This window comes from Coloeus monedula, assembly GCF_965178545.1.
Source record: "Coloeus monedula genome assembly, chromosome: Z".
Lineage (NCBI taxonomy): Eukaryota > Metazoa > Chordata > Aves > Passeriformes > Corvidae > Coloeus > Coloeus monedula.
The window spans coordinates 77096164-77507009 of NC_138822.1; the positions used below are offsets into that span (position 1 = coordinate 77096164).

Below are 410846 nucleotides of genomic sequence, written 5' to 3' on the forward strand. Positions count from 1 at the left end.
TAATTGTCCCCCTGCAATAGTAATAAAACAGAATATCAACAGCTGCATCAAGAAAATCAACAATACCTGTGCACTGTTTGGTCTGAATTTCAATTTAGTTCAAAGGACCCTCTATCTTACTGAAAAAAATGGGAACAGGGAGATATTGCAGCTCCTCAGCTGTAGGATCTTTTGTAGCTTCTGCGCATCTATGCAGTAAGCATCAAGGATGCAGACTGGTTAAATCCATCTACTCTATGCAGAGGAGGCAGAAGCATGAAAAACACCGATTAATTTTCAGATAGTGTGTGGGGTAAAATCAGATTTCATGCCCTTTCTACTTACGTGGAGAATATGGGCTCAAGGGACAGAGGATGAGCAAACAGCAGTAAAGGATATGAGACCACAGCAAAGGTCAAGGACCATGGGACGTCATCACTGGTGGCACCAGGGGATGAAGAGTCTGAACATCACCTTCACCAGCCCTGCCTGCTCAGCACCAAGCAGGGACCAACTTCCACACAGGCTTTAACATGTCAGGCCTTGCGAAGAAGTGATGCCCAAACGGTAAGGACCACTGCATTTTGGGCAACCAGAGGTGCTGTACACAATGGAAAAAATGCACAGCAGGAAAAAGCCTAAATGGAAGAAATGGCGGTGGAGGGCGGGGTGTGTGTGTGGTGGGGTGGTTGTGTTGGTTTTTTGGTTTTTTTTCTTTTTTTCTCCTGACTCACACAACCCAAAACTCCACATCTCAGGGAGTCAAGTTTTACTGACTATCCTTTCTTGCCATCTGTTCTGTCACAGTTCAGTTTAGGCTGCCAGAAGCCGCACTAAGTTCTCTAACACACATCTGCTCTGTCAGCCCTTCACTGTTCTCCATTAGTACCCACCATACTCTTCTTGACTCTCCTCCTGTAGTGCAGCTATCCTTTGTCCTAGATTTCTCCATGTCAACAGGGTGCCTCCCCGTGTCCACCCTAGTAAGAGAAGGAGACGTTTACATTAATGTAAGTACAAACTGGTTCCAAAATGCCCCGTTCCTAACCCACGGGGGTCCCTCATGGGGCCCCGTAATGGGATCTCTCAGGGGGATTTCTCAGGGGGTGCCTCACATGGTGTCCTTCACAGGGTTCCTCACGCGGTCCCTGAGGGGGTTCCTCAGAGGAACCCTGGCATGAACTCTCATGGGGTCTCTTGGGGGCTTCCTCAGGAGGTCATTCGTGGGTTTGATGCCTTGAGAGGCCTCCTAGAAACAGAGACTAGACAGGAGTAAAGGAATAAAATAGGTATTTATTTGAAAGACCTTCAAAGGTACCCCCTGGGGAGCCTGAAGCCACTCTCAAAAATGGACCCCAAGATGGACCTCAGGTCACGAGTTCTTCACTCTTTTACAGGTTTGGTTCATTTGCATAGCAGGGTTAATTCTCCAATTAAAGCTTCAGTTGTCCCCCCCCCACCCCCCCACCCTTAGCGGCTCTTTGGTTTATACTTTTGGCCTAGGACAGTCTTGGTGTCCTTGGAAAGCAGGGCCGGAGAGGCTTTGTTATGTCTACCTAGCATGAGAGGGCAGAAATTAACAGGCTGCAAAAAACTTCAGAGACACACACCAAGCAGTAGAGAACTTGAAAAACATAAAGGCATCAGGTTAACTCCCGCGGCCCCGCATGGGGTCCCTCCCGGGGGGACCTCTGGGTGTCCTTTACAGGGTCCCTCATGGGGGTCCCTCACGGGGTCCCTCAGGGGGTCCCTCCCGGCGTCCCTGAGGCGCCCGCGGGCAGGGCTCCGCTGCCCCGCCCATTCCCCGCCCCGCGCGCCGGAGGGGCGGGGCCTCCGCCACACGAAGGAGAAGGGAAGGGGCGGGCTTTCCCTCCGCGCGCGCTGCTCACGTGGTCACCGGGAGGGGGCGGGAGGCAGAGGCGGAAGAAGGCGCCGGTGGATGGGCGCGCGCTGGCGCTGCGTGAGGGGCGCGGGGCGGGGCTGCGCGCGAGCGCGTCGCGTCGCGTCGCGTCACGTGGGAGGGGGAACGACCCCGAGCGCGCGTGGAGGAGGAGGAGGAGGAGGAGGAAGGGGGAGGTCACGTGACGGTCGCGGGCGCCGCCGCCGCCGCTTTGTGAGCGCACCGGGCAGGTACCGCGCGCGCGGGGGGCGCGCGGGGCCCCCCTCACCCGTCCCCGGCCAACGGTCCTCGCGCGCGGCCGCTCCCCGCCTCAGCCGGCCCCGCGGGCCTGGCCCCGCTTTGTCCGGCCGGCGGCCCTTCGGTCCGCGGGTCGGTCGGTGTCCACCCGGGCCGCCCAGCCCCGGCCCGCCCGCCGACGGGTTGGGGGGGGCGCGGCTTTGCCCTACTTTTCGTGGCGGCCGCCCCGGCGAAGCTTCGCCCTGGCCTAGATCGCCGTCCCCCCGCCCCCGCTCCGTCCCCCTCCTCTCCCTCTCAGCAGGGCCGCGGGTGCGGGCAGCGCCCACCTGGCTGGGGAGGGGGAGCCCCGCTTGGAGGGGGAGAGGTGGGTTCTCTCTGCACCCCCTGACATCCGCGGGAAGGGGTCCTGCACCCCGTCCGCATTCCAGGAGGGGTTCTCATCTCATCTCATCTCGGAGGTGCTCGTCTCGTACACCGAGGGTTTCCCTCTGGCGGGTTGGTGCCTCTGGCTTGGGGGGGTGTGAGGGAAGCGGGAGCAGCCGGAGGAGGAGTGGGGGTAGCGGCAGGAGTCAGGCGAGAGGGGAGGTGGCAGCTCGAGAAGTGAACAAGTGGATGATGAAGTATTGATCTGTGACTTACGCAGGGCTTTACTTCCATGTTGTCGTTGCTCATTCCCTTCGCGGGTGTTCCCTCGCTGGTGGTAGTGGTGGGGGGGGGGGGGGTCACGGCTACTAACAAACAATGACATCTCGGCAGCTACAGTGGGTTACTTGAGGACATGACAATGAATGAACCGTTCCCTCTGTTAACCTTCTCCACCTTAGTCCTTCCTTGTCATCGGTTGTGCGTGGTTGCTTGGAATTGGGTGTCAGGGCAGGGCTTCGTTATTGGTCTGACTTACGTTGCCTTTAAAAACAACAAAAAAAGCTCTTCTGTGTTTTCTCCTGTTGCTGAAGAAAATTGCAGCAGGGAAGTGAACTGATAGGCATTCCTGTGCAAGAAGCTGCATTATAGAAAGGACCTGGTGCATGTTTGAGTCTGATAGCAAGGATCTGAACTCTGTGATGTTGAATAGGTTTAAAAGCTTGTGCTGGAATGTCTGCAGTGCTGTTGGGTGCCACCTGGGAGCAGGGTGGACTGGTTTGAAGCTTCTCTCTTGAAGGTATGTTAGCACCAGGAGCATGGATGTACAGAGCCCTCTTGGTTGTGTTCAGAAGAACAGGATGTCTTGTGGAGCAAGAAACTTTGGGTTTGCTACAGAGCTGTGTGAGGGGAAGCTGTGGAAGGGGAATGGAGGGGCTGAACTAGCTTGAGAGCAGCTGTTTTTTTCCAAGTAGAGAAATTGGAGCTGGATGTGAGCTAAGGGAAGGGAGGAGGAGCAGTGCTTGCTATTGAAACAGAGCCCTTCACAAAAAATGGCAGCAACTCAGCCTCCTGGCTTTTGCTTCTTTAATATTTACCAGGCCCTTTTAGCAATTCCCTTGGTTGTATCACATTCTCTAATGGAATCTGGGTTTGGATTCCTACCTGGCTGACTCAGTATTTATACCTGGGCCCAATCTCTCTGTGGTGGTTTGACCTAGCTTGTTTAAAGAATTTATTTTTGACCTTACGCTAGGTAACTTGAAAGCAAGCAAGGCTAAATCACTTTGCAGGATTAATGATGTTTTGTGACTCCTGAAAATGAGCTGGCTTCTGTGTTTATAACCTCAATAATCTTGGTAATCTTGGAGATTGGGAGGAGTGGGAATTGGACAAGCTCTGTTATAGTTTGTTCTAGTTGCAGTTTTATCAGTGTGTTGATTTTGAACACTGTCTATAGTAAAAAACCGCGAAATTTCTGAAATTTAGACTGTTTTCAGTTGTTTTGGCCTATCCTCCATAAAGCTCCTGGTGCTATGATTTACAAAAGGGCTTGGTCATTTGAGGGGACATGGAAGCTAGAGACTCATCACTAAAATCTAGGGAAGCTAGGGGGAAAACCGACAAAATATTCTTGTCTGTTACCAGAAGCTGTTATTTTAAATTTTTTTTTTGTTTGTCTCTTCCATTTTTTTGAAGCTGCTGCTCTAGAACCTAGAGGTAGATTGTGGATGCTCTATATTTCTTCTATGAACTTTTATTTTAGGTGATGATTTCATTGTAAAATGCCATTATTTTGTGTGCTTTATGTTTGTTGCTGGTGTTCCTCTATAGATACTGGTCATAGCAAAGTAATGTGCTGATGAACAGTGCTTGAAAGGCATATGTGTCATATACTGTTAATGCTTTATTAATAATCAGCATTGATAGTCTTACTATTAGTAGTAATGTTTCCTTGCAGTTTCAGTCACATTTAGTACCAGTTCTTGGAATAGGTACTTCATGAAAGACTAGGAGTAAAACTTTGGATCTTTTATGAATCTTTTTATTTATATTTGTTTTTTATCTGGTTGAAGCACATGAGCAAGACTGAAGACCCGTGTTCAGTGCTTTGCAACAGCCTTGTGTAACGTTGCTAAAAGAGAAGACAAGTGACTTGTCCCCTTTGTAAAATACAGATTAGAGAAACTGTGTTGTATTTGTAGACTTCAGAATTATTGAGTGGAAGGTGCTAGAGGAAACCAAAGTGATGTCCTCTGCAGTGTTGTTACTCTGCTAAAGCTTTTGGTGAATTTTAGGTTTATTTCTGATACAATCTGTTTACTCTTAGCCCATTGGGTCCTCTGTGCTTTTCAGAGAAGACCTAGTTTGGACTTGCACTGCTTTTCATATAACTTCCCTAAACAGGTTACATTCATTAAAGTGAGAGCTGGGATGAAAGGTTGTGAAATGCTTCCTTTGCAATTACTTCAGGTTCATATTTTAAAAAAAAAAACATACAAAGGGTTTTGTCTATTTTGCTCTAACATGAAAGTCTACACTCTTTTGATTCTGGCCACCTGCACTGGGAGTCTGTCGGAACTCCCCATCCGCCTGGGGCTCCTGCAAGGCCGTTCCTTCCACAGGTGTGGTACCCTCAGCCCTTCTCTGCCCATTACTTCTCAAAGCTTCAAGGAGTAAACAGGGACTAAAGACAGGCACTTTAGAGGTGGTACAGTCTGATGCCTAAGATCTCATGTCTTGCTCAGACTGCTTTTACTACATCATAAATACTTTGCCGAGCATATTATTTTACGTATGTTCTCTTTACATTGTAAAACCTGTAAAATAGGTTACATGAACAACTTTGTGCAGTTCCCTTGGATGGAGTTGTTTCTATTCTCAATTCTATTGAAATTCTCTTTCTTTTTGTCCGGCTGTCTTTGTGAAACCTGCATGATATTGTGGCTTCTTTTGAAGGTAAAATTGTCAAGCTTTTTTCCCCTCTCTCCCCAGGCTTCTTAAATCAGTCTTCAAACAGATGAGCTTGGAGGAGTCCTTAACCTGGCTGAGTGTAGCATTTTGCATTAAAAACAATGAAATGTTTCCCATGTTGGGAGGGCTTTGATCTTTCTTGAAACTTAAGGTTTGCCTGAAGTAATACTCCTATAGTGAACTTTATGGTTTTGTTTTTCTGCTATATCATACAGGAAATACAGTTTATTCCTGTAGGAGATGCAGGTTCAGTGGAACTGGTATTGCAGAATCATTCAGTATGTGAATCTAAAGTTAAACGAAGAAAACACAAATACTTTGTTAATGTCCAGATTTGCATCATCAGGTTGTACTTTTTTTGACATGTTTTAGTGGGGGGGGGGGGGAGTGCTTATCTCAGTCTATTAGGTGGTCCTGTGGTTAAAGGTGTAGGATTTGAATTCACTAGTTATTACCATGTTCCTAAATATTTTTAATGGTTAGCTGTAGAGAGAGGAAGTCTTTATGCAGTTTTGTTGCATGTGGCATTGGTTTAATCTAGAACTTTTCATTTGTATTTCTTATGATTAAAGTAATGTTCCTGGAAGTAGGACAATACTTCAGGGACCATATTGAGATTGCTTTTGAGTAAGGAAAACACAGTATGTGTTTCTACTCCATTTGTTTTGTTTAATGTTTTGAGGATGGTGGATGTGTAGTAATATTGAATGAAGAGTATGGCTTTAGAAACCTTTTTGCTTCCTCTTCCAGTTTGTTTCTCAATGGTAACTGAATTGTGGCTATTTTGTCCCCAACACTTGGCTTCATATTATCACATTATCCACATTGTTCCGTATTTGAAAGCTATTACTGATTTAATTTTTTCTCTCTGCTCTTACTTTCTTTTTTGATTTTCAAAATCTCATGTTGTCTTACACACAGTTTCAGCAACAGGAATGTGAAAGGAATGTTGGTGCCAAACGTTGCTCTGCTGTTGGTTTGTACATAGTATATTGTATTCAAGAAACTCTGGTCCATGCTTTTGATAGGTTGTGCCCCAAGGGATGGATGTCTCCTTTTATTTCAGCTTTCAGTCACACATTCTTGAGATCACTGACTTGTGATCCATTTTTGAGACTGACATAAGAGAGACCTAAGTTAGTGGTGTTAACTTTGGGTGACTAAGTGTGAAGAGGGGGAACAGTACCGCACTTCGTGGTCTTGTGCTTCACTTTCTTTTATTAGCCAGTGAATGAATTTCTGAATGTTTTGAACGTGGGGAAGTGCCAAGGGGTAGCTGTCTGAAATTTGTTTTAGAGAAGGAGTTGAATAGAGTTATGAGGTTGGTGAAGGTAAGTTAATGAGTATGTAAAAGTGTTGTTGTTGTTTTTTTCCTCAGTGTTTGAGAAAACACTATCTGATACATGTCTTCAGCCTGTTGGGTTTCTTTGCTGTTTCTTGATGTCCAGATTAGCAGCAATGCCCAGGAACTCTTCTTTGCATCTTAGGAAAAGATGCTTATTATCTTTTTTGAATAGTTCTCTGTTAATGACTGCAAGTATAAAACTCATTTCAACTTCATACCTGTACTCCAGTTTTTGTTGTTTACCATTTTATCTATTGTACTAGTGTACGTTTCTGGATTTTGTCCCAGTGACTTTTACCCTACTTGATTTAATTGAAGATTCCCTTGATTTTCTCTATATTACTGTTGGAGCAGAAATGCTAGAGGTTAAGAGTTGTCTCTAATGAAGCTTGTGGGGTCTTTTTAATAGCAGCTTTTGTTATAGGACTTTCTTGCCTTTTTACTTCACTTAATCATGGGCTGGGCTAGGTTGACAGGGACTCCTGGAGTGTTCTAGTCTCCCCTTGCTCAAGCAGGGCCAGCTACAGCAGGTTGCCCAGGACTGCGTCTGAATGTCTTTTGAATATCTCCAGTGGACACACTGCCACCTCACTGGGCAACCTGTGCTGCGCCAGTGCTTGCTTGACCTCAGGGCCCTGATGCTCACGGGAAGCCTCCCGTGTGTCAGCCCATTGGCTCTGGTCCTGTCACTGGGCACTGCTGAAAATAGCCTGGCTCTGTCTGTGTACCTTTCCTTCAGGTACTTACCTACGTTGGTGCGGCACCACATCGCCCCCAAGCTTTTTTCTCTGGGTTCAGCTACTTGACATAGTCATATCTGTAGTCCTTCAGGCAAATTCAACACTTATGTCTTTACTGGCCTTTGAGAAAGAGGTGGATTAAGCATTGAATTTAGTATGGATGGTGTGATAGTCTCAGTAATTCATGATTCTTGATTGGTGGAGAAATGGGTAGGTTTAGAGAAAGGACTGTGAAAATGCAGTTAGATGCATATTACAAATCTGAATAATTTCTGTGCTTGCAAATGAGGAGTAATTAACTGTCCTGGTTCTAGCTGAATTGAAGACAATAATTCAGTCTGTGAGGGAGGAAACAGGTCGAACACTTGATTGTCTAATAGTGATAAAATTGCCCAAGTCCTTTGTATGTTCTGTCTAGGAATTGCGTAGATTGTAAGTGATGACTTAATGTACAATACAGCATTTAGGAGAGGTTAGACTGAGTTCTTAATGTACTTCTGCATGTTGAACTGTCCATTTTATGAAGCTGTGAACATCGAAATTATTTTTAAAAGTACTTTTAAATGAGACTAAAGCCCAAACTTAGCGGAACTACATGAGTCCTAGTGAATTAGAAGGCAACTGGACCAGCCTAGTTTTTGTACTCTTGCAAGTCCAGACACCTTCCCCAAAAACCCCAAGACCCCCACAACTGTAGAGAAAGGTTGAAATAAAGTTAGATGGTTAAAATTACTTTCATAGCTAGGGTTATTGAGTCTGGGAAGTGCTGGAATGACTCTTGTAGAACAGTCATCCAAAATGAAACATCACTGAGGTGTAGTTTCTGATAGGAAACCTGCCTCAAATATTTGGATGACTTTGCTCCCTTGCTGATTCTGTGGGTTGTTAGGGAGTGCTTTTCAGAACTTTGGCCATGAGGGGGAGTGAAGCAAGAATGTATGACTTTTATATTTGTTCTCCATAAACAAATCCATTAAAATGACTGATCAAGAGAAGATGTTCAAGTGTTTCATTAGTTATGAAATGACTCACCCACTATAAAAGATGATAAAACATAGTGCAAGAAATTGCAGAACCATCCCTTTTCAGTTAATTTTAGTCCTTAAGTAAAAATTGAACACAAAAACATATTGAGTGAGGCATCTTGCCTTTCAGGCAAAAACAAGCTGATTTTGAACATTTGAGTCAGGCTGTGGTAACTAAAGGCCTTTCCACCCAGCAAAAAAGCAAGTAGCTGTTTGGAGCTGGAACTAAATGTAGGGGAAAACAAGTGAAAGAGTTGAGCAACTGGAGTCAGCATCATTTTCCTTCTTGAGACTTTGTTTAGGAGTGGTGAGAGGCCAGGAACTGGTTTTATGGTTGTAGGTCCCCTTTTTTGACAGACCCTGATTGAAAAGCTGACATACAGTTCTTCCTCCTTTTCCAGTTGCTGCACAGTACTGGAGAAAAGTTAGGATCAGCAGTTAACATGGACTTTCAGTGATACTTTCTGTGACTCAACAGATGGGTTCTAATGCAGTGTGTAGAGGGAGAAGGACAGAATGAGTTGCTTGTGGAGGAGCAGGAGGAGGATGTGGCTTGGGGGTAGTTATAAGACAGGTTTGGAGTGAGGGGAAAAAAGGGGAAGAGTTTGGTGTTCTTGATCTTGATATGATGGTTTGCTACTTTGATTTGTTTGTTCAGATTATTCAGAGTCAGGTTCATATTCAGAATCAGTAATGCTGGGGAACCTTAGGTGTGTCTTAACAAACAACCAAAATTCCTGCTTTGATGAACTGCGCTGAAAGTGAGTAATGAAATAATGCTGGGAATGACCAGCCCTGGTGGAATACTTGGGGAAGAGAAAGGGGTCTCTTGTTCTCAACATCCCTTTTGGCTGTTAAATCTGCCTGGTGGATTATTTGACACTATGTTTCAGGCCTTTGAAATGGTGTTGCTCTGTTAGTGTGTAGTGGCTGGGTCTCTGGTAATATCAAATGCAAAGTTGTGAGATTGTTTTTTGCATCTTACTTTTGGTATTCCTACAAATGTGTTTTTGTTTTGCATTTATGGCTATGTGTAGTGCAGCATCGACAACTTGCTGTATTCCCCAGAAGTTTATATCTGAACAGATACACTGATAAGACTGTGAAAGGTTTTTTTAAGGTAATTTTTTTTTCTTTTTTAAAAGAGAAATGTTGAAGGGGATAAACTATCTCTTCTGGCATTAAGTAATTCTGAGGAAAGTTAATTCTCTTGGTAGATTCACTTAGTCGTTCTGTTGAATAAAATAAGAACATTACCACCTCTTACATTTCCTGAAAAGTCTGAACTTCGCACTTCTCAAGTTCTCTGCCAGGTGAAGTGACCTCATGTAAGCATAGGTCAAACACTGTGCTAAACTTTGCTAAAATATATATGTGAACTTCATTGATTGTGTCACAGTTAAAACCTAAAAGCGTCATTCTGGAAACATGGCAAAGCCTGAAAATAGAGCTTCACACTAGGCTAGTTTATCTAAATGCATGTTTGGGTATTATAACTATTGTATTTTATACTGGTATGGTATTTATGGCTAGAGAGGTGTTGGGCTCTGCTTTCCTGAAATCTTAAAGACCAGCTGGGAGGAAGTGGTATGTTTAGTTCTTCCAGGACTCGGTGTGCATTGACCTCCCAAGCATTAAGCTTCAGGGATGTATCAAAGCTTGTTGAAATACTGACCTATAATATGTATTCGTCATCTGTCTTTTTCAGAAGTTATGTATATATATTTAAAATTACCCAAATTTCTATTAAAAAAAAAAAGTGGAAATAACCCCTCAATTTAACTTACAAAAAAAAAAAAAAAAAAAAGGATCTCTATTAACCTTTTGGATTTAAAAGAAAAAAAGCTCTCCAAAAGCTCATCTTGAAGAAGATGATGGGAATGTTTTCCAGTGTATTAAATTCAAAACATCACAGCTCCAAGAGTCTTGAGGTTTACCAAAACATAACATATGTTTCTGGAACTTACACTTTCAAGTCTTTTTCAGCAATTGGATATCTCACTAAAGGTCTAGAAGAGTGCAGCTAAAGTAATACTTATTTGTAGTGTGAGAATATTAGTTTGACATCAGTGTACTTCTAACTGTTCAACAATTTGCATTTCAGTTATTGTAAAATGTTTGCTGACAAGCAAGTTCCAGATCAACGTTTATTTAATTTTAGTTGCCTCTGAAGTAAAATTACAGCCTTTAGTGTGTTCACATTAGTTTGTAAGGTGGATTTTTTTATTTTTTTGATTCACCAGGTTTGTTTCATCCTAGTTTTTCTTCTCACTTAGTGTTGTTGCATTCCTCGGGCTCTGTTTTATTCCTCATTTGAATTTGGTAGGAACTGATAAATCAGTCAAACAAAGGTTTGTGTTCTCAAATGTACTTGCAGATTAGAATATACATTAAACTCGCAGGTTAGAATATACATTAAACTTGCAGGTTAGAATATACATTAAAGTAGAACATTTAATGTATATTCTCAGATATGGAAGGCCTTACACTTGGTGCTGTGTGTACTAGGAATTTTCTGGGTTTTGTTTGTTCTGTGTATGACATTTGAAATTTTAGAATGGTTTTAAGGAAAGTTATGTCTCTGGCTCTTAGAATGAGATAATTCATTTAAACATGCTTTTTCCTTCCCTTTCTTCTTTTTCTGGCAAAATAAAATCTAAAGATGTTTTTCTTGGAGGTATTTGCAACTCTTCAAATGGACTTTCATGAATAAGTGGAAGTAAAAATTCTGCTCTTTTAAGTTGCTGTTTTCAGCAGTTGTATGTGTACTCTCCAGTGTTTAAATGCAGTGTATTGAGGGTTGTTTTTTCCCATTCTATCAGTCCCTTGCATTTGATTCTGCAAAGAAATCCCTATGATGTAGCTGCGAGCTCACAGTATCTTCCAACAAATCTTAAAAACTCAGACTTCATGGCAGTGTTCTTTTGAATATCAAAATTAAGGTCATGCTAACACCTGCTTCCTTAGAGTTTTAGAGCATAGCAGTAGGGTTGGTAAGTACGGTTTTTCTAATATTAGACATCAAAAACTGGAGGAACCAAAAGGACAGTACCTACTTAGATGAGGCTTATATACTTTCAAAGAAACTACCCTAAACCCCTGCAGAACAGCAAGTTTCAGTGTTTTGAAGGTGAAATAATGAGCAGCTTTTTAGCCATTTACTTTCTGCTGATTGCAGTTTGGGGTGAATGCTCTCTTGTACTTTTTCCTCTGATCAGAGGAGGTATGTTGCATTCTTCCTTTTAAATTTTTATTTTCACTTTATTCTACTGATTCAATTTCTTACTAGTTTTCAAAAAGCCATGTTTTGGACAGTGTACTTATTGAACTTGAAAAACAGTCTTGTGTTAAATTGAAAACACATTTAAGGCATCATACTGTTCTGCATTTTAAACTTGACTACCATTGGTTTCTGAATTTATTTACAGTGTCATCTTGGCTTTTTCAGCAAGTGTGCCTAACAGCCCCCTGCTGTGCTAGAATTTTTAAACAATACTCTCTAAATGACTGAAAATGATTACTGTGTTTAAAAAGCTGTTACTTAAGTTTGTAATGCAATTTTTAGAACTTGTAATATTTTATCTTGGTTATTTCTTCTTCATCCTTTGGTTGATATCTGTGTACATACAGCTTTCTGATTTGGTTGGAGAGAACTGATGTGTACAACATGTCTTCTGCTGAAATGGTTTTCAAGATTGTTGTTGTCAAACCATTTGTTTAATGAAGTTTTTATAGACGCAGTATGCTCTCTGTAGCTGGTACCTGAAATATTTTAATGCTGTTGCTAGAGTTGAACACTGCAGGTAGCAAAACGTGTATTCCAGGTGCAGTCTCAGAATTCATATATGTATTGAGGGTGAGGTGTACAGTTAGTATAAATAAGCTGTTTCAGGAGCTAAGATGTGTAGAGTACAAGTCTTATTCAAGTTTTGATTACAAGTCTAGATTACAAGTTTTATTTCAAAAGTGAGTAACTTCATCTTGCAGGAAAGTGCTTGGTCTTTCAGATTTCCGCTGGTAAAATGGACAGGTGACTGCTATCTTCTTGGAATGCTTTAGAAAACAGATTTTCTACTTAGGCATTTTAATATTGCCTTGCACAGCATATAAACCTGGCTTGCTTGTGTGGAATCGGGGGTTGTGATTCGTTACTATGCTGTACTCAACTAACTCAGAATACAAAAATATTATAAAAGGGCATGTTAACTTTATGAAGATAAGGGAATACATTAATGTGAAAGGAATTTTTTAATGGCCAAATAAATAGGAAGGAATTTTTGAAGAAAAGCTCTATATACTTTTTCAGATTTTGCAAACTTAAAAAGAAAATATTATTCTTGCCCTTTTGTGAATTTTGTTGTGAGCTGGTTTGGCTTGGAAAGAAGTGGTGGAGGAGAGAGACAGAAAACACAAACAACATTTAAGTCAGATTTGCAGAGAAGGGTGCAGATGGAGCTAGAACAGTGGCTGTGGGTCCTAGAAGCAGCATATGGTTTGTTCTTCGCCCCATTTATGTTAGAGAGAAAGTAAATACTGAATTAAATGCAGTAAAACTTCAGGCAATTGAATGCTTTATGTGAGCACCTTGTCTCTTTGGTATTTTCTTCAGAAAGTTTAAGAAACTAAGAAGTGAGAGATTAATTTAATTTTTATTTAACTTACAGGATGAGAACATCCTGAATGACTGTATTCCTGCTGTTAGATTGGAATTCTGCATACAGGGCTCTTTATTTGCTTGTTACTTTCTAGCATGTTTTAAGTTTGAGGTTGTAAAGATAGTTAATCCTTCATCTCTTTCGATAGTTTGGTATCATTTTGGAACAGATGAGATAGACCTGGCCTCACCTGAATTCTAGAATGACAGAATGAGTGGATTTATGCATGACACCAAGTAGAGAAACTGTGATTGTGAGGAAAATAATGCTCAAAATCAAGTGGGAAAGCTTGGAGTAAAACAAGTTTTCTGACTGAAGCAAATTAACATGAGGATTTACAGAGGAAAGTTGTCAAACCTGCTTGTTTAAAGCTAGACAAAATGGTAACAGTGGTTGTGACTGTAGAAAGAGCAATCCAGAGGTGGCAGAAAAATGGAAGTGATCTTTGATGGCTTTCAGTTCTTTGTGCTGTTTCAGTTGTTTCTTGTCTCTGAGCACCTGACAGTAAGTTAGTAAAAGGATTTCACTCACTTCTCACAGCGTTTTTGAAAAGCTAAACTGAGCGAAATGGCTGATAGTTTTCATTAAAATGTTATGCACAGGGACTGTGAAGACAAGAAATAGTTAACACTGCCTTACAAACTGTTATTTCTTTTCCTCCTTCTGAAACTTTATATTCAGGGTCACTGCAAAAAAAAAGCCTTTTTTATTTTGGTGAATACTCCTGCCTAAGATGAATCTTGAGAAGTACCATCATCTGGGGCAAATATATAGAAAGATGTTCTGGAATATTTTGCTTTATTTAAAAGAGTGTTTTTCAGTGAGACTCCTGCTTTTCTTTGGTCTTCTGAATTTATGAACAAGGCCTGATTTGTGCTGATGGTCTTCCCTTGGTGTCTAGTTCAAGGATTGGGCTCTGTACAGGTGTGGGAATGATACTGAGCTCTTTGGTGTTGCCACTAAAACTGAAACTAAAATCACAAATCTGCTATCACATATTATAGATAAAACCTGACTGATTACGAAGTGTATTTCCTTTTGTATCACACATGGCTTGTAATTTCAGCATTGCTTTTTGTTGTGAGTGTTGTAATGTGATCTGATGAGTGGCGTAAGTGTGAATTAATCCTGCCCTCCAAAACTTTTCTGTGGTGGCACTTTCTACTTCGTCCCTCACTGTCGATTCTAGTGTGAATTAAGTAGGTGCCCTTTTTTTCTGATGCAGCGGAGTGTGTTTCCGCAAGTGTGAGAACGTCTCTGCTCTTGCTCAGCTATTTTTAGTCCTCTTGCTTGTATCTGTTTCTATTAAAAGAATTCCTTTGGAAGCTGTTCCAGGAGAGAGTGGTTTGGTGACACTGGAGGGGGCAGGGAGAGCGCAAGCACGGAGTGTGTTCGTGATCTGGCAGTGAGACGTCCGATGTGCAGCGCTGCTTCCTGTGTGCCACCTTGTTTTCGAGCTTCCCGTTCCAAGAGAATTCCCCCTGCTGTGTATTGTCCTGGCAGGTGTTACCTGATTCTTGGTGTAATTTGGAGCACCTGGGTTTCTACTTGAATCTTCTTACTGGGTTTGTTTTTCTGTGGAAACAGCAATTCATTTTAGGGGCTGTTCAGGTATTGGTTATTGTATCAGAGTAGGTAACTGAAGTATGCATTTTTACAGTTTAATAGCCAAAGCCAACAGTTCCCAGTATTTGTTTTTCCCTGCTCTTTTTTTTTTTCTTCTGATAACGGCTTATTCTGGGTTACCTTTCCTAGTAAATTGGCTTAAAAGCTTTCAATTGTTATTTAACAGCTTTTTTTTTTTTTTTTTTTTTTTTTTTTTTTTTTTTTGTGGTTGCATGCATTACACATCTTTTGAGTACAGGTAGCTGTTGATTATAATGGTAGTGATAAGTGAGGGTGATCCAGTGAAAATTTTGTTTCGTTTTAACTGTTGTATCTTAGAGTTGGCAGTACTGACACGTTGGAAGCCTAAGTGTTGCATGTGCTGACAGCCCAAGCTTTAACTGTTCTGAAAGTGTCCTGCTGACATTGTCAGAATAGGGCCAGGGAACAGTGGTTTTGAGACAAGTCAGTCATGGTTAATACAGGAAGGTCATCAACCCTGTTGTACTTAGTGGTGTACTTCAGTCTTATCTGAGATGCTTTGGCCACTTAAGTATTTTTTTGTGTTGTAGTATGGATGGCTTAAGCAGAATGTGGCCTGAGATCATATGTCCTTTCATGTATTCTTTGAAGAGAACATCTATAACTTGTGTACTTGGTACTCTGCAGCTGTTTCCTCACCTACATCTCACCTGGCCTTTTTGCTGACCCCAGAGTTCATCTCAGGCTGGAAAGCTGTGCAAATTATTGCAGTCTGAAGAGGCTTTGCCTTGTGATTCTTTTAGTGGAGGGAGCCATTCAAAGAACTTCCAAGTTACCCAGCCCTGTTTTCCTCAATTTGTCTGGGTTTCCTCCTTTCCCTGTCAGAGGGGACACTGTGAGTTTTAATGAGCTGGCAGAGTGAACAAACCTTGTCAAGGTGGGGCTTTTGATAGGGAATGGGTGGATGTTTAATTGTGTTATTCCTTTAAAAGTGAAATCTGTAGATGACTGGCAAAAGCATTGAATATTTAGTTGTGTATACAAAACCATTAAAGATTGTTATGGGTGAATAAGTTGCTTTGGACTAGTTTGAATCTCTGTTTTATTGCCTGTGGGTGAATGTAAACATACACTTCTGCAGCTGGGGGAAAACTGTATTTTAGGTTGACATAAGCTGTATTAGTGTGGCTGTCCTAATGTTCATTGTACCCTCCTCTTCTTTGGATAGAAGCACCTCCAAATTTTAAATATGCTTTTCACTGCAAGTTACAAGATGTTAACAGGGATCGAAGAGGTTGAACATGAAGTGTTCCTCAGTAAACATTATAGAAGCCTCTTTTCCTGCAAAATAATTATATATTCAAATATATAGTTTTCTTCAGAACTTGGCTGGGAGGTTTTTTTGTTTTTAAAATGTCTACAGGGAATTATTTCTAATTTTTTTGATTGTGCGCAGTGGGCTTGACCAGGATCAAGTCATGCTCTACTGGATCCTGGAAAAACAAAATGCATTTCTACCTATGCTGTAATGGTGCATGTCTGCTAAAAAGCAAGTTCCCCATTCCTTGTGAAGTTGATCCCTGTCCCTCCTGTCAGATTCAGCAGTTGTATAGCCACATAGTTTTCCTCTGGATAAGCTTGTTGAACTGACTGATTGTTTTGTTTTAGAGGGTTTAGTTTGCTCCTGGGTGAGCTGACTGAACCGACTCCCTCTGCAGCTGCAGGTTCATTAGCCTGGTTGAAGAAAAGGAGCAATATTTTGTGGTTAAGGAGTGGGGGAGCAGGCCTGCCATTTCTGATGATTACTCACAGTTGTGTGGTGTTAGATGTGAGGTGATACTTGATTTTAGTGGAACGAACTGTTTGTGTTGTGCCCAAGCTATGGATTGAACTTTGAGTGAATGTACAGCCAGATCCCAAAGGGGAACTAAAACTCTAGTCATGTGTTTTTTTTTGTCCTAAACTGTGCTCAGCCATCCTTTACTTGTGCGAGAGACTTCAAGAGGGCTGTGTTGGTTCTGGCTGCAGAGGATAATGATTTTGAACCCTGAAAAGCTTGCTAGTTTGGTTTCTTTTTCCCTGGCTGCAAGAAACCTTTCCTTTACTAAAGACTAGTTAATGTTTTTTCCAAGCCTCCTAGTTAATGCAGTGAATAATTCAGGAGAGGACCAGGCTGTAATTTTGCCAGCTGCTTTGTTGTTGGAAGCTGTAGACACAATAGTGCCCTTCCAGTGGATGCTACTAAGGAAACTTTAGGAGAGAAAACACCAAGGGCTGTGCTTTTTCTGTTTTTCTTTGTGATTGTTCCGAAACCAGAGATATGAAGAGATTTGCAATACTGGTGGTTCTTCACCACTTAATGTCGCAGTCATGGAATAAACAGCGAGTGTACTGTGTATTGATTTGGCTAGTATTTTCTTTTATCTCCTGAGGTTCCTTTCCTCCTGTCAAAAGAGGAAGTATTATGTTTGTGGGTGTACAAGCACCACCTCTTAGGCACTGTGTTCTCTGTATACTCCCTGACTTGAGATACTGATGGAGCTGACAGTTCAGGACAGCATGCTGTGTGGCCGCTGATGAGACTCTTACCTGGTGGCTGTTAGAGAGGTTTCATGTAAGAAAGTCTTTTCTCTGAGAGGGCAAGTAATAAGGGTCTTCTGTCAAAGATGGCAGGAACATGTATTTTTCCCTCCAGGTCTTAGAATATTTGGACAGGCGAAAACTTTTATTGAAATACTTCTCAGCAGACAAATATACTTGAAAAGTGAACTTGCTGTTACCTCTTCCTCACAGGATCCCCATGATGGCCGGTTGTCAAAGAGAATTCCTGTTTTCTATGTATTTCATTTTTATTTGGACCTGTGCAACCTTTTTTTTTGCTTCTGTTTTGGTTTTTTTCTTTGTTTCATGGCAACAACTGTGGTCTAATCTCTGTTATCTAGTTCTGATAGTCCGGAGCATGGTGCTTAGGAAACAATGTGCAGTTTGTCTGTGTCTCTCTGTTCCTTGAAGTTTCAGTACAGTTAATCATAACTGTTGGTAGCTAGTGCATCTTGCACACCCTTGCAAATGTGGTTCTTACCATTAGTACAGGGAGCAGAACTTGATTCCTTGTAGATATTGACGTCTGAAACATAAGGTCAAGTCCTCTGAATGTTTTAGGACATTCACTGCCTTTGACTGTCCAGAGTCACTCAGGTGTGTTCGGACAGCAGTGGAGCTGGGTGAGTTTTGCTAACCAGTTTTTCACGAGTCTGAAGACTAACTTGGTTGTGTGGAAGATAAAGCCCTAGGTGGAAGTCAGTCAGGCTTCTCTGATTTTGGTGTGATTGATTGTCTCTCTTTTTTTTTTTTTTTTTTTTTTTTTAAGTACCAGTTAAAGTTGAATTTCTTCCTTCAGAAATTTCTATATGAGTAAGGGTACTTGTTGCCTTAGAAGCTTCAATATTTTTAAAGAAATGATGAGGACAAGTCTGCAGGATGTTTATTGAGTGTAGCTGGCAGATTTTGGTTAAAACTAGAGAATCACCAATATGTACTGAAATGTGAAGCACATCTCTTAGGCAGAGACACTGGGATAATAGGAAAAAAATAGATATTGTGAGAGGATTTTAAAAAATAAAGTTAATTATAATACTTAACTATCATGGTTGAAACATGCTCTACTAGTGGAAAACATGCACTGTTCAGTCCCTTGTCCCACATCATGCCTTTGGGCTCTGAATATGTGACCAGCCTTTGCCTAACTAGTCTTTTGAGGATGAGCACTTTCTCTTCCAAAACTTCTTCCAAGTGCTGTCTTGTCTTTTATTTGTAAGACCTATTTGTATATTTCTTTGTCTTCCTTTGCATAGCATGTGTTCAGGAGTATTAATCCTTAAAATAAACTTTTTTTTTCTGGTTTTAAAGAAAAATTGTTGATTTTTGCGGATGGGGGTGTGTTCTTAGCTAGTTATAAATTGGCCTGGCAGGATAATCATTTCAAGTAACAACTCAGAGGGCTTTCAAAAGGTGGATAAGAATAATCACTTGGTCATTGGCTGCAGTTTGTTAATATGACTCGAAGTTTATATATTAGTTTCTGTGTTTGTGCACGTACTCATGCTGCTCCCAGCAATACTCTTTCCTTGGTAAAACATGAGAGCATGCAGGTAGTAAAATTTCTCTCTTTTGGTGTTCTGCCAGTGAAGCAGGTCAATATTTTTCCTACTTACCATAGAAGACTGTAAGATGAGACATGAATTCTCCCAGGATCCATAAGCTCCTATAGTTACTTGGGGTGATACAGACACTGAGTCATCAGCACGGCTCCTGAGGAACATGACTCTTTCAAACTCTTCCTGTTTCAAGCAGCAGTGAAGATGGTGAGATGCTTTGGACAACAGCACTCGAGGGAAATGCATTACATTGATGCTTTGCAGATGTAATTTTTTTCCTCTGTTCTTTTTCCTCATGCTCACGTAACTCTACAGCTGTAGCAGTAAAATCTGACCTCACTGTACATGAGTAGTTATGCCCTCCTGAGGCAGTGTCCTGCAGCTTTTTCCCAACCCTGTCACTGTGAGAAATCCTTGACTGGTAGCTTTGTATTTTGAATATAAAAAAGCAGTCACACTTTAAAGGTGTTCACAGAGATCTTTGCATGGTTTCTTTATCACAGCTCCTTATCTGGGAATCAAGAAAGAACTTTCTTGAGACTGCTTCAGGAAAGGAATTGAAACTGCAAATTTTTTTGCAACTGATGGAAGTGAATATTTAACTTCTAGAGGAATATTGAAAGTCAGTTGCTATTGCCATGCCTGGTCAGTTCCTGGAAGTTCAGGAATAGATTTCCTGTGTTTTGGGGACTTGCAACCATGTCAAGTCGATTTTTATTCTCTGTATCTCTAGCTTTTCTGACTTCATTGAGTCTAAAAGACTTAGAGTTCTTGATGAAGGAAGGTTTAACAACAGATCACAGAAAACATTATGATAGCTTTAAAAACCTGCTTTTTATGTTGATATGTGTTCAATTAATCTTTGATTCTTTGCCTTCATCTTTTCCTTCTAAAATTCAACGCAAAAATACAACTAAATGTGTTGGATAAGACAAGGGGTGGAGACTTTGAAGGGGGAAATTTGGTAGTTTTAGGAAGGGTTAAATTATAATACTTCGTTAATGCTTTTGTAAGCTGGAATAATCCTTGCCATTCCATGTTACACATTACTGGAGCTGCAATTGTAGTGTAGGTCCTTGGACTAAAACTCGCTGTACAGACAGAAAACTAAAACAAACAAAAGGTTGATATTTGGAATGGTTTTCATCTTGGATTCTTCTGTTGCTTTCCATTTTAAATGGCATTTTTAAAATGAAGTCTTAACTACTGATAAAGTCATTTTTGTATTTTAGTTTTGTTTGGGTTTTGCCTTTTGTTTGTTTTTAGATTGGTAAAGACAGCCTTGGTCTGTGGGTACTAGATTCACTACAGTGAAAAAAGAAAAAAACGTTTACAGGGATCTTGTTCATCTTTGTTAATTGTCATGAGGGGGTACAGCCACTTTCTCTACACAAGAGTTTTGGGAAGCCCTGTCTCCTTCTTTTATACTTTCTCCTTTTTTTTTACTAGTGCTCTGTACTAGTGTATAGAAAGTGATGAAACTATTACTAGTTTCATTTAATGTTTTATATGTTTCTTCAAGTACAGCTGTTTTGGTTGCTTATTAGAATTGCAGTGTCTGCAAGGTCAGATGTTAACTGCTGATGAGGGACTTTTGCACTGCACTAGACCCTGACATGGAAACTGAAGCATCTGCTTCTCTGAGTATTTTTATCTTTATTAAACAGATTTTAATTAAGAGTTTTCTTCCTCAGAGTCTCAAATCTTATTTTCTCATTTGATCTCCAGTTAAAATTAAGTTCATCAGTTTGTGATACCCTGCTCATTACTATGACAGTAGCCTGCCAAACAGATTTGAATACGAGGAGTTGGAGAGAATAAGAAGCTGCTTTGTGAGCAAGGAAATGTTCTTGTTCAGTCCCTAATTAATCTAATTAATTAATAATATCCCACTTATGCTCAAAACTGTTGTCACTGTGATAATTTGGAGGCAGTCACTCTGCCTCCCTGCTGCCTGTTGCTTCCTTACTCTGTGGAAGGGCTTGAAGCCTCAGCCATGTGTCTCTGCTCAGTGCAGTGTCTTAAGGTGGAGCATGGCCCTCCAGCTGCTGTGTCTGGACACCGCCAGTAGACAGTGGGAGCCAACTTAAGGAGAAGTGCAATGACAGTATTTTGAAAGTTCTCTTTTTATCAGGCTGCCAGTTGTGCTTTTAAGAAGACTGGATTGTGTCTGATGGATTATAACATGTCCTTGTTGGCTTGTTGGGGAGTGTCAAACTGAGCATGGGGTTCCACACTTGCCTGAAGCAAGTACAAGTCCATACTGCTGCCTGTATGTTGCTGGGTTATTTTTTGATTCCAACCTGCCAAATTGTGCTGCTCATGTACCGCACAGTCAGGAGGATACAGATCTCCTTTAAAAACCCTGTTATGCTGTTCAGGTTGTTTGAGCTCTGTTCCCACAGCAGCCTGATCTTTCTGTGCCACTTCATCTCCCAGGAGTGTTTCAGCCTTTCGTGTGCCTGCCTTTTTTCTTAAAGTATCCTTTCATCCTGAAGAACAAATGTGGCTTAAGCCGTGGTGGCACAGACACACACTGAAAAATGCATGCTGGTAAAAGGAGACACAATCTGCTTGAGGAACCGTAGGTTGCCTGGCTGTTAAAGTGTGGAGTAGTTCAGCATGTGCTTTGCAAACACATAGGAGACTCTTTAATGTAAGTGTCTTACTGTCCTGTCTAAAATATAAATCACCATATTTTGAGTAGCTTTGGTGAAATTGGTGAAAATCGCACTGGCAGAAATATATCAAAATTCCTAGGTATCATAATAAATATGATATTAATTCAGAAATTATGAACAAATTACCCAATGGAGTTACATTTTCTCAACAAATCTTAGGTCACAATGGGCTGATTCTAGACAATCGTATTTGAAACTATGAGCTTGTCTTTCAGTGAAGTTAGTGCTTGCTTGTGTGCTGTCTTCAGGGTTTGTTGCGTTCCTCGTTGTTCTAGGTTCAAATTGTGATAAGCAGTCTGATCCTTGGAAATACAAACAAACAAAAAGCTAACCCAAAGATCATTATTATTCTTTATAAATGGAAGTTTTTGGATGTTGTCAGTCCAGCCAGCAAAGCTTATAAAGCAGATTTTAACACAAAGAGCTGAAGTAATGCTACTGCAGAGTCAACTGAAAATGTCCACACATCTTTAACACATCAATGAATGGCCACGAGCAGATAGTCAGTGATAAATGTTGAACTTGCTGCCCAGTCCATCTCCACATCTGCTTTATATTTTGCTTTCCATAGAACATGGTGTTAGGAGCTCATATAACTTTTTGTTTTGTCTGTATCTGGCCTTTATATCAGACACAATGCTCTGAAGGTCTGTGTGTTCTGGGCCTTAGAAGGCAATGCAGTTTGACTATATTAAGGGACTGTGAGACAGCTTGGCTTTGGTCAGTGTATTCAAAAAGTTGTAGAAACACAGTATTCCAATTCAGCTCATACTGCAGTCAGTTCCTGATAAACGTAGGCCTTTTCTTATGGAAATAATACTTTTGTCTCAGACATTAGAGCATTATTGACTACTTTAGCTAGTACATAAATAAATTCAATGTCAGGGTTCAGTTTTGACCAACAAGAATGTATTTCTAAAGTCAAGAAGAGATTTAGATGATAATGTAGATAATTTTCCTTTTGATTGTAGATGAGGCTCCTGAGCATCATGAATTGGTATTTAAACTGAAGCATCTCCTTGCAGCTTTAATTATGAAATACACATTACTTGTGACTGCCAGTGATCAGTTGGGTGTTGAACCGTCCTACTCCATGTGATTGCAGTGTGTACTTATCTTCCTGGAGAAAAAGGAGACTGAGGGGAGACTTCATTGCAGTCTGCAACTTCCTTATGAGGGGAAGAAGAGGGAGGAGTGTCAGACACTGATCTCTTCTCTGTGCTGTCCAGTGACAGGGCCTGAGGGAACAGCCTGAAATTGTGTCATGGGCAGTTTTCTTTGGGTATTAGAAAAAAGTTCTTCACCCAGGGGGTGGTTGGGCACTGGAACAGGCTCTCCGGGGAAGTGGTCACAGCACCAAGCCAGACGTAGCTCAAGAAGTGTTTGGACAATAATCTCAGACACGTGGTGGTGTGACTTTTGGGAATCATCCTGTGCTGGGCCAGGAATTGGAGTTGATGATCCCAGTGGGTCCCTTCCAACTCAGCTTACTGTGTGATTCTGTGATTATTGTGCACTGAGCTTGGTGTTAGCCAGCTTGCACAAAGCTGTTGCCCTGGCAAGTTGTGTGCTGAGGCCTGTTCATATAATGGGGCTGCAGTAAACACACTTTCCTGCTTTTTGCACATCTTCTGCCCAGGTACACCTCTTGCAAATTATCCTTCCTTCCAAAAAATTGCAGTTTTACTTTCTAGCCTTATGGGGACAGAAACCAGGCAGTTGAACATGACCGTTCTGACCATTTGAAAGATCTGTTTCCAGTTACTGTAGCTGCTATAAACCATGCTCATTGATTAATCCTGTGCTAAATGCTGTACAAACAGGGGGAATAATAATGTCTTGTTTCAAAGTAATTTTAGTACTAGAGAACAAGTAAGAATGATAGCTGAGAGCCACAAATGGGATAGCAATGATGTGTGTGTGGGATTTGGGGTTTCTTTGGGGTTTTTCTGTTGCCATGCAGCCATGGTATGTTTAAAGCAGGGTGATAGGTAGTTTTATAAATTGTTTCTGTAAATATGAGGGGGAATAAAACAAAAGTACTGACTGTAGAGGCTGGATTTAAAGGTGAGCATCATAATTTCTCTTAAAAATGAGAGATGAGAAGTAGAATTGGGATTGGCCATGACTTCCATGTATGTGCAGGAAAAACAGTTTTGATGGTAGGGAAAAGAGGAACTGCCTACTTCATGAGTATGACTTTTGTGTAGTTTTGTTCTGAGTGGGTGTGAGAGCAGTTAAATTCCAGGTATCAAAACTAGACAGCAGGTATTAGAGAAGTTTGAGTGATGGAGCTGGAGCTAAAATTTCAGCAGAGTAGCCAATAGAAAAGTCTGTATGTTAAATAACTGGAAAAAGCTGTGAGATTTAGATGTTATTTAGAAGTACAGATTGAGGCAAATCCCAATCAGCTGACAAAAATGCTTTCTATCCACTGCATTTCCCCCTTTAGTGTAAAAACTGCAGTAAATCCAATAATAGTGTATTAAAGCTGCTTTCTTATGAGTCTCTGTATAGAATCAATGGTAAATGCAGGAGGAATTCAAACTACTGCATTTATGTTATTTGGTTATTGAATCAGTACCCACCTTAACTCATGCTCTTTTTTTTTTTTTTTTTTTTTTTTTCCAGATTTTGTATTTTGTACATACATTGTTTTGTATATACTGTATATGATGACTTCGGTGGGCAGTGAACGTACCCGGGGCACTCGGGACAAAATGCAAATTTCAGCCACACAGCCAACACAACCACAGAAACAAGTAGTACAGGTATGTGATGTGCTACTGTATCAACTTCTTTGACTTGAAAGTGACAATGTAATGATACAAATTTCTTCCCTGAGTCAGTGAAAACTGAAAAAAGATGGAATGAAAACTCGTGATTTATTTTGGAAGATTATGCTTGATTACTTGCTTTAATTACTCAGTAACACAAGACAGTGTTAAGTTATTCCTGTGTTGTCTCTAAATGAGTTTTGTGTTCTTCAGCAATGTCTCCTATCATTGAGGAATTCTGTGCTTGTGTCAGGATTTCAGTCCTGTGACCTCACAGTCCTCAGGTCTCAGCTCTTCCATCTGCTGGCCTCCTGATGGTAGAATATTTCTGGTCAAGAGAGAAATTTGGATGGATGGGAGAAGCTTCATTAGATGTATATTGTGTTCTACAGCATGACTCAATGTATCTACAGGTCACAAAATCCTGAACTTCTTGCTCAGTGGCCTTACCAAGTGGAATGGTCATCCACTAGCAGACTAAAGTTTTCAGTATCTGTTACATGGAAATTAAGTTTCACCTCACTGCCATTGCTTCTTGGTCACAGTAGTTGTGTGCTTGTGTGGGTTACAAAGAATTTTTCTGCTTCTGGCAACTCAGTATTCTCTTGATGGATACATATCAAAAGTCAAAAACTGCTGGCAGACTGTGGATCAGTCTAGAGGTGCTCTGCAGGGAAATACTGTCTTTTATTGTTTTCTGAACTGGTCTTCAATATGGACACCCTCTTGGTCTGTTTTGCACAGAATTAATCATGTGACCTCAAACCTTTATCACCTCCTTGAGTTGCAGCCCTTGGCATAGTGGTGGTTCATGCTAATGTATCGATTTAGAAAGTGACTTTCAGCAGATGAGTTGAATTTGGTTTATTTTAAAACAAGGCTGCAGGAGTATGGCGAGCAACCTCGCAGAAGTGGTGGCTTCCCCTTTTCTGACATTTCACAAGACAGCAGTGGAGTGCTTGCCTGGTTGGGTTCCCTGGCACAAGGCAGACATAGGCAAATGGGAGAAAGTCCAGTGAAAAGCTGCAAAGATGGTTGTTACACTGAAACACAGAATGAATGAGGAGTGGCTCAGAGATCTGGGTTTGTTCAGCCCTGAGAAGATAAGGCAAGGTTGTGTCTTCTATTCAGGTACCTCATGGAAGGGTATAGGAAAGGCAGAAACCAACTCTCCTCAGAGAGACGGTGGCACAAGATACAGCACTGGTAATTCCAACTGTTAAAAGGAGAAAAAAAAATTACTGTGGGCATGGTCATGGTGTATCACTAGAGGACCTTCCCAAATTACGGGATATATTGATTTTAGGCATTGAGACCTTTTCTGCATTTTGTCCATTTATTCTACCTTTTGCATAATAGATACTGGTTCTGTCACTTCAGTGGAAAGGTGATTATTTCGTATGCAGCAGTTGCGTTCTAATGCACTGTATATTTTATTGTTGGTGTATCAGATGGACCTTTCTGCTTAGTCAGTCTTTGGAGATCAACAGAAGTCTGTGGATTTAACTGTTTAATCACCACTGATTCATTTTTCTGAAAATAGAATAGTGTTCTTTTCCCAAATGGAAATTCCACTGTCATAACATCACATTGATCATAATTTAAATTATTTAAGAAATTACATCATGTTTCTTTTGCATTGCTTCTGGATAATAAGTGGCCATTTTACCATTTGTAAGATCTATGTCTATTACTGTCACGTAATCTTGTGTTTTGTACACTTCTGTTTTCTGGTAGTTTGAAGTTTTTAGTTTACAATTTTTTCCATTCTTATAATGAAAAGGTAATATGTCTTGTAAGGTTGAGTTCAGGCTGTCTTATAGTGTTACTACTTTCTTAGTCACAATTAAAACTTAATTATACTCTTGATTAGGATACTACAGCATCAGTTATAACAATGGTGCCTTAAAAGTAAAGAATCACTACTTGCTGGGTAAAAGGCCAGAATGTTTTGTGGCACTGGTCTGATGTTTTTGTGTAGTCATCTTGTGGGTTTTTGTTGTTTTTTTTTCCTTCTGAGTCTTCAGTTCCATCTGGGTGTTATCCACTGGCATGAATATGGGTGATATTGCATCTACAAGTTTCTAAGCTCTCTGAGGAAAACTGAAGATTCTGTCACACATTTGTAATTGTTTTAAAATTGGTATGTTTTTGTCTTCTAACATGGGCTTGAAAAAAACGTTTGTTTACAGAAAAAATGAATCTTAGTGGATTCCTGATTTTTGGTAAAATATGCCATCATGTCTCTACAGAAGTTACATTGTCTGAATGTTTTTGCTCTGGATATCATCAAAGAAAATTTCTTCACTAGCTTGAAAATCACAGTGTGCCTGTGGAGGCTGTAATAAGAGTGAGAAGATGGATCAACGACTTAAATTACTGAAACCAGGAGATATTTTGGTTCTGTAGTCTGCTGAGCTCTCAGTAGTCACCAAGAGCAAGCTCCTTTGTTCAAAGCACCTCACTGATAGGGAGGCTTCTGTGGAGGGTGGAACTGAGGAGTTCCAGTGCAGGCTGTCCCCTTATTACCCAGTGGAGTGACTTACGAGGCTGTCAGCATGACACTTAGAAAAGGTGAAGTAACTCAGAATATGTAACCGTGTTACAAATGTCTCCTGGAATGTTGTCTCTGAGCACAGATGTCACTTCCCTCAAGGAACTGGGACAGCTGCGGTAACTTTTCAGCAAATAAGCAGGTGGTGGTGTACGTTGAAGTAATTTTTAGACTCTTCTCAGCATTTATGCTTCATGATCTCCTCTAGAGCTTGCATTTGTGGTAAACTCCAAAAGCTAGACAGTCTGAGCCTGATTAGGTCTGACCTTGTGAGGCACAGAATTTCATATGTATATCCTGTGAGGTGGCATGCCAAATGGTGAGAGCTGCCCAGGGTGAATCCTTTCTGTCAAAAATTCCAGTAGGTGAGCTGGTCCCACTCAATGAAGAAGAACCTCTGTAGGCTCAGCAGCCTCATCATGGGTCCTGGCTCTCTTCAGTATCAGCTTTCTCTGCATGCGACTCTACAAAGACAAGTAGCCTCTTGTCTTTGAGCAGAAGTCAAATGAGGTCCAGGATCTTGTAGCGCATCTTGTCTTTGGTATTTTCTCGGGAGTGCAGTTCATAGGCTGCAGATGCCACACTATGAAGAGTGACCTGTGTGATGTGACACCTCTGTTAGAGTTGTTTTCTCTCAGAGGCAGCTGTTTGGATTTATGGTACTTGACTGCATCTCTTTCAGTCTCTTAGCTTTTGTGCAAGTTGCCAGTGTGCATTTTTGTCCAGAAACATCGCAGAAGCACCAGGGACTTCATCAATAGCAAGTTCCTTTACCAGTTTTCTGAGACCAGTCTTTGCTTGTAAAAAAAGCCTAGTCCAGCTGTTCATGGGCAAAGTCTTGAGACATGACTCAAGTCTTTTTAAGCTCATAAAACTCCAGAGTCAGGTTGTTGTTAGGAGAGCTGTGGAAGGTGATGTGAGCAGGGATCATCAGAGGTGTGGTTAATTTAGAGATACCACTGCCAGTTTGTTACAAGAAAACTCTTAACTCTGGAGTAGTAGATCCTAAATGAAATTAAAAGCGTTAATGCTAAAACATACCCTGGTGCTTCTATGTTATTATATGGTGGTATTATATGGTGGTCTTGTCAGTGTGGTGACCTTTAACTGTGTTTCAAACAGATTAGAATGTGTTGAAATTGCTTCTCTCCCAAATAACATACAAAACTATAAATGGGAATAGACAAGATATTGATCCCTTCCCCACAGCGTCTCTGTGCTTGTTTTGTATGTTCTTTTTGAGAATCTGTAGGAAAAAACAGTGACACTAGGATATACTTCTAAAAAGTATAGTTGCCTTTTGTGTACTTTATTGGATGTTATCTTTTTTCAGGCAACAGCAGAACAGATTCGCCTCGCTCAGATGATCTACGATAAGAATGACGCAGATTTTGAAGATAAAGTGAAACAAGTATGTTTCTTACATCCAAGTTTTTTTTTGCCTCACAATAAAATGCTCTAGAGCTGGCTTACATTTTGGAGCTAGAGCGTCTGTTTCTGGTTTAGATGAAACTTTTTCAGAAGGACATAAGTTTTAACTATGAAAAGATGCTCTTATTGCACTGTAGAGTCTGTTTACAAGAAATTTTGTGGTGATATAGCTCTGACTGTATAGTTATATCAGTGTATTTTGCTTTGTAGACAAACCCTTAAGCCAAAACTCATTTGTGCTGATGTCTCGTACACAGTGTATCTCTTTAGTATGGTCCTGATGATTAATGGTTTTCAGAATAAAGAATGCATTCGGCTTGTCCACATGTGCCTAAATGTGAGAAAAATGTCATGTGTGTAAACTGAGTTTGGCTGTATCTTGGAAGTTTTTCAGGAAAAGTAAAAGTTTAATGATAGCTTAAAGGTGAATCAAGGTGTTACTTAAAAAAATAAATAATCTGACCTCAAAGATCTGCGTATGCATTAAAATGATAGAATTGCAGTGTATAAATGAAATCTCATACCATTTCCTTTCCTTGGTGAGTGTTGGGTGTTAGATAATCAAGTTTCCTTTACCCAGTTATAGCTGAGACTATTAATTCAAGCAGTCCTGACAGTCTGGGTCTCTGTTCTGTTGTGGCTACTGGTGATTTTGTCATAGTGAGCACATCACAACTCATGAAGAACCTATGAGTACACCCAGGAGAGAAGAATGAGCTTGAATGCATAAATGCAGCAAAGCAGCAGATTTCATGATTTCTTGTCATCTGTAAAACTTCCTCTGAAGCATTATTAAATTCTTTTTTTTGTTCTTGTTACAAACTAGTTCTGTTGCTGTGCCAGAAATTAAGTCTTGTACTTCATGGAGTAAAAAGACCCTAATCAATAGTGCTTGTAGCTGTGCTGGTGGGAAGGAGATGAATTAAGTTCTGCACAGAAAATCTCCAATATTTTACCTTCTGCATATATATTTCTAGCTCATGTAGGTTTTGTTCTTTGGATTAAGTTGCTGAATGCCCCATGACATACTATTTCTGTCCCACACTTGTCAGGATGTACACCACGAGTTCAAGGAGCATAATTCAGAGCTAGGTCTCCTTAATCAGCTGTTGCTTGTGACTCTGGTGTGGCTTTATGCTAAAATGGATCAAGGGAACTAGTCTGTCTGAAAAAAAATGTATTTCTTAGTCTGGATGCTTTTCCAGGTGGATCTGTTCTCTGCCATGTCTTGCTGTATGTCTTTTCTCGCACTGGGATAAAGAGGGGCTAATTTGGTGGAGAAGGAGATAGGATGATACTGAAACTACTGTGGTTCTTTACATCTTTACACTCATATACTGTTTTATCTGCATTGACAACATTTGCTGCAAGCCTACAGAACAAAAAAAGGTGTGAAAGAGTGCTTCCTTGATTACCAATTAATTTGTGCTTCTTGCTATCTCTTGTCTGAATCCCAAGCAGATCTGTAAAATGCAGATTTCTTTTTTCAGGATATTAATTTACTCTGACATGGTAGCTATGCACTTTGTTGTAATCTGTGGTCATACTAACTCTTATTTTCTTATGATGATAATTTAGATATTTTAACATGTCTGACTTTTACTGCCAGCTTATGGAAGTGACGGGGAAAAACCAGGATGAGTGCATAGTAGCACTACATGATTGTAATGGGGATGTGAACAGAGCAATCAACATACTGCTGGAAGGAAGTTCAGACACGGTAAGGTTTTACTTCCTTGTTAAACTGCTCCTTCTGTTTGCTGTGTTTTTCAGCTTCTAAGAGGAGATTGGAAAAGTTATGTTTCAGAAGTTTTCAATTCCCATGTCTCCATTCAATTTCTTTTGAAGGAAATGGAAACTGGGGCAGCTTCTCGACTGCATTCATACCTTGGAGAAGGCTGAATCTGGAAAATGTTGTGGGTGTTCAGCTGGTCTCTTGCAGAGTTCCTCTGCTTTCATTTGCATGCAGCAGTTTTAACTCTGTAGCAGAGCTCAGTGCTCCCTCAGACACAGGCCTGTTTCTTGCTGCAGCTTTTGTAGTTCCTGTGTAGACCCTCCACAACTCTGAGGTGTGAGACCATCACAGTGGTCAATCTTTGTAAACCTAAGGGCAGGGAGATATTTTAAGTTGTGTAACTTCTGTAGGTGTGCATTGCTAGTATTGAAGTTGGAGGAGGTTTCCACATCTGCAAGTTGCATTGATAAGGCTACTTATGACAGGAAAGGATGCAGCAAGTAGTTGCTCCTTTAACTGTGTTGCTCATTTGCATGTCTTAATTGAGAAACAGGAGGAGGAGACCAAACTATGTATATACAACAACAAATAATGTCGCTTAGAAAGTTGCACAAATTTTTTATCCTAAGAGATACTAAGAAAATATATTTTACTGCAGTTGAAGTTTTTGCTGGAGGGATTTCTTACCATTTGTCCTTAAATTAGATTTCATCTCATCCAAGTCGGGAAAGTAACCTGGACTTCCTTTCTTGATGCTGAACATTCAGTATTTCCTGTGATTTGTCAGGATGTGTACTCTGGCTTATTGTTAATGAGGAAACTCACCTCTCACACACCCTAAGTCTAGGACACGCACTGTTCTGACTAAGGGACTTTCATTCCTATCCCTTTTCATTTTTTATCAGAGTTGAGATATTCTAAAACACAGAAGTATATGATATTGACAAGTTGGGAGTGGAAGAGAGCATTTCACCCTAATTAAATCTGTTTGTTCTCTCATACTTCTCATATTTGCCATTTTTTAGTTGAGAGTAGTTTGCTGGTTCATAGAGAATATGAATCCTTTCTTAGTTTACCAATTTGTTGTAACTGATCATGACATGGAAAAAAACTTTCTGAACTCATTTATCAACTAGAAGTGATGTCAGTATGTTCTGCTCTCTTGGCAAGGCCCTCTTAACCCACTACTCTCTGTAGACAACATGCAACTTAGAAACAAGTACAGAGAACTTGAAGGAGTCAAGGAGGAAGGAGTATTAATTGATGGGTGTGAAGAAATTTATTCTTTATGAAAGTTTGTGGGCCTCCAGTTGGAAGGGTTTGTTTTAATACCATTATACTTTAGAACAGTTTAACCATGGATTTGATAGAAGGTTGTAAGCTGAGGTACTACAGATTCTGAATGCAGATTCCCAAATCTCTTTTTCTAGTCTCACTCTGCTTTGATGCACTTGACATTTTTTTAAACTTGGTTTGGAAGATGTGTCCATTCAGCTGAAGGAATTAGAAGAGCAAGGAGTGATAGCTAAAATGTGTATTTATAATTTATTTGGTACTCAGCTAGTTTTGTCTTAGTCTTTTTTTGCTTGTTTTGGGGTTTAAAGCTGTGATCTACAAGCTGTAAGCTGTGTGACTTAGTCTCTGTAAAGACTTTCCATTTGCAGCAGCTGTGGCAGTTTGGTTTGGGGTAGTTAGAGCCTTGTGGATGAGTAGAGAAGGACTTGTTTCTTTGCTTAAGACTTGTATTCATTTAACTTCTACATCCATTTTATGCTTAACCATATTTTACTTACTAAGCCTTTGAAGACAGAACAAAAGAGACCTTTCAGACTTTTTTTCTTTCCATGTAAGAACAGGCTGAGAAGAATTCTTCTGTTACATATTTTCAAAGGTCAGGCCTACAACTGTCATTTGGGTTGCCTCAGGCATTGTCAGCTGAAATTGTAATCAGTTACCTCCCTTACAAAGAGAGACAGCTTCTACAGCCTATGATGGATCCCCATGCTCAGAGGTAGCACCATCCTCTATCTTAAAAGACATACCTGACTTCTCAAGGCTTTCCACAAAATTACACTGTTGGAAAGCATGGATCTGATACTTTCATAGTCATCTTTTTACTGATCCTTCCTAAGTTATTTTAAATCTCACTCAGGAGAGAGGCTGCTTCCTCTTCAGCTTTGCAGCCTTATCCAGTTCTGGGTATTTCCTGAAATGGCCAAAGATGTTTTGGCACCAAGCCCATCAGTGAAATAGTGCATTCTGAGCTGTACAGACTTGGCTCTTCAGTTGTCAGTGCAGGTATTTTTCCTCTTGTGAGGTGTTTGAAGCACTAGGATTGTTTTAGTGTAGTTACACCAGCTATGGTAGGTGAAGCCATGTGATACTTACTGAGGGAAGCAGCTTTCTGCCTCAGAGATAAGGTGATGTTGTTCAAATGTGTTTAGTTTTGTACTTCTGATCAGTGCTGGTTGGGCTTCACCGAAGTTGATTTAGACCTCTGTACTGGAGATGGAACTGAAAAGTGATTTCAGCCCTCATTCTCACCAATGCCGTGCCAAAAAATGAGAGAATAACCATTCTCTTTGTTCTTATTCTCTCAAAGGAGACTCTGCAACACTGAGTTTGTAAAGTGCTTTGTTACCTGCTTTTTTCATGGCATTGGCTTCCTAGGCAGATTGGCCTAGCTGGTCATGGCCTGGCTCCATAGAGCTGCTGAGTTGCTGTTGGTGGAACTGAGAGATAGGAATTAAAATTATTGATAGAAAACCTTTTTTGGTTGATACAGGTGCCTGTCAGATGTCATACTTCAGTGCTTCACAACAATTTGTATGTGCAAATATTCTGATATTAAATATCTTAACTGAACCGTAAGCTCCTAGAAATTGGGCCATACATGTAAACCTCTCTGCTATCTTAATGGCTTGCAAATAATATCTTTTCTTTGTCCTTGCTTTGCAGCTATGGCTCAATAGACTAACCATGCAATTGCATAATATGAGCTGCTGAGCTATTCCTGGCAAGTGTTTAGTCATTTTATTTTCAACTCCTACAGATACTCCTATGGAGTTGATACCATCCTTGAATTTATTTTCAAGATTCAGTTTAATATTAAAACAGAAGCCTGATTTTGGACCTTGATCCCTTGTCTTGTTTAGACATAGCTTTTCCTGTGTTTTGCTATGTTTGATGGTCTGTAGCTGTTAAGAGTGGATGGTCTGGCTTATCATCAGTTTTCCCAAGCTGTTGTTTTGCTGTTCTGTCTTCTGGGGCTTAAATTCTGGTATGTCTGGATGAAAATTTTTCTTTTCTGTTTGGGCTTCCCCCCCCCCCAGGCCAGATACTTATTCTCATCAGTTTTTGTTCAGTGATACTTACAAGATTTTTTTTTCCTTTTCCCTGTGAGAAAAAGATAGCTCTGTTCATGCTCCCTTGCTAGATTTATGGATATATTTGAGTGGAAAACTGTTGCTTGCTTTGCAGATGTTCTATATTACGGTTGTATCCAGTCTTCCTTGAACTAGTAAGAGTTCATTATAGCCAGAAATATTTGGGATTCTCACATTCCCTAAGAAAATTGAACTTAAATTTTTTTTCTTTTTAATCTCTTTGCAAAAATACCGTCTGCGTTTCCTTTTATATCAGTGTAGTTTGCATACGTGACATTATGCAAATACCTGGGTTTTCTTCTGTGAACAGGGGCGAGAAGTATGCATTGAGAGGTGTCTCCTCCTTTTTGACTTTTGTGTCTGATTCTATTCTACCCAAATAGACTTCCTGGGAGACTGTAGGGGGAAAGAAGAAAAGCCTTGGAAAGGAAGGTTCAGAAAACAAAGAGAACAGAGAGAAACGAGGGGACAGAGAAGTGAGTCGCGGACGGGGAAGTTCCAACAGACGGGGAAGAGGAGGCAGCCGTGGACGAGAGTGTACGTATAGGGGTTAATTTTTAAAGACTGAGATGCTTTTTTTGCAGCTGGAACTGACTGAGCTAAGAGCGAGTGCTTAATGGAACAAAGTCCGTCGGACTATAGCTCAGCGTTGAAGGGATCATAACTTGTTTGTGCTACAGGTATGCTTGATCTGTCTATGTGACTTGGTTTTGGGAAGGTCTGTACTTGTTCAGAGACACTCTGTTTAATATAAGTCTCTGTTCTTGTTCGATGAGTTGATCTTGTTATTTATGTAAGTTTTAGAATTGACTCTTTGTAAGACTACTTGAGAGTGAGTATGTCGCTGCACAGCTGATACACTTTTTTGTTTCTTTTAATGAAAAAATTATCCAGCTTTGACTCCATCTCCTTTTATGAGTGGGAGAACCTGAAGATGTTCTCATCTTCTCATAAGGGGAATGAAAACACTGGGATGATTATTAATCTCTAAATATATTTCTCACATAAATCAACCAAAGGTGAGTTTCTGCAACAAAGAAAATTCATTGTTAGTTGAAACATTTCAAGCTTTGCTATAGTTGCAGTAATACATTGTACAAAAGCAAACTGATGTTTCCAAGTTAGATAGAGTCACATTAGATCACCATTGGATACATGTTGCTTTTTTTAGCTAAGTTTTGTCAGCATTCTCAAAGTTGTGTGCATTGCCTGTAATGGCTGTTTGCCACACTAATAGATGAGAAAAGACATCAGTATGAATACAATACGTTTAGCTTTCCACTTACGAGCAGGAAAAATATTTACAACATTAGGCAACTCATCTTATTCATAATTGGAAGATATTCAACTGTTGTGCCAATATAGACATTGTGAATCTTTGTAGGATAGAGTAATGTCAAAATGAAAAAATATTAATAAAACATGCAGCTAGACTTAGAAAAGTGTAAATTAGATCCACCAAAATGAAAGCAAAGGGCAAAATTTTTTACTATAGAGTTTGTCTCTTTTTGTAAACTGGAATTAAAGACATTTCAGATGGTTACCAAATCTTGGTATTTTCTTCCCAACTTTATGTCCAAGCATTGTTGGTTTTCTTGTTACCATTAGGAGAAGTTGTGCAGTACAATGTCTCAGCAATGAGTGTTTCAAGAGGCCAGTTTTTTTTTCCCCCTTAATGTAGCCAGCCGTATTTCAGAGTACCTTGTCAGGAGTTTCCCACAAAACAGATTGCAGAGCTTTTCTAGTGCCTTCCCTTCACCCAGTCATCATCCCTCTGCTTTAAATACACTGGAGAAATCTCTTTCCATGCTTTGTACAGGGATGCAGTATGAGCAGACAGGAGAAGAGTCGGTGTTACTGGTTGTCCTTTATTTTTTCACTGTTGTCAACCAGTGTGTTATTGAGGAAACACAGAATGAGGCAGCTGCATTTTTTGCCTCATTAAGCAGAGTAGGCTGCAAAACATGGTGCTTGTAGAGGTTTGTCTCCTGAGGGACTTTTCCTTCTTATATTTTGCTTCCTAACTGTCCAGTACAAAGGAAGCATAACTTGCTTCTAGTGTGGCCTCAAAGAAAAGGGGTAACTGAGCTCTGTTGACCAGCCCACTTGAAAGTTTTGCCTTTTCTTTTGAGGGGTTCAGGTTAAGCAGATGGCTGTATTGTCTCACGTATGAGTCTCTAAAGCTTCTCTTAAGCTGTCCTCTCTCCACAGTTAGAGCTGAAGAGAATGGAGTGGACAACAGTCAAGGAGACAGGCCTTCAGACCGTGGGAAACGTGGCCGTGGGAGAGGTGAGATGGTGGCACTGGTGTGGGACTTGCAATGCTTTCATGTCCTGAAATGGAACTCTCTCATTTATTTCTTTAAATGCTTCCTCTTAAGCATTTTTTGGCTATCCTTTGATTCCATAAGCACTTCAGCCACCTTGAACGTGCGTACATCCTAATCCCTTACTGTTTATCATTTCTTTGTCTTGGAACAACTTAAAAAAAATTGACACAGATCACTTCTGTGGTAATTTCCTGTGTGGCAGGCTGCTGTGCTCTGGCTATGGAGAGCTGTTTTCCCAGATTGACTCATGCCAGCCTCCTGTGAGTGGGAGTGCACTGGGTTCCTCAGGATGTACCTTGGCAACAGGAGAGCACAAGATTCCATCTGTATGGCTCTTGGGGAAGGATTTGATGTGTACTTGTACCATTTCTTTTGGGTGGCTCTGGTGTCAAGCTTGCCTTCTGTTTTTGGTAGCCAATCAGAGAAAGAGCAAGCCACCTTAGAGAGATTTTGCTATGAGAAGGAATTTGGCATGGAAGAGTTGATGAGGAGAACTGTGGAGAAGGAATACCATGGAGTCTTAGGTATAGCTCTGATCCTATCCTGTAGAAGTGGTGGGATAATGGATTGGATGTGGAATCAAGTGATGTGTATTTGGTTTGGATTTTCACTGGTTGGGGTGGAGAAGAGGCTTGTTTTTCCTTAAAGTAGGAGGAATGAAAATGAGTAACCCATGTATGGTGCAGATTATGGGTAGACGAGGGTATTAAATAAGTTAAATTGACAAAATGTATAGCAGAACTAATGTACATAGTAAGTAATGTCTGACGCATGAGAAATTCTGCCTTCAAAGGACTCTTTTCTCTTGGGAATGTTGGGTAACAAGGCATTCAGAGGCAGGCACATCCAACTTCATTGTCTCCAGATCTGCATCTTGAAGGTGTGCAAAGATGCAAAGAAATAGCTTCCAGAGGTTTGCGTGCAAGTGCGTCTCAGCTGTGCCTGTGAATCAGCAAAAAACAAATGGTGTGTGCAGAGAAGTAGCTTTGCAGGGCAATGTGTGGTATAGTTCACAGCTACAATTTTTGGTATGTTAACACTTTTAGTAGATGGAATGTAAGTCTTGCTGTTATTTATGTTGTAAAAAAATCCGTTATGTTCAAATTATAAATATAAAGGTAGGACTTAAAAAAAATTCTTCTGTGAAATGTAGAGATAAATTTAAAATACAGTGGTTTTTGCTTTAACCTTTGCAAATCATACACTGCTTTTGTTATCAAAACTGCAGCTTTCTAGATGAATATCATATCTCAAACTTCATCATCAGATTAAACTGACCTGTCTAACTGAAGAAATAGAAACTTCCAAGAGTTTCTGTTCACTGGCTTCGTGTACATAGTATTACTGTATCTCTCTACCAAATATATTAGACTGTACTGTGAGCAAAGTATCTTAAAGAAGTGTCTGTGATAAACCTGTTGGCCAGCTACCAGGATCATTATATTACAGATGTGTGTATTCCATACAGGAAATACCTGATTAATTTTACAGTGAAAACCCTTGAAATCTGCAGGGAGTTTTAGGAATGTGTGTAATTCAGTTCTTATCGTTTCAGAGATATGTCACCTTCTTTCTTTGGATATTAATAGGAATAATAATAATAAAAAGCTTCCTGCCATTTCATTCTGTTGTCTTTCTTTTCTGTTAAACAGAATAGTCAAATGAGAGATAACATACTTCAGCTGAAAGTAAACAGATTGCTGGTAATCGCCACAGAACCCGTTTCTAGAAATATTTCATGCAGTGTGTGTGTGTGTAGAAATCTAGGTGCTGGATATGAAATAAGGGGTCAGCTAATTATCTGAGCAGCACGCTCTCTCTATTTTAAGCTACCTTCTCAGGCAGGAGTTATCTTACTGGCTGCCTTCTAGGAGATTTGCTGGGCCATCATATGTATTACTGCTTCACTGTACAAAAACCTAATTTTAAGAAATGATAAGCAACTGAAAATAGCAAAAATGGGATTGACACAGGGGTGATGTGGTATTTACTGAGGGGGAAAAACCCTGATACTGAGAATTTGACATTCGGTTTGTAGGCACTAGCTTCATCTGGCAGTAGATCTTCCATTAATAACTGTGTCACGTTCCTTGTAACTTTATAGTAGGTAACTTTATAGTAGGTAAACAGAGTGCAAACACCACTGGGTGCTGATATGTAGGGCATCAGGGATTTAAAGCAGATACAAATTATTGACTGATGAACAGAAAGCAAAAATGTCTTACACCATGCGTAACAGGATACATTTCAGCTGTAATTGCTCTTGCCTAAATCTTTTCCTATTAAACTAAGGGTGGAAGCTTTGTATTGGAGTCAGGGAGTATCTTGTTTTAAGATGCCCTTCTCATCTGTGCTTGTTTTCAGAACCCAATTTCTTGCATGAGATTAATTTAGATGTAAGAAATACTGTAATGGTGATGAGCAGTGATTGCATCAAAGTAATTATGTTTGTCAGTATTGCAAGGATTTGCAACTCTCTAGAATGGAATCTCCTGAAGAAATTGTGGAGGCAGATGGTTATGTATTTAGGATTGTCAGCTATAGAATTAATCAGCTGCAGTGTTGTATACAAATTGACAAACTTAACAAGCACAGGTTGTTTTTATGCTGCTGTTTTAGTGTTCCTGCATCTTCAATTTTAAGTGCAGGTCTGATTCTCCCAGTTACTCTACCTCATATTGAAAAGGATGCAGTAGAGCTAGAAAAGGCTTTTGAAGGTACTGGGAAGTCTGCAGTTATGAGTGTGAGGAACAAATAGACTAAGATTTTTTCTGCCTGTGAGAGAGGACTGAGTGGGTGTGTGGTAGAGATCTGTTAAATTTCTGTAGGGGCATCAACTGATCATGCCAAGCAAGTATGCGAAAGAGAGAATATTATGTGAGATCAGCAGGTTACAGCTTCAAGATGAACTTAGAGAGTTAGTTCTTCATACATGTAGTGAACCTGAGGAACTCCTTTCTGAGTAAGATGATGTGTTGTGGAAAATGTACACATAAAGAGATTTGACAGTTTCATCCTATAAAAGAACCGTAGGCAAGAAGAAGAAAAAACATGAAAGATTTTCTTGTATGTAAATTATCTTTGACTAAGGAAGTCAAAGCCACAAACAGTTGTAGACCAGGAAAGCATCCAGAGAAGCTGCACTGTGGTTTCAGTTCATGTTCCCTTCCCTAGATATCTAATTGACCATGGCTTATAAAGGAATAACAGGTAGGTGAGCTTTTGGATTTGATTCAGCATAGAAATTGTTACAGACTCATGTATAGTAATTCTCCTGCTTTGCAAAGACAAGACAGAATTGTTGCTTGCATTTCTGTTTCTCTCTTTACTTCATTATTCCAGAACAACATGCTGTAAATGTGGATTCTGCCAGGGATTTTTTTTTCCTACAAAACAGATATAAAAATGAAAGGAAAAAATGCTGTGTTTTATTTCCAGCTCTTGTTTTGTTTGCTGGCTGTATGGGAAAACAAAAAAGCTTATCCTTTTCATAGATATCTCATTATAGTCCAGTTTGTATTCTTGATCTCTTTTTTTTTTTTTTTTTTTTTACCATTTTCCGATAAAAAGTATATTATCCTTGAACCAACTGAGTTTCTGTAACCAGAACTGCATGTATTAACATTCCCTTGGTTCAAAAGCTTAGCCCAGTTGGCACAGGACATATCTTGGATTTCATTTGCCACAACTAGGGAGGATATTGTTTTTTCTAAAACATGAATGTGGAGTAGACCTTCTGGAAGTCAAAATTTGAAGTCTTTAGTTTTGCTGTGGTTCGCTCTGCATTAGTTAAGAAACTCTGTCATGTACATTTTAAAATTATATTTAAAAGAAAATAGGTGACTTGTTACAACTAAGCAAAAATTTTTTTAGAGTTGAAAGTTTTCAGCATGACTTGTAAAAATACTCTAGAGTACATGCAGTATATAAAACTGATGAATTGCTTCTAGCTTTATGGTAACTAATAAGGACAAAAGTAATTTGTGTTATTAAATCCAACTTCGGTGTTTGTTTTGGTAGTATGGAGTACCTAGAATACAAAGTTTCTGTACTTAGTGTCTTTACCTCTTAAGGCATAAGCCTCCATCAGCTTGGTGTCTGCTGGGAGGATGGCTGGCTCTGCACTGCCAGATCAGAGACCAGGGCAGTTCAGTTACTGTGTAGTTAGAGGTAAGCACAAATTTAGAGTGTTGCCTGCCCTTCCAGTCTGCATTTCCCTTTTCTTGCAGCTGTTCTTCAGGCCCATTTTTAACCTTGAAGTAACTTCCCCTAATTTAAACCCTGAGTGAAAATCTGAGTTTTGAAATAAAGCACCTGTGTTGCAGTGGAAGGATTTAGCTCTACAAGCTCAGCAGACTTGATTTTTTGCAGAATGGGCTGTTAATTGAATGGACTAGGCCCATCTGAGCTGTGCTTCTACACACCTTTCTCATGCTGCTGTTAAGTGTGCATTTGCTTTTGGGGGAGAAATGTTGTGAAGAGAGAGAGCAATTCTTGCTGTGCATGGATGGTACCATAGTGGAGATGTGATTGTGTGATGAGTGTTTTGAACTCCCAGTGGGTTTTAGTGAAAACGGAAAAAAATGTGCCTCCTGCCTGGGTTGGGTATAAGTATTGACTTTTCTAGAATTCATTCAGGAGAAGAAAAGTACAAAGAGTAAGGCAGCCCCATCTGCTCCCTGTGGAATAGCAGCAAAACTAAGAAAAGGCAGCAGGTGACAGTAGTAGGAGACTCTTCTGAGAGGCACAGAGGCACCCCTTTGGGGACATGTTGTGCTTTCTAGAGGTGTGCTGCTTACCAGGGGCTCTTATCAGGGATGTCACTGAGGCTTTGTGCAGTCCCCTGACTATTGCTTGGTGCTGTTGTTTCATGTGGGTGCCAATGGTACAGCCAGGAGCAGCCTGACCAATATCAAGCGGGATTGCAGAACCCCCGTAAGGGACTCTGGCATAGGTAGTTTTTCATCCATCCTCCCAGTCAAAAAACAAAGGGAGTTGAAAGGGCCAATTGTATTTGAAGAATCAGCAGATGGTTACAGGCCTTGTGCCACAGCCAGGGATTTGACTTCTTAGACCAGGGCACTAGCTTTGAGAAACCTGGTCTTCTGGGACTTCCGTCTGTCTTTGGTCATCATGGCTTCACAAAGGGCAAGTTGTACCTGACCAATCCAGTGGCCTTCTGTGATGGAGTGACTGCAGCAGTCAACAAGGAAAGGTTGACATCATCTACCTAGACTTCTGTAAGGCCTTTTGACATGGTTCACGCATGTCATATCTCTGTATTGGAGAGAGAGGGATTTGAAAGGTGAACTATTTGGTGGATAAAGAATTGGCTGGATGGATGCAGCCAGCAAGCTGCGGTCAGTGGCTCTATGTCCAGATGGAGGCTGGTGACAGGTGGTGTCCCTCAGGGCTCTGTCTTGGGACTGGTGCTCTTCAGTATCTTTATCAGTGACATAGTGAGATTGAGTGCACCCTCAGCAAATTTGCAGATGATATTAAACTGAGCAGTGCAGTTCACACACCTGAAGGATGGGATGCAATCCAAAGGGGCCCAGACAAGCTTGAGGAGTGAGCCCATGGAAATCTCATGAGGTTTATTTAACAAGACCAAGTTCAAGATGCTGCACTGGGGTTGGGGCAATCTCAGGCATAAATGCAGACTGGGAGAAGAACTCCTTGAGAGCAGCCCTGCAGAGAAGGACTTGGGGCTTCTTATGGATGAAAAGCTGTCATGAGCTGGCAATGTGCGCTTGCAGCCTAGGAAGCCAACTGGCTTGTGGGGCTGGTGAGGAATGTGAAGGTCAAGGGCTGACTGGGCTGCAGTGACTGTGATATGGTGGAGGTTGAGATCTTTGGGGCAGTGATGAGGACACACTGCCGTGGCCTTCAGGAGAGCAGAATTTTGCCTCTTCAAGGAGCTGCTTGGTAGAGTGCCATGTGATAGAGCCCCGGAAGGAAGAGAAGCCCAGGAAAGCTGGTTAATATTTAAGGATTCCTCCTTTCAAGCTTGGGAGCAATGCATCCGAAAAAAAGGAAGTCAGGCAAAACTATCCCAACTGCATAGATGAAAAGGAGCTCCTGGACAAACTCAAACACAGAAAGGAAGCCTACAGAGGGTGGAAGCAAATACATGTAGTCTGGGAGGAAGAGAGAGATGAGATTGTCTGAGCAGCCAGGGTTCTGGTTAGGAATGCTGAAGTTATATTGTTGGTGATAAATGAATACAAGGGAAAATGTGGGCCCTCTCTGTAAGAAAACAGGAGACCTTGCTAACTGGGATGTGGAGAAGCTGGAGTTACTTAATGATTTTTTTTGCCTTGGTCTTTTCCCACAAGATCTCCAGCCACATGAGTTATTGAAGGGAAAGGCAGGGGCTGGGAGAATGAATAACCATCCACTGTTAGGAGAAGATCTGGTTTGAGACTGTTTGAGATATCTGAAGGTGTACATGTCCATGGGACCTGACAAGATACATCTGGGGGTCCCAAGGGAACTGGAAGAGGAAGTGGCTAAGCCACCATCCATCATGTTTGAGTTCCCACTGATGGAAAAAAGGGAAGCATAACCTCCATTTTAAAGAGGGAAGGAAGGCAGACTGGGGGAACTAGAGGCCAGGCAGTCTCACATCTGTGCCTGGCAAGATCCTGGAGTAGATCCTCCTGAAAGCTAAGTGAAGGCACATGGAAAGTGCGAGGTGATAGGTGACGGGCAAACTAACTATCACAAAAAAAATAGAGGCAGGCAACATGGTCACTGTGGACAGCAGGGCTTTTTAGTGGCTTGTAAAGGTTTTCTGGCATTTAACAAGGTGGGAACTGGTTTGGAGAGCTGATACAAAAGTGAACAAATACTGTTTCCTGGTAGTTGTTTGGTGCTCACTAACTGGAAAGTGCAAAACTGTCAATGCACAAAGAGCAGAGCTTGTGATCACTGGTGAGGAAGACCACAGCTGTAGTAGTTCTGATTTAAATGGGTTTAAGTTACTGTGGGATTGTGTGCTCAGAATTTGGGTTCCTGCTGTGAATTCTGGTACAAAGCTTCATTTGTTCACTGACTTTTTAGTCACTCTTAAGAAGCATTAAAAGTTTGTAGATACCTTATGGGCATTCACAGTTGTATCATGACTAACTTCTCTGTCTTTAAAAGACTGTACCTTCTGTGTTAAGGCCTTTTAAAAATTTTAACAGCTGAGAGGAGTAGCTTTCTTTGTATGAGAATTTAAGGACATGACAGTGGTCTGGTTGTGTCGGAGAGAATATTAGCCCTTTCCACTGGCATCTTGCGCTAGTGACCATGGTGTATGAGATCCCATGTCTGAGTTAAGTGGTATTGCAGTGGTTAGCACTCACTGTCCCATATTTTGAGTTAATTTTTTGTGTGTTTTCTAGCTTTGAATTTAGTGTTTTGGTTTGGTACTTCCTTTTGCCTTCCTTAGAAAAGTTTTTTTGCATTTGTTGGTAAAACTTAATTTAATTTGAGTTTTGACAGAAAGCACAGATAGATACATCATTAAGAAGTTCAGGGAATCCACTTGAAATTCACGTTCCAGATTATCTTGCAAAGTGATGTGGTATAAAAAATGCCTTGCTGTCTAGTAGCCTAAGACTGTGCATAGAACTTCAGGAACAGCATTATTTCTTTTTTGCAATTTCTAAAATTGTTCGAAGTGTTTGTTGATGTTTTTAGCTAGTAGTTTATTGTGCCCATTATGGGAAGGTATCTTATATATCCCTGGCTTGCTAAAACAACATCTCTTTAGTGTGTGTCCTGGTTTGGGACAAATTGGAGGGAAATATCCTCTGAGAGAAGGTTGGTTTCAGCTGCCCCCTTCCCCCCCCCAGGTTAAGGAAGAAATTCCTCAGAGGAAAGTGAAAAAGAAAAAAGCTATTTATTTAATAAGTAAGGTGCATGCAAGCGGAAGAAAATAATAATGCTAAATAATAAAACCTCTCGCTGTGGAGAGACCCTGGTAAATTTTCAGATTTTCAGATTCAAATTTTCTTTCTGTGAGTGTGGTTTCTCTCTTTGAAGCTGGCTGTTCGGCATGGGCCCCTCCGGGCCAACCGGTGTAGGGTCTCCCGTTGTTTTCTGGTATTGTTGAACAGTCCAGAAGAGAAGAAGAAGAAACCAAAGTCCCAGGGAAGCAAAGGAGTTTAACTCCTTGTCTCTCTCTTCCGAGAAAAGGGGCCAAGAGCTGGGAAAAGCAGGAAGGTGCTTGCCTCCACTCTGCAGCAGCAGCAATCTCTGTGTCCTTCGACACAAAACTGCTTTGAAAAGCTTACCTGCCTTTTTTTTTTTTTTTTTTCTTCTTTCCCTTGGACTCAGTTTTAAAGGCACAGAAAGGTATGGGCATAGAGCAGGTGATAGGGGATTCACATAAAGTCACTCCAAGACAGTATGCTAAGGTTGTTCCTTCAGGCTTTTGCACTTGAGATACTGGGGTGACTTACCTCCTCTTCTAAAATCCATTTCTTCTTTCATGACAGCTATTTCAGTTATCTCTGTACCTGATGTCTGTCTCACTCAATACTATTTCTGGTTGACTGTTTATGTGTTTCACAGCTCCCAATTGGACTTGTACCTCAGGCTGTCAGAAAATTGTTGATCTTGTTTCTGCACAATTTCTGTAAATGGTCTTTAATGCTGTATTGATAGTGGTAGAAAGTAATTTTATTACATGATGGCCCCTACCATATCCCCAGGTAAACTTGTGTAGCTGGTTCTATGCTTAAAAAAACTTGTTGGACAAAAAGATAATCCAGAGTGCTCTGACTTCTATAGAGGATAGCAGTAGAGTAGGTAGGTTGAGCAGCAAGGTTCAGTGGCCAAGTTGGAGGCAGTTGGGTACAGCAGGGTTTGGGGCACTGTTTTTTATAGCAAAGAGCACGTGGGCTCGGTGAAGAAGGATGTTGAATGCCAGGTTGCAGCAGTTGTTGCTTCTTTCCTAACCTCTGTCTGCCTTTTCTCCAGCCAGTTGTGAAAAGAGAGCAAAATAATGTAGTGGTAACAGAGCTGGTCAGTATCAGACTTAAGCTACTCTATGTTTTTGTCCCAACAAAATGCTGTGTTGCTGAACAGAAAATCTTCCTCTAGTTTGATGCTTCTAAAAAGTCTTGAAAAAGTTGGTCCAGAAATGTCTTTTAATACTTGGACAGTGAATTGGGGTAAGGGAAAGAACGAGTGGTGAGAGCAGGAAACAGAAAGTCATTAAAGTAGAACCTTGATAAACTGGTGTTACCATGTCCTGGGAGCTACTGCTCTTGTTCAGTTTAGGTAGTAAGGAAAGTAAGGAGTAATTCTGATGCGATTTTGAACAGCCTGTTGTAGGTAATTCTGATCTATGGACACCAGTGTATTGGTGATTTAGGATTGTAATTTTTGTGTGCTCAGGTAAATTTGCAGTTGCTTGGTGACTTATAGTTACCACATAATTTTGTCATTAAAATAAACATTGTTTTGTTCTCTGAGTGAGGCTCTTGACCTCCTTTTCTTGTAATACAAAATAATATTCTTAGCCTTCCTCAAAAAATCCTGAACAAACTGGAAAAGCCTTACATAAAACCCCTAAAAAGGGCAGGAAGGAAATCTATGCAGAAATATATCACATATAAGAAATAGTTGGTAACACTTTTTGTAGACATTTGCTTTGTTTATTCTTGAATAATGCAAAAATTTTCATGCCTTGTTGACAATATGCAATGTGCAAAAATTACACCATTCATTGTATTAAGAAGCTCATAAACTGGGACTTGTATTTAAAATTGGAGAAAACAAATACTTGTTTTTGTTGAAAGAGAAATGAATATTCTGGTGGATGATAACAAGGAAGTTAAGTAATTTGAATTGGGTAATTTTCCTGTGTGATTAAGGGGGGGGGCGCAGAAGGAAGGTGTGGTCAGAGGTTGACAAAAGCACAGGAGGGTGGACAGGTGGTCTGACGCAGAGAAGGAAGCAAATGGAGTATTTCAACTTTTTTCTCACAGATAAGGAGTGACAGAATTGCTTAAGAGATCAGGATGCTTGGGGAGGCTGGGCTTCTAGAGCATCTTAGGCAAGAATGAGACAGTAGGGACAAAATCCTCAACTGTGTCTAGTAATTTGGCAATAGCAGTCTTTGGGATGAGTGTTTAGGTGAGTTCTCTTAATAGCATTTGGAGCTACTTCATCAGACACAGAAAAGCTGGCGAATAATTGCAGGTCCTACTGAAATGCTCAGTCTTAGGTTAACCATGGCTTATTTGCGTGTGTTAGGGAAGCAAATTCTGTGTGGGAATTTGGGAAGTAAATGATATTTAACTTCAACTATGGTCGTTTTGTTGTTCAACTGTGGCATTCTTTAATGTGACAGACTAGTGACTGGTGGCTCCTCTGCTGTTGCTGTTAAATGGTGTTTTCTCTCCTAGGGTTTGGACGTGGCAGAGGGAGAGGAGCGGGGAGGTTTTCAGCCCAAGGCATGGGGTAAGAAACATGAAGAGCAGAGATTTTGGCAAGGATCAAATTCAGTGGCAATATTAATTGACAATGTTGCCACTGTATATATGGATATTACTGTATGTTTGATAAACCAGTATGGATGCAAAAATTGAAAGATCTCTTAGATGATGATTGGAGCATTTTTGTCTTAAACCAGTGTATCTATATAGGCATACCTATGGAAACCTAATGTATGTCTACTCAGTGTTAATATCTCAAGCTTGGAGAACCATACCTGCGATCAGTAGCAGCCACATAGTGCCTTGGAGGCTGAAAGTTGTGTGGTGCATATAGTCTTAGGTCAATTTAAAACCAGATTTATTTCAGTGTAATGTAGAGCATGCAATTTCTATATGAAACTTGAAAGTGACGATTTTAAACTTTGTTCTGTTATTGAGGTTTCATGCTTTAGCTGTTTGGACTCACATGGACCTTAAAACAGATTCAGAAGAAGTTACTCAGCAGCTTAAAAGTTTGCTCTCAATTTTGTTTGAATAACTTGCTTTATAGGAATGTAGCCTCCACTACTTTCACTCAGTGTCTGCCTTTAATGACACTTCATGCAACATTAACGATGTCATGATGAACTGGAGGCTTGTTCTACTTCTCTAGTAATTCTTCTTGTTCATACTTGCAGATGATGAACTGGAAAGAGGTTTTCCTTCAATAATGCTTTTTTACCTTTTAGCTGCATCTCTGTATTTTGGCATTGCAAAGCCAATAAAAACAAAAAAAACTCCTATAAAACCAGTCAGCAGAGCACTTTGAAATAACCTTACTGGTGTTCTGACTCTTGTGCAGGTGTGGTGCTCTGAAAGGATATGATACTGGTTACTTATCAGTCAGCCACCTGCTGAAAATCTTAACAGTTGAGAGGGTCTTATCATTGTGTGTATAAACTAATGCTCTATAACACTGGGAGGAACAGGGATGATGTTAACTGGTTTTTCAGGAATTGATTTGGTTCAGTTTCTCTACAGGAATTTTATTTACCAGTCTCTTCACTTCTATCTCTTCTTCTCTTTTCTCCCTTTTTTTATCTCTGTCTGCTTGCAGAAGAAATTTTTTTTGAAACTAAAAGCTATCAAGATAAATTATGTGGAAATCAAGATGTTAAATCTAATACAACTTCAGCTAAAAATTATGACACTTGTGCTCGTGAATGACCCATGTGTTCTCTTCCATTTCTTAACTTTCAAAACTCTAGGACATTTAATCCTGCAGACTATACGGAGTCTTCTGCCACTGATGGCTTTGGGACAAAGTCAGAGATTTGGGAGACTGGTCAGAATGATGCAGATGATGGAACTGGTAAGATGCTTCAAGAAGTGGAAGGATTGGAATGAAGACCTGTAGCGAATTGCAGTTAAAATAACTGTTCTGATGGTGTTCAGTTAACTTCTGAAAATTTGTATACGTCTCTTGTGACACAGGTATTAGTTGATGTTTAACTGCTGCTGATGTGCAGAGCCTGAGTGTCTCTCTAGTGAGAATGACGGAAGGCATTTTGCAATTCTTTTATTACAGTACTAACAAACCATTGAGAGACAAAGGAATTTGAAGAGTCACTGGAAGAACCTTGTATGTACAGAACAGTTTAGATAACTTAATACTGCTTAAGATCTCACTTAATGTAGTTAAGGAGCGTAAGTCCTCGTAGAATGGATTGGTCCACAAACTTTAGGCAATGGGGTGTGAATATCTAAGAAGAAAAGGAAAAGAAAAGGTTTGCAAGTATGAATTCATTCAGTGACACTGGGATGGCTTTGGAAGCCCCACCTGCACAATGCAGAAGTGGAAGGATGTGAGTCTCTGGGATGGAGGAGAGTTCCAAGATCTGACATTTTTGAAGAGAAAAATTATTAACTAAAGCACAAGTAGGCACTGGAATGGAAGCCAGAAAGCCATTGACTTGTCTGAAGATCAAGGCAGCTGTGTGTTTCTGTATGAAGTCTCAAGTGGGAAATACACACTTCCAGCTAAAGGCAAGAGACTGATGTAGTTTAGAAAGGAACCATTTGGCACCAGTGGTCTCAAGGTGATTCAGAAATGAGGAGAGCAGCCTGCTTATCTGTGATGGGAAAAATAGGATACCTTGCTGCTTCCTGTGTTCTGTGATGGGAGATGAATGCAAAGGAAGCCTTGTGTTAGAATGGAGAAAGTCATGTATATTTTTGTCCTAACTTGGGAACCACTGAGTGAATTTCTTTTAACTGCAGCAATGGGTAACTCTTCTGATCTCTTCATTGGTGAAACCTACTCAGGTGATTTTTTCATCAGCTCCTGTATCAAGTGTGGAAGCTGATCCTGAAGGGCAGAGTGTGCTCTGTTGAGCTCTGCTGTGAACCACTTGAGGTGCAGCTTTCTGAACAAGCCGTTTTCCGCTTAACAAGAGAAGACAACAACAGGCTCAGAGTTTAGGGAGGCTTATTAAGCAGCTGGCCTGTCACTCCGAATGCCTTCTGATCCAGTGTGGAAGAGTGGCTTTGAGTGTATTGGTGGTTGTTAATGGGAGCATTCTTGCCAAATATGGTACCTTTCTAAGGAATTACTTTTTAAATTACTTGGTGCTGTAGCACAAACAGAAATGCACCTTTTGTTTTCACTCACATTAGTTTTTCAAATAAGGAAGATACCTAATGTCTTGAAAATTCCTCTGGGGATTCTTACGTTGTTTGGGCAGTGTATGTTATCACAAGTATTGTGGAAGCTATAAGGTTAACTACATTAAGAAAGATCTGCAAGAAAGCTACAAGGAAACTGGGTCAGAGGTAGAGAATCACTGGTTTGTTACTAGTGACTGAAGCTGTAGGGTTGTGGCTTACATACGACTTGTGCTCCACTTCTGAAATGAACCCAAGTGTTCTGAGACCCTCCCTACTAACTCAGAGTAACCTCCATGTGTCTCTGTTATAGCAGCCTCTGTCCTTGTAGGCATCTTCTCAGTGTTCAGTAATGGAAGAATTCTGCATAGGAGTAAGGGTAGCTTGGTGTGGGTAAACAGATCCCTCTAATAGTATGAATGTGTCACCATAAGGGGTGTGCTGCTGACAGAGTGGTGGAAATTCAGTTTCGGTGTGTGGAATTTCTGTTTGGATGCCAAGCTCATTTTTGCTGCGCGCATGTCACGGACAACCACGCTGGATTTCAGTAACACAGCCTAAGGCATGCATGGAAATTTGGGAAGCATTGTATGGAGAAGGTGTGAGAAGGCATGAGTGTCATTATGGGGAGTTCCTGCAAAATACTTGGTTGGCGGAAATTTAAAGTAAACTAGGTAAGTGTGAATGGGGTTTTTTTGGTGTTAAGTACCTTTTTGTTGCTAATCTTAATTTACTTTCAAATGAAAAAGGCACCATAAGTGACAAAACAAAAATGTCTCTCTAAAGAATGATTTTTTTTATGGTGTTGCTTCTTTAGACAAGCTCTAGGAATGTCTGAAAGAAGTCCCTGGTCCAAAAGGAATCACTTCAGACAGAACAGGCTTTAAAATTGAATTGTTAGTTTTGTCCAAGTGGGTAGCACTTTCAGCCTTGTGATGGAAAGCGTCTTGAGGGTTTTTAGAGGAAGCTGCAGCTGGTGTAGTAATTTTAAAGCAGAAGAAACTGCTGGGAAGAAACACAGAAGCAGTGGTAGGGGGAAAAAGTGACACACAAGGTATGGGGCTGGAAGTAGGTGGCACAAAGTTGAGCATGATTTGACTTGTTAATCCCAAACACTAATTTGCAGGTTTTTCCACCTCAATTTACAGTGCTATTTTGTTAGTTACAAACCAACAGACCCAGTTAAGTTCCCAATGTGGAGTTAACTAAAATTTTTAATGTGGGAGCTCTATGTGTATGGAAAGCTATAAAGCTTGCAGTGGGCTTTATAGATGTCTGGTAAGAGTTTATGCAGGAAGGACAGGAAGGAAATCCCTCTCTTTATTCCTCATTACCCAGTTCCACTTCTTATTTCATCTAAAAAGAAAGTAAACAATATTAGCTCATGCTAGCTACTTGGAAAACTAGTGTCTTCATCTGCAGTTACATTAAAGAGGAAATAACTGGGTAACTGCCTAGAGAAATAAGAGATATTTGCTTATCAAAATATTGTCTGAAGACATCATATAAATATAAACTCTTTGTGATGTTCCAAGTTACTTACTAAATATTTCTTCCTTTAGCCAGTGCTGGGGAAATGAATATTTTCATTGAAAATAAATACAGTAGTTTCTGTTGTGTGTACTCTGAAAGTGCCCTAGAACCTCATGCCCTGAATTCTTGCAGATGCAAGAGGACTCATGGTAACTTGAAGAGTATTTCTAGGTTCAGTGTTGTGTAATGCAGTAGAAAAGCTAGCTGGTTCTTTGGACGTTAAATTTAGTGTTGTTGGTTGAACTGAAGGCCAAGTCTTTAATAGTTCATAATGTTTAAGTCTACTTGTATTCCAAATAATACAGCATCAGTTTTCCTGCATCCTAATTTATATAGAAAAAATGTACAGCTGAAAGGCAAAGAGAAGGGACAGATAAGTAGAAACCAAATGACCAATCCTCCTCCAAAAGGGAATAAACTTGAGCAGCATGATTCCTCTCTGACATTTTTTGTAATGTACAGGGCAGTGGGAGAAAATGAGCGCAAATTACAGCAGTTGTTATACACGAATTTTATTGGAGGTTCTCACTTCTCAAAGTTGGTTTTAGAAATGGCCTTGTGTTCTGGTAATTTACTCACATCTCTACTTTGATAGAGTTTCATAAGTTTCACTGAAAAACTTCCTTTGTTATCTTAGTTATGAACAGCCTTAAATTACTCTGAAACTGAAGAATGACAAGAAATAAAAAATAAATTATAGGATAACTTTCAAGAGGGACAGTTGTGTTCTTTGGAAGGTACAAGGAAGTTGGTGTTTGGGTTTTTGTTTTTGTGGGGTTTTTGTGTTTTGGTTTTTTTTTTCTAATATCTGCTGTAAAAGTCAGAAGCAACATTTTAAGGAAACCTTCAAATCTTTCTAGAATGCAAATGTAATCCAGAAGGAAAGAATTAGTACATAAGTTTGACATAGACCAAGTTAAATTTATTTTGGGGCTAATATCAATGGTTATTCAAAGAAAGGGTAAAAAATTAAGTAGTGTGACAGGAAGAGATGGGAATTCGAGGAAAAGAGCTGAAGACTAATCAAGAAGTGTATTTTTATTGTCTTGATAACTTTCTAAAACTGAACTTGTTACAAAGAGAAACAGGAAAGAGTCACAAATAACCATCTAGGTTGAAGCAGATATGACAAGGATCCTTGAAAACACAAAGCTTTATTTTGATGGAAAACAGAGAACTCTTGAATTGTGATGCTTTGCAAAGCTTGGGGGAAAGACTGGGAAGAGGATGCATGAGTTGCAGTAATGCCAAGGTGGATTTTGGACTAAAAAGAAATTGATGCGCCTGTTGCAAGATCTGACTTAGAAATTCCATCAATAGGAGGAAGACATTCAAAATGGATTTGAGAAGTGCAGAGAAGAGTACTGAAATAACTTAGACTGGAAGGATTGAGCTGGGAAGGAAGAGTGTTAGTAAATGACACTAGTTAACTTGGCAGCTTGGGTAAGCTAATAAAAGGGTGAAGGATTGTACACAGTATTTAAAAGAATAAACTCTCAGAATCAGTTTTATGAGAAGGAACAAGAGATAATTGTTTAAATTGTATTCAGGAAAACATCACAAATATTATTCCAAACAGGTTTGGTCCCAATGGTGGTGGAAAATACTTGAGTGTTTGGCTTGATGTATCTGAGCTCTTTGAGAGTTTATTTTATCAGACTCAAAGCTCTGTTTTAGTGTTCTAAAGGCTTGTCTTCTAGAGACAGACCCTGGCACTGGCTTATGGGAGATAAATACAAGCAGGGCAAATACTTGTATTTGTACTTCAAAGAAGAAATACTGGGGGGAGGGGTTCTGTGCTGGTCAGGGGAAGGAAAAGAAAATCAACTCTTCCTCTAAAAGGACTTTTCCTCCTTTTCAAAATTTCTGTAGAAATGTGTGGATTACTCTAGAAATTTGAGGCATTGTAGTAGTTTTGCTACAGGGTATGGTTATTTGTAAAAACATCAGCCCTGGCTAGGGGCTGTTTGCTAAAATGTGAGCAATGAGATGTTTCAGGCAACTCTGTATTGCTCCACAGAGCCAACGCAGGGTGGATGTTACCTTGCTCAGGACCTGCCAAATAATTTTGGATTCCAAGGTATAAGCCTCCACTCTTTCCTGCACTGTGTGTAACCTTCATGGTTGGCCCGTTTGCCTGACTGAACTGGCGCCGCTCGACCCTCCTCTGCCAAAACCTGCTGCGGTGTCACGGGGTACGAGAGGAGCACCAATGCAGTGCTAGCATTACACCAGGTGGCTTTGATGCTGTCTTTGGGGGGCTTATTTCTGTATTAATGCATCTCAGACAGTTCCTGGTTAAGTGAAAAGAGGTGGTTGAAGCAGTGGTCCTTTTGTTTTTGTACTTGATCCACGGTGCTGGTGGCACTACCTTTGGTGCTGGTGTTCTCTTTGCTCGTGGTTGCATAGTTTACACAAAGGCTCTGGTTGTTGTTGGGATAACCTCCCCTGTACTTCTGCTGGTGGTCAAGGCCTTAAGTCCTTTTATTGCTCTTGCATGTCTCTACCTGCAGTTTCCAATAGAAGGGGTCAGGTTTTTGCATCCATAGGATTGTTTTCTGTAGTTTTCCTATTTCTGCATGCTCCAGTGTTTTCCAAATCAACTCTGCCACAAGTTACAGGAAGTGTTTCTTAGCTACAATGGAAATTTATAGACTGTCCTGCTACCATTGTAAGAATTATTTATAAGATAAATTGCTCTCTCAGGGGAAGGAGTTGGAGTAGTTCTATTCTGAGGCGTGAGATAACAGGTTGGAAAGTAGTCCCCACAGGCTTGGGTCTTGAAATTGAATGTGTTGAAAGTAGGATTGTGGATATCAGAGCGGGTGCTGTGGTTATGTTTTGTTCTGTATGCATTTGTGCATGAAACTAGGGGATCCTGTGGCAGGGTTGAGTAGCCTCTCACCGTTGTTGGGCCCACAGGAGGAAGTTCTTCCAATGTTTGGTATTAATTGCTGGGTGCAGATGTGCATTCATGCGAATTAAGTCTGGTACCACAGTGGCTAAGAAATTGCTGAAAACAGAAATTAATGGCAAGGGAATGGAGGAGTGGTAGTGTTTCCCTCCTAAAATTTTAATTTTGCAGACCTGTTTCCTAGAGCTTACACCCTTGTTTCCAAGTATATGTCCAACCTCCATCTCCTTGCTTTGTTTTCCACTGATAATGAAAACAGGATTGCTCTTAAAGCAGAAAGATTGAAACACAGTGTTGTGCCTTTAACTTGAACCTGTTTTCTTTCTTTCCCCCAATTATGATAGGAGCATGGAAAAACTCAATAGAAGAATGGACAGCAGAAGACTGGAATGAAGATGTAAGTGCAACTTGTTGGATATACCAGTTGATTATTTACTCTCTTCAGTCTGTGTTGTTTTCAAAAACTAAGTATTTGAAGTAACACCCATTATTTCAAGTTTATTTTCAGAAGAGTGAGAGATTGTCTCAGAAATCATCCCTCTTGCTTCCCCCTGCAGGGTGGCATGTCAGTGTTATTCCTGGAAATGTGTGAAAATGTCATGTAACTGATACGAAAACTCCATCCTTACCTGGTGGCGGGGGTGTATCTTTCGAGATAATTGAAAGAAACTCTTAAATTCCTAGGTTTTCTGTATCAGTTAATGTCATCAAAAGTGGACATTTTAAACCTGTCCTCAGTTTCTTCAGTATGTGCTAGAGGTGGACTAAGGGCTAGGGGTGGTGGAAATTTATGGGCTGTTCTCACCCATGTTTGATGCTGGTACTATACAACATTTGTAGTATGAGAGAGGTGCTGAGCAATGCTGACTAGGGATGGAATTTGTTCTAATTAGTTACTAGAGCTGAATAATTTGCAAATGAGTTTTGAAATCTCTAGCCATTGTTAATTTTTATTCATTTTGGATCCTGGAAAAATCCCTGTAACCTAGAGAAAGTTGTTTGTCTGCTAATATTCAGAAAGAGTGAATAAAATGCCAAGATGCAGATACATTAGCCCAAAACAGGCAACAAAAAAAAAAAGGAAAATATATTATATCATTTGTTCTAAAAATAATTGTATTCTATCACCAAACACATTAGTGCATTGAAATCTGCCTTGCAAATTTTGGCAAATAAATCTGTTACAGAAGGACCCTTACTGAATGTGGGCTTTTATAAGAGTGCGCCCCAGTCCTGGGCCAGATGCCATCTAGTGACTCTATCAATGATTTGGAAGTAAAACTAAAACAATTGCTTAATAAAATGTTTGTGAAATCCAAAAGGTGTTGGAATAGCATTTAAAAGTAAGCCAGTCATGCAGAGAGATTTGGACCTCTGCAACGTTTGAGCTGTCCCAGTGAAAAATGCTTTCATATAGCCAAATATCCATTTGTTTTATAGGAACACAGACACACCTTAAGAACAAGGGCCTGGTGTCTGGAAAGCAGCAACTGAAAAGTTCTCAGGATTGTAGTGGATGATGGAAAAAGAACAGCTCAGCATGAGCTGATGTTCTATCTAGAAGTTCCTATTGTAGTCTTTTTGCCTCTTGGCACTCTTCCCCATCTCTTAATCATTCTTGAGTTATTTCTGTATGTGGATGCTTCTGAACTTGATTCTTAAGGACCAAATCCAATTTCTCATTGCTTTTACAGATGAAAAATTGTGTATAATAGCTGAAAATGACTGATCAAAGAGGTCATTAAGACGGGAGATTTTAGTTTAGGGAATCTGAAAAGGATTACTTTAGGAGCATATCATGGATTCTGGTTTTAGTCTAGCAGAGGTGTAGTATGAACCTCTGGAAAATGGATCCATGCATTTAAGTGTATAACAAACAGTTCTAGGGGCATGACTGTTGATTAAAAGAATCAAGGAAGCTGATATATTTCCTGTCTGCAGGGAAAGACCAGGTGTTTCTCTGAAGAATATTTCTGTTTAAATGTGGTGTTCTCTAGTCAGATAAAAGTTAGGAGCAAATGAGTGAAGTTTAACGTTGTTTGACCTGAGAAGAATTAGGTCTTTGTGACCTAATAGTCCTGTCTGGTTCTTATCTTCTGTAGTGAGTATTGAGCAAGTATAATAGGTTGTCTACCTGCTATTAAATAGAATGGAAACTGCTTGTGGTGAAAATAGGAGGTTGTATTTTGTTTAAGGGATACTCAGGGCATGAACAATGAAGGACTAGGCAAATATTGAGGTACTGTAGGTGGCTTTGGATTTTGCTCTTAAAATTGTGGTCATGCTCTCCTGGCTAAAGAATGTAAAGTTTAACTACAGAAACTATCCAAAGGAGAGAAATAGAATAAATACTAATTGCCAGAAAGTGGGTAATGGCAAACATTTTCTGTAGTGTTAGTAGTACTAGTTTATTTGAAACAGCAGCAACACTTCTTAAAAAAAAAGGAAGGAAAAAAAAAAAAAAAAGAGAAAGTGTGTTTTGGTGGAAATGGTTTCTTTACGAGGAAGCAGCATAAGAACTTGTTCTAATTTTTTTACCTTTGCTACATCATACCAAAACAGTAATAAGCTTTTTTTAATTTCTGATTTGTTGATGTTGAATTTCTGCAAGGATGCTGGAGTATATTTTCCTCTTCTCCTCAACATTCCTGTATTCCTTTAGGAGCTGGTAGCTAGTTGTCAAGTGTGTTGTCTGTTTGGTGATTGGAGAATGATTTTATTATAGGAACAGGAGCTGGAAAGCACGGGCATTTCACTGCAGATGGAGGACATACTGCTGTGAGGCCAGCACCGGCAAATGCCTCACAACCATTCATTCAGTTCTGGGAAAATACCAGAGCCTCAGTGAAAGATTTGTGAATGTAGTGTACAGTGAGCTAAATGGCTTGGTTAGGAGCTGAAAATACTACTTCTAAGAAATACTAAATACATCTGTGTAATAAAACTTTGCAGCAGCTGCAGCACAAAACACGTGTTTTGACGAATGGTGTAATCTCTGCAGAGTCCTGAATTAAGTGCTTGATTGGACCTTGTGGCAGTGAGTTTGCCACAGGGTGTAGTGTAAACCTCAGTGTAGCTGAGCTGGTAGCTTGAGACTTTTGTTTGCATGCTGGTTCATCCGTAGAGAACATTTACTTTCTCACATATCAGGCATGTTTTTGCATTGTCACAAACATCCTCAGTCTCCTTAATTAGCTTAATTTTTGGGATTCATCAGTGTTTTAGCCATGGTTAGTCTTTTCCTGGGTTATGTGAATGTAAGAAGCTATTGACATTACGAAGAATTTAATATTTAACCAAGGGATTGCAGACCATAGAGTGCTGCTTGTGCCATTAGCTGACTTTGTGCCATGTAATGCGGGAATATTGTAACACCCCAGAAAGTACAGTAGAACATTGCTCTAAACTAAAACACACAATGGGGAAAGGGCTGAACAATAGAGGAACAGCCTTTTTAACTGAAATGTACTTAAGTGGAATGTTCTTTCTTTGTTTTGGTCAGTACATAGAGTTGTGGGCTGTCAGCATCAATCTCAGGACAGGTGATCCAGAAATGAGGGATTAAAGTGCATTGTGTTGGCAGCAAGGGAAGGGCAAGAAATGGAGGGAGGAACTGTGGTAGTACCAATTTCTTCAAGGCCTCATGTGCTGCTTGTAAGAGGGTGCTGGGAGAGTATATGAAATATCTTTACTTTGCCTCTGAGTGGTGACTTGCTCCCAGACATCTCTTCTGTGCCCTTCTTAAATCAACAGTGTTTCACAGGAGAATCCCTATCAGATGTCCATGTTCAGGGGTACACATGTTCTCAGTAGACCTGCCTGTGGGATGGCAGATGAAATCGGCTCGTGTCCGTGATGTCCTTTGAACTGGGCTGCTAGCAATGTATGCAATTAAAAATGCATCATTTCCTAGAAGAGCTGTATCAAATGGCATGTTCTGAAGGTATTCTTTGTGTGTGTGTTTGAATAGGTCAGTTATTCTTCAGTCAAAGACAAGGCTAAACCAAAGGAAATAAGGGTGATTTTGTGAAAATTAAGTTTAAAATATTAATGTTGTACTTGCATATCTCTGTCTTGCTAAACCTAACCTGTGCTGGCTTAAGACCTATTCTGGTTTGCAAGTGCTCATGTCAGTAGAAACAAATTAGCCCTAGGAAGTTGTAGCTGTTCAACTATTACTTTTTAAACAAGAAAAACTATTAAAAAAATCCAACAACAGAAAACCAACCCCTTCTTTTCCCCTGAAGACCCAACCAGCTCTGCTGGTTGCCTGTGCAAGTCCCAGGTGCCTGTGCAGTATCTCTCTGTTTTGTAACAGCATGGTGAAAAAAGTGCAGCTTTCCTCTGTGGGTGGTCTGACTTGTTACATGAGTGTCAGCATGGCTCTCATTTTATTACTGTCTTCGAACTCTGCTCTCAGAGCGCTCAGTTAAAGTCTTTATTTCCACTCCTAACAGAGCTGCCAAGAAAGAACCATGCGTGCTGGTTCACTGTACTTACCTGTACTTACCTGCCTCTGCTGGTGGTGGGAGCTGAAATGTTACATGCAAGGATACCTGAAATGGGTGGGAGCAGTCCAGTGTGTTACCCTTGTGCAACAAGATTTATCAGAGTTGCTCTATAGTGTCATAAATTGTCTGCACACTGATGATAGAATGGCTGTCACATTAATTGCTTTCTGCTGGTGTATTTCAGTTAAACTGTTTCCCAAACTGATGTAGTTACTTTGGTATACTGTTCTATACTGGTGCGTGTTTTCAGTAGGTCAAATTTCCTAACCCAACCCTCTAATTAAATAGGTACTTGATTCTGTGGAGATGATTTTACTGAAGTTTGACTGCATGTTTTTGTCTTTTTAAGCAGAGCTTCAGAGTAGCTGTTTGTAATGGTAGTTTGACTTTACTTTTATCTTGAAAGTGCATGGCCAAAATGGAATTTCTACAGTTGTTGCAAGAGGGAAGTGTGAGCATGTGTGGGATTAAAATTCTTCCCCCATCTCTTTTTCAGCTTTCTGAAACAAAAGTCTTCACTGCATCTTCTGTTCCAGCAGAGAATCATGTGACTCCTGGGCAAAGGTAAGCTCCTTCCATGTTTTCTCTATGCTTTAAAAACCTGCTTCTTGATTAAGCAATGTTAGCTTGCCATGCATAAAATATTGAATAAAAACTCTGTCAGAGATTGGTCAAACTCATCTCAAAATTGAAAAAGCCTTGCTTGCAAATTGTTGTTTCTGTGAATTCCTGACTTACATATTTTCTACTGTGAAAGTGGAGACAAACTTACCAAACAGGTGAGCGTAATACATCTTCTGCATCAGGACTGCTTACAGGAAGGAAGAAAAGTAGCTGGGAAGAAAAGATTTTTACTATTGAAAAAAGGAAGCTCTGGCTTTAGCATCCAGAAAATGGAAAGCCTGCCTTTGTAGATGCGGAAAGTGTTCAGAATGTAGTGCTTTGACAAATACGATAAATGAAAGCTTGCATTGGCAAAAAGGTGAATTTCCTGGTAAACATCACAGCTACAAGCCTTTACTGATGATAGAGGGTTAAGATCAAGAACCAAAAATGTCAGTTGCTGTCTTCCTTTGCTTGCCTTTGTCTTCCAATGCCTTGCTGGTGATGTTGTGGAGTCAGCTGCCTTCATTAGCCCATGTTCATGGAGAGAACACTGAAGTTTAGCAATGAATACTTCAGTAGTTGGATAGCATGAGATCTAAAAACTAAATAGGCTAATGGTCCCAAACATCCTGATTCTGCTGTACTGCAGCAAAATTTTCCACATAAAATGGATGTGATTTGCATGAGGCATGGTGTCAGGTGGTCTATAGGTTACACTCCTTTCTTTCTTAAAGGTAGTATATTCATATGTTTTTTATTCTGTTCTTCTAGTGGATGTCCCTCAAATTATGTTAGAAAATGTTTTAGTTCATCCACTCAAATTGGGGTGGGGTTTTTGTGTTTGTTTCTTGCTGGCAAAAAATTCTTTTCTATCTCTTTTGTATGATAGACAATAAACATTTGAAAAGACTGTTAATCAGTAGTAATTCTGTTGCTGGAATGGCAGCTTTAGTATTGTTAGTGCTTGCCTCAGTGTCAGTGAAGTTTAATCACTGTGTTCATTCCAGCCAAATTTCACTTTGTCTTACAGCATTGATTTGGTGACACTGCTTCAAAAGCCAGTGACATCTACCCAAGAGACAGAAGGCAACTCATTTGAGGCTCCCCAGCAGCAGACCTTTGGCCAAGCATTAGTATTCACAAATTCTCAGCACAGCGCCCAGATGGCATCAGGAACGGGCAGCTCCAGTGCTGTAAACTCTTATTCTCCTCAAAGTCTGGTAAAACTGTCTTAAGCTTTCTAAACATTATGTTTCCCAAGTGTTGTTCATGAGTAAATATTTTAGGGTAAACAACTTTTCCAGTGCCAGTCATTTCATGAGGTGTTTTGGTATTTGTTAAAAAAGTTGAAAATAAAAAATATCATTCCTTCCTTTCACACTCCCCCCCTCATCCCACCACCCCCCAAAAAAGATTACTTTTTTTCATTTTGCTGATAAGTTATTTCTGCGTTTACATGAAGTAGTTGTATTAATTTTTTATTAGAGCAGATGTGCTAATTGCTTGCTCATGTAGGATAAAATAATTTGTTTATAGTTAAGAGTTCTAGGCCAGAAAACCGAATGTGTTATTTCCAAGCACATTCTTGACTACTTCTTGTGGAAGCATGCCTGTTCCTGAGTCAGTTTTGAGGGTGTGAGATGAGGTGTTTATTCTCTAAAAATTGGTCCAACTATTAGTAAATCTATGATATTTTGAGATGCATGGGTTCAATTAAGTTAGTATTAATTAGTATTCCAGTGGTGGAAGTTTTTACTGGTCATTTGTTAGTAAGCTAGGTCTTGAATAGATTTTAGTTGCTGCCAGATAGCAGCTTGTAGACATTGACCCTATGATTATGTTCAATAATTACTTAAAAAACTCTGCTCCTTCCCCTCTTCTTCTTTTTTGGTAGTCGGCAGTTCTTTGTTCTGGCTTTGGAGAGCTCAGATCTTCTAAATTGGCAAACTCTACTGGTTCCCAAATCTTGGACCAATTGAAATCACCAGGATTGGGTCAGTTTACCTCTCAACAAACCAATAGCACCACTAGCACAGCTGCTGCGTCATCCTGGGATCTAAAACCACCTATTACTCAGTCCTCAGTCCTCAGTCAGTTTGGTAAGTGCTTTGACACAGCTTCTTTTCTCTTTCTCTCTCTATTAGCCAGTAAGATTTCTTAGTGCCAATGATAGTTGAAAATTACTTTAATGAAAGACTTTCTAAAAAATGTAATCCTAGTAATACAATTAGTTACAATCATTCTAAGTGTGACATTTATTTGCTGGTAATAGACATCACAAGTATATATTTATCATAAACTAAGTTTTGTTAAGCTTAAGCCTATCCATAAATGTTATTACATCTTTAAAGTTATTGAGCCTTCCATGTAATGACATCTTTGATTTAGTGTGCTTGAATATTTACATGGAACTTTGTTGGTGACTGTTTTTCAACAAATGTGGGGAAAGACTTATTTTCATTGTAGCTATGCTGCTTTTAGCTGAGTGTAAAGTTGTGTACTGTATTTTGGTTTTGGTTTTTTTCCCACAAATTTTTTCTTTACTCATTACATGAATTTTGAATGACTACTATGTAATTTCTTCATAATGCGTATAACGCCTCAGTGTTCTTCCTCTAGTGTGCTGCGAATGATTCAGGTTATTTGTTTTGTATATTTATAATTGTATGAATTTTTCATGTAATTGAGTAAAATTAGTAGCAACAGTGAAAATGACAGAAACTTGGTTTCTGCAGTGTTGATCCTAGCAGTATCCTCACTGTGAAGAGGATAGCTCTTGTATCTCTCGTGTATGTATATATGCTTATGTGTAGATAAGCAGCCATTGGTAGCAATTACTATCTTTGACATAAAGAAATTCTAAAAAAAAAAAAAAGTTTGTGTACATTTTAATGCTTTCTAATGGACTTCATGAACTGAATAAAAAACCCTTCACACTGAAAATGCTGTAGATCTCTATAGTGGCTGACCAGTGCTTTAGGTCACTTCATGGCTTTCAGCATCTGAAAACTATGAAAGAGAAGACTTGGGAAAAAACCTGTTCATGTCCAGCATCTCTTTGACTCTCAGCTATTATGAAATAGTAGAAGATTTTCTTTTCTTTTCTTTTCTTTTCTTTTCTTTTCTTTTCTTTTCTTTTCTTTTCTTTTCTTTTCTTTTCTTTTCTTTTCTTTTCTTTTCTTTTCTTTTCTTTTCTTTTCTTTTCTTTTCTTTTCTTTTCTTTTCTTTTCTTTTTTTTTTTTTTTGTTGTTGTTGTTGTTTGCTTGGTTGGTTGGTTGGTTGGTTTTTTTTACATCTTCTTCTTTGCAGGGCAGGGTAGGGAATCCTAAATCATAATACCTCTTTACCCCTTGGAAATAATCACATTTTATTGCACAGTTAACTGCAGTGAAACTCGAAGTGTTTGATTAAAATAATCCAAAACAGTTTCTGAGGACGTGTGTGTGATAATATTGTGACTGTGTAGATAGGTGTGTTCTCATATTTTTGGAAAAAAATAAATAATGCTTGGCCACAGCTGTTTATTTAAAGTAGAAAGTGTATCAACTGTTGTCCTTATTACTGTTAGAGCAGTAAATGATGAATGTGAAATTGCTCTGATGTCTGAAAAGACTTGCAACTGCTATAGAATTGTAACTGTTAAGCATCGCCCAGATTCTTCCATAAAGAGTAGAACTGTGAAGAGCAGAGTTCAGTGCTTTAATTTTAATATTTCTTTTTCCCAACACTGACCAGACTTTAAATCCCAGCCTGACCCATCTCCAGTTCTGAGCCAGCTGACCCAGCGACAGCAACAACAAATGCAGGTGGTTCCTGTTCCTCCTCCTGGGCTGGAGTCGTCCTCCTCCCAGGTAAAACTTCGAGAGCCATCACCAGTAGACACCTCTACAGCTGTTAGCAAAATATTACAGCTCCCCACTATCTCTATGGATAACCAGGCAGTGACTGTTCATCAAACCCAACAGAAACAGATAAAACCACCAAAACGGAGGATAACTCCAGCATCCAAGGTGGGTAATTGAATGGCGACTTGTCCTTAGTAAAAGTAAAAACCACAAAAACCTGCGTCAGCAGTGGTGTGGCCAGCAGACCAGGGCAGTGACTGTCCCCCTGTACTGGGCACTGGTGAGGCTGCACCTCAAATCCTGTGTCCAGTTCTGGGTGCCTCACATGAGAAGATGTTGAGGGGCTGGAGCATGTCCAGAGAAGGGGGCAGAGCTGGCCAAGGCTCTGGAGCGCAGGTCTGAGGAGCAGCTGAGGGAGCTGCAGGGGCTCAGCCTGGAGAAAAGGAGGCTCAGGGGAAACCTGATCACCCTCTAGAAATGAGGGTGTAGCCAGGTGGAGATCAGTCTTTTCTCCCAGGTAACAAGTGACAAGGCAAGAGGAAACAGCCTCAAGTTGCACTAGGGAGGGTTTAGACTGGATATTAGGAAAAATGTCATCACTGAGGGGGTTGTCAATCATTGGAGCAGGCTGCCCCGGTAAGTGGTGGAGTTACCATCCCTGGAACTGTTTAAAAGATGTGAAGACGTGGTGCTTAGGGACATGGTTTAGGACTTGGTAGTGCTGGCTTTAATAGCTGGACTTGATCTTAATGTTCTTGTCCAACCTAAATTATTTCTATGATTCTGTTCAGTATATATTTTATATAAATTGCTAGGGAGAAGGAGAGCAAAGAGCTTGGTATATTTCTTATTTATAAAGCAGGAAATACTAAGCTGGATAGTTACTAGGTCCAAAATACTGTGGTGATATCTTTTGCAAGCAGCTGCCTGGTTGCTCTGTATGGAAAATGGCTGTTGCTGAGTGGTTTTTAGATTGACTTAGTAGCCACAGTATGAATATTGGTGGAGGTGGGAGGGTTGTACACAGATGATACTTTGGTATTGTAGAATAATATGTCTTACTCCTTCAGCTCCAGATTAGGGCAGAATCAGTGGATTAATTTCAGGTTGAAGATGCATGCAAAGAAATTACGGTTTTTTTTCTTCCTTAAGATTCCTGCCTCTGCAGTGGAGATGCCTGGATCAGCAGATGTGACAGGGTTAAATGTTCAGTTTGGAGCTCTTGAGTTTGGATCAGAGCCTACACTCCCAGAGTTTGGATCAACTTCAAGCAGTGAGAATACCAGCCAGGCGACCAACAATAGCTTATATTCAAAATCTGTAAAGTATGTGTGAGTTGCCCTCCTGCATTCTCAGGTGTTCTTGAAGGGGGTCAAGTTTGTGCCAAAAACATCAAGACACGGTTACAATGTAATGGGAGGGAAAAATATGATGACTTGTTTTCTGTGCATTGTATCTTAAATGATGAATTTCTTCTCCAATGGTAGTCAAAATCTCCCTGGATGGGTAAATGTGAAGCTGGAGATGACATGAGTATAAATAACCTTATAATAAGCTATCCTTTATAGGATTTCCTTCTCATGTTGAATTGCCCTGCTTTTCAAGTTTTTTGGGGGTTTGTTCCTCACAACCCACATTTTTCTGCATCTAATCCAGCAGAGTTGACCTCTGTACCGTATATTAGTAGATTGGCACCAGATTACAGACCTGATGCTCCTACAGGATGAGAAAATGAGAAGCTAGGCTGTCTGTGTGCAGAAGCTCTTACTGAAATGCTAAAATAGCCAATGTGAAGTGCCAGTGTACCAGTAAACCATTTTTAATTCCTTTTTCATTGAAAAATCGGCATCAGTAAAAAGCTTCCTGAAGTTAATTCAGAAATACTAATGAAAATGCACTTTCACATTAGCTTTTAGTTTTATACATTGCATTTAAACTATCTGGAAAATAAAACATTACTGCATGCTTTAAAGTATTTTTTAGCTCTTTGCATAGTTCATTCTGTAACATTAGGATTCTGTTGTAAAAAGAATCCTATTGTGGTTACTCATCATATATCAGACTTTTATCAATTCTGCTTGTTTAAAAAAGAAACATTATGATCATTAATTATCCTTGGAAAAGGTAGAAATAACATGACTGAAAACTGCTTGTGTGTAAATTCTTGTTGAGGTTGGGCTGGAACGAGGAAGGTGAGTGGTGCTTAGTGCAGCTGATGTTTTGAAGAAGTGATTTGTGGGGACCAAAGCAATATTATGATTTTTTTTTTATGTTCTTATATTTTCTAATATAAATAGTGTAGATTTTTCTGCATGTTTAAGGTAGTTCAAGATAACTATACAGGAGCTGATATTTTCATGAAGGTATTTGAAATACTTACCAAGATGATAAATAATTCTTTTTTCCAGTGATCCTTTGAATACCTCTTTGCCAATATCCAATACAGTACAGGACTCCACCTACACAACCTCTGCCATCAGCTCTTCCAGTCTGACCTGCTCATCCCAGAGCACTAGCCCAGTAACAACTTCCTCCTATGACCAGACTTCTGTGCATAGCAGGATTGCGTACCAAAGCTCCATGGCTCCGTCTGAACCAACCCCTGTTGCAGTTGCGGTGAGTTCATTAGAGAAACAGGACCTTGAAAAGGGGGAATATTCTTACCTGTGTTAGGCTTGTATTCCTCTGATACGTTAATGCTTTGACCAAGCCCAGTGGTATTTTTGATTCCCTAGCCTGCCCTGTTACTTGTTTTCATTTTTCCTAGCATGTAGTAGTTTTTGGCAATACTGTATTTGGGATGTAAGAGTCTCTGATTTTTTTGGGTTTTGACATCTTAAATTGTCTTTTGACCTTTTTTCTTAGTAACACTTAAAATTCTTCTCAAATTTCCTTCCCTGAAGTTAAGCTTTTAAAAAAGGAACTGTCTCTGTATATAAATACTAATTATGGTATTTTGCCATAAATTAATAGTTTCTATAGAAAGGTATATTATTTATTAAATTTATATGGCACCTAGCAAATGGATTCCAAACTTTTTTTGGCCCCTCCAGCATTACTTTTCTGTTGTATTTTAACACCAGTGGGAATTAGTTTCATGTGTTATTTTAATAAGCATGGGAGAAGTCTAATATAGGACAGAGAATCTCTTGAGAGATTCAAACACACCTGCTCTCTTTGTATATGGAATGTAGGTTTGTTTTAAGAGAACTGAGTTTATTAAATGTTTTAGGAACTTGTGAGAGTTTGTAAGTTTATTTGCTTCTGGCCTTTGTTATGTGTTGGCTCAGTCACACTTGTCTTCTGCACTAGCTCGTATGTACTGGTGAGGATCAAGCATAGACTATCCACTTCTGTACTCCAGCGTTATCCAAAAAACAACTGGTGCTTCTCAAGTCTTATCTTTCAATGGAAAAAAATTGGCGTCTCTGTGTAACTTGGATAGTTAAAATTGTGAGTTACATTAGATCAAAAGCACAACCATTTCCTATATGTTAATGCAATTCTTTATTTCATATTGGTGTGAGCCTGAAGTTTATGTTATATACAGTACATGGGAAGGTCTGCTGCTGATGGGTGTATTATGGGCAGTGTATGGGATTCTCTATGTTCAGGACACCTTGCACTTGAGTCAACTTTATGATGTGGTTTTTATAAAGGCAGTAAAAATTTAATTTTCTGCCTTGTTGTTCAATTTACTATGAATACAGAATTTTGCATGAAGCATGTTCGATGTGTGATTCAGTTTGAACATTTAATATACTTCTGAGATGGTTTATTAATTAATTTCTTCTTTGTTTACAGAACGGGCACAGTGGTGTTAGAACCCAGGCAACACTTGACAGTAAGTTTTCAAAGCTTGGTTGAGCACAGGACTTTCTGATCGTTCCTTGCCACTTGCTGTGCACACAAGCGTTGCAGTGACATTGGGTTTAAGGTTTTATATTGTTCTCCATGACTAATTTATGGCTGACCCGTTTGACTTTATTTGTGCTTGCATTAAATACTGCTTGCTTCTTGAGTACACTTGAAATATGAAGGCAGCTCTCTACAAACCTAAAATCTACAAACCTAAATAGCCTTAGAATTAGACCTGCTGGTTTTCCTTTTGAATTTACCTGCAAGAAATTATTTAATATAAAATAAAAATACAAAATTAAAAACAACTGTGAAATTTCTTAGCAGTTCTTCCAGTTCTGAGTTGGGAAGCTGCAAATAGCATTTAACTGTAATGAAACAAAGTCACATTCTTTGAATGCACCTCTCACTAGGTCTACTTCTATCTCTGCCCTGTTAGAAGCCTGTGGGGAATAAAGGTGAGAAACATGTTCCCTCTGCTGAGTTTCCTCCCAATACCTTGCAGACAATACCTCAGTACTGACTCTGGTATAAGTGTTAGTTTCTTCATCTTGGCCTATTTCTAATGCAGCCTGTAACACCCCTGCAGCTCTCTACTTGGAGTTAAAGTAATTAAAGTATAATGTTCACTCTTCTGATCTTTGTGCTTCTCTGTGGACGTTTTCAAGGACAGCAGTGTGAATTAGTATCTTTTGGAATTCCAATGCCCCAATTTTAGGTCTAACCTTCTCTTAAACATGTCGTCAGGTGGGCCATTAGTGGGATGTGTTTTGTTAGTGCCAAGTTGAATTTAAAGGAGCAGGAGTTGTTTATGCTCCGAGAATTACCATTTAAAAGATTGACATATACAAAGACACAAAGTGTTTTCGTAGTGTCAAGTACAGAATTAATAAACAGTTTATGAAATTCACTGCAGAACCTGTCCTTTTGCTTTAGAAAACAAAGATCTGAGAATTCTAATACTTTTGTATTCTGTAATGGCTTTACTAGTCTCTTTTCCTATGCCAGCTCTCCTTTGAGAGCATTTCTGTTTTCCTTCTTCCATTGCGTCTATTACATGCATCCAAATGATTTTGAATTTGTCTTAACTTTTGAAAATACTTTTTCCCTTCTGCATGTGCTATAATGTTCTTAGTTGTTCATCTCTCATCTTTGCTGTTCTTCTCCTTTAATATCCAGATCTTGAGCTTCCTAAACCCATAATTCAAAGTACGACTGACATGTTTTACTTCTGACCATGCTACTGGTCTCCGTGTTTTCTTTTTCTTGCACATTGCATTCAAGCGTCTTGTAAGGGATCTTAAGATGATGATTCTGTCCCTTGTGTTGAGGACATCTACTTTTACTTCAAGATGGGAATCCTGCTCTTAATATATTAAGAGTTTTAAACTCCGATTTTTATATGAGTTTTACCAGGAGTTACTAGGTGATTTAGTTGCTGCCTTCATAATTACGTTTGTCACTTGGATTTCCTTTTTGTAAGAGGTCAGACGTTTTGTCAAGGCCAAGACCTCTTGATTCCTGTTTGCATTGCAACCCCACAACCTGACTTGGGTCATGTAGCTAGGAAATCAAATCAATAAAGTGAACAAACTCTAAAGTATAACTTCGAAGTGAATATTTGATTTTTGTTTGGTGACCAATCTAAAAATGTCTTCACATACATTACAAGTTAGTGATGATCCACTGGGTAGTGGTCCCTGGTGTGGTATGGTAAAATGGCCCTGCAGAAGGCAGGGTTCAACTCTTTCCTGAGTTTTATTGGTGAGTGAGTGTCTCTAATTCTTTGTTGTTTTTTGTAGTAGAAGAGATAAGTGAAACAGCTGGGAATCATGCTGGACAGTATAATTTTTAAGTGTCTTATTACAATATAGTGATCTTATAAACAAGTTTTAATCTGTGTAGCCTAAAAAGTATGAGATTAAACCTAACATTTTTTATTATCTAAGTAAAGTGAGTCAATATTTGACAACTCCTTAGCCATAAGAAATGCTTAATGCTGTGCTCAAGTGTGTCCTGCCATTGTAGCTTCTTTTATTCTACTGCAGTACACTTTTGACTGAATATGTCAAACTGATAAATTGTTATGTACCCTTGTACTCCAACAATCTCAGTTGAAAACTCCAACAGTGCTGTGTAGGTTGGAATGAAGAAACAGAGCTGTAGGTATAACTGGATTTTTACAGTGCCTTGAAAAGGCACAAATGACTTGTGTTTACTGAACCAAAAGCAAGGAATTTTAAAATGACTTGTAAATTAGAAACCCAGTGACACGTGAAGTGCAGAAGACTGTAGTTTACTACATGTGTAGCAGTGATAATTGTAAATCTGTCTTAAGTAGAGAGCTTAAAGGGAAAAAATGGTAGTTCAGTTATGTTTGAATTTTCCTTCATAGCCAAATTGCTTGATATGGTTACCAATTCTTAATGGTAAGATTTTTTTTAGACCAAGGGGAGAATGCTACTGTGTTCCTGCATCCGTGATGGGATGTCAAGTCTGCTGGAATTTTAATCTGAATGCCTCTTTTTAACTTGTTGCAGCTACTTCATCGGTTCCAGCACCTAAGACGGAGCCTTCTCCCTCACTACCTTCGGCTGGTTCTCTGCCCAGTGTGGTGTCCACCACGGCCTCGCTTCTGCCTTCAACACCGCAGCATGTGGCAGCATTGCCCAGCTTGCCTCAGTCCAGTGATCTGGCTAGCAGCTCACTCTCCCAGCTGAGCAGGTACAGTGGAGTTGGGATAAACAGAGGGAGTCAATTTTGTGGATAGGACAGGTGCAAGGGTGGTTCCACATGGAGCTGTCAGGCACCAGGGTCCACTTTTTATGATGTGAATCAGCATTAGGAGATTCAGAAGAGCTCAGAATGTTTCTGGTTGCAAAATATGAGCTCTGGGCTGCCTCCTAATGGCAGAGCAGCTGCTGCCTCAAGATTTCATGGTACGTATACAACTTTGTGTTTCAAGAGATTTGCTTCAATCGTGCTAGCTAAATTAGCTAAATTGATTCCCCCAGTTTATTTTTCCTACTTTGTGCCTGCTGTTTTTGTTCAGTGTCATGTTTGAAATAATTTCTTAACCGTTTACTTCATAGCCAATTTGAAATAGTGTACTCTCTTTTTTATATTTGTATTTCTTAAAATTAAAACCCAGAAATAATTTTGCAGGGAAACTGTGTGTTTTCTTTTTCTGTGATATATCCTTAAGATACTTTAAAATAACAGATTGATGTTCCTGGAAGTGCATCTAGCACAATTCAGCTCATTTGCACTGTCTCTCTGTTTTTCTGAATGCCTGTTACATGAGCTTCATCCTCAGTCAGGTGACATCCTGAAGCTGTATGGATTGAGTTCTATTTTTGATACTCGCCTTTGTATTGTACTGTTTCACAGCTAGGATGTAGTTTATTTTCTTTTAACACTCTAGTATTTTTTTGTTGAATAAAATAGTAAATATGTCAAACAAGAACTATTCTCTTTACACTGGAAACATTTTCTCACACCGATTTGTTGAAAAGCTGTATAAATTGATGGAAATTTCAGCTGGGGGTTGATGCTGTTAGACAGATACCAAATCTCAGCCATCATCATGATGCCTGAATTCCAAACATGTCTGACATGGTAGAGCTGGTGTCTGTGTCTCTACCATAGGTCAGATGGTGAATTAAGGCTTATTAAAAGAGCTGGGAAGAGTGGGTGAGGGAGTGGTATAAAACTCTTATGTTGCACTGAACTACATTTTCACTTGCTCCCTAAAGTGCTGTTGTTGTAATTTCTGCAGAGAGGGGACAGTTTTCAAAGTTAGTTTATGAAACTGCCAACGTTTATTCTGGGCCTTGAAGAGCTACCAGAGTGTTTGCCCTTTAATTAGGTCATGTAGTGTAGCCATCAGCTTTGGTGTGAAAACTGCTGTGTTTTCTTGTGGCTATTTCCAGAGAGAACACTAAAATAATTTTGCTCTTAGGATCTCTCCTGCTTCTTGTTTAATAAGGAGGGTCTTTTTTGAGGACCAAAATATACATGTGTTTTATATCTTCATTTTGATTACTTTTGTTCAATGTTGTCAGTTTATTGCATACTGTATAACAGTAGGTTACATTCTTCACCTCAAATATAAGGTATAACTTGTCAGTGTAAATGTTTAAGAGGCACTTTCAGTCACCTTTCAGGGAGGCATTTGAAGATCTCTGGATGAATTATGGGGCAAATACCTTGCAGTTCTAATTGGTCAAGTTAACGTTATGCAGCTCAAAATGTGAGAAATACCGTAGTGAGTCTAACCAAAGCACTGCCTCACTTAAAACCTGTCCCCCGTGGCAAGAAACAGCAGGGAAAGAATGAGAAACAGGGCTTGTGCTTGTGTGAACCTAGTTTTGATTTTGCACTTTGTGGCATGGAGTCATTGCTATATGATTCCTGAAGCAACTATAGTTTTTCTAAAGATATAGGAAATTGAAAAATACAAATGTGTGGGATATGCCCAGCCACTGCCCTGGAGGGATGTCTGCTGAGATAAGAGATTTTGCAATCGCCCAGCAGGACTCCCTGGAAAGGAAAGGACTTTTGAGTTATGGTGAGGAAAAGTAGACCCACAATCCTTTGGGAGACCCTATGCAGATCTTTCTGTAACCCATTGGTCTATCCCAGACCCTCTGTAACCCATTGGTCCCCTTGCTGATCCCCTGTATCCATAGGCATATCCCACACAAATGAATGGTGCTTTAGATATTTCTTGTTAGCAATAGTGACTCTGTACTTTAATTTTTTCATTAAAAGATAATAGAATACTAATTAAAGGAAAAAGTGCCTGTAGAGGTGTCTGTATTCGTACATGCCTGTGTGTGTAATATGTGTATGTATACACACACTCTTACATGTATTTGTCTTTAACCACTCTGTGTATGTGCACACACATATGGAATTTTTATTCTTTAACTCAGGTCCTACTGCATATCTGTATTTGTTAAAAATAGTTCTAGGGAAAATTAATTTTATGAATTCTTTACTATTTCCTTCCAGCTCCCTTTCCAATCATCAAAGCAGCCTCTCTCCTGCCTCAGTGTTGTCTTCAAGCACATCACATGTGGTAAGTCCTGTTAGTATTAAAACAGATGCTTGGCATATAGTCAGTTTATCTCATAATTAGGACCCTCTCTTAAAGTTTGATGTGTCCTGGTACCCCAAGAACCAAAACAAGAGCCTTACCTCAGGGAAGAAGGAATGTCAGCCCTCTAGTGGAGAAAAAGTGATTACCACTTGTGATTTGTACTAGATCAGGAATAGCTATGACGGAGGCTTGCCAGTTACACAGTTGCGAGGGAAATTGTCATGCCAGCTAGGGGGGATGAAATAAAAAAAACTTTTTGCTTGTAACTAGTTTATTAAAAAAAACAACAAACCAAAACCAAACTTCAGAGTAGTGATCTGAAATGTCTCCAAATGCGGACTGTTAGCAGTCTGCATTGGAAAGGTTAGCTGACAAAATGCAGGTGATGGGATGATATATGTTACATTGCACTTACTGCAGTGTAACTTTGTGATTGTGTGGCAATTTGAATTTAGCTCTCATGCAGTAGTTTTCCTTAAATCACAAAAACATCACAAGCATGCAACTTAGTTGCTTGCCTACTACGTAGATAATGCATATCTTTTGCATGTGCTTCTGTTACTTTAAAAGTTTCTGGGTTTTTTTTATTTTTCCCTTTTTCCAGCATTTTCTGCTGTGGTTTATTTGCTCTGTGATCCTCATTCTTTTTGTCTCCTTTTCTAGCACACTAGTATTGAGAACACAACTTCGCTCCAGCCCTCAACAACCTTTTCAACTGCTTCAACCTCAGCCACTAGCACCACCTCCTCGGTTGTCAGCATGGCAAGCAGTATGAACACTACAAACAGCCTTGGCCTGAGCGTTACCAGTGTGTCTATACCAGCTGCTACCACACGGGCAGCTCCCTTAGTATCTTCAGGTTGGCAATATTGACAGATCGCATGGATAGACAGAGCATTTCAGTCAGCAGGGCTATCAGTTGAGCATCTCGCCAGCCATAACAACGCTAAGAAGTCCACACTCTTCACTGGCATTTCCAGCATGCTGTATTTGCTGGCTTATGAAATAAAGTTGCCTGATTTTATGTATTTGAAATATTTGTTAGGGTGTTATGTGGCATTTATATAGCACATTCTGTTCCGAAAGAGCTTTATAAATACACACCACAGCAGTTCTGACTTGGGAGGTTTTGGGCCAGAAAATTCACCCAGTTTGTATTCCAAGTTGTGATCAGCTCCTGACTATGAGTTTGCATTAGCTGTAGTTTCAGTCTTTTCTGTGACGTGACTTCATGTGGCAGTATCAGAATATACTGCAGTGTCCTCATTATCATATGTCACATCCCTACTGCCACTTCCACAGAAAGGAAAAGAGATTGCACAGCAAATAGCACTTCAGAAGGAGGGTCCATTGAGAAAGAAGGCTGGGAGGCTTCTTGCACTGAAGTGGAAGTGATGCTAAATTCTCTTTCTTCTCTGACAAACCTGAACTGCTAAAAGGAAATCTTATAGAGAGAAGTGAGTGATGTAATATTAAGGATCAGGCTTGGTTACAAGAGGATTTCTCATTTCTATAGCTTGTAAATGAAGTGTCTTATGACTGGCCAAAGTACAATGTTCTTTTACTGTTCTGCCTCCTGGCACTGTATCATGAAGGCAGCTGAAACCATTTCAGTCTTCTCTTTGCTATTCCTAGCTGTAGTAAGTCACCCACAGAAAGTATGCTGGCAACATTTAGTACTTTCCAGTCTACTGCTGGTGGTAAAGGGAATGTGTTGACAGAGCAGAAAATGAAAGGAGAGAATTTGCTTTCTCAGATTGAGAATGATTTCTAAATTTGCCTTCAGGAAAGGACTAAGGAAAAGAGAAGTTTCTGAAATTCTTGTAATCTTCTTGGACAAAGCAAATGACAAAATCAGGCTATTCTCTGATAGGAATGTTTTCAGGCTTAAGTAGCCTGTGCTTTCCCTCCCTTGAGGCATGGTTAAACTCTTCAGGCTATTTTGAGTATATTCATCAAACAGCACAAAATCTGCTCTTTATAAGCTAAGACGGCACAGCTGCCAGAACTTGTGAGCTATCTTGTCTCAATGCTGAAGCCTTTTCTTTTCTAAAGGCTTGTTAAAGTGTCTGTATTTTGGTTCTACAGGCAAAGCTCCCCCAAACCTGCCCCAAGGTGTACCACCCTTGTTGCATAACCAGTATATTGTGGGACCTGGAGGACTTCTGCCTGCCTACCCAGTAAGCAGTTTCATTGTTTGTCTTTGATTTCTTAGCCCTTGGCTCAAGTGGGCCCTCCAGACCTGCTACTGTCTATGCCAAGGCATTTCTGGTGGCACATGTTGCACCTGGAATTCTTGTTCCAAATGCTAAAGAACATCTGAAATATGTTCAATAGAGGCTTATTGTTGATTGTAAACTGCAGAGCTTTTGGTACAGACCTGATCTGGCTGCTGTTGAAGCTACATGGGTGTGGCTATGGTTTTCAGTGTTACTAGGTTTTAGGCCCTTGGAATAAATTTAGACTCCCTTAGGTTTGTGTTACTGGAATGGATTTGCCATAGTAGTGACGGAAATGTACCATGTGTCCTGTCTGTCATGATTTGAAAGACTGCACATAGCTCTTTGATGTCTAACCAGCATCAACATATTTTTGGTTATCTGTTTGTTGAAACCAAAACTTTATACCAGTAACTTTTCTATATGAAACCAAATGTGAGGAGATACTCAGGAGGTTGCTTTGTGGTTAAGTCATCAACTCTTTAATCTTACTGCTCTTTGAAGCAATGATTACAGCAAAGAGAGCTGTTGTTCTTTCTCCCAAATCTGAATGCCTGGTAGATTTTTCATAAGTTCAGGAGTGATGTGTCTGTAAAAACTGTATTGAAGATGGGACAGTCAAACTCTCCTCAGTGGACATTGTCACCAGGAAACATCAGAGTGACAAGCCTTTTTAACTTCAGTTCTACTCTCCTTGAAATGCTACAGTGCCCCATGATAGCACAATGCAACATACGGCTGTAGACCTTTACCACAGAATGGGTTTAAGTCAAACTCAGTTCAAAGCCCCGAATTGACCAGCATCAGAAAAAAGTGTTATAATGATGTTGTATTTTTATCTGTCTTTAAGCAGATTTATGGTTATGATGATCTCCAGATGCTTCAATCCAGACTGCCAATGGTAAGTAAATTACTTGATTTATTTAATTTTAAGCAAGTTGTCTTCAGTGTTGATCATTTGTGCCGCATAAATTGGTTCACTTAATGGTGATTAAGAGCTTTTCCTTGTGTTCTATATTCTGGTTTTTTAAATACCTGGTTTTTAAATTTACAACAGGACTGTGTAAATTGATAAAGAGCAGCTGTTGCATCATGCATTTGTCTGTCTGCAAAATCTCTAAATAGACGCAAGTATGCTTTGTGCTTCTGAGTGGAGAAATTGCTAATTGTTGTAGCAACATTATGACATTTTGTCTAATCTAGTTGAAGTCTGAGCATAAGTGTTTCCTTTTACCAAGAGGTAAGGTTGAACACCAAGTACACAACTTGGTAGCCAGTAGGTGTATGTGACAGGTTTTGGAGGTGCTCATAGGTGTAGATCTTTGCATATGCATTGTGGCAACAAATGCAAGTGAGCTGCAGGAGGGTGAGTATGCCAAGTTTTTTTCCTTATCTGGATCCAGCATGCAGGTGATGTTTGGCAAAAAGGCATGTGAAACAGGCTGAGCTCCCAGATGGATTCAAAAAGGGTCTCAATCTAGATTGCAGAATTGTGAAGAATTTTCCTATCAGAAATGTAGGACAAGGAACTTGGGGAAAAGGTTTGGTAGTAGGTAACTGAGAACAGTTATATACTAGAGTGATGCAGTGTATCTGTAGAGGCAGACATGGAGCAGTGATCTGAGAAGAGTGGATGAACGCCATAATGTAAGGCCCAAAGAAGTACCAGGTATTCAATGTAAAGCTTGGAGCAGCCAGAGTCAGATGGTTTAAGGTGAGTACAGGGATGACTCAGACAAAGCCCTGTGAAACTGCAGACCCTGAATTAAAAGAAACCCCAAAGTCGAGCACATAATAAAGATTTGTACCAGAGGAAGTCATGACACTTGAAGAACTGTCAACTGAAATGCATGGAATTATTTTTGTGGCAACAAAATGGCAAAATATTTGAAGTTGCAGGGCCAGGAGACACCTGTTGTAATGTGTTAATACTGGCTAGATGCCTGGTGGCCACCAAGCTGCTCTATCACTCCCCTCCTCATCTGGTCAAGGGTCAAAATACATCCTGAAAGGCACGTGGGGTGAGACAAGGACAGGGAGAAATCACTCACTGGCTGTGGTCACGGGCAAAAGAGACTTGACATGGGGAAATTAGTTTTAACTCACTAGCAATCAAATCAGGGCAATGAGTAAGTAGCTCATTAAATAAAACCAAATCTACACAGCCCCTTCCCCTCACCTCTCATGTTTTCCTGGACTCAGTTTCACTCCTGATTGTCTCTGCCTTCATCTCCCAGGTGGCATAGGAGGATGGGGAGTGGGAGTGCCTTCTGTGCCATCACACTTCTGCTCCTTCGTTCTCACTCTTCCTTGCTCCCATTTTGGTTACACAGTGCTCCAAAACTTCAACATGACTCCTAAAATGTTTTCTGTTGGAAGAGGTAATCTGATTGCAAACACCTCTGCCATGGAAAGGGAAACCTTCTCCTGGACAATGTTGCACAAAGACCCATCCAGTCTGGCCTTGAACATTTTAAGAGATGTGCTAACCTGGCTACGTGTGGGGACTTGCTCCAGTGCCTCACAATCCACATAGTAAAGAATTTCTTCCTAATGTCTGATCTAAACCTCCTCTGTTTCAGTGTAATGATATTCTATGGAGTCCATTACCTGGAACTGCGGGCACTATTCCAAATTTAGTTTGCATCTTTCTTATAAGCTCCCTTGAAATGTTGAAAGGCTGCGGTAAAGTCTGCCAGAGCGTGTGACCTGGTCTGCCTGGACTTGTGCAAAGTGTTTGACGCCGTCCCGCACAATGTCCCTCTCTCTAAGTCAGAGAGCCATGGATTGGATGGATGGATTGGATGGATGGATGGAGCACTCTGTGGATAAAGCAGATGAGCTGCAGTGGTGCTTTCCAGCCTTACCCTGTCTTTATTTTTGTGGTTCTGTGGTGTTGGGCAAATGCTGGGAATGTTCTTCCAAAGAGGTTGCTGCACAAACCTGCTTGGGCAGGTGGCAGTGAGAAGAGTGGGTAGGGGCTGTGCGGAGCCCTTTCTGGAGCAGGGCTGGGAGTAGAGGAGTAGGTGTTGAGTAGAGGTGGCTTTCCGCCGGCCGAAAGGCTGGGTTTGCAGAGTTAGTGAGACGAGAGGCAGCGGCAAGTGTTTTGTCAGAGGTCTTTATTTTCAGTGGCATAAATAAGTGAATAAATAAATAAATAAATAAATGAATGAATAAGTAGAGAAAGTCCTTTGTCCAAATCGATGGGAGAGGCTGTATGAATGGAGGCGCAGCGGTAGCAGGCTGCGGGTGCCGTGCGGTTGTTGCAGCCGTGTCTGTTGTGCCAGGAGAGGGGAGGCGTGAGGCACGGGGTGGGTTTGGGGCGTCGGTGTGGGAGCGTGGCGGGAGGCACGTGGATGTGGGTCGGTGTGTGGGGGTGGGTGTTTGCGCTAGCGGCGCATGGTGCGGGTGAGGTTGTGGAGGTGCTGTAAAGAGGTGCGAGCTTCGAGGCGGACGTGGTCCCAGGCGCAGGCGCTGTGGTTGTGGGCGTGGAGGAAGAGGTGGATGTCCCTGAAGTACTTGTTGATGGTGAGCAGCGGGTTGCGTGGTCCTTTGAAGAGCGTGGCGTTGTCAGGGAGGCATTGCTCGAGGTGGTGGATGTAGTGCTGGAGTTTGTTGAGGAGGTCGTTGCGAGGCTGGCTGTGCCAGTGCTGGCGGGTGCTGTTGGTGCCGAGGGTGTGGAAGAGGTTCTGGAGGATGCGTAGGGCGGTGGCGGCGGCTTGGTGCGGGCGGAGGTTGCTGTGGAGCAGGGTGTCGGGGAAGAAGGGCGGCTCTTGGAGGTGGCAGGGCTGTGCGTAGCTGGGAGCCACGTCCTGGAGGAGGCGGAGTGCGTCGCCGGGGAAGGTGTCGTCGTGTGTCCAGAGCTGTTGGCAGGCGAGGGTGGTGGCGAGAGCCGTGAGGAGGAGCAGGAGTGCCGGGGCGGCGTGCGGCAGGCGCGGCTGTGGGGCGTTGGGCGCAGCCATGGTGGGTCTGTGGGTGCTGTGGGGTGGTGCTGGGCAGGAGGCTGGTGAGGCTCGGCGCTGGTGCTGGTGGTGGCTGTGCTTGGGGTGCTGCCGGCTGTGCGGCTTTGTATCGCGGCAGCTTTCCCTTCATCGCTTTCTGGTTGCTGGGAGTTTCCGCCCGTGGTTTCCAGTCTGGGCTGGTGGCTGTGGTGGTCTCGGGGCAGTGGTTTGTTGGGGTGTCCGTGGTTGGGGATTGTGGTGGCAGTGGGGTGGCAGTAGTGGGTGAGTGGGGTTATGAAAGCGCTGGGTCGGAGGCGTCGGGTCAGCTGTGTCAGGGAGGGTTGTTGGGTGTTCTTGGTCAGCTGCAGGGCCAGCTGCAAGGCCTGTGCTGTGCAGCTGAAGTTTCTCTTTGTGCCCCAGCATCTTTTCCACCTGCAGTGCCCTGGTGGTGGCTGTGGTCACTTTTCCTTTCACTTTGTGGCTTGCCTTTATTTTCCTCTTAGGCAGTGTTTTCCTTTTGTGCTTGCAAGGGATGAGCAGTGACGTCAGTGGGCCGGGCCTGGGGATGCCCCTCTTGCAGCAAGGGCCCGGGGGCAGTGGCAGTGTACAAGGGCGTGTGTGTGGGTGTGAGCGTTGGAGGCCTGGAGGTGTTCTTGCATGGGGGGGGCCTCGCTGCAGTCTTGGAAGCTGAGGAGGCAGGGCAACAAGACATTAAAAAATAGGCTTGAGTGAAGAAGGATTAGGAAGAAAGGAGGAGCTTTGCTGCTGCTGTGTTGCTTGCTCTGTGTCTGTTGTCCCATGCGTTTGGCCCCAGAGTGAGGGCATGGTTGTGTTTTCCCTGCTTCGGTGGAGGAGGCAGGCAGAGAGCAAAATGAGACCGTGCCCCGTGCGGCAAAATGTGTTGTGTTTTGGGATTGCCGGAGCCCTGCCCCGGAGCAGTGGTGTCCTGTTCCGGGCTCTGTAGTCCATGGGAGGTGTGGAGGTCTTGGAGGGGCTGGCCGGCCCTGTAGACGCAGAGGGGACCGGAGCGCGTCACTTGTGAGAAAGGCTGAGGGAGCTGGGCCCGGCCCGTTCAAGCGAAGTAGAGAAGACTTGGCAGTAGTTTCAGATGCCTTTGCACAAACACACGTAATATGGGGAAGAACGAAGAGGGGTTGAGGGCGTAGGCATGCCTGCGTGGGCGTGATCTCCCTGGCCTCGTGGAGACATTGTGGGATTGCTCCTATGAGTGGGGCATTGGATTGGAAGGTTTTAGACACTTGGGAAAAGAGGGTGTGGAGGCGAGGCGGGGTTTAGCTGTGTGCGTTTCGGTGAGCAAGTGGAAAGTATGGAAATGTTCCTGGGTTAGGACGAGGAGCCGTCGGAGAGCTTGTGGGTCCAGGTTAAGGGGCAACCAGAGACACGGGATGCTGGAGTGGCTGGGGTCCGGTACAGGCCCATCCAGCCGGGAGGATGGAGTGGACGAAGCCGCGTATAGCCGGATGGTAGTGGTTTTGCGTTTGCAAGCCCTGGGCCTCAGTGGGGTTTTGAACCACAGCGATATCTTTTGGAGAGGCAACGTGGCAGGACTCCGGCCACGTGGGAGGTTTCTGGAATGTGTCAGTGACAGCTCCCTTGCGCAAGTGACTGAGGAGCCAGCAAGGACAGAGGCCGTGTGCTCACCAGTAGGAGGAGCTGGTGGGGAATAGGATGCTCCAAGGCAGCCTTGGCTGCAGTGACCACGGGATGTTGGAGTAGGAGATCCTCGGGATAGTGAGCCGGTCACCCAGTGAACTCCCTGGCCCGGACTTGAGAGAGCAGACTTTGGGCTCTTCAAGGATGTGCTTGACAGGGTGCCAGATGATAGAGGCCTGGAGGACAGAGGGGCCCAAGAATGTGGCTGAGTTTCAAGGATCCCCTTCCTCCAAGCTGAGGAGTGATGCATTTGAAGCAGGGGGAACTGGTGCGAAAACGCCAGGAGGCATCCACGGATGGCTAGGGAGCTGCTGGGCAAACTGTGAGCAAAAAGAGAAAGTTTCAGGAAGCGGGAAGGAGGACAGATGGCCTGAAAGGAACACAGGGAAAGGGTACGGTAAGCTAGAGACAAGGTTAGGCTTGCCAAGGCCCCTTTAGAATTGAGTCTGGCCAGGGCTGTCAAGGGTGGGAGGGCAGGCTTCGCTAGATCTCTTGCAAGCAAAAGAATGTTAGCGATAATGTGCGTAAGGAAAGGGGAGACGTGGCTGTCCTGGGCAAAGAGAACGCTGAGGTTCTCAGCAACGTCTGTGCGTCCCTCTTCAGTGCGAGTGCTCCAGCCACACTGCCCGAGTTGCAGAAGGCAAATGCAGGGAGCCCTGCGTGAAGAATGAAGAGCCCAAGGCCACTGTAGGAGAGGATGAGGTTTGAGACCATCTTAGGAACCTGAACATGTGCAAGTCCGTGGGACATGAAGAGATTCATTAGCGGGTCCTTAGGGAACTGTCAGATGGAGTTGCTAGGCCACCCTGGATCATATTTGAAAAATGGTGTCCTGTCAGCTGAAGTCCCTGATACCTGTGGAGGAGGGGAAGTATAGCCCTTGCTTTTAAAACGGGGAGAGCAGAAGAGCACGGGAATACGAAGCGGTCGGTCTGACCTCCGTGCCAGGCAAGAGGATGGCACTGCTTCCGCTGGAACCTCAGCGGAGGCGTCTGGAAAGCAAAGAGGTGATAGGTAACAGGCAGCGTGGCTTTCCAAAGGGGAAAGTTGCCATTCCTGGCAATTTTGGTAACCATCTGTGGGTAGGGCTGCAGCGTTGGTGGATGGGGGCAGAGTGCGTGACCTGGTCTGCCTGGACTTGTGCAAAGTGTTTGACGCCGTCCCGCACAACGTCCTTCTCTCTAAGTCAGAGAGCCATGGATTGGATGGATGGATTGGATGGATGGATGGATGGAGCACTCTGTGGATAAAGCAGATGAGCTGCAGTGGTGCTTTCCAGCCTTACCCTGTCTTTATTTTTGTGGTTCTGTGGTGTTGGGCAAATGCTGGGAATGTTCTTCCAAAGAGGTTGCTGCACAAACCTGCTTGGGCAGGTGGCAGTGAGAAGAGTGGGTAGGGGCTGTGCGGAGCCCTTTCTGGAGCAGGGCTGGGAGTAGAGGAGTAGGTGTTGAGTAGAGGTGGCTTTCCGCCGGCCGAAAGGCTGGGTTTGCAGAGTTAGTGAGACGAGAGGCAGCGGCAAGTGTTTTGTCAGAGGTCTTTATTTTCAGTGGCATAAATAAGTGAATAAATAAGTGAATAATAAATAAATAAATAAATAAATAGATGAATGAATAAGTAGAGAAAGTCCTTTGTCCAAATCGATGGGAGAGGCTGTATGAATGGAGGCGCAGCGGTAGCAGGCTGCGGGTGCCGTGCGGTTGTTGCAGCCGTGTCTGTTGTGCCAGGAGAGGGGAGGCGTGAGGCACGGGGTGGGTTTGGGGCGTCGGTGTGGGAGCGTGGCGGGAGGCACGTGGATGTGGGTCGGTGTGTGGGGGTGGGTGTTTGCGCTAGCGGCGCATGGTGCGGGTGAGGTTGTGGAGGTGCTGTAAAGAGGTGCGAGCTTCGAGGCGGACGTGGTCCCAGGCGCAGGCGCTGTGGTTGTGGGCGTGGAGGAAGAGGTGGATGTCCCTGAAGTACTTGTTGATGGTGAGCAGCGGGTTGCGTGGTCCTTTGAAGAGCGTGGCGTTGTCAGGGAGGCATTGCTCGAGGTGGTGGATGTAGTGCTGGAGTTTGTTGAGGAGGTCGTTGCGAGGCTGGCTGTGCCAGTGCTGGCGGGTGCTGTTGGTGCCGAGGGTGTGGAAGAGGTTCTGGAGGATGCGTAGGGCGGTGGCGGCGGCTTGGTGCGGGCGGAGGTTGCTGTGGAGCAGGGTGTCGGGGAAGAAGGGCGGCTCTTGGAGGTGGCAGGGCTGTGCGTAGCTGGGAGCCACGTCCTGGAGGAGGCGGAGTGCGTCGCCGGGGAAGGTGTCGTCGTGTGTCCAGAGCTGTTGGCAGGCGAGGGTGGTGGCGAGAGCCGTGAGGAGGAGCAGGAGTGCCGGGGCGGCGTGCGGCAGGCGCGGCTGTGGGGCGTTGGGCGCAGCCATGGTGGGTCTGTGGGTGCTGTGGGGTGGTGCTGGGCAGGAGGCTGGTGAGGCTCGGCGCTGGTGCTGGTGGTGGCTGTGCTTGGGGTGCTGCCGGCTGTGCGGCTTTGTATCGCGGCAGCTTTCCCTTCATCGCTTTCTGGTTGCTGGGAGTTTCCGCCCGTGGTTTCCAGTCTGGGCTGGTGGCTGTGGTGGTCTCGGGGCAGTGGTTTGTTGGGGTGTCCGTGGTTGGGGATTGTGGTGGCAGTGGGGTGGCAGTAGTGGGTGAGTGGGGTTATGAAAGCGCTGGGTCGGAGGCGTCGGGTCAGCTGTGTCAGGGAGGGTTGTTGGGTGTTCTTGGTCAGCTGCAGGGCCAGCTGCAAGGCCTGTGCTGTGCAGCTGAAGTTTCTCTTTGTGCCCCAGCATCTTTTCCACCTGCAGTGCCCTGGTGGTGGCTGTGGTCACTTTTCCTTTCACTTTGTGGCTTGCCTTTATTTTCCTCTTAGGCAGTGTTTTCCTTTTGTGCTTGCAAGGGATGAGCAGTGACGTCAGTGGGCCGGGCCTGGGGATGCCCCTCTTGCAGCAAGGGCCCGGGGGCAGTGGCAGTGTACAAGGGCGTGTGTGTGGGTGTGAGCGTTGGAGGCCTGGAGGTGTTCTTGCATGGGGGGGGCCTCGCTGCAGTCTTGGAAGCTGAGGAGGCAGGGCAACAAGACATTAAAAAATAGGCTTGAGTGAAGAAGGATTAGGAAGAAAGGAGGAGCTTTGCTGCTGCTGTGTTGCTTGCTCTGTGTCTGTTGTCCCATGCGTTTGGCCCCAGAGTGAGGGCATGGTTGTGTTTTCCCTGCTTCGGTGGAGGAGGCAGGCAGAGAGCAAAATGAGACCGTGCCCCGTGCGGCAAAATGTGTTGTGTTTTGGGATTGCCGGAGCCCTGCCCCGGAGCAGTGGTGTCCTGTTCCGGGCTCTGTAGTCCATGGGAGGTGTGGAGGTCTTGGAGGGGCTGGCCGGCCCTGTAGACGCAGAGGGGACCGGAGCGCGTCACTTGTGAGAAAGGCTGAGGGAGCTGGGCCCGGCCCGTTCAAGCGAAGTAGAGAAGACTTGGCAGTAGTTTCAGATGCCTTTGCACAAACACACGTAATATGGGGAAGAACGAAGAGGAGTTGAGGGCGTAGGCATGCCTGCGTGGGCATGATCTCCCTGGCCTCGTGGAGACATTGTGGGATTGCTCCTATGAGTGGGGCATTGGATTGGAAGGTTTTAGACACTTGGGAAAAGAGGGTGTGGAGGCGAGGCGGGGTTTAGCTGTGTGTGTTTCGGTGAGCAAGTGGAAAGTATGGAAATGTTCCTGGGTTAGGACGAGGAGCCGTCGGAGAGCTTGTGGGTCCAGGTTAAGGGGCAACCAGAGACACGGGATGCTGGAGTGGCTGGGGTCCGGTACAGGCCCATCCAGCCGGGAGGATGGAGTGGACGAAGCCGCGTATAGCCGGATGGTAGTGGTTTTGCGTTTGCAAGCCCTGGGCCTCAGTGGGGTTTTGAACCACAGCGATATCTTTTGGAGAGGCAACGTGGCAGGACTCCGGCCACGTGGGAGGTTTCTGGAATGTGTCAGTGACAGCTCCCTTGCGCAAGTGACTGAGGAGCCAGCAAGGACAGAGGCCGTGTGCTCACCAGTAGGAGGAGCTGGTGGGGAATAGGATGCTCCAAGGCAGCCTTGGCTGCAGTGACCACGGGATGTTGGAGTAGGAGATCCTCGGGATAGTGAGCCGGTCACCCAGTGAACTCCCTGGCCCGGACTTGAGAGAGCAGACTTTGGGCTCTTCAAGGATGTGCTTGACAGGGTGCCAGATGATAGAGGCCTGGAGGACAGAGGGGCCCAAGAATGTGGCTGAGTTTCAAGGATCCCCTTCCTCCAAGCTGAGGAGTGATGCATTTGAAGCAGGGGGAACTGGTGCGAAAACGCCAGGAGGCATCCACGGATGGCTAGGGAGCTGCTGGGCAAACTGTGAGCAAAAAGAGAAAGTTTCAGGAAGCGGGAAGGAGGACAGATGGCCTGAAAGGAACACAGGGAAAGGGTACGGTAAGCTAGAGACAAGGTTAGGCTTGCCAAGGCCCCTTTAGAATTGAGTCTGGCCAGGGCTGTCAAGGGTGGGAGGGCAGGCTTCGCTAGATCTCTTGCAAGCAAAAGAATGTTAGCGATAATGTGCGTAAGGAAAGGGGAGACGTGGCTGTCCTGGGCAAAGAGAACGCTGAGGTTCTCAGCAACGTCTGTGCATCCCTCTTCAGTGCGAGTGCTCCAGCCACACTGCCCGAGTTGCAGAAGGCAAATGCAGGGAGCCCTGCGTGAAGAATGAAGAGCCCAAGGCCACTGTAGGAGAGGATGAGGTTTGAGACCATCTTAGGAACCTGAACATGTGCAAGTCCGTGGGACATGAAGAGATTCATTAGCGGGTCCTTAGGGAACTGTCAGATGGAGTTGCTAGGCCACCCTGGATCATATTTGAAAAATGGTGTCCTGTCAGCTGAAGTCCCTGATACCTGTGGAGGAGGGGAAGTATAGCCCTTGCTTTTAAAACGGGGAGAGCAGAAGAGCACGGGAATACGAAGCGGTCGGTCTGACCTCCGTGCCAGGCAAGAGGATGGCACTGCTTCCGCTGGAACCTCAGCGGAGGCGTCTGGAAAGCAAAGAGGTGATAGGTAACAGGCAGCGTGGCTTTCCAAAGGGGAAAGTTGCCATTCCTGGCAATTTTGGTAACCATCTGTGGGTAGGGCTGCAGCGTTGGTGGATGGGGGCAGAGTGCGTGACCTGGTCTGCCTGGACTTGTGCAAAGTGTTTGACGCCGTCCCGCACAACGTCCTTCTCTCTAAGTCAGAGAGCCATGGATTGGATGGATGGATTGGATGGATGGATGGATGGAGCACTCTGTGGATAAAGCAGATGAGCTGCAGTGGTGCTTTCCAGCCTTACCCTGTCTTTATTTTTGTGGTTCTGTGGTGTTGGGCAAATGCTGGGAATGTTCTTCCAAAGAGGTTGCTGCACAAACCTGCTTGGGCAGGTGGCAGTGAGAAGAGTGGGTAGGGGCTGTGCGGAGCCCTTTCTGGAGCAGGGCTGGGAGTAGAGGAGTAGGTGTTGAGTAGAGGTGGCTTTCCGCCGGCCGAAAGGCTGGGTTTGCAGAGTTAGTGAGACGAGAGGCAGCGGCAAGTGTTTTGTCAGAGGTCTTTATTTTCAGTGGCATAAATAAGTGAATAAATAAGTGAATAAATAAATAAATAAATAAATAAATAGATGAATAAGTAGAGAAAGTCCTTTGTCCAAATCGATGGGAGAGGCTGTATGAATGGAGGCGCAGCGGTAGCAGGCTGCGGGTGCCGTGCGGTTGTTGCAGCCGTGTCTGTTGTGCCAGGAGAGGGGAGGCGTGAGGCACGGGGTGGGTTTGGGGCGTCGGTGTGGGAGCGTGGCGGGAGGCACGTGGATGTGGGTCGGTGTGTGGGGGTGGGTGTTTGCGCTAGCGGCGCATGGTGCGGGTGAGGTTGTGGAGGTGCTGTAAAGAGGTGCGAGCTTCGAGGCGGACGTGGTCCCAGGCGCAGGCGCTGTGGTTGTGGGCGTGGAGGAAGAGGTGGATGTCCCTGAAGTACTTGTTGATGGTGAGCAGCGGGTTGCGTGGTCCTTTGAAGAGCGTGGCGTTGTCAGGGAGGCATTGCTCGAGGTGGTGGATGTAGTGCTGGAGTTTGTTGAGGAGGTCGTTGCGAGGCTGGCTGTGCCAGTGCTGGCGGGTGCTGTTGGTGCCGAGGGTGTGGAAGAGGTTCTGGAGGATGCGTAGGGCGGTGGCGGCGGCTTGGTGCGGGCGGAGGTTGCTGTGGAGCAGGGTGTCGGGGAAGAAGGGCGGCTCTTGGAGGTGGCAGGGCTGTGCGTAGCTGGGAGCCACGTCCTGGAGGAGGCGGAGTGCGTCGCCGGGGAAGGTGTCGTCGTGTGTCCAGAGCTGTTGGCAGGCGAGGGTGGTGGCGAGAGCCGTGAGGAGGAGCAGGAGTGCCGGGGCGGCGTGCGGCAGGCGCGGCTGTGGGGCGTTGGGCGCAGCCATGGTGGGTCTGTGGGTGCTGTGGGGTGGTGCTGGGCAGGAGGCTGGTGAGGCTCGGCGCTGGTGCTGGTGGTGGCTGTGCTTGGGGTGCTGCCGGCTGTGCGGCTTTGTATCGCGGCAGCTTTCCCTTCATCGCTTTCTGGTTGCTGGGAGTTTCCGCCCGTGGTTTCCAGTCTGGGCTGGTGGCTGTGGTGGTCTTGGGGCAGTGGTTTGTTGGGGTGTCCGTGGTTGGGGATTGTGGTGGCAGTGGGGTGGCAGTAGTGGGTGAGTGGGGTTATGAAAGCGCTGGGTCGGAGGCGTCGGGTCAGCTGTGTCAGGGAGGGTTGTTGGGTGTTCTTGGTCAGCTGCAGGGCCAGCTGCAAGGCCTGTGCTGTGCAGCTGAAGTTTCTCTTTGTGCCCCAGCATCTTTTCCACCTGCAGTGCCCTGGTGGTGGCTGTGGTCACTTTTCCTTTCACTTTGTGGCTTGCCTTTATTTTCCTCTTAGGCAGTGTTTTCCTTTTGTGCTTGCAAGGGATGAGCAGTGACGTCAGTGGGCCGGGCCTGGGGATGCCCCTCTTGCAGCAAGGGCCCGGGGGCAGTGGCAGTGTACAAGGGCGTGTGTGTGGGTGTGAGCGTTGGAGGCCTGGAGGTGTTCTTGCATGGGGGGGGCCTCGCTGCAGTCTTGGAAGCTGAGGAGGCAGGGCAACAAGACATTAAAAAATAGGCTTGAGTGAAGAAGGATTAGGAAGAAAGGAGGAGCTTTGCTGCTGCTGTGTTGCTTGCTCTGTGTCTGTTGTCCCATGCGTTTGGCCCCAGAGTGAGGGCATGGTTGTGTTTTCCCTGCTTCGGTGGAGGAGGCAGGCAGAGAGCAAAATGAGACCGTGCCCCGTGCGGCAAAATGTGTTGTGTTTTGGGATTGCCGGAGCCCTGCCCCGGAGCAGTGGTGTCCTGTTCCGGGCTCTGTAGTCCATGGGAGGTGTGGAGGTCTTGGAGGGGCTGGCCGGCCCTGTAGACGCAGAGGGGACCGGAGCGCGTCACTTGTGAGAAAGGCTGAGGGAGCTGGGCCCGGCCCGTTCAAGCGAAGTAGAGAAGACTTGGCAGTAGTTTCAGATGCCTTTGCACAAACACACGTAATATGGGGAAGAACGAAGAGGAGTTGAGGGCGTAGGCATGCCTGCGTGGGCATGATCTCCCTGGCCTCGTGGAGACATTGTGGGATTGCTCCTATGAGTGGGGCATTGGATTGGAAGGTTTTAGACACTTGGGAAAAGAGGGTGTGGAGGCGAGGCGGGGTTTAGCTGTGTGTGTTTCGGTGAGCAAGTGGAAAGTATGGAAATGTTCCTGGGTTAGGACGAGGAGCCGTCGGAGAGCTTGTGGGTCCAGGTTAAGGGGCAACCAGAGACACGGGATGCTGGAGTGGCTGGGGTCCGGTACAGGCCCATCCAGCCGGGAGGATGGAGTGGACGAAGCCGCGTATAGCCGGATGGTAGTGGTTTTGCGTTTGCAAGCCCTGGGCCTCAGTGGGGTTTTGAACCACAGCGATATCTTTTGGAGAGGCAACGTGGCAGGACTCCGGCCACGTGGGAGGTTTCTGGAATGTGTCAGTGACAGCTCCCTTGCGCAAGTGACTGAGGAGCCAGCAAGGACAGAGGCCGTGTGCTCACCAGTAGGAGGAGCTGGTGGGGAATAGGATGCTCCAAGGCAGCCTTGGCTGCAGTGACCACGGGATGTTGGAGTAGGAGATCCTCGGGATAGTGAGCCGGTCACCCAGTGAACTCCCTGGCCCGGACTTGAGAGAGCAGACTTTGGGCTCTTCAAGGATGTGCTTGACAGGGTGCCAGATGATAGAGGCCTGGAGGACAGAGGGGCCCAAGAATGTGGCTGAGTTTCAAGGATCCCCTTCCTCCAAGCTGAGGAGTGATGCATTTGAAGCAGGGGGAACTGGTGCGAAAACGCCAGGAGGCATCCACGGATGGCTAGGGAGCTGCTGGGCAAACTGTGAGCAAAAAGAGAAAGTTTCAGGAAGCGGGAAGGAGGACAGATGGCCTGAAAGGAACACAGGGAAAGGGTACGGTAAGCTAGAGACAAGGTTAGGCTTGCCAAGGCCCCTTTAGAATTGAGTCTGGCCAGGGCTGTCAAGGGTGGGAGGGCAGGCTTCGCTAGATCTCTTGCAAGCAAAAGAATGTTAGCGATAATGTGCGTAAGGAAAGGGGAGACGTGGCTGTCCTGGGCAAAGAGAACGCTGAGGTTCTCAGCAACGTCTGTGCGTCCCTCTTCAGTGCGAGTGCTCCAGCCACACTGCCCGAGTTGCAGAAGGCAAATGCAGGGAGCCCTGCGTGAAGAATGAAGAGCCCAAGGCCACTGTAGGAGAGGATGAGGTTTGAGACCATCTTAGGAACCTGAACATGTGCAAGTCCGTGGGACATGAAGAGATTCATTAGCGGGTCCTTAGGGAACTGTCAGATGGAGTTGCTAGGCCACCCTGGATCATATTTGAAAAATGGTGTCCTGTCAGCTGAAGTCCCTGATACCTGTGGAGGAGGGGAAGTATAGCCCTTGCTTTTAAAACGGGGAGAGCAGAAGAGCACGGGAATACGAAGCGGTCGGTCTGACCTCCGTGCCAGGCAAGAGGATGGCACTGCTTCCGCTGGAACCTCAGCGGAGGCGTCTGGAAAGCAAAGAGGTGATAGGTAACAGGCAGCGTGGCTTTCCAAAGGGGAAAGTTGCCATTCCTGGCAATTTTGGTAACCATCTGTGGGTAGGGCTGCAGCGTTGGTGGATGGGGGCAGAGTGCGTGACCTGGTCTGCCTGGACTTGTGCAAAGTGTTTGACGCCGTCCCGCACAACGTCCTTCTCTCTAAGTCAGAGAGCCATGGATTGGATGGATGGATTGGATGGATGGATGGATGGAGCACTCTGTGGATAAAGCAGATGAGCTGCAGTGGTGCTTTCCAGCCTTACCCTGTCTTTATTTTTGTGGTTCTGTGGTGTTGGGCAAATGCTGGGAATGTTCTTCCAAAGAGGTTGCTGCACAAACCTGCTTGGGCAGGTGGCAGTGAGAAGAGTGGGTAGGGGCTGTGCGGAGCCCTTTCTGGAGCAGGGCTGGGAGTAGAGGAGTAGGTGTTGAGTAGAGGTGGCTTTCCGCCGGCCGAAAGGCTGGGTTTGCAGAGTTAGTGAGACGAGAGGCAGCGGCAAGTGTTTTGTCAGAGGTCTTTATTTTCAGTGGCATAAATAAGTGAATAAATAAGTGAATAAATAAATAAATAAATAAATAAATAGATGAATAAGTAGAGAAAGTCCTTTGTCCAAATCGATGGGAGAGGCTGTATGAATGGAGGCGCAGCGGTAGCAGGCTGCGGGTGCCGTGCGGTTGTTGCAGCCGTGTCTGTTGTGCCAGGAGAGGGGAGGCGTGAGGCACGGGGTGGGTTTGGGGCGTCGGTGTGGGAGCGTGGCGGGAGGCACGTGGATGTGGGTCGGTGTGTGGGGGTGGGTGTTTGCGCTAGCGGCGCATGGTGCGGGTGAGGTTGTGGAGGTGCTGTAAAGAGGTGCGAGCTTCGAGGCGGACGTGGTCCCAGGCGCAGGCGCTGTGGTTGTGGGCGTGGAGGAAGAGGTGGATGTCCCTGAAGTACTTGTTGATGGTGAGCAGCGGGTTGCGTGGTCCTTTGAAGAGCGTGGCGTTGTCAGGGAGGCATTGCTCGAGGTGGTGGATGTAGTGCTGGAGTTTGTTGAGGAGGTCGTTGCGAGGCTGGCTGTGCCAGTGCTGGCGGGTGCTGTTGGTGCCGAGGGTGTGGAAGAGGTTCTGGAGGATGCGTAGGGCGGTGGCGGCGGCTTGGTGCGGGCGGAGGTTGCTGTGGAGCAGGGTGTCGGGGAAGAAGGGCGGCTCTTGGAGGTGGCAGGGCTGTGCGTAGCTGGGAGCCACGTCCTGGAGGAGGCGGAGTGCGTCGCCGGGGAAGGTGTCGTCGTGTGTCCAGAGCTGTTGGCAGGCGAGGGTGGTGGCGAGAGCCGTGAGGAGGAGCAGGAGTGCCGGGGCGGCGTGCGGCAGGCGCGGCTGTGGGGCGTTGGGCGCAGCCATGGTGGGTCTGTGGGTGCTGTGGGGTGGTGCTGGGCAGGAGGCTGGTGAGGCTCGGCGCTGGTGCTGGTGGTGGCTGTGCTTGGGGTGCTGCCGGCTGTGCGGCTTTGTATCGCGGCAGCTTTCCCTTCATCGCTTTCTGGTTGCTGGGAGTTTCCGCCCGTGGTTTCCAGTCTGGGCTGGTGGCTGTGGTGGTCTCGGGGCAGTGGTTTGTTGGGGTGTCCGTGGTTGGGGATTGTGGTGGCAGTGGGGTGGCAGTAGTGGGTGAGTGGGGTTATGAAAGCGCTGGGTCGGAGGCGTCGGGTCAGCTGTGTCAGGGAGGGTTGTTGGGTGTTCTTGGTCAGCTGCAGGGCCAGCTGCAAGACCTGTGCTGTGCAGCTGAAGTTTCTCTTTGTGCCCCAGCATCTTTTCCACCTGCAGTGCCCTGGTGGTGGCTGTGGTCACTTTTCCTTTCACTTTGTGGCTTGCCTTTATTTTCCTCTTAGGTAGTGTTTTCCTTTTGTGCTTGCAAGGGATGAGCAGTGACGTCAGTGGGCCGGGCCTGGGGATGCCCCTCTTGCAGCAAGGGCCCGGGGGCAGTGGCAGTGTACAAGGGCGTGTGTGTGGGTGTGAGCGTTGGAGGCCTGGAGGTGTTCTTGCATGGGGGGGGCCTCGCTGCAGTCTTGGAAGCTGAGGAGGCAGGGCAACAAGACATTAAAAAATAGGCTTGAGTGAAGAAGGATTAGGAAGAAAGGAGGAGCTTTGCTGCTGCTGTGTTGCTTGCTCTGTGTCTGTTGTCCCATGCGTTTGGCCCCAGAGTGAGGGCATGGTTGTGTTTTCCCTGCTTCGGTGGAGGAGGCAGGCAGAGAGCAAAATGAGACCGTGCCCCGTGCGGCAAAATGTGTTGTGTTTTGGGATTGCCGGAGCCCTGCCCCGGAGCAGTGGTGTCCTGTTCCGGGCTCTGTAGTCCATGGGAGGTGTGGAGGTCTTGGAGGGGCTGGCCGGCCCTGTAGACGCAGAGGGGACCGGAGCGCGTCACTTGTGAGAAAGGCTGAGGGAGCTGGGCCCGGCCCGTTCAAGCGAAGTAGAGAAGACTTGGCAGTAGTTTCAGATGCCTTTGCACAAACACACGTAATATGGGGAAGAACGAAGAGGGGTTGAGGGCGTAGGCATGCCTGCGTGGGCATGATCTCCCTGGCCTCGTGGAGACATTGTGGGATTGCTCCTATGAGTGGGGCATTGGATTGGAAGGTTTTAGACACTTGGGAAAAGAGGGTGTGGAGGCGAGGCGGGGTTTAGCTGTGTGCGTTTCGGTGAGCAAGTGGAAAGTATGGAAATGTTCCTGGGTTAGGACGAGGAGCCGTCGGAGAGCTTGTGGGTCCAGGTTAAGGGGCAACCAGAGACACGGGATGCTGGAGTGGCTGGGGTCCGGTACAGGCCCATCCAGCCGGGAGGATGGAGTGGACGAAGCCGCGTATAGCCGGATGGTAGTGGTTTTGCGTTTGCAAGCCCTGGGCCTCAGTGGGGTTTTGAACCACAGCGATATCTTTTGGAGAGGCAACGTGGCAGGACTCCGGCCACGTGGGAGGTTTCTGGAATGTGTCAGTGACAGCTCCCTTGCGCAAGTGACTGAGGAGCCAGCAAGGACAGAGGCCGTGTGCTCACCAGTAGGAGGAGCTGGTGGGGAATAGGATGCTCCAAGGCAGCCTTGGCTGCAGTGACCACGGGATGTTGGAGTAGGAGATCCTCGGGATAGTGAGCCGGTCACCCAGTGAACTCCCTGGCCCGGACTTGAGAGAGCAGACTTTGGGCTCTTCAAGGATGTGCTTGACAGGGTGCCAGATGATAGAGGCCTGGAGGACAGAGGGGCCCAAGAATGTGGCTGAGTTTCAAGGATCCCCTTCCTCCAAGCTGAGGAGTGATGCATTTGAAGCAGGGGGAACTGGTGCGAAAATGCCAGGAGGCATCCACGGATGGCTAGGGAGCTGCTGGGCAAACTGTGAGCAAAAAGAGAAAGTTTCAGGAAGCGGGAAGGAGGACAGGTGGCCTGAAAGGAACACAGGGAAAGGGTACGGTAAGCTAGAGACAAGGTTAGGCTTGCCAAGGCCCCTTTAGAATTGAGTCTGGCCAGGGCTGTCAAGGGTGGGAGGGCAGGCTTCGCTAGATCTCTTGCAAGCAAAAGAATGTTAGCGATAATGTGCGTAAGGAAAGGGGAGACGTGGCTGTCCTGGGCAAAGAGAACGCTGAGGTTCTCAGCAACGTCTGTGCGTCCCTCTTCAGTGCGAGTGCTCCAGCCACACTGCCCGAGTTGCAGAAGGCAAATGCAGGGAGCCCTGCGTGAAGAATGAAGAGCCCAAGGCCACTGTAGGAGAGGATGAGGTTTGAGACCATCTTAGGAACCTGAACATGTGCAAGTCCGTGGGACATGAAGAGATTCATTAGCGGGTCCTTAGGGAACTGTCAGATGGAGTTGCTAGGCCACCCTGGATCATATTTGAAAAATGGTGTCCTGTCAGCTGAAGTCCCTGATACCTGTGGAGGAGGGGAAGTATAGCCCTTGCTTTTAAAACGGGGAGAGCAGAAGAGCACGGGAATACGAAGCGGTCGGTCTGACCTCCGTGCCAGGCAAGAGGATGGCACTGCTTCCGCTGGAACCTCAGCGGAGGCGTCTGGAAAGCAAAGAGGTGATAGGTAACAGGCAGCGTGGCTTTCCAAAGGGGAAAGTTGCCATTCCTGGCAATTTTGGTAACCATCTGTGGGTAGGGCTGCAGCGTTGGTGGATGGGGGCAGAGTGCGTGACCTGGTCTGCCTGGACTTGTGCAAAGTGTTTGACGCCGTCCCGCACAACGTCCTTCTCTCTAAGTCAGAGAGCCATGGATTGGATGGATGGATTGGATGGATGGATGGATGGAGCACTCTGTGGATAAAGCAGATGAGCTGCAGTGGTGCTTTCCAGCCTTACCCTGTCTTTATTTTTGTGGTTCTGTGGTGTTGGGCAAATGCTGGGAATGTTCTTCCAAAGAGGTTGCTGCACAAACCTGCTTGGGCAGGTGGCAGTGAGAAGAGTGGGTAGGGGCTGTGCGGAGCCCTTTCTGGAGCAGGGCTGGGAGTAGAGGAGTAGGTGTTGAGTAGAGGTGGCTTTCCGCCGGCCGAAAGGCTGGGTTTGCAGAGTTAGTGAGACGAGAGGCAGCGGCAAGTGTTTTGTCAGAGGTCTTTATTTTCAGTGGCATAAATAAGTGAATAAATAAGTGAATAAATAAATAAATAAATAAATAAATAGATGAATAAGTAGAGAAAGTCCTTTGTCCAAATCGATGGGAGAGGCTGTATGAATGGAGGCGCAGCGGTAGCAGGCTGCGGGTGCCGTGCGGTTGTTGCAGCCGTGTCTGTTGTGCCAGGAGAGGGGAGGCGTGAGGCACGGGGTGGGTTTGGGGCGTCGGTGTGGGAGCGTGGCGGGAGGCACGTGGATGTGGGTCGGTGTGTGGGGGTGGGTGTTTGCGCTAGCGGCGCATGGTGCGGGTGAGGTTGTGGAGGTGCTGTAAAGAGGTGCGAGCTTCGAGGCGGACGTGGTCCCAGGCGCAGGCGCTGTGGTTGTGGGCGTGGAGGAAGAGGTGGATGTCCCTGAAGTACTTGTTGATGGTGAGCAGCGGGTTGCGTGGTCCTTTGAAGAGCGTGGCGTTGTCAGGGAGGCATTGCTCGAGGTGGTGGATGTAGTGCTGGAGTTTGTTGAGGAGGTCGTTGCGAGGCTGGCTGTGCCAGTGCTGGCGGGTGCTGTTGGTGCCGAGGGTGTGGAAGAGGTTCTGGAGGATGCGTAGGGCGGTGGCGGCGGCTTGGTGCGGGCGGAGGTTGCTGTGGAGCAGGGTGTCGGGGAAGAAGGGCGGCTCTTGGAGGTGGCAGGGCTGTGCGTAGCTGGGAGCCACGTCCTGGAGGAGGCGGAGTGCGTCGCCGGGGAAGGTGTCGTCGTGTGTCCAGAGCTGTTGGCAGGCGAGGGTGGTGGCGAGAGCCGTGAGGAGGAGCAGGAGTGCCGGGGCGGCGTGCGGCAGGCGCGGCTGTGGGGCGTTGGGCGCAGCCATGGTGGGTCTGTGGGTGCTGTGGGGTGGTGCTGGGCAGGAGGCTGGTGAGGCTCGGCGCTGGTGCTGGTGGTGGCTGTGCTTGGGGTGCTGCCGGCTGTGCGGCTTTGTATCGCGGCAGCTTTCCCTTCATCGCTTTCTGGTTGCTGGGAGTTTCCGCCCGTGGTTTCCAGTCTGGGCTGGTGGCTGTGGTGGTCTCGGGGCAGTGGTTTGTTGGGGTGTCCGTGGTTGGGGATTGTGGTGGCAGTGGGGTGGCAGTAGTGGGTGAGTGGGGTTATGAAAGCGCTGGGTCGGAGGCGTCGGGTCAGCTGTGTCAGGGAGGGTTGTTGGGTGTTCTTGGTCAGCTGCAGGGCCAGCTGCAAGACCTGTGCTGTGCAGCTGAAGTTTCTCTTTGTGCCCCAGCATCTTTTCCACCTGCAGTGCCCTGGTGGTGGCTGTGGTCACTTTTCCTTTCACTTTGTGGCTTGCCTTTATTTTCCTCTTAGGTAGTGTTTTCCTTTTGTGCTTGCAAGGGATGAGCAGTGACGTCAGTGGGCCGGGCCTGGGGATGCCCCTCTTGCAGCAAGGGCCCGGGGGCAGTGGCAGTGTACAAGGGCGTGTGTGTGGGTGTGAGCGTTGGAGGCCTGGAGGTGTTCTTGCATGGGGGGGGCCTCGCTGCAGTCTTGGAAGCTGAGGAGGCAGGGCAACAAGACATTAAAAAATAGGCTTGAGTGAAGAAGGATTAGGAAGAAAGGAGGAGCTTTGCTGCTGCTGTGTTGCTTGCTCTGTGTCTGTTGTCCCATGCGTTTGGCCCCAGAGTGAGGGCATGGTTGTGTTTTCCCTGCTTCGGTGGAGGAGGCAGGCAGAGAGCAAAATGAGACCGTGCCCCGTGCGGCAAAATGTGTTGTGTTTTGGGATTGCCGGAGCCCTGCCCCGGAGCAGTGGTGTCCTGTTCCGGGCTCTGTAGTCCATGGGAGGTGTGGAGGTCTTGGAGGGGCTGGCCGGCCCTGTAGACGCAGAGGGGACCGGAGCGCGTCACTTGTGAGAAAGGCTGAGGGAGCTGGGCCCGGCCCGTTCAAGCGAAGTAGAGAAGACTTGGCAGTAGTTTCAGATGCCTTTGCACAAACACACGTAATATGGGGAAGAACGAAGAGGGGTTGAGGGCGTAGGCATGCCTGCGTGGGCATGATCTCCCTGGCCTCGTGGAGACATTGTGGGATTGCTCCTATGAGTGGGGCATTGGATTGGAAGGTTTTAGACACTTGGGAAAAGAGGGTGTGGAGGCGAGGCGGGGTTTAGCTGTGTGCGTTTCGGTGAGCAAGTGGAAAGTATGGAAATGTTCCTGGGTTAGGACGAGGAGCCGTCGGAGAGCTTGTGGGTCCAGGTTAAGGGGCAACCAGAGACACGGGATGCTGGAGTGGCTGGGGTCCGGTACAGGCCCATCCAGCCGGGAGGATGGAGTGGACGAAGCCGCGTATAGCCGGATGGTAGTGGTTTTGCGTTTGCAAGCCCTGGGCCTCAGTGGGGTTTTGAACCACAGCGATATCTTTTGGAGAGGCAACGTGGCAGGACTCCGGCCACGTGGGAGGTTTCTGGAATGTGTCAGTGACAGCTCCCTTGCGCAAGTGACTGAGGAGCCAGCAAGGACAGAGGCCGTGTGCTCACCAGTAGGAGGAGCTGGTGGGGAATAGGATGCTCCAAGGCAGCCTTGGCTGCAGTGACCACGGGATGTTGGAGTAGGAGATCCTCGGGATAGTGAGCCGGTCACCCAGTGAACTCCCTGGCCCGGACTTGAGAGAGCAGACTTTGGGCTCTTCAAGGATGTGCTTGACAGGGTGCCAGATGATAGAGGCCTGGAGGACAGAGGGGCCCAAGAATGTGGCTGAGTTTCAAGGATCCCCTTCCTCCAAGCTGAGGAGTGATGCATTTGAAGCAGGGGGAACTGGTGCGAAAATGCCAGGAGGCATCCACGGATGGCTAGGGAGCTGCTGGGCAAACTGTGAGCAAAAAGAGAAAGTTTCAGGAAGCGGGAAGGAGGACAGGTGGCCTGAAAGGAACACAGGGAAAGGGTACGGTAAGCTAGAGACAAGGTTAGGCTTGCCAAGGCCCCTTTAGAATTGAGTCTGGCCAGGGCTGTCAAGGGTGGGAGGGCAGGCTTCGCTAGATCTCTTGCAAGCAAAAGAATGTTAGCGATAATGTGCGTAAGGAAAGGGGAGACGTGGCTGTCCTGGGCAAAGAGAACGCTGAGGTTCTCAGCAACGTCTGTGCGTCCCTCTTCAGTGCGAGTGCTCCAGCCACACTGCCCGAGTTGCAGAAGGCAAATGCAGGGAGCCCTGCGTGAAGAATGAAGAGCCCAAGGCCACTGTAGGAGAGGATGAGGTTTGAGACCATCTTAGGAACCTGAACATGTGCAAGTCCGTGGGACATGAAGAGATTCATTAGCGGGTCCTTAGGGAACTGTCAGATGGAGTTGCTAGGCCACCCTGGATCATATTTGAAAAATGGTGTCCTGTCAGCTGAAGTCCCTGATACCTGTGGAGGAGGGGAAGTATAGCCCTTGCTTTTAAAACGGGGAGAGCAGAAGAGCACGGGAATACGAAGCGGTCAGTCTGACCTCCGTGCCAGGCAAGAGGATGGCACTGCTTCCGCTGGAACCTCAGCGGAGGCGTCTGGAAAGCAAAGAGGTGATAGGTAACAGGCAGCGTGGCTTTCCAAAGGGGAAAGTTGCCATTCCTGGCAATTTTGGTAACCATCTGTGGGTAGGGCTGCAGCGTTGGTGGATGGGGGCAGAGTGCGTGACCTGGTCTGCCTGGACTTGTGCAAAGTGTTTGACGCCGTCCCGCACAACGTCCTTCTCTCTAAGTCAGAGAGCCATGGATTGGATGGATGGATTGGATGGATGGATGGAGCACTCTGTGGATAAAGCAGATGAGCTGCAGTGGTGCTATCCAGCCTTACCCTGTCTTTATTTTTGTGGTTCTGTGGTGTTGGGCAAATGCTGGGAATGTTCTTCCAAAGAGGTTGCTGCACAAACCTGCTTGGGCAGGTGGCAGTGAGAAGAGTGGGTAGGGGCTGTGCGGAGCCCTTTCTGGAGCAGGGCTGGGAGTAGAGGAGTAGGTGTTGAGTAGAGGTGGCTTTCCGCCGGCCGAAAGGCTGGGTTTGCAGAGTTAGTGAGACGAGAGGCAGCGGCAAGTGTTTTGTCAGAGGTCTTTATTTTCAGTGGCATAAATAAGTGAATAAATAAGTGAATAAATAAATAAATAAATAAATAGATGAATAAGTAGAGAAAGTCCTTTGTCCAAATCGATGGGAGAGGCTGTATGAATGGAGGCGCAGCGGTAGCAGGCTGCGGGTGCCGTGCGGTTGTTGCAGCCGTGTCTGTTGTGCCAGGAGAGGGGAGGCGTGAGGCACGGGGTGGGTTTGGGGCGTCGGTGTGGGAGCGTGGCGGGAGGCACGTGGATGTGGGTCGGTGTGTGGGGGTGGGTGTTTGCGCTAGCGGCGCATGGTGCGGGTGAGGTTGTGGAGGTGCTGTAAAGAGGTGCGAGCTTCGAGGCGGACGTGGTCCCAGGCGCAGGCGCTGTGGTTGTGGGCGTGGAGGAAGAGGTGGATGTCCCTGAAGTACTTGTTGATGGTGAGCAGCGGGTTGCGTGGTCCTTTGAAGAGCGTGGCGTTGTCAGGGAGGCATTGCTCGAGGTGGTGGATGTAGTGCTGGAGTTTGTTGAGGAGGTCGTTGCGAGGCTGGCTGTGCCAGTGCTGGCGGGTGCTGTTGGTGCCGAGGGTGTGGAAGAGGTTCTGGAGGATGCGTAGGGCGGTGGCGGCGGCTTGGTGCGGGCGGAGGTTGCTGTGGAGCAGGGTGTCGGGGAAGAAGGGCGGCTCTTGGAGGTGGCAGGGCTGTGCGTAGCTGGGAGCCACGTCCTGGAGGAGGCGGAGTGCGTCGCCGGGGAAGGTGTCGTCGTGTGTCCAGAGCTGTTGGCAGGCGAGGGTGGTGGCGAGAGCCGTGAGGAGGAGCAGGAGTGCCGGGGCGGCGTGCGGCAGGCGCGGCTGTGGGGCGTTGGGCGCAGCCATGGTGGGTCTGTGGGTGCTGTGGGGTGGTGCTGGGCAGGAGGCTGGTGAGGCTCGGCGCTGGTGCTGGTGGTGGCTGTGCTTGGGGTGCTGCCGGCTGTGCGGCTTTGTATCGCGGCAGCTTTCCCTTCATCGCTTTCTGGTTGCTGGGAGTTTCCGCCCGTGGTTTCCAGTCTGGGCTGGTGGCTGTGGTGGTCTCGGGGCAGTGGTTTGTTGGGGTGTCCGTGGTTGGGGATTGTGGTGGCAGTGGGGTGGCAGTAGTGGGTGAGTGGGGTTATGAAAGCGCTGGGTCGGAGGCGTCGGGTCAGCTGTGTCAGGGAGGGTTGTTGGGTGTTCTTGGTCAGCTGCAGGGCCAGCTGCAAGGCCTGTGCTGTGCAGCTGAAGTTTCTCTTTGTGCCCCAGCATCTTTTCCACCTGCAGTGCCCTGGTGGTGGCTGTGGTCACTTTTCCTTTCACTTTGTGGCTTGCCTTTATTTTCCTCTTAGGCAGTGTTTTCCTTTTGTGCTTGCAAGGGATGAGCAGTGACGTCAGTGGGCCGGGCCTGGGGATGCCCCTCTTGCAGCAAGGGCCCGGGGGCAGTGGCAGTGTACAAGGGCGTGTGTGTGGGTGTGAGCGTTGGAGGCCTGGAGGTGTTCTTGCATGGGGGGGGCCTCGCTGCAGTCTTGGAAGCTGAGGAGGCAGGGCAACAAGACATTAAAAAATAGGCTTGAGTGAAGAAGGATTAGGAAGAAAGGAGGAGCTTTGCTGCTGCTGTGTTGCTTGCTCTGTGTCTGTTGTCCCATGCGTTTGGCCCCAGAGTGAGGGCATGGTTGTGTTTTCCCTGCTTCGGTGGAGGAGGCAGGCAGAGAGCAAAATGAGACCGTGCCCCGTGCGGCAAAATGTGTTGTGTTTTGGGATTGCCGGAGCCCTGCCCCGGAGCAGTGGTGTCCTGTTCCGGGCTCTGTAGTCCATGGGAGGTGTGGAGGTCTTGGAGGGGCTGGCCGGCCCTGTAGACGCAGAGGGGACCGGAGCGCGTCACTTGTGAGAAAGGCTGAGGGAGCTGGGCCCGGCCCGTTCAAGCGAAGTAGAGAAGACTTGGCAGTAGTTTCAGATGCCTTTGCACAAACACACGTAATATGGGGAAGAACGAAGAGGAGTTGAGGGCGTAGGCATGCCTGCGTGGGCATGATCTCCCTGGCCTCGTGGAGACATTGTGGGATTGCTCCTATGAGTGGGGCATTGGATTGGAAGGTTTTAGACACTTGGGAAAAGAGGGTGTGGAGGCGAGGCGGGGTTTAGCTGTGTGTGTTTCGGTGAGCAAGTGGAAAGTATGGAAATGTTCCTGGGTTAGGACGAGGAGCCGTCGGAGAGCTTGTGGGTCCAGGTTAAGGGGCAACCAGAGACACGGGATGCTGGAGTGGCTGGGGTCCGGTACAGGCCCATCCAGCCGGGAGGATGGAGTGGACGAAGCCGCGTATAGCCGGATGGTAGTGGTTTTGCGTTTGCAAGCCCTGGGCCTCAGTGGGGTTTTGAACCACAGCGATATCTTTTGGAGAGGCAACGTGGCAGGACTCCGGCCACGTGGGAGGTTTCTGGAATGTGTCAGTGACAGCTCCCTTGCGCAAGTGACTGAGGAGCCAGCAAGGACAGAGGCCGTGTGCTCACCAGTAGGAGGAGCTGGTGGGGAATAGGATGCTCCAAGGCAGCCTTGGCTGCAGTGACCACGGGATGTTGGAGTAGGAGATCCTCGGGATAGTGAGCCGGTCACCCAGTGAACTCCCTGGCCCGGACTTGAGAGAGCAGACTTTGGGCTCTTCAAGGATGTGCTTGACAGGGTGCCAGATGATAGAGGCCTGGAGGACAGAGGGGCCCAAGAATGTGGCTGAGTTTCAAGGATCCCCTTCCTCCAAGCTGAGGAGTGATGCATTTGAAGCAGGGGGAACTGGTGCGAAAACGCCAGGAGGCATCCACGGATGGCTAGGGAGCTGCTGGGCAAACTGTGAGCAAAAAGAGAAAGTTTCAGGAAGCGGGAAGGAGGACAGATGGCCTGAAAGGAACACAGGGAAAGGGTACGGTAAGCTAGAGACAAGGTTAGGCTTGCCAAGGCCCCTTTAGAATTGAGTCTGGCCAGGGCTGTCAAGGGTGGGAGGGCAGGCTTCGCTAGATCTCTTGCAAGCAAAAGAATGTTAGCGATAATGTGCGTAAGGAAAGGGGAGACGTGGCTGTCCTGGGCAAAGAGAACGCTGAGGTTCTCAGCAACGTCTGTGCGTCCCTCTTCAGTGCGAGTGCTCCAGCCACACTGCCCGAGTTGCAGAAGGCAAATGCAGGGAGCCCTGCGTGAAGAATGAAGAGCCCAAGGCCACTGTAGGAGAGGATGAGGTTTGAGACCATCTTAGGAACCTGAACATGTGCAAGTCCGTGGGACATGAAGAGATTCATTAGCGGGTCCTTAGGGAACTGTCAGATGGAGTTGCTAGGCCACCCTGGATCATATTTGAAAAATGGTGTCCTGTCAGCTGAAGTCCCTGATACCTGTGGAGGAGGGGAAGTATAGCCCTTGCTTTTAAAACGGGGAGAGCAGAAGAGCACGGGAATACGAAGCGGTCGGTCTGACCTCCGTGCCAGGCAAGAGGATGGCACTGCTTCCGCTGGAACCTCAGCGGAGGCGTCTGGAAAGCAAAGAGGTGATAGGTAACAGGCAGCGTGGCTTTCCAAAGGGGAAAGTTGCCATTCCTGGCAATTTTGGTAACCATCTGTGGGTAGGGCTGCAGCGTTGGTGGATGGGGGCAGAGTGCGTGACCTGGTCTGCCTGGACTTGTGCAAAGTGTTTGACGCCGTCCCGCACAACGTCCTTCTCTCTAAGTCAGAGAGCCATGGATTGGATGGATGGATTGGATGGATGGATGGATGGAGCACTCTGTGGATAAAGCAGATGAGCTGCAGTGGTGCTTTCCAGCCTTACCCTGTCTTTATTTTTGTGGTTCTGTGGTGTTGGGCAAATGCTGGGAATGTTCTTCCAAAGAGGTTGCTGCACAAACCTGCTTGGGCAGGTGGCAGTGAGAAGAGTGGGTAGGGGCTGTGCGGAGCCCTTTCTGGAGCAGGGCTGGGAGTAGAGGAGTAGGTGTTGAGTAGAGGTGGCTTTCCGCCGGCCGAAAGGCTGGGTTTGCAGAGTTAGTGAGACGAGAGGCAGCGGCAAGTGTTTTGTCAGAGGTCTTTATTTTCAGTGGCATAAATAAGTGAATAAATAAGTGAATAAATAAATAAATAAATAAATAAATAGATGAATAAGTAGAGAAAGTCCTTTGTCCAAATCGATGGGAGAGGCTGTATGAATGGAGGCGCAGCGGTAGCAGGCTGCGGGTGCCGTGCGGTTGTTGCAGCCGTGTCTGTTGTGCCAGGAGAGGGGAGGCGTGAGGCACGGGGTGGGTTTGGGGCGTCGGTGTGGGAGCGTGGCGGGAGGCACGTGGATGTGGGTCGGTGTGTGGGGGTGGGTGTTTGCGCTAGCGGCGCATGGTGCGGGTGAGGTTGTGGAGGTGCTGTAAAGAGGTGCGAGCTTCGAGGCGGACGTGGTCCCAGGCGCAGGCGCTGTGGTTGTGGGCGTGGAGGAAGAGGTGGATGTCCCTGAAGTACTTGTTGATGGTGAGCAGCGGGTTGCGTGGTCCTTTGAAGAGCGTGGCGTTGTCAGGGAGGCATTGCTCGAGGTGGTGGATGTAGTGCTGGAGTTTGTTGAGGAGGTCGTTGCGAGGCTGGCTGTGCCAGTGCTGGCGGGTGCTGTTGGTGCCGAGGGTGTGGAAGAGGTTCTGGAGGATGCGTAGGGCGGTGGCGGCGGCTTGGTGCGGGCGGAGGTTGCTGTGGAGCAGGGTGTCGGGGAAGAAGGGCGGCTCTTGGAGGTGGCAGGGCTGTGCGTAGCTGGGAGCCACGTCCTGGAGGAGGCGGAGTGCGTCGCCGGGGAAGGTGTCGTCGTGTGTCCAGAGCTGTTGGCAGGCGAGGGTGGTGGCGAGAGCCGTGAGGAGGAGCAGGAGTGCCGGGGCGGCGTGCGGCAGGCGCGGCTGTGGGGCGTTGGGCGCAGCCATGGTGGGTCTGTGGGTGCTGTGGGGTGGTGCTGGGCAGGAGGCTGGTGAGGCTCGGCGCTGGTGCTGGTGGTGGCTGTGCTTGGGGTGCTGCCGGCTGTGCGGCTTTGTATCGCGGCAGCTTTCCCTTCATCGCTTTCTGGTTGCTGGGAGTTTCCGCCCGTGGTTTCCAGTCTGGGCTGGTGGCTGTGGTGGTCTTGGGGCAGTGGTTTGTTGGGGTGTCCGTGGTTGGGGATTGTGGTGGCAGTGGGGTGGCAGTAGTGGGTGAGTGGGGTTATGAAAGCGCTGGGTCGGAGGCGTCGGGTCAGCTGTGTCAGGGAGGGTTGTTGGGTGTTCTTGGTCAGCTGCAGGGCCAGCTGCAAGGCCTGTGCTGTGCAGCTGAAGTTTCTCTTTGTGCCCCAGCATCTTTTCCACCTGCAGTGCCCTGGTGGTGGCTGTGGTCACTTTTCCTTTCACTTTGTGGCTTGCCTTTATTTTCCTCTTAGGCAGTGTTTTCCTTTTGTGCTTGCAAGGGATGAGCAGTGACGTCAGTGGGCCGGGCCTGGGGATGCCCCTCTTGCAGCAAGGGCCCGGGGGCAGTGGCAGTGTACAAGGGCGTGTGTGTGGGTGTGAGCGTTGGAGGCCTGGAGGTGTTCTTGCATGGGGGGGGCCTCGCTGCAGTCTTGGAAGCTGAGGAGGCAGGGCAACAAGACATTAAAAAATAGGCTTGAGTGAAGAAGGATTAGGAAGAAAGGAGGAGCTTTGCTGCTGCTGTGTTGCTTGCTCTGTGTCTGTTGTCCCATGCGTTTGGCCCCAGAGTGAGGGCATGGTTGTGTTTTCCCTGCTTCGGTGGAGGAGGCAGGCAGAGAGCAAAATGAGACCGTGCCCCGTGCGGCAAAATGTGTTGTGTTTTGGGATTGCCGGAGCCCTGCCCCGGAGCAGTGGTGTCCTGTTCCGGGCTCTGTAGTCCATGGGAGGTGTGGAGGTCTTGGAGGGGCTGGCCGGCCCTGTAGACGCAGAGGGGACCGGAGCGCGTCACTTGTGAGAAAGGCTGAGGGAGCTGGGCCCGGCCCGTTCAAGCGAAGTAGAGAAGACTTGGCAGTAGTTTCAGATGCCTTTGCACAAACACACGTAATATGGGGAAGAACGAAGAGGAGTTGAGGGCGTAGGCATGCCTGCGTGGGCATGATCTCCCTGGCCTCGTGGAGACATTGTGGGATTGCTCCTATGAGTGGGGCATTGGATTGGAAGGTTTTAGACACTTGGGAAAAGAGGGTGTGGAGGCGAGGCGGGGTTTAGCTGTGTGTGTTTCGGTGAGCAAGTGGAAAGTATGGAAATGTTCCTGGGTTAGGACGAGGAGCCGTCGGAGAGCTTGTGGGTCCAGGTTAAGGGGCAACCAGAGACACGGGATGCTGGAGTGGCTGGGGTCCGGTACAGGCCCATCCAGCCGGGAGGATGGAGTGGACGAAGCCGCGTATAGCCGGATGGTAGTGGTTTTGCGTTTGCAAGCCCTGGGCCTCAGTGGGGTTTTGAACCACAGCGATATCTTTTGGAGAGGCAACGTGGCAGGACTCCGGCCACGTGGGAGGTTTCTGGAATGTGTCAGTGACAGCTCCCTTGCGCAAGTGACTGAGGAGCCAGCAAGGACAGAGGCCGTGTGCTCACCAGTAGGAGGAGCTGGTGGGGAATAGGATGCTCCAAGGCAGCCTTGGCTGCAGTGACCACGGGATGTTGGAGTAGGAGATCCTCGGGATAGTGAGCCGGTCACCCAGTGAACTCCCTGGCCCGGACTTGAGAGAGCAGACTTTGGGCTCTTCAAGGATGTGCTTGACAGGGTGCCAGATGATAGAGGCCTGGAGGACAGAGGGGCCCAAGAATGTGGCTGAGTTTCAAGGATCCCCTTCCTCCAAGCTGAGGAGTGATGCATTTGAAGCAGGGGGAACTGGTGCGAAAACGCCAGGAGGCATCCACGGATGGCTAGGGAGCTGCTGGGCAAACTGTGAGCAAAAAGAGAAAGTTTCAGGAAGCGGGAAGGAGGACAGATGGCCTGAAAGGAACACAGGGAAAGGGTACGGTAAGCTAGAGACAAGGTTAGGCTTGCCAAGGCCCCTTTAGAATTGAGTCTGGCCAGGGCTGTCAAGGGTGGGAGGGCAGGCTTCGCTAGATCTCTTGCAAGCAAAAGAATGTTAGCGATAATGTGCGTAAGGAAAGGGGAGACGTGGCTGTCCTGGGCAAAGAGAACGCTGAGGTTCTCAGCAACGTCTGTGCGTCCCTCTTCAGTGCGAGTGCTCCAGCCACACTGCCCGAGTTGCAGAAGGCAAATGCAGGGAGCCCTGCGTGAAGAATGAAGAGCCCAAGGCCACTGTAGGAGAGGATGAGGTTTGAGACCATCTTAGGAACCTGAACATGTGCAAGTCCGTGGGACATGAAGAGATTCATTAGCGGGTCCTTAGGGAACTGTCAGATGGAGTTGCTAGGCCACCCTGGATCATATTTGAAAAATGGTGTCCTGTCAGCTGAAGTCCCTGATACCTGTGGAGGAGGGGAAGTATAGCCCTTGCTTTTAAAACGGGGAGAGCAGAAGAGCACGGGAATACGAAGCGGTCGGTCTGACCTCCGTGCCAGGCAAGAGGATGGCACTGCTTCCGCTGGAACCTCAGCGGAGGCGTCTGGAAAGCAAAGAGGTGATAGGTAACAGGCAGCGTGGCTTTCCAAAGGGGAAAGTTGCCATTCCTGGCAATTTTGGTAACCATCTGTGGGTAGGGCTGCAGCGTTGGTGGATGGGGGCAGAGTGCGTGACCTGGTCTGCCTGGACTTGTGCAAAGTGTTTGACGCCGTCCCGCACAACGTCCTTCTCTCTAAGTCAGAGAGCCATGGATTGGATGGATGGATTGGATGGATGGATGGATGGAGCACTCTGTGGATAAAGCAGATGAGCTGCAGTGGTGCTTTCCAGCCTTACCCTGTCTTTATTTTTGTGGTTCTGTGGTGTTGGGCAAATGCTGGGAATGTTCTTCCAAAGAGGTTGCTGCACAAACCTGCTTGGGCAGGTGGCAGTGAGAAGAGTGGGTAGGGGCTGTGCGGAGCCCTTTCTGGAGCAGGGCTGGGAGTAGAGGAGTAGGTGTTGAGTAGAGGTGGCTTTCCGCCGGCCGAAAGGCTGGGTTTGCAGAGTTAGTGAGACGAGAGGCAGCGGCAAGTGTTTTGTCAGAGGTCTTTATTTTCAGTGGCATAAATAAGTGAATAAATAAGTGAATAAATAAATAAATAAATAAATAAATAGATGAATAAGTAGAGAAAGTCCTTTGTCCAAATCGATGGGAGAGGCTGTATGAATGGAGGCGCAGCGGTAGCAGGCTGCGGGTGCCGTGCGGTTGTTGCAGCCGTGTCTGTTGTGCCAGGAGAGGGGAGGCGTGAGGCACGGGGTGGGTTTGGGGCGTCGGTGTGGGAGCGTGGCGGGAGGCACGTGGATGTGGGTCGGTGTGTGGGGGTGGGTGTTTGCGCTAGCGGCGCATGGTGCGGGTGAGGTTGTGGAGGTGCTGTAAAGAGGTGCGAGCTTCGAGGCGGACGTGGTCCCAGGCGCAGGCGCTGTGGTTGTGGGCGTGGAGGAAGAGGTGGATGTCCCTGAAGTACTTGTTGATGGTGAGCAGCGGGTTGCGTGGTCCTTTGAAGAGCGTGGCGTTGTCAGGGAGGCATTGCTCGAGGTGGTGGATGTAGTGCTGGAGTTTGTTGAGGAGGTCGTTGCGAGGCTGGCTGTGCCAGTGCTGGCGGGTGCTGTTGGTGCCGAGGGTGTGGAAGAGGTTCTGGAGGATGCGTAGGGCGGTGGCGGCGGCTTGGTGCGGGCGGAGGTTGCTGTGGAGCAGGGTGTCGGGGAAGAAGGGCGGCTCTTGGAGGTGGCAGGGCTGTGCGTAGCTGGGAGCCACGTCCTGGAGGAGGCGGAGTGCGTCGCCGGGGAAGGTGTCGTCGTGTGTCCAGAGCTGTTGGCAGGCGAGGGTGGTGGCGAGAGCCGTGAGGAGGAGCAGGAGTGCCGGGGCGGCGTGCGGCAGGCGCGGCTGTGGGGCGTTGGGCGCAGCCATGGTGGGTCTGTGGGTGCTGTGGGGTGGTGCTGGGCAGGAGGCTGGTGAGGCTCGGCGCTGGTGCTGGTGGTGGCTGTGCTTGGGGTGCTGCCGGCTGTGCGGCTTTGTATCGCGGCAGCTTTCCCTTCATCGCTTTCTGGTTGCTGGGAGTTTCCGCCCGTGGTTTCCAGTCTGGGCTGGTGGCTGTGGTGGTCTCGGGGCAGTGGTTTGTTGGGGTGTCCGTGGTTGGGGATTGTGGTGGCAGTGGGGTGGCAGTAGTGGGTGAGTGGGGTTATGAAAGCGCTGGGTCGGAGGCGTCGGGTCAGCTGTGTCAGGGAGGGTTGTTGGGTGTTCTTGGTCAGCTGCAGGGCCAGCTGCAAGGCCTGTGCTGTGCAGCTGAAGTTTCTCTTTGTGCCCCAGCATCTTTTCCACCTGCAGTGCCCTGGTGGTGGCTGTGGTCACTTTTCCTTTCACTTTGTGGCTTGCCTTTATTTTCCTCTTAGGCAGTGTTTTCCTTTTGTGCTTGCAAGGGATGAGCAGTGACGTCAGTGGGCCGGGCCTGGGGATGCCCCTCTTGCAGCAAGGGCCCGGGGGCAGTGGCAGTGTACAAGGGCGTGTGTGTGGGTGTGAGCGTTGGAGGCCTGGAGGTGTTCTTGCATGGGGGGGGCCTCGCTGCAGTCTTGGAAGCTGAGGAGGCAGGGCAACAAGACATTAAAAAATAGGCTTGAGTGAAGAAGGATTAGGAAGAAAGGAGGAGCTTTGCTGCTGCTGTGTTGCTTGCTCTGTGTCTGTTGTCCCATGCGTTTGGCCCCAGAGTGAGGGCATGGTTGTGTTTTCCCTGCTTCGGTGGAGGAGGCAGGCAGAGAGCAAAATGAGACCGTGCCCCGTGCGGCAAAATGTGTTGTGTTTTGGGATTGCCGGAGCCCTGCCCCGGAGCAGTGGTGTCCTGTTCCGGGCTCTGTAGTCCATGGGAGGTGTGGAGGTCTTGGAGGGGCTGGCCGGCCCTGTAGACGCAGAGGGGACCGGAGCGCGTCACTTGTGAGAAAGGCTGAGGGAGCTGGGCCCGGCCCGTTCAAGCGAAGTAGAGAAGACTTGGCAGTAGTTTCAGATGCCTTTGCACAAACACACGTAATATGGGGAAGAACGAAGAGGAGTTGAGGGCGTAGGCATGCCTGCGTGGGCATGATCTCCCTGGCCTCGTGGAGACATTGTGGGATTGCTCCTATGAGTGGGGCATTGGATTGGAAGGTTTTAGACACTTGGGAAAAGAGGGTGTGGAGGCGAGGCGGGGTTTAGCTGTGTGTGTTTCGGTGAGCAAGTGGAAAGTATGGAAATGTTCCTGGGTTAGGACGAGGAGCCGTCGGAGAGCTTGTGGGTCCAGGTTAAGGGGCAACCAGAGACACGGGATGCTGGAGTGGCTGGGGTCCGGTACAGGCCCATCCAGCCGGGAGGATGGAGTGGACGAAGCCGCGTATAGCCGGATGGTAGTGGTTTTGCGTTTGCAAGCCCTGGGCCTCAGTGGGGTTTTGAACCACAGCGATATCTTTTGGAGAGGCAACGTGGCAGGACTCCGGCCACGTGGGAGGTTTCTGGAATGTGTCAGTGACAGCTCCCTTGCGCAAGTGACTGAGGAGCCAGCAAGGACAGAGGCTGTGTGCTCACCAGTAGGAGGAGCTGGTGGGGAATAGGATGCTCCAAGGCAGCCTTGGCTGCAGTGACCACGGGATGTTGGAGTAGGAGATCCTCGGGATAGTGAGCCGGTCACCCAGTGAACTCCCTGGCCCGGACTTGAGAGAGCAGACTTTGGGCTCTTCAAGGATGTGCTTGACAGGGTGCCAGATGATAGAGGCCTGGAGGACAGAGGGGCCCAAGAATGTGGCTGAGTTTCAAGGATCCCCTTCCTCCAAGCTGAGGAGTGATGCATTTGAAGCAGGGGGAACTGGTGCGAAAACGCCAGGAGGCATCCACGGATGGCTAGGGAGCTGCTGGGCAAACTGTGAGCAAAAAGAGAAAGTTTCAGGAAGCGGGAAGGAGGACAGGTGGCCTGAAAGGAACACAGGGAAAGGGTACGGTAAGCTAGAGACAAGGTTAGGCTTGCCAAGGCCCCTTTAGAATTGAGTCTGGCCAGGGCTGTCAAGGGTGGGAGGGCAGGCTTCGCTAGATCTCTTGCAAGCAAAAGAATGTTAGCGATAATGTGCGTAAGGAAAGGGGAGACGTGGCTGTCCTGGGCAAAGAGAACGCTGAGGTTCTCAGCAACGTCTGTGCGTCCCTCTTCAGTGCGAGTGCTCCAGCCACACTGCCCGAGTTGCAGAAGGCAAATGCAGGGAGCCCTGCGTGAAGAATGAAGAGCCCAAGGCCACTGTAGGAGAGGATGAGGTTTGAGACCATCTTAGGAACCTGAACATGTGCAAGTCCGTGGGACATGAAGAGATTCATTAGCGGGTCCTTAGGGAACTGTCAGATGGAGTTGCTAGGCCACCCTGGATCATATTTGAAAAATGGTGTCCTGTCAGCTGAAGTCCCTGATACCTGTGGAGGAGGGGAAGTATAGCCCTTGCTTTTAAAACGGGGAGAGCAGAAGAGCACGGGAATACGAAGCGGTCGGTCTGACCTCCGTGCCAGGCAAGAGGATGGCACTGCTTCTGCTGGAACCTCAGCGGAGGCGTCTGGAAAGCAAAGAGGTGATAGGTAACAGGCAGCGTGGCTTTCCAAAGGGGAAAGTTGCCATTCCTGGCAATTTTGGTAACCATCTGTGGGTAGGGCTGCAGCGTTGGTGGATGGGGGCAGAGTGCGTGACCTGGTCTGCCTGGACTTGTGCAAAGTGTTTGACGCCGTCCCGCACAACGTCCTTCTCTCTAAGTCAGAGAGCCATGGATTGGATGGATGGATTGGATGGATGGATGGAGCACTCTGTGGATAAAGCAGATGAGCTGCAGTGGTGCTTTCCAGCCTTACCCTGTCTTTATTTTTGTGATTCTGTGGTGTTGGGCAAATGCTGGGAATGTTCTTCCAAAGAGGTTGCTGCACAAACCTGCTTGGGCAGGTGGCAGTGAGAAGAGTGGGTAGGGGCTGTGCGGAGCCCTTTCTGGAGCAGGGCTGGGAGTAGAGGAGTAGGTGTTGAGTAGAGGTGGCTTTCCGCCGGCCGAAAGGCTGGGTTTGCAGAGTTAGTGAGACGAGAGGCAGCGGCAAGTGTTTTGTCAGAGGTCTTTATTTTCAGTGGCATAAATAAGTGAATAAATAAATAAATAAATAAATGAATGAATAAGTAGAGAAAGTCCTTTGTCCAAATCGATGGGAGAGGCTGTATGAATGGAGGCGCAGCGGTAGCAGGCTGCGGGTGCCGTGCGGTTGTTGCAGCCGTGTCTGTTGTGCCAGGAGAGGGGAGGCGTGAGGCACGGGGTGGGTTTGGGGCGTCGGTGTGGGAGCGTGGCGGGAGGCACGTGGATGTGGGTCGGTGTGTGGGGGTGGGTGTTTGCGCTAGCGGCGCATGGTGCGGGTGAGGTTGTGGAGGTGCTGTAAAGAGGTGCGAGCTTCGAGGCGGACGTGGTCCCAGGCGCAGGCGCTGTGGTTGTGGGCGTGGAGGAAGAGGTGGATGTCCCTGAAGTACTTGTTGATGGTGAGCAGCGGGTTGCGTGGTCCTTTGAAGAGCGTGGCGTTGTCAGGGAGGCATTGCTCGAGGTGGTGGATGTAGTGCTGGAGTTTGTTGAGGAGGTCGTTGCGAGGCTGGCTGTGCCAGTGCTGGCGGGTGCTGTTGGTGCCGAGGGTGTGGAAGAGGTTCTGGAGGATGCGTAGGGCGGTGGCGGCGGCTTGGTGCGGGCGGAGGTTGCTGTGGAGCAGGGTGTCGGGGAAGAAGGGCGGCTCTTGGAGGTGGCAGGGCTGTGCGTAGCTGGGAGCCACGTCCTGGAGGAGGCGGAGTGCGTCGCCGGGGAAGGTGTCGTCGTGTGTCCAGAGCTGTTGGCAGGCGAGGGTGGTGGCGAGAGCCGTGAGGAGGAGCAGGAGTGCCGGGGCGGCGTGCGGCAGGCGCGGCTGTGGGGCGTTGGGCGCAGCCATGGTGGGTCTGTGGGTGCTGTGGGGTGGTGCTGGGCAGGAGGCTGGTGAGGCTCGGCGCTGGTGCTGGTGGTGGCTGTGCTTGGGGTGCTGCCGGCTGTGCGGCTTTGTATCGCGGCAGCTTTCCCTTCATCGCTTTCTGGTTGCTGGGAGTTTCCGCCCGTGGTTTCCAGTCTGGGCTGGTGGCTGTGGTGGTCTTGGGGCAGTGGTTTGTTGGGGTGTCCGTGGTTGGGGATTGTGGTGGCAGTGGGGTGGCAGTAGTGGGTGAGTGGGGTTATGAAAGCGCTGGGTCGGAGGCGTCGGGTCAGCTGTGTCAGGGAGGGTTGTTGGGTGTTCTTGGTCAGCTGCAGGGCCAGCTGCAAGGCCTGTGCTGTGCAGCTGAAGTTTCTCTTTGTGCCCCAGCATCTTTTCCACCTGCAGTGCCCTGGTGGTGGCTGTGGTCACTTTTCCTTTCACTTTGTGGCTTGCCTTTATTTTCCTCTTAGGCAGTGTTTTCCTTTTGTGCTTGCAAGGGATGAGCAGTGACGTCAGTGGGCCGGGCCTGGGGATGCCCCTCTTGCAGCAAGGGCCCGGGGGCAGTGGCAGTGTACAAGGGCGTGTGTGTGGGTGTGAGCGTTGGAGGCCTGGAGGTGTTCTTGCATGGGGGGGGCCTCGCTGCAGTCTTGGAAGCTGAGGAGGCAGGGCAACAAGACATTAAAAAATAGGCTTGAGTGAAGAAGGATTAGGAAGAAAGGAGGAGCTTTGCTGCTGCTGTGTTGCTTGCTCTGTGTCTGTTGTCCCATGCGTTTGGCCCCAGAGTGAGGGCATGGTTGTGTTTTCCCTGCTTCGGTGGAGGAGGCAGGCAGAGAGCAAAATGAGACCGTGCCCCGTGCGGCAAAATGTGTTGTGTTTTGGGATTGCCGGAGCCCTGCCCCGGAGCAGTGGTGTCCTGTTCCGGGCTCTGTAGTCCATGGGAGGTGTGGAGGTCTTGGAGGGGCTGGCCGGCCCTGTAGACGCAGAGGGGACCGGAGCGCGTCACTTGTGAGAAAGGCTGAGGGAGCTGGGCCCGGCCCGTTCAAGCGAAGTAGAGAAGACTTGGCAGTAGTTTCAGATGCCTTTGCACAAACACACGTAATATGGGGAAGAACGAAGAGGAGTTGAGGGCGTAGGCATGCCTGCGTGGGCATGATCTCCCTGGCCTCGTGGAGACATTGTGGGATTGCTCCTATGAGTGGGGCATTGGATTGGAAGGTTTTAGACACTTGGGAAAAGAGGGTGTGGAGGCGAGGCGGGGTTTAGCTGTGTGTGTTTCGGTGAGCAAGTGGAAAGTATGGAAATGTTCCTGGGTTAGGACGAGGAGCCGTCGGAGAGCTTGTGGGTCCAGGTTAAGGGGCAACCAGAGACACGGGATGCTGGAGTGGCTGGGGTCCGGTACAGGCCCATCCAGCCGGGAGGATGGAGTGGACGAAGCCGCGTATAGCCGGATGGTAGTGGTTTTGCGTTTGCAAGCCCTGGGCCTCAGTGGGGTTTTGAACCACAGCGATATCTTTTGGAGAGGCAACGTGGCAGGACTCCGGCCACGTGGGAGGTTTCTGGAATGTGTCAGTGACAGCTCCCTTGCGCAAGTGACTGAGGAGCCAGCAAGGACAGAGGCCGTGTGCTCACCAGTAGGAGGAGCTGGTGGGGAATAGGATGCTCCAAGGCAGCCTTGGCTGCAGTGACCACGGGATGTTGGAGTAGGAGATCCTCGGGATAGTGAGCCGGTCACCCAGTGAACTCCCTGGCCCGGACTTGAGAGAGCAGACTTTGGGCTCTTCAAGGATGTGCTTGACAGGGTGCCAGATGATAGAGGCCTGGAGGACAGAGGGGCCCAAGAATGTGGCTGAGTTTCAAGGATCCCCTTCCTCCAAGCTGAGGAGTGATGCATTTGAAGCAGGGGGAACTGGTGCGAAAACGCCAGGAGGCATCCACGGATGGCTAGGGAGCTGCTGGGCAAACTGTGAGCAAAAAGAGAAAGTTTCAGGAAGCGGGAAGGAGGACAGATGGCCTGAAAGGAACACAGGGAAAGGGTACGGTAAGCTAGAGACAAGGTTAGGCTTGCCAAGGCCCCTTTAGAATTGAGTCTGGCCAGGGCTGTCAAGGGTGGGAGGGCAGGCTTCGCTAGATCTCTTGCAAGCAAAAGAATGTTAGCGATAATGTGCGTAAGGAAAGGGGAGACGTGGCTGTCCTGGGCAAAGAGAACGCTGAGGTTCTCAGCAACGTCTGTGCGTCCCTCTTCAGTGCGAGTGCTCCAGCCACACTGCCCGAGTTGCAGAAGGCAAATGCAGGGAGCCCTGCGTGAAGAATGAAGAGCCCAAGGCCACTGTAGGAGAGGATGAGGTTTGAGACCATCTTAGGAACCTGAACATGTGCAAGTCCGTGGGACATGAAGAGATTCATTAGCGGGTCCTTAGGGAACTGTCAGATGGAGTTGCTAGGCCACCCTGGATCATATTTGAAAAATGGTGTCCTGTCAGCTGAAGTCCCTGATACCTGTGGAGGAGGGGAAGTATAGCCCTTGCTTTTAAAACGGGGAGAGCAGAAGAGCACGGGAATACGAAGCGGTCGGTCTGACCTCCGTGCCAGGCAAGAGGATGGCACTGCTTCCGCTGGAACCTCAGCGGAGGCGTCTGGAAAGCAAAGAGGTGATAGGTAACAGGCAGCGTGGCTTTCCAAAGGGGAAAGTTGCCATTCCTGGCAATTTTGGTAACCATCTGTGGGTAGGGCTGCAGCGTTGGTGGATGGGGGCAGAGTGCGTGACCTGGTCTGCCTGGACTTGTGCAAAGTGTTTGACGCCGTCCCGCACAACGTCCTTCTCTCTAAGTCAGAGAGCCATGGATTGGATGGATGGATTGGATGGATGGATGGATGGAGCACTCTGTGGATAAAGCAGATGAGCTGCAGTGGTGCTTTCCAGCCTTACCCTGTCTTTATTTTTGTGGTTCTGTGGTGTTGGGCAAATGCTGGGAATGTTCTTCCAAAGAGGTTGCTGCACAAACCTGCTTGGGCAGGTGGCAGTGAGAAGAGTGGGTAGGGGCTGTGCGGAGCCCTTTCTGGAGCAGGGCTGGGAGTAGAGGAGTAGGTGTTGAGTAGAGGTGGCTTTCCGCCGGCCGAAAGGCTGGGTTTGCAGAGTTAGTGAGACGAGAGGCAGCGGCAAGTGTTTTGTCAGAGGTCTTTATTTTCAGTGGCATAAATAAGTGAATAAATAAGTGAATAAATAAATAAATAAATAAATAAATAGATGAATAAGTAGAGAAAGTCCTTTGTCCAAATCGATGGGAGAGGCTGTATGAATGGAGGCGCAGCGGTAGCAGGCTGCGGGTGCCGTGCGGTTGTTGCAGCCGTGTCTGTTGTGCCAGGAGAGGGGAGGCGTGAGGCACGGGGTGGGTTTGGGGCGTCGGTGTGGGAGCGTGGCGGGAGGCACGTGGATGTGGGTCGGTGTGTGGGGGTGGGTGTTTGCGCTAGCGGCGCATGGTGCGGGTGAGGTTGTGGAGGTGCTGTAAAGAGGTGCGAGCTTCGAGGCGGACGTGGTCCCAGGCGCAGGCGCTGTGGTTGTGGGCGTGGAGGAAGAGGTGGATGTCCCTGAAGTACTTGTTGATGGTGAGCAGCGGGTTGCGTGGTCCTTTGAAGAGCGTGGCGTTGTCAGGGAGGCATTGCTCGAGGTGGTGGATGTAGTGCTGGAGTTTGTTGAGGAGGTCGTTGCGAGGCTGGCTGTGCCAGTGCTGGCGGGTGCTGTTGGTGCCGAGGGTGTGGAAGAGGTTCTGGAGGATGCGTAGGGCGGTGGCGGCGGCTTGGTGCGGGCGGAGGTTGCTGTGGAGCAGGGTGTCGGGGAAGAAGGGCGGCTCTTGGAGGTGGCAGGGCTGTGCGTAGCTGGGAGCCACGTCCTGGAGGAGGCGGAGTGCGTCGCCGGGGAAGGTGTCGTCGTGTGTCCAGAGCTGTTGGCAGGCGAGGGTGGTGGCGAGAGCCGTGAGGAGGAGCAGGAGTGCCGGGGCGGCGTGCGGCAGGCGCGGCTGTGGGGCGTTGGGCGCAGCCATGGTGGGTCTGTGGGTGCTGTGGGGTGGTGCTGGGCAGGAGGCTGGTGAGGCTCGGCGCTGGTGCTGGTGGTGGCTGTGCTTGGGGTGCTGCCGGCTGTGCGGCTTTGTATCGCGGCAGCTTTCCCTTCATCGCTTTCTGGTTGCTGGGAGTTTCCGCCCGTGGTTTCCAGTCTGGGCTGGTGGCTGTGGTGGTCTTGGGGCAGTGGTTTGTTGGGGTGTCCGTGGTTGGGGATTGTGGTGGCAGTGGGGTGGCAGTAGTGGGTGAGTGGGGTTATGAAAGCGCTGGGTCGGAGGCGTCGGGTCAGCTGTGTCAGGGAGGGTTGTTGGGTGTTCTTGGTCAGCTGCAGGGCCAGCTGCAAGGCCTGTGCTGTGCAGCTGAAGTTTCTCTTTGTGCCCCAGCATCTTTTCCACCTGCAGTGCCCTGGTGGTGGCTGTGGTCACTTTTCCTTTCACTTTGTGGCTTGCCTTTATTTTCCTCTTAGGCAGTGTTTTCCTTTTGTGCTTGCAAGGGATGAGCAGTGACGTCAGTGGGCCGGGCCTGGGGATGCCCCTCTTGCAGCAAGGGCCCGGGGGCAGTGGCAGTGTACAAGGGCGTGTGTGTGGGTGTGAGCGTTGGAGGCCTGGAGGTGTTCTTGCATGGGGGGGGCCTCGCTGCAGTCTTGGAAGCTGAGGAGGCAGGGCAACAAGACATTAAAAAATAGGCTTGAGTGAAGAAGGATTAGGAAGAAAGGAGGAGCTTTGCTGCTGCTGTGTTGCTTGCTCTGTGTCTGTTGTCCCATGCGTTTGGCCCCAGAGTGAGGGCATGGTTGTGTTTTCCCTGCTTCGGTGGAGGAGGCAGGCAGAGAGCAAAATGAGACCGTGCCCCGTGCGGCAAAATGTGTTGTGTTTTGGGATTGCCGGAGCCCTGCCCCGGAGCAGTGGTGTCCTGTTCCGGGCTCTGTAGTCCATGGGAGGTGTGGAGGTCTTGGAGGGGCTGGCCGGCCCTGTAGACGCAGAGGGGACCGGAGCGCGTCACTTGTGAGAAAGGCTGAGGGAGCTGGGCCCGGCCCGTTCAAGCGAAGTAGAGAAGACTTGGCAGTAGTTTCAGATGCCTTTGCACAAACACACGTAATATGGGGAAGAACGAAGAGGAGTTGAGGGCGTAGGCATGCCTGCGTGGGCATGATCTCCCTGGCCTCGTGGAGACATTGTGGGATTGCTCCTATGAGTGGGGCATTGGATTGGAAGGTTTTAGACACTTGGGAAAAGAGGGTGTGGAGGCGAGGCGGGGTTTAGCTGTGTGTGTTTCGGTGAGCAAGTGGAAAGTATGGAAATGTTCCTGGGTTAGGACGAGGAGCCGTCGGAGAGCTTGTGGGTCCAGGTTAAGGGGCAACCAGAGACACGGGATGCTGGAGTGGCTGGGGTCCGGTACAGGCCCATCCAGCCGGGAGGATGGAGTGGACGAAGCCGCGTATAGCCGGATGGTAGTGGTTTTGCGTTTGCAAGCCCTGGGCCTCAGTGGGGTTTTGAACCACAGCGATATCTTTTGGAGAGGCAACGTGGCAGGACTCCGGCCACGTGGGAGGTTTCTGGAATGTGTCAGTGACAGCTCCCTTGCGCAAGTGACTGAGGAGCCAGCAAGGACAGAGGCCGTGTGCTCACCAGTAGGAGGAGCTGGTGGGGAATAGGATGCTCCAAGGCAGCCTTGGCTGCAGTGACCACGGGATGTTGGAGTAGGAGATCCTCGGGATAGTGAGCCGGTCACCCAGTGAACTCCCTGGCCCGGACTTGAGAGAGCAGACTTTGGGCTCTTCAAGGATGTGCTTGACAGGGTGCCAGATGATAGAGGCCTGGAGGACAGAGGGGCCCAAGAATGTGGCTGAGTTTCAAGGATCCCCTTCCTCCAAGCTGAGGAGTGATGCATTTGAAGCAGGGGGAACTGGTGCGAAAACGCCAGGAGGCATCCACGGATGGCTAGGGAGCTGCTGGGCAAACTGTGAGCAAAAAGAGAAAGTTTCAGGAAGCGGGAAGGAGGACAGATGGCCTGAAAGGAACACAGGGAAAGGGTACGGTAAGCTAGAGACAAGGTTAGGCTTGCCAAGGCCCCTTTAGAATTGAGTCTGGCCAGGGCTGTCAAGGGTGGGAGGGCAGGCTTCGCTAGATCTCTTGCAAGCAAAAGAATGTTAGCGATAATGTGCGTAAGGAAAGGGGAGACGTGGCTGTCCTGGGCAAAGAGAACGCTGAGGTTCTCAGCAACGTCTGTGCGTCCCTCTTCAGTGCGAGTGCTCCAGCCACACTGCCCGAGTTGCAGAAGGCAAATGCAGGGAGCCCTGCGTGAAGAATGAAGAGCCCAAGGCCACTGTAGGAGAGGATGAGGTTTGAGACCATCTTAGGAACCTGAACATGTGCAAGTCCGTGGGACATGAAGAGATTCATTAGCGGGTCCTTAGGGAACTGTCAGATGGAGTTGCTAGGCCACCCTGGATCATATTTGAAAAATGGTGTCCTGTCAGCTGAAGTCCCTGATACCTGTGGAGGAGGGGAAGTATAGCCCTTGCTTTTAAAACGGGGAGAGCAGAAGAGCACGGGAATACGAAGCGGTCGGTCTGACCTCCGTGCCAGGCAAGAGGATGGCACTGCTTCCGCTGGAACCTCAGCGGAGGCGTCTGGAAAGCAAAGAGGTGATAGGTAACAGGCAGCGTGGCTTTCCAAAGGGGAAAGTTGCCATTCCTGGCAATTTTGGTAACCATCTGTGGGTAGGGCTGCAGCGTTGGTGGATGGGGGCAGAGTGCGTGACCTGGTCTGCCTGGACTTGTGCAAAGTGTTTGACGCCGTCCCGCACAACGTCCTTCTCTCTAAGTCAGAGAGCCATGGATTGGATGGATGGATTGGATGGATGGATGGATGGAGCACTCTGTGGATAAAGCAGATGAGCTGCAGTGGTGCTTTCCAGCCTTACCCTGTCTTTATTTTTGTGGTTCTGTGGTGTTGGGCAAATGCTGGGAATGTTCTTCCAAAGAGGTTGCTGCACAAACCTGCTTGGGCAGGTGGCAGTGAGAAGAGTGGGTAGGGGCTGTGCGGAGCCCTTTCTGGAGCAGGGCTGGGAGTAGAGGAGTAGGTGTTGAGTAGAGGTGGCTTTCCGCCGGCCGAAAGGCTGGGTTTGCAGAGTTAGTGAGACGAGAGGCAGCGGCAAGTGTTTTGTCAGAGGTCTTTATTTTCAGTGGCATAAATAAGTGAATAAATAAGTGAATAAATAAATAAATAAATAAATAAATAGATGAATAAGTAGAGAAAGTCCTTTGTCCAAATCGATGGGAGAGGCTGTATGAATGGAGGCGCAGCGGTAGCAGGCTGCGGGTGCCGTGCGGTTGTTGCAGCCGTGTCTGTTGTGCCAGGAGAGGGGAGGCGTGAGGCACGGGGTGGGTTTGGGGCGTCGGTGTGGGAGCGTGGCGGGAGGCACGTGGATGTGGGTCGGTGTGTGGGGGTGGGTGTTTGCGCTAGCGGCGCATGGTGCGGGTGAGGTTGTGGAGGTGCTGTAAAGAGGTGCGAGCTTCGAGGCGGACGTGGTCCCAGGCGCAGGCGCTGTGGTTGTGGGCGTGGAGGAAGAGGTGGATGTCCCTGAAGTACTTGTTGATGGTGAGCAGCGGGTTGCGTGGTCCTTTGAAGAGCGTGGCGTTGTCAGGGAGGCATTGCTCGAGGTGGTGGATGTAGTGCTGGAGTTTGTTGAGGAGGTCGTTGCGAGGCTGGCTGTGCCAGTGCTGGCGGGTGCTGTTGGTGCCGAGGGTGTGGAAGAGGTTCTGGAGGATGCGTAGGGCGGTGGCGGCGGCTTGGTGCGGGCGGAGGTTGCTGTGGAGCAGGGTGTCGGGGAAGAAGGGCGGCTCTTGGAGGTGGCAGGGCTGTGCGTAGCTGGGAGCCACGTCCTGGAGGAGGCGGAGTGCGTCGCCGGGGAAGGTGTCGTCGTGTGTCCAGAGCTGTTGGCAGGCGAGGGTGGTGGCGAGAGCCGTGAGGAGGAGCAGGAGTGCCGGGGCGGCGTGCGGCAGGCGCGGCTGTGGGGCGTTGGGCGCAGCCATGGTGGGTCTGTGGGTGCTGTGGGGTGGTGCTGGGCAGGAGGCTGGTGAGGCTCGGCGCTGGTGCTGGTGGTGGCTGTGCTTGGGGTGCTGCCGGCTGTGCGGCTTTGTATCGCGGCAGCTTTCCCTTCATCGCTTTCTGGTTGCTGGGAGTTTCCGCCCGTGGTTTCCAGTCTGGGCTGGTGGCTGTGGTGGTCTCGGGGCAGTGGTTTGTTGGGGTGTCCGTGGTTGGGGATTGTGGTGGCAGTGGGGTGGCAGTAGTGGGTGAGTGGGGTTATGAAAGCGCTGGGTCGGAGGCGTCGGGTCAGCTGTGTCAGGGAGGGTTGTTGGGTGTTCTTGGTCAGCTGCAGGGCCAGCTGCAAGGCCTGTGCTGTGCAGCTGAAGTTTCTCTTTGTGCCCCAGCATCTTTTCCACCTGCAGTGCCCTGGTGGTGGCTGTGGTCACTTTTCCTTTCACTTTGTGGCTTGCCTTTATTTTCCTCTTAGGCAGTGTTTTCCTTTTGTGCTTGCAAGGGATGAGCAGTGACGTCAGTGGGCCGGGCCTGGGGATGCCCCTCTTGCAGCAAGGGCCCGGGGGCAGTGGCAGTGTACAAGGGCGTGTGTGTGGGTGTGAGCGTTGGAGGCCTGGAGGTGTTCTTGCATGGGGGGGGCCTCGCTGCAGTCTTGGAAGCTGAGGAGGCAGGGCAACAAGACATTAAAAAATAGGCTTGAGTGAAGAAGGATTAGGAAGAAAGGAGGAGCTTTGCTGCTGCTGTGTTGCTTGCTCTGTGTCTGTTGTCCCATGCGTTTGGCCCCAGAGTGAGGGCATGGTTGTGTTTTCCCTGCTTCGGTGGAGGAGGCAGGCAGAGAGCAAAATGAGACCGTGCCCCGTGCGGCAAAATGTGTTGTGTTTTGGGATTGCCGGAGCCCTGCCCCGGAGCAGTGGTGTCCTGTTCCGGGCTCTGTAGTCCATGGGAGGTGTGGAGGTCTTGGAGGGGCTGGCCGGCCCTGTAGACGCAGAGGGGACCGGAGCGCGTCACTTGTGAGAAAGGCTGAGGGAGCTGGGCCCGGCCCGTTCAAGCGAAGTAGAGAAGACTTGGCAGTAGTTTCAGATGCCTTTGCACAAACACACGTAATATGGGGAAGAACGAAGAGGAGTTGAGGGCGTAGGCATGCCTGCGTGGGCATGATCTCCCTGGCCTCGTGGAGACATTGTGGGATTGCTCCTATGAGTGGGGCATTGGATTGGAAGGTTTTAGACACTTGGGAAAAGAGGGTGTGGAGGCGAGGCGGGGTTTAGCTGTGTGTGTTTCGGTGAGCAAGTGGAAAGTATGGAAATGTTCCTGGGTTAGGACGAGGAGCCGTCGGAGAGCTTGTGGGTCCAGGTTAAGGGGCAACCAGAGACACGGGATGCTGGAGTGGCTGGGGTCCGGTACAGGCCCATCCAGCCGGGAGGATGGAGTGGACGAAGCCGCGTATAGCCGGATGGTAGTGGTTTTGCGTTTGCAAGCCCTGGGCCTCAGTGGGGTTTTGAACCACAGCGATATCTTTTGGAGAGGCAACGTGGCAGGACTCCGGCCACGTGGGAGGTTTCTGGAATGTGTCAGTGACAGCTCCCTTGCGCAAGTGACTGAGGAGCCAGCAAGGACAGAGGCTGTGTGCTCACCAGTAGGAGGAGCTGGTGGGGAATAGGATGCTCCAAGGCAGCCTTGGCTGCAGTGACCACGGGATGTTGGAGTAGGAGATCCTCGGGATAGTGAGCCGGTCACCCAGTGAACTCCCTGGCCCGGACTTGAGAGAGCAGACTTTGGGCTCTTCAAGGATGTGCTTGACAGGGTGCCAGATGATAGAGGCCTGGAGGACAGAGGGGCCCAAGAATGTGGCTGAGTTTCAAGGATCCCCTTCCTCCAAGCTGAGGAGTGATGCATTTGAAGCAGGGGGAACTGGTGCGAAAACGCCAGGAGGCATCCACGGATGGCTAGGGAGCTGCTGGGCAAACTGTGAGCAAAAAGAGAAAGTTTCAGGAAGCGGGAAGGAGGACAGGTGGCCTGAAAGGAACACAGGGAAAGGGTACGGTAAGCTAGAGACAAGGTTAGGCTTGCCAAGGCCCCTTTAGAATTGAGTCTGGCCAGGGCTGTCAAGGGTGGGAGGGCAGGCTTCGCTAGATCTCTTGCAAGCAAAAGAATGTTAGCGATAATGTGCGTAAGGAAAGGGGAGACGTGGCTGTCCTGGGCAAAGAGAACGCTGAGGTTCTCAGCAACGTCTGTGCGTCCCTCTTCAGTGCGAGTGCTCCAGCCACACTGCCCGAGTTGCAGAAGGCAAATGCAGGGAGCCCTGCGTGAAGAATGAAGAGCCCAAGGCCACTGTAGGAGAGGATGAGGTTTGAGACCATCTTAGGAACCTGAACATGTGCAAGTCCGTGGGACATGAAGAGATTCATTAGCGGGTCCTTAGGGAACTGTCAGATGGAGTTGCTAGGCCACCCTGGATCATATTTGAAAAATGGTGTCCTGTCAGCTGAAGTCCCTGATACCTGTGGAGGAGGGGAAGTATAGCCCTTGCTTTTAAAACGGGGAGAGCAGAAGAGCACGGGAATACGAAGCGGTCGGTCTGACCTCCGTGCCAGGCAAGAGGATGGCACTGCTTCTGCTGGAACCTCAGCGGAGGCGTCTGGAAAGCAAAGAGGTGATAGGTAACAGGCAGCGTGGCTTTCCAAAGGGGAAAGTTGCCATTCCTGGCAATTTTGGTAACCATCTGTGGGTAGGGCTGCAGCGTTGGTGGATGGGGGCAGAGTGCGTGACCTGGTCTGCCTGGACTTGTGCAAAGTGTTTGACGCCGTCCCGCACAACGTCCTTCTCTCTAAGTCAGAGAGCCATGGATTGGATGGATGGATTGGATGGATGGATGGAGCACTCTGTGGATAAAGCAGATGAGCTGCAGTGGTGCTTTCCAGCCTTACCCTGTCTTTATTTTTGTGATTCTGTGGTGTTGGGCAAATGCTGGGAATGTTCTTCCAAAGAGGTTGCTGCACAAACCTGCTTGGGCAGGTGGCAGTGAGAAGAGTGGGTAGGGGCTGTGCGGAGCCCTTTCTGGAGCAGGGCTGGGAGTAGAGGAGTAGGTGTTGAGTAGAGGTGGCTTTCCGCCGGCCGAAAGGCTGGGTTTGCAGAGTTAGTGAGACGAGAGGCAGCGGCAAGTGTTTTGTCAGAGGTCTTTATTTTCAGTGGCATAAATAAGTGAATAAATAAGTGAATAAATAAATAAATAAATAAATAAATAGATGAATGAATAAGTAGAGAAAGTCCTTTGTCCAAATCGATGGGAGAGGCTGTATGAATGGAGGCGCAGCGGTAGCAGGCTGCGGGTGCCGTGCGGTTGTTGCAGCCGTGTCTGTTGTGCCAGGAGAGGGGAGGCGTGAGGCACGGGGTGGGTTTGGGGCGTCGGTGTGGGAGCGTGGCGGGAGGCACGTGGATGTGGGTCGGTGTGTGGGGGTGGGTGTTTGCGCTAGCGGCGCATGGTGCGGGTGAGGTTGTGGAGGTGCTGTAAAGAGGTGCGAGCTTCGAGGCGGACGTGGTCCCAGGCGCAGGCGCTGTGGTTGTGGGCGTGGAGGAAGAGGTGGATGTCCCTGAAGTACTTGTTGATGGTGAGCAGCGGGTTGCGTGGTCCTTTGAAGAGCGTGGCGTTGTCAGGGAGGCATTGCTCGAGGTGGTGGATGTAGTGCTGGAGTTTGTTGAGGAGGTCGTTGCGAGGCTGGCTGTGCCAGTGCTGGCGGGTGCTGTTGGTGCCGAGGGTGTGGAAGAGGTTCTGGAGGATGCGTAGGGCGGTGGCGGCGGCTTGGTGCGGGCGGAGGTTGCTGTGGAGCAGGGTGTCGGGGAAGAAGGGCGGCTCTTGGAGGTGGCAGGGCTGTGCGTAGCTGGGAGCCACGTCCTGGAGGAGGCGGAGTGCGTCGCCGGGGAAGGTGTCGTCGTGTGTCCAGAGCTGTTGGCAGGCGAGGGTGGTGGCGAGAGCCGTGAGGAGGAGCAGGAGTGCCGGGGCGGCGTGCGGCAGGCGCGGCTGTGGGGCGTTGGGCGCAGCCATGGTGGGTCTGTGGGTGCTGTGGGGTGGTGCTGGGCAGGAGGCTGGTGAGGCTCGGCGCTGGTGCTGGTGGTGGCTGTGCTTGGGGTGCTGCCGGCTGTGCGGCTTTGTATCGCGGCAGCTTTCCCTTCATCGCTTTCTGGTTGCTGGGAGTTTCCGCCCGTGGTTTCCAGTCTGGGCTGGTGGCTGTGGTGGTCTCGGGGCAGTGGTTTGTTGGGGTGTCCGTGGTTGGGGATTGTGGTGGCAGTGGGGTGGCAGTAGTGGGTGAGTGGGGTTATGAAAGCGCTGGGTCGGAGGCGTCGGGTCAGCTGTGTCAGGGAGGGTTGTTGGGTGTTCTTGGTCAGCTGCAGGGCCAGCTGCAAGGCCTGTGCTGTGCAGCTGAAGTTTCTCTTTGTGCCCCAGCATCTTTTCCACCTGCAGTGCCCTGGTGGTGGCTGTGGTCACTTTTCCTTTCACTTTGTGGCTTGCCTTTATTTTCCTCTTAGGTAGTGTTTTCCTTTTGTGCTTGCAAGGGATGAGCAGTGACGTCAGTGGGCCGGGCCTGGGGATGCCCCTCTTGCAGCAAGGGCCCGGGGGCAGTGGCAGTGTACAAGGGCGTGTGTGTGGGTGTGAGCGTTGGAGGCCTGGAGGTGTTCTTGCATGGGGGGGGCCTCGCTGCAGTCTTGGAAGCTGAGGAGGCAGGGCAACAAGACATTAAAAAATAGGCTTGAGTGAAGAAGGATTAGGAAGAAAGGAGGAGCTTTGCTGCTGCTGTGTTGCTTGCTCTGTGTCTGTTGTCCCATGCGTTTGGCCCCAGAGTGAGGGCATGGTTGTGTTTTCCCTGCTTCGGTGGAGGAGGCAGGCAGAGAGCAAAATGAGACCGTGCCCCGTGCGGCAAAATGTGTTGTGTTTTGGGATTGCCGGAGCCCTGCCCCGGAGCAGTGGTGTCCTGTTCCGGGCTCTGTAGTCCATGGGAGGTGTGGAGGTCTTGGAGGGGCTGGCCGGCCCTGTAGACGCAGAGGGGACCGGAGCGCGTCACTTGTGAGAAAGGCTGAGGGAGCTGGGCCCGGCCCGTTCAAGCGAAGTAGAGAAGACTTGGCAGTAGTTTCAGATGCCTTTGCACAAACACACGTAATATGGGGAAGAACGAAGAGGGGTTGAGGGCGTAGGCATGCCTGCGTGGGCATGATCTCCCTGGCCTCGTGGAGACATTGTGGGATTGCTCCTATGAGTGGGGCATTGGATTGGAAGGTTTTAGACACTTGGGAAAAGAGGGTGTGGAGGCGAGGCGGGGTTTAGCTGTGTGCGTTTCGGTGAGCAAGTGGAAAGTATGGAAATGTTCCTGGGTTAGGACGAGGAGCCGTCGGAGAGCTTGTGGGTCCAGGTTAAGGGGCAACCAGAGACACGGGATGCTGGAGTGGCTGGGGTCCGGTACAGGCCCATCCAGCCGGGAGGATGGAGTGGACGAAGCCGCGTATAGCCGGATGGTAGTGGTTTTGCGTTTGCAAGCCCTGGGCCTCAGTGGGGTTTTGAACCACAGCGATATCTTTTGGAGAGGCAACGTGGCAGGACTCCGGCCACGTGGGAGGTTTCTGGAATGTGTCAGTGACAGCTCCCTTGCGCAAGTGACTGAGGAGCCAGCAAGGACAGAGGCCGTGTGCTCACCAGTAGGAGGAGCTGGTGGGGAATAGGATGCTCCAAGGCAGCCTTGGCTGCAGTGACCACGGGATGTTGGAGTAGGAGATCCTCGGGATAGTGAGCCGGTCACCCAGTGAACTCCCTGGCCCGGACTTGAGAGAGCAGACTTTGGGCTCTTCAAGGATGTGCTTGACAGGGTGCCAGATGATAGAGGCCTGGAGGACAGAGGGGCCCAAGAATGTGGCTGAGTTTCAAGGATCCCCTTCCTCCAAGCTGAGGAGTGATGCATTTGAAGCAGGGGGAACTGGTGCGAAAATGCCAGGAGGCATCCACGGATGGCTAGGGAGCTGCTGGGCAAACTGTGAGCAAAAAGAGAAAGTTTCAGGAAGCGGGAAGGAGGACAGGTGGCCTGAAAGGAACACAGGGAAAGGGTACGGTAAGCTAGAGACAAGGTTAGGCTTGCCAAGGCCCCTTTAGAATTGAGTCTGGCCAGGGCTGTCAAGGGTGGGAGGGCAGGCTTCGCTAGATCTCTTGCAAGCAAAAGAATGTTAGCGATAATGTGCGTAAGGAAAGGGGAGACGTGGCTGTCCTGGGCAAAGAGAACGCTGAGGTTCTCAGCAACGTCTGTGCGTCCCTCTTCAGTGCGAGTGCTCCAGCCACACTGCCCGAGTTGCAGAAGGCAAATGCAGGGAGCCCTGCGTGAAGAATGAAGAGCCCAAGGCCACTGTAGGAGAGGATGAGGTTTGAGACCATCTTAGGAACCTGAACATGTGCAAGTCCGTGGGACATGAAGAGATTCATTAGCGGGTCCTTAGGGAACTGTCAGATGGAGTTGCTAGGCCACCCTGGATCATATTTGAAAAATGGTGTCCTGTCAGCTGAAGTCCCTGATACCTGTGGAGGAGGGGAAGTATAGCCCTTGCTTTTAAAACGGGGAGAGCAGAAGAGCACGGGAATACGAAGCGGTCGGTCTGACCTCCGTGCCAGGCAAGAGGATGGCACTGCTTCCGCTGGAACCTCAGCGGAGGCGTCTGGAAAGCAAAGAGGTGATAGGTAACAGGCAGCGTGGCTTTCCAAAGGGGAAAGTTGCCATTCCTGGCAATTTTGGTAACCATCTGTGGGTAGGGCTGCAGCGTTGGTGGATGGGGGCAGAGTGCGTGACCTGGTCTGCCTGGACTTGTGCAAAGTGTTTGACGCCGTCCCGCACAACGTCCTTCTCTCTAAGTCAGAGAGCCATGGATTGGATGGATGGATTGGATGGATGGATGGAGCACTCTGTGGATAAAGCAGATGAGCTGCAGTGGTGCTATCCAGCCTTACCCTGTCTTTATTTTTGTGGTTCTGTGGTGTTGGGCAAATGCTGGGAATGTTCTTCCAAAGAGGTTGCTGCACAAACCTGCTTGGGCAGGTGGCAGTGAGAAGAGTGGGTAGGGGCTGTGCGGAGCCCTTTCTGGAGCAGGGCTGGGAGTAGAGGAGTAGGTGTTGAGTAGAGGTGGCTTTCCGCCGGCCGAAAGGCTGGGTTTGCAGAGTTAGTGAGACGAGAGGCAGCGGCAAGTGTTTTGTCAGAGGTCTTTATTTTCAGTGGCATAAATAAGTGAATAAATAAGTGAATAAATAAATAAATAAATAAATAAATAGATGAATAAGTAGAGAAAGTCCTTTGTCCAAATCGATGGGAGAGGCTGTATGAATGGAGGCGCAGCGGTAGCAGGCTGCGGGTGCCGTGCGGTTGTTGCAGCCGTGTCTGTTGTGCCAGGAGAGGGGAGGCGTGAGGCACGGGGTGGGTTTGGGGCGTCGGTGTGGGAGCGTGGCGGGAGGCACGTGGATGTGGGTCGGTGTGTGGGGGTGGGTGTTTGCGCTAGCGGCGCATGGTGCGGGTGAGGTTGTGGAGGTGCTGTAAAGAGGTGCGAGCTTCGAGGCGGACGTGGTCCCAGGCGCAGGCGCTGTGGTTGTGGGCGTGGAGGAAGAGGTGGATGTCCCTGAAGTACTTGTTGATGGTGAGCAGCGGGTTGCGTGGTCCTTTGAAGAGCGTGGCGTTGTCAGGGAGGCATTGCTCGAGGTGGTGGATGTAGTGCTGGAGTTTGTTGAGGAGGTCGTTGCGAGGCTGGCTGTGCCAGTGCTGGCGGGTGCTGTTGGTGCCGAGGGTGTGGAAGAGGTTCTGGAGGATGCGTAGGGCGGTGGCGGCGGCTTGGTGCGGGCGGAGGTTGCTGTGGAGCAGGGTGTCGGGGAAGAAGGGCGGCTCTTGGAGGTGGCAGGGCTGTGCGTAGCTGGGAGCCACGTCCTGGAGGAGGCGGAGTGCGTCGCCGGGGAAGGTGTCGTCGTGTGTCCAGAGCTGTTGGCAGGCGAGGGTGGTGGCGAGAGCCGTGAGGAGGAGCAGGAGTGCCGGGGCGGCGTGCGGCAGGCGCGGCTGTGGGGCGTTGGGCGCAGCCATGGTGGGTCTGTGGGTGCTGTGGGGTGGTGCTGGGCAGGAGGCTGGTGAGGCTCGGCGCTGGTGCTGGTGGTGGCTGTGCTTGGGGTGCTGCCGGCTGTGCGGCTTTGTATCGCGGCAGCTTTCCCTTCATCGCTTTCTGGTTGCTGGGAGTTTCCGCCCGTGGTTTCCAGTCTGGGCTGGTGGCTGTGGTGGTCTTGGGGCAGTGGTTTGTTGGGGTGTCCGTGGTTGGGGATTGTGGTGGCAGTGGGGTGGCAGTAGTGGGTGAGTGGGGTTATGAAAGCGCTGGGTCGGAGGCGTCGGGTCAGCTGTGTCAGGGAGGGTTGTTGGGTGTTCTTGGTCAGCTGCAGGGCCAGCTGCAAGGCCTGTGCTGTGCAGCTGAAGTTTCTCTTTGTGCCCCAGCATCTTTTCCACCTGCAGTGCCCTGGTGGTGGCTGTGGTCACTTTTCCTTTCACTTTGTGGCTTGCCTTTATTTTCCTCTTAGGCAGTGTTTTCCTTTTGTGCTTGCAAGGGATGAGCAGTGACGTCAGTGGGCCGGGCCTGGGGATGCCCCTCTTGCAGCAAGGGCCCGGGGGCAGTGGCAGTGTACAAGGGCGTGTGTGTGGGTGTGAGCGTTGGAGGCCTGGAGGTGTTCTTGCATGGGGGGGGCCTCGCTGCAGTCTTGGAAGCTGAGGAGGCAGGGCAACAAGACATTAAAAAATAGGCTTGAGTGAAGAAGGATTAGGAAGAAAGGAGGAGCTTTGCTGCTGCTGTGTTGCTTGCTCTGTGTCTGTTGTCCCATGCGTTTGGCCCCAGAGTGAGGGCATGGTTGTGTTTTCCCTGCTTCGGTGGAGGAGGCAGGCAGAGAGCAAAATGAGACCGTGCCCCGTGCGGCAAAATGTGTTGTGTTTTGGGATTGCCGGAGCCCTGCCCCGGAGCAGTGGTGTCCTGTTCCGGGCTCTGTAGTCCATGGGAGGTGTGGAGGTCTTGGAGGGGCTGGCCGGCCCTGTAGACGCAGAGGGGACCGGAGCGCGTCACTTGTGAGAAAGGCTGAGGGAGCTGGGCCCGGCCCGTTCAAGCGAAGTAGAGAAGACTTGGCAGTAGTTTCAGATGCCTTTGCACAAACACACGTAATATGGGGAAGAACGAAGAGGGGTTGAGGGCGTAGGCATGCCTGCGTGGGCATGATCTCCCTGGCCTCGTGGAGACATTGTGGGATTGCTCCTATGAGTGGGGCATTGGATTGGAAGGTTTTAGACACTTGGGAAAAGAGGGTGTGGAGGCGAGGCGGGGTTTAGCTGTGTGCGTTTCGGTGAGCAAGTGGAAAGTATGGAAATGTTCCTGGGTTAGGACGAGGAGCCGTCGGAGAGCTTGTGGGTCCAGGTTAAGGGGCAACCAGAGACACGGGATGCTGGAGTGGCTGGGGTCCGGTACAGGCCCATCCAGCCGGGAGGATGGAGTGGACGAAGCCGCGTATAGCCGGATGGTAGTGGTTTTGCGTTTGCAAGCCCTGGGCCTCAGTGGGGTTTTGAACCACAGCGATATCTTTTGGAGAGGCAACGTGGCAGGACTCCGGCCACGTGGGAGGTTTCTGGAATGTGTCAGTGACAGCTCCCTTGCGCAAGTGACTGAGGAGCCAGCAAGGACAGAGGCCGTGTGCTCACCAGTAGGAGGAGCTGGTGGGGAATAGGATGCTCCAAGGCAGCCTTGGCTGCAGTGACCACGGGATGTTGGAGTAGGAGATCCTCGGGATAGTGAGCCGGTCACCCAGTGAACTCCCTGGCCCGGACTTGAGAGAGCAGACTTTGGGCTCTTCAAGGATGTGCTTGACAGGGTGCCAGATGATAGAGGCCTGGAGGACAGAGGGGCCCAAGAATGTGGCTGAGTTTCAAGGATCCCCTTCCTCCAAGCTGAGGAGTGATGCATTTGAAGCAGGGGGAACTGGTGCGAAAACGCCAGGAGGCATCCACGGATGGCTAGGGAGCTGCTGGGCAAACTGTGAGCAAAAAGAGAAAGTTTCAGGAAGCGGGAAGGAGGACAGGTGGCCTGAAAGGAACACAGGGAAAGGGTACGGTAAGCTAGAGACAAGGTTAGGCTTGCCAAGGCCCCTTTAGAATTGAGTCTGGCCAGGGCTGTCAAGGGTGGGAGGGCAGGCTTCGCTAGATCTCTTGCAAGCAAAAGAATGTTAGCGATAATGTGCGTAAGGAAAGGGGAGACGTGGCTGTCCTGGGCAAAGAGAACGCTGAGGTTCTCAGCAACGTCTGTGCGTCCCTCTTCAGTGCGAGTGCTCCAGCCACACTGCCCGAGTTGCAGAAGGCAAATGCAGGGAGCCCTGCGTGAAGAATGAAGAGCCCAAGGCCACTGTAGGAGAGGATGAGGTTTGAGACCATCTTAGGAACCTGAACATGTGCAAGTCCGTGGGACATGAAGAGATTCATTAGCGGGTCCTTAGGGAACTGTCAGATGGAGTTGCTAGGCCACCCTGGATCATATTTGAAAAATGGTGTCCTGTCAGCTGAAGTCCCTGATACCTGTGGAGGAGGGGAAGTATAGCCCTTGCTTTTAAAACGGGGAGAGCAGAAGAGCACGGGAATACGAAGCGGTCGGTCTGACCTCCGTGCCAGGCAAGAGGATGGCACTGCTTCCGCTGGAACCTCAGCGGAGGCGTCTGGAAAGCAAAGAGGTGATAGGTAACAGGCAGCGTGGCTTTCCAAAGGGGAAAGTTGCCATTCCTGGCAATTTTGGTAACCATCTGTGGGTAGGGCTGCAGCGTTGGTGGATGGGGGCAGAGTGCGTGACCTGGTCTGCCTGGACTTGTGCAAAGTGTTTGACGCCGTCCCGCACAACGTCCTTCTCTCTAAGTCAGAGAGCCATGGATTGGATGGATGGATTGGATGGATGGATGGAGCACTCTGTGGATAAAGCAGATGAGCTGCAGTGGTGCTATCCAGCCTTACCCTGTCTTTATTTTTGTGGTTCTGTGGTGTTGGGCAAATGCTGGGAATGTTCTTCCAAAGAGGTTGCTGCACAAACCTGCTTGGGCAGGTGGCAGTGAGAAGAGTGGGTAGGGGCTGTGCGGAGCCCTTTCTGGAGCAGGGCTGGGAGTAGAGGAGTAGGTGTTGAGTAGAGGTGGCTTTCCGCCGGCCGAAAGGCTGGGTTTGCAGAGTTAGTGAGACGAGAGGCAGCGGCAAGTGTTTTGTCAGAGGTCTTTATTTTCAGTGGCATAAATAAGTGAATAAATAAGTGAATAAATAAATAAATAAATAAATAAATAGATGAATAAGTAGAGAAAGTCCTTTGTCCAAATCGATGGGAGAGGCTGTATGAATGGAGGCGCAGCGGTAGCAGGCTGCGGGTGCCGTGCGGTTGTTGCAGCCGTGTCTGTTGTGCCAGGAGAGGGGAGGCGTGAGGCACGGGGTGGGTTTGGGGCGTCGGTGTGGGAGCGTGGCGGGAGGCACGTGGATGTGGGTCGGTGTGTGGGGGTGGGTGTTTGCGCTAGCGGCGCATGGTGCGGGTGAGGTTGTGGAGGTGCTGTAAAGAGGTGCGAGCTTCGAGGCGGACGTGGTCCCAGGCGCAGGCGCTGTGGTTGTGGGCGTGGAGGAAGAGGTGGATGTCCCTGAAGTACTTGTTGATGGTGAGCAGCGGGTTGCGTGGTCCTTTGAAGAGCGTGGCGTTGTCAGGGAGGCATTGCTCGAGGTGGTGGATGTAGTGCTGGAGTTTGTTGAGGAGGTCGTTGCGAGGCTGGCTGTGCCAGTGCTGGCGGGTGCTGTTGGTGCCGAGGGTGTGGAAGAGGTTCTGGAGGATGCGTAGGGCGGTGGCGGCGGCTTGGTGCGGGCGGAGGTTGCTGTGGAGCAGGGTGTCGGGGAAGAAGGGCGGCTCTTGGAGGTGGCAGGGCTGTGCGTAGCTGGGAGCCACGTCCTGGAGGAGGCGGAGTACGTCGCCGGGGAAGGTGTCGTCGTGTGTCCAGAGCTGTTGGCAGGCGAGGGTGGTGGCGAGAGCCGTGAGGAGGAGCAGGAGTGCCGGGGCGGCGTGCGGCAGGCGCGGCTGTGGGGCGTTGGGCGCAGCCATGGTGGGTCTGTGGGTGCTGTGGGGTGGTGCTGGGCAGGAGGCTGGTGAGGCTCGGCGCTGGTGCTGGTGGTGGCTGTGCTTGGGGTGCTGCCGGCTGTGCGGCTTTGTATCGCGGCAGCTTTCCCTTCATCGCTTTCTGGTTGCTGGGAGTTTCCGCCCGTGGTTTCCAGTCTGGGCTGGTGGCTGTGGTGGTCTCGGGGCAGTGGTTTGTTGGGGTGTCCGTGGTTGGGGATTGTGGTGGCAGTGGGGTGGCAGTAGTGGGTGAGTGGGGTTATGAAAGCGCTGGGTCGGAGGCGTCGGGTCAGCTGTGTCAGGGAGGGTTGTTGGGTGTTCTTGGTCAGCTGCAGGGCCAGCTGCAAGGCCTGTGCTGTGCAGCTGAAGTTTCTCTTTGTGCCCCAGCATCTTTTCCACCTGCAGTGCCCTGGTGGTGGCTGTGGTCACTTTTCCTTTCACTTTGTGGCTTGCCTTTATTTTCCTCTTAGGCAGTGTTTTCCTTTTGTGCTTGCAAGGGATGAGCAGTGACGTCAGTGGGCCGGGCCTGGGGATGCCCCTCTTGCAGCAAGGGCCCGGGGGCAGTGGCAGTGTACAAGGGCGTGTGTGTGGGTGTGAGCGTTGGAGGCCTGGAGGTGTTCTTGCATGGGGGGGGCCTCGCTGCAGTCTTGGAAGCTGAGGAGGCAGGGCAACAAGACATTAAAAAATAGGCTTGAGTGAAGAAGGATTAGGAAGAAAGGAGGAGCTTTGCTGCTGCTGTGTTGCTTGCTCTGTGTCTGTTGTCCCATGCGTTTGGCCCCAGAGTGAGGGCATGGTTGTGTTTTCCCTGCTTCGGTGGAGGAGGCAGGCAGAGAGCAAAATGAGACCGTGCCCCGTGCGGCAAAATGTGTTGTGTTTTGGGATTGCCGGAGCCCTGCCCCGGAGCAGTGGTGTCCTGTTCCGGGCTCTGTAGTCCATGGGAGGTGTGGAGGTCTTGGAGGGGCTGGCCGGCCCTGTAGACGCAGAGGGGACCGGAGCGCGTCACTTGTGAGAAAGGCTGAGGGAGCTGGGCCCGGCCCGTTCAAGCGAAGTAGAGAAGACTTGGCAGTAGTTTCAGATGCCTTTGCACAAACACACGTAATATGGGGAAGAACGAAGAGGGGTTGAGGGCGTAGGCATGCCTGCGTGGGCATGATCTCCCTGGCCTCGTGGAGACATTGTGGGATTGCTCCTATGAGTGGGGCATTGGATTGGAAGGTTTTAGACACTTGGGAAAAGAGGGTGTGGAGGCGAGGCGGGGTTTAGCTGTGTGTGTTTCGGTGAGCAAGTGGAAAGTATGGAAATGTTCCTGGGTTAGGACGAGGAGCCGTCGGAGAGCTTGTGGGTCCAGGTTAAGGGGCAACCAGAGACACGGGATGCTGGAGTGGCTGGGGTCCGGTACAGGCCCATCCAGCCGGGAGGATGGAGTGGACGAAGCCGCGTATAGCCGGATGGTAGTGGTTTTGCGTTTGCAAGCCCTGGGCCTCAGTGGGGTTTTGAACCACAGCGATATCTTTTGGAGAGGCAACGTGGCAGGACTCCGGCCACGTGGGAGGTTTCTGGAATGTGTCAGTGACAGCTCCCTTGCGCAAGTGACTGAGGAGCCAGCAAGGACAGAGGCCGTGTGCTCACCAGTAGGAGGAGCTGGTGGGGAATAGGATGCTCCAAGGCAGCCTTGGCTGCAGTGACCACGGGATGTTGGAGTAGGAGATCCTCGGGATAGTGAGCCGGTCACCCAGTGAACTCCCTGGCCCGGACTTGAGAGAGCAGACTTTGGGCTCTTCAAGGATGTGCTTGACAGGGTGCCAGATGATAGAGGCCTGGAGGACAGAGGGGCCCAAGAATGTGGCTGAGTTTCAAGGATCCCCTTCCTCCAAGCTGAGGAGTGATGCATTTGAAGCAGGGGGAACTGGTGCGAAAACGCCAGGAGGCATCCACGGATGGCTAGGGAGCTGCTGGGCAAACTGTGAGCAAAAAGAGAAAGTTTCAGGAAGCGGGAAGGAGGACAGGTGGCCTGAAAGGAACACAGGGAAAGGGTACGGTAAGCTAGAGACAAGGTTAGGCTTGCCAAGGCCCCTTTAGAATTGAGTCTGGCCAGGGCTGTCAAGGGTGGGAGGGCAGGCTTCGCTAGATCTCTTGCAAGCAAAAGAATGTTAGCGATAATGTGCGTAAGGAAAGGGGAGACGTGGCTGTCCTGGGCAAAGAGAACGCTGAGGTTCTCAGCAACGTCTGTGCGTCCCTCTTCAGTGCGAGTGCTCCAGCCACACTGCCCGAGTTGCAGAAGGCAAATGCAGGGAGCCCTGCGTGAAGAATGAAGAGCCCAAGGCCACTGTAGGAGAGGATGAGGTTTGAGACCATCTTAGGAACCTGAACATGTGCAAGTCCGTGGGACATGAAGAGATTCATTAGCGGGTCCTTAGGGAACTGTCAGATGGAGTTGCTAGGCCACCCTGGATCATATTTGAAAAATGGTGTCCTGTCAGCTGAAGTCCCTGATACCTGTGGAGGAGGGGAAGTATAGCCCTTGCTTTTAAAACGGGGAGAGCAGAAGAGCACGGGAATACGAAGCGGTCGGTCTGACCTCCGTGCCAGGCAAGAGGATGGCACTGCTTCCGCTGGAACCTCAGCGGAGGCGTCTGGAAAGCAAAGAGGTGATAGGTAACAGGCAGCGTGGCTTTCCAAAGGGGAAAGTTGCCATTCCTGGCAATTTTGGTAACCATCTGTGGGTAGGGCTGCAGCGTTGGTGGATGGGGGCAGAGTGCGTGACCTGGTCTGCCTGGACTTGTGCAAAGTGTTTGACGCCGTCCCGCACAACGTCCTTCTCTCTAAGTCAGAGAGCCATGGATTGGATGGATGGATTGGATGGATGGATGGAGCACTCTGTGGATAAAGCAGATGAGCTGCAGTGGTGCTTTCCAGCCTTACCCTGTCTTTATTTTTGTGATTCTGTGGTGTTGGGCAAATGCTGGGAATGTTCTTCCAAAGAGGTTGCTGCACAAACCTGCTTGGGCAGGTGGCAGTGAGAAGAGTGGGTAGGGGCTGTGCGGAGCCCTTTCTGGAGCAGGGCTGGGAGTAGAGGAGTAGGTGTTGAGTAGAGGTGGCTTTCCGCCGGCCGAAAGGCTGGGTTTGCAGAGTTAGTGAGACGAGAGGCAGCGGCAAGTGTTTTGTCAGAGGTCTTTATTTTCAGTGGCATAAATAAGTGAATAAATAAGTGAATAAATAAATAAATAAATAAATAAATAGATGAATGAATAAGTAGAGAAAGTCCTTTGTCCAAATCGATGGGAGAGGCTGTATGAATGGAGGCGCAGCGGTAGCAGGCTGCGGGTGCCGTGCGGTTGTTGCAGCCGTGTCTGTTGTGCCAGGAGAGGGGAGGCGTGAGGCACGGGGTGGGTTTGGGGCGTCGGTGTGGGAGCGTGGCGGGAGGCACGTGGATGTGGGTCGGTGTGTGGGGGTGGGTGTTTGCGCTAGCGGCGCATGGTGCGGGTGAGGTTGTGGAGGTGCTGTAAAGAGGTGCGAGCTTCGAGGCGGACGTGGTCCCAGGCGCAGGCGCTGTGGTTGTGGGCGTGGAGGAAGAGGTGGATGTCCCTGAAGTACTTGTTGATGGTGAGCAGCGGGTTGCGTGGTCCTTTGAAGAGCGTGGCGTTGTCAGGGAGGCATTGCTCGAGGTGGTGGATGTAGTGCTGGAGTTTGTTGAGGAGGTCGTTGCGAGGCTGGCTGTGCCAGTGCTGGCGGGTGCTGTTGGTGCCGAGGTTGTGGAAGAGGTTCTGGAGGATGCGTAGGGCGGTGGCGGCGGCTTGGTGCGGGCGGAGGTTGCTGTGGAGCAGGGTGTCGGGGAAGAAGGGCGGCTCTTGGAGGTGGCAGGGCTGTGCGTAGCTGGGAGCCACGTCCTGGAGGAGGCGGAGTGTGTCGCCGGGGAAGGTGTCGTCGTGTGTCCAGAGCTGTTGGCAGGCGAGGGTGGTGGCGAGAGCCGTGAGGAGGAGCAGGAGTGCCGGGGCGGCGTGCGGCAGGCGCGGCTGTGGGGCGTTGGGCGCAGCCATGGTGGGTCTGTGGGTGCTGTGGGGTGGTGCTGGGCAGGAGGCTGGTGAGGCTCGGCGCTGGTGCTGGTGGTGGCTGTGCTTGGGGTGCTGCCGGCTGTGCGGCTTTGTATCGCGGCAGCTTTCCCTTCATCGCTTTCTGGTTGCTGGGAGTTTCCGCCCGTGGTTTCCAGTCTGGGCTGGTGGCTGTGGTGGTCTCGGGGCAGTGGTTTGTTGGGGTGTCCGTGGTTGGGGATTGTGGTGGCAGTGGGGTGGCAGTAGTGGGTGAGTGGGGTTATGAAAGCGCTGGGTCGGAGGCGTCGGGTCAGCTGTGTCAGGGAGGGTTGTTGGGTGTTCTTGGTCAGCTGCAGGGCCAGCTGCAAGACCTGTGCTGTGCAGCTGAAGTTTCTCTTTGTGCCCCAGCATCTTTTCCACCTGCAGTGCCCTGGTGGTGGCTGTGGTCACTTTTCCTTTCACTTTGTGGCTTGCCTTTATTTTCCTCTTAGGCAGTGTTTTCCTTTTGTGCTTGCAAGGGATGAGCAGTGACGTCAGTGGGCCGGGCCTGGGGATGCCCCTCTTGCAGCAAGGGCCCGGGGGCAGTGGCAGTGTACAAGGGCGTGTGTGTGGGTGTGAGCGTTGGAGGCCTGGAGGTGTTCTTGCATGGGGGGGGCCTCGCTGCAGTCTTGGAAGCTGAGGAGGCAGGGCAACAAGACATTAAAAAATAGGCTTGAGTGAAGAAGGATTAGGAAGAAAGGAGGAGCTTTGCTGCTGCTGTGTTGCTTGCTCTGTGTCTGTTGTCCCATGCGTTTGGCCCCAGAGTGAGGGCATGGTTGTGTTTTCCCTGCTTCGGTGGAGGAGGCAGGCAGAGAGCAAAATGAGACCGTGCCCCGTGCGGCAAAATGTGTTGTGTTTTGGGATTGCCGGAGCCCTGCCCCGGAGCAGTGGTGTCCTGTTCCGGGCTCTGTAGTCCATGGGAGGTGTGGAGGTCTTGGAGGGGCTGGCCGGCCCTGTAGACGCAGAGGGGACCGGAGCGCGTCACTTGTGAGAAAGGCTGAGGGAGCTGGGCCCGGCCCGTTCAAGCGAAGTAGAGAAGACTTGGCAGTAGTTTCAGATGCCTTTGCACAAACACACGTAATATGGGGAAGAACGAAGAGGGGTTGAGGGCGTAGGCATGCCTGCGTGGGCATGATCTCCCTGGCCTCGTGGAGACATTGTGGGATTGCTCCTATGAGTGGGGCATTGGATTGGAAGGTTTTAGACACTTGGGAAAAGAGGGTGTGGAGGCGAGGCGGGGTTTAGCTGTGTGTGTTTCGGTGAGCAAGTGGAAAGTATGGAAATGTTCCTGGGTTAGGACGAGGAGCCGTCGGAGAGCTTGTGGGTCCAGGTTAAGGGGCAACCAGAGACACGGGATGCTGGAGTGGCTGGGGTCCGGTACAGGCCCATCCAGCCGGGAGGATGGAGTGGACGAAGCCGCGTATAGCCGGATGGTAGTGGTTTTGCGTTTGCAAGCCCTGGGCCTCAGTGGGGTTTTGAACCACAGCGATATCTTTTGGAGAGGCAACGTGGCAGGACTCCGGCCACGTGGGAGGTTTCTGGAATGTGTCAGTGACAGCTCCCTTGCGCAAGTGACTGAGGAGCCAGCAAGGACAGAGGCCGTGTGCTCACCAGTAGGAGGAGCTGGTGGGGAATAGGATGCTCCAAGGCAGCCTTGGCTGCAGTGACCACGGGATGTTGGAGTAGGAGATCCTCGGGATAGTGAGCCGGTCACCCAGTGAACTCCCTGGCCCGGACTTGAGAGAGCAGACTTTGGGCTCTTCAAGGATGTGCTTGACAGGGTGCCAGATGATAGAGGCCTGGAGGACAGAGGGGCCCAAGAATGTGGCTGAGTTTCAAGGATCCCCTTCCTCCAAGCTGAGGAGTGATGCATTTGAAGCAGGGGGAACTGGTGCGAAAACGCCAGGAGGCATCCACGGATGGCTAGGGAGCTGCTGGGCAAACTGTGAGCAAAAAGAGAAAGTTTCAGGAAGCGGGAAGGAGGACAGGTGGCCTGAAAGGAACACAGGGAAAGGGTACGGTAAGCTAGAGACAAGGTTAGGCTTGCCAAGGCCCCTTTAGAATTGAGTCTGGCCAGGGCTGTCAAGGGTGGGAGGGCAGGCTTCGCTAGATCTCTTGCAAGCAAAAGAATGTTAGCGATAATGTGCGTAAGGAAAGGGGAGACGTGGCTGTCCTGGGCAAAGAGAACGCTGAGGTTCTCAGCAACGTCTGTGCGTCCCTCTTCAGTGCGAGTGCTCCAGCCACACTGCCCGAGTTGCAGAAGGCAAATGCAGGGAGCCCTGCGTGAAGAATGAAGAGCCCAAGGCCACTGTAGGAGAGGATGAGGTTTGAGACCATCTTAGGAACCTGAACATGTGCAAGTCCGTGGGACATGAAGAGATTCATTAGCGGGTCCTTAGGGAACTGTCAGATGGAGTTGCTAGGCCACCCTGGATCATATTTGAAAAATGGTGTCCTGTCAGCTGAAGTCCCTGATACCTGTGGAGGAGGGGAAGTATAGCCCTTGCTTTTAAAACGGGGAGAGCAGAAGAGCACGGGAATACGAAGCGGTCGGTCTGACCTCCGTGCCAGGCAAGAGGATGGCACTGCTTCCGCTGGAACCTCAGCGGAGGCGTCTGGAAAGCAAAGAGGTGATAGGTAACAGGCAGCGTGGCTTTCCAAAGGGGAAAGTTGCCATTCCTGGCAATTTTGGTAACCATCTGTGGGTAGGGCTGCAGCGTTGGTGGATGGGGGCAGAGTGCGTGACCTGGTCTGCCTGGACTTGTGCAAAGTGTTTGACGCCGTCCCGCACAACGTCCTTCTCTCTAAGTCAGAGAGCCATGGATTGGATGGATGGATTGGATGGATGGATGGAGCACTCTGTGGATAAAGCAGATGAGCTGCAGTGGTGCTTTCCAGCCTTACCCTGTCTTTATTTTTGTGATTCTGTGGTGTTGGGCAAATGCTGGGAATGTTCTTCCAAAGAGGTTGCTGCACAAACCTGCTTGGGCAGGTGGCAGTGAGAAGAGTGGGTAGGGGCTGTGCGGAGCCCTTTCTGGAGCAGGGCTGGGAGTAGAGGAGTAGGTGTTGAGTAGAGGTGGCTTTCCGCCGGCCGAAAGGCTGGGTTTGCAGAGTTAGTGAGACGAGAGGCAGCGGCAAGTGTTTTGTCAGAGGTCTTTATTTTCAGTGGCATAAATAAGTGAATAAATAAGTGAATAAATAAATAAATAAATAAATAAATAGATGAATGAATAAGTAGAGAAAGTCCTTTGTCCAAATCGATGGGAGAGGCTGTATGAATGGAGGCGCAGCGGTAGCAGGCTGCGGGTGCCGTGCGGTTGTTGCAGCCGTGTCTGTTGTGCCAGGAGAGGGGAGGCGTGAGGCACGGGGTGGGTTTGGGGCGTCGGTGTGGGAGCGTGGCGGGAGGCACGTGGATGTGGGTCGGTGTGTGGGGGTGGGTGTTTGCGCTAGCGGCGCATGGTGCGGGTGAGGTTGTGGAGGTGCTGTAAAGAGGTGCGAGCTTCGAGGCGGACGTGGTCCCAGGCGCAGGCGCTGTGGTTGTGGGCGTGGAGGAAGAGGTGGATGTCCCTGAAGTACTTGTTGATGGTGAGCAGCGGGTTGCGTGGTCCTTTGAAGAGCGTGGCGTTGTCAGGGAGGCATTGCTCGAGGTGGTGGATGTAGTGCTGGAGTTTGTTGAGGAGGTCGTTGCGAGGCTGGCTGTGCCAGTGCTGGCGGGTGCTGTTGGTGCCGAGGGTGTGGAAGAGGTTCTGGAGGATGCGTAGGGCGGTGGCGGCGGCTTGGTGCGGGCGGAGGTTGCTGTGGAGCAGGGTGTCGGGGAAGAAGGGCGGCTCTTGGAGGTGGCAGGGCTGTGCGTAGCTGGGAGCCACGTCCTGGAGGAGGCGGAGTGCGTCGCCGGGGAAGGTGTCGTCGTGTGTCCAGAGCTGTTGGCAGGCGAGGGTGGTGGCGAGAGCCGTGAGGAGGAGCAGGAGTGCCGGGGCGGCGTGCGGCAGGCGCGGCTGTGGGGCGTTGGGCGCAGCCATGGTGGGTCTGTGGGTGCTGTGGGGTGGTGCTGGGCAGGAGGCTGGTGAGGCTCGGCGCTGGTGCTGGTGGTGGCTGTGCTTGGGGTGCTGCCGGCTGTGCGGCTTTGTATCGCGGCAGCTTTCCCTTCATCGCTTTCTGGTTGCTGGGAGTTTCCGCCCGTGGTTTCCAGTCTGGGCTGGTGGCTGTGGTGGTCTCGGGGCAGTGGTTTGTTGGGGTGTCCGTGGTTGGGGATTGTGGTGGCAGTGGGGTGGCAGTAGTGGGTGAGTGGGGTTATGAAAGCGCTGGGTCGGAGGCGTCGGGTCAGCTGTGTCAGGGAGGGTTGTTGGGTGTTCTTGGTCAGCTGCAGGGCCAGCTGCAAGGCCTGTGCTGTGCAGCTGAAGTTTCTCTTTGTGCCCCAGCATCTTTTCCACCTGCAGTGCCCTGGTGGTGGCTGTGGTCACTTTTCCTTTCACTTTGTGGCTTGCCTTTATTTTCCTCTTAGGCAGTGTTTTCCTTTTGTGCTTGCAAGGGATGAGCAGTGACGTCAGTGGGCCGGGCCTGGGGATGCCCCTCTTGCAGCAAGGGCCCGGGGGCAGTGGCAGTGTACAAGGGCGTGTGTGTGGGTGTGAGCGTTGGAGGCCTGGAGGTGTTCTTGCATGGGGGGGGCCTCGCTGCAGTCTTGGAAGCTGAGGAGGCAGGGCAACAAGACATTAAAAAATAGGCTTGAGTGAAGAAGGATTAGGAAGAAAGGAGGAGCTTTGCTGCTGCTGTGTTGCTTGCTCTGTGTCTGTTGTCCCATGCGTTTGGCCCCAGAGTGAGGGCATGGTTGTGTTTTCCCTGCTTCGGTGGAGGAGGCAGGCAGAGAGCAAAATGAGACCGTGCCCCGTGCGGCAAAATGTGTTGTGTTTTGGGATTGCCGGAGCCCTGCCCCGGAGCAGTGGTGTCCTGTTCCGGGCTCTGTAGTCCATGGGAGGTGTGGAGGTCTTGGAGGGGCTGGCCGGCCCTGTAGACGCAGAGGGGACCGGAGCGCGTCACTTGTGAGAAAGGCTGAGGGAGCTGGGCCCGGCCCGTTCAAGCGAAGTAGAGAAGACTTGGCAGTAGTTTCAGATGCCTTTGCACAAACACACGTAATATGGGGAAGAACGAAGAGGGGTTGAGGGCGTAGGCATGCCTGCGTGGGCATGATCTCCCTGGCCTCGTGGAGACATTGTGGGATTGCTCCTATGAGTGGGGCATTGGATTGGAAGGTTTTAGACACTTGGGAAAAGAGGGTGTGGAGGCGAGGCGGGGTTTAGCTGTGTGCGTTTCGGTGAGCAAGTGGAAAGTATGGAAATGTTCCTGGGTTAGGACGAGGAGCCGTCGGAGAGCTTGTGGGTCCAGGTTAAGGGGCAACCAGAGACACGGGATGCTGGAGTGGCTGGGGTCCGGTACAGGCCCATCCAGCCGGGAGGATGGAGTGGACGAAGCCGCGTATAGCCGGATGGTAGTGGTTTTGCGTTTGCAAGCCCTGGGCCTCAGTGGGGTTTTGAACCACAGCGATATCTTTTGGAGAGGCAACGTGGCAGGACTCCGGCCACGTGGGAGGTTTCTGGAATGTGTCAGTGACAGCTCCCTTGCGCAAGTGACTGAGGAGCCAGCAAGGACAGAGGCCGTGTGCTCACCAGTAGGAGGAGCTGGTGGGGAATAGGATGCTCCAAGGCAGCCTTGGCTGCAGTGACCACGGGATGTTGGAGTAGGAGATCCTCGGGATAGTGAGCCGGTCACCCAGTGAACTCCCTGGCCCGGACTTGAGAGAGCAGACTTTGGGCTCTTCAAGGATGTGCTTGACAGGGTGCCAGATGATAGAGGCCTGGAGGACAGAGGGGCCCAAGAATGTGGCTGAGTTTCAAGGATCCCCTTCCTCCAAGCTGAGGAGTGATGCATTTGAAGCAGGGGGAACTGGTGCGAAAACGCCAGGAGGCATCCACGGATGGCTAGGGAGCTGCTGGGCAAACTGTGAGCAAAAAGAGAAAGTTTCAGGAAGCGGGAAGGAGGACAGGTGGCCTGAAAGGAACACAGGGAAAGGGTACGGTAAGCTAGAGACAAGGTTAGGCTTGCCAAGGCCCCTTTAGAATTGAGTCTGGCCAGGGCTGTCAAGGGTGGGAGGGCAGGCTTCGCTAGATCTCTTGCAAGCAAAAGAATGTTAGCGATAATGTGCGTAAGGAAAGGGGAGACGTGGCTGTCCTGGGCAAAGAGAACGCTGAGGTTCTCAGCAACGTCTGTGCGTCCCTCTTCAGTGCGAGTGCTCCAGCCACACTGCCCGAGTTGCAGAAGGCAAATGCAGGGAGCCCTGCGTGAAGAATGAAGAGCCCAAGGCCACTGTAGGAGAGGATGAGGTTTGAGACCATCTTAGGAACCTGAACATGTGCAAGTCCGTGGGACATGAAGAGATTCATTAGCGGGTCCTTAGGGAACTGTCAGATGGAGTTGCTAGGCCACCCTGGATCATATTTGAAAAATGGTGTCCTGTCAGCTGAAGTCCCTGATACCTGTGGAGGAGGGGAAGTATAGCCCTTGCTTTTAAAACGGGGAGAGCAGAAGAGCACGGGAATACGAAGCGGTCGGTCTGACCTCCGTGCCAGGCAAGAGGATGGCACTGCTTCCGCTGGAACCTCAGCGGAGGCGTCTGGAAAGCAAAGAGGTGATAGGTAACAGGCAGCGTGGCTTTCCAAAGGGGAAAGTTGCCATTCCTGGCAATTTTGGTAACCATCTGTGGGTAGGGCTGCAGCGTTGGTGGATGGGGGCAGAGTGCGTGACCTGGTCTGCCTGGACTTGTGCAAAGTGTTTGACGCCGTCCCGCACAACGTCCTTCTCTCTAAGTCAGAGAGCCATGGATTGGATGGATGGATTGGATGGATGGATGGAGCACTCTGTGGATAAAGCAGATGAGCTGCAGTGGTGCTATCCAGCCTTACCCTGTCTTTATTTTTGTGGTTCTGTGGTGTTGGGCAAATGCTGGGAATGTTCTTCCAAAGAGGTTGCTGCACAAACCTGCTTGGGCAGGTGGCAGTGAGAAGAGTGGGTAGGGGCTGTGCGGAGCCCTTTCTGGAGCAGGGCTGGGAGTAGAGGAGTAGGTGTTGAGTAGAGGTGGCTTTCCGCCGGCCGAAAGGCTGGGTTTGCAGAGTTAGTGAGACGAGAGGCAGCGGCAAGTGTTTTGTCAGAGGTCTTTATTTTCAGTGGCATAAATAAGTGAATAAATAAGTGAATAAATAAATAAATAAATAAATAAATAGATGAATAAGTAGAGAAAGTCCTTTGTCCAAATCGATGGGAGAGGCTGTATGAATGGAGGCGCAGCGGTAGCAGGCTGCGGGTGCCGTGCGGTTGTTGCAGCCGTGTCTGTTGTGCCAGGAGAGGGGAGGCGTGAGGCACGGGGTGGGTTTGGGGCGTCGGTGTGGGAGCGTGGCGGGAGGCACGTGGATGTGGGTCGGTGTGTGGGGGTGGGTGTTTGCGCTAGCGGCGCATGGTGCGGGTGAGGTTGTGGAGGTGCTGTAAAGAGGTGCGAGCTTCGAGGCGGACGTGGTCCCAGGCGCAGGCGCTGTGGTTGTGGGCGTGGAGGAAGAGGTGGATGTCCCTGAAGTACTTGTTGATGGTGAGCAGCGGGTTGCGTGGTCCTTTGAAGAGCGTGGCGTTGTCAGGGAGGCATTGCTCGAGGTGGTGGATGTAGTGCTGGAGTTTGTTGAGGAGGTCGTTGCGAGGCTGGCTGTGCCAGTGCTGGCGGGTGCTGTTGGTGCCGAGGGTGTGGAAGAGGTTCTGGAGGATGCGTAGGGCGGTGGCGGCGGCTTGGTGCGGGCGGAGGTTGCTGTGGAGCAGGGTGTCGGGGAAGAAGGGCGGCTCTTGGAGGTGGCAGGGCTGTGCGTAGCTGGGAGCCACGTCCTGGAGGAGGCGGAGTGCGTCGCCGGGGAAGGTGTCGTCGTGTGTCCAGAGCTGTTGGCAGGCGAGGGTGGTGGCGAGAGCCGTGAGGAGGAGCAGGAGTGCCGGGGCGGCGTGCGGCAGGCGCGGCTGTGGGGCGTTGGGCGCAGCCATGGTGGGTCTGTGGGTGCTGTGGGGTGGTGCTGGGCAGGAGGCTGGTGAGGCTCGGCGCTGGTGCTGGTGGTGGCTGTGCTTGGGGTGCTGCCGGCTGTGCGGCTTTGTATCGCGGCAGCTTTCCCTTCATCGCTTTCTGGTTGCTGGGAGTTTCCGCCCGTGGTTTCCAGTCTGGGCTGGTGGCTGTGGTGGTCTCGGGGCAGTGGTTTGTTGGGGTGTCCGTGGTTGGGGATTGTGGTGGCAGTGGGGTGGCAGTAGTGGGTGAGTGGGGTTATGAAAGCGCTGGGTCGGAGGCGTCGGGTCAGCTGTGTCAGGGAGGGTTGTTGGGTGTTCTTGGTCAGCTGCAGGGCCAGCTGCAAGGCCTGTGCTGTGCAGCTGAAGTTTCTCTTTGTGCCCCAGCATCTTTTCCACCTGCAGTGCCCTGGTGGTGGCTGTGGTCACTTTTCCTTTCACTTTGTGGCTTGCCTTTATTTTCCTCTTAGGCAGTGTTTTCCTTTTGTGCTTGCAAGGGATGAGCAGTGACGTCAGTGGGCCGGGCCTGGGGATGCCCCTCTTGCAGCAAGGGCCCGGGGGCAGTGGCAGTGTACAAGGGCGTGTGTGTGGGTGTGAGCGTTGGAGGCCTGGAGGTGTTCTTGCATGGGGGGGGCCTCGCTGCAGTCTTGGAAGCTGAGGAGGCAGGGCAACAAGACATTAAAAAATAGGCTTGAGTGAAGAAGGATTAGGAAGAAAGGAGGAGCTTTGCTGCTGCTGTGTTGCTTGCTCTGTGTCTGTTGTCCCATGCGTTTGGCCCCAGAGTGAGGGCATGGTTGTGTTTTCCCTGCTTCGGTGGAGGAGGCAGGCAGAGAGCAAAATGAGACCGTGCCCCGTGCGGCAAAATGTGTTGTGTTTTGGGATTGCCGGAGCCCTGCCCCGGAGCAGTGGTGTCCTGTTCCGGGCTCTGTAGTCCATGGGAGGTGTGGAGGTCTTGGAGGGGCTGGCCGGCCCTGTAGACGCAGAGGGGACCGGAGCGCGTCACTTGTGAGAAAGGCTGAGGGAGCTGGGCCCGGCCCGTTCAAGCGAAGTAGAGAAGACTTGGCAGTAGTTTCAGATGCCTTTGCACAAACACACGTAATATGGGGAAGAACGAAGAGGGGTTGAGGGCGTAGGCATGCCTGCGTGGGCATGATCTCCCTGGCCTCGTGGAGACATTGTGGGATTGCTCCTATGAGTGGGGCATTGGATTGGAAGGTTTTAGACACTTGGGAAAAGAGGGTGTGGAGGCGAGGCGGGGTTTAGCTGTGTGTGTTTCGGTGAGCAAGTGGAAAGTATGGAAATGTTCCTGGGTTAGGACGAGGAGCCGTCGGAGAGCTTGTGGGTCCAGGTTAAGGGGCAACCAGAGACACGGGATGCTGGAGTGGCTGGGGTCCGGTACAGGCCCATCCAGCCGGGAGGATGGAGTGGACGAAGCCGCGTATAGCCGGATGGTAGTGGTTTTGCGTTTGCAAGCCCTGGGCCTCAGTGGGGTTTTGAACCACAGCGATATCTTTTGGAGAGGCAACGTGGCAGGACTCCGGCCACGTGGGAGGTTTCTGGAATGTGTCAGTGACAGCTCCCTTGCGCAAGTGACTGAGGAGCCAGCAAGGACAGAGGCCGTGTGCTCACCAGTAGGAGGAGCTGGTGGGGAATAGGATGCTCCAAGGCAGCCTTGGCTGCAGTGACCACGGGATGTTGGAGTAGGAGATCCTCGGGATAGTGAGCCGGTCACCCAGTGAACTCCCTGGCCCGGACTTGAGAGAGCAGACTTTGGGCTCTTCAAGGATGTGCTTGACAGGGTGCCAGATGATAGAGGCCTGGAGGACAGAGGGGCCCAAGAATGTGGCTGAGTTTCAAGGATCCCCTTCCTCCAAGCTGAGGAGTGATGCATTTGAAGCAGGGGGAACTGGTGCGAAAACGCCAGGAGGCATCCACGGATGGCTAGGGAGCTGCTGGGCAAACTGTGAGCAAAAAGAGAAAGTTTCAGGAAGCGGGAAGGAGGACAGGTGGCCTGAAAGGAACACAGGGAAAGGGTACGGTAAGCTAGAGACAAGGTTAGGCTTGCCAAGGCCCCTTTAGAATTGAGTCTGGCCAGGGCTGTCAAGGGTGGGAGGGCAGGCTTCGCTAGATCTCTTGCAAGCAAAAGAATGTTAGCGATAATGTGCGTAAGGAAAGGGGAGACGTGGCTGTCCTGGGCAAAGAGAACGCTGAGGTTCTCAGCAACGTCTGTGCGTCCCTCTTCAGTGCGAGTGCTCCAGCCACACTGCCCGAGTTGCAGAAGGCAAATGCAGGGAGCCCTGCGTGAAGAATGAAGAGCCCAAGGCCACTGTAGGAGAGGATGAGGTTTGAGACCATCTTAGGAACCTGAACATGTGCAAGTCCGTGGGACATGAAGAGATTCATTAGCGGGTCCTTAGGGAACTGTCAGATGGAGTTGCTAGGCCACCCTGGATCATATTTGAAAAATGGTGTCCTGTCAGCTGAAGTCCCTGATACCTGTGGAGGAGGGGAAGTATAGCCCTTGCTTTTAAAACGGGGAGAGCAGAAGAGCACGGGAATACGAAGCGGTCGGTCTGACCTCCGTGCCAGGCAAGAGGATGGCACTGCTTCCGCTGGAACCTCAGCGGAGGCGTCTGGAAAGCAAAGAGGTGATAGGTAACAGGCAGCGTGGCTTTCCAAAGGGGAAAGTTGCCATTCCTGGCAATTTTGGTAACCATCTGTGGGTAGGGCTGCAGCGTTGGTGGATGGGGGCAGAGTGCGTGACCTGGTCTGCCTGGACTTGTGCAAAGTGTTTGACGCTGTCCCGCACAACGTCCTTCTCTCTAAGTCAGAGAGCCATGGATTGGATGGATGGATTGGATGGATGGATGGAGCACTCTGTGGATAAAGCAGATGAGCTGCAGTGGTGCTTTCCAGCCTTACCCTGTCTTTATTTTTGTGATTCTGTGGTGTTGGGCAAATGCTGGGAATGTTCTTCCAAAGAGGTTGCTGCACAAACCTGCTTGGGCAGGTGGCAGTGAGAAGAGTGGGTAGGGGCTGTGCGGAGCCCTTTCTGGAGCAGGGCTGGGAGTAGAGGAGTAGGTGTTGAGTAGAGGTGGCTTTCCGCCGGCCGAAAGGCTGGGTTTGCAGAGTTAGTGAGACGAGAGGCAGCGGCAAGTGTTTTGTCAGAGGTCTTTATTTTCAGTGGCATAAATAAGTGAATAAATAAGTGAATAAATAAATAAATAAATAAATAGATGAATAAGTAGAGAAAGTCCTTTGTCCAAATCGATGGGAGAGGCTGTATGAATGGAGGCGCAGCGGTAGCAGGCTGCGGGTGCCGTGCGGTTGTTGCAGCCGTGTCTGTTGTGCCAGGAGAGGGGAGGCGTGAGGCACGGGGTGGGTTTGGGGCGTCGGTGTGGGAGCGTGGCGGGAGGCACGTGGATGTGGGTCGGTGTGTGGGGGTGGGTGTTTGCGCTAGCGGCGCATGGTGCGGGTGAGGTTGTGGAGGTGCTGTAAAGAGGTGCGAGCTTCGAGGCGGACGTGGTCCCAGGCGCAGGCGCTGTGGTTGTGGGCGTGGAGGAAGAGGTGGATGTCCCTGAAGTACTTGTTGATGGTGAGCAGCGGGTTGCGTGGTCCTTTGAAGAGCGTGGCGTTGTCAGGGAGGCATTGCTCGAGGTGGTGGATGTAGTGCTGGAGTTTGTTGAGGAGGTCGTTGCGAGGCTGGCTGTGCCAGTGCTGGCGGGTGCTGTTGGTGCCGAGGGTGTGGAAGAGGTTCTGGAGGATGCGTAGGGCGGTGGCGGCGGCTTGGTGCGGGCGGAGGTTGCTGTGGAGCAGGGTGTCGGGGAAGAAGGGCGGCTCTTGGAGGTGGCAGGGCTGTGCGTAGCTGGGAGCCACGTCCTGGAGGAGGCGGAGTGCGTCGCCGGGGAAGGTGTCGTCGTGTGTCCAGAGCTGTTGGCAGGCGAGGGTGGTGGCGAGAGCCGTGAGGAGGAGCAGGAGTGCCGGGGCGGCGTGCGGCAGGCGCGGCTGTGGGGCGTTGGGCGCAGCCATGGTGGGTCTGTGGGTGCTGTGGGGTGGTGCTGGGCAGGAGGCTGGTGAGGCTCGGCGCTGGTGCTGGTGGTGGCTGTGCTTGGGGTGCTGCCGGCTGTGCGGCTTTGTATCGCGGCAGCTTTCCCTTCATCGCTTTCTGGTTGCTGGGAGTTTCCGCCCGTGGTTTCCAGTCTGGGCTGGTGGCTGTGGTGGTCTCGGGGCAGTGGTTTGTTGGGGTGTCCGTGGTTGGGGATTGTGGTGGCAGTGGGGTGGCAGTAGTGGGTGAGTGGGGTTATGAAAGCGCTGGGTCGGAGGCGTCGGGTCAGCTGTGTCAGGGAGGGTTGTTGGGTGTTCTTGGTCAGCTGCAGGGCCAGCTGCAAGGCCTGTGCTGTGCAGCTGAAGTTTCTCTTTGTGCCCCAGCATCTTTTCCACCTGCAGTGCCCTGGTGGTGGCTGTGGTCACTTTTCCTTTCACTTTGTGGCTTGCCTTTATTTTCCTCTTAGGCAGTGTTTTCCTTTTGTGCTTGCAAGGGATGAGCAGTGACGTCAGTGGGCCGGGCCTGGGGATGCCCCTCTTGCAGCAAGGGCCCGGGGGCAGTGGCAGTGTACAAGGGCGTGTGTGTGGGTGTGAGCGTTGGAGGCCTGGAGGTGTTCTTGCATGGGGGGGGCCTCGCTGCAGTCTTGGAAGCTGAGGAGGCAGGGCAACAAGACATTAAAAAATAGGCTTGAGTGAAGAAGGATTAGGAAGAAAGGAGGAGCTTTGCTGCTGCTGTGTTGCTTGCTCTGTGTCTGTTGTCCCATGCGTTTGGCCCCAGAGTGAGGGCATGGTTGTGTTTTCCCTGCTTCGGTGGAGGAGGCAGGCAGAGAGCAAAATGAGACCGTGCCCCGTGCGGCAAAATGTGTTGTGTTTTGGGATTGCCGGAGCCCTGCCCCGGAGCAGTGGTGTCCTGTTCCGGGCTCTGTAGTCCATGGGAGGTGTGGAGGTCTTGGAGGGGCTGGCCGGCCCTGTAGACGCAGAGGGGACCGGAGCGCGTCACTTGTGAGAAAGGCTGAGGGAGCTGGGCCCGGCCCGTTCAAGCGAAGTAGAGAAGACTTGGCAGTAGTTTCAGATGCCTTTGCACAAACACACGTAATATGGGGAAGAACGAAGAGGGGTTGAGGGCGTAGGCATGCCTGCGTGGGCATGATCTCCCTGGCCTCGTGGAGACATTGTGGGATTGCTCCTATGAGTGGGGCATTGGATTGGAAGGTTTTAGACACTTGGGAAAAGAGGGTGTGGAGGCGAGGCGGGGTTTAGCTGTGTGCGTTTCGGTGAGCAAGTGGAAAGTATGGAAATGTTCCTGGGTTAGGACGAGGAGCCGTCGGAGAGCTTGTGGGTCCAGGTTAAGGGGCAACCAGAGACACGGGATGCTGGAGTGGCTGGGGTCCGGTACAGGCCCATCCAGCCGGGAGGATGGAGTGGACGAAGCCGCGTATAGCCGGATGGTAGTGGTTTTGCGTTTGCAAGCCCTGGGCCTCAGTGGGGTTTTGAACCACAGCGATATCTTTTGGAGAGGCAACGTGGCAGGACTCCGGCCACGTGGGAGGTTTCTGGAATGTGTCAGTGACAGCTCCCTTGCGCAAGTGACTGAGGAGCCAGCAAGGACAGAGGCCGTGTGCTCACCAGTAGGAGGAGCTGGTGGGGAATAGGATGCTCCAAGGCAGCCTTGGCTGCAGTGACCACGGGATGTTGGAGTAGGAGATCCTCGGGATAGTGAGCCGGTCACCCAGTGAACTCCCTGGCCCGGACTTGAGAGAGCAGACTTTGGGCTCTTCAAGGATGTGCTTGACAGGGTGCCAGATGATAGAGGCCTGGAGGACAGAGGGGCCCAAGAATGTGGCTGAGTTTCAAGGATCCCCTTCCTCCAAGCTGAGGAGTGATGCATTTGAAGCAGGGGGAACTGGTGCGAAAACGCCAGGAGGCATCCACGGATGGCTAGGGAGCTGCTGGGCAAACTGTGAGCAAAAAGAGAAAGTTTCAGGAAGCGGGAAGGAGGACAGGTGGCCTGAAAGGAACACAGGGAAAGGGTACGGTAAGCTAGAGACAAGGTTAGGCTTGCCAAGGCCCCTTTAGAATTGAGTCTGGCCAGGGCTGTCAAGGGTGGGAGGGCAGGCTTCGCTAGATCTCTTGCAAGCAAAAGAATGTTAGCGATAATGTGCGTAAGGAAAGGGGAGACGTGGCTGTCCTGGGCAAAGAGAACGCTGAGGTTCTCAGCAACGTCTGTGCGTCCCTCTTCAGTGCGAGTGCTCCAGCCACACTGCCCGAGTTGCAGAAGGCAAATGCAGGGAGCCCTGCGTGAAGAATGAAGAGCCCAAGGCCACTGTAGGAGAGGATGAGGTTTGAGACCATCTTAGGAACCTGAACATGTGCAAGTCCGTGGGACATGAAGAGATTCATTAGCGGGTCCTTAGGGAACTGTCAGATGGAGTTGCTAGGCCACCCTGGATCATATTTGAAAAATGGTGTCCTGTCAGCTGAAGTCCCTGATACCTGTGGAGGAGGGGAAGTATAGCCCTTGCTTTTAAAACGGGGAGAGCAGAAGAGCACGGGAATACGAAGCGGTCGGTCTGACCTCCGTGCCAGGCAAGAGGATGGCACTGCTTCCGCTGGAACCTCAGCGGAGGCGTCTGGAAAGCAAAGAGGTGATAGGTAACAGGCAGCGTGGCTTTCCAAAGGGGAAAGTTGCCATTCCTGGCAATTTTGGTAACCATCTGTGGGTAGGGCTGCAGCGTTGGTGGATGGGGGCAGAGTGCGTGACCTGGTCTGCCTGGACTTGTGCAAAGTGTTTGACGCCGTCCCGCACAACGTCCTTCTCTCTAAGTCAGAGAGCCATGGATTGGATGGATGGATTGGATGGATGGATGGAGCACTCTGTGGATAAAGCAGATGAGCTGCAGTGGTGCTTTCCAGCCTTACCCTGTCTTTATTTTTGTGATTCTGTGGTGTTGGGCAAATGCTGGGAATGTTCTTCCAAAGAGGTTGCTGCACAAACCTGCTTGGGCAGGTGGCAGTGAGAAGAGTGGGTAGGGGCTGTGCGGAGCCCTTTCTGGAGCAGGGCTGGGAGTAGAGGAGTAGGTGTTGAGTAGAGGTGGCTTTCCGCCGGCCGAAAGGCTGGGTTTGCAGAGTTAGTGAGACGAGAGGCAGCGGCAAGTGTTTTGTCAGAGGTCTTTATTTTCAGTGGCATAAATAAGTGAATAAATAAGTGAATAAATAAATAAATAAATAAATAAATAGATGAATGAATAAGTAGAGAAAGTCCTTTGTCCAAATCGATGGGAGAGGCTGTATGAATGGAGGCGCAGCGGTAGCAGGCTGCGGGTGCCGTGCGGTTGTTGCAGCCGTGTCTGTTGTGCCAGGAGAGGGGAGGCGTGAGGCACGGGGTGGGTTTGGGGCGTCGGTGTGGGAGCGTGGCGGGAGGCACGTGGATGTGGGTCGGTGTGTGGGGGTGGGTGTTTGCGCTAGCGGCGCATGGTGCGGGTGAGGTTGTGGAGGTGCTGTAAAGAGGTGCGAGCTTCGAGGCGGACGTGGTCCCAGGCGCAGGCGCTGTGGTTGTGGGCGTGGAGGAAGAGGTGGATGTCCCTGAAGTACTTGTTGATGGTGAGCAGCGGGTTGCGTGGTCCTTTGAAGAGCGTGGCGTTGTCAGGGAGGCATTGCTCGAGGTGGTGGATGTAGTGCTGGAGTTTGTTGAGGAGGTCGTTGCGAGGCTGGCTGTGCCAGTGCTGGCGGGTGCTGTTGGTGCCGAGGGTGTGGAAGAGGTTCTGGAGGATGCGTAGGGCGGTGGCGGCGGCTTGGTGCGGGCGGAGGTTGCTGTGGAGCAGGGTGTCGGGGAAGAAGGGCGGCTCTTGGAGGTGGCAGGGCTGTGCGTAGCTGGGAGCCACGTCCTGGAGGAGGCGGAGTGCGTCGCCGGGGAAGGTGTCGTCGTGTGTCCAGAGCTGTTGGCAGGCGAGGGTGGTGGCGAGAGCCGTGAGGAGGAGCAGGAGTGCCGGGGCGGCGTGCGGCAGGCGCGGCTGTGGGGCGTTGGGCGCAGCCATGGTGGGTCTGTGGGTGCTGTGGGGTGGTGCTGGGCAGGAGGCTGGTGAGGCTCGGCGCTGGTGCTGGTGGTGGCTGTGCTTGGGGTGCTGCCGGCTGTGCGGCTTTGTATCGCGGCAGCTTTCCCTTCATCGCTTTCTGGTTGCTGGGAGTTTCCGCCCGTGGTTTCCAGTCTGGGCTGGTGGCTGTGGTGGTCTCGGGGCAGTGGTTTGTTGGGGTGTCCGTGGTTGGGGATTGTGGTGGCAGTGGGGTGGCAGTAGTGGGTGAGTGGGGTTATGAAAGCGCTGGGTCGGAGGCGTCGGGTCAGCTGTGTCAGGGAGGGTTGTTGGGTGTTCTTGGTCAGCTGCAGGGCCAGCTGCAAGGCCTGTGCTGTGCAGCTGAAGTTTCTCTTTGTGCCCCAGCATCTTTTCCACCTGCAGTGCCCTGGTGGTGGCTGTGGTCACTTTTCCTTTCACTTTGTGGCTTGCCTTTATTTTCCTCTTAGGCAGTGTTTTCCTTTTGTGCTTGCAAGGGATGAGCAGTGACGTCAGTGGGCCGGGCCTGGGGATGCCCCTCTTGCAGCAAGGGCCCGGGGGCAGTGGCAGTGTACAAGGGCGTGTGTGTGGGTGTGAGCGTTGGAGGCCTGGAGGTGTTCTTGCATGGGGGGGGCCTCGCTGCAGTCTTGGAAGCTGAGGAGGCAGGGCAACAAGACATTAAAAAATAGGCTTGAGTGAAGAAGGATTAGGAAGAAAGGAGGAGCTTTGCTGCTGCTGTGTTGCTTGCTCTGTGTCTGTTGTCCCATGCGTTTGGCCCCAGAGTGAGGGCATGGTTGTGTTTTCCCTGCTTCGGTGGAGGAGGCAGGCAGAGAGCAAAATGAGACCGTGCCCCGTGCGGCAAAATGTGTTGTGTTTTGGGATTGCCGGAGCCCTGCCCCGGAGCAGTGGTGTCCTGTTCCGGGCTCTGTAGTCCATGGGAGGTGTGGAGGTCTTGGAGGGGCTGGCCGGCCCTGTAGACGCAGAGGGGACCGGAGCGCGTCACTTGTGAGAAAGGCTGAGGGAGCTGGGCCCGGCCCGTTCAAGCGAAGTAGAGAAGACTTGGCAGTAGTTTCAGATGCCTTTGCACAAACACACGTAATATGGGGAAGAACGAAGAGGGGTTGAGGGCGTAGGCATGCCTGCGTGGGCATGATCTCCCTGGCCTCGTGGAGACATTGTGGGATTGCTCCTATGAGTGGGGCATTGGATTGGAAGGTTTTAGACACTTGGGAAAAGAGGGTGTGGAGGCGAGGCGGGGTTTAGCTGTGTGCGTTTCGGTGAGCAAGTGGAAAGTATGGAAATGTTCCTGGGTTAGGACGAGGAGCCGTCGGAGAGCTTGTGGGTCCAGGTTAAGGGGCAACCAGAGACACGGGATGCTGGAGTGGCTGGGGTCCGGTACAGGCCCATCCAGCCGGGAGGATGGAGTGGACGAAGCCGCGTATAGCCGGATGGTAGTGGTTTTGCGTTTGCAAGCCCTGGGCCTCAGTGGGGTTTTGAACCACAGCGATATCTTTTGGAGAGGCAACGTGGCAGGACTCCGGCCACGTGGGAGGTTTCTGGAATGTGTCAGTGACAGCTCCCTTGCGCAAGTGACTGAGGAGCCAGCAAGGACAGAGGCCGTGTGCTCACCAGTAGGAGGAGCTGGTGGGGAATAGGATGCTCCAAGGCAGCCTTGGCTGCAGTGACCACGGGATGTTGGAGTAGGAGATCCTCGGGATAGTGAGCCGGTCACCCAGTGAACTCCCTGGCCCGGACTTGAGAGAGCAGACTTTGGGCTCTTCAAGGATGTGCTTGACAGGGTGCCAGATGATAGAGGCCTGGAGGACAGAGGGGCCCAAGAATGTGGCTGAGTTTCAAGGATCCCCTTCCTCCAAGCTGAGGAGTGATGCATTTGAAGCAGGGGGAACTGGTGCGAAAACGCCAGGAGGCATCCACGGATGGCTAGGGAGCTGCTGGGCAAACTGTGAGCAAAAAGAGAAAGTTTCAGGAAGCGGGAAGGAGGACAGGTGGCCTGAAAGGAACACAGGGAAAGGGTACGGTAAGCTAGAGACAAGGTTAGGCTTGCCAAGGCCCCTTTAGAATTGAGTCTGGCCAGGGCTGTCAAGGGTGGGAGGGCAGGCTTCGCTAGATCTCTTGCAAGCAAAAGAATGTTAGCGATAATGTGCGTAAGGAAAGGGGAGACGTGGCTGTCCTGGGCAAAGAGAACGCTGAGGTTCTCAGCAACGTCTGTGCGTCCCTCTTCAGTGCGAGTGCTCCAGCCACACTGCCCGAGTTGCAGAAGGCAAATGCAGGGAGCCCTGCGTGAAGAATGAAGAGCCCAAGGCCACTGTAGGAGAGGATGAGGTTTGAGACCATCTTAGGAACCTGAACATGTGCAAGTCCGTGGGACATGAAGAGATTCATTAGCGGGTCCTTAGGGAACTGTCAGATGGAGTTGCTAGGCCACCCTGGATCATATTTGAAAAATGGTGTCCTGTCAGCTGAAGTCCCTGATACCTGTGGAGGAGGGGAAGTATAGCCCTTGCTTTTAAAACGGGGAGAGCAGAAGAGCACGGGAATACGAAGCGGTCGGTCTGACCTCCGTGCCAGGCAAGAGGATGGCACTGCTTCCGCTGGAACCTCAGCGGAGGCGTCTGGAAAGCAAAGAGGTGATAGGTAACAGGCAGCGTGGCTTTCCAAAGGGGAAAGTTGCCATTCCTGGCAATTTTGGTAACCATCTGTGGGTAGGGCTGCAGCGTTGGTGGATGGGGGCAGAGTGCGTGACCTGGTCTGCCTGGACTTGTGCAAAGTGTTTGACGCCGTCCCGCACAACGTCCTTCTCTCTAAGTCAGAGAGCCATGGATTGGATGGATGGATTGGATGGATGGATGGAGCACTCTGTGGATAAAGCAGATGAGCTGCAGTGGTGCTTTCCAGCCTTACCCTGTCTTTATTTTTGTGATTCTGTGGTGTTGGGCAAATGCTGGGAATGTTCTTCCAAAGAGGTTGCTGCACAAACCTGCTTGGGCAGGTGGCAGTGAGAAGAGTGGGTAGGGGCTGTGCGGAGCCCTTTCTGGAGCAGGGCTGGGAGTAGAGGAGTAGGTGTTGAGTAGAGGTGGCTTTCCGCCGGCCGAAAGGCTGGGTTTGCAGAGTTAGTGAGACGAGAGGCAGCGGCAAGTGTTTTGTCAGAGGTCTTTATTTTCAGTGGCATAAATAAGTGAATAAATAAGTGAATAAATAAATAAATAAATAAATAAATAGATGAATGAATAAGTAGAGAAAGTCCTTTGTCCAAATCGATGGGAGAGGCTGTATGAATGGAGGCGCAGCGGTAGCAGGCTGCGGGTGCCGTGCGGTTGTTGCAGCCGTGTCTGTTGTGCCAGGAGAGGGGAGGCGTGAGGCACGGGGTGGGTTTGGGGCGTCGGTGTGGGAGCGTGGCGGGAGGCACGTGGATGTGGGTCGGTGTGTGGGGGTGGGTGTTTGCGCTAGCGGCGCATGGTGCGGGTGAGGTTGTGGAGGTGCTGTAAAGAGGTGCGAGCTTCGAGGCGGACGTGGTCCCAGGCGCAGGCGCTGTGGTTGTGGGCGTGGAGGAAGAGGTGGATGTCCCTGAAGTACTTGTTGATGGTGAGCAGCGGGTTGCGTGGTCCTTTGAAGAGCGTGGCGTTGTCAGGGAGGCATTGCTCGAGGTGGTGGATGTAGTGCTGGAGTTTGTTGAGGAGGTCGTTGCGAGGCTGGCTGTGCCAGTGCTGGCGGGTGCTGTTGGTGCCGAGGGTGTGGAAGAGGTTCTGGAGGATGCGTAGGGCGGTGGCGGCGGCTTGGTGCGGGCGGAGGTTGCTGTGGAGCAGGGTGTCGGGGAAGAAGGGCGGCTCTTGGAGGTGGCAGGGCTGTGCGTAGCTGGGAGCCACGTCCTGGAGGAGGCGGAGTGCGTCGCCGGGGAAGGTGTCGTCGTGTGTCCAGAGCTGTTGGCAGGCGAGGGTGGTGGCGAGAGCCGTGAGGAGGAGCAGGAGTGCCGGGGCGGCGTGCGGCAGGCGCGGCTGTGGGGCGTTGGGCGCAGCCATGGTGGGTCTGTGGGTGCTGTGGGGTGGTGCTGGGCAGGAGGCTGGTGAGGCTCGGCGCTGGTGCTGGTGGTGGCTGTGCTTGGGGTGCTGCCGGCTGTGCGGCTTTGTATCGCGGCAGCTTTCCCTTCATCGCTTTCTGGTTGCTGGGAGTTTCCGCCCGTGGTTTCCAGTCTGGGCTGGTGGCTGTGGTGGTCTCGGGGCAGTGGTTTGTTGGGGTGTCCGTGGTTGGGGATTGTGGTGGCAGTGGGGTGGCAGTAGTGGGTGAGTGGGGTTATGAAAGCGCTGGGTCGGAGGCGTCGGGTCAGCTGTGTCAGGGAGGGTTGTTGGGTGTTCTTGGTCAGCTGCAGGGCCAGCTGCAAGGCCTGTGCTGTGCAGCTGAAGTTTCTCTTTGTGCCCCAGCATCTTTTCCACCTGCAGTGCCCTGGTGGTGGCTGTGGTCACTTTTCCTTTCACTTTGTGGCTTGCCTTTATTTTCCTCTTAGGCAGTGTTTTCCTTTTGTGCTTGCAAGGGATGAGCAGTGACGTCAGTGGGCCGGGCCTGGGGATGCCCCTCTTGCAGCAAGGGCCCGGGGGCAGTGGCAGTGTACAAGGGCGTGTGTGTGGGTGTGAGCGTTGGAGGCCTGGAGGTGTTCTTGCATGGGGGGGGCCTCGCTGCAGTCTTGGAAGCTGAGGAGGCAGGGCAACAAGACATTAAAAAATAGGCTTGAGTGAAGAAGGATTAGGAAGAAAGGAGGAGCTTTGCTGCTGCTGTGTTGCTTGCTCTGTGTCTGTTGTCCCATGCGTTTGGCCCCAGAGTGAGGGCATGGTTGTGTTTTCCCTGCTTCGGTGGAGGAGGCAGGCAGAGAGCAAAATGAGACCGTGCCCCGTGCGGCAAAATGTGTTGTGTTTTGGGATTGCCGGAGCCCTGCCCCGGAGCAGTGGTGTCCTGTTCCGGGCTCTGTAGTCCATGGGAGGTGTGGAGGTCTTGGAGGGGCTGGCCGGCCCTGTAGACGCAGAGGGGACCGGAGCGCGTCACTTGTGAGAAAGGCTGAGGGAGCTGGGCCCGGCCCGTTCAAGCGAAGTAGAGAAGACTTGGCAGTAGTTTCAGATGCCTTTGCACAAACACACGTAATATGGGGAAGAACGAAGAGGGGTTGAGGGCGTAGGCATGCCTGCGTGGGCATGATCTCCCTGGCCTCGTGGAGACATTGTGGGATTGCTCCTATGAGTGGGGCATTGGATTGGAAGGTTTTAGACACTTGGGAAAAGAGGGTGTGGAGGCGAGGCGGGGTTTAGCTGTGTGCGTTTCGGTGAGCAAGTGGAAAGTATGGAAATGTTCCTGGGTTAGGACGAGGAGCCGTCGGAGAGCTTGTGGGTCCAGGTTAAGGGGCAACCAGAGACACGGGATGCTGGAGTGGCTGGGGTCCGGTACAGGCCCATCCAGCCGGGAGGATGGAGTGGACGAAGCCGCGTATAGCCGGATGGTAGTGGTTTTGCGTTTGCAAGCCCTGGGCCTCAGTGGGGTTTTGAACCACAGCGATATCTTTTGGAGAGGCAACGTGGCAGGACTCCGGCCACGTGGGAGGTTTCTGGAATGTGTCAGTGACAGCTCCCTTGCGCAAGTGACTGAGGAGCCAGCAAGGACAGAGGCCGTGTGCTCACCAGTAGGAGGAGCTGGTGGGGAATAGGATGCTCCAAGGCAGCCTTGGCTGCAGTGACCACGGGATGTTGGAGTAGGAGATCCTCGGGATAGTGAGCCGGTCACCCAGTGAACTCCCTGGCCCGGACTTGAGAGAGCAGACTTTGGGCTCTTCAAGGATGTGCTTGACAGGGTGCCAGATGATAGAGGCCTGGAGGACAGAGGGGCCCAAGAATGTGGCTGAGTTTCAAGGATCCCCTTCCTCCAAGCTGAGGAGTGATGCATTTGAAGCAGGGGGAACTGGTGCGAAAACGCCAGGAGGCATCCACGGATGGCTAGGGAGCTGCTGGGCAAACTGTGAGCAAAAAGAGAAAGTTTCAGGAAGCGGGAAGGAGGACAGGTGGCCTGAAAGGAACACAGGGAAAGGGTACGGTAAGCTAGAGACAAGGTTAGGCTTGCCAAGGCCCCTTTAGAATTGAGTCTGGCCAGGGCTGTCAAGGGTGGGAGGGCAGGCTTCGCTAGATCTCTTGCAAGCAAAAGAATGTTAGCGATAATGTGCGTAAGGAAAGGGGAGACGTGGCTGTCCTGGGCAAAGAGAACGCTGAGGTTCTCAGCAACGTCTGTGCGTCCCTCTTCAGTGCGAGTGCTCCAGCCACACTGCCCGAGTTGCAGAAGGCAAATGCAGGGAGCCCTGCGTGAAGAATGAAGAGCCCAAGGCCACTGTAGGAGAGGATGAGGTTTGAGACCATCTTAGGAACCTGAACATGTGCAAGTCCGTGGGACATGAAGAGATTCATTAGCGGGTCCTTAGGGAACTGTCAGATGGAGTTGCTAGGCCACCCTGGATCATATTTGAAAAATGGTGTCCTGTCAGCTGAAGTCCCTGATACCTGTGGAGGAGGGGAAGTATAGCCCTTGCTTTTAAAACGGGGAGAGCAGAAGAGCACGGGAATACGAAGCGGTCGGTCTGACCTCCGTGCCAGGCAAGAGGATGGCACTGCTTCCGCTGGAACCTCAGCGGAGGCGTCTGGAAAGCAAAGAGGTGATAGGTAACAGGCAGCGTGGCTTTCCAAAGGGGAAAGTTGCCATTCCTGGCAATTTTGGTAACCATCTGTGGGTAGGGCTGCAGCGTTGGTGGATGGGGGCAGAGTGCGTGACCTGGTCTGCCTGGACTTGTGCAAAGTGTTTGACGCCGTCCCGCACAACGTCCTTCTCTCTAAGTCAGAGAGCCATGGATTGGATGGATGGATTGGATGGATGGATGGAGCACTCTGTGGATAAAGCAGATGAGCTGCAGTGGTGCTTTCCAGCCTTACCCTGTCTTTATTTTTGTGATTCTGTGGTGTTGGGCAAATGCTGGGAATGTTCTTCCAAAGAGGTTGCTGCACAAACCTGCTTGGGCAGGTGGCAGTGAGAAGAGTGGGTAGGGGCTGTGCGGAGCCCTTTCTGGAGCAGGGCTGGGAGTAGAGGAGTAGGTGTTGAGTAGAGGTGGCTTTCCGCCGGCCGAAAGGCTGGGTTTGCAGAGTTAGTGAGACGAGAGGCAGCGGCAAGTGTTTTGTCAGAGGTCTTTATTTTCAGTGGCATAAATAAGTGAATAAATAAGTGAATAAATAAATAAATAAATAAATAAATAGATGAATGAATAAGTAGAGAAAGTCCTTTGTCCAAATCGATGGGAGAGGCTGTATGAATGGAGGCGCAGCGGTAGCAGGCTGCGGGTGCCGTGCGGTTGTTGCAGCCGTGTCTGTTGTGCCAGGAGAGGGGAGGCGTGAGGCACGGGGTGGGTTTGGGGCGTCGGTGTGGGAGCGTGGCGGGAGGCACGTGGATGTGGGTCGGTGTGTGGGGGTGGGTGTTTGCGCTAGCGGCGCATGGTGCGGGTGAGGTTGTGGAGGTGCTGTAAAGAGGTGCGAGCTTCGAGGCGGACGTGGTCCCAGGCGCAGGCGCTGTGGTTGTGGGCGTGGAGGAAGAGGTGGATGTCCCTGAAGTACTTGTTGATGGTGAGCAGCGGGTTGCGTGGTCCTTTGAAGAGCGTGGCGTTGTCAGGGAGGCATTGCTCGAGGTGGTGGATGTAGTGCTGGAGTTTGTTGAGGAGGTCGTTGCGAGGCTGGCTGTGCCAGTGCTGGCGGGTGCTGTTGGTGCCGAGGGTGTGGAAGAGGTTCTGGAGGATGCGTAGGGCGGTGGCGGCGGCTTGGTGCGGGCGGAGGTTGCTGTGGAGCAGGGTGTCGGGGAAGAAGGGCGGCTCTTGGAGGTGGCAGGGCTGTGCGTAGCTGGGAGCCACGTCCTGGAGGAGGCGGAGTGCGTCGCCGGGGAAGGTGTCGTCGTGTGTCCAGAGCTGTTGGCAGGCGAGGGTGGTGGCGAGAGCCGTGAGGAGGAGCAGGAGTGCCGGGGCGGCGTGCGGCAGGCGCGGCTGTGGGGCGTTGGGCGCAGCCATGGTGGGTCTGTGGGTGCTGTGGGGTGGTGCTGGGCAGGAGGCTGGTGAGGCTCGGCGCTGGTGCTGGTGGTGGCTGTGCTTGGGGTGCTGCCGGCTGTGCGGCTTTGTATCGCGGCAGCTTTCCCTTCATCGCTTTCTGGTTGCTGGGAGTTTCCGCCCGTGGTTTCCAGTCTGGGCTGGTGGCTGTGGTGGTCTCGGGGCAGTGGTTTGTTGGGGTGTCCGTGGTTGGGGATTGTGGTGGCAGTGGGGTGGCAGTAGTGGGTGAGTGGGGTTATGAAAGCGCTGGGTCGGAGGCGTCGGGTCAGCTGTGTCAGGGAGGGTTGTTGGGTGTTCTTGGTCAGCTGCAGGGCCAGCTGCAAGGCCTGTGCTGTGCAGCTGAAGTTTCTCTTTGTGCCCCAGCATCTTTTCCACCTGCAGTGCCCTGGTGGTGGCTGTGGTCACTTTTCCTTTCACTTTGTGGCTTGCCTTTATTTTCCTCTTAGGCAGTGTTTTCCTTTTGTGCTTGCAAGGGATGAGCAGTGACATCAGTGGGCCGGGCCTGGGGATGCCCCTCTTGCAGCAAGGGCCCGGGGGCAGTGGCAGTGTACAAGGGCGTGTGTGTGGGTGTGAGCGTTGGAGGCCTGGAGGTGTTCTTGCATGGGGGGGGCCTCGCTGCAGTCTTGGAAGCTGAGGAGGCAGGGCAACAAGACATTAAAAAATAGGCTTGAGTGAAGAAGGATTAGGAAGAAAGGAGGAGCTTTGCTGCTGCTGTGTTGCTTGCTCTGTGTCTGTTGTCCCATGCGTTTGGCCCCAGAGTGAGGGCATGGTTGTGTTTTCCCTGCTTCGGTGGAGGAGGCAGGCAGAGAGCAAAATGAGACCGTGCCCCGTGCGGCAAAATGTGTTGTGTTTTGGGATTGCCGGAGCCCTGCCCCGGAGCAGTGGTGTCCTGTTCCGGGCTCTGTAGTCCATGGGAGGTGTGGAGGTCTTGGAGGGGCTGGCCGGCCCTGTAGACGCAGAGGGGACCGGAGCGCGTCACTTGTGAGAAAGGCTGAGGGAGCTGGGCCCGGCCCGTTCAAGCGAAGTAGAGAAGACTTGGCAGTAGTTTCAGATGCCTTTGCACAAACACACGTAATATGGGGAAGAACGAAGAGGGGTTGAGGGCGTAGGCATGCCTGCGTGGGCATGATCTCCCTGGCCTCGTGGAGACATTGTGGGATTGCTCCTATGAGTGGGGCATTGGATTGGAAGGTTTTAGACACTTGGGAAAAGAGGGTGTGGAGGCGAGGCGGGGTTTAGCTGTGTGCGTTTCGGTGAGCAAGTGGAAAGTATGGAAATGTTCCTGGGTTAGGACGAGGAGCCGTCGGAGAGCTTGTGGGTCCAGGTTAAGGGGCAACCAGAGACACGGGATGCTGGAGTGGCTGGGGTCCGGTACAGGCCCATCCAGCCGGGAGGATGGAGTGGACGAAGCCGCGTATAGCCGGATGGTAGTGGTTTTGCGTTTGCAAGCCCTGGGCCTCAGTGGGGTTTTGAACCACAGCGATATCTTTTGGAGAGGCAACGTGGCAGGACTCCGGCCACGTGGGAGGTTTCTGGAATGTGTCAGTGACAGCTCCCTTGCGCAAGTGACTGAGGAGCCAGCAAGGACAGAGGCCGTGTGCTCACCAGTAGGAGGAGCTGGTGGGGAATAGGATGCTCCAAGGCAGCCTTGGCTGCAGTGACCACGGGATGTTGGAGTAGGAGATCCTCGGGATAGTGAGCCGGTCACCCAGTGAACTCCCTGGCCCGGACTTGAGAGAGCAGACTTTGGGCTCTTCAAGGATGTGCTTGACAGGGTGCCAGATGATAGAGGCCTGGAGGACAGAGGGGCCCAAGAATGTGGCTGAGTTTCAAGGATCCCCTTCCTCCAAGCTGAGGAGTGATGCATTTGAAGCAGGGGGAACTGGTGCGAAAACGCCAGGAGGCATCCACGGATGGCTAGGGAGCTGCTGGGCAAACTGTGAGCAAAAAGAGAAAGTTTCAGGAAGCGGGAAGGAGGACAGGTGGCCTGAAAGGAACACAGGGAAAGGGTACGGTAAGCTAGAGACAAGGTTAGGCTTGCCAAGGCCCCTTTAGAATTGAGTCTGGCCAGGGCTGTCAAGGGTGGGAGGGCAGGCTTCGCTAGATCTCTTGCAAGCAAAAGAATGTTAGCGATAATGTGCGTAAGGAAAGGGGAGACGTGGCTGTCCTGGGCAAAGAGAACGCTGAGGTTCTCAGCAACGTCTGTGCGTCCCTCTTCAGTGCGAGTGCTCCAGCCACACTGCCCGAGTTGCAGAAGGCAAATGCAGGGAGCCCTGCGTGAAGAATGAAGAGCCCAAGGCCACTGTAGGAGAGGATGAGGTTTGAGACCATCTTAGGAACCTGAACATGTGCAAGTCCGTGGGACATGAAGAGATTCATTAGCGGGTCCTTAGGGAACTGTCAGATGGAGTTGCTAGGCCACCCTGGATCATATTTGAAAAATGGTGTCCTGTCAGCTGAAGTCCCTGATACCTGTGGAGGAGGGGAAGTATAGCCCTTGCTTTTAAAACGGGGAGAGCAGAAGAGCACGGGAATACGAAGCGGTCGGTCTGACCTCCGTGCCAGGCAAGAGGATGGCACTGCTTCCGCTGGAACCTCAGCGGAGGCGTCTGGAAAGCAAAGAGGTGATAGGTAACAGGCAGCGTGGCTTTCCAAAGGGGAAAGTTGCCATTCCTGGCAATTTTGGTAACCATCTGTGGGTAGGGCTGCAGCGTTGGTGGATGGGGGCAGAGTGCGTGACCTGGTCTGCCTGGACTTGTGCAAAGTGTTTGACGCCGTCCCGCACAACGTCCTTCTCTCTAAGTCAGAGAGCCATGGATTGGATGGATGGATTGGATGGATGGATGGATGGAGCACTCTGTGGATAAAGCAGATGAGCTGCAGTGGTGCTTTCCAGCCTTACCCTGTCTTTATTTTTGTGGTTCTGTGGTGTTGGGCAAATGCTGGGAATGTTCTTCCAAAGAGGTTGCTGCACAAACCTGCTTGGGCAGGTGGCAGTGAGAAGAGTGGGTAGGGGCTGTGCGGAGCCCTTTCTGGAGCAGGGCTGGGAGTAGAGGAGTAGGTGTTGAGTAGAGGTGGCTTTCCGCCGGCCGAAAGGCTGGGTTTGCAGAGTTAGTGAGACGAGAGGCAGCGGCAAGTGTTTTGTCAGAGGTCTTTATTTTCAGTGGCATAAATAAGTGAATAAATAAGTGAATAAATAAATAAATAAATAAATAAATAGATGAATAAGTAGAGAAAGTCCTTTGTCCAAATCGATGGGAGAGGCTGTATGAATGGAGGCGCAGCGGTAGCAGGCTGCGGGTGCCGTGCGGTTGTTGCAGCCGTGTCTGTTGTGCCAGGAGAGGGGAGGCGTGAGGCACGGGGTGGGTTTGGGGCGTCGGTGTGGGAGCGTGGCGGGAGGCACGTGGATGTGGGTCGGTGTGTGGGGGTGGGTGTTTGCGCTAGCGGCGCATGGTGCGGGTGAGGTTGTGGAGGTGCTGTAAAGAGGTGCGAGCTTCGAGGCGGACGTGGTCCCAGGCGCAGGCGCTGTGGTTGTGGGCGTGGAGGAAGAGGTGGATGTCCCTGAAGTACTTGTTGATGGTGAGCAGCGGGTTGCGTGGTCCTTTGAAGAGCGTGGCGTTGTCAGGGAGGCATTGCTCGAGGTGGTGGATGTAGTGCTGGAGTTTGTTGAGGAGGTCGTTGCGAGGCTGGCTGTGCCAGTGCTGGCGGGTGCTGTTGGTGCCGAGGGTGTGGAAGAGGTTCTGGAGGATGCGTAGGGCGGTGGCGGCGGCTTGGTGCGGGCGGAGGTTGCTGTGGAGCAGGGTGTCGGGGAAGAAGGGCGGCTCTTGGAGGTGGCAGGGCTGTGCGTAGCTGGGAGCCACGTCCTGGAGGAGGCGGAGTGCGTCGCCGGGGAAGGTGTCGTCGTGTGTCCAGAGCTGTTGGCAGGCGAGGGTGGTGGCGAGAGCCGTGAGGAGGAGCAGGAGTGCCGGGGCGGCGTGCGGCAGGCGCGGCTGTGGGGCGTTGGGCGCAGCCATGGTGGGTCTGTGGGTGCTGTGGGGTGGTGCTGGGCAGGAGGCTGGTGAGGCTCGGCGCTGGTGCTGGTGGTGGCTGTGCTTGGGGTGCTGCCGGCTGTGCGGCTTTGTATCGCGGCAGCTTTCCCTTCATCGCTTTCTGGTTGCTGGGAGTTTCCGCCCGTGGTTTCCAGTCTGGGCTGGTGGCTGTGGTGGTCTCGGGGCAGTGGTTTGTTGGGGTGTCCGTGGTTGGGGATTGTGGTGGCAGTGGGGTGGCAGTAGTGGGTGAGTGGGGTTATGAAAGCGCTGGGTCGGAGGCGTCGGGTCAGCTGTGTCAGGGAGGGTTGTTGGGTGTTCTTGGTCAGCTGCAGGGCCAGCTGCAAGGCCTGTGCTGTGCAGCTGAAGTTTCTCTTTGTGCCCCAGCATCTTTTCCACCTGCAGTGCCCTGGTGGTGGCTGTGGTCACTTTTCCTTTCACTTTGTGGCTTGCCTTTATTTTCCTCTTAGGCAGTGTTTTCCTTTTGTGCTTGCAAGGGATGAGCAGTGACGTCAGTGGGCCGGGCCTGGGGATGCCCCTCTTGCAGCAAGGGCCCGGGGGCAGTGGCAGTGTACAAGGGCGTGTGTGTGGGTGTGAGCGTTGGAGGCCTGGAGGTGTTCTTGCATGGGGGGGGCCTCGCTGCAGTCTTGGAAGCTGAGGAGGCAGGGCAACAAGACATTAAAAAATAGGCTTGAGTGAAGAAGGATTAGGAAGAAAGGAGGAGCTTTGCTGCTGCTGTGTTGCTTGCTCTGTGTCTGTTGTCCCATGCGTTTGGCCCCAGAGTGAGGGCATGGTTGTGTTTTCCCTGCTTCGGTGGAGGAGGCAGGCAGAGAGCAAAATGAGACCGTGCCCCGTGCGGCAAAATGTGTTGTGTTTTGGGATTGCCGGAGCCCTGCCCCGGAGCAGTGGTGTCCTGTTCCGGGCTCTGTAGTCCATGGGAGGTGTGGAGGTCTTGGAGGGGCTGGCCGGCCCTGTAGACGCAGAGGGGACCGGAGCGCGTCACTTGTGAGAAAGGCTGAGGGAGCTGGGCCCGGCCCGTTCAAGCGAAGTAGAGAAGACTTGGCAGTAGTTTCAGATGCCTTTGCACAAACACACGTAATATGGGGAAGAACGAAGAGGGGTTGAGGGCGTAGGCATGCCTGCGTGGGCATGATCTCCCTGGCCTCGTGGAGACATTGTGGGATTGCTCCTATGAGTGGGGCATTGGATTGGAAGGTTTTAGACACTTGGGAAAAGAGGGTGTGGAGGCGAGGCGGGGTTTAGCTGTGTGTGTTTCGGTGAGCAAGTGGAAAGTATGGAAATGTTCCTGGGTTAGGACGAGGAGCCGTCGGAGAGCTTGTGGGTCCAGGTTAAGGGGCAACCAGAGACACGGGATGCTGGAGTGGCTGGGGTCCGGTACAGGCCCATCCAGCCGGGAGGATGGAGTGGACGAAGCCGCGTATAGCCGGATGGTAGTGGTTTTGCGTTTGCAAGCCCTGGGCCTCAGTGGGGTTTTGAACCACAGCGATATCTTTTGGAGAGGCAACGTGGCAGGACTCCGGCCACGTGGGAGGTTTCTGGAATGTGTCAGTGACAGCTCCCTTGCGCAAGTGACTGAGGAGCCAGCAAGGACAGAGGCCGTGTGCTCACCAGTAGGAGGAGCTGGTGGGGAATAGGATGCTCCAAGGCAGCCTTGGCTGCAGTGACCACGGGATGTTGGAGTAGGAGATCCTCGGGATAGTGAGCCGGTCACCCAGTGAACTCCCTGGCCCGGACTTGAGAGAGCAGACTTTGGGCTCTTCAAGGATGTGCTTGACAGGGTGCCAGATGATAGAGGCCTGGAGGACAGAGGGGCCCAAGAATGTGGCTGAGTTTCAAGGATCCCCTTCCTCCAAGCTGAGGAGTGATGCATTTGAAGCAGGGGGAACTGGTGCGAAAACGCCAGGAGGCATCCACGGATGGCTAGGGAGCTGCTGGGCAAACTGTGAGCAAAAAGAGAAAGTTTCAGGAAGCGGGAAGGAGGACAGGTGGCCTGAAAGGAACACAGGGAAAGGGTACGGTAAGCTAGAGACAAGGTTAGGCTTGCCAAGGCCCCTTTAGAATTGAGTCTGGCCAGGGCTGTCAAGGGTGGGAGGGCAGGCTTCGCTAGATCTCTTGCAAGCAAAAGAATGTTAGCGATAATGTGCGTAAGGAAAGGGGAGACGTGGCTGTCCTGGGCAAAGAGAACGCTGAGGTTCTCAGCAACGTCTGTGCGTCCCTCTTCAGTGCGAGTGCTCCAGCCACACTGCCCGAGTTGCAGAAGGCAAATGCAGGGAGCCCTGCGTGAAGAATGAAGAGCCCAAGGCCACTGTAGGAGAGGATGAGGTTTGAGACCATCTTAGGAACCTGAACATGTGCAAGTCCGTGGGACATGAAGAGATTCATTAGCGGGTCCTTAGGGAACTGTCAGATGGAGTTGCTAGGCCACCCTGGATCATATTTGAAAAATGGTGTCCTGTCAGCTGAAGTCCCTGATACCTGTGGAGGAGGGGAAGTATAGCCCTTGCTTTTAAAACGGGGAGAGCAGAAGAGCACGGGAATACGAAGCGGTCGGTCTGACCTCCGTGCCAGGCAAGAGGATGGCACTGCTTCCGCTGGAACCTCAGCGGAGGCGTCTGGAAAGCAAAGAGGTGATAGGTAACAGGCAGCGTGGCTTTCCAAAGGGGAAAGTTGCCATTCCTGGCAATTTTGGTAACCATCTGTGGGTAGGGCTGCAGCGTTGGTGGATGGGGGCAGAGTGCGTGACCTGGTCTGCCTGGACTTGTGCAAAGTGTTTGACGCCGTCCCGCACAACGTCCTTCTCTCTAAGTCAGAGAGCCATGGATTGGATGGATGGATTGGATGGATGGATGGATGGAGCACTCTGTGGATAAAGCAGATGAGCTGCAGTGGTGCTTTCCAGCCTTACCCTGTCTTTATTTTTGTGGTTCTGTGGTGTTGGGCAAATGCTGGGAATGTTCTTCCAAAGAGGTTGCTGCACAAACCTGCTTGGGCAGGTGGCAGTGAGAAGAGTGGGTAGGGGCTGTGCGGAGCCCTTTCTGGAGCAGGGCTGGGAGTAGAGGAGTAGGTGTTGAGTAGAGGTGGCTTTCCGCCGGCCGAAAGGCTGGGTTTGCAGAGTTAGTGAGACGAGAGGCAGCGGCAAGTGTTTTGTCAGAGGTCTTTATTTTCAGTGGCATAAATAAGTGAATAAATAAGTGAATAAATAAATAAATAAATAAATTAATAGATGAATGAATAAGTAGAGAAAGTCCTTTGTCCAAATCGATGGGAGAGGCTGTATGAATGGAGGCGCAGCGGTAGCAGGCTGCGGGTGCCGTGCGGTTGTTGCAGCCGTGTCTGTTGTGCCAGGAGAGGGGAGGCGTGAGGCACGGGGTGGGTTTGGGGCGTCGGTGTGGGAGCGTGGCGGGAGGCACGTGGATGTGGGTCGGTGTGTGGGGGTGGGTGTTTGCGCTAGCGGCGCATGGTGCGGGTGAGGTTGTGGAGGTGCTGTAAAGAGGTGCGAGCTTCGAGGCGGACGTGGTCCCAGGCGCAGGCGCTGTGGTTGTGGGCGTGGAGGAAGAGGTGGATGTCCCTGAAGTACTTGTTGATGGTGAGCAGCGGGTTGCGTGGTCCTTTGAAGAGCGTGGCGTTGTCAGGGAGGCATTGCTCGAGGTGGTGGATGTAGTGCTGGAGTTTGTTGAGGAGGTCGTTGCGAGGCTGGCTGTGCCAGTGCTGGCGGGTGCTGTTGGTGCCGAGGGTGTGGAAGAGGTTCTGGAGGATGCGTAGGGCGGTGGCGGCGGCTTGGTGCGGGCGGAGGTTGCTGTGGAGCAGGGTGTCGGGGAAGAAGGGCGGCTCTTGGAGGTGGCAGGGCTGTGCGTAGCTGGGAGCCACGTCCTGGAGGAGGCGGAGTGCGTCGCCGGGGAAGGTGTCGTCGTGTGTCCAGAGCTGTTGGCAGGCGAGGGTGGTGGCGAGAGCCGTGAGGAGGAGCAGGAGTGCCGGGGCGGCGTGCGGCAGGCGCGGCTGTGGGGCGTTGGGCGCAGCCATGGTGGGTCTGTGGGTGCTGTGGGGTGGTGCTGGGCAGGAGGCTGGTGAGGCTCGGCGCTGGTGCTGGTGGTGGCTGTGCTTGGGGTGCTGCCGGCTGTGCGGCTTTGTATCGCGGCAGCTTTCCCTTCATCGCTTTCTGGTTGCTGGGAGTTTCCGCCCGTGGTTTCCAGTCTGGGCTGGTGGCTGTGGTGGTCTCGGGGCAGTGGTTTGTTGGGGTGTCCGTGGTTGGGGATTGTGGTGGCAGTGGGGTGGCAGTAGTGGGTGAGTGGGGTTATGAAAGCGCTGGGTCGGAGGCGTCGGGTCAGCTGTGTCAGGGAGGGTTGTTGGGTGTTCTTGGTCAGCTGCAGGGCCAGCTGCAAGGCCTGTGCTGTGCAGCTGAAGTTTCTCTTTGTGCCCCAGCATCTTTTCCACCTGCAGTGCCCTGGTGGTGGCTGTGGTCACTTTTCCTTTCACTTTGTGGCTTGCCTTTATTTTCTTCTTAGGCAGTGTTTTCCTTTTGTGCTTGCAAGGGATGAGCAGTGACGTCAGTGGGCCGGGCCTGGGGATGCCCCTCTTGCAGCAAGGGCCCGGGGGCAGTGGCAGTGTACAAGGGCGTGTGTGTGGGTGTGAGCGTTGGAGGCCTGGAGGTGTTCTTGCATGGGGGGGGCCTCGCTGCAGTCTTGGAAGCTGAGGAGGCAGGGCAACAAGACATTAAAAAATAGGCTTGAGTGAAGAAGGATTAGGAAGAAAGGAGGAGCTTTGCTGCTGCTGTGTTGCTTGCTCTGTGTCTGTTGTCCCATGCGTTTGGCCCCAGAGTGAGGGCATGGTTGTGTTTTCCCTGCTTCGGTGGAGGAGGCAGGCAGAGAGCAAAATGAGACCGTGCCCCGTGCGGCAAAATGTGTTGTGTTTTGGGATTGCCGGAGCCCTGCCCCGGAGCAGTGGTGTCCTGTTCCGGGCTCTGTAGTCCATGGGAGGTGTGGAGGTCTTGGAGGGGCTGGCCGGCCCTGTAGACGCAGAGGGGACCGGAGCGCGTCACTTGTGAGAAAGGCTGAGGGAGCTGGGCCCGGCCCGTTCAAGCGAAGTAGAGAAGACTTGGCAGTAGTTTCAGATGCCTTTGCACAAACACACGTAATATGGGGAAGAACGAAGAGGGGTTGAGGGCGTAGGCATGCCTGCGTGGGCATGATCTCCCTGGCCTCGTGGAGACATTGTGGGATTGCTCCTATGAGTGGGGCATTGGATTGGAAGGTTTTAGACACTTGGGAAAAGAGGGTGTGGAGGCGAGGCGGGGTTTAGCTGTGTGCGTTTCGGTGAGCAAGTGGAAAGTATGGAAATGTTCCTGGGTTAGGACGAGGAGCCGTCGGAGAGCTTGTGGGTCCAGGTTAAGGGGCAACCAGAGACACGGGATGCTGGAGTGGCTGGGGTCCGGTACAGGCCCATCCAGCCGGGAGGATGGAGTGGACGAAGCCGCGTATAGCCGGATGGTAGTGGTTTTGCGTTTGCAAGCCCTGGGCCTCAGTGGGGTTTTGAACCACAGCGATATCTTTTGGAGAGGCAACGTGGCAGGACTCCGGCCACGTGGGAGGTTTCTGGAATGTGTCAGTGACAGCTCCCTTGCGCAAGTGACTGAGGAGCCAGCAAGGACAGAGGCCGTGTGCTCACCAGTAGGAGGAGCTGGTGGGGAATAGGATGCTCCAAGGCAGCCTTGGCTGCAGTGACCACGGGATGTTGGAGTAGGAGATCCTCGGGATAGTGAGCCGGTCACCCAGTGAACTCCCTGGCCCGGACTTGAGAGAGCAGACTTTGGGCTCTTCAAGGATGTGCTTGACAGGGTGCCAGATGATAGAGGCCTGGAGGACAGAGGGGCCCAAGAATGTGGCTGAGTTTCAAGGATCCCCTTCCTCCAAGCTGAGGAGTGATGCATTTGAAGCAGGGGGAACTGGTGCGAAAACGCCAGGAGGCATCCACGGATGGCTAGGGAGCTGCTGGGCAAACTGTGAGCAAAAAGAGAAAGTTTCAGGAAGCGGGAAGGAGGACAGGTGGCCTGAAAGGAACACAGGGAAAGGGTACGGTAAGCTAGAGACAAGGTTAGGCTTGCCAAGGCCCCTTTAGAATTGAGTCTGGCCAGGGCTGTCAAGGGTGGGAGGGCAGGCTTCGCTAGATCTCTTGCAAGCAAAAGAATGTTAGCGATAATGTGCGTAAGGAAAGGGGAGACGTGGCTGTCCTGGGCAAAGAGAACGCTGAGGTTCTCAGCAACGTCTGTGCGTCCCTCTTCAGTGCGAGTGCTCCAGCCACACTGCCCGAGTTGCAGAAGGCAAATGCAGGGAGCCCTGCGTGAAGAATGAAGAGCCCAAGGCCACTGTAGGAGAGGATGAGGTTTGAGACCATCTTAGGAACCTGAACATGTGCGAGTCCGTGGGACATGAAGAGATTCATTAGCGGGTCCTTAGGGAACTGTCAGATGGAGTTGCTAGGCCACCCTGGATCATATTTGAAAAATGGTGTCCTGTCAGCTGAAGTCCCTGATACCTGTGGAGGAGGGGAAGTATAGCCCTTGCTTTTAAAACGGGGAGAGCAGAAGAGCACGGGAATACGAAGCGGTCGGTCTGACCTCCGTGCCAGGCAAGAGCATGGCACTGCTTCTGCTGGAACCTCAGCGGAGGCGTCTGGAAAGCAAAGAGGTGATAGGTAACAGGCAGCGTGGCTTTCCAAAGGGGAAAGTTGCCATTCCTGGCAATTTTGGTAACCATCTGTGGGTAGGGCTGCAGCGTTGGTGGATGGGGGCAGAGTGCGTGACCTGGTCTGCCTGGACTTGTGCAAAGTGTTTGACGCCGTCCCGCACAACGTCCTTCTCTCTAAGTCAGAGAGCCATGGATTGGATGGATGGATTGGATGGATGGATGGATGGAGCACTCTGTGGATAAAGCAGATGAGCTGCAGTGGTGCTTTCCAGCCTTACCCTGTCTTTATTTTTGTGGTTCTGTGGTGTTGGGCAAATGCTGGGAATGTTCTTCCAAAGAGGTTGCTGCACAAACCTGCTTGGGCAGGTGGCAGTGAGAAGAGTGGGTAGGGGCTGTGCGGAGCCCTTTCTGGAGCAGGGCTGGGAGTAGAGGAGTAGGTGTTGAGTAGAGGTGGCTTTCCGCCGGCCGAAAGGCTGGGTTTGCAGAGTTAGTGAGACGAGAGGCAGCGGCAAGTGTTTTGTCAGAGGTCTTTATTTTCAGTGGCATAAATAAGTGAATAAATAAGTGAATAAATAAATAAATAAATAAATTAATAGATGAATGAATAAGTAGAGAAAGTCCTTTGTCCAAATCGATGGGAGAGGCTGTATGAATGGAGGCGCAGCGGTAGCAGGCTGCGGGTGCCGTGCGGTTGTTGCAGCCGTGTCTGTTGTGCCAGGAGAGGGGAGGCGTGAGGCACGGGGTGGGTTTGGGGCGTCGGTGTGGGAGCGTGGCGGGAGGCACGTGGATGTGGGTCGGTGTGTGGGGGTGGGTGTTTGCGCTAGCGGCGCATGGTGCGGGTGAGGTTGTGGAGGTGCTGTAAAGAGGTGCGAGCTTCGAGGCGGACGTGGTCCCAGGCGCAGGCGCTGTGGTTGTGGGCGTGGAGGAAGAGGTGGATGTCCCTGAAGTACTTGTTGATGGTGAGCAGCGGGTTGCGTGGTCCTTTGAAGAGCGTGGCGTTGTCAGGGAGGCATTGCTCGAGGTGGTGGATGTAGTGCTGGAGTTTGTTGAGGAGGTCGTTGCGAGGCTGGCTGTGCCAGTGCTGGCGGGTGCTGTTGGTGCCGAGGGTGTGGAAGAGGTTCTGGAGGATGCGTAGGGCGGTGGCGGCGGCTTGGTGCGGGCGGAGGTTGCTGTGGAGCAGGGTGTCGGGGAAGAAGGGCGGCTCTTGGAGGTGGCAGGGCTGTGCGTAGCTGGGAGCCACGTCCTGGAGGAGGCGGAGTGCGTCGCCGGGGAAGGTGTCGTCGTGTGTCCAGAGCTGTTGGCAGGCGAGGGTGGTGGCGAGAGCCGTGAGGAGGAGCAGGAGTGCCGGGGCGGCGTGCGGCAGGCGCGGCTGTGGGGCGTTGGGCGCAGCCATGGTGGGTCTGTGGGTGCTGTGGGGTGGTGCTGGGCAGGAGGCTGGTGAGGCTCGGCGCTGGTGCTGGTGGTGGCTGTGCTTGGGGTGCTGCCGGCTGTGCGGCTTTGTATCGCGGCAGCTTTCCCTTCATCGCTTTCTGGTTGCTGGGAGTTTCCGCCCGTGGTTTCCAGTCTGGGCTGGTGGCTGTGGTGGTCTTGGGGCAGTGGTTTGTTGGGGTGTTCGTGGTTATGGAGGGTGTTGGTAGTGTAGTTCTTGTAGGTCGAGGCAGCGTTGGAGATATGTTGGCCCTTGGTTGCAGGGGATTTAAACGCCAAATGTTTTGATCTTGGTTGTTTTGCGCTGATGTTGGGGTTTTTTCGTGGTTTTCCTTTCTCCCCGGGGCATCTCTCATTCCTCTTGTATTTCACTGAATTTCCCTTCTTGCCCATAACAGGACACTCCATTTTAATTGTCACGTAGTATCTCGGACTTTACCTTTTTTCCTAAACCTTTTTGTGATAATGGACAGGGGAAGTAACAGTTTTTGGTTCTGAACAATGCTGAAATCATCCCCACTTAACTCCTCCAAAGTTAAGCATTTTGAGGATTTTTTAAGTAGTCTCTCCTGACTGAGAATCACCCTGGCGGGGATGTGCCATCTAAGTTTCTAGTGTAGAAAAAAGGAAGTGCTGGTACTGCTATGTTACTGGTAAGTAACTGGTAAGTTACTGGTAAGGTGCTGAGCTAATTGAGCTGTCCTAGCTTATAATGCATTAGAGTCATGCATTTTATTCTGTAAAGTTCCGGTTGCACGGTTTTACTGCAGGGATTTCTAGCACACACTTTCTACTAGTGTGCATGGAGATTCCTCCCTTGAGTGGGGACCCATCTCTAGGTTATTCTGTGAAGCTGAGAGGAAGTATTTGCCCACAGTCATTGGGTTAATTGCATTGTTCTCTAGTTCATTAAGCTGACTTTGAAAGGATTGTTTTAATAGAGCACTGTACAAGTAGTTACAACTATCTGTAATGTGGGGTAGATAATTCTGATTAAAATTCTTTAATCATTGTCATAATGAATTTTAATAATTTGTTTTTCCCATGTATTTCCTATATAAATACATAAATAAATATGTCCATGATCCTGCAGGACAAAGTCATAGAAAGGCTCAGTTACACTTTTATAATACTTTAGAGATGAATAATTTACCAGATCTGGGACTAGGATTGGATTAAGCCACACCCAGACTTCTCTGAGAATGAGTTTAGCAAGCAACGGAGCCCCTTCTGAATTTTAGCGGGAGGCCTTCCCTGATAAATGTTGTCCAAAGCTTCCATTCTTCCTGGGACCCTTCCCAAGACTTTTTGTAATTCTCCATTAATTGTTTTGGGTTTTTTACTTACCCTATGCTTGGTTCTTTTTTGCGTTCATATGAATAAATTGTTTCTTTTTACACTTTGAAAGAGTTGTAAAATGGTTTATTTCTCAGGAACCTCAGGAGCTTAAGTCCAGATGGCCTTTGAGGAGGTGGCTCTGGGTTTAAGCACCTGAGCACTGAATGTTTATTGGTAAAGCTTCTGCAGTCTCTTGTTTCCCTTTCACAGTTTTACTTGTATTGTGATGGGGTTTAAGAAGTCTCCTCTAAGCTGTTGCTTTTGAATGATAAAGGAGTTTTTAAAATTTAATTTTTAATGGTCTGTTTTGCCCTGGATATCCCCCAAGTGCAGTATGATGGTGAGAGGAGTTGGTATCAGAAGAGCCTGCTCATGGCCTTGTCTCCAGGAATGGATATCACTCAACCTCTCTAATCCCTGTTCTGGTGTTGTATCACCAGAATACAAAAAATAATACAAATGCATATATTCTTTCATGTTTGAATTCCCTGTATTCTAGCTTGGTCATCACCGCCACTCTTGTTTTTCTCTGAGAATTGTTTAGTTCCTTCAGCCGCCTCAGAGAAGACAGAATCAATGAGGTCCCCATTGTGATGTCACAGGGTATTTCTGGTTGGGACCATCAGGAGGACAGTGGTACAATGTGGAAGTTTCATCTTAAGGAGTCCTGCTGTGTACCTGAATATGTAAGAGAGCTGATGGAAGAGCTCACCAAGCCACTCCCCATCATTTACCAGCAGTCCTGGCTATCCAAGGAGGTCCCAGACAACTGGAGGGTGGCCAGTGTAATGCGTATCTACAGAAAGTGTCAGAAGTAGAATCTGGGGAGCTACAGGCCTGTCAGCCTGACCTGTGTGCTGGGGAAGCTCATGGAGATCTTCTTGAGTTCCCATCACATGGCACGTATGGGAGATCCAGGTGATCAGGCCCAGACAGCATGGGTTTGTGAAAGGCATAACTACGTGACCCAATCTCCTTCTATAACAAGGTGACTCTCCTAGTGGATGAGGGAAAGGCTGGGGATGTTGACTTCCCGGACTTTAAAGAAGTCTTTGACACTGTATCCCATAGAATTCTCCTGGAGACACTAGCTGCTTGTGGCTTGGATGCTCTGTTCCTCTGTTCCTTGAGTTAAAAACTGGCTGATGGCCTGGCCCAGAGAGTGCTGGTGAATGGAATTACTTGCAGCAGTCAGCTGGTCACTAGTGGTGTCCCCCAGGGCTCAGTGTTGGACCCAGTCCTGTGTGGTATCTTCATCAATGATCTGGATGAGGGAACTGAGAGCACCCTCAGTCAGTTTGAGAAGAACACCAGGTTGGGTGGCTGGAGGGCAGGAAGGCTCTGCAGAGGGATCAGGACAGGCTGGATCCATGGGCCAGGGCCAAGTGTGTGAGGTTCAACAAGGCCAAGTACCGGCCCTTGGGTCACAACAACCTCCTGCAGCTCCAGGCTGGGATAGAATGGCTGGAAAGCTGCTGAGTGGGAAAGGACCTGGAGGTGCTGGTTTTCCATGGCTGAACATGAGCTGGAGTGTGGCCAGGTGGGCAAGAAGGCCAGTGGCACCGGGCTTGTGTCAGCAGTAGTGTGGCCAGCAGGACCAGGGCAGTGCCCATCCCCCTGTGCTGGGGGCACTGGTGAGGCCACATGTCAAATCTTGTGTTCAGTTTTGTTTCCTCATGGCAAGAAGGACACAGAGGTGCTGGAGCATGTCCAGAGAAGGGAACAGAGCTGGGGAAGGGTCTATAGAATGAGTCATATGAGGAGCAGCTGAGGGAACTGGGCGAGCTTAGCATGGGGAAAAGGAGACTCGGGGGAAACTTACCTCTCTCAACAATGACCTAAAAGAAGGTTATAACCATGTGGGGATCGGCCTTTTCTCCCAGGCAGCTAGCAATAGGAAAGGAAAATGGCCTCAAGTTGTGCCAGGTGAGGTTCAGGTTGGATATTAGGGAAAATTTCTTCTTTCTGAAGGAGTGGTCAAGTGTTGGAACAGACTCCCCAGGGAAGTGGTGGAGTCACCATCCCTGGAAATGTTCAAAAACTGAGTAGATGTGGCACTTCATGATATGGCTTAGTGGTATTTGGTCAAAGGTTGTGCTTGATGATCTTGGAGGTCTTTTCCAACCTTAATGATTCTATGATTCTGTATTTGGTTCCCCTTGTTTTCTCACTCAGCTAAATGGGAAGTGATTATTTGTGTTTGCAGAGAGCAATGTCCTTGCAGTGATGCAGCGTGGAGGTCATTTGAGCACAGGAAACCTCTTTGTCCTGTGCAGGAGGAGGCCAGAGCTGCTGACCTGGGCAGATACTTTTGGAGTGGTGGTTGGAGGGTGAAGGAGCAGCTGGAGCTGGTGGTATGTGGGCAGCTTCCTTCATGGGGAATGCTGTGGTGGTTGGGTTGGACTATATTGGATGGTGGTGTTTGGGTGATGGATCTCTTTGCTTACTAATGATGCGTTGGGGTGAAGGACAAGGACAATGTGCTCTGTGTACTTCAGCAGGTCCCCATAGCCACTGGGGTATAAGTACAGGCAGGAGCATCCTGGACCAGTTGCGGTGGCTGCAGCAGAGCAGTGAGCAGTTCTGGACATCTCCTGTGGGTTTTGTGTCTTTTTGGTGCTTCTTGGGTGGCGTTGGTAGCACTGGTCTTTTGTTTCTTGTCCAAATCTCTGCAGACCTTGATGGGTTCCCTCCTTGATTCTTTGAGGTGCACCTTGTCGATGCCACCCTGCTTGTTCTGAAGCAGTGCTGTGGCATTAAAAAATGGTTGTTTGTGGTGGGATGATGGTTTGGAGGTGGCTTTCATGTCCTGGCATTACTGGAGGGTCTGGAAGGAAGAGTGTGGTGGTAAAAGAGGAGGAAGTGTGCAGGGTAGGCATCATGCCATCTGTGCAAACAGGTGCCCCAAAGGTCTGGCAGCTGTAGGAGATGCCTATGGGCTGCAGGACCACAGTGGGTCCCTGAGAGTGGTCTGCTGTTCATAGCCTTCAACCTGGGCAGGAGGCATTGGCAAGACAGTCTGCAGGAGGAAGACTCATCCCTGCCTGCCTGAGGGGACTGTGTCTTTGCCTGTCAGTTATAAGCATGAAGCACAATGATCACAGCTTTGCTTTTTCATTTGCTTTTGCTTTTACAAAAAGTCTTTATTTCTAACGAAAGAATAAATAAATAAATAAATGGCCAGCCAAATGAATAAATAAACAATTAAGTAAGTAAGTAAACAGAGTTCTGTGATAAATAGTGATTCTCATGAGAGTCCCACAGTATTCCCCCAGTGTCCATGATCCGCTTCCCGTTCATCAGGTGAGGTTGCAATCTGGATGAACGTGATAATTCCATGGGTAGTAAGTACCATCCCTATCCCCAATGCCTCCCAGCTGTCCATGAGTGTGCAACGCAGAAATTTCCTCTTCCTTCCTCTCCAGTGGCCGTGGTTCGGGTGTGTGGGCTATGCCACAGACTGACCCCAGTGTCACCACGGTCATACCCATTTCCATGTCATCTCATCGTTCTGGCCAGAAGAGGTGTGACTGGTACCAAGCGATCCCAGTCTGTGCTGCTGCTGTCACCACTCACTCCATGGCCACTGGTGCTGGCTGGGGATGGGTGTTTGCTCTCTGTGGGTCTAGTGGGGTCCAGAGCAGCTTGGTGCTTCATTTGCCGTATGAGTCTGTCCACGTGTTGGAAGCAAACAAGAGCTTCGAGGCGGACGTGGTCCCAGGCGCAGGCGCTGTGGTTGTGGGCGTGGAGGAAGAGGTGGATGTCCCTGAAGTACTTGTTGATGGTGAGCAGCGGGTTGCGTGGTCCTTTGAAGAGCGTGGCGTTGTCAGGGAGGCATTGCTTGAGGTGGTGGATGTAGTGATGGAGTTTGTTGAGGAGGTCATTGCGAGGCTGGCTGTGCCAGTGCTGGCTGCTGCTCCTTCTGCCGAGGGTGTGGAAGAGGTTCTGGAGGATGTGTAGGGCGGTGGCGGCGGCTTGGTGCGGGCGGAGGTTGCTGTGGAGCAGGGTGTCGGGGAAGAAGGGCGGCTCTTGGAGGTGGCAGGGCTGTATCGTGCTCAGAGTCATGTCCTGGAGAAGCTGGAGTGCATCCCCAGGATCATGGGTCCGCAGGTGGTGGCATGGGAGGCCGGTGGCGAGAGCCGTGAGGAGGAGCAGGAGTGCCAGGCTGCTGTGCCACAGGCGCGGCTGTGAGCATCCAGGTACAGTCATGGCGGAGCTGTGGGTGCTGTGCAGGAGCCTGCTCTGGCTCAGTAGTGGTGGCTGCTTTGCTTGGGGTGCTGCCGGGTGTGCAGTTTTATGTGCCCATGTCCAGGCTTTCCTTTCATCACCATCTTCTAGAGAATTTCCCTCCTCTACTTTCACTTTTGGTTTTTTGTCTGTTTTTTCATTTGCTCTTTTCATTTGTTTTCTTTTGAGGACTTTTGTCACTGTGACAAAGAGAGGGCCCTGCTATGAGAACGGGACCTAACTCTTTCTTGGGGCTGCTGCCAGGGAGAAGCCTGGCTACTGTGCTATTACAGGAGCTAAAAGTGTTGCAGAAGAAATTTTCCAGGTGGCTGTGCTGGGGATGTGTTTCAGGATTGTCTTTTCATCTGTTTTGTTTGTTGCCTTTTTTTGGTTTTATTTTAAAATTTCTCTACCTAGCAGCATCTATTTTTTCTTATTTCATGCTCTAATATTATTTGTATATAATGTTTATTTTGCATGTTAATTAATGTTTTCTTATATTTCTTATTGACAAATACTGTTAGTCTCTCAGTCTTCTAAAATTCTATTTGTATGTATATATATATATATTTTTTTTTAATACTTTTTATTTTTTCTGTGGCATCTGCGGCTTTGCTAGTGCAAGAGTTTTTCCTCTCTCTGCAAAATCTTGCAGAATATTTTTGGAGCCATTTCTCATACCCCTACATCCAGAATTGATTACCCTCAGTGTGTTGGTAGTTATAAATGTACAGATGTCACAAAGGATTTTTCATCCGCTATTCATTTGGTGTTTGTGATTTCTAGGTTTTGGGGATTTTTAAATTCTGTTGTGAGTTTTTTGTGAGAATGTGGCAGTGCTAGATGGTCTGGGGGCAGGAACAGGTAGGAATATTTCTATTTCATGTGCCAGTCGACTTACATATGAAAAGTGAAAGTGGGCAAAGTTCCAAGTGAAAGTTGTCACTGCTTCCTGTGTAACTTCCAGCAGCAAGAGATCCCCATGGCTGCTGATTAAGCAAGAATGGGATTTTTTCCTGAGGTTTTTTTTTTTTAATTTTAACTCAAGTAATGTGCATATTGTGTAAAGTCTCACTGTGGATTTTTTTGTTGTATGGGTTCTTTTGGTGTGTGTTACATGGGGATAGTACATTGAGATAGCTGTCTTCTCTGTTCGTCTGTTGCAAAGATCTTACAAGTGTCTCAGCTGGTTTGTGTGATACCCAGTGAGCTGCTTGTTGGAACTTTAATCTATTACGTCTCATCACTTACCTTTTTTTCATCCTTTTCTGCCTCACTTTTTGAGCCTATTTCTGATATTTCGCTTTTGGCTTTAGGCAGCTTCCCCTTTTTTAGGTCAGGAGATATCTGTGATGTATGAAGAGCAGAGTGTCTTCCCTGGTATTTTCCTTTTATGCAGACATAACTGCCTTGCACTCGCATTTTCTAATGAACGTTTAGTTTGAATATGTGTGTGCACATGTAGGATACAGATATTCCTAAGGGGGAATTACCAGGGAAGGAAAGGTTGATGCAATAATGGCACCATTACAAGTTACAGGAAGCACCTGCAATACTAAAACTTTGCCACATTATTTGGTGTTCAGTGATAGAGGATTGGGTGTAGGAGACAGGGAAGTGATGCATGGAAGTGAAGCAAGGTGGAAGGTGCTGTCAACTCTGAGAAAACATTTGAGGTGCTATGGCATGAGAGGGATATGACAATGGAGGAGACTTTTCCACTGTTTCAGAATATGTGGAAATGGATACATTACTACTTAAAGCATGATCTCTTTCTGAATTGGAAGTGGTGAGGAGTAGAACATGAAAATTAGGAGGAAAAAAGTAGATTACCAGACCCACAGGTGGAGTTCACCCAGAGAGAGAAGGGCAAACTTCTTGCCTTTTCTCCCAAACTGAAGTCAAAATACTGCTTTGGTTTTTCTAGCATGTCCTGTCATTCCAGAGTGCAAGCTTTCTAGGAGTGCTTGCCTTCTTGTAGAGGACCTAGAAGAATGATCTGAGTCAGTGTTTTTTTTATGCACCCTATAAGCAAAAAATTTGTGAGCACTCAACTTCAATGTATTTTTATTTCTGAATTATGTACGTATACCCCTGTACTAGTATATTTGTTATAAAACATACACCAAAAAAACCTAAAAAAAAAGGAGAGAAAGGTTAAACAAACACTATTTTTAAATTCTCTAAGTTGTATTTATTAAAGGTACCAAATCAATTTTCTTCCTACACCCCAATGGGTTGTGATGCATGCCCCACTTTGGAGACTACTGACCTGAGGTCTCCTGTAAAGTAGTTTAAATAAACTTTCAAGTCATCCAATAGTAACTATTTTTCTCTCTCTTTTTAATGTTTTTGTTGTTTTCGTAGCTGACATTTCCACTTTTAGAAAACAGGGCATGCTACAAGGGCAAACCCCTTAGACTTTTATATCCATGTTGTGATTACAGTCCTGGCCTGACCCCAGGCCTTTGACCCACAATGGTCAGTTCTCCTTCAGGCAGTCTCACTGGAAGATGACAGCTCAAGAGCTGGGAGCTGGGAGGGAAATCACTAAGTGATTGCCTTTAACTTACCATTAAGAAATGAAATATTTGTATATAATATGAAAAGTGTCTATGAAGTAGGTTTATTTTTAGTTTGAGGATCCAGGTAAATGTTCAGCTCTGCTGCATGATATAAAGTCAGGTTCCACCCAAACCTCCTTTAGTTCTTGCTTTTAAAATTTCCTTCTGTGTCTAGTATGCAGTCCCTAAGATCTGTCCAGCTGTGTTACAGTTTCAACTATTAATAAATTACGTTGTCTCTTTCCAAGGATTACTATGGAATTACATTCCCTGCTCCTGCAACCTTGACAGGCAGAGATGGGAGTCTTGCTAACAACCCATACTCAGGTGAGTGCTAGTTAAAGATGAGGATGGCATGTGAGATATGCTGGTTTCTCAGTGCATATATTCATCCTGCTGTTGTTCAAAGAGGAGTTGCTTTTCCCTTCTGTGAACAAAGAAGCCCTTCCTTGTTTCTGCTCTTGCCCTTTAGCTGTCATTGTGCAAAAATGATATTAATGCCATCCAGGATTTCAGCCAGTGGTTTTCATTCACTGCCATCTGATTACAGCTTAAAACTGTAGCCATAGATGTTGTAGTTCCTGTAATGATGGTATTAAGTCATACTTCCTGGTAACCAGCAAAAAGGAATGCTGGTTGGGAGTGAAAAAGAGGGGATTGATGTATATCACCTCCCTGGTAAACATGTGAACATGCTGCTCTGTAGGCTGCCAGAAAATACAAGTGTTTATGGATTTTCTGCTTCATTATCCCTTCTCTTGGGAAGCTATTTTGGGGTTAATAACTGAATTTCCCTTCCTACTTCTTCAATAAGGTGGCCCACGATGCAAGTCTTGCTTTCCTGGCCATCAGCTACTGTCTTCAGAACTTTGGTGGTGTGAGGAACTGGACATCTTAACTAGTCATGCTTGACAAATAAACAGACATTGGCAAAAATATGCCCATCACTGCCTGTAAATCCTAACCTGCTTTCAGCCCATGAAGCTTAGCTAAACAGGTTAACCACCAGGAGAGTCACACTTTAACCCAGCAACCATTGGCTCTCTGGCTATTTATCATGCTTCTGCTTTTAGCATGTTTTTTTGCAGTGATCTGATAGTAATGAGTCTGCTAAGACCTTGTGAGATAGGTGAGTATTAGCATCTGTCTTTATCAATGGATTAGCCATGGCACAGAGTTCTGTGCCACAAACAGGCAAATATCCTGTCAGGAACAGAGACAGGGTGAGGAATTCCCATGAACAACTTCAGGCTTTCAGGTGTAGGATGTGTCCTGCTCTGTAGTTGTCTGCTTGTATTCAGAGGATTTAAATCCATTGAATTCTCCACCTTTGCAGTATCTTTGATAGCTTTTCTGATCAGTTCTTTCTTACATAGGTGATGTAACAAAATTTGGCCGTGGAGATTCTGCCTCTCCTGCTCCTGCGACCACACTGGCCCAGCCGCAGCAGAACCAGACACAGACTCACCACACGACTCAGCAGCCCTTCCTCAACCCGACCCTGCCCCCGGGGTACAGCTACACTGGGCTCCCTTACTATGCTGGAATGCCCGGTGTTCCCAGTGCATTCCAATATGGGCCAACCATGTTTGTAAGTGTGACAGCCTAAACTGAAACCCTCCCTGTGCACCACTCTGGTTTTGTTTTCTCCAGCCCAAACACTCTACATCTTGGAATTATAGAAAGGTTTGGGTTGGAAAGTATCATCAAAGATTATCTCATTCCAATCCCCCTGCCATGGGCAGGGACACATTCCACCAGACCAAGTTGCTCAGAGACCCACCCAGCCTGACCTTGAACACTTTCAGGAATGGGCCATCCACATCTTCTCTGGGCAACCTGTGCCAGTGCCTCACAACCCTCATGGTGATGAATATTTTTCTTATAACTAATTTAAATCTACCTTCTTTCAGTTTAAAACAGCTGCCCTTTGTCCTATCACTACAGAGCCTGGTAAAATGTTTTTCCCATCTTTCCTATAAGCCTTCTTTAAGTGTAGAAAGGTCTCCCCAGAGCCTTCCTTTCTCTAGGATGAATGGCCCCAACTCTCAGCCTGTCCTCATGGGAGACAGGTGCTCATTCCTATGATCATCTTCGCGACCTCTTCTGGATCTGCTCTAACAGGTCCACAGCTTCCTCATACTGAGAACCCAGAGCTGGAGTCAGTATTCAGGTGGATTCTCATTAGAATGGAATAAAGTCAGCTTCCGCAGTCTGCAGGCAATCTCCAAAAATATGCAACATGAGAAAATACCTGCAGTCCCACCCAGAAGAAAAAAAGTAAAAGGCCAGAGCTCATGGACTCCTGTCCAAGTTCCTGTAAATAGATGACAGCTGCAGCTTGTGGATTTGATGTTCCTGAAAGCCCTTACTAGTCTCTGGAGAGTCAAGGGCAGACCCAAAGCTGAGTCAGTGAGCTGAGAGAGCATGGAGGGAGGAGACTCCATTAAGTCAGAAAGCAGGGCCTGGAAGTCTCAGGAGGAAAGAGGTTATTTGGGAAGAGGTGCTACTCCAGGCAGAAGGGTAGATGAGGCTATTTAGGGCCCTGTAGGGATAGTATTTTATGAACAGCCTCAGGCAGGAATTTTTGTTTACTTTGATTCTATGGTTGTTCTTCTCAGGTTTGTGGGTAAAAATTTGCTGTTTACATTCAGCACATGAAAGAAATACGCAGCCTGTTCTGAGGGAGAGCTGCACTGCAATCACAGGGACAGCTCTAGGAGAAATCCTGGGGCACAAATCCACTATAGCAAGTTAACTGCTCTAAGCAGTGCCGTGCCATCTCAGTCCTCGAACTTCAGACTCTGTTCCCAACATGAGGTGGAAGGTGCCTTTCCCACAGGCAGAGGGAGCCTGTGTCCCACATAACGACACTTTTTGTTCCCGTCCTTTGTCCAGGTGCCTCCAGCATCGGCTAAACAGCATGGAGTCAACCTGAACACGGCGTCGACTCCCTTCCAGCAGGCGAGTGGCTACGGCCAGCATGGCTACGGCACAGGTAAGCCCTGAGCCCCTGCTTCCCCGTGAGCGCCTGCAGCACCGCTTGCACACCGTAACTCCCTGTCTTGTGCACACCGGCAGGCTACGATGACTTAACACAGGGAACGGCAGCTGGAGATTACAGCAAAGGAGGCTACAGTGGGTCATCTCAAGCACAAAACAAATCTGCTGGCACTGGACCTGGGAAAGGTAACACTTCAAGACTGGAGGTTGCTCTGGAGTGGGATTTAGTAGGGCAAACTCCCAGTGCTGTGCAGTCAACACAGCAGCCAGCTCTAAATAGGGTCATGATCCAAGCTGTTTCTCCATCTCCCTTATACAAAATGCTTTTCTAATGGCACAGTTGTTCCTTCTAAACTCCATGGTTGAACTTTGCATAAGGATTTCTGTGGCTGACACAGCTTGGTCCAGTTATACATGGGAGAAATGGTAAGCTGTTTCCTAAGCCAAAGCTTTCTTTGCTGAAGAATATAGTGATCCTTCAACAGTGCTGTGTTTTTGAAACTTGAGCAGGTCAGTGCTGTTGCCAAAATAATCCTCTGCCAAATCATAGCTAGATTTTAAGTTTCTTGGTAGGCACCTGAGACAGCTGTGTGTTAGGAGCAGGGTGTGCACTTTACACATCTCTGGGCTGTCTAGCTGGTGCCTGTACACCTTGTAACTCATTGTGTCATGCCTGGAAATGTTTCCTTTGTGACCATAAAAGCTGAAGACTTTATCCAGCTTTATTTTACAAAAGCTTTATTCAGCACATGCTGGTTAGATCTGAGAAGTGTATACTGGGCTGCTTAGCACTAACTGGTTCATCCTTGTGCTCAAGCAGGTACCAAGCATTTGCTGTGCATTTGAAACACCAAGTGATCACACTCTCTTTAGTGGAGAAGCAATCAAGAAAGGAGCAGTGTCCAAGGAGGGTTACAAGCCTGGAGCAGTGTCCAAGGATGGTTACAAGCTTAGAGCAGTGCCCTTGAGCCCAATCCTCTGATTCACTGAACAAAGCAACTATTGGATTTATTATGATCCAAGTGAAATGATCAGAGGCACCCTTTATAAAACTGTGGATAAGTGTCTGGTTTGAGCCACCTTTGATGGCGAGTGTTTCTGAGCCTGTTGTGGCACCAGCCAGTCCGGCTGGAAGCCAGTCTGAGCCAGTGACGCTGATTCTGTCAGGGCAGAGGAGCACTGCAGACCTCACTCTTCTGTAGGCTGTGAAAGGACAAGGGCCCAGATGTATAGGAGATGCTGAGTTTCACCAGTCAGGGCACTACTGGAAAGCTCTTAAATGCTTCAATAGAGCCGAATGTACGTCTGATCCTACAGAAAAGCTGGCTTTTTGTGAGCTTCACTGAGTGCTCAGTGCAGCCAGCTGCTGCCTGGTGTGCATTAGAATCTGAATGTTAATGGCTGGGTTGTGGACCTGAGTGATTTATTCCAGTGGGCTTTTGCGGTGGGAACAAGAAGCTGAGCCCCTTCTTTTGCTCCCATGTGGGGTGCTGTGGGTCTGAGATCATGGAGAACCAGCAGGGCGGTGCATCCCCTGAAGCTGCCAGAGGAGCCAGGAGCAAAGCTTGGGACTGTGCTGGCTGGGGAGGTGACATTCTCACTGTTGGTGGCATTTCTGTTTTCCAGGTGTTTCTGTGACCTCAAGTAACACGGGTGTGCCTGATATCAGCGGCTCAGTCTATAACAAGACTCAGGTGAGGAGTGCTGGACCCTCCTCCCTCAAGGCCCAAGGCTGATGATTTCTATTCCCAGGCTGGCCAGTCCCAGGGTCAGCAGGCCACGGCACTTCTGACACTGGCTCTGTTTACTGCTGGAGTGAAGCCTCATCCTCTCTCCCACAGTTCCTGTGGTGTCAGCTCCTGACAGCAGCTGCTGGCAGAGGCTCAGTGCTCCCTGTGCCCACACTATGCCAAGCCAGCAGTGTCCTGGGTGCAAATTAAGTTTTGGGTGTTAGCATTTTTAGTTAAAATAGTCCCCTAAGCAGGTGAGTTGAGAGGCTGTTTGCTTTCCATCAGAGGGACCAGGCAGTAGTGACCACCTCTAACACCTGCAGGTCCCTGTCCCACACTCTCCTGTGGCCATTGCTCAGTGTGCAGCTTCCCAGGCAAAGCAGAAAGTGCTTTGACAAGCTGTGGTGTGCATTGGGCTTATGTCCAGCTCCTGTTTCCTCCTCCCTGCGCCCTCAGCAGGGAAAGTCGGTGTCTGGCTGTGATCCATGCTTACAGGTAGGAAGCCAGCTGTCAGCTCCATGCTTAGGGGTCAAGCTTTGGCCAGCAGGAGAAAAATACTGCTGCAAGTTCCTGTGTTTTTGTTGGGCTGCCCTGGATAAGTTGAGTAATTCTAGGCTGAGCCCACTCAGTGGGAGGAGGACTGATTAGGCAGCTGCTGCCATCCCATGTCCCTCTGAATGAAAAGAGGTCAGGGATAAAACCCACAATTGTCTTGTGAAAACAAAAATGTCAAGAGCCATTAGTGCATAAGTATGAGGGAGAAGAGGAGCTGAAACTCATCCTCTGGTGTGCTTGCAGGTATTCAATGTGACTTGGCTTCCTCGTGGGGTAGGTGAAAGGTTCAGGTGATGTGTGTTTGGGCCAGCATTGTTCTGGTCTGGTTGGGGCTACTCACACCAGTCTCTGACGCTGTGCCCACTGTCCCCTGTGCAGACATTTGACAAGCAGGGATTCCATGCTGGCACTCCACCTCCCTTCAGCCTGCCTTCTGCTCTTGGATCGACTGGGCCCCTGAACCCTGGTGCTGCCCCGGGGTATGCTCCAGCCCCATTTCTCCATATCCTCCCTGCACATCAGCAGCCTCATTCCCAGATGCTGCATCACCACCTTCAGCAGGATGGGCAGGTGAGTCAGCCCCTTCTGCCTCTACAGCATTCCCAAGAGCACGTTGCTCCCCCATCCCAGCAGGGTCTCAGGGTGTTTGTTTCCTTCTGTTGTTTGCTTTGCTCCCTGGGAAAGGGCCTTGGCAGCAGTGGCTGTTGACCAGCTTGGGGAGGGAATCTCATGAAGTTCAGCAAGGGGAAATGCCTGTCCCTTGGGAGAAAACAGCCCCGTGCATCAGTGTATGTCAGGGACCACCCAGCTGGAAAGCAGCTCAGCAGCAAAGTCCCTGGAGGGCCTGGTGGGCATAAGTTGACCATGAGCCACCAATGTGCCCTTGCAACAAAAAAGACCAACGGGATCCTGAGCTGCACCAGGCATGGCATTGCCAGCAGTGAAGGGAACTGATCCCTGCCCTCTGCTCAGCCCTGGTGAGGCCACAGCTGCAGCATCGTGTCAGTTCTTGGCTCCCCACTGTGGGAGAGATGTGGATGTATTGGAGAGCATCCAGTGAAGGACTGACAAAGGGGCTGGATCATGTCTCCTGTGAGGAAAGGCTCGGGGAGCTGGGACAGTTCAGCCTGGAGACCACTGAGAGGGGATCTCATCGATGTACAGAAAGGGAAGATGTAAAGAGGATGGAGCCAGGCTCCTTTTAGTGGCGTCCAGTGACAGGAACAGGGGTGAGGAGTACAAATGGAACACAAGAGATTCCCTCTGAATATCAGAGAAAATGTTTTTGCTGGGATGGTGACCAAGCACTGCCCAGAAAGCTGGTGGAGTCTCCATCCTTGAAGTTGTCTGAAGATGGTGCTGGGCAGCTGGCTGTAGGTGATCCTGCTTGAGCAAAGGGTTTGGGCAAGATAACTCAAGAGATCCCTGCCAGCCTCAGCCAGGCTTTGACTGTGTGGAGAGTCCATCCCGCTGTGGACTGGGGAGGGATGGTTTGCGGGGTGTGAAGCCAAGGCAGGCGCTGCTGTCCCCTGTCTGTGGGAGGAGGGCAGGACGTGAGCACTTGTGCTGTGATTCTGGGGAAAAATCAAGCACCCCCTTGAAGCTTGCATGTCAGCTCTGATCTGGTTTCACCTGCACGTGTGTTTACTTTCCTAAACCCTAAATATTCCCTGAAAAAAACACTGTTCAGCCTTGGAGTCCAGTCATAGGACATGATTTTGCACTCCAAGTGTGTGACATCCTTGTCTGGTGTGCCACCTCAGCTCACCTTGGGAAAGCTCCTTTGCTGTGCCTGGCCCTGCTCCTCATTTCCCTTGTGCTTGAGCCTGTTGTGGGTGGGAGGCAGTGGGATGGTGCATCCCCAAGCTCCTGCTTGGTGCGTCCATGGTTGCTTGGCCTGGATTGTGGGATGTAGAGATGGTGCAGGGCAGAAACAGAGCTGTTCAAGGGGAAGCATTGCTGTGCTGCTGGGTGTCAGGGCTGTCTCTGGCCATGTTGGGGTGGGCTTGTCTTCTTGGGATTGCTGGTGCTATGGCAGCTGATGCCCCTGTCTCCTTTGTTTCCCATTTCTAGGGTGGATCTGGCCAACGCAACCAACCCAGCACCATGCAGCAAAAGTCTCAGGCTACCAAAACCGCCTATGGCACTTCTCCATACTGGACAAACTAAATCCAAAACCGGGGAGGGGGGAGAGAATGAAAGGAGAGGAAGAAGAAAAAAAAAAAAAGAAAACAAAAGAAAAGAGAAAAAAGAAAATAAAAGCCGAAGCCCATTCCTGGAATTATTAGGAAAAGTTAACTGCTCAGCCAAATGTCTGTGCGGGGAGAACTGCAGCCAGCCAGCCATCCTCTGTGTGACTCGCCTGCTTCCTCTTTGAGTTGCTGTTATATGTAATATATTTATGTATGTATTTGTAAATGTAATAGAGCCTAAATGTGGTTTTCTGCATCTTGCAGCCTCTTTTATTTTCTTTGTAGGAAAACTAATTATTCATATTCCATCTGCACCAGGGCATCCTTCTTTCTTTGTTTTTTATTTTAAGCTCTATGGGTTTTGTAACTCTGTCAGACAAAAACAAACTGCGCCTTTTTTTGGAGCTGGAGCCCTTTTATTTAATGCAGTTCTAAATTCAGACAAATAAGGAGACCTGCCCTCTAAAAAATCCAAATCAAGGTGTGTCCTGTTGGTTTGATTTTACCCCCCGGCCCCCAATATAGCTGTTATTTTAGAGGGGAAAAATAAAAGAAAAAAAATGTTTTGTGGGCCTTCCCCTTTCTTTCATTTCCTCCCTCCCTCCCTCTCGCTGTGGAAGACAAGCTCTTGTGGGCAATTTCATCACTGTGGCCTTGAGCTACAGTCTCAACTTTAAATTTTTCAATTTTTTAATAATAATTAAAAAAAAAGGACAGGGTTTTATTTTTTGTTTGTGGGGGGGTTTTTCGTTGTTGGTGTTGTTTTTCTCTAGCAAGAGAGTTTGGATGGCTCAGTGTGTCCTGGAACCTCCTTTGCATCATTAGAGGCAAAAACTATGTAGCGGTTTCTTAAATAAAAGTATAAGCTGTGTCTTGTACCTCTTTTTGCCCTGAGCCACCTTCCCAGGAAAGCCAGAGCTACGGGATGGAAACTTCATCTGTCCCTCCCCACTTCTTTTAAAACAAAGACCTTGGAGGCAACTCCTGGTCCTTCTTGTCCTGCACCAGTGCGGTGAATGTTCTAGGAGTTTTAATTTCTTTATAGCCCTTCCTCCACCTAATAAAGATCTGAGCATATCACTGGTGTTTGTCTGCATTTTCAAAGGCTCCAGGAGCAGTTTAACTTCTACAGCCTGTCCCTTTCCACCTGCTCCTGCAACAGCAGCCAAGCTGGGAGGGTAAGAGCAGCCAGGTGGGTTTGACAATGGTGAGTTCATCTGTGTGCTGAGAGCTCTCAGGCACCTGCAGCAGGGATGGGATCCAGGGCAGCACCCTCATTCCTGCCATGAGCATCCTGTCTCTGCTTTTGGTGTCTCCTGGGGTGGTGCTCTGAGTCCCTGCAAGCAGCTGGGATTGGTAAGGACGGAGCACAGCTGCAGCTCTGCCCTCTCTCTTTGCCACGAGGTCCACGGGCTCCACTGGGAGGAAGGGCAGATGTTGACGGCTCTTGAGGGAAGTCTTCTGCCCCAGGCTTATCCTTCTGATCCTCCTGTCCCCATGTGGTAGAGGAGGTGTGTAAATGTGAAGCACACAACAGGCAAGGGGCTTTTTTTCTTTCAGGATCCATAAGAAAAAAGAAGTCTCTACCAGCTCTTGGGCCCTGTGAGACCTAGTTGTCACCCAGCCTTCCCCCAGCCTCTGAACAGCACAAGAACTAAAAATGGCATTCCTCTGCCCTTGCTGAGGTTTTGAGGCTGGTTGAACTTCAACAGCTGCTCCAAGCCCTTGGCAGCTGCTGCCCCACTGCCACGAGCTTTGGGGCCTGCTGTCAAGGAGAGCAAAAATGTTTCTGCAGGCTGGGGCTTGTCAGCCTGTACAAGGCTGCAGTAGCAGCTGAGCCCTCACAGCAGCAGCCCCTTGTTTACCCCCTTCAAAACAGACCTCCCCAGAGCTGCATTGACACTCTTGAGGTCTTGTTTATAGCCAAGCTTGTTTATAGCTGCCCCGTGGGTGTAGCTCAGTTCTTGCATGTGTGTCACAGTCCAGAAGCAGCTGGAGCTGGGGAAAGGCAGCAGGTGAGAGTTGGTGCCAGCCACCAGCAGCTCCTGAGCCTCAGGTCCCACACCTTCCCAGCTACTCTAGGGTCCTGCCCGCATGAGAGCATTGCCTTCAGCCACAGGCAGGCTCCTCTCCTCTCCTCTCTGTGAGACTCAACAGAATGTTTCTTCCTTTCCCTACACTGTCACTTCAGCAGAACTTGGCCTGTAGCAATTTCCTCTCTAAGCCCTGTTCCACTGATGGCAGAGCTGAGGTTGCCCAGCTGCACTTGGCCATCAAGGAAAGGAGGGGAAACCCTCCTTCACAGCCTCCAGGGCTTACCCAGTGCGGGGTGGGCTGGAGCCTTTGCCCTGCCTTTGGTCCCATGCTGCTGCTGGAGGAAGCAGCTACTGGCAGTTGTGGGCAGCCCAGTGCTGTGGGGTCAGGCAGGAGCTACAGGCAGGCCAGATCCCAGACAGCACCATTGCTCCTGGTCCCATTCCCCAGTATGGAGACTCCTTTGGGAAGGCAGCTCCAAAAGGCCATCACCCTTCCTCCAACTCAGCTGTGCAGCAGAAGCACTTGGGCCCCAGCCACATTTGACTCAGCAGTTGCTGTGCTGCCATCCATACCAAGTGCAGCCAGTGCAACTCCCTGACACTTGTCCTGCTAATTTTAGCTTGACTGCAGCAGCCGGGGCACTGCAAACACCCTGCTCACCTCCTGAGCCTGCAGGGAACAGCGTGGGACAGGCAGGGCTGGCACCCGGGAGGGCTAGCAGCCATGGCCTCAATTTTTCTGCCAAAGCGGCTCCCTGACCCAGCGGTTGAACTCCTCCTCCACCGTGTCCAACCCTTTCAGGAGCACCATGCTCCTGCCCTGCCAGGGCAGAGGCCAGCAGCAGTTGTGGAGTCCTGCATCCCTGCTCCAGTCACATGAATCCATGAACAACCTTCTCACTGGTCTCCCCCTTCCTGACTTGGGAAGACTAAATATAACTGCAAAGCTCTGGCCTTTTGCCAAAGTCCTTCTCTAAATCACTTTGTTCTTCAGTCTCACGTGCACACAGCAGCTTTATTTTGCGATAAAAGTATAGATTATTTATGTATAAATATGCCTAGTGATACCATGGCAGCAATGAACTCATCAACAGCTGTTATTCAAAGCTTTGAGTAACCCATGCAACCAGCTCAAACATGAAAGTAACAGCACGGAGATATTTTCATTTCATATTTTTATTAGTAGACAGATGTGCAGAAAAGACAAAATATAACTACTGAAGGAGAAGACAACACAAAAATGCATCAGTTAATTCTTTCTGGTAAATTATACTGAAGAAAAAAAGGAAAAGATCTGGGAGTTCAGCTAAGAAAACTACTAAGAAATCTAGTGTACCCTGCTGGTTTCAGAATGGTTGAAAACTGCATTTGAAGGGACATGTAGTTGCAAATGTAAACGCTAGTATTGGCTGAAACAGAAGAAACAGGGTTAAGAAAAAACCAGAATACACAGAGCAGGTAAACATTTTTCTGCAATCTCTTAAATAGTTTCAAAAAAATCCCCTCATACTTCAGTTGTATTTCAAAAAAAGGAAACCAGCAAGTCAACAAGCAATGACACTGCACAGGACAGTGGGGAAGAGAAATTAGTCTGGTTAATGTCGGAGCTCTCAAAAGAGGTTGCTTTTTTGTCATTAAAAAAGGGTAACAGAAGAGTCATAATAATGCATCTTACAACACCAAGCTTGGAAATACAAGTCACTGGAAAGTATACAGTGAAGACGGTCAAAAGTACAAGGGAAATCCTGAAAGATGCAGTATCCTCATTTCCAACCAAGTCATCAGCAAAGCCAGTGTTGCCACACTCTGCTCCTTCACCCCCCCCAGCCGCCTGAAAGCCGGAGGTTGGTGCCCCTGCCCTGGTGTGGCCCCGAGTCCAGTTCTGCAGCCGGGAGCATCAGGGGCCCATTTGCCAACCCTGGCGGTGCCCTCTCAGGGCTGGTGTGAAGCCGGGGGTATACCACACTCACTAGACACAGGGGAGCCCCGCTGCCGGCTCCAAAAAGCACTTGGGGCTGAGTCAGTCCTTGCTGGAAGAAGGCTGACACCTCAGGAGGGTGCAGCTGCCTTCCCAGGTAACATGCAAGCAGGAAGGCAGTCGACCGAGGGAGCGTCGGGGACGAGGAATCACCACTGGGCTGCCTTCACTGCCTGCGGCCAGAGGGATGCACCGCCGGCGCAGGGACTGTCCCTGCAAACCCCAGCCAAGCAACATTTTGGAAACAGATCTGCCTCCCTCACTTCATGCTGAGCTCCGAAGGCCTTCCTCTCCTCTCTCCTCTCCCTCTCCCTCTCCCTCTCCCTCTCCCTCTCCCTCTCCTCGGGCAGTGCACTCGGAGCATTTGCTCAGTCTCGCCCCCGGACGAAGCCATGGAGCGGATCCAGAACAAAGCCTGTTCCCACCGGAGCACCCCCGAGGGACCGCAGCTGGTGACGTACCATGGAAAACCCTGAGATACATGGAGGGGAGGCGCAGGCTCTGGTCAGGGTGATGCCTCTGTACCTGGGGGGACCGAGGGTCTCGCCCAAGCAGGGCCAGCACCTCCGATCTGCTCCCGGGGCTGCCAGGCCCGGCTGCCGATGCAAGGATCATGCGAAAGGGGACTCGGGGCACGGCACCACAGCCAAACACGAGCCGCTGCAGCGGGGGGGACGGCGCCGAGGGCCTGAGCGTTCTGAGACAGGAACATGCGGGATCGCTCTGCCCACGACGGAGCGCCCTAAGCTCTGCCAGGGGCTCCCAAAAACATGCGGGAAGCTGAGCTCGGGGCACCAGCTGAAGCACGTTGCTGAAGAGCCTGTGAAAACCTGCTGCTGGCCTGCTCTGCTGTGGGGCTGCACACGCCCCTGTGCCCCAGGGAGCCGGGCAGGGGGAGCCCGGACACCCCCGCGGGCACCAAGGCGAGCTCCGAACTCCGCCGGCCCCGCAGAGCCCGCACCTGGCCACAGGTGACCTACACAAGCGACAGAAGGCGGCTCCAGCTGCTCAGGGCTGCGGCTGCAGGAAGCAAGGGCTGCCGGCCAGCACGGGGCAGGAGGCTGCTGGTCTGTCCCACTGCCAAAAATACGTCCAGCATGAAGGGTGGCCCGCTGGGCAGCAGGATGCACAGCTGCTCTCCTTCCTCCGGAGCGGGGGGCAGCTGGCAGCAGATCTCAGCACAACAGCTAAACTGAACTCTTTCAACCCTATTCTAGTCTGGAAGGAGGGGGAAGAAGAAGAAGAAAAAAAAAAAAAAAAAAAAAAGCAACCCAGGGCTCAGTTGTACAGACCTGAAGTGTTAAGTGTTTATTTTAGGGTTCATATCACAAGCCTTCTCCAGAGACAAAGCTGATTGTGCCCTCTGGGGCTCCAGGGACCAGCTATTTCCTAACTTAGCAGGCTGAAAAGGAATACTGTACCTTTCAGTGACAACCCATCAAGCTCAACACACAGTAGCTTTACACTCTCCGCCCCACACCTTATAAAGGAAAAGCCACCACCACAAGGCTAAACGAATGTACACACGCTATTACTGTAAATGGAGCAGCTAAACCTTGGCAATTTGCTTCGTGGGGATTTTTTTTTCTTCCCAGTAAATGCAGCACTTGAGCTCCCAAAAACCCGGCTTCCAATGAGTTTGTTCCAGCTTTAAATACATTAAACATCTCAATGCAAGACTGTATTTAATTCAAGAATCTAAACAGAAGCAAACCTGTTTTGTTGTGAGCGTTTTGTAGAGAAGTGAAAAGGGGAGTTCTTTCTTAAAAAGAAATCGTAATACAGTGATGAAAGGGTTAAGAATGCAAGAATTCAGACATTCTGTGGAGGGTCTCTAAGAGGTCCATAAAAAAGGAGCGAACAGATCCATACAACAGGAGACAGCAGGAGACAAAGTTTTGTGTTGGGTTTTTTTTTTCTTTTTTTTTTTTTTTTTTTTTGACACCCCCCCCCACTTTTTTGCTGGACTGCTGCTAGGTTACCGCTGCTCCCTTCTGGCCTGAGTCGGCAGGGCAGTACAGGGGCATAGAGGGAGCAGGTCACGACTCCTCGTTGCCAGAATCATCATCATCGTAACAGTCGGCATCCTCCTCCTCCTCATCTTCATCGTCAATGTCGTCATCGTACAAGTCGTCATAAAGCAAATCTGAACTGTTGTCATTGGAAGGCACTTTAGTTTTGATGCAGTACTCTGCCAGTGTAGTGGGGACCTTCACACCATCCTTCTCTGCCTCAGCTTTGGTAGCCAAAACCTGTTTCCTGTGGGGAGAAGGACACAGCAGGAATATAAGCAGGGCTGTGTGCCTGCGGCTCAACTCTCCACCCTCCCTCCAGGCCCTGCCCAGCCTTCCTGGCAGCTCAGGGTCAGGGGAGCTGAGGTTTGCAGGAAGCACCACAAGCAGCACTGGAAACAATTTGGTTCCTGCAGTCCCGGGCCTGGGAGCATGCCAAGGGTGTTTGCAGCACACACACACACTCAGCAACACATGAAATCAGTTATTCCACAGGGCTCCGCATTAGAGACCTGCCAGCGGCCAAAGCAAATTCCGTTTGCTACCGTGATGGTCATGGATTTCCTAGAATGATTTATTGACTCTGCCACTGACAACTCTTCCACAGTGTGCTCAAAACTGCAATTCCCACAAGCCTTTCACAGCTCTCAGCTCCCATTGGAGGGTCAGAGCAGCTGGGGCACATGGCAGCACCCCAGGACACAGGCCTGGCTGCTGCCTCCCAGCAGGGAGGAGCAGATGTCAGCCTGTCCCCTCACCCACCCACTGCTTGTCAGTCTGCCATTCCCTGTGTGGAATACACCCAGCTCTGCTGGAGCCAAGGGAGCTGCAGGATTCTCCGCACAGACAGAGCCCCGCTGGCCCCACGCAGGACCTCATCCTGCCTGCCCAGCTGGCAGAGATGCCAATGCAGCCTTGTGCCAGCAGTCCTGCTCCAGGCTAGGCTGTCCCTCCACAGCAGCCCTGGCCCACGTTCACATCATCCCCCTGCAGCTTCTGACGAACCATGGACTTCTGCAAGGGCAGCAATGAGCAGTGCCTCCAGCTAATCCAACCCCACACTGCAAGCCCTTGACAAATCCTGTTGATACTCCTTTGAATTGGAGGGACAAGATTATGATTCATGCATGCTTTAAGCACAGAAATTAGTAGGATGCAGTCAGTTTGCATCACATCCCAAGCAATGCATGGCTCAAAGACAAGCAGGGACTTCGACTGGAATTTACTAGTAGCCAATAGGTTTTGCAGAGCATCACGACATATTAGTCTGAAAGAAGAACAATTTAAAGACATATCAGTCCAGTCCTCCTGCCCCAGAAGTTTGCACTGCTTCTGTGTACTGAAAAGTCTGGAGGGACCAGAAGCATGGACTTCGAATAAGACACTGAAATTAATTTCTGAATTAAATTCTACTGCGTGAAGCTGGTTTCAGCAAATTCTAGAAGCAGCCTGTTTGATAGGATTCAAAGCAGGAGCCCAGCATCACACACTGCAAAGCTTACCTTATGATTTCAGCATACTCCTTGTCTTTTCCTTTACTGTCCCTCCATTTCCTGAACATGACTGACGCATCCACATTGGCTGGGGAGAATGTGTTGGGCTCATTAAGCAAAGAGATTACACTCAGTAAGATAGTCCTGGAAGAGGTAACCACAACAGCAGAGTCAGAGCTAATGCATTCATGGATTCTGGATGCCCACAACTTCTTTAGGTATTGCATCATGAACTTGTTTAAAGTTAAGTCTTAAGCTGAGGACAGTGTTTTAAGTGAGAGCAGATATTTATGAACCTCAAACCCTGGTCATTGGTGTAGGGAAGGTGATACAACACAAATCTCATGTGACTACAGACCACCGTGTCTGTGCATGTGCTTGAGGTAGGGCAGCAAGCAAAGCTACAATCAGACCAGAATTCAGCTCATCTGCACCATCCACAGATGGTGTGGGGCTGGAAACCTGCTCTGTAAGCTGATCCTGGTAGCTTGCAGCCTCCAGAAGAAAGCCAGGCTGTTTGCCTGCCACCACTATGACCCAAGGCCATCAGAAAATGCTGCACTGCTTTTCCCCTGCCCTGCCGGGTGGGGGGAGGCTGAGGTTGGGGCAGGTGTCTTCTCTCCTCAGCTCGTGCCCCATTCAGGCTGCAGCAGCAGCTCTCAAGCACAGCAAGGAGAGGACAGTGGAGATGCTTTTCAACGCCCAGGCAAAGCGCCAGGGCCCAATGGGATTCAGCTGCTGGTACTAAGCAGAGCCAACATGAGCCAGTCATGTAACCCTGGCAGGCAGGCAGGCAGGCAGGCAGACAGACAGACAGACAGACAGACAGACAGCCTTCTGGGATTTCTAGCCAGGTGCTGTGCTCTGCTGGCATTTACCAGCTGCAAACACCATCCTCTTGCCCAGAGCTTACTCCTGCAGTTCCTAGAACCTTTGCACTTGAGAGATGCAGCCTTTGCTGCTCAGGCAGTGCCCCAACCAGCACAAACACCCACACCCAGCCACCGGCTGTGGCTGCCCCCACGGCAGAGTCACCTGTCTCAGTGGTCCTGCCAGCAACAGCTTCCCTTTCAAGTGGAAGGGACAAACAAGAGACAGGGAATAGTTCTTGAAACACAGAATTACCTAACAGCCACTTCACAGACCTTGATTAAAGGAGACTGAGAGCCGCAGTTGCGTTTGCACTGATTTAGCGGCATGTTCAGAGCACATCTACCAGATCATGTTTCTGGGTACAATTCCAGGAAATGCTTGGTCATTTGGATACTGAGTATCTTGAAAGGTTTTGAAAATAAACACTTGTGTCTGGACAGACTGTTCAGTACAGCTATCAAGAGAGTCTTATACAATTTATTTTCTAAATTATATAATCCTGTATGAAAAGAGAACAGCAGCTCTGGAAAAAACTGTCTCATTGGACTGGAATGATGAGCATAAGAGATCATTTTCTACTTCATCTCAAGAACTCATTTAAGAGCCTTTGATTCTCTGCAAATGGGGCTGCAAAGCCAGCATGTCAGCTCCAGCATCATGCAGCAGCTTTCAAGTAGAGCAAACAAAGTCTAGGGAAGGCCAGGGACAGGAATTCATGTCTGGATTTAGCATCTGCTCTACCACACTTCCATCAACAGTGAGGAGAAGCCAATTGTCACAGTGGTGTCCAGACACCAAAGTCACTGCAAAGCTACTTAAGTACACCACGGCAACTGTATTAGAGGTGAAGCTCTCAGAGCTCTTCATTCATGTCCAGCACATCAGATCAGCTCCATCACTGCTGATATCCTTAAGAGCTGGACAGAGTCCTCCAAGTCAAACCCGGTTGCTGTGGACAAGGTACAGTAATAGACAGGCACCCCAACATGGGGGATCTGACAGGACTAAAACCACTAAAAAAGTTCAGCCATGTGGGACTGAAAACCTCAGCACCAGACACAAACTGCATGGGCTGGATATAGGCTGAGTCTCTGGGATATTGTCAGGGATCTGTCTGCCCCTCAGACAAGGTTGCTCTAGCATGGAAGGGAAGCCAGCAGAGGATCAAGGAAACAGACCTGTTAAGGACCTTTTTTTCTTATATATCAACTGAAGAAGGCTCAGAGACAGACCAATTTTGTCCCAAAGAGACATGATATAGATTGGCTGGTACCCCCAACCAGCACATCCTTGTTGAAAAAGGATTTTTTAAAAATTCCAGCTGCTATCCATATTGTAGCCTCACACAGCCACCTCTAGAGGTAGGTATAGATTGGTCCAAGTGCATTTTTGCCCTCTGGTATAAAGTAAAAAGTTTTAGCCTAGGCTGCACTGACAGTCATGTTATTGCACCAAGCTGTTTGTGGAATCTGCCTAAATCTTAGGCAGCAAAAAAAGCCAAGAAAAATGGGAATCCTCAGGAAACAAAGCAATAGTGAGACAATACATCACCTATCTGTGTACAGGTGTACCAGTATCTTGAACGCTGTTCTGAGTCCTGGCCTGTGCAGTTCAAGGACAGGTGAGACTGGGGAGTTGTGGAGAAGGACAACTAAAATGATCAGAGAGCCTCAGTCCTGAGCCTTGCCACCACACACTCAGTTCCACGGGACACAGGAAGCAGTATTTTCTGCCAAACAGCTCAGAGCTGCATTCCTTCACATTTTGCTGTGTGTTTGCTGTATTTACTTATGCCTGCCTCACCTAGCTCCCAGTGATGGGAAACTCCATACTGATTGTGTTTAAAAAAATAAATGAGCCTGCCTGACACCCTTAGAGGTAGAAGCACAGGTGATCTCTCACGGTTGAAGAATGAAATTCTCCTCTTCAGACAGTTCAACCCTGCTGATCTGAGGGCAAACAGTCAACACTTGGCAGGATTTACAGAATTCAGCAGCTGAGGAGCAGCCCTCCCACACCTTCGGCCCCTCTGCCTCCTGTCTGACACTCTGGAGTTTTCCCAAGCCAGATGGGACCACAGCAGGATGTGCTGCTGTTGGCACTCAGCCCAATGGGTGATAATGGTAGCAGGCTAGCAGTGGAAGACGAGTTTTATTTTCATCTGCTGATACACTCATTTGCTGAGGAGTGTTTTGTCAAGTCATTCTTAAGCCCAAGACGTTTCAAGAGCATAAGCACCAATAACTGCAACTGTGGTGAGGGAGAGCAGAAATTAGAGAACAAGCTCTGTGTCAGTCTCTAGGGTTGAATATAATGAAGTACTCAACATGTATGTGTGATATATGTAATTAATACCTGAAGTTGTTTCCTAACTGTGAGTTAAGGCTTGTCACCTAGTTTATTCTTAATTTGACAGGGTCTTGTAATGAGAATGAAATTCAGCTGCTGTTTCAAAAACATGGACAGGTTAGGCCTTGAATGCCTCTGGTACTTAGCAATCCTTTGTATTTTTGGCAGGAAGAAAACCACCCAGCTGCTCACGACACCACTCAGGAGAGGAGACAGACAAACAGTGGAAGGTGAACAAAAGGCAGGACTCTGCAAAGTTGCTTCTACTGGTCAGAATACTCAAAACCATCCTGTATTGGGTTTGCAGGGCCAAGCTTTGGTAGCAGGGGGGCTACAAGGGTGGCTTCTGTGAGAAGCTCCCAGAAGCTTCCTCCATGTCCAGCAGTGCCAATCCCTGGCAGCTCCAAGGTGCCACTGGTCAAGGCTGGGCCAATTGGAAAGGGCGGTAATGATAATATATTTAATAAGAAAGAAGTTATAATTGTGTCCAGAGAAGAGTGGAGTGAGAGTATGTGAGAGGGACAACCCTGCAGACACTCAGGTCAGTGCAGAAGGAAGGGCAGGAGCTACTCCAGGTATTGGAGTAGAGATTCCCCTACAGCCTGTGGTCAAGATGATGGTGAGGCAGCTGTGCCCCTGCAGCACAGGGAGGGCATGGGAGAACAGAGATCCACTTGCAGCCCCTGGAGGAACCCAGGCTGGAGCAGGGAGATGCCTGAGAAGAGGCTGTGCTCCTGTGGGAGACCCATGGAGAGAGAGTAGCTCCTGCTGGAGCAGCCTGTCCTTGAAGGATTGCATCCTGTGGAAGCGTGACCCATGCTGCAGTAGTCTGGGGAGGACTACTGCCCGTGGGGCGGACTCACTTTGGAGAAGTTCAGGGAGAACTGGTCTGCCGTGGGAGGGACCCCATGGCACAGCAGGGGAACGCTCCTCGTCCTTAGCAGCAGGAGAAACAATGTGTGATGAACTGACTGTAACCCCCAGTCCCCTAACCCCGTAGGAGGTAGAGCTTGGAAGGAGGGAGGGGCAGGGGGAAGGTGTTTTTAAGGTCTTATTTTACTTCTCATTATCCTGCTCTGATTTTGTTAGTAATATTTAATTAATATCTCTAATTCTAGCCTATTTTGTCTGTGATGGTGTTTGGTGAGTGATCTCTCCTGGTCCTTATCTGCCGCTGAAGAATATCAGAACAATGAACAGGTAGGTAGGGCTGGGAAGACTGGAATAGCTCAGGTGGAGTTAGGCTGGGAGCAAAAAGGTGAGCTATTTCTAGCCCCAGGCAACTTCATGACACCTAGGAAGGGATGCAACACACAGATGGGCTCGTGATTGAGGGGTGGACCTGACCAGAGAGGCCATCACACAGGTTATCCACCAATGTGAAACACTCTGCCACCATCAAGCAAGCCACACGAATGAAATATCCCTGGAATAGAGGGTGATGGCTGGGTGGCAAACTGATTGCATTCAGCCATTGCCACAAACATGCCAAGGCAAGAGCTACATGCTCACCGTAGTAGAGGCAACAACAGGCTGGCTGGAAACGTATCCAGTAAACCGTGCCACTGCTCAGAACGCGATCTCAGGTCTTGAGAGATGCATTTTGTGGTGACATGGTACCCCAGAGAGAACTGAGTCAGGCAATGACACTCATTTTCAAAATAACCTCATAAGCTCTTGGGCAAAGAAACACTGAGTGAATGTATCACATCCCTTATCACCCACAAACCTCTGGAAAGACTGAGAGATGCTGAAGACTCTTAAGAGTGTTAGGTAATGGGACACAAAAGCACAGAGGCCACTTGGCTGGTCAACACTAGGGGATCTGCTAATCACCATGGTCCTGCCCAAACTAAGCCCTGTGGACACAACCAGGCCAGCTGGCCCAAATTAACCAAGGGGTAATTCATACCATATGACATCAGTTCAGATACAAAAGCTAAGGGAGAGAGGAGGAATGGGGGACATTTGTTACATTACAGTGTTCGCTTTCTGGAGTGGCCTCTACGCGTGCTGAAGCCCTGCTTCCTGGGAAGTGGCTAAACATCGCTCACCAGTGATAAGGAGAGATTAATTTTTTTTCCCTTTGTTTATGCACACACAAGCTTTTGCTTTAGTAAACTGCTTTATCTCAGCCTACAAGTTGTTTTCCATGTTATTTTCCTCTCCTCTGTCCCACTGGTAAGTGGAGTAATAGAGCAGCTTGGTGGGCACTTGGCACCCATTACACATACTCTTCCACTAGTGCTATCTTGAAGAAGATACCAGTGACTGGGAAACGCTTGAACATTTGAGATAATTTGCGTTAGGAGTATGAAACTCTGTGAAGAGGACAGAAAGCTTGGCACTGTCAGCCCAGTATGAGGGCTCGGCACAGCACCCCAGTATGTTCAGACAGACTTGTAAGTCTGGTTCCCACTTGATTCAAGCCTGAAACCCCACAAAATCTTAAATTCCCTCCCAAACCTCTCCCAGCATAGGCCTTAGGTCTTGCAGAGATGATAGGCCTTTGAGATTACCACTGAACAACATGTTCACGGTTACCTGACATTTTGAGTAGGGTTCCACCTCTCTGATGGCAGCTCTCCACTTTGTGGGTCATCTACAGGTGGGTGAAGAATTGAAATACATACATCTCCATTCTGCAAGACAGAAAAAAGCACTGAGAATAGCTTGGCTGGAGGGTGAGGTCTGATGACTCAAATCTACCACTCTGGCTGTCTTCTGAGCAGTTTAACCTTGTTGATATGAACATCCCAGTGCCAGTAAGAACCAACAAGGACCGGAAATGGTTCTGAATTCTTCCTGGATCTTCTTTATAAAAAAGGGTTAGCCTGCAAACTGACAAAAAAACCCACTCTAAAGTGAAGAGGTTTAAAGAATGTGGCAAAGCAAGCAAAAATAATAATAATGTAACATAAAACTAAACTGGTCTCCAGACAGCAAGTACTAGTCTCACAGTGACATAAGCTTTAATCACAGGAGACCCAAAGTAGGGTTTTTGTGTTCCCAGTGGTAGCTTGAGTTAGCTACAGGAATTTTTGAATTGAAAGGTTTAATCACCATCTACTAGCTCAGGTATGAAAACATTACTTCTCCCAAGACACAAGGATGTTGAACAGATGGTGTGGGGCAGGTTTACACAGCTCCCCTAGGACACAGGTGTTCAAAATACCAGATGAAAAAGCAGGAGATGCTCTCTGAAGGTTTCACTGCAAATCCCTTCCAGCATGCAAGAGGAAGAATATTCTGGCAGCATATGGAAGCCATACAGCCACATAATCCTCAATATGTGTTCTACTCACCAGTGTTATGGCCTGAATACAGATTTAAAGCTCCATAACATCTATTTAAGAAAGCTGTCAACCCAATTCTCCATCAGCAACAGCACTCTGACACAACTGCTTTGTAGGAGTGCTGGAGCAGTATCCACCACAGCTGATATCCTCCACCGAGGCAGACTCCAAGGACTCATGCGGTCCCAGTGCCTTATGCAGGATGGGATGAAGGCCTGAGGCCAGCCAGCAGATGTTGGGCTTTTCTCTCCCTTGCAGCCGTGGGGTGAATCACAAGTGCCAAGACACAGCCCCACACCTTCAGCAGGCACAGCCCCAGCTGAGGGGCAGCACTCATGCTGTCCCTTGTCGCCCTGGCCCAAGGCATAGGCTGATAACAGGATCAGCTCTGTTCAGGACTCCAGGCTGGCAGCTCCCCACACACCTGATCTCACATCCTTCCAACACTGCTGGAGCGCAGAGCAGGGCTGCTCACAGCAACAGCATCTCTGCCTTTGAGCCCAAGCCAGTGATCACAGCTACAGAGAGCAGCAGCTCACCTGGAGGGTTGTGATCCGTATCCAGATTTCAGTGGTGCATTAACCCCACCAGGTATGCTAATCTAGCAGGCCCTTGTCACTTTGAAGCAGGTTTTAGTCAAGAACACAGCAATGCAGCACCTGGAGCTGCTGAATTCCAAAGGACATACTTATGCTGCTGGAACAGTTTGCTATAAGAAGGCAGTTTCCCTTTTAGGACCCCAACAGGCTTGTGAAATCTTGGAATTTTTTTAGTATCATTCCAAGGTGAAGTTAACTTTACTAATGTTAGATTATGCTCACTCTGCTCTGCTTTTACTAATAATTTCTGTTAGTTTTTCCTTTAACCTTTTCCTGGGAGAATGCAATGCTGGTGGCCTGGAGGAGGTAGCACAGCACTTGGGAGAAGTTCCTGAAGCAATCAGGTCAGCAGCATGTGACAAGCAGATACTCAGCAATATGAAGATACAGGGAAGCAAGAATGTGAGAAGTTTTCATCTTGTTGCAATCAGTGTTTACATGTTTGGAAATTGCACTGCATTAAGAGTCTGGAAAGGCAAAGGTATAACAGGGCCTGATGAGATCAGCACCAGGTTCTAGGGATCAGGAAAGTCAGAGGCCAAGCCTTTCCCTGCATGCATTTTTGAAAGACATAAACAAGGAGAATGGGGTATTCATCTGCCATTGAGAAACAGCCTACACTTCTATCAGGACTGAGACCTGTTATGTCATAAAAATAAAGAGCAAGGGAACGCAGTTTTACCAAAATTCAATTAGACGACCCAAGTAAACTGGAGATGGGAAAAACACGCATTACTCAAGCCTCATTGCTCAGAATGGGAATGTCAGCCCCAGCCTCTCCATCTGGTCCTACCAGCAGATTCTGTAAACTGCTACTTTCTTTCACCTTCCTTGCACTAAGAGGGTTTTTTCTCCCCCCTCCTCCTGAAAAACCCTCAAACATCAAACACTTTGCTGAGATAACTCCAAATGAAACTGAGACTATCCCAGTGCCTCATCTCCATTGCTTAAATGTTGTTTCCAAAACAGCCTGCAAGCTGCTTCAGATTCCCTCAGCTACAAAAAATACTGCTACAAACACAAAGCTGAGAGGTCGAGTATTTGAAGAGTAAACCCAAAATACACCCATCAAGTTTTGGGTTAGTTTCTCCTCCTACCTTCAGTTGTTTCTAGCCAATTTTTCACCTTTCCTACCAGGACTGGGAGAGGGCCTTTCCAAGGCTTGTTTTTGTACATTTCATTTTGGTAACCATTTCCCACTCACCTCCTGCATGAGGATTTCCAGATTCAGAACCAACATCCACAGTATGGGTCTGCATGGGATACATAATCTGAGGATTTCAAAGTTGTCTTTATTTATAGATCAAAATTCCATGTAACTGAAACAGAGCCTCAAAGAGAAACACCGTCCTTGGCTACATGCAAGATCCTGTGCCAAGTACAAGGCCCACATCAGAAAACTGTCAGATTACTGATTTGAGGATGTCCTCAGACTTAGGGCAATCCCCTGATTAGTCAGTAATTAAAGCTGATTACTATTCTGTTCTGCACTGAAGTTTGGCAAGGTTTCTAGCTATTTATTACTGAGCCTTCAGTGCTGCTCTCACCATGATTATTTGAAGCACACCCATTCCAAGCTGGGCATTCAGCAGCAAGAACTTATCAGAAAGGGCTTTCCAAGCCCAAGCCATCAACAGAAGCCTTCATTTGTTCACAGCACAGAAGAGAATGACATTCCTGTTTTCGAGTGGGTTCAAAGGAAGCCTGCAGAACCTCACAAAAGAAAACCTGTGATAAGGTGAGAGACCTGCACCAACAGGAACATTTTGAAATCCTTTAGCTCCCAAAACTACAGAACCAGTGCTCCTTAGCAGGTTGACATTCTTCTAGGATATCCAGAAGTTCAGCTAAAATTTGGCTGACCTCCATTAAAAGTCAAGTTTTGAACCAAAACAGGCCTTCAGCCTTCAAATACAGCTCTATGGAACTGGGTGATATTGAACCAATTGCCTCTATACAGAATCATTCCTCTTCTGGACCTGCTGTGTAGTTCTATTGTGATTCAATTACGGAGAGTCCACAGCCTTGACTACCCTCTGAAAGTAATCTATACATGTACTGAGTTTAAGGAAGTAGAAAACTGTCTCAAACACCCCAGAAAAAGTTATTTAAAAAACACCTTACCTCATAAATGTTGGGATGCCACATTTTGGTCAGGAATCTGAAGGTAGGTGGTGAATATGGATAGTCAATAGGAAATTTAATGTGAGCCTGAAAAAAAGCAAAATATTTTAGTTATGAAACAGAACACAAAAGACCAACAAGCAACAACTACAGTGAAAAGATTGGGAAAAAAATTCATTAAGGCTACAAAATTGCTCATTATTTAAACCAGTGCCCAAGTGGCCCCACAGCACAACTCTATGCAGTTTCTTATGAGCAAAACACTAACTGAACAAGAAAAATCAAAACACCTGGGCTGGTAATGCTCAGAAAACAAGCCAAAATGCATTTACCATGTCCTAATTCAAAAAGCACTATTCAACAGCTGTTGTTGAACAGGGTAAAATATACTGGAAAAGTTTTAACTTGATAGTACTGCCATCTTTTTGGGTTCAAAAGCAGACTAAAAAATGTTTACTAAGCTGAATAAACCTGGTTTATATTTGCCTGTACAAATATTTTAAATTACTCTTCACATGAAGAAAAAAAAAATTGTTACGTAACTTGTGCTAGTTACTTTGCCTTTGTTTGAAAGTTAAGTTGGTCCATCCACCTGTGTTTCTAATACTACATATTTTGCCACCACAGGCATTTTTGTAGTCTCAATTTCATCTGCATCTGTTTAATAAATCAGTTCACCTTGAGAAATATTGATGGGCAATGACAGCAAACATCTTGCAGTGGTCAACAACCATCTGTGGAGCACGACTCTGAGTCGAGTTGGTTGTGGGAAAGCTGCAGAGATCCTAGCACTGGATATTTACTTCTCTGTGCTGTCCTGGCATTCACAGCAGCCTGAATATGGACTGATCAAGTGCCCAAAATACTTCTGTCTGGAAGGCGGACTTGCATGCTGCTTGCTGCACTGCTGAGCACAAACCCTTTCCTTGGAACTGCTCAACCCACCAAAAAGTCCCACTGCCAGCCCAATGTGGGATCTCCAGAGAAGCATCTTCTGGTCCCTCAACCACAGCCATACTCATGTGCAACTGAGAATGCAAGAAGAGATGCCAAAAGCAAGATTCACATGGTAAGAGCAGAATTCTAGGCCACTCTCTTCCACTTAAATACCTAACCATGCCACTAGTTCAACAAGACAAACTATGGGAAGTTTTATTCCATAGTACAAAGAAGCAGACAACCAGATGGATTACAGAGCTGTAAGGTACCCAGTTTCACTTACCAGTATACACCTTTGCCCCCCAAATTTTACAGGATCAGAGTGCCAGGTAGTCAAGAAAAGAAGGTTTTCTGTTCACCTTTATGAAAGAAATTAATCAGCTCACATGGCCTTATGGTCTGTACATGCCTACTCATGACTGTATGTGGGTATGTTCCAGCAGCACTGAGTCCTCACTCCGCAGTCATTTGTCACAGCACGCTCACAGCCAAGAAATTTATGATCCACTTAAACAATCCCAGTGTTTAACATCAGTTGCACAAAGTGCATTGTTCCAAGAGCAGTGAGTGTATGACTCTTGTCACCACACCCCTGCAGAAGAGAATCCTCATCACCACACGCTGCTGCAGCAAGGACATGCCTGCCCTACAACGTGCCACCCTGCACTGGGAGCAGAGCAGAGATCTACCCAGGGCAGGGCACGTTCACTCCCACTCAGGTGCTTGCAGACTCCTCCAGACACTGGGGTTTTCCAAGAAAGCCCATTCCTGTGCTTACATGCAGTTTTGTGAGATCTAAGACATAAAACAGCACAAGGACTGAGATTAAAAATGCAACAGACAACAAAGCTCAGGGTTGAGCTACCTACAAGATTTCTAAGCAAAATCCATCTTCTCCACAGCCATAACTTCCAGGTGACCAAAACAAAAAGCACTGTGTCAGTAGACTACCACCATTACCATGCTTATAATCCACACAGATGCTTAAAGAGTGCAGGTTTCATTCTTCTCAGTAAAACCTCTCTGCTTTCAAACTGTCTAACCTTGATGGGTTTGTCTCATTAAGACCAATCCAGAAGCTGAGCCTGAGGCACCACTATGTCCTTGTCTATGATGAAGACTCATGCAAAAGCTGTAGATCCTGAATGACTGTTCTGAAATTCTAAATCCTGTTTGACAAACACAACTCTTTATTGGAAAAGGACTACCTGCCTACAATAACTAAAACTATGGAATGAGGTGTTGTGTCGCATGAAGGATTCTCTTGAGCTCTAGAAACAGAAAATGCAACTGGAGAAATAAGAGACATCTTTCCTTCCCACATGCAAGCAGCTAAGAATCTAGCTTCCCTGTAATCCATCACATATTTAGAGAAAGCAGTCACATTCCATGTTGATCAGCTATTTCTAACTAGTCTGTAGCTGTTTAGCACATTGAGATGCTGTAGTGGAGCATAAAGCAAGTGAGGCTTCTCTACAAACCTGACTTCAGAGTCAAAAGCCCCCAAAACAGAAAACCTCACATTACAGGCAGGGATTTTTCCCAAACAAAAAGAGCTGTCAGGTCTCCATGGTGAGATCATCCGGAATTTGAAAGTGAAACCAAACACTTTTCCAGGCCTTTACAAACAGGTCTGAGAGAATTACCTCATCTCTTCTGCAAGAGAAACCATAGAAAGTTATGTAAGCCCACTCTGCTCTCATTGAATGCTATTTGCGTTTCTGTGTGGGTTAAGCAAGCCAAGAATTTCCAAGACAAGCTGCAAGACTGCTTGCAAAGATGCAGCAACAGCCACAATTACAGGTCATTTTTTTTCCCCACTGAAAGCCTGATTCTAAACGTGTTAAAAGAAAAAAAAGACCAAATTAAGCAATAAACTTAATTTTAAATAGAGTTCACAGAATGGCTTTTCCCTACAATTTCACTGATACAAGGCAAAAAAATCTGTTAAACTCAGCCAGGCTGCTAGGAACTAGAGAGTGGCAGTTTTCAGGAAGGTTGTTGTTAGCTCAGTTACAGCCACACAAACTAATTTAGGAGGACTAAAGATGCAGCTCGGTTCCCCCCTGCAACTTCCAAACAGTTACTGCATCCAGCATGTGCCTGACTCCTCAGACTGAGCTTAAACAGAATAGAAATAATCCTATTTTGGTGATGATTTTAGCCAACTGCATGCCATGGCTCCTTGACATCACCGAACATACTCGATAGCTAGGAGGGTGAAGACAGTCATCAATCAACCCATTCCTCCCTTCCCTAGTCTGTTAGTATTCATGCTTATAGTCCCCAGAAAAATAATAAACTCTTCTAAATAGTCCAGCCTGGCAGAAGATACAGCCTGTTATAAGCTTTTCCAGCTACTGCTATAAGAACTTCAACTTCCAAATTACACCACAGCACATATTTTAAGAATATTGCTACCAGCATAGTCACTTTATTTCCTATGTTACTGCTCCCCTGCATCTTCAACAGTGACTGCACTTCAGGTTCGTTAATTTTCTTTAAGTTGGATAAGACAAAGCCACAGGTTCTGCTATGTATGCAGGAAAAACACACAGTCTCACTAGATCTTATGTTATGTGACTGAAAACATAAACCTAATATTTCTGCCAACCACAGAATTATTCACCGATTCAGTCACTACGAATAACTATTACAACAGCTTTGTTTCTTGAGATCTTGCCACACACTTGACTCAACACTTATACTTGGGTCACAGCTACTCCATGCAGCACTTCAGGCTCAGGGCAGAGAGGCTGGAAAGCTGCCTGGCGGGAAAGGACCTAGGGGAGCTGGTTGACAGTGGCTGAACATGATCCAACGTGTGCCCAGGTGGCCAAGAGCATCATGGCCTGGATCAGCAATAGCATGGACAGTGGGACCAACACAGGCAGGACTCTGTCCTAGCCTCAATCCTTGTTCCAGCCTAGCTGTAAATGACACTTCAGGAGTCTGACACTGATTTTTTACACCCATCTCAAGTTGACAAAACTGAGATCCCTAATTTTCAGGCAGCAAGGAAAGGAATGTTGAATCTATCCCTCCTGCCCAGTGCAGACAGGCCATGGGGGAAGCACACACATTTCCTGGAAAGCCACCGGGATCACAACTGATCTGATTTGAGGATAATGGGGTACACCAGCAGTTTTTATAGTGACCAGCACAAATTGCAGCTGCTTGGTGTTACTGGAAGTGCCATTTAGAGATTATTTTTATTTCAAAACATCTCAAGCTTAATGCCAGCCCTTCAAAAACTGCATTAGTGAGGCCAAAGACCTTTAGCAAATTGTATTTAAGATCAGATACAAAGGAAGTGCATTGACTTTTTAAACTATTTTGCTGTTATTTGTAATTATCTGCTACAGCCAGCCCACAGATAAGCTCCTAACAACTCTGTGCAGGTACCCCCAAGGTCTCTTACACCTGCCCTAGCAGACTTGCAGACAGCACAAGGACTCCTAACTTTCCTTCTTAAGGGGCACAACCAGGCTCCCCACTGTGCTCCTGCTGACTGCTCCACACACTGAGCATGCAAGAAAGGTGAGAAAAGGAACTACAGGCCACTACTGTAGTGTTCATATCTAATCCCACAAAATGCCCTTTCCTGCTTCTGGTGCATCAAACATTTATACAAGTCATTTAATGGAATCTCCTCTTCCACATTAAGCCTAGATTAGTGCATGCAGTATTAAACACTTTGGGCTGGAAAGCATGTTCAGTAGAGGTCAGCAGTCAGTACCAGCAGCCTGTTTCTCACAGCAGTGAGGTTTAAAGCACCTTGGTATCATCCGGCTCACAACCTGTAAAACAGCATTATAGCCAGTCCAACTGTATTGTCAACTGTTTGGTGAGGTAAAAATGAATGTAGGACCGACCAACACTGCTGTTTCAGCTCCAATTATGACTTATGTCCTAAGTAATTTCTTGTGGCAGAGCTGGGTGCTAGCCTGGTACATTAAACCCAGTTATTGCTTCATTTCCCAGCAGCACTGTGTCAGTGTTTATTGACATCTGCTGTGCTTTCAGAGAACAGGAGCACATCTCTCATCCAAGATGAATGACCAGGTCACTTAAGTCTTGTGAGTCCTGAAAACTCCCTTGGTGCTGCAGTGGCAATATGAACAGTAACAGCAGAAAACCCCTTATATCCTGCATTACCTGTACTGTTTCACAAGGAATTTAAATCACGAAGATCTCAATGTGAAGAATGAACTAGATCTCATGAGAAGGACATGAAGCATCTAAACAAAAAAGAAAATACAGCCAAAATACAGCAGAGCAATGATGAGTCAAGAAGTAAGGCTAGCTTACACAATCAGAGACTGGTTTGACAGGCACCAGCCCATTCTTGTTTCACACTAAATCATATCTTGAGTACATTTCCTAATTTAGTTATCTGGGGCACTGCTAAATATGTTGTTTTCAATGGAAGACTCCCTCTGGTACAAACTAGATTTCCTTTTACCAGAACTTCTTTTAACAGTAAGATGTTATTAGATATTTATCTCTCCATGTAGCAATGTTCATAGAGCTGAGATTGCTGGCAAGTCATCTAACCCAGACCAAAGCAGCTAAAGGGGCGGATTACAAGAGCACCCACCTCCACTCAGCTAACAACTGCCAGGTCCATTTCCACTGCTCTGATTGTCAGTTTGACTTTTCATGATGCAACAAAAAAAGCTATCACTTCAACAAGTGCAGGAGATGCAGCATTCAGCAAGAGATACTGAGTTGGAAACAGTGGCATCCTGAAACAACAAAGTATTTATTCTACAACCTGCCCATTTTTACTCAACTTTTGCTTTTGTCTGCCATCTCATCACTGAAAAGGCCATTACCAGAAGCTATGTAAGACACATCACCAAACAGAACTACTTGATCCTCTTTCACAGGGCAAGCTGCTTTACTGAGCTTTGACAAAAGGAGTCAAGCACTAAAGCAATTTCAGATTCCCATGAGAGAAAGCTAATGCCATATTGAGGTTTATGTAATTTCCCAGGAATTCCTATGCTGAAATATTACTAGATTCCACCCTCAATTTAACCTTCTCTCCAGGATCAGGCCTGATTTTAGGAGAAAAAAAAAGATTCAGATGGAATATACTAGAGACTGTGACAGGCCAGATGTTAGGAGACTTCTGCCATGGCTGAAGGTCTCATGTAGAGATTGTGCTCTTGGATCTGATGCCTTCAGGCCATAGACTGTACACTGGTTTGAGATCAGGGTCACTGTGTGTGTGCTATGCACAAAGGCTATTCTGTGTGACTATTTTCCAGCCAGAAACAGATGACTCAGTTCTTATTTATATCTGTACAAACACACCAACTTCCCCATTTGTACAAAATAGGAAGAATAACTCCAAATGTGAGAAACGTAAGTTTCCCTGTGCAGCCTGATACTTGCTGAAGGAGCCAGAGATACTTGGAGATACCACATCTAAAGTTTAAACCAAATCATGCATCTCCTCTTAGGTCTTTGCTTCAGAGTAGAAGCTGGCACTTGAAATACCCTACTGCACATATAACTGAGCATGCTGCTATCTGAACTGGTAAAGCTCTAACATGAGCATAACTGTTCTAGAAACAGTTTCTGTCCACTTCAGAAAATGCAATTCTCCATCTCTTTCCATGTGTAAAAACAATAATTTTGCTGAAACAGTGGTGGGTATATTTGAGACTGCTTATTCAAAGTATCATGGTACATTATTAGCACCTCTGGAATCACGTGTGGAAGTCCTCTACACATGTCAAGTGTTGTCATTTTGGGCACCTCTCTCCACTTGCCAGACTTTAGGGTCCAAAAGACTGTCTCTTTTATTAAGAACTGAATTAGCCTATGACATATTCGACATCCTGCTCAATCTCACATTTTGGAATTTAACTTTACTGGGTAAGTAATTCATACCTTCTTGAAGCAGATTTACACAGGCAGATCTATGGAATGGTTGACTGTGATACAGCATGATATACTTCGCACTTACCCTGGTAATTTATCACTGGGATTGATTACCCTGGTAATTTATCACTGGGATTGATTGACAGTGGGATTAAGGGCACCCTCAGTAAGTTCACTGATGACATCAAGCTGTACAGTGCAGTCATGCTCTGAAGGGAAGGGATGCCACCCAGGGGAACCTGGACAGGCCGGAGAGGTGGAACTGTGCAAACCTCAGGAAGTTCAACAAAGCAGTGTGAGGTCCTACACCTGGATTGTGGTGCACCCACAGAGAATTGGGTGACTGAGAGCAGCCTGGCAGAGAAAGCCTGGGGGTGATGGTTGATGAGTAACTCAATGTGAGCTCACAGCCCAAAAAGCCAAATGTATGCTGGGAAAAATCCAAAGGAATGTGGCCAACAGGTTGAGGGTGGTCATTGTCCCCCCTACTCTTGTGACATCCCAGCTGGATTACTGCATACAGCTCTGGTGACCCCAACACAGAAAAAGACATGGAAGTGTTGGAGCAAGTCCAGAGGAGGCCACAAAGTTGCTAAGAGGACTGGAGCACCTCCCCTATGAAGACAGACTGAGAAAGTTGGGGCTGTTCAACCTGGAAAAGAGAAGGTTGTGTGGAAACCCCATAGGAACCCGCCAGTATCTGAACAGGCCTACAAGGAAGCTGGAGAGGAACTCATCATCAGGAACTGTAGACAGGACAAAGAGTAATAGGCACAAACTGAAAGAGGGTAAATACAGGTTGGATATTAGGAGCAGATTCTTAACTGTGAGGGTAGTGAGACACTGGCACAGGTTGCCCAGGGAAGCTGTGGATGCCCCATCCCTGCAAGTGTTCAAGACCAGGCTGGACACGGTTTTGAGCAACCTGGTCTAGTGGGAGGTGTCCCTGACCACAGCAGGGGGGTTGGGACTGGATGATCTTTAAGGTCCCTTCCAAACTCTTAAGGTTCTGTTACTAATCGCAGCCAAAACACATCCCAATTTTCAATAAGGCTGGACAGAGTGTCTGTGAACTCACCTACTCATTCCCACACTTGCACCCTTACCAAAACACAGCAGATTGTTTTGTTGCTCTGTGATGCAAGCCATACCATTTGTATCTGTTGGGCGACGAGATGTCCAAGCTAGCTAAACTAAATGTGAGAATACCCTTTCCTTCAGCCTGTTTTTACTATTTTTAGCCAATTCTTTAAACAAGTACCATTCATGAGTCAGTGAATGACTAATTGCCTTGATTCTCTTCCTATGCAAGCCAGGCTGGATACAAGAGGAAAGCTCTCCTCAAGGGACAGCCCATGTTCTGCTAAAAACACAGGGCAGGTCTTGATGCAGTCACCTCTTTCATAAGCAGCAAGGGGAAAGGCATATTTATAGCATTGTAAGTGTAAACCCTAGCAGTGTGCTGCAGTGTTACACAACTTTGTCTTTCCCAGCATGGCAGGCAGCAGCTCTCTGATGAGACTTCTCGAGCCGGCATACGAACAGCCTTTCTTTAAACAAGGCTTCTGGAAGGTGAATGGCAGCACTCAGGAACTACAGCAGAAATCTCATCCATCTCATCTGCCATGCAGAAGCCAACTAAGCACTCCTGCAGCCTTGTCACTTGTTTTTCTGCCACTGCATTACTGATCGTAAGCCCTCCTGTTTGGAGCTGGACACAGGCAGTAAACCTAGGCAGACTGAGCAGTAGCATGAGAGTCTGCTGGACTGTACCACTTCCAAGCAAACAGCTAAATCAGAAGCACCATCTCCTAGTGTGGAGACCTAATCAGCAATGCGTTAGTCTAGATGTATAATCCTATAGTGATACAACTGTATTACGCATAGCCCCTCCCAGTGTACAACCCATCTGCAAAGTGTCTCCAATCCTGCACAAGTGAAGTCTCATCCATGTCCACCAGCTGCCTCCTGCCCAGCATCCTCCAGTTCACTGTGGGAGCCACCACTGTGTCAGAAGGTATTTGCTAGTGAGAAGCTTGTATTTGAGACACAAAGGAAAATATTCACATGATTGCATGATGCACCTGTCAGCTTCATTATCAGGGGCTGCACTGACCAGACCAAGTTTAAAGTTTTAGTTTGGATAAATGCATTAGCTGATACACAGCCATCCTTGCTCCTCAGGCTATTCTTTCTACAGTAACGGGTTTTCGGTGGGTATTTTTTGCTAGCGAGAAGCCAAATTAAAGAGATATTCAGCATTCTGTCATTCTTCACCTCTTTTCATCCCTGCCTTGTGCTTCAGAGGATTTGGAGGTCACAGCATTACAACCAGTGTAACATTACTATGGATATACAAGAGAAAAGTACAACATTGAAGTGAAGGCTAGCATTGATATTTCTACCTATGTTCCAACTAGCTGCCATGTCAATTACTAATACAACATCCAGATAAAGTCAGAAACCTCAGTTTGCTGAAAAATCTCCTGAAAGAGCCAGCAAAAGAGAGCAAAGCAGGTTGAGTCATCTGCAGTGCAGCGTAATTGAAGGTATCATTTATACTTCTTATAAAAGCCGAACTACTGCAGCCAAATGAAGCTTGGTGCAAGAATACACAGCCTTGAAATTCAAGCTTGTATTTAATTAATCGGAACAATTATGTTTGAAGGCATACAAGGTAAGGGTAGCAGTCAGGAAGAACCACTTAAGCCTACCACAGGTTAAGAGGATTAAGGCCAAGGCAAAAACTTAATGAGACAGATGTAAGATGAGAATACATATAGTTTGGATGAAGAAAGATGGAACTTGTAGGAAAGTCAAAGGAAAGTTGTACAATTGTGTGGCTAAAAGCAACCCTTAAAGTAGCTTTCACATAACACAGTATTTCCTGCCTGTACAAAGAAAGGATCTGAAAGGAAATTAGAACTCATTTAATTTTTCTTCCTGTATCTAAGCATGTCATAGATATTGCTCTTGATTCAAAGTGTCATATCTGACTTAACTTTAGAAAAAATTTGTGACAGATCATGCATAAGTAGCATAACAGAGAAGATAAGACAAGATCTATGGTAGATCTACAGTCTGCTCTTAGTAAGAACTGGGAGTGTTGATGAAAAAAAGCCCCCAAATCCAACAATGGGCAAAAAACCAGGCCAGTCTAAGGGGAGCAACAAGATGAACTGCCATATCAGACTGACAGCAAGAGCTCTTGCAAGAGGTGTTACATTTATAAAGATTTGTAGGAAGAGGTAATATCCCAAGGGGAAAAAGAAGAGAAATTCCTGACAGAACAAATTTCCTATTGTGAGACATCATTTTCTACTTAGACCCTTCTGGTATTTACCTTCTCATGACTCTTGGATAATTTATTTTTCAGCTCTGATTTTCAAGGTCTTAAACATTCACCTGAATCCTAGAGAAACAGACAAAAAATGACCTTCCCAAGTGTTCTCATGTGTATCCAGTAGCGACACATCAACTTCCTACGTTGAAGCCTCCTCAGAAACAAGGCATGTTGCCTTCCTGCAAAGACTCATCTAAAAGCTCCTCCACCTTCTCAGTAACAGTATCATCTTGTAATTACCTGTGACTACAGAGACCACTTGTAAGAATGCACACTGTGTGTCTGATAGCTCAAGTACAGTGCTCCAACATGCTTCCACACTCAGAAAATGCAGCATCCATACAGGTAGTTTGGAAACTGGGGTTCTCTTATTCCATCCAGAGAAAAATGATACCCACAAATCTGCAAAAAACTAATACTGAGCACTAGACTGGTTGTGTATGGAATAGGCAACGCCACCACACCCCAAGACTGGCAAAGAACAGACAATTCATCCATACTTGTACGCTGGACAATCCCATGATGTTATTCTTTCCTGTCTAATCAGATTAATTCTTGAAAACTTAAGTCTTCATGTTTTTAGGCCGTTAGATAAGACACACTGCACCCGATACACTATATCAAATTACAGTGCAGTAATAAGCAATTTACAGCAAAAGTCAACAGTGTTTTATAAGTACAGCCCTGTCATGGGAAACCTACCACAGTTACACAATGAAGCCTGTGAACCATAAAATAACCTGTGCTGGTAATTAAAGCCTTATCTACACTAGGATGAAATACGTTGATGTTAAAAGAAAATTATGTACCCTCACTCACCATTAAATATTTTCATGACTGTTTTTTCCACCTACTAGCAAGCAATACAACAAGCTTCTAGGTGCTGATGCTTTAAGGTTCATCAGGAGTTAATAACCAGTAACCATCTCAAACAGATGATTTGGATTCAGCCATGATACCAAGAAAATGGCTGTATTTTGATGTAAAAAAAAAAAAAAAAATTCACTGCATGTAAAGAGATGTTACAGTGACAGATTCAGACATCTGCATGCTACTTAGAGAATAAGCTTCTTCCTGCTACAGAAATGAATCCAAAGCATGACTTGGAGGAGCCTCTAGTGGTGATAAAGTAGATGTGATTATGAATTAGCAGATGCTGAAGGACAAGCTAAGAGCCTTGCTGGCATTCACATAGCCTATGGACACATGACTCCTAGTCAAGTTACCAGCAATGTGACCTGCAAGCCACACACACACACTTGGGAGCAAGCAGGATATTTTCAATAGTGCTCTACCTACAAGTTTTGCCTTGCCTTGATTCAATAAGGGAACCAAACAGCTTGCTTCTTTGTCCTCTTCAGCTTGTATGCAAAGTTTAGTGCATGAACTGAATACAGGTATTTCCTGACAACTTGTTTAATCTCTTTCAGACTAATATTTTTTGCAGGGAAGTGGAAGCACAACATCCTGTGGCAGTGAATTCTACAGGTTTAACTGCATGCTGTGTAAAAAATCCACTTTCATTTTGACTACATACTTCATAATTGCATTTAATGCATATTCATTGTTGAACTAGGAATGACAGTAAACCATCATCCTTCTCTTTGCCTTTTTTTGGTTTAATGCATTTCCCTAATTGTACCCCATCTCAATCATTACCTCAAGAATTCTGGAAGTTTCCTAGAATAGGGAGCAGTGTTGGTACCAGTTTTCTCCTACAAGTTATTCTGACACAGGAAGACCACTATTTTTAAATAAACTGTGTCTATGCACACAGAAGGCAAGGATGTGTAAGCCTTGCACTGCAGAAACACATCCTTTGAGCAATTTTACAGTGACGTTAGAGCAGTATCTTCCATAGGTAACAACACTGGAGAATGTTTTGCTGCTGCAAAAGGACTTTTCCGGAGCATGAACTTTGATGGTATCAACTGGAAGCAGTTCTGTTTGAACTCCATTTGGCGAGACCAGCAGGTGTCATTAACAGTGGAATTTTTCCAATCCTGCGACCTGTTGCAGCCACACTGATGTGGCACGTAACTGGAAAGCTGCTTTCATTCTTTCAGGAGGTAACATTACCCTTTTTGGTAAGCATTAATACTAATGCAACACTTCCTTTAGCCTAGCACAAAAGAAAAGCAAAAAACCGCATTCGGCAATTTGGCTGCATCGACTCATATCATTTAGGTTTCAGTAAGAGCCCTTACAGAACTGGAGCATCTGGCATCAGGTACTGAACGAAACAGCCAGCTTTTGTTTGTAGTTACAAGGTTCAGACGCTGAAAAAGTGTAATGCTGTTTCAGCACTTTGCAACAACAATTGCAGGCTAGACGCTGTCAAAGTACTTCAGAGGTTTGCTTTTTAGCAGCCAAAAGATTTGTCTGACAACCATGGGTCTCCATCTTTCCTACACTCCTTTTGATATGCAAAGTAGAATTTCCCCCAAATCAAATAATTAATAGACCTGATGCTGATTTTTTCTTCCCCAAATACTACCAAAAGTTATACAACTGTTTGCAGAGTAACTTAGAAGTAACTTAAAAGCTTTCTACACATGATCAGTATGTTTATAGTAATTGCCAATTGTCATGGTTTGTTTTGGAAGGCTTGGATATAATGAAATAAAAAAAGTACAGTTTTTGAGGTATCCTATCCCTAGAAAATAATATATAAAATAGTAAGCATTATTTAAATTTTAAAAATAAAAAATTATGTTGCTATGTTAGACCTCTGGATGAAAATTATACTGCAAAATGGCTGGAAGACAAGAAGAATTTCTTTACCCCTATGTTGCCTACAAAGGTATACTTTTACATGGTTAGAGTCTTATTCCTGCATGGAATTCATTTCCTGTAAAAAAACCCAGAAAGTTCTGCAGATGCTACTGTGGAACAAGCATACAACGATGTGCATTTAAGAGCTCTGTATGTCTTGGCAGACTTGGGGGGAGATCACAGTATTGGCTGCGATGGGAGAACACCGTAAGATGACCAGCAAGGAGTCAACTGTTCCTGTAGCTGCTTTACTTTGTGCTGCTCTCAGCTGCTTTTCTCTATAGGAACAGCTACTGAATGGAAGTTTTAGCCAAGAAAACCTTTACGCTATGCGTTTTCAGTTTTAAAAGTATCTAGCCATACAAGGGGCAATACCAGCACAAAACAGCTCACAAAAAAATCCCAGGTTATGAACCCTGGTCATACTACAAAGAGTTTTGAGGAACATATTGGGGGAAGTACCTACACTGTAAGGGTGGAGGAATGGTGAACAACTGCATGAACTCATTCCAAGCAGCCTGCCAGAAAAATCACCCATAAAGATCCTTTTGTTTCTATTCTTGGACATCCTGTATTATTTACTAGAGCTGCTGTTCAGTCCCTCCTACCCCACCTTGGCCCAGTTTTTATTGCCTCTAAGGAACAGAATTTTCAGATAAGCAAAACTGTCTCCATCAGACACTGCAACAGCAGTGACCTTCAGCGGCACTGATGACAGTCTGAGGAGTTAAGTATCAGATTCAAGAGTCTTCTTTCCTATACTAAAAGGGTTATGCATTTCCAGATCCAGACAATTTGCCTCCACATCCCTCCAATCCCAAACTTGCCCTGTGAAAGAGACGATGAACTTTAGGAACAGCCGCATCAATACCTATAAAGTACACTAAAGTAGGGGTTTGGGTGACCTGTGTAACACACACTCACAAAAACACTCCCAAGACAGACCTCAGCCATGCCATCACACATTGTATGCATCAGGCACACAAACAGCTCAACCAACCAGCACAACTGTCTCTAAAGATCTCTACATATCTGACCTTTAACACTACACTTGCCTGCTCAGCTTTATACTGTTCTAGAGCAAATATTGATGGACTTGGTACAACACAGAATATCCTGCAGATGTCCAAAACTACTTGGACTTTAACTGTCCCATTGGAAGCAGAGGATTACACCATGCTACTCAAAAACTTGAGTCCAACAAGCCTGCTTTTTATAATGGAAAACACCTGAAACTCGTAACTGTCAGACTTTAAAGTACAAAGTGGTTCCATGACATGGCAGCATTCTTTCCTATGCACCAAACCCATGGACAAGGAACATCACTAGTGTCCATTTTAATGTTCACACAAGTATCACAATATTGAACTTGTTAATTTTAATTTAAATCCCCACACTGCTATAATGAACAGGCATATTTCTTGGAGTACAATAACAAAACCAATCCCCTGTTTTTTTTTTTCTTACAAAACACTTCAGTGCACCTGAACAAATCCAGAAGCAATGCTTATATATCAATATGAACATCTCCTTACTACAAAGACACTGCAGTAGCAGCAGAACTCTCCTTCCCTGCACAGCAATACTAAGCAATCACACAATGATGAGAGAATCCCTTTTAACTCCCACTTTGCACCCACTTACCAGAACAGTCATGAATACCTACTCTAATAGGACTATCTTGAGAGTTTTTTAGAAACTTAATTATCACCTTTGGCATCAATTAGGTCAGCACAAGTTGTCACTTTCTGAAACCTGCTGGAGAAGGAGACAGCACATTTACCACTGTCATGTGAATTCAGGAGGGGAAATCAAAGCCACTACTATCCCAGGAAGTAGCAGAACTCACATATAGTATTTACGACATCATTTATTTATGTTTTCATTTCAAGTCCAATTTAGAAACAGAGGAAGTGAAAAAAATTTGTCAATAAGGATTTCCCTCTCCTAAACAGGGTACCTTCAGCTACATATTTCTTGATGATCAGTCTCTTCTCAGCCACAATGCTGCTGAAGGACTTTAAAGTGTATTAACTTCAGTCCATTATCAACATCACCGACATTAAATATATGTGTTCAAACCAAACCAGGCTTATCAGTAGGGTAAGGATCTGTCTCTCCAAGAGCCTGCAATTCAAGACACCCAACAGGGTTTCAAATTAGCATGCTATGCTTTGAAGTTGTCCTCTCCACCCCAACGAATTACCACCACAAATGGCAAGAGATTTCCTAAAAATTCCTGTTACAGAAACTATACAAGTTTTGTTCTGAAGGTTACTGTTCGGTATTCACTACGTCAAAAGAGAAGCTCTGAAAAGGATTGCTTTTCAAGGGACTTTTTGATATTTGAAGTGCTCAGGTCAGAGCTTGCCACCTTTCAGCATCAGTTAAAAAGTAAGAAATCATATAACTCATCTAGGTATTAAAAAAAAAAAAAAAAATCAGAAGGCTTGACAAGTTATTCCCTATCTCATTTTAAGACAGGCATTGGCATTAAAATGCAGCATTACCAAGAATCCTTAACCTTCCTAGCAGGATACTTGAGAGCTACACAAGTAGATGATGGTACCTACCACAGAAAGCAGAGGGAATGATAAAGACCCTTGCCTTTGACTGTATCACCAGCCTTCGGCTTCATGTGCTGCAAAATAAATTACATCATATTGATTTTGCTAATCCGTTCCAAATATGGTACACTTCAAACAAACCTGCAATGTAAGTTGATTAGACAACACTGACAAGCCAGTCAATGAGTCCAAGAGCAAAAGGGGAACAACATCTAATCTGTTCATGGCTTCTGCTCTAGCATCCCAGGAAACCAGCTGCAGCTGTTTGGTTCAAGTCGTGTACTATGGCAAAAATGTCTGCAATCCCACTATAATAACCAGCATTTTCACAACTGCTAAGCAGTGTCTGTATGGCAGAGCAGCAGTTCCTCTATAGAATCTGGAGCATGAACTGCACACGCAGAAGCATGGGTATGTCTGGGGAGCCAGGACACTCCCATTGCAGAAATGTTTTTACTAGGTCATCAGACCCTACTTATCACACGAGATTTGCAGAGACATCAGTAGAAAACCCACCTCACCTGCACACAAAGTACCATAATGAAGTACAGGAGCAAGTGATATCATTGTAACACAAGTGACATGATCATTCATTTCCCTTCCTTGGAAGCACCTTGCCACCCCTTGGTCATCCAACTCAAGAGAACTTCCTTAATTTGATTGACACATTTACCGTTCCCAAAATGTAAACAAAAAGCATCAGATTGAATATTTTCTACATGGTAATTTAATTATTTTCTTCTTGGTAGTATATTATAGATTCAATGTCTTGACAGCTATTAGTCTTCAGCAACTGACCTATTAGATCATTAACTTGGTCTAAATCACCTAGAATAATCAAAAATCCTAATTTATTTTAGGCACTGTGTGTGCCATTTTAGTCTGTCACTTCACAGCCCTGAAGCACTTAGCTGTCTGTACAGGAAAGATTCAGAAAAGACACCAAACTGACTACCCACACTCCAGAAGTCAGCATTTAGACTCCTGGATTCCTCTCAGAGGATGCATTCAGAAAGATGTATTTATCCCAATATTATTTCTTTATGTGCTACACAGTTCCACTGGTACTTATCAAACTGTCTTAATGCTAAATTAAAAAAGGCTGTAGGAAAATTAAGATATATAAGGTTAACTGAGAACTATCTTCCTGCTAACATGAAAGATCAGGAGTAGTAAGTACTCTGACATTCTTAGTCAAAACACTGCAGAGACCCCAGGTGAGCCTCGGGTGTCTCTCTCAGGCAGACAGGCTGCCACTCTACATCCAGCATCTCATCTGCATTTGCTACTAACTGTATGCACAAATGCCTGTATTAATTTACAGTGAATGGCCAAACCATATTTAAAGCCTTTCTTTTGTTGTTCTTTTCCTCCCCATCAAAATACACACTGCAAGTTCAGCTGCCTTAAGTATTTTATTAAAATCTACCAGGCAGTATCAAGGGCAAAACAGTAGACTGAGCAGACAGAAGCAATTGTGATCTAGTGCATAAATCAGTATTGGAAAGAACAATAAACTACAATATGACAGTATGATTCAAATATCAACTGTTCGGAAGTAAAGTCATATTAGTGCCAAGGCCAGATCTGGATAATCTTTCAAGCTCATTTTCCACGCAGTCAGCTTCACTGTGCTGTAGCATTGTCCCAAAATGGGTTCTTTCACCCGCTATGCAAGAGGCCAATCCCCACACAGATTCGATGTATTTACAGTTCTGCACAGAAATGGGGGCTGCTGGCAAAGCCAGCACAACAACTATCAAAACCTTTCAGTATTTCTGTTTTAGCAAACAAAGGCATTAATGTTCATTGGCTACAAGTTACACAGTTTCCTCATTAGTTACCATTTTACCTTCTATTAGTTAAATTATTCCCTCACTTCTCAGAACACATCGACTAAGAAGCAATTCTCTTCTTTTGAGTCAGTGGGTTTCTTGGGCCAGTAGTCCATGAGTTGGCGGTCCTTATCTTCCCTTGCCAGAATTACTTTTCTTATTTTTCAGAATTCTACTTGCCAGAAATCTCAGTTGTTGACTTTATTAGTTTTTTCTGATCTTGGGAGTTCTGCCAAATGTCCTTCTGGCTGGTTAACTCCTGCATTCTTTGTGCCCACTATCAGTGATACATCCTGCTTCCCAAGCTTTATTAATCTCCCTCTAGGTCTGAGATAATTGAAACATGTCAAGCCCTAAACCTTAATAAGGCTGTTCTACTGACAAATAATGTATCTTTCTAGCACCTGGAGATGAGCATGAAGAGCCTGTCAACAGTGAGGAGGCACTTTAGAACAACAGAAAATGTTACAGTGAACTCATTAAAGCACTGAGAAAGCTCAAGGGGTACTAGATGTTGAGCACAGGTGAAAATTAGCTGTAGAAGTTGTTAAAGATGCAGCTTGGACTTCTTGGAGATTTCAGTTCCAAGAAGGTACTGCAAAGAGCAAATGGGATCCTTGTAAACTTTATTGTTACAGTTGTGCATGGTAGAAAGTATCCACTCTGCCACCTCATAAACTTCTATGGAACTTAATTCAAATTATCTAAAAACCTGAGATTGTGTTTAGTTTTCTCCCCACTAGTGAAGATGCCCTCCCTTCCCCAGCTGTGTTTGAACAACATCAGGTATCTTCTCCGTATCCCTGCTCACTACTTCCATGCTTTCTCTGCATCGCTGCAGACATTCGGAGTAGCAGCTATGACAATGCTCATGAGCACAGCTGTGCCTTTGCACAAGCAGCTGCAGCACAGCAGCTGCTGAGGGAAACAGCAATGCACTAGGAGCTCAATGCCAAAACACTCCCAGAGCTTGTTTAGATTTACAGCATTTTAAACAAGTGAGATCTAACAGGTACTGTAAGAGCACATTACCAGTTACACACTGAGCTGGACAGCTCAGGGTCCCAAACAAGCACCACAGTCAATGTGTTGTCAAATCAGGACAAAAGCAGCAATTGGAATTAATATGTCAAATAGACTATTAAGAACCAGATGAATGATGACAGTGTGGGCAGCATTGCCACTGGCATTTGAACACCACAAAATCCGAAGTGTATAAACTGTTCTTTCCTATCTCTTATGCTCAGTTATGGGTCTGATAAATCCTCAGTATTACTGCTTAAAAACAACTTAGCATCCAAACTAGCCCTACGCAAGAAGAGAAGAACAAACTGGTGCAAGTCACAACAGAGGTTCCTCCTCCCACCCCTCCTGGCACTACTGTGCAGCCAGGTAACAAATGAGCCAGAAAGTCCCTCATTTTTAATTTAAAAGATTTATTTTGGAAGAAATCACCCTTTAGACCTCTATTTATAGAGTTAAATGTCAACAGTTCAGTCGCTACAATGCTAGACCAACCAGCAAGTTGAATCTTTCAGCAAGTGTGGTATTGCATGCACAGAAAAAAATCTCAACCAGGAGCCATTGGCTACTACTGAAATCCTCCACAAATGCCTGTGTTGCCTGTCCTAGAAGACCCATGGGGCAGTTCTGTGCACTGTCAGTTGTGGCTTTAGGTATTAATACTCTGCTGATAGTCTGAATACTCTATCAGTACTTTTCTACTTTGGGAAGACAAAACATAGTCAGGGTTTTCCTTCCCATTCTAACACTCAGTATTATCTTGGCAGGTGTAGGGTGGGGGAATGGCAGCAGGGAAGAATAATCTAAGCAAGTTAAATTAGTGACCTGCTTGCTTGTTTAGTGATAAAGACAGCCAAGCCAACAATTTTTGGCCAGACTTCATGATCATCTGATTTATAACGCACATTTTAGAATTACAGCCTCAGCAGCACATGTACCTCCATGGAGCATGTCATTAACATGTCTGACTTTTTGGAAGAGTGGAAGAAGCAAGCGCTCACCAGAAGCCAACTCTTACAGAGCCCAGTTACAGCAAAAATCACATGTCACCACTCTTCAGAGTATGCTGGGCTTTCAAGAGGGCTCTAATTTACTTAAATTTGCATACAACGAACTCTACAGCAACCATCATTTCTGCAGCTCATTAGTAGCCACAAACCCCTTATTTTATTTGTGGGCTGGATTAACTTTGCAGGTTCAAGAGCCCCCAGCAAGTCACAGCCTCATCATAGTGGATGTTACACAAGCCGTAACACATCTTACCCATAAAATACGCCAACAGCACTGACTGCCTCCTGCAAAAAGAGACAACTTTCAAAATATCCTCCCTCACTCTCATTATACAGAAGTTAACCTCATTTGAGTAGCATCCTGTTTGCTGCTCAAGTTACTCTGCAATATTTTCGGTTAGCCTCTTCCCAACCAGGCAGCATTCAAAGCATGTATTGATGTATGAAAGCAGAAAAAGAAGACTCAGATGCTAAAACTAACACCAGACCACTACCTACAAAGATGACTTAAAAAAAAAAACAAAAACAAAAACCAACATCACACCAAAGATAACCAATCAAAAACCTTTGAGTCAATTAAGACTTTGAAGGACAAAGTACTTTCTCCTGCTGGCTAAATGGCCCTTGTGCTAAGTGCAGATATACTGGCAGCTTTGCTGCAGATCCAGTATATTTTATAGCTTCAAAGTGTTTCAAAACAAATTCTGGAAGACATCTACATAATTAACTATTGTTTAGTGCTGCTCAGTGAAGTTATGTCATCTTTTCAAAATAGAAAGCCTGTAGAGACACAAAGGTTGAACACTGTGGCTGTCCATAGTCTGTATTAACAGCAAGTGGGACAGCAATTCAGGTTCAAGAGCCCTGATCTTCCTCAGAGGAAAAACTGAGGAGTTGGATGCTGGGGAAGTGATCTCATGAGTATCCTAGCAATGACATATGCACAACTTCCTTCATGTTTGCTGCAATGCTGCCCACCTTTTCAGGGTACTAAGTCTACGGACACCAGATCTCATATTTCTCATAGGGCCGCAACTACTGCAGCCACCAGGATGAAAACGCTGTGACTCTCCCATCAGCATGAAAAAAAAAAAATTCTCAGCAAATACAGGGCACAGTAACCTACACTGTGCACTAAGCTGTGTGTGCTGCAGAGTTCGCATTCCCTGTACAGCCACTTCTGTGCTGGGCATTGCAGCCTGTATTGTAGGGGGGTTTATGCTTCTGCTCCAATCTCCAAAATAAACGCACCAGGGACCGTATCTAATTATATCTAAGGTAACACGTAGCTCGTTTGCTTTTTCACTGTGAGCAGTTAGCTTTAAACACAGCTATTGCAATATCAGATTAATGATCATGGAAGTCTGCATCACTAGTTCATTATCCTTACAGTCCAGCAGCTTAACACAAAAAGCCACAACAGCAAGATTTTTAATTTGCAAATTAAACACTGACTGATCTAACATTCTTGTACCTGTTATCATAGGACATTGAAATTGCTCCCAGTGTGAAATGTTGTCTCTAAAATCACAGCTTCATCCAAGAGACAACTGACTACAGCAAACTAATGAGAAAATTCCACCAGAAAAAAAAAATGTAAAAAAGTTAGCCAATGACAAAGTGTTTATAAGGATGGACTTTTAAGTCATCTCCCTGTTGCACTGAAAGATTTTCTGCCACAAAGACATTACTAGGCACAGAGCATGGGACAGAAACCGTTTGAGGCTACCTTCTCAACCCCTATTACAGATGTTCCTCCAAAAATACAAGAACAAAAGTTTAAAGAGGAAAAGATCCTGCACTCTCCAGAACAGAGTAATTAATAGCTACCTAAAAGTAGCTTATCTTTCAATTTTCTGGACCCTGCTAGACCAGGAGTAACGCCATAAGCATTGCATGGGTGAGCATGACAAGCCTGGTACTTGTGAAATGCATCTCAGGAGTCAGTGCAGACTAGGGACCCACCCTTGAAAACTCCAGGTTCCAGACCCAGCATTCTCCTTATGTTTCTTCTCAGTACTGCTTGCTGACCTGCCCAACAGAAGTGACAAGAAACAAAATGCCCTGAACATGCCCTGAACACTGAGCTCTGGGAATTTAATACTGAACTCAAGGTTACAAGTAGGTATGTGTGTACAAGGCTGACTCAGAGCCTGAAATTCTGTACGTGACCACTTGTACCACACATTTCATTCAGATGATTGTCCTATTTTCCTTAAAAAAAAAAAAAAAATCCTCTAAACTGGGACACCTTGTTCAACCAGCTGGCACTGGGGCATTTGGCCCAAAGGCACTTTGCATCCTCCACCTTCTGGGTGGATGCCCTACCCTAAAGGGCATTAAGCACAGCTCTCTTCAGCTTTCCCCTTGGCATCAGGCCATTGTCCAGACAGGAACGAAAAAGCACAAGCCAGAAAACAAAAGGAGACTGACAGCTCAGAGCACAGAGCCTGGAAAAAACTGTCAGGATCAGTAACATTTCACACTGGTATGTGAGGTGATAAACAGGAGCAATCCCTCCTCCCAGCTGAGCACCTTAAGGTACAGATGCAAATTCCTTCACTGCTGGCTGGGTTTTGGCTCTACCCCACTATGCAGCCAAGAGCCCAGGAGGTAAAAGTTTCAACAACGGAAAGGAAGAATTCCTCAATATAAACTCACAGCCTTTTAACTACATTACCTCAAAAAACCCCCAGAAGATACGGGTTTAAGTCCCATTAGTCCCGTTAGTCCCTTAAAGCTGTAGTGGGAACTAAATACATCTCCAATACTTTTGGCTGAGAGCCACATATTAAATTTCTTGGAGAAGCCATTCCCTGAGGAGGACACAGTTGTCCCCAGACAAGAGATGGCTGAACCTCTCCAAGCCCTCCAAAGCTGGGCATGTAAAATAAGTGGGGTGGCCCTCAATGCCACCTTTCCATACTGAAGTTGTTGACATTTCAGGCACCTCTGCACAATTTTAGTTCTTTACCCTACTTAACATAGATTGCTCTAAAATGGTGATAGTTACAGGGCAAGATGTATGAGATAAAAACACTGCTACAAAAGCATAGCAGGGATCATTTAATAATCCTGTATTATTCCTTAACTTTAAGTGGAACTTTGACCTTGAACAACCAAACTTGCCTAGAACAAACATCTGAGAAAGGAAGAATGTGGAATCAAAATCACAAAATGAAGGGCTCTCCAGTATCCTAACAAAGTAATGCAACCTCCAGATCAGACATCTAAAACATCTGAACACCAACTACCACTAGTCCTTTATCCTTTATAATAATCTGTAAGCTCCTGTAAGAGCAGTACGGTTAAACTGCAAAGAGCAGAATGAGATCCAGCAATGCATCTCAAGTTTCCATAAAAAGGGACACAGACGCTTTGTCTACTTTGTGAAAGTGACGCTTCCTATAGCATATTCCATAGTTAGGGAAGGAGGCTATCCAGCATTCTTAAAAGCCTGGCATGTCAAGTGGGAACACAATGCAAGAGCTTTAAAGACAAAATTAAGAGAAGATCCAAGCTAAGGGCTGGCAGTGAGGCTGATTTGAGCATTCATCTGGATAAGTTCCCATTCACCATTCAGCAGTGGAAGTCTTACCAACATAAAAGCATAACAGGTCAGCACAAACAAAATTCTGAAGGTTTGATCTAGAGTTAATACACAAACCACCTGTGTTTTGCTAATTATTGCTAAGCAGCATTAAGGCCCACAGTTTAGCAGAGTTCAAAAGAAATTAGGCATTGTATGGGTAATAAGAACATCCACAATTACATAGGATAAAAAAGTTTATAAAAGGATTAAAGGAATACCACACCTTGTGGTATAAGTCAGCCACTGTATCATAGAAACATTTTTCTTTCTGATTGTTTTGCTTAGTGCAGAACACCAGAAACCATGCCCACTGTTCTAGCAACTGACAGGTAAATTGCACTAAGGATCAGGTTACAAAAACCAAAATCAAACTAGATTTTACTATCTCAGGTTCAGGCTGCTCTAGTTAGCTTATACAACTGCGTATTACATTTATCTTGGAATAAAAGCAACTCAAGCCAAACTTTTGCTGATTCACATTCACAAATGCCTGCAACACATTCAACTAGAATTGAGACACTGAAGTCACAGAAGTTGATGTGACACCCTCAAAGTCAGATCATCACAACAAAACACCCAGACTACTATCACCCTGAAACACCTAAGTAAGCAATTCTCTGCTGATTTCAGTGAACAGCTACCACCTAAAGCTAAAAAAAAAAAAAAATAAAAAAATCCAGAAGTGTCCTAAGAGGCTTGCCTTGTCCTGTTGTAAAGGGGATGAGAGAATCAAGGTCTCTGCTCACAAGAAGCTTTGCTCCAGTGGCAGGACTATTCATTTTAGAAGAGTTTAACCACTTTGACCTTATACCTTGGACTCCAATATATTGTTCTAGTCCAAGTCTGATAAAATAATTGAAGATGTACAAAACGCAAATATTTTTAGCAACCTGCTTTCCTTGCATCTACAAAAAGCTTAATTTGTCATTAGCCCCATGAAATGGCAGAGAGATTCAGACAAAGGATCTAAAATTACCAAGTCATCTCCACTGAAGTGCCAGCTACTATATGCTCTCTTCAGGAAACTCAGACTACTCCATGTAGTAGTAGTGCCTAGTTTATGAAACCTCCTATATCAAGCCTCGTTTTGACAAAAGGGTGGGTTTGACTGTACCAGGCCTATTTGGAACTTTTAGCTGTTAAACTAGTGAAAATAGAAGGATAAATACAGCAGTTCGTAACAGCAGAGCAGACCACTACAAGCACAGAATTCGAAGTGATTACATGAAGTGATCCAGGTTTCATCTCATACTCCCTCACTTTTTAATTAAATATTCTTTGCAATGATAGGAACTACTTGAAAAACATATCACTCTGCTTTCAGAAGTGATTTGTAAACCTTCATCTGTTGATTGGTGTCAGACGAAGTCACAGATACGTTAAGAAGTCCTGTATCAGATAAGCACTTTCAGTGTAAAAAAACCTTGAAGGGTCAGAGGGAGATGTAATACAGGTTAAAAACTTATAAGCCAGGAAGGAGGAAAAGCCTAAACAGGTATTTTTGCCATTGCTCCTTCAGCAAAAGCTACGCACAAATAAAACACCTACCATCAGTATCTGCATTACACCAGGGACTGCAATTTCTAACTTTTCAGTACTGCCGAAGCTGGTATCACTTGCCAAGGAAAACATTCCTCTAATTAGGCAAAGCTTCAGAAGTAAATCAACTATTAACTGTAGCACAGGCTTATATTACTATTACAGAAAGTTAGCAGAGACTTTGCCTGTGTTGAAAAACATGGCTAAGCAGAAATAGATGGTCAAATGACTAAAATAACCAGAGCACCAAGCTGGATCTGTATCACAGAAACATCAAGTCCACCTAGTACCCTGACTACTACCAGCAGAGCCAAGTAGATTTTAAACATGCAGGTAAAAAAAAACAAATACAAACTGATTAGAGTGACTGTTCCTGTATCTGCAGGGTAGGACTTTTCCTAGAAAAAAGAAGGGAATAAAGGTGATAGGAAATTAATCCTACCAGCAGTTTTCACCATTTGCTGGCCTTTGCAGCAAGAAGTAGCTTACGAGCTTTTCACTTCCATTTGAATGAAGCTTTCAACTATGACTTTTCACAAGTTACTACACAAAGAGAAGCTCAGAAACCAAGTATTAGATGAAAGGCAGAAAGAGTACACCTAGTCTTCTTCAACTTCTCTGAGCACCTGGTGTTCTGCTTAAGATTCGGTGCCTGTAGAAATACCTGTCATAGTTGGCAGTTACAAATATGCTTGTGGCAGCAGGAAAAAACTGGCTCAAATTCCACTCATTTTACTCAGTTGGGCTTTCTCTGGGCTGTGCTTTTTGTGCCAAAGTGGAAGAGAATTAAGTGCTTCATGCGGGAAGCAAAAGATTAAAACTTACCAGTTTTTACCTACAGAACCACAAATCAACATGTGCAATCACAATTAGCAAAACACATGGCAACATGGCTCAATTTCTCACCATGGAAAGCACTACAGGGACCTAGAGCAATCCCCGACAGTTGCAGCACCAGCAGCTTATCTCTGACATGGAATGCAACCCTCATACTAGTACCTGCTTGCAGGGAGGGTTTATTTTGTACTGGGATCTTGCTACAGTATTTGTATGACTACACTGAACAGCAGGGCTGCAAAATAAAGCATTCCCGTAGAACCTGAATTCACATCACATGCATCAGTCACCTTTTTGGGAACAAATATACCCTGGAAGGTGTCTCCCCAGAGATCTGGCCTCATGCAGCAAGTAGGCAGCCAGGCACATTGTCATTACAAGAGAAGAACCATCGGGGTTACAACACTCAAGAATCCCACGGCTGAAAACAGCAACTTGGTGCTGTAGTCAGATCAACTCCCTGTGTAAGCCTCGAGCTGCTCATTGCTCCTGGTTCTTCTGTCAACCAGTTGCCATTTCTCAATCTTAACATTTGCTTCCTATTTTCCTCAGGATATGTAAGTGACTGCAGTTGCCAAGACAACCACTTCATCAACACCAGCACCTCAGCTCATCTATCTTGGGCTTCCCTTCCATTCACCGTAACTTCTAGAAAATCAGTTGCCAAAACTAGTGATTTTTGAAATCTGGCTTTTGTGGTTTTTTTAACTTTTAGTAGCCTTCCAGATCTTCTGTCCTAAGAATCTCAAGTTCCTGACATAGGAACTTTTTTCTAATTATACTCTCAGCAGTGAGGCCTCCTGTAGAGCTGTAAAAAGTCTGATAGCTTAAATTCCAAGGCACTGAGGCAATCACAGAGGTAAACATCCAAACCGAGTTTATGCGCACCTATGCTGTCACTTTCAGTAACTCAGAAACTGAAGTCTCCTTTGATTTTGTTACCAAGAGAAACAAAGTCATAGAAGATTTCTTAAACTCATCCAGGCCTTGAAATGCACACCCACACATACCTTTTCTAAGGAAGGTCATAGAACCTCCATAAAGCAATCAGAAAGTAGATAATCCCCATAACTATATGGATGTTTTAACTAAGTGAAGCTTAAACTGGTAAATTTTCCAGCCATGACACCAAGTGGCAAATTCAGCTAAGCTCTGCAAGCAGCCAAGTCCTAGGATGATATAATACAATTTCCAGGAATTTCTCAATAGTAAAAGTATGGCACCAAGATCCTGTAGCACTCCTCTTCCCCCAATCCATCTACTTTAGACACAAACAAGAAGGCTTCACAACTTCAATCACAACATGAGCTTTGATCAGAATTCACATTTTACAAAATATGGGATAAGCCAACAGAAGCTACTAAGTCAGGTCTGGTTAAGTTTTAACACCAACAAAGCTACCAGCATCTTTGTACCATCAGCACCTGAAGCCACATCACAGCAGCTTCCCAAGTTTCTGTCCACATGGCCCTCACTGCTGTGACTCAGATTTACAGCTGCAACTGTACCAGCTTTGCATCAATTATCACGGATACAGGTGGTGGCTGAACCATGGCAACATGGGATTAAGCATGGGCTGCAAAACCAACTCTAAGCTGGGTCAGTTCACAACCGGTGTTAAGTATCATGCTGTCGCTAACAGACCTCACTGCTGTGCTTGAGACAGGTCAAATGTGGCACTGTGGCACGACAGACATACTTAAACACTACAAAATTATCTCAACACTTTATTAGTGTGGATCTTGGTGATTTGCCACGGTTGCCATAGTATCATTAGAAAATGCCCTAAGTATTCCTTTTGCTGTACCTATTTACACAAGGTTAACAAAGTTAGAGAAGGTGAAGGCTTTATATTCTGCCTGAAACTCAAACTGTACATAGCAATCACATTAAGCTGTGAATAAACATTATTTTAGTGAATAAATATTATACAACAGCATTTATCAATGCATTTATAATTAAAGTAGTTAGAAACGCCAGCTTTCCTTGTAAAAGGAAAGGTACCTGCAGGTCAGCTGTAGTTTTCTATTTAAAGTGCTTGCTAAGTGCAGAAATTGGCTTTCTGCCCGTGTGTTTTAAGCTCAGTGTTGTGACATAGCCTGGGTAATTGCACTTGGGGTGACAAGCACAACAGAACTCAGAAGCATGTCAGTAATAGATTTCAAACCTCGTCTTAACTGACTGGAACCAAATCTTGCCCTGCGAATGTGCCAGCTCCATGACATGCCGCACCAGGCTGCTTCCTTGGCTGTGCTGCGGAGCTCCAAGCCCTTTCACACTTCCACACTTCACATCAAATCCCACATGCTGGTTTCTCTTTGCTGAGAGGCTTTATTTTGAACCTACCCTTTAAAGCACAGGAGAGAAGACCTGGGGTGGCTGTAATGGAAGTGCACAAGAGGCTGGAGCAATTAATACAGTACAAGAAAGAAATCCCAGAGGTTGGAAGTAAAAAAGCAGGGTGGCTTTGAACTCAGTGCAGGTCCCTCTGACACTTCAAACGATGAGGCAAGACAAGGGATAACTTTGCCTCCTCCAGTGAGAGGTTCACCCAGATTCTCCACAATACACTCTGAGATTTATTTGTGAAGCCTGCATAGCATACATCTCACAAGCCTACATACCCAGGCCCTCACTTGATGGCTTTCTCTTCATCACCAGGAATGTCCCCCTCCTCCCCCAGGTTAAGTTACACAACCCCAGCTTTATTTTTCGCTCCTAGAGAATTGCCGCAGCTGCCTCACGGACAAAGTCTGTGCAGAGGAGTTGACTTGTCACTACATCAGGCTCTGTGCTAGGGCGCTTCAAGAAACTGCTCAGGCTTTTATTTTTAAAAACTAGGAATAAGCAGAAGTTCTTATCGAAAAAAACTCTTTACTTTTGTGCTTAAGCACCCTGAAACCTATTCACTTAATTTCTTCAGCTATTCCAAAATTAAATACTGCACTTAATTGAATACTGTAAACATACATGTCGAATTTGTTTTGGAAGAAAGTTTTCCCATGAGTTATTTATGAAAAGCAGAACACTTTCTACCTACAGATTTAGTCAATTATGCTATTATAAGATATACATATTTTACATAAAAGTGTTAATTTATCCAGAATAATGACTATGAACCAGATAGAAGGCTTAATCGCTATTCATTGAATTACTCTTACTCTTGTCAAAGAACATTTTGACAAGACAAGACAAAGAATATTTTGTAAAATGCCCCATGTGTCTACAGGGCTCCTTCAATGCCAGCCCAGTGTCCTTCATGTGAGCACCTCTTACAGCCACTACAGATGATGAACAAAGCATTACAGTGGCTCTCTCATCCCGTTTATGTAGCATTCGTAGACTATTCTGGACAAGTGCCGTGCTTCACCCACACAAAGGGCCTAACAGATGACAGATTCTGGACTGTGCATCTCTTTCACCCAGTCTAACATCAGACTGTAGTGATTTGCATTCAGAGCAAATGTGACACAGCAATATTTAATAGTTTTGCCAAATAAGGCTCAGATAAACACGTACCAAAGAAGGCTTGCTGGCTGCTACCTAGCAGAAGATGTTTGGTTGGCCATAAAAACACACAAACTTTTCTTTCAAGAAGTTGATTTCCCATAACTCTCTTATTTCAAGTTGACATTGTATAGTAACTAATCTGCAAATTAAGAATCAAATTCAATGCACCAACCTAGTGTTAAAAGTGGGTTTTAGGCTCAGCCAGAATTTCATTACCCTCAGTTTTTCTGCATTACTACAGTTGTACAAATTACGCATCACACAAAAGTCGTCTAACAAAACTGAAGTCCCTTCTAAAAACAGGGAAATTCCAGTACCATCATTATGTTCCTCTTCCATAAAACACCTCCTTCATAGTACATTTTCTTTTTACTAGAAAGAGATCTAACAGAGTTTAGATGACAACCATACAAAACCCACTACTTACACAGAGTTTGTTCCCCCTGTACTTGGCACTGATGAGGCCACACCTTGAGTGCCGTGTCCAGTTCTGGGCCCCTTAATTCAGGAAGGAGATTGAGGTGCTGGAGCAGGTTCACAGAAGGTCAGTGAAGCTCATGAACGGTCTAGAGGGGAAGTCCTACGAGGAATGACTGAGGGAGCTGGGGGTATTTAGCGTCAAGAAAAGGAGGCTTGGGGTGACCTTATCGCTCTCTACAACTGCCTGACAGGAGGGTGTAGCCAGGTGAGGGTCAGGCTCTTCTCCCAGACAACCAGTGACAGGACAAGAGGACACCATCTTAAGCTGCACCAGAGCAGGTTTAGGTTGAACATTACGAAGAATTTCTTCACAGAAATGGTGATTAGACATTGAAAAGGACTGCCCAGGGAGGTGGTAGAGTCACTGTCCCTGAAGCTGTTTAAGGAAAGACTGTATGTGGCACTCAGTGCCATGGTCTGGTTGACACAGCAGTGTTTGGTCACAGGTTGGACTTGATCTCAGAGGTCTTTTCCAACCTAATTGATTCTGTGAAACATTCTTTCTAGAGCACAGAAGTCACTGCTCTGTACTTTGCAAGAAAAGGAAAGAAGAAACTCCAAGACTTACTTATAACCCCAGCTATGAACTAATGCCATCTGAAGAAAAAGCTACACAATCCCAAATAAACTGGAGCATGCAAGAGTTAAAGATACAACAGAACTGATGCAGATGCCAACACCTGAAGAGTTTATTTCTGTCCACTAACCTCCAGCCAGAGCTTTCCTAGATTTGCTGTAGTATAACTTACAGGCTCTCCCTAGCATCATTTTTGTTTTAAAAGCAGACACTAGCCATCTTGGAAGTACAGGGTAGATGTAGGTAGATGTTTTTCTCTTGGAAAAAAAGTATGGAGGCAGCACTTGCGGACATGGTTTAGTGGTGAACATGGTGGTGGGTGCTGGGTTGGTGGTTGCACTCAATCTTAGCGGTCTTTTCCAACTTTAACAATTCTATGTTTCTAAGGAGGTGAAAGTCATCCCCATGCTCAGCAAAGTCAACAGCTGCAGGGAGAAGATGAAACGAAACAAGGCTGAGACACTAGGAGCACCAATAAGGTCACATGTGGTGACCTCATGTGAGCCTGCAGTCATGACTCAAGTACAGCTATTCTGGTTTAGGATGAGAGTTGAAGGAAGAGGGAGATGCCTGAGGTGGGCTTGGATTCCAAGAGATGCCAAGACAAATGAAGAGGCCTGGTGGCATGATGATGGCAGGTCTTTCATGGCCAAGCATACCGGAGCCTTCCTCCATGCCTCTGCCATTGCACACACAGAGCTGATCTCACGGGATGTGGCATTAGCTGCTTGGACAGCAGGTGAGATCCCAAGTGTGGTGCATGTGCTGAAGACAAGCCCATTTGACATTTCACTGCACCCCCACGAGGCACAGGAAAGGGCAATGTTGTGCTTTGGGATGGTTACTCATGGCCCTTACCCCAATCTGCCTTGATCCACCATTCAGCAATACATCCATGACTGCCAGCAGGAAACTCCCTGGCTGTGGAAGGTACCACATACCTATAGCAGCCATCCCACCATGGCTTCTCACAGCTCTTGTTGACCGCCAGCAGGTTACTTAGCTGGTTTTTGTAGGCAAAATACAGTCCCTGGTTGAAGAGCCCAAGCATATCACTTACGTTAGAGATGTGAACAAAAGTGAGCAACTTTCCCAACTAGGTGTGGGATAAGCCTGCAAGTTGGGTGAAAATTAACAGTGACTTATCCAAGCTGAACATTAAGCAGGTTGCTTTAAATCCGTGAAATTGGAGTATCAGTTCTAACAGCAACAGAACCCAGGTTTATTTCATAACACCAAGAAGGTGGCCAAGACTAGCAGATTTCTTATCCCATCCCTCCTTAGAGGTACAACTCTGATCTCTTTCCAAATGGAGCATAGTCATGGATGATATGGGTACAATACAATGTACTTAGCTATTACTGTAATTTAAAATAGATCTCCAGAATGACATATGACAATTACTCTGCTGAGACTGGTTTTTAGCCCCTGATGAGTCTGTCCATAAACCTCTGAGGGTCAAAACCATCTTCAGTACCAAAAAATATTCAATAGTACAGCCAGTTTCAAAATTCAAAAGCCACAAATGTCTATAGCCTCAATCAAGTCTACCCTACCTTCCTAGCTTTCCTCAGTAGTGCCACGGCCACTGTATCTCAGGCCAAAGCCATCCCAACTTCATCCACACAAATCAAAGACTGCAACCAGCAGGGAAAAAAAAAAAAAAATCAGTTAAATTTCACAGAAAGTATATTAGTCAAATTTTGAAGGACATAAGCTTTCAGGCTTCTGGCAGAGACTGAGAAATGGAAATAATTCCATAGGATGGTCTCAAAATTTTCATTTTTATATGCTCCAGTGGAGATCATACAGCAATATAAAATGCTTAGTTTTGTTTAGAAGTGCTTTCAAAAAAAAAAAAAAAAAAAAACAAAAAAAAAACCAACAGGTCTTCTGTAGAGAATTGTTTAAACATGGCTGTGGTTGACTCAAGAAAGAAACAGCCACTTGACACTCAGAGAATTATACAAGAGAAGAAACAATACCATCATCCACTGAACTTTAACAGTAAGTTTTCAACAAGAGTTGTCTCTCAACATCTTTCTTGCTTAGCATTTTGAGTAACACGGACAAAGCAATGAAAAAATGAGGTTAGGCAGAAATGCCACTGAAGTGGCAATATCATTAAGAACAGACCAGGCTTTTTCCTTCCCCCTTAACAAAAAGTGCCATGCACCTTCATCTGAAGCATCTGGGTAGGGACATTTTGTTACCACATGAATGACAAATTAGAAGGGATTTAGATAATAGCTACAAGATACTTAAAAAGTACAGAAAAGATACTTAAAAAGTACAGCCTCTCAAGTTATACTGCTAAATGCACTGCTGAAAGGTATTCAGCTACTAAGTGTGGGTACAGTTACTTTTCTGCAGAGAAGTAACTGGGAACACAGAGATGAAATTCAGTTTTCTTCAATGCATTATAAGAAGCCCATTCTTTTAATAAAGGTGAGTGCTTTTACAGATAGTTATTCTAGCCAAGATAAGCAAACACTTGCACACCAGTGTGGTTTACATCCATGAATAAGGGGCTTATACAAGCAGACTTTATGCAAGAACAAATGTGTATTCACAGAATGTATTGTAAGTCAAAGCCACTCCACTGCATGGCTTTTGTTTTGACAAGGCCAAAGAGGGTACTGCAAAAAAGAATATTGTTTCAGCTTTTACCTAGGTCTGACAGCAAAAAGTTTCTAGCTACAGAGATGTCTGAAGATTAATTTAAAACTAAAGAATTTTTGCACAATGGACAAGTATCTATCACTCAAAAAAATTGACCAAAATGACACAACTGATAAAACACTGGTCCTTGAACTTTCAATACTGTGGCAGAGGGTTTTACACCTTAATCTCTTCAAATATTTTGCTACAATGAACATTAAAACATATGTTTTAAATACTTAACTAGGATACATAACTCAGGGAAGTCATGGAGCTACCGCAAACATCCTTTACTGCTATCAACTTGGGTTTCTCAAACAAAAGCTATTTACCTGAATATTGAAATTAATTGTACAATTTTAAGACAACAAAGCAGTCCAAAAAGAACATATGTCAAGCTTTTAGTATTGAAACTTTAAAGAGTAAGATGCAGCCTGCCTGCCAGGCAGCCTTCTCTTTCTAAACCACAAACACTATGATGCCTCGAAGTGTCACCCATTCAACAACATTCAGCCCCTTTATGTTCTTGTTGTTCTCCAGGTAGAAGCTTCAATTTAAAACAAACATCCAGGAAGTCTTGAGGTCACATTTCTTCAAGACAAGCAAGATTCCAAAATATCCTAAATACACCCTAATTTAGTAGCTCTCATTTTTCTTCTCTTTGTAAGCCACTTTGGGCAAACGCATTTTAAATATTTCAGCAACTGTGACGATAGGCAATCAATCAATCTGTTTAGTTACTCTTGGCTTCAATGGTGGATACACAATGCCAAAGTTATTACTATCAAACTGGCTGGGTGAGGTGGGACATTCCCAGCAAGTCACTACCACAAAAGCTTAGCAAGATTAACTGCAATTCCCCTAACTCTTAATGCTGGATAAAAACACTAAGGCTTTAAAAATGAAGCAGCATTCTGGAAATAGCTGTCTAGTTTTGTGTACATGCATGTGTGTATGTACACATCTGATCATGTGCAGCTCAAATTATAGGAGCAGCTGTGTTTATGAGTCACATCACCTCTAATCCATCCACACTGCAATGTGTAACTGCGATATTTCCCACTTGAACACAGCTACATTTAAGTTCAACATAAAACCTCCACCATTTAGCCCATACTATTCATTATCCTGAATACCTGATGAACATGCCATAAACCACACAACAAAACTGCACATCAAAGATCAGAGTTAAGGTTCTACAAGCGTTTTTTTCTGGCATTCCCTACCCTCCAGATGCAAAATAAGCATTGTGTAGTACACCTAAAGTGCTATTAAAGAAAAGGTACCCTGTGTGAATATATTACCCTGTAAAATAGTGAGGCAGCATAAGAGTGACTTCAGAAACAGTAGGTAAAAATAAGTTTGAGCTTTTGAAAAGTTACAGATGTGTAAAACCCTCAGACACTGGCATAACATCACTGCAATACTAGATCTAAAGGATTTACACACAAAACCCCCCCCCAAAAAAATTTTAAAAAATCCCCACTCTTCTAACACTACAGAGTCAAAACCTTCTGTTAATTTCTATAATATGTACTACATATAAAGCTACGCGTTTTTAGTTACTATCTCTTGAACAGACAGACAAGAAGTTTAAAGAGGCACAGTTCATTCACAGTTCTTGCCTAAGAATAAAACCTAAAACTCAAGTTGTATTTCACCTTATCCAAGTGATGCCTTAGGTTTTAACTTTTATATTTTTCAAATTCTGTACTGCTTGGTGTGTATCTCTGAAGTTTTTGGTAGCCTGTTAATTTCTGCTCTCTCATGCTAGGTAGACATAACAAAGCCTCTCCGGCCCTGCTTTCCAAGGACACCAAGACTGTCCCAGGCCAAAAGTATAAACCAAAGAGCCTCTAAAGGGGGGCAAGCTGAAGGGAAAACTGAAGCTTTAACTGGAGAATTAACCCTGCTATGCAAATGAACCAAACCTATAAAAGGGGGAAGGACTTGTGACCTGGGGTCCATCTTGGGGTTCATCTTGGCAATAGCCTCTCGCTCCCCAGGGGGTACCTTTGAAGGGCTTTCAAATAAATACCTACTTTTATTCCCTTACTCCTGTCTAGTCTCTGTTTCTAGGAGGCCTCTCAAGGCATCACAAGGACCACTGTACAAATATTAGGCAAATGAACAATTTACCGATATGGAAAGCCTTCTGTTTAATTCTAATGGGACAAAAGAGTTGGGCTGTCCTACAGCTCTCCTCTTGCTGTACAACAGGACCTGACTGCACATGATCTCCTGCGTTCAGGCAGTATCAGAACTGGAAACCACTATCTGTACTTCTCAGCACACACCTAATCCTACCTAGATCAGAGGAGCCCTAGGGAAAGGATTGGGAGCTGGCTACCACCACAACTTATCCCATTTCCTCCTGAGGATACACTGATGCACAGAACAGACTACAGCATGGGTGAGTAGACTCTGCAGCCCAGAGGCACAGCCATCCAAAAAACTGTATGCAACTGCAGAGTGAGGAACCATCAGGTATTCCCCAGGCCTGAAAGTCTGGGATTGTATCTGTGCTTTTGATCCATGAATCGATATTGGAAGAAGTCTTTTGCCTCCTGGCCTTCTGACAGCTTGGAGGCTCCTTGGCTTTTGAGACTGAACAGGAGCTCCACAGGCCCGGAGCAAGTAGGGCTCTACTCACCTACAATTCCGTGTCCCTTTGCTGTACTAAACCACTGCTTATTAGCATCAATGATACCTAAAGGCAACAAAAATAGATCAAATACCACAGAGAGAAACTCCATAGGACCTTGCAAAGCAGAGGCCCATGGAAGGCAGTTTTTGGGCTGAGAGTACCTCACATTTTCATCCTGGCATTAAGGATATTTTTGTGGCATTAAATGCCCTACCAGTTATATAATTCTAAGTGCTTAGAAAACTTCTATTTGCTTAGTTTTAAGCTTTATGAGAAGCAGACTACAATACCAAACTTTTAAACATGGTGTTCATTGTTCCCATCAGTTATTGGAAAATTCTCTATCTATTTTCTGCTCTGAAATATTAACACATTTTGCAAGTTACTTTGAAATCAAATCACCTGGAAGAAGCTGAGATACAGCAATACAGAACTCTACACAGCATAGGGCTAATGAATTACAAAAAACAAGGATAACAATGCCTTGACAAATATTTAGCCCCCAAATTACTTGATAAAACTAATCATAATGCTCGGTGGTTTTTTCCCCTTCCAACTGATGTGTCAAGGCTTGTTCCTTCAAGTAGGAAAAGTACCTTATGAAATAAACTGCCTTAAGAACCATGAAATAGTAACTCTAACAATGCAGTTAAATTTTTCTTGTTTCCTTTCATGCTAGGTATATCCATTTTAATCTACCCAGCCTGAATCACCTCTGAAGGAGTTCAGAATATTGACTTTTGGTCTACATTAAACATGCTTCTCGACACAGTGTACTTGGTCAAACCACGCTTCTGAGCGGTGCTAATGAAGTTTCTATTTGTATAATTTCTCAACTGTACCTCCCTGAAACCCTGGCTCTCAGCACAAGAATACCATTCAACTAAAAAATTAGAATGTCTCTCTTTTTCAAAAATAACTAAAAGCTGTGTTGCTAAGGTACAAGTGCACCAAACATTCAGGACCTCAAGCAAGCCATCACGTAACACTTTCTAATAGTCCTGCAATTATCCACTGCTTGATCAAAGCATTGGGCAGAGGTTCATCAACCTCCAGGCTCTGAAGGCTCAAGCATTAAAAAAAGACACTGGATTTCAAGACAGAGATGAATGGTCACCTGAGATGGTAAAGATTTCACCATGCACAGCCCTCAGCCATCAAGATCTATCCCAACTAGAACATATCAACACCAGATTTCATCATAATAACCTTTGTTCTGGTGGTCCCCATTTATGTATCAGCTGTCAAAATTAAAGATGAAGAAGTTCTCCTGCAATGTAGCAAAGGACCCTCTCAGATGAACAGAAGATGACTATGGCAATAAAGGTGGCATTGATGAACTGCTCACACTTAGTTCTGCAAATTATGGCACATTCTGGTTCTCTGCTGTTCAGGCACTGCCTGCAAAACCAGAAAAACACATTTCCATCATTTTCAGAGCAATTCAGAACTACTACATAGCCCAATGGAACCTGACCTAAAGACCCATCCTATCACACCATGTCCTTCACAGCTGAGATAAGAAAGAAGCAATTGTCACTATCTGTGACCTGGACACAAAAGCATTTCATTCTGAGAAAAATCTTCCCTTTGTCACTCAAAAAACTCAGCAACTGAATCAGATGTAAGCAACATCTAAGACATAAAATGTCTATCCACATTTCACCCTTACACTCTGTGAGTGAGTCTGGGACCAAAAGCCAAGTTCACCTAGTGCAGTCCAATACCTGTGGCCCAACACAACTGATTCTGCTAGGACTTTAGTCAAACTGGCAATTTCTTACTGACAGCAGCTGAAGGACAGACATTTGCTCTTATCACAACCTCTCTGAAGGACTTAACATCACTACCCCTGAACTATTTTTGCCTTGCCAGCAAGGAATGAGAGGTAACCAGTGCATGGAATAGCTCAACTCCTTCCTTGAGGATGGCAGTCAGGAATTTAGAGGGTTGCTCAAAACATTACAAAGCTATTCAGCATGACTGGGAATACAATCACCAGGTAAGACAAAGGTTGATGTAACTTGCACTTCAGACATCCACCTTCAGCTGATCACACGGATGAGGTGGAGGGGGCTGCTGGATGATCCCTTGCTGATACAAGCTGATCTTCATGTAGTTGTTGTTCCTGGAGGCTGCTGCCCTTTCCATCTAGCTGGCAGTCCTAAACCATGAAGCACTGCAGCAGATCTGAGCATGCTATATCAGCTGATAAAATATGCTTAGATACTGTGCTTGAATTTTAAGAAGCCCCTGACTTTATTATAGCCAGCATGTTGACAACCTACCATTTAAACAAACATTCAAGGGGACTTGTTCTCTGCTTCAATTTATCAGATGTTAGAGTTACAGGACTTGCAACTGAAACCAGAATCTGCTGAAATGTTGAACCAGCTTTAGACAGCAGTAGCTTCTGTCAAGGAGGTGCAGAGAGAGCACTTCCCTCATTTCAGTTTATTCAGCTAGTTCAACAACCCAGGGAGAAAGGTTGTATTTCTCAGAGAATAAACAAGGTGCCAAAAGTTGATGTGACCAGCTCCAAGAGCTCCTGAAACACAGATCAAGCATTTGTATTCCCAATCAACCATCCCCTTTATTAAGGTCACCTTAACCACAAGTTTTCCTCAAAATATTTATGCTCTAGCTTAACTAGAAGCCTGTGTACTTCTCTAGTTCCTGCCCTTAAACTACACTTCAGGTGAAACACAATTCCCAAACTCCCACAAAGTTGAAAAAAGTTACATGCTGTAACTGCATCTTTCTAATCCTGCTTTCCTAACCTTAGTAAACTGAAAACACAAAACAAGATGAAGCTAAGTATTTCATCAAGTTAACAAATCTGGAAGATGAAACACATGCAAGGTGAGCACTAGCTCAGAGCAGCATGTACTATTAATATATTGCAGAAGTAACCCATCAAATAAAGTCAGGGTATTATTCTTATCTCTGAACAATTCCATAAGCAGAGCCTAACACATGTGAAGACCTAAGACAAAGAGAGCCAAGAATATCACTTCTCACAGGACTCCTTCTCCCTTGGGACAGAATGAGGGCCTAAGACCACTTTTTCAGTGTCTCAGAATTCAAAATGCATAACCAAAGATCAGACACTACAAAAATCCGCCATGGAGGGCTCCTCATGGAGGAAAGAGGAGACAGAAACAACACATGAGAGATTTCAGCCACGGCACTTGAAGGGAATCCCACTGCTGGGGAGGGGTGGAAGCATCAAGAGACCTCATCTTCCCACTCTCAAAACAACTAGCACACCAGTTCAAAGACATCAAATACCCAAAAAGACAGCACAATCATAATGCTGAGGTAAGGCAACTAGGAGCCTTGCTTAAATCCGCACTTGTTAACACACATCCCCAAATTATTTCTCAGGCAGCTTCAGCTTCTTTCCAGGAACAACTGCAAATACACAGTCCAGAGAGCTCCCCAACCAAACAAAACTATTTTGTTCAGTCATGATTTCTTTGAAAAAAAATGGATGAGTAATATAAGTGCAGGAAGAGGTCACCAGACCATTCGGGGATGTAAAGATGACACTGTTACCAGCCAAAGACTCAAGCAACTTCCTGAATAAGTAATAATGGAGGTGAGTCTAAGAATACACCTATCACACTACATGAGTAAGCCAGCCAGCTCATTACAAAAGGCAAGCCTTATGCCAAAGCCTTCCTTTCCTTCCAAATAATGAGGCCAAACCGAACATGACTCAAATCCATCATTCCCCAAGCTACAGGTTATTTTGGTTTTGTGGAACAAAGCTCTTAAACCTTGACCTGTAGAGGCCAAGAGGCACCGAAGGTGCACGTTAGTCAAGCAAAGACATCATCCACATTTTTTTTCAGTTTGAGAGAAGCCAAAGGGCATGAAATAGGAGATGCAGGAGCCACAACTACAACAGTTAACTGCTGGAAGAAGCAAGCTCATGGAGACAATATCTTGCCAGAGATCAAGCAGATATCAAGCACAGAGGAGTGTGCCTAATGCAACACATCTTCTGCAGGCATCAAGATTTTCCAATTGCCCATTTTAAGAAAGAAGTGCAACTCTTCCTGCTTCTCCAGTCGTTTTGATAATTTAAGTACACTCCTTTCAGTTCTTTTCTGGGATGGCTGTGACAGATTTCTTATTTGCTGTACTCAAGAGAGTGGAAATAGCAACCACAAAAATTTTTTTGTATTAACAGGAAGGCTGAGAGAGGAATTGAATCTACCTTCACCCATTATATGTTACCAGAGCCCTTTGAAGGCTGCCTTCTGAAAGTTTGGAGAGGAAGAACACAGGGGCAGAAAAACAGTTGTGCCAAACAGCCCTGAAGCCCACGGAGTTCTGATGAAAACACTGCCGTTACCTTGAATTAGCCATCAATGGGTGCAGCTATCACTGGATGGCTGGGAAGCCCCTCACTTTGAAATAAATATCACAGAATCATTGAATGTTTGGGTTGGAAGAAACCTTAAAGATGATCTAGTTCCAACCCTCCTGTCATGGACAGGGACACCTTCCACTAACCCAGGGTACTCACAGCCCCATCCAACTTGGCCTTGAACACTTCCAGGGATGGCACATCTACAGCTTCTCTGGACAACCTGTTCCAGTGCCTCACCACCCTCACAATGAACAATTTCGTTCTAATATCTAAACTAAACCTACTCTCTTTCAGTTTGAACCCATTCCCCCTTGTTTCGTCCCTAAATGCTCTTGTAAATAATCTTGACCCATCTTTCCTGTAAGTTCCTTCAGGTACTGAAAGGATATGGAAATACGGGACTAGATGATCTCCAGAAGTCCCTTCCAACCGTAACAATTCTCTGAAACACACACAGAGCAGAGAGGGGGCAACTTGGGGTGGAACGGGAAAACTCTCGCCCTGCCCCGAGGTTCTACAGGAGGTTCTTTGGGGCTAAAAATGAAGATTAACAGCGCAGCGGGCTGTGGCACGGCCCCCCCCTCTGCCCAGGCCGTGCCCGTGCCCCCTCCCGCAGGCCCGGGCCCGGCCCAGCCCCACACCGCGGCCCGTGGCGCGGGGGAAAGGCCCGTACCTTGAAGTACCCGCCCTCGTAAAGCGTGTTGGGGGGCCCGAAGATCGCCACCTCCCAGTTGTAGAGGTCGGACTCGTCGACCAGGGTGATGCGGAAGCCCTCGACCGGCTCCTCCTGCAGCGACTTCAGCTCCAGCATCAGCGCCTTCTGCGAGCTGCTCATCTGCTGCTGGGCCATGGCGCGGCGCGGCCCCCGCCGCGGCCGCCCCCTCGCTCCCGGTGCCGCTCCCGGTGGTCCCGGTGCCGGTGGTGCCGGTGCCGCCCCCGCCCCTCCCCGCGCTGACGGGCCCGCCGCCGCCACTTCCTTTTGTGACGGCGCCGCTCGCGCTGACCTCAGCGCGCCGCGCCGGCCACGCCCCCGCCGCTCCGTTAGCCACGCCCCCCGCCCGGGCCACGCCCCCGGCGCACGCCCGGCCGTGCCCGGCGCACAGCCAGGCCACGCCCCCCACCCGGGCCACGCCCCCGGCGCACAGCCAGGCCACGCCCCGCCTCGCCCCGGGCCACGCCCCGCCGCACGCGCTGCCGCGCGCCACGCCCCTCGCCGCGTGCCTTTAAAGGGGCCGCCGTCGGCCGGAGCCGGGAAGAGTCACGTGCATGGGCAGGGGAGTGGGGCGCGGCGTGAGGGTCGCAAAGTCATGGAATCAGTTCGTTTGGAAAAGAACTCTGAGAGTATCGAGTCCAACCTCTGACCCAACAGCACCACTGTGTGCCACGTCCCGCCTTTCCTTAGACACCTCCAGAGACAGTGACTCCACCGCCCCCCTGGGCTGTCCGTTTCAATGTATAATGACCCCTCCTGTGACGAAATTCTTCCTAACGTCCACTGTAAGCCTATCCTGGCACAACTTGAGACGTTAAGCCATTAGTGAATGCCCAAAAGAGGGCAGTGATGATGGTGAAGGGTTTGGAGGGGAAGCCATGTGAGGAGTGGCTGAGGTCACTTGGTCTGTTCAGCCTGGAGAACACAGGAAACTGAGGGGAGACCTCATCACAGTTACAACTTCATTGTGAGGGGCAGAGGAGGGCCAGGCACTGATCTCTGCTCTGTGATCAGTGACAGGACCTGAGGGAATGGCCTGAAGTTGTGTCAGGAGAGGGTTAGGCTGGATATCAGGAAAGAGTTTTTCACCAGTTTTTCACTGGAACAGGCTCCCCAAGGAAGGGGACACAACACTAAGCCTGACAGAGTTCAAGAAGCATTTCGACAATTCTCTCAGGCACAGTGTTTGACTCTTGGAGAGCCCTGTGAAGTGCCAGGAGCTGGACTTGATTATTCTGATGGGTCCCTTCCAACTCAGCATATTCTGCGATTCCGTGATTCTACATCCCCTCGTCCTGTCCCTGGTTGCCTGGGAGAAGATATTGACCCCCAGTTACACCCTCCTGTCAGAGAGTTGCACACAGTAATAAGGTCCCCCTAAGCCTCCTCTTCTCCAGGCTAAACACCCTCAGTTCCCTCAGCCGCTCCTCACAGGATATGGACTCCAGACCCTTCACCAGTTCCATTGCCCCTCTCTGAACTTGCTCCAGAACCTCAATCTCCTTCCTGGATTGAGGAGCCCAGAACTGGACACAGCACTTGAGGTGACTTGCCAGTGCCAAGTACAGGGGAAGAATCATTTCCCTAATCCTGCTGCTTTTATTAGTATTGATCCAAGCCAGGATACCATTGGCCTTCTTGCCCACCTGAGGACATGTTCAGCTGTTGTTGAGCAGTCCCCAGGTCCTTTCCCACTCAGCAGCTTTCCAGCCATTCTGCCCCCAAACCTGGAGCTGCAGGGGTTGTTGTGACCCAGGGACAGGACCTGGCACTTGGCCTTATTGAACCTCACACAATTGGTCCATCCATCCAGCCTGTCCAGATAGTCACAGGTTATGAGTGGGTACAACAGGGCATGGTTGGCCCACTGACAGGCACCCATGGTCACAAACCACATGGTTTTTACAGAGCATATTTTTGAGGAGTGAACTCACATGACTCAGGGGCCCATAAAAATCCTGCAGCAGTTCCCAAGCTGCAGTAGGATACAAATAGGCAGCTGCCATCCCTCACCCCAAAATGTTGTTCTCACATTCTCCACAGATGTGTGATGTGGTCACACCAGAACATGCCATTTCCAGCCTTCCTCCCATTCCCTGGCTTGGCTAAGGGTGAAAAATGCTTGCAAAAGTGTAGAGATATATCAACCAGTAAACATGAGCCAGCACCCGTTCTTAGTGAGTATTTAATGAATAACTTTAGAAATATTCATTAAAAAAAAAAAAAAAAAACAAACAGTAATTGTCCGGGAGGAGGATGACCCATTTCTGCTTCGCATTTCTTTCATGCTTCTACACATCTCAGGGCTTAGGCCACCTCACAGAGGCACCTGATCCTTGGACAAACAGGCTGGATGATGTGTCCCATTATCCCCACGTCATTACATGGCTTTAACCTTCTTCTTTGCCCCCACGACCTCCCATGCTTTCCCATCCCGATGACCACCCTGTAGGCATGGGTGACCGCTGGATCAATCTCCTGCCTTTTCTAAAACCATGGACTTTCCCAAAGGGACAGGACTGACAGCCAGGGCTCCCTGTGTTGGTGGGAGGTCATGCAGCTGGGGCAGCCTGCACTTAAGGGGGACCTTGAAGTCTCTCCCTGACCCTTGGCAGCCTTGGCTCTGGCTCCTTCTCCAGACCTTGGCCCAGGGAGTAGAGCAGAAAGCAGATGGTTTTCCCCAAGCTCCAGCTGCTCCCAGGACAAATTTGCTGTTTCCCAGTGAAAAGCAAGGCATCCTCCCCCTTGTCCCTGAGACTGCTCTGCTTGCCCTTCTCCTGCCTCTTGAGCTTTCCCCAGAGTCGCCCCCAAAGGTGGTGACTCCGGGGAAAACCTCTTCAAAGCTCCCCTAGAGCTGGCAGTGGTACCCATTCCAGGGCTTGTGATTGCCTCCAGGCTATAAAATACTCCAGCCCTCGCACAATCCCAGCTCACCCTGGACAATGTCCCTGTGGGGACTGGTATCAATTTTCTCATGAGCTGGGATGAGTTCTTGCTCAGTGCCACAGGAGTAATATGGAGGAACATCCCTCGTCCATCTGCATCTTTCCTGACTGCTGAAATAAAGTGCGTGTTCTCCTGCAAGGACAGGTAAGCCACTGACACAGCTCAGTGGCTATGGCTCACTCTTTACCACCTTGGAGTGAGCTCAGATTTACTGCTTAATTCAGCTCTCACTTCCTCAGCAGGGGGCTGGAGGGCTGGATCATGAAACACTGTTTGTCAGAGAAGCTCCTTGGAGACTGGGCAGTACCATGCTGTGTGTGTTTTCTGGTGGAAGTTCGATCCCATGTTCTTTTTATTTATGTCAGTGGAATAGAACAGAAAAGAATTTACTATTTCTGTTGGAACGGACTACAGCAATCATCCAGTTCAACTGCCTGACCAATTCAGGGCTGACCGAAAGTTCAAGAATGTTGTTCAGGGTATTATCCAAATGTCCCTTAAACACTGAGAGGCTGGGGACATTGGCCATCTCACCAGGAAGCCTGTTCCCATGTCTGTCCACCCACTCTGCAAAGAAAGGCTTCCTTTCTTTCCTGTCAAGTCTAAACCTCTCCTGGCACATCTTTGAACCATTTCCACGTGTCCTATCACTGGATACCAGAAAGAGCTCAGTATTTCCCTCTCCATTTCCCCTCCTCAGGAATCTGTAGAGAGCATTACCCTGAGCCCTCTTTCTCCAAACTAGACAAGCCCAAAGTCCTCAGCTGCTCCTCAAAGGACATTCTTCCAGCCTTTTCACCACCTTTGTTGCACTCCTTAGGACATATTTACGGATCTTTGCATCCTTCTTAAATTGTCTGTAGTTGATGGACATAACACATGCTGTGACTTCCGTGCTGATGCCAGCCAGCAAAGACCTGCTCTTTTAATAGGGCTTGCTGGTAAAACATGGATTTGCCCATGCTCAGAGAAGAATGTACAGAAGCCGAGCTCTTTTAGTATTGCACTGTCCTCTAAACATCTTTTCTTGTAGCCAGCCTCCAGCACAGGCTTTGTCTGAGCCCGCCTAATGCTGGAAGAGATGGGAGAAGCAAAGTTTGGAGTTATTCAGGATTTATCTCCGCCTGCTGCCTGTCTTGAATGTTAACACAAGATGTAATCATGCAAGGCAGAAAGCAAAGCAAGCCCTGGTGTATTCAAGAGAGCAGACTGCAAATTTTCCATCGGGTCTGCTTTTAGAAAGAATATTGGTCTTTTTCCCTCTGATTTTTTTTTCCCTCTCCTGCAAAAACATTCAGCACCCAAAGAAAATAGAAACTGTTGAAGCAACAGAGCATTTTGAAGCCTGTGCAGCCTGACAGCCCCCTCCAAGGCTCCTGCCTGCATTTCTGCCTGTGCTTCCAGGGAGGCTCATCTGCTCTGCCTGGTGTCCCCTTCCCTGAGCCGAGGCTGCCCTTAGGCTAGCATAACTTTTTTGATTCGTCATATGGCATTTCTCCTCTCTAATAATCTCTGATACATCATAATGAAAGGGTGAAGCCTTCTCCTCCTTCAGCTGCTCTCCCGTGGATGGTCACTGCTTGCCTGCAAGCAGGGCTCTACATGGGGTGTGCTCTGCCACAAACAGTATTGTTCCTTCTTCTGTTTTCTTTTATTTTCACCTGAATGAATCAGTTTGTTCTTTGGGGTCAGAGAACAAGAAATTTCGTCTGATATAGGAACATGGGCTCCAGGAAGGGAAAGTCTCACTGGCAGAGGAGGAGGCTACACATGCCATTAATCCAGTCCTCAAGAACTTGTCACTATAAACTGGACCTCAAGCTGCCACCAGTGCAATAGGTTAAATCTGGTTGAAAACTTCTCTCTAAGTCCTTTCTGCTTCGTTCTTATCTGCTGCTTTTAATATCTCTCTTCCTCATTTCTTTCTTTTTTCCTGTGAGCCATGTTCCTGAAGGATGACAATCTGAGAGTTAACTCCTTTGCTTAGCAACAGCAGAAGCTTTGAAAATGCAAACCTGTCTTGGTGTCACATTAGAGGGTTACTGCTCCATGAGCTGTCAGAGAGAGAGGACAGGAGGTGGGAAGATGTGGGACTGCCTGTGTGACTCCATTCTTAGGACAGAATCCTGTCACATGATACTTCTCTCTGCTTTATCTAACTTCTGTCCTGAGTGGCTCAAAGGATGAGATACCTGCTCCTTACCCAGGGGAACTGGATTCACCTGAGATAAAAGACAATATCATTGACAGCATCAACACCATCAACATAATTTCCTCTCCTTCTGCCTCCTCTCTACTCCTGTGCTTTGGTAAAACCATCAGGAGGGATCCTGGGGATTCAGGGCTGGACTTTAACACCTTCTTACCCCCAGCAAGTCAGATAGTGATGAAGAAGATGAGGCAGGGGGTAGGAGTTCTGCTTAGCTTACAACTACCCCACCAGGAGCCCTTTGTAGCTCAAAGAGCAAGCAGCTATTCCTTGGACTTTACTGAAACAGAGCAGGACACCTGGAGGTCCACCTCATCACTGTCCTGTCCCAAAGCTGGTTCTAAACAGCCTAAGACATATTTGTGCGACCAGTTCTTTAGTATTTGTCCTTCAGACTGCCCAAAGTGGAAATTCACGTGCTCCTAGGTCAATGTGGCTCAGCTCTGCACTCAGCTCCCCTTCCTGTTAGAGAGCTGATAGGTCTCCCTCCCACTCAAATCTTACCCTGTTTTTTCTTGCCAAGACCACTGTAGGGATATGGAAGACAGAGAGAGAGGCCAGAATTATTTCCTCTGTCTCCTTCCTGGAGTGCCATTGCCCTGGCTGGGTGCAAATCTCCAGGCAAGGCCACAGAGGTGTTGGCAGCCCATCATTCCCACAGCAGCACACATTGTCCATGGGATGAGGGGAAACAGCACCTGAGGCTTGCAGGCTGGTTTTGCTGCCCTGGAGAAACCAGTAACAGAGGAATCTGGGGTTACTTCTTTTATTTACACTGGATACCCCAGACCAGAGGACAGACAAGCACCATCTTGATGGATCTCAGTTCTGACACAAATGCCCTGACGCCGAGGAAAGATTTCCCCATAAAACTCCCTGAGCATTTAGTGAAGGAAATCAAAGTGTGATTATCTGCTCTGCTGCCCAAGTGAAAAATGCAGTATTGTTGCATGGGGTGATTCTCACCTCAAAAAAAAACCAACCCAAAAAACAGTTGTACAAGAGCCCTCACCTTCACATTGACACCTATATAGGTTCCTCTATCTGGGGAGCAGAGCATCAAAGTACTCAAGGGAAGCAATTGTCGATCTTTGAGAATAAAATTCTGTCCACAACTCTCCTTCTGGCTCTCTTTCACCTAAAAATGGGGCAAGCTGATCCTTGGGCAGACCTCATCACAGGGATGGAAAGATGCTTTTGAGCATCAGTCAGTAGCATCTGGGTTAACAGAAGCCTCCTACATCAAAGTAGCCACCAGCAGAGTAATGCAAAGTTTGGAAGATTCAGAGCAAAGCACAAGAAAAATGAAGAGAAAAACAAATCTTTAGTGGAGCTTTAACTTTTTCCCTATTTTGATTTGTTCTTTTCTCTGCTTGTTTTAATTTGAATAAAGTTGGCTTTACTTTTTTTTTTTGCCTTTCAACTCCAGTTTGTTCTTTTAAAATGGATGCAGTCCATCACAAGGGCTTGGTAAAAGAGTGCCGTCACAATGCCTGCTGCTCCCATTCAGCTGATGAATAAATTATAAGTGCATTACAATGCTATTTCAGCTGTGATTCCAGGGTCTGAGGAGTGTGATGACTGTGACCTTATGCTTGCCAGGCAGTGGTTTGAATTTCCAAGAGTTTGTGTACCTGGCTGTTCAGGTGACCTTACACCTTCCATTCTGGGCTCAGTGTGCAGAATATCTGAACCTTTTCGAGCTGCCAGCTACAGGGACGGTCCTCCAGCTGCCCATGGGGTGGTGGCATGTGCTGTGGTCCTCAGAGACTCATGATCTCACAGAATCATAGAAAATGCTTGGAAGGGACCCATCAGAATTTTGTTGAAGCCTGAAGTGACTGTTACCCCCCTCCAAAGTAGCAATCTGTGGAACATAATTCTTTATTGATGGGGCCGTGACTGGGATATCCATATTGTTCAGTCCCAGGAGCAGTTTCTGTGTTTGGAGATGGAATTTCAGGTTCTTCTTGTAGCACAAGACATCCCATCTCCCATCCCATCTGTGGCTGAGATAGCGTGGATGCCAGCATCACTGGGGTAAGGTAGCGGGGGATGTACTCTGGGAGAGGCATCAGCCTAGGCCAACATCCCCAGTGTTTCACCTTCATCTTGCCTGCAGGGTCAGCTCTGCAGGACTGTCCATCCCTTGAGAGTGGGTAACCATCAAGCAGGGACTAACAGCTGTCCCCATTTCTGGGGATGAGCCATCTGTGTTAGCCAGGCACTGGCAGCAGAGTGAAGGAGCTGGAGCCCACAGAGCAGCTGCCTGATGGATCCACCAGACCCTGCTTTTACCCTCAGAGCAGACAGCTCCTTGTACTTGGGCAGAAGCCATGGTGAGGAACAGCATTTTGCAGAAGGTGAGAGGGAGGAAGAAGCTTTCTGGTCTCACATCATTCCTGACTTGGGGACACCAACACCATGTTTGGTGTTGAATGGCACAATATCAGCTGCTATCAGCTGAGCTTACTATGTTCTCATTCACTGCCATACCTTGAGTGGTCTCTGTGGGCTGGACTCCAGCAGCTATGCATTCACCTTCTGCCAGTAACTCTAAAATGCAGAACCAGCAAGGGGTAGGTGAAGAGGCCCAGCCCAGGTCCTGCCTGAGGCCTTGAAAACTGACCACAAGACGAATTTCCATTAGGAAACAGAGAGGGCCAAGTGTTGAGTTGGACCTTGGTTTGCTGAGGCTGAATTTGGCCTTTTCATGACCCTTCCCACAATAAATATGAACAGATCCAGAGGAAGGAAACCAAACTGCAGCATAAGTACCAAGCCCAAGGCATGGGCAGTGGGCTTGGGTGGCTGAATAGCAGAGAGAATCCCTTGGGTGAAAAGATCCAGAGAGGGTTTGGGGTAGGGGATCCTCCACCTCCAGCTTCTTAGAAATGAGATGGTCCTCTGAAAAACTGCTTGTAGGGCTTGTGTGGCAGTATCTCACTCTTCTGTGTGCACCGGTAGGCTGTGAGCTCTGGAAACCACACTGTGGTGGGTGTGAAGCAGAATTGGGCAGGGGAGCAGCCTTGCAACGGTCCTGAAAATGGCTCTGTGCACTCATATGTGAAGAGGGAGAGGCTGAACTTTACTGCAGGAGCCTGAATCACCAGGAGGATAATTAATGCAAATTTCACAGACAGGTGAACAAGTCTGGAGAAGCTTTCCTGCCTGGCCTGAGCGTGCTGAGAGTTGCTGTCATCTCCACTGTGGGGCTTGCTGTCCTGTGGAAATTTGGAAAGAGCGTCTATGGGTTCTTAAAAAAAAAAAATAGAAAACCACTGAGCTCACAAGGCTGAAACCCTCCAGTGCTGTCCATGTTGGAGAGCAGTGCTCACACACTCTCCTGGAGAAGAGAGGGATGGGAGCCCGCAGGGACTGTTGAGAGGTTTGATCATCTTCCTCTTGGCTCTACCAGCTCCTCTGCACTCCTGTCCCCTCCAGCCATCCCTTGCTGGTTCCCCCTGCTCCATCACCACCTTGCTGCAGACCTTGGGGCATCTCCAGTTATAGTCCTGTCTTGTTTTTGTGACTGAGGCTGGAGGGCTCAGATCTGCAAGAGGGTCCCTGGGGCACATGGACAGGGCAGAGCATGGCTGTGCCCTGCAGGTGCTGTCCCTCAATGCTTTGTTGTGCCAACATCTCAATCTCCATCTGCAGCTGCCTGCAGGGCCACGTAAATCTCCTCCAGACTTGTTTACCTGCTGTGAGATTTCCATTAATTACCCTCATGCTTCTCCATCCTGCAGGAAACCAGTTGGCCACACCAACCTGAAGCTCTCAATCCACGGTAGGTCTGGCACATCCCATTTCCTTGTCCCATCTATCACATCTCAGATCTTCTGCCTGACCTGTAGGATGGGTTGTTCCCCTCTTCCAACCTTCAGCTGCCAATTCAAGGGCAGGAAGGGTGCAAAAAGAGCCAGCAGCCACGTTTGTGTCTGGATGCACATCAGGGCCAGTCCATTCTGCAGAATTCCCATTTTAAAGGTGGAGAAGGCTCTCATGCTGTCCCAAACTATAAGCTGTGGTTTTTATCTCAAATGTGTTTGTTTTTCCTACATGTGGACATTTCAAGGGTCTAGAAGAGTAGGAGGGAGGGAGTTTAAGAGCCAAGACAAGTCTTTGCATCTGGACCCTTGTTTACACAGTGTTTTAAATTAATATGCTTTTCTTCTTGTGTTTGACACTCACGGATGCTTCAGGGGAGGCTTTTGGCTGGGTGAGCTGGCTGCAGTCTGGTCCTGTGTGTCTGCATCCCCTTATCTCCAAGATAATCAAAGGCTCTTTCTTTGCTCTTGCCTTCGGGAAGTTAAAAAAAATCATGAACATACTTGCCAGTGGTCAGGAAGAATGAAAAAAGGGCAAGTTTTAGCTATTTCTACCTTCATGCTGCCCCTTCGATGTGAGAGCCAGGTAAAGCAGAAAAGCCCTGTGGGGTGGAGGCCTGAAAACATCTCCCTCCATAGGAAAAATGTACAGAGCAGGGACTGGAGGAGGAAGCAGTAAGGACTTTCCAAGGAGTGAATTCTTCTCTCTGCAAACAAGCAGCCAACATTCCATGAAGGCCACAAAACTTAGATAAAAGCCTTTCTCCACCTCAAGCATGTTTTTCTCTCAGCATCCATTTTTAATGTATTTATCTCTTTTTTTTTTTCTTTAAGTGCAGCACTGGTGAGCATTGCCAGGACATTCAGATCCTTTCCTAAGCATCAGAACACGTGCTGAGCTTCAGAAATGCAGAGTTTTTCCCTAGAGTGAGACATATTTTCATTTACCTGAACGCTTGTGAGCAAAAGAAATTAGAAGGGAGGGTTTGCAAACAGCGTGCCTAGCTTGTCCTAAAACAGTATAAAGCTGCTTCTTCCAGAGCAATTTTCAATGCCATAGGGCATTTTTCTGTGGGGGTTTTTCATACACGTGAAAATACTGTCCCATTGACCCTACTGCCCTCCCCTCCCTTTTGTTTACAGCCACCCACATACTGACTTTCACATATACATGAAATATATATACATATATGATTCTTTCACATCTACTTGCTGTCTAAAAACCTGCAAAAGCTGTCAAAAGATCTGATAACAGGGCACAATCAAATTACCCTGCTGTTACTCCACATATCCTGATGACTAATAAATAATAAAAGCCATTTGAGTAATATTTTATCTGGGACTCTTGGAAAACAGAAGGCTGTGAGACTCTTGACTGTTCTTAATCATGGAGGTATTTCCAAAAGCTTGGTAAAGCAGGAGAAAATGAAAGGCTTCGTACTTATTGAATCATGGAATCAGAATGGCTTGGGTTGAGAGGGACCTTTAAAGGTCGTCTGGTTCCAACCCCTGGACGTGAGCCGGGACATCTTCAACTAGAACAGGTTGCTCAGAATTTGTCCAACCTGCTATTGATGTTTCCAGGGATGGGGCATCCACCACCTCTCTGACAGGTTTAGTGGTTTAAGCCCAGCCAGCAGCAAGCCCCAGGGAACCACTGTCTCTGGTGGGACTGGAGAGAGAATTGGAAGGGCAAAAGTGAGAAAACCTGTGGCTTGAGATAAAGACAGTTTAATAGGAAAAGCACAAGCCATGCATGCAAGCAAAGCAAAATGAGGAATTAATCCACTGCTTCCCATGGGCAGGCAGGTATTCAGCCATCTCCAGGAGAGCAGGGTTCCATCACACGTAATGGTTACTTGGGAAGACAAATGCCATCACTCCAAATGTTTCCCTACCTCCCTCTTCCCCACACTTTATATACTGAGCATGATTTCATCTGGTCTGGAATACCCCTTTGGTCAGTTGGGGTCACCTGTCTCGGCTGTGTCTCCTCCCAGCCTCCTGTGCACCCCCAATCTCCTCGCCAGCGTGGCCATATGAGAAGCAGAAAAGGCTTTGGCTCTTTGTTACTGCTCAGCAACAACAAAAACATGTCTGTGTTATCAACATGTGTTCAGCACAAACTCAAAACACAGCCCCATGCGAGGAAAACCAACTATGAAGAAAATTAACTCTACCGCAGCCAAAACCAGCACACAAGTCTGTGCTTTTTTTATACCAGGGACCCCAGAGCTGGATGCAGTGCTCCAGGTGGGTCTCAGCAGAGCGGAGCAGAGGGGCAGAATCCCCTCCCTCCCCTGCTGCCCACGGGGCTCTGGATGCAGCCCAGGACACGTTTGGCTCTCTGGGCTGTGAGTGCCATGGCCGGGGCATGTCCAGCCTCTCACCCACAGCACCCCCAAGTCCTTCTGGGCAGGGCTGCTCTGGGTCTGTTCATCCCACAAACCAGGTGCAGCCCCAGCACCGGCTGTTGTTGAACCTCATGAGATTCTCATGGGCCCACTCCTCAAGCTTGTCCAGGTCCCTCTGGATGGCATCCCATTCCTACCTGTGTTTCATGGTCATCAGTTTGGCAATGGGGCCATTTGAGTCGTATTTCATTGGCATTGGAGGGGGTTGCTGAGCAAGACCCCAGGCTTTGAGGCTCTCTGTCAGCACTGACACCGGCTGCACCAGAGATGCTTTGCACACAGAGAGAAGGATGACAATGCTTTGCAGAACTTTGGTGTACAGGGTACAGTGTACAGCCACCCAATAGAAAATACTAGTATGGGGATAATGGAAGGCTTGAAGACTTGGAGGCTATTTTGGCACCAGTGAATTTGCCTTTTATATAGACACAGATGAAAGAACAGCCCAGAAGATTGAAAAGTGCTCCTGTCAGTTGGGTTGACATTGAATTCTGTTCCTCCCAGGGCATTCGTCATACAGGTCTCAGACTGTGAAGACCATGAAGATATTGCACAAGCTTTCAGAGTCCAACCTTGCAGCTGGGTCTGCGTCAGCTGGGATGAGCTGTCCCTGCTTGGGGTATGTATTGCTTTGAATATTTTCCCTTTTTATCTCATTTTCCTGTGTCACAGGAACGAAAAAGGAAATTTGGAAATCCTCACTGCCAGGTCATGGTTTCCCTCTGCCCTCACTTTATCTCATGACCTTCAGGCTTGGTTTCTTGGCTTGAGAGCCAGCAGCTGCTGCTCTATCAAGGCACTGCACTCAGTGATTCCCCAGACACTGCCTTATCTGCTGGGTCCTGCTTGCACAGGTCCTGATAGGCACTATCTTCTGTCCCCACCTGCTGGGGGCCATGTGTCCCGTCTCCCCTGAACCTCCAGGACATGCTTTGCACAGCACAGCAGTGAGATCTTGGGGCAGATTCACACAGGTAGATAGCAAACTTGTCATGGGCAACACCAAGTTTCAGTGCTGGGTGCTTCTCTGTTCTGGAGTCTAGAAATAGCCCACAAGGACCCATCTATCCCAGAACTTCTCTTCATGCAAGTCCACCCTTGGAAGGGTATAAGGACAAATGATACTTCCCCAGAATATTTCCTCAACCTCCAGTATTTTTTTGTGACTCAGACTCCCTGAGTCACAAGTGTCCTTGTACATAATAGCCTTCAGTAAATTTTTCTCCCATTAATTTGTTCAGTTATTTTTGAAGGCAGATAAATTTTAAGCATTTGCAACATCCTGTGCCAAACAGCTGCCCAATCTAATGACCTGTTTGGGTGCAGAATCATTTCCTTAGGCTTGTTGCGATACTGCCACCTGATAGCTTTTTTGATGCCCTCATCCTCACAGTGCAGAAGATGATAAATGATCCTTTTCTATCCAGTCACACTCTGCCCCTTGTAACTTTGCAGGCTGTACTATAACCTTTCCTGTGTTGTCTTTGTTACAGAAGATTCCCAGCCTGCACAGCTGTTCCTCCTATGGACACAAAGACCTTACAGTGCTACGATCATCTGAAAATTGTTTCCTTTTTGTCTCCATTCCTTTCACAAAAAGCTCCATTAGTCTTGGCTATAACTCTACAGATTGTTTAAAAACAAACCAAAGGGAAACTCCCCAAAGTGAGATGCCCACCATCTGCCAGGTGACTTTGAATTGTTCCATGCCCATACTTTCTTCCCTGGATGTTGCTGCTGTCCTCAGACTGCAAGACCTGCTTCCTGTGGGATCTGTCTCTTTGTGTTTCCTCCCACACCAGGTAGAGGGGAGGCAAAGGAAACCCCAAATGACAGTAGAGTCATTCACCTCCAGCATAAAACTTGGGTACAATAACCAGCCTGTGTCTGGAGAGAGCCTCATCTCCCAGGGGGCAAGGAAGCCTTTTGCCCATGGCTTAGTAACACACAGCAGGGCAGGATGGGGTATCAGAATGAGAATGTTCAGCTGGGAGACATGCCTGTCATCCTTGGGTTTTGGGACTTTTGGATCCACATGAATGTTAGATAGCACAAAGCCTTCAGCTCTCTGTGCAGCCTTCAGCACCTCCAGGAGGCATGTGGTCTCACGCCATGTTCCCCTGACTCATCCTGGGGCATGTCTCTCCATGGTGTCTAAGCCAGGACAGGTGACTCCTACTCTTTGAGGCCAACAGGCTAAAGGTCAGCAAAGATTTGCCCAGATTCCTCAAAGCTGATGCCCAGTTTTTATTTTGGTGGAAGAACCCTCATGTAGACCTCAAAGGTGTTTTGACCTGAGCAGATGACAGCTCTGGCTCACAGAGCAGCCTTGCAGGGGCTGTGGGGGCCAGGAAAGAGGGGTTCATCCTAGACCAAAGCCAGAGTGCTTCCCCTTTCCAGCCCAAAAGCACACTGTGGGGTGAGGCCACATGCTGGGGACTCATCTCTGTGCAAAAAGAAGATTCAACACCCACAGGGTAAGTCTTTTGCAAGGTGTTCCTGGAGCGGCAGAGCTTTGAAGCTGGTAGCACCATCTTAGGTGGAGCCTTGAGTGGCTGGTAATGTGGTTCAGAGTGCCTCACGATCTTCCTCCCCATGGTGGAAGACTTTGGTCTTTCTTTTCCTCCCAGCTGAGCCACCAAATTCCACAAAACAGCTCTGAAACACCTGCATATGGAGGTGAGGCAGCCCCTGTGGGCTGAAAATCACGAACTAGGAGGGATGTGGCAGAGACACAGTCAACACTGTTGCTTAATCTCTGTTTTCATGAGAAGCAAAAGCAAAAGGGAGAACTGTGATGGAATTTCCTGAATGCCCTTCCTGAATTCCTGAATTTGTACTCCAGCAAAATCTTCCACTGCCTTGCCTCTGTTCCCCATCAGGTGAATGAGGATGTGACATACCTGTCTTGAAGAGTCATTGGAATGGGGGGGTTGGACCAAAGAATAAAAAAGGCCAGAGCTGTTAAATCTGAGTCAGGTGTGCTTGAATATTTCAATTAATCAAGTCATCATCATCATCATCATCATCATCATTGTCACCACCATAACCTCTGCTGATGTTGTCTCAGCAATATGCAAGTTGGGTTTGGATGAAAGGTGGGGAGGGCACTCACATTGCCAGGTGATTTGGCACTCAGAGGTCTAAGCTATAAATAAATAAAACTCACATTTACATGGTCCTGGCTCTCTCCACTGCCTGTTGTCTCAGGAGCTGCCCTGGAGACTGAATTTTTTTCTGTTGTGGTTGGGAAACAGAGCACTATTCTACTGCAGGGAGATTGCTGAGGGCTGCTTTGGTGGGACAGGCAAGGCAAACCACTCATCCCTGATAAAACATGACATGACTGCAAGAGAAAAGGGGGCAGAGCCTTTCCTTTCCTTCAGTGTCTCCGATGCAATTTTTAGAGACTGCAGGTTGTTTTTTACTACCAGAAAAAAAAAAAAAGAAAAGGGTTTCTCCTCCTTGTTGCTATGTGTAAAGCCAACCCGGCAACAGACAGGAAATAAGGTAAATGTGCTTTCTTGCCTGTTGCATAAAGCAAACAAAGTGACCAGAGAATAGAAACAAGGTACACAGAACAATCTACGCAAAAGGAAAATTAGTAATTTAAGAGGAGGTAAAACACTGCTGGTACATTTCAAAGCATCTCAGCTTCCCATTAGTTCTTTCTGTGTAACTCAGATCACCACAGTTTTAAGATCAAGCTGCCAGAGTCTGACTTTGGACAGACAAAATCAGTGTCTCCCTCTCTGCCCCAACATACACATATGGATTGGTTAAGCCTTTTTTTTTTTTTTTTTTTTTTTTTTTCCTATCAGAAAGGGTGTCTAACACACCATCCCAGCATTTGACCCACCCAGGAAGGCTGTGGCTGTTGTACCATCCTGTGGACCTCGGCATTGCTCTTGTAAAGCCCTGAACTTGCTGCTTCTGCTGGTGTGGGAGGATGCAAAGTACTTTCTATATCCCAATGCAGATGGCTGAGACTTAATGAACCAGGTGAGACTTAGCAAACAATCATCCATCCAAGAAAGGAGTGATGATTGAGGCTCATTTTAATCAATGCAACACTGTTTTACCTGGGTGGTCCCTGAGCACCGGGAGGGACCTGAGTATCCCTCTGACTCCATCCCACAGGCCTTGGACCTTATATTTTTTGGCTGCCAGGAATGTGCTGGGTGTCTGCCTGAACCCTAGGGTGAAGCCCTCGAGGTTTTGTTTAAAACTTCAATGACTACAAACTACTTTTCCCTATCCCTTTGACCTGATGAAGTCCCCCACCTCTTGGCCACTGTGAAGATTGCTCAGTGGCTATGTGTTTCTACGATATGGCCATACTCGGGATGAACAGTCAAACATTATGGGAGTGTGTCATTAACCCGTGTAGCAGGTTATTTTTGGGAGCTACAAATGACTCTGTCATGTGTTAACACTTGAGAATTTGAAACACTTGAAAATATTTCAGAAACCAAAGGGAGGAACTATTTAATCCTACAATGAAATGCAGATTTACTGGAGTGGGACAGACCCCCTTCTCCGCAGAAGAAGCAAGAAACTCCATCAAATCTTGGTGAAACTACCTGGCAGTGAGAAGTGCCATGTTGAGGTGCTATGACTGGGATGAGGTTTTGGGATACTCGGGAAAAAAACCCATGGGGTGGCCAGAAAGAATTAGGGGATGGATGAAAAAGTCTTGGTGGGGGGGGAGCTCTGAGCAGGAGCTGGCTTTGCCTGCAGACACCTGCAGCTGATGCCAAGCTACAGGGTTGGGCCAGGGTTTTTGCTACAAGTTGAGCTCTCCCCAGCTGCCAGGGGAGCGAAGCACTTCCACAGCAGCGGTGTTTTCGGGAAGACCCCAGGAGGGGACAAGGTGGTGCGGGAGTTAAGCGGACAGAGCACAAGTCGGGATCAATGTGACCGCTAAAACCTGCTCGGCAGCCGCATCGACCGCAGCCCCTTCCTGGCAGCTGCGCGTGATGCCGGCAGCATTCCTGAGGCTGGAGCCGAGGGAGCAGGGGTGTGTGTACACAGGTGTGCGTGCGGGGGTGCACTCGTGCGCTTTGAGCCGTGCGCTGGAGGGCGTCACCACCGTCGTCGGCTGAGGGCTGGAAGTGCTCAGGTGTTGCTCCCAGGAAAGACAGCATCGTGCGTGTGGTTCCGCATGCCCCCAGTGGTCCTTCTGCCAGCTCAGTCGGTTCCAAAGCTGGAAGGATGTGCAGGAGGATGCCAGGCTGTAATCTAGCATCCCATTTGCGAACATCTTTGGCGGGCCAAAGGGGTTTCCGTCCCTTGAAAAGGAAACGAACCAAGAATCACATCTGAAAATCACCCCAAGGCTTTTCATTTTGCCAAGAGTAAAGAGACAGCGGGAAGCAGCAATCTCTTTATTCTTCGGAAACTCTTGCTTTAGAGACACCAGCAATCACTGAGAGTGGTTCAACATCACCCCCAACCTTCCCTGCGTCCCAGGGTAGAAAGGACAGCCCTGCTCCATCAGCACGGGTGAGCCAAGTGAGAAACAGATGGAAACAGAAATAACCCACTGTGGAGAGGAAAAGCTCATCCCAGCCTGCTGATCCCACCAGTGCTGTTGTCTCACGGGAGATATTTGAGCTTGTCACCAGCTTGTTGCAGTGTGGGGCAGCAGGCTGTCTCCTCATGTGTGAGTTCCATTTACTTGGAGCGAAGGGATAGGGTGTGGGTTTTGCTTTCAGGCTGGTCATGAACTTTCTGCAGCTTGGGGTTAAATGTGTAGAACACAACATCAGAAATTTGGATGACTGGGACATCTAAGTGATGGTAGCCGGGGCCTGCGTCATGGCTCCTGCAGTGTGAGGTACATGTTTTAAAGGAAGCATGCATCGCTGTTGCGCTCAGGGATGGTGAAAAATGACACAGATTCGGGTCAGAGAAGATATGGTCGAAGGCCAACCTTTTAATGCCAAAACCCCATCTTTTTATTGCATGGATCGCAAAAGAGAAATTACATGACTGGCCCATTGGTCAACCACCTACCAAGGTGATAGGCCAAGAGGTATAACCACCCATTTCAAAGTATTATTCTCAGTAAAACCAAAACATTCCACGATGTTCTCACAACAGCCCTGCAGGTGCAAATGTTTACCAGATAGCAAACCGGCAGACAGCTAGCTTGTGTGAGAACAGAGACTTTCACATGAGACAGGTTAGAAGTGGAGATTTTTTTCTTTGCTAGCCTCCTCAGCATCTACAAGTATGTAAACTATTTTGTGGAGTTTTGCCATTTACAAGATGCCATTGTTGAATTTTGATGGCAGAGTCTGGATAGCAAGTGTTGGAGTGGGATTTTCCCAGAGGTGCACTGATGCCAGGTTGCCATCTGTCTGTGCCTCTTAAGAAAGCTGGAGCTCCAGAAGGTTGTGCTGAGAAGATGCTGGTACACAGTTTGGGGATGCTCACCATTGTTGAAAACCCACCCAGAAATGGCTTCACCTGAGTTGGAAAGTCCCAGATTTCTGGGGGCAGAGTCAGGGGAACATTCCTCCAATGCTCCAGGTGTTCCTGGGGAGCAAGGATGAAACAAGAAGCAGGAGCTCAGCAGTGGCTCTTTGGGCAAGGCGGGATAGGAGGAGGTGCATGATGCCTGCAAGGGCAGGCACATGGTGTGGAATGCAGTAATATTGTTTTTTTATTAATATTACTACTATTAGCATTGTAGGATTGGGTGTAATTAATGACTCACTATGTGCTGAAATACTTTATTAAATAACCTGTTCTGGGACAAGCATCAGTGGTCCTGTTCCTCACTGCAGAGCTGGCTGGGCTGCCCTGGGGTGACACATCCAGGAGCTGACCTGTCCTGTTCCCCCTGTCCCCTAAACTCCCCCCGGTGCCTCCAGAACAGACCCATAACTCTTTCTTCCACACCAGTTGGGCATTACAAAAACAGGAGGGATGCATGGGGGATGCTGAGGGATTTGCACAATGGACACCCCAGCAACCCACCCTGGACCTGCCCCTGAGTAAGTCCCTCCTCCCCTGCTGCTCTCAGGCAACACGAGGATGTGTCCTTGGGGAGAGGGATGACCAAACTGGTTTGCCCAGCCTTCCTAAAAATCCTGCACAGGGCTGTAATTACCCTCACCTTAAAAAAGAGAGGAGCCTGACATTGCACGTATGGCCACGGCACCCGCAGGTGTCTGCAGGGAATCACTGGGGGAGTGGAGCAGAGCTGAGTGTGGCAGTCCTGGCCCTGTCAGGAAGGGGGAAGAACAGGAGCTCCTCCAGCAAAGAAACTGGATTTTTTTTGGGAACAGGGAGGATAATACCTCCAAAGTTAGGAGCTTATTCTTACTTGGTGGAGTCGCTGAGGCTACACTCAGGAAGTACTTGCAAAACTGGGCAGGAGTTAAATATCCACACTAACTGGAAGTCAGTTTTGGAAGCAACTTTGGAATGCAGGGGAGTGTGTGCACGGATGCAGATGGATGAAGGGGGTTTGTCTACCCAGCTCACGGTTCAGGGTTAAGCCTGAGCGATCTGACCTAGGCCACTGAGATAGAGGAAAAAGTGATTTGGAGGTTATAATCAGCAAAAATCCTTTCCTGGGATGCTCTGGAGAGGGTTGGGGAAGTTGCTGCTGATGGCTAGGATCCAGAAAGGCTGTGATGCAGCAGCCAGGCAGGAGCTGCTATGAGCAGTAATGGGGACCAGAAGCCTCATGGCATACCTACAGCCACCACCTGCATCCCTGCCACAAGTGCTTGTGTGAGGGACATGCTCCCCAAATATTTGGCTCTCCAGACACTCTCCTTGGAAAGCAGGAGCCAAATGCCCACCTGCAGGAGTTCTGGTAGCCTAGTTGACACAAGGCTGAGACCCCACTTCCAGATTTCACTGTGTGGAAGTCATTAAATATGAGGGAGGGATGTGAGGATTGAGGGGCTCTTGGCAAGGATGCTGGTGGCCACCCCAGCCAAGCGGCAGGTCAGGTGCCAGCCTTTTTTGGGAACAGAAAATTTGTCGAGCAGGAACTTGGCACCTTGATTTCCCAGGCAGAGATACTGCAGAGTGTGGAAATGAGCTCTGCAGCTTGGCAGGACACAGCATTATTCTGCTTTCCCTGGCAGAGGGATGGGTGAGAGCCTGCCCTGCTCTGAGGCACGTCAGACACAGGAAGGACCTGCAGGGCAGAGTATCAGGTGCAAACATGCTCTGAACACAGCTTGTTTCCCACCCCCTGCCTCCAACAGAGCTTAACTTTTACCCCAAACCTGCTTGTTTTTCCCCCAACAGGCTACGAGCAGTGGCGTGATCTGGCTTATTTGCCCCCCTATGTGGGGGACAGATCTCAGCTTCACTGAGTTCTCTGAACTCCCACGTTTACCTTCAGGATGGATACATGATCTATGCTATGTCTTAACATGCCTACACATTTGCTTTTGAAGAGATTCTGCTTGTAGTGTTCTCACAGTGCAGGAAAAAAGCTGTACTGAGTGTGGCCAGGGTTCAGGGAGAATTTGGACCTGGTGTGGAGATGACAGGGATGTTATGCTGCAGCAGTCTCTCTGGAGAAGGAGGGTCCCACTGGAGACACAGCATCCCTGTTTCACGGTAGGGTGTAGAGAAGTGAATTAACTGACTACAGTTATGCAAAAGCCATCCAAAGAGCCAAAAAGAGAATTAAAATTACCTGGGTCCCAAATCTGTGTCCTCCTGTACAGGGACACACACGGGGTGGTCTTTTAAGTGCCCTGACAACCAAATCTGATCGGACCTGGTGTTCAGAGTTGCTTCTGCAACAAAAGAGATATTACTCCCATTCCAGTAATCTGCACGTAGGGTGCCACAGGCTCCTGGTGTCCTTCCCAGTCCCTGCGGAAGCTGGCCAGGAGGATGCTGGCTCCCGGTGCCCGCTCCTCCCGGCCAGAAGGGTTTTCCTGGCTCCCGGTGTCCGTTCCCGCCGGCCAGGCCGGCTGAGGCTCTCGGCCAGCCACGTTCAGAATGTCCACCCTGATTAAGCATCAGGTACTACAACCGGGCTCTGCGGCGCGCAGGCGGCCCCACGCTCGCCCGCCTGACGGCGAAAGTCCGTCACACGGCCCCAAGAGCCCCAGCTTTGGGGTGAAAGGCGGTGATTTCGGCAACCCCGCGGCCCACGCAGCCTGCCACCGGCGCCGCCATTGCAGCGGAAGCGGAGCGGCGCGGCGGACACGCCCCCCGTGGGCGGGACGCGGGCGGCGGGGCCAATGGGAAGCGCCGCGCTGCCGCGCGCGGCCAATAGGGAGCGGCGCTCGGCGGCCGGCGGGGCGCGCGGCGCCGCACGTGGTGACGGGGGGCCACGTGGGCGGCGGCCATGGCGGTGAGAGGCGGCGGGTCCGGGCCGGGGGCGGCCGCGGGGATGATCTGAACCGAACCCAGCCGAGCCGAGCCATACTATGCTATGCTGTGCTGTGTTCTCCCTGCAGGGCTCTCCGGAGGCGGCGGAGGAGGCGGAGCAGGGCCCAGAGCCCCCCGCCGGGGGCGCGGCGCGGCGGCGGAAGAGGGCTGCCCCGACAGCCGCAGCTCTGCAGCCGGCCAAGCTGAGCCGCGCCGAGCTCTACAAGCCACCGACCAGCGAGGAGCTGACCCAGCTGAAGGAGACGGAGGATCTGTTCCACTCCAGCTTGCTGCGCCTTCAGGTCAGCCTGGAGGGCCCCGCGAGGGGAGCACGGGGGGCTGCGGGACCCGGACTCGGAGATGACCTGGGTTATCAAGCTGTGTTAGGTGAAGATCAGCTGTAACTAGGTCATAGAAACATAGAACAGGTTGGCTTGAAGGGGCCTTAAAGATCACCTAGTTTCAACCCCCCCCTCCCCCGGCACACCTTCCACTAGACCAGGTTGTTCAGAGCCCCATCCAGCCTGGCCTTGAACACTTTAAAAGTGCGGCATCCACAGCTTCTCTGGGCAACCCATGCCAGTGCCTCGCTACCCTTACAGGGAAAAATTTCGTCCCAGTTTTTAATCTAAACCTACTCACTTTCAGTTCAAAGCCACTGCCCCTTTTCCTATCACTGTATGCCTTTGTAAAAAGTTCCTCTCCAGCCCTTTTATAACCCTTTCCAGTACTGGAAGGCTGCAATAAGTCTCCTAAGAGCCTTTGTTTCTGCAGGCTGAACGACCCCAATGCTTTCAGCCTTTCCTCATAGGAGGGATCCTCCATCCCTCTGATCATCTTCTGTGGCCTCCTCTGGACTGGCTCCAGCAGGTCCCTGTCCCTCCTGTGCTGGGACCCCAGAGCTGGATGCAGTGCTCATGGTGGGTCTCAGCAGAGCAGAGCAGAAGGGCACAATCCCCTCCCTCCCCTGCTGCCCACGGGGCTCTGGATGCAGCCCAGGACATGTTTGGCTCTCTGGGCTGTGAGTGCCATGGCTGGGGCATGTCCAGCCTCTCACCCACAGCACCCCCAAGTCCTTCTGGGCAGGGCTGCTCTGGGTCTGTTCATCCCACAAGCCAGGTGTAGCCCTAGCACTGGCTGTTGTTGAACCTCATGAGATTCTTATGGGCCCACTCCTTGAGCTTGTCCAGGTCCCTCTGAATGGCATCCTGTCCCTCAGGTGGTTCTAACATTGGTGATTTTTACGAGGAACAGCTTTGATCTCCTGGCTACTTGCTGGTATCAGTGGCAGGATCTCTAGGGCCTGGTTTGTGGTGGGAACCTGTGTGGTTGTTTCCTGCACCTGATTCTCCGTTATATAAACAGCCTTCCTGAGAGCTATGCATGTGTGAATTACATCAGGGTTTTTTGCCTGGTCCTTGGTTGGGATGGAGATGATTGCCATCCAGAACTCACAGGAAATGGCAGGAACTGATCAAACTGCCAGCTCCAGGTAGGGTTTGTGGAGACAAAACTGGTGTGTTCCCTAGCTGACCAGCTGCTCTTTGCACCACACTCCTGGTTGGTGCTGATGGACAAGGTAAAAGGCAGGAGCAATTCCAGTGTTGCAGCTGCCTTTGAGGGTCCCCTTTCCCCCTACAGATCGAAGAGCTTTTGAAGGAGGTGACGTTGAAAGAGACCAAGAAGAAGAAGATTGATGCCTTCCTCCATGAAATTAACAGCCTGCTGAGCACCATCCCAGAGACCCCAGAAACTGAAGTATGTTCCACAGTGATGGAAGAGGTGGCAAGACCCCTGTCCTGTATGGAGCAGGAGCAGGAGCAGGCTCTGCTGTTGCTCTGCAAGCAGAGCTCCTCATGGACTTTCTCTCTGAAAAAAAAAATACTTTGCTTTTTCTTGGAGGAAAAAGGGGGACACTGTCTTTAAGCTCGGGGTGCAGCTGTGCGGGAAGTGGGGTCTTGGTCCCCGCACATCTGCTGTTGTTGATGCTTAGAGCATTTTGTGTGTCCTGTCTGTTCCCAGCTCACTGACCAGGCCTGGCTTTCCAAGGATGTGAAGGTCCCGTTCCTGCAAGTGCCGTTCAATGTGAAGGGCAGGTTCCACTTCGTGCCCCCAGCCGAGCTGAAGGTGGTGGGCAGTTACCTGCTGGGCACCTGTGTTAGGCCAGAGATCAATGTGGACGTTGCAGTGACCATGCCACGGGTGAGTCTGGCCATTCCACCACCTACATGGCCTGGGGCCTCCTGGAGCTGTGTCCCCTCCTGTCCTCTGTGACCCTTGCCCTCTCCATTCCTCAGTGAGGTGGCAGCATCTGGACATGCAGCGTGACTTCCTTGAGGAGCTGGGGAGTGTGGTCTGGTCTCTTGCTCTATCAGAGCTTGCAGTTGTTTGATCTTAGTTCCTCATCAGGATCTTCCTCCTCTCTGCCTGGACTGAACATTGCCAGGGAGATGCATGCTGTCTGGTTTTGTACCCCACTGCATTTCTGTCCCAGCTCCCAAGACAGTGTTACAGGGAGGGAGATGTTTGGAGGCTGGTAACCTCCCCTTGCTGCCCAGACTTGCTTCTAAGAAAAGCTTGAGACCAAGCACACCCTGTTTAGCTGTGTGACTGCTCGTCTCCTGCAGTCCTGGAGCCTGGTGAGCCAGCAGCAAGCTCCCAACCGACTTGGAGCTCCTTGGTGCTGAGACAGGGCTGCTTGTGGGGCCAGGGAGAGCTGTGGGTGGTGAGGTGCCTTGGACTGAACTGAGCTCAGCAGGCAGGTGAGGTGGCACTGCCCTGTTTCTCTCTTCCCAGGAAATCTTCCAGGACAAAGATAACCTGAATCAACGCTACCATCGGAAGAGGGCCCTCTACCTGTCCCACATCGCCCAGCATTTGTCCAAGGAGAAGCTCTTTGGCAGTGTGAGGTTTGCCTACATGAACAGCAACCATCTGAAGCCCATTCTGCTCCTGAGGCCTCAAGGTGGGACTTGACCCTTGCTCTCGTGTGGAGTGTGACTGGATACTGGTGTTGGGTGGAGGGTGGTGGTGGTGGTCTTGGTCTCATACCATTTAGCAACCCTTTGGGGAGGGATCAGTCTGGGGCTGCCATCACAACTTGTGAGAAATGAGACAACTCTTAGTTAAATAAAAATTAAAATAATTTATTGAAAATAGAAAAATTGAAAACTTACAGAAATTAGAAAAATATAAAAATTTGGGATGCTATGGCTCGATAGATGGTATGCCCCAGGAACACAGGGATTTGAGATCTTCTGGCTGAGACAGCACTGGACCTCAGGTAGAGAAAAAGAACTTGCAGTGCTGGGCTGACTGCTGGCTGGTCCAAAAGTAAAAAAAAATACTAAAGGCTCCTTAATAGGAGTAAGGCTTCTAATACCCAGCACTAGATGTCCACCACAGCTACCCTGCAGAAGACCCTCTCTGCTTTCTCCTCTCTCCTTTTTGAAGCCCGCCTCGTTGTTTTATAGTGCCTTTGCTCCGCCCTAGCCCGCCCACGGCCCGCCCACAGCCCGCCCCTTCGGTTTAAAGTGATTGGTGCTTTCCCTTTGACAGATCATCTCCGTCCACCAATGGCTCATCGTTGTCAGAGGAGTGGTATCAGTTGAGATAAGGGTGCTAAAATGCCTTCATTAAAATTCAGGTTGCCAGGGAGCTTGCCTGCAGGGTAACGGCTATGGGGCTAAAAATAGCTGCTGGCTATTAGAGCTGGGGTTTTTGGAGCTAGTCCTTGGAGCCAAAGTGCAAGTAAAAACACCTAAAAAAATATTAAAATACATCCAACACATCTTAAAACACTTGTAAAAGTATACGGTAAACACAGGAAAGATAACTCTTGTGGTGTACAGGTGGTTTGAAGTTTGAAAAGGTAGCATAAGTTGGGGATTTTTAACTGGGGAATTTTTAACTGGGAAGGGTGCAACTCTCTTAATAAACTACTTTGAACAATTGAAAACACTGATAATGGAACTTGATTTTTGTACCTGGCCTATTTTTACATTTAAAATATTTAACTCAGAATTAATTAATTAAAGCACTTAATATGCAAAGACCAAGCACAATTAGGGATTTCATGTATGACACAACTGATGATAAATTTTGGGTGCTTCTCAGTTGTTTTCTCCCTTCATCCAGAGTCTAGTCCTCAGGGTCTCTCCCCTTCCCAGTCCTCCTCTGCAGCTTGGCTGGGCACCCCAGCCTTGGCCTCACTGGCTGGCACATCCTGTGCATACTTTAAGGAGTGAAAAAGTAAACCCTACAAAACACGTCTGTGTCCAGCACTGCCCATCCTCCCTGCTCTCCCCAGCCCTGTTCCCCACCGTCCTCTTGCCTTCCCCAGGAACCTGTGTGCAGCCTGGCTCTTCCCTGATGGGATGATGTGGGATGGATGGGCTGCTGGGGCCTGCTGGTTCCCACAGCCTCCAGGAGTTAGTGGATTGGGGTCTGGGACAGACGTGGCATGACAGGGCGAGGGCAGGCGGGGGTGCCAGGCTGGCCAGTGGGGAGGAAGATGGGACTGCGATATGAACAGTGTGGCCTCAAGGTCATCATTGACTCTGGGATGTAGTCACTCTGTGCTCTGAGATGATTTCCACTGCTGCAGAACTTTGCTGGGAAGGAGCTTTTTCCTTTGCCCAGGCTGGGCATGCTCTGTGTTTTTCCAGTTTAATTTCTGACATCTCTTCCTCCTGCACATCTTCCCCCGGGTGCTTACAGGCAAGGATGAGAAGATGGTCACTGTCCGACTCCATGCTTGTCCCGACTCGGGTCTCTTCAAACCCAGCCGCTTTCATCCCAGCAAGAACAATGTCCGGACCACCTGGTTCATGGAGCAGAGCACCCCCAAAGAAGGTAGGGCCTGGGGCTGGGGGAACATGAGGCTGTTTGTTTCAGGCAGAGACTGCACCCAGTGCCTTCAGGTGGGTTTGCTGCAGCCCTTTTCTGTGGGCAGGCGGTTGGTGATTGGGTCCAACGTGCTGTCATCTGCCCACACAGGAGCCACTGAGCCACCGACCCCGCACTACAACAACTCCATCCTCTGTGACACAGTGATGCTCTCCCACCTGCATTTCTTGTCTAACGCAGCCACGGACTTCCCAGGCATGAAGGATGGCCTGGCCCTCCTCAAAGTTTGGCTGAACCAGCGGCAGCTCTGCAAGGTGTGTTCTGTGCCAGGGGAGGCTGTGCTTTCCGGGCTAACCTGCCTTTGGCCTGCTTTCCTTCCTAGGCTGGAAAAGGTGGTGGTTTGGTCCTGGTGCATGGGGTGGTGGCTTGTAGCTTTGCTTTGACCTGTGTTAGGGTTTCATGGAGGCCCCATCCTAACCCGTGGATTGCAATGGAGTTGTGGTACCTCTGTTTTCACAGGGCTTGGGGTGCTTCAGTGGCTTCTTGGTCTCCATGCTTGTTGCCTACCTGCTGATGAAGCGCAAGATTGTCAAGATGATGAGTGGGTATCAGGTGTTGAGAAGCACTCTGCAATTCCTGGGTGAGTTTCCAGGGGCCTCTCTGGACTGGGAAAGGTTGGTGTCTCTGCACAAAGCCTGAACACAGTGGGGGAAGAGGCAGAGAGGCCATTGCGGTTTTTCTTTTGTGCTAAGCCCATGTGGGAGGGATGGACGGGAGGGGATGAGCCAGCAGAGCAGGGCTGGATGATGCAGCTTGCAGGAGGGTGGGTAAGTCCCATCATGAGGTGGAGGCTGGCATTATATTGTAGCACTGTTGATGTTGTGAGACCTTGGTGGTATTGACATATAACTGTGCCACTGTCACCAGGGGGAGAGATGTGGATGGTGGTGTGACTTGTTCCTTCCTGTCTGCCCACAGCCACCACTGACCTGAGCGTGACAGGGATCAGCCTAGCCAAGGATGCTGATCCCTCCCTGGTAAGCAGCCCTCTGGGGGCAGTCTCATGCCTGTGTCCGTCTGTACTGTCACTGCTCTGGGGCAGGGATGTGCCTGTTGCAGGGATGGCAAATGGCAACGATGTTGGGGTGTCTTGGTGGCTGTGATGTGCTGAGTACTAAGGACCATGTTTGCTTTTCCAGCCTGTTCTGGATGATTTCCACCAGGCATTTGAAGTGGTCTTTGTGGATCCCTCTGGACTGGTGAATCTCTGTGCTGATATGACTGCCAGCAAATACCACCAGGTACTGTGCAGGTTGTGGTGGCTCCTTGAGGTGCTGTCTTAGGAGTGAGCTCAGACAGGCAGAGAGTGGTTAGATGTCTTCGAGGAGGATGTAGGACCAGGGAAGGGCGTTCACTGTGGCTTTTTAAGCTTTTACCATCTACAGCTTTGAAGACTGGAAGTGAATTTGGAGACTTAGATGTACTGCTGCCTTGCTAGTCTTGCTGGAGTGATGTGGCTAGGTTGTTTCCCTCTTTGTGTGCACCTTTGTGTGAAGCCAAGCAGCTGTTCAGCAGATGTAACTGTTCTAAAGGAGAAAAGAACCCCACCTTGACGGCAGGGATATTAAGAAGGGACTGTCTGGCCAGCAGCAGGAGCTGCTTGTGACTTGGCTTCATGCTAAGAACAGAGACTGGGATCTGAGTAAGCTGCTGACCATGGAACTGGGCTGGCCCTGGTTGATGGGGGAGCACAAGTGACCACTGCTGGAGGGATTTGCTTTCCTTCCCCCTTTGCATTCATGCTCCTGCACTGCCTTCCCTCCTGGCTTAGGTCCAGTTCGAAGCCAAGCACTCTATGGAGATTTTGGATGATCGGATGGTGGATGGCTTTCAGGTGCTGCTCATGACCCCAAAGCCAATGCTCAGGACCTTTGACCACGTCTTCCAGTGAGTCTCAGTGTGTTGGTGGACTGGTACTGAGGGAGCCTGTTCAAAGAGGAGTGAGCTGCTTCTGGCTTTGTGCTGGGGTAGATTTGGACTTACCTGGTGGGAGGTGGCCCTGCTAAGCTCTGAGATGGACACTGGTACCTCCTTGCACTGGGCTGTTCCACTTTTACTGCCTAGATAGCTTCCCAGAAGGAGGGTCGCAAGCCTTGGAAACAGTGACCGGCATCTCCTGAGATGCCAAAGTGCATTATTGTAGCAGCCATCCTGGGCTAGGGCCCTCAGTTCCCCACTTTATCCATCCTCTTAACATATCCCTCTCTCAGAAAGGATTTGCTGGCAGAGATAGGTGACCAGCTTCTCTTCTTCTCCATAGCCTGAAGCATGTTTCCAAGCTTCAGGGTACTTGCAAGAAGATGCAGCTGCTGAATGAGCTGATGGATCGGGGTGGGAACTACGTGGCTGCGGCCCTGCCCTTCGTTGTCTCACTGCTGGCACGTGGTCTGTCTGGGAGAGCACAGCTTGTGGCTCACTCCACGCCCCAGATCTCTGAGGTAATGCAGCTTGGTAATGACACTGCATCCTTTGCAGCTTTTGGGGTCTTGAGTGTCTCTTGTTGCACTACAGAGCACAGGGACGGCATCCCAGCTCACTGGGGAAGGAGACAGGCTTGTCCCCTTTGTTGGGAATACAGAACCTGAGGCTCTGCACTGGGCTGTGGGATGCAGCTGTGTGGCTTAGTCTGGGCACGAGTCCTGGTCCAGTAATGGGGCAGGGTGAAGACTGCTTTTGTTTTCATTGCAGAGACCTGTTAAATAAGGCTTTACCTGTCTGTGCTTGTCTGGGCACCTGGGAGAACATAGCAGGAGGTTCACCTGACATCCCAGTATCCCAGAAGCTGCTCCTCCACAAGCCTCATCTCTCCTTGTGCTTCATGTTCCTCATTTTTCCACAGTGGCCAATTGATGCTGAGCCCCCAAAACACAAGGATGTTGGGCCCCTGACGTTTGGGCTCCTGTTTGTCCCAGAGTTTGCTGCCAGCACCCTGGAGAAGGGTCCGCAGGCTGATCACCCTGAGGTGAGGGGAGCCCTGCTTGTGCTGAGTAAGAGCAAAGCTGGTGCTGTGCTGTGGTTGCAGACAGCTCTGAGGCTGGCTGGTGATCGTGGGAGGGTTTTGTCTGGCCCAGAAATGACGTGTGTCCCTGGTCTGGCTTGGTCAATGTGCCCCCACAGGCCTTGGAGTTCCGGACCTTCTGGGGAGAGAAGTCGGAGCTGCGTCGGTTCCAGGATGGCAGCATCTGTGAGGCGGTGGTGTGGGAGGCCAGCGCAGTCTGCCAGAAGCGCCTCATTCCTGAGCAGATCATCCGGCACCTGCTGAAGCTGTAAGTTGCACTGAGCAGCAGCTGTGGGTCACTGCTGCTCTCCTGCTGTGTGTCTTGTCCCTGGTGACCCCATTGTCAGCTTCGTGCTTTGTGGGGTATTTCGGATTTGTAAGGTCTGGAAATCATTTTAGTTGTCCTGATGTTGTGAGCCGCTTCCCAAGAGTGGATGGGGAGGACGAGCACCTGGTGCTGTAGCCTCTGCTGGAGGTGATGCTAAGGGCAAGGAGGCAACATGAACATGCAGATGGGGTGCTGGGACGCTTGTCAGAGCTGGAAGAGGAACTGTCTGGACCTTGGAGGACGTTTTCATGAAATCCTCTGTGACCTTGTAGTGGTTCACAAGAGGGTCCTCCCTATGGCATTGGAAAGCCTCTCTGCTGCAGTTTATACCATCTGCCAAAAGTGAGGCCCTCTTCCACACAATGGAGGGTTTGCCTGAGCCTCTTTATCCTGACCTGAGGATGGGTCTTGTGAGGGAAGGCAGCACACTTGGCTTTGCATCCTGTGAAGCTGCACAAGTTACTATTCTGCTTTGGGTGGATTACTTGGGCAAGGGAGGAATGCACAGAGATCTGTCTTTTCACCAGGACCTTTGTTTAGAGAGGGATTTCTCATCCTTGGGCTGACCCATGCAGTGTCGATAGGATCAATGGGCTGGCATGTCATAGCTTTAATGCTCTGTTGTCTTCTCCCACACAGGCATGCGGACATTCCTGAGTCTTCCATCTGCTACACAGGAGCCCTGCTGGAATCTGTGATCAGGACTGGGAAAGAGGTATAATTGGTCTCCCAGTGGGGCTGGAGCTTTTTCCAGGAAGAGCAGTGAGGGGAGGGCTGTAAGGAAGGTCATTTTAGTGGCCCTGAGGCAGCTGGGTGGTTCCCAGGAGAATGTAGTAAGGGTAAGGATCTACCAAGTCTTTTATGGCAGCCAAGGCATAACTGCTGAAATCCTCTTGCTTTAGCACTCCCCACACCTCATTTTCCCCTGCAAGCATCCCAGTGTCCTATTCTCTCTGCTTCTGCCCCTCTGTCCAGATGTCTGAGGATATATTGCTGTCGCAAAGTGCTCCTCTGGCTGCACCTTTGAGGTACTGCATCCTGCAGGACATGGGCCAGACAATTCTGTGCTGCCATCCCTTAGGTCCATCTGGGAAACCCCTGAAAAGGATCTTTCCTGGCATATTGCAAAGTGCTAGATTGTACTCTGTCTGAATGTGCAGCTGAAACAAAGAAACTCCACTTTTAGACAGAAAAGATCTGTCTTGGAGGCTGGGAAATGTCCCTCCTTACAACTTCTGCTTTCCAGCTTGTGAAATTAAAGTCTGGAGATGAGCCATCAGCACTTTGGCACACTTAGTTGGTCTTTTTTGTACAACCAGCTCTTTACCTGGTTGTCGGATGGAAGAAGAAATTGTTTCCTTTCCTCTTTTTAAGATCTAAGGGGTGCACATTTGATGGAAAGAATGTCCTGTGCCAGGACCAATTGCAGTCTGGGCAGAGTTGGGTGTCAGATTTGGGATGAGATGCTGGTTTTCATAGCCTGTTGTGTGGTGAGGCAGGAAGGTCTGTGTGCTGTGTCCTTTCAAGCTGGTCTGGGGTTAGCAGGGCTGTTACACCCCAGTTTGACAGGGGATGCACTTTCCTGGAGCCTGAGGGGTGCTTAGGAGTCCCATTGTTGCCAGTCCTTGAGGAACAAAGTAGAAAGTTGCTGTTGAATGTGGGGTGGTGGGTACAGGGGTGTCTAGTCTTCCAGCTGTTTGTGTGCAGTCAGCCTGGGGAGCCAGCAGTGCGAGGATGGAGGGGATAAAGGCAGAGGAAGGGTGCAGCCACAGGCAGGCCGGGGTTTGCTGTTTGTGGCACACCCCACAGAGGGTGCTGCTGCTCTGCCGGAGAGCCCAGCGTCAGAAAACTCCAGGCAGGTTGGCTCCTTGTGTGGCTCTCAGCTGCCTCTGAGCTGGGTGGTTTGGTGTCACCAGTGTGTCCTCCCTGTTCAAGCTCCTCTGTTGTTATTTGGGGAGGTGGAAGCAGGAAGGGCAGCACCAATTCTCCTTTTGGTGCTTCTCATCTGCCCTCCACAAGGCTCTTGTGATGCTCTGAATGTTTTCTGTCTTTGCTTTTGCCATGCTCCAGAGCTCTGCCCTGGCTAAGGATGTAGTCAGTGGAGTTTTCTGTTAACTGCTGCCTCTGTTGACGTGATGGTAACTGCTGGGGAGACAGTGGCAGGGCTCTCACCTTGCCAATGTGTGATCTCTTTATTCCCAGATCATTCTTGGCTTCTCCTTTATTATAGCGATTGCTGGCAGTACAGCTCTTGGTGCTGCCTTAGTGTTTTGCAAAAGAAATAATTGTATTTGCCACTGGAAATGCAGCCTCTAGGATGCCTGTGGCTGCTGGGGAGTCACATCCAGCCTTGCCCTTGTCTTTCCTCTCTTTCTGACCTCCCCATTTTGCTGAGTGCTCTTGCCAGAAGCTGCTCCCTGGGGTAGCAGTGCTGGCTCCTCAGAGTTTGGCTGTGATGCCAGCCCATGAGGGAGGTGAGCTGAGTGCAGGAGCAGTAGAGGTGCATGGAGAGGCTCCCTGTGTCTGCAGGCATCGGGAACGGGCGAGGAGGCCATGGTCAGCGTCGTCTGCTCCTACGATGACCTGAGCCGCAAGCTTTGGAACCTGAAGGAGCTGCCGCTGACTGTGACGGCTGTGCAGGGTGTCCATCCAGCCTTCCGCTACACAGATGTGAGTGTCCTGGGGCATGGCCATGCATGGGGGTCTGCAGCGAGCTGGGGTGTACCCTGGCGTGAGGGAGGACCGAGAGAATGGGTCACTCACTGGTTTTGTGGCTCCTGAGAGCCCTTGGGGCGATGTGGGGCCTCTTCTTTGCTGTTTGTCCTTTGTGTTAGCTGTGCACAAGCTGACCAAATCCTCTGTATTGGAGGGCTTTGCTGGTGTGGGAGGTTTGGGTGAGGGGAAACACATTGTCAAGAGGTTTCTGCTCCCTGTTCTCAGTTGCTGGGTGGCTATTCTCTTTCAGGTCTTTCCTCCCATTCCTATGAAGCCGATTTATTCCTTCCATAATAGAAGCAAGCACTTGCTGCTTCCTTCAGAGAAGAAGCCCTGCCCGGCCTACATAACCCCTTTGAAGGGTAAGTGGAGAGAGATGTGAGTGGGAGATGATCCAGTGGAGGGAAGTGGAGGCAAGCAGTGATGCTGGCTCTGTTATTGCTGTGTTGGTGTGCTGCAGGCAGGAACAGAACCGTGGCTCCTCCTGCCATAACCTGTAGTTCCAGACACCCCTATCCAACGCCTTATTTCTGTGTGGGACTCACTGACTTCCTGCTATCCCTTCTTTCCCAGTCATCTGCCACATGGAAGGCAGTGGCCAGTGGCCACAGGACAAAGGAGCCATCAAGCGCATCAAGGCCGCTTTCCACCTCCAGCTGGCTGAGCTCCTCCGGCAGCAGCACCAGCTGGTTTGCAGGCCTGCAGTCACCCACACCGACGTGTACAAGGTAGGGGGGTCCCTGGAACCTTTTCCAGGCCTGACCTTACTCGGGGGGGGGGGCTGTGGCAGTGGTCCCACTGGACAAAACCAATATTTGGATGGTGGGCCTAGGAAAGAGTGTGGTGAGACTGCACTGATGTCAGGATGCTGCTCTTGTATCCCTGAGGGTCAGCATAACACACACCATGCTGATTGTGTCACCACCAAGCCTGACTTTGCCTTGTGCTCCCATCTCAGGATGGCTACGTTTTCCGTCTCCAAGTAGCCTACCACCGGGAGCCCCTGATTTTGAAGGAAGTGGTCACCCCAGAAGGGATGCTGAAGTACCAGGACACAGAGGAATCTCGGCAGCTGGAGCTGGAGACTTTGCATCTGCCCTATCTAACCAGCTCTCTGCATGGGTAGGTGAGGCAGAAGGTGCCTGAGGGGGTCAGAATGTGGGATGTGGTTGAAACCAGCATGGAGGTGCCTGTGGATGCTGGAGGGAGATGGTGGGTAGAGGAGCTTGCTGTGGGAAGTGGCTCTTCAGCCAACCTTGTGAGAAGCTCTCCAGAAGGATTAAGGGATGGGTGTGGGTGTGGGTGGCACAAGTTGTCACCCTGAGTTCGCTGGTGTGGGGAAACAAGTACTAAGAAGCAGCATGGTTAGAGAGGAGCATGAGGCAGCTTTTTCCCTTCTTCCCCCCAAAATCTCAGAACCTGCTAAAAGTCCCTGTGCTTGTGATGCTGTGTAAGTGTTCCTTGCAGATTTTTGCTCCTCTCTTCTTTCTTGCCAAATGCCAAGAGGCTGTTGTGGATCCTGGGATGCATGGGCTGAGCAGTGGCATGTCTCCCTCCTCACAGGCTCCAGCAGCAGCACCCTGTGTTCGGCAGCACTTCCCGGCTGGCCAAGCGCTGGATCAGTGCCCAGCTCCTGAGTGACAGCATCTCTGAGGAGTGTGTGGACCTCCTTGTGGCATTTCTCTTCCTCCACCCAGCCCCGTTCACACCACCCAGGTGAGGATGAGGAGCCCAGGCTGGCCCGATGAGGATTTAGTCCCTTTCATTACCTGGGATGGAGGAAGGGTGGGATGCTGCTCAGGCAGGAGGTGTTGGGAGAGTTCATAGCAGGGAGCATGAGGCCCCTGTGCTGCCAAAACACTGTCCGAAGTCCTGTTGGGAGTTGCCAGAGGAAATGGAGACACTTAGCACTGCAGGGCTGTGGCTTTCCCTGCCCTGTGCACTGCAGAGAAAGGGGGAAAGCAGGTAAGGGCGGGAGTGAGTGTCCCTGTGGCCTCTAGGTGCTGGGTGCACTTGCCGGGTGTCTTGTGCCTTCTGGAGGACTGGTGAGGCCTCTCATTTTGGGGGTGATGGCCAGGAGAAGCAGGGTGAGGGCTGTGTTGTGGCTACCAGCATGCTGGGGCTCCTGGGTTCCCTGGGAAGGATTTTAGGGGTGCTGGCACCTCCAGCCTCCCTTCTTCCTGGAGGAGGCTTCGAAGGGAAGGACGAGGGGTCAGCCTCTGAAAGCTGAATGGAACAGTGTGTTGGTAGATAATCCCAGAGAACCAATTGCTTGCTGGTCCCTGGCAGACAGATGTTGTGGGGCCCAGAGGAAGTGAAATGAAGTTAAAGGAAATGTTTTTGTTCTGTGCGGAGTCAAAAGGTTACTCTGCCCTGCACTTGGGGTAGAGTTTCCTTTCCCAAAGTAGCAGGAACAGCAGTCTGATGCCTAGAATGCTCTCTTGTCTCCTAAAATAACAGAATCCCCATCTTCCCAGCTGTCTGGCTTTGTGCATGTGTTGTGTTGCAGGGAAAGAGGCACACTGGGAACTTGGCTGGTGTTCAGACCTGCACCAGAGATGGGAGCAGCCTTCTCTCCACCTCCTCCTTGCTCCAGACCCAGGAGTCTGGATGGGAAGAGCATCAGGAGATGGGGCAGCTGCAGGGGGGCAATGATTCACATTCTGCTGGTTTCTTTTTACTGAGAAGTGGGGAACAAGGGGGGAAAGACTTTTTCTGGAGATTTGGAGAAGAGGGAGTGTCTCAAACTCGTTCTGGACTTCCCTTTCCCACTACAGACATCTCTTCTTGGGTTGCATGTGGGTTGGGCATCCACTAACCAAGTGCAGCCTTTCTTGCTGCCAGGAGAGCAAATGCTGATGTTGAACTGTTTTGTCCTGCCTGCAGCTCTCCACAGGTGGGGTTCCTGCGCTTCCTCAACTTGCTGGCAACCTTTGACTGGAAAAACAACCCTCTGATTGTCAACCTAAACACTGGCCTCACAGGTGAGCAGGCAGCAGCTAGGAGAGCTGCAACATGAGATTCTTGAGCCCTCCTCAGTCAGTGCCTGGCTCCAGATCTCCTGGATACAGGAAGGCATCATAGCTTGTGCTGGGGGCAAGGAGATTTTCCACTCCTTTACTCCTGTCCTGTCATGTTTAACTTGCCTACAGGATGGGTTTGGTTGTGCCATGTGTGTGGGTTTTTTTTGTTTTGTTTTGTTTTTTTTTTTTCTTGCCTGCCTCTGAGAAGGTGGATCTCAGTGATGATGCTCTGCTCCTTCTGGTCTTGTTGAAATCTGTGACAAGCGTGGGTGGTGGTGGATGTGGTGGTGTCTTTGAAGCCCTCTGTTCCTGCCCTCTAGTGTTTTGTCTGTTGATTGTCTTTTGGATACATGCTGGAGCCACAAGAGCCCATGGGATTGTCTTGACTCTGCAAAGTCATGGGGTGGGGGAGGTAGTTACACCCAGCTTTTAAAGCAGATTTATAAAAAAAAGGTAAAGGTGTTTGGGAGAGAATTGGGTTTTGAAAACTGATATTTTCCAAAGCACCCTCCAGCTTATTTTAAGGAACTAAAGAGCTATTTATTTCCCCATTTGAGGGGAAATAAAAGACAAAAGATAGAACACTATTTGAATAATACAAACTGTCACTAGCTTACAATGTGAGTTTCCAGCTTGTGTCAGTTCCAGTACCTGCCATGCTTGAGCCTGCTTGAGTGGGTTTAGAGCAAAGGTCCATCTAATGAGAGTGAGGAGCAAGCCCGAGGTGAAGGAGCTCTGGTTGCATGCGTATTGTGGGATCAGAGGGTGGGAGGGGATAAATCCTGCTGTGCTGCCATTTCCTGGCTGTGATGGGGTGATGAGGCTGGAGGGCTGTGGATGGGGCAGAGCATCTCACCTGTCTGCCTGCCCTCTCCAGACTCTGACTGCACAGAGATCAAGAACAAGTTTATAGCAGTTCGTTCTCGCCTCCCTGTCATGTTCCTGGCCACCCCCAAAGACCAGTGGAGCTCCATGTGGACCCGGGAGCGCCCCTCAGCACAGGTGAGCTATGCCCTTTGTCGGCTTGCCTCTGGTGGCTGCTGGCTTGGGGCAGTTCCCTGTTCCCAGTGCTGGAGCCAGCTCTGGCAGCCCTCTGAGGGAGTGGGGTCTCTGTTACATCCAGGACTGCCAAGTTTCACCCTCTGACTTCTTTCCCATCCCAGATCCTGCAGCGCCTTGTCCTGCTTGCCTTGGAGTCTCTCCGTGTCCTGGAGGAGCAGCTCATGGACCCACTCAGCGACCAGGATATGAAGGTAACCCCCTGGGGCAGCAGCACAAGGGTTTTCAGGCTCTGGCCAAGCAGACTGGACTGTGGTGGTGGTCACTGGGATATACTAGGAGGTTTCAGGCTGTGGCCATGTGGTTGCCCTGGTATGTAGAGCTGCAAGGATGGGAGGAGGCAGGCTGGTGTCCCTCTGTGCCATCCTGGTTCTGGGGGACCCGTCTCTGCACTGCAGCTTGGGGTGACTAGGACAAGTTTATTCTCTGGTTTTCTTGGAACATGAGAAAACCCACCATATTCCTGTGCCAAGCCAGTTGTAGTATGTCCATGACTGGGTCAAATGGTTCCTCTGGGAGACTCTGTTTTGGAGTAGCTGTGCGAATCTGGCTTGTGTGCTCAAGTCTAACCAAGCTTAGGGTGTTGGAGGTTTTGGCAGGACAGTACCAGGCACTTCAGGACAATGTTATTTTGGTTTGAGTGGAGTAGTAAAGCTCTATGTAGTTTAACCCTTTTCAGTTTCTCAGTGGTTTTATTTTTTAAGTAAACTAAAACATTCATTACTGCGGTGGACCTGAGATGTAGATGTAGACATGTTCATTTGCCCTTTAAAGGGAGGTATATGTGTTTTGAAGGGTAGTTTGTTGGGGTATCAAGTAGTGAACCAGGAAATTGAAGGTGAAAGGACTGAAAAAGCCAAGCAGTGGTTAGATATGGCAGATTCACATTAGGGACAAAAAACCCCAAACTAAAACCAAAACCAGAAAGCAGCACATAGAATGGATTTTCTTCTGCCTAGGCAGTATAAAAAGGACTTACTAACACTGCTTTCAGTCCTGCTGCATTTTGCACTGGAAGTATTATGGGGTGAGATGTACTTGAGGCAGTAGCAGCGTGTGTTACAGGGCTGTGATGGAATGAGACATGTCCAGTGTGCTGCAGTCACAGTGCTGGGCCAAGGCTCAAATCAAGAGGTGCACTGTTGGGGTGAGCTGGGAAGGGTTAGCTTCTAAAATGAGCTGTCACCTGGCAAGAGCAGCCTCCCAATACCTTGACTCAGTCTCCTTGGGCCACCTTCTGTCTCCCTTCCTCTTGCCCGTTGCAGTGGGAACTTCTGTTATTGCCATGGAATCCCTCTGGTCTGTGCCAGTGTCCTCTCAGGCCTGTGATGTTCCTTAGGGATAAACATGGGGTGCCATTTCCAGGGCTGGTAATGCGTTTGTAAGCAAAGCTTGGGGCAGGGAGGAGGGAATAGCCTTTCCAGTTTAGTTTGGAGTTGCCTCCTCTACAGTTGTCTCCTGTCTCTAAGAGAGTGCTCCAAGTTGCTTTTTTGTCTTTGCATTTGGGTCCCATGGGGATGTGCCTGCTGTCATGAAGATGCAGACGTAGGTTTGCTCCCAGGGCACACACAGAAAGCCATGGACTTGAGCACTGGGTGGGACAAGTGGTCTGTGTGGACTAGAGCTAGGAGTGACTCAGTGCTGGTCACTGATGTTCTCCATGTGTGTTCTCTCCAGTCCGGCTGTAAACCAGCTCCAAGCCATGGGTTTTCTTTCAGTGCCGAGTTGAGCAGTGTCCCATGTCTCTGTTCATGTCTCTGCATAATTTGTTCCATTTGAAAATGTACACATAGTTTTAAGTTTTTTCCATTTTAATATAGCTGTATCCACAGCTAGATCCTGCCTGTCCAAATATTTACGTGTCTGGGATTGCTGCCCTCCATTAACAGGGTTTTGCTCTCACCCTCTATCTGCTTGATGGAAGATGCTGTTGCCCTCTGGGGCAAATCCTGGTGGACAGATGGGGCCATCCTATTACTGAACAGCTCCTTGTGTCCCCTGGGTGTTGTTCAGCTCCTACTGGCTTCTTGATTCCCCTCTTCATCCTGAGACTCTGCCATGTGCAGTGCAGTTATCTACCTCAGCTCACCTCTTTGCCCCTCTCTCAGCTGCCCACCCCACTAGCATTTACTCAGTAGGCTTCCTGGGGTCCGTGGCAAACTTCTAACATTAATCTCAAAAAAAATTTGGTTTACTGCTTTCTGAGGAGAAGGGGACAAAGTGCAAACAAGGACTTGGGAAACCTTTCTTACCTCTCCTGCTTGCTTGTGTCCTGTATTGAGTAGCACTATTTGTTTCTCCGTGCAGATGGTCTTCCGCCCTCCTTTGGACTTCTACGATGTCCTGATCCACCTGAATCCAAACCAGATTCCTCGGCACCTGGAGAGCGTGGACCGGCCGGTGAAATCGGTTTCCCGTGGTGTGGTGAAGAACAGCTCTGCTGTGAATATCCTTTTTCCTGTGGTGGATTATGACCCTGTGCAGTTGTACCTGCAGGACCTGAGGGTAAGCACGGCCTGTTGGGGAGGCAGAGGGGGTGCCCAAGGGGGAGCTCCCTTCTGGCATTTGGATTGCCTGCCACTGCAGGACGTGGCTGGTGACATCTTTAGGTGTTTGCATGGGATGGACATTGCTTCTCCAGCAGAAGTCCTGGTGAATGCACCACCTCCTCCATGGAAACGGGAGGGCTGCTGTGACGTGAGAATGAGCTCAGATACAAACCACCAGGAGCTTTTGCTGAAGAGCATTGTATTCAGCACAAAAGTGTCTAGGCCATTTGTCTCCAGTCAGTTAATTCACTTTTCGTGGCTTCTTGCACCGATTGGTGTGCACGATGGGCAGTAACCACACACAGTTTCTGGGGGGATGTACAGGTATCCATGGCATGGTCCCAGTAGGCTTTCTGCTGTTAGGCCAGTGGTTGTGCGAGCCACAGGGGATCAGTGTTGGTCACAGAGTGGTTTCTCTGTGTCTGACTGCATGTGTAATAACAGAGGAAGTTGGTAATGTGGGAATATGGAGAACATCAGTATCCAAAGTCATCAACCATGTTCTTTTCCACCATGAGGCCAAGCCAAAGCCTTGGCAAGCTGGGGAGACATGCAAGGTGCTGGATGAGAGCAGTGATCCTCCCTGGATCTGGACAGCCTGTGCTTTGCAAATGTGCAACATCTGGCACTTTGGCCCTTCCCACTTCAGATGTGGTAGCTTGGTTAAATGCTAGTGTTGGGTGTGCAGAGAGGTGAGGCTTTGGTGCCTTTTTGTCAAAGCCTGCCTTGACTTGGAAGTGCCATCATCCCTTACTGACAGGAGTGCTGTGAGCACTGTCAGAACTGTCAGCATGGGAATCTAGGCTGGCTGTGGCAGGAAGGGGGCTATGAGGGTCTCTGGCCCTGTTCCCCACTCAGGACAGAGCCAGCTTTCCTGTTCCCCACTCAGGACAGAGCCAGCTTTCATGTTAGAGCAGGCTGCACAGAGCCCAGTCCTGCTGAATGCTGTCTGTCTCCATGGATGGGGGTTTCCTACCTCCCTGTCCTGATGTTTGGCCACCATTGAAAAAGTGGTGCCTGAACTGAAACTCAGTTTGGGCTGGAAGATTCTGGGCCCTTTCAGTTCAAACTCCCCTTTCACCTTAACCAGGTACCTTAGGAGTTGGGCAAAGAAAACTTGCAAGGGTTTCTTTGAAGGTTTTTTCATCCTGGGCACAGCCCTGTTACCCCCCAACTGTGTGCCAGCCACAGAGCATGATAACCTGTGCCTATGGGAATCTGTTGTGGCTTCAGCAGAGCTGCCAGGTCTACCAAGGTGCAAGCTCAGTCCTCCTGTCACCCACAGCAGCTTGGGACAGTCTTGGGTGGTGGGAAAGTGAGAGACAGGGTTGTGTGAAAGGCCTCATGAAATTGAGGAAGACCTCAAAGTTGACACACAATTTCCCTGCAAAAAGCAGTGCTTCTTTAGCTGGAAGGACAGGTGAGAGAGGAGGTGCCCAGTGCTCTCCTCCGTTTGAGAAGGAAGGTGACCTGGAGGTCCTGCAGACATGTTGTAGAGAACACTGGGGTATTTCTTGGGGCAAGAAGAAAGGGGAGAAGCATCCTTCACAAGTGTTTTAAAAGGGAGCAGGAAGCAGATTTGGAACTGTTGGCTCTTTAACTTTCCTTCCCGGTGTCTGGGTCTGAGGAGTCATGTCAAGACCAGCCCCTCCCTTTTCAATGATGACTGTTTGACCTGCTGCCATATAACCTCAGCCAAGAGGAATAGATGTGGATAGGAGATGGAGTTTTTTAAGCCTGAAATCCTTTTCCACCCAGTGCTAGAAGTGGGTTCTAGAGCTGAGCAGAACCTTTCAGCAGCTGCCAAGGTGCTGGAGATCCATGGGGACAGAGCCTCTATCTCTGAAGGGGTCAGGGCTAAGCAGCCCTTGTGGAAACCTGACAGAAGGAAGACTGCTTGCGTAAAGAGGAACTGGAGGATGCTGGATGAGCTGATTGCGAGAGCTCTCTGGAAAGGTTGTTAAATGCTTGCAGCAGATCTGGCTGTAGATTGAGGCAGTCAATCAGGAAACTCCTCAGAGTTTACAGGACACTTTCATGCATCTAGACAAGTTGATGTCAGTAAGTGGCTCTGAAAGTGAAAGGTAGAGAAAAGATTTTCCTGGAAGGCAGCTTTTATTAATCCTCAGGCAATTATGATTTACTTGGTCCAGTCAATAGTGACATCCAAACTGCCTGAATTTTTACTGCTTTTTACTCCCTGTTTTTATTAATACAGGTTATAATAGATTTGGAATAGGGTTTGGTCAGGTTGCAAATTACAGCTGCTCCTAAATCCAATACTCCAACATCCCAGTGAAGAAAGATGGATGTGAGCAAAGGTCACGTTGCCTTGTTGGAAGCAGTGGTGATTCTCTTGGTGTCCCTTGTTCTTTGACCCGAGAGTGCTTAGGAGGGAACAGATCGTGAACTTGTTGAAGCTTTCTCTGAAGAATGTGCTGTGGGGCAGAGAGCCTGAAATTGCCTCAGCATCCCTGTCTGGGGGGCTTTTCTTTGTCTCGAAAGCTCTTAGATATGGTTTGTTCCCTTATGGCTGTCATATTGGAGGTATCTTGCAGTAACAAGTTTGCTTGTCATTCACAGCATCCAGATCAGTAGCAGGCAGAGCTGGAGGGGCTGATGAATATCTGTTTTTCTAGGCAAACAGGTGTTTCTTCTCTTGGAAAAATCACAGAGGTGATGCTGCACATGGTCTCAGAAAACTCAACCATATCTAGTTAGGCTGGAAGGCCTCAAAAGCTGATTTTGCACTGCAGGACCACTGGAAGCTGGTGATGCTGAGCTGTCAGTAGAAGCCACTCCATCCATCAGAAATCATCTGGCTTCATGTCTCAGTGTACTGATGTTGTTGCTTAAAGGCAGGAGCTTTTCATCGACTTTGGCTTTGCTTGGTAGCCTCTCCAGCACCTCTTTGTTTCTCCTTCCCTGGCTCTTGCTGCTCTAAGTAGTGATCAGCTCCTCCTTGTCCTGCGGACTGGGAGCCCTGGGGGTCATCCAAACCCTGCAAGAAGTTGGTGCCAGAAAGGAGCATGATGACAGCAGTGAGTCCTTATGAGAGATCTTGGATGAGAAGGCAGTTTGGACACAGAACTGACTGGCTTTGATTCAGGGTAATTTGCTCTCTCTTAACATCACAAACCACAGAATTGAGCAACAGGGCTGAAGCCATGGCTGACAGTGCAGCCCTCGTGGGTTTGTAGCAACAAAGGCAGACATCTGCCACACAGATGCTGTGGGATTTTGTGTTCTTCTGTGGGCAGAAAAGAAACATTTGCCCTTTATTGAGATTTCTACATGGAAACAGGATTTAAATGCCTTGGTGTTTTGATTGAATTGAGAGGGGTAGGGAGTAGCTTCTTCCCCAGTGTGTTTGGGCTAGTAACCAGGAGATCTGCTGTTCTGTCCAGCCTGTTTGCCCCTGTTCTTCTGAAGTCAAAGGGATTAGCAAGGCAGTAGTGCTCTGGAGCTGAAGGATTGCTGTGTGCCTTCTCCAGGGAGCTTAATCAGAGTAGAAAATGAGAGGTGTAGAATCCTGCTTGAATTTTTCCTTCAAGGAGATGTGCTGCAGGAACTGGCATGAGTTGCTCTGGTGCCTGGAAGGCTGGGTAGAGATGAAAGGCTGGCTGTGGGATTCAGGCAGCAAATTCTTCAATTCTAGAACAGATCTGATAGAAAAGGCCTGTTCTGTGATCCTGTGTGCCAGACATCCCACAGAGAGGGCTTCTCTGGAGCACCAGCCCATCAACAGCCTCCCTGCTACTTACAGTTTGGAGCACCTTGTGTAGCAAACCCTGGGTTGGCTTCTGGTAGGGATTCTCCAGCAAGGCAAAATTGAATTTAAGTGTTTCAGATGAAGCTCCTGCTGAGTCTCTGTTATGACTGCTGGTCTGTGTCATGGTGGCTGTGGAGCTGCAGAATCCCCCTATGTTTGCTAGGGATGTGGTGTGAGAAGGCTTAGTCAGTGCAGCTTTTGCTTCATGGTGGCTTGGCTGTTCTCTGGACTCAGGAGACCATCCAGAGGACACAGGGCTTGTGGCAATGCATGCCATGCCCATCTGCCTGCATTCCAGACCTCACAAAAGCCAAAGGCTTTGGTCACCTCCCAGAGCTGTTCACTCATGGTGGGGTATGCTGGGTGAAGCTGCCTGTGCCATGTCCATCTGTCTGTCTGTTATGGCTGTGAACAGACCTCACATTTCATACTGAGTCTCTGGTCTCACCAGTTCACTGATGGGATGTGCTGTCGTTCACTGAGATTTAGCTTTCTTGGGCTGCACATGCCAGAGGAAGAGCTTGTTGCAGAGGAGCTGCCCATCCTGTGAGATCTTTTCTGTGTGGATGAGCAGGAAAATGCTTCCTGCTTTACTATAAACATCCTTCCCTCTAAAGCAATGTTTTGCATTTTTTGCACCTTAAGGCAAGAGCTATCGGGAAGACTTGGAGCCCTTTCCTTTCTTCCTCTCGTGGTGTAAAAATGTGCTACTTCATGTTAGGAAGGAATTAACGATAATAAAAATTATCTGTCTCCTAAAATATATAAGCTGTGATTATGTGATGTAGCTGGAATTGGTGAAATCTTTCGAGGTCAGTCTGCTCCCTTCTTGTTTTGACTGACAGAGCTGACTCCTCCTGTGGTGACACCAGGTAGACAGGGACAAGCTGAAAAAACTCTGAGGGCTCTCATATTATGTAGGAAATTTCCTGTCTGGATCTTTGCCCTTGGAAGGGCAGAGGTGGCAGGAAATCATCTGCTCCCGGAGCTGCAGAGCCACTACGAGACCCTTAGCACTGTGCCCAGGGCTGGGGGTGGATACACACATGCGTGTGTGTGCCCACCTGCTCAGCAAGGCATCAGCCCCGTGTGCTCCTGGGGAGGGCTGACAGGGGACTTGTGGCTGCATTTCTTCTGTGTTGGTAATGCCCTCCCAAAGGCCCTGTAGGATTTGTCCTGCAGGAAGTAACAGAAGGCTTTTCTCTCAATGGTTTGGTGGATTGACATGTTTGCTGATGCAGCCAGGAGGACGCGGGTGGCTTCTTTCCTTTATGTGTTTTTTTCCTGCTGCCCCAATTCCCAGGACAAGGGTGTGTATGTGGCTCTCGGGTGGAAAAGTTTGCATGGTTTGAAATCAGTTTGAAACCTTTTTATCAGCTGAATCCTAAACTTTACACCTGGATTTCGTTTGTCTTTTAAAAGAAAGTCATAGAGGTAGCCCCAGCCTGGGGTTACTTGGACAGTGCTCCTTGCTCTGCTGGCTCGTGGGGGAGGCTGTGTGTCACATAACTGAGAGCATCAGGGCAGGTCACAATAGGGTGACAGAGACCTCAAAATGTTAACCACAAATGTTTGTTGGAAGTAAGTAGCTTTTAATAGGGTTTTACACTGGTGGATTCCTTGCTAAGAGCACTTAAAATGCTCTGAGCACTGAGCAAGTGTCTACTGATGCATTTGCCTTCTGAGCTGCTGTTGAACGAGGAAATGCTACTGTAGGACACATTTTTGTGTGTGGAGACCTCCCTAAAAGGCTCTCCCAGCAGCTGTGATGCAATGGTCCTAATCTCTTCGTAGGAGCAGTGAAAAAAATGGGTGGATAAAGGGTGAGATGGAAAAAACCCCTCTCCCTAAACAACAGTGTAGATGCTTAACTAGTAGATAGTTAACTAGCAACAAGTAGATACTTAACAATGTAGATGCCTAACAACTAGTAGATACTTAACTAAGTTACACTTAGCTCATTGCAAAATCCATGCTTCAGATGGAGCTGCTTAACCTGGTAATCACATTTTAGATCCAGGTATTGTTTTACTCACTACATTTCCCCACCCTTGTCATTCCTTTAAGCTGGATGGTTTCTTACAAAGCTCAGTCTACTCTTCTTCCAGGTGCCATATACACCGTCTCCCTGGACAATGAGGCCTCTCTAAACTGAAGCCCTGAGCTTGCAGGTCCCCATGTCTCTGCAAAGTGGGAACCAGCTGTAGGTTTTGCTGATGGCAGGGATTTCCCTAGGCCTTGAAAGCTGAATTGCAACCAAAGAGCAGCTTGAGAAGGGAACAAACACACTCCCTGCCTTTTCTCTCTTTTCTCTGAAACTTTTGCTGGAAGAAGGTGTTTGCAGGCTCAAACAAGTCCAGTGACACTGGGCAGAGAACATGGGATGTGGAAAGGAGGGTGAACTGTTTGCTTTTACTCCTTAAGCCTCTGAACAAACAGGAGTGCAGTGACTAATACACCAGACCCTTTTAGTGCTGCAATTTCCCAAGAACTGGATGGGCATCTCCACAGCTTGGTAGGCCAGCCTGAAGTACTACCACATGGATGATGCTGGGGGCAGGACAAGTGCTGGGATTTTGAATTGGATGCCATCCTTTTAACATCTGCCATCTGCTCCCTGCTATCTGGGAAAAAAAGGGTATCAGACCAAACAGTGGTTTTATTGGGAAATTAGCTGAGCCTGGGAGGGTTTCTTTGCTGCAAATGCTTTACTGGCTTCTGTCCAGCAAGATGTATCTGTGAAAAATGCTGTTCTCACAAGGAGCATTGCATGGCACTGAAGACCTCACCCTGCAGAGGAGCTGGGCTTTTTCAGGTTCACACATGCTTTGCTCCCCTTTAGTTCGGAAAGCTGCATGTTGGTGGTCAGCGTGCCCTGAACTTTATTGCTGATCCTTGAGCTTCCCTCCCTCCTGCTCTTTGCTCTTTGGCTAAAAGAGGAGCCTTTCCTGTTGACTGGGCTCTGGGCATAACCTGTTGCTCTCAGCATAGAAGTGCCAGGGTGGATTGCCTCTTTCTCAATGTATTTTTAGACAGTGGTTTTTCTAGACAGTTGGGTGAAATAATGCCTTGATCAGGCTTGCCCCTGTGAGAGCCCATGGAGTGGGGTGAGTTGGCAGTTCTTGGGATCTTCCCATCTTGATGACCTAATTTTGCTGCTCTCTGTGAGGGCAACAACAGTCCAGACTCAAATCTGTCTGAAGAGGTTGCAGACAACACCACCCCTCCTTGCTTATCAGGTCTGTTTTCTTAAAATGCCACCTCGCCCTGTAGGATCACTGATAACACCAACCCAGTACACCTTTTTTTACCTACTGCAATCCTGGTATGTCCATACAAGGCCCCATCCAAGCTTGTCTTTGATGTTGGTTTTCTTTTCATGCACATCCTCATGAAAACCTCATGATACGGTGATGCCAGCAGAGACCTCTCTTGGTAAAAGCTGGGAAACTAAGGGGATGGAGGAGAAGGCTGAAAAGGGAGCAGAGAGTCTGTATTTTGGGCAATAGTTTGTTCTAAGGCTGGTGAAACCCTGTGCAGAAGCTTCTCCTGTACTGATGCTGGGGACTGTTCGCTCAGCCTGGTAAATATGTCTTGTTGCCTGATGTTAATCTCCACCAAGATAAACAAGTATCAGCAAGCAGCTGCTTGGCTGTCTTGGTCAGCTTCTTACAGGGTACACATCTCTTGGTATCAGCATGTTGGGTGATGAGCTGTAGGGCCAGACTTTTGTGTTTGAGAAGTTGCTTGCACACAGCATTGTTTCCTTCTGCTGTGGTGCTCATTTGCCTCCTTGCAGCCCTGGGAATCCAGCTTGTGTGGGTTTGGGGGAAGCCAGACCATGGGCTTTAGTAATCCCTTTGTGCAAGATCTCTCTTTGATCTCTGCTGCCCAGCACCACCAAAGGAGATGCTCACCGACACCACTGCTGAAACACAAGGGGCAGGGAGGACAGATTCCTGCAGGGCCTCCATTGAGCTTTCCATCTCTTTGCACCCCACAGAACAGTGTTAAGTGTTACTTAAAATCTCTGCTCTTACATTTCCTTTTTGGACACTGTGTGCTGACAGCTCACGTGGGGTTTATCCTGGTGGAAGAAGGAGCTTGGATACCTTGGTTGCACAGATTGCAGAGCTTGAGATGTTGGCCTCTGGATTGGGGTTTGTCTTTGGTGCCATGAAATGTACTGTGGCAGGACTGCCTGCTGGGTAGGGCCTGCCTCTTTCTGTCTCACGGATTGTGAAATCTTTGACATGATTCCTGGACACTGGGGAAGTACAGCTTGGTAGTGCCAGGTCAGCTGATGGAGGACCACAGTGAGGGACACTCAGTGGGTTGTCACTGAGGGGGTCACTGTCCTCAAGCTGTGTTTGTTTTCTACCCAGGATGCCTTCGATGATCTTGCCTTGTTCTTCTATGACAAGCATGGTGGGGAAGTAATTGCAGTTTTGTGGAAACCTTTGAGCTTCCAGCCTCAGCCTTTTAAGGTGAGTTTTTGTCTCTGCTTTAAACTTTGTATTTATCCTGAAAGCCTTTTTTCTGTTGGTAATTGCTTTGTCCAACTCTCATCAGCCACAAAGCCCTTTGAGAAATGGAGATAATACTTCTGTTGCATCTTAGAAAGAGAGAAACCAAGACAGGGCTGTGACCACAGTGCCTTCCGTCATCAGCAGATCTGAGAAGGGAAATAGACTATCCCATACTTATGGCTTCAGGATCTTACCCAGAAGTACCCAACCGACAAGAATCCAGGGTGGCAAGCCCAGGTGCAGAGTGCCCATGTCCCATCAATGCATGGAGCTGTTTTCCAGCTGCACTGTGTGGGCTGGCAAACCCTAGAGCGTGGTTAAGCCAGGTGTGAGGCACACTGGAGTGATTCATGCTGCTTTCTATGAAGGAAAGACGCAAAGAAACCGGTTACTCATGGCTCAGAGCTGGCAGCCCAGGCTCTTCTGCTGTCAGTCTCTGGGTGATTTATCTCCCCTCTCTTCACGGCCAGAGGGCATTGGCCATTCTGCCTGGCTGCTGTTGTGAAACTCAGTTATTCACACTGGTGAAACAGAGGAGGAGATGCTTGCATCTGAGCTGAGTCTGGCTGGATTAAACATGAGGGCTTTGTTTTTGCCACTGTTGCAGCCAAGGATATCTTCCCACCTGAGGTCTTGACACCCACCAAAAGAGCAGAGCAGAAGCAGCTCTTACTCAGCCTTGTGCTGTGATCCCCTTTGCATACTCCTGTGCCCTGCTCACACAGGCTCTGCCATGCATATGCACACTTGTCATCCCACCATGCCCCTGGCCATTACTTTGCTTCCTGACTTCGTTGCAGTCTTTGGACTGTAGCTCCAGGATGAACCCTAAAAGGGGCTGGAAGGGTCATTTTTGCACTTTGTTAGCTCTAAAAATGAGCACTGATAGTGTTGAGACGTGGAACCTGTAGAACTGGGTGCAGTGGTGTAGCAGGGTTTGGATGTGACAAGGCAGGAGAGGAATTTACTTCTCTTACTTGGGGCTGGAAGAGGTTGCAGTGCAGCTCTGAGCAGGTGCTCCCATTTGTGCAATATTTTCTGTGTCCTGCAGGTTGCCAGCATGAAAGGAAGGAAGGTGACAACTCTGAACAACGAGCTGGTTTGTGTTCCCAATGTGGAGGCAATTCTGGAGGATTTTGAGATTTTGGGAGAAGGCCTGGTCAAAAGTGTGGAAGCTCGTACAGAGAAATGGACTATCTGAAACCACTGAGAGGTGTCAGAGTGGCCTGTCTTGAAGCAGTTTGTTCACTCTGGGTCTGTTCCTTTTTATAAATCAGTCCTAAAAAAGCCTTTTAGCTTTCTAAATCCCAGAACTGTATGTTTTACTCTATTTATGTTTATATACCTTCTTCAGAAAAGAGTGGGATCTATTACTGTTTCCAAGAATACAAATGCCTTTTTATTTTGAAGAAAATATAAAGATGGGATAAAGTTTTTGAAAGTGTCCCTGTTTCTTGGTTGTTGTAGGAATTGGAGCTGTGTTCACATGAAAATGTCAAGGTCTGAAAAATTTGGCTGAGGTGTGCAATGGGAAGGCAGTTTCCTGGTTTGGAAGGGAGTTTATACCAGCTGCTGCCCTTGTAGGGGTTAGCAAAACAAAAAAAAACAGTTGTTGAATAAATGACCAGGTTATTCCCTTCTGCTCAGCCCCAGTGAGGCATATTTGGCATGCTGTGTTCAGTGCTGGTTTTCCCACTGAAAAGGAGACATGGATATACTGGAGCAGGTTCAGTGAAGGGCAGCATAGATAATAAAGGAGTTGAAGCCTCTGTCAAGGGAAGGAGAGGGTGCAAGAGCTGGTCTTGTTCAGCCTCGAGAAGAGAAGGCTGAGGGGCTTATTACCAATGTGTTTTAATACCTGATGAGGGAGTGAAGAAGATGGAGTGGTGCCCAATGATGGGTGAGAGGGGTAAATTGAAATGCAGGAAATTCTGCTTAAAATATTTTTTCTTTACCATGGGGGTAGTTAAACAGTGGCACAGGTTGCCCGGAGAGATGGTGGAGTCTCCTTACTTTATACTCAAAACCCAAATGGACGTAGTCCTGCACAACTTGCTTCAGGTGACCCTACTCAGAGCAGGGGTGTTGGATTATTTCTCTCATGTAGAATGATTGTGAAGACTCCTGATGAGGGAAGAGAGGGAGACAAGATGGAGCAAATGCACCTGTCCCATCCCCTCTTCTGGTGGAGGCAGAACACATGTTCCAGCAGCAAAGCATGGGTCAATCAGATGCAAAGAAAACAGACTTCATGACAGCATATATTGCAGAAACCAAAAGTAGATCAAGCCTGGAAAGACAAGTGGATGTTCAGGCAGCCTGATAACTAGGGAGTTGTTGCTTGGTAAGGAGCATTTCAGATGGGAAGTCAAGTGTGTTGCTTCAAGACCTACTGCTTCTCCAGCTGTTGGCAGTGAGCCCAGGGCTTTGTTGAGGAAGCACACAACTTGTTTTTCAGATGTTTTCTCTGAGGCATTTGAAAGTGGGCTGTGGCAGAGATGGGGCTATGGGCTGGTGCTGTTTGCTTAGTGCCCACAGATTGGTGTTGGAGGCACTGTGTGTCCTACGGGGTAGGACCAAGTGTGCAGCATCCCTGGTTTTGGGATATATCTGGTATATTAAAATTACAAGGATCATTTCTCTCTCTTCCCTCTGCTGGTGGCTGAGGGAGGCTGCAGGTAGTCCACTGCCCATTGTGGCTTGCAAGAGCTTTCTGGGTACATCTGAATGGAAGACATCAAAAGCTCTTAATGGGCAAAGCAGACCTCTCACCTGAGAAGAAAGCAGCATGTTCTGTTGCTGCTGTGACCCTTGCAGCCTCAGAACTTGCTGACAGGTCCATTAGCAAGTGATGCAGGCAGTGATTTCGACAGGTTTCAGAAGCAGATAATTAGGGATTAATTTTTAATCTTCTCTTTGTTGTGCTTTATCATCCTCTAGATGTTGGAATTGCCCAACCTGCCTTCAGCAATGACTGCAATTTTCCTCAGTAGTTGGATTGTTCCTGCTTTTTGTGTCCATTTGCCTTCACTCTGAACACGCAGTTTGACATTTGAATCATGTAAATTTGCCAATACAGCTGCTGGACACCACTGGAGTTGGTGCACTAGTTGCTTGTGCCAGAGCTCTGCCTGTTCCCTCCATGCCCCATCCTGCCTTTGCTTTTCCCCTTGCTGTATGTTGTGGATGCTGGAACATTCTCCCCAGTGCATATATCTGCTTTTCCCCAGGGCACAGGCTTGTGCCAGAGCCTGTGTTGGCTTTCAGGGCAGCAGAGCTCCTCCAGCCACCTTCTTCACCAGGCAGGCTTGAAGGTCCTGCTCCCCTTCTCTGGGGCTGTCATGGGATGTGGCCCCTCAGTGGCTTATTCCCTGCCTGGAAATACTTACGGGGAGATGGCCTCTGCATCTTCAGCTGAACAATGCTGTAATCCCCTCTGCCCTGTCCTCCCAGCTCCTGCAGTGGAGTCTGTGAAGGGTATACCCTGTAGGGATAGCCCTTCCTGTCCTGTCCTTTCCAGTCCAGCTCTGCTTTTATCTGCTTCTTTTACACTGTCAGGTATTGTATTTCTACTTTTTCCTTTTTGCATTTAAAAAGGCATAAAACTGCTTCTCTACCCTCAATTTGCAGCATGCAGCAAAGGGACAGGAAATGTCCAGGCAAATCTTCTGGTCCCAATAAACTGATGGTAAATGAAACTCGTAAGCAAACCCTTGTACAAGTCCTAACCTGCTGCTGTTTCACATGGTGGTGCCACTGTGCTCAGCAGCCAGATGTGAGCCCAGTTTTGGTGACAAACATGGGTACCTCAGAAAAAACCTTGTCACGAATTCACCTAAGAGTCACCATATTGACCACTGGTTACATCACCTGGAAGGGACACATCTGTGTTAGCAAAAGTTACCCAGATAACAAATTATCCCAGCTGTGCTTGCAGTACTCTTGTTGCCAAAGCTGTGCTGTTCCACAGGCTCCTGCCTCTGCTTTCAGGGGAAGGATTAACTCCCCATTGCCTTAAATCTCCCAGTATCCAAACATTTAAAAGCACCTTTGAGCCAGTCTGAAGGCCTTGTTCACATAGTCAAAGATTGCAAATATTCTAGGTGTTGTTTTATCATCTGCTAAACTCAGACCCTTCTGGGCTATGTGCATGGACAAAGTCACCTTGACATTTCTCTGAAAAGCCTGGGGACCATAAAGCCATAGAATCTGAATAGAATGGCCTGGGTTGGAAGAGATCATAAGGTCATGTAGTTCCAACCCCTCTGCTGTGAACAGGGACATCTTCCTCTAGACCATGTTGCTCAGAGCTCCATCCAGCCTGGCCTCGAGCACTTCCATGGATGGGGCATCTACAGCTTCTCTGGACAACCTGTTCCAGTGCCTCACCACCATCACTAGGAAGAATTTTTCCCTACTGCCTAGCCTAAACCTACCCTCTTTCAGTTTGAAGCCATTCCCCCTTGTCCTGTCACTGTGTGTCTTGTAAAAGGTCCTTCTCCATCCTTCTTGTACGCTTCCTTCAGGTACTGGAAGGCCACAATCAGGTCACCCTGAAGCCTTCTTTTTTCCAGGCTGAACAAACCCAATTATCTTAGCCCTTCCTTGTAGGAGAGGTGCTCCATCCCTTTAATCAATTTTGTGGCCTCCTCTGGACATCCTCTTGTTGCTCTTGGGGCCTGGATGTTGCTGTGCTCTGACTTCTTGAGTGACAGTTTACCTAAAGCAAAATGCAAAGCACCTTTCTCAGGAGCAGAGGGTTCCTGCACCTCTGAGGGGTCTGGAAAGGCAGGATCCAAAGGAAAGGGGTGTCTCAGGTACACAAGAGAGGACAAGCGAGGTCTCTGCTGTAACTTTATCTCCTGTTGCTGGATTTGCTGCTCCCTTTGGAGCACTGTGACTAATTCCTATTGTGAAAGCTGGGGTAGGGCCTGGGTTATTCAGAGCACGATTGTTTGACAACTGTGCTGGGCTTCCACTTCCAGAACAGTGAGTGGGCACTCAGTTGTTTGATTAGCTGTGGTCACAGCCGTAAACAAGAGCTGCACAAACACAGAGCTGCCCTGGGGAGCCCATGCTGTGTCATGTTGCAAGAGCTGGGATGAGGACAAAGGGAGAGCTGAGGCAACAGCAATGGGCTTTGATGTGTTGATTTTGCAAAGCTACCTCAGAAGCTCTTTACCGGGGGTTTCAGTGCGTGGGGGGCAAATGCAAACAGGGAAGTGCTTCCAAATGCAAGACTGGGCTGGAGTGATGATATTGGTGCACTTAGTGTATGGATGGAGCCAGCTAAGACAGGGCTCAGTGGTACATGCTCTGTGTGGGCTTTCTGCTTTCTAGCAGGGCTTTCCAAATTCTATGGGTCCTCCTGGGCCTTTACCTGAGCCACCTTTGGGCAGCTTTCTCCTAAAAGGATCAGCTCATGCTTTGCAAGGATGCTGTCTCAGACAGCAGTTGTTGGGAGGCTCAGGAGAAGGGGAGGTGGATGGAGCCTTTCTTCTGCCACCAGACTTCTGCTTGCCAGGTGCCCTTGACAGCTTTGAGTGACCGTCACGAGGTTTTTGAAAGGGAGCAGGGGAAACAGGTTGATGAAACACAGCTGGGGTGATGGGATGACCACAGCAGATTGAGTGCTGTGAGGTTTTTGTGCTTACTGAGTTGTTCAGAGTTTGATGTTCATTCTTTGGGACTGCTGAGATCTTTTCAGAAGCTGTTTGGGGTCTCTGTGGGGCTGTCTGTCTTGAGGTTGACCCCTTGAAAGCAAGAAGCACATGTGTCCCAGAAATAAAGGCCTTTCAAAGAAGTGTTTTGCTCAGGCACCCACAATTACTAGTGATTTTTGAAAACCCTTAGGTTAAATTTCCATGGCTGGCTAGGGAAGGAGTGATTGTCTGGGGTTTTTTTTTGGCACAGAAAGGGAATAATCTCTCCAAGTTTGCTGTTCCCACAATGGTCCTTCGTCTAGGCTGGGAATTACTTGTTTCCTGTGGTTTCTGTTATCAGGAAAACGCTCTGGACCTGAAGTGATTTTTCCCAGCCAAGGCAGCAGCTTTTTGGAAGTACTGGCTCCCAAGCAAAGCAGCTCTGGCAGGTGGCAGCTTTTAGCACTTGTGGTCTCCTCAGAAAGGCAAAGTGATGCATCTCAAGGGGTGAGGGTGGCATTTAGCAAGTGCAGGGTGCACCACAGGGAAGGGGAAATCAAGACATTGGGTGGGAGAACTGCAAAATGGGAGAAATGCAGTCTGGAAAGAGGCTGGGGTTGGGACAGAAGGGGTAGGGGGAAAAGAAAATGCTGGTCGCTTGCATCCCAGGGCTGTGTGGGGGGAGCAGAACGAAACTGCAAGTTGCTCAAACCATATGAGCTGTCACAAAGATGTATTCTCTGGTGCTGTGAAGCCTTTGCACTAGGCTCAAGTGCTAGAGGCTCAGCAGCCACCAGGAGAAAAATAAATATTGGCCAAAAGCACAGTGGGGAGGTGCTGGGTAGCTGGTGATGCCATGGTGGGCTCTGGCAGAGGAAGGGACTGGGCATGTATCAAGGATCTCCCCATTATTTCACTTTCTTGCTGAGCATCATGACCAGGTTCCTCAAACTCTGCCTCTTCCCACCAGAGAGTGAGAAAAGGGGAATCCCTTTTCCCTGTTCCCCAGGGTTGTGTTTGCTGTCCCAAACGAAGCTGCTGAGAGCTTGTGTTGGCAGTGAGCCTGCAGAGAAACACTTGTGCCTTGTGCTGGTGACTCCTGCACTGCTGAAGTTGCCAAACAGACTGTTCCTGTTAATGTTGCTCCTGCATATGCATGGGAAGTCTAAGGGAGGTGCCAGAAAGCGGCATGGCAGGAGCCTGGTACTGTATTGATTTATTAGCCTCTCCTTTTTGTCTGCATCACATTGTGTCCATGCATATGGAAAACTTAAAACACTGAGGATCACAGTGTCTGGGAGGCAAACTAGTGTTGGCCCCACTAGGCATTATGTTTGTCATTTGCTGGCCCTCCCTTGCCTAGTTATCGAGGGAAGCCAGTTGGTGCAATCTTCCTGGATTTCAGTAAATCTTCCAATACTGTGTTTCACTGTATCCTCCTGGACAAAATGTCCCTCCCACAGCTGGACAAAGACATCATGGGATGGCTGAGCAACTGGCTCGCAGGCCAGGCACAAAGGGTTACAGTTACTGGGATGATGTCAGACTGGGGACTTGTCACTGGTGGGGTTCCTTAGGGCTCCATCCTCATCCCTCTGCCCTTCAACGTCTTCATAAATTACCTGGATGCAGAACTGGAACAAGTTCACGGATGATACAAGACTGGGAGGAGCTCTTGACTCCCTCAAAGGCAGGGAGGTCCTGATGATGCCATGAAGATTTTTTGCCTTTTCTTTTATACTGCTGTTATACCTTTTATATGACTTCTGTATTCTTAGTGCTTTTTGCCTACATTCTTGGGCTTGTTTGTCAAGCTGAGAGACTCAATATTTTAGAAGCTTCGTAGCCAGGGATCAGTGTGCCCCAGACCTCAAGGTCCTCTCCAGAACACATTCTGTAAACTAAGATAGAACTATCCAGGGGAAGGCTCCTTGGGCAGGGGGGCTCACTTGAGCCTCTCATTGGGGAATCTTTGATAGATATGCTAATTAGTAAAACCTATAATGTTATGCCTGATCTTTTGGGGTGGGCATTTTTTTTGCAGGGTGCATTTCTGTGCATATGACCTGGACGTGTGCACCTAAGGATCCTTAAAATAAATACCAAGGTAAAATCCCTTTTCCCCTTCTAACTGTGTCTGACTCTTGATTTTAAGACCAGGAAAAGGCATCACTGAGAGAGACCTCGACAAATTAGAGGGCTGGACAATCACCAGCCACATGGAATTCAAAAAGGGAAAGTGCTGGATTCTGCAGTGGGATGGGACAACCTTGGATGTATGGATGGACTGGGGAATGAGATGTGGAAAGCAGTGCCACAGAAAGAGACCCGGGGGTCGTGGTTGATGAGAAGTTGAATGTGAGTCAGCAGTGCCCTGGCAGCCAGGAGGGCCAACCCTGTCCTGGGGGGCATCAGGCCCAGCATTGCCAGCTGGGCAAGGGTGAGGATTGTCCCGCTCTGCTCTGCACTGAGGCAGCCTCTCCTCGAGTGCTGGGGGCAGTTTTGAGTGCCACAATTAAGGAAGGAGATAAAGCTGCTAGAGAGTGTCCAAAGGAGGGCAACAAGGATGGTGAAGGGCCTTGAGGGGAAGCCGTGTGAGGAGTGGCTGAGGTCACTTGGTCTGTTCAGCCTGGAGAACAGGAAACTGAGAGGAGACCTCATCACAGTTACAACTTCATTGTGAGGGGCAGAGGAGGGCCAGGCACTGATCTCTGCTCTGTGATCAGTGACAGGACCTGAGGGGCCTGAAGTTGTGTCAGGGGAGGTTTAGATTGGATATCAGCAAAAGATTCTTCACCCAGAGGGTGGTTGGGCACTGGAACAGGCTCCCCAGGAATGTGGTCGCAGCACCAACCCTGACAGAGTTCAAGAAGCATTTGGACAATTCTCTCAGGCACAGGGTGTGACTCTTGGGGTTGTCCTGCACAGGGCCAGGAGCTGGACTCAATGATCCTTGTGGGCCACTTCCAACTCAGCTTATTCTGTGATTCTGTGAACACACATGGTATCCAGGCTTGGTCTGGTGGAATGCTGACTTGCTTTGTGTTAATGCAGGGCAAGACCATGGTTGTGGGCTGGAGATGCTGCCATGGGATAACTGTGTGCTTCTGCATGATAGGAGACCCTGGCAAGGTTACAGGGAAGGGATGAGGGGCTATGTATTGCAGCTGGGCAGCTAGCTCTGGAAGTATACCTGAAATAGGAGACCCTGTCCCAAAACAAGGCCCTTCCCAAACCAAAGGTCAGAGGTGATGAGTGGTCTCTCTCCTCCATCCAGTGACATCAGGGCTCACAGGACAGGACTGCATGGTGCAAGGGGTGTCTTACAGTGCAGGGCTGAGCCAGCCCTTGCTGTTAAGTCTTGTCAGTGAGGATTATCTTTGCTAAAGACGCAGCCAGTTGGAATAATTGGTAACCAAGTCCCATGCTCCCTCCCAGTGCAGCCTGGGGCTGCAGATGGTTAACATTCCTCCCACTGCCACAGCACCAGGACCCCTTCCCTTCCCTAGGTGGTCCCATCCCAAGGACATTTCCTTTTCTTTATGCCCTTCAAAGTAGACTTCATGTCCCTCCTTTGCATGGTTATAGGGCAAGGTATTGCCCTGCCTTACTATATACTTATATTTATATATGTATACTTACGTATAACTATATAAATATTCACTTTTTTGGGTACTTGTTGGAGGATGGTAAGGCCTTGGGGAATGATGTATGCCATGCCTTTCCCTGGAATACGTAGCTAGGGGACTGGTGGGGTGTGCCATGTCACACTGGCCTGTAGCAAAGAGCAGGCGAGGCAGCTGCTGCCCCCAGCCCTTTTTGACACAGGCAAATACAATTCCCTGGGTGAGTAATGCTCCCAGCTCCTGCCCTATGACAGTGATGATTTTTGGCAGGAACTGCAATTTGTTTAGTACCAGCAGTTTGCCACAGCCCATCGAAAGGAGGCAATGAGATCCTTTCCCTGCCCTGAAGCACCAACGGGTAGGATGAGACATGGAGGGTGTGAGCAGCACCTGGGGAGGGAGTTCTGGGGGAAGCACAGGGTCCAGGCAGGGAACGGGTGGGACATCACAGCCACGGATCTGGGAATGACCCTGAGAAGAGGAGAAGCCTGTCCCTGTTGTGCAAGGCAGGAGGATGGCTGGCATGCTGATATGCAGCCTTGTGGGCTTGCAGGGTCCCTTCCCCTGCTCTTTTCCATGCCATGGATGTAGACCTCAGCCATCAACCAAAGCATCATCCAAAATCTCATTTGGCACCCCCTGCTCATCCCAGTGACGTGCTGTCCATCCCAAGGTGGGACTATGTTACTGATGCAGCCACCATGGGGAAAAGCATTGGCCTTTTCCAGACTTGTGCTCCTGGTTGGGCTTACACCATTTCCCCAGTGCAGCAGCTGTTCCCCCACCTCCCCAGAGCCAGGCTAGGGGGTGATCCTGTCAGTTCCCTTTTAAGGCTGCAATCTTTACCACCTATGTGTGTAAAGTGCTATAAAAATGCCTTAGAGCCGTGGTCTGGCAGTGTGGGGACATGGCTGTCCTTATCCTCTCATGTCAGCTGCACACGCTGTGGTTTGTGGAGCGACGGGATTCAAGTCACAGGACAAGTCACCAGCAGTGCTGGAAGCAGGGACATGAGTCCAGCCACTCCTTCCCCCTCTTCTGACAAGACACGTTCCTGAGCATGAAAATATTTCCATGTGCCTGCTGCTATGCTTGAAGAATAATGTTCAAAGCAGCCAAGAGGGTTTTCTTCCAAGGGGTGTGAGATTGCCAGTGCTCAGGAGTGATCCAAGATAAACTATCAGCCTGTAACACACTTCTTCAAGGCCTCTCCAGCACCTCTCCTGCAGCTCCATGGAAATGGGATGCTGCAAAGCTGCTATCCCTCCTGTGATGAGGACAGAGGAACCATGCCTGAGTGGAGGGATTTCTCCCACAAACCTATTGCCCCTGGTAATAGGTGGTGGCTTTGTCTGCAGTTTTGCATGGGCAAAAATCTGTTGGTGGTGGGAATTGGAGAAAACAGTCTGCTCAGCAGCAAGCAACCCTGAATCCACAATTGCAGTTTTGGAGATGCAGGGTGAGAGATGGAGAAGCTAGAAGAGCCTTTGGGCTGGCAGCTCCCAGTGGCAGTGCTGCTGGCAGGGATGGAGAGGGCCCTCAGCATGGAGGCTGCCTGAGGTCTGGTAATCCCTGCAGCAAGTCAGGAGGTCCCACGCAGGTCCCAGCTGCATTGTGTGGCTTGTGAGCCAGATGCCACTCCCCTGTGCCTCTGCTGTGTCCCTGGTGTGAGCTTGAGAGGGCTGTGCTGCCTCCCTGCCACCTTTCAGGGAGTGAGATGAAATCCAGGACCTGCAGGCTGCCAGGGAACCCTGTCATTGTGGCTACAGGGCAGACCAGGTCCCCTCTGCCTCCTGAATGAACCCACTGCTCCAGCCTTGGAGGTGCTGGGCATCTGGCTGTGCTCCTGGCCCAATTTCCTGGTGCTGCTGCATCCATGTCCTTCAGTGGTGGCTGGCTGCTGCTGCTGAGGGTGACACTGAAACCCAGTGGCGAAACTTGGCCGGAGGACTCTCATGTCTTGAGTTTCATCTGAAACCACAATGCTGCTGGTAGGTTTCTGTGCAAAGCTCAGCAACATCCTGCTGGCTCGTGCCAACACTTCCTGCAAACCTTCATTTATTAGTATTAGCTTTTCTTCAGGAATTTTGGCAGGCCTGGCTTGGGCTGGGATTTATGGCTGGAACTGGTCCCCCTGGGGCAAACGGGTCTCAGTGTGAGTCAGGGCAGACCTCAGCTGTGCCAGCGCATGCGCTGCAGCTGCAGAAGGTGTTGATCTCCTAGGAAAAAAATCAACACAGCCTCCATTGGGAGTTGTTGGGAACAGCAAAGGTGAGTTCACCACCAGAGCAGCTATCTGGGGATCCTGAGAGGAGAAATCTGTTTTTCTTGTCCCTGAACTGCTGAGGTTTTGAGCATTGCTGAAGCAGAGCTCAGTGTGCACAGCAGGAATGTTGCAACTGGTGCCAGAGGATCTGAGGTCTGTTTGGGGATCACCCACTTGGAGTTCTTGAGAAGAAAAGATTTAGGCTGTGTGCATTGTCAACAAAAATAGTTAACCTGGGAGGTAGATGGGCATGGATGCAGCACCAAGAGGAGCGTAGGGCTTGCACTGCCCTCTGCTTTGCCCAGACTGCCTCCATGCTGTCTTCTACAGTGTACCCATACCCAGTGAAACCCTCAGGCTTGGGGATACCCTTGCACTGCCCACTAGGACAGCCTGAACCTATGTTACCCCAAAAAGGGCTGCAAAGTTTTCAGAGGGAAACTCCCTGCTGTACTTGTTCAGCTTCTTCCTTCAGGTCGTGTGTGGCAAACCAGCTGGGAGGGCTTGAGGGCAGCATCAACCTCCCCCCACACCTCCTAGAGGGGCTGGGTGACCACCATCTGGTTCTGGGTGGGAGCAGAGAGGCTCAAGCTGGGATGCTGAGTCTGGTGGGTCCCACAAGCACTGCCATCCCGAGCACTGCTTCTGTGGTGTGGTACATCTCCAGGGACACACAGGGAAAGGCTGGGAAGGGCAGAGTGGGTGGAAGCTTCTCATGCTGCTCTCTCTACAGCAGCATAAAGCACACGGGCTGATCCAAGGGTAGCATTCAGTCTTTCCAGTGGGATTATGATACCAGTGTGAGAAGTTCCTGTATACATCCTGGCATTTCAGCAGTAACACATCCAAGGAGTCCTCTCCAGTGGATAGTCAGATACTGGCTCTACTCTCTATGCACATGTGGGTCCTGACTCTGCAGGGGGATTTGACTTGACCCCATTAAGCTGGGATTTCACAGAATGGTTTGAAGCGACCTTAAAGATCGTCTTTTTTCCCAGGTGGTCTGCCACTGGCAGGGACAGCTTCCACAGGATTTGGAAGGGATCTTGCTGAACGTCACATAAGACAAGCAGCTGGGAACCACATGTCATGATGTTTGCTCCTCTCAGCCTGAGCTTTGACTTGTGCAGTCCCTGAAGGTTGTGTGTCTCTCACCCTGTGGGAGATGCTCCCCTGACATGGAGTGCCAATGCCAGACTGTCTTCCATGTTCAAGACGTGGGAAACTTCAGCTCTACCTTCCTGTCTCAGAGCAGACATGACTCATGGTGGTGCTGCGCTCACTCTTACACATTCTGTGGCCCAAGGGACTCTTTTTTTCCCTTTTTTTTTGGCTGTGTGAGGTGGAACAGCTCAAGCAAAAGGCATGGAGAAACCACCCCTCCTGCGCCTCCTCTCCACTCTTACCCCATGTCTCTGTAACCCCATCTGTGGGTAATCCCCTGCTTCCAGGCCTTAGCTCCCTGAGTCCAAAATCCCAGCTGTGATCCTGCCATACCCTGACCATGTGCTGGGAGAAATAGCCCTGCTGGGAAAGATAAGACTGAAGACAGAGGTGGGATGGTCGAGATGACAGCAGCAAGGAAAATGACAGAATTCTAAAGGAACAAAGGCAGGGCGTCAGGGTTTGTTGGGCCATCTCTCGGAGCTCTGAATGCCCACAGGCAGACCCTGGCCAACAAAGGCTCTTTGGGTGCCTTTCTGAGGTGGTCAGCACACTAATACCTCACCAAGGAGTTCACCAAATCCTAGCCATGAGGTTGGGCAGGCTTAGGCTTGGAACTGCAGGGCTGTAGTGGATTGACCCTGGCTGGATGCCAGGCACTCACCAAAGCTGCTCTGTCACTGCTCAGCTGAACAAGAAAGAGAAAATGTAACAAAAGTTGGTCAGCCAAGATGAAGACACAGAGAAATCACTCATCAAATACTGTCACGGGCAAAAGAGACTCAGACTGGAAATGTTAATTGAATATATCACTAATCAAAATCAGAGCAGGATAATGAGAAGTAAAATAAATCTTAAAAATACTTTCTCCCCACCCCTCCCTCCTTCCCAGCTCTACCTCCTCCCACAGTGCCACAGGAAGATGGGATTGGGGGTTATGGTCAGTTCATCCCACATTGTTCCTGCTGCTGCTCCAGAGAGGAGTCATTCCCCTGCTCCAGCGTGGGGTCCTTCCCACAGGGGACAGTTCTCCATGAACATCTCCAGTGTGAGTCCATCCCACGGCTACAATTCTCCAGGAATTGCTCCAGTGCGGCTCACTCTTCCACGACTGCAGTCCTTCAGGAACAGGTTGCTCCAGTGTGGGTCCCCTAGAGGGTCACAAATCCTACCAGCAAACCTGCTCCAGCCTGGGCTCCTCTCCACAGGTCTTCAGGTCCTGCCAGGAGCCTGCTCCAGCATGGGCTTCCCATGTCCAAAGTGTTCTTTCAGGCATCCACCTGCTCCAGTACGGGTTTCCCATGGATTCACAGCCCTCTGTCGGGCATCCCCCTGCTCCAGCCTGGGCTCCTCCAGGGGTTCCAGGTGGATCTCTGCTCCCCCGTGCCCTCCCTGGGCTGCAGGGGCACAGCTGCCTCACTATGGGCTGCTCCAGGGGCTGCAGGGGAATCTGAGCTCCAGAGCCTGGAGCAGCTCCTGCCCCTCCTTCTGCACTGCCCTGGGTGTCTGCAGGGCTGTTTGTCTCACATGTTCTCACCCTGCTCTTATCTGGATGCAATTACATCTGCACAGTACCTTTTTTTCCTTCTTAAATATGTTATCACAAAGGCATTACTATCATTCCTGACTGGCCCAGCCTTGGCCAGTGGTGGGTCCATCCTGGAACTGCCTGGCATTGGCTCTGCCAGACATGGGGGAAGCTTCCAGCAGCTTCTCATAGAAGCCACTCCTGTAGCCCCCCTGCTACCACAACCTGGCCGTGCAAACCGGACACACAGGGTGTGGAGCTCTTCAGCCTGAGTGGTGCCAGTGGTCAGCTTTGATGGTTACTGTCCATCTGCCTTGAAGCTCTCTGGATGTCAGAGTCTGCTCTGCAAGGTCAGCAACAGTAATGACAGGAATGGGATAGAGTGGTGTGACCTGGCCCAGACTAAGGAATCTGACCCAAGAGCAGGTTTTCCTGCTCATGTGTTTTGCTGCCCAAGTTGTTGCTTCATCCTGCTGCTGTCTTGTCTCATTAGCCCTCCTTGAGTGTTCCTAAGGTGCCCCTTTCTTCAGCAATGCCCTGTGCAGTGCAGGTTTGATACCACCTGATTTGCTGGGCATCCTCCACATCACAGCCCTTCCTGTGAGAGGATTCAGGTGGCTTCCCATGGTTCAGCCTCCCCAGGGTAAGGAAATGAGTTGGTGAGACTAATTGTGTTACAGTGCCTTGAGAGCCCAGACTCCATGGTGAGGCTTTTTTTCCACTGTTGTAGTTGTTGCCAGGCACTGAGCCCTTTTGTGGTGTGACTCCCAAGAGATCGTCCCAAGATGATGTTTATGTGGGCTGCAGAGTGAGGCTCTGCAGCTGGGCTTGCTCTGCTAGGCAGAACTTGCCACAGGGATTCAGCTATTCCCTTCCATATGCAAGAATGTGACAAGATAAAAAGGCATGTTTCTTCCCCCACTTTCATCCTGAAATGCTCCCTGGCAGGATGGGCTAATGAGGACAACAGATCTGCCCCTGTTGATGCTTCCATTCTCTCCAGTTTGAGAATTGCCCTCTGCCCAGGAGAGATCTGGGCTGTGCACGATGCAGCAGCAGATAGCAGTGCTCACACCCAGATATGCAGGAGGTGGTTTTGGCCAAGGGAATCCATCAGTTATGAACAAGCTCATCCCTTGGAAGAGGATCTCTATCAGCTCCTGTTTGCACGTTACAAGATGTTTTCTGGATGACTCTGTAGTGTTTGCACTTGGCCTGATGAGCTGATCTTTCTCAATTTACTGTATTTATTTATTCCCTGCTTTTATCACTGATCTTGATGTGAGATGGTGCCAAGCCCCACAAGGAGAGAGAGGAGAGTACACAGCAGCAGTTGAAGGTGCAAGGTGTGCCTGGGTGACCCAAGGACAGGAAGGTGAGTGTCCCCATGTTACCTCCATGGTCTGTACTCTGTCCATGCCTCCAAGATGATGTGAGTTTCCCTTGCCTTGGATCCTTTCATTGCCCTTGAACAAAGAGGCTGTAGAGAGGAAGATAAGGAGATAGCTGCACAGCAAGTGGTGCCCAAAGCTCTCCCAGCAGATAAGCAACAGAATTAAAAAGGTAAAAGGCTGAAAAGGATGACAAAGAAGAGGCTCACTTACTGAGCTGCCTGATAACCTGCCTCCTCCTGCCCTCAGCACTGTGCTGGTGTTTCTCCCATGCCTTAGGAGGAAGGCAGCAAGGAAAGGTGGTGCAGAAAAGCCTTCTCTGTCTCAAGCCATGAACACAGCATCATCAGGCTGGCTCTGCAGCACTTCTCACCTGAGCTCTGCGTCAACATTGCTGCTTCTGCTCTGACCAAAACCTGACATGAAACCTTGGTTGCAAAGGGTCTTCCCCAAGCAATGGATCCCTTATAAAACAGAACTTTTGAGCAGCCGGGTGTCACTAAAATTAGAGGTCTGTTGGCTGGTTTGAGCCAGGCAGACAAGCTCTTCCTTGGTGCAAATCACTTGGAATCCCTCCTTTCATATGGTATGGATTGTTTCTGTCACAGCTTTATGCTGTGTCTGATCTTGTGCATACTGATTAGACCCTGAAAACATCCTAACTTTCATGGCAACTAAGAGATATGACAGAAGAGTGCTGGCAGATACTTTACTGTGGCAAAAAGTATACAATGATGCCTATATAATTAAGTCCAATGGTTGCTATCACTCTGAATGTCACTGCTACCTGTCTCCCTCTATATACATATATCACTTTCCGCTGCCATTCCTTAGCCATGGCTAAGGAAAAAAACAAGAGGAGGAACCATGTTCTCTATCATGATAGAGCCTGGGGAGGCATGGACTCCACTGTGGGGCTTCTGGGATGGATCTGGTCACACACAGGTGATGGTGCTCCCCTGGGATGCCTGGGGAAGGAGACTGCTGTGGGACAGCACCTCTGACCCCAGTGGACTTTCCCATCTAGAAACATGGTATTAACTGTCCTGGACTCTGTACATTGCACAGTAGGGGATTCCAAATTCCCAAAATACTCCAGGCTGAGAATACAGCTCTTCAAGCCAAGTACCCGCCATTTCTATCTTTTTTAGTTTCAGCCAGGGGAAGTATGTAGTCCTGGTCTGTCCTCTACAGCTGGCTTCCTTTCCTTCCCCTCGCTACCTTCCTATTTTCTACCTTTTTACCTCTCTATCCCATCCTGTGGTTTCAGGAAATCCAGGTCTGGCTCCCTTCCCACCTACAGAGGCTGGAACCCAAGCCTTTCATGTATGCCCAAGTGAGAGGGTGCTGACATGAAGAGCTCTCGCCAGCTCTCCTGCTGAAAGCCCTCTGCCATGGCCATGATGGAAGTGATTTGTGTGTTCTCTTTCAGATTATTTTGTGCAAACTGGGAGAGCTTTCCAAAGGAGAGATATGGATATCTCACCTATGTCTGTCTGACACTCACAGTGGCTGTTAGCCTGGGGGTTGATCACTTCAGTTTTGTGTCTCATTTCTTTGAGGAGAGAAGGGATTTGAGTATGGAATACCTCGTCCATGGGTGAAGACCATGGGCTGAAGAAGGTCAGTGCTGACTCCCCTGCATTACATCTGAGGCCTGAGAAAACCTTAAGGGTTTGCCTGATGGGCCAGTGCCCTGACAGGAACCCTAATTGTGCAGTGCCTACCTTGTGACAACATAGCTATTTCTTGGCTGAGAACGTGCCATTAGTATTTCCTGTGGCTTGGCTTTGGCACATGGTTTGACCCTGAGCTTAAGCAGGGTTCTCCTCTGAGCCTCGTTCTTTGGTGCAAAGTGTATTCATCCCCATCCATTCCCTGACCCGGGAATTCCCTGATGCTGCATGGCCCATGGAGGGCTCCTCTGCAGCCAGAGTGTCTCACCTCCCTTTTGCATCTGAGCAATCCTGTGCTACAACCCACAGTGACAAAAAGCCCTGTGAGCCATCAGCCTGTGCATCAAACGTGGTTCTGGATTGCCTGATGGTTACTAAGTCTTGCCAGAATCGCCCATGGGACCTTTTTGGTCAAATTCTGTTTTCTTTCACTTGTCTTTGATGGGAGCTTTGTATTAGTACAAGCTGCAAAGCCCGATCTTACCAAGAATGCTGTGGGTGATTATCTCCCAGGTCACGGCGCAAAGCCTGTTTGTGCTGGGAATTATTTGGGATTCCCTGAACACAGTTTGTGTGGGACAGAGGTGTGGGTGGCACAGACTCTTTGGAGAAAGCCTGAGTGGAAGCACCTGTTCAACACCATTTCACACAAAGGGAGGATTTGGTGCAGGCATCGCTGGGGCCAGGTTTCCCTGGTCACGCTGCAAAACCAGTTTCCCAACCGGACAAACAGGAGGTGTAGCCAACCTGAGCGTCCCATGGGGTTGGCATCTTGTGTCTGCCCAGGGAATTTTATGTGGAGCACTAAAGCCCACAGCTTTTGGCTGTGTGTGGGGCAGTAATAGTTGGGAACCCAGTGCCTTGTGCAAGAACTCTCTCACTCTTGCGTTACAGGCATTATCTCCCTGGTGGCATGGGTTTGCTTTTCATCTAGTGACTCAGAAATCTAGTCTTGGCACAGAGAGCCTTTGTGTACTGAACAACCCCTAGATAACACCATTTCTGGAAGAAAAGGAGGATGGGTGGAAGGAGTAGCTAGGAGCAACGCCCTATCCTCTGCCTCCAACCTAAACCCATTGCTATTGCAATGGCTTTTGGGCACAGGCAGGCTCCAAGTGTTTGAATTTCTCCTGATGGCACATCCAGGCTTCAGCACATTGATCTGTCTGCAGAATCCTTGACTCCTGAGGACCTGTTTGACCTGACCCATGGAGATCTTGGCTGCAAGAAAGGTCTCCTGAGTTATGCTCCCCATTTCCATCACCCAAGGAGGAAAGCTGTCTCCTTTGTCTGCCCCTGCGCACCTGCATGCCCTGTCGTGTCTGTGGTAACTTCTCCTTTACTCATTCCTTTCTGCAGAAGACATGGTGGGAACTCCCTCCCTGGGGATGGTTGGTCACAGGGAATGTGCTCTGGCTCCCTTCTCACCTCTCACAATTTCCCTTTGGATTTTATTACACGGGGCAAGGTTTTGGTTTGTTTTGTTGGTTTTTTTACCCCCTAAGTGTGCTGCCAGCTGTGTTGGGAAGTGCCAGGGAAGTGTAACACTCCTCCATCTGTGGTGTCATCCAATTGACTCACCTCTTGTATGCCCCTGGTGACAGCTGGTGCATCTGTGACCAAAGGGAAAGGTGACAGAACACAAAATCCTATCTCCTCTTAGATTCTTTTATGGCTATTCTCATGGGAAGAGCTATTAAAAACCATCTACCTCCAAGGCTCAGAAATATCCCATGAGGATTTCTCTGCACTGCTCTTGCTGTTTCCTGCATCCCCATCTCTCTTTTCAGAATTTCACCTTCCATGAAACAGCCCAGCTGCAAAATCAACCCTCAAAGAGGGCCTTTCTCCTCCTCTTGCAACTCTCAGCCTCTCTGCTCGTACACAAAACTTATTTGCATGTCTGGCACAATGGACCAAGCAGTTCCCAGCACTTCTTTCCCTCTGGGCCATTCCATGCTACTTCAAGGCACAGCTAAACCTCACTGTTTATTTTCAGCATATGTCCCCTATAGATTTATGCTTTTCCTATTTAATAGATGCTGTTTTCACTGAAACCTGCAGTAGTTACAAACCATTTTCACTGACACCCCTGCTGATTCAATCTGATTCTGCAAGACATGATGGGAACTTTTGCAGATGTTTCTTGCCCTGAAATGCTTGCATGCTCAAAATCCTGTATAAGACCTGTTGAAACTGATTGAAAGGGTTGTATTAAAGCTACAGGTAACCTCAGGGATCTCTAACAGCAGTTTTCCAGAAGAAAGAGCAGGTCCCACCTGCCACCCCTGTGGTGGATTGATTGGAAATGCTGTGTGTAATTTAGTGTCGTTCTTGGGCTTTAAAAACTATGAAACCACAATCCTTTTTTTATGGAAAAACCTGCATATTAGGGCAGAAAAGTGGGACCTTTGGCTTCTGTTATGTATCTTAGGGACACCTCTGGCACCAGATTCAGCATAGAATTCCCAGTTTTTTCTGGTTTCCTTCTGCTGCTGTGAAACTTCCTCTATCACTGTCAGCATTGAAACATTCGCCTTGGCTATTTCCTGCTGATTTGAAATCAAAAGGTGTCAGAAAAGAAAACCAGGCCTTTTTGAGCAATGCATTCATGCATTCATGAGGAGTTTCTCATTTCTTCCCTCCAAGGTGTGTTACAGAGGCTGATGAACACCCTGTGCCCCTGGGCAATCCCACTAGAGCCAGACGAGGTTAACGGTGAGGTGGTTGTGATTGTGGGTCTGTTTTCTGAGGGATACATGAATCTCCCCTCCGGTTCAGGTATCCTGTAGGTGGCCTTTGAGCCAAAAGCTAGAGTTTGGCTGGAAGCTGCTCCTCTTGGGCTGGCTTGGGGATGGAGGTGTGCTCAGTGGGCACATGTGCCACGTGCCATGTGCATGCCCCACTCCTCCTTAAGAGAGGGAGAGCATTCACCTCTTCCTCCCCTTTCCTTGTTGCTCCTCAGATTAATTTTTCTTGATGTAAGAGAGCTGAGTGGTGGTTGATTAGGCCATGACCTGAGCTTTATATAATGCATTGTGCAATGCACTTTGTGTAATCAGAGGTTTCTTATGTAATTTATTTGCAGGGCACTTACCAAATCAAGGACCAGACCTGGTTCCTGTTACATGGATAGGTTTGCTGTTTCTGGGAGGCTGTGTTTTTAGGGGGCCAGGAAAGCAAATGCATGCCGCTGTGGTTCGATGGCTCTTTGTCCATGTCCATGTCCAAAAAGATCTCTCCAAACTCCTTAAAAAGAAAGAAGGCAGGGCTTAAACTTTTCCTTCTGTGGGTCGGGTTTAAAGAGGGCTCAGCTGCACCGGTATTCCACCAGTTATAATGGGACTCTCAGGCACAGCTCCTCCTTTGCTCTCTCTGATGTGCTTGAATTAGCCCTCACCATTTCCTTGCCAATGGGACTGGATTGTGCTACAAGGTGGGTCAGGAATGTGAGGTGAGGATGTGATTCAGGCTGTGAGCTGAGGGTATGACCCATATCAGCATGAGATTAAAATCCAATTCCTCCTGTCAGCTCAGCACACAAATCAAGCCTGCCATTCATGTTGCCTATTGAGGTGGTTAATCCAGCAGTGGGGCCTCATCTGTGCCCCAGGAGTGGAAGCATCCACACCTAGGCAGTGACAGAACAGCTAATGGGCTGGAAACAGCCACTGCAGATGCCAAAAGAAAGAAAAATATCTGTGAGGCCCTCTTGCTCTGGCTCAGTGGCACTGCTGGCTCATTGTGTGGCCACCGCATGAGTTCTCCCAGCAGATGGTCAAACAGGGATGATGCATCCCAGGGCCTTACAGGTACTCTCATCAGTCCTCTCCAGCCCTCCTCCCCTCCTGTTAAGGGAGAGGTTCAGTTCTTCTTGCTGAGATTGCTGGGGACGTGGTGCAAGCATGGCTGTGGTCTGTCATGATTTGCATAGCCTGGTGATGTGGGGCTGCCCCATCCACCTCACTGAGCTCTGGGGCCCTTGCAAATGCTCTTTCATGCTACAGAAGCTGTGCATGTGGAGAAACTTAGGATTTTACAGTCTTTTGTGTACCTTTAAACTACAAGTATTTCACAATGGCAAGAGAACCTGGTACCTGGCTTGTGTGTGAGCTGGGAGGCTGACTGCACTGCCAGGTGTGTGAACAGTGTCCTGCATGATAAACTGCAGCAGGGAAAGCTGTAGGGCTTTTGGGTGCTAAAGCACTCACTCCTCAGTCATAGAATCATAGAATGGTTTGGGTTGGAAGAGACCTTAAAAGGATACCTTCCACTAGACCAGGCTGCTCAAAGGTCTACCTAGCCTGGCCTTGAACACTTCCAGGGATGGAGAATCCACAGCTTCTCTGGGCAACCTATGCATGTTCCCAACCACTCTCACACACAAGAATTCCTATTATTTAATCTAAACCTGCCATCTGTCAGTTTATATCCATTCCCCCTTGCCCTTTTTATCCATGTCCTTGTAAAAAATCCCTCTCCAGCTCTCTTGAAGCCCCTTTAGGCACTGGAAGGTGCTATAAGGTCTCCCCAGAGCCTTCTCTCCTCTACACTGAACAGCCCCAACTGTCTCAGCCTGTCATTTGAGGTCTAATTAGTGAGGGAGGTTGTAGTGATTAGGAGATCCTGATATGAAGGGAAGAAGATATGCAGAAAACCTGATGGACCCTTCCTTTATCTGTGATCTGAGCTACCTGAGATGCTTGATGCCTGTTAAAATTTTCTTTAGAGTGAAGAGAAATTAAAGAGGACAATTTATAAGAGATGGGCATTACCAGATCCTTCATGGATCTGTTTGGCTTGTTCTCATCACCTGTAGAGGTGGGGTGCCCTGGTCTTCCTGGGGAGCAGGATCTGTAAGGCCACCCTACCTGAGACACCTCTCACAACTCTAGTCCATGGAGCATTTCAGAGTAAAATTATTAAGTCAAAACTCTCCAGACTTTATCCTTTTGATAAAAAAAGGATACATATTATGGAAAATTCCTGACTTCCCTTTCATCCATCCTCCTGTTTCTTGCTGCTATATTGCTTTGAATTTCAGCTTTGGCTGAAGTGAGTATGAGAGGCCAGGATGACTCTGATGGGTTTCCTGGTCAGTGTGGTTGAGAGATGCCATGACCTGTTTTATCCACCTCACCTTCCAGGCAGCTGAGGGGTAAAGCCCCAGGTAGATATTAAAGCTCCACCTTGCTGGGAGCTCACAGGTTGACTTCCCTCCACAGGTGAAGTGTGATGTGCAAGTGGGTGTTGTGTCATAAGGAGGCTTTTGTGGGGAGGCAGCTTGTGCTGGGTACGGCTCTGGAACTGGGGAAGCCACACTTTTCATTTTTGCTTCTGGGAATCCCTACTTGAACTTTCTTTTTCACCCATGGTAACCAGAGCTGCGTGGTGCTAGCATTGCAGTCCCACCGTCAGTTGGCCAGACTGTTATGAGGGATGTGCTCTTTGGGCTGTGTCTTGTAGAACACCAACAAGGAACCAGGAGGTGTTGGAATAAGTCCCCACCTGGAAGCAGGGGTTTAATCAAAAAATGAACAATGTGTCTGATCACTGATGGAACAGATGTTGCCAGTGAGTTGACTAGGGTGGCCAGGTATCACAGCAGAGAGGCTGAACTAAGCCTTTTTTGAATAATTAAAATATTTTCTTTTTCAGCTGGCATTATGGAGTTTTATTTTCCAGTGTTATAGACCACATGCTGTCCCTCCTTGCTGACTGTGACGTGCCCAGCCCCATCAGCTCTTTTCTCACTGTATTTGTTAGCTCTGACGAGAGAGAAGGGATTTATTTCAAGGAAGATGGTGCAGGTTTTGGCCTTGGATGCAGGAATAGTCCTTTGTACAAACAAAGGAGAGGCAGACATCTGGGGAGGCAGCAGCTGTATAGAAAGGGCTTTGCAGGTGACTGTAGCAGTTATCAGCTGACCATAAGTCGACGGAGTCATGGTGGTGCAAAAAAGAAAGGAAAATTTAGTCATCCCTGGGCTGTATAAACAACAGCATTGTTTGCAGGACACATGAAATAGTTCCAACGAATTTTTAGTGTGGATCATGCCCACACGGCAGTAATATGACCAGCTCTGGCACTGCCCTTCAGGAAGGTTGTGTACCAGTGGGAGAGGGTTCAGAGGAATGCAACAGATGTAACTGGAGGGTGAGGGAACATGATCCATGGATGGGACCAGGGTTGTTTGGTCTAGAGCAGGGACTTTTCAGACTGTGGCCTATTGTCTTCTGTTCTGTTTGTGCATGGTCTGGAAGAGGTGACTAAGAAAAGCAAGTTCCTATGTGCTTTAGGGCTATTTACAGTTATCTTTAAAAAGGTCTGTCCTTGCAGAAGAACTTAGGGCCCAACACTGAAGTGAGAGAAAACGAACCACTCCCGTTTCACAGAGAAGAGTGAAAGGGGCCCAATGCCAACTTTTAAATGCATAAAATAGAAGGAAGAACCTGTTCTCTCAGCTGGAGAGGTAGAAATTTAGGAGAGTGCATTGTAGCAATGACAACGGATGATATCCTAGGGAAAGTGGGATCTCTAGGTGCTGAAATGTGTGATCTGGGCAGGCTTGAAATTCCCAGTGCGGGAATCTCAAAGAACAGGCTAGATAAACATCTCTCTGTAATCACAAGGATAGGGCTGACCCCTTCTTGGCTCTCCCCAGGTCACTTTGCATCCCAGTTCTCTACGATTGTGTAACTAACTAGTGTTAATTTATGGTCATTGCTATTTAATATATTCATAAACACAGTTGAGAAGGGTGTGAGCAATGAACTGGTTGTCACCTAACTGCTCATTTCCTTTACTGGATTAGTAAAAGTATATTGAGCAATACTAATCCACTAATCCAGCCTCAGGTATCAATGAATTGCTAGGCAGACTTCCCCAGCTCCATTTTTCCATGATTCTGCATCACAAGCCTGGCATGTTGATTCTGGGAGGTAAATACAGTGGCCTCAGATTTGATCCTAACTTTTTACAACGCTGACAAACATCCTGAATGTCATCCACCTCTCTGCTAATCTGCACTGTCTTGAATTTTAGCTTTGGTAGTGCAATACAAAAGATAATTCCAGGAAGCTTGGCTGTGATGCTACTGCTGTTGTTTGACAAGGATCTAATTCCTCTAAAAATACTTGCTGTGGCTTGAAGAAAGCAAAAGCTGCAGTTACTCACTACAATACCTCTATTTGCTATCAAGGAGAGATCACTGAATCACAAAATCAGAGAATATGTTTGGGAACTGGATAAAGTCCTACAGTATGTGTAGCTTTTTTAGAGAGGCCATGCTTCTGAGAGGTCTCACTGAAAGGTAGGAGAAAGAGTGGAAGAGATGATGGAGCTGGAAAGTGTTTTGAGGACAGGGATTTAATGAGGATGATCCAGGTGAGGTGAGACGCACTTCACCTGGGTGGATTCAGGTTCTCTGTAATTTTGGTGCAAGGGCAGGGGCTTTCTTTTGTCTTGCTATTTTGGCTCTATTCCAGTTCCATTAATTGTAGTTCATTTGCAGTTTTAAAATCTTCTTGTCTCTGAAATCCTGGACTGATGTGTCAAAAGGCTTTGGAAATTCAGGGCACAGTTTAGAAGTGGGGCACCCATTGTCTCTGGGATGCAATAACTCATTGACCCACTTTAGCTTCCAGCATCTCACCCCAGTGTGGGCACCACTCGAGGCACTGACATGTGCTGCCTTGTTTTTCCTAACATACTGTCTTCTAAATGTGGTTCGTGGGGATGGGCTTTTCACTCCAGAGGGTTTCCTGGATGTTTTTGCCCAGGGTTTTTCAGGACAAAGGTATTTTTTAGGATGCTAAAGTAAGCAGGCAGTGAAGTATATTTCATGCTATCTGCAACCCCTTTGCAGAAAGGCCTTTCAGGGATTACAGCTCTAAGTGGGCTCACCGTTTTGCCCAAACTAGTAGAAGAGCTGCAAGTATCAGCAGTAGACAGGAGACTTCACCATTTCCTTGTTGGAGAGTCCTTATGGGCATGTCAAGGATAAAACTCACAGGCTGAATGGACAAGCACAGGTGATATTAATAAGCTCTGTGAAATCAAAAAGTCCTCTAAGCCTGTTATTCAGAAGAAGTCATCTAAAGACTTGTTTTGAGGTCTCACTAGCTAGGTAAATCACAACCAAATCCTACTGGGGTTCTTTCTCATTGAAATTTTGTTTGTATTTCATCTTGAGGAAAATGTTGCAATCATGAGATTAACAGGGATATGCTGAATTAACAAGAATGTTTAAAAAATCCATTAACATCTATGAAGGTGGCAGTCTGACTTGTGGGTAGTGTTTTAAATGCTTTGTCCCACCCAGAACACAGAAGCCTCTGATATGTCATTTTGCTGAAACTTTGCTGAGTCTGGGAATTGTGCTATGTGATAAACTCTTTTATTTCAGTTATTTGTCTTGCTGAGGTTGTTTACAGAGAGGGTGTGATGAGTGCTGAGGGATGAGGATAGAGGACACATTTACATGTTCAGTTCAGAGGTTTTTTATGATCTTTTCAAAGACCTAAATAAGAAAGAAAGTGCAATTATTTGATACTTGTCTGGATCTGAAGCAGGCTGTTTGTGTTACCTCTGTGTCCTTGCAATGAGTCAGTGTCCTTGTGGAGTTCACTTGTTGAAATTTTCAGCTTATAGCTTTCTGGATTCTTCTGTTCTTAGAAAAACTATTTTTGTTTCTCCTTTTTCTTATAGTAGAGAAATTATGTGAATGAATTTCAACAGGTGAGATGCCATTTTAGATTATTCAAAGACTTGCAGAAGTGAAGATTTCATTCCAGATAAACTGGACAAACTTTGCTATGTTCGTAAAGTCCTCCAGCGTGAAAGTTGTCTTTTTAATTATATTAATCCTTGAAGTAAGTCTTGACACTTAATTTCTTTTTAAATATCCCACCATCTTTTTCTTCCTAATATCCTTCTGGTCTTTCTGAATTTTCTAAGGAGCTTGTCTATGTGCTGCCAAACAGATATTTCCTGATTCTTGCAAATACTCTCTATTTTTTGAGTTGCCACGCTAATAATATGGGAGTTCGGCATGTGCAACATAAACCAGATTTATGTAAAAAAAGGAGTGAAGGAGTAATTTCACAAAGGTTTGTAAAAGGTGAAGAAAATCCACACTAAACTTCTTCAAAGAGTTTTGTCATCACAATCAGTTAAGGAATAACCTAGGCTAGTTAGTCTTGAATCAGAAAGATAATCAACATCCATAGAAACTTTTTCAGACATCTATCAGCTTGAGATGCTTGGGGGATAGAAAATGTCTCCGTAGGAACATACTTTCCATACTTCTCAAAATCTGCAGTGCCTTTTGTCTGTACTTACACTGCTGCCTTTCTCTAAGCAGCATATTTCTCAAACCAGCATCTTCCTCAAGCAGAACATTGGCTTGTGTTTTTATGACATATCAAATGTCTCTAATGGCTCTCATAACACCCTCCTACATCTTTGCTCCCAGCCAACAAGCTATATAGTATTTCTTGCACAATAACATCTCATTCAATAACAGAAATACCTCACAAAGCTTGCTTTCCTCATGTACATGTTGGGTCTACACTAAATCTGTTGTCTTGTATGCGTAGGAGTTGCTTTCCCATAAGAAGATGTTAATTGTTTCCTTGCCTATTGGACCAAAGGGTCTCTGGTTTTACAACCTCCTCTGTAAAGCAGGTTTATAAGTTGCAGGTAAATTCTCTTTTCTGGCTTGATCGAGTTCAGGTGAATGTCTTGATCTTGTTTTCCATCTAAATTACTACACAGTCCAGCACCACCTCAGATGGGAGGTAGCAATTAGCTGAGAGCTTCCTAAACCACACAGCAAACTGCCTGTGGTTCTTTGGGCTTACTTGTACACCCTGTTACAAAGCAGCTTGAATTCCTTGTGGTTTCCAAAATTCCCCACCAATATGCAAGGGCTAGGGCTTTAACCCTTTCCCAGCAGTGCCCCAGTTTGTGTGTACCTCTGAGCTGGGCACAGACTGGTCTCAAGAGGATCAGCCAGAGCTGGTCTTAGCACCGGAGAGCCGGGAAGTGTCAGGTCCTGGTGGACCCAGTGCAGTGGAGGTGGGAGTTCTCAGGGAATGTTGTTGAGCCACTCACTGTAGGACTGAGCTGGAGACGAGGTGCTCTGGATTCCCTGGGAAGCGTGAACACTGGAGGGGTCTCTCTGCAGGAGGCATTGGAGGGGTGTGTGTGGGTGTGAGCGTGTTGGTGGAGAGTATGTGTGTGTGTGTGTGTGTGTCCCTAAGCAGTTTGTTGGGGACTTTGGGGCTGGCAGCACCAAGTCCTGCTTCTGTGCAAGATGTGGAAAGAGATGTTGGGCTGGGCAAGGAGAACAGGGAAAAAGTTAGGGTGGGTCTGATTAGCTCAGTACTTGAGAGAGATTCCAGCAGCCATGCTAACTGGGTGGGTTGGGATAATTTTTCTCTTCCAGGTTAGCGACAAAACCTATCTGCTTTTAGGCAATGTGAGGAAAGAAGGTCCCACATGCTCTGCCTGCAACCTGGGGGAAGAATGGAGAGTAGCGGAGATGAGATACTGACTGCTTCCACCTCATGAGCAGGGGCAGAGCAAACTGTATAGCTCGGTGCTGAGGGCCCTGTTGCGGCTGAGAGGGCTTTGCTGAAAGATGAACCCATCTCCAAAGGCCTCTGCTGTACCAGTAAGTGGTGTGGGGGAGCAGCTTGGGTGCAGGCTATGTAAAACAAGTGGAGAAGTGTTGGCTGGCTCACGTGGCTCAAGTTGTGGACAGATGACATTAGGCTTGACTCTAAATGTTGGTGTGAATCCATTCCTCAGCTGCATGCCCACCTGAATCCCTTCAAACTATTGTGGCAGCAGCCCAACATGACTGGTGCCTGGGAAAGGATCCTTCAGATTTAGGAAGATGTGATTCCTTTGTCATGGTCCTGGCTTATCCTACTCACTGCCAGCTGCAGAGGCATCCCCTGAGGCAGGGAATGGTGTAAAAAAATAAATTCCTTGTGAAAGTAAACCTCAACTTCCCTTTCTCCCAGGTGCTGATGAATAATGCTTTCATCTCATGAGTTGGTGGGGTCCCTTAGGTGCAGAGTGACTGAGCACAGGTGACACTGTGCTGGGGAGGGGGTAAATACATGCAGGCAGTCTGTCCCTGGGTGCCAGGTGTGCCCAGAAAGGTTTGGCAGCAGAACTAGGGGATGGCAAGGGGGCCAGGGACCCTGTGGGGAGCTTGAGCAGAGGGGTGCTGCTTCCCTCCCTCCTTGCTGACTCACCTGCATTGTGTCACCCAGGGCATTAGTCAGGGAACTGGACTGAGGGGGTTTACCTTTACCCTACTTGTCTTGCACCTGTGGGTTTTCCATCAGCCCCTGCTGTTGAACACGTGCATCTTTCTGTTCCCAGCCAGTGCCTTGCACCCCTTGGGTTTATTTTGCCCAAGCACTGGGAGAAAGGCCCACGCTAGAGATGGGTACTGACTGGAGGAAACCATGAAGCCCAGGTCTGTGTGGGGAAAACCCAAGCAAAGGCCTCTCACAGACAGTGCTGTTTTCCCCTAAGCTTGCAAAGACCCCAAATGAATGCTTGGGGTGGGCTTAGGAACAGGGGTCAGTCTTACCAGCACATGCTGGAGCTGAGACACTGCAAATCCTGGCACCAGCACCATGGTGATTCCTCCAGACCCTCATTCTCTCAGGCTTACATGGATGCCCCTATTCTGCCCCCTGGTCCCTGCTGTGTGCAGTGCTTGTGGTCTTCATGCTGGGTTTCTTCCAGCTGGGAGCTGTGCCAGGTTGCAACTCACACCAAAACTCTCCACTGGAAACCTCCAACCTTTCTCCTGTCCTGACTCCCTCTGGCTTGTAAGGTTCCTGGACACTGGACTCCAGCTCCAGCTCTACAAGCAATGGAAAAAGCAAAATAATTTCTTCACATGACCCAATTCTGGCTCTCCTGTCCTTACCATCCACATGAAAGCCACCCTTTTCCCCTGGGCACTACAGACTTCCAGTTTGCTTCAATAAAGTAATTTATATTCTACCTGAGCCTGTTCTCTGGGGCCCTCCCAGACTCACTGTAAGGTTCCTTTCTTTTTCTGCCTGGGAATCAGTAAAAGTACAGACCAAAATGATGCCCAAGCCTGGCCCCTGTGTGTATTCTTTTGAGATATTCCTGTATTTGAGAGTGCATCTTGCAGAAGATGGTTTCCCATAGCAAATCTCTTTTAACCAGAACTGCAGCTGTACTCTGCTGATTTTGTGTTAGGATTTCATGCTGGAGAATGCAAGAGTGGTACTTCATTTCCCGCCTCCTCCCATACCACAAGATTATCTGACAGGAAACAGGTTTGATTTGATGTGTTTTCTCCTCAATAAGCCCATCTTACCTGCACCAATCATCTCATTATGTTCCCAGCACTTACAAATGGATCAGTCTACAGGGAGGGCAGGGGTCTTTCCCGGTACAGAAGGTGGCTTGACTGAGCTGGGATTTCTGGTGTCCTCCTGGGCCTGCTTTTTAAAGATGTTGTGTTTACCCTTCATCTGTCCTATGGGAATGCCAAGAGTTCTCAAAGATAATTACTAATGGGTTTGAAGTGTCTCTGCTTCCTTAAGTACCCCTGGTTTATTAAATTCTGCCCACTGGGATTCAACCTGTGTTTATCCCATTCTGGACTCTTCTCCCAGCCCTTATTAACCTTTTCTGTTGTTGGTATTACATCCCAGTTTAACCTTTTCCTACATCTGGAGCACAGTAAGGGATGTACCAGCTTTCACTCAGTCACACACTCATCCCAACACTGGAAAGAGTCTGCCCTCATACTCTGACACCTTTCCTTAAGATATTTGTAAACATTGAGAGATGTTAACATTTTCTTCAGGTTAAACAGGTCCAGCTGCCTCAGCCTTCCTCATAAGAAGAGAGGTGCTTCAGTCCCCTCACCATCTTTGTAGCCCTCCGCTGGACTCTCTCCAGTAGTTCCATGTCTTTCTTGAACTGGGAAGCCCAGAAGTGAACAGAGCACTTGAAATGTGGCCTCACCATGCCATAGTAGAGGGAGAGGATCAACTCTCTTGACCACTGGCCACACTCTTCTTGTGCACCCGGGATCACTTCCTGTGTGTTCTCAGTTCCTGCTAAGAATAGCTCTGCATTTCTTCATCTTCCACTTACTTCCTATGTAATTCAAGAACCTCTTCTATAGCGCCCCTCATATATCCCACTAATTTCTAACTCTTGCAGGTACTTCAGTCTATCTGAGTTTATCCTTGCCTTCTCTGCCCTTACTGTCATGATCATCGTTACTCATAGGACAGCATTTCCATTTGTTATAAAATTCCTTTCTGATTCCCATGTCACCAGCTGGTGTCTGCTGTCACTGTCATCTCTCACTGTACTTCCTCTCTACCCTGCTCATCAGGACAGATTGCCTTTGTGTGCTTAATTAAGGGCATGTTCATGTGATTGCAAGAAAATTAAGTCAACACATCATCAGAAATTATTACCTGTCAGATGAAACATAGTAACTGACTCGCTTCATCTGTTTGAGCTTGTCCTGGTTGTGAAATTAAATGGGTGAGTTTAAACACCTTCGTGGCTGGGTTAAGCAAACTCTTTTTATCGCATTTGAAATGAATTAGTCTTTTGCATATAGTCAATTATTACATTAGTTGATTGGCATTAATGCCTTCCGATGCGCTAATTGGTCTCTTGTGATGAGTAAACACATCCACAATGTCCTCTGGTAGCACATAGGCTCTCTTTCACTTGCATTACTGATTTAGATTTTTTTCCCTAAGGACAATTCCCCATGTTTGCTGATTATTCCTTTTGTTGAAATCTATGAACCACGTTTCAAATCTTCTCTTTGGAAACCACTGTCCTTATTCCATTACTGCTACACAGGATCCAGTAGTACAAGCGTGGCGGGAGGGCTGTTGGAGGACAGTTCAGTTTGAACTGGGAATAAAACCCCCCACACTATCTTTTCTGCTGTGGCCTCCTCCAACCTGCACAAGGGAGTGTTTCTACCTGGTGCCCTGAGTGCAGCTGTTAGTCCTGTCCCTTCTCACACAAAAGCATCTTCCAATGCGAAGTCTTGGTCAGAGCCAGTAGGAATCTCAGAGAGAAGAAAGATGTGGGATCTGATTGATGGTGGAAGATGAGGATTAAGTGGCCTCACCTTCACAAGCCCCCTTGCATTTCCTTTCTCCTTTCCTCATTGTGGCATGCATCTGCCTTACAACTTTCACTGTGGCATGAAACCAGCTAGAGCAGAGATCCATGACATGAGGGCTTCAGATATTTGCAAGATTCCAGCCTATGAAAGAGTCTAGGACAGCTCACAGATGTCTTTTAGAGCAGAGATCCATGCCACGAGGGCTTCAGATTTTTGCAAGACTCCAGCTTATGAAAGAGTCTAGGACAGTTTGCAGATGTCTTTTGATAAAATGTGCCTAGGTCTGTTTTGCCACATGAGCGGATCTGTTTTGGGGAACAGAGGAATGCTAAAAATAGGTCCCCTATTAGGACTGAATCTGTAGCACTGGTGAGACCTTGTTTCTGGTGGGTGCCCTTGCGAGGGCAGTTGTGGGTGTTTGGCTTCTCTGCTATGAAGAGAGGTCAGTTTTTCCACACACATAAGGCCAAGGAAGGAGATACAATGCTGCAGAAAGTGTGAGAGAGTGTAAAAGTGGTGACTGTGGGAGCTAGGACAAATAAGACAATAGATGCAGACGGGGTGGAGTTGCCCAGATGGAAATCTACCTCCTCTTGGCTAAAGATGCATAAACAGGAAGATGCTGTGACTCATCATTTATTTATTTATGCTTCTTGTTGGACAATAAAAGACAGATTGGATGTCTGAAATATACTTTTTGACTCTCCATTCATCAGGGACAGGAAAGTTCCTGCCTTTAAAGATCCCTGACATAATCTCAAGTTCAACACCCTGGAGTCAGGAGTGTTTATGGGTACTGGTATGTCTTCTCACAGGACCTCCAGGCAGAAGAGACAGCATACAATCAGACTCCAGGTCTAGAGTGAGGCACAACACCTACCTTTTAATCCATTTATTTCTGGCTAGCAGTTTAGTCCTATTTATTCTGAAGCCATTAAATCTGTTGGTTTAGGTCTAATGATCAAGCTAGTGTTACAATGTGGACATGACCCATATTAATTCATGGCTATGAAACAGCTCTGTTAAGAGGCTGCAGTAATAAAGTCTGCTCATTAAGACTTAAATTTTTAGTCAAAGCTGTTAAATGCACTTATCACAAAGATAAGCAGCTGGTTTTTGTAAGAAGGCAACCCAATAAATGTGGTTCATTTTTGTAGATCTGGATCCAGACATGGTTTTTAAGTGTTTAAAAGTTGGTTGTTGGAGATCTTTTGGAAATACATGGTTCCAGGAGCTTGAGGGATGGGAACAGAAAGCGCTGTAAAATCATTTTTCACTTCTGAAAAATAAGCCTATATTTAACTTGTTTGTTCTCACTGAATGTTTGAAGTCAATGGAATCCTGACAATGCAAGAGCCTTACCAGAACCTCAAAGGGATGATTGAAAGCATTAGGAAGGATATTGCTCCTAAAAGAGATGTTGCTACCAAGAGCGAAGAGTGCTCCTGAGAGCACTCAGGAAGCAGCAGAACATGTTGTGATGTTCAGGCTGCACAAACTGACTCCACCATAGCCAGGAGTCATTGGGAAGCAATTCATGAAGAGCAGAATGGATATAATACACTCAAAGTTATCAGTGTGGTGGCTCAGGTGTCAGACAAAAGGCATTTGAGCTCCTGACTCTCTGAATCGCTTTGGGCAAGTACTCTGACTGTTCTGAACTTTCATCTGCAAAATAAGGAGACTTCCCCATCAGACTTGGGCCTTCCAGACTGATCATATCTCAGAGACACCCTGAAGCTTAAGTGTATTTTCTTAGGCTAGACTTCTTTATTCCAGGTGAGGATGTAATCAGGAGCCAGATCATGACACCAGGATTGGAGAGGAACGATCATTATGTCAGTGTGTCTCAGAGAACAGCAGTGATTTTTTGATGGGAGCTGCTTGCTGTACATCTCTCTTGTTAGAGGAGTTAGGCAGAAGTCATAAATCAGCAGCAAAAATGTTTGATGGTTGCTTTTAGTCTGGTTCTCTACCCTGGTGAATGGTGGATGAAATACAGGACTGCTGCACTGAGAGCTGCATTACATCTCCAGATCCCAAAATGGGGGCTCTAGGGAGTCCTCTGGCTTTGATCTGAAGGACGTGTGGAGGACATTGCATCATTGCACATTTTAGATTAGGCTTGCTTCATTTTGGGCTGTGGGTGGCAGAGAGGGAACAGCTTGAGGACCCCATGGACATGGGCATAAGCCAACTTTGTCCTGCTGATACTTTTCCATGTGAAGGAAGCTGCTGCCTGCTGCCATTGACCTATACACATTCCTGCTCTGTATCTGGTCCCATGGCACATCAGGTGCCCCATCTTTCACCTCACTTAGCAGCATCAACTTGCATAACCTTCTTGGACTTGTATGTCATAGTCACTTATGTTACCTAAAGACCCCTGAAAGCAAATGGGCTTGGACTTGTGGATCCTGCTTTTGTAGCTCGTAACCATTCTGGTTGTTCTAAGGACCCATTTAGGGAAGTGCATCCAGCTCCCCTGTGTGCATTTCCATGGGTGTGTGAATGGTAGAGCTGTTCTGGTTGCTGACAGTGGATACACCTGGCTCTGAACTGACCTGTAGAGAAAGTCACCATGGCCCAGAGGCTCCTGGAGCTCTGCAAGTGGCCAGGCAGGAGACTTTCAGGTCACCCTTTCAAGCCCTCAATTTTGCATGTCAATGGAAATGCTAGGCTGCAATTTGAGATGTTTAAGGATACTAGAATGCCTAAGAGATTTGATAGGTCCTCTGAGGTCAGATGGTAATTTGAAGACATCTGAAAATGCCTGTAAAACTTTGTAATGTTAAGTTCTTCATCACTGCTGGCATGGATTTCCCAAACCCAAACTCTGCTCTCATTTTCCCAAACTTCTATGTTCCTCCATGTTTTCCCCTCCTCTCTTCCCCCCTGCACCTTGCAAAGCACAGTTCCACAGAGCCCTTCACCCCTCCTCTGAGACCTCAGCAAGCTGCACCAAAATCAGAGCTCCTCACCACTCTTCAGGGTCCTTCCTAAGCCTGTCTACTGGAGGTTAGCTGGAATTGTTGCTTTTCCAATAGAATCAATCCCTTTTGCTTCATCAACACGGTCAGCCCTGAACTGTTAATCAGAGGATATCACCTACGTAGCTCTTGTTTGGGGAATACTCATCCTGCTCCAGTCCTCTGACTACCAGCTCATTCAAAGCTCAACCCAAACCCCATTTCTATCATCCTGCAAAGGTTTGATGAAATATGACAAAACATTGAGCTCATCTACCTCTCCATTTTTCTGTCAAGCTCTCCATTCCTGGATGTTGCTCTTCCTGCCTCTTTCTCTTTTGCCACTCAAGCAGGGTTTGGGATCTTTGACAATGAGGTTTTCAAGCACAGCAATTTTTTTAATCATTCACAGTAATTCATGACAGCTTTTTTAGAAGAGCTTTGGCTCTTCTAATTCTCTGTGACACATGGTCTCTCATGAACATCATTTTCAAACACATGAATCATTGCTAGACATCCGTTTTCCCATCTGGGTCTTTGGCAAGGTGAGTTCTTGCTCATCTCCATGAACTTTCAGCTTGCATGGCTTAGCCATGAGTATGGCCTGCTTTGGCCTGGTCCCTGCTGTGTCAGGTGCCTTTGCACATGCACACACACACACGCACACAGACATACATGTGTGTCACTGTACAGGCTTAACTGGACTCTGTACCTCTATCTTGATCAGCCATCATCTTCCTTCTGAGTCATGGCTGAGGAAGACAAGCAGCTGGTTTTGGTATTGGCTTCATGATAATAAGTAAACAGTAATTAATATTTTGCAATTATGTATGTCCTTGAATTGGATGATCTGAAAGCACTTCATTAACATTAATTAGTCATCATTGCATAGCCCACATGGGGTAGATAAGGTTTTATTGTGCAGAAGGGAAAACTGAGGCGGAAAGAAATACCAGGATCAGGCAGGTCTAACATCTGTCAGAAGGGTTTGCAATGTCTTGGCACTTCTCAGTCTTGGCACTTGCTGCAGCCTCATTTTGAAGACACCAATGGCAAAATTTGGGCTAAAATGCAGAGGGTGAAATCCTAGATGTTCAGGACAGAGTCCCATGGGATTAATCAAGACCTTGATTCCTTACAGGTTGTGCATGTCCACTGTTTTGGTTTTTCCTGCTTTTGCTGCTGTTTGATACTTTGCTAATCATCAAGACTCCAACGCAACAGGTGACATGGGCATCTAACAGAGCCAGAGCAGTGGAGTGGATCTAGACCCTTTTCTGGATCTGGTCTGATATCTTAGAGACATTTTTTCAGTTGCCCAGAAAACATTTACCAAACCATCCAATATTATTAGGTTATAAAGCCCTTGCAAAAACGCTCTTGACCAGCTGGAGGACCAGACATAGATCAAAGCATTTGGGTAAAGGGAGATGTGTCTAGACATTGTGTGGGTTACCAAACTCACACCAGTGTCTCACATCAGGAGCTTGATTCTGTTACCTAAATGACCTGGATGCTCCTCCTGACCTCCAGATGACTTTTGGAAGGACAAGGGTCTCCTGAAGGTCTCATGTCAGATCTGCTGACTGGTTTAGGTACCTCAGGGCACCTTGAGACCTCCTTGTTTTGGATAACTGAATCATGCCCCAAATGTCCAGTTTTATGGCCTGTGTTGGCAGTGCATGCCCAGCACGTGTTTCACTACATCCAAGTCTTTCTCTAGGCAGGTAGCCTGATGCCCAGAACTGAAGAAATTAATCTGAGCACCCTCTGAAAAATCTTTACTGTTCTCTGGGTAAAAGAGTCTAAGCACTCTGTTGCTTCCAGTTCCTGTGTTTACCTCCCACTTTCAGGCCCAAGTTATTTAGGAACTTTGGAAAAGATCTCTATCTGCCACCTGATGCTACAGCTGTGCAGTAGGAACAGGGTCACTGCAGGATCTACTGTTCCCCTCAGAGCTCTCAGACCCCCTGTTATCATCCTTAAGACTCACTGCATACTGAGTCTCCCCTCCAGTATCCTTCTCACCCCAATGCTGGCTCTGTAGAAATCAGTATCACCAGCAGGATTTAAAACCAAGTCAGACACTGTTATCCCAAGATCTTCACTCAATGGTCCAAGTTTCCTATAGTGCCAAGCGATTGGGTGTAATTAGTTGCTTGTGTTTATGTCTTTCCCAGTTAGAGCAGGTCTACATGACAATGGTGTGAGAAGATCAAGGATAGCTGAGTGTCCCCACGCTTTGTAGCTGAGCACCCACAAGACCTGGGTAGATGTGCTCTCTTTTCAAGCATCTTGGTGGTTCCAACTGGACAGAGGCATGTGCCAGGGAACCTGCCTGCTGTGGTCAGGTTCTGTCTTCTTCCTCAGGTGTTTTTATGTGACCTCAGTGATGTATGTGACTGACCTCCTCCAAGGGGGCTGAGTTAACAACATCTCTTTATGTTGCTGCTCTACACTGTCAGTGGTCAGTGCTGGACGTCGAGACAAGCTGGGCTTAAATGTGCAGCACTGGGTCCTCTGATACAATGGACATGGGGAGATCAAATGGGGGACCTATGAGATTCTATTCTGTGCTCAGCTGAAGAGGGGGTGATGCCTCCCTCTCACGCTCCCCTCCCAAGCAGTGACGGGACTTGGAGGAGCTTCTCCAGCTGGAGAGGCTGTGACAGACCTGGGAAAACTGAGGTCATGATGTTGTCCTTTGGAGTGGAATTGAGGTGTTTGAAGACAGGTGAGGAGCAGCAGGAGGGAAACAGAAGATGCAAGATCTGTTCATCAGGTGAGCTCTGCCTGTTGTACACCCCAATGGAGATATAGTGGAGACTACAGAATCATGTGTAAACTCAGGGTTTTTAAATCCAAGGCTGTGTGGGTGAACTGCAGGCTGGCTTTTCTTGGTGGAGGGCTGGACTTAAAAGCTTTAACATGATTCTTTTAATGGATATATCTGGAGCAGTTCTCTGTGGTTGAAAAAAGCCACCCAACTGATCAAAAGCCGAGTCTTACTCAGTTCTCATTATTCATTACAGCCCCTCCCCTTCCACCAGCCAGAACAGAGGGAGTCCAGGGTGACCATTTGGTGGGAGGCCCTGGTCTCTTTATGAAGTGGAATTGAAACATGTTTTGCCTGAAGGTTTTATATGGCTATTTGCTGACAGCAGAGGACAGGGTGAGACTCATAGATCTTTTGGGTCTCATGGCAGAGCTTGTAATGGTTGATACATGTTCATTTCCCTGGATTAATTCTTTTTTTGAGCATCTCCTCCTGTCCACCCTAGTCTTTTTGCCCTTCTCAATGTTCTCCTGCCTGGTTCAAGGGTCACAGCCCCTTCAGCCCTAAGTTAGTTCTGTTTTTCTTTGCCTGTCTGCAGAGACATTCCCCCTCTCCCTCTCTTAACCTCAGGCCCTTTATCTGCTGTCTTAACTGGCAGTTCAAGCTCTTGTTTAAAAAACTGGCCCCAGTCCCTCTGCTGCTTTTCCTGAGTCCTTATCAGCTCCATGCATGCCTCCTCCCCGTTCCCTGTTGCAAATGCTGTGTCTCTGATATTAGGTCTCTCTGTGACTCTCTCATTCATCTCCTGTCTCTTCCCATGCCCTCCACAGGCTGGTAGTCCCTGTCACCAGGTCCAGCCACCTCTGGGTTCCACCACCTTTCTGTCTGCCTGGGTTTCTCTCTGGGGAACCATGAGGTGGTCTCTCCAAGAATGGCTTCCCATGGTATCATACCCCAACACTACCCCAAACCCTTTTCTTTCCATCTCCATGCCTTGTCTTCTCCTCCAAGCACCAGAGCTTCCCTCCACGTTCCCAGGTCTGTTATGACTAGCGTTCATTTAATGTACCTCCCCCCTCCACCCCAATCTGGCATTGTTACCTCCCAGATAACCCTCCTTCTACCCAGACACCATCTCACAGAGAAAACCATCGTCAGGGGATGTTGTCAGCCCCTGGCTTTCACTTCTGGTACTCCCTTTCTGCCATGGGGCCATCAGAAACCACCAGTATGAGGTGCTGCTGCTTGAACAGGGAGGTTGGACCATGTGACCCTGGACTGTGGTCCCTTCCAGCCTTACCCATTCTGGGCTTCTGTGCTTCTGTGAGCATGAGGGAACAGATCCATTTCAGCTGTGGAGAAGATGTGGTGAGTGATCTTGTCCTCTCTAGGAGCTGCAGAAATTTCAGGTAAGAGGTGAATAACTTCCAAAATTTCTGAGAAGTTTTGTCAGCAAAAATTTGCCAAGTATCTGCTGAGGCCACCTGATCTGCACTTGGACCACACTGGAAATTTTCACCAGTGGGCCAAAGCACTTGCCTACTTGCATGTCTGTCTTCCAGCCACCTCTCCAGTCCCAGAAACAAGGCAGGGCCACCAGGGCCATTAAAACTATGATTTTTAAGATGGGTAAAAGCATAAATTTGTTACTAGCCTACTTCTGGAAGTGCTTGAAATAAATACATAATTGAGGTAAACAGCAAGTGAGAAAACATTCAACCCCCAGTAGTGCCAGTTTGGCAATGCTCTTGGCAAGCTTGGGAGCAGAGCAACAGGCTGTGCTGGCAGCTGTGCCAGTGAGGCACAGCAGAGGAAATTGTGCAGGCAGATGTTTGGGCCTCACAGACAAAAACACCCGTGGCCCCTTTGCCCAAATGTGCTTGGTTTGAGACAGGTCCCTCATCTGCCTGTGGCAGCCAGGCTAAACACCACAGCACAGGAGTACCCAGCGTATCCCAGTGCCACCCTGGTGGTGCAGGCACAGCTCAGCTCCCAGTGCCGCAGGCAGGACACCCACTGCTCCCTGCCCAGCCCTGGGCTGTGCTCCTGCCCTGCCCCTGCCCACTCAGGGCTTGGGGGCCGGTAACCCTGCACCAGGCAGTGGAGGAGGAGGGCAGTGCCTGGCATGACGTGCGTGCTGGGTGCGTCCGTGCCGGTGCTGGGCACCGGCTGTGCCTGGGGCAGCGTGTGGGAGCGTGTTTGTGTGGCTGCATCCTCCTGGTGCGGGCAGTCTGTGTCCCATGACACACGCATGGTGTGAAGGGGGAAGGGAGGATGAATGGAAGATGACTGTAGGAGCCTGCAACAGAGAGGATAAAGAGGAAAATCAGCTAGACCTGCTGGGTTGGTTGAAATTCTTGCTTTGGGCTTGGATAAGGTATTGAAGCACATTTCTCATTCCCTTGTGGGATCAGAGAAGTGTCACCCATCCCAGTGCATGGCTCTGCAAATGCATCCTGCCCTTCACGCAGGGGCAGTGGGAGCTGTCCCTGCCCTGCCTTGTGGCAGGAACTCTCCCCCACCTTGGGACCCTGTTCTGTGCCACCCAGCTCCGCAATCAGCAAGAGATGACTTGCCCCTGGGCACTGCCATTATATAAAGGGACAGGAGGCAGGTTTCCCAGTCATAAAGGTGTTGCACAATTAATTATTCTGGCTTGGCTCCGGATCCCTGGAGCTCAAGGATGCCACGCTACATGACTAGTGCAGCACAGGCTTGGCCTGGTGAGCCTCAGGCTAGTAAATCACTTCTGCTCGCGTCTCTCTCCTTCCCCTCAAGTGTATGCTCTTTTAAAGGGGGACTTGATGGAGCATGCTCTAAAGCAGCAGCACCTGCAATCAGGGGACAGCCAGAAACATATTCCAGCTCTTTGTTTTGGTATCTTCCCTCTCCCCCAAGGGACACCCCCATGCTGAGTTCCCAGCCCAAAGGAGAGCCAGCACTGCACTGGGTAAGAGCAAATCCCCATGCCTGGGCTTCTTGTTTGTATTTGCCTGGCTCAAGGTTAAAACCCATTTGTCTTGACATGCCTTCCTCCTGGAAATTAAAGACCTTGTATTTTTCTCCTCACAGTTGTATCGTACCCTATAATCAAGCTGCCTCTCCATCTTCTCTCTGAAAGGCTGAACATGTTGAATTCTCAGTTTCTCCCTGCAAAGTGTTATTTACTTTAGCCCTCAGGTGAATTTCCTGGTGCTGTCTTCACTGTCTTTAACTTTTAAACATCTTTCAAAAGTGCAAAAACACCCAAAACCCTACAGACCCATACTCATCAGGGCTGGGTGCAGATATTCCTGTCTTGTTGATCTGCTGCCATATGAGTTTCCCCTCCCCTCCCCTCCCCTCCCCTCCCCTCCCCTCCCCTCCCCTCCCCTCCCCTCCCCTCCCCTCCCCTCCCCTCCCCTCCCCTCCCCTCCATATCCACTACATAAGCAATGTCTTAAGTGAGCTGGTCATTCACATTTCAGTGAAAACATTTCCATTGCCATGGCCTTTCAAAAACTGGTTCATGTGGCCAAACATATTGCAGGGCTGTCCATCTCTTGCAATTAGATGCTGGTGGATTTGGCAGTCCTGGTGAGAGATGGGAATGCAGAGCCAGAACATCATTATGGTTGGTCATCCAACACTAAGAAACACATCTTATGTTCATGCAGACTCCTGAGCAGGGGTCTTTGAATATTATTGGAGCTAAAGTTTGTAGCCAGCTTTGGTACACATGTATTTCTGCTTTCCTTCATCTTCTTTGATGTGAAAGGAGGCAATAACCCCAGTATAATCCCAGGCAGTGGCCAAGGCTCTTACACATGCTAGGGCAGAGCCCAAACATGTCTGAAACCACCTGTGGTGTTGCTCACAGATCAATGGTGCAGAATGCAAGCAGGGGAACATCCCAGCACCCAGGGCAATCAAGTTTTAGGGGCTAAATTCTCTACTGCTGAAAGCTGAAGATACCTCAGTTTACTTGCATGGAAGATTTATCCTGGCATTTGTTGTTACCCAAATTAGCAATAACGTTGAGGTGTTAGCTTGGGGCCCATGCATTACAGGATGCATTGTCCCAGAAATTGGATGGAAAGTTGCCTGTTTACCAAGCGGCAAAAACAACAGCGATGAAAGACAGAGCAGTGACCTGAGTTCAACAGCTCCATCAGCGGGAAGTAATAATAACAGTTGTGATCCTTTACCACAGAGGTCCACAAGCTGGTTTAGTTTCATGGCCGAGTCATCCTAAAGGCACTGTACATTCCAGAAACCTCTCTGAAGCACCTTACAGTAAGTGGAAACAAATAGAAAACCATCGGGGCTGGTGTTGAGGGAGCAGTGTTCCTCCCAGACTGATGAAACTCTGTTTCAGAGAGCAGAAGTTAATTCCTTTCTCAATATGAGGCTTTGGGAAGAGTTATTACCAGCAATTTGCCCTGGTTCTCAGATTGCTGTGGTCCAGATTGACGTAACCCACCAGGTGGTTTAGCCCGAGAGGATGTACCTCCCTTCTGGGACACCACTGCTGTAAAGGACTGGTGTAAGGGATAGGACATGTGTCTTGATCTCCCATTTGATATTTTTCTGAATGATATGCCTGATCTGAGGGGTATCTTGCCTCTAGAGCTTGGGCAGCATCATTTGTAATGAGTACACGCTGCTGAAGACCTGTCACTTCACTGAAATGAGCAAAGTTTGGGTCTGTTTATGAAGGAGCAGGATTAACTGCTGTGACCAATCCTGGGAACAATATGAGATGCTGCAGTGAAGGGCTGTAATCCCAGAAGCAGGTCACACCACCACCAAGACAATTCCCTTTGCTACAGCTTTGCCCTCTTTCATGCTCTGGGTCTGGATCCTTGTGGGCTGCTCAGAGCCCACGGCCCTTGGCTGAAAACCCAGCAGCTATTGCTGGCTCTCCACAAGAGCAGACTCTGGACAGCTCATGCTTGGGGGCCTGCTGAGCTCAGCCACCACCCTTGCACCTCAGTGCTGTTTCCACAGGGTATCAGGGATGCCCAGTGGAAGACATGCACGGTGCTCTGCTTCCTGCTGTGGAGCCACCTATTCCAGCAGTGGGAGAGTGGGAGGCATAGCTCCTGCCTCTTGGGAATCTTAGAAGTGCTGGGATGTCAAACCCCACCTGAGGAAGACTGCTGCCTCTTCTTCCCCTCACACACACCTTTGCTCTCCTAGATGAGAAGCAAGGCAAGAAGTTTCCTATATAGGTTAATAATAGCCTCAAGTTCAGACTTCCTGTGATTTCTGTGGCAGCCACTGGGACCAAGTATTCCTGGCACATCCCTTACAGAAACCTGCCACAAATGACTGGCATGCTTTTTTCCTCTTCAGCGGTCCACACTGGGATATCCCACCAGGTTTTCCCTAGCTCTTTTACCCTTCCCTTGTCATTGCTGACTTGATGTGCCGGGGGGAAGAATGAATGAACACGACAGCCATGCCAAGCCCCACTCCCTCACTCTGTGCATTGTCATTTCTGCCAGCTGAGTGTATTAATCATGGGAAGGGTGGGAGAGCATGTGTGGAACCAGGGTTGGTGCCTCTTCGTAAGGGTTTTGCAAGGCTGAGCGGATGCCCCAGCTGGGTGCCTGCAATAGATCCTCCCCAAGCCACAAGCAGGATGAGTGTAAGAGATCTTATCTTGCTTTTCAGTAATAGGTATCCAATTTGCTGACTCCAGTTGCCCAACTCATGTCTGATTCAGGTCTCTGGGCTTCCTGCAGAAAGTGGTGGGTGCGATGTCTGAGTGGCAGGCTCAGGAAACGGGGCACATCAGAGATTCGTCACCTGCACCTCCCATAGCAGGCTGGAGGGTTCAATACTCCCACCCTGGAACTGAAGAATGGGTATATCAGTGTGTAGGTTAACAAGTAAAGCAAGAGAGTCTGTCCCCAGAGGATCCAGAGCTCTCTCCTAGGAAGCCCCACTCACACACAACAGACTTTCATGGACAATTTTTTCTGGGAAATGATTTCCCAAGTGGGGTGTGTGGCAAGACACCTTGCTACAGCATGAGCATTTTGGTGCCTTGGCAGTATTGCCCTGCTCCTGCCACCCTGCAAACTTGGTGCAACAAAGTGCCTGTGATGGGAAGATTTGGGGGTGCTGCCAGCCTAGGGAGGGGTAATCTCTTGTCTGTGTTTTTTGAGCTCCCTGGGTGACTGCTGCTTTTGCCACCTTCCCATTACTCCTTCTTCTCTAGTCTGGAAGTGAACAAGAGCTGTGGTGGGGATGGGACTCCACTGTTGGGATTTGCTGGGAGATATGGGCTGCAAGGACAATGGTAACCGATTGCCTCTGCATCCCAGGACACTGAGACACAACAGCTCTCTGTGGGTGGAGGGAGAGGATCTCCTACTTGTCCCTTCAGAACACCCACTGCTTGCCTCCACCTGGTGCTCCTTTCAGGCTTCATGCTGCTCTGACTGGATGCTGGCAACTGACAGGGCTGGGGGTTTCCTTGCCTAAGGGATAAAGAGTGTCTGACCCCAGGAGGAGGTGGCTGGGACTGGAAGCTGCTGCCAGCACTGGCTCCAAATGCTCTGGTGGCTCAAGGGAAAGCGTCTGTTCCCATCTGCCAGCTTCTCATGCCTGGCCTCCCATCCTGTGCCAGGACAGGCAGATCCTGTGGCTGCTGGCCTGGTTGTTCTCAATACCCAGCCCTGCTCTTGGGTGTAAGTGGTACAGGGAGGTCCTGGACTGCCTGTCTGGGGTGGGATTGCCTCTGCCATGTGCTGCTCCCTGCTTCCACAAGCTACTTCGACTTGACTCTGGGCTTCTCAAGATCAAAAACCACCCACCCCTGAGCCATGAAGCAAACTGGGGCTTGGACTTCCTGTGTTCACACACAGGAACTAAAGGATGTATTCCAAGGCACAAGATTAGCCCTGTTTCAGTGCTCCTAGTTTAGGACTGAAATTCTGAATATCTCCTGGATCCTGATTTGGAATCTGCTTGCTGACTCTTCTTGGTCTTTTCAGCGTGTAAATCCCCACTTTAATTCCTTCTGGTCAGGCCAAGAAAAAGAGGTCAGGACATTTTCATAAGGAAATGTTGGGTCTTTACTCTTGGGGTGTTCCAGGTCAGCCAGAGTGTCTGTCAACCATTGCAACTTCATGCTTGGGGAGTGAGGGAAAAAGAGTGGCTCTCACCACAACAACTTTCAAGTTCTCCGCTTTTCCCCTCCCATGAGATCAAGACTTCCTTGAAGACTCCAGGACCAGTTTAAAAGCTATTGCCTCAAACCAGGTCATGTCCCATGCCCGCTGATGTCTGTGAAGGAGCTGCCAGTTCAAGGACATTATTCCTTTCTTTGGGAGAGGGACTCTTCTGGTGGATGAGGAGGTGGGTGCCTGCTCGTGTCTCCTCAGACTTTGGGTGTTGCATCCACTGCACAGCCCAGCCCTTCTGTTTACAGCCCTGTTATCTCCACACCCGCAGGCACTCGTCTCAGATGGCTTGTCCATGCCAAATCCCTGTTTCATTACGGAATCTCAGAAATGCCCATTACAATGCAGTTCCTTAATGCGTGTTTGCTAAAGGATGATGTTTAATACTTAAACTACCCAGGGGGAAAAAAAAAATAGGTCAGTATGGAAATTTCCCCAGGATTCAGGCTGGTTTAAAATCAGCTGGAGGAAAGAATATCCCAAAGAGGACAGCAGACTCTGTTCTTGTTTGAAGCAAGTGTAGACAAGCTCACTTTGCTTTTGCAGAGGTGCATTTAGGGAGCGTCCAGGTGAACTGATAGTTACAGTCCTTCAACAGCCCTGAAGACACAAGAGGGAGAATGTGTAGTTTGCTCTGAAGGTGCTTTTTCAGTTCAGGAGCCCAGTTCTCTTCTCTGAGGGTGCAGGTTAGAAGGAAATCCCCTGCAGGGACCATGAGAGACCCAAACGAGGTTTGGGGGTACAGAATTAAGTCAGGGTACAGAAACTGGGTAAAAAGAGGAACACCACGTGTCCTTTCAGATTTAACCCTCATACTTTCTGCCTTTGCATCCCCTGGGAAGGAAAAACATGTTACTTGAATTGGAAAATACTCAATATCCATGCTTCTATGGTTTCTACTCCCTAGCCTAAAATTATCAACAGCTGGTTCATCCCTAGTTGAAACTGTGCCAACACAAACACTTCTTCTTCTTCCTGATGTGCCTACTGACAGCACTATGTCCCAGCATGGTTTTGGGTTCACTGCCTTACTTTATTTGAGCACTTCTGAACCATACTGGAATGGTGAGACTCCATTCACCCGTTTGTTGTTCTGACATTCCTTTGCACCTTTTCCACTTTCAGTTCACCTTTCTTGAACAAAGGTGATCTGGAATTTGTGTGGCATTGCAGAGACACCCCCTGATGTGAATTGTGGAATAGTTTTAAAGCTTTCCTGATCCTATTGCAAATACCTCACCCCACCTGTAGTAGGAACACCTTTGCATCTTGCAGGTCTACACCCCCTTAGAAACTGGGGTGGGTTACACCAGTTACGTGTAGCTTTCTCCACCTGGGATAATTGCTTAAGTCTTCCTTTGTAGCCCGACAAAGAGACGCTCCTAAAGTGATCTCATGGAATACATGTCTAAAATTACATCTAGGTGGGTTCTTCTGCTCTTAAAGTGATTGTTTCTGTGCTGAAGAACAGCTCTAGCTGTGGTTAGGTTGGAGAGCAGGCACACTTTCCATTCTGGGACATGTCCTCACCTGGTAGGGAAAGTTCTTGTCATTGCTCCTGACTCACACTTTGGGCTGGTGGAGTTTCACACCATTTCTGTGTCTTCTGCCTTCGGGGTCTTTGAACTCTCCTGCTGTGGGCACAACAGCAGCAGTGCCTCCAAGTCAGGACTGGCTCTGCAGCTCTCAGAAGAATGACTGGCTACACAGAGCAGTTTATGAGAGAAGCCCTGAGAAGTTTATGAGAGAAACCCTGTTTCAGGAGAGCTGTTTGTAATAGCTTTCCCTTCAGATGTGTTATTAAAAAGCTTTCTTCTGGAGCAATTGATGCTTTTCCAGTGTGGAGTAGTTATTCTGGCATGCAACCACTGAGAGTGGAAAATGGCAGGAATGGCATGTGATGTACGTTGTTTATTCCTGTAAATTAGCACAAGCTTCAGGGTGAGGAGGGAACTAGTCATGACAAGGAATCTCCAGTGGCACCGGTTGTAGGTCCATGTCCAATATAGCTCTGGGGGATCCATACCTATGAGATACTGCTGAAGGATATGAGGCATAGACTCATCTCAGGACACCCTTTCCTTCCCTTGATCCCAATCAGTGGACTTCATGAAGAGCTATTTAATGGAATTTAAAATATTATTCTCATTACTATATAGTAATCCAAGTCCAAACCCAGTTTGCCGGGTCTCAGGAACCTAAATCAGGATTGCAGTTTCATCCTAAGTGTCTCCAAAACCAGGTGTCATAAACAACTCTGCTGTGTAGGTTATCATTCTTTCCTGGAGGAATTTCTTCATTTTTCTAACTCAACTTGGAGGGCTAAGCAGACCCAGATGTGAAAAAAACACCTGGCTCTGCAAATCTGGAGATTCAAGGCAGGATGTTGAAATCTCTGTGCTTAACCCTCCAGCTAGAATGGCTTAGAAAGCTTATAAACTTCCCACTCACTTCCTACCCGGCCTTGCTAGGCAAGCTATAATTTTTATTTTTAATGAAATCTAATGAACATGTCACCATACTGCTCTGTCAAGTAGATCACGGGAAGGAGATGGTCACAGGTATCTTCCAAAGGGGGATTTCACAAGGATGAATCCTGCCATGCCTTGACACAGTGACCTCTCTTGACATAACGGCTTTTGCACCAGGTGACCCTGCCATCAATGCAATGAGTGACTCATTACAGAGTTCAGTGATTCACACTTTTCTCCCTATTGGATTGCACCATCCCTCGTGGGATGAGTGAATAAATTTGGCTTGGACAAGCTGTGGAACCCACCAGTCTGGGTTTATCCATTCATTTACTTAAGAAAAAGTCTTGTTACCTTGTTAAACTTGGATTTTAATAGGAGAAATTGCATTGCTGGGGGGTGATTCAGGACTCTGCAGAAGCCAAGGAGTTTATGAGTCTGAATTTATTTTGTGCCACTATAACCAGTAGGAAAACAGCTGAATGGGAGCAGACGGGAATTAGTTCTTCCTTTACAATTTCACCTGTATCTTTCCCCTGGCATGGAGCGATGAGGGACAGAGCCAAGTGGCAAGGTTGAAACACAAACAGCACACTTGGAACCTGGGTGTTAGTTTTGGATCATGTCTAGAAATAACAGCCCAAGCACACAGTGAGTTTCTTGTGGCACATTGCACGGTTCTGGTGGAGAGAAAGGAAGGGAATGAGAAAGTGACAAACGTCACAGAGAAGTGATCCTGTTGGACCAGGATCAAAAGGCATAGGTTCCAGTTCTGGATAATTCCAAGGTACGGCTGTATTTGTCGGTCCCAGAAGATACTGGAAGAAAAGGTTGAGGTTTATGGCAGGAGCACAACATAACAATGTTGTCTCTGACTTCCCTGCTGAGTTGAATTTCCTTTTCTCTTGGAGTTTCCTCTAGGCAACCAGCAGATTCCATAAACTGGAGTGTTTCATTGCCTTGATTTTTGTCACTGTACAGATTGATAGGAGTAATTCGTTCTAAGTACCTTAATACCTGATATTTGAATCACGCTTTGATTGACAAGAGAAATCCCTTGCTTGCACTGCAATAGCTCTGGCACAACTATCAGGAAATCAAGCACGAGTTCTTTGTGACAGAGTTCTGGAAATTTCCTTTTGTTGAGGCTTTGTGCTGTGAAAGAGCTTCTTTGGATGTTCATGCAAGGCAACACTAAAGGCATGGACGTCTTTCCATGTCCACCCAACTCTAGGAGAGCCCAGCAGCTCTGAGGTCCTGTCTCATTATTCTTAACTGCTACATCCTGCCTTGTTTACTTCTACCATCCTGCAGATTTAGTGTAACCACCAGAATGGGTACAAGTACCCTGTGCACCAGTTATTGCAGGAGATGGGCTTGCTTGGAAATCTATTGTTGCTCAAGCACATCTTTAATTGATTTGTGCTTAGATCATGTGTTCCTAAGTCCAGTGGATTGATGTGGCATGGCAATTCCTGTATTGGCACAGAGAAGCTCCAGCATTGGGATCTTTCAGCCCTTGCCTACACTCTGATTAGTTATTGCTTCTGAAAGGATGTCCCGCTTCTTCTAGTGTTGCGTCACTGTCCTTTCCCCAAGCTCCTTCCTAGATAATAACATGGCTGCCTGTTGGGAAAGCAATTTCATAAGTCCCTATTGCTCATTTTAAGTCACTGGATCTTGGGCTGCAGTGATTCACCCTCACAAGGCCCCAAGAAGGGAATCTGATATCACTCTCCAATTTACTGACAGAGAAGCTGGGGTGTGGAAAGGTGAAGGATTTGCTTGGGGTCAGGCAGTGACTCAGGCAAAGAGCTGGTGTCAGGGCACCCACCCCACCCCAGCTCCTCAGGCTTGCCTCTGTCTAGACTTCCCCAAGCACCAGCTTTGATGCTGGTCTTATCACCATCTTTTACCATGTCGTGGTTCAACCCCAGCCAGCAACTAAGTACCACGCACTGCCCCCTGCTCACCCCCAACAGGGAAGACAATAGTAAAAAAATGTAAAACTTGTGGGTTGAGATAAGAATAGTTTAATAATTGAAACAAAAAATATACTACTACTAGTAATACTAATGACAATGAAAAAGAGAAAGATAGACAATAAAACCCAAGAAGGGCATGTGATAAACAACACAATTGCTCACCACCCACTGACAGATGCCCAGACTGTTTCCCAGCAGTGATCACCTGCTGCTGGTGAATTCCCCCCAGTTTATGCACTGGGCATGATGTTCTATGGTATGGAATAACCCTTTGGGCAGTTTGGGTCAGCTCTTTTGGCCATGCTCCCTCCTGCTCACTGGCAGAGCATGGGAAACTGAGCAGTCCTTGATATTTAGGGTAAGCACTGCTGAGCAACAACTGAAACATCAGTGGGTTATCAACATTATTCTCATACTGAATCCAAATCACTAGAAAGAAAGAAATTAATTATTCCAGCCAAAACCAAGACATATCATCAACCTTGGAACCTCGACATCTCCTTTCCCTTCACCAGTTTTGAGGAAATGCCTGTATCCTCACCTTGTAACAGAGGGCCTCAGATGCCACAGACAGGAGAAATGTTCCTACCTGCTTGGAGAAAATCACAACCCTCCATGCTTTTTGCATCTCACCTTTCTCTCTGGTCTGACATCTCTGTTCTCACCACCTGGGAAGGAATGGGAACTAGCCTAAATAAATCTCAATAAAACTACACCACGGAACACAGAGTCTACACATTGGTGGCCATGTGTTTTAGCTTGGGAACTGCCAAAAGGGTAGAAAATCCAACACACAACCTAATTTCTGTCTGTGATAGCTTTGACAGAGCAACAGGGTGAAAGGACAGGGAAGAATATAAAGGAGAGGGGAGTGCAGGAGGAAGTGAGGAGCCTCCATGGCTCTGGTGATGCACTGCAAGATGTGAGGGAAGAGATATGGAGAGAAGGTTGAAAATGGGCGTCCTGAGCACTGGTTTGCAAATCCCAGCCACAGCAAGCAGGCATGGGGCTGATGGAGCACTCACTGTAGCTCAGAGGACCCCATTGATGCTGGCAGTCCTGGACTGGGCTTGAGCACAAAATAAAGTTTCCTGCCCCTGTAATTATGTTTGGACTTGAGTGTTTCCCTGTATTTGATTCCTCACACGTTACTGCTTTCTTAGACACATTCCTGACTGCTTCTCATGTTGGCTGCAGTTTCTGTACAAAATAAAGGCCCATTCACCACCGTACTAAAAAGCTCTGGTTTTTCCACAGGAAAGTTGATGGTTAAATAAGGGGAAGAGGAAAAGCTGGGCATCTGTGGCTTTGCAGAGAAGGCGGGGGAACAAATCAAGGAAAGGGGTCCCTTTCAGTCCTGCAAATTCAGCCCTGCTGCTCTGCATCAAGCCCTGGTGAGTCAAGGAACCCAGGGAATTTTTACTACTCACTTAACAAAAACCAGATGCCATGAGTTGCACATGTCCTGTTAGCAGTCTTCACCTCAGATGGTACAGACTGGGACTGTTTTCATCCAGGACATCTTGTGGAATAGTCCCAGAGTGATACAGGATGTTACTAATGATGAAAAGACAGCAAGGTTTGTTCCCTTTGTGGCTCAGTAAGTCTGTGGGCTCCTCACTGAGGTTCTGTGATGGGGATTGCCTCTGCACTGGGGGTCTCATGTGTTTTCTTTACAGCTTTCAGAGGGACTGTGCTGCAAGGGCTCTCCCAAAGCTCTGTGAGGGTGAGACAACTGTAATGACATAAAAGAGTTTGGACCCGAATGTAGATTTCCATGGAAAGAGGTTTGGTCTTGTTCGTGGTACCAGCTTCAGCTGGGCAGCTGCTGGAGCTCAGAGGAGCCTTGGACTCAGCTGTAGGGGTTCAAACCCTTCTGCCTCCCAGTTTTGCTGTCAAAGCACCTACAGCCTCTGAATTAGCACAGGAGCACACATCACTTTGCCACCCTGCAAGAGCTTGGGAAGGAAGGAAATCTGAATGCTCACACAAATGGGTAAGGCACTGCTCAGTCTATGCACTTAGCTGAAGCTGGAGAAGGGCAGATATGGCCCTGTTTTTTAGGTGGTGATGAAAACAGCGGTGGCTTCAGCAGGGCACATTTAATTCCTTCTTCTTATGAAGCTCCTGAATCTTTTGCTCACCTATGCAAGCAATAAGGAAAATGAAAAAAACCACCCACGCTGTCTCATGCTGAAAAGCAGGAAAAAAAAAGTTGGGTTTGAAGAGCGGGTGGAAGGGGTGTGGTTACCCAGGAGGTGTGTCAGGCATCGATGAACTTATTTATAAGCAAAGGCAGCTGTGCTGGAGAAGAAACTTTGCTGAGGCTTTGTCAGCTGCAGCTTTTTCCTGACACCTCTTGAGGAGCACCTCTACTGCGATGGGGCGGCAAAAGGACATTCTTTCTACCATTGAGGAGCACCTGAGGATCAGAAACAAATTAGTGCGGCAAGCACTGGCTGAGTGCCTGGGGACGCTGATCCTGGTGGTGAGTTGGGGGCTGTGGTGTGAGGATGCTCTCTAACCCATGGGTTCGGGGGAAATTGTCCTGGTGAAAGGACTGTGTTGCTGCCAGGGTTTGCATTGGGAATGAGCCCAGATCTGGTGCAGCCTTCTGCAATGGGTCTAGAGGACAGTCCCTGTGCACAGGAAAAAATATTCATGCAGATTTCTTAAGGGTGGATGTTGGGGTTTCTCGCAAAGAGTGGGTTCTGAAGAGCTTGTTGGGTGTATGGGAGATTCTGTGTATCTGTGAAGTGCAGGGACCAAATCATCTCTGTGTAAGCAGTAAGTGTTTTGCTAGAGATCATACAAAACTTCCTTTCTGTCTGCCCTGGAGTATTTTCCTGGCTCCGAAGTACTGCAAGTGTTACCACCCGAGGAAATGAGAGCTTTTTTTTTCCACCTCACTTTGCTTTTCCTGTGCATCCCATAACAAAGAAGTAGCTAGAATTTAAATTGTTGCAGTGTCCTTTTGCTGTCAGCCGTTGATTCTCCAGGGTTTGTCAGTGGGGCTGCACGATACCGTGGTAGCTCGTGCTGACAGCCAGCTGAGACCTGGTGCCCGCTATCAGTCAGTGTGTTTTTCAGTGGTCAAAGTAGATAAAACTCTTCTGCCTGTTTCAGTTCTCAGTTTCCAAAGGGGTGGAATATAGGGGATAAATGTGTGTCTGAGTGCCTTAGATTGCAAATGTTTTGAGCGGCTGGAACTTGCTTTGAAGTTAAAAGCAGATGTGAACAGCTGGGACAGCTGTGTATGAGCTGTGGGGAGTAAATACTGGTGTAGAAAAACTGTGACAGGGATATCTAGCTTAGAGCATCTGCATCTGAAAACACAGGACTGCCCAGCTGGCCACGGGTTTGGTGCATAGATACTGAGGCAGAAATGAGTCGGTGTTCGCACAGTGAATATCTGCAGGTTCAAGTTCCTTTGAGATGGTGTAAATCCAGAGCAATCCTGGAGGTTTCAGTGGGGTGACTGTGGGTTTTCACCTCTTTGTAACTCATAACTGAACTTTTTGGAGAGAAATCTAATGGTTGGTGGAGTTGAAGGCAGAGGAAGGCTTCATGAACTTGCATGTCTACCTGGGGAACAACACAAAAAGACTGACACAATTTTATGCTTTAATAAATGAGATTTTTTTTTTTTTTTTATGATGATGAAGAGAGGATTTCTGAATCTTGTATAGCAGCTTAGGGGACTCTGCTAAGACTGTGTAAAATGCTACCACTCTTAAAAGAAAGCAGCTTTGCACAGTGCAATGGCTTTATTGTCAGAGCGACCCAGCTTTGGTGATTTGCAAACAAGTCCTGTTGATTTTTCCAGGAAGGGTTGTTTGGAATTAAGGTGGGTAGAAGGTGATAGGAAAACGATTAACAGTTAGAAGATTGCTGTCCATGAATCACTGATGTTGCTGCTGTTAGTCTCAGGATTGAAACAAGGTAAAACTTGTAAGGTGGATTAATGCCTCCTGATAGTGAAGTTAATATTGCTGAGAAACAAGACAAGCCTTTAGCCACGTGGATCTGAGCTTTCAGAAAGGCTCATGATCCAAACCCCATTAGTCCATTCTCTGACTGTAACAGTTGGCACAACAGCAACTACTTTTCCTTACAGCCTTGCCTCTCCAGGCAGAGAGGAATTGGGATCTGCTCAGAGCTTGAGGAAGGGTATGGTCCAAAATCATAAGCAGCCTCCAAAATGACAGTGGTAATGGGCACCCATCAGCCATGCTGGATGCTGCATTGGCAGAAGTGGGCAGCACATACCTTGTCCTCAGGAGTGTCAAACCTGCTCTGTTTTAGTGTGTGTGTGTCTAATTTTACAGGCAGAGCCCTCACCGTGTTCAGGAGTTCCTGAACTGGTTTTAGTGGCACACTCAACTCCATCTTGTAGTACTTGCAAACTTCCTTAGGATCTCCTGCAGCAACTCTGCAGTGGGTAGAGTGCTGTGGGCATTCTGTGTCCATGTGGGAGGAGGTGGGGTGGGAAAGTCCCAAACTCGGTGAATGCTCTTGCATGGTCAGAAGTCCAAAACCAGCTACACAAGAGGGAAATGGGTTCCGGGACTGCAAGCTTGAAATACCCAATCTATTCAATCCCTTTCCAGCTTCATGCTGTCTCAATGTATTCTTCTTAATGAAGGGAAACTTGCAGTTTTTTCTTTACTGCCACCCTGATTCCTTTTCATCTTTTTATTATATCACCTACGTGAAATAGAAAGGGTCTTGAAGGCAAATTCCTTCCCCTTTCAGCTGGCCTGGACAATTGTTTGAATTGGATTCTCTCCTCGGAGAGAAATTGTCATTTTGTACCTTGCAAAAGTCCCTGCTGCCCACCCTGCCAGCAGGTTGAGCTGTGCGTGTGTACATTTAGATGTATTGTACTCCAGTAAATACCTGTTATGGGCTTCACATAGTAAAATGCCTGAGGAAAGATCTGAAACCATGAAATTTTCTTCATGGGAGATGGAGTTGACTAAACACAAATATGTTTGAACGGAACACTTACCAGGGACGGATTTAAGGTATGATATTGTTCACACTGAAATCAACTTCCTGAGCCCCAAGGGAGGGAGACTGTTTAAAGTTTGCAGCTTACTTTAAATTTCACTGTGTAATGTAAAACTTGTCCCACTGTGGATATTGGCACCACTTCAGTTTCTTCCCTCCTCCCTTTCACTTGCATAATGACTGCAGCTCTCTCAAACTCTTCTAGACAAAAGCTGTTGTAGACCTCTGCATAGTCTTGCTGCCTGTAAGAATGAACCTAGTGCTTGATTTTATTTATCTCATTTTTTTTAACACATTGTAAAGGTAGAATCATAGAATGGTTTGGGCTGGAAAGGACTCTTAGAATAGTGCCTCTTTTTTTAAGATAAAAATAATCCAGCTAAGGTAGCCAGGCCCTGAAGAGTGCCAAGATGAGTCGCTGTCTACTTGCAAGCCACTTTTGCTGCGTAGAGCACCTTGCACAACTTTTATTTAGTCTGTGGGTAGTGTCTCTCTTGTTGCAAAAATAGTAATGCTGATTCTACATTCTTTTCCTTTGATACTTAAATTGGTGTTTTCCCTCTTCAAATTTCGCTTTGTGAGTGGCACATTAGGCTTGAACTTTATACTTATGTTGAAAGCACTGCTTGCTGGCAATTGTTAAGCACTACAAATGCTGAAGGCATTTTCCCAGTCGCTTGCTGTTTGTGTTATTACTGTAGCAACCCACTAAAGACAGATTTCCATGGTGGGTCTCTGTGCCTCTCTTAAGGCTCGGTTTGTTTGCCTTGCTCTGCTAGCTGTAAGTACCAAAGCTGGCTCTGTTTCTTTTACATTTGCAGGAGAAGTAACGTGCTGCTTATGACTGATTTCTGAGTGGAACTCGCTGTGATTCACTGCTGTAGAGGCACAAAGAACAAAACAATTCCTAATTGCTTTTCAATTGGTGCTGCCTTGACTTTGTGGCTAGGTGGTAGCTTTCCACAACTATCTGGGGCAGCACAGTAGTTCCCACAGTTGCTGTTTGATTTGGGGTTGTTTGCTTAAACTCAGCTTGTCACATTTGGAAAATGTAATTTTATTTTATGTATGTATATTTAATTTTGTTTAAAATTTCTTTTCTTTGTTAATGCTTTGCTGGGCTGTAAAAGGGAGTGGAAATCCTTGCTGTAAGCATGTTGAATGCTGCTGATTCTTCCTTGCAAAGGGTCTGTGCTGCTGGGTGCAGGGACATGGGATGTGGCAGTGCTGCTGCTTTTCCTCAACTATTCCACCAGAAGAGGTTGAAGCTCTTCACTGATTGTCCAAAACTGTCCCTTCTTGCTGTCTCTCTCCAGGAGCAGTACATTTCTCCTTCCTACAAACAGGACAGTTCAGGCACCAAGACTTTGCCTTGGTGGGAAGGAAACTTGCCCCAGGAATGCCCAATCTTGTGACCAAACTTCCACCAGTTGTACTGGTCTTTCTAACAAGTACAACCTCTTGATCTGAACAATAGTAGAGGCATCAGAATAGGTATTTTTCCTTCCTTGTATGTGTGAACAACCTGAACCAGTGAATTTCCTCCCAATGCTCAACTCCTCTGCTGAAGGTTGCTCAGGTTTCCAGAGCTGAAAGAGGCTCATGTCTCCAGCTTTGTGCAGCATTTTTTGTAGCACGTGATGTATGTGGGGCACAGTTTTCTTTAGAATCTCTCATCTCTCCAGCCCCACAGCCCTGCCTTAGCTCTGGTTCAGTGGGTGGTGCATAAAGATCTGTAACATAACAGACCATCTGCTGCTGCCCTTCCCTGCTGCTTCTGTACGGGCTGCCTCCAGCTGTGCTGGACAAAAAACTGGGCTGTGGGGTCTAAGCTTTCTCCTTGCTTTGCAAATTGAGAATGATGACCAGCCTGGTTGTTTGAGATATGCTTTGAAGAAAAGCATAAAGGATAGTGCTTCTCGCATTGTCTTTTTGGCTGATGAAGGCCATCCTGCCACATGAGCCACGGAGCTCAGGAAGATCTCTGCATGCTGCCCTTGCTCCCTGCCTTACTCCCTTTGAAGAGTGGCACCCTTTGCGTGTCCAAATCTTAAAATCATCCATCAGTATCTCCAGGTCTTGTCTTCAAAGCAGACTCATGGTTTGACTGCCCTTCCAGCATCTTCCCCACTAACCAGAGGACATCAAGGGCTGACCAGTCTTTCCCATCCACCCCAGGGTGATTAGGATAGATTTACAGCAGGCTTCTTGCCTAATCCCTGGTTTATTTGATGGCAGAAGAGTTGTAAATCAGGTAATTGCACTCCTCCAGGTCTATGCCAACAAAACTTCCCCATCTACGTTTAGAGATCAGTCTGTCTGAAGTCCAAGAGCAAATGCACGCAGGCCTTTTGTGTTGCACTGGAAGGTGTAAAAAAGCACAGGCAAAGAAAAGAAGAGGCAAGAAAGGAAAGAAACCTATCCCTTGTGCAGAGAAGTTCTGAACACCACCTTCCTCCTGAGCCCACATATGAAGCTGTTTTCCACAAGGCCTGCCTAAACAGGCTGCCTTCAGTAGCCTTTGGTTCTTCATGAGCTATTGCAATTTTTTTATCCTCCTAGGTTCATTCCTACCAGCCCTTACTGGCTCCTCGTCTTTCATGTGTTCAGACACTGAGACAGGGTGTTTTTATCTTGATAGACAAAGCCACCTGCTCAGTCTCCAAACATGCCCTGGGCACAGGGAGCTCAAGGTTTCCTGAGTGTGAAGGATCCCCTGCAGCATGCTACCTTTTTCTGTTTTTTGCTGCTGCTTCTGGCTGGTGCCCCCTTTGTACAGGGGGTGGATCTTCTCCCGTCTGGAGTTTGTCAGCCCTGCCACTCTTGAACCGGTTCCTGCAGAACAAGGATTTAGTTCTTTTTCACAGTGCAAGGAGTTGAATCACCCCATGAGCAGTAAGAAGCCTCCCTTTCGGCAGGGAAAGCCATCAGATTTGCTGGAGTCAGTAAGATGAAATTAGGGAGCAGACTTCCATTAACCTGGTTAATAGGTGCATTGACCTTAATTCCTTGGAGAGTATGTTTAATACATCGGAGTGATGCTTTATTGCAAGCATTTTATTAGCACTTTAAAACCACTTTTGAACTTGGCTACTGAATCATGGGTGTTTAACAGTTGACTGCTGCACCTACTGCCATGTGAGGTGCTAACCTGGGTTTCTGTTGGCTGGATATTCTTCCAGAAGTGGTTTATTACACAAAAATGAAACCAAAAAACAGCACCCCTATCCTCCCCCCCCGCCCCCAACCAAAGCCAAACAAAACAAAAAGCAAACCAAAAAGCCAACAAATGCAAATGAAAAACAAAACCACAAAAACAAACCTGGTTAAGGCAGGTTATTAAAATCAAAAGAATGTGGTGTCATCTTCCCCTTCAGTGTGCACCACTGTCCCTGACCATAGCAGTACAATATTGCCTAAGAACTCTGAAATACATTGCATGGACTTAAAAAGACTGGGAAAAAATGTTGAATTGCTTTTATTTGACCTTCCTTGCCTTTCAACCCAAACTAGATGTTCCTGAACAGTTCTCTGTGAGCAGTGGACAAACAAGACCTACAAAATGAAAGCTGGGGTTCTCCGGTCTCATCTGATCTGGGAAAAGGAATTGTAAGGAAAACTTGCAAAGAGTAGAAGTGAAAGTGGTGTGATTAAAAATTTTAATAGCTACTACTACAGCAAAACTGTGTAGCATCAAGGTACTTGCCACAAAAGCCTGGGTGAGCATAACTTGAACTGGTACCTTAAAGTCGAATGCCATGGAAGGATGTCATGCATGACACTGTATTTTTGTCTTTAGTGGACTCCACTGGTGCAGGATGGAATTGAACACATGCATATTGAAGTTCAAACCTGTCCCTAAGTATCACTGCACTCTTTTTATCTGCTGAGGGTTAAGTTTCCTACTGTTACGCTGAATTAAGCCAAACAGTGCTCACAGCTCATCTGATAAGCAGTTGTAATGCTCCTGTGGAGTGGCTCCGGGGTGTTTTTGCACGGCCCATAGATTCCCTTCTGAGGAAAAGCTGGAGAGCTACTGCCAGGTGTAGGGTGGAGGAGAGGAGGATGGGGAATGACCTCTTGAGATAACCTCTTGAGAAATGGCAGACCTGGCATTCCTCCAGCTTAAGGGAAGACCTTTGTGGGTGATCAGGGAGGTGGAGGTGGGAAAACTTTACTCTGTGGTTTCTGCAACCAAAAGGTATGTGGACAACGAGCCAACCACCATTCACCTGCAGAACTGCCAGTTCTTACAGAGTGAATAACACAAATACCTTCATCACTAGGGGTCACCCGGGCTAAACTCCACCAAACTCAGGTTTTGTGGGCTTGTCCCCTCCCTGGTCAGACTGACGTGCTGTGGCCTTTGAGAGGCGAACACCATGGCCATGTACTCTCCGAAATGTCTCCAAAGCATGCTGGGGCTTGTCTGGGGAAAAGGAAAAACCAGATTCACCCTGGTCATTGCTTGTACTTATTTGCTCAGTTGGAGCTATGCTTCCCTTGGTGGTTTGGCATAGCTGGTTCTGTTTGCTGCCAATAAACAATTCATCTTTTCTGCCTTTGTCTTGGAGTCTCCTCTGCCATGGTTTCCCAGCTCAGTGAGGACATTGAAGGAGCTGTTCTGACTGCACCCAGTAGAGAGCGGTGCTGGCTGTTCCTCACTCACCAACGAGTTCAACAGGTTCCTTTGTTGTTTTTACACAAGGTCCTTGTGTTGGGCACCTGGTTCCTTGTCAAGAGGCACCTATGTACAGATTGTCCACCTCATGAATCAGCCTGCAACCTACATGGCTGCTTCTTTCCAAGCAGACTGAGCGCACCTTTTGCTTTGTTAGCAATTCTTCAGTTGTCAAGGGAATGGGAGGGGATGAGTTACATGTGTTTTGTCTTTCCCTCTGATTTGGATTGTGTGTTGCTCAATGGGCATGTCCAGTGCTGGCTGAAGAAGTGAAGACAGCAAACCCTGCTACCTTGGTGCCTATTTGGTGGCTTATCCTGTAGGAGTGGATACCGCCTCTGTGGCAATTGAGTAATTCTGGGATGATGGAGTTCATGGAAGCAGAAAGTCTTTGTGGTGGTGTAGTTATGGGTATGTGGTCAGAAGAAATAAGTCAAGCCTTGATCCCTAGATTTGAGCATCTCATGAGTGACCTGTAATCTCTGTCCTAGTTTAAGGATCCTCTCAGTACCTGCCAGTGTGGTAACTCCAAGTGATAATACACCAAGGGTCCGTTCAGGTGGAGCCAGTGGGGGATACAAACATACAGATGATCAGGTTTAGGGCTCTTTAAGTTACATGGTGGATAGTGGAAAGACCTGCCAAGATAGAAAGCCTGCTGTGTTATAGTTGTACTGTGAATACCTCAGACCAGGATGCTATCTGGCTGATCCTTCTCACCTGCCATCTTAAAATTAGATGTTTGGACAAAGAATTCCAGACTTCTGTAGATCCATCTTGCTTTTAATTTTGCCTCTGTTTTCAGTCCATCCTGCCAGGAGATAGATTTGTCTGTGCCCTGTCTTCTTCCCTCCCATCCCTACAGATAATGCCTGGATACTTTGACCAAAGATTGAAACAATAAAGGCTTTGAGTTGTGAGTGGAGTATGAGGGTACATGAAGGTGTAAGTGGAGGCATTTGTCAGCAACTGGCCCTGATGTGAAGCAGAGAGGGTAATTTCAATCTCTTTTTTTTTTCCTCCTAGCTCTTCGGCTGTGGCTCTGTTGCACAGATTGTGCTCAGCAGAGGGACTCATGGAGGTTTCCTGACTGTCAACCTGGCCTTTGGCTTCGCTGTAACACTTGGCATTTTGATTGCAGGACAGGTATCAGGTACGTGTGGTTCCATGTAGGCTGAGTTTCACTTGTGTCAATTGTTGTGTAGGCCTACTTTTTCTGTGTGGCACTGGTATGGAAGCTAGTGTCCCTTGGCACAACTCTGGGACCTAAATTCTACCTGTAAAAGTACACTAACCACCCACCTCTCCGCAGGTGGACACCTGAACCCAGCTGTCACTTTTGCCATGTGCTTATTGGCCCGGGAGCCCTGGATCAAGCTACCAATTTATGCTCTTGCACAAACCCTGGGGGCTTTCCTTGGATCTGGCATAGTCTTTGGTCTGTACTATGGTAAGTGTGGAAACTTTGTGTGTTTTTTGAAGTGAGACTACTGTGTTTGTGACTCACTGAAGGGAGGGAGGTTTCCAGATCAGAGAGGAGCACTTTTTTGCAGAGCAGAGATCCAAGAAACCTCCTTACTGTGTTTCTGGGATGACTTTCCCATTCTCAGGATGATGGGTTCAGGCCTCCTCAAAGCAATCTGAAGGCTAACTAACATTGTCAAAGTGCAAGTCTTTGCCCTTGAGTAATGACCGCTGGACCTCTGGATGGCCCCTTTTGTATCTATTGGTCTTCCAGAAAAGTCAGTGAAACACTAGCAGTGATGGAGATTTTATATCTGTTCACTGTTCGAGAACCATTTCTCATTCTTGGCTTAAAAAAAATGAAGTCTTCACTGTGATGTCTTATGCATTGTCTTGTTAGCTTTCTGATAACATGAGTGATTCCATACCTTGGAAAGCATCCGAGAAAGCCAGTTCCTCCTGCCTCTATTCCTCCTGTGTGTTTTTCGTCATCGTAGGGAGATGCTCAGTAGGCAAGAACTGAATCTTTGTGCTGGCCCTTGCTCTTCCTTCAATATCAGGTGTGACATTTGGACTCAGACTTTGCCTCCCAATGTCTCTTTCTGGCAATAGGAGTGATGGTCCCTGTAGCTGAGTGGAACATCTGGGTCACGGTTATTTCCAGCTGGAGGGAGGAAGCTGCCACCCCAGCACTAGCAGGGGTGCTTTTCACTTTAGGAAGAAGCAAGGAGACCTACCTTCCTCTCAGTAAATATCGTGGTTACAGTTCAACACCAATTACCTTTCCAGTTAGTGGACTGAAGCCTCCTCTTCAGAAAGGATTTAACCCCATATTAACTACCTAACCCATGGAAAAGCTGCATTCAGAGGTGTCTGGTTTTGTCTCCACTCACCATGAAGGGAATACAGACCCTCCTAAGTTAGTTATCCAGCTTCTACACAGTGGTTGGCAAGGTGATGGTTGCTCTAAAGACAAGCTTGCGAGTTGAAACTAAGAAAAGTGAAAGAACAGCCCAAATCCTGTTTGCTGATCCATATCACTGTGTCATGTCTTCACACCAAGACTGATACCAGAGGCATTTTGTTACCTTTGGGAGAGAGTTGGAGTTACCTTAGTGTTTGCTTTGTGGCTCTCCTTCCTGATGCCTGGCAAATAATAATTGTTAGGAACAGGGACTTCTGCCACCTGCCTCTGAGCCTGACTGGTAAAAAACTGTGGTGGATGATGGCCTAAGTTTTCCAAATGAGTGTTTTCTCTACAGAAAATGTTTTTTTTCTTCTCCTTCCCTACCTCTAGATGCCATCTGGGCTTTTGACAATAACCGTCTCAGTGTACTAGGTCCGAATGGCACTGCTGGTATCTTTGCCACCTACCCATCTGAGCATCTGAATGTTGTGAACGGCTTCTTTGACCAGGTAAGAGGGTGCTGGGAGGATGAAAGTCCATTTGAAGAGGAATCTTTTGGGTGGTTCTGGGCCTCGCCTTTAGTTAGAAAATGAATTGCAATTTAAAGATAAGATACCCAGAAAGGTATTTTGGAGTTGACACAGGTATCTCACTGGCCCATAGAAAGGACCTTACAGCCAGAAGGCTTGTGCTAAGGCATTAACAAGTGATACAACACTGGTCAGGACACCAAAGAAAAGAATGCCATTTGCTCGTAGTCCTGAGTGTGAGGAATGATGGCTCTTCCTCACTCTCACACTGCTACTGTGGTTGTGGCACAATCCAGAGGTCAGCTGGGTGTGGGGTGGTGGTTGCTGTTGAATGTGACTGACTGTCTCTTAAAGTTGCCATCAACAACAAAAGGGACAGCTCCTACCCAGCAGTGGCACATGGGAAGATGATGTTCCCAGATTTTCTGTCTGCCTAAACAGCTATTCATAGCTCTTCTGGGAGAAGGGAAAAAGGTGCAAACTTGATTGAGATTATGGGCTGCCATAATCTCAAGAGAGGAGCATGGTCCACTTTCATTCCCATGGCTGCTGTGGTCTGATAATGTCATGGGATGACTTGGTGCACCTCTTCCTGTTAAGAGAATTACATCCCAGAGAAGTTAAATAACTTGGTTAGAAGACTAATCTGGATTAAATTCGTGTTTTTCTTCCCCATCCCTCTCCAGTTCATTGGTACTGCCTCCCTGATTGTTTGTGTCTTGGCTATTGTTGATCCCTACAACAACCCCGTCCCCACTGGGCTGGAGGCTTTCACAGTTGGCTTTGTTGTCCTCGTTATTGGAACCTCCATGGGCTTCAACTCTGGCTATGCTGTCAACCCTGCCAGGGACTTCGGGCCTCGTCTCTTCACAGCCATTGCTGGCTGGGGCACTGAAGTGTTCCGGTAAGTGCTTGGTGATAAAAACCTTGTGCATCAAGGGAAAAAAAAAATTAGGAGTCCAAATAGATGGTAGCTTTGGCACTATAAAGAGCCTTGGCAGCCATGAGGTATTTTTGGATTGTCTGAATGTTGCTAAAAGACACTCTCTGCTCTTTGACTTCTTAAGAAATCGTAGAAGCTGGGCAGCTTCCAGTGGTGAGAGCAAATGACATAGCTTTGCTATCAAAAAGGAAATCTGGGAGCATCCATGAGAATTTCAGTTGCACCTTGAACACAAGCATTTCATGATTTTTTAATGGTAGAAAATGGAAAGTTTGTTCTTTTTTGAGACAATTAAGAGAGCCCTGTTATCAAGGGTTGCTTTCCTGCAAGCAGTGGGAGGGAATTGAAGGTGCCTAGTGTAGACACTGCAGATGCTTCTCACCTTTCTTGGTGGAGAGACAGTCTTGAAAGTCCTGAAAGTAGCTGTTCTGAATTGCTTGTCACTGGGACTTACAAGTGTGTGTGTGTGTGTGCATGGCACCGTCTGCCTTGGAAGCTCTGCAGATGTGCACGTGGCATTGTCTTGTCCAAGTGAGTGGAGATGGCTGGAGAGGGTCAGATCTTGCATTGCTTCAGATCCAAGTGCAAATATCCTAATGCTTAGGCAGCAGTTCTTACCTTGTGCACTCTTTTAATTTTCCAGGATTGGTAAGCCGTCCCACTGGTGGTGGGTTCCAGTTGTTGCTCCTTTCCTTGGCGCAGTTGCGGGAGTGATTGTTTATCAGCTGATGATTGGATGTCACGATGAGCCTTCTCCACCTGCCTCTGAGCAGGAAACAGTCAAGCTGGCTAATGTGAAGCACAAGGAGAGGGTCTGAGGAACCTGCCACCCAGCTCTGGCAGGTATTCATTACTCAGGACTGCCGCTGGCAAAAAGGAGAAGTTAAGAGCTTCAAGAACAACAGGAAGTTTTTTACCTGTCTTGAGATATTCTAGTAATTTTTTTTCCTTTTTTTTTATATCCCTGACACATTTGCTTTTGACATTTCCCTGTGAGCCTCCTCCAAATGCAGTATCATGTAATCTTTTCTTAATAGAAGGGGATTGAGGACTGTAGGAGTCAGGAGAGAAGTGGGCATTTTTGTCCAACACTAATCAGGTGTTCAGGAGTCTGAGCTTTTTTGAGCTATGTTGCTGACATTGCCTGTGACCTTGGCAAACTGCTTCCCTTCAAACCTGTGTTCCAATCTGTAGAATGGGGATCATGCAAAACTAAAATTGTTTTGCTGTCATGGATTGGAAACTCCTACGTCCTGGAGGAAATTTGCCTGTGATTCTGCTGTGGATCAAATTGTGCTTGATGTTGCTCTAAAGTCAGTACCTTGACACCAGGAATTAACTTGTCTAAAGGATTTTTATTGGCCAAACTTTTATATCTCCTATGAATTCCTAGAATTCCATAATGTCAGTCCATAGAGTAAGAATGCATTGGATTTTCATTCAATATTAAGACAAAATGTTTACAAACAAGTGCACCCTGGTGTTATAATCAAAAATTTTAATATTGCCAACTCCTAGAAGATCACACATAGGAAATCCTTATTCTAACCAGGGGCTAACCTAGACAGAAAGCTTGGCTTCCTGAAGCAGCCTTTCTAATTAACCAGCTTTGTATATAAACTGCAAGCAACTAATAGCCAAGATCCACTGGAAACGCAGTGTTGCTTAAGTTGTGTGTGTTTGTGTAAATTTTACAATGGTGTTGTTGGGGTTTGTTTTTTTTTTTAGTAGATTTATATATAAATATACTCCTTAAAGCTGTTACTAAATACCAAGGTTGGGATGAGTTAATTTAGAGATGTGTGGGAACTGCCGATTGTCTGTCAGCTTTGAGATATTATTGGATTTTCCTGGGGTGGTCTTGGAATACGGCATTGTGCTTTTTGGAGCACCTCCTTTTCTACCTTGCAGAGTAACTGGGATATCCCTGGTATTCATGGCTGAGGGACTGAGGTCAGGCACCTCCTGTACTAGCAGTACTGGTATCTCAGGGGATCTCTGGCTCTCCCAATGCCATATTATTACCAAGTATTTTGAAAAAAAATATTATTGGTTGTGAAAGAATTTGTAAATCCCGTGCATTAGAGAAACTTGTTCAAAGCCTGTTTCTTTAATGCACGAATTCATTGAAAAATGTAACTATATACACACTTCCAGCCACTAAAAGGATGTATTCTTCTTTTTTTCCTTTTTAAAAAAATAAAATGTCAATACCTACACTGTAAAATGCTAGTGTTGGTTGTATTTTTAAGCAGCTGTCAGCAAACTTCACCATGAAAAGGAAGTCATCTATAGCAATAGCTTCCTCAAGCCCTTTTCCTCTCTAGCCTGAGCACAGGGGAATTAACCCTTTCAGGCAGTCCACCTACATGCTCCGTTGGTGTTCTATTCCTTTCCCTTTTGGGGCATGATTTTGGGGCATGTGGGAGGAGATGGAATAGCTGTACACAGTATAGTGACCAAGGTATGGGCTGGGAGTGAGAGTGTCCTGCTCTCAGGTATCTTATTCTTAAGGCAAAAGAACCACTGGGTAAGTGTTTGTCCTTCATCCTTTGTACAATTTAATTTCCCTTACTAATCTCTCACTTAACATAGTTCTGAATGTGCAATCCTACCCTGCCTTCATGTACTGTTCAGCCCCATCTAGCATATTACCCGACTCACCTTTTTTTTTTTTTTAGCTATGCCAGGCAATGAAAAGTGCTACAGACCTGAACACAGTGCTCACAGAATTAGATGAGCAGTTTCCCTATAAATAAAATTCTTGTTGCTCTTTGGCTGGTGTGTGTACTGCTGTATTCTTCCTGTATTGATTGTGCGGCCTTAAAATAACTCCTCACTTCCCACATGGTGCTGTACTGAACAATTCAGTGAGGCCTGGATGAATGTGGTTTCCTGCAATTCACCAGCTAGGAATCAAATGGCTTTTGGGAAGAAATTTCCCAGGTTTGTTGGATTTGTTCTATGTGCAGACAGCACATTGTTTTTTCCGTTTCTAACACGAAAGTTTATCTCTCAAACTCTATGTAGCAGCCTTGTATATTGCTGGGATCAACTAACATAGCTGCAGAATTCAATTATCATTTCTCTTCAGGACTGTTAGTCTTTTTTTCTACTCTTCCACCACTTTGTATCTTCAACTGGCTCGATCAATACATGAAGATTCTTGCTGCAGATCTTAAGACTTGATTCAAGGTGTAGTGTGTGTTCTGGTTTGTTTGGTTTTTTTCCCCTTTGTTTGTTTGTTTTGTGGTTTTTGTTGTTGTTGTTACTTATCATATACTTTTTTTATATCCCTGCCTTACTCCTGCCTCACTGGTGTGTTATTACCCTTATGAAAATGGTGGTAAAATGTCATGTGAGTTTCAGGTTAAATTTTCTGTCCTAACCACTGTGTTAAGTTTTGGCTTTGCTGCTGGAGAAGCACCAAGCACTGCTGAATAGATCCATCAACATGAGAAAAGGGGCAGGCATTGCCTGCTATCAGTGGATGGGAGCTATGGAGAACACAGCCCCCAGAAGGGTCTGGTCCGTCGGAGACATGATTGTGTCTTTGCTCTTTGCTAGCTGTGTAAGGAGGACAGTGCACAGCACAGTTTGAGACACCAGATTTCAAGAGCTCTAGAAGTGGAGAGGGAAAGTTGTCTTCCCTGGCAGCAGACACCCTTAAATTGCTATGAGTTGTGGTTCTGCTTGTTTTCAATTTAGCTGCCTTGAGAGACCTTCTGGGTGTTGTTCACCTGGCAGACCCATGCAAATCCAAACATTTTTCTTTTTTTTTTTTTTTCATCCATACCTAAATTTCAAAGGCAATGAATCACCCTGTAGTGCCTCACCAGAGAGGTAAGACTCATCTGGCCAAGTATAGTCATACGGGTTTTAGGTCAGATGAACTCCAACTGTCAAGCTATTGAAATATGCTTTGTAGGAAGAAATAAATCTAAAATTTAAACTATTCATGCTTGACAGGGAGAGTAACTTGTTGTTGGAACAAAGTGTTAAAAGTTGTTGTGGATTCTCTTGTGTGAGGTTTTCAAATTAAGACTGGCTGTCTTGCAAAAAGGTCTTTCAGTTAAACTGCAAACTGCAAGTCCTGCTGGAGGAAATTCCCAGACCTCTCCGTTACAGGAGGTCAAATTGACAGGATTTGTCCCTTCTGACCTTAAAACCTATGACATTTAAGAGGCAAGATGAAAGTGGCCATGTGTTCAATTCTTCTAGGTTCTTGTCTGGTCTAAGCTTTTTGCTGCAGGTGCTTTGATATTTTTGGTATATCTTGGGAAGCTCTTCCAGGTCTGTTTGCTCTATTCCATCTGTAAAATGGCAGCAGCAGTGCTGATTTCTTCCAAACCCTGCTCTGTTTCACCTTGTGGGAGCATGAATCAAAGGCTGCTTGGCAATGTAGTGTGGATGGGAGAATTGCACAGTCTCCCTTTGTGCATCCCTTCCATCCCAAACAGACTTTCAGCTCTCCATTTGGCAGTGGCGGGTGCTGGGGATGCAGGAGCTGGTTGCATTTGCTGAACACCTTCATGTAGGCCTGGTGGGGCTGTACCAGGGCAGGTTTCCACATGTGCCCAAAGCAGATGAACATTTACAGATCATCTGCTTGCTGTCTTCCCTTCTCCCCATCACCCACACTTCGGTGAAGAAGAGAAAATAAATAAATGGGAGGAAGACAACAAGGAGAGCAAGCTCTCAGGCTGAAGATTTCTAACTAGGATAGACCTCTGAAAATATAACATATATGCTGCCTGAGATGGTGGTTTCGTTGGCTGCGGGATCACCAATTGCCTTAGCCCTTTTCAGGGAATTTGTCTTGTTTCCATCTACCAAATCTGCTCTCCCTCCTTCCCAGGATATCTGCTTGCATTCTACTAATTTCTGCTGCTGGCCTGGAACCAGCTGAATGAAACCTTTTGGGATCTGAGAAACTTTCTCTAAAATGTCCATTACTCCTCTATACTTTGTCTCAAGTGAAAGTGTCTTTGACTACTTTTTCTTGCTTGCATAAAATCTTGCCATTAAAGCACCCACACAGCTCATCTGCATCTCAGTCCATGAGTCTGGCCCAGACCAGCTGTCTCACAGGATCTGCTTGGCTGTGTGACACCCGGCTTTGCAGCTGGTGGCATAAGAGGGAACAGGCTCCCTTTGAATGCAGGTAACCACCCTGCACCGAGGGCTTGGAGTATGGGGTGAGACCTTTTTCCTGCCTTCAGGACAGCTAAAAAGATCTTACCTGCTGCCCCTGCTTGCTCACCAGCCAGTGCCATGCTTCCCACAACAGTTACTTGGGTATTGGGATATGGCTTGGTCCCCTTCGAGTGTTACTCTGGTGAGAGCCAAAAATCTGCAATCTGGATATAAGATGTGAGACCCAAGTATAACTCATTAGACATTAGAACTGCCAGTGGGCTCCCATCTAACCACCTTCAGGAGGGAAAACATGTCCCTGAGTCCTGTAACATTCATCATATGTGGTGTGGATGTAATGTCCAAGAATAGGGTGGGATAGGATAGCTGGGGCTCTGGTCAGGTCTTGTCATCCTAAAAACCCTTTTGCTTCTTGAAAAGTACCGTGTGTAGAGTAGCTATATATCTGTGAACAGGACCTACTCTCACCTAATTTGGGACATTCTGCATTTACCCACTTCTCAGTGTCTGTAATGCCACTAGCTCTTTAAATTAATCACTCTGTCCCTGGTGGAAACACGAGATAAGAGAGTCTCCCCTATCTCTGAGCAACAGGGCCACAAAGTGACACATTGCCAGAGCTCTCTGTGTCTGCTGCCTTCATAGTTTATGCAGTCCAAGTGCTGAACAGACACTGCAACCCAGCCCTGTGCCTACCCTGATGAACTGCTGAACTTGAGAAACATGCCACTGGGATGAATGTTCCTGGTACTGGGATGATGTTTGTCCTTCCAGACAGAAGGGAGAGATGATGGTGTCTCCAGACTCCAGACTCGAATAGTGGAACACTGAGAAGATTTTTGTGTTGTTTCTGGGGACCTGAGGGTGTAAAGATGTTTGTGTAAGGCTGTTGGAAAACCCATCAGAGGGGGCAGGTGCAGAAACTATCTGAACTCTGCAGCATAAGACAAGCACAGTGCAAGAGGGACAAAGAGCAGCAGTCTCTTCCCAGAGAGAAGTCTGGGAGCCCTCGACTCTGCTCTGACTGGCAAGTGACAACAAGAACTTTCCCTGAGTCCACCTGGAAAGGAGAACTGAATTGCTTCATTGACTGTGCTGACTATGGGCTCAACTCAGATGACTGGGTGCAGGGGTCACAAAACATTTGAGTTGCCCTGGGTCATCCTACCTGGTTCTAGTTGCCACTCCAGAGGGGCTGAGATCTCCTGCAGGCCCCATGTCACATGTCCAAATCCCATGCAGATATCTTTGAGAGTCCTATGTGTGTGCAACTGGGTCAAGTCCTGGAGATAACTGAAGTGCAGTGGAATTCCCCCATGGAAACGATGGCCTGGGCAGAGGCAGAAACTCAACAAATCTCCATAGTTCCACTGCCTTTGTGGTAGTGCACCCATTTCCATAGAGGCATAGGAGTGGCACAGGGAACAGATGAAATGTCTGTCTGCCCCTGCACCCAGTCTCCAACAACAGCTGCTTACACCTCTGTACCCTCTTTAGGAATGCTTCAACAGGGAGCAGCAAAAACCACATGGGTGATGTGTCTTTTGAGCTTCCAAACACTCTTGGTTTGGTTTGTCACAGACTTCATTGAAACAGCTCTGTGGAGGAGCTGGAGTAACGCTGCATTTACCCAGTAACTGAAAGGAGTTTGTTTGTTTATATGGGGAGAGGCAATCTCATTCACTATCCCAAGGAGAAGTACTAATGCTGTCTCGTAATTAATACTTCTTTTTTTCTAATTTTCTCACCAGAAGACAACTTTCCTGCCTGGCAGGTTTAGCTTGTCCCAGGAGATCCTCAACTGTTTTAAGTTGTACTTGGGAGTACAGTAACACCTTCCTGAAGAACCTGTCAGGGAACACCCCAGATGTGAGGTTTCTGGCTGCTACCAGTGGTAAATGGTCCCAGGTGGATGTTTACTGCCAGACACAGCAGCTAAGGCTCAGCCTGAGATACTGGAGTTAAAAGAAATGTAGTTTGAGTCAAAGAGATATACTAGTTTCCTTGTCCTATCTGAACTGAGCACTCTCAAGTGTCAGTCACACAAACATGTCATTTCACATGACAGGCTCTTATTAAGACTCTACCCTGTCCCTGGACTGGAGCCTCAAACCCAGAGCACTAATGCTGAAGGCTAATATCTGGATAACATTAGCTCTCAGGTATGAGTCATGGGGGCAACTTGTAATAGCTGTATTTTGTGATTTGACTGGTGCCAGCTTAGAGCCTGGAACAATTACATTTTCACTTAAACCTTCTGGGCTCTCTTGGAACCTCTGAACTCCACCCAGCACAGAAAGAGTTTCTGTTGCCCTTTAACTTCGCTTTCCCTTTCTTGCTGCATTGCTTTAGGTAATCTTCAGGCAAATAGTTGCCTCTTTGAGTCTTTTCATTTACTTTGTGCTCACTCAGGAAATATTTACAGCTCTATTGGCCTTCCAGGAGGAAAGACAATGATGGGAGAGGGGAAGCCATGCTGATAAACTTCCTCTGAGCCAGTGGGACAGACATACAGGTCCACAGGAGAGCCACAATCCAATAAATCCCATCTCAGCTACTCCCTGAACTCTAGGAGCAGCAATGCTGCTGCTCCAGCACATTTGGAGGATCACTGAGTCCAAGATGAATAAAGCTGGAAGGGACCACTGGCTCGGTTATCTGGTCCAATGTCTCTGCTCCAGCAGGGTTATCCTACCGTGCATTGCACAGGATTGTGCAATACCTGCAGTGAGGAAAACTCCACAACCAGGATCCCTGGCCAGAAGAAGCTGGCCTTTGTATCAGTCTTTCTGAGTTTCATCACCTAAGTGGGGCTGTGAAGGGCTGTGCGATCGCTGACTACCAGCAGTGCAAGGCATGGGTAATGTGGTCTTCCACCCTCCCTGCTTTTGGGACTGGGATTACTAGCAGGAAAAACCTTATGACAAAAAGCAGAAAAGCAAGAAAGACCATGATCCTGAAGGGATGATAGCAGCAATAGTTCTACTTGATTTCAGTTCAATGATTTTTAAATCTTGAATTCCACGCTCAATGAGAGTGGCCAGAATGAAACCATTAACTTAAAACCAGGGCTCTTGGGTCTATCCTGAACTGTAGAACCAGGGGAAAAAAATATATTTTGTGTGTATAACCAAGGGAATAATAACACAGGATGGAAAATCTCAAGGACTGCCCTTGGTCTCAGGAGACGGGAACTGGTTTTGGGAAGGGTGGATCTCCCTGTTTGTGCCATAGGGCACTTGTGTGTCTCCTGCAGTGTGAATGCCAGGTGTCTGGAAGCAAGGAACGGCGATGCAGAGCTTTCCCACGCCTGAGACCCTTTGCTGGTCTGGGCATGGGCCTTTGGGTGTCTTTAAAATAGAGAGAGAGAGAGAGAGAGAGAGCAGCACCACCTTGCCCCTGGGCAGGCAGGGAGAAGGTGCACGCTGAAGATAATGTCGTGCACTGAAGGAGACAGCCTGTGCACAGCATTTGCTATTCAATCATTTTGGTTAACTGGCTTGGTATTTTCCCTTCCCATGACCTTTTCTCCACTCAGCCCTTTTATGTGCCTCTTCTGCATTTTGGTGTCTCTTAGATTAATTTGTCTTCCAGGTTTTGTCCTGTTCCTCTCATTAAGGCACTCTTCCTCCTCTTCAGTGCTATTCCCTCTGCTCTCCTCCCCCCTGAGTCCTAGCAGAACCCACCCCCAGCACCATTTATACTTATGAGTGATGGAGGCAGGGGGCAAGGACCAGCCTTGATAAAGCAAGCTGTGAATTTGGGGGCACAAGGAATCTGGAAGCTCTTGCTCCAGGCTAGCAGCCAGCCACATTTCTCTGAAGAGCTTTCATAAAATCTTCCCAGCATTTTATCAAAGAGGTGATGCTGTCATGGGTTTGTTTATTATTTCCCTTCAAGGCCTGGCCTCTTCATGGCTTCTTCCTTTCATTTTTGAGGAGGAAACATTTGCAGCTCTGTCAGCCCCTGGGAGGAAAGTAACATACAAAGGGAGCAGGGGTAATGAGAGCCTTTTCCTGAGCCAAGGTAACACAGCTTTATGGTCACCTATGCCCTAAACATGTGGGAATGGAGCCCTTCCCTTAAGAAATTTAAGCCAGGAGATGGTCAATGGAAGAAAGAGCCATGGCAGTAGTTCAGGGACACAGCCTGTGTGCTGTCCCACATACCCTCCCAGCTCAGTTCTTCCACCTTGGACCTTGACCAGGCTTCCCTTCCTACTGTGCCTGAACCTTCCTCTCTGTGAGGGTCCTCAGTGTTTCCTCACCTCCCAGCCAGTGCAGTCACTCAGACATTTCAGCCAAACCTTGGTAAAATCTGTTTAAATCCTTCTGTCCTCCATCCTCTTCCCCTCCTGTTGAAGTCCACCTCCATATAGATTTCACTGGGCAGAGGTGATCAGGGACTTTTCCATGGTGGAGGTAGAAGGAGGGACAGAGTCAGGTGAGTACCCATCTCCTGGTGTCTGCCTGTTCCAGCCTTTGCTCCACATGTACTGTGCCATCGCCTTGCCTGGGACACCACAGGAGCGTGGGACCAGATCTCTTTCAGGCGACACCCTGGTTTGTGCTTCTAATGTACCTGCTGGCTAGCAGAACATTGGAAACTAAAAACGTCCTGGGTTTAGGGTAAACATTACTTAGCAACAACCAAAACATCAGTGTGTCATCGGTGTTCTCCTTATACTAAAGGCAAAACACAGCATTGTACCAGCTACTGGGAAAATTACTATGAAACTGTACTCTTAGCCACAGACTTATCTAGGTGAAAGTCCACAGCTTGCAGACTAAGGCTTCAGCAAATCCAGCTACTCATGCCAAGCAAGTAAAGCTAAGAAAACAGCACGCTAAATCACACAACACTATAACTCTGTGACTCATTCTATTTGAAAACCCAAGTGAAACCTTGCCTTGGACTATTGATAGAGCACTGCAACAGCAAAAGCAGTTGATCTGCAGTGGACTGCTGGTCTCTTTCCCTGATTTTTCCCACTGAAGTTATGTATTAGACACAAGCCATTGGTTAGTCCCTAATGCTAACAGAGAGGACCACACTGAGTGTTCCAAATTCCTTGAGTCACTTGTGGTTACGTTCAATTTGTGCATAAGTACATCAGCACATATAGTATTTGAGAGTCTCAATCCTGTCCCTACAGAACCAGCTGCATCTCTTTTTGTTCATCTCGAGGGGGCAAAGGTTTGCTCCTACAGCCATGCTCACCATCCCACAGAGGATGTGTGTAGGAATGGTGAACAGGTCAGTTTGACTGTAGAAATACCAACTTGTCTCATCAGTTCTACCTGTTTCAGTGACCATGAGGGATTAAGTAATACCTATTGTCCCTATGTGTTTAAGAGCATAGTTCAGATATCCGGGGGGGTCAGCTCCTCTCTTATTAGCAGAGTGGAAGTCGGATTCATCGCGGTGGGGAGAGGGACTGCAGATGGTATTGAGTCCATTTTTTCACAAGGTGAAGTAGTTTGTATTCTGCCAAATTCACTATTAACTTCCACATAACACCTGAAATTAACAACTAGTATGACTGGAACAATAAGGTCTAATGTTTTTTACTACCTCTGTCACAGTAGGATCATATGCCTTATCTGATTCACAACAAAAAATGAGAGTCCCTTCTTCAGATTCCTCAAGAATTTGGAACTTGAACCCTGTCTACTTTTTGTAGATTTCTTCTTTTCAAATTTATCACTTTTCCAGCACTTTGTCTCATTCTTTCTTTTTAGTTTTCTACTAAGCCATGCTGTAGTTGTCACCAGAATCGACAGTATCAGTAGAGTAAGATCCCCTTTCATTCTTTGTTGGTTTTCCAGATTCTGTCATCAGTCAATTGGCTTGGCTATGTGCTACTCGTTTGATGTCAGAATGGTGTATCCAGTTTTTTTTCCTAGCACTTGGACAGCAAAATAAGAATGCAGTAAGACACCATATGGCCCCTCCCTTTTGGGTTCAGTTTTGATTTTCAGAAAAATACTTTAATTAAGACTTTGTCCCCAGGCTGTTTATCATGTATCTGCATTTCAGGTGGTGTCATTTGGCACCACTGGGCATATTTCCTTTTATCTTTAACCCTTTTTGCTTATATATGTCTCACTGGAGTGGGACTCAAGTTCCAGCAGTTAAAAGTCTCAGGTGATATGTGTGCAACTCCTTGAACAGTGTGACAATGCTCAGGCAGAGGCTTCTCCTTTAACACGTTTAATCTCTTTTTACTTCCTTACTCTCTTTCTCTTGTGCATATTTGGGACCATCATGAAGTACATCCCTTAGAAAATCCACTTCAAAGACAGGAGGAAGCATGAACAAGGAGATGATTGAAAAGTGTGTCTGGGTCTTCTTTCATGGTGTATGTCCTTGCTGGTAGCTTTGGTTTCCTATTTTTCTCCCTTATGGCATCACAAATATCCCATGAAGGTGGCAGAGTGGTGTCTCTGGGGGAAAGTTTGTGTTGCAGACTAGCTCTTGGCTGTACCCTGTCTCATCAGCTGTACCCCAGATAGATAAGCAGAAAATTCTTGCTATTTTTTCCTATGAGGTTTTGTTTAGCTTCTTCAAAGGAAACCCAGGAAAAATCTTCCAGAGTGATCTGTGTGCAAACAAGCTCTCATCTTCAAAACAAGCTTCACCTCTGCCTTGGATCCAGAGCTCACATGATACTCTTCTTTGTTTTTAGCATATGTGTGCTCTGCAGGCAGGGAAATCTTCCCACACAAGATGTCTTCTCTCCTGCAGGGGATAATTTTATCCTTGGAGACATACAATGAGATGATTACCCACTTCTGTCTGGTTTCCCCAGGAGACCAGGTCTATGTGATCCTGCAGCAGGGGTGTGCAAGAGGGCGAGTGCATGCATTTCCTGCATCTCTTGCTTCCCCTGATACCTTTGAACTACTCGAGAGAAGGGCCAATACAGCAGGAGTGAAGAATTCCTACCGATTCTATAAACACCTCTGTCTGGATAGAGAAATGAAATAGTATTATTGACCCTGTTGAGGGGACATTAGTAAGCATGACAGTTAAACTATAACAGTCTCCAAGGACTGGAGGAAGGGAAGCAGTCACCTGTGGTAACAGGATCCTAGAGCTGAGATAATATGTAAATTATTTTCAATTTCTTTTTAACTTGGAAAACAATCTTTGTTTTGAAAATTTCTCTAGTTTAAAATGGAATCAGCAAAGGTGACTGTGCTTTTCAGAGAGGAAGGCCTGTTTTGGCTAAGCAGGTTGTTCTGCATAGAAGTCCCTTTTGGTTAGACACAGTCCCCTCCATATTCAGCTGCTGACTGCTGAAGCTCAGTTCTTGTTATTTTCCCATGTGTGGAAATATAGCTATTAAAAAAAAAAAAAAAAAAAAAAAAAAAGGAAAAAAGAGACTAAAGACTTCTGGCTGTTATGGGTGTCATTGGGCAAACCAGGCCCAAACACCAAACCTTGACTCATTGCTGTAAGTCAACTGATAAAATGTCTGTCATTCTGTGCTCTTACTCATTTCTAGGAAGGCAATTACATTGGTTTCTCTGGTTTTCAGGGCAAATGTGTGCTGTTCCAGGGAGCAGAGTTGGCTCATGGAAGTTGGGTGGTGTAAGATCCCAGCACAGTATTGTACCCACTGCCCACCAGCCAGTCCTGTTAAATGCCTGGACCTGTACCCTTGGCACTTGGTGACCATGGACCAGATTCCTCATCTTGTGTGTTGTCAGTCATCTTTGTTATTTTCTCCCTTGTGAGAAAACAAAAATGAGCAATGAGGACAAGGATCAAAGCTGCAAGGCCCCGGAGGAACTGTGGGTGAATCACATGGATTCTCTCCAGATATGAGGCAAACACAATCAAGTCATCAGGGCGCTGCAGAGATCCTGCTGGGAAGGGGCCAGCTCTTTGGGGAGGTTAAAGTGAACTCAAAGCCCCAGAGTGGGGAAGGAAGGTGATTTTCTTCCAGGGCTGGTTCTTTATCCAAGCCCTGCTGTGATGCTCAGCTGAGGAGCTTGGAGTTGCAGAGTGGATCGGCTGCTCTCCTGGGTTTGTTCTCCCAGTGGTGTGAGTGCAGCTGGGGCAATGTAAACCTTTAATTTAGATCCTATTTACACTAATGCATGGAAAGTATTACGGCACTGCAGTTGCCAGGATATAAAAGCCAGGAGCATAAACCATTTCTGTTTCTCAGCTGCATTTATAACAGAAAAATACTTTTATGAGGGAAGTGGGTTTTTTATTCCACACTTCTTTTCCTATTCCTGGATGCAACTCCAGGGTGTTCAGTCTTTCTGCCCAAGGCATGAAACCTGTGCTTTCCTGCTCTAGGGGTTTTTGTGTCCCACAAACCCACAGCTCAAAGGGTAATTTGGCCACAAGGCTTTTAAACTCTGTAACAAGAAGCATTCACGGTCTGGAAGGGGTAACACAACAATGCCTATAGTTAGTTACTGCGGCCATGGTTCAGTGAGGATTTTAAAGAAAAATGAAATCATCAGGCACAGACCACAGGGGTTCACCAAGGGAATGTCCTGTTTAACTAATTTGATATCCTTCTACGATAAGGTGACCCACCAAGTGGATGTTCTTCTGGATTTTAGGAAGACTTTTGATACTGTCCCTCAGAAGAGTCCAGCTGTGGGATGAGCAGGTTCATGGTGTGCAAGGTGAAGAACTGTCTAAAGGAAGGGCTCAAAGGGTGTAAATGAATGGGGCCACATCTGGCTGGCAATCAGTCACCAGTGGTTTTCCTCAGGGGTCAATTCAAGGACCAGTTCAATATATGTCAACAATCTGGATGCAGGAGTTGAGTGCACCATGAACAAGTTGATGATTGCTGTAGGTCCCTTCCAACAAAAATAGTCTGTTCTATTTTTCTGATGTAAGGTGACAACTGCTGTTAACAAAACTTTCCTGCCTGGCCATCCAGGAGCCACTCTGGCCATCACACTTGCACTCCCTGAGCTGAGGCCCCTTCTCAGCTACATGCCCCAGATTCACACAGTCAGACTGGGTTTCCTTGTTGGCTTGACTGCAGGTTTCCCACAGAAGCAGAGTTTCAGACATCTTAATCCTTAAAAATTTGATCATGGTGCAATAACAGAATAACAAGTCGAGCTGGTGCCTCTGATGAGGAACCCCAACAGAGAAATCCCTGTGCTTTTTTACCCTCACAGTCTAAGTGTGGGGAAAGCCTGGAATCACTGGCTCCTAGTGTGCCTCTGAATGCCCAGTTCCCTGCCCAGGCTGCAGGTCCCTGTGCCCTTTGCTATGCAAAGGAGTAGCAGTTCACATCCTCTTGCCTGGGGCTCAGCCTCTGGCTCCTGCTCTCCAGAGCTCAACCTGCAGCTTGCACACCTAGCTGCCTGTGTTAAATATATTCCTCAGCACTGTCCTCCCCTTCCCCTTCAATTTTTTTCTGTTTTTTCTTACCTGATCTCTCTTCTTATTCTTTGCCTTTCCTATAAGAGCAGGTCTAGCTCTGGCTCTCACCATCTTTTATCTGCCAGTTGCTATTGTTCCAGAGTCTCATAGAAAATAAATGTGACATACAGACTCGGGATTAGAGACAGCTATGAGATGACTCATGTTGGGTCTCCCAGCCTTGTCGGTGTTTGAGGCAGGGCTTGTCCTTCCAGCATGGTTTTGTAGGGGTCTATAAGGGCCTGAACTGCAAGCCAGAAGGAGATTATGGTTTCCCTAGAGTGACTGTCCCTGGAGAGCACCACCCAACTCCCTCTGCACTGAGATCCCACATCCCAGAGACTGTCCCTGGAGAGCATCACCTGACTCCCTCTGCACTGAGATCCCACATCCCAGAGATGTGGGAGTAGTTAAGCATTTTGCAAAGGCTTGCCATTTCCTAAGAAAGCCATATTTGGCTGAAAAGCAAGTTAAGTAAGAACAGTGACTGACTGTACTGTTAGATGTTGGCCCTATGACCAAGGAGACTTTGGGATTCCTCCAGAGCCAGTTTTCCTAGAATAGTTTTATACTGCTTATGTATTGCTTCCCCACCTCCTCCTCTTTGTTGCCATAATAGAGAAAAGTGACCTAATTGTGGGTATGGACTCACTCCCCTCACTTGAGGACACATGCCCAGCTCATAGTGGTTATAGTTGATACCAGACAAGAGCAACAGCTGGATGAAGAGCCAGGGGGGTAGAAGAAGGAAGTGAGACTCTAAGGATCCGCCTGAAAAATGATGGTTTGAACACAGAGAGGGTGTCAGAAGGTGAGGGACAAGGAAAATTCCCTCAAGAATGATGAGCATGGGATAAAAGATTAAAGCACACATTTGAAAACCAGCAGGCAATACAGGATACCTGGACTACCTGGATTGGGACCCAAACCCTTTGTGGTTACCACTGATGGAATCCCATACAGGACTTGACCAATTGAAGGAAGTGCTCACACATCCTGGTGATATAGCACCCCATCAACCCAGTGTCTGACGAATCCTTCCAACTTTGTGCTGCATCCTCGGCTTGATCCTTGTCAAGCTCCTGGAAAGTAAAGTCAGAACAGGTGCTGTTACGCAAAGGCTTTGCTGAACTTGTGAGGCACCATTTGCTCTCCACTGACTTTTGTTCCTCCTGCCCTACTCAGACACTTGTTCTTTGGGAATTTTCCAGCTTGGAAAAATATTTCTAGAGCCGTTATTAACACTGCATAGTGCAGCTTTGCTGCTGTTGGCTTATGGTTTTGGTCAGGTAGCAGATGTGGGACATGATGAGAATTTGGATTTGCTGATTTTCCCTTCCCTCTTGGTACATTCTCAACTATGTGCATGAACAGAAGCAACCAAGATATTACAACTTAGGAAACTGTGGTGAGCTGCAATGATTGGGTGTTCTCAGTCTGTCCCATCTGTATAGATATTTGTAACCAACTCTTTGGCCATGAACCCACAACCCTTAAAAATTATCCACTATTCCTGGGTTAGGCAATGCTATTATTCAAAAGGAGGGAAAAAGAAGAGGAACTGGCTTAAACTGAGGAAGAGTGTGAGACCAGAAACACACATTTTGTACCTTGACGATATCCCAGAGGGAGCCAAAGTCACTGCAGGTCACTGTAGGACTCACAGTACAGCCTTCATAGGGGAACTCAGAAACTCTCCCCATTGTCCTGCTGCACTGCAAAGGACTTTACTGGAAAAGCCTTCTTTTCCTGGAAATTTCTCTCTCCATTTCCTGCCCCCAGTGTGATCCATGCAGGTGAGTGATGTACGGGTCATAACCCTTCTGTTTCCTGGAGTACTGCAATATCATGAGCATGAGAGAGCATTATCACACCCACTGGCAGTTGATTCTCAAGAACTGCAATGTCACTCAAGCTAAACAAAACTAAACAAAGAATTTGTATGTGATAGCAAACCAACCAGAAGAGCTTAGTGTGCTGGAAGAAGAGACAAATAAGAGAAAAGCACATTTTGTGTTAGTCATCCTAGGGCTGGCCTGCATCACCTGTCTTACTGCGCAGCACTCAGCCAGCCCAGGACCGTTTCTCTACCTGTCCTGTCATGCTTTTCTTAGAGAAGCTACATAGCCATAAATTTTTCTTCATGGAAGCAAATGCACATTTCAATATGTATCTTCCTTTTGTACTGAAACTCAGTGTAAAATTCCATTCAGATTCAAATGTTGGCTCCTCTCCCCACAAACAAGCTCTTTCATAATTGATGTGATTAGGAGGCAGTCTGTTGCCTGTGAATTTACTTTCATGGAATTGTTATCATAAGATGAGGTGGGACTTCTGTTCTCCTACATGCACTTGCACATGGGGCTCATTACAAGCTTGGAACTGGGACTGACAGCCAGTAAATCAAGGATGATTTGGCCACGACTGGTCCCTGACATGCAACATGGGCATGAATCTGCCTCAGTTAGGAAGCCAGCAAGCTGTGTTAGTCCCAAAATATAAATTACTATGAAGCAGAGGTTATCTCAGATTGTCAGTGGTCCTGTACACATTTTGTTGGTAGTGGTCGCAGCTCAGATAGTCTGCCACTGACCACTCATCACAGCTCCCAGGCTGGCATAGGAACTTCTAGAATGTGTCTGCCTGAAACAGATCGTACTTTTCTGGTTTATTTTTCAACTAAAATAATTCACTGAATGCCTCTGTGCCCACACAGAAAGTCAGCAAAGCTGATGGGAAAGTTGTATCCCAGAAGCTTTGTCTTAAGACATCTTCAGAGACCCCGACTTCAGTCTGCTGCTCTGACTAGCTGTGCTATCCCCAGCACTTTACAAGGCTGGCCACTTTACAGTGGCTTTGATTTACCTGTGTCCCGGAAAGCTCTGAGTATGGAGATAACTCTGGTGATCAGACCCAGAGATGTTTATCCATCCCAGCTGTTTTGCTGTTTTAAGTGTAAAATAGTGTAGAAAATGCAAAGCTCAATATGCCATGATGCCTGCAGGTGGAAGCATGGAAAACAGATGGAGGTCTTGTGGTTTGTGTCACCATGGCATTGATGCAGGGGATCATGGAGTGAGGCATAGGCTGCCTGGTCTTGTTCTCCCACCCCATATCCAAATGCCAAGTACACCTCCTATCAAGAAATATTCTGTACAACGTGCCCACAAAGAATGGAAGATTTGACCACAGCCCCAACCACAGCCCTTTGCACAATAATGGTTAACAATGTATAAGAAGTACCCCAATGTTGCATTTAACCAGGAGATGAGAACTGGACATGAAATTGCAGGGATGGGTTGACAGATTTGTTCCCTTCACCCTCCCTGGAAGGGACACCTTTTGGTAAGCCTTGTGTCCTCAGCTATGTGAGTGTAGACACGAGATACCAAGCTTGTGACTGCAGTCGTAGTGTTGGTGCTGTATGTAACTACTCTGCAGGTACTGCATTGTCTCTGGCAAACCACAAAACCCTGACGTGCTGCATTTAATAAATCGTGTGATTTGTGAATCCCACTGGCTCTTTTGATGTGACTCGACCTATAAGTCATTGACTTTCTGCATCCAGTGTTGGACCTTTAGTTACGCTTTTGCAACACTAGCTAAAAAGCTTTTCCTCAAGCCCACTGTGGACCTCCCAGAGTTCATTTTGTTACTCCTTCTTATATGATGTGCCCCTGCTGAGAACAGCTCCACTGCTGTAGTTCAACTATTGTTTGGATCCCGTTAGATCTCCCCTTCAGACTCCTCTTCACCAGACTAACCTATTCCAGCTACCTAGACTTTTAGGACATGTGCTCTGTCTCCTAGTCTCGGTAGTCCTTCTCTGCTCCTTCTCCAGTTTCTTGATAGCCCTGTTAAACTGGGGACCCAGCACTGGAAATTGTAACTCCCTTGCTCTGCTTGCCACAAAAGTCCTAATATAGCCTGATCTGTGGTTTGCTCAGTTTGCAATGGGAGCACATCTTTGGCCTGTAATCAGTCTGACATTAACAATAGGAGTTGGGCTTGATGATCCTTATGGGTGCCTTCCAACTCAGAATATTCTGTGATTCTACGAATATGGTAAGATATCACAGTCAGGCCAGGGTAGGGCAGGAATATCCATCATCAGTGCAGGCACTGATGATGGACCTTTCCCATGGACTCAACAGTGTCAGTGTTCAATTTGCACACAAAACTTGGCTCATGTCAAAGGACTGTTTTCCAGCCACCTGAGAATAAAAAGGCTGTAGCAGCAGACCTGCACTCAAAGAGATCTCAAAGGAAAACTCTATTGCTTTGTGATAGAGAGGTGTGATTTAACTTCTTTCTCTGACTTACTCTGAAGCCCAGTGTCCCAAAAATGTATTAAGGAGCAGTGTGGGAAACACCATAATTTTAAATAATGACTGCATTGCTTGTGGTCTGTAAATATCTCATCAGATATTGCTGAGGATCTCAGCTCTGATACCCTGGGAAAGTTCCAGCACAGATAATTGCCTCCTGCCTAATTCAATTCACATTTAATAGAGTGGCAGCACTCAAATGATTGCCCTGGGGTGGATGACTGGTGGGAATCAAGAGTGCACAAAAGCACATTAAGAAACAGAGATGGAAATCCATTGAGAATCAATGTTTGGGGAAAGCCCTCCTCCCTTGCCTCGGGAAGTCCTGAGCCAATTTCCCACTTTCAGCTCCACCAGCCTGAACATATGGAAAGACACCTTGGGTTGTGCTTCTTCTAGAAGGGTGATGTCATGAAGGATTATACTGGGGATTGTGGCATGAGGGGTGCGACAATTCTTTCTGCAAAACTCTTAACAAACCTCATGTTTTCTTCAAACCTTGTCAGTAGGTATTATAGGGTCCACGGACCTTTGTTTCCATGTGCTTTCTGCCCCTCCTGTGGAAAAGGAAGGCATCCTACTTGCCACCAGTGGCAGGTGGGCAGCAGTACTGTGAGCATACAACTCTTGTAATGTGGCTGTTGGTGTACACTGTACATTCAGAGCTGACACCATTTATATCCTGTGTCCATCTGTGTCCAGTATTCAAACATGTCATCTGCAAAGGAAAAACAGACATATTGCTAGGATAGCTGGAGATAGGCATGTCACAGGGACAAGAAGACCTGTCTGGTTTAGACATGGCTAAGCTGACACTTGCTCCTCTGTTACATGACCTTGTACAGTCCTTCCTCCCCACACATGAAGCAAACTGAAACTGGTTGGCTTTGCTGAAGAAAAAGAAAAGTTTCCTGTCCTGGCAGAAGCTTCCTTCTCTGCTCTGTGTTCTTTGGGATTATATCTGCTAAATTATTAGTCTCCTTAGCCGATTGACAAGTTTGCTGGGCTCCAGGTTCCTCCAGGGCAGGTGTTGCATGTGCACCTAGTGAAAAATTTGTCAGAGATCCTACAGCCCCAGGCAGGTCAAGGCAGGACAAGAAACAGGTTCTCCATATCAGGTGACCATCCTTGTTTTTTGTTACTCAGTGCTGCACGGAGGCACAGAGGGATGCAGCTTACTTCCATTTATCTTTGTTGTGAAAAATTGCACTACTACAATTCCTCTCCTGAATGAAAACCTGGAGATCTCAACTTCCTTGCTGTGCTGAGATCCTTCTGTTTCCAGGTGTCCTGGAAGGCACCTGGCTCCCAGTGGTTTTCCTCTAGATGTCAGGAATTTCCCTTCCTTTCCAAAAATTTTGTTGTGTCTTGGGGCTAATCTCAACTGTACATTTTACAGTCAAGTTTTGAGTGTCTGAGCATCACCCCACTGCAAAACAGCCCTTCAGATAAGGCCCCAAGAAGAAGAAGCACAAAATCATAGAATTGTTTGGATTGGAATGGAACTTAAAGGTCATCTTGGTCGAATCTGCCTGCTGTGGCCAGGGACATCTTCCACTAGACCAGATTGCTCAGAGCCCTATCCAACCTGGCCTTAAACACCTGAGGAATGGGACATCCACAACTTCTCGGAGCAACCTGTTCCAGTGTCTCACCACCCTCACAACAAAGAATTTTCTCTTAATATCTGATCTAAACCTTTCCTCTTTCAGTTTGAAGTCAGTCCCTGTTTTCCTGTCACTACCTTATCTTGTCAACAGTCTCTCTCCCATCATAGGATCATGGATTTTTTTGGATTGAAAGAGACTTTAAAGATCATCTATTTCCAACCCCCAATGTCCTTTCCATCGGTGCAGTCCTGGGATTCCCTCTCCCAACTCTCTGTTAACAGTAAGAGAACAGCTGCTAGTGAATCCCAGGTGGTGTCCCTGAGCCAGCTGACCTCAGCAGGGAAGTTATCCCAGAGCCTTCAATTAATCTCTGAGCCCTGAAAACAGACCTGCTGCAGTCTGTGCAAGTACAGAAGGAGCAAACTGAGAGTAGGACCCAACTAGATTTTTCTGTTTCAATCAGAATGGAATCAATTACTCATCCAGCTGTGGTTTCCTTGTTATGTACTTAAGGGATCTTCTCACTTAGGTGAATTCTGAGCCAGAGACTTTTTTAGAGGGTGTGTTATAATTCAAACAGCAAGCTGGGGCAGCTCTCTCTGGCAAGCTGGAGGTATTGAAAGGATCTTGGCTTCAGTAGATGAAGATAATTGGGGAGATTGGACAAAGCAGAAAGAAGACAGGAGAGAGACCTCATTTCATCCAGTTATGTATAAAAAATGTTAATCACACAACGTGGTAGTAGTTATTCATCTTGGTGACGTCTTGTTAAAGTTCTGGGCTAGTTGTGTCTTGCATCCATGCTCCAGGCTGAAATGGGGATGAAAACCATCCCTGGCTTAGAGTGCTGATTAAATATTGCATAAGGGACTCAGCTCTTGAGGCTGACTCTGAAGGGGTTAATGTGCCCCCTGGGTGGGGGCTTTTAAACTGGCAGGAGCAGACCACAGGTGGAGGAAAGTATCTGAAATGAAGAAAAATATGCTTGTAGGCAGTGGAAAATATGGGGCTTTGCCAGCAGGCTGCTCTTGGCAAAGTCTGTTGCTGCCAACTGTAACTTTGGCAGAGACCACATACAAGCCATGCACACGCTAATTCTGCTGACATTAATTAGACAGCCAATTCCTTTTGGGCCAAAGGCATTTTGGATAAGCAGGCACTGGCCTATTGTCCAGGATTACTCTTTTTTAATCCTGAATTTGGTTTATACAGACTTTTTTCATCCCTCTCGTAGAACCTCTGTCTGCAGTCCAAAAGAGGAGCAAGCAGTTTTCTTTGGCCATGACATGATGGGCCCAAAGTGCAGAGCAAAAGAAGAAAGAACCTTTGCCCTGTTGATGTGAATGTCAACCCAGGCTGACATTCACAACAATACCGTGGTGTTATTGGTAACAAGATCAAGTGTCGCGATCTTAGCTTGAAATGTATAGAAAGCCAAACTCTGGACAGCCTGGGGCAAAGGAAGGTTGAAGAAATGGGAGTCACCAGATCATTCCTGGAATGGGGATGTCATAAGTATTGAGTGATGTGAGTTGAGCCCCATGTGGTGAGGAATTAATTTCTTAGCTTCCTTTGCAGGAGGTTTACTGAGTTGTTCAATCCATGATGGAGGTGTGCCCACATCCCTGAAGATGAACCTGAGATTCTACAAGAGGTCCCAGAAAAAAAAGCCAGGAACTGCATGACTGAAGGAGGGGGTTGTTCTTCCCTAACCCTCCATACCAGGTCTGTGTACATCTGGGTCATGTTACAACACAGATTGAATCAAAACAGGGTTTGAGTCCTGAATAAATTTAAATTCAATTAGCCAAGATTCATAACACAGACTTTAGGCAACAGATATGTTTTTCTACGTGCCGGACCGAGCGCATGCACAAAGTTGGTGTGTGGCTCCCTGCCAGTGTAAGCCAAGGTAAATGTGGACAGCTGCAACCTTGTCCTTTCTGTCCATGCCAGCTTGGCTGCATGGCCTGACCACATTTACCATTTCATTGCTGGGTGACTGTCTGATCTGCCTTTCCAGGGGAGCACAAGAGCACTAGCAGTGGCACAAGGGAGAAGAAGGAGGAGGAAACAGAAGGAGAAGGAAGAGAACACACAGAGCAGACAATACAGGAGAGGGAAGATGTGATCTTGGCTTAACTGCCACGATGAGATACTATAAGGGCTTAGTGCAGTCAGATGACACCTAATTTGACCTACAGACAGCACAGTACAGTCTGTGCTGGATCTGATCCAGAACAAAGCCTGCCATATCAGAATTAATCCTTGGAATACATTTCTGTCAGCAGCGTCAACTTATGCTGCACCACAGCTTTGCTTCACATGGCTACAGCTTCTTTTTCTGGCACTAGGAGCCCCTTGGACTCCTAATGGAGGCCAATAGCTTTCTGCTTCCCCAGCTCCATACCAAAGAACAATTCCTCTCTGACAGGCCAGTATGGCAGAAAAAATCTGTTCCTTGGCACAGACAAAAGGCAGGTCAAGACGTGTATCCCCACAGTGATTTTCTGCCTCATAAATTGCAGGTCTTGATGGTTGCAAACCCATGTGAAGCACAAAAGCTATTCCCTTAGCAACAGGTAGTACAACAAGAGATCAGAGTAGCTGGAGCTACCTCCATATGATACTGTGTCTTGCCTCACCTGCACATTGCTTTCAGAGTCGGTGAGACTTCTGACTGTCTCCAACCTTACCACACGGGGTTGTCACCACGATGGGATTGTCATGGGGAATGAGTGATGCATGTACAAGCAGCAGGTCTTTGGCAGGGTCACTTTTGGAAGGGTACTTATGCTGTCCAAGAGACCAAGAGGAAGTCACTTAGCTTACTTGTTGTTACAAATGAGTGTTTGAAATTGATGCCTTAGGATTTTAGCTTTTATATTTTCATATCCTGTAATGCTTTAGTGAGTAACTCTAAAACTCCATATAGCCTGTTAGCTGCTGTTCTCCCATTCTGGTCAGACGAAACAAATCCTCTCTAGGCCTGAAACTCACGGACACCTTACTGTCTCAGGTCCTGAAATACATAAACAAAGTGGCTTAAGGGGGGAACAAATTTGGGGTAATGACTTCATTACCTGCAATTGTAATTGGAGGATTAACCCCGATATGCAAATGGACCAAACTTATAAAAGTATGGAAAACTAATGAGCCGTTGTGCATTTTGGGTGTAGCCCTTGCGTCTCTGACTGCCCAAAGTGTACCTTGAAGGCCCTTCAATAAATATACCCACTTTTATTCTCTTAATTTTGTCTAGCCTCTGTATTTAGGTAGCCCCATCAAGGCATCAAAATCACTTAAAAAATTACCAGCCAGGGTATCAGTAAAAACCAGATTTAATATTAAGCGACAGCACGACAAAGTTCATTGGCAAGATTCACTCTACTACTTACTGGACAGTTAAAGGACACCAAGGAAAAACAAGCAAGGACAAAACCAAACAAAATCCAGCCAATCAAAACAGAAATGAGCTGAGAACTATCTATATGTGTGTGTGTGAAAAAAGGATAGTGAGGGCAAAGATAAAAAGGAATATGGCCTAAAAGCTTAACAGCACTCAACCTTAATAGTATTTAAGCTTAACTTACAAGTTAACCTTAACTTATACCTTAACTTAGAATTTAACCTTGACAATTTAACAGAGGAATAACTCTTAACAACATTAAACCTAACTTATAACTTTGAAGTTAAACTTAGCAATTTAGCAAAAGAACAACACTTGGCAGCTTTTAACTTAGCTTATTACTTAATCTTATGTACAGGCCTAACTTAGATATTAAGGTACTTAAAAATCTAAGAGAGCAGCATTTCTCCCAGATTTGCTATAGCACATGTGCACATGCATGCACACAGACAGAAAGAGCCAGTGCAAGCAATGCACCTGTGAAAAATTCCCCTTGAAGGTAGGGAAATACTCACTTTGGATGTCTTTGCCTCTCCCCCACAGGCCATGGGTTGGGCCCTGAGGAGTAGGGGTGTTGGCTTAGGATTCGTTGTTGTCCAGCGATTCTCCGAGTATGGCAAACATGAGATTTTGCTGGCTCTGAGAGGCCCCACTCAGAGGGAGGTTGCTGGTTGCAGTCTGCTGTGGCCCAGGAGAGCTCCAAGGGTCTCATTTTGGACTGCTGTTTACAGGGCCACAAGAAAGTGGACTTTAGTCATGTTTCATCCTGGCCACAGTTTGGGTTGGCACTTCTTCTGAAAGTGTGAGAACAGGTATGTTCTGCTATTGAGGGAAGAAAAATAATTTCCAAGGCTGTTCATAAAGAAAACAGTTGCTCGTTAGACAGCAGCAGTTCCTGGGAGCAGTCTGTTTCTAAGAAGCTCAAGGAGAGCTGAGCCCAGGTGCTATTTGTCATGGCTGAGGTCTAACGAGCGTTCCTCAGATGGCAGCATGGCCTCGAAAAGCTAGTGGGATGCACCACCACACCTGAGTTTAGGTCTCTTCACTAAGGAATTTAGGACCTGGTGTTGCCTCTTTCTAGGCATACACACAGTGCTGGCATAACTGGATCTGTTGCAGTTATATTTCCTGAGAGATTGTGTCATGCAAAGCACAATCAGAACAGCTCATGAATCTGTGGGTTTTATAGCTTTGGATCACCTGATATGGGGAAAATTGTAGGGATAATGCAAAGCCTGAGCTCCTCAGGTGAGATTGAACTTGCAGGCTAAGACTGCAGTTTGGGCAATCAAATGCATTTAGGCACCATTTGAAATGCTCCACAGTATCTGAAAAATCCTTGTGTGGCTGTGAGGCTTGACACAGGAACTGCAGCAAACCCCTAGGAGCAGGTTCACATGGCCTTTCGAAGGCAGCATTCAACAGATTTGAACCTGTTCCTGTTTGGCCAAATTTGGAAATATATCCTCTGAGGGAAATATGACCTCTGAGGCAGGTCACAACCATCCCTCCCCCACCAGGTTTGGGAAAAAAAAAATTTCCTCAAAGGAAAGTCAAAGAGATAAAAACTATTTATTTAACAAACACACAGGAAAAGGATAATGATGCTAAATAATAAAACCTCTCGCTCTGTGGAGAGAAACCCAGGAAAATTTCAGAGTCCTTCTGTAGATCTCTCTCTCCCCCTTCTTGGAGCTGGGACGGGGTGGTGGGCCCACCTCCAGGGCCAAGGCCTTGGTGAAAGTTCCTCCCAATGTATTCTGATGTTGAAACAGTCCAGTAGAGGGAAAAAAAAGAAAAAACAAAGTCCCAGGAAAAACAAAAGTTCAACTCTCCGTCTCTTTCCAGAGAAAGAAAAAGGAGCTGAAAAACTGGCGGAAAGCAAGTCAGGTGCCGTCCCCACTCTCACCCCACTGCCACAGCTGAAAAGAAAGTCTCTGTGTGACCTTGAACAAGCTGCAAACTGCTTTGAAGAAGTTTTGTTCAGGTTTTCCTTCCCTCTCTCAGGCTCAGTTTAAAGGCACAGAAAGGCACAAAATTAATTCCTGGGCATGGGGCAGCGATAGGGGATTGTTGGGGTTTTAGGAGCTCTCCTGGATTTTTTTCTGTTAAAGGAATTTTCCCCATATGTGTTGCTAGGGGGACAAATTGCTGGGTACTTCAGAAAAACAAAAGACCTAGCCATTGGAGTGGGGTGCATCCGGCTACTCTCTTGTTTCACCTGGGTGTGTGGACAGTTGGTCCCTGGCGTTTGGACAGAGAGGGAGGCTGCTTCTTTGGCTGCTTTTTCCTTCTGCCAGAGAAACTCCGTGATCCCAAGCCTGCCTTCCCTGCCCCCGCCGTTGTAGCCGTGCTCACCCTGCCTGCCCAGACCTCTGGGAGGTTCCCACCTCAGCTCTGCCGTTTGGATACATCGCGTCTGCCACCCGGGATTTGTGGTCGTCTGTGCTGTTCCAGCCTGCTGTTCCAGCCTGCCATTCCTGAGGGTCCGGCCGGACACCGGGATCGGCTGCCCAGGGGTTTGTGAAGCCTTTGTTCCATCCCTTCCCGGGATCCCAGGCCGCCAGTGCCGCGTGCTCCCCGAGCTCGCTCCGGAGCGCCCCCTGCAGCCGCGGGGGAACCATCGCACCTGCCCTGCTCACCGGGAGCCGCCAGCGCCCCTGCCGGCTGCGAGCGGAACTGCACCCCAGGGGAAAGGGCCCGACAGCCGAGAAGGCTGGCACTGGGTTTGGGATTGTTTGCTGTTACTGCCATAGTTATTGCTGTTTGTTTGACTGGTTATACACGTATAGATATATAATAGTAAAGAACTGTTATTCCTATTTCCCACATCTTTGCCTAAAAGCCCCTTGATTTCAAAATTATAATAACTCGGAGGGAAGGGGGGTCGCATCTGCCTTTCCAGGGGAGGCTCCTGCCTTCCTTAGCAGACACCTGTCTTTCAAACCAAGACAGGGATACACGTCACAAAGTCACCCCAAGACAGAGCCCTACATCAACAACTCTGCTTGGGGTCCCATACTGTCTTCAACACTATGTGCCTCAAAACTGATCTTCACCCACAAAACTGACAGGGTTTGGAAGTCCAGATCCCAATGGTGGGGTGTGCAGTGTATGCTTGATTTATTTCTGTTTGGTCTTGGGATATGTGATAAGAACAGTGTGTTTTTCTCAAAGCCCCAGCTCACCTTCATTTTCATCTTTATTTGCAACCTTTTTTGCCCTGCAATCTAGAGTGAGGTGACCCTCATAATGGGGTTTTCCACATAACAGTGAATGTAATTTAGGCATTCTTCATGTTGAAATACAGACAATCTGAAGTTCTCCTTAAGAAAATGCAGAGATCTGGAACCTGGCTGTACTCCTTAACCTTTCCCTCTATGTTCATGCAAAAATAAAAAAATAAAGATGACAAAAAATTTATTGAAAAATATTACATTAGGGATTTTGCTCTTATATGTAACTGCCCTAGTATTTAATAATCTTATAATCCCTGTTTTAAATATCTGCCTTTCTTCCTTACATTTGTTTTCATTTTCATTCTGTATCCTCCTGATTATCATTTCCATACACTTCATATCACTGGGGCTGGAATTTCCCATGTCTTATCTGTATGGCATTATTTTTTATTTTCTCATTATACTGCATGATTAAGTTGTTATGTAAAATTCTGTTAATCTGTTTCCATAAAACCTAATGTCTCTGGGGCAGGCTCATTAAAATCTTGTGGTTTCCCAGATGATTGCTTGGGGCCTAAAAGACACACAAGCACCAGCCATTTGTCAGTATATCACCCCTATCAAGTATATTTGTAACATGCCAGGTTTGAAGAAACAAGGCAGACTGATTAAAGACCACATTTGGGGGGATTTTGTTTGCATATATGTCACTGTTAAGAAACTTTTTATTGGGGATATTCCTGTTGTAAAATTTTGATTGCATATAGTCCAGGGTATCTGTAGCCTAATCTCCTGACTTGCTGAAACCAGTGATCTTTAGGTTGGTGTAGCTGAGTGAGGGCCTATCTGTGAAAATGTATTCATTATCATACCTTATGCTCGAGAGAGCTCCTTGCCAGAATGTTTTTTATCCCCACAATCAAGATGTTTGTTAGTGAGTGAGAAATTCTGGTCCACATTCTTTTGGGATGAGTAGGTAAGCACATGACATAGAACCATAGAAAGACTTGTAAAGGTTGGAAAAGACTTCCAAGATCACCAATTCCAACTGTCAACCCACCAACACCACCACCTAACCATGCCCTCACATGCTACATCCACATGTTTTTTGAACACCTCCAGGTACGCTGGCTTTACCACTTCCCTGGGCAGCCTGTTCCAGGGCTTTACGACCCTTTTCATTGAAAAAAAATTTCCCTGTGTCTAATCTAAACCTCTCCTGGCATGACTTGAGGCAATTTCTCCTTGTCCTGTCACTTGTTTCTTGGGAGAGGAGACTGACCCAACCTGGCAACACCCTCCTGTCAGGGAGTTGTAGAGAGGGATAAGGAAGCCCTGAGCCCCCTTTTCTCCAGACTAAATGTCTTGGGGTGACCTTATGATGTGTATCCCATATCACTGCCTATGCCCAGAAATTAATTATTGGCCTTTCTATGCCTCTGAACTGAGCCTGAGAGGGGGAAGAAAAAACTGAGCAAAACTTTCTCAAAGCAGTTTGAAACTTGTTCAAGGTCACGTAAAGATAGCAGGTTTTTTTTCCAGCTGGGGTAGTGGGGGGGAGCGAGGAAGCACCCGGCTTGCAGCTTTTCCAGTCAGTTTTTGGCCAGTTTTTTTCCGGTTCTTCTTGTTCTCTGGAGAGAGACTGAGAGTCGAACTTTTCCTTCTCTGGAATTTCGGATTTTCTCCCTTTTCTACTGGACTGCTTGATTGCTGTAACATCAGAGCACATCGGGAGGACTTTCCACCGGGCACAGAGGGCCTGGCCTTGGGCCAAGCCCCAGCTCCGAGGAGACCAAAGGGAGGACTCGAACACTTTCCCAGGTTTTTCCTCTACAGCGAAAGATTTTACCATTTAACATTATTTTCCTTTCCCGTGTGTTTGTTAAATAAATAGTTTTATTTTCTTCACTTTCCTTCGAGGAAATTTTTTTTTTTTTCCCGAACCTGGTGGGGGGAGGGGTGGTTGTGCCTTCTCTCAGAGTATATATATTTCTAAATTTGGCCAAACCGGAACACTAAACAACCCCAGCTTTCTCAGCTGCTCCTCATCAAACTTGTGCTCCAGACCCCTCTGCTCCCTTCTTTGGACACGCTCTAGCATCTCAATGTCTTTCTTGTAATGAAAGGTCCAAAACTGATCACAGGATTTGAAGTGCAAGTAATGGAAAAGTTTGATTATCCTTTTCAGGGTCACTCAGGTGACTTGGCACTTTCTACCTTCTTTCCAGTCTGTCCATCTGAGGACAAGCATTACAAAGGTCATTTGTCTTGTGGCATACACATCTCTGGACACTGGCCAACAGTGGCTGCCACTGGTTTCAGAGCTCCCCAGCCACTGGTGCAACCAGATGGGATGTAGCAGTGTGAGCACCTCAATGCTACACAGGACATCTCCTTTTGCTCCGGATCCTGGAGGCCAGCACGGCTTCCCATACCCAGCCTGCTCATGGGACCTGATCCCATGTCTCCACATGGCACTGTGTCATGAGCTCTTCCAGCTGGTGCTGAGCTACTCCAGGCCCCTCCGCTCTAAGTGCTCTGGAGTTTCGTTTGGATCTCAACCCCTGCCATTTACTGTTTGGTGTTTCTGGATATTTATCTGATGTTTGCTGTTTGGGTTGGAAGGGACCTTAGAGATCATCTCATTCCAACTCCCCTGCCATGGGCAGGGACATCTTCCACTAGACCAGGTTGCTCAGAGCTCCATACAATCTGGCCTTGAACACTTGCAGGCATGGTGCATCCAACTTCTCTGGACAACCTGTTCCAGTGCCTCACCACCCTAACAGTAAAGATTTTTTTTGTAGTATCTTATCTAAACCTACTCTTTTTCACTTTGAAACATCCACAGTACTACAGCTTGTCAAACAGCTGTTTTGCCCGGAGGCCTGCCTTGCCTTGGGTGGTGGATGCTTTTCCTCATGAATGTGTAAGAGAATGAAAGAACAGCCAGACAAACCCAACAACAGATTTTGCTTTCTGCAAGTGACTGATGATTAAAAAATGCCCAGACCAATGCAGGCTTTAAGCAAACATGATCTTCTTAGTGCTATATGTCACAGCCATTTGGGAATACCTCTATTTTGTGATGCTTATCACCCAATGAATAATGTTGGACTGGAAAGGGATGGGAAAGATGAGCATCATTTGGAAAACTGGGATTATATCTCCTGGTGCTGCAGGGCATGGCTTTCTGGGTTCTTCCTTATGCGATGTGTTATGCTTCACAAGAAAGGCCTGGAAAGAGGAGACAGGAACTGGTACTGCAAAGCACATAACACCTGGGTTCACTGGAAATGATGTGTGCACACACAGGAAAAATCATGCAACAGAAAAGGATGGCATTGATGGAGTAACATCATATTACTCAGAGATGGGATGCCAAAATGTGTAAGGAGGGTTCAGTCAGTTCCAGATCACTTCAGCTTAATAAAAAGTGTAACTGAGGTTTTCTGGATCTTCACACTACAAAGATCTCCAGTATAAACAGACAGGCTGCACCTCTGTAAAGGTTCAAAGAAATGCCTGCTTTCAAATACGGAGAGTTTGTAGCCACAGCACAGCCTTTTGTCTCAAACCTAGTGGTAACAATTTATTTTTCTTTTTCTTGATTTGGCTGCATCTGTCCATTTCCAAGGCAGGTCTTACTCACCTGTAACTGCTGCTTTTCATGACAAAATCTTGTTTCCTCTCAGTGGGACTGGGTTAGTAATTGACTGAAGACGAAGAGAGGGTAGAAAACTGATAAGTGATATTTTTCAGAATAAATGCAATCAAGGGCAAAAATTAATCCCTTTGCCAATTCAATTTTCCTGTTTCCAAGTACACGGTCTGTTTTAAGGAGGCTTTCCATGCCAGAGGTGTGCAGATGGGTGCCGTGGATAGCCAGAGGGAAGGAGTAGATGAGTGACTGAATGGATCTTTGTCGTCCAAAATCCCCCAGCTCAGCTTAGCACCTGCAGTCTATCAATGCCTCATCACCAGGTTGTCTTCGGCTGGCTCCTTTTTTCCCCCCACAAAATTAGGCTTTTAAAAGAAGTTTATAGTGTTTTCACTAATTCCTGCACGAATTCCAGTGTGATGCAGAAGGCTGCTACTTGTACTTCCCAGGACTCGGGACCTTCATCATCAGCTCCAGCTAAATGGGAGGGAAGAGTTTTCTTGAAGAAAGCAGGAAAAAGTAAAGCCATCTAAACACATTAAGTTTCTAGGGGCTTGGGGTCAGGCCACTTTTTCAAGGGACAAGAGCAGAGCCAAGTTGCTTGAGAGCCCACATAGACATGATTCCTGAAACACTGAATTTCCATTCCATTTTGAGAGTCCTAACCACTGCTGCGAACAATAAATATAATGTGTGGATATTAATATTGTATTAAAAGGCTTCATCTAATGTATTCATCAGGTGTTTTCAATACCAGACCATGGCAGCATTATCTGTGTCTTAATGTACCAGCTACAACTGGTAAAGTGGTCTGCCTCAGCTGCCAGCCTGGAGCACTCCTAGCAAATGAGCTCTGCTGCTGGTAAAGCTGCACGGTGGAGCACTTCACTGAAGAGGAGGTTGAAATATGAATGTCTAATAAGGGCTGTGAATGTCTAATAAGGACGTACTTTCTACATCATCCATCAATGGATTAAACAGGTGCTGTTTTCTTGAATGCTCAAAGATGGCATTGCTGACGACTCATGCCAGAACAGGAAGCTCGTTGAACACACTAATGAGTGCGCAAATCTATCTTCCTTCAGGATGCTTGAAAAGCAGTTGGATTCCCTGGCAATTATTCCAGCCGAAAAAGTAATTACTGGCCAGGGTACCAACAATTCATTAATCTTAAAGGCATAAATGGTGTAGTGTCAAAGGTAAAAGAAAATGTCCCTTGCACTCCTTTAAATGTCCTGATATCTTGAAGGATGAAGTTTCATGATTTGACAGTATTCAGTAATTTGATTCTGTGTATTTTCTTAAGAGTGTTGCTGCACAGGTGCAATAACATGTTAGCGACCATCTTTTTAGCCACAGAATAAAGCATTTTAAACAGCAGTTTTATGTTATTACATTCATGTTATCTTCAGCCTTCAGCTTCTCTTCCCTGGTTCACAAATTCTTTGCCAACAGGAGCTCTCACCTTAAGGGACTGACCGGGCTGGAAACTGAACCCTGAAGGGTGTTACTCGGTAAGGCAGACCCAGCACTGGCTGGAAAGAGGGAGGGAATCCCTGTCTGGGTTTGACTGATGGGTGGGTTTGATTCTTCTTCTATAGCTTTTTTTATGGGCTGTGGATGACTTCACCATTGAAATGGTGGCTCTGTCTTCTTGCATCATGCTTAAAGAGAGGTAAGGAGACACCTTTGCTCTAGTGCTTGAACAAAAGCTGTGCCTGTAAAGTCTACATGGAAAATTAATGTGTGACAATTGGCACCCTATTACAGGAATGCTGCTCTTCCAGACACGTGGTTACTTCCTTGCTGACAAACCCTTGGTTCTGTGATTCCCATGAAGCCATAGGTGTGACTTTGCTCCCTTGTACCACCTGGGTGCCTCCAGCTTTCCCTTGCCAGGTTCAGTTTCAAGCATTGACCCTACATCAGCAGTTGGTGGGGATAGGCAATAAAATCCCCTCCTTTCTGGCCTGGACTTATTTGGTGAAGCATTGGAGGGAACACAGTGAGACGGTGCCTTGGGAAGCTCCTCATGAGGAGCGGCATTTAGATTTATACTGACCTACCACCACCTGACTGGTTTATTAATTTGTGCAATCACATCTAATACAAATGACCATAAAATTGACCTGGTCAAGTGGAAGGTGTCCCTGTCCATGAGAGTGGGTTGGAACTAGACGGACCTTAAGGCCCCTTTTAACCCAAACCATTCCGTGACTCTGTGAAAACTTCCTCAGCCTGTAGTCAGCCAGCACATGGTGAGACTCTTCTTGCTCTCACCCTTTGGGACGGGTACACTAATCCTTTCATGGAGTGGTTAGAATTGCTGTCTTATGTTTCCTTGCCTGGTTAACCAGACTGGCAGGTTTTGCCAATCTCTACTGCGGAGAACAGGGAATCAGCTCAGAAAATGGGTGGGTTTGATTCTTCTTCTAATAGCTTTTTTTATGGGCTGTGGATGACTTCATCGTTGAAATGTCACAACAGGTTGTGGCTCTGTCTTCTTGCATCATGCTTAAAGGGAGGTAAGGAGACATCTTTGCTCTAGTGCTCGCACAGAAGCTGTGCCTGGGCTTTTGGGACACTGTTAGGCTTTTGGGACACTGTTCTTTTACTGGAGGTGTTAGAGCTACAAGGTCCTGAAGCCACAGACAGCCCCATCTTAGCATAGCCCAAATGTTAGCCCATGAGGCTGGCAAGTTAGGACTGTCTTCTAAAGATAAGAAGAAAAAGAGACACACTGTGGTTAAAATGGCTATTTTGGATGTAATGGTCCCTCCAGTCATTTTCAAGAGCTGTGTCCTGATAATGTGGGCAAGGGGTGACAGCCCTGCTGTGGCTGCCAGTACGATGGGCGACTCTTTTGGACGGCAGCTGAGCACCCAAGCCTTACAATGACCCTGTGTACAGGGCTCCATCCTGACCACCAATTTGTCTGCCTTTGCAGAAAGTTTTGCTTTGCTGGCTTCTGGCTGCTGGGAGGGGAGCCCTTGTCACAGTGCTGCAGTGACTGTGAGGGACGAGGGCTGGCAGCCACAGTGCGCTTGCCTGGTTCCAGGGATCTGTTGGATTTGCCCCTCACCCAGACACATCCTGTCCTTCTGGTTCTTCCTCAAGGGTTTCATCACAGAAAGAGGGTGCTCCTCTTGGCCGCAGCTGATCTCACCACCAGAGGATTTATCCTTAGCTCTGATCTCACTTCTGCTTTTTTAAAGCTGTCATTGTGATTCTGTGTTAGGAATCCTCCCTTTCAATGCCAGTTAGGACTGCACAAGGCTTTCTTCCAGTATCTCCTAGCAGAACTGTGCACCTCAGTCCTTTCTAACCTTTACTTTCTTTGTCACATTTTTGCCATTTTTCTTTCTTTTTCAGAGCTTTCTGACCTGGGTTCTTCAGCTGTGATGTAAATCGGATATATTATTTTCATGCTTTGAAGACATACCTTTATGTTTGGGCTCTTAGAATGGGAGAAATTAGGTTGTGCCATGAGAGATTTATATTGGATATTAAGAAAATTTTTTCACAGCAAGCACTGGAAGAGGCTGCCCAGGGAAATTTTGGTGTCACCATGCCTGGAGGTATTTGAAAGATATGTAAATATTTCACTTAGGAACATGGTTTATTGGTGGGCTTGGCAGTATTGGGTTGATGGTTGGACTCAATGATCTTAAAGGTCTTTTCCAACCTAAACAATTCTTGGATTTTATGAAACCCACTGGCATTTTCTGCTACAATTGTGCAGGACAAATTCACATATATTTTTGTAGATATTCTAGCCTAGATGGGTGTCTTCTGCTGATCACCACATAGCATGATAGCATCATCTTCCTTTTGATCTTACCCCTTTTCATCTCCCCTTCCTACCAATACTATTTTCAGGGTTGGATTTTTAACTTTTCTCCTCTCACAGATTTCTCTGACCTCCCCAGCCTCTGTCTCACCTCCCTGAAGAGTGTGACTGCTGTATTATCATCCTTCTCTTCTTCTGGAAATGTGAATACGCTGCAGAAGACAGGCACTTCATGCACACCATGAAATTAAAATATAAGAATCAATTTAGAGAGAATCTTGAGAGAGAGCATCTAATCCATCTCTCAGCCCTGGAGCACGATCCTATCAAGTTAAATAATTCCCTAATAAGTACTGGTCTAGTTTGTTTTCCCAAGCCACCCAGGATGGAGGATCCACACCTTCCTAGGCAATCAGCTTCACTGTTGTCACTGTTTGAAAATTCCCCCAATGCCTAATCTAAGCCTCCTATGTCAGTTTTTCTTATCCAGCCCTTTTTTCTGTAGACATATATGATGGGTGTCCCCTGAGCACGTTTACTGTTTTCACCTTCTCTAATAAATCTTCTTTTCCAGGTCTCTTATTACTGCAGATTGTGCCTTCTCCTTGCTATGCTTGGTTTCATCTCTAAAAAAGCACATGAAAGGATCTTCACACCCTCCCTCCATGAGAGGTGGGAAACAGGTGAGTTCTATATAATTCAGTGAGACTAGTGTAGTCATGTTGTTCAGGGAAAGTCCCCCAGGCACTTCAGTAATCATCTTAAATGAAAGGGCATGAAATTAAATTCACCAGAGAGAGTCACATTGTCTCATCTCCCTATCTGTATCTGCAGTCCCATATGTAGCCAAATGGCAGAATCACCCCAACCTAGGTACCCCAAACTGCCTGGGGACATGGTTTTATTCTGTCTGAGGTTTAAGACCTATAAGAAATTAATTTTAATCCTGAACAGGCTGCAGTCAGGAATTTGATTTCATTTTAACATATCTACTGTGGCATGAGACTATTTCTAACCTGAAAAAGAATTTCAGGGTGAAGATATAACTCTCCCTTGTTTCCTTGTGATATCAGCTTTATGGACAATGGGGGACTAAAGCCCTCACCCAGTGTGATTCCCATTCTCTTAGCACTTAGCTAAGAAGTGGTGCCACTGGACTACTCAATATACTGGTAAATATCAAAAGACCACTGTCCTTTGAAGAGGTTAGTCTCAAATGGGAAGGGGGCTTGTGGGCACTTCAGTTCTTCCTGGCTGTCAATGCAAAAAAAGTCCTGGAGGGTCTGTGTCCAGTATGGTGCAGGACAAGAGGATATCTTCAGGATAGGGTATGGTTTCAATCAGGCAGCACATCCTGATAAAACCTGCACATGAGACTGGGAACCTGTGAGCCAATGGCAAATTGGTCACTGCTGCTTGTCATTAGCCCATCATGAGATGCCAGGGCATGGAAAACCTGCTATAACCTTACTTAATCTGTGACCAGGCTGTCTCAGAGCCACATCAAGGCTTTCTCTTTGCTGACTTGGTTTTATTTAAAGCCCAGAAGGACAATAGGATGCTTTCTTATCAACTTCCAAGTGTTTATTATCAAAACCCAAATGCTGGAGTACTGGCATTGCTGCTCTGACATATTCAACCCCAAGAATCCTTGACCGAGCCTGCTCCAAGTTGTGCCTTGGCAGTCATTTTGCAAACTGAAGCTGCACTGTGGCTTGGAGAGGAAGCTCACTACTCTGACACTGTCTGCTTTCCTGCTGTACTCTGGGCATGAGAGCTCCTGACGCTATGATGGGAATGATGAGATGGGAAACCAGCCATGAAAAACTCAGCCACAAGGGAATTTCCCACCTGGTCATTGCTATACTTTGCTTCTTTGGGCCTAACAGTGAGAACACAACAGGGCTTTTCAAATGTTTTATTCTCCATCATTCATATGGATGGCAGAGGCTGAACAATGCTCAAAGTCTGCACCAGAGACATGCCTGATACCACCAGGAAAGCCAGTCTTACCTCTTGGGCTGCTCACTCTGAACAGGGGAAAGACAAACAGCATCACTGGTGTGAAGAAAAAAAGAAAAACCTGCATTTTAAAAGAAAAAGCAAACACTGGTGTTAGTGCTCAGCAGTATAAATATTCTTCAGAGAACTTCCCCAACCTCCACTTCCCCAAAACATCCCCTTTCCTTCCAGTTTATAAAGCCCTTGTGGCACACAGTGCTGTGTTGGGCAAGACTTGGCAGCTCCCTCTGCTTACATCCCACAGCATGAGAGTATCCCTTGGACTCAGCTTCCTCCTGGCTTTCCTGGACCCAGGTGAGTTTTCCACTGGGACCTGCGGGGTTATGAGACATGGAAGAGGCTGGGAACGGGATGCTTTGTGTGTGAGGCTATCGCTGCTGTCTGAGCCATAATCCATCTTGGCGGATTTGCACTGCAGAGGGGAGAGGGTGACCAGTCTTGGGGGTCTTTGGTCTTGTGGACCAACGTGCCCATGTGCTGATGAGGGTGTTGGCATTTACAATGTGAGCCTGCAGTCTGGTTTTCTGTGGTGCTCACAGGTGGTGCAGCCAGGACAGTCATCAGAGCGATTCAGGTTACTCTGAGTCAGCCAGACTTTTGGTCAGCTGAATCAATCTCCAGGCTCATTTATTTTACTCATGTCCAGGGCTGTGTGACATTTTAGACATAATGTCAACTCAACTGTCCTTCAGCTCTGCTCCAGAAAAGCGCAGCTGTCTTGGAGGTCTTGGGTCACACCGGCCACTCCAAGTAGATGCCACAGACACTGCAAGGTGTCTTGTTTGGCACCTGGGTTTAGGGAAGTGACATATGTCCTGGACCTGTTAATCTACATGCTGGACCCTTGTGGGTGTGTGTCATGGAACAGATACTGTTTGTCTTCTGTTGAAATACATGCTAAGTGTTTCCTGCTGACCATCTGATATTCTGGTCTGCTTAAAGTATTCCAGCAGGTATCTGGTGAAGTGGTTTCCCCTAATGCCCACAAAGAGATATACGAAGAGATAATGCTTACAAAGGGAGTCTCCAGTTTGTACAGAGTACAGTCAGTACCTGCTGGCAGCTCTTATTCCCCAGGCACTCGGGTGCCCTTGTTCACTGCAAAGAGAGAATTTGGGGTCTGTGAATTCAGGGACACTTGAGTGCCTGCCAGGATGAAGGGATTTGTAGGGCTGCTGCCATCAGCAAGTCCAGGAAAACCCTAACACATATTGCACAATGAAATAGGAAAAATAAGAGAAGAGAAATATGGAAAGTGCTGATCAGTGCTGAAATCAAACATCAGCAAAAGGGGAAGTGAGATCCCTTATGACTGCTGCTCAGGAATGTGTCCTCTTCTCCCCAGGGACCTGCCTCCAGTGTGAGATTTGTCACAGCATGGGAAAAAGCTGCTCTGGCCCCATGAAAACCTGCACTGGTGCTGAAGACACCTGTGGCATTATTCTGCATGAGGTCCTAATAGGTAAGACATCCTCTATGTGTGCCAGTGTGGCTTTCAGAGTGAGGCTGGCTGGGGCACTTTTCTCTCTCCCCACTTTTGTCACTGGTAGTATGGTCCATCCTTGGATAATCTGTTCATTTTCCTTTTACTGACAGAGGTCTCAGAGATCAGTATAGTCTGGGACAAGAAAAGCCCTTTATTCCTCTATTTTGAGAAGCAGTTTCCTGCTGGGAGGGTTTGATTCTTAGTTGTGGAGGGAGGGACCAAAGCCTCATAGTGGGAGGAGACACTGGCTTTTAATTCTGGCTAAGGTGAATAGTTGAGTCAAGAGGCTGAGAGGCTGAACCATGACCTACACTAAACTACTGACTCTAGTACTGGGGGTGCACTGATGATTTGTGGAGAGAGAAGTATGCCCATCCTCGAGCAGGGATGGGGACACCATGCAACCATGCCATGCCACCAGGGCTGAGTTATCACTATATCATCGTAATCATCATCATCAATCAGTTTAGGTTGGAAGAAACCTTGAAGATCATCTATTTTCAACCCCCCTGCCCTGGGCAGGGAGAACGTTCCACTAGAACAAGTTGCTCAGAGCCCCATCCAGCCTGGCCTTGAACACTGCCAGAGATGGGAGACATCCACAGCTTCCCTTGGCAACTTGTTCCAGTTTCTCACCACCCTCATTGTCAAGAATTTCTTCTTAATGTAATCTTAATCTACCCTCTTTCAGTCTGAAGCCATTCCCTCTAGTCCTATTAGTCCATGTCCTTGTCAAAAGCCCCTCTCCAGCTCTCTTGGAGCCCTTTAGGCACTGGAAGTTGCTATAAGGTCACCTTGGAAGCTGCTCTTCTCCAAGCTGAACAACCCCAACTCTTTCAGCTTGTCCTCACAGGAGATGTTGTCAACCAGTAACCACGTCCCTGTGGTTGATAAGTCAAAGCTAGTGCTGAGTCCTGACACAGCAGGACACTCAGTTGTGTTAGAGGCATGGCCTCAGTGGTTGCTCAACCTTAGTGATGTGCTTGTTGCCTTTTAGGCTGGAGGCTGGCTCATATCCTACCAGCTTTGTTGTTGGCAGCTCCAGTGCCGGTCTTCTTCTGCTAGTGCACCCTCCCTTCATCCTTCAAGCACCTCAGCAGACTCAATTTAGCTCTTCTGCTCCCCTTTACACCTCTTGGTCTTGGCTGATGGGGTAGACCAGGCTTGCCTGTGTCAAGATACTTGTGGCTGTGATGGACTATGCGCTCTGCAGACCATACACAGGCTGAGCAAGCCTGTGCTGTGGGTCAGAGGCATGTGTCACACCATAATCTCTGCAGATGGGGTGTCCTGGCTCACTGGTGATGCTTCTCAGGGGGTTTAGGGGTCCCTCTCAGGCCCCGGGACAGCTGCCTAGAAGTTGGTACAGGAACTAGCAGGAGGGGAAGGGAGTTACTTTGTGTTGAACAACTTGGCACTGCCTTCTACTTCATGACAGGGGGGATGGCCATCTCTTCATCCATCAAGTCCTGCCTGCCAGCCCACATCTGCCACCTTGGCCCTGTCACTGTGAACTATGGGAAGGTGAAAGCAAAGAGCCACTTGGTTTGCTGCACGGGCGATGACTGTCGGACCACCTCTGTGTCATGTAAGCTCTTTTTTTTCCTCATAGCCCATCCCCTCTCTGTCTGATCCATCCCAAGGTTATGCCTTCCAGGCTAAGCCATCACCTGGGTTATTCCCCTCATTCCCTCATTGAAACCAGCTACAGCTCATGTCTTTCATTCCAGTGCCACCAGATAACGACGTGCCCAATGGATACCAGTGTCCTGCCTGCTACAGCGTGGACTCCTTTCAGTGCGGTAATGAAGTTGTAAACTGCACTGGATCTGAAGACCAATGTGTTGACCTTGCTGGGTTAATGAATGCTGGTAACTGCCTTTTATTTGGGGCCGTTTTTCTTCTGCTTGGTAAAATGGGTGAAACTAGTCTAAGATAAAGCACTGCTGACATAAAAATGGGCAAAAGATGTGAAATAAAAAGAGAAGAAGAGACAAGGAACTTGAAGTTGAAAACTGAGAATTTCAAGATGATCAAAGGGCAGGCTTTGTTTTTCCTTCCTTCTGCTCTATCATGCATGAATAATTGCTGGAATTCCTCATAGCATGGCATAACTGAGACCAAGAGTGGAACTGGTTTCCTGGGGCAATCTGGTACACGGGTGTGTAACAAACCTGACCAAGGCCCTGAACCTGCTGGCCCTAGCTAGGATGTATGAGGGTGAATCTGGATCTAAGCCAGTTGCCAGCTCAGTGGAGGTTCAGATGGAGCTTTGTGGAAACACTGGCTTTCCCATGGGGTAATACCAGCCACTGGGGACAAGACACTGTTGCAGTGGCGCTTCTGCATGAGGAAAGCCAGGGACAGGTCCCTCCCCATGAAGTCCAGCCTTTGAACAGCTCCTTTAGAAATCTTTTTCCCACCTCAGATCCTGTAATTAGAGACAGGAAAGTAGACAGCAATTTTCCTGGTCACTCTCGTTTCTGCCCCTGCTACAGGTAAAAGACTTCCACCTTTCATGACAGTCACATCTGTGTTCCACTAGGCAGGAAAAAACCTATGGAAATAAAGGGAAGCAACACCAGCTGTAGAAGCAGATTGAAAAACAATTATCTTGTATATGGTTATATGGATGAAGTTCCTTTGAGTTGATAACACTGCTAGCTGATGATGTGATGCCTGAAGGTCCTTGCTGCAGACTTTATTAATGTGCTGTCCAAACCCTAAATTAGATCATGTTTCACAGAGACAACATGAAGGAAAACAGGAATTTTCTTAGTCACAGCAATGGAAAGAGTGGCAAAATTAATTCAGTGTACCACTGAAATAAAAAATGCTCCTAACTTGTCTTGACTTGATTGATCAGCCTCTGTGAGTGGAAAAGGCCTGTGCAGTGTGATAAACTGTGCAGAGGAAGCAGCAGTGTAGGGCAGCACAGGAAGGTGAGGAGCTAATGAAGTACCTTTACACACTATTTGTATTTGAGATAAAATTGTCTGACAAAGTATTCCAGACCTCCATAACCTACACAGCAGAGAAACATGAGCAGCATTAGCAAAAGCAAGCAACAGGAGCAAGAATATCTGAATGGGGAGTTAGGCACTCAGCACCTGCTCAGGTCTCCTCCTCTGGGAAATGCTCCAGTGGTGGCAAAGGACAAGTTCAGGTTTCAGTGGGCTTGTCAGTAGGTTTCTCTCTTGGTTTGGCTAAAATCCTATAAAGCCTTTGAGAATGAATTCCTCTTAATAGATGGCTCAGGCTGTATTGTCTTTGAGACTTCTCAGCTCCATGTCAAATCTGACTGAGAGAAAGTCATCCAGTTTGAATGTCATGAGAGGGTCAGAGAGAGGAGGAGACAATGAATACCTGGAGTACTGTTACACAGCCCTGGTTTCTTTAGGAAGCCAAAGTTTGGGCAGAAGAATATTTTAACATGAGAAAGATAACTACTTAAGAAATTTTCACTTTTTAAATCGAAATACTTAGACACTTTGAAAGTCATCTTTATTCAGCAGAAAGAAAGAAGACAAACCTTAAACTGTTGGTATTTGAAGTCAACAAAGATGGCCTTGCTGTTTCCTCACCTTTTTTTCAGGGGATGGGAACAGACAGGGCTGGCAGGTTTGGAACCAACTGGATGTAACAAATGGGCAGTTCTTGGATTGGAAATGGGGACTGCACAGGCCAGGGTGGGAATAATGTTGGGGATTGGATCCCCTGATGCATGTATTTCTTGTATTTCCCCTGCATAGGTGGACTGTCTCTGAAAGCTGCCATGAAGGGCTGCACCACCATTTCTGAATGCAGTATGGTAGGAGATGGAAAAAACAGCCTGGGGATGATGGACATAAAGTTGAAACGGTTCCAATGCAGACCAGCTTCTGCTTTGCGCAGTGTGGTGTTTGCTGGGGTTGCCTCTCCACACACAACCATCCTTCCTGTCCTGTCAGGATTCATCTTGGAGAAGGTACTTTTCTGACTCTCAGTAGTGCTGGGTTGAGCAAAACCCACAGCAAACTCCAGCAGTGGTGTGCAACTTAGTCCTGTTTGCTGTAGCTTCTTCTGTATGGGGATTTTGTTTTCTGATTAGCTCTTCTTTTATATTTTCACAGAATAAAGACAGCACTTACACTTCTTTTGTTTCCTCCTTTACATAATCTTATTTAAAGCTTCATCAGTTCAATTGTGGTTGGTTTTGTGTTGCATTCTCTCACTGCTTTGTCCACACTGGGACCACATGAGACTGTGTGAGGTCTTCAGACCCTGCACAGGAAGTGGGAGCTCTCAAGACAGCCCTAGAGTCTACATCCACTATCTCAGTATAAGTGGCAACTTACAAAGCTACTTTTCCAGCCTCTGAAAAGGACTGGACATGAGTTCTTGGGAGGTTCACTCTGAGCAGAAAGGTCACTTGCCCCTTTTTCCATCCCTTGTGTCTTATTTGTCCAAGTAGGAGGAGTGCCTCAGCTCAGAGGGCTGCTTGTGCCCCTAGGCAGCTGTGAAATAGTATTTGCTTCGGAGGTAAGTTACTGCAATAAGCAACCTGCTTCTGGCAGGAGATTTTCTCCTCATGGTTGTTCTTCTTGCCTTACCAGACACTCTCCCATTTAGTCTTAAGTTTCATGATTATCTGGAATAAATGCTTATGTTGGGAACATTTAATTTCATAAAATAGATAGCTTTCCATGGTGACAGACTGCTGGGAGTCCAACTAATGGGAAGCTTCAGCTCAATGCCTGTTTCTCTTCTGTTGGCTGAACTACACCCACACCTTGTGTAGCCTTCCCACTTCTACATTTGCCACCCCCTGGCTGTTCTGCCCCAGCTACCCCTTGCCTCATGGGTATCCTTGAGCTTGTATCACAAAAAAAAACACTGAAGAAAAACACCTCATCAGGCAGCACTGCCATACCTGGAAGGTAGTACCTGCTGTAGACTTAAGGATGAAGTGGTGGGAGCTCTGGGAAATGCTGGGGTGTACAGTGAAGGAGGGGTGTTAGCAAACTTCAGCATCTTCTTGTGTGTCTGTTCCCAGATGAATGGCCCACTTCTGGAGCAGACTACAGGACTGTTAAGCAAAGTTCATGGTTGTGTCTGCCCCTAATAGCCCCAGCTCACAGTGCAGTGTTTTGGGCAGGGAGTTCCCAGGATCAAGCAATGCAATTTCGTCTCCTGATTCAATGCTAGGAAAGCCTTGGCTGCTGAAACCAGACCATAAGATGTGGCAGTAGTGAGATGACTACGCCTACATGTGCATGCATGAATGTATATGTGATCAGCTTATAACTTGCGGCAAGGGGACTGAATGTTCTTGTAGTTTTTTTCTCCCCAGAATTTCACTTCTTCCCAAGCAGACTGAAACTCCTTTCTTCTTAGTATTCCCTCCAAATTATTTGGGATAAAATTTCATGTTATCTATTATAATAAAGGGGTGTGGGTTTGAGAGTAAAAATTAATTTTTTGGGGTGGGGAGTGAACTGATAATACAGATTTAATGCAGGGAAAGAGTCTGGTTAGACTCAGTTAATTATTTGCAGAGGCTGTACAATTACAGCACCGATGTTAGAGAAGGAACACAGCTCCCTCTTTGTGGTGTAGCAATACACTGATACTGCAGCGACCCACTCCTTCAGCATTTTTCCAGATCTGATAACATCCTGGAATTAAAAAAATTCTTTATCTATGTAAGTACATTATCCCTGAACACATCTCCTGCATGCTCATGCGGAACATTACATTACATTACTGTCCATGGCACCCCCATGGCAGATCTCGATCCACTTCAATGGCTCAACCTTTCTCTTTCTGTTCATTCCACACCGACCTGTGATGTTATCAGGATGGAAAAGCTGAATGGATCTGTTCAGCCTGGTCAAGACTTGGGTGATACACATCCAGAGAGCCATGGTGCTGGGGAAGTATTTCAGGGAGGACAAGGTGGAGAGCAGACAACAATATTTCTGACAAGGGTTTGTGGTGCAGAAAGGAGAAGCAGCTTAATTTGGACCTCTAACTCAGTGTTGTGGCAAACAAAGCTGTTGCAGTCTGTGGCTGCATAAATGATGGAGTGACGAGTGGAAACAATCCTGCGTCTTTATGACTTTACCCTTGTGCTTGGTCCTATTCCAGCATCCACATTTTAAAATGCTGTTACAAATGGAAAACATGAAATAAAACGTCTTATAATGAAAGTCTTCAGGAGCATAAACCTCTGATTTCACTAAAAAGAAAGGCAGAGATGTTCCTTCTTTACAGGCTATTACCACACTTATGTGGAAATGATAAGATCTTAAAGGGCTCTTCTATACATGGGGTGCAGCAATAACCTGACAAAACCAAGGGAGACAAAGCAACACCATCACTGTGCACAGAATGCAGCCATTAGACCAAAGGGTTCATCAGCTTTTGATGTCTGAAATTTAGAATGAATACCTTTCAGAAATGGATGCAGACAGGTTAAAGACAGTTCAGGCAGAGCTGGGAGAAATGTGATAGACTGGAGGAAGGTGATAAGATGGTGAGCCTTCCTGATCTCAAATCTGACTTCTGAGGAGGGAGATGATGCTGAAGTGTGTTCAGTATGTCCCTGGTGACACCAATTTACCAAACCAAATCAAACAATGGCATCTTGGTATCTTGAGCAAGGAGTGATGAATGATCAACACTTGCCTCTCAGTATCTGCAGGGTGTGACAGCAGAGCTGGGGGCATGTCCAGAGATCCCCTGTGAAGCAGCCACTCTGGGGAACACGGGAAGCCCCCCTGCTCACAGGGCTCAGTTGAGGCTATGCAGCAAGCAGCAGCCCTTGAGGTCATGGGCATGCTGGGGAGGGGCAAGGAGAGACGTAGCCAAAACCCATCACTGTGAGGAATTACTCCTGCTGATTTTAATGGGCTCTGAAACAGGCCTTAGACACCAAATTGGGTTGTTTCCATCTGCAGCTTCTCCTTATAATATATACAAACCCTACTCCCACACAGATGTTGCACATGCAGACATGTAAATACCAGAGCCTCCCTTAGATCTTGCAGATACTTCAGCCACCAGAGACACAGACACTCACAGCTCTGCATGGTTAAAGCTGCCTTCCTCACCCTCAATACCTACCATGTCAACAACAGCCTTGATCTCCTCCTTTGTATAGCCAAGAGGGCTCAGACCACTGTCTTTGTTTCCCAGTCAGTGGAAAATTGACCATGTCCTGCCGTTCCCTCTCTCTCCTCTGAAGTTTTGGTTCTTTCCCAAAATGCTGAGCCAGCCAGAAATCCTGGTGGCAGACAGAAAACCTGTAGGAGATCTGAAACAGGGAGATGGACATGCAGGAATTTTGCTCAACAGGCTGGTGATTTTGTAGGGTGGAGGGAAGGTGGGGATTTGAGCTGTCATTTGATGGACACAGTCCTGTGCTCTGTGGGTTGACTGGAAAGGAGCAGAGCAGGAGAAGTTAGGGAGAAGGGGCTGCATCTCTGTGCAGCCATGCACCATGCAAGGCAGTTCTTATCAGATACTAAAACCCCTTGGCTCCTTCTTCCCAGCATACCTGGCTAGGAATGTTTTTTCTCTTTTTTTCTCACATTTTGGGAAGTATTCCTGTCCCCAGCAGTTTCACACCCAGAGCTCAGGACACCAGGACTCGGTTTATCTGACCAGAGCTTGGCCTGGGGTTGTATTTGCAGATGAATGCAAAACTGTTTCCCTTTTTTTTTTTTTTTTTTTAGTTTTTTTTTAAAATATAATGACTATGTTTCCCATAAGGAAGTTTTTCCAGTACCCTGGGCTAGCAGGTTCAGTGGGTATTTTGGGGCTCACACTTCTTCAAAGGCAGAGTGAAGACAAACGGGGAGTGAACAAGCCGGCTTTATTGCAGACAGGAACATGTGTCCTGCTGCATACCAGAGACATAATTTTTTCCACCTCTTTTGGGAAAGTATAGTTGGGTCTTGAGCCATCTGACCAAATCTGAACTTCTGCAAAGGGTAATTGTCTGCATCTGAACATGTATTGAGTTGCTGGGATGGCTGCATCAGTACTGCTCTTGGAGATCAGCTTCTAATTAAACTGCACATTCCCATTTGCACTGTGAGATGCACCACTGGCAGAGGCATCTCCTCCCCCAGACACAAAGTGTTGGGTGGGAAGGATCCCAGCCCGAGGGTGATGTATTTTCCCTGGAGAATGTATTTTATCTCAAAGTTGTGTAGCACAGAGAGCAAATGCTCCCCAGGTCAGGAATAGGATGACCTTGTGTCAAAGCCCCCATGGCCTCACCTCCTAACTCCTTGGACACCTCTACTGCATGAAAATGTGCTGTTCCCAAATTTTCACAGTATTTTCCCTTCTCTGGTTTGCAACTGTGAAGAACGTTGTGAAGAGCATTTAGTACCCACCTCTATTCCTGACACATGGAAGAAGCACCTCTCCCTTCCTATACATACCTGAACTGTGGCAGACTGTCTTAGGATCAGAGAATTGTTTAGGTTGGAAAAGACCTCTAGGATCACTGAGTCCTCTTGTGCATGAGGGAATGAAACCAAAACTTACCCCTGAACCTAACTTGAAATCACCTCATAAATCACTCCAAGCAACTGTACTTGTAAGGCTGACCAGTTACCAGGGCAAGAGCTGATGTACAGGTGGCTTGATATTAGGATGCTGCCACTGCAGGCACAGTTGTTTGGTTTTCAGATGTCACAGATAAAAGGAAGGGAAGGTTTCTTTCCACAGTTCACTGCCTCCCATGGTCACACCTCATGTCAGGTTTCATGTCCAGGGAATAAAATCTTGAGCATCCTGCCCAGAAACTTGTGTTGCACAGTGATGGATTCAGATTTTATCCTCAGAAGAATCTCATAGGGAATATCAGATCATAGCACTCTTTCCAAACAGGATTCTGCTGGAGAACTCCTGGGATGGTGTGGCCTGCTAGAGAAAACCTGAAAACTATTGGCAGATGATTTCCAAAGGAGGAGCTGGTTGCAGGTATTGGGCTCTGTGCAGGCTGAAGGGACCTCTGAGGTTACAACTCCAGGAAACCACAAAGCCTCTTGTAGTGCCCAGATGAGGAGGACCCATCTCATAGTTGGATTCAAAGAGGGTGATGCAATATGGAAAGTAGCTTGTCACAGCCTGTGCAGAAAGTCTGATGGGAAAGTTGGATTCAGTGCAGGAGCTCTGGAGACATGGGTGTTGTAGCAGGTAGTGTTGCAGGATGCTGAGCCACAGGATCAATGAGAGGCTCAAGGTATGCGTAAGAAGTCAGGTTTTTCATAAGTGATTAAGTTCCCACACAATATGTCTGTAAAAGGATGGGTTTAAGATGTTTTAATTAGTTCAATTCCCTCCTTCTTTTTCTTTATTGTGTTGCAGAGTCCATGACTGAGTACTTGCATACAGTGACAGTGGTCTGACACACAGTTTTGCTGGATGGAAATTTTTGAGATGTGTGATTCAGTCTCCTTGGTCTAAGACTGTAGCTTGTGTCTTGTGCTCTCAAACCTCTATGGTTCACTCAAGAAATTTGCAGACATGAGCATGGGAAACTGGTTTTTTCCTAAAAGAGGAGATGAAGTTGTTATTCTTTGCATAAATGCATATTGTTTGCAAAAGGGGCACTGTAAGAAATTAATTATAGTGTTACAAGATCCTTCAGCTTACAGGAAGTGATGATCATAATGCCACTTACGTGCTAGAGTTGCTATAAGCTTCCAAAACTGCTAACAAGCACCATGAGCCAAGAATAGCCCCAGACTGAATGCACATGGTGCTTAGGACACTAAGGACCTGTGGGAAATATAAAAGCCATAGAATTATAAATCACAGATTCATTAAGGCTGGAAAAGCCCTTCAAGACCATCAAGTCCAACCTTTGAACTGAACACCACCATACCCACTAAACCATGTCATGGAGTGCCGCGTCTACTTCTACTGTACCTGGCAAGTAGACCTGGTCACTGACCGACACCATTCAAGTGTTATCAAGTAATTAACCAGTATCATTCCCCATTTCCAGCTTCTCTTCCTTCCACTTTTGTGCAGAAACTCCTGCCTGTGGACTCTGTTCCCCTTGCCTGGTGGGAAAGGTGGAGGGGTAAGCTGTGACAGGCAGATGTGGAAACTCCCTGTTTGCATTTTCATGGCTGATATTCAGCCCCTGCAGAAAATCCAGACAGTCTGGACCAAATCCAGACTGTGCATGTGGCATATGTCTTTCTCCATCCTTTTTCATGAAGAAATTTTGGTGTTTCATGACTAGTTAAGCAGCAAGTGTGGTGTCTCAGACTGTGCAGAGGGAGACTTTCAAGCTGTTTAGGACAGTCCTGAGCAGGAGAAGGGGAAGGACTGGTGGGGGATCAGAAGTTACTAGACTCTATGACGCACATTCCCTGTACACATCCACGCTCTCCCATGCCTCCATCTGTGCTGGTTGTGGCAGTTCCTCTCTCCGCAGCCCATCTGCAGCACATGAGGAACTGCTCACACACCCTTTTTGGATATTTAGAGGAAGACAGTGTCTGCCTGGTGGTCTGTGCAACGTACTGGAGCCCTGCAGCTACTTCTGGCACAGGCTCTTCCTTCCCCTGCATCTAGAAATTCTGCTGCCCAAGTCCCAGCTCAGGAGCAAACCCTCCCTGGCTGAGCTGCACTGCCACAAAACCTCTAAACCCACACCAGCTCAGCTTTTCTCTGATGCCTCAACACAACCCACAGAAAGAGTCAGATCAAGGAAGGCTGGTTTTGAATCCAAGCATTTATGCTGGCTTAGGTTTTCTGGTTAAAATAAGAGCTGGCTGGCAGCTCATCATGGGGAAATAACAGGCAGGAAACCTCTGAGAGAGACAACAAAGACAAAAAGAGATTTTCTTTTTCTTCCTGAAAAGATGCTTTTCTTTTGTTATTGTTGGCAACTCTGTGGAAGGTTCATGTCTCAGTTTCCCATCCTGTAACAAGGAGTACACCTTTCTCAAGAAGGATTCTTTAGGAAGACAGAAGCTGGCACCAGAGTCACCTTTTTCCTCTGCATTTTTGGCTTTTGGGTTTCAATAACAGCTCAATTTCTTCATCAAAACATGAGAAAATTCAAAAATATAAATTGAACTTTGATGCTTTAAACTGGGCTATTCATCTTTTAGATGTTACGTAGACAGGCTACAGTGACAGAAATGAAAATGAGTGAAATAACTGGAAAAAATTCACTAGCAGGGGCAAATACATGATAAAATCTGAAAAAAATTTGAAATTTGAAAATTTGAAACAAAAAAATCAGCCTGTCAGGGAGAATATTTTCTGATGTGGACTTGGCAGTCTGCAGGTCTTGATGCTACGTGCTAAGAGTGCTAAAGGTTTCTTCCCTATTCTTATTCTGCTTTTCCTGATTGTGCCATGGATCAGCATAGCAAAAGACATGGCAAAAACTGGTAACTGCAGCAGATGCAGAGGGTGGGGCTTTCTAACATGATTTTGGCTATGTCCTCTTCCAGCAATTCAGAGTTGCTTTTCAAAGATAAAGGTCCAACAGTTTCAGGAAAAACCATAGTATCCCAGAAAAAAAGAGATGGAGGAGCCTCAGAAATCGGCAGATATTGCACTCTTTTGCAGTGCTGCAAGTTGCAACTGTTTTTCTCTGGAGCTACTCCAGAAGATTGTTGGCCAGGAATAGCAGAATTCCCAGGAAACAGGGTGGCCTTTGGATGGGGTCACACAACACCTCTGGTGGGGATGCAATCTCTTGGCCCCTCCTGCAGATAAATTACCCAGCCCAGTGCCCACTGAGTCACTCATGAGCGAGGGGACTTTAATTTCTCCTGGCAGTGTCCCTTTCCTTTTTAGGAGCAGGCACAATTTAACAGTTAGAGGTTGTCTTTCAGCCTAGGTTTTATTACTGCATTTCTTTTTTCTTTTTCCCTTTCCCTCTCTGGCCTTTCTGACAATTACACTTGCTCAAAATTAGCTTGAAAGTGACTTTAACGAGAGCAGAAGATCTTTTACAGGTTGCAGCAAGCATGACCTCACACTTCCATTGTATCCCTAATTGATACTGCAGGTTATCCTGTACTAAATTGGTGTGTAAAGTTCACAGTAGTGTCATTTGTCAGTATTTTCAAACCTAATTACCTAGGGAAACAAGGTGTTGCATTTACTTTTTTTTACTCTATTTGTTTCCTTTTCCCCCACTATGTCCCCAAAAGTATGATTTCTACCATATTTTTCATCAAGTAAGAGATGCCCAAGATTTTAATTTGCTTACAGTTTTGTGAAAACTGGCAACTGGATAGAGCAGAAAGATCTGTGTTACTGCTGCTCCCTGCTCGTTCCACATGAGCCAGAGGCAGAGTTCTGCACAATATACATGCTGCTGACCAAGGAGCACTTATGTCCTGGGTAATGAAGCAATTCAGATACTGCTCCAAGCCAGCCACAGCGCAGGACCCAAATCTCCAGCCAGACTGGTAGCAGATTCTGGAAGCAGCTGCAGTATCAGGGTGGAGGAGATTGGAAAGAGAACTGTAGGAAAGGTCACCTTATTAACTCCATTGGTCACAGAACAACTTATTTTTAACAGTGTCTTTTCCTCACAGGAATAATTTTCTCTTCTTCATCATTTCCAAACATAATTCTCATGTCTTTAGCAGCTACATCAGCACTGGATTCTTGGACGCTGCGTTTGGCACAGGCAGTGCCATGCCAAGAGCTGTTATAGGCCAGAGGGAAAAGACATGAAAGAGGAGAAGCTGCTGCTTGGCAGGACCTGTAATGGATTTACAAGAAGAGTAGGGGCAGGGGAGGAAGCTGGCTTCCACAGAAGGGCGGTAAATGTCCCCTGATAGTGATGCCCCACTTCCTTTTGCTGTTGTTTCTGACTCCCATTGGAATCACTGCTTACCCACATGTGCTGCAAACTGAGAGATGAGCATTAAAGAGGACAGAGGACACCTTTTGAAAGGCCAGCCTTGTGACCCTTCTTGGCATTGGATGCAGAGCTACTTTGAATATCTGTCTGCTTCTTTTGTGCCTGAATGGCAATTGATGTGTTTGAGAAATCTGCTCCAGCTCTGGATACTGGGCAGCAGCAAAATTATTTTCCTTTATTTGCTTCATTTCTGTTTGCCCAGATGCTGCTGGACACCCTTGGGAGGTTCCACTTAGTTCCACTTACTTCCCTCTGAGGTGCAGTGTGCCAGCAGAAGGCATGTGGCTGTATTCCCTGCACAACAAGTGAATCTTCCTTGCAATCCTCAGGTCTCTTGGTCGCTGTGGATTAGACTGGTGGGAGTCGTGAGCAGGATGTAAAGGCGAGATGACAGTACATCCAGTGGGAAGGGGACATACATTTCTCTCTGTTGTAGCCAGTAAAGCATGTGAGTCATCTCTTCCTGCAAAGAGTTGTCTTGTGTTGCTGGCTGCTTTGCACAGCCCTCAGCTTAATCAAATAACACAGGTTTGGACACAGCCACTGACTGAAAGAGTCTCTTCGTCTGGGACTTCTTGCTAGGATATGTGGTAAGGATGAGGAGATATTTCCAGAAAACCTGCAAATGATTTTCTCATGTTGCAATGTACTATTGTGACTGGGAAAGACCAGTCACAATACTTGGAATCTGTCAAAGACTGATTCATCTGTTGGGGGCAGAGTATTTTTTGGCCAAGTTTCAGCTTTAATACAAGTTTTGTTTTTTAAAAGTTTAGGTTTTACATTTGATGTATGAAAATAGGTAGAGACCTGTGAGTCTTTGCATATGGTTGCTACATGGAAAATTAGTCAATGCAGTCTGACTGTGGCTAGCCTCTAACAAAGCTAGCGCTTCAACTTTTCCTTCCCCGTATTCCCATTCCCCTCAGCCCCTTCTAGAAAAGAGAGGCTGGAATTGTTTTGTCTTTGTCCTTGGGAAATCAGGACAGACTTTGGAGAGTGTTATGTATGGTAGAGGTGACTGTAAGTCATGAGAAGAAACTCCCCAAAAATATGAAATAATAAACTCCATCCCAGGTGACACTTTTCATTCTAGAGTAATGTCTTATAAGAAAGCACTCGATTGGCTGTTGTGAGCTTATATCAGTGAAGAACACTGTACTGTCCAAATAGTGAGGAGCCAGCTCATGAAAAGTGGAGGAGAAAGCTGACATTATTCTTTATTTAAAGCCTGAGTAGTTCAAAAGCTTCGTATTCCCACACTACACTTTCCTATCTCTAAGTGAAATGCTCTCAGAATGAACACTTTCCTTGTGTAAAAATTTATTTCAGCTGAAGTTTGGCATAGGAAAATTTAAACTAAGTAGCTTTGCTGGGTCAGCTTGACAATAAAATCCATATCCATTCAAGCCTCTGCAGCTTCTAACAAGCATCAGTTCAGGCTTCTCTTGTCTCTATTACTCCGTATTAGCTGGGCTTCTTGCATAGGTGCTGTGTCACTGTGGTCTCTGCCTCTGACTGTGTGGTGCAGTGAGTTTTGGGAGATGAGAATTTCTGTGACAGTTTTGGGACTTTTCAGCTGCTTTCAGTGATTCTCAATCTGCCCCTTGCACAGACAGGGAGGTTGCAAACTTGGAGCAAGAGATTGGTCAGAAAACATTAGAGGATAACATAATGAAGATGGCAGTGAGAAGCATGTTTCTCTCTTCATTTCCAAGCTGTGGCTCTTGTTGGAAACGTGTTTCTAGCCTCAGATGGAGTTCTTCGGTCAGAATTACTTTCTCACAGGAGGACTCTAAACCCAAACCAATTGTAGGTGGGTCAAAGACAGTCAGCCTCTGAACTGCCTTGGGTGTGAGTGATCCCACTCTCATTTGTAATTTCAGCTCACAGATCTTTGAGAGATGCAACTTTGTGGGAAAAATCAGTTTGGATAAATGAAGGGCTGAACTGACAGTTCAGAAGAAGAAGAGATGGGGGTAGCCTACCATGTAGGCACAAGCTGGGAGTAGGTGATACTTGATACTTGTTTTAAAAATTTGTTTGAAAATTCCCAGCAGAAGCATCTCAAATAGCTGCAACTCTTGTTGTGAGAGCAAGAGTTGTCCTGGCCATCCTCAAACAGTTAAACCAGGCAGGGTAGGTTTTGAGGGAAAAGGTTTGTGCAGGGTTCACTCATGTCTTTGAAGTCACTGTCTGGAGAGGCTTTCTCAGCTCTGCTCTGCTAGTGCCTGGCAGTGAGTCTTGGGTTTCTGACTGCTTCTGTCATGCTATGCTTAAAATATTGTTATGTCCCAAGATGAATACATCATATTCATACAGAGCCAAAAGTTTTATTAAAATCTTAACTTAATCAGGACATAATACGCTTATTAATAGTCCAGTTGCAATGATACTAACACTTAACAATCCAGATTAATACAGAAAAATCCTTATTAGTAATAATGCTCTTAGAACTGTACAAAGAAAAATTGCAATATCTAATCCTCCTCTCCAGTGCTATCCTCACCTTCTGATGTCCCTGAACCTTGCCTCCTCAAGCAGAGAGGTGGTGGCTTGTCTCTGTGAGTCATCAGTGGCCTGAGTTGTCACCAGGAGAAGCACAAAATTTGTGGTGGTGGTCTCTTCCTCCTCAGGCCTGCAGTCTGCTTGGGGCTATTTTAATGTTTTTTTCTCATTACAATCTCCCTCCTTCTCAGTAGTTTCCAGGTAAAGTTTAAAAGTTGCCAGCAGCTTTGCCCAGCCTCAATTAACATAAATGGCTATTTCTTGTTATGCAGTGACTACCTATGCTTGCCATTTTACCCTATATGGTAATACAGAGATAAAGCCAGAACAGGTTATACTGAAGTTATTTGACCACTGGCAATTGTAAATGTAAACTAACACCAGCACAGGTCAAGATAAGCCTGGAGACATCCTAAGATGCCAAAGCTTGTGTCTTTCACCAACAATTTCAAGAATTATATTTACTGGGCTATATCAGTGCTTTGATAGATACAGACTCCAGATATTTTTGCATCCTGTGGGTGCAGAAGGAGACCCCCAAACACAAGAAGCCATCATGTGCAGGGGTGACAGGACCCTGCTTAGTGACACACCATTGTTGATGCGCTCAGTTGAAGGTCTTACCTCTGCAGTGGGATGAGAACTGGTGCAATGTTTTTTTTGTCCCAGGATGCAAGGAGCTTTTGTCTGCTCCTGGCTCTCTTTGTTCTTTTTCCCATTGTATGTTAGTTCTGTTGAGGTTGTACTATGTCTGAGAGAAGGACCATGTTTGTTTCTCTTTTCTTTGTTCTTTTACTGACATCTGTGACTTTGGTTTCAACCTTTAGTCTCTGGGGTGGCTGGAGACAGTCAATGCAGCTGATATTTCTGTAAAGGTTTTTTGCAATGGGCAGTGCAGTCAAGCTTCCCTTGGGAATGATGAGGAGAAACTCAGGGCTCTTGTCAATCCCAGAAGGAGTTTTCCCCCTCTTCTTTAACATGAAAAACTTAGTGAGATTCAAAAAATCTGTTCTGTTTTTTTGATACACTGTCCTGTGCTTCATGTTATGGTTGTCTACAGAGCTAGGCCTACTGCAGCTGGTGGTCAGCTTAGAGATGCTGAGGTTGTCTGAGTGGGTGGGTGAGCACTTGCTTTTCCCCGGGGTGTCAGTCCTCCTCCCGTTCCAAGGGCGGGGGACATGTCAATCCCTCACGGGAGTGGCTTCCCGAAGGCAGGGCTGCTGCTGCCACCTCTTGGAGCTGGGAATAAGGGACGAGCCCAGCATGGGAGGCACTGTCATGGTGCACTGGAAGAGGCCTACCTGTGGGAAACACGGGATGGGTACCTCTTAGTTTTGGTCATGCCTTTCACGTATAAGCTGTGCTGTGGTGAAGGCCAGAGATCTGAAACAGGTGTGAATTTTGATCTTGTCTAGATCCTCAAACAGCAGAAGATCATCCATACAAGCATTTCATTTTCAAAGGATATTTTTTCAGTTCAGGATTTAAATGGTGTGTGATGTGGACCTCTGCAGGGACACCTGTACAGCCACGTAATGAAAGCAATCTTTCTGAAGCTATTATTGCCTCTCAAATGCTATTAAAATTCTTCACTGCTATATGCATTACTCTCATTATGATAAATGGAGGGGTGGAAACCAGGTTGCTTTAAAGTCGCACTAAGATCTGACCTGTTCTTTATGTAACTACAATCATTACTTTCTGTTCTTTGCTATCTTGGTTCTTAAGTGATGCTTATCAGCATAATATCTGTGTGCTATCTAGGAATGCATTAAGCAACAGATGTTACATGTTTAGTTCCCATCCTGCTCATGGGAGAAAAGTATGTGTAATTATATTGTTTTGTTTGAAATGCTCATTGCAGCAAGTCAGTCTCTCCCTTGCTTTTTCACAGAGGCACACGTGCAGACACACACGTAGAGCTCTTTTTTTAAGCTCGTGGAGGTCCATCAAGAAGCAGGGAGACTTCTGATGGCTTTTAGTTGTGGGGAAATTTTGCTCCACAGCGTGTGGCTGTCCCCCCACAGACTCCTCCTCCTACAGAGGAGGATAGAGTTCACGAGTGCTCAGGAAGGAAACACCAAGGGCAGCCTTGATCTTGAAGCCACAGGCTGTTTTAGACAGTTTGGTCTCCTACTACCATGATCTTTGCAAACCGGGAGTGGAGGTGATTTGCTGCTCTCTGGGAGTGTGGTGGCAGCTTGTAGCAGCTCAGGATTCAGAGGGAGCCTACCACAGTCCAGGCTTATCCAAGAACTGATCTTTTTTTAAAGAATGATGGCTCAGAGAGGGGAAAGGAAGACTCCTTTCCTTGCTGCACATTGCTCGCCCCAGGTGGGAGCAGCAGTGAATGGTAGTGGTGTTTTCTGACTTGGGAAGAACAAGTCAGGTTTGGAGGTGCTGGGCTCAAACTTTATGAAGAGTGTAGGTGACCTCATTTGAACTAATCCTTGACTGTCTGTGGTTTGCTCAGCAACAGGAGGGGAGAGTTCATTACAATGAGTAGTGGTTGATGACAGAGTTTGACAACACCAGGATTGACAACACCGGGATTGACAACACCAGCAAACCTCCCTGAAGACATCCTGAAGACAGCTTGAGGAGGCACAAGAGCATGCCCAACAGGCAAGAGGAACTCTCCAGAATGCTCTACTCTCCTGGTCATCAAGAGGTTTGTCTGAAGGACACAGACTGGGTTCAGGAGCAGGTGTCCAAATCTCTCTCCAGTACCCTCTGTACTGTGGTTCTCCCTTGGCCAGCCAGGGGAAAGTGCTGACCTCTCCTGTTCAGGTCATCACCACCTGAGAAGGTCATGGGCCTGTCCGGGAGTCTTCTGGTCAACCCTCTAATGAACTATTTCATCCCAACCAGATTAATTTCATGAACATCTCATGACACTCAGAAGTGGCCTGAAAATACGCACAGCTGTGATACTTATTTTGGTGAATTGCTGGTGAATAGGAAGTAGAGGATGTGACTTTCACTGTGACAAAATGGGACTGAAGTTGGAAAGCACAGGGTTCGCTCAGCTTGTGAGTACTGTCTATACGTCATTCAACTGGTGGTCAGATAGAGAAGGTCCTGGCACATCCAAGTCTCCAAGTGTTCCAAGGATTAAAGCATGGGGACTTGGTGGCAAGACTAAGAGAGAGTTCTGCGGGACTCCAGCATGGATTAATTTCCTGGACAATCCCACACGACATGTGGGGTTGATTTTCCTTTCCTAATCATAGATGGAAGCTAGTGCAAACTCAAAGCAAGGTGAGTGGCACTGTTCATCAGCTGTGCAAGGCTTGAGGCTGTGATTTATCAAAATATGAATATCGATCTAATATCGATATCCAACTGAGACAGACAAAAACTCTCTAATGGTTTAGAGTTAGAAAGTGTATGTTTTATTTGGCACCAGGCACTGCTTAGGATAGCTCCCTAAGACGCAGGGCCCTGATACAAGCAAACACAAAGCTTTTTATTTACAAAAAGTTATGAATATCCAAAATACAAATGCATATTCATAACCTTAATACCTCCCATTCTTCGCTCCATATGGAAATGAGCTTAAATGTCATTAAGCATGCATAGTGTGTGTCCTGAATTGAGTCGGTGCTCTTGAATTGGGTCAGTGGTCCCAAAAAAGGTGAAGTAACTCATCTTCCTCATTTTGACCTTTTTGCTTCTCTGAACTTTAACAATCCTAATTACTTTAGTGACCTGTAAGTTTCTTCTTGCATGACTTTTGGATGGGTTCCCACCAAGGGAGGAAATTGGTAATTGTCCTTGTTCCCTACACCAACTTATCAATGTTTCTATTCCTTGTTCTAAGCACAGCTAAGCAAACATGCAAATGACAGATCATCAGTTATTTGGCAATCAGTTACTAACATCTTAAATCCCATTTCAGGTCCAGCTCTCCTAACTATTTTAATTAACTCTCACTGGGCCCAAATTCTTTCCTATTCCCACTAATCTCAACACAGCTAGCCTATAACTGTAATCTTTATGTTTCTTCTAAATCCGTGTTTCAGCTGGAGATAGACATGGTACTTTTTGCACTTACAAATTCCCCAAACTGACCTGAGCAGGGTTCATTGAAAGCTGAACTGGCATTTACCTGGATGCTGGAGGCCACCCTTAGTGGGAATCATGAAATCATGCAGCAGCACTTCAAGGGGAAGGGGTGAAATCACCACCTCTGGAACTGTTCAAAAAAATATATAGATGTGGCACTTGCAGACATGGTTTAGTGCTGAGCATGGCAATGCTGGGTTAACAGTTGGACACGATGATCTTAGTGGTCTTTTCCAACCTAAATATTTCTGTGATTCTAGAGCTGTAGAGAGAAGGATGTATTTATTATTCAGGCAGGTAAAAGTACCTGAGCCATAGACATAGTGCTCCTTCACTGCACTCCTTTGGGTGTGTAAGCACATTTTGTGTGCTTCTTTCTAGGGATCAGACTCAAATGCAAAATATCCAGGAAATCTGTGCAAATAACACCAACACACTTTCAGACAAACTTGTTAACTATTTCCTACTGCCAGCAGACTGCTTCTGCCTCATAAACAGTGAGGTGGTTTTTGCAGCAATGTAATGTCTTGTAAACATGAAATCTTGACCCCATTTTTGCCTCTGGACACAGTCTGGTTTTCCAGCTGGTGTCAGACGTACATGAAACAGGTCCTGGGCTGGGACCAGACATGACAGGACACAAGGCTAAGGCGGTGTGGCCCAGTTGACAGTAAGGCATGGAGGGTCAGGATGACTGAGACAGTGGTCAAGTCCCCATGGCACAAGGGTTAAGGCCAGACAGGTTGGCACTTACATTCCCCATGTCCACATCTGTGTGGAAAAGTGCCTGTCACACAGTCCTTTAAAGTCATCAAAGCAGCTTCCTGGTAAATAAACAGAATGTGAAGGCATGCTGATGCCAAACATTCCTCTCTGGAATCATGAAGTAGATCCTGGAGCAAGGAGCTTGGCCAGGAGCTGTTCTTCCCTGCTACCGAGGCAGAAGCCCTATGTGCTGATGGAGGAGGGTACCTGCAGTGTGGTG

General features: G+C 47.9%; 30 protein-coding genes across 31 annotated transcripts; 4 read left to right on the forward strand and 26 right to left on the reverse strand.

Annotated features, from left to right (window-relative positions):
• Positions 1 to 2059: 2059 nt before the first annotated feature.
• On the forward strand, positions 2060 to 187236 carry UBAP2 (ubiquitin associated protein 2). Of its 2 annotated transcripts, none has more exons than XM_082301874.1 (28): positions 2060 to 2109; positions 24274 to 24413; positions 28307 to 28384; positions 30014 to 30124; positions 33909 to 34062; positions 35737 to 35814; positions 46261 to 46315; positions 47538 to 47641; positions 53725 to 53777; positions 58388 to 58455; positions 59528 to 59717; positions 60392 to 60596; positions 62233 to 62507; positions 63495 to 63667; positions 64751 to 64958; positions 66147 to 66186; positions 68741 to 68924; positions 71217 to 71283; positions 71968 to 72163; positions 73393 to 73484; positions 74374 to 74424; positions 178988 to 179066; positions 180116 to 180330; positions 181638 to 181737; positions 181821 to 181928; positions 183369 to 183436; positions 184406 to 184597; positions 186101 to 187236. In XM_082301874.1, exons 2-28 carry the CDS (start codon positions 24315 to 24317, stop codon positions 186194 to 186196), a joined length of 3339 nt encoding a protein of 1112 aa, XP_082158000.1. In that variant the 5' UTR covers positions 2060 to 2109; positions 24274 to 24314; the 3' UTR covers positions 186197 to 187236. The 2 variants fall into 2 exon arrangements, with proteins under 2 accessions (XP_082158000.1, XP_082158001.1); XM_082301875.1 differs by having other exon boundaries at positions 74377 to 74424.
• Positions 76913 to 77485, reverse strand: LOC309585251 (interferon-like; the record flags this gene model as incomplete). The annotated part of the gene is made up of 1 exon (XM_082301876.1): positions 76913 to 77485. The coding sequence occupies one exon, from the start codon at positions 77483 to 77485 to the stop codon at positions 76913 to 76915; it is 573 nt and encodes a 190-aa protein (XP_082158002.1).
• LOC309585252 (interferon-like) lies at positions 80965 to 81537 on the reverse strand (the record flags this gene model as incomplete). The annotated part of the gene is made up of 1 exon (XM_082301877.1): positions 80965 to 81537. One exon carries the CDS (start codon positions 81535 to 81537, stop codon positions 80965 to 80967), a length of 573 nt encoding a protein of 190 aa, XP_082158003.1.
• LOC309585253 (interferon-like) lies at positions 85014 to 85586 on the reverse strand (the record flags this gene model as incomplete). Its single annotated transcript, XM_082301878.1, has 1 exon — positions 85014 to 85586. One exon carries the CDS (start codon positions 85584 to 85586, stop codon positions 85014 to 85016), a length of 573 nt encoding a protein of 190 aa, XP_082158004.1.
• LOC309585254 (interferon-like) lies at positions 89063 to 89635 on the reverse strand (the record flags this gene model as incomplete). Its single annotated transcript, XM_082301879.1, has 1 exon — positions 89063 to 89635. One exon carries the CDS (start codon positions 89633 to 89635, stop codon positions 89063 to 89065), a length of 573 nt encoding a protein of 190 aa, XP_082158005.1.
• LOC309585255 (interferon-like) lies at positions 93112 to 93684 on the reverse strand (the record flags this gene model as incomplete). The annotated part of the gene is made up of 1 exon (XM_082301880.1): positions 93112 to 93684. The coding sequence occupies one exon, from the start codon at positions 93682 to 93684 to the stop codon at positions 93112 to 93114; it is 573 nt and encodes a 190-aa protein (XP_082158006.1).
• Positions 97153 to 97725, reverse strand: LOC309585256 (interferon-like; the record flags this gene model as incomplete). Its single annotated transcript, XM_082301881.1, has 1 exon — positions 97153 to 97725. The coding sequence occupies one exon, from the start codon at positions 97723 to 97725 to the stop codon at positions 97153 to 97155; it is 573 nt and encodes a 190-aa protein (XP_082158007.1).
• Positions 101202 to 101774, reverse strand: LOC309585257 (interferon-like; the record flags this gene model as incomplete). Its single annotated transcript, XM_082301882.1, has 1 exon — positions 101202 to 101774. One exon carries the CDS (start codon positions 101772 to 101774, stop codon positions 101202 to 101204), a length of 573 nt encoding a protein of 190 aa, XP_082158008.1.
• LOC309585258 (interferon-like) lies at positions 105251 to 105823 on the reverse strand (the record flags this gene model as incomplete). The annotated part of the gene is made up of 1 exon (XM_082301883.1): positions 105251 to 105823. The coding sequence occupies one exon, from the start codon at positions 105821 to 105823 to the stop codon at positions 105251 to 105253; it is 573 nt and encodes a 190-aa protein (XP_082158009.1).
• LOC309585260 (interferon-like) lies at positions 109280 to 109852 on the reverse strand (the record flags this gene model as incomplete). Its single annotated transcript, XM_082301885.1, has 1 exon — positions 109280 to 109852. One exon carries the CDS (start codon positions 109850 to 109852, stop codon positions 109280 to 109282), a length of 573 nt encoding a protein of 190 aa, XP_082158011.1.
• Positions 113329 to 113901, reverse strand: LOC309585261 (interferon-like; the record flags this gene model as incomplete). Its single annotated transcript, XM_082301886.1, has 1 exon — positions 113329 to 113901. One exon carries the CDS (start codon positions 113899 to 113901, stop codon positions 113329 to 113331), a length of 573 nt encoding a protein of 190 aa, XP_082158012.1.
• LOC309585262 (interferon-like) lies at positions 117378 to 117950 on the reverse strand (the record flags this gene model as incomplete). The annotated part of the gene is made up of 1 exon (XM_082301887.1): positions 117378 to 117950. One exon carries the CDS (start codon positions 117948 to 117950, stop codon positions 117378 to 117380), a length of 573 nt encoding a protein of 190 aa, XP_082158013.1.
• Positions 121427 to 121999, reverse strand: LOC309585263 (interferon-like; the record flags this gene model as incomplete). Its single annotated transcript, XM_082301888.1, has 1 exon — positions 121427 to 121999. The coding sequence occupies one exon, from the start codon at positions 121997 to 121999 to the stop codon at positions 121427 to 121429; it is 573 nt and encodes a 190-aa protein (XP_082158014.1).
• LOC309585264 (interferon-like) lies at positions 125472 to 126044 on the reverse strand (the record flags this gene model as incomplete). Its single annotated transcript, XM_082301889.1, has 1 exon — positions 125472 to 126044. The coding sequence occupies one exon, from the start codon at positions 126042 to 126044 to the stop codon at positions 125472 to 125474; it is 573 nt and encodes a 190-aa protein (XP_082158015.1).
• Positions 129517 to 130089, reverse strand: LOC309585265 (interferon-like; the record flags this gene model as incomplete). Its single annotated transcript, XM_082301890.1, has 1 exon — positions 129517 to 130089. One exon carries the CDS (start codon positions 130087 to 130089, stop codon positions 129517 to 129519), a length of 573 nt encoding a protein of 190 aa, XP_082158016.1.
• LOC309585276 (interferon-like) lies at positions 133566 to 134138 on the reverse strand (the record flags this gene model as incomplete). Its single annotated transcript, XM_082301902.1, has 1 exon — positions 133566 to 134138. One exon carries the CDS (start codon positions 134136 to 134138, stop codon positions 133566 to 133568), a length of 573 nt encoding a protein of 190 aa, XP_082158028.1.
• On the reverse strand, positions 137615 to 138187 carry LOC309585266 (interferon-like; the record flags this gene model as incomplete). Its single annotated transcript, XM_082301891.1, has 1 exon — positions 137615 to 138187. One exon carries the CDS (start codon positions 138185 to 138187, stop codon positions 137615 to 137617), a length of 573 nt encoding a protein of 190 aa, XP_082158017.1.
• On the reverse strand, positions 141660 to 142232 carry LOC309585267 (interferon-like; the record flags this gene model as incomplete). Its single annotated transcript, XM_082301892.1, has 1 exon — positions 141660 to 142232. One exon carries the CDS (start codon positions 142230 to 142232, stop codon positions 141660 to 141662), a length of 573 nt encoding a protein of 190 aa, XP_082158018.1.
• On the reverse strand, positions 145701 to 146273 carry LOC309585268 (interferon-like; the record flags this gene model as incomplete). Its single annotated transcript, XM_082301893.1, has 1 exon — positions 145701 to 146273. The coding sequence occupies one exon, from the start codon at positions 146271 to 146273 to the stop codon at positions 145701 to 145703; it is 573 nt and encodes a 190-aa protein (XP_082158019.1).
• Positions 149750 to 150322, reverse strand: LOC309585269 (interferon-like; the record flags this gene model as incomplete). Its single annotated transcript, XM_082301894.1, has 1 exon — positions 149750 to 150322. One exon carries the CDS (start codon positions 150320 to 150322, stop codon positions 149750 to 149752), a length of 573 nt encoding a protein of 190 aa, XP_082158020.1.
• LOC309585271 (interferon-like) lies at positions 153799 to 154371 on the reverse strand (the record flags this gene model as incomplete). The annotated part of the gene is made up of 1 exon (XM_082301897.1): positions 153799 to 154371. The coding sequence occupies one exon, from the start codon at positions 154369 to 154371 to the stop codon at positions 153799 to 153801; it is 573 nt and encodes a 190-aa protein (XP_082158023.1).
• LOC309585272 (interferon-like) lies at positions 157848 to 158420 on the reverse strand (the record flags this gene model as incomplete). The annotated part of the gene is made up of 1 exon (XM_082301898.1): positions 157848 to 158420. The coding sequence occupies one exon, from the start codon at positions 158418 to 158420 to the stop codon at positions 157848 to 157850; it is 573 nt and encodes a 190-aa protein (XP_082158024.1).
• LOC309585273 (interferon-like) lies at positions 161897 to 162469 on the reverse strand (the record flags this gene model as incomplete). Its single annotated transcript, XM_082301899.1, has 1 exon — positions 161897 to 162469. One exon carries the CDS (start codon positions 162467 to 162469, stop codon positions 161897 to 161899), a length of 573 nt encoding a protein of 190 aa, XP_082158025.1.
• Positions 165950 to 166522, reverse strand: LOC309585274 (interferon-like; the record flags this gene model as incomplete). The annotated part of the gene is made up of 1 exon (XM_082301900.1): positions 165950 to 166522. The coding sequence occupies one exon, from the start codon at positions 166520 to 166522 to the stop codon at positions 165950 to 165952; it is 573 nt and encodes a 190-aa protein (XP_082158026.1).
• Positions 170003 to 170575, reverse strand: LOC309585275 (interferon-like; the record flags this gene model as incomplete). Its single annotated transcript, XM_082301901.1, has 1 exon — positions 170003 to 170575. One exon carries the CDS (start codon positions 170573 to 170575, stop codon positions 170003 to 170005), a length of 573 nt encoding a protein of 190 aa, XP_082158027.1.
• On the reverse strand, positions 175447 to 176157 carry LOC309584827 (interferon-like; the record flags this gene model as incomplete). The annotated part of the gene is made up of 1 exon (XM_082301124.1): positions 175447 to 176157. The coding sequence occupies one exon, from the start codon at positions 176155 to 176157 to the stop codon at positions 175447 to 175449; it is 711 nt and encodes a 236-aa protein (XP_082157250.1).
• A 3348-nt stretch (positions 187237 to 190584) lies between the features above and the next one.
• On the reverse strand, positions 190585 to 243524 carry LOC309584856 (ubiquitin-conjugating enzyme E2 R2). Its single transcript, XM_082301156.1, has 5 exons — positions 243264 to 243524; positions 202980 to 203066; positions 199505 to 199602; positions 193748 to 193882; positions 190585 to 192492 (listed from the first exon to the last, which is right to left on the reverse strand). The coding sequence occupies exons 1-5, from the start codon at positions 243438 to 243440 to the stop codon at positions 192273 to 192275; spliced, it is 717 nt and encodes a 238-aa protein (XP_082157282.1). The 5' UTR covers positions 243441 to 243524; the 3' UTR covers positions 190585 to 192272.
• A 20514-nt stretch (positions 243525 to 264038) lies between these two features.
• NOL6 (nucleolar protein 6) lies at positions 264039 to 291320 on the forward strand (the record flags this gene model as incomplete). Its single annotated transcript, XM_082301717.1, has 26 exons — positions 264039 to 264044; positions 264151 to 264363; positions 265703 to 265819; positions 266084 to 266263; positions 266858 to 267026; positions 268781 to 268915; positions 269060 to 269223; positions 269429 to 269549; positions 269888 to 269946; positions 270109 to 270210; positions 270741 to 270856; positions 271230 to 271407; positions 271809 to 271931; positions 272087 to 272235; positions 272935 to 273010; positions 274825 to 274965; positions 275261 to 275372; positions 275584 to 275738; positions 275969 to 276132; positions 276574 to 276726; positions 277897 to 277994; positions 278911 to 279035; positions 279197 to 279286; positions 281400 to 281597; positions 289799 to 289900; positions 290994 to 291320. The coding sequence occupies 26 exons, from the start codon at positions 264039 to 264041 to the stop codon at positions 291141 to 291143; spliced, it is 3396 nt and encodes a 1131-aa protein (XP_082157843.1). The 3' UTR covers positions 291144 to 291320.
• Positions 291321 to 341167: 49847 nt separating this feature from the next.
• On the forward strand, positions 341168 to 354625 carry AQP3 (aquaporin 3 (Gill blood group); the record flags this gene model as incomplete). The annotated part of the gene is made up of 6 exons (XM_082301380.1): positions 341168 to 341275; positions 349508 to 349634; positions 349794 to 349931; positions 351243 to 351361; positions 352069 to 352286; positions 352969 to 354625. The coding sequence occupies 6 exons, from the start codon at positions 341168 to 341170 to the stop codon at positions 353141 to 353143; spliced, it is 885 nt and encodes a 294-aa protein (XP_082157506.1). The 3' UTR covers positions 353144 to 354625.
• Positions 354626 to 389100: 34475 nt separating this feature from the next.
• LOC309584704 (phospholipase A2 inhibitor NAI-like) lies at positions 389101 to 394365 on the forward strand. The gene is made up of 5 exons (XM_082300888.1): positions 389101 to 389186; positions 390238 to 390354; positions 391817 to 391966; positions 392109 to 392249; positions 394131 to 394365. The coding sequence occupies exons 1-5, from the start codon at positions 389138 to 389140 to the stop codon at positions 394355 to 394357; spliced, it is 684 nt and encodes a 227-aa protein (XP_082157014.1). The 5' UTR covers positions 389101 to 389137; the 3' UTR covers positions 394358 to 394365.
• The last annotated feature ends 16481 nt before the right edge of the window (positions 394366 to 410846 follow it).

Coding starts and splice junctions, on each gene's coding strand:
- LOC309584704 (XM_082300888.1), top strand. CDS start 389,138: ATGAGAGTATCCCTTGGACTCAGCTTCCTCCTGGCTTTCCTGGACCCA. Junction 390,355..391,816: donor TCTGCATGAGGTCCTAATAG/GTAAGACATCCT, acceptor ACTTCATGACAG/GGGGGATGGCCATCTCTTCA. Junction 391,967..392,108: donor TCGGACCACCTCTGTGTCAT/GTAAGCTCTTTT, acceptor CTTTCATTCCAG/TGCCACCAGATAACGACGTG.
- UBAP2 (XM_082301874.1), top strand. CDS start 24,315: ATGATGACTTCGGTGGGCAGTGAACGTACCCGGGGCACTCGGGACAAA. Junction 53,778..58,387: donor CAGAAGACTGGAATGAAGAT/GTAAGTGCAACT, acceptor TCTCTTTTTCAG/CTTTCTGAAACAAAAGTCTT. Junction 73,485..74,373: donor GACTTCTGCCTGCCTACCCA/GTAAGCAGTTTC, acceptor TCTGTCTTTAAG/CAGATTTATGGTTATGATGA.
- LOC309584856 (XM_082301156.1), bottom strand. CDS start 243,440: ATGGCCCAGCAGCAGATGAGCAGCTCGCAGAAGGCGCTGATGCTGGAG. Junction 203,067..243,263: donor ACGAGGGCGGGTACTTCAAG/GTACGGGCCTTT, acceptor GCTTTTTTTCAG/GCTCACATTAAATTTCCTAT. Junction 193,883..199,504: donor AACCCTACTCAAAATGTCAG/GTAACCGTGAAC, acceptor TACCTCTTCCAG/GACTATCTTACTGAGTGTAA.